This window comes from Canis lupus, chromosome 37, assembly GCF_003254725.2.
Source record: "Canis lupus dingo isolate Sandy chromosome 37, ASM325472v2, whole genome shotgun sequence".
Classification (NCBI taxonomy): domain Eukaryota; kingdom Metazoa; phylum Chordata; class Mammalia; order Carnivora; family Canidae; genus Canis; species Canis lupus.
The window spans coordinates 11,300,963-11,877,678 of record NC_064279.1 but is presented as its reverse complement, the minus strand read 5'-3'; the positions used below and the strand labels follow the sequence as shown (position 1 = coordinate 11,877,678).

Genomic DNA, 576,716 nt, shown 5'->3' with positions numbered 1-576,716 from the left:
AGACTATTGCACATTCAAACAAAACACAAGAGAAAAGAATGTCCAACAGATAATATGTTCAGGAACAGTTCAACATATAAACTAGCTTGTGCCCAGAAATAAAACATGGATATCAGACACCACTGCAGTCAAACCTGTCTTAATTTGCTTCTGTTTTAATGACCTTTAGAAACTGGTCCAAACTGATTATCAGCAATACACTGTTTTTGCTTTTTTTCTTAAAAAAATATTTTGAGACCACTTTTGATACACACACATATAATTCTGTGGTCATAACAGACAAATATAACTTTAATGAGACTAAACAAAAGTGCAAAACTTAAAAAAACAAAATTAAAAAATATGGAAGCATAAGCTAAATTTTTCTGCATAGCTGAAATCTATTTAAAGCAAGTCCTGTTGCAGGGGTGAGAGGGGATACTGACAGGAAGATAAAGCAGTTTCTTTTAAATGTCTTCTGCACATTTAAATGATGCAAAAAATAATTTCACTCCAAAGGCTTGAAAATATTTCACAGACAGTTCATTCCTATATCTTTAGACACCATAGTTGTGGCAGTGCCTCCTTCTGCAAGGTAAACTGCGGTGCTGGATTTGGAATGAACTGCTCTGTCACTGCCATTGTTGTTGACCTCACAGTCCAGTGGTTCAGTGGAAATGACCCAGGTGGAGGGGCGCCACCGCTTAAGAGAATAGGGAGTTTTCACACGTTTCTTGATCTTTTCACCAGATCCCGATTTTCCATCTTGTGTTGACTCACCTACTGGAAATAAAAGGATAGAAAAATAAACTATATATAAAGAAACTTAATTGGTAAAAAAAATTAGGGTTGTAACTCAAAAACGGATTAAGCTAATATCTGCAGGAGGTATTTATTAGTAGACACTACTTGAAATTCATGATGCCAGGCAATTATTTTCTAGGCAAAACTTAACCAATTTATTTTGAGACTCTTTAAGCCCAACTGTTTTCATAACTGGTTGGATTATTCTATTAGGCAAGCAAAAACAGAGGAGAAAATGAAAGGTTCTCAGATGTATTCTCAAATCCTTTAGTTGTTGTAGTGGTCCCAACTTGGCAAAATACATTTAATCATTCTACTTAATGTTCAAAGCAGATCAAATTTTAAAGGTATCTGGCATATAATATTTTCAGAAGAATGACATAAATACTACAGTATAAATTTTCTAGTAATTTCTCTTTCCCATACTTGACAAGACATTTTATTGCTATGGAGCCCTGCTATAGGGTATGTCAATCAATTTATAATTAAAGCCACTCAAGCAAGGGGTTAGATTCTACTGTTTTTTTTTTTTTTTTAAATCAGCTCTAGGCCCAACATGGAGCTTGAACTCACCACCCCAAGGTCAAATTGCATGCTCCACTGACTGAGCCAGCCAAGTGCCCTTCTACTGATTAATTTTGAGAGCTGAATCCTTTCAGGCCATTTTATAGTTCTTGACAACTATAAAATATGACTTTTTTTCTAAAAGTGCTATCAGTCAATCTAAAAGAGAAATTATTCTGTATAATGATGACTGTTAAAGATTTTGGTGAGCTCTCCTATCTTGTGTTACAATCCCTTTAGAGCCAGAAACCAAGTATCAAGTTATTTGTTTAGATTTCTAGGGGAACCATGGAACAGTGCTATAGGCATATAAAAGGCTCAAAACATAACTCTCGAAAAAGAAATCTCACAGAGGAAGACATACACATGGCCAACATAAATGCTCCGCATCACTTGCCATCAGGGAAATACAAATCAAAACCACAATGAGATACTACCTCACACCAGTGAGAATGGGGAAAATTAACAAGGCAGGAAACCACAAATGTTGGAGAGGATGCGGAGAAAGGGGAACCCTCTTGCACTGTTGGTGGGAATGTGAACTGGCGCAGCCACTCTGGAAAACTGTGTGGAGGTTCCTCAAAGAATTAAAAATAGATCTGCCCTATGACCCAGCAATTGCACTGCTGGGGATTTATTTACCCCAAAGATACAGATGCAATGAAACGCCGGGACACCTGCACCCCGATGTTTATAGCAGCAACGTCCATAATAGCCAAACTGTGGAAGGAGCCTTGGTGTCCATCAAAAGATGAATGGATAAAAAAGATGTGGTTTATGTATACAATGGAATATTACTCAGCCATTAGAAACGACAAATACCCACCATTTGCTTCGACGTGGATGGAACTAGAGGGTATTATGCTGAGTGAAGTAAGTCAATCGGAAAAGGACAAACATTATATGGTCTCATTCATTTGGGGAATATAAAAAATAGTGAAAGGGAATAAAGGGGAAAGGAGAAAAAATAAGTGGGAAATATCAGAAAGGGAGACAGAACATGAAAGACTCCTAACTCTGGGAAACGAACTAGGGGTGGTGGAAGGGGAGGTGGGTGGGGGGTGGGGATGACTGGGTGGCGGGCACTGGATGGGATGAGCACTGGGTGTTATTCTGTATGTTGACAAATTGAACACCAATAAAAAATAAATTTATTTAAAAAAAAAAAAAAAGGAAAAAGATGACACTAAAAAAACCCCAAGAACAACTTTAGTTTTTTTATAATGACTTTTTCTGCATTTTTTCTGGACTTTTAAGGTTAAGGTTAGTGTGATAAAACCTAAATATGTATATAATAAATATCAATATATTTAACAACTGTTTCAAAAATTCTGACCTCATTTTACCTGGAGCTTTTAAACTGGTATTTACTTATTCTCAACCATTCACAGCAAGTTCATGAACTGCATTATGAATCAGCAGCTGCATAAGGCATGCATTAAGTTGGTAATTATTCTATTGTGACATTGACTAATTATCAACAACACGTTCTTTTTCTTTACAATAGTCTGATTACTTTTGAGGTCCAACTAAGTGGCTTATTTTATTTCCAAAAGTGGTAAAAATGAGTAATTAAATAGTCCCAAAAGACAGGAAGGAGAGATTAAATGATTCTTTCACTTACACTGCAAACCACTGCCATCAAGGACATTTGTGGCTGAAAGATCCAGAGAATTGGGCCTCTGTGCTTTCCTGGGCTTTGATGGTCCAGGATCTGCTACTGTGCTTGGAACACCCTGTGTAAGAACATCTTGCTCTGAACATGGATTACTGTTGTTGTTATTGGAATTAGTTCGGCCACCTTCCAGTGGCCGTTCCCTCCTGTCCACAAGACGATCCAGAACACCTTCATCATGGCCAGCCTGCTGCTCTCGTCTCAGCAAAGGTTCATGTTCATCAGGACTGGAATTAATATTCAGTCGGGTATCCTCACCAACGAATTGATTCTGCAGCATTTCTTGGCCCCTATGTACCACTGTGTTAGCTGCCTGGCCAGATGGTACTGCCCCGTTAACATACTGGGTAGTGGCAGCATGGGAGTTAACACTGTGGTTTCTACCTGCTACACCATTCATGGTGACTGTCACCACATGAGGTTCTGCAGCATTGATTGTATTCATCTTGGCAACTCCAGTTTCTACTTGTTTCAAGTTTGATTTGTGCTTGCTGCCAAATTTCAGCCGGGGCTCCTTTGTTGAATTTTTGGTGTTTAAAGGCAAACTAGTAGGTCTCTTAGGAAGGTTTTGCTGCTTGGGGAGAGGATAGATCTGAGCGGGTGGAACATCAGGAATTAAACATGCTTGGCCATTTGCAGCTTGTGTGAAGTCCTGCTGTCCAGTCACCTCTACTGCAAGTTTTATAAGTGGGTAAAGCAAGCTAGAACTGGTACTGCTCAGTGGGTCTGGTCCACTGAACTGTTTAAGAGAATGCTCCATGAGATTCTCATCAGAACTTTCCTTGAGGTTCTTATCAACTTCTTTTGGGTCCAGCTTATTGGTCTCCAAGTCTTCTTCTGTAAGTTGTAAGCAGACAGGGGTTGGCCCAATTGGCTGTGAAACATTTGTGGCATGCAGATTGGTTTCATCTGAATATGGCATCTCAGATATAGTGGTCATGCCAGTGCTTGGAGTGAGGCCAGTGGTGTTTGTGGTTGTTGTGTTAGTGGACAGGCTGGTGACACTTGTTTCAGGGCTAGGGATTCGAGCTTGTGCTTGCTGCCGTTCATAGTTAATTGAGTTCCGGTTCTTTTCCCCTATAGTCAAAGGTGTGCTAGACATCGAATGCTCGGAGGAAATATTCTTCACAATGCTGTCAGTATGATGGATGGAGTCTTCAATGTATGAGGAAGAAGAATAATCTGGATAAGGGCCAATCTTTGGCACACGCCTATTGTGTGACAGGTTGCTTAAAGAAAGAAAAAAGTGCCACATTGAGAATGTACATTTATGACAAACTGACTCTCCAAGTTTAATATCTCTGATTTTAAAATAAGAACTGCTTTTTATTTTATTCTTAACCACATACTAGAGGTTATTTAAAAACTGTGATCACATAATCAAGTGTCAATTAATAACTTGCTAAATGCTAGGTTTTAAAAAATATAAATTTATTTATATGACAGAGAGAGAGTGCAAGAGAGAGAGCAGGAGCTGGGGGGGGGGAGGGCAAAGGGAGAGAGAGAAACAGACTCCTCCTTGAGTTCAGAGTGCAGGGGAGTGAGGGATGGGGGTGGTGGTGGAGGGTGGGCTTGATCCTAAACCCTGAGATCATTACCTGAGTCAAAGGCAGACACTTAACCACTGAACCACCCAGGCGCCCCTAAATGCTAGTTTTATTTTTAATTCTTTTAATAATTTTTTAAAGATTTTATTTATTCATGAGAGACACACACACACACACAGAGAGGCAGAGACACAGGCAGAGGGAGAAGCAGGCTCCATGCAGGGAGTCTGATGTGGGACTCAATCCTGGGTCTCCAGGATCAGGCCCTGGGCTGAAGGTGGCGCTAAACTGCTGAGCCACCTGCACTGCCCTAAATGCTAGTTTTATATGAATTAAGACTACTAAAAAAAGACTACTGAAAAACTTAGGTGGATCTAGATAGGATTTTCATAAATGTCCATTATTTTCATTTAGAAGAGTTAATTAAAAAAATCTCCTCTATAGTTTTTTTTTTAAGATTTTATTTATTTATTCATGATAGACATAGAGAGAGAGAAAGAGGCAGAGACACATGCAGAGGGAGAAGCAGGCTCCATGCCAGGAGCCTGACGCGGGACTTGATCCCGGGACTCCAGGATCGCGCCCTGGGTCAAAGGCAGGTGCTAAACCGCTGAGCCACCCAGGGATCCCTTCTCTATAGTTTTATAACATTACCAAATATATCTTTATGAACTGTATACCTGCACAACCAGACATAAAGGTTCACAAGTGGGTATATGTTTCTTTTGTACTCCTATAATCCTAGATACATAGTGGCCTCAGCAAATACTTTACCAGTTAAGTTCCAATAGCCAAATGGTAAAAAGAGTGTAAGCTTTTAGGCTGTTCCAAAGCTTTTCCATGCTTCAATTAAGAGACTGTCTAGCAATGGAATGTACCTTTCTGGGGGTAAACTGAGCCATTCAATGAAAGTTCTACAGCCTGAGAGTATAAGGCAGAGTGTGATATTCAGATAAAGGAATAATAATTCAGAAATACTCTCCAGTTTATCAAGAGTTTTTCACAGCCATCATCACACCTTGAAAGAGATGGTTCTTGAGTATCATAGTGTTACGTATTTAGGTTATTTAAAATAAAAGCCAGAGGTAGCTTTAACTAAACAATGGGAACATTAATAGATACAAGTATTACAAGAGGAAAGTAGCAGCTAAAGTAGAATGGCAGGAGGGTGAAGAATAAAAAAGTAGTTGTACAGCACATGGAAAAGAGGTCTGGGGGATAAGATTCAATACAATGAAACTTAGAGTGGAATGACTATGGGATGAACCATGACTTAGGGGAAACTTTAGAAGTGACTAGACATGAGAAACATGTAAAACATAGAACTGAATGACTTAGGGAGCAAAAAATGGTCAACACAAGGGAGGGTTGCATCAAGGATTTCTTCTTACCATTCAGGAAAAGTTTAAAAGTACTTAAAGTACTGACTCTTGAGAGAGGTACAAATAACATGCTTGAGCACACAGAAAATACAGAGACCAGGGAAGGTAGAAGCAGAAGGCTATCCTCAAGTATGTGTAAAGTAAGAAAATCTATATTTAGAATTGCTAGTCTTTACCTTCCTTGCTTGTTGACATATAAGGAATAAGACTTCACATGCTGAAGCTAGTTCAATCCAAACACAAGCAGTGTAAACCCAATTTTGGGTCTATAGTTCATAACACAAATTGCTCTTAGCGATTAGAATAATAGAAAATAGCAAAAAAATTATTCAATAACCAAGTATATTTTCTCTGGTAAATCTTTCCTAGGTACTTTTCTGAAAATTTTTAACATGAATTAAATAAAATGACATATTTTGGGGAAAACTTTCCCCTAAACATGGGACAAAGAAACACAGATGACAGCCTGAAAGTTTCAATTTTTTAAAGGAATTTTTTAAAAAGCACTTTTATTTAGGATGAAAAATCATAGCTTTTTTTTTTCCGATTTTATTTATTTATTCATGAGAGACACACACACACAGAGAGAGGCAGAGACACAGGCAGAGGAAGAAGCAGGCTCCATGCAGGGAGCCCGACGTGGGACTCGATCCCAGGTCTCCAGGATCACGCCCCAGGCTGCAGGCAGCACTAAACCACTGCACCACCAGGGCTGCCCCATAGCTTTTTTTTTTTTTTTTTTTAAGATTTTATTTATTCATTTGACAGAGAGAAAGAGAGAGAAAGAGAAAGAGAAAGAGAAAGAGAAAGAGAGAGAGAGAGAGAGAGAGAGAGAAAAAGGGAGCACACAAGCAAGGGGAGCAGCAGAGGAAGAGAGAGAAGCAGACTCCCGGTGGAGCAGAAAGCCTGATGTGGGACTTTGTCCCAGGACCCTGGACCGAAGGCAGACGCTTAACTGACTGAGCTACCCTGGCATCCCCCAAAAATCATAGTTTAACAAAGAAATGTCTCATAAAGTAATATTCATGATGGGAGGGAAAGACCTAATTAATTTATTTCATGTTAAAGTAGTATATTACAATAGGGCATTGGATAGGAAGCCTGAAATCTTAGTCTCTAGTGAAACAGTGGTTAGATACATAGGCAAGTTCATAGTTTTATTCTAAAAAAATCAAAAAAACAAAAGCAAGAGAAAGAGAAATAATAACAACAAATGATAGATGAGGCAGTATGTGTAGAAGTGTTTATAAACTTTTGGAAATATGAAAATGTTTTGCCTTTATTATTTTAGGGAATAAGATGCATTAATAAAGACTAACCTCTTTTATTATATCTTGAGATATAAAAAAAAAACCCCACCGATTCCATCTTGCATTTATACCAAACAAAAATCTTCACTAAAAAAATGGATACATTGAAAGAAAAGTTAGAATGTTAGATTATAGGAATTTATCATTGCTCTATTAGATTAGTTTAATAGTCTTTTTTCTATTCTGTTTAGTTTCAATTTTCAATACTGACTGATGATGAATGCCAAACCCCTCCAGGTCTTACCGCTCATTCTGCATAGCAGTAGACATGGGATTGACTGTGGGGCTCACAGATTTGTTTCTTTCCCATATCATCATAAGTTCAGCCATCCTCTCCTCAGCACATTGTGCAGTAAGCCGAGCCTCTGCATCCTGGTCCCAACAGTCTTCGATTGTCTCCTTGAGTGACCTCACTGCCTATAATAAAGTACATGTCAAACAGTATATCTTTACAAAAAAAAAAAGGCATTGAGATTTTTAGTGACATGAGGTGAAAGAAAAATCAATTTTCTTTAACCAACATTTTACACAGCTATAATAAAATATTTTGGACTTCAGAGATTTGTAAAGGGTCATATTTTCCAAAAGATGAGGAACAAGTAAGCAAAGCAAGGTTTACCTTAACTTCTAAAGAATTAGCCAAAAATGTGAGCAGTTGTAAAAAGTTACATGGTTCATCAAGGTCACAGGTTTATGCCATTGTTCACTGTTATTTCAATCAACAGCTACTAATTCTACTTCAAAAATGAGTTTTGAGTTTGATGGAATTTTGGTAACAGGCTATCTTCAATCTCTAGGTGAGCTTTTTTACTCCTAGTAAAGAGTACTTCATTTCTAACTGTGAAGTTTAAAGGCTTGACATTTTGAATTTCAGTGATAGTATCAAAAGCAGTCTTGTTCTGTAGTACTCATCTATATCAGCAATGAACAATAGTCTCCCTTTTGGGTAAAGTTGGTTGAACTCTCTTTTTAAAAACACCTCGTAAACTGTCATCCAGGTTCCTTTCAGACTTGTTTTTTGGATTTGTTTTTATTAAGCTTCAAAGCTTTTTACCTGCTGATATTCACAGTTCTTGCACCTTTAAAACACTTTCAAAAAAATTAAGGTGAGGGTTGCCAGATCAAACAAATAAAAGTGTAGAATAGCACTTAATTTTAATGTTTCAGATAACTGACAAATCATTTTTGGTATGTATACCATGAAATGCTTAATCTGAGCATTTTATCTCACAAGCCTATTTTAAGCTAAAATCCTTGTTAGCTGCTATCTTGGCAACATTTTTAGCGTTTTCCTAATGAGTTGTGTTCTCTAACAAACAAATCTTAACCTGCAGGAAAGTTGATAGTGTTTGTTCTGGGCATATGCTAAATGAATACCTGTACCATGGCTCACCCTTGACACCATCTTCCCTGATCCCTTCACTCTTCTAAGCTGCCTGCCTCAGCGCAGCATTGCTGGTTCCCCAATTCTGACCACAGCACAAATCCAAAGCCTGTATTTTTTAAGGCTAAACTTTACATCGATTTTTAAAAATATTTATTTATTTATTTGAGGGGGGAGGGGCAGAGTGGAAAAAAAGAGTCTAAAGCAGACTTCACACTGAGGGCAGAGCTCATGATGGGGTTCAATTTCATGATCCTGAGATCATGATCTGAGCCAAAACCAAGAGATAGATGCTTAATTGACTGTGTCACTAAGGCACCCTTACATGGAGCTTTGAAATCTATCTTATTATATGTTCTAGGCTCTGACTATTGAGTAAAAATTAAAATTTAAGCAATAGATATAGATATCAATGGACAATCCTCTCATTAAATAATAATCTACGTATTTCTCAAATTTGGAAGAACCTGAAGAATAGATACTGATCATATGGAGTTTGAGGGCAACTGTAACCTCCCTGAGGTAGAAGTTTGGTGTTTATGTTAGAAGTACAGTTGAATCTGTTATTATTTTTTTAAGATTTTATTTATTCATGAGAGACACACAGAGAGGCAGAGACACAGGTAGAGGGAGAAGCAGGCTCCATGCAGGAAGCCCGATGTGGGATTCAATCCTGGAACCCCGGAATTATGCCTTGAGCCAAAGGCAGACACTCAACTACTGAGCAACCCAGGCATCCCTAAATCTGTTATCTATGATAGTCATGTTCTACAAAGTTGCTGTAAATGCTGAATTAGGGAACACTGAACCATTGTTCCTAGGGAAAATACAGATGAGCCTCTGGCCACAACATTTTCATCAACTCATCAATACATAATCTTGTTTTATTTGTGTTTCTGTTTAAAGGTAACTTTAAAAATAGATATTCATTTTATTAACTGTGCTCACGCCAACAGTACTCTCTCTACATCATCCCCTAGCAAAGTAAGTGTAGCACATATTTTTCTTCTTCAAAAGCACATCACAGCCTTCTAGTGCTTATGAACACTACTCAGCAATGTTAGCACTATACACAGGGGCTATTTTAAACCAGAAATCACTAACAAAATGGCCTAAAATGTGAAAAATACACTAAATAGCAAAAAGGATACCAGTTTATAGCGTAAGAGATGAAACAAAAAGGCAGAGCACTTTGTTGCCCTTAGTTGGGAACATGTACATCTGGTAACTAAAGCTTTTTGCTGCTCTGTGTATACCTATGAATAACCATAAAAGCATTCAGAGTACTGGCTTTGGGATTATAAATCAATTTTAGCAAGTAGTTGAATTCCAAATATAAAATATGTAAATTTGAGAAAAAACTATATATAACGGATTTAAAACTAACTTGGATTTGAAAATAACAGAGGAAGTTCAGAAATCAATTAAATTTTTATTTTTATTTATTTTAAAAAATATTTATTTATTTATTTATGATAGTCACACAGAAAGAGAGAGAGAGAGGCAGAGACATAGGCAGAGAGAGAAGCAGGCTCCATGCACCGGGAGCCCGATGTGGGATTCGATCCCGGGTCTCCAGGATCGTGCCCTGGGCCAAAGGCAGGCGCTAAACCGCTGTGCAACCCAGGGATCCCGCAATTAAATTTTTAAATAAATATACCTCTGAACTAGTTATACATTTACCTTAGTGGATTTTGATATTGGTTTGATAAAATGAACTAGTCTTTTTGTATTTTGAAATAATTTCAAACTTACTTTTCTTGTCTTTCATGGACTTGACATTTTGGAAAATTATAGGCCAGGTTTTTTTTAAAAAAAAGATTTATTTATTATTTGGGAGAGAGACAGCAAAAGAGTAGGGGGTGGGGTAAAGGGAGAGGGAAGGAGAGAATCTCCAGCAAACTCCTGCTGAACACAGAATCTCCATGTGGGGCTCCATCCCACAACCCTGAGATCATGACCTGAGCTGAAATCAAGAGTCAGATGCTTAACCAACTGAGCCACCTAGGGGACACAGTCAATTACTTTTTAGAATCTCAATTTAACTGATATTTTCTCATGGTGAGATTCAAAGTTTGAAACTTTGTCAAAAATATCACAGAAGATATGCTGTGCTCTTTCTGTGGTCCACCATTTTGATTTGTCTCATTACTAGTGAAGCTAACCTTGATCACATACCTGAGTCAGTGTCTACTGTGAAGTTCCATTTTTCCCTTTTATATTCAATCAGTGGGTTTTTTTTTTTAAGGCTTTAATCAGTATTTTTGGGATGGAGGGAATACTTCAAGACTCTATAAATATATAATCCTCTATTCACCTGTTCACCCACTAGTTTTAACATCTCTTAATATTTCTTGGCCGAATTTCTGTGATGCTTGCTAGTAGTAACAAGACATTTAAAAAATTATAGTAAATGCATAATAGAAATATGGACAAAGGGGACATAAACAAGAAGTGCAAATTCCTGATAAAATATGCAAAGATATTTAATCTTACTATGTTGAGGCAGTACAGTATAGTAGTTAAGAATATTTCAGTTTTGTAGCAAGAGTGACAGCTCGTTTAAGAACCTCACTTCAAATCTTGGCTCTACTAGTTACTAGTCACAAATTAAAACAAGATCAATTTTTGCCTATCACATTAAGAAAGATAAAAATATTTTTATAACACAGTGTTGGTGATGAGAAAGCAGGCACTTATATACTATTGTTGGGCGTGTCCTCAATTTGGAAGGTAATATATCAGTAACAAATTTTAAATGTATTAATCCTCTGATTCACTAATACTACTTCCAGGAATTTATTCCTCAAACACAGCTATACATTTGTAGAAAAATGCATGTATAAGATGTCCACTGCAGTATCATTTATAACAGCAAAAGCTGGAAACCACTCACATGTCCTCTAATAGGGATCTGGCTAAAAACTTACAGTATAATGGGTACTATGCAGAATGAAAAGAATTAGGAAGATGTATATGTTCCCAATTGCTAAGTAAAAATAGTAAGGTAAGTGGATGAAGTAATTCCCATCTATATATTAGAAAAGGATATAAAAACATAGAATCATGTAATCCATAGAAATTTCTGAAGTCTACAAAAGGAATGTAACAATGGTTGTTTCTTTGAAGGGCCTTTTAGATGGCTAGGGTGAGTGGATGTTTTCAGGGCATATTTTTTGTATTGCTAAAAATAATTTTTTATTGTTTGAATTCTTTGAATTTTGACTACATGCATTTAATTAATTTTTTGAATAGGTAATATATGGATATGCCAATAAATTCAAAAGGTCAGAAAGAGAATATAATCTCCCTTCCATTCCTATCCACCAATCACCCATTTTCCCTGTCTATAGGCAACAAATGTGACCAATTTCTTGGGTATTCTTTCAGAGAAACTTTATTACTTTTTAATTCAAGCACATACCTACCATATACCACACAAATTTACAGTTTCATTCTTGCTCTTAATTACTAAACATGAAGTGTAATACAATGAAGTATACACACAAATCTTTCTAAAGCAAAGATGTGGATGACTTTCCACACAAAACTGAAAGAGACCCTTTTCTTTACAAAACAGAGCACTACCTATTGCACAGAGTCCCATTCACCAACTGCCCAGAAGAGCTCAGAAACATCAAAATCCAAGCAGCTAAAAATTGTATATTGGCTGTTTTCTGTATCTGGAGGAAAGACAGACACTGAATGAGGCTGTATTTGTTACTTTTCATTATATAGTTGGGACTAATTTGTAAAAACACTTTTTCAAAAAAGACCCCAGGGCAGCCCTGGTGGCTCAGCGGTTTAGCACCGCTTTGGGCCTGGGGTGTGATCCTGGAGTCCCAGGATCGAGTCCCACGTCGGACTCCCTGCATGGAGCCTGATTCTCCCTCTGCCTGTGTCTCTGCCTTTCTCTCTGTCATGAATAAATAAAATCTTAAAAAAAAAAAAAAGACCCCACCTCCATTCTACTCACACCCCTGCCAAAATAAGACATTCACCAAGGCGCTGTCCTAGATGATGAATAAAATTTGGTAAACAGAAACCCTAGTCCCTACCTGTAAGAAGTTTCCATTTTGAAGACAGAGTCATTATTGATGCATAATAACAGTTAACAAATGTTGAGTTCTTAGTATATACTAGACTGTGTTCTAACTCACTTAATTCTTATTTGAAATATTATTATCACACCCACTTTTCATATGCAGGAAAGAGGTCCAAAGGAGAAATTAGGGCACACAGCTAATAAGTGGCAAAGCTAAGACCAAAGCCCAGGCAGCATAGCTCCAAAGTTTATATATTATCCTATGATGATTGCCTCTAAACTATGCTGATATAACACAGCCAGTTACTAGTGGATGAATGGGTTCTATTATAAAAGTTGTAATTTGATTTTTTTCTTAGAAAAATTTATTAGAAGTTCCAAACAAAGTTGAATAATGGTTACTAAATCATTTACACAAGTAAAGATTTAGAAGTAAATTAGTATGAAATAGGGAAAAGGAAAAATTAGAAAAATCTGAGAATATAAAGGGGTTGATTAATTATGGGATTCTGAGGGTCCTAAAAATAATGATTTGGTTGTACAAAATTGATCTAGAAGTAAAGTAATGTTGAATATCCCAGAATAAGTAAAAGAGTAGATAAGAGAAGATTAAGGAAATAAACTGTTTAGAAACAGGAAGATTAAGTCACCAATGGGGAGTTAGTTTAAGGTTTTTAAACAAATATTAAGAAAGGATTTGACAATTTTGATGAAATGGACAAATTCCTTCAAAGGCACAAACTGTCAAAGCTCACTTAAGAAAATATAGATGACTTGAAAAGTTTCTGTATCTATAAATTTATAGTTTAAAACTTCCCCACAAAGAAAAATCCAGGCCTAGATGGCTTCACTAATTCTATCAAACATTCAAGGAGATAATGCCAATTCTCCCCAGAAAATCAAAGAGAGAAGAATATTTCCCACCTCACTGTATGAGGACATTAGTGAAGATGGCAGAGAGAGGAGACCAGTGGACATTCTTTCACAGAAGTACCAAAAATCCTGGTAAAAACTGTCAAAATCAACCTTACTGAAGCTCTAGAAGTTAGTTAAATGTTTGGAGCAACTGAATAAAATATGAAGATGGCAGCCTGTCTTCTCCATGTGGGTACCTAGTCCCAGAGGGAAGAAAGTCATATTGTTCCCAAGGAATTACATTGTCTGTTTTGACATGTCTATGAATTCCCTGAAGAACCAAAGAAAGAGGCCTGTCTTTATTCTGCCTAACTTAGAACTCTCTCAGAAGAGAGAAGTAGATATGACCAAGTGAAAACATTCCTTGAGATCACTGAAAGCCAAACAAACAAGTGTTACAGCCTGGGGTAACATGCAACAACTGAACCACACAACAGAAATGCTGAAAGTGAGGGAGGAAAGGCTGGGATGTGATACACTTTGGGGAATGAAAGTTTTGAAAAACTGCATGCATGAGGAAACTTCCACGCACACATCCAGGGAGGGATGCATGCTCAGAGAGGACCATAAGTTTTCCTAACAGGCTGGTCTTTAAACTCAGTGCTAGCTGAAAGTAAAGGCTACAGCAGAATTGTAAGGGGTCTGGATAAATGTTCAAGGAGGGCCCCAACACAAAGCCAATCTGCAAAGACCTGGAGAGTATTTTCTTATCTTTTCTTTTTTTTCTTTTGTTTTCTTTTTGCTCATCAGGATATTTAAAATGTCCAGACTTTACAAAATTACAAAGCATACAAAATACCCAAGAATGTATACCCCATTCACAGAAAAAAGATATTAAAGGAATTGTCCCTGAGGCAATACAGATGATGATACAGTTACTAGAAAAAAGAGTTGAGATATGCTCAAAAGAAGAAGGAAACAATGGACAAAAGAATAGGAAAGCAACTTCTCATCAATTGGAGAATAGCAATAAAGATAAAAACTATAAAAAAGAGCCAGAAAAAAAGAAAAAGAGCCAGAAAGACACTTTGGAGCTTAAAAGTACAAAAACTAAAATGAAAAATTCACTAGTGATTCAAACAGCAGATATGAATAGAGAGAAGAATTACTGAACTTGGAGATTGAAAAAATTATGCAGTCTGAGGAACAGAAACAAAAAAAAATGAAGAAAAATAAGCAGAGCCTAAAAGACATGGAAGGCACCATCAATCATACCAAAATATACAGAATGGAAGTCCCAGAAGAAAATGAAAGAAAAATGGGCAGAAAGAATATTTGAAGAAATAATGGTCCAAAACTTTATAACTTTAATAGTAGAAAAATCTACACATCCAATAAACCCTAAATTCTAAGTAGGATATACTCAAAAAGAACTATCCTAAGATATACTGTAATCAAACTATAAAAAAATAAAAGATGAAAAGAGAATTAAAAAAAAGGGGGGGAATCTTGAAGCAGCAAGAGAGAGGTGACTTGAAATGTCCAAGGGATCATGAATAAAAGTTGATAGCCATCAGAAACCATGGAAGCTAGAGGCAGGGGAATGATATATTTAAAGTGCTGAAAGAAAAAAAATTAAAATAAATAAATAAATAAAGTGCTGAAAGAAAACAAGTGTTAACCAAGAATTCTATATCAAACAAAATCATCCTTCAATAATGAAGGAGAAATTAAGACATTCTTAGATTAAACAACAGCTGAGGTGGGTTGTTGCTAGCAGATCTTCCCTATGAGAAATGCCAAAGGGGATCATTCAGACTCAAGTGAAAGGGTGCTAGACAATAACTTGAAGCCATATGAAGAAATGAAGAACACCAGTAAAAGAAAAAATAAAAAGTATTAGTGTATTTTTGGTTAGTGACTTTTTTTAAAAATACAATTTAAGAGACAAATGCATAAAACAATAATAAATCTTTATTAATATAACTCAATATTACTAAGACGTCAATTCTTCTCAAACTGATTTATAGATTTAATTCAATTCTAATAAAAATCCCAATAGGCTCAATGTTGAAACTGAAAAGCTGATTATAAATTTCATGTAGAAATATAAACAACCTAGAACAGCCAAAACACTGTGAAAAGAACAAAGGTGGAGGACTAATGTTACATGATTTTAAGACATAGTATGATGCTAAAGTAATCAAGATTGTGGTATTGGCATTGAGATAGACATATAGGTCAATGAAACAGAATAAAGATATAGACTCACATACAAACGGACGAATTTTTGACCAAGATAAAAAAGTGATTAATTAAATGGGAAAAAAGTAGTTTCTGAAAATAAATGATGCTTGAACAATTAGGTATCTATACGCAGAAAAATGAATATTGATCCATACTTCACACATATGCAAAAACTCCACAAAACAAGATACTCAACAACCTCAAAACTGATCATAGACCTATGCAAATTCTAGAAGAAAACACAGAAGAAAATTTTTGTTACCTTGAGTTACACAAGTATTTCTTGTGAAATATGAATATTAAATATGAACATGAAATATGAAACAAAAATATATCCATGAAAGAAAAAGTTGATAAATTGGATGTCAGCATAATTAAAACTCTTTGCTCTTATAAACACACTTTTAAAAGAGTGACACAAGACACAGTCTGGGAAGAGATATTTTCAAATCATGTATCTGATAAGGGACTTATATTCAGAATATATAAAGAATTTCAAAACTTAATAGTAAGAAAACAATTCAACTTAACATAGGCAAAAGACTTGAATAGACATGTCATCAAAGAACAAGGATGCAAATAAGCAAATGAAAAGATGCTAAATATAATTAGCCATCAGAGAAATGTAAATTAAAACCATAATGAGATACTACTGTACACCTATTAGAATATCTAAAATTAAGAAGAATGGCCATACTGAGTGTGGGCAAGGATGTAGAGAAACTGGAACTCTCATGTACTGCTGGTAGGAATGTAAAATGGTACAGCCATTTTGGAAAACTGGCACTTTCTCAAAAAATTATGCAGACATGTACTACTTACTACTATATGATTCACTCATTCTACTCTTATGTATTTACTCAAGAGAATGAAAGCATATGTCTGTACAAAGACGTGTACATGAATGTTCATAAGAGCTTTATTTCTGGTGGCCAAAAACTGGAAACAATCCAAATATCTTTCACTAAGTGAATGGGTAAACAAATCGTAGCATATCCGTTCAAAGGAATGATACTCAGCAATAAAAAGGAATAAATTATTGACATACATATCAACATGGATGAATCTGAAAACAAGCTATGTAAAGGCAGATAAAAATAGTATACACTGGGACACCTGGGTGGCTCAGCGGTTGAGCGTCTGTCTGCCTTTGGCTCAGGGTGTGGTCCTGGCATCTTGGGATGGAGTCCCACATCGCATTCCCTGCATGGAGCCTGTTTCTCCCTCTGCCTATGTCAATGCCCCTCTCTCTCTGTGTCTCTCATGAATAAATAAATAAAATCTTTAAAAAAAATAGTATACACTGTATGATTCCATTTATAAAAAAATTCTAGAAAATGTATACAAAATCACTAGTGATAGCAGATCAGTAGTTGCCTGGAGATTTATAGAGAATAGAGAGAAACAGGAAAAAGAAACTACAAAAGGCACAAGAGAAATTTGGGGGGTAACTGACAGGTTCATATTTACGATTGTGGTGATGGTTTTATGGGTCTATTATACATTTATCAAAACTTAACAAATTGTAGATCTTAATATATGCAGTTTAATCCATATCAATTATATCTCTTTAAATGTTAAATTTTTTTTGAGAGAAAATAAGATTAGAGAAAAATATTCAGGCAAAATCAGAGGAGTGCTTCAGAAAAGGACTCTAATGCAAATATATAAGTAATGATAGCCAACATTTGGGTAAATGAGATAAAGGGGGTATCATTATTAACACTGATAAGAAACACAAGCAGAAAAAATAGGGAAAAAACCCCATAGAAACTTAAAAAATCCTTCCTCTGTAATGACAGGAAAATAGAAGTGGGGGCACATGGATGGATCATGAAATCTGCTTAGTGGGTTGGGAACCAACATTTAAAACAAACAGCTTACAGCACGAGTCTCCCCAAACTGAAATACTCTAGATTAGAGAATAACACAGAGTACATAGTAAATTAAATATTGTCCTAAAGACACTGTATCACGGTGTGTACCTGCATTTCCTAATGTATATTGTATGGGGGGGAAACGTATGGAAAATGCTGAATTTTAGATCATGGCAAGCTCGCTGATTTGTCAAGAAGAGAAATGTAAAAACTGAAATAAATGTGAAAAGAACGGAGAGCCTCTGGAATACACACACACACACACACACACACACACAAACACTATATTTTAGAAGACTGCATTTAATGGGTGGAGAAAGAAGAGACTAGAGGGGGAAAAAACTAAGAAAGTTTCAAACTTTTACATGACAATAAATTAAAACTGTTGAGCAAAAGAGGTTATGCAGAGCTAAGACTAAGGAATAAAGAAACCAGACAAATGATTTCAAGAGGGGAAAGAACTAGCTAGTAGTCAAGACAGATTAAGAAATGGAGGATAAGAATTTGGAAAAGAATGAAAAATATGAAGAATGGTGGTAAAGTTGAACAAATTATATCCAAACATTTTACATGTGAGGGAAAAAAGCTATTTTGTTACTTTAAGGTTTATTTATTTGAAAGTAAGAGAGATAGAGAAGGTGCAGGGGTGGGGTTGGGCAGAGGGATAGGGAGAGAGAAACTCTAAGCAGACTCTGTGCTGAGCATGAAGCCCAATGCTCGGCTTGATCTCATCATCCTAGATCACGATCTGAGCCAAAACCAAGAGGTGGAGGCTTAACCAACTGCACCACTCAGGCGCCCTGGAAAAAAACTATTTTAAAAATAAACTTTATATTTTTTGCTATTCCAATTTAAACTGTGTTTATGTATATGTAATTATTACAACAGTTCATTTTCATTATAAATTTTGAAAGTACAGGTGGGAAAAAAAAAGTTATTCATGAATCCAATATTCAGAGGTAACTATGGTTAACATTTTCATGTATCTCCCTCAGACTGTTCTTTAATTCTTATTAGGAAACTATTCTTCCCCCTTTTATTGACTGATCTATGTTTTGAATCCCTGGCAGGTTATTATTGCTTTTTTAAAGATTTTATTTATTTGAGAGAGAGAGAGAGAGAAAACCAGTGGAGGGGGAGGGGCAGAGGGAGAAGACTTCTTGCTGAACAGGGAATTTGATGTGGGTTCAATCCTAGGACCCTGGGACCATGACCTGAGCTGAAGACGTTTAGCTGACTGAGCCACCCAGGCACTCTCCCTGGAAGTTTTTAAAAACTAGTTTTTACACTCATTTATATTTGGAAGATTTTTGAGTTTTGTTACAAAAATGTTTTTTTAATTTCAATGCAATTATGAAGCAAAAATGTTTTCTTTTAGACATAGGTATATTTCTCTCTCTTTATAAACTATGCATTTGCTATGTACCTCTCTAGTATTGGGTTGTCTTTACAGAGAAGTAGTTCTATTGACTGTAGCACATTAGATTTAAATGGATTCACTGGAAGTAAATCAAGTATCACTTATCCCTTACTTAGCAACCTGCTCTAAATTGGAAGCAAAAAGTTTTCAGGTAAACATGCACACAATGTGTATCTTGTAATGGTAGGGTTGCCAAGAGATATTTCAAAATGAGGAAAATTTCCCTGGTGAAATTAAATAATTTAAGGAGGGTAAGTATATTACTAGATAAAATTTCATAAAGGGATTTTTCTTTGAGGGATGCTCTCTGTGAGGCTAGCATATCTAATGAATCCTGGCACAGGATTCAGCCTCTTACCTTCTGCCAAGGACCTCTTAAAGATCTGTCCCAGTTCCCATAGCAGGGACTGAGGTTTGGAGGCAATCTTGGTATATGTTTTTGGCAATAGGTCTTTGATTGCCTTGAAGATTATTTCAATTTCATTTGAAGCAGAACCTTTCCTTGACCAATGAACAAGATGACAAAGATGACCAATGGAGATAATATTCAGTCTAAATCCATAAGGAAACACATAACATCTCTCTAGCCTTTCTCTGACATGCCACCACTCCACACCCCATATAATTCAGGATCAAGAATGAAAATATTCTATTCCTATGAAGACAACCTAAAAGTAAAATGTAAAAAAAGTAATAAGGCAATTTAAATTGCTCAATAAGTTTTTACATTTTTGTTTTCTAGCTATAATCAAGAAAGTTATTTGTATAAGTGCCAAAAATTCTGATTTGCACCTTTAGAAATAACTGAATTCCTATCACATTCTTTTTTTTTTCTTTAAGATTTTATTTATTTATTCATGAGAGACACAGAGAGAAAGACAGAGACACAGGCAGAGGAAGAAGCAGGCTCCATGCAGGGAGCCCGATGTGGGACCCGATCCCGGGTCTCCAGGATCATGCCCTGGGCCAAAGGAGGCGCTAAACCGCTGAGCCACCAGAGCTGCCCCCTATCACATTCTTAAAACAAAAACAAACTGCTATGGAACAAACAAAGAATTTCTAGAAATTATAAATATGACTGTGGAAAGTAAGATTTTAATGAACAGACAACTAACAGAGTGGTAAAGGTGAAAAATGGATGAGTGATTCGAAAGCTAAAGTGGAATAAATATTGAACAATGTACAACAAAAAATGGAAAATACAAGAAAAAAATTGATACCTGGAATGTCAGGTGGACCAATATTTGTCTAATGGGAATTCTAGAAGAAAGATATGGAAGTGAAGAAATACTCTTTTAAATAATATAAGAAAACTCCTCTGAATAAATCTCTGAGTTTTTTTTTCTTTTTCTTTTTCTTTTTTTTAAGATTTATTTACTTATTCATGAGAGACACAGAGAGAGAGAGGCAGAGACCTAAGTAGAGGGAGCAGAAGCAGGCTCCATGTAGGAAGCCCGATGACAGACTTGATCCCGGATCCTGGGATCATGCCCTGAGCCAAAGGCAGACGCTCAACCACTGAGCCACCCAGACATCCCAACCTCTGAGTTTTCAAACTGAAAACCCGTCTAGTGCAAAGCAAAATGTGTGAAAAGCATACACAAAGATAAACTCAAAATGGATGAAAGACCTAAATGTGAGACAAGAATCCATCAAAATCCTAGAGGAGAACACAGGCAACACCCTTTTTGAACTTGGCCACAGCAACTTCTTGCAAGATACATCTATGAAGGCAAGGGAAACAAAAGCAAAAATGAATTATTGGGACTTCATCAAGATAAAAAGCTTCTGCACAGCAAAAGATACAGTCAACAAAACTAAAAGACAACCTACAGAATGGGAGAAGATATTTGCAAATGACATATCAGATAAAGGACTAGTATCCAAGATCTATAAAGAACTTATTAAATTCAACAGCAAAGAAACAAACAATCCAATCATAAAATGGGCAAAAGACATGAACAGAAATTTCACCAAGGAAGATATAGACATGGCCAACAAGCACATGAGAAAATGCTCTGCATCACCTGCCATCAGGGAAATACAAATCAAAACCACAATAAAAAAAAAAAAAAACACAGTAAGATACCACCTCACACCAGTGAGAATGGTGAAAATTAACAAGACAGGAAACAACAAATGTTGGAGAAAATGTGGAGAAAGGGGAATCCTCTTGCACTGTTGGTGGGAATGTGAACTGGCACAGCCACTCTGGAAAACTGTGTGGAGGTTCCTCAAAGAGTCAAAATGTGTGAAAAGATCCATGCCTCCACACAGCCAGGTAAAATATAATTCCAATAAAGTAAAAGGTTTAAAAGCTTAGAGAGACAAGAAAACAATGGAGGTAAAACAAAAAGACAAAAAGTAGTGGAATGAGACTTGTTGGCTCTGGAATTCTTAACATGTCTAAATGCTTGAGGACAATGGAGTAGTGATTTCAAAGGAAACACTATGAGAAAATGTGATTTTGATCCTGAAACCACTACGTGGTCAAATTATTACTCAAATGTGAGGGCAGGATAGAAGCATTTTTGAAGGTGCAAGGATTCATAATACTCATGCACATGCTAACAGACATCACTTAAAGAGGAACTTCATCAAAGAAAATGATTGAGAAGAAAAAGAATGAGATTTAAAAAAATATTGCTTCTTAATATAATCTATAAAGAAGAAAGAACAAAGAGACAAAAAAAATTAGAGAATTCAGTGGATGGTGAGTGACTTTTGAAACATTCTTCCTCAAGCAGCAGAGGCTTATAGTAACTAATATAGGTGTTTACTTCCTTCTTTACGAGTCTAAGCACAATATTATACTGTGCAGATGTTTACACTTATAATTCTACAATTTCTAAAGTTTTTATTTTAAATGTTAATCTGTGGACAAAACATAAATTATTTAATAATAGCTACAATGTTACAAACCTAGGAGAGAGTAAATGAGAGATAACAAGAAATAAGGATGCAGTATTTACAGTTCTAATTGGAACCTCCAGAAGAAAAAATTACAAACAAAAGCAAAAAATTCAGAACACAGTTAGTAGGAGTTTCTTTTGAAGAGTGATGTAGGGGTATGTCATTTTTTCCTTTCCTTTTTTTATGCCCTTCTATTTAATTTGATTTGATTTACCATGTATGGGTCTTTATAATTATTTGAAAAATGTTCAAAATAAGAAACAGAGGGATCAGTAAGGGATAATTCAGTAATTATTTATATTATATAATGGAATACTGACCAAATGGAGAAAGAGATAAATCTATAGGTATTGACATGAAAAACTGTCCATAAGAAAAAAAATAAGCCTCAGAAATGACAGTGGATAACGAAGTGATCCTACTTACGTTAAAAAAAAATTATACGACAGAAAGAGAAAGACAGTGTGTGTGTGTGCGTGTGTGTAAATGTTTGTAAGATGTTTACAGTGCTGTAGCAGCAATTTACCAAAATGGCAGGAGCCTTTCAAGATATTTTAGTGTTCTAGACTGCATTTGGTTTTTTTTTAAGATTTTAGTTTTAAGAAATCTCTACATGCCGTGCAAGACTTAGGCTCAAAACCCCAAATTCAAGAGTCACATGATCCACAAACTGAGCCAGCCAGGTACCTCTAGACTGTATTTTTAATAAGCAGAACATAAGCATACCGTGGTTTCTTTTTGAGGTAAATTTCTATTAGCCACTGAATATGTACATCTGCACTAATTAACATGTTAATTATTCCAGCTGTTACTCAATCTGGCAACCTTCAGACATAAGTTAGTCTTTGGATTTTATATTGGGGAAAAAAACTGAAAAAACCTCTGAGGGCTTTTTTATATTGAAAAATCTGAAAGTGTATAACATCATAAAAGTCAAGTAAGTTAGATTTCTGGCATTAGACAACCCTAAAAAATATTAACATTAACAGTTTATTTTTGCTTCAAACAACATTAGAATATGTTCAGTCATAAGTTCTCTTTTTAATAATTTAGTTTTTTCTTACCAGGCTATTTTCTTTCCAAGCTTCTGGGAACTTGGGTCTCTGTTTTTCCCTAGATACCAGAACCTGCATATCTTCAAAAGTGGGATGGTTTCCAACTTCTGTCTGAAAAGCCATCTGGTATTCTGGTACAGATTCACCTGAGTATTTTTTTTTTAAAAGAAGGATAGAGTAAGCAAAGAAGTTACGTCACAATCTTTTTTTTTGTTAACTATTTAGGGCATATTTGGAAATCCAAAAGAGATCCTGTTGGGGGTTTAACACATTATTAATAAATGTTTTACTTAGAATAGTCTTAGAAAAATCAAATGTCTGTTGATAAATCAAGTGGTAGTTTCAAAGTGGACACAACTATTTTTAAATGGATTCTAGTATTACTAAATTGGGGGGATTATTATATACATAAGGTGTACTTAATACTTGAAAATACCTGAATTCTTATCCCATACAGGGAATGAGGGTGGTGAATATGAGGACAAAGTACAGGATCTAGTAAAATACATGTCTGGAGGGCCAAATAAAAGCACGTAGGATGTAAGGTCATCCTGTCTTAATATGTCACTGGCTCTATTATAGTCCAGATTGTATCAAATGTCACAGAAATTTTTATGATAATGGCCATGGCAGAAAAATCAATATACTGATTAAAAAACAGAACACCTTTTAAGAAACAGTATCTATATCATGGATTTTTAAGTATCATTAACAATTCTACCACTTGTAACCAATAAGCTGCTTGTGATGAGAAGCTCACGAGTTTTACAAAATGTGATCAAATTAAACTTAATAAAACATATTGAGCCATAGAGAAGATCTCTGGGGCTCAGAAGTCAGAAAACCAATGGACTAGTCAAAATCTTGACAAAGAATACAGGAGAGAGACTCTTCCTGTCTCCTGGTACCACTCTCCACTCATTAAAATGACAGAATAAATTAGAAGGAAGAACACCAGAACGTAGGATAAGACACTTACATTCTAATATTGGCTTCAACCTTACACTGGAAAAGTCATTTGATTAATTAACCAATTAATAATTAATTAATTTTTTGAGAGAGAGACAGGCAATCTCAAGCAAGCTCAGCATGGAGACCAAAATGACTCGCTCTCACAACCCTGAAATCATGACCTGAGCTGAAACAAGAGGTGGACGCTTAACTGACTGAGCCACCCAGGCATCTAACTAATCTGTGGTTTAGTTTTCCCATCAGCAAAATGGCAATGTCTGTCTTCCTTATCTCATTCACATGGAGATAATACAAAAGTTATAATGACGCAGATAGAAAGTACTTTTTATAAAACATATATTTAAGTTTTGTGCTACAATTTGGATATTCAAAACAACCTATAAATAATTGCTCTCCACCAATATTAAAAACAAATTACAAAGATTAATTCTATAATTTATGCAGCATAACCTCAAATTTTTAGACTACTGCACTATCTATATATGTGATATTTTCATATACTCTAAACATTTAAGCAGATTCTTATCATTGACAATCACTATCAATATTGAACTTGAAAGACAAAACAGAAAGATTTAATTCTGCTAGTTAGTATATCACTGTTCAAGAAACCTCATTTGATAAAACCTCAACCCATAGTATCTGTGAACTGTAAGGTATTTACTAGCATATCTTATCTATCTCTCTGAGACATATACATAATACATATAGATATCTTCCAAGTGCTATTTATTAGTTATTTTTTTCAAATGCTGGTTCAGGAGAATAATTAAAAATTCACAATTTTACTTATTTGTTTTAAACAGTCTAAATATAATTAGAAAACCTGATAAATAAAATTGATGCACAATCTTATTTTGTGAATGAAATGACATTAAGAACTGTCAATTTTCTGGGCAGCCCCGGTGGCTTAGTGGCTTAGCGCCGCCTTTGGCCCAGGGTGTGATCCTGGAGACCCAGGATCGAGTCCCACATTGGGCTTCCTGCATGAAGCCTGCTTCTCCCTCTGCCTGTGTCTCTGCCTTTCTCTCTCTCTCTCTCTCTCTCTGTGTCTCTCATGAATAAATAAAATCTTTTTTTTTTTTATGATAGTCACACAGAGAGAGAGAGAGAGAGAGGGGCAGAGACACAGGCAGAGGGAGAAGCAGGCTCCATGCACCGGGAGCCCGACATGGGATTCGATCCTGGGTCTCCAGGATCGCGCCCTGGGCCAAAGGCAGGCGCCAAACCACTGCGCCACCCAGGGATCCCCTAAATAAAATCTTTAAAAATAAAATAAATTAGTTAAAATGATCAATTAAGAAAAAAAGAACTGTCAATTTTCTAATAAATCTTCCCAGTTCAAATCTAATTGTTCAATAGATACTTGTTTAGAGCTTAGTATTAGGCACTAGGGATACAATGACTAATATTAACAATATCATCATCATTAATTATATTAGTCTTACTGGATTTCCTTAAAACTGTATAATTCTTGGGTTGCTCAAGGGAAATTTTATAATCTAATTTTCTTTCAAAATAACCAAAATAGATTAAATATATAAGAATATCAGATATCATTCCCTGCTTCTCACCTCATTTGCTATTTGTTACTAATGCCTCTAAGCAGTTAGGAACTTTCTAGTTGTCTTCTTAAATTACGCTTGTTCTTGTTTTTTCTTTTTCTTTCTCTTGCTTTCCTTGTTTCTTTCCTCCTTTCATATTCCTCTTTTATACAAATATTGCTGCATTTCATTCTTTTTTGGTAATACAGACAACTAATTCATTTATTCCACAAATATTTTACAGAGAGTCAGTCACATAACACAATGTCTACATTTAATAATAAACATGTACTGCATTTGGAAGTATATCATAGAAGTCTGAAAAAATGTTTTCCAAGAATTGTATCATTATACTATGCTATTCTCTATGGTTATTAATATGTTTATGGTATCCTTTTTATTTTTTTATTTTTTGGGGGGGATCCTTTTTATTCCTTTTATTCCTCCCCCCTATTTCATTGTTAAAATTTTTAAGAATATCCTAAATCCTCCTCCTTTGCTTTCTTAATACTTCTCCTTTCCATACTCTGTAATATTTCTGTCTTCTCTATTTCACAGAATCTCCTCTAAGTATACTAAAGACCTCCTCTGATTTAAATTCAAAGATCATTCCTCAGTTCTATTTCCTTTTGACCTCATATTACATCTATTGCTATCAGTCTGGGTTCTTAACATTTTCTAAAATTGACTTCCAAGACACTATGATTTCTTAGTTTTCTCACGATTTTTCTGATCAATGGTCTTTGTAACTAACCTACTGGTACAGGGTGGTCCCCCAATAAACAGTCTTTATTCATTAATTTTTTTGCACTCTTCATTTGTTCTCTTAGGGGAGAGCATTCATTCACAAGTTCCCATTTACCATCTTTATATAGATGATTTCCAAATCACTTTCATTTTAGGTCTCTCAAATCCTTTTTGTTTAAAAAAAACTCTTAAAAAAATTTCTTTAGCTGTCCATCAATACCTCATCCAAAAGTCTCCATAGTTAACTCACCTTTCCAATGTAAACCAATATTTTTTCCTACATTCCTGGCTGCCACCCTCACTATTTCTTTGATCTCTGTATAATCAATTCCTTGGATTTTCTTCTAATAACTAAGCAGAACCACAGATCTCTCCTCTACATTTTCTCACATGTGCCTCCTTGTGTCCATTTCCATATCCAAGATTATGGGGTCTCTTATTGCAACTTTTGTTTTTCTCGTTTATTTTTACTTTCATTGTGGTTAAATATACATAAAAGTTACCATTTTAACAATTTTTAAGCATATAGTCAGTCCTATGGCAACAAGTACATTAACAATGTTGTGCAACCACTGCTACTATCCATCTCTAGAACTTTTTCCATCTTCCTAAACTGAAACTATGTATCCATTAAATAGTAATACCTTGAGGCACCTGGGTGGCTCAATGGTTAAGCGGCTACCTGGCTCAGGTCGTGATCCTGGGGTCCTGGAATCAAGCCCTGCACTGGGCTTCTGCTCAGCAGGGAGTCTGCTTCTCTCTCTCTCTCTCTCTCTCTCCCTCTACCCCTTCCCACTGCTTGTTCTCTCTCTCTCAAATAAATAAAATCATTTAATATATATATAAACAATAATATATATAATATATAATATTATTATTATATATATTATATATAATAAATAGTAACACCTTATTTCTTTTTGGTTTTTTTTTTAATTACTACTTTTTTTCCTAAGTAATATTCCCTCCCCCACAATATGGGGCTCAAACTCATGACCCTGTCCCAGAGCTCAAGAGTCAAATGTTCTACTGACTAAGTCAGCCAGGTGCCCATCTTTTTCCTTTTTATTTTTTTTTTTATTTTTATTATTTTTTTCTTTTTCCTTTTTAAACTGCCTCTAATTCTTTCTATTTCAGGTCATCCTACATATCTGCTAAAATAATCTGCAAATAAGACTGAATTTCCTTTCCCTTTTTTTCTTTAAGATTTATTTGTTTATTTAAGAGAGAGAGAATATGGGAGAGGGGCAGAGGGAGAGAATCTTCAAGTAGACTCCACACTGAGTGCAGAGCCCCATGTGGGACTTGATTTCAGGACCCTGTGAACATGACCCTGAGATCATGACCTGAGCCAAAACCAAATATTGGACATTAACCAACTGTGCCATTCATGAGTAAATAAAATCTCTTAAAAAAAAAAATCAGGGCAGCCCCGGTGGCGCAGCCGTTTAGCGCTGCCTGCAGCCCGGGGTGTGATCCTGGAGACCTGGGATGGAGTCCCACATCAGGCTCCTTGCATGGAGCCTGCTTCTCCTTCTGCCTTTGTCTCTGCCCCTCTCTCTCTCTCTCTCTCTCTCTCTCTCTTTTTTTTTTTAAGATTTATTTATTTATTCATTCAGAGAGAGCGAGAGAGAGGCAGAGACACAGGCAGAGGGAGAAGCAGGCTTCATGCAGGAAGCCCGATGTGGGACTCGATCCCGGGTCTCCAGGATCACACCCCGGGCTGCAGGCAGCGCTAAACTGCTGCGCCACCAGGGCTGCCCGCCCCCCTGTGTTTCTCATGAATAAATAAATAAATAAATAATTCTTTAAAAAAAAAAATCAACCCTAACACTAAGCTTTGTTTTTATTTAATAGTTCCATTTCATAATTTGTCAAAAGCTGATTCAAATAACTGCTTTCCTTTTTCTATGCTTTTAATGGTGTTATTCCTATAAGATAGAAGTCATTATTTTAAATCATTTTGTACATCATCTGGAAGAATGCAATGCACATTTTTAAAAAAGATTTTATTGAGAGAGAGCATGAACAGGGGAAGAGGCAGAGGGAGCTGACTCTCCACTGAACAGGGAGCCCAGTGATGCCAGGCTTGATCCTGGGGTCATGACCTGAGCGGAAGGCAGATGACTAACTGACTGAGCCACCCAGGTAGCCCTGCAATGCACATATTGTAAAGTATTTATATGACAGTAATGACAGTAATGTAATCCTAACAAAAACAGAAAAACTATAAACTTGTTTGGCTAATTGAAGTAAGCCTCAAACAAGCATTCATATTATATGAGTGTTCTTTCACTGAAAGGAAGGAAGGAAAGCAGGAAGTCAAGAATGGAGAATGAAAAAGATAAAGGAAAACGAAAGAAAACAGTGTTCCATTGGTTAATTCATTGTTTCTAATTTCTTACTTGGGTCAATTGAGGAAATATTTTAAGTGTAGCTTATCAAATGCTCAGACAGTGCATAAGGACAACAATGACCACTAAAGCAATCAGAGACCAAACTAAACACAGTTAGATAAGCTATTATGAGCAATTAATTAAACTGCATTCAGATGCAAACTTGGAGTCCTTTTATAAAGTTTTTCTTGATTGACATCCTTCTGCTAATAATGTTTCTGAACACTAGATGGCAATGAACTAAAGGTTTAAATGAATGTAAAAAAAAACCCTCAAAGTGGACTTATTTAATATAGATAGAAAAAAAGATATAACTGCTTCACTTCAAAACATATAACAATTTTTGATAGCAAATCTCTTACCTGGGAAGAGGTCTGTACATCTCATAAATATCTCCCAATAAATGAGTCCAAGTGCATACATGTCTACTTGTTTCAAAGCTGATTCACAGTCCCTCAGGTTCACAGCTCCTTCTAGAACTTCTGGTGCCATATATCTGATTGTGCCAACCTGATAAATTAGAGTGATATTTTTCAGAAACAGAATATAGCATATTCTGAAAGGCATATATTAGGCCAGAAGTTACCCATAAATTTCATGTCAATGATATGTTATTTGCCCCTATGCATGTCACGGAGCCTTTCTATACCAAATTTTTTTATCTATAAAATGCCCTCTTGAATAATTAAACTGGTAAATTCAGCCTATTGAATATTATTCATCAATCAAAAAGAATGAACTAGACCATATGTATGTCAATGCAGAAACATTTATAAGACAAAAATGAGAAAATTATACAATATGTACACAATTTAATATATTTAAATTTTTTTTAATTAAAGATTTTATTTATTCTAAGAGAGAGTACGCAAGCAGAGCCAGAGGGGCAGAGGGAGAGGAAGAGAATCTCAAGTAGCCTCCACGCTGACCATAGAGCCCAAGGTAGAGATCAATCTCACAACCTTGAGATCATGACCTGAGCCAAAATCAAGAGTTGGACCTTCAACTAACTGAGACACCCAGATGCCTCTAAAAAATTAAAAATTTTTTAAGTTAAAAAAAAAAAATACACACATAGATGTGTATGTGAATGGAGAGAAAAAGGTTAGGAAGGATGTGTTGCACATTTAATAGTGATTATCAAAAGGTGACTGTCCTATCTCAACTTGGCAATATTACTCTTACTTCAAAAATTAGTTCCTACGTACTGCCTCCCAATGCTTGTCAAAATAATTAGTTGGAACGGCAATGATTTCCACAAACAACTGATAAACTTCATATAATTTCTTTTATATTTAATTTTGTAATTCTTAATATGTTATAATTGGTAGCATACAAGGATAACTGTCCTGGGTTTAATTTTTTAATGCAATTCATTATGTTCTCAAGGTATGTCAGAGTGATACTTTTTGTACCTACTCACCTCACTTATGGCTGCATTATCTTCTTCCCCTGGGCGTACCAGTCTATTTCCAGTCAGCCTCATAGACAATCCAAAGTCACTAATAACACAAGTTCCATCATTTTTCACCAGGACATTTCTGCTGTTTAAATCTCGATGGGAAATTGCAGGTTTATAATGATCTGTTTAGATAATTTCAAATATTTATTAATGCTTAAATATGACTATCGGACATAAAGTAAGCATACAGGTAATAAGGATTACACAAATACAGTTAACTATTGTTTTCTGCTCATTAATTTTCTAATAAGAAAAAACGACACAAGAACAAAGTTTCAACTCACAATCATTACTATTTTCACTATATTTTCCAACATGACTACTGTTGCATGTATAATTAATTAAGCTTTAAATATTTAGCTGCAACTAATAGCCAACATGCTATTGCTTCTAATTTTAACACACACATAGTTTTTTTCCTTCATTCCTAGGGTAGCAAAAGGAGGCAATAGAGAAAAAAATATTATAAAAATAAAAAATGTCAACTTGTCTAAAATAAGTATCAATAAAAAACTGAGATGGCTCCAAAATCTGTATATGTATATTATACTATTCCCCTATGGCGTAACAGATCAAACTTATAATAGAATATCCCAGTTCTGCTCTCAGGTTTAGCCCCATCTCAATTCTTCAATTTCAACTAGGAATAGTTTTACAATGGACCCGGAGCTGCTATCTTTCAGCAAGATATGAAAACCTATTTTCTGATTTTACAGAAGTAAAGCACTAGTATACTCATTCTATTATCACTAGACTATCTGTTCATGAAGGCAGAAAGAGAACATGTTTACCTGAACTCAAAAGAATTAGCTTGCTGACTGAAAGAATATATCTAACCTAAGCTGCATCACCAGAAACATATTTTTTCCTCTCTATAAGGACATTTTTAAAATAAAGATTTAAAAAAAAAATAAAGATTTTATTTATTTATTCATGAGAGAAACTAAGAGAGAGAGGGGCAGAGACACAGGCAGATGGAGAAGCAGGCTCCATGCCAGGAGCCCGACATGGGACTCAATCCCGGGTCTCCAAGATCATGCCCTGGGCTGAAGGCAGCACTAAACTGCTGAGCCACCCGGGCTGCCCAGGAAATTTTTTATATAAGTATTATTAAGCAAGGCTATAGCTCTATAAAGCTATAGAATCGAAAAAAAATCTATACTACAATTTCTGAAATTTAAAATAACTCTCTAGGCATACCAAGAACCAGAGCAATCAGAACAAAGTTAACAGTAAGTTTGAGTATTTATATTTAGGTACAAATAGGCTCAGCATTTAGTCATTACTCTCATTAATGAATATTAGGCTGCAATTTCATCAACAGTGGTAACGATTTCTTTGATACACAAAAAAACAAAACAAAACAAAACAAAAACAACCACACAGCAACAGCACGATTGGAGAAAAAAAGAGTAGTCAGCATTTATCTAAGTGCTGATTTCTTGCTCATTCTCTCCCCTTTCAGTTCATGGTCCAGTCTTCTAAAGCTTGTACTAACATGGCTTACTTAACCCCTAAAAAGAGCTGCATTTCTTATTCTGCATAAAGCCATATATAATATTAGTATATACAGTATAATCTTGAGGTGATATTTATATAAGAAATTTATAGAGATATAAAAATGTTTCTTTATTTGGAAAATGTTTGTATATTAATGCCAAATCAATACTTAAACTAAAAGATCTCACATTTAGGAAAACCAGGCAAACCCAGGGGGAAATGGGCAATGAGCGAGTCAGTGAGACAACCAGAGAGGAAAATATGGTAGTACTTTCTGCTATTATATAATGGGGGGGGGGGGGGAATGGAGTGGGGGAGCAAAAGATGTAAGAGAGGAAACAAGGGAAAAGGAGAGAAGAGAGGAAACAAGATTAGGATTTATCACCAATGCAAAGGGGAGAACTACATACTGTCCATTGAGAGACTTTTCCCAATAAAGTTCCCCTGGGTAGGGCAGCCCGGATGGCTCAGTGGTTTAGCGCCGCCTTCAGCCCAGGGTGTGATCCTGGAGACCCAGGATGGAGTCCCACGTCGGGCTCCCTGAATCCCAGGATCACGCCCTGGGATGAAGATGGCGCTAAACCGCTGAGCCACCTGGGCTGCCCATATACCTGGTTTTTAAAAATAGTTGACTAGTTTTTAATATTAGGTAATATTTGAGAATAACTTCTACATGAAATAAATCTCTTATTTGATGGTAATCATTCTTTTCAGCCAATGTTTGACTTGAAATGTTGCTAAATCAGGGGATCCCTGGGTGGCACAGCGGTTTGGCGCCTGCCTTTGGCCCAGGGCGCGGTCCTGGAGACCCGGGATCGAATCCCACGTTGGGCTCCCGGTGCATGGAGCCTGCTTCTCCCTCTGCCTATGTCTCTGCCTCTCTCTCTCTCTCTGTGTGACTATCATAAATAAATAAATTAAAAAAAAAAAAAAGAAAAGAAATGTTGCTAAATCATGCAAGTCTTAAAAAAGGGGATTAGGATGGTATTTTAAATTCTGTGCTAAGTCAGCTCTTTAAATGAATTACAATAATATTTAAGAGTAAGGAAACACAGTCCAAATGGTTAATGTGCTAAAGCAGTAGAATAAGTGCATCAAATTGCTGACACAGGCAATAACATTGGTCAATTCTGTATTCAGGAAAAGCAAGATGTCAAGATAAATGAAGTGATAAATTATTCAGGAGAAATTATTTATATATGAAGCAGCAGCTAGAAGAGATGATCCATGCTATTACACAGTGGAACAAAGATCTAAGAAATTGATATATTAATGATTCTCTTATCTACAGAGGTCAGAAACTGGAAAAACAATATTCTGGGCTATTGTATGACAAGAAAATCCCATATGGGATGAAAGCTTGAGGAAGCAAAAGACTGATTTTCGAGGCAAAGCTCATTTAGACCAGCCTGTGATGTAAGGAGCACTTTGAAACAAAGTTAAAGTAAATGTATTAAACCGATGCTCTGAACAACTAGCAAAAATGTACATCGATGCTGAAGAAAACTGTAGTTATGGCAAAAAACACAACCACACAGTTCTGAAACATTGGCAAAGAGTGACTCCACCATGCATTATCTTCTTTCTACTGGTAAAGGAATCCAGTATTATTTGAGACAGCAACACATCCAGGTTAAAATAACAACAACAACTACTACTACTACTACTACTACTACTACATTTTCAGCATCTCTTGCAGCTAAGTATGGTAGTTGAGCATGAACTAAGTTCTAGAAAATAAAACATAAGAATAGGACTTCTGGAGGCACCTTCTGCCCTCCCTCTCTTTTCCCAATAATACCACAGTGCTACCAAACCAATCTTAGATTGTTTCTCTCTAAATTCTTACAGGAGAAAAAAAATTTTCATTCTTATTGAAACCTATTATTTTTTCCCCCTGACCAATTTGAACAAACCTAATTCTAACTAAGAGAAACACTGAATTATAGAAAGATACACATAGGATTTATACTCAAGATCAATCAACCACAGAATAAAGATCCATATGATATTAAAAGTAAAGAATTGGTAATGCACTGTATTTAAATAAGCAAATAAATGCAAGAAAATACAGTATAGCCTTGCTAAGAGGTTTTTAACCTAAGTCTATAATGGACTTTAATGGGTCTGTGAACCACTAGAACCAAAAGAACATTCATTTTCTTTCTTTCTTTTTTTTTTTTTTTAAGATTTATTTACTTGAGAGAGAGAGAGAGCACAGAAGGGAGAGGGAGAAGCAGACTCCCAGCTGAGCAGGGAGCCCAGTGAGGGGCTGGATCCCAGGACCCTGGATCATGATCTGAGCCAAAGGCAGATGCCTATCCGTCTGAATCACTGAAAAGAACATTCTTAAAAGCATGCCATACATGTATCTTTACAGAGGAGTTAGTGAGGGCTTTACTAAACATCTCAGGGTGCCTGGGTGGCTCAGTGGGTGAGCATCTGCCTTTGTCTCAGGTCATGATCCCAGGGTCCTGGGATGGAGTCCAACATCAGGCTTCCAATGGGGAGTCTGCTTCTCTCTCTGCCTATATCTCTGCCTCTCTCTCAGTGTCTCTCATGAATAAATAAAAATAAAATCTTTAAAAAAAATCTCAGTGAGATCCATGACCTCTCCAAAGTCTTTAAGTTCTTTTTCATATTCTTCCTATTATATCTCAAATCCATTTCCTCATGCCAGATCTTTTAAACAACTGGCTAATAATAAATCTGCTATTATATAAAATATACTCTTAGTTTGAAGGTATGAATAAAATTTCCCTTTGTGAATTTTAAACCCCATCTGAGTGTTATTCTCTTCTATCCATTGTCTTACCTCCTCGTGGCAATTCTGTATGGAGATAAGCCAATCCTCTAGTCACAGAATGAGCCAGACGGCAAGAGCTGACCCAATCACTTGTATGGAGACTCAAATACTTGCATAGAGATCCCTATATAATGGAGAAAAATACACCCATACAAAAAAATGGAATTAATTTACTTGTACATGAGGAGATAAATTAGCAGCAACCTTATAAAATACTTAAGCAGGTTAAGATTCCATGAATATCTAATGAACTATGACATTTCGAGATCTCAAAGGAGTTAATAAGACATTTCTGCAAGAGGGGAGGAGAGGATGAAAAGGGAAACTTAACATTATTAATTTTCATTCTCCAATATTAAAAAGTGTAAATGATTATTTCATATTAAATGCTTTGATTTATCAAATTAAGATTAAAAAATAGTTTTTTAGATTATTTATAGTGTATCTCTTACTAGTATGAATACAAAGTGCATTTTTTTTTGTTTTACAAGTACAAAACAGAAAGCTGTAAATATGTGTCAGTGTCCTTCAAAGTGCTCATCCACAAACTATTTATAACCAGACAGGGATAAGGAGCTTGCACCAGAATTAATGTCAATCAAAACACTATTTCCTTCATTAAGAAAGTCTTGCTGAGAGGGAGGAAGAGACAGTGCCAAATGAACTAAACAGTTTACTAGTGACTGAGTGGATTCATTCTGATATGAGATCCTTATCTCACTGCAGACCAGTAATTACCAGTTGCTAACTACCAATGTTTTATAGAACAGTAGTCCTCCTGAAAATCTGATTGACAGCACATATAAATGTCAGTTTAATTTTTATAAAGAACTTACATTGGGATAATACTCCATCACAAGCAAATACTCCATGCGTCCATCTGCAGTAACTCTCTCATCTCCAACTATAAAGCGAGCAATGTTGTCATGTTCCATCAAAGGCACTCTGTAAATATTCTTCTCATTGATAAAATTCTGACGGTTTGCAAAGGAAAACACTTTCACAGCAACTGGACGCTCATCTAAGGAACCTTTATATACTGCTCCATATCGACCCCGGCCAATCAGCTGTAAATTTGTTTTGAAGAAAGCAAGGTATTAATTCATATCACGACTGAAAATCAAATTTTCCAAAAAAGTACAATCCCAATTAAAGACCTTAGCTCTCTATTGCTTATAGTTTAAATTACTCCATTGTCAAAAAACTAATAAATTGCACATCTCAAATGGCTCAGGAAGCTCCTACCAGACCCAGTCTTCTGACAGATAACAACTCTAAACAACATTTTATTTTATTTTATTTTTACTTACTTGAGAAATAGCATGAGTGGGGGGAAGGGCTGAGGGAGAGGGACAAGCTGACTCCATGCGGCAGGGAGCCTGATGTGAGGCTCAATCCCAGGACCCTAGGATCATGACCTGAGTTGAAGGCAGACACTTAACTGACTGGGCGACACAGGCACTCTGAACAAAATTTTAAAAAGAAATCTAAAAGTGTTAAAGAATGAATGAAAGGAAGTAGATTCACTCTGGGAATCAACCTTTAGAAAGGAATGCCATAGGGTGAACTACCCATTTTATAGCTTTTAGCCTGAGTGCAGGTTGAAATGAACACTCTACAGTGGAGGTAGAACTGTGATAGTAAATCCATAATCTTTCTGGCCCTAAGAACCAGAGGACAGAATTAAGTGCAACCACAGATGCTGGAAAGTGAGGGGAGAATCCCACAAAAGAGTGAGAGAGTGGGAAACCCATGAATACATGAGACCAATTCCAGCTAAAGATAAAATAATTGCACTGAGATTTGAGCTTCTGCGTAAGAAAGGAGTTTGCAGCATGTCCAACCAAGTTAACTGCCTATTAAACAATAGAAAAACCTAACATAACATAGGGGTATCCACAATGTAACATTCTTAATACAACATAGGGGTATCCACAATATAACATTCTTAACCTAACACAACATAGGGGTATCCACAATATAATATTCTTAATATCTAGGACACAATAAAAAATAAATAAAATCAGCAAAATGCAACCCATTTTCTTCATTTTTGGCTTCTGGAGATTTCTTTCATTTATTTAAGGATTTTTGTTATATTTCACTCGCTATTTCTAGGTTAAAATTTAACAAACAGATAGAATGCCCTTTAGAAAGGTTGTATCAATATACTGTTAAACCAGCAATGTTTAGGAATGTTTTACTCAGTTCAGGATAAAATTCTATGCTTTTAATTAGTACTTTTTTCAATTTAGCAAACTGGACTTATTATACATTTAAAAGCTACATTTAATTCTTTTGTGAATTGGCACTTCATCTTTTTTGTCCATTTTTTTATGGATTATTTCTTCTATTTGACTTACACCAGTTCTTGAACAATTCTTTTTCATGTGTCAAAATGCTTTTTTTGAATCTTTTAACTTTGTTTATTGTCTTTTTCTCCCAAACAGAAGGTCCCTAAAATGTTTTATATAACCAAAACTACCATACGTATTATTTAACAGACTCTAATTTGGGAATCATAGTTCATTTATTCTAGTAAAAATCATACAAACATTCATCATGATGAGACTTTAACATAGGTTCTGAGATATTACCAAATGAAATTTAAATGAAATTTAAATTCAACATAATATATAATACTTGTATGTACCTATAAAAATATATAATATATGTACAGACAAGGGATATTTATTGGGCATATACTATGGATTGCTTGAATGGCACAGTGTCCTCAGAATTTCGCATCTTTATTCCTATATTGTTGCAGTCTGTACTCAAAGATCATCTCTTTTCTATATTCTTCTTTTTAAATATACTCTCTTTACTAACTCCCTTTCTACATTTTTCTTATCTTCTTAATTTTTCTCCAAAGCGCTTACTACTACTAGAAATAATATGGTTAAACAAATATGCATTTATTTGTTTAACCTGTTTGTAGACTCTCTTCCCACTAGAAGATAAACCACAATGGGAGCCTGGGTGGTTCAGGTGGTTAAAGCAGCCAACTCTTGATTTCAGCTCACGTCATGATCTCAGGGTCCTGGAATGGAGCCCCAGGGCACATCAGGCCCCACGCTCAGTGGGAATCTGCTGGAGATTCTTCCCCTCCTCTCCCGCTGCCCCACCCCTCACTCTAGTGCTCTCTCTCTCTCTCAAATAATTAAAAAAAAAAAAAAAAAAAGAATATAAGCCTCAAGGGGGCTATCTGTACTGTTCATCTATATTCTCAGTGCTTAGAATAGGCCTTGCACCAAAATGATAGTTAATAAATGGTTCATGAAATAAATGGATAAGTGGTGTAGTGAGTTAATGAAGTTACTGTCCCAGATATACTATGACGAAAGAAAGAACAGTCCATAATATCTAAACAATCTTACCTCCAACAGTTTCAGGTTATCTAGGTCAAGAGAGGGCTCTGATGCTGCTGCCTCCATCATGTTCATACTGTGAAGACCTTGTTTACGGTCTCCTGAAAGACCAGGAAAAAGAAGTTACTATTTTGTATGGTTCTCTTAAAATGAGTATCTTTACTATACTTTTTATTATATTTTAGTTATAAAAAAGAGCTACAGAAGAGTAGGCAGCAAAATTTATGTCCAATGTCATCAAGAGTAAAACTAAAACTATTTACTAAGAATCATCTATAAATGAAGATGAATGAATAATAATAATAATATTAAAGTTGAATTTTGGGAGATAGTTCCAACAAAAGACCGAGTTCAAAATATTGCAGAAATAATGGTTTCATTAAAGTTATTCAAATTAATGAATGGGCATTGATTTCCTAAAAAGCTCATGAAACCTAAAAGTTCAGTAGAACTGACTAGACAGTTGATGATCCCAAAGTATTATTTACTTCTTTTTTTAAATATGAAAATGGTAGAGTGGTTATATATTTTTTAAGTCCTTATATTTCAGAGATAATGCTAAAAGTTTTTACAGGTAGATGATATATGTGATTTACTTCAAAATAACCCACTGTCATAGAAGGATGTGGTGAGCAGAGCTATGGATGATATAGAGATGTGATAATCATTGAAGCTAGGTGGGAGGTTATTTTGGAGATTTCTGAAACTTTTCATAAAAACTAGGAAAAAAGTTTGTCAAGCGAGAAGGACAAGAGCTACTAAAACACAGAGATTTTTTAAAAAGGAGCAAATTGATTCTGATTAAATGGTATATTTAATAAACAACAGAATAAAAGGTGTTATTTTTACCTGTCAGCATCCTGTATCCAAAGCATAAGGCAACTATCAAAACAGCTAATACAGAGACTGATGCCAAAGCAATGATTATTGTCTCATCTCGGTTAAATGAATGAGGTGGACCTAAAAGAAAACAAATTGAAAAACAGAGACACCTTTTTTTCAGTATTTTGTTAAATATTGACAGAAAGGCTATATCATTATATACTCAAATCATCAATGTTTTTGTATCAAAGGAAATAAAAAAATTAATAATAAATTTTTGATAATTAAAAAGTATATATTTCTCATCATACAAATGATTTTTTTCATACAAATGATTTTATATAGATTTTCAACACTGAAACATGTGTTGGTTGTGCTAATTATTGAAATATCAACTATATCATGGAATAGCATAGGCAGAATAATAGAATATTTAAGAAAAGTCTTTAGAATCACATTTCGTTTTAAGTCTTGACTCTACACCACTCTCATTGGTACTTAGCAAATTATTTTACTTTTCTGATCTTTAGTTTTCTCATTTTTATATTTCTTAGCACTCAGCAACACATGTAATAATCTTTTAATCTGCAGTACATTTATTGGATTTTAATAGACTTCAACATAATGATAATTGTACCTACTTCTTTTTTTTTTAAAGATTTATTGATTGATTGATTCATGAGAGACACACAGAAAGAGAGAGAGGCAGAGACACAGGCAGAGGGAGAAGCAGGCTCCATGTAGGGAGGCTGACATGGGACTCGATCCCAGGTCTCCAGGATCATACCCCCCCGGGCTGAAGGCGGCGCTACACCGCTGAGCCACCAGGGCTGCCCAATTGTACCTACTTCTAACATACAAAATAGGTTACAGGAAGAAAGCTACATATAAAAACTCATTTTATCATGAGATATCATGTCATATACACGAGGATGGCTATAATTTAAAACGAAAACAAACAAAGTGTTGGCAAGAATATAGAGAAATTAGAACTCTTTTATATAGCTGATAGGAATGTAAATGGTACATCTGCTTTAGAAAATATTCTGGAAATTCCTCAAAAAGTTAAATATAGAATTATCATAATACCTAGTAATTCCATTCCTAGGCATATACCCCAAAGAATTGAAAACAAGTGCTCAAACAAACACTTCTATGGGAATTTTCATGGCACCACTAATTAAAATAGCCAAAATGGAAGCAACACGAATGTTCATAAACTGATGAATGAATAAACAAAATCTACTATGGACTGAACTGTGACGGCCCTTTGGGATGAAGTTTAGATTAAGTTTAGATTAGGCCATGGGTGTGGGGCCTTTATGATAGGACTGATGCCCTTAGAAGAAAAACTGTCAGAGGGCTTGCTTGCTTTCTGTCTCTACTCTGTGGGGAAATAGTGAGAAGGCAACCATCTGCAAGCCAGGAGGAAAGTTCTCAACACAACTCAACCATGCTGCCACATAATCTTGGACTCCTAGCCTCTAGGACTGTGAGAAAATAAATTTCTGTTGTTTAAGCCACACCGTCCATTCAATTTTGTGTCAAATTTTGTGTCTCATCAAATAAGGTGATGTTTAATCCTTAGAAACCTCTTTCCTGCCCTGATTGGGGCTCTTCATGTTTCCCTTTCTCTCGCTGCTTCTCCCTTTTGTCAGCTCTGAGCTTCGCCCAGCCCTTTTCTATATTTCTTTCCCTCCAGTTCCTACTGGTTTTGTGTTTTTTAATCTAATAAAAGAGAAAGATCTCCTTTGGTGAAAAAAAAAAAAAAAGGGAGGGGGTAGCAGAATACAATACCCCAAAATATACCTCTTTGGCATAAGGACTATCATGAGCTGGTTCTTTTTAAGAAACATGAGACAAAGAAGCTCTGAAAACCAAGTAGAAGTTACCCTTTTGTAACACACAATTTATAAGGAAGATTTCCATTTGTTACAAGGTGTCTCCTCTGTACTAGGAAGAAGAATATGACTAAAACTCTAGAAACTGTAATCAATAGAGAAGACATTGATTTAAATCTGCTCAGCAACCATACATTTGTTTACTGTGCTTTTCCTAGTAAACTCCCTCTCCACTCCCCTTCTGTTGGCTTAGCTGGAGATAGTATTTAGGGTGGTGACTTAGGCCATTTCAAAGATTTACCCAGTTTTCCTGGGTATCTCATGTATGCAGGAAGAATATATATATGTTATTAAATCTGTTTTTATCCTGTTACACTGTCTTTTTATTATGGGAGTACAGGGGATGTGACACTCTCAGCCAAGAACCTAGAAGGGTAGGAGAAAAAATATTTTCCTCTCCCATAGCTGCTGGAACAGATTGATACAGAGTGGCGTATTTGTTACAATTGATGAACCATTATCAATATATTAACTGAAGCCCATAGTTTACATTATGTTTCACTCTTTGTGTTGTACAGTTCTATGGGTTTTAATAGAGGTATTCACAGTTACAGTATCATACAAAATAATTTTGCTAACGTAAAGTGTCCTGTGCTCCACCGATTCATTCCCCACTCCACCTCCCACCTGTCTGGCAACTGATATTTGTACTGTGCCTATAGTTTTGCCTTTTCCAGAATGTCATATAGTTGAAATAATACACTATGTAGACTTTTCAGACTAGTTTCTTTCACTAAACAATATGCATATAAGATTACTCCATGTCTTTTTGTGGCTGAATAGTTCACTGTCATCAGTGAATGACATTTCATGGCATGGATGTACCAGTGTTTATCCACTCACCTATGGAAAGACACCTTGGTTTCTTCCAATTTCGGCAACTATGAATAAAGTTGCTATAAACATTTTTATACAGATTTTTGTATAGACATAAGTTTTCAACTTATTTGGGTAAATAGCGAGGAGCAGGACTGCTGAGTTGTATGGTAAGCCTATGCTCAGCTCTAAAAAAAACTGTCAAACTATCTTCCAAATTGGCCATACTGTTTTGATTCCTACTAGCAATGAATGAAAGCACCTGTTGTTCTATTTTTCTTGTTAACAGATAGTGATTTTAGCATTACCAAAACTTCTAGAAAAAAGGTTAAAATTATGTGATAATAAATATAAATAGTAAAGTTTCCAGAAATGTTCCTATTTTAAAAAGTTTGATTTAAGAAAGGCACTGATTTAAGCAACAGATGCTTTTTATAGTCTATGAAGAAGAGTAGTATCTTAAACACACTACAAATATTAACTATATGGTACTTATATTTTTTTATTCAGAAAAAAGAAATACTGTATTAAAAATTATACTGCTTACACTATATCTCAAACTATACTTACTGAAACAACTCCTTTAGATTACCTAGTCATAGCTTTTTCAAAATAGGTTTATGTGAACTTTAAAAAGAGAATAAAAATAAATTGGCCTAGGTATCCCTAAAACTTTCTGATTTTTCTGAATCTCTTTTTGAAGCTAACATCTATGTTCTGTTTTCCATACATTTCTTTTTTTTTAATTTAGATATAAATGACATATATTAGTTTCAAGTGGGCAATACAATGACTCTACACACATTCTTTCTTTTGTGCCATTAAAAACATAATTGAGAAGAAGAATACAGCATTTCTTATTAGAGTGCTTTCCACTATCATCTTTGGAATTTTCTTCCCTGGGACTGACACCCATTCTGAAAATTTTAATGTACGCACACTCTTCTCTTTTCTTTTTTAAAAGATTTTATTTATTTATTCAGGAGAGACACAGAGAGAGAGGAAGAGACATAGGCAGAGGGAGAAGTAGGCTCCATGTAGGGAGCCTGATGTGGGACTTGATCCCAGGACTCCAGGATCACACTCTGAGCCAAAGGCAGACGCTGAACTGCTGAGCCACCCAGGCGTCCCTTTTTTCTCTTTTCTCTTTTCCTTCCTTCCTTCCTTCCTTCCTTCCTTCCTTCCTTCCTTCCTTCCTTCCTTCCTTCCTTCTCCCCTCCCTCCCTCCCCCCCTCCCCCCACTCTCTCTTTCTTTCTTTTGTGTGTGTGTAAGCTCTACACCCTACATGAGGTTTGAATCTTAAAGATCAAAAGTCCCTCCCCCCCAAAAAAGAATCCCATGATCTACAGACTAAGCCTGCCAATGCATAAGCTTTTTTGATCATACCAAAAAGTGCCAATGGGAGATTGTTTTATTTTTAATCTTTTTATTATAAAAACTTCCCACTAAAAAGTAGAAAGTACATAATCTTCAAATATCTAATACTATATCTTAGCAACATCAATATTTTGCCATCCAATATAGTTTTCAAATGACAGAACTATAATTTTCTCAAATGGTCTGTTGACAGAAACATTGAGGGACTGTTTGTTCAGTAGATAGTCTATCAGTCTAACAATCAAGTTCATGTGTGTGCAGATGACAAGCATCATATTTAATCAATTTTAATATGCACACTGCCGTCATCTAAAAATCTCTTAAGTTGGGATGCTTCACACATTGATATCATTTTATAATTATTTGAGATAATGTTTTTCTTAGTGGTAGGAAAGCAATAGTAAGTCTTTTGATTGATGGCTGTTTAAATAAGATGAAATAAATGATGCATCACATTAGATATGTTAAAATGTGAAAAAAGGTAGGGGTGCCTGGGTGCCTCAGTCAATTAAGTGTCAACCTTTGGCTCAGGTCATGATCCCAGGGCTCTGGGATCAGGCCCCATGTTGGGCTCCCAGTTCAGCAGGGAGCCTGCTTCTCCCTCTCCCTCTGTCCCTCTCCCCAGCTTGTGATCTCTCTTGCTATCTCTCTCTCTCTCTCAAATAAACACATAAAATATTTTTTAAAAAATGTGAAAAAAGTTACTTCCATTTCAGTTAGGATATAAAAAGATGCAAGCAAATTTTACTGCCACCCTAATAATAACCCAAGACACCTAGGAAACCCACAAAATCACAGCCTTTTCTTTAAAGTTCATTAAGAGCAAAGGACACAAAGAAACCAATCTATTAAAAACTAGTATGTAACAATCCCTTTCTAAGAGAGAAGAGACCTAAAAGTGCCTTTATCCTTGGTGACGTAGTAAGTAGAAGACACCATCCATAGAGGTGAGTAGGAAGAAACAGCCAAACATTTAACAAATTCTTAAAGCATAAGAGTACTGGATAGCATGACAGCTAAGAATATCTAGGGGCTGTGCATACAAAAAGAGCTTGCAGTCACCTACCAACTCTTTTCTACAGGCCTTTCTTTACCAAGTACTCACAAGTATGAATAGAGGCAGGACATGAGAACTGATAGAACCCTCTAAAGTGTAGGTACAAAAGGCCTGCTAAAGTCTGAGAATAGGGGAAGAGAGCTGAAGCAAATTTTCTGGGCAGGCTTTCACTGATTACAAGACAGTGTCCACCTGCAACTGGGCAAGGATTAGTAAAGTTGAGAGAGCTCTTTCTAGAAGTGCTCTTTCTAGAAGTGCCAGCAAAGGCTGAAGGCAAAGAAGGAGAACTAAGAGAAATCCTATAAGCACTGATATCTCAAACCATACTGAGGTGAAGGTTCATCTTGCCCTCAAATCATTTGAAACCTATTAAAAAATGCATCAAACTGAAGCAAAAACAAAGCCCAAATATACAGCTCAGTTAACAGACTACGTTCATTTAACCCTACCTGGTAATAGCTTGAAAAAATAGGATGTATCCTTTTATCCTTTTCTGGACATAAATAATACTTTTTTTGGGGGGGGGGTACAGTATACTTTATTGATGGTACATGACAAGGTAGGGCTCCCCAAGCCCCTCCCCTTCCTCGGGGTCTAGGATGTAAATTGGAGGTCAGGAGATTCTCAGTGTGTTGGAGGATTAAGTTGGGGCAGGGACTCCCCAACAGCTGAGGGCCTGCTCTCTTCCTCTTGTTCTTGCTGGGGGACATAAATAATACTTATTTTAGACTCTACTTTTCTTTTATCTGCAATGTTCATTATTCAACCAAAAGTCAAAAGATGTAAAAAAGAAAATATAGTTCAATGCCAAAAAGGAGTCACCAACAGAAACAATCACTGGGATGAAAATATCAGAGACTTAAATAACTATGATAAATGTGTTAAAAATATAGTGGAGGGGACTTGGGTGGCTCAGTTGGTCAAGTGTCTGCCTTCGGCTCAGGTTATATAATCTCACACTTCTGGGATCTGTATTTAAGAATTCACTGCTAAATCCTAGGCTATGAAGATATATCCCATGTTTTCTTCTAAAAGCTCTACGGTTTTAACTTTTATATTTAGGTTACTGATCCATTTTTTTTTTTTTAACACTCACGATGTTGACATTGATAGTTTTTTTTTTTAGATTTTATTTATTTATTCATAGAGACACACTCACACAGAGAGAGGCAGAGACACAGGGAGAGGGAGAAGCAGGCTCCATGCAGGGAGCCTGACGTGGAACTCGATCCCGGGTCTCCAGAATCACACCCCGGGCTGCAGGTGGTGCTAAACCACTGCGCCACTGGGGCTGCCCCTGATCCATTTTTAGTTAATTTTTGTATATGGTGTGAGGTACGGGATCAACTCCATTATTTTGCATGTACATGCTTGTGTTTTAAAATTAATCCAAATATCTTTGTTTTTTAACTGCAGTGCTTAATCCATTTATATTTAAGATAATTAGTGATATCTTTGTGTTTATTTTTATGATCTTATTTTAGACAATTTGCCCTTGCCTATTGTTTTCTGGGCAACAGAAAGGCATCAGAATATTTTTCCTACCTTCTTGATTATTTGGTAGTGATGTCTTATATTTTTAATCCCTTTTTTAAACTCCATGAAAAATTATTATGAACAAAAGTGTTGGCAAAGAGAACTTTCATATACTTTTGCTTGTAGTCCAAATTGGTACAACTTCTTTGGAAATAGTTTAGCTTTATTTATTATAGTTGAAGATACATATACACAATGATCAAGAAAATCTACTCCTAGTTATATACTTTGGAGAATTTCACACACACGTGAACCAGGACATATGTTCAAGAATGTTCATAACGGAATCAGTCATAGTATACAAAAATTAGAAGCAACCCAAATATTTATCAACAGGAGAATGTTAAAGTAAACTGTGGTATAGCCATACAACAGAATACTACACAGCGATGGAAGTGACTTGCATTCACTACACTTTTAAAAAGACAAACAAACAAACAAATGAATGCCAGAAGAACTACAGCTTCACTCAATAGCACAAATTTTTAAAACATCACATTGTGTGAAGGAAGCAAGATACCAAAGAACATGCTCTGATTTAATTGATATATGAAGTTCAAAAACTGGAACAATTAAATACTACATTAAACTTGGGTATATATTAGAAAATAGAAAAGCTATAAAGAAAAATGAGGAAATGGTTATCCTAAGAGTCAGAATTATAGCTCTCCCTAGGAAGGAAATCGAGTTGTGTTTAGAAAAGATACAACACAGGTGTCATCTAGAATGTTTTCTTTTTTGATATGGGTTCAATGATATTTTATGGTAAGTTATGTTTTATATGATGTCTTACAATAAAATACTTATGCACAGAAAAAGACTAAAAGGAAATGCACTAAAATATTAACAAAGATTTTGAGCAATTTTTATAAATTTTCTAAATTTTCTACAATTAATATGTACTATTTTTATTCTAGGCAGAAAAAACCCAATAACTATCATTTTAAAAGAGCTTACCTTTTGCTCTCTAAGGATTCACAGTGTAGTACCAGTTTTTGTGCATATGTTGTCCTTTTTATTAGTGGGATACAGATGTGCCTGTTTTGCTATCAAAGAAGAGTTATCTAAATCACTATGTTGAACACCTGAAACTAATATAACATTGTGTGTGAATTATACTCAAATAAAAAAATTAAAATTAAAAAAACAAAGAATTATCCTCTAACATTGTACTTTTGGTGTCTCAGCTTCCCTTAAAGTCTGAGTTTAGAAATTCTAGTATCTGATAACATAAGATTTACTAAAGAAACAAAAATCCTTCTTCAACTCTATGCCAACAAACTGCATAACAAAATGATAGTTTCAACCTATTTTCCTTTGTCTACAAAATATAAACATGCCACAGGCATCTCATCAACTTCACAGCAATTTAACATTGTCACCTTTGAGTCCTATTTTGTATTAAATGGCCAGGAGGTTTACCCAAAATGTAAACTATTATACTCTGCTACATCCTTATTCCAAAATACAATATTCCAAAATATAATAAATCAAATGCAGTAGGCTATCTAAACTTAAAAGAATCATCAACATAGGTATGCCTGGGTGGCTCAGCAGTTTAGCGTCTGCCTTTGGCCCAGGGCATGATCCTGGAGTCCCTGGATCGAGTGAGTCCCACATCGGGCTCCCTGCATGGAGCCAGTTTCTCCCTCTGCCTGTGTGTCTGCCTCTGTCTCTCATGAATAGATAAATAAAATCTTAAAAAATAATAATAATAATCAACATAAGATAAATGTTTTCTTTAGAATGAACTACAGAAGTAAATAAGGGGAGGGAGAGAAAACCACTTAAAAGATGCTCTTAATTACACTTAAAGTGTAATTGTGAGCTGTTGAAAAACCATGAGGCAGATAGATCAGTCTGATATGAAATCAAAAGCAGAAGCTTGGGGCTGATCATGAAGCCAAAAAGAATACTGCAACAGATTCTAAATGGAATAAATGCTTTTGTAAAATCAAGGAATGTCCCTCATTATGTGTCTGTGTATTCAGATAGCACCCTGTTTGGCATTATCTACATGTCAATAGCTTTGTTAATGACATCTCCAGATTACAAAGCAATGACTGACATTTAAAATATACAATTAGGTCTCTTTTCCTCTGCAAAAGATCTATATTTTATTCAGTAAAATTAATGAGTACTGTACTATCTTTAAAATAAATAACAAGCCCAAACTCTTTATGGATACCACCCATAAAAACAGAGTCCAGCAATCTAAATTAAAAAGCCATCTTATTCTACAGTGGAATTCAATATATTTTGCAGTTACTATATGCTCTTCTACTATCAAAAGGAGACTAAATTGCTAAAAAGATGAGAAAAGCTATACTCAGTCTTAAAAATGATAGTTGAACAATAAACAAAAGTTGCAGAGGGTGTGATTTAAACATGATTAATAAGAAGAACATATGTAGATGGCTTCCCAGGGGAATTCTACTAAACATTTAAAGAAGAGTTGACACTTATTCTTCTCAAATTGTTCCAAAAGATAAAAATGGAAGGAAAACTTCCAAACTCATTCTACCAGGTCAACATTACCTTGTTTCCAAAACCCAACAAAGACTAAACTAAAAAGAGAATTACAGATCAATATCCCTGATGAATGTGCATGCAAAAATTCTCAACAAAATACTAGTAAATCAAATTCAACAGTACATTAAAAGAATTATTCACCACAATCAACTGGGATATATTCCTGGAATGCATATGTGGTTCAATATTCGAAAATCAATAAATGTGATATACCACATTAACAGAAAGGATAAGAACCATACAATAAAAAAAAAAAGAAAGTAAAGAACCATATGATCCTCTCAATAGATGCAGAAAAAGCATTTGACAAAGTACAGCATCCATTTTTTAAAAGATTTATTTATTTATTTGAGAGAGAGAAGGAGAAGAGAACAGGTGGAGAGGCAGAGCAAGATGGAGAGAAGCAGACTCTGTGCTGAGTGCTGAGCCACCAGGCAGCCCCAGCATTCATTCTTGATAAAAATCTCAACAAGGGGCACCTGGCTGGCTCAGTCAAACATTCAACTCTTGATTTCAGCTCAGATCATGTTCTGATTTCAGCTCAGATCATGATCTCAGGGTCGTGGTATCAAGCCCTATATGGTGTTCTGCACTCAGCTGGGCATCTGCTTGAGATTCTCTCCCTCTTCCTCTCTCCTTCCACCCCTGCTCACACACTCTCTAAAATTGTAAGTCTAAAAACAACAACAGAGCAGCCCCGGTGGCGCAGTGGTTTAGCGCCATCTGCAGCCCAGGGCGTGATCCTGGAGACCCTGGATCGAGTCCCATGTCAGGCTCTCTGCATGGAGCCTGGTTCTCCCTCTGCCTGTGTCTCTGCCTCTCCTTTCTCTCTCTGTGTGTCTCTATGAATAAATATAAATCTTAAAAAATAAAATAATAAATAAAAACAACAACAAAAACCAACCTTCAACAAAGTAGGAATAGAGGGAACATATTTCAACATAAAAAAGGCCATATATGAAAGACCTACAACTTAAATATAATCCTCAATGGGGGAAAATGGAGCTTTTCCTTTACTGTTGGGAACAAGACAGTCCACTCTCACCCTACTACTTTTTTTTTTTAAGATTTTGTTTATTTATTCATGACAGAGAGAGAGAGAGGCAGAGACACAAGCAGGCTCCATGCAGGGAGCCCGACGTGGGACTCGATCCTGGGTCTCCAGGATCACGCCCTGGGCTGAAGGCAGGCGCCAAACCGCTGAGCCACCGGGGCTGCCCTCACCCTACTACTTAATATACTACTGGAAGTTCTAGCCTCAGCAATCAGATAATAAAAAGAAATGAAAGGTATCCAAACTGGCAAGTGAATAAGTCAAACTTTCACTACTTGAAGATAACATGGTTCTCCATGTAGAAAATCCAAAAGACTACACCAAAAAATTGCTAGAACTAATACATGAATTCAGTAAAGTCACAGGATACAAAATCAATGTACAGAAATCTGTAGCATTTCTATACACCAATAATGAAGAAACAGAGAAATCAAGGAATCGATCCATTTACAACTGCACCAAAGACTGTAAGATACCTAGAATAAGCCTAACCAAAGAGGTAAAAGAGCTATACTATAAAAAGTAGAACACTAATGAATTGAAGATGACACAAAGAAATGGAAAAAGAGCCTATGCTCATGGGTTGGAAGAACAAATATTATTAAAATGTCTATACTGGGGCAGCTCAGGTGGCTCAGTGGTTTAGCGCTGCCTTCAGCCCAGGGCTTGATCCTGGCGACCCGGGAACGAGTCCCACATCGGGCTCTGTCATGGGGCCTGCTTCTCCCTCTGCCTGTGTCTCTGCCTCTCTCTCTGTCTGCCTCTCATGAATAAATAAATAAAAATCTTTTAAAAAAATGCCTATACTACCCAAAGTAATCTACACATTTAATGCAATCCCTATCAAAATATCACAAGCATTTTCAATGGAGCTAGAATAAACAATCCTAAAATTTTATAGACCACAAAAGACCTCGAATAGCCAAAGCAATCTTGAAAAAGAAAAGCAAAGCTGGAGGAATCACAATTCCGGACTTCAAGTTATATTACAAAGCTGTAGTGATCAAGATAGTATGGTACTGGCACAAAAACAGACACATAGATCAATGAAACAATAGAAAACCCAAAAACAGAACCACAACTCTATGGTGAACTAATCTTTAACAAAGCAGGAAAGAATATCCAATGGAAAAAAATAGTCTCTTCAACAAATGGTGTTGGAAACTGGACAGCGACAAGCAAGTGAATGAAACTGGACCACTTTCTTATACCATAAACAAAAATAAATTCAAATGGATTAATTTATTAATATGTGGATTAAATAATGCATTAATTTATGTACATATACAGGTTCTTTGACAAATATACTTTTCTTCCTATTATTTTAGAGATATATAAACACATACTCAAAACTAAGCTCATTATCTCCACCCAACCCCCAAAAGGGACAATTTCCCCTGCAGGCGTCACTGAAAAATGATTAGTAAAGACGCAAAATTGCTGGAAAAGAGGCCAATGAGTATTTGTAATTAAGTACATTTTAAAACTTGAAACATTCTATGTAAAATGCTCTGAAAAAGACAATGTACATTTTTCCTGCCTTCTTAAAGTAGATATATCAACCAAATTTCTTTTTACATGACTAGGTATAATTTTGAATATGATTAGTCTATAGTGATAACCCTCAGAACCTATTAGGGATTCTCAGACCACTGAGGTTTTCTAAAGAATTGCATCTTATTTCTAATTTTTCCATCTCATCCTTTGTCTGCTCTTTTTTCATGTTGTCCATGTACTTGACTTGATGTGTTTTATAATCTGGACTAACTTGTTATAAAGGAATGTAAAGTGTAAGAAAACAGTCTTAAAAAACTAAGATTTTTTCTAAAAAATTATATGAGTTTTTTTTTTTATATGAGTTTTAATTCAAAAATTCTGGAGCATCTACCTGGGCTGCTTATTACTGAAGAAATCTCATTGTTACAGCCCTAGTATTATAATAGTTCATGAAATTAGATGTTATCAGAATTCCATTGAAATTCTGATTCCTAATCCTCCTTTCCAGCATTTAGTGTGGGAAATTGTGCAGGATATCAAAAGAGATCTGCACTTCCAGAGTGCAGTTACTGGTGCTTTGCAGTATCTGGAGGGTCTTTTCTGAAGACCCCAACCTGTGTGCTATACATGCCAAATGTGTAACAATTGTGCCCAAGTATCATGCCACATGTGTGGAGAATCCACTGTGACAGGAAACATTTTATCTTCACAAACAACAAAAATCCACTTTCCCCCCCCTTTCTTCCTGTTATTGGTAGTTCTGTTAGACACTTTCCCCCCACAGGGTCAAAAGGTACCCACCTAAGTATGTAATTCAGAGTCAAAAAGTAAGGAACAGAAATCAGATACTGTGGTTTTTCCATTTTCATTTATATGTAAATTTTTAATATAAGTGAGGGGACAGAAGGCATTAACACGTAAGTCAAAATGTTTTAGTGAACACGTTTCAGCAGTTTAACTTTATAACAATTATAAATAAACCTGCAAATGTTTCTAGATGGTGCCAGCATTTGGATTTTTAAAGAACAAGTAAATTTCTTATTGACAGCAACTAAGTGGTGTTTATAGCATTTTTATCATACAGTAGATTCCATCCATTCACTATACTTTTATGAGTTGTCCTACATACAAGTAAGTGCATATTTTTAATGTTTGTCTTCTGTGCTCTTCCTGTGAGTTTGTTATTAAAATGAATTAAACTAGTTTTTTAAAAGTGATTAAAAAATAAAAATAAATAAAAATAAAAAGTGATTATACTAGGTAAACTTTAAGGTCTTTCTCATCCTAAAATTCTGTATGAGTCTTTTAATTTTTTTTAATGCTCAACATCTCTTTGCTTTTATTCTTAAATTTACAAAAGAAAATACAACATAGCTTTCACATAAAAATATTCATTAATTCAAAATCTGAAATAGAAATTAATTTACATAATAGTGATGATTTAAAAAGTGTTAAAATAGATTTTTAAACATGTTAAAAATCATGTTAATGGTCAACTATTTCAAATAAAAAGGTTTCCAGGATGTTATATGGTCTAAAAATATGAGATCCCTGGAAAACTGCCAGGAAAAATATTCCAATGTGTATTCACATATGTGTGCAATAAAAGAAGTCTTTGACCAGAAAACTCCTCTAACTTTTGTTTTTTGTTTCTTTAAAATTTTTTTCTCTTAAATATATATGCTACAGTTTATGCTATACCTGAAATTGTCTTATTCCCCTAGCTCTAATAAACCCTCTTCCTCCTATTAGCTTTCTCAATTAAATACTCAGCCAAATGTAAACACTGCTATGTATGTCTGTGTGCAATGGCTGAGTTTATGCAAGCAAGTGCTTCCTGAATGCAAAACAGACAGGGAGCCGCTGTCTGCCTCATTGGAGCCTGGGATGTTTCTGTTTACAAATCCTGGAGCCAGGCAGGGGCCACTACTGGAGGCGTGCTGTCTGCTTCCTTGCTACACTCAGCCTTTGTCTGGGTCTGTGTCAAAGAAAGAACAACATTGTTGCATGTGCAGCAGCAACAAAGGAAATCTTAAATATAACACACTGGTGGTTTTGTTGGCTCCTTAATCTTTTACAACTGTGTGGAAAGGCAAATTAGGGATTAGGTTTAAAAACATTTTTTTTAAAGAGCAATGTACTTATTCATAAAAGCAAAGAAAAACATTTAAAATCAAAATAATTGATGTGATCAGAGTTAAATGAATTCCTTAGCAAAATAATTCAGATTCCTAAATATCATTTCTGTAATGATGATATACTGTGCAGATCAATGTTTTGAACAAATATTTTTACAAAGTATAAACACTGTTGACTTACTTTAATTAATATGTTTAGAATTGCAACTATACAGTAATCATAATCAGATTAATGTTTATGTTGAATGTCTAAAAAAACAAATTGAGAGGAGGCAGATTTCTATTTTTTTTTTTCCAAATTGGTAAGGAATACTGAATATTTAGGACTGCTTTAAATTTAACTTGCCTTGTTAATCACTTGAGTAAACCTTGTTTGTAAGAAACACAATAAATAACAACAATAAACAAAAGAGTTCGTGCTCTGCTGAGTTCAGGAATTTTATGGCTGAATTATAAAAGGAATAGTGGAAAACTAAAGGAAAGAAAGACAAACAATTTGAGTTAAACCAAAAAAAGGTTGGGGGAGGGGACTGACAAGAAAACAGAGGAAAGACTTTCAATGCCTATCCTTCTTAACTTTTAGCTTTGTATTTATAATTCTAATTTCTTTAAGAGAGCTGTTTTGTGGTTAGAAGACACTGAATGTTAGCATTTATTTCTTTCATTAAAGAATGAACTAAAACTAACAAAATTAATTATATTTCACTAGAATAAAGCCACTAAATAATAGAAGGAAAAAAACATTTAGGTAAATACATTTTAATAATTTTTAGTAAATACAAGAAAATACAGATTATATCAGATTATAAAGAAAATACCATTAAATATGCTCTCAAAATATCCTTATATAATTCTACCAGACCTAATCGTCTATATTCTGTCAAGATTTTATTTTTTAGCTTTATACAGAGATATGATAAAACAAAAAGGTGGTTATTCCATGCAACAGCTTTGGAAAATAATTATTTAATACTTCTCACAGAAAGCACGGATAACATAATTGAGTTAGAAGTGTTAATTTGAGCCTAAAATGACACAAGAAAAATGGAAATCTAACTACTGCAATATTCCTCATATAAAATAAAACAAATATTAAAATCTCACAATACAGGGGTGCCTGGGTGGCTCAGTTGGTTAAAATCCCACAATACAGAATCAAACCAGAGATGAATCACTCAGAGATCCCTACTCAATTTTCTCATCTATTATTTATAGACAGATCTTCTAAATCCAGAATTCATACCAAAGACCCTTGTTCTCAGAAAAAAACATGAAATAATGTGAGTTTAAAGTGGAAATTATATCTTCCAGTCATTTGCTTATTACTAGAAAACAAAATATGAGTTACATTGTACAGACAACTCCCTCCGTTTAATGTTCTTTCAATTATGATAGTAAGGTGCTCAAACTTACAAGGAAAGCAATATAGATGTGTAGAGAAAACTAGCTATTAAATTCCTATTTTCTAGTTTTTCTCATAATTGTTTTCCTATCTTTTAGACCATTCTTAATATAAAATAAATGCACAATAGTGTTTATAATGCAAACATACAGTTTAGTGAATTATTAGGAAGTAAACACTCATGTAGCTACACCAAGAAACAGACTATTCAGATCCTAAAAATCGCCTACCGGCTCCGCCTTGATCAGTAACAGCCTTTTTCCTCCCCAGTAGTAGGCACTATCCTGACTTTTGTGGTGATCATTTCCTTGCCCCACTTTATAGTATTATATTCTCTGTATGTTTAGGTTTGGGGTTTTTTAATGCCTATTTTTGAATTTTTATGCCTTGCTTCTTGTTCTCAACAATATATTTTGAAGATTTAACCATGCTGTTGTGTGCACATGAAATTAATTTAGAGTTGCTTTTCTATACAACAAATGCAGTTATTTTTCCTTGCAATGAGTCTGGGACTTATGATAATTAAAAGATCAATGTAGGTAATTCCTACTAAGCTCATAGAAACTCCACAAATGTAAACATTTGGTTTTTCAGTTATATTTAGTACTTTAAAATATCCAATTTTGTTGGCAAGAGAAAAATATTAAGTAGACAAATGAAAAACTGCATATTCTTTTGCTATTCCTAATGTTTTGGCAGCAGAGGCAATAGCTAGCAGCCAAGAAGGCCAGAGTTAGTAAAAGATGCACTAGGGTAGGAACAGAGCAGAAAGAAAAGCTTTGAGATTGAGAGATAGGATGGAGGAAAATATGCTTTATTGGGCAAGGCTTTATGAAATTAGCACTGTTTACAAGACCATTCTTTTTTTTTTTTTTAATTTTTATTTATGATAGTCACAGAGAGAGAGAGAGAGAGAGGCAGAGACATAGGCAGAGGGAGAAGCAGGCTCCATACACCGGGAGCCCGATGTGGGATTCGATCCCGGGTCTCCAGGATCACGCCCTGGGCCAAAGGCAGGCGCTAAACTGCTGCGCCACCCAGGGATCCCTACAAGACCATTCTTAATACATATCTAAAACCAGTGAAATCCTTAATTCATTTCCATTGTTCTCAGATTTCCCTTATCCCCTACCTTCAAAGCATTTACGGTAGCTTATTTGACAATTCTTTAAAAGGGACCTTCTAAACATGCACATCTGGTCTTCCATGAAAGGACAGTAAAAGGAATAGGGTGTCCATCAGAACATTATTGATATTCTCACTCAAACTGTCCCTAAATATTTGTTCAATTCCTATTAAACCCCACTTCTTAGATAGTGAGAATAAGGAAGTAAAGTGACAAAATATTGAGGGCACTGGTAAGGCCAAGGGGAGTTAGAGTAATTCTTACTGGTACTGTTATCTTTCTCCAACACAGGCGCTTCTTTTTCCAATCCCTCTTTTTACCTTTCTTTATCTTTTATGTTCCTTTGTCCATTTATATATTCTTGTCAGCAAACCTATCTGTCTTAAAGGCACCCATATGTCCTGCTAAGAAGCACTGGTGACATTCTGAACAATGCAGGAAGTTCTATTTTTAGTCCAATGCTATCTTGCTTTTCAAACAAAAACAGATAAAAAAGCCTTAGTTGTCTTATGATCTCTATGTGATAAAGGTAAGATAAAAGCAATTTAGTTTTAAAAAAAAATCTCTTAAGGGGTGGGTGGATGGGTCAGGTCATGATCCCAGGGTCCTGGCATCAAGCCCTGTGTCTGGTTCTCTGTTCAGTGGGGAGCATGCTTCTCCCTCTCCCTCTGCCTGTCACTACTCCTGCTTGTGCTCTCTCTTTCAAATGAATAAATAAAATCTTTTTAAAAAATCATCTCCTAGTTTATTTATTTATTTATTTTTTAACATTTTTATTTATTTATGATAGTCACAGAGAGAGAGAGAGGCAGAGACATAGGCAGAGGGAGAAGCAGGCTCCATGCACCGAGAGCCCGACGTGGGATTCGATCCCGGGTCTCCAGGATCGCGCCCTGGGCCAAAGGCAGGCGCCAAACCGCTGCGCCACCCAGGGATCCCCATCTCCTAGTTTATATCAAATTGCAAAACAAACCACAGTAAGCTTTTTAAAGGAATGACTCTTTGGTAGCTCTAATCCTTTGGATAGATACAACACTTTGAACATTATCAACTAAAATCACTGACTTAACAAAAAATAAAAGTTATTGATCTTTACAATAACAGATTATATTAAACAAGGTTAAAAATTACATAACTAAAACATTTGTATTAAAAGCTAGCAGAGGGGCGCCTGGGTGGCTCAATGGCTGAGTGTCTGTCTGCCTTTGGCTGGGGACATGATCCTGGGATCCAGGGATCAGGTCCTGTATTGGGCTCCCTGCAGGGAGCCTCCTTCTCCCTCTGCCTATGTCTCTGCCTCTCTGTGTGTGTCTCTCATGAATAAATAAAATCTTAATAATAATAATAATAATAATAATAATAATAATAATAAATATTAGCCAAATGAGAAATAATTTTGATTTATAGCATTTGTGGTACATTTTGGATATCCATTGTAATATACAACTATTTTTAAAGAACTGAGCACTGGGACGCCTGGGTGGCTCAGCGGTTGAGTGTCTGCCTTTGGCTCAGGACATGGTCCTAGGGTCCCATGATCGAGTCCCACATCGGGCTTCCTCCATGGAGTCTGCTTCTCTCTCTGCCTCTCTCTTTCTCTCTCTGCCTCTCATGAATAAGTAAATAAAATCTTAAAAAAAAAAAGTGAGCGCTTTTTAACATACAAATATGTTGGTTGGTACTAAATATGTAGATGCTAAAAGAAACTGCCTTTTAAATTTTGAAAGTAACTCTTTTTTACTGGTGTTTGTATTTCCTGTGATCAAATAATCCAGTATAAGAACTTATTCTGAGTAGATGCTACTATTGATCCTGAGCCCCAGATAGAGAAGACCTGAGCTGACTCTGCAGCCTGGAGTGGAGTAGCCTGTATCAGGCAAATTCCAGCTGATCTACAGGCCTATGATCATGAGAATAAATGCTTACTCTTAAAGTCACTGAGCTTAAAGGTAGCTTATTGATGAAATATTATTGCCAATAGCTGATAGATACGAATATAGCTAGTACTGGTCATGTAACATTTTCCAGAGATGTCCATAAATATATACGACTTTTAATCTAAACCTAGACCTTTAGGGACACCTGGTTGGCTCAGCAATTGAGTGTTTGCCTTCGGCTCAGGCCATGATCCCGCGGACTGGGATCAAGTTCCACATCAGTTTCCTTGCAAAGAGCCTGATTCTCCCTTTGCTTATGTCTCTGACTCTCTCTCTCTCTGTATCTCTCATGAATAAATAAATAAATAAAATATTTAAACATAAATAAAACTAGACCTTTGGAATGGTTTAGGATAAATTTTTTTCTGGTTCTGCCCATGTTGTCCTTACAACTATAGCCATATTAACATCCCAACAAGAGTCTATAAGTAATGCCTATAATTGCACTATTAGCTACAGAATGAATTTTTAACATTGGAAAAACTAAATATATTTGTTTATTCAAAACATAGCACTTCAGTTGCTTTGTGGGGTTAAGATACGTAATACTCCCCAAAGAGTAACATTTTATTTACCTTTTGTGAGCCTCAGTTTTACAGGATGAAAAGAGTTCTCGATATTGGTTGCACAACAATATGAATATACTGAGTATTACTGAACTGTACACTTAAAAATGGTTAAGAAGATCAATTTTATGTTATGTGTATTTTACCATCATTTTAAAAAAGCAGTCGAAGAGAATGGTTCTCAACTTCTAATAAGATGACTTTTTATTATTAAAATATCAAGGATATATATATATCATAAAGACCAGAACTCAGTAACACAATTTCCAGAATTTATAATATGCCTTATAGATACTTTTAGCACTTTTTTCAGTGTATTTTAATCTATATAAAGAAAACAAAAATGTCAATTTCCTTTTCCTTCACTTAAAACTAACCTCTCATCAATAGCTTTGGCTGTTGGAAATAAATGACTTGCTCGGTGGTGTGGCATTGAGATGTTTTGATTAATATTTTTAAAGGGAAAAGTGACCATTTACTAAATCAAATACCAGGTGGTAGACAGAATCTTCCAAGACATGGAATGAAGGATTCAAGACAAATACAAAAAAGAAGTCCTTGGTAGTGAAATAACTGCAAACAACTGTTTCAAACATATGTATAAATTTCTACTGAAAAAAAAATCTGTAAAAACCTCTTTAAAATCTCACATAAAAATGAGTAGGGAAAGTTCTATTTCGTGATAGCAATAAAACCACAGGCAGAAAAAAAATACTCTATAAACTCTAAAACAGAAAGGCTGAATTCTGAATTAAACATCTGACTTTTAACTCCTTGCCAATAGTAATAGAAAATAAAATTAAAGAATGCCATTTCTTTTCTCCATTTAAACATACCTCAAAATAAGTCAACATGAGTTTCTCATCTCATCCATTCAAATGTTGCTTTTTTCTTAACACTAAACCAATAGATCTTGTTGGAGAAGCTACTTTCACCAAGCCTAGTCTAGCTATGTCAGTCTTCTTATCAATCAATCAATCAATTCCTTAATTACTTTATCGAGCATATCTTGGAAATACAGAGGAATGAGTGGAAAATATAGGAATATAATGTAATAACCTGAGGATTTGTGGCTGTACTAGGATTGAAAGATAATTAATTGGCAAGAGTATGAGAAAATTTAAATAATTTTTTAAATTAGTTCACTCTATACTACTTAGTAAATGATTGAGGAAATAAATGGAAAGTGAAGTTGACAATCCAATTGGTCCAATGATATACAAACTAGGGTGACTGCATTCCTGAAATGCAACTTCTCCTTACTACCTTAATAAATGCCATAGTAAACTTGAGGATATAGATGAAATTGGGAGTAAAACTGTAAAGCTGGCAAAGAAAATCTGGAAAATACTTCTTTCCTCCTCTTGCCTCCACTTCTTATATTCATACATTAATTCCAAAGCCTCGAGTTTTTTCCTCTTACCAATATTCCTCCTACCAACACTAACCAATTTGCAAACAAACCATTGAACAAAAATTAAAAAGAAAAGAAAAATAAACTAACTTGTACTCTTGTACACCATTTTGAATTTTGAGAAAATGCTGGGTATCAGGTAATAAACAAAGATGATGAACTTAATTAAGGGATCACAAGAGCTAAAAGAAATACAGGATCACACTTTTTTTTCAAGCACAAGAAAATAGTATTTCAAACCCTTAGCTTTACTATGTGTAACTGAATCTTTCTAGTATAAATGCCACTCTCTGGTACAGGACAGCATTTATCCAGAAAGTTGGGTCTTGACCTGTTCTGCATTTGTGCTATTTCTGTTTTTAAATCTTACCCCTTGTAGTCTTCCTCCCCAAAGCAATAACCTCTGTCTAATCATAAGAAAAACATCAGACAAATCCAGTTGAGAGATATCCTACAAAATACCTTACCAATTTTCCGGGAAACTATTAAGGTCACCACACACAAGAGGTCTGGAACACAGACGTGGCCAAGAGAGCCAGCCTCAGACATGCCAACAATGATCATACCCTGGTGTGGGTAGCACATTCTAAGATGAAAGGAATCTGGGTCCCAGGATAAACTAGTGGAGCAGAGCTACCTCATCTCAGCCATCCTCCTTACTGGACTGTTATGTGAGAGAAAAATACATTTCTTGTTGAGCCATTGAGGGAGGGAGGGAGGGAGGGAGGGAAGGAAGGAAGGAAGGAAGGAAGGAAGGAAGGAAGGAAGGAAGGAAGGAAGGAGAGAGGGAGGGAGGGAGGGAGGGAGGGAGGGTGGGTAGGAGGGCATATCTTCTGTGGCTTATCATTTCACAGTGTGCCAGTTACATTTGGAGTATTTTTAGAATACAATGAAATGAAATTTAATGTTTTATTCTATCAGCTATACCTATTTCCTCTTCAAACAAGACACAATTAGGGAATTAGAAAACCTATTTGAAGGTACTTAATCACCTAAGGTATTAATTGTTTAAACAAATCAAACAGGGGATCCCTGGGTGGCGCAGCGGTTTAGCGCCTGCCTTTGGCCCAGGGCGCGATCCTGGAGACCCGGGATCGAATCCCACGTCAGGCTCCCGGTGCGTGGAGCCTGCTTCTCCCTCTGCCTGTGTCTCTGCCTCTCTCCTCTCTCTCTCTGTGTGCCTATCATAAATAAATAAAAATTAAAAAAAAAAAAAAACAAATCAAACAACTAACTAAAATACAAAAAGCCTACCTGGATTTTAAATAACGGGTGTTTTTTTCTTATAAACAAAGGAAACCGAGTACCTGGGTAGTTCAGTTGGTTAGGTGTCCCAGGGTCCGGGATCAAATCCTGCACGGGCTCCCTGCTCTGTCTCTTTTTCCCTCTGCCCCACCCCCTCTCTGCTCATGCTATCTCTCTCTCTCTCTCTGCTCTCTCAAATTTAAAAAAACAAAACAAAACAAAACAAAGAAAACCTATTCATTTTCCCTGATTATATGCATTTTTATGCTCTTCTATGACAAAACAATGTTTTAAGGAAGAAAACAATGTTTTACACATAGTAGGAGAGGATTAATAATTACTAACTTGAACTGAATAATATTTATTGAATGTAATTATATAAACTACCTAACACTGATAGAAAAAAACATGGTCATGCAAAGAACAATGTTTTCTATGTCTGCCTAGTATAGTGATTAGATATAGATGTGAAAAATGGCAGTGATGAGGAATAATACAGAATAGCAAAACTGGACATTTACTGGATGCTGAGCTGCCCAAATCTAAGTTACAGATTTATATATAAGTATAATGGAAGTATAAGAAACAGAATCATAGAATTTTGCACTAGAACTTATTATCTATGGGACACCTGGGTGGCTCAGTTGGTTGAGCATCTGCCTTCAGCTCAGGACATGATCTGAGAATCCTGGGATCAAGTCCCACATTGGGCTCTCCACTCAGCAAGGAGTCTACTCCTTCCTCTACACTTCACCCTACTTGTGCTCGCTCGCTCTCTCTCTCAAATAAAGTCTTTGTAAGTAAGAAAGTTAAGTAAGTAAATAAATAAATAAATAAAATTTCAAAGAACTTAGGCAGAGGGAAATTTGAGACAGAGGTAAAGGCAATATGAGGACAGAGGCAAAGATCAGAATACACAAACTATAAGCCAAGGATCACCCAATCACTGGCAGCTACCAGAAGCTAGAAGAATAGGACAGAATCTTCCTTATAGCTTACAGAAAGAACCCACTTCACCAACATGTTGGCTCCAAACCTGTGGCTTCCATAAGTGTGACAGAATAAATTTCCATTGTTTTAAGCTACCTGGTTTGTGGTAATTTGTTATAGCAGCTCTATGAAATTAATAGTCTTCCATAGAATATTCCCATAGAGAAAAGTTTCAGATGAAAACCAGTCATACTTAGGTTCATGAATATATCATGGAGCCATATAATTAAAAAACAGGCATTTCATTCGAGGAATACAAAGATGGTTCAAGATCCCTTTGTCATCAATGTGATACACCATATGAACAAAACAAAGGATAAAACTCATATGATCATCTCAATAGATGCAGAAAAAGCATTTGACAAAATTCAACATCCATTTATGATAAAAGTTCTCAACAAAGTGGGGATAGAAGGAATGTACATCTCAACATAATAAAGGTCATATCTGATGAGCCCACAGCCAACATCCTACCCAATGGTGAAAAGCTGAAAGCTTTTCTTCTAATATTGGGAAGAAGACAAAGATGCCCACTCTTGCTACTTTTATTCAACATAATATTGGAAGTCCCAGACATGGCAATTAGGCAGGAAAAAGAAATAAAAGGTATCCAAATTAGAAAGGAAGAAATAAAACTTTCTCTATTTTGAGATAGCATATTGAATACAGAAAACCCTAAAACCTCCATAAAAAAACTGTAGAATAAATGAATTCAGTAAAGTTGCAGTTTATAAACTCAATATACAAATATTAGAAAAAAAATATACAAATATTAGTGTTTCAGTTTTGCAAGATGAAAAGAGTTCTGGAATTTGGTCATGCAATAATATGAATGTACTTTATACTACTGAACTATACACTTAAAAATGGTAAAGATGGTAAATTTTATGATTATGTGTATTTTTTTCAGAACCAAACATTTTTTTAAAAACCTTATATCTTGTGGTGCCTGGGTGGCTCAGTCAGTTAAGTGTCTACCTTCAGCTAAAGTCATGATCAAGCCCTGCATCAGGCTCGAGCCTGCTTCTCCTTCTCTCGCCTGCCATTCTGCATGCTTGTGTGCACGCTCTCTCTCTCTGTCAAATAAATAAATAACCTTAAAAAAAAAAACAACTTGTATCTTATAAATGGTATATACATAATGTGTACCTATCTTAGCAAGAGACAGTTAACTACAGTAAAGACAGAAATAATTAGGAATAAATTTACCAAAAGAAGTGTACACTTGTACACTAAAACTATAAAACATCATTGAAATAAATTTTAAAAGGCCAAAATAATAGGGATGACAACTCATATTCATAGATTAGAAAACTTAACATTATCAAGACAGTAAAATTCCCCAAACTGATCTACAGATTCACTACAGTGCCTAACAAAACTCCAGCTGCCATTTTTGTACATATGGACAACATTATTAGCAGGAATGTAAAATGTTTCAGTCACTTTGGACAACAGTTCGACAGTTCATAAAAGTTAAACAGAGAGTCATAAGAGTCAACTATTCTACTCCTAGGTACTTGCCCAAGAGAACTGAAAATATATGTCCCCATAAAAACATATACATCATTGTTCACACCATTACTTATAATAGCCAACACTGGAAATAACCCAACTATCCATCAACTAAAGAATGAATAAACAAAAAGTGGTATATCCATATAAGAGAATATTATTTATCCATAAAAAGAAATGAAGTACTGATATATGCTACAATACAAATGAACTTTGAAAATATTATGCTAAGTGAAAAAAGTCAGACACAAAAGACCATATATTCTATGATCCTGTTTATGTGCATGTCCAAAATAGGCAAATCCATACAGACAGTAAGTACGTTAGTAGTTGCCAAGGCCTAGGGTGGGGAGTGAAGGATAATGGAGTATGACTGCTAATGACTTGAGGGTTTCTCTTTTGGGATAATGAAAATGCTTGCAAGTTAAATAGTGGTGATGCCTGAACAATATTGTTTATACACTAAAAGAAACACTGAAATTTACGCATTATATATAGATATTAAAATGGTGAACATGATATGTGAACTCTATGTCAATAAAGTTGTTATTTTTAAAAAAAAGACAAGGGGGATCCCTGGGTGGCGCAGCGGTTTGGCGCCTGCCTTTGGCCCAGGGCGCGATCCTGGAGACCCGGGATCGAATCCCACGTCGGGCTTCCGGTGCATGGAGCCTGCTTCTCCCTCTGCCTGTGTCTCTGCCTCTCTCTCTCTCTGTAACTATCATAAATAAATAAAAATTAAAAAAAAAAAAAGACAAGGAACTAGCTTAAGAGTACTATTCTAGCCAAATTCAATATTATTTCAGCATTAAAATATAAATCCACAAGTCCATGGATGGGGTGCCTGGGTGGCTCAGTTGGTTAAGCACCCAATTCTTGATTTGGGCTCAGGTCATGATCTTGGGGCCATAGACTCTGTGCTCAGCAGGGTGTATGCTTGAGAGTCTTCTCCCTCTCCCTCAGCCCCTCCTCTTGTTCTCACTATCTCTCACTCTCTCTCCTTTTCTCATTCTAAAATAATTAAATAAATCTTTTATTAAAGAAAATCCACAAGTCCATAGTAACACTCAAAAAAACTCTTTTAACATAAGAATGCCAGCTATTAAAGTAGAATGATAGAACTAGAAAATCACCGTTTTATAACCTGTAATATAATAATAGGTTTGAGGAAGAATAATGCATGCTAAAGCCATTAGGTGAAAAGGTTGTTAAATAACAAAATTATTGGTAGGGTGACAAAGTATCTACCCACAGATTACTTACTAAATGCAAAGGGAAAAATGTACGTTTTCAACAAAATGTTGCCATCTGAACTGATACTGAGCCTCTTGATATGATACAATATGAAGTTTGCAGTATCATCCATGAGGTATTCTTACCAAAAATGTTTAACCCAAATGAAATCAACCTTCTAAACTTAACTTCCAATTTAGAAATTTCAAGGAATTAAAACTACAATAAAACAATCTGGTAAACCCAGAATGTAAGGACAATTGTTTTACGTTCTCTAGAAGTCAATTTCATGGAATACTAAAAATGGTAGGGGAGGAGGAGACTATGTTAAATTAATAGACATTAAACAGACAAAAGAGTCAAATGCAAGGAACACCTGGGTAGTGGTTGAGCATCTGCCTTTGGCTCAGGGAGTGATCCCGGGATATGGGATCTAGTCCCACATCGGGCTCCCTGCATGGAGCCTGCTTCTCCCTCTGCCTGTGTCTCTGCCTCTCTCTGTGTGTCTCTCATGAATAAATAAATAAAATCTTAAAAAAAAAAAAAAAAGAGTCAAATGCCATGTATCAACCTTGACTGAATTCTGTTTTGGAAAAAAGTGTTAAGAGTCATTATGGGAAAGGCTCGGCTTGGACTAGATTATTGGCTAATATCATGAATTATTATTAACTTTCTTGGATTTGATATTTTGTTATTTGTCTTCTATTTCTAAGAGACGCATGTGATATTTGTAGTTTACTTTCAAATGGTTCGACAATAGCAACAATAAAAATAGGTATCGATCCATTCATCTAACCATCCAGAAAGGAAAACATAAGGGAGAATGCAAAATTGAAAAATGTTAATAATTATTGAATCTACATGGAAATATGAGATTAATTCTGTCTTAGATTTTTTTCTCTGCACACAGAAATTTTTTTTTTCATATGAAAAAACAGGAACTTAAAAAAAAAGAATTGTGGTCACTATTGTCAAAAATTTGGAAGTGAAAAGAAAATAAAAACTGAACACTGAGGGGAAAGAATAAAAACTGTCAAAAGTCTAAACACACTATTACTTATTATTGGATGCTCCTCAATATTGTATTCAGAGGTTTTAATATGTAATTATAAATATTTAACCATGTGCATATTCATTATCTATTGTTACATAACCAACTACCTAAAACTTATTGACTTAATACAGACTTATTATCTCAGTTTCTGGGTATCTCAGGAATCCAGTCCCTGCTTAACTGTGTGCTCTGCTTCAGGATTTTTCACAAGGCTGCAGTCAAGGTTTAGGTCAATGCCAAGGTTATTTCAACATTTAAATGGGGAAGTATCTAAGCTCACTCAGTGGGTGTTAGTAGGATTCAGTTCCTTACGGGTTGTTGGGCTTTAGTTCCTTTTTGGCTGTTGGCAGAAAGCAGACCTTAATTCATTGACAAGCAGCCCTCTTCATCAGAGCAAGTACACAAGAAGAGCCAGAGAGAGTATACTAGTAAGATATAAGTTACAGTCTTTTAAAACCTAATTACAAAAGTGATATTCTATCACCTTTACCATATTCTTTGAGAATCAAATCACTAAATCTTGCCTATATTCAGGGAGACAGGATTATATAGAAGTGGGAATACCAGGAGGCAGGGATCACTGGGAGCCAGTCAGAAGCTGCCTACCACAATATATAGGTATCTTCCACTTTTTGAAAGTTTGAATTATACCATTTTGCTTTTATGAAAGACATTAGTACCTGTTTTCACTAGTTAAATTAAATCTGAAGAGGATTTTTGTTTTGTAAAAAGATGACAAAAAGTGAAAATATAATTCAGCATTTTCCATTAGAGAGACAGCATTCAATCTGAGCAGCAAAAGTGGTACCACCAAAAGTTCCTTCTTCAGGAAATACACTCAGTGTCTTAACATCAAGCTGCCATAGCTCTGAACTGTGTTTGTGAGCATCTGTTCTTTATCTCAATTTATTCTGCGCATCCATTATCAAGATGTACCCTAAAATACTAGAAAAGCCTAGGAGATGTTATTTTTAGGGTCTTAGAATGTTCAAAAATTTTTCCATATAAATTAATGGTTCTTTGCTTTACACCATTTCAGATTACAAAAGTTTCATAAGAATGCTCTACTTTCAGAAAGTGTGAAAACCTATAAATACATTTGATTCTCACTATGGTAGTTATGTTATATAAAGTCATTGCAAACACTGAACCAATGCTCCTATGGGAAATAAAGGGTTAGGTTCCTGTCAGTCTCTAGTCAAATCATATTCACCAATCTCATCAATAATAATCTTCTCTTACATGTGTTTCTGTTTAAAGACGTTTTATTTAAGGGCACCTGGGTGACTCAGAAGTTCAATGTGTCTGCCTTTGGTTGAGGGTATGATCCCGGGGTTCTGGGATCAAGTCCCACATCAGGCTCCTCACAAAAAGCCTGGTACTTCCTCTGCTTCTCTCTCGCTCTCTGTGTCTCTCATTAAATAAATAAATAAATAAATAAATAAATAAATAAATAAATAAATAAAATCTTTAAAAAAATAAAGATGTTTTATTTAATATACTGTATATTGCTGATTCATTAACATTGAACTCACAGCTGATAAAACTATAACTCAGGCCTGAAAGAAGCTTCCTAACACATGTATTTTTTCTGCAAGTTCATCACAGCCTTCATTGAAGACTGACTATATTTTATTCATTGCTAAAAACCTTGAAAAGTGTACACTTGGGAAAAATAAAACAGAATCATTCACTGTTTCAGTAATAACTTATTATAACTTTTTTTTTTAGTGGGGGATGGAGTTAATGAAAGATGTAGAAAAGATTATCTTTGTTCTATTTCTCAACTGGAAGGACAAAAAACAAAAAACAAAAAACAGAAAACCTGAATCCACTTCATGAGAAACTCAATAACAATCCTTTCTTCAAATAAAAAAAAAAAAAATCACAGAATATAGGCTCTCATATAGTAAATAAAAATGAAGGGAAAAATGTCCTTAATAGTAAAAAGAAAATTAAATGAGGGATGATATTTCTAACAGTTGGTTTTTAAAAAGTTCTCTCCTAATAATATTTATTAAATGTTTTGTATATGCTAGTCACTTTACATGCACTGTTTTGTTTAATCTATATAACAATCATATAAAATAGATAGTATTACTTTGTATATGAGACACTTAATATATAAAGAGGCTAACTAACCTGTTCAATGATATGTTTAGCAAGTAGAACAGCAAATTTCTAACTCAAGCACCAAGACTGAGGGCTGACACTTTTTTTTTTTTTTTTAAGATTTTATTTTATTTATTCATGAGAGACACAGAGCAAGAGAGAGAGGCAGAGACACAGGCAGAGGGAGGAGCAGGCTCCATGCAGGGAGCCCGACGTGGGACTCAATCACAGGTCTCCAAGATCACAACCCGGGCCGAAGGCAGTGCCAAACGCTGAGCCACCTGGGCTGCCCCCTTTTTTGTTTTTTAAGATTTTATTTATTTATTAGAGAGAGAAAGAAAGAGAGCACAAGTGGAGGGAAGGGGCAGACAGAGAAACAGACTCCCCAATGAGCAGGAAGCCCAGTGACAGGGGGCTTGATCCCTGGACCCTGGGATCGTGACCTGAGCTGAAGGCAGACCCAGGCGCCCCTGAGAGACAACACACCTTTTTTTTCAAGTTTGTTTGAGAAAGACAGTAAGCAACCATAGAGAGAGAGGGAGAAGCAGGCTCCTTGCTGAGCAGGAAGTCCGACATAGGGCTCAATCCCAGAGATCGTGACCTAAACTGAAGGCAGACACTTAACCAACTGAGCCACACAGGTACCCTGAGAGCCAGTGCTCCTAATCATTATACTATATACCTCCCAAAGAATCAAGTGAATATTTTTGAAACATTACACTTCCCTCCCTTAGATGATTCTATTTTTTTAAGCAGCTGATTAGGTTAATTTCATACTATGGCTAGACTATAAAGTGCTTAAAATTATTTTTAATTTTTCATTGCAATTTTATTTATTTTTTAAATTTTATTTAAATCTAATTAATTAGGGGCACCTGGGTGGCTGAGTGGTTGAGTGCCGGCCTTTGGCTCAGGTCATGATCCCAGGATTCTGGGATCGAGTTCCACATCGGGCTCCCCAGAGGGCGCCTGCTTCTCCCTCAGCCTGTCTCTGCCTCTCGCTCTGTGTCTCTCATGAATAAATACATAAAATCTTTTAAAAAATACAAATAAATCTAATTAACATATAATGTATTGTCTGTTTCAGAGGTAGAAGTCAGTGATTCATCAGTCTTATAATACTATAATGTACTTCTTAAAAAAGAGAATCTGAAAAGAGCTTATAACAGTATTTAAGTTGTCAGTGCATTTCCAACCAAAGCTGTATCTGTTCAATTATTATTAAACATTATTTATCAAAAAGAAAAGAAATAACAAGTTTTGGCAAGGATGTGGAAAATGGGAACCCTTGTGCAGTGTTGGTAAGAATGTAAATTGGAAACTATGGAAAACAGTATGAAGGTACCTTAAAAAATTAAAAATAGAACTACTATATAATCCAGCAATTCCACTTTGGATATTTATCTAAAAACATAAACACTAATTCAAAAAGATATATGCATCCCATGTTCATTGCAGCATTATTTAAATAGCCAAGATTTGGAAACAATCTAAGTGTCTATCAGTGAATGAATATGTGTATGTATGTGTATATAGCAATATTATTCAGCCATTAAAAAAAGGAGGAAATCTTGCCATTTACAACAACATAGATGGATCCAAGGGCATTAAGCTAAGTGAAATAAGTCAGACAGAGAGAGTCAAGTACCATATAATTTCACTTACATGCAGAATATAAAAAAATAAAATAAAAAAACAAAAAACACCCAAGCTCATAGATAACAAAGAATAGATTGCTGGTAGCCAGAGGAGAGGTTTGGGTCAAAGTGGTAAAGGGGGTCAAAAGGTACAAACTTCCAGTTATAAAAATAAACAAGTCATAGGGATAAAATGTACAGCATGGTGACTATAGTTAATAATACTATATTGCATATTCGAAAGTTGGTAAGAGTAAAATCTTAAAAGTTCTCACCACAAGAACAAAAAATTGTGTAACTATGCACAATCATAGATTAACTAGACTTACTATGGTGATCATTTTGCAATACATACAAATAGCAACTCGTTATACTGAACACCTGAAACCAATATAATGTTACATGTCAATTACACCTCAATTAAAAAAACCCAACATACTGTTATGAAGACAGTTGCTATTCAAATCACTAGTTTCATCTTTTTTTTTTTAATAAATGGAATTTTCTTTTTTCTTTTTTTATTTATTCATGAGAAACAGAGAGAGAGAGGGGCGGTGGGGAGGGAGAGAAAGAGGCAGAGACATAGGCAAAGGGAGAAGCAGGCTCCATGCAGGGAGCCTGACATAGGGACTCGATCCCGGGACTCCAGGATCATGCCCCGGGCCAAAGGCAGGCGCCAAACCGCTGACCCAACCAGGGATTCCTCATCTTAGTTTTGAACATACTTGAAGTGTCTTCATGTATTTGTGACTCTACATTTTATGGTACGTTGGCATATGAAACCACTAAATATATATTAGATGGATAATCAGCTTTGCTTTAAGAACAAACATATGCAGAAAATTCCCAGTAAACAGAGAGATACTACAGAAAATGAGAAAGTTAAGGCAGGTACAGAGGAACATACATGGAACTGGAAATAAAAGATAAGAAGAATTATAGATGTTAAAATAAAGACATGAAAATTATTTCTTACTTCTAGATTCAAAATTGTCTAGTATTTCAGAAGACATTTATTTTTAAATACCAATCAATTCTACTATTAATGCTTGGGTCTTACATTTTATAGACAAAAAGCTTCCATTGAGTTTGTCAGGAAAGTCAGGTTAGTAAACAGGTCTTGCTTGTTCATCAGGACAATCAAGTAATATAAATTTTTAAAACACCAACATAGGGAAGCCTGGGTGGCTCAGCAGTTAAGTGCCTGCCTTTGGCCCGGGGCGTGATCCCATGGTCCCAGGATCAAGTCCCATATTGGGCTCCCTGCATGGACCCCTGCTTCTCTCATTACCTGTGTCTCTGCCTCTCTCTCTCTCTCTTTCTCTCTCTCTCTTTCTCTCTGTCTTTCATGAATAAATAAATAAAATCTTTAAAAACAAAAAAACCCACCAACATGAAGAGGGATTATTTTTTATGAGAGAATAAGGACAAAATATGTAGGTATGGATTTGGATTGATATTCAATAGGAGCAGAGCTAGCAAAATTTTAGAATGAAAACTGTGATCAACACAATAGAACGTGTAAATAAAATCTTGTTACTATTGCATTAAAGAATTTATATTTTCTAAAGGATACATGCTTCTCTTGCACCATCTCTTCTCCACTAATATTTTTAATAAGATCAAATATACTTTGTTTCTTGCTAATATGCTTCATGAAGTACTAAGCAAAACTTCCAGCCATCCTTATTTCCCCTTTTGTGTCTATTCAATCACTTTAATGCTGTCATTGAAGCAATAAAAACTGAAAAATCATTATAAATTTACAACAGCTAAAAACCTATCTGTGGCCCTATGCCATATGTCAGTTTCTTTGAATGTAGGCTTTCTTTTCTATTTTCTAGCTTGATGTGAGATAAAGACATTTACTGCCAGACACTGAAGTTAGAATTTCTAATCTTAACAGCACAGCATAAATTAGAATGTGATTTCTTATTTTTTAGAATGTGATTTCTTAAACTTAGCTTTATTCAATCTTTGTTTCTCAACAATTTGATCCAACAATCAAAGTAATGAATGATGTAAATTGAAGAAAATAAAAAGCATTCTACATTTTTATACTGACTTTCACCTAGGAACCTCCAACACCAAATACAATGACTTAAGTCTATTTAATTTCTTATTAAATGACAAATTTTTGTCTGCTTTTCTACTAACCTAATTACTTTGTTTACTTTATAGTTAGGGAAGTTAATTATATTAATTCCAGAAACCTTAACAAGAAACTGTTCTAAAATAAGTATTCAAACCTTGCAATAATTATACTCTTCTTTTAAGCTCTGGGAATTTATAAACACATAAGCATGAAATAAAGGCATAAGAAAGTAAAATACTATAAATATAAATTCATTTAAAGACTGATTTTCTTTTTTTTTTTTTTTTTTAAGATTTTACTTATTTATTCATGATAGTCACACACAGAGAGAGAGAGAGAGAGAGAGAGAGAGAGAGAGAGGCAGAGACATAGGCAGAGGGAGAAGCAGGCTCCATGCAGGGAGCCCGACATGGGATTTGATCCCGGGTCTCCAGGATCGTGCCCTGGGCCAAAGGCAGGTGCTAAACCGCTGTGCCACCCAGGGATCCCAAGACTGATTTTCTTTTTATTTTTTATTTTTTTTTTTTAAATTTTTATTTATTTATGATAGTCACATCAGAGAGAGAGAGAGAGGCAGAGACACAGGCAGAGGGAGAAGCAGGCAGGCTCCATGCACTGGGAGCCCGATGTGGGATTCGATCCCGGGTCTCCAGGATCGCGCCCTGGGCCAAAGGCAGGCGCTAAACCGCTGCGCCACCCAGGGATCCCTGATTTTCTTTTTAAACAGAACTGCAAATTCTCTTATGGTTCGAAGGGACTCAGAATAATATAGTTCACTTTTCTAAAGTGTCAGACTTCTGGTTTTAGGTTGTAGATGGACATGTGTTAGTGAGTTAGTTTTCCTTCTTTTGTCTAATTACAAAAGAAAAAAAAACCTCAACCTCAACTTGGTGACAGTGTATCTCTACTATCTTTCAGAGAAAGTAAGCTTCAAGTTTCAGACAATTTGGCAAGCCACAATATCTAATTAGCTAATATGCATATATTGAAATATATATGAAATATATATATATATATATATATGTATATGTATGTATGTATGGCTTAGTTTTCATTTTATTTACTTTTAAATAAAGAATTTTGGGGCAGCCCGGGTGGCTCAGCAGTTTAGTGCCACCCTCAGCCCAGGGCATGATCCTGGAGATCCAGGATCAAATCCCATATCAGGCTTCCTGCATGGAGCCTGCTTCTCCCTCTTCCTGTGTCTCTCCCTCCCTCTCTCTCTCGCTCTCTCTCTCTTTTTCTCTCATGAATAAATAAAATCTTAAACAAAAAAAGAATTTTTAAAGTTACCTCTACTTATTTTTTTTAAAGATTTTATTATTTATTCATGAGAATACACAGAGAGAAGACAGAGAGAGAGGCAGAGGCACAGGCAGAGGGAGAAGCAGGATCCATGCAGGGAGCCCGACATGGGACTCGATCCGGGGTCTCCAGGGTCACGCCCTGGGATGAAGGCAGACACTAAACCGCTGAGCCACCCGGGCTGCCCAAGTTACTTCTACTTATGACATTGGCTTTCCATTTACAGTAGTGATAGAAAGTTTCTCTTTAAAGCATGTATAATTTTAATGAGATAACTTGAAGAAAATATTAAGTAATATGTCATATGAATATAGAAAACATAATATTCAGTGGTACACAGATATGGTGAAAGAATCAGAGTTCTTCACTTTTAGAAAATGCAATCAATTATTTTCAAAATAATCTTTTCTCTCCTCCTTCCAAATGAATGAGCAAACATATATAAACTGGCCCCCTGTTTGAGTATAAGAGTAATGATTAATAACAACTGATTATAAAGAGTAATGGTTAAAACCAACAGAAAGTAATGGTTAACAACACATACTCTGGAGTCAAAACACCTACATTTGAATCTTGGCTCTAACTCTCATTAGCTGTGTGACGTGGTAAGTTATGTATCTGCGCCTCAGTGTTCTCATGTAAAATAAAAATATAACAGTAATCATTTCATACATTTCTGTAAGGGGTAACTGTAAAGGTTTAATGCATAGACAGCACTTAGAACAACGTCTAATACATAGGGAATATTTTAAAATGTTTAGCTAGTTTTGGTTAATGTTAAATTATGTTATGTTAAATGTTAAATGTTAAATGCCCAAATTCCCTTTATATTTTTATTGTAAAGAGACTGCTCAGTCTAATAAGTCCATAATCTGATAAAATGAATTAAAATTTCACTAGTATTAAATTCACTAGTATTACATTTGTCTTATCTGGAATAATATTCTCTAAGAATCTTAAATTTACTGCAAGTATTTTATGAGGCAAAACTCATTAAATAAATATCTCACACTAGTATCTGAAGGGAAATAGAACTAAGAATACCATATATTGATGAGGGTAGAAAGGACAGTGCCTATAAAAGCTAACATATATACTACATACAACAGAAGGAGGGTTTCCTAAGCAAAAAATTCAGGGCTTCAGAAAATAAGATATCAAGGGAAGAAAAGTACCTAATCTTCCTTAATTCCTAATTGTGTCTAGTTTTACTTATAATCAAGTACTGAACAGGAATATTACCTTTGGCTTGTATTTTTTAAGGTTCCCATACAATGAAAATAGTTAAATATGGAACCTATCCCCTTGAAAAAAAGGACAAACAACTGAAACACAGACTCACCACTAGAAGAAAAAAATCTTTGAAAAAATAATTCAGGCACAAAGACCTAGAATAGGAGTTATCAACCCCATACCCCATAATCTGATCTCTAGCCAATTTTTTCCTTAGAGAATTCTCTCACAATGAGTTTCTGGTTGAACACACACTCTGGGCCTCCAATGCCAAACTCAGATCTGAACCTCAGATTATGGATTATGGCAAAATAATTGGCATAGATTTCTAAATATCAAAAGTTCTTTTTCCTTTCCTTCAAAAAATGGTAATAATGCTTCCTAATGGAGGAACATGCACAACATTTAAACCATACCTCTGATGCTGGGATTGGAGGAAATTTTTTTTGTTTTTGTTTTTTGAGAATAGAGAGCTGGTGTCCTCACTGACCAGAAATCACTGGTGATCTATTGGAACAGAACTTTAATATGTAACTGCTGATATTTAATTATTTTAAAACAGACATTTCAAAAAAAATAAAACAGACATTTAATTTATGTCTCAACAAAAGCATCAGCGGACTTCTCATCCTACTAAATTTTTTAGCAAAACAGCCAGAAGTCGACCGAGATCTCATTAATTTGGACCATATCTCATTGCCTCAAAAACCAGGCAGTTTTATAGATTACACAAAATTTGCAATATGTAAGAAAAATTTTAAGAACTAGAGGTAAGTGGAATAACCTTTCTCCACTCCCCTAACTCCACATCAAAATAATCTTTAAATGATTATAATGTAAGACTCTGTGGCTCAGCAAAATTAAAGATATTCACTTATGATCATAGATTGGTCATATTTTCTCTGACAACTCCTCCCATTTTATTCTTAAAGATCCACTGTCATATGCTTTAGTTTCTATCACTAACTACCTGATGGCCTTCAGCCTCAACTGAGGTTGATTAAAAAAACAACGCAGCTTTTTCTCAGGGAAGAGCTATATTTTGTTATTCTCAGTCATCCATATATTCCTTCATTGCCACAGAGTCTAACCCTACTCAATGTATGGGGTACAGCTGTAAGAACTCAAGAAAAAGTGGTTCTGGGTGTTGTGTAAACACATACTTAATAAGATATAATTCCAGTAACAGTAATGAATAGTTTGAGGTCAGGAAGTAAACTGTTCAGCTGAAAACAATTGAGAGAGAAATGACTAGGCTAAAGAGAACATAAAGTACCTTCTGCTGTTTCCCTAGAATATAACCTTTAAAAAAGCCATAACCTACTTGTGCATCATTTTCTTTACCAGTATTAATATATGCTACAATTGTACTTTTTGAGTAAAGTATCTCTGAAAATGAGATATGTAACAGCATCTACATAGGGAAAAATTTTCTAAATTCCTGCATTATTTTGAAAATTCAAATTTGATGCTTCTTTTTTGGGAAGGAAAAGAGAATAGGAACAATTATGGCTTTTTTTGTATTTCACCATAATGAAATCTAAAATAAGGGAGTTAATAATTGTTCTGCATTTGTCTGCACTTGCTATCCCATGAACTATTTGTCCTTTTAATTGAAAGTAGCAACCAACTTTCAATAAATACTGTCCATTAGTGAGTGAATCCACGGATTTCAACTTTTGCCAGATTACAAATGACAATAAATCCTATTCCTTTCAAGCATTTGAAAACATTTCAGAATTTATATATTACCATATATCTATTCATTAAATTATTCATTTAACAAACATTTATTGCACTCCTACCACTACATACCTGACACGGTATTAGACATTGTTGAGACAAAAGAGCATTTAAAAAAGTCCCTATCAAAAAAAATAAAAAATAAAAAATAAAAATAAAAATAAAAATAAAAATAAAAAAGTCCCTATCACCAAAGACTTTAGAATCTTGTATAAGAGTGTTGTATGAAAGGAGAGATTAGCACTACCCTTACAAGGATGTAAGAGGCCCTCAGGCCTGACAACGCACACATGGTTAAGGCATTACCACCTACTTCAGGCATCTATCATTTTTGATTTCACTTACATGTGGAAAATAAAAAACAAAACAAATGAATAAACACACAAAAAAATAATCAGACCTACAAATACAGAGAACGAACTGATGGTTGCAAGAGGAAAGGGTAGGGAGATGGGCAAAAATGGGTTAAGGAGAGTGAGAGGTACAGGCTTCTAATTATGGAATGATAAAGTCATGGGAATAAAAGGTGCAGCATAAGGAATATAGTTAATGACACTGTAATAATGTTGTATGGTGACAGATGGTAGCTACACTTGTGGTGAACATACCATAAAATAAAGAGATATTGAATCACTTTATCATGCACCTAAAACATAACATTGTGTGTCAACTATACTCTCATAAAAAAGTTTTTTAGGGACACCTGGGTGGCTCAGCAGTTTAGAGTCTGCCTTCGCCCAGGGCATGATTCTGGAGTCCCGGGCTGGGGTCCCGTGTCAGGTTCCCTGCATGGACGCTGCTGCTCCCTCAACCTGCCTCTCTCTCTCTGTCTCATGAATAAATAAATAAAGTCTTTAAAAAAAAAATTTTTTTTTAAGAATCTAGTAGGGGGTACCTGGGTGGCTCAATCAGTTAAAGTCTCTGCCTTCAGCTCAGGTCATGATCTCAGGTCCAGGCATAGAGCCCCACATCAGGCACGTTGCTCAACAGGGAGTCTGCTTATCCTTCTGCCCCTCCCCACCTCATGCTCTCTTGCATGCTAGCTCTCTCTGAAAAAATGAAAAATAATTTTTTAAAATAATTTAATAGAAAAGACAAAGACAACTGAAAAATATGTGAAAATTTAGGTATGATGCCTGCAACTTAATTGCAAAAGGTTCAGAAAAAATTAGTGATCAGCATATATATATATAGAGAGAGAGATTAATAAGGCAAATACAGCAAAATGTTAAGAACTGGTAAATCTGTGGATAAAAGGTATATGGAAGCTTTTTTTTATGTTTGAAATAATTTAAAACATTTTTTTGTTGGGGGCCCAAAATATTAACACCTGACATTGATTGTCAATACAATAATAGGCAAAAAGTTTTATTTATTTATTTTTTAAAGATTTTATTTATTTATTCATGAGCAACACAGCAGAGAGGAGAGACAGAAAGAGGCAGAGACACAGGCAGAGGGAGAAGCAGGCTCCATGCAGGGAGCCCGATGTGGGACTCGATCCCAGGTCTCCAGGATCAGGCCCTGGGCTGAAGGCGGTGCTAAACCCCTGAGCCACCCGGGCTGCCCGGCAAAAAGTTTTAAAAAAGATAAGCTGCAAGTTGAATCTCCTAAAGACAACCACTTTAATGACCATTCAACCTGAGTAGCATAGTTACTCAATAGGACAAAAGGGTTTGTTTTTTACTAAACTACCCAAATACTAAGGACACATCTTCAAAGAGTTTATACATGTGACAGCACTTTGAAGTTATAAAACAATATGTAAATGCAAAGCTTTATTTATTTTTATTTTTTTATTTTTATTTTTATTTTTTTTATTAAAGATTTTATTTATTTATTCATGAGAGACACAGAGAGAATGAGAGACAGACACAGGCAGAGGGAGAAGCAAGCTCCATGCAGGGAGCCCGACATGGGACTCGATCCTAGGTCTCCAGGATCACACCCTGGCCCAAAGGCGGCGCTAAACCACTGAGCCACCCGGGCTGCCCTGCAAAGCTTTAATAGCCATCTTTAAGAGATGTAGAGATACTGTTTCAGTGAACACTGTTCTCAGAAAAATAAATAATGAACATTTTAACACCTTGATTAAGGTATAATTTAGCAGTATAAATGAGCATTGAACTTTTAATGAATGAGATATTAAGGGTCTTTCCTTAGGAAGAGTCAAGGTTCAAAGATTTTTTTTTTAAACATGCATTTGCATGTTAAATCAGTACTTAAAATATAGCTCCCGTCATCCCTATTGTATCAAGACAAACTGACAAGGGATGAAATGACTAGATTTCAGACTATTATAAATCATTTTTTTCAAAGCTAATTAGCTTCATTATTTTAAAAAAGAGTATTACAAATAGACAATGAACATAAGGAGATTCAAAACAGAGAAGAAACAAAAATTATGTGAACCTCACTAATAAAAACAATCCAGTGGGTGCTGGGTGGCTCAGTCAGTTAAGTGTCCGACTCTTGACTGAGGTTCAGGTCATGATCTCACGGTTGTGAGATCAAGCCCTATGTTGTGCTCCATGCTGAGCATGGAGCCTGCCAGACTCTCCCTCTCCCTCTCCCTGTTCATATGCATGTTCTCTCTCTCTCAAAAAATCCCCCAAAACAAAAAACAAAAAAAATCCCAATCCAAATCATTTTTTAAAATGGTCTCAGCAAAGCTTTATTTTAATAATCCAGTGCTTATAAAGACATGATGGAATATGCACTCCAGCATAGCATTCTCTCATAGGAGAATGTGAACTGTTTCCACCAATAGAAAAGCAATTTGACAATATATGAAGAATTTTAATACTGCTACTTATTGGATATAGAAATTAAAATTCTGGGAATTACAATTTAATATAATGCTACATATACAAAGATGTTCATTGTAATAAAAAACTAGTAACAGTGTAAATGTCCAAAACTGAGGGAATGGATAAGGAAAATATCTATTTGATGAAATAATATACAACCATTAAAACTGATGACTATGAAACATATACAATAATCTGGAAAATACTTATTCTGCTCAATGAAAAAGTAGGATCTAAAATGCATTTTTTCCTTTTTTTTGTTTTTTAAAGTAAACTCTACCCCCAAGATGGGGCTCTAACTCAGGACCCCTAAGATCAAAAGTCACATGTTCTACCAACTGAGCCAGCCAGGTGCTCCCTAAAATGCATTTTTATCACTAGTACAACTATACAAAAATTAAAGAGAAAAACTAGAAAAAATTCAAAATATTAATAATGGTTGTATTTGGATATAGAAAATTATTAAAGATTATTTCCTCTCCTTTCCACTTATCTCATTTTTCCATTTTTCTAATTTAACAAGCAGGTATTTCTTTAATATATTCTAATATACATAATACACAAATATATTCTCAGGTTAAAGATTCAAATAGAATATTAGAATATATGTAACTTTCCCCCACAATGGTCACCCCATACCATCCTACTTCTCCATCTCTGTAAGTGCGCACCATGTTTCTATTCTGTCTTAATTATGTGTGTGTATACACACACACACATTCTTTTAAAGATTTATTTATTTATTTTAGAGAGAGATGGAGAGTGAGAGCAGGGGGAAGGGCAGAGGGAGAGGGAGAATTCTCAAGGAGGTTCCACACTGAGTGTGGAGCCCAACATAAGATTGATCTCATGACTGAGATTATGATCTAAGCCAAAATCAGGAGCTGGACACTTAACCAACTGAGCCACCCAGATGCCCCCTTAACGTTATATTTTAATTAATTTATTTAAACTTCAACACTTAAAACTATTTTTATTTTGATCAAGCACCTATCATTTATAGACTAAATGTCTGACATTCAATATAATAATTATTTTTCTTGAGATTAATGCAAAAACCAATATTCATCTTATTTGCTAATTTCAAATTTACCACTCTGTTTAGAACAAAATCTATAAATTGGGCCAATGCTCCCAAATTAGAGCACTTTACTTAAAACATTCTCCCTTTTTATTGGGCTAACATTTCTGATTCCTAGTTGACAATATTTCTGCTTTTGGTTCAAAAGATTATAGCAAACAAAAATCTAGGTAACACTCTGAATTGTAACTATAAAAATACTGAGGAGAACTTATGCACAAATTCACTCCTCTTTCATCTAGCTAGATGTACAAGTGAAAAATGAGAGACCTTCTTTTGCTTGTTTGCTTCTTTGTAGAAAATAAATGTGGCCAATTCAGTGTAATTTCTTAATAAAAGTTAATGGCCTGAAGTAGATATGAAAAAACTTCCTATTGCTTTCAGTTTAGTGTTTCATCAACAAATCAAATAATCCCAAACTGAACATCTCAGATATGGATTGATAAAAGCTGTTGACAGAATATTCTTGAAATGTACTATATTTCAAAACAATATATTTTTAAATTTACTTTTTAAAAAGTTCAAATAAACTTTTTATTTGGAAATAAATTTAAAACTTCCAGAACATTTATAAGAATAAGAATAGCACAAAGATACCCATACACCTTTACCCAGATTCACTTATTACTATTTTACCCCATTTGCTTGATTTATTATTTTCTCTTTCTGCGCAAGCAGATATGTTCACACACACACACATGCACACACATACTTTTTTGAACCATTTCAGGGAAGTTATATATATATATATATATATATATATATATATATATATATATATATATATTTGTGCTCCTTATTTCTAAAATTTCTCAGAGTATTTCCAAAGATATAGATAATCTGTTATATAACCACAGTACTGCTACCAGCTTCAGTATATTTAATATTGAAATAATTTTTTAATAATCTCTTTTGTCAATTGATATAATGTCCTTTATCATATTTTTTTGCATCCAGCATAGGAAACTTAGGTATGGCTTAGCTGTCAAGTTTCTTTAGCCTCCTTTATCTAGATCCTTCCCACAGTCTCTTTGCCTTATAGGTCTTAGACATTTTTGACAAATCCCCTTCTTGTAATAGAGCATTTCTAGTTCATAGTTTGTGTGATGTTCCCTTCTGATTAGATTCTGGTTATGAATTCTTGGCTAAAATATGGTACTCTATTAGTGATACTCTCCTACTCAGAGTATCATCAATGTCCATCTGCCCTTCATTAATGATGTTAATTTTAATCACTTGGTCAAAATGTTATCCAATTTCCTCAACTTATAATTACTAAATTTTTCCTTGAAATACATGGCAGATGCTTTAAAACAACAAAAATATCCTGGCTCCATATTGAAAATGTCCTTAGATTTAGGATGTTCTGATTATTCTCACCTGATCCAATTCTTACCATGATGGTTACAAAAGGGTAATTTTCCAATTCCAGCACTCCTACATTCACTAGTTGGCACCTGGCATTTACCATAAGCAAGTGCCCTTTCTTCTCCCCTCTCTGCTATCAGCATTGACTCATGAATTCATTTTCACTGCAATGGATTACAATTTGTTACTGTGCTTTTTTTAGCACTCCAATTGTCTCAAATTTAGACAGTCGGAGTTCCTTCATGCTGGCTCCTATGCCTTTGTGAAGTCTCCACCCTGTTTGGGTACTTCTTTTCCTTACTTTCTAGCGTTACAAGATATTTTGGGCTTATCTTGCACCTATCCTGCTCCAGTCTTAGGATAAGTCATTTTTCCAAGAAGCCCAAATTCCTTTCAGAGGGGACTGGTCTTAGAGTCGAAATCTGAGTATTACATTTGTTCACTGCTACTGGGGTGCCATTTATTGCTTCTTATCCTTTTCAACAAATAGAGCTAAGAAATATATATAGGTGTGTGTGTGTACACTACACACATAAATATAAATATATATACATACAAGTATGTACACGTGCATACACATATGTACATGGCCACATATCCTTGCATGTAACACATATATATGTCTTTAAAGTCATAAATCAGTACTCATACCTTGAGTTATAATTTATTCACATAGGATTCTTTTGTCTTCCCCCATCTATAATTGCAAGTGTCTATTTCCTCAGTAAGAGCTCTGGCTCCCAAGTGCATCAACACCATTTACAACACCATTTACTTCTTTCTTTTTCTTTCTTTTCTTTCTTTTCTTTCTTTTCTTTCTTTCTTTCTTTCTTTCTTTCTTTCTTTCTTTCCTTTTCTTTCTTTTCTTTTCTTTTCTTTTCTTTTCTTTTCTTTTCTTTTCTTTTCTTTTCTTTTCTTTTCTTTTCTTTTTTTAAAGATTTTATTTATTTATTCGAGACACAGAGAGAGAGAGCCAGAGACACAGGCAGAGGGAGAAGCAGGCTCCATGCAGGGAGCCCGACGTGGGACTCGATCCCGGGTCTCCAGGATCAGGCCCTGGGCTAAAGGCAGCGCTAAACCGCTGAGCCCCCCCCGGGGCTGCCCTACTTATTTCTTAATTCTATTACAATTGTTTCATAATTGCTTTGTCCAGGCTTCTAAAAAACAAACCTAAATGAGTTTAGTATTTGTTTGCAATTCTCCCACCTTGCCCAAAAGAGTATATATAGCAAAACTCTGTTTGTAAAATCCTTAATTAGTTCTTTCATTCCTTTTTTTTTTTTAAGATTTTATTTATTCATGAGAGACACAGAGAGAGGTGGAGACATAGCAGAGGGAGAAGCAGGCTCCCTGTGAGGAGCCTGATATGGGAATCAATCCCAGGACCCCAGGATCATGCCCTGAGCCAACAGCAGATCCTCAACTGCTGAGCCACGCAGACGTCCCAGTTCTTTCACTCCTTTATGTATACTTTCCACTCCATTCTCCCTATCCCTTGTAAATAACCAACTTCATTATTTTCTGGTTTATCCTTTGTTTCTTTTTGTAAAGATAAGCTTTCTGTCTTACATAAAAGATGGCACAATATATATGCTTTTTATTCACCTAATATTATCTCTAGAAATTACTACATACCAATTCATTGAGATCTTACTCATTTTTTCTTATATAGTCAGTACTCCATTACATGTATATACCATAGTATATTTTAACTAATCTATTCCTGAATACTTAAGAGAGTATCCAATATTTTGCAGTTACAAATTATACTGCAATGGATAACCCTCTGCATATGTGGGGTTTTTTTAGATTTAGCTCTATGTTCAATGTGGGGCTTGAACTCATGACCCTGTGATCAAGAGTTGCATGCTCTATCAACGAACCAGCCAGGCACCACTATGCATACATATTTTTGTACTGTTGGAAGTATAGCTTCAGAGGGATTAGAAAGTATCATCAAACTTATTTGGTACTCAAGTGATATCTTGGAAATCCTTGTGTACCTCATTTGGATTTTAGGTGTTAGCTAGATATAGTCTGATGATGTTTGAATTCTGCCTTTTGTTCTGCCAAACCTAATGTTTTTATATATTTTTAAAATTTGCACATCTTTAGAGAAAAGAATGAACAAGGAAAAGTAAGTTATTTAAACTACTTACTGAGTGGCGTTGTGTCTGGAGGTGGAAAATTCTCAGTAAAGTTGACATTACACAAGTCTGTGCTACAGCAGCAGAAACGGTATGTTCCATTCTGAATTGAGGGAGGAGTAGTAGTCACTACACATTCTTCATAGTGACACTCCTGAGGATCTCCAATGTGAGACCAACATCCTATAAATTGATATTAATGTAAACAAGTTAGGGGTTAATAAGCAAAATTAAAACAGGCTAAGAAATAACTGCAATCAATGTGACAAAGTCCATAATACACATAAGTTATAAACTACTCCTGCAAAAGAATAGGAAACACACATCTTTTAAATAACAAAAAAATGACAGTACTAACAAGCATTTCATGGGGAGAAAAGCCACCAATAAATGCTTAACCTCATCATTAATCTAAGAGTTATTATTAAAGCAATAGTACGATTTCCTTTTTGTCTGTATCTATTAAGTTGTTCTAGGCTTAATAAAATAATATACAATCATAATAAGATTTTGGTAACACTTCCATAGAGAGAATGTAAATGTATAGTATTTCTAGAAATACTTTCTAATTTCATAAAGATTTCATAAAGAACCTTTAAAATATTCATGCTTTATAATCTAATAATTCTACCTTGAGCAATCTATTCCAAGGAAATAATCAGATACAATCAAAGATCTATGTTCAAAATGTCACTGAAGCATTTTGCTTTTTAGTAAACCAGAACATAATATAATGTTCAACAAAAGAGTAATGTGTACGTAAATTGCATGTATACGTGTATATAATGAAATATTGTACAGAGATGAAAAATGTTTTCAAAGTATATTTAAAGACATAGGAAAATATTCACAATATAAGATAAGAAAAATTGGGTATGAAATTGTTTATACATACAGAATCATCCTAAATTTTGAAAAATAAGTACACATACATATAAAAATAGAGATCCATTAAAAATATACTTGCAGGGAATAAATTAATATGTAAGAGTTTTTAAGAGTATAAAATTCTTACAGTTCTCTAGTTTCTAAACTTTGAATAATGAGGACATATTATTAACAATGTAATAAGAAAAATGTTATTAAAATAAGCTAAAAACCTATTACCCTTTACAAATTTGGGCCTAATATGAGTATATACATGGATATATATTTTAAAACCTATTGTTTTCCTGGAAAAGGTTTTAATCTACATCCAGGCCCTTTTTAGATAAACTTCAAGTATATGAAACACCAAGTTATTTCAGGTAAGAAAAGTGTTACTTGCCTTGCTTTACGAGATTTATATCCCCTTTTGATTTCTCCCAAAGGCCATAGCAAGTGCTACCTTTTGAGCATAATATCGTTCCATTTTCATGAGAGATTCGACTCTCACCTATCCCAAGGTCTTGTTGATATGGATCTTTAAATGCACATAGACGTTCTTGGTTCTGAGAAGCTAAAATAAATAAAAGAATGACAAATTTAATTTTATGATAATGTTATTAGCAAAACATTATTAAATAAAATCTTAGTCTTTTTGAAAGGCACTGTAAATTTTCCTACTAAATCTCTAACAAGGCTTGAATACATGTGTAATTTTATATTTATTCAATAATTTCTTTCTGCTCATTAATTAATTTGTCACCTCCAAACAAGAAACAAACTTGAAAACTGATTTCCCAAAAGCAATCCCTCCTTACACAAATTATTCTCACTACTCTCCTATTAAATAATTTAGGCATCTGAATAAAGAAACATAATTTTAAAATTCTATGCTCTAAATTATCAAAACTTCAAACAAATTAACAATCCTAGAGGGCTAAATAATTTTAGAAAATTTCCAGTATTAATTTTTATCATATTTTATAGCCAGGTGCAGAAAGATAAACATACATCATTGGGCATAGTAAACTAAAGAAGATGAGAGTAACTACCAGTGGGTACATGGTTTCTTTTTGGGCAGATGGAAACGTTCTAAAATTAGATTGTGGTAATGGCTGCACAACTCTGTACATTTATAAAAAAAAAAATAATTGGTCACCTAAAATGAGTGAATTTCATGGTATATAAAGTATACCTTAGTAAATTTATTTTAAAAACTAAGAACATTGGAACCCCTGGGTGGCTCAATGGTTAAGCATCTGCCTTCAGCTCAGGGCGAGATCTTGGAGTCCTGGGATCAAGTCCCACATCGGACTCCCTGCATGGAGCCTGCTTCTCCCTCTGCCTATGTCTCTGCCTCTCTATCTCTCTGTGTCTCTCATGAATAAATACATAAAATATTTTTAAAAAACTAAGAATATTAGTGGGCAAAAAGAAAATTACTTTCTATTATTAAAAATATCAATATAAAAACCAGAAACAGAAATGCTCAATCACACTTTATGCTGAAGGGACAACCAATGTACTTTCAATGCTCTTTTTCCATATACAAAACCTGATTTACCTAATTTCTTTTTTTTTTTTGATTTACCTAATTTCAATAGAATATTTGCCACATATTTATCAGCTAACAAATATTTATCAACACTGCTGAGAATACTAAAGAAATTTTATTTGTTGTTATCAAAAGCAACAACTGATCTTTATTTGGTTTCTTGAAGTTGACTTTACTAATGTTTGACTAGCTAGAATAACAGTCTAATACAGGTGGCCAATAGATATATTCCTCATGGGCTTCTGATTTATTTCTTCATTTTGGATATGTATCTTATCCTTAGCACTGGAGATGATGTATGAAAATAATGTTTCTGAACCTAAAAAATTAAGGACCAAACCCTGGAGAAGAAATGCAAGAGCCAAGAACTATATGCCCAAATCCATTTAGACACATACACCTGTCATATTTATTACAAGAGAAAGCACCTTCAATGTTTTGGGCTAGGCAAATAGGACATTCACAAGTAGATAATATAGAGTTCCACCCTTCACGCATCTTACATGGTCTGCTTGGAGATGGACAGTAATTACTGAATTCAGTAATCACAGAGAGTAATTCTAAAAAAATAAATGCAACTTGATTTCCACATTTAAAACCATTTCAGGCAGTTTTGTACTTATATCAACTAAATAGCCAAAAAATATAGTACAGCCTATTTATAAAACTAATTCTAGGATATCACCTAATTACGATTCAACCATTTTTCTGCAATATGTAGCCACATATTCAAATTCATTTAATGACAAGTTTAATTATATTTATTTATCTTATACATTTAATATTGTGTACACAGTATTTCCTTAGATTATCCTAACTGCAAACTTTACCAAATGAATATAAAGATTAAAACCAAATATATTTCTACATATAAAGCAGATACAACACCAAGATTCATACTTAACTGATTCAAACTACAACCAAAAACTCTGTAATACAGATATAAAATGCATATCATTAAGGCATAATTCCTTTTTCCGGTCCCATCCCATTTCAAAATTTTTTTTAATTTTTTTTTTTTTTTTAGTAATCTCAACACCCAATATGGGGCTCAAACTCATAACCCTGAGGATCAAAAGTTGCATGTTCTTCTAAACGAGCCAATTAGGTGGGACCCCTCCCCCCTATCTTTTTTGATTCAGGTTAAGTGCTCCTTACCTACTACCACACACTGAAGTTACACAATTCAATCTATTTCCATTTTTGTCTTGATTGTCACAAAGGTCAGAATTTATGAACTCAATAACTCTAGTTTTCCATAACCAAGATATCCTATTTTTTCCTCTCCTCTCCCTCTATTATCAAATATTTTTACTAGAATTTTGTATTGAATATTGAGTTCATTAACAGATTTAACTGTACCTGGAAGTAGAGAAATCACAAATAAAATTGCCTATTTACTTTAAAAATAAAAAGAAAAGATATACCTTCGTAAAAAAAAAAAAAAAAAGATGTTAAAAGAAAATTTTTTGCTCTTCTTAGATTTCCTTTACAATTACAAAGGCCTAATATGGCTAAAGGCCTGAATATGTGTAAATTTTTTAGTGCCATTATTAAATAATTTGATGATTGAAACCTAAAATTCTCCTTATAGAAAGACAAAAAACAAATCCAACTCTCGTAGTCTCTCTCTTTCATGCCCCACCCCTACCAACTAAGCTGAATCGAATGTCAAAACAATAAAGTTATAAATTAGAGGGAAGTTAATCATATCTTTAATATCTCTGAGTTTTTACTAAATAATTTATTTCATCAGTCTACTTTTAAGGAATTATTTCATGACGATGGCATTAGTATAGACCAATTATAATTTGCTATTTTAAGAGTAACTCTTTTATATTATGATTTAGGAATTTTTATAAAATATAAAGGTATACTAGCAAGAATTCTAACTAAACTACCTTGGTCAACATGAAGAAAAATCCATTTTATAAAACAGTATTTGTAGCTTTTAAAACGCTATTTGTTGAAACTGAGGGTTGCTGGACGGGAGAGGGGTAGGGGGGATGAAATATCTGGGTGATGGACATTAAGGAGGACATATGATGTAAGCACTGAGTATTATATAAGACTGATGTATCACTGACCTCTACCCCTGAAACTAATAATACATTATATGTTAATTAATTGAATTTAAATTTAAAAAATAAAAAGATGTATAAATAAATCTTTTTTAAAATGCTATTTCTTGAGATCAGTATCAACAATATTTCTGTATAAAGCTAGGAATTCTTCATAAATAATATAGAAAAATAGGGATGAAGTAAAGATTTCAAAGAGAAATAGTACATCCTAGTATTATATTGCCACAGATCACATATATAGACTTGATCATTTATGTGTAGATGTTCTAAATTTGTCAACAGCTAGACAAATTTTGATCAGTCAAGTATGGTCATTATAGTCAATGTCTTTTTTTTTCTTTTTAAAGATTTTATTTATTTATTCATGATAGACAGGGGAAGGGGAGGCAGAGACAGAGGCAGAGGGAAAAGGAGGCTCCATGCAGGAAGCCCGATGCAGGACTCGATCCCAGGACTCCAGGATCAAGCCCTGGGCCAAAGGCAGGCGCTAAACCGCTGAGCCACCCAGGGATCCCCAAGTCAATGTTTTTTAAGGGACATCCTTAACCAGTACAGTAATTAGACATGGGTCTTCAAAAAAATTGTTCTCCTTGGGGCAGCCTGGGTGGCTCAGCAGTTTAGTGCCGCCTTCAGCCCAAGGTGGATCCTGGAGACCTGGGATTGCGTTCCACGTTGCGCTCCCTGCATGGAGCCTGCTTCTCCCTCTGCCTGTGTCTCTGCCTCTGTCTTTGTCTCTCATGAATGGATAAATAAAATCTTTAAAAAAAAATTGTTCTCTTTGGGGCACCTGGGTCGCTCAGTTGGTTAAGCATCTGACTCTTGATTTTGGCTAAGGTCATGATCTCAGGGTTGTGAGATTAAGCCCTGACAGGCTCCTCACTCAGTGGAAGGTCGACTTCTCTCCCTCTGCCTCTCCTTGTCCTCAGCTCATGCATTCTCCCTCTGTCTCAAATAAATAAAGTATTTTTTTAAATGGCTCTCCTCATTTTAAACAGGTGATATTTGGTTATAATAAGCACTACAACAATTTTGATTTAATGTAACTACATTAAACTGTAAATAGTCTCATACAAACTGCTGACAGAAGTATCTTCATAAAAGATAGAACTTATCTTTATGCTTAAAATCTGTCTCTAATGTTCTAGAATTAAATCCAGAAAGACCTAAATGTGAGACAGGAATCCATCAAAATCATAGAGGAGAACACAGGCAGCAACCTCTGTGACCTCGGCTGCAGCAACTTCTTACTAGACATGTCTCCAAAGGCAAGGAAAACAAAAGCAAAAATGAACTACTTCATCAAGATAAAAAGCTTTTGCACAGCAGAGGAAACAGCTGATAAAACCAAAAGACAACCGACAGAATGGGAGAAGATATTTGCAAGTGACACGCCAGATAAAGGGTTACTGTCCAAAATCTATAAAGAACTTCTCAAACTCAACACCCAAAGAACAAATAATCCAATCTGGAAATGTGCAGAAGATATGACAGACATTTCTCCAAAGAAGACATAGAAATGGCCAACAGACACATGAAAAAATGTTCAATATCACTGAGCATCAGGGAAATACACATCAAAACCACAATGAGATACCACCTCAAACCAGTCAGAATGGCTAAAACTAACAAGTCAGGAAATGACAGATGTTGGTGAGGATGCGGAGGAACCCTTGTACACTGTTGGTGGGAATGCAGGCTGGTACAGCCACTCTGGAAAACAGTATGGAGGTTCCTCAAAAAGTTGAAGATAGAGCTACACTACGACCCAGCAATTGCACTACTGGGTATTTACCCCAAAGATACAAACATAGTGATCCGAAGGGGCACCTGCACCCCTTATTTATAGCAGCAATATCCACAAAAGCCAGAGTATGGAAAGAGTCCAGATGTCCATTGACAGATGAATGGATAAAGAAGATGCGGAATGGAATACTACTCAGCTTTCAAAAACAGAAAAGAAATCTTGCCATTTGCAACGATGTGGATGGAAGTAGAAGGTATTATACTCCATGAAATAAGTTAATCAGAGAAAAACAATTCTCATATGATCTCACTTATATGTGAAAAATTAAGAAACAAAAACAGAGATCATAGGGAAAGAGAGGAAAAAATAAGATGAAATCAAAGAGGGAGATACATCATAAGAGACTCTTAATCATAGGGAAAAAACTGAGGGTCACTGGAGGGGGTTGTGGGGGTATAGGGTAACTGGGTGATGGACATTAGGGAGGGTACATGATGTAACGAGCACTGGTGAATCACTGACCTCTACCTCTGAAACCAATAATACATTGTATGTTAATTAATTGGATTTAAATAAAGTTTAAAAAAATAGAATTAAATCCAAACTCTTCAGTTAATATGTGAGATCTTTAATAATCAAGAACCAACAGAGCTGCATGATCACTTTTGTAGGCACTAGGAACTATTTTTTTTCATGGGCCTCTTCCTCTATTAATAAAATATTTAAAATTATATTTTGTAACTGCATTGTATAAAGAAAATATATTAATATTAGATGTTAAGACATTTTCTTCAATCTAAAAGTTTATTTTTTCCTTTTGATTTTGAAAGAAATTATCAACGGCCTCCAGAAATACTGTGGGCCCTATACCCTACCCTATGCTTCATGAGTAAGTCAGCCCTGGGATCCACTCAACCTCTTGCCATTGATCCCACTCCTCCATTCTTGGTTCCCACTAACATGGTAAGGCCTTTTTTGACCTTAATACATAAGTTTCCAATATGTGTAAAGTCTCAATGTCATTTTTCCTACTCTTTAGTGAACTCTGCAAACTTACTACCAAAGCTCTTTATTCTTACCTACTTTAGAATTATATTTTATCTGTTAACATACATATCTCTCACACCAAGCTGGAGGCTAAGTTAATGTGTTCCTGTAACAAGATCAGGTTTACTTAACTCATTCTGTATGGCACAAACCCCCTGTAGTATTAAGGACAGTTTTCATATCAATGTATCTTGTACTCAGTATCATATTCTCATTCAAAGGTTACAAAATCTAGGCAATACTCATCTAGTTCTTCTACCATTCTACAATAAATGAAGCTGTAAAAATACTATGAATGTAAAAGCAATATTGTTATTTTCCCCCACATATACATCCAAATTACTGAGAATAAAGTCATCATTTTCTGTTTACATATGGTTCCTGCATCAGCATTTGCTAATCCAATGCAGCATTTAATTTCCAGGAACAGATATAGTATGTCTGAAATACTCAGCTCTCTTGAATTTGCCACTCTATGATACAACACTACTAAGAAAGTAGGGGTTAAAGATATGGCATAGTTTTATCATGTCTGCATCAGTTAATTATCATTACAGATATAAATCAGCAACATCATTATACTTATTTATGTTTATGAGGGGAAAAGAGAAAGAAAAAAACTGCTACTCTGAAAATATTAACTATTTGCCCTTTTCCTTTTTACTAAATAGTCTTACATTATTTGAATTTTCATGAAAACTTATCCTTGTATTACTTACACATTTCAAAAACAAGAATATTTGCATTTATTAATTATTTTTAGGTTGAAAAATTTTTATTTTGAAATCATTATAGATTCATAGATAGTTGGAAAGAAATGTAGGGTGAAGTCTAATGCCTCTCTCAATGTTTGCAGTGCAAACATTCCACACAATCACCTCACAATACAAAAGTCAAGATACTGACATTAGGACAATTCATAGAGCTTATTCAGATCTGATCGGTTATACATGTAATAATCTGTGTATGTGACTGCAAATCTATGCAATTCTGTTACATTCTATCAAAATTAAAATATTCAAAAAAAAAAACAAAATTAAAATATTCAACTGTACTATCACAAGACTCCCTCATGTTAACCATTTATAATTACCATCCGTTTGTCTCCCTTCCTAAAATATAGTAATCACTAATCTGTTCTCCAGTTTGGTAATTATGCTAATTCTCAACTGTTATATAAATAGAATAATGCTATACATATCCTTTTGAGGCTGGCTTTTTTAACTGAGCAATTTGTCCTTGAAGTTCATCCTAGTTGTTCCATGTATCAACAGTTCATTACTTTTTATAGAATATTATTCCATGGATGGTATGGATGTACCACTATCTAACTTTCCACCCTTTAGAAAGGTCATTTGAGTAGTTTTCAGTTTTTGGCTATCAGAAATAAAACTACTATACACATTTGTGTAAAGGTTTTAATAGGAGTCTTGTTTATTAAAAGTAAAACAAGAGGGCAGCCCGGGGTGGCTCAGCAGTTTGGCGCCACCTTTGGTCCGGGTTGTGATCCTGGAGACCTGTGATTGAGTCCCACGTCCGGCTCCCTGCATGGAGCCTGCTTCTCCCTCTGCCTGTGTCTCTGCCTCTGTGTGTGTGTGTGTGTCTCTCTCATGAATAAATAAATAAAAATCTTTTTTAAAAAAGTAAAACAAAAATAATATTCTAGAAAGATAAAGTATGGTGTCTACAAAAAGGAACTTGACATTAAGACAGAACACATACATTATGCCCCATCATATACATTTGTTCATTAAAAGCTTACAAAACATTCAAGTACTTCTAGTATTGGCAGAAACTGACTTGTACTATAAAATCTTGGTTTAGTTTTTTTTTTTTTTTAAATCTTGGTTTAAAGAGCCATCAAGCAGTATTCCTTACTATAAACAAAGTAAAATGTGGCAAAATAAATACCAGCTAATTATGGCATTAAATATCTGAAATGAGAGACTCCAGTTGTGGGGTGGTTTTGTTGTTGTTTAAACAAAGCCTAGTCCTTTGTAATAAGGTCAAATAGGCAAAGTATGCCCTCTTTCCCTGGACACCCAGGGCCCTTTAATGTAGAAACTTCTGCTGGCCAGGTTTTCCTAGAAGCTTGCCAAGGACAAGACTGATCCATCCATCTTTATCTCTATTTGCTTTCCTCTGCATTAAAAATAAACACACATTTGACAAATAGGTTTTCACATGAAAAATGTGAATTCAATTTAAATTTGCAAATTAAAACTACATAAAATAGTACTGCACATCTATTAAAATAACTAAAAGTTAAAAATAAACAGTAAACTCTTGACAATACCAAGTACTGCCAAGGATGCTGACACAGGTGGCCAAGGATGCTGACACAGGTGGAAAAACAATTCTGATGAAAATGCAAAATGGTATAGCCACTGTGGAAAACTTATGTCTGTTTAACTTAACATTTTACTCAGTAACCCCACTCCTAGGTATTGACCTAAATGTAATAAAAATTTATGTTGACACAAAACCTTTTATCTAAATCCTTATGGTGACTTTACTTGTAGTCACCCAAAACTATGTATAACCCAAATGCCTCTCACCTGAAGAATGGATAAACGACATGGAGAAAGCCTGAAAGTGAAAGAAGCCAATCTGAAAAGGCTACAAACTATATGATTCCAACTTACATGACATTTTGGAAAAGGCAAAACTAGGGGGATCCCTGGATGGCTCAGCGGTTAAGCATCTGACTTTGGCCCAGGGCATGGTCCTGGTGTCCCAGGATCGAGTCCCACATCAGGCTCCCTGCATGCAGCCTGCTTCTCTCTCTGCCTATGTCTCTGCCTCTCTCTCATTCTCTCTCTCTGTGTCTCTCATGAAGAAGTAAAATCTTTAAAAAAAAAAAAAAAAAAAAAAAGGAAAAGGCAAAACTATGGAGACAGTAAAAAGTGAATTTTGCTGTGATTGCTAGGAGTTGGGGGGAAGGGAGGGACGAATGAGCAGAGCAGAGGACTTTTAGGGCAATACAATTCTTCTATATGATACCATGATGGTGGATAATGTCATTATATATTTGTCCATAGAATATACAATACCAAAAATGAACCTATGAGGAAACTGTGGACTCCAAATGATGATGGTTATCTGTAGGTTCATCAGTTTTAACAAATGTTATCACACAGGTGCAAATATCAATGGGGGGGCAGCTCTGCTTGTGTAGGGATGGGGATATATGGGAACTCTATTTGCTACTTCATTTTGTTGTGTACTTAAGACTGCTCTCAAAAATAAAGTTTATTAATTTTTTTACAGGTGGACTTCTGAAAAATACAATGCTTTGTCTCAAAAAGAAATTTCTGCTGAAGACAATTCAGGAACAAAGTAAATGAATATGGATGATTTTTAAGGATGTGAGAGAAGGGTGAGTGAGGATTTTTGTGGCCAGCCACAGAAGAATATGAGAGAAGGGTGACAGTTCTTGTGGCCACACCTATCAAATCATATCCAAAAGGTGACTGAATGGTCTAATCTTTTGATGGTAGAATATTTATTAATTTATAGCATGTCAAAGAATTAACTATAAATAGTTCATATGAGAAAATTCGATTTTATACTTGGGATAATTTTTATTAGTTTACCCATAATTTATGGGAGAAAAAAATCAAATGCAATCAATACTAAGTGCTTGTTCCATTCACTTACTGCAGAATTACATGCATCTTAAAACATCTTTAATTTTGTAATATTCAGTGATACTTACAGACCAAAACATCAACCCATATACGTTATCCTTCTCACACTCCATTTGTCTTTTTTTTTTTTTTTTTTTTTAATTTATGATAGTCACAGAGAGAGAGAGAGGCAGAGACACGGGCAGAGGGAGAAGCAGGCTCCATGCACCAGGAGCCCGACATGGGATTCGATCCCGGGTCTCCAGGATCGCGCCCTGGGACAAAGGCAGGCTCCAAACCGCTGCGCCACCCAGGGATCCCCTCCATTCGTCTCTTTAATCTCCTCCACGCATTAATCTTTTTCTTGTAACCACAAATATTCGGTACACCAATTTCCTCAGAGAGATGCAATCTTACAAATACTCAATTCCATTATACAAGCCCTAAGTATCACAAAAATAAAACCTGGAGCACAGAAAAATCTACTATAAAACATTCTTAACATAAACCAGGTTCACTCTTCAAAGTCATGTCTACAAAGTAAATCTAATGAATGGAACACCTGATCCTGCATTGTGTTTATATCTATCCATTCATTTCTTTTATGTCAAAAAAAGGTTTTTCATGTGTTCCCTTCAACTCAAATGAAATTTAGTTCTAAAAATTAGCTGGCTCATATTTAATGCTTCTTAGATAGTGATACTGAGTATATTTCTAAGACAGTGGCCATAAAGGAAGTCAATGTCATGAAGCATTTATCCCAAACTTAAAAACTTCTATGGCTATATCAGAAGTTGGTAAGAATAGCACAATAAATGCCAGTCTCTAGCTTATGTTCAACCAATTCTGCCCTCATTAGCTATTAAAATGTACAAGTGCTTTATTTCCAATGGAAGAAGAACTGCCATTTTTATTCATCTGCCTCTCTAGCCAGGATTAATAGGAACAGTTATAATGAAACAATGAAAATCTGTCTACCACTTTCTCTTTTTTAAAAAGATTTTATTGGGATCCCTGGGTGGTGCAGTGGTTTAGCGCCTGCCTTTGGCCCAGGGCGTGATCCTGGAGACCCAGGATCGAATCCCACGTCGGGCTCCCTGCATGAGGCCTGCCTCTCCCTCTGCCTGTGTCTCTGCCTCTCTCTCTCTCTCTCTCTCTGTGACTATCATGAATAAATAAATAAAATCTTTAAAAAAATAAAAATAAAAATAAAAAATAAAAAATAAAAAGATTTTATTTATTTCAGAGAGAAAACACAAGTGGGGGGGGGGGGCAGGCAGAAGGAAAGGGAGAAGTAAGCTTCCCCCTGAGCAGGGAGCCCTACCTGGGGCTCAATCCCATGACCCTAGGATCATGACCTGAGGCGAAGGCAGGTGCTTAACCAACTGAGCCACCCAGGTGCCCCATCAACCATTTTCAATCAATTCCTGCCTAAATATTAGCAAGGCAAGGTAAAACATAATAATAAAATAAAATAAAATAAAATAATAAAATAAAATAAAATCTAGCCAATGATAAATCTAGAATGTCAAAATCAATTCTAACTTGATAGTACTTCCACATTGCATTTCAAAATATAAAGCTAGCTAAGCAGAATTCTCCTTGCAGCATTACCAAAAATTTCATCCTAAAAAACAAACTAACCTCCTTAAATTATAATATACATCCATTATCTTGAGAGAAAAAAACATACATTTAACTGTTAAATCGAAATTATAGTTGAGATCTTGGTAATCCTCCCAATAATCTTGATAGATTATCATTTCAATTCTACAAAGAAGGATACTAAGGATAAGGAAGTTATCCCAAATCACCCAGCTGATATGTATCAGGGTAAAGATTCAAATCAGGGCACCTAGGTGGCTCAGTGGTTGAGGGTCTGCCTTCGGCTCAGGTTGTGATCCCAAGGTCCTGAGATTGAGTCCTGCATCGGGCTCCCCGCAGGAAGTCTGTTTTTGCTTCGGCCTATGTCTCCGTTTCTCTGTGTCTCTCATGAATAAATAAAATCTTAAAAAAAAAAAAAGATTCAAACCAATGTTTCTCTGATTCTAGAATGTCTTCTAAACAGCTATTTGGCTAACTTACTAGAAAAAATTAGATTTCTTTTTATTATTTCATAATTTTACTTAATTTTTTTGTAGTTTCAAGTTTTTATTTAAACTCCAGTTAGTTGGGATGCCTGGGTGGCTCAGCGGTTGAACATCTGCCTTTGGCTCAGGGCGTGATCCTGGAGTCCTGGGATCAAGTCCTACATCAGGCTCCCCGCATGGAGTCTGCTTCTCCCTCTGCCTGTGTCTCTGTCTCTGTCTCTCTCTGTCTCTCTCTCTCTCTCTCCCCCTCTCTTTCTGCCTCTCATGAATAAATAAATAAAATCTTTTATAAATTAATTAATTCCAGTTAGTTAACATATAGTGTATTATTAGTTTCAGGTGAATTTAGATTTTTATTTTTTTTTAAGATTTTTTGTTTATTTATTCATGAGAGACACAGAGAGAGAGAGAGAGAGAGAGAGAGAGGCCGAGATACAGGTAGAGGGAGAAACAGGTTCCATGTAGGGAGCCCAATTCAGGACTCAATCTCAGATCCCCAGGAACCAGCCCAGGGCCGAAGGCAGCGCTAAACCACTGAGCCACTGGGGCTGCCCTAGATTTTTATTTTTATTTTTTTAATTTTATTATTTATTCATGAGAATACACAGAGAGGAGACAGAGAGAGAAGCAGAGGCACAGGTGGAAGGAGAAGCAGGCTCCATGGCAGGGAGCCCGATGTGGGACTCGATCCTGGGACTCCGGGATCATGCCCTGAGCCAAAGACAGACACTCAACTGCTGAGCCACCCAGGCATCCCAAAAGGGCTTTTTCTTCTTACATTTTAATGATAATACTCTACCTACAGCAATGTTTTGAAGGATATTTGGTTAAAAAGTATTTTCAAGGATCAATTTACATACCTAACAAAGCATTTAAGTATAAAAACGGTAAAATGCCCAAAGAAACACATGTTTTCAAAACAGCCTTGCTGTTGCACCATAAAATACTAACTGGAAAAATTACCCTTCAATTATTTTGTTATTTTGATAAAATTATGGTCACAATTCATTTCTCAGTAAACTGCTTTTCATCATATCATGTAAGGTCAAATTTAGTAAATGTTAAGAATCATTAAGTAAGTTTGGCTCTAGATGGGCCCAGAAACACAGTTACTAAACCACTAGATTTCAACCAGTGGGTACTCCAGAATTGTTCCATGGGGTCTGCAGCAGGTACACTTGTTTATCAAGCATCATCTGTGAACTGAATGAATGTGTTGTCCACAGATATAGGCATTACTGATTTGCAAATATACTAGGAGCCATTATGAGTAATAAATCCCATTTTAAAGTATGCGTAAATTCTGTGATTACATATCTTTTTTCTCTCTAAAGCCTTTTTTGAGCAGGCAATGCTTTACACATGGTTTAAAATATAGAAATATAAAGATATACAGTGAAAAGCTTCACTCATGCCTTTGTTTCCATTTGCCTATTTTACTGTTACCTTCTTCCTACCTCAGGAAACCACTATTCTTAACTAAATTATTTAGGTATCCTTCCAAAGTTTATCATTACATATTTTCTAAATCTAAAGATTCTGAAAAGTGGATGTTACAAAATTTTTTGATGTTGAAAAAGAGACCACTATTCTTTATTGTTTTGAACAATACCCAAAATTAAGCCAAATACCTAAGTGAGAAGTTGCAGTAGTCATTCAATCCTGGCATCATCAAGAAAGGAATGTAAGCAGCCTAGTATGTAATGAGACATGGGGGGTTCAGAGTTGGGTGAACCAGAATTCATATCCCAATTTCCCTACTTGCTTCAGTGTCTTAATCTGTACCCCCCAAAAATTTAATATCCTAATTTGACAATAGAAGGATATTTGTGTAATTCAATTAGTTCCCAAATATGGGAATATTAATCTTACCCTCCATGTAATTTTCTTAAAGATTTATTTAATTGTTTTAGAGAGAGAGTGTATAGTGAGTATGAGCAGGGCAGGGGTACAGGAAGAGGGAGAGAATCCTCAAGCAAATTCGTCTCTGAGCACGGAGCCTGATTCAAGGCTCGATCTCAGGACCCTAAGATCATGACCTGAGCTGAAACCAAGAGTCAGACGTTTAACCAACTGAGCTACTCAAGCACTCCATCTCCATGTAACTTTTCAAAAAAATGTTTTTGAAAACATTATGCAGTATGATATCATTTAGATGAAGTAAAATAACCCAAAATAATGTAGGTTGTTTATGGATGCATACGTTATGTACTAAAACTGTAGGTATAATTTTTAAAAAATGATTCATACCAACTTCAGGACAGTGATCAGTTTTGGAAAGGATGAAAAGAAATATAATTACAGAATGAAGCTTTAACTAACCTAATACATGCACACATACATTTTTAAAGCAAATCAAGTGCAAATATGACAAGATGTACTACTTGCTAAATCTTGGTCTTCAATATCTGTCTCTGAATGTATGTTTGAAATATTTCACAATAAAAATTTTTAATGGTGGGCTTTTTGGTAATAATAGCTTAAATATTCTAGTCATGAGTCATAGAAATAAACAAGAAGAAGTTTAGTTTTAATAGTTCAATCTCTTCATTTTATATGTGAAGAAATTTAAGTTAAAACACGTTTGGGTCAAAACAAACAAAAAAACATGTTTAGGGTCACGTGGGTGGCTTAAACATCTGCCTTCAACTCAGCTCATGATCCCAGGATCCTAGGATCCAGCCCAAAGTCAGATTCCCTATTCAACAGGGAGACCTCTGCCCCCCCCCGCGCCCCCCCCCGCTCATGTTCACTGTGCTCTCTCCCTCTCTCTCAAATGAATGAATGAATGAATGAATCTTTTAAAAAACCTAATGCATACAAATAGAATCCTTTAAAGGAGCTTTGAACATAGAATTGTAAAGACAAAAAAAAAAAATCACAAGGCCTACCTATAGTTGAGCATTTGGGTAAAAAAATGGTACAGGATGATGTATTCCAAGTGGGCCAGGCTGGGTCAATATCTGAAAATCTATTTATCTATCACATTAACAGGCTAAGAAGAAAAATCACATGATCAAATCAATAGATGCAGGAAAAGCACTTGAAAAAATCCAATACTCATTCATGATGAAAACTCTCAGCCAACTAGGAATAGAGGGAAATGTCCTCAACTTGATTTTGATAGTGGAGGCAGCACATCTGGACAGGGGCTATATGAGAACTCTCTGTACTTTCCACTCAATTTTGTAGTGAACCTAAAAAACTACTCTATTAAATAAAGTCTCTTTTTCAAAAAAAATATATAGGGAGTAATGAAGAGGCATGATGAAAAATTAGGTGAAAGATGGAATTACTGTAATAATTTACATTATTAAAAAGATTTAGACATTTTGCATTTTGATTGGTACATGTTGGTTAATATCGTGAGTACAAATCAGTAAACTGCGAAACAGCAGTTCCTAATTTAGGCAGGACCACTTGTCCAGAAGAGTCTGTTGAAAATGTGTGGAAGTAATACAGACATACCTTGTTTCACTGTTCTTCCCAGATACTGGGTTTTTGACCAATTGAAGGTTTGTAGCAACCCTGTGTCAAGCAAATCTATCAGCACCATTCTGCCAACTGCATTTGTTCATTTTATGTCTGTGTATCACATTTTGGTAATTCTTGCAGTATTTCAAACTTTTTTATTATTGTTATGATCATTATGGTAAACTTTGAACAGTGATCCTTGCTTTTACTATTTATAATTGTTTTGAGTTGCCGCAAACTGCAACCATATAAGACAGAAGTTTGAATTTAATTGACAAATGTTGTGTGTGTTCTGATTGCTCCAACGACCAGCAGTTCCACCATCTCTCTCCCTCTCCTTGGGCCTCCCTATTCTCTGTAACACAACAATGTTAAAATTAGGCCAATTAATAACCCTACAATGGTCTCTATGTGATCAAGTGAAAAGAAGAATCACATACTTCTCTTTCACTCAAAAGCTAGAAATGGTTAAGCTTAATGAGGAAAGTGTGCTCAGAGCCTAGATACCTATGCCTCTTCTGCCAGTTAGCCAAGTTGTGAATGTAAAGGAAAAGTTCTTGAAGGAAATTAAAAGTACTACTCCAGTGAACACATGAATGATAAGAAAGTCAAGCACCCTTACTGTTAATATGGAGAAAGTTCCAGTCACAGCTTACCCTTAAGTCAAAGCTTAATGCAGAGCAGGGACCTAACTCTCTTCTGTTCCATGAAGAGTGAAAGAGGTGAGGACAATACAAAAGAAAAGCAGGAAACTAGCAGAGGTTGGCTCATGACGTTTAAGAAACCATCTCTATAACATAAAAGTGTAAGATGAAGCAGCAAGTACTGATGTAGAAGCTGCATCAAGTTATCCAGAAGATCTAGTCAAAATAATTAATGAAAGTGGTTATACCAAACAACGGGTTTTCAATTTTCAAAACAGCCTTATATAGGAAAAAGATGCCATCTAGGACTCTCATAGCTAGAGAGAAGTCAATGCCTGGCTTCAAAGCTTCAAAGCTTCAAAGCTTCAAAGCACAGATTGACTCTCTTGTTAGAAACTAATGCAGCTGGTAACAAAGGTTAGGCCAATACTCATTGACCAAACCAAAAATCCTATAGCCCCTAAGAATTATGCTAAATCTATTCTGCTTTAACTCTATAAAAGGAATAACAAATCTGTATGACAGCACATTTGTTTACAACATGGTTTACCGAATATATTAAGCCCACTGTTGAGACCTACTGCTCAGAAAAAAATCCATCCCAAATATTACTGCTCATTGACAATAAACCTGGTCACCCAAGACTTCTGATGGAAATGAACAGAGATTGAGGTTGCCGCCTAAGGCATAATCCATTCTGTAGCCCATGAATCTAGGAGTCATTTTGACTTTCAAGTCTTATTATTTAAGAAATACATTTTGTATGGCTATAGCCACCATAAACAGTGATTCCTTTCATAGATCTGGGCAAAGTTCTGGAAAGTATTCACCATTCTAGATGCTATTAAGAACATTCATGATTCATAGAAGAGGTCAAAATATCAAAATGAACAAGGGTTTGGAAGATGTTGATTCCAACTCTCATGGACAACTTTGAGTACTTCAAGTCATCAATGGAGTACATAACTGCAAATGTGTTGAAAAATGCAAAAGAACTAGAAATAGAAATAGAGTCTGAAGACATGATTAAACAGCTGCATTCACATGATAAAACTTGCCCAGATGAGGAGTTGCTTCTTACAGATGAAAAAAGAAAGTGGTTTCTTAAGATAGATCTGCTCCTGATGAAGACACTCGTGTAGAGTATTGAAATGACAACAAAAGATTTAGAACACTATATAAACTTAGCTGATAAAGGTGGGGCAGGGTTTGAGATGGCAGATTCCATTTTTTAAAGAGTTCTCATGTGGATTAAAATGCTATCAAACAGGGATCCCTGGGTGGCGCAGCGGTTTGGCGCCTGCCTTTGGCCCAGGGCGCGATCCTGGAGACCCGGGATCGGATCCCACGTCGGGCTCCCGGTGCATGGAGCCTGCTTCTCCCTCTGCCTGTGTCTCTGCCTCTCTCTCTCTCTCTCTCTCTCTCTCTGTGACTATCATGAATAAATAAATAAAATCTTTAAAAAAAAAAATGCTATCAAACAGTACATGTGTTAAATGGAAACTGTCCTTGAAAGGAAGTCAACTGATGAGGCAAACTTCATTGTTGTCTTATTTTAAGAAATTGCGATAGTCATTCCAACCTTCAGCAACTACCACCCTGATCCAGCAGCCATCAACACCAAGGCAAGACCCTCCATCAAAAAGATAATGATTTGAGACGCCTGGGTGGCGCTCAGCAGTTGAGCATCTGCCTTTGGCTCAGGTCGTGATCCTACAGTCCCAGAATCGAGTCCTATGTCGGGCTCCCTGCACGGAGCCTGCTTCTCCCTCTGCCTGTGTCTCTGCCCCTCTCTCTCTCTCTCTCTCTCTCTCTCTCTCTCTCTCTCTAGGTCTATCATAAATAAATAAATCTTTAAAATAATAAAATAATAAAATAAAATGCCACCTATCCCCACAGTAGGGAGGTACTAAGGTAAATTTATTATATGATTCCTTACCTTTAAGGAAATAGGGAAAAAATAATATGCATAATTTATTCAATTATGTATATATGGTTGTCAAATAACTAACAGTGTAAAAAACATGTGATTTAAAATTTTCTTTACCATTAGGCAGTCAACTGAATCAAATCAATTCTTATTTTGTCAAATGAACTACTGCTTCTGGTTTAAAATTCACATATTCTTGCCTCCCCTTTATCCTAGAATCATCATTTTTGTGTCAAAACTGTTAGCACAACTCATAATAAGCATCAGCTTTCCAGAGGTGAAGCTTGATTTTAGTTCCTTTTCACCAGCCTGGGAATGGTGGACTAATTATAAATGCTTATTATAGGTTTGTTTTTCTTCTTTTTTCTTTTTAATCTAACCAATTCATTAACATGTATCTAAGTACCGTTCTCTTTTTATTACATATTTATTAATACTCAGTGAATCCTTTCAATGTAAAAAGTATGGTCTTCTTTCAGAATAGGAAATTCTGTATTTGGCATTATTTAAAAGGGTTTTCATGAATTTTATTTTATTAAAGATTTTATTTTTATATCTCTACACACAAAGTGGGACTCGAACTTGAATTTACAACCCCAAGATCAAGAGTCTCATACTCTACAAACTGAGCCAGCCAAGTGCCCCTTGAGGGTGTTCTTAAAATCTATATGAGGGGTACCTGAATGGCTCAGTCAGTTGAGCGTCGGACTCTTGGTTTCAGCTTAGAGCAGAGTCCACTTGTCCCTCTCCCTCTCCCTCTGATCTTCCCCCTGCTAACGTGTGTGTGTGTGTGTAGTATTTTCTCTCTCTCATAAATAAATAAATAAATAAATAAATAAATAAATAAATAAATAAATAAATCTATCTTTAAAATCTGCATGAAATTGGGGCACCTGGCTGGCTTAGTCAGTAAGGTATAGTACAAAGAATCCTGAAACTTTTTTTTTAATTAAACATTATTGCTTATGAGATTCATCAAAGTTTACTGAATTTTTAATTACATCTGTCAAGATATAAGTACAAGGATGTTCTTCCTCCCTGTTTAAAAATACTCTTGGGGCCCTGCCTGGCTCGGTCAGTAGAGTATGTGACTCTTGACCTCAGGGTTGTAAATTCAAGCCCCATTTTGGGCACGGAGCCTACTTTAAAAAAAGAGAGAAAAAGAGAACGGAAGGAAGGAAAGGAAGGCAGGCAGGAGAAAGTAAAAGTACTCTTGTGGTTTTCCTTTTCTTAATAGCATGGGTATCTAATACCAAACAATTTAAACACTGTGGCATTGTTTAATTTCATATAATTTTCAAATGCAGAATCAACCTCTTAAGAATCCTAAATATTGTTTCATTTCTCATAAGAAGCTTTCATTATTTTTATTTAACAGAACTAAGTAAAATTCTATTGAATAAATAATGTTTGCCAAATAACTAAAGGTGGCTAAAAGGACTGTGAACATTCTGGATGTGAATAGCCAGGTGGTAGCTGACAAAAAGTTTGATAAACAAGTACCAAAAAAACTAGAACTTTACAAAGCAAAGGAAGAGAGTTCACTTAAAGGGAAATGTTTAAAGAAAAAAAAAAGCAAGGATTCTAACAGAGACAGTATGAAAATAACCTTATTTTTGGCAAAGGACATCTTACTTTCTCAGTTTAACATTTTGAAAACAGCCTACACTTTTTCCATCTTTGAGATATAGCACACAAGCTAGGCCAATTAATGTAAAACTCCAGAAATTGTACACAATTATAGAAAACAGCTTTTTCAAACTAACTCTATAAAAGCTTTTTAGAACTTAGTGATAACCAATTTATACACTGGAGAGATTTGGCAGACATGAAAGTTGTAGTTATAAATAACAGTTTACTTACAGGCAGATACAAACTGAATAACAAAATAAATAAGAAAACTGGTTTAAAGAATATAAAAAATACACATCAAGTAAAACAAAGGCAACTTTTTAAAATAAAGATAAAAGTGAAGATGAAAGAAATGATTATGTCTTGACTGGCATCTATTTTGAATATCTGTTAAACTTAGAGATATAGAAAGAGTAATAGGAGAGTTTGAAACAAGAGGGCAGAGCCAAATTCTAACACAGGGCACTGACAAAGAAAACAAGAAAATGAAGCATTCAAATTTTTAAAAAATCAATTTTATACATGTGCTAAATGAATGCTTTCAGCAAAAAAGTATCATCTGGGCAGCCCGGGTGGCTCGGTGGTTTAGTGCCGCCTTCAGCCCAGGGGCATGATCCTGGAGACCCAGAATCAAGTCCCACGTTGGGCTACCTGCATGGAGCCTGCTTCTCCCTCTGCCTGTGTCTGTGCCCCTCTCTCTCTCTCTCTCTCTCTCTCTCTCTCTCTGTGTGTGTCTCTCATGAATAAAAAAAATAAAATATTTTTTTTAAAAAGTATCATTATACAGAACTGGCCATGTGTTATCACGTCATTTCAACTGAAGATGTCCAATCACTTACTTTAAAAAATGAAACTTTGTAACCTACTTTTTTTTTAAGTAGACTCCATGCCCAATGTAGGGCTTGAACTCACAACCCTGAGACTTAGATTTTCATGCTTTACTGACTGAGCCAGTCAGGCACCCCTTTGTTACTATGTTTTTTTGTTGTTCTTCTTTGAGTAAAAGTGTCTCATTCTATTGTTTGCTACTGAGGGGAAAATGAAAGTTGTACAGAGGCAAATTAGCAAAGATCTCAATGACTTATCTGTAGTAATTTTTTAAAAATATGAAACCATGGGGCACCTGGGTATTTCAGTCAGTTAAATGTTTGACTCTTGGTTTTGGCTCAGGTGGTGACCTCATGGATCTTCAGAGTTGGGCTCCAAGCTCGGCAGGGAGTCTTGAGATTCTCTTCCTCTGCCCCTCCCTCCATTCTTTCTCTCTTAAATAAATATATCTTTTTAAAAATGAAGCCATAGCTTTCTAAAAAATAAACTGATATGTTATTTTATTATTTTTCTTTCCTTTTTATTCTAAAAAATAATTATAAATATTGCTGAAGAAATCACCAGAAACATGATTATCTTGAGAAATTGTTAACTCATATCTATGTAAATGAGTTATACTAATACAGCTTCCTAGAACAGAGCCAACATCAAGATCTATTACATGAGACCTTATTAAAGAATTTTATTATTTGATGATTTATAAGAATGGCTAATTTTTTCAAATATTCTCTGCTATTCTAAAATCAGATCTCTATTTTTTTTTTCAGATCTCTATTTATAAAAAATCTTGAAATAGATGTATTAGTACAATACATATAGGGAGCATACATTAATAAACAAGAACGACTCAGAGGCCAATACATACACAGTACTATGCTAGATGCTGTATGAGATTGTAAAGTATTTATGAGACAATTATCGTTGGTTCAAAATTTGTTCAATGAATAATTACAGAGTACCTTCACAGTGACAAAAATTGTGTCAGATACTGGGAATGTAGCAATGAACAAAAACCCCTTCATTATCTGAAGCAATATAGCTGAACTGGATGGGACTACCACAGTATACAAAACCCAAACACACATAAACTATTGTTCTAGCTCAAAATCTTACAACATAAAGTTTAATCTCATTCATTATTTTTGGGGCACCTGACTGGCTTGGTTGGAAGAGCATGCAACTCTTGATCTCAGGGTCATGAGTTTGAGTCCCATGCGGTTACTTAAATAAATGAATAAATAAAAACTTTAAAATGTCATTCATTATTTTGGATCAGGTGCTAATAATACTATTGTAGACAAATAGACAAATGATAAATCTATTTTGAAAACAGGGGCAATTTGGCAGACACTGGCATAAGATTACTAGAAAGGTATATCCCCTCTAAAATTAACAAATTGGTATGTATGGCACTTAAAAAAATAAAGACAGAAAGGAAGGAAGGAAGGGAGGGGAAGAAGAAAGGAAGAATGCAAATCAACTCATACATTTATTTTTATTAGAAAGAAGAGTTCATGCTACTCTGCACCTTCTAGGAGACAGCGCCATATAAAGTTACCTGCACTATATGCCATCTCCAAATTCAGGTTCACCATGACATGCAGAGACAAGTGAAAGAGCTTTGAAAGTGCCATATACATATAGAAATAATCTTTCTGATAAGATCTGAAACAATTTGCAAAACTAAAGTAAAAATTACACAAAAGCATACAGTATGATGATAACACAGCAACCAGTAGGGTGTTTTAAAAAAAAAAAAACTTTAAAATGAAACCAATCATTGCACACAAATGAAAAACTCTTTTTTTTTTTTTAAGATTTTATTTATTTATTCATGAGAGACATACAGAGAGAGGCAGAGACATAGGCAGAAGGAGAAGCAGGCTCCCTGATGGAAGTCTGATAGGGATTCGATCCCAGGACCCTTAGGATCACAATCTGAGCCAAAGGCAGATGCTCAACCAGTGAACCACTCAGGTGCCCCGAAAAAACTCTACTTTTTAAAAGAGTTCATTATATAGGTGTTCACTGAGAATAGCAGACTCCAAGTTAGAAGCAATCAGAGTTTTGCCTCTTACCCAAAACAGGACTAACGTGTTTCTTATGCTCCATAACCATCTTGAAAGGCTTCTAAACACTCCCTATCCAATATAATTTTCTGCAATGACAGAAATATTCTATAATCTGTATTGTCCAGTAAAGTCGCCACTGGCTATATATGGCTATTAAGCACTTGAAATACGGCTAATGCAACTAGGAACTGAATTTTTTTATTGCTTAACCTCAATTAATTTTTTCCAAAGATTTTATTCATTTATTTATCTGAGAGAGAGAGAGAAAGTGAGCAAGGGGGAAGAGCAGAGGGAGAGGGACAAGCAGAATCTGCACTGAGCAGGGAGCTTGACACGGGGCTTGATCTCACCACTCTGAGATCATGACCTGAGTCAAAATCAAGAAACGGATGCTTACCTGACTAAGCCAACCAGGTGCCCATTAACTTCAATTAATTTAAATACAAACTTAAACAGACACTGCTATGGACTATGTCTCCTCAAAATTCATGTTGAAGCCTTAACCTCCAATGTGATTGTATTCAGAGATGGAGCCTGTGGGAGGCAATTAGGTGTAGTTGAAACCATGGGGGTAAGACCTTCATGATGGGATTTGTGCCTTTATAGGAGAAACCAGACAGCTTGCTTCCTGTCTCTCCCCCATCCCTCTCCACCATGTGAGAACATAGCCAGAAGGTAGCCATCTGCAAAGCAGGAAGAAAGTGCTTACTTGGGAACTGAAAGAGCCAGCACCTTGGACTTCCCAGCCTCCAGAACTGTGAGAAATAAATTCCTGTTGTTTAAGCCATTCAATCTAGGGTATTTTGTTATGACAGCTCAAGTTGACTAATATAGCTTAGTAGCTATATTAGATAGCACATATTAGATAGTGCAGCTCTAGTAGTTTATATAAATATACCAGGCACTACATATAAACAAAAATAGCTTGAGATTAAACTCACTTTTTTCTTTTAAAATACAATTATAAACTGTTATGAAAACCCTGCTCCTCCAAAAAGATTTCATTTTCCTAGCATCAGAGAAAGTACTATAAGAGTTCTTAGTGTCTTAACATGTTACAAGATTACAAAAGGTTATCAGACTGTAACTAAGCATTATATATCAAGTCTCTTGCCAAATTTATTTCCTGCAAATAGCATTTTCTTAGATAAATGGAAGTTTAAAACATTAGTATTCCACTAGTATCTTGGTATTTAGATTTTACTTTATCAGAAATAAATAAGAAAATAAGGAGTGATCTCAGTCTTATTCCAATGTTCTGCTCATCTTCCTGATAGTATTCTTTACCAAAAGTTAGAATAACATTCCTTATTAAAATTTATGATTAAAAGTAATCAATAGAATTAAAGATGAAAGGTAGAATTTTGGAAATGAAGAAACTATGAAGTACTTACTCAAAAAATATGACCACAGTATAAACTGAGCTGAGATCCACCACTGGACCATGTTATTTCTTTCTTTGATTTTCATTTCCAGAATCCTTAAGATGGTGATAAGGACCTGCATGAACTAGCAACTGCAAATCCTTCAACCTTCATCTCAACAGAAGCTACAGAGTACTACCATTCTTTCTTACCAGAGAGTCTTCATGAATTCTATTCCCTCTACCCAGAATGTGTCATTTACTTAACTCCTATTCATCTTAACTTTTCTTCTTCAAAGAAATCTTTCCCTAATCACCCCAGACCAGTGATAGGGGAATCCATATTATATGCTCTATAGTATTCCATTCTCCATAAAATCTTCACACTTACTAGTAATGTGCCTGGCTTAATTCACCAAATTATAAACTTCGTGACAGCAAGATCTGAATTCTTATACGCCACTGTGTCTTTAGCACATGGCATTATGCCTAGCATTCAATATATGTTTACTGAATAAGTAAATGATTGATGGGTTTCCTTCCCCTATTTTTTGCCAAGGACAAGAAGTATTACTAGAATCATTTTTTCAAATGAACAAAAGGTAGGGCATTCCAGGAAAGTGAAAACGTATGTCAATGCAAAAACTATTACAATAGTAGCTTTATTTATAATAGTCCCCAAAATGGAAGCAATCCAAGTCCAAAAATTGATGAATGGACCAACAAAATGTAATAGATCCACACAATATTACTGAGTAAAAGGAATAAACTACTGATACTGGTATCAATACAGATGAATCTTAATATCAAGGTGAAAATGGTATCACTGTGGAAAAACACTACACATGACAACAATATGAAAATTCCATTTAGGGACATCTTGGTGGCTTTAGTGGTTGAGCGTCTGCCTTTTGCTCAGGATGTGACCCCGGAGTTCTGGGATCGAGTCCCACATCGGGCTCACTGCGGGGAGCCTGCTTCTCCCTCCGCCTATGTTTCTCCCTCTCTGTGTCTCTCATGAATAAATAAATAAAATCTTTAAAAAAAAAAAGAAAATTCCATTTATATGAAATCCTAGAACATACAGAGTAATCTAGAGCAGTTCAGGGACTGCCTTGAGCTAGGGGCAGAGAGAAAAACAGACTACAGGGGCACACAGAATCTTTGGGGAGATGATAAAAGTGTTCTCTATGTTGATTGTGGAGGGGGATTTTCAGGAGTATATACAATTACAAAAATTCATTAAATTGTACGGTTTAAACATATGTAGTTTATACCTCAACTAAGTCCATTTTTGAAAAGCAGAAACACAGTATAAAGCTCAACAAAACAGGACAGACAACACAGCTCAGAGAAATATTTTTGCATGTTGGAACAACTGATATATAGAGATGTTTTATTGAGTCAAATCTACAACCCTTTTAAAAGCAGGTTCTGTGGATGAATATAAATTTTTCCTTTAGGTTTGCTGGTAGGGTTTTTTTTAAGACCTTCACTGTCCATTTAAACAATCCAAGAGTCACATAACACCCATTTTTCAGTAGCTGTAACATTATTTATCTGTACTGGAGAAGTCTAAATGCCTTATCTTTACCCTGGAACAAAGTTCAGGGACTAATTCTGGGTATGTTTGTGTGTTTGGCTTCTGTTTATCTAAGTGTCAAAATGAACTATCTAAAATAAACAACACAAGAACCTTGCAGTAACAGAAGCAAGTAACAGAATAGCAGAAGCAACAATATCCCTTTCCTAGAACACAAATTTCTCAGGACAAACACAATTAGTATTTCAGAGTATCACTACAATTCTATTAAGAAATATACAAGGAAAAGAGTGTCTTAACCTCACAAAAATATCCCTGTAAAACCTGATATAAACTTAAATTTCTAAAATTGGATTATAATAAATCAAGTATAATTAATAAATCCTTTATTAATCTAATATTAATTAAAGTAAGGTATAATTATTTAATTATTTAATTTATGTATTTCTTAATTTATGTATTTCTGTATCCAGATTACAAGAGATTAAACTGTCATTCTGCTGAACATTCCCATGTCAAAGAGAGAGCAGAGTGGGAAGAAGATTACTATCTCCATAAGATACATCTTTAAGATGGTTCAGTGATTCACTGGGAGGACCCACAGGACTCCTACTCACAGCTATAATTTATTACAGCAAAATAATACAAACCAAAATCAGCAAAGGAAAAAGATCTCACAGATGAGATGAGATTTAAAGAAAGCCACATACAAGCTTCCAAGAGTCTTTTCCCCCATGGAGTTATACATGAGGCACTTAATTCCTCCAACAGTGAGTTATGTGTGAAATGCTATGTAACTAAGGAAGCTTATTAGAGATTCAATGTCCAAAGTTTTCATGGGGGAGGCTTGTCATGTGCGCACCCTTGACCTAGCACAAATTTATCAGAGCACAAACCAAAATGCCAAACTCCCAGAAGAAAAGGAGGTGCTCAACACAAACCATATTATTTATACAGTTTAGGTATAATAAATCACTCTTATCGGTTATGAAAGGGTAGGAACACTCCCAAAATCCAATTTCTCATATGCCAGCCAAGGGCCAACCTATAAGCAAACCCTTCTAAAAACAGCAAGCCTAGGGATCCCTGGGTGGCGCAGCGGTTTGGTGCCTGCCTTTGGCCCAGGGCGCGATCCTGGAGACCCGGGATCGAATCCCACATCGGGCTCCCGGTGCATGGAGCCTGCTTCTCCCTCTGCCTATGTCTCTGCCTCTCTCTCTCTCTCTCTCTGTGACTATCATAAATAAAAAAAAAAAAAAAAAAAAAAAAAACAGCAAGCCTACTACGTTAACTCCTTTTCTGCACAGATGCCTAAAGAGAAAGGAAAATCAAAGCTGATTAGGGGGCACCTGGATGACTGAGTGTCAGACTCTTGATTTCAGTTCAGGTCAGGATCTCAGGGTTGTGAGCCCCACACAAGGCTCTGCACTCAGTAAGGAGTCGGCATGAGACTCTCTGCCCTATCCCTTCCTTCTAAAATAAATACATTTTTTAAAAAGGCTAATTAAAACACACACAAGTGGGGGTGCCTGGGTGGCTCCGTTAAGCATCGGCTGTCTGCTTAGGTCTTGATCTCACGGTCCTGAAATCGAGCGCACATCAGGCTCCCTGCTCAGCAGGGAATCTGTTTCTCCCTCCTCCCAGTGCATGCACTCACTCATTCTCTTTCTCTCTCTCTCTTAAATAAATAAATAAAATCTTTTAAGAAAAAGCAAAAAACATACACAAATATACTCACCAACTCTAAAATGACAAAATCTGTTCGGTAATCCAAGCACCCTTAAACAGCAATGAGATACACATTGTTGTCCCCTAATTCACAGTAACAGCAAGCCATAAAAAAAAAACAGATAAGTCAAGGCCAAACCTCAAAGAGGTTTATATATCCTGGAGCCCACAAAAAAATCACTTGTTAATGATTTAGTCAAATACTTATAAAGTGCCTGTTCTATGCCAGGCATTATTCTAAATCTGGAGATATGAAGATATGATGAGAATAAGATATAGTATAAATACATAACACAACAAACAGTGCCCCGACCCTCAAGGTACTTATATCCTAGTAATAAAAATAAACAAGTCATAAAACTGTAAATACATTAAGAATTTCATAAAAAATCACTTTGGGTGAGTTTTTCTTCCCATGTTGCAATCAGTGGTCACTCTCAGTAGTTATTCTTACAAGAAGAGTAAATTTTAGAACATCCTAAAAATATTCTTTATCCACATAATTTGCCACAGCTTTCCGGGAGAGGAACTTGGTGTTTTACATAAAATTTTTTTTTAAGATTTTATTTTTAAATAATCTTCACACCCAGTGTGGGACTCAAATTTGCAACCCCAAGATCAAGAGTCACATGCTTCACAGTCACCCCATCGCAGAAAAATTTTAAATGTACATGCCCTTAGGCCCCCAAATTCTCTTTCAAACTTTTATACTAAAGAAAAAAAAGAATAGATATGTAAATATATATGTGTTTTTATTGGGACATCATTTATATCATATGTAAATATATATAAGTGCACTTATTGGAAATAATCAGTTCTCTTTGATAACTATTTAGGCTATCAAAATCATAGTATATGTAAAATAAAATATTATGCAACCATAAAAAGTTGTTTAGATTTGATTTGTTGATATAAAGAAAAAATAACCACAAACTATTTTTAAATGGAAAAGACCGTATTAAAAGCTGGCACAACATAATTTCATTTTTGTTCATTTATGTATGAGAGAGTGCATGTGTATGTGTGTAAAAAAGGTCTAGAAGGATATATTCTAAAATGTGGTGAGATTATGAGTTGATATTGTTAGTATACTTTTTATTATATGCAACTAATATGATATCAAAACTGAAGACCTAATAGATCCATCACTATGGTTTACAGACAGATCATCAACTGGTAAAACAGAGGTAAATGTAAAATTCTAGAAATTAGGGGATCCCTGGGTGGCTCAGCGGTTTAGCGCCTGCCTTTGGCCCAGGGCACGATCCTGGAGTCCCAGGATCGAGTCCCGCGTCGGGCTCCCGGCATGGAGCCTGCTTCTCCCTCCTCCTGTGTCTCTGCCCCTCTCTCTCTCTCTCTCTTCTATGTCTATCATAAATAAATAAACCTTTAAAAAAATTCTAGAAATTAAAAGTTATTGTGCATATTTATATAGAATTCTCACTAGTATATTAATTTTCAAATTTTAAGGTGTTTATATTAAATTATGTTTGTATATCTTGAAGGATATCTATAAAAAAGGACCAAGGCAGGCGCCACCTGGGTGGCTCAGTTGGTTAAGTATCCAACCAGTGATTTTGGTTCAGGGCATGATCTCATGGGTCGTGGGATCTGGCCCCATGTTGGGCTCTGCACTTAGCACAGAGTCTGCTTAGGATTCTCTGCCTCTAGCTCTGCTCTTCCCCTCGCTCATAGTGCACACATGCCCTCTCTGTCTCTCTCCAAAATAAATAAATGACTGACTTACTGAATGAATGAATGAATGAATGAATGAAATCTTTTTTGGGAGGGTGGAGGATGGAGGGGCACCTGACTGCCTCACTGGAAAGAGTGTGTGACTCTTGATCTCAGAGTTACGAGTTCCAGTCCCATACAGATTATGAAAAATAAATTAATGAAAACTTTAAAAATAAATAAATAAATAATACAAGGACTGAGGCACTATCCTGAAGTATATGTTGATAGAATGTAGCAAGATGTCATATATTTAATATCTTTAAACAAAAGTCTAATTCATTAATAAAGTTATTTGGTTCAGTGTTTTAGAAACTAAGAAGCTTAAGATATACTTCTAAATGGAGAGTTAATTCTAGAAGTAAAAAAAGAATAAATAAAAGAGTGGAGTGTTTGATCCAAAGTTGATCACATGTCTAATGCTCTAAAAAAACAAACAAACAAAAAAACACACACCTTGGCAACCTTCATAAAAATATTTCTACCCAAAAGAGTCACACACACTTATTAAAGTCTTTAAAAACCATGATATAACTATATATATAAACAAACAAAAAAAGCAACCCAGGCAAGTATGTGAAGCAATCAGAACTCTCATACATTGCTGTTGAAAATGCTAAAAAGTATAGCCACTATGGAAAGTTGGATACTTTCTTACAAAAGTAAACATATACTTACCATGCTACTCAGCAATTTCCCTTCTAAGTACTCCATGAAATGAAACATATGTTCACAGAAAGACTAGTATGCAAGATATTCATTCATAATAGTATTATTCACAATAGCCTAAAGAATAATACTCAGCAATAGAAAGGAATGAACTCCAGATACATGAAGCAAAACTGGTGAATCTAAAAATCATATGCTAATGAAATAAGTCAGACACAAAAGACTATATACTATATAACCCCACATATATATACACAAATACAAAAACACAAATATATAAACAGAAAGACAAAAATGTCTAATTTACTATATACATGCATACAGGCAAATACAAAATACAAATATACATACACAAACACAAAAATACCTAATTTATCATGAAATTTAAAGTCATTTATCTTTTTATTTTTATTTATTAATTTATTTTAAATTTAGAGAGAGAGAAGAGGAGGAGCAGAGAGAGAGGGAGAAAGAATCCCAAGCAGGCTCCACACCCAGTACAGAACCAGACACAGGGCTCAATCTCACACACCTTGGTGTCATGACCTTAGTCAAAATCAAGAGTTGGATATTTAATCAACTGAGGCAGTCAGCTACCTCTATTTTTTGTATTTAAAGATGAAAAAGCATAAGACATACTTCTAAGTAAACAGTTCTATGTTAATTTATTACACTAATTAATAAATTAATTAATTTCACATATATGAAATACTAAAGAGAAAATTATAGAGACAGAAAATTACAGAGACAGACACTGATGGCAGTCTGGAGCAAGAGGTGAAAGCAGGAAGCAATGGTAAACAGACAAGAGGAAAAATTCTGAAGATGAAAATGTTCTTAATGATTATGGTAGGGGTTATATAACCACATACATTTATTTATTTATTTATTTATTTATTTATTTATTTATTTATTTATTTAAAGATTTTATTTATTTACTCATGGGAGAAACAGAGAGAGAGAGGCAGAGACAGGCAGAGGGAGAAGCAGGCTCCACGCAGGGAGCCTGACGTCAGACTCGATCCTGGGACTCCAGGATCAGGCCCTGGGCTGAAGGCGGCGCTAAACCGCTGAGCCACCCGGGTTGCCCACAACCACGTTTATTTGCCAAAACTTAACAGGCTGAGGGATGCTTGGTTGGCTGAGATGGTTAAGCATTTGCCTTTGGCTCAGATCATGATCCTGGGGTCCTAGGATCCAACCCTACAGCAGGCTTCTTGTTCAGCAGGGAGTCTGCTTCTCCCTCTCTCTCAGCCCCTTCCCCCACCTCCCCTGTTCATGCTTGCTCATACTCTCTCTCTGAAATAAATAAATAAAAGTCTTTAAAAACCAAAAAAACCTTCACAAGTTGACTATTTAAAAGGGCAAATGCTATTTTATGTAAGTTAAACTTCAACAACGCTGTACAGATAAAACAAAAATAAAACACCAAGTAGACAACCTAATTAAAACCCACTATCCACTACCCATCAAAACAAACTAAAAACATCTCTCCAAAGTCCTAGGAAAAATATATGTACTACCTGGTCAAATGTCATTACAATAATATGTATTTGCACATGGATATAAAAGTATATGTACCTGTTCCTAAATATCTAAGAATATAAATTTTTAAAAGAAAGTGCTAGGCTTTCACTTTACCCAGTTGTTCATTCATATGTAAATTCATACCAAACTACTTATTTATATAGACAACCATGTCTTTTGTAATATAATTGATTCCAGAAAGAATTGAGTAAATTAAATTGAGTGGGGAGAATTTATTACTTCAGTAAAATGCAGTACATTGGAGAAAGCACTGACCTGGAAATCAAAAGAACAGGTCTTTCTAAGCATATAATGGAACACAGTTTTGTTTTGAAAAAATACTATCAATCTACCACAATCTTCTTCTAGTTTATTTCCCATCACACTAAATAGAGATTCGGTAAGTGTTCACTTCTTTTTTTTTTTTTTTAATTTGATTAGTTCAGGGACCCTGGGTGACTCAGCGGTTTAGAGCCTGCCCAGGGCGTGATCCTGGAGTCCAGGGATCAAATCCCACATCAGAGTCCCTGCATGGAGACTGCTCCTCCCTCTGCCTGTGTCTCTGCCTCTTACTCCCTCTCTCTCTGTGTTTCTCATGAAAAAATAAAATCTTAAAAAAATAAAAATAAATTTGATTAGTTCTTCCTTTTTTTGTAAGACTATTTGTTTTTTATTTAAGACTATTTGTTTTTTTAGAGCAGTTTTAAGCTGATAGCAAAGTTGAGAAGGTACAGATATTTCCTGTATACAGCAGCCCTCACACATGCATAGCTTCCTTCATTATCAATATCCTCCAGTAGAGAGGTATATCTATTTGTTTACTTAGAGTGCAAGTGGCAGAAGGGGCAGAAGGAGAGAGAGAATCTTAAGTAGGCTCCATGGTGGTCAGATCTCACAGAGCTCAATCACACGACCCTGAGATCATGATAGAGTCAAAATCAAGAATTAGACACTTGGGGATCCCTGGGTGGCTCAGCAGTTTAGCACCTGCCTTTGGCCCAGGGCCCAATCCTGGAGTCCCGGGATTGAGTCCCACATCGGACTCCTGGCATGGAGCCTGCTTCTCTCTCCTCCTGTGTCTCTGCCTCTCTCTCTCTATGTTTATCATAAATTAATTAATTAATTAATTAATTAATTTTAAAAAAAAGAATTAGACACTTAACCAACTAAACCACCCCAGCGCCCCAAGAGTACATTTGTTACAAATGAACCTTCATTGACCCATCATAATTATTCAAAGTCTACAGTTCATTCTTGGTGTTGTATATTCTATGGGTTTGGACAGATAATATAATGAAAGGTCTCTGTCATTTCAGTATTATACAGAATATTTTCACTCACCTAAAATGTTGACTTCTATTTTACTCTATTTTCTCATTGCCTGTTTTCATAACTATTTTTTTACCATTTATCACTATAATCCATCACTTATTTGTATGTGTGATACAAAATGAGACTATAAGTTAACTTTTACCCAAAAGCAAACTAATCTTTCCATCCCCATGTATTAAGTAAACCTATCTTCATCACTTATAAAACAAAAACCAAGCAAGCCTCTCCCTCCCAATCAAAAAACACCGGTCATTTTAAGTTTTTATTTAAATTCATTAGTTAAAAATAAATAAATAAATAAATAAATAAATAAATAAATAAATAAATAAATAAATAAATTCATTAGTTAATGGGACGCCTGGGTGGCTCGGCGGTTGAATGTCTATCTTTGGCTTGGGACGTGATTCCGTAGTTCTGGGATCAAGTCCCACATCAAGCACCTTCATGGAGGCTGCTTCTCCTCCCTCTGCCTGTGTTTCTGCCTCTCTTTGTGTTTCTCATGAATAAATCAATAAAATCTCTTTTAAAAAATTCATTGGTTAACACACAGTGTAATATTAGTTTCAGGTGTACAATATAGTGACACAACACTTCCATACAACACTTGGTGCTCATGAGAAGTGCACTCCTTAACCTCCATCACCTATTTAACCCACTCCCCCACCAACCTCCCCTTTGTGTTTTGGTCCTATTTCTGTTACCAGTCAGATTACTTGAAACAAATTACATAATTTTTCTAGGTTTCAATCTAAAAATCAAAAAAATATGTTGAACTTTCTTTAAGGTCCCATCTAACTCAAGATCTCAGAGGGTTATATAATTCTAAAAATTTCTTCAAAACCATATGCACTCAAAACATTTTATTTTAAAAGTAAACTTTCTATGAAAATAAAAATAAGACAAAAAAACCTTTATTCTATGAATCTAAGTTCAAGCTCAGTGAGGAAAAACTCCCCTGGGAATTATTTAGCAAGATTTTTAAAGCAATAACTCAGTTTTTCTACTTGAAAGATTAAAATTTTATAAAATTTTGCTGAGCAAAGTTAAATATTCCTGTGAATGACAAATATAGCAAAATCTAGACTGACAAAAAAGGATATGACTGTATTTCTTTCTCAAAGACAGTAAAGTCCTCAACCAGGGGAAATTTTACCCCCCAGAGGACATTTGGCAATGTTTGGAGACAATTTTAGTTGTCACAACTGCAGGTGGTGGTAATACTGGCATCTGTGGGTAGAGGCCACGAATGCTGCTAAAAATTTTACAATGCACATATGCTTCCCCCACACACATACAGAATTATCCAGCACAAGATATCAGCAGAGCCAAGGTAGAAAATCCCTGCTCTAGGAGTATTAACAATGCAATTTATCTTCTCGGATAGTGAGCAGAGATGTATCAATAGAAATATCCTATTCAGAAATACAAGTAAACAGAAATGCATGTTTTTTATTGTATAAATCCTGAAAAACCTTTCTATGTGATATATCCAGGAAATTACAATACCACCCATTAGGATTGCTATAAGCAAAAAAAATGGTGGCTACAGAAACTGGAACCCTCATATACTGCTGGTGGGAATATAAAATGGTACAACCACTTTGAGAAACAGTCTGGCAGATCCTCAAAAGATTAAACATAGAATTACCACATGACCCAGTAATTACTCTCCTAGATATGTACCCAAGAAAACTGAAAACATATATCCACATAAAAACTTGTACACAGGGCAGCCCCAGTGGCTCAGCGGTTTAGTGCTACCTTCAGTCCAGGGCATGATCCTGGGGACCCGGGATCAAGTCCCATGTCGGGCTCCCTGCATGGAGCCTGCTTCTCTCTCTGCCTGTGTCTCTGCCGCACCCCCTCCCCCGTGTCTCTCATGAATAAATAAAATCTTTAAAAAAAATTGTACACAAATGTTCATAGCAGCATTAGTCATAGGAGGGGAAAAAGAACCTTGGAAATATTCAAATTTTTATCAACTAATGAATGCATTAATAAAATGTGATATGGCTATGCAATTAATTTTTTGATTAAAAAAAAGTACTCATGTGGAATCTCAAAGATCCCTCAAGAACCAAAACAATCCTGAGAAAGAAGAACAAAGCTGGAAGCCTCAAACTTCCTGGCTTCAAAACATCACAAAGCTACAGGAGCACCTAAGTGGCTCAGTCAGTTAAGCAGCTGACACTTGATTTGGCTTAGATCATGATCTCAGGGGCATTGAGATCGAGTCCCACATCAAGCTCTGTGCTCAGGATGAAGCCTGCTTAAGATTCTCTCTCTCAGGGTGCCTGGGTGGCTCAGTCAGTTAAGTGCCTGCCTTGGGCTCAGGTCATGATCCCGGGGTCCTGGAATTAAGCCCCACGTTGGGCTCCCTGTCCTCTGCTCCTCCCTCTCCATTTTTCATACTCTCTCAAATAATTTTAAAAACTTAAAAATTTTTAAAAATGCATAATAAATGGTGCTAGGAAAATTAGATACTCAAATGCACAGAAAAAAGTTGGACCCTTCCTTACCTTACACTATATACAAAAACTAATAAGTAAAATCTTAAAAAAAAACTAACTCAAAATGTAAAAAAGACCTACATGAAAGTCCTCAAACTATAAAGATCCTAGAATCAAATATAGGGAGAAAACTTCTTGACATTTGATTGTCAGTGATCTCATGGGTATGACACAAAAAAGAATAGGCAACAAAACCAAATACAGACAAATGGAGCTATGTCAAACTTCAAACTTCTGCCCAGCAAAAGAAACTATCAAAAGTAAAAAGGCAACCTACCTACAGAATGGGAAAAATATTTGCAAATCATATATCTGATAAGGGATCAATATCCATAATATGTAAAGAACTCCTACAACTCAAGCCTAGACATATATACCCACGCACAAAGCCCAAAAAGTTTTAATGGGAAATGGATTCAAATAGACATTCCTCAAAAGAAGATATATGAATGGCCAATGAGCACATGAAAAGATGCCCAATATCACTAATCATGAAGGAACTGGAAACCAAAACTATAACATATCACCTCACACCCATTAAAATGGCCACCATAAAAAAAAAAGAAAGAAAGAAAGAAAAGAGATTAACAACTGTTACTAAGGATTTGGAAAAATTTGAACACTTGAGCATTGTTAGTAGGAATGTAAAATGTAAGATGCTATGGAAAACAATATGAGGTTCCTCAAACATTTTAAAATTGAACTCCCATATGATCCACCAGTCTCACTTCTGAATATACATCTAAAGGAACTGAAAATAGAATCTCAAAGAGGTATTTGTACATCTGCTATATTAGTTAGTTAAGGCTGCTATAACAAAATACCAAAGACTGAGTGATTTAACAAAAACTTTGGGGTGCCTGGGTGGTTCAGTCACTTGGTTTGAGCTTTTGATTTTAGCTTAAGGTCATGATCTCAGGATCCTGGGATCAACTCTTGGTTTCAGCTCAGGTCATGATCTCAGGGTCCTGGGATCAAGCCCCAACATCAAGTCCCATGTTAAGGGCTCCACACTCAGTGGGGAGTCTACTTAAGGATTCTTCTCCCTCTCCCTCGCCCCTCCCCTCACTTGTCCTCTCTCACTTTCTCTCTAAAATAAATGAATAAATAATTTTTTTTGTATTCCTTAAAGAATAGAAACTTTTTTTTTCACAGCTCTGGATGCTGGAAGTCTAAATTCAAGGTGCCAACCAATTCAGTTCTCCAGGGAGAACTCTTTTCTTTACTTGAGACAGTCATCTTCTCATCACATCATATATGGCAGAGAGAGAGTGCTTATATATATCAAGCCCATTATATGTATATCATCATATATGGAGAGAGAGCGAGTGCTTCCAGTACCTCTTCCTCTTCTTATAAGAGGACACCAATACACTGGATTAGGACCTCACTCTAACCATTACCAAATCCTTACCAGTCCTATCTTCAAATATGGTCATTTTGGAGCATAAGATGTCAACACATGAATTCAGTCCATACCACCTATATTCATTGTAGCATTATACTTAGCTACCAAGAGGTAGAAGCCACCAAAACATTCATCAATGTATGAATGGATAAAGAAAATGTGGGGACGCCTGGGTGGCTCAACAGTTGAGCATCTGCCTTTGGCTCAGGGCTTCATCTCGGGGTCTGGGATTGAGTCCCATATCAGGTTCTTTGCGGGCAGACTGCTTCTCCGTCTGCTTATGTCTCTGCCTCTCTCTGTGTGTCTCTCAGGAATAAATAAATAAAATCTTAAAAAAAAAGAAAAGAAAAGAAAACGTGGTATGTAGTACATACAATGAAATATTATTCAGTCTTTATAAAAGAAGGAAATACTATCATATACTATCACATTGATGAGCCTTGAGGACATCATGTTAAGAGAAATAAAAGTCACAAAAAGACTATTAGGGTGGGGCTGTTGTAACAGGCTGCTGTAAGTATACAACAAATCCCCAGACCTTTCTATCCTTCATGACTGAAACCCAAAACTCAGAAACAACCTCTGCACCCTCTACCTAGCCCCTTGGCAATCACCACTCCACTTATATGAGGTATCTAAAACCGTCAAACTCAAAGAAATGGAAAGTAGAAAGGTGCACAACAATTTGCATCTTTCTTGCACACCTGCAAAGTCTTGGGATGATGAATTTTATGTTTTATGTTTTTGCCAAGAAAAAAAAGAAAGAGGGAGGGAGAGAGGAAGGAAGGAGGGAGGGAGGAGGGAGTGAGGGAGGAAGGGAAGAGAAGGAATGGAAAGAAGCTCTTGATACATACTATAACATGGATGAACAATTACAGCTAATTAATGAGTTCAGCAAGGTTGCAGAATACAAGATTAATATACAAAAATCAATTGTATTTGTATACACTAGCAACAAACACTCCAAAAGTACAATTAAGAAAATATCATACCAAAAAGAAAGAAAGAAAGAAAGAAAGAAAGAAAGAAAGAAAGAAAGAAAGAAAGAAATTAAATTAAATTAAATTAAATTAAATTAAATTAAATTAAATTAAATTCCAGGGGCACCTGGGTGGCTCAGTCAGTTGAACATCCGACTCTTGGTCTCAGCTCAAGTTATGATCTCATGGGTCTTGGGATTCAAACCTCATGTCAGGCTTCATGTTCATTGGGGAATCTACTTGAAGATTCTCTTCCTCTGCTTCTCCCCCCCCCCCATGTTCTCTCTTAGATAAATAAAATGTTTTTAAAAACTCCATTTACAATAGAATCAAAAAGAATAAAATTATTAGGAATAAACAACAAAAAAAATGCATGATTTGCACACGGAAAACTGTAACGTATCACTGAAAGACACTGAAGAAGAATGAAATAGAAAGGGATTCCAGGGTGCCTGGGTGGTTCAGTTGGTTAAGTGTATAGCTCTTGATTTCAGCTCAAGTCATGATCTCAGGGTCATAAGATCAAGCCCTGTGTGAGGCTCCCTGCTGAGTGCGGAGTCTGCTTGAGTTTCTCTCCCTCTTCCTTTGCCTCTGCCCTTTCCCCACTGTGCTCTCTCTCTAAAATAAAATTTAAAAAGTATTTTTAAAAAAAAACATATTTTTTTTTAAAAAGAAAAACATGCCATGCTCATGGATTGGAGGGCTTAATATTAGTAAAATGGCAAACTCCCCAAATTTATTTACATATTCAATGCAATCCTTATCCAATACCAGCTACCTTTCTTGTAGAATTGACAAGCAGCTTCTGAAATACATATTGAAATAAAAAGAACTCAGAATAGGCAAAACAATCTTGAAAAAGGAAAAAAAGTTAGAGGACTTACATTTCCTGATTTCAAAATTTATTATGAAGCAAAAGAATCAGGGCAGTGTGCTAGTGACATACAGACAGACATATATAGCAATGAATTAGAATTGAGAGTTCAATTGAGAGCCACTGGGTGGCTCAGTGGTTGAGCATCTGCCTTTGGCTCAAGGCATGATCCCAGGGTCCTAGGATCAAGTTCCACTTTGGGCTCCCTGTAGGGAGCCTGCTTCTCCCTCTACCTATGTCTCTGCCTCTCGTTCAGTGTCTCTCATAAATAAATAAAATCTTTATTTAAAAAAAAACCTGAGAGTTCAGAAATAAATCTTCATATGAATAACCAAATGATTTTTGACAAGAGAGTCAACAACTCAACAAAGTAAACAGCCTTTTCAGTGATGGTTGGATTGGATATCTATGCAACTGGACATCCACATTGAAAAAACTCAAGTTTATGGGATGAGTACTGGGTGTCATACTACACATTGGCAAATTGAATTTAAATAAAAAAATTTTAGGGCAGCTCGGGTAGCTCATCGGTTTAGCACTGCCTTCAGCCCAGGGCGTAATCCTAGAGACCCAGGATCGAGTCCCACGTTGGGCTCCCTGCATGGAGCCTGCTTCTCCCTCCGCCCGTGCCCCCCCCCCATGAATAAATAAATAAAAATTTAAATATAAATAAATAAATAATTTTTAAAAAGAAAAAAATAAAGTTGGATCTCCTACCTCACAACATATACAAAAATTAACTCAAATCATAGACTTTAGGGCACCAGGGTGGTTCACTCAGTCCATTAAGTATCCAAATCTTGATTTCTACTCAGGCCATGATCTCAGGGTTGTGAGATTTGAACCCCATGTCAGGCTCCACACAGGACATGGAGCCTGCTTAAGATTCTCTCTTTGTCTTTCTCTCCTCTCTTTAAAAAAAAAAAAAAAAAAAATCATAGACCTCAAATGTAAGAACTCAAGCTATAAAATTCTGAAAAAGGAAAAAAATAAGCAAACATCTTTGTAACTTTGGATTAGACAAAAGGTTCTTAACTATAACATCAAAAAATTACAATAAAAGGAAAAATAGATAATTTGGACTTCATTAAAATTAAAAACTTTCATGCTTCAAAGTACACTATTCCAAAGAAGGAAAAATAAAATAAGATAAACAGAGAGGGAGGCAAACCATAAGAGACTCCTAACTATAGTGAACAAACTGAGGGTTGCTGGAGGTGTGAGGTCAGGGGATGGGCTAAATGAGTGATCGCATTAAGGAGGGCACTTGTTTGATTGGTTGGTTTCGTTTTTTAAAGATGTCATTTATTTATTCAGGCTCCCTGAGGGGAACCTAACTCAGGAGTCAATTCCAGGACACTGGGATCACAACCTGAGCCAAAGGTAGATGTTCAACCATTGAGGCCCCAGGTGCCCCTAAGAGGGCACTTGTAATGAGTACTAGGTGTTATACACAAGTAATGAATCATTAAATTCTATCCCTGAAACTATTACTACACTATATGTTAACTAACTTGAATTTAAATAAAATCTTGAGGGCAGCCAGGGTGACTCAGCGGTTTAGTGGCGCCTTCTGCCCAGGGCATGATCCTGGAGTCCTGGGATTGATTCCCATGTCAGGCTCCCCCCACAGAGCCTGCTTCTCCCTCTGCCTGTGTCTCTGCCTCTCTCTATCTCTATCTCTCTGTGTCTCTCATGAATAAATAAATAATCTTATAAATAAATAAATAAATAAATAAATAAATAAATAAATAAATAAATAAATAAAATCTTGAAAAAATAAATTTAAATAAATTTTAAGAAAACAAAAAAACAAAGTATACCATTCAGAAAATGAAAAAATTCAGAGAATGAAAAAATTATAAATTATATATCTCATCAAGGACTAATACCTAGAATTTAAAAAAGAACACTTACAACTCAATCAATATGACCCAGTAATTCTACTCCCAAGTATACAAAAGATAAAAAACATACATTCACACAAAAACCTGTACCTATATATTTATGACACATTATTCATAATAGTCAAAAAACTATAAATGACCTAAATATCCATCAATTAATGAATGATTTAAAATATGGTATATCCATAACAGCATGCTAGGCAATAAAAACAAATGAATCAGGCAGGCCCGGTGTCTCAGCAGTTTAGCGCCACCTTCAGTCCAGGGCGTGATCCTGGAGACCCGGGATCAAGTCCCACATCAGACTCCCTGCATGGAGCCTGCTCCTCCCTCTGGCTGCATCTCTGCCTCTCTCTCTCTCTCTCTCTCTCTGTGTCTCTCATGAATAAATAAATAAAATCTTTAAAAACAAACAAACAAATGAATCAATGATGCTTACTTCACATGAATGAACCTTGAAATCGTTATGCTAACTGAAAGAAGCCGGACAAAAAAGGTCACATACTCTATGATTCCATTTATATGAAATATCCAGAGTAGGCAAATTCTTTTTTTTTTAAAGATTTATTTATTTATTTATTCATGATAGACATAGAGAGAGAGAGAGAGAGAGAGGTAGAGACACAGGCAGAGGGAGAAGCAGGCTCCATGCCAGGAGCTCGATGTAGGACTCGATCCTGGGACTTCAGGATCGCACCCTGGGCCAAAGGCAGGCGCTAAACCACTGAGCCACCCAGGGATCCCCAGAGTAGGCAAATTCTTAAAGATAGGAAGTAGATTATTGATTGCCAGGGGCTGAAGGAAGGAATGAATGAAGAATTCCTGCTAATGGGTACAGGGCTTCTTTTGAGGATGATAAAAACACTCTAAAATTGTGGTACAAACAACCCTAATATTCTAAAAACCACTCAATTATCCAACTTAAGTGGGTGAGTTATATGGCAGGTAAATTATTTCTTATAAAGCTGTTAAAGAAAATAATACTATACACAAATAATTAAACTTTTAATAAGCAATACATCACATGTTAAAATTTATTTGCAACAACTGAAAATAGATGAGGAAAAGGTATAAAAAAAACATTTAAAAAAAACATTTAAAATTCCTAAAGGTGGTAAATTTAGAGGCTTTTGAGGGAAGCCCCAAAAGAGATTTTCATTTACTACAAAGAAGAATTTTCCATTTGGATAACAAGGGAAAGCATGGAAATAAGAAAAAGCAACCTCTGACGCACAATTCCTACTGCAAAACAAAGTATTTTGCAAAACCTCAGTAAAGAATTATATAGTCCTATATCTTGCAAAACTGCCAAGTCTGACAAAGCCAATTCGGGCTGAGGTTATTTTCTGTACAGCTGGAGAAACTTTGGAGCAGGGGGTTTGGGGGGAGCAAAGGTGAGACAAATCTTTTATTGTTGCTTGGCCAGAGTCAAATTTTCTTAAACTCTAATTCATGCTTAAAGTCCAAAGAGTTTTGTTTCACATTTTCCCTTGCTTTTTTCCCCCACACTGAACTTAGAAAAACTGCAAACACAGAAAACTATAAAAAGTAAAACATACTCACAGATCAAGGCTGTACAAAAAGAATACATTTTCTAGGAATGGGACCATAAATAAGTTAGAAATACAAAATATTACTGGAAAGAACCAGGAAAGTCAACATTTCCATTAAAAGGCAAGAATTCATCCTACACTTAACATCTCTGATAGATGATCTACTTAAATATTTTCAGGAGCTTACTACAGTTGACGCTTCAACAAGATGGGGGTTAAGAGTGCAGTCAAAATTCCACATATAACTTTTGACTCCCCCAAACTTAAGCAGCAGCTTCCTGTTGACCAGATGCCTTACTAACAACATAAACAATTAACACAGATTTTGTATGTTATACGTATTATATATTGTATTTTTATAATAAAGTAAGCTAGACATAGGGAATCATAAAAAGGAAGAGAAAGTATACTTACAGTAGTACTATACTGTATTTATCCCAAAAAAATCTGCATATAAGTGGACCCACACGGTTCAAAACCATATTGTACAAGGGTAAACTATAATTCAAAAGATAGGCCATGTACTGTTGCAAATCACAAGGTCAAAAAGCAAATGAGATCTCTTTATCAAAATAAAATATTTTTTTCATGAAAATGGTCAATTTATTATCACTATTACAATAATGTGCCATTATATAGTTAACTTACAATAGCATTAGAAATGCTTGAGTCATCACCTAGTACACACCTACACATATATGTGAAACAAAAATTTCATGATACAATTCTTTTTCTTACTATGCTCTATTCTTTTCTTTTATTTTTTAATACTAGTCACAGCCCCAAGATCAACTCAGAAGCTTAGAAGACAAAACTCTCCTGAAACACAATGGAGGTATAGCTTAGTATAAATCAACTTTCTGAATAAAAACACAGTAGTAGGGGATCCCTGGGTGGCGCAGCAGTTTGGCGCCTGCCTTTGGCCCAGGGCGCGATCCTGGAGATCCGGGATCGAATCCCACGTCGGGTTCCGGTGCATGGAGCCTGCTTCTCCCTCTGCCTGTGTCTCTGCCTCTCTCTCTCTCTCTCTCTCTCTCTGTGACTATCATAAATAAATTTAAAAAAAATTTAAAAAAAAAAAAAGAATGAACCAAAAAAAAACACAGTAGTAAACATGGATTCTTATTGCTCCCAAAACACTGGCTAAGTTAACTGCAACTGATCCTGCACTTCCCCTCTTTTGCCTCTTTTATTTTTTATCAAATTAAAGTTAACTCCCATCCCTGTATTCATTTTTATATTAAAGTACTTGTTGTGGCAGGTGACAGTGTGGACAGTGATCCTCCATTCTCTACACACATACAATATTGGCACATATGTCCATACATAGAGGATAAATGGGTGGATATTTATTTCCTAGAATTGATACTTCATTCAATTAATTTATATATATCTGCTGTCTATGATCATAGCTATAAACTGTGTAATGACTTCTGACGATGTTCCTGAGAATAAATACAACCAGTTTGCAGTATGGGAAATACAAGATCACTTTAAATAATTTCCCTTAAAGTTATACTCTTTCTCCTTATTTGCAACTTATCTCTATCACTATATTATTTTTCTTCAGAAAATAACTTAAACCTTTGCTAAAAATTCAGTACCTATCCTAACCAGAAAAAAATACTAAATAACATCGACAACTGAAAATGCCAAGACCTTAATCCAGCCTGGGCTCTAACATAAAAACTCTTAGGATCTAGGCCATGGTTCCTATAAGAAGAATGTTACCCAAAAGTACATCTTTGCTTCCTTCCACAAGTTGCTTACTCTCCTCTGCTCTACCACAATCACTATGATTAGACACTGCCTCTAATGAACTGAGTTTTAGTCTTAATCTGTTCTAGGGGTTCTAAATCTAGAGGCTTTGAAATTTTGTACAGGTATTTTTATGAAATATGCATTTTTATGAAATATGCTCATAGGTTTAATCTTAAAGCAGTAAATCTGGAGGCATGGAAGACACTGTAAACAAAGAAACTTACTGAATATTTTTTCATCGTCTAGCAAATCTGTCTGCTGTCCAGCAACTACATAATTTCTTCAAAGAAAAAAACTATGGCTTAGTTAAAAGCACTGCGACTTCCCCAAAGAACATTAATGAGGTACAGCACATAATATCAACAAATTTCACTATGAAACGAAGAAAAAAGAAGTATCAGGCTACAGAGAGTTAATCTAAAATACAAAAATACTGTTCATGACCCAGACCACTACTGGATACAGCAGCTGATAGGAGATATATCTGACTTATAAGGCCACAATAACTGAAATGGCCAGCCTCTCCTTTGTCAGGAAATCAGGTGAGCCCAGAAACATCATTGGATTTCAGTAAGACCTTCAGACAATTTTGTTCAAAAGACTAGATTTTTTAATAATTCAGAGTTACCTTCAATCCTACAGACTCTCTTCATCATCATTAAAGATAAGGATGTAGATGACTGTACTAGTTTTCTAGGACTAGCATAACAAACTACCACAAACTGAGTGACTTAAAACAATGGAAATTTATTGTGTCACAGTTCTGGAGACTATAAGTCCAAAATCAAGGTGTTGGCAGCCATGCTCCCGCTGAAATCTACAGAAGAGAATCCTGCCTTGGCTCTTCTAACTTCTAGCTAACAACTGTTAAGTGTTGCTTTGCTTATAGATGGAATCACTCAAATCCTGCTTCCATCATCATATTACCACAGTCCCCCTATATGTCTCTGTCTTCACCTCGTATAAGGACACCCTAATTAAAAAAAAAAGGACACCTAATTCAGTATGACCTCAACTTGACTACATCAGCAAAGGCCATATTTCTAAGGAATGTCACATTCACATGCTCTGGGGGTTAGGACTTCAACATATCCTTTTGGGGGACACAATTCAACCCATAACAATAACTATTTATCTAAAATGGTCATCCATGGGGTGCCTAGGTGGCTCACTCAGTTAAGTAGCAACCTTTGGCTGAGATCACATCCTGTGATCTGGGTGTTGAGCCTGTTTCTCCCTCTCCCTCTGCCCGTCCCCACTGCTCATGCTCTCTCTCTCCCCCAAATAAATAAATAAATAAAACCTTTAAAATGGTCATCAATAAGTTTACTGTTTATATGTAGTAGATTTATACGCCCATTTTCCTACAAGGATTACCACATAAGATTGTATACTGTATGCACTGACCAATATTCCTAACCCTAAATATTAATGCCCTTTATAAGACAGTAATCAGAATGATAAAGAAAAGATCATTGTCGGACCCAAGGAATTTAACAAAAATCCCCTACCTCTGGACAAGCAGAACAGGACTAACTCCATTTTGTGCTACACCTGCCATCTCATGTATAACCCCCACATGACCTGCTTATTGCTTAAGGCACTCCCCCACCCTAGTCAAGCTGCTGAGCACACCCTTACTGGAAACCGGCTCATATAGGAATGTGGAACCCCTAACCGCCAAAGAATGTAAACCCCGCCTTTTTTCCGCCAAACCTGCGTGCCAATTCTGACCAGAGTGATAGGCTAGTTCAAATGGTCACTATAGGGTAAATTGTAATTCAATTGGCCACCTGCGTATGGACCGACATGACTATGCAACTTTCTGTGTGTGTGTTACAATCTCATTGGCCACTGGCCCCTATAAAACTGCTATGCCTCTTAACCTCGGGGTTCAAGTCCCTGCTCTGCTGTGTCAGGTATACTTGGATCCAAGCTCGAGCTTGCAAATAAACCCTCGTGCGCTTGCATCGGTGTCAGCTCCTTGGTGGTTTCTCGGATATGCAATCTTGGGCACAACAATCATTCTATTTTCTGTTTTTTTAAAGATTTTATTTATTTATTCAGAGAGAAAGAGAGACATAGGTAGGGGGAGGGAGGAAGGCTCCCCTGTGGGGAGCCTGATGGGGCACTCAATCCCAGGACCCTGGGATCACGCCCTGAGCTGAAGGCAGACATTTCAACCACTGAGCCACCCAGGTGCCTCATCCCTCTTTGCTTTTTAACCCTGATTTTTAATGATTTTCTTATCCTTATAGTCAGTTCTTAAGTCTATTTTGTAAGCCTCTTGACCTCTTTACCATTCCTAAATAATGGTAACCTCCAGGGTTCTATTCTGAACTGTTTTCTATTTACTCTACACTCTATCCTGTGAACAACTCATTAGCTTCAAATATCAGCTGTTCACTAATGACTTACAAATCTCAAACTGAAACCTTTTTCTTTAGCTCCCAATTAATATATATCAAATGACCTTCCATACATTTTAACTTGGTAATTCACAACCATCTCACACTCAGAATTTCCCAAGGTGAATTAATCATTTTCCCTCTCTCTCTATTTTCTAACCTGTTCCTCCTCTTGTATACAAAGAGTAAGGAAGGTTGTGGGAGGCAGAAAAGGAAATGGTAACTATGAAGCAGTACAATGTGAAAGTTACACATGACTTAAAACATTATCTTCCCTCTGAAACTCACATCTTGAAATTATCACTCAGTCCAGAGATATTCATGTCACCTACTCCTCATGACTTCACTTCCATCAGGAACCACCTTTACCAGCTAATTGCTAATACCCAAAGAAAAATTACATTACTAATACCCCTATGGACCCTTGATGTCCAGTAAAGGTGAGGTTCAGACATAGACCTTGCTGGCTTCTCATCTGGCAAACAACACTCTTGAACATCCTAGGCAGTGGCTTGCTACTTTATCAGATGGCAGACAGCTTTATAATTTCAGCCTCCGTGGACTATGGAATGGGGTCAGGTCAAACTTCAAAGTGGCAACATACAATGAACAGTTAGGAATCATTTTTTCATTTTAATTTAAGAAAAATATACCTTCCACTGCCTTTGGCATGTTTTTAACTAAGGTGAAAACTTGCAAAGAAAATGCCAACACTAAAAAAAAAAAAAAAATGCCAACACTATATGATAAAATTAAATATTTTAAGATTACAATCTGAGAAAGAACAGATGTATACATCTGTTGCACATTAGACAACATCTAATCAAGGATCACTTTAGATTTAAAATTAGAAAATCATAAAGTGAAGAGTGAACATAGACTATAATTACAGAAAGAATGAAAGAGGCCATGACTTATACTCAATTCATTATTATTTATGCTAATTACTATTTTCCAATCTCAGCTCTACTGGCATTTGGGGCCAGATAATCGTGGGGGTTGTCCTGTGCATTGTAGGATGTTTGGCAGCATCCCTGGCTTCTATCAAGTAAACCCTAGTAACATCCCCTTGTTGTTAACAACTAAAAATGTCTCCAGACATTGCCAAATGTCCTGGGTGAAAAAAAAAGAAAAGAAAAAAACACACCCCTGTTAAATACCACTGTGCTAATGGAATGAAACACGATGAAAAAAAAAAAGAAAGAAACACGATGATACGGACTAATCTCAAATAACTGGTAAGAAATAATTCATTACCTGGTGTTAGATATTACTTTTCTACTTATATGTGCATATGGGTAAGTCTTTGTGGTCTGAAAATTAAAAGTATTTTAAACTATAACATGACAGAAAATCCTAAAGAAATTTTCTGACTATAGGAGATCTTAAGAAGCCATCTCTTTCTGAAAGGAAGAGAAAGGAAACTAAGATTTGTGACTTAAAATCTATTTTGTATCACATTGTGCTAGTTATTTTATATAATTTATTATCTTTAATGACAAAAACTCTATAGTTATAAATATATATAATACTTATATATAAATAGAATATATAAGAAAAAATATATAGAAACTGGTAATAATGGTTGCCTTGAAATATGAAGACAAAGAATATGAGATCTGCAGTAGACAAAAAGTCAGTCACAATTAATAGGTCAGAAGCCCTGCTTAGGCATTTATCTGACTTAAATAGTATATCATCAAACTCATTCTATAATGCAATTACCTTAACTCATTTAACAACTCTTAAAAGTCCGTATATTCAAAGTCTGAGAAATAGAAAAATAGGAAACAGTCCCTACTCTCAAGAAATGTATAATCTCAGGGCACTTGGTCGACTCAGTTAGTAGAGCATATGATTCTTGATCTCAGGATTGTAAGTTAAAACCCCACATTGTGTATGGAACCTACTTTTTTAAAAAAGTATAATTTAGTGGCAAAGATGATCATATAAATAATGAATCATAAAAAGAATTTAACAATTCTTTCAACAAATACTGAATACTGCTATGGACTGAAGTGTATCCCCCTCAAATTCACTATATCCCCCAAAATTAAGTATAATTCCCCCCAATGTGACTGTATTTGGAGATATGACTTTTTTTTAAGACTTTATTTAATTAGGGATTCCTGGGTGGCTCAGCGGCTTAGCGCCTGCCTTCGGCCCAAGGTGTGATCCTGGAGTCCCGGGATCGAGTCCTGCATCGGGCTCCCTGTATGGAGCCTGCTTCTGCCTGTGTGTGTGTGTGTGTGTGTGTGTGTGTGTGTCTTTCATGGATAAATAAATAAAATCTTAAAAAAAAAAAGACTTTATTTATTCATGAGAGACACAGAGAGAGAGAGGGGCAGAGACATAGAGGGAGAAGCAGAGTCCTCGCAGGGAGTCCGATGGAGGACTCGATCCCCAGACTGGAATCATGCCCTGAGCCAAAGGCAGATACTCAACCACTGAGCCACCCAGACATCCCACAGACATGGCTTTTTAAGGAAGCAATTAATTTTTCTTAAGATTTTATTTATTTATTCATAAGAGACACACAGAGAGGCAGAGATACAGGCAGAGGGAGAAGCAGGCTCCATGCAGGGAGCCCAATGTGGGACTCGATCTCGGGACACTGAGATCATACCCTAAGCCAAACACAGACGCTCAACTGCTGAGCCACCTAGGCATCCCAAGAGGTAATTAATTTAAATGAAATCATAGAAAAAAAATAATAAATGAGGTCATAGAGTCCTAATCCAATAGCACTGGTGGCCTTATAAGAGGAAGAGAGAGTTCTCTCTCCACATGCACATACCAAGAAAAACCCATGGAGGCACACAAAAAGAAGGAAGATGCAAATCAGGAAGAGAGCCCTTACCAGAACTCAATCATCCTGGTATACTATCTTGGACTTCTATTCTCCAGAACCAAGGGAAAATAGATTTCTGTTAAACCACCAGGTCCATGGTACTTTGATATGGTATCCTATACAGATTAACACAAATACCTACTAAGCCAGACACTATACTAGAGACTAGAGTTAAAAAGATACTCTTCCTAAATTCAAGAAAAAAAGTCTAACCATGGGGCACCTGGCTAGCTCAGTCAATAGAACATACAATTCTTGAGCTTGGGGTCATGAGTTTGAGCCCCATGTTGAGGGTGGAGTTTATCCCCTCCCCACAAAAATAGAGAATACAACTGTACCCTCAAGGATCCCACTGTTTAATAGGTGAGAAAAACAAAGTACAATGTGGTAAATGCTCTACCAAAAGTAAAATAAAAGGACTTAGATAAGCCTAACACTGCTTCATCCCTCTAGAGAATACCAAGGAATATTTTTAAATGTCCACATCACAGAAATGTAGCTTGAGCTGCATTGTGATAGATAAGTAAGGATTTACAAGGCAGGCCAGGAGAGAAGGAAATTCCAAGCAAGGGGAAAATTCCAAAAGCAAAAAGCTTAGAGAGAACATGTTAAGTTCCAGTAACCATAAACAGTTCTGTGTTGCTGGAATGCAGAGTGGGAAAGGGAGAGTAGTTGGAAATGATGCTGAAAATATAAGCAGGAACCAGATAATGGATGTGCGATGATAAGGAGTTTGAACCTCATCTTGTGAACCACAGAGAATCACTGAAGAATTTTAAGCAGGAGAATAAAATGAAGATTTGTATTTTAGAAAAGTACTCTGGCAGAGTATGAAAAAGAGATTGGAGGGAGGAGAGAAGAGAAGCATTGTACCAGTTAGAAAGCTAATGCAATAAACCAGATAGAAAAATTGTAAAGGCAGGAACAGAGAGAAATAAGAAAAAGGGAAAAATATTTGTGGAGCCAAATGAAACTAGCACAGGTCTTGAAGTCACACAAAAACATTTAACATTTAACCTTGTACAAGCTACTTAGCCTTTTGAACTTTAGTTCCCTCACCTATATAATGGGAATAAGAAAAATCATTCAAGGCTTATTGTAAGAGTTAAAAAGTTAAGAAAATATTTCAGTATGCTACATATGCTATAGTTGTTTCTGGATAATGTTAATTTCCTTAGAAATGATAGAATTACCTTGGTGTCTAGTTGGATGTTCTAGTGGAAACAACCATGAAGTTAAAAGAATAATCAAGAACCAAAGATCACCCTGTATTTGTGGCCTAGGCAATAAGGTAAAAATACTGATATCAGTAACTTAGCCGGGAAAATCAAGGAAGAAACATTTTGGAAAGAAAGTGTCAGCACAGAAGTAAATAAGATGCTATAGGCACGTGCAAAAACTTCTAGCTAGAGGTGAGGAAAGATGGAGGATCTTTTTTTGTACCCAAAAAAGCCAGGTAAGATGTTGAGAGTTATTATGACATTCAAGAACAATATGAACAGAGCCACAGAAATAGGAACTATGAATCATTAAGTTCTGATGAACTACAGAGAGTAAATGAATGCGTCTGTGTCTGTGTGTGAGATAAAGTGTGTGTGCGTGCACGAATGTGCACGCATGTTAGGGAAGGAGTAACAGGCAAAGGTAAAGTTAATAAAGTAGAATGTTATACACTGTCCTACAAACTCTGGTCTGTAGATATGAGGCTGCTACAGTTCTCAGAGCATGTAAAAAAGAACACTGCAATAGCACCTACGGAAAATCAGATTGCTCAAAATGTAGAGGAACTATAGGATGAATAGACAGGAGGTGGACACAATAAAAGCTGTTCTCATAATAATGCAATGGAGGCATAATAAAATTCTTATTTACAGAAGTACTATGAAAATGGAAATAAAGATGCAAGTGAAGTGAAGAAATCAAACTACCTCAGAGAAATGATAATATAGGAATGAAAAAGTTTTAAAGTTCAGAGGACAATGAAACCTTGTTATAGGCGTCTTTATCTTTTACTTAATAACTTTATTTTGGCCTACAAAAGTTATTGCATGCTCACCATAAAAATTCTATTGCAGAAATAATAAAATCTAATTAATTACCATATGAATTTTACCTACAAAGTTTATCTCTAGACTTCATTTATAAAACTTATTAATCTCAGGACTCCTGGATGGCTCAGTGGTTGAGCGTCTGCCTTCAACTCAGGTCTTGATCCTGGAGTTCTGGGTTGGAGTCCAGCATCAGACTCCCCACAGGGAGCCTGCTTCTCCCTCTGCCTGTGTCTCTGCCACTCTCTCTCTATGTCTCTCATGAATAAATAAATAAAATCTTTAAAAAAAAAAAAACCTGTATTAATCTTTAACCAATGCACCAATCCTAATTCTGGCTGTCATCATCTCTTGCCTGAACAACACTGATAGCCTCTTTACTGTTTTCTCTACATGCTTTCATAATCTGGTCTGTATGCAGTAACCAGAATAATTTTACTTTTTAAAGTAATACATAAACATAGTAATATAAAAGTACACAAGGATATGTATTTAAAAGAATCCCCTTTGGGCATCTGGGTACCTCAGTCCGTTGGGCATCTGGCTCAGGTCATGATCCTGGGGTCCTGGGATCAGGCCCCAAGTCGGGCTCCCTCCTGAGCAGGGAGCCTGGTTCTCCCTCTCCCTCTGCTCCTCACCCCTGCTTGTGCAGGCTCTCTATCTCTCTCTCAAATAAATAAAATCCCCTTTGGGCATCTGGGTACCTCAGTCCGTTGGGCTTTGGCTCAGTCATGATCCTGGGGTCCTGGGATCAGGCCCCAAGTCGGGCTCCCTCCTGAGCAGGGAGCCTGGTTCTCCCTCTCCCTCTGCTCCTCACCCCTGCTTGTGCAGGCTCTCTATCTCTCTCTCAAATAAATAAAATATTTTTTTAAAAAAATAAAAGATTCCTCTTCATCTTAGTCCCAAAACCATTTACTTCCTCTCTGTTATCAGTCAAAATAAACTACATTATGTGCACTAATAATCCCAAAATCTCAGCGGCTTTAACAACAAAAGTTGAAAAAAACAAAAACAAAAAAACAAAGGTTTATTTCTTATCTTGCTCCCTGTCCTACAGGTCAGCAGGCAAGCTCTGCTCATCCTGATAATTCAGAACCTAAGTGATGTGTTAATTCCAACCACAGCATTTAATTGCTAATGTCAGACGCTCCAGAATTTTTAAATCTTCTTTCTGGCATTTCCTTGATTAATGATGCATCTGTTCAGATGTTTATTAACCATCCAGGTTGCCTATTTTGTGAACTGCCTATTCAAATAATTTCCCACTTTCCCTTTAACTTGTTAGGTTTTTTTTAAAGGTGTTTTTCATATTTTAGATAATAATCCTTAACATTATATATTACAAATATCTTTCTCAATCTGTAACTCCTTTTTTTCACCTTACAGTATCTCCTGTTGCACAGAATTTTAAACTTTAATATAATAAAATTTCCCTTTATTCTTTAATTTTTTGTAACTTTTAAAAGAAATCCTCTCCTAAACCAAGGTTATAAATTTATATTTTAAGTTTTACACATACAGATTTTTTCCCCACATAGAAGTATAGGTGTAACTTTTGTATCTTTTTTTTTTTTTAACTTCTGGTTCATTGCTAATGACCATTGAAATTTAAGTTTGCAAATTCAGAGTTTTTGTTTGCTCTCTTCCCCAATTCCCCAATCACCACCTCCTCTCTAGCATATTGTCAAGTGTTTCCCTTAGTACAGAACTAGTTCCTGTAATATGGCATTTTGCAACTTCAATCCTACAAACATTTGGGGGATGCTGCAGATCCTGTCACAGATCCAGTGACTCTAAGTTCCTGGTCATAAGAATTAGTGTCTTCATTCTCATATTCCTTTGGCCCACAATTTATGAAACAAAATCTAGGCCCAAGAAGAAAAAAGCTGGGTGTTTGGGGGTTTTGTTTGTTTTTCCTTCCCTTCAAGAAGAAAGAACCCCTGGCTTCAAGCTGGGACCCTGGTTCTGATCTTCTCACATGGTCATTTTTGTACTGGTTAACCTTACAAGAACCTAGTTTGTGTTCATGATTGCCAACTTCTGGTCCTATGATTTGGTTATGCACAATACTTTGCATTTCTATTCCAAAAGATGTTAAACTTGTTTTTCAGCTTAAGCATGTTATCTCTTAATATTACATCTGTTAATGCTGTTTTTGGAATAGAGATCACATATCAAATCATAAAGTTAGAAACACGTTTATTAACAGTCCCTGAGTCATCATCTTCTCCTCTTATCTTTGTTGCTACTTTCTTGCTAATATCTACCTCCTTATCTTTATGATTATAATCATCTTAACTATAACAATTGTTAAAAAGGGAGAGACAGGGGCACCTTTGGGTGGCTCAGTCAGATAAGCGTCTGACGCTTGATCTCAGCTCAGATCTTAATCTCAGGGTCATGAGTTTGAGCCACACATTGGGTGTAAAGATTCCTAAAAAATAAATAAACTTAAAAAAAGAGAGAAACACATATGCGCATGCATATATAATATATAACCTAACTACAGTTTCAACTTCTCCCAGGAATGTAATGTTAAACCAGTAAATCTGGAATTTCCTGATCAACAGTAGTGAGGTAATCTCCCTGACAGACTCCTCTATCCCTTAAAGAAACATGAGGTGATCTGCTCTTTGTCTCTGCCCCCTTCTGCCTATTTTGTTCAGTTCATCAGAGCTCTTTCCTGTTGGCTAGATGGGCTGCCCCCGATTAATAAATCACTGAATGAAGCCAATCAAATCTTCAAATTCCCTTAGCTAAATTTTGTTTTTTATTTTTTTTAAAGATTTTATTTATTTGTTCATGATAGACATAGAGAGAGAGAGAAGCAGAGACAGAGGCAGAGGGAGAAGCAGGCTCCATGCCTGGAGCCCGATACGGAACTTGATCTTGGGACTCCAGGATCACGCCCCGGGCTAAAAATTTTTTTAACACTATACAAAACTCATTGAGAATCAGATGCTGGAAATGGCAATCTGAAGAACTCTGTAATGAGGACTTCAAATTAGCTATAAATAGCAGCTGTCATTCATAAGTTTCTTTTGAAATTATTTTCTGCTTTTTGAAGTGAATTTAAGAAAAACATTTAATGAGGCGCTGGGAGGCTCAGTTGGTTAAGCATCTGCCTTCAGTTCAGGTCATGATCCCAGTGTCCTGGGATGGAGCCCCACATTGGGGGTCCCAACTCACTCAGCGGGGAGCCTGCTTCTCCCTCTCCCTCTACCTGCCACTCCCGCTGCTTCTGCTGTCAAATAAATATATATATATAGAGAGAGAGAAACAGCTTTGCTACTACATACTATAGAAAATGGTTAAGAGTACTAGTTAAAGGGCAGCCTGGGTGGCTCGGCGGTTTAGCATTGCTTTCAGCCCAGGGTGTGGTCCTGGAGACTCGGGATTGAGTCCCACATCAGGCTCTCTGCATGGAATGGAGCCTGCTTCTCCCTCTGCCTGTGTCTCTGCCTCTCTCTCCCTCTCATGAAAAAATAAATAAAATCTTTAAAAGGGGGCGGGGATCCCTGGATGGCTCAGCGGTTTAGTGCCTGCCTTTGGCCCAGGGCGTGGTCATGGAGTCTCAGGATCCCCACATGGGGCTCCCTGCATGGAGCCTGCTTCTCCCTCTGCCTGTGTCTCTGCTTCTCTCTCTTTCTCTCTCTCTCTCTCTATCATGAATAAATAAATAAAATATTAAATAAAATATTAAAAAAAAGAGTACTAGTTATACAAAATTAAGATCTGAGTGGGGGGCCTTCAATGATAAATAACTATAGGTCTGCAAATATATTATTGCCTGGTTTTAAATATTTTATTTATTTATGCATGAGAGGTAGAGAGAGAGAGAGAGAGAGAGAGAGAGAGACAGACACAGGCAGAGGGAGAAGCAGACTCCCCATGGGGAGCCTGATACAGAACTTGATCCCAGACCCTGAGGCAGATGCTCAACCACTCAGCCGCACAGGTGCCCCCATTGCCTGGTTTTAAAAGAAAAATGCAACTTCTCTTATTTTTTTTAATGAAGCTTGGTAATTTTTTCTCTCTTAAATTGGACTTTGTATATAAAACACGATTACTAAACATTGCCTTAAAAACTTCTCACTCTGGGGCACCTGGATGTCTCAGTTATTAAGCGTCTGCCTTCAGCTCAGGTCAAGATCACAGGGTTCTTGAATTGAGCCCTGGGTTGGGGTTCCTGCTCAGAGAGGAATCTGCTCCTCCCTCTGCTTCTGCCTCTGCCTCTCCCCCTAGCTCATGCTTTCTCTTTCTGTAAAACAAACAAACAAACAAACCCTCTTCACCCTTCTACACATGCTTTCATACACCAGGCAGGATGTGTAAGGTGACAAATGTATATTCAGGAATGTCAGCAGGTTTCATCCTCCAATTAACTGAGAGGCCTTAATTGGAAGCAATATTTGAAAGGAGTTTAGATGTGTAAGGCAAAGCAACAAAATTCACTGAGTTTCTGTGTATAAATTAATTTCATTAATGGTACTATTCCATTTAATAAATATATTCCCTTCAAACTTAATTTTGTAATTTGCTCAATATTTCTTTGGATATATGTATTTTTTTAAGATTTTATTTTTAAGGGGGATCCCTAGGTGGCTGAGCGGTTTAGCACCTGCCTTTGGACCAGGGCCTGATCCTGGAGACCCGGGATCGAGTCCCGCGTTGGGCTCCCTGCCTGTGTCTCTGCCTCTTTCTCTCTCTGTGTCTCTCATGAATAAATAAATAAAATCTTTAAAAAACAATTAAAAAGAAAAAATTTTTTAAGTAATCTGTACCCCATACGTAAGGCTCAAACTCACCACCAAATGACCAAGAGTCATAAGCTCTACCAACTCAGCCAGTCAGGTGCCTCTGTACCTTTATTTTTCAAGTGAAGTTTTTTCTAATTTTTCATCATGCTTTTTGGGGGAGAAAAAAGTAGTGAAAAGCTTAATAATCAAAAGGATACTGTTTTCTTCTAGACACATTAGATACTCTAAACATATAAGATCTTACTCAAGGAAACTAAAACTCTGCTATTCCATATTTTCCACTTGACTGTACTTAAACATAAATCCAAAGAACCAACAAAACTACAAAAAGTTATCTTTAAATCAATCACTACAGAAAAGAAATATTTTTAAGGATTTTATTTATCTGACGGAGACAGAGAGAGAGCACAAGCTAGGGGAGCAGCAGAGGGAGTGGGAGAAACAGACTCCTTGCTGAGCTGGGAGCCTGATGCGGGGATCCATCTCAGGACCCTGAGATTTTGACCTAAGCCTAAAACAGATGTGTGGTTTTTTTTTTTAAAGATTTTATTTATTTATTCATGAGAGACAAAGAGAGAGAGAGGCACAGACACAGGCAGAGGGAGAAGCAGGCTCCGTGGAGGTAGCCTGACATGGGACTCGAACCTGGGTCTCCAGGATCACACCCCAGGCTGAAGGAAGCGCTAAACCGCTGAGCCACCAGGGCTGCCCCTAAAACAGATGTTTAACTGACTGAGCCACCCAGGCACCCCAAGAAATTTAATTGTTAAAAAAGCACATGTTCAATTTTATAATAAAGCAACTTAATTTTCAAACAGATGTGAAGGGGAAACTTACTCTTCATGTAATCTAAGTGAATGCCACAATATGTTTACATGTGCTTTTATATTTTCTAGGCAAAACAGACATTATACTCTAAAAGGGTACAGATTCTGGAACCATACCATAAATTTTGGTTATTATACTGGACAAATCACTCAAATGTTTCTGCCTTCCTTTTTGTCATCTATAAGAGTATGAATGTTTTTGTAGTGTTAGATAAGGGAAGTATATAACGCATACATAATCTATGTATCATTAATAATATGTTTAATATACAATATGTAAATAGATATAATACACAGTTGGGTGTTTCTTTTTTCCAGCTGATTCTTATGTTTTCTATAAAGTCATACAAACAATGAATTAGGGACACCTGGGTGGCTCAGCAGTTTAGCGCCTGCCTTCGGCATGATCCTAGAGTCCTGGGATCGAGTCCCACATCAGGCTCCCTGTACTGAGCCTGCTTCTCCCTCTGCCTAAGTCTCTGCCCCTCTCTTTCTCTCTCTCTCTCTGTGTCTCTCATGAATAAATAAATAATATCTTTTTTAAAAGAAAGAATTAGCCAATACTGAACATCTAGGAGAAACACAGTTCCTATTTTCCTTGGTCATCTTTTCATCAACCAATCAATACACAACATTGTTTTATGTGTTTCTCTGTTTAAAAATACCTTATTTAATATATATTGTTGGCTTATTAACATTTAACTCATAACCAACAGCATCATAACTCAGGCCTCAATGAAACGTATCTAACATAGGTATTTTCTCCATAAGGAGAAAAGCTTTCTTACATTTAGAAATTTCAGTACTACATCTATGGACCATTTTAAACAGTGGGGAAATCACCAAAAAAAGCACAAAAGTGAGAAAAATGTGGCACTAAGCCGACCATGAAAAGGACACTTGTTCATAGTATGAGCACTGAAACATGAAAGCAGAGTATCACCTTGTTCAACCTCAACTGGGAACATGGGTATCAGACGACTCAAATTCCTCGCAGCTCTGCATATGTCCACAAATGACCACAAAAGTGCCATGAGTATCAATTTTGGGGTTATAAGCAAATTTTAGTGAGTAGGTAAATTTGCAAATATGGAATCTTTTGAATAATGATGATCAACTGTGTGTATATACATACACACACATGAGCAAACACAGCATATAGTATACATGCAAAAATTTTTCCTCTTCCTGCTTCAATTACGTAACTTCAGAACTACCAATTAAATAGTAATTACTGAAGACATTGAATCCACCATAAGAAATAAATATAGGAAAATAAGTCTGCCCCCAAAAAATTTGAATAGTATGGTTAATGATTATATAAGCTCTAGTTTTCCTTCAAAATTAATTATCACCAGATTACAAAACTATTAATTTTTGCCTATATTTTTATTGAGAATTATAGGTACCAAATATAAGTTCTATCTTAAAAGTATAACAGAGCATAACTTAAAAGTGATGACAGATTGGGCTACTATTCCCAACATAGGAAAAATATTGATATAACCTCTAGCAAATGAGAAAATACATGTGAAAACAGTCTGAATACTATAAAATATTACTAAAATTCAAAGTGATTGGGCAGCCCTGGTGGCGCAGCGGTTTAGCGCCGCCTGCAGCTCGGGGCGTGATCCTGGAGACCCGGGATCGAATCCCACATCAGGCTCCCTGCATGGAGCCTGCTCCTCCCTCTGCCTGTGTCTCTGCCTCTCTCTCTCTAGCTGTGTCTCTATGAATAAATAAATAAAATCTTAAAAAAAATAAAATAAAATAAAAGTCAGAGTGATAATCTTTGATCTTGGCAAAGGTCTTCAGGATATAATACATATTTTCTTTATATGACTTCAAATAAAATAGTAAAAACTCCAGACACATTCTGGGCTCAAGGAAAGAAAACTCATTCCATTTGGCACAAAGCTGTAGGACAACACCACTGTTACAAATTAGCCATTTCAAAATGAGGTTAGTAGGTAACAGAGGAGCCTGAAATATGCTCTAGTCCATTTCCACATATATTTAAATAACATTTTAACAAACAGAATATGTTGGCCCCCTATGGGGACTATTCAGAAACTATCATTTGCATACCTAGGTAAGTTCAAACAAAATTCAACTCTTTAAAGCTGGAGCCAAAGGTATTAGAAAGATAGGTGCCAACAGAGGGCAATTTTAGTACATATAATACTATATTAGTAATATATAAATTATGGAATATAGCTGTACTCTAATGACCTATCTTTGGACCCTTATTCCAAGGTGAAGAGTGGTTCTAAGTTACTGACCATAAACATGATCCAAACAAACAGTCCTTATTTCTCCCAATTTATTATTACCTTAGCTCACATAATTTTATCACATTTTCCATAACTTTCCACTCTTTAACAAACCTAGTATAAAAATGCTCAGGCTTGGAGAGCCTAGGTAGCTCATGATCCCAGGGCTATGGGATCGAGCCCCATGTCGGGCTCCCTAATAGCAGGGAATCTGTTTCTCCTTCTGCCCCCCAGTCCTGCTTGCTTGCTTGCTCACTCCCTCTCTCTCTCTCTCTCTCTCTTTCTCTAATAAATAAAATCTGTTTTTAAAAATGCTCAGGCTCGGGATCCCTGGGTGGCGCAGCGGTTTGGCGCCTGCCTTTGGCCCAGGGCACGATCCTGGAGACCCGGGATCGAATCCCACGTCGGGCTCCCTGCATGGAGCCTGCTTCTCCCTCTGCCTGTGTCTCTGCCTCTCTGTCTCTCTCTCTCTGTGTGACTATCATGAATAAATAAATAAAATCAAAAAAAATAAAAATAAAAATAAATAAAAATAAAAATGCTCAGGCTCATCTACTTCTCTGGGTCTTCATTTCCTTATGTAGGCTCCTGTGTCATGTAAAACTTACATTAAATAAATTTGTATGCTTTTCTCTTATTAATCTATCTTTTGTCAGAGAGCCTCAGCCAAGAACCTCAAAGGGTAGAAGGAAAAGATTTTTTTCTTCCCTACAAGATCATTCTATGTTTGGGGCACCTGGGGGGCTCAGTGGTTGAATGGCTCTCTTTGGCTCATGTCCTGATGCCTGGGAGCCTGCTTCTCCCTCTGCCTATGTCTCTGCCTCTCTCTGTGTGTCTCTCATGAATAAATAAAATCTTTAGGAAAAAAAAGATTATTCTATGTTTATGACAGTCTGAACCTCCATCTAAGTAAGATTTCAAGTGGAACTAAAAATAAACCTATGTAAAAAAAATAAATAAAACCAGAAAATGAAGTTAATTAAGAATTCAGTATTTATAATGATGCCTGCACCAAATAGTTTTAGTAACTATTATTAACCAATAACATTTGGGACACCAAGATTTATGAGACTTAACACCAAAAAAGAATCTTTTAAAATCTTAACTGTATTGGGAAACATACTCTCCTATGCAGAGATACCATACCAAAGCACATTTTTAAGAAGCTTTTATTTTAGCCATCTTAAAATGACACAGGGACAGCACACAAACACCTGTCTTCAAGTACAAGAGAAGCCATGTAAGAAGTATGACATGTTCACCCAGGTAGAGTTTTATTATACTATTTTCCTGATTTAATTGTTTATGGTTTCAGACTAAACTTGAGAGATGAAAAAGGATTTGAGGATTCACATAGAACCAAGTCTGTTCAAGTTCAAAAGTCAAAACTTCCATTTCAAAAATTTCTGACACAGACAAATCCCCTAGAAATTTGACTAGCTTCTATTATATTCAGAGAATACAAAAACGTATATTCAGCTTCTCTAAGCTGACCCTTTCCATGTTGATCAACACAGCACACAGAAGTTCCATACAGCTTGCTCTCTCCTCTATCTTATATTAAAACTCTCCCAGAAAAAAACCTCCAACAGTTTAACTGACTCCATTTAATCATCCTGTAATCTTTACAAGTTAAAGGCTCTCACTTTTCCCCCACAATTCTGAAACCAGGCTACCCAGATCCTAGTCACTAATCTCTTTCATGTATGGGATTCAAGCAGTCAAGACATTTCCCTTCTCAATCATTTGCTTACCCTACTCAAACACAGTGCCCCTTCTCTCTAGGTTAAAAATACCCTTGGATTCACAATGATTTGGGACAAAGCATTTTTAGTTTTGACTCAAATGTAAAGAGTCAATCCAAAACTGGAATTATCTTTCTTTTTAAAAAAATCATTTTTAAGTAATCTCTACAGCCAGTGTGAGGCTCAAATCCACAACCCCAAGATTAAGAGTCACATGTTCCACTGACTGACCCACCCAAGAACCCCTTTCTTAAGTCTAAGATTTTTCTCAAGTCTCCTTGTGCTTTTGTGTATGTTTTTTTAAATGTATTTGTTTTTGTGTTTGTTTTCAAATTTTATTTTTAAGTAATCTCTATACCCAACAGGGGCTTGAACCTATGACCCTGAGATCAAGAGTCCTATGCTCTACCAACACAGCCAGCCAAGCACTTGGGGAGTTCCTTGCTTTATTTCAAAATTTTTAATTCCTAATTCTTTTTTTTCAGATTTTACTTATTTATTTGAAATTGTGAGATAGAGCATGAGCACGTGGGGGTGAGGGCAGAGAGAGGAAGAAGCAAACTCAGCAGGGAGCCTGATGTGGATCTTTATTTTTTTTAAAGATTTTATTTATTTATTCATGAGAGAGAGAGAGAGAGAGAGAGAGAGAGGCAGAGACACAGGCAGAGGGAGAAGCAGGCTCCATGCAGGGAGCCCGATGTGGGACTCGATCCTGGGTCTCCAGGATCACACCTTGGGCTGAAGGTGGCGCTAAGCCGCTGAGCCACCTGGGCTGCCCCTGATGTGGATCTTGATCCCAGGATCCCAAAATCATGACCTGAACTGAAGGCAAATGCCTGACTGAGCCATCCAAGCACCTCTAATTCCTATTCTTATGGTGCAAAAAAAATAAAGATAATGATTACATGGACAAAATATTTAGGCAAAGGAAGAATACCTTTCATAGCAATTTTAAAGTAAAATTTATCAATTTACAAAAATAAAGTAAAATTTGTGAATGAAGCTGGCTAAAGAATTAACTGAAATTTAGTCTTAAGTTTTGGTGATTTCATTGTTTTATTACCTCAAGAACTCCTACCACCTTGAATATTTTTAGAATTATAAGGGACACATACCTGTCTTTCCAACATTGTTTTTTTTTTAATATTTTAAACCTACAGAAAATTTGCCAAAGTAGTACAGATTTTGTTGTGACCTTAACCCAGTTTTCCCTGATATTAACATCTTTTTTTTTTTAATTTTTATTTATTTATGATAGTCACAGAGAGAGAGAGAGAGAGAGGCAGAGACATAGGCAGAGAGAGAAGCAGGCTCCATGCACCGAGAGCCTGATGTGGGATTCGATCCCGGGTCTCCAGGATCGCGCCCTGGGCCAAAGGCAGGCGCCAAACCGCTGCGCCACCCAGGGATCCCTGATATTAACATCTTATACAACCAGAATACAATTATGGAAACCAGAAAATTGGGCAGCCCTGGTGGCGCAGCGGTTTGGCGCCGCCTGCAGCCTGGGGTGTGATCCTGGAGACCTGAGATCAAGTTCCACATCGAGCTCCCTGCATGGAGCCTGCTTCTCCCTCTCCCTGTGTCTCTGCCTCTCTCTCTCTGTGTGTCTATGAATAAATAAATAAATAAAAATCTTAAAAAAAAAAAAAAAGGAAACCAGAAAATTAACACTGATACAATACAATTTACTAATCTACAGATCTTATTCAATCAAACTTCATTAATTTTCCCACCAACGTCCTTTTTCTGGTCCTAGATTCAATTCAAATCCCACAGACTGTCATGTTTCCTTAGTCTCTCCCAATAAATGAATTTTTTCCATGACCTTGAGGCTTTTTAAAAGAAATAATAAGTTATTTTATAGAATGTTCCTCAATATGAGTTTGTCACTGTTTTCTCATGATTAACTGAGATTAGGCTTTTCTGGCAAGGATACCAAAGAGGTGATGCTGTGTCCTCAGTATACTTACCAGGAAGAATATGAGACATCTGTGAGGGTGGGGTCTCTAGATTTTGCCACTGTAATTGAGGTTTCACTTTGTAATTAAAAAGTATCTTACGGAGAAGATACTTTGAGGCTATGCAAATATCCTGTTTCTCACCATACTCTCACCCATTAATTTTATTTTATTTCTTTTTTCACCCATTAATTTTAACATCCAATGATTGATTCTTGCCTGCAACAAGAACCAGTGTGGTATTTGACTAATGATGATTTTTTACTTCCTCATTCATTCTCCATTTATTTTGGAGAATGGATTATTATGGAATTCAACTGTAAAAATGAGCTATCCCTGAATGTTGCTGTAAAACAAACTGCTCTAAAATATAAGGTTTATTAATTGAAAAAAATAAATTTAAAGCTGTCCTTTCTCCCTTGTATGTTAGTGTGGACTCATAGATATTTACTTTATTCTATGGATTCTGATTTGATACTCTTATTATTTATTTTCCTCCAGCTTTGGACAGTGGAAATGGCTTCAAGCAGGCTGTATCTTTCCAACATACCTGTCATCTTTTTGAGCACTTCTTAGTACCATTAAATCAAGGTTTTGATTTCCCTGTTCCAGCCCCAGAATCAATCATTTCAGAGCTCCTTTTATTAGATAGTGTTATTTAGAAACTAAAATTGGGGCAATAAATTGCTACTGTAGCAATCCTGGGTCCTGGGTTCCTTCCCGGACCTCTCTGTGGAGAGTTAAGAGCCTACCTTCCTTACCTACAATTATTTTTACTTATTTGGTCAATACAAATATACATTTAAAATAGAATTATTAGGGATCCCTGGGTGGCGCAGAGGAGTAGCGCCTGCCTTTGGCCCAGGGCGCGATCCTGGAGACCCGGGATCGAATCCCAGATCGGGCTCTCGGTGCATGGAGCCTGCTTCTCCCTCTGCCTGTGTCTCTGCCTCTCTCTCTCTCTCTCTCTCTCTCTCTCTCTCTGTGACTATCATAAATAAATAAAAATTTAAAAAAATAGAATTATTAGGAGCAATTCAGAAATACTAATCCATGCCATGCCTCTATGAGAAAGAAATGTACTAATTAGAGTACAATATTGTATATTTTTATCTTTTATGGTTTTTCAAAACCATAACTTAGGCTAATTCTTTTCTTCTCTACCCCTTCAGTACATTATTCATTTATAATAATATTAGGTTCATTTGTTATTATTTATATACCTTATTGAGTTCTTTCCACATTCTGTTTGATCTGAATGATTTATTTTTGGAATCATATACCTGTTTTAATGAACACTTTAAAACAGTATTTTATTTAGTTTCTTTGACCTATGTATGGGAATGGGAAGAAAATTCATTATCTCCTTAACAAAGAAACATTCACAATGTTCCATATTAATGAATCCATTCAAGGCATCCCAGACATGTCCGGACATATGACACTCCAGCCCCAGTATACTAAAATGAAAATATAATACAAAGTAGATAAAGAGACAGATAAAAAGGGAAAAAACTTACACAACCATTGTTTGATGCTTTACCCTGTGTTTCTAAGATAGTTCAAGTGGAATGTGAAATAAAAATATGGGTAGACTTCCTGTTTCCTTGTAGGCCCTACGCCCTATTTCCTGCTTCTTTCAAATCTCAAAGATAGAAGACTGATTAGTGACTGAAAATCCTTACTATAATTAATACTAATGCTTACAAGAATCTAAATTTATATTTATTTTAAAAATACTTGTTGGAAGCATCCTCTGTGCTGGGCACAGTGCTAAGTGCTTTATATACATTAATCTGTAAATGAGAGCTTTGAGGAAGACTCATTAACTCTGCTATGGTTCACATTCATTTGTTTCCTCCCTAGATTTTATATACTATTGTGCCAGTACAATAAACATCTGATGAGAATGAAAAGCTTACAGCAAAAATTTGTTAAGACCAATTTTTCACAAGAACCAATTTAACCTAATTTTGGGTTTCATGGGTGGATATTTGATCATTAGAACTAAGTAGCAACCACAGATATAGGTTTCTATGAGGAAATGAGCATATGAAATTATTCTGCCAGTAAAACTTCAAAGGTGGCTCAGTCAGTTAAACATCTAACTCTTGGTTTTGGCTCAAGTGACCATCTCCGGGTTGTGGAGTAGAGCCCTGTGCTGAGCTCCATGCTTAGCTCAGAGAGTCACTTGGCAATCTTTCCCCCCTCCCTCTCTCTTTCTGCCTCTGCTACTCCCCTTGCTCACTTTTACTCTCTCTTTCTCTCAAATAAACAAAACAAAAACAAAAACAAAAACAAAAACAAAACCCTGCAGGGTTTTTTAAAGATTTTGTTTATTTGAAAGCACGAGTGTGCTCACACTCCGGATGCACACAAGCAGGGGGAGGGAGAGGGGGAAGGGCCAAGGGAGAAGAAGACTCCCCACTGGGCAAGGAGCTGGACAGGGTATCCCAGAACACCATATCATGAACTGAGCCAAGGCAGATGCTTAACTGACTGAGACACCCAAGTGCCCCCAAACTGCAAAGTTTTTAAAAAGCACTTCTAGAAGATGTTTTATATAAAATAATCCATAAACTTTTGGACATCAAGCCCAACTCATTGAATCTTAGTATTTAACTCATCATCCCATATATAATTATATTCAAGAGTTGTACATTATTTTTATACAATAAGTAGATTTAATTTTTCTCATTAACCTTCTGTTTTCTTTATTAAATTCCAAGTTAAAAGAACCTCTTTAAAAAAATAAATAAATAAACACCACTATGGGCGCCCGGCTGGCTCAGTTAGTAGAGCATGCAACTCAATCTTGGCGTTGTGAGTTCGAGCCCCACATTGGGCATACAGCCTACTTTAAAAAAAAAAAAAAAAACTAGTTGTACAATTCTAGGGCATATTTATGTAGAATACAATATGCGTACATTATTAAGGAGAAGTACTTGAACTAGATTACACATTTATAATAATCAACAAGGTACCGCAAGTGGACAGAACACATAGAAGCATGGAGAATGGTGCCTACTCAGGTATTCTAACCCAGACCTCAGCCACTATTAATATTGATTACAGAATCACCACAGCTTCAAGTTTATTAGACTATTCTTGCCATCTTTTCATAGTAGCCAGAGCACAGTAGTGATAGAGTGAAACAGGTAAATTAACCAAGTCACAACTTCTCAGATGTGCCTAACTCCAAGTTGGAATGATACCACCACCCAAAAATTTTGCCAATCTCTGGCACAAAGTTTATTTATTCACTGATATTCAACTTAGTATGGTTTCCCCTTAAAACCAGGTCTAACCATAATGGAAGATTTAGGTATAGCCAGAAAACAATTTGTTAATTTGCTAAAAGTATTCCACACTCATGAAATAACTGTCATGTCCCAGAAAACAGAACAGTTAGACTCCTGTTCTGGCCTGGTTCTTAAATTCCTATTAAATAACTTAATTCTGCACAAATGGTTAATAGCATACAATCAATTTCCTTGTCATTGGTTACAAACTGAGATCCTTCCAACAATGATCTACAAAAGGACTAGCAAGGATCCTCAGAAAAACTATAGTCTCTTCCCCAACCACAAAGTACAAAAAAATTATGTTAATTCTCATCTGGGGAGAAGGGTGCTTATAGCCCCAAAAGGTCACAATTTACTTGGAATCCAAAAGGCAATATGAAACATGAACAACCAAAAAAACCCTATCATATCCTTTCTTACTCTTACTACTTGCCCATCTTAGACAACCACTTATACTGAATTTGATGACACAAAAGGAAAGGTAAAGATAGGGCAACCCAGAATTCCTTTTCCTCTCAGTCCTTCCTCTTTCATCAGTAAGCCAAAGGTAGAACGTTGGAAGAATATGCATGTATCAAGAAGTAAAATAAGGGGATCCCTGGGTGGCACAGTGGTTTGGCACCTGCCTTTGGCCCAGGGAGCAATCCTGGAGACCCGGGATCGAATCCCACGTCGGGCTCCCGGTGCATGGAGCCTGCTTCTCCCTCTGCCTCTGTCTCTGCCTCTCTCTCTCTCTGTGTGACTATCATAAATAAATAAAAATTTAAAAATTAAAAAAAAAAAAGAAAGGGAAAAGCTGTATATTTTAACATGTTTTTTTTTTCTTTTGGTGCAAAAAGGCTGTTGTATTAACATGCATGGGGACAGGAGCTGTAAGCAGGAATAGTTGCCTATATTCTAGTATATTTAACAGCACAGTACTTTTTTCCTGCTTTTTGAACAAAAGGGCCCACATTTTCATTATGCCCTAGGACCCACAATTATGTAGTACCCTGCCAACACTCAACCTTTCCATGTCTGGACTTCTAATGAATGAATAAAAACATGATAGCAGAGGAAATGACAGAATAGCTAAACAGTACTAACTATTGTATCTGGTTTTCTCTTCAGGCTTCAGGAAAACAAAACTTCATTAGTGTCCAATTTATGGCATAATAAGAAAAATCTGGGAATTAATGCTCTAAATGGAGTTCAGTAATACGCATAGTCTGACATGATAAAAGATAGGCAGGGAAGGTGACAGCCTTTGACAAAGCTCGAATCATAACAGCCATTTTCTACTTAATTAGTACTATTACAGTAAAAATTTTGACCAAAAGTCAAGTTCTATGAAACATATTCCCATAAGCAGTTCTATGAAATATTTGCCTACCCATGTAAAAACAGAAACATTAAAGCCTACCAGGTCAATTCCCAAGTTAAAATACTATTCAAATAATTTATCAAAAAAATAATAATTTATCAAGTCAGATAGGAGTATCTTTTAGAGTTAGAAAGGACCGTCAAGTTCAACTACTTATTTTATTTAATTTTCCACAGAGTGAAGTTTATTCCCAACAAAGTTCCCCTCCCCACCACAAATCCAGCATACGGACAGACTACCTCGGGCGAAGATGGGGAGCCTCTGAGAAACATGTTGCCTGACACAGAAAAGTAAGCTAAACAAATTTTGGTTCTAAGATTTTATTATTTACCAGGAGCAAGGAAAAACTGGAGATCCAAGGTACCAGGTAGTATCAAAATATTAAGAGGTGGAAACTCAGGGTGCTTGCCATTTTATAGGGGAAATCTTGGTGAATTTTGAGCTCAAGTACAGATTAGAGGGTAAAAAAAATAAATGCCACATTACAACAGAGAAGGTCCCTGGCCTCAACTACTTATTTTAAAGAATAAAATTGAGTCTAGAAAACTTACATGACTTACCAAGTTCACATGGTAAGAATGCAAATCCAGACCTTTTGTTTTGTTCATAGATTTTATTTATTTATTCACGAGAGACAGAGAGAAAGAGAGGCAGAGACATAGGAAGAGGGAGGAGCAGGCTCTCTGCAGGAGCCCAATGGGGGCCTTGATCCTGGACCCTGGGATCATGCCCTGAAGCAAAGGCAGATGCTCAACTGCTGTGCCACTCAGGCTCTCAAATCCAGACCTTTTGGATCCAATGTTCTTACTTGCTCAATACATGACAGTGAATTAACAGGTTTGTTAAGTTAAATCACTATTTTAATATTCCACTTTGAATTTTTCATAGGCAAAGTGTTCTGAATTTTCTGTTCAAAAATTTTCTGATATATTGTAAGGAAATACAATATAAGATACCATGTGAAAACTACCCGAGGCCAGTGTTCAAAAGGCAGGGTGAAAACTACAACACAGGCCAGGAGGTCTGCATTAGTTTGCTAGGAATGTTGAAACAAAAGTCTCATGAACTGGGTGACTTGAGCAACAGAAATTTATTGTCGCTCAGTTCTGGAGGCTAAAAATCTGAGATCAAGGTATCAGAGGGTTGGTTCCTTCCAAAGACTATGAAGTGGAAAATCTTAGCTTCTGATGATTTCCTGGCAATCTTTAGCATTCCTTTTCTTATAGATAGATCTCCACCTTCACATGGTGCTCTCCCTGTGTGCATATCTATGTTCAAATTTCCACCCCCATTTTTTAAGATTTTATTTATTTATTCATGAGAGGCAGAGAGACAGAGAGGCAGAGACACAGGCAGAGGGAGAAGCAGGCTCCATGCAGGGTGCCCAATGTGGGACTCAATCCCAGAACTCCAGGATCACACCCTGAGCTGAAGTCAGATGCTTAACTGCTGAGCCACCCAGGCGTCCCGCAAATTTCCCCTTTTTATAAGGACACCAGTCCTCCTGGATTAGGGGCTCACCTTACTCTAGTATGATTTCATCTTACTATTCACTCTTGTATGACCCTATTTCCAAATAAGGTCACATTATGAGGTAAAAGAGTTAGGACTTCAACACATAAATCTGTGGGTGTCAGAATTTAACCCATAACAGAGGTTTTGTTTCTTGTTTTATTTATTTTTTTAATATTTTATTTATTCATTCATGAGAGATGCAGAGAGAGAGAGGCAGAGACACAAGCAGAGGGAGAAGCAGGCTCCATGCAGGGAACCCAACGTGGGACTCAATCTGGAGCCTCCAGGATCACACCCTGGGCTGAAGGCGGCGCTAAACCACTGAGCCACCAGGGCTGCCCTGTTTTTTGTTTTAAAGATTTTATTTATTTATTTATTCATGAGAGACACAGAGAGGCAGAGACATAGGCAGAGAGAGAGAAGCAGGCTCCATTCAGGGAGCGTGATGTGGGACTTGATCCTAGAACTCCAGGATCACAACCTGAGCCAAAGGCAGACTCAACTGCTGAGCCACCTAGGTGTTCCCATAACAGAGTTTTAAACAAAAATCTGTGAAATGGGGCACCTGGGTAGCTCAGTTGGTTAAATGTCCGCCTTCAGCTCAGGCTATAATCTCAGGATCCTGGGATCAAATCTCACATTGGGCTTTCTGCTCAGTGGGGAGTCTGCTTTTCCCTCTGCCCTTCCCCCTGCTTGTGCTCTCACCCTCTCTCTCAAATATACTCCAAAAGACCAATTATAACCTCTTACATTGTTTACCACTATGAGTAAATGTCTACTTATATGACTGTGTATGTGAGTACAAATGAGTCATGTTGAGAGAGGTTATGTAGATTTTATCAGATTTTTACAGGAATACATGACTTTTAATAAAAAGTAAGCACCACTGGCATAAGCAAAAGATCATTGGATTAAGGGCTTATAAAGTTCTAGGTCTACTATCTTTAACTGGTAAGATCATTATCTTCAAGAAGACCTATATCCCAGTTCTCATCATTCATCCATCGACATTATAATTGGTTACATGTCAGGCTTTCCTGCAAAACTGTAAACTTCCTGAGAGCAAAGGCAGTTTTGTTCATTTCCATAATCAAGGACTTTATCTATGCAACTTGGCAAACTATAAAAAAATAGAACTCCCCACCCAGTCTAGGCATAAAATTAATATTATGAATTTTTAAGAGTTTTCAGACATTCTGGAGCTGTTTTATTTTAAGCTGCGTATGCCAAAAGAAGATGGAAACCAACCAAGACTGAGTAAAATACTCTCCTGAGCCATTCAGTCTCATGTCAAATTATAATCACTTGGGCACTAGAACAATCCATAACTATTCAAAGTTCTTTTCAAGCTGTTAGTCTCAATGCAGAATTTTACATTTAAGTAGTTCAAAACCTTTCATAAGGCAATCTGCTTTATCCAACCTCAGCACAAAAAGCTTTAGTTTGATTCTCAAACTTGGGTCTCTGCCTCTCTCTCTGTCTCTCATGAACAAATAAATCTTTTTTTTAAAAAAGGCAATTAAAATTCTTAGGGTGCCTGGATGGGTCAGTGGGTTGGGTATCTGCCTTTAGCTCAGGTCACGATCCCCAAGTCCTGGGATCAAGTCACGCATTAGGCACTCTGCTCAGCAAGGAGTCTGATTATCTCTCTCCTTCTGCCCCTCTCCCCACCTCATGCTCTCTCTCACTTGCTCTTAAATAAATTAATTAATTAATTAATTAATTAATTAATTAAATCTTTAAGAAAAAAAGAAAATTAAAATTCTTGATCCTTTGATATGAAAAAGAATGTATTTATCCAGTTTGCCACTGTATCACCAATATCTGGTGTTTATTAATTATTCACCTGTTAAATAAAGATCACCTCTGGGGGATCCCTGGAATGGCTCAGTGGTTTAGTGCCTGCCTTCGGCCCAGGGCATGGTCCTGGAGACCTGGGGTCAAGTCCCATGTTGCTCCCTGCATGGAGCCTGCTTCTCCCTCTGCCCCCTATCTCTCTGTCTCTCTCTCTCTCTCTTTCTCATGAATAAATAAAATCTTTATTAAAAAAAAATCACCTCTACTGGATAGTCACTTATAAATCCACGTATCTAATGAAAGACAAAATTCTAGCTCCAAACTGGTTTTAAATAAGTCATTTTATTAAGTTTTAAACTGTATTTCTAATCACAATAATTTTAAGACATATAAAGTTGGCATAATAAAACTCAAGTACTACAGAAATGTAAAAAACACAAAGTAAAGGCCCTTACTATCTCACTCTTAAGCGAGTGTATGTCCACCTATATATAGAATAAGTGAAATAAACAGCAGACTCAAAAGTATTTTTAAGGACGCTTGGCTGGCTCAATTGTTGAAGCATGTGATGCTAGACCTCAAGGTTGTGAGTTTAAGCCCCACACTGGAGATTACTTAAAATCATAAAATCTTAGAAAATACTCTTTAAAAACAAAACAATAAAATCTAAAGAATCAGTGGGAACTTAGGTGGCTCAGTCAGTTAAGTGTCTGACTTCACCTCAGGTCACAATCTCAGAGTCCTAGGATCAAGCCCCATGACCGGGCTATGCACTCAGCGGGGAGTCTGCTTCTCCCTCTCCCTCTGCCCCTTCGCCCGCTCATTTACTCTCTCTCTTTCAAATAAATAAATAAAATCTTTAAATAAATAAATAAGTAAATAAAATCTAAAGAATCTTAACAAATAAGATGATATATATAATACATATAATCTTGCTTTCTTAAAATGAGTTGAACATTAACTTTATGGAGATGTCATTCTAATGACATTTCTAATTTAAATTTTAAAAATAAGTATTGCTTTGTTCAAAGCTATACAAGAAAAATTTCAAGTCTTGTTATCAGTATTGTTTCTGGTTAATTGAAAAAATGGAAGGAAGGGCCAGTACTGGAATGCTACTGTAGAAAAAGGTTTAGAAGGCTTAAAGGCAAATTAATTCCGAAAGTCTGCTAAACCCTTCTGACACAATAAATACATAGATTACTATGTAAAAAAGTCTATTCCACCTCTCACTCTGACCTTACTCCTTTTCCTGCACCTCTCGGGTCTCAGAAAAGGCTAGGGTCTTGACCAACTGAATGTCTGGCTATGATCCAACATTAGCTTAATGAAGTCCTGGCAACTTTTAGGCATTACAGCTTCCCCTAAAAGACAGGAACCACAGGCAAAATTGTGCTAACAACAGAGCTCTTTACAAAAGCACTCTTCAATCCTTTTTGCTGCATGTTCATTTTAAGCAACCATTGTGATTTCAACATTTTACTGCATCATAATTATAGAACAATCCTAAAAGAAAAATTCAGATAGTCCTAAAATCACTCAGAAACAAAAATTAAATTACGTGTTAAGAAACTGGATTAATTCACATGTTGAGACTCCATGGTTGCTGCTACATCCCTTCATCTGGCACTCCAACAAATTTTTATACACTACATGTGTTAAAGACTAACATTTTGGTTTACCTTTTTGCTTTAAAAATAAGACTAAAAATACTGATCATTTATATCAACTTAAAATATTCCATAGGAAAGTTTTATCATCTGATTTACACCAAAGAAAACACTATGCATATATATACATATATAATATATATAAGGAAAACAAAGTCATTTTAGTTGGCATGCAAAACTTGAAGTAATTGTGGCCTTACTAAAAGGTAGCTCCAAAACACATTAACAAAAACAAAATCATTTTTATCCATTCTCATTTCAAAATACCTTTCCCCTGGAATGCTTCAGCAAAGTTCTTAATACACTATAATTGATTCCATCAGCTACCAGAAAAACTTGTACCCACTACAGTAAAAAAAAAAAAAAAACCTACAACTGATAAAAACAAAACAAAACTTTAATTCACTTTTAGAACCATGTTCTTTTCAGGTATTGCCATCATATGTCATCTAACTTTATGATTACATAAAGGGTGACGTGAGATGTGAGGTATTGTTGGCAATCATCACCAGTTACCCCCCCCCACTACTGCTGAGTTGGGTGGCAAGCAAACAAAAGACATTTTGTATACTCAGTAGGCTGAGTGACATCTAAGTAAAAGAAAGCTGCCAACCTCTGCCTGGCTTAGATAATAAGAATGTTATAAATATTCGTTTCATTGTATACCCTTACATACAATTGAATTGTTTTGGTTATGAATGTGTATTATTTTAAACGAGTTTTATTTTTTTAGGTTATTAGTTTAAAACTATTTTATCTAAATCAAGCATAATTTAGGAGAGTTCAAAATTCAGTATTAGAACTAGATAGTAGAAGTAGAATTGAATAAGAAAAAATTTTAATTGATTTACATGACTAAAAGAACACAAAAAACTAATCCAAAAGAAGTTTCAAGGGCACCTGGGTGGCTCAGTCAATTGAGTGTCTACCTTCAGCTCAGGTTAAGATCCTGAGATCCTGGGATCAGCCTTGCATTCAGCACCCTTGCTCAGTGGGAAGTCTCCTTCTCTGTCTGCCCCACCCCCTACTTGTGTACAGGTGCTCTCTTCTCCCTCAAATAAATAAAATATTTTTTAAAAAAGTAAGTTTCACCCAATTTGTATGTCAACTATACTTAGTAATAAATATGTGAAGTATCAAAAAGTTTTCTCAATTAGTAGCTAAAGGAAAAAGGAAGAGAATCTCTAGTGATAAAGTTAAAAATCTTTTCAAATATAAAGGTAAAATAAGCACCATTTAGCTAATTTTTTACCTGAGCATAAGTATCATTTGTTATAAAAATCACCATGTAGGAATAAAAACATAAATTAGATACAGTATAACCATAATGCTCATTAAACATGAAACGACAGCAGTTAAGTGCTATTATTATAATATTCTACTAAAATGTTAAGACCACTTTGTTGTACTCTAGAAAGAACTTACTTTTTAGCCAAGGCACAGTTAAAATCTGTCTTTGCATCATTCAAAATACTGCCAACAATATCACTAATAGCTAGCCCTAGAAAAGTAGTCTCCTCCACCAGTACAGTGAGGCTCATTAATCCAGAAAGCTCCATGTTAGCAGGGTATCCAACGAACTAGTTCATGGTAGGATAAAGAAGAGTAAGAGCATATGGGAGAGTATGACTACTGAGGGTACAGGATATCCATGGATACTTTCAGCAACATTTCAAACTCTGCAGTAGTTACTTATTATGGGAATTATGAGCAAAATTAAAAACTAAAAATGCAATAGCTTTTACTGAACAGATAAGTTTAGTTGCACAAATAGCAAGCTGCAAAAGAGAGTTAAAAATACCAAGGACAGGGCAGCCCTGGTGGCTCAGTGGTTTAGTGCCGCCTTCAGTCCAGGGCCTGATCCTGGAGACCTGGGATTGAGTCCCACGTCAGGCTCCCTGCATGGAGCCTGCTTCTCCCTCTGCCTGCCTCTCTCTCTCTCTCTCTCTCTCTCTCTCTCTCTCTCTCTGTGTCTCTCATGAATAAATACATAAAATCTTAAAAAAAAAAAAATACCAAGGATATAGCAAATGATTATAAATGAAAACCTTTTTGTTTAGAATTTGGAAAGAGCCTACATCTTGTACTGTACTCTGCAGATCTCCCTATATAGGTACTGAGCGTACAGTAAGAGCATGGTATATGATACATTTTCAAACTTGAAATCAAGTCAAAATTCAAACTTATTAAATTGTCTGGGAGCATCTCACCACAAATAGTTACTGAATCAAATGGATAAGCATTTAATGTCATCAGACCAAAAATTCCTAAACGGAGCTTCTACAATCTCATGAAGAAAAACACAAACTACTACTTTTTTGGAATATGTGAAGGGTATATAGAAGACTAAGAACTTTGTTTTCTGTATTATTTTCAGGATCAAAAAACTGCTGAACACCTATAAAAGGAAAAAAAATTGTGGTACGTGGGTGGCTCAGTTGGTTTAGCATCCAACTCTTGATTTGGCTCAGATCATGATCTCAAAGTCCTGAGACTGAACCCCACGTTGGGCTCTGAGCTCAGCAGGGAGTCTGCTTGAGATTCTCCCTCTCCTCCTCCTGCCCACCCACATATGCTTACTCACGCCTGTGCTCTCTATAAATCAATCAGTCTTTTAAAAATATTTTAAAGGAAGGAAATTCTGACATGCTCAGAATCAGAAGATTCAGATGAATCTTGAGAACATTATACTAAGTGAAATAAGGCAGGAAAAGACAAATACTGTATAATTCCACTTAAATGAGGTACTTGTTTAACAAGCATAGAAGTGCAATTTCAGTTGGCTTCAGATTAACACAATGAAGTTATGAAGTATATCTTCCATTCTTTGAAAAAAAGGAGCATAAACTGTTATTTTTCTTTCTATTTATATATTATATCCAGAACTGCTAAGTCCTACACAAGATTCACTTTGCAGCAAATAAGTAAATATTACTTGAATTAAAACACTAAGTTTCAGACTCACTATAACAGAAATAAATGAATCTGATACACATATTATCTGATATTCCAAAGAAACTCAAGAAATCCCCAAGTTTTAGTATTTTTTGTATGACAACTATGAGATTTTCTTTCAATATAAACATTTCCTTGTGATATTTAATATCAACTAATTCGAAAATAAGTATATCAAATCTAGTAATGAGGTTTTATTTCTGTTATTATGGATGCCAATAATTAAGACAAAATCCCCAAATATGAGTCTTATTACTTACTCAGCAGCTAAAATATTCTGGATTAACAAATCTAAAAATTTTATAAGCTGAAATAACTGTTATTTTATTCAATTATTCTACTTTTTCTAAGATTAGCAATATCATTATAGACCTTCAAAGATATTGTGGAAAACCTAGCATTCTAAATCATTCATTTCTTTTTTAACCAAAGGACAAATAGGAAACTCTATCAACAGAGAAAAAAACATTATGAGAAAAAATAATGTAAATTAAACATTTCCTACAAATCATCCTTATTTTTAAATGCTGAAATTGACTATATGATTTTGCAAATATAAAGTAGAATCACTTTAGAGAAAGCATCTTTAAATATTTCTTATAAATCCACATTTAAGCAATTTTAATACCTGAAAATGAAATACAATCTTTACTCTCTTTTTTTAAAAACAACCAAAAAAGAAACTTAATGGGGCATCTGGCTGGCTTAGTCAGTAGAACACATGACTCTTATTTCAGGATTTTGAGTGCAAGACCCATATTGTGTGTAGAGCTTATTTTAAAAATAATTCATTACGGGGCACCTGGGCGGTTCAGTCAGTTGGACATCTACTCTTGGTTTTGGCTCAAGTCATGATCTCAGCGTTGTGGGATTGAGCCCGTGTTGGGCTCCAAGCTCAGCAAGGAGTCTGCTAAAGTTTCTCTCTCCCTCTCCATCTCCCTCTACCTCTCTCCCTGCTTGCTTTCATGTGCTTTCTCTCTTTCTGAAATAAATCTTTTAAAAAATCATTTTTAATAAAAATAAATTAAAACAACTATAATCCAATTCAGAATCTCATTTTTGAAACAAATTTTTCATTAAAAAATTTGATTATATCCTTTCATGAAAATTACAGCAGGGAAGCCCCGGTGGTGCAGTGGTTTAGCACTGCTTTCAGCCCAGGGCCTGATCCTGGAGACCTGGGATTGAGTCCCACATCACGCTCCCTGCATGGAGCCTGCTTCTCCCTCTGCCTGTGTCTCTGCCTCTCTCTCTGTGTCTTCCATGAATAAATAAATAAAATCTTTTTTTTTTTTTTTTTTTTTTTTTTTTTAAAGAAGGCAGAGGAAGAAGCAGGCTCTATGCAGGGAGCCCGACATGGGACTTGATCCTGGGACTCCAGGATCCCACCCCAGGCCGAAGGCGGCACTAAACCACTGAGCCACCGGGGCTGCCCAATAAATAAAATCTTTTAAAAAAACAAAAATAAAAATAAAAATAAAAAATAAATAAAAAATCTACACCTACTACAAAAAAAAAACTTGAAATTCAAACACACATAGACTTATTTTAAGCATGATATATTCATCAAAAATCTTTTTTTAAGTATTTGTTTTAAGTGATGGTTATTTTCTCTAATACTACCTTGGTAAAAATAAATTTAAAATATAAAGATTAACCCTGATAAAGATAGACTTTTTATCACATTAACGTCCTTCCATCTTAGTTATAAATATTATATACCAAGGTTATGTATTACATACTTTAGTGGAGGATTTAAATTAAATCCACTTTTCAACACAAATACTATTATTGTAACATGACTGGGTTCAAAAAGAGAAAGTTTCAAATAAGGCTGGGCAAAGGCTATTAAATTTGTAACTTCAAAAAAATGCCATCTTAATAAAATTATAGGAGTAACTGCAAAGGATTAAGAAATCTAGCAGTGAAAATGATGATAAAACAAGAAACAATAAAAAAATAAAATAAAATAAAAAAAATAAAAAAATAAAAAAAAAAACAAGAAACAATAAGTCAATAAATGTATGTGTCTAGTGTTTGTCTCTTTTGTTTCCTTGCTTTTGTGTTTTTAAGGATGGGGAGACCTGGTTATGATTCTGTTGGTAAGATAACAGGGGGAAGGGAATAGAAAAATACATTGATTCAAGATGACCAACAGAAGAATATATACCATAATGAAAATGTTTATGAAAAAATGAGTTTGATGCTCCAATTACTCTTCCAAACCTTTATGCATATTATGCAGATGTCTTAATCTGATACAGGTATAGCAATAATTCAACATTTCTGGCTGACAGTTAAAAATAGTAATTTATAGGAAATCTCAACTTGACAAGCATTTCAGTTCTTTATCAAATATTTCAAGCTCTTTACAGTGTAATAATTGAGAAATCACTGAAGGTAGTGGTAGGCTGGGCTGATCATGGGCATCACCTCAAGAGATTCCCTACTTTAAAAAATCACAGGTGGGGATCCCTGGGTGGTGCAGCGGTTTAGCGCCTGCCTTTGGCCCAGGGCGTGATCCTGGAGACCGGGGATCGAATCCCACGTTGGGCTTCCGGTGCATGGGGCCTGCTTCTCCCTCTGCCTGTGTCTCTGCCTCTCTCTCTCACTGTGTGCCTATCATAAATAAAATAAAATAAAAATTAGATCTTTAAAAAAAAAAAAAAAAAAAAAAAAAAAAAAAAAAAAAATAAAAAATCACAGGTGTCTTCCAGTGCCTATAAACTGTTGCCTCATATAGTTTACCCCAGTTTTATGGCTGTTTACAGTTAGGGAGACAGTCTGGTACCAGTTAATATTGGTCTCTGTCTCTGTCAAAACCTCAATAAAGTTTTATTCTATGGATTTCAAAAAATGTATTTCAAGCTTTTGATAACTTATTATAAATCAACTTGCATATAAAATATACTAAATATGGGGGCACCTGGCTGGTTCAATCAATAGAGCATGTGGTTCTTGATCAGGGTTGTGAGTTCAAGGCTACGTTGGGTGTAGTGATTGCTTAAACAAATAAACTTTAAAAATTATATAAACCAAATATGTTTCTCCAGAGAACTATCAATAATATTTTATGGCTTTTTCAGCAATTATACTTCAGTGAACCTGCTTGACTGAAATCCAAAAGTTGTTTAGTGAGCACTATAGGTATGGAGTGAATTAATGAGGAAATATCATTTTGAGACTAGAAATAATTATTGCACCTGGAGTCTGAGGTCTTTTTAAAACAGAATTAAGAAAAAGTCATCTGACTAAAGTAAAAACAATTTAACAGAAAATATAAGCTAAAGGAAAATATAAGCTTAATTCACTTGCAAAAATGACCAATTTTATACCTGATGGAAAAATGTGAAAGTGCAGCCATTGTTAAAGTAATAAATGCCTACTTGTGTCTTTCTTATTCTTACTCCTTCATTTGCCTCTAAGGTCTCCCTAACATGGATCTCTAGGAACACTGAAGATATGGGAAATTTAAGAAATATGCTTTTTCCCTTCTATCTGATTTGGTTTGGTTGGTTTGGTTCTGATATTGGTTCTGATATTACTTACTAACTAACCTTCATGCTTTATTTCATACCTTCAAAAACATCAAAGAGTTCATTCTGCCCATTTAGTTTTCTTTCGATAAAACTTTTGCACAATCATGGGCATCTGTGTGGCTCGGTCAGTTGAATGTCTGCTTCAGGTCAGGACATGATCCAGGCTCCCTGCTCAGTAGGGAGTCTGCTTCTCCCCTTGCCCCTCACCCTGCTCACGATCACTCTCACTCTCTCAAATAAATACACATTTTAAAAAATATTATCTTAAAATTAAGGGGAAAGGGTAAGTGCTTTTCCCTATTAAGACAAATTCACAGGGCACCTGGTTGGCTCAGTTGGAAGAGTATGTGACTTTTGATCTCAGGGTCACAAGTTCAATCCCCATTTTGGGTGTAGATATTACTTAAATAAACTCTTTAAAAAAAAGAAAGAGAGAAAATTTTTGGCAAATTGAATTTAAATATTTTTTAAAAGGACAAATCCACATAGAATTTTCATTATTAGACTAAATTAACAGAAAAGTTACACAGTAATACCACAGTAAGTACAATCCAGCATGATGAATATCAAACTTAAGAATGAACATTCAGGGGCACCTGGCTGGCTCAGTCAATAGAGCATGTAACTCTTCATCTCAGGGTCATGAGTTTGAGCCCCATGTTGGGGGTATAGATTACTAAAACCAAAAAAAAAAAAAAAAGGAATTAACATTCAGCCTACATTCAATATTAAGTTTACAGTATTATAAGTCAAGATGGTGACACAAAAAAGGGTGCAACAGGGTTCTCAAAGTTAATGTATGGGGTACTGGTTATATGCACATTTTTATAATGTGAAAATTACTCTGAAAATTCATCATGCTATGTACTTATGGTTTGTGCAATTAAGGCAAATATGGATAAATATGGTTCTTAATAGCTAATCTCCAATTTATCGGGACTTGTTTTTTTTATGAGTCTATAACCTTTAATATGTAAATAACCCTTATTTTTCAAAATTAAAAGTCTGAGAAATGAATAATGCTGTTGCTCCCCCCAAAAAAGTACTAATTTATAAATAATTCACTAATTCCAGATAATTTATATTAGAGCTCGAACCACAACCTTGAGATCAAGAGTCACATACTCTACTGATTGAGCCAGGCAAGCACCCCCATTCAAGATAATGCTTTATTTTTTTTTAAGATTTTATTTATTTATTCATGAGAGACACGGGGGGGGGGGGGGCGGGCAGAGACACAGTCAGAGGGAGAAGCAGGCTCCATGCAGGGAGCCCACTGCAGGACTCTATCCCGGGACCCCAAGATCACGCCCAGGGCCAAAGGCAGGCACTAAACTGCTGAGCCACCCAGGGACCCCCAGGATAATGTTTTAGAGGATAGGAAAACTTCCCATGGAGAAAACAATTAAGAAATTTTAATATATTGGGAAATTGCAGAGTAAAAAAGCTAATTCTGAGAGACTAAAAAGAAAAACTGATGGAAAATGTTTCTTTAAATGTATACTCTCTGTATATCTGCTAGTTTTTAAATAATAGAAGAAAACAAAGCCACTAATACTACACAGCTTGGGAATGTTTAAGTATCTACAAATTAAAGTAGTAAACTGAAACTTCTGCTGTTAGGGTATCAGATTAGGAAAATAGACTTTGCTAGCTATGTTGGATCTTCTGGCAGTTAGCCATAAAACATAAAATCTCTTTTCTTTTCTTTTCTTTCTTTCTTTCTTTCTTTCTTTCTTTCTTTCTTTCTTTCTTTCTTTCTTTCTTTCTTTCTTTTTTAGTATTTATTAAATGTAATTTATTTGCATGGAATAGTAACTGCCTGCTTTTGATCTTACTGACCATTGAGTGCTGGTCGTTAAGCGTCTGCCTTGGGCTCAGGTCATGATCCCAGGGTCCTGGGATCAAGCCCTGCTTTGGGCTTTCTGCTCATCAGGAAGTCTGCTTCTCCTTCTCCCTCTGTCCCTGCTCCTGCTGGGTCTCTCTCAAATAAATAAAATCTTCTTTAAAAAATAAGAAACAAAGTACTTTTTAAAACAGAAATGACAATATTCCATCTACTCATGGACATAAAATCTTTATTTCATTTAAGTTTCACCCTAATCCTACCCCCAATTATTCCATTTCTTTATGGCCCTATCACTCTACTATAAGACATCTTCACTGGTGAAACTGTTATTGCTCATAATATGAGGTCTAATTAGATCTTTGGGGTGGGGGTGCACCGGCTAGCTCAGTCAGTAGAGCAGGCAACTCTTAATCTTAGGGTCATAAATCTTAATCTTAGCGTCACCCACATTGGCTGCAGAGCTTACATTAAAGACTGGTCATGCCAACTTTATTCTAGAACATCACATTGGCTGTAGAGCTTACATTAGAGACTGCAGTCATGCCAACTTTATTCGGAGTCAAGTATGCAAACTAGCAGCCTCCAATATTTTTTTTTTTTTAAGTTCTTTTTGTTTATTTATGATAGTCCCACAGAGAGAGAGAGAGAGGCAGAGACATAGGCAGAGGAGAGAAGCAGGCTCCATGCATCGGGAGCCCGACGCGGGATTTGATCCCGGGTCTCCAGGATCGCGCCCTGGGCCAAAGGCAGGTGCTAAACCGCTGCGCCACCCAGGGATCCCGCAGCCTCCAATATTATTTGAAAGTAACTTAGGATGAGAAAAAGTCTCATAGGCAAAAAACTATTCGGGAATATATGAATGAGGACGTCCTTGTGATATGGAGGGAGAAAAAGACTATCAACAAAAAAACAACAAAAATAAAAAAAAAAAATCTCAAAGTGATACACTGAACATTGCTTACATGAGAAAAAAGATCACCTGTACTTTAAATAAGAATACAAATGAGACATGACCCAAGTCTTCAAGCACTGCAATAATAAGCCTTTTAAAAACAGGACAAACAGGAAAGTCCTCATCTACAAAGGGCCATATGACCAGGAATCATTCTTGTAGTCTGTATTCTCTGTATCATAAAGGGAATCTGGGGGATGGACTCTACTCTTATCCTTTGAATTATTAGTTGAGGCAAAATACTTTCCATGTTTACATTCTTCCAATAAATAAATAAGTACAGATAATACTAATATATTTGTAGACTACTTACCAAAAACTTTATATAATGTAGATCTCTAAAATAAATATTTGAGGGAAACAGTTTTTAAAACTAACTCAGGGATGCCTGGGTGGCTCAATGGTTGAGTGTCTGCCTTTAGCCCAGGGCATGATCCTGGAGACCTGGGGTTGAGTCCCACATTGGGCTCCCTGCATGGAGCCTGCTTCTCCCTCTGCCTGTGTCTCTGCTTCTCTCTCTCTGTGTCTGTCATGAATAAATAAATTAAATATTTTTAAAATAAATAAATAAATAAAACTAACTCAACTATACATTCTATATCCAAGAAATAATCCTTGATATTTAAAAAACAATATATCAAAAAAAATTTTTAATAAAAATAAAAAACAATATATCACAGAAGTAGGTGTGTAATGATACCACCATGTTACTTGATAGTACTAGAGGGCAAAATCCAACCTGCCATCACCCTTGTCCTTGACTACAACTGCCTAACCAGATTTCTTATTTCTCCTATAGCTCTTCTCTTATCCTTTACCATCTACAAGCAAAAGTGATCTTTGAAAAATGAAAATTAGATCATTAAATTAGCCTGCTTAAAGTCTTTCAACAGCATTTTCCATTATCTCAGAATAAAATTGAAAATCTTCGTCTTGCTACCATGGCCAAAAAGGCCTCATATGATTTAGCTCCTGCCCACCTATCTAAACTTTAGTCATGTATCTCTCTCCCTAGCTCACTACACTTCAGCCACAGCAGTCTCCTTTCTAATCCTATAAAATACCAACCTTTTTCCCAACTCCTAGCCTGTTACTTTCTGCTTTTCTACCTGGAATGCTCTTCCTGCAATTATTCACATATCAAAGCTCATTTTAATTCTTCAAACGTCACTGTGTAAGGAAGCGTTCACTGACCACCTTAATTAAAGTGGCCTTCCCAATTCACCCTCTAATATAGCTCTGTGCCATATATCATAATCTCTAATTATCTTGTGCATTTATGTATTTACTACTTACTTATGATCTGTCTTCTCAACAAGTAGGTAAGTGCCATTTAAGACAGGGATCCAGACACCTTGTTCATAGCTATAAGACACTATGACATTCTTTTAACCTAACCTAATCTTCATAAATACAACATGTAAAAGCTAGATTACAGAATTAAGTGTTCCTACTATTGTGCTCAGTATCTCCTTGAAACATTAAACAGTGTTCAAATATTAGAAGACACAGAAAAGAATATTTAGAAAATCAGCAGGTGAGTGTTTTATCTCAATTCATTTAATGGGTATTATAAACTTGCCTTCTTGTCTTTAAACTTATGTCTTCACACTTACTTTAACTACTTTCTTATAGAAAAGCACTAGAGTGAGTTGCCTGCCTGGGATGGCTAAATGGCCTCCTTGCCTCCTTCATTAAGGGTACTTGGCAACATTAGGTACATTACAGCAGCACCTTTTCTCTTTTCTAATAGCCAGATTTTTTATATGTAATTAGAAAAGAGCTGAATGAGAAAATTCCCCAAAAACATTAAAAAAGAAAATCTCTAAAGATAACAATATGAAGAGGCATTTTTAACTTAAATTATATACTTTTCCCCATAGAAATGTAGTCATAAAACACTGAAACCAGAGACTCATTTTCTCTTACTACTGTGATCTGCTTAAATGAGATGATAGATTTAAAAGATACTTAGGTTTAATGAAATATGGTGTTTGTTTAGGGGATAAGTTACTTAGTGATCTAGCTCTCAAACTCAGTATACTAAAGATATGATATCATTAAAAAGTTTCTTGCTAAAGAAAACTATAAGGCACTCACATCAAGGAAATATATTGTTGCAGCATCTGTAAAACCCCCCAAATTCAAGCAGACTATCTATGATGAACTATTCAATGTGTATTACCCAGTAATTATTTTTTATTACCCAATAATTAAAATAGGAAAAGAAATTTCCTATTTTAATTATTGGGTAATACACATATTATTATTTTTTAAAAGATTTTATTTATTCATTCATAAGGGACACAGAGAGAGAGAGGCAGAGACACAGGCAGAGGGAGAAGCAGGCTCCATGCAGGGAGCCTGACGTAGGACTTGATCCCGGGTCTCCAGAATCACGCCCTGGGCTGAAGGCAGCACTAAATCGCTGAGCCATCAGAGCCATCCAGGCTGCCGGTAATACACATATTAAATGGTATCTCTTTTTGACATCTTCCGCCTTCTTTTATTATTTGCTTTTCAGTTCAAGTGTTTCCTCTTACCTGATTTAAAGTTTGTTGTAATAAAATAAAATGACTAGATATCCCCAAAACTCCCAATTGTCAAAAATAAATGTAGTGGTGGGGTGCCTGGGTCACTCAGTCAGTTAAGCATCTGCCTTCAGCTCAGGTCATGACTTGGGATCAAGCCCTTAATTGGGCTCCCTGATCAGCAGGGAGTCTGCTTCCCTCCCCCCTGCTCATCTTCTCTCTTTCTCTGTCAAATAAATAAAATAAAATTTTACAAAGGAATAAATGTAATGGGACAAATGTAACTGTAAATGCAATCTTAAATAGTATGAGTGAGCTCTTACGTGCATCCCTGTATTCTGGACTGCTACTTTTACTGCTACCTCTTTAGCCAACTATTACTCCCCTTGCAACCCTTTCCCCACAAAGGATGATGCCATTAGCCAGATCTCTCAAGTCTTCAGATCTGAGTACAGCAGCTGAGCCAATCTTAAATAAAGCAGAAAAAATACACACCAAATAACTTCAGCCTCCATCACCACCCAGCTCATCCAGGGACTGATTAGGATAATTGTCAATTAGATCTAAAACTCAGGGGCCATAGGAATGACAAAGGATTGTTCACGTTGCTGAATTTTCCCCTCCTCTTTTTTTGTACAAAGTAGCCCATTTGTTTTGTTTTGTTTTGTTTTTAAAGATTTATTCATGAGACACAGAGAGAGAGAGAGAGAGAGAGAGGCAGAGACACAGGCAGAGGGAGAAACAGGCTCCATACAGGGAGACCAATGTGGGAGTCGATCCCAGGACCCCAGGATCACGCCCCAGGCTGAAGGCAGGCACCAAACCACTGAGCCACCCAGGGATCCCAGAGTAGCCCATTTGACTAGGCCTCTCAGCCTCTGTCCCTGCTCATTAGGGTGGCTCACACCTATGCTTACCACACATTTGGTCACTATGACTTGGCCCCCTGGCTTCTCTTCTAGGGAATAGTCCATAATCAGGACAACTCCTTAGCCCAACCTCAAGGGAATTATGAACTCTATTCCTGTCCAGTCACAATGACTTATCCATTGCCCAAATTATTAGCATCTTTTTAAAAATCACTGCCTGTATGCATTCTGTATATCTTATTTCATTTTTTTAAGATTTCTTTTATTCATGAGAGACACAGAGAGAGAGAGAGTGAGAGAGACATAGGCAGAGGGAGAAGCAGGCTCCTCGCAGGGAGCCCAAGGCAGGACTCGATCTCAGATCCCAGGATCACGACCTGAGCTGAATGAAGGCAGGCGCCAACCACTAGCCACCCAGTCATCCCTGTATATCTTATTCCAGATTTAGATTTTTTAATCCAATCAGTAATTGAGCATATACCATTGTATTTTATGTTCCCGTTCTAATAGAATAAGTGTGCCAAACACTGGGACCATAATTCACATTAATCTAGACCCTAAAACAGTTAAGATATATGTATTCAATGAATACATGCTAACTTAGAATTAACCAAGCAGTAATAGTCTCTGCTAATGAATCACATATTATTATGCAACTAGTGGGAAGATGTTGGTTTTTCCTAACTTTATTACTTTATGGGGAACAATTCATAGAATTTCAAAGTTGAAAGGCATCTCAATATGACTGATTCTCTTTTACAGCATAAAAACATCTTGAAAGGAAATATGGTTAAAAGTAAAGACTTTCTGGGACACCTGAGCAGCTCAACAGTTGAGCATCTGCCTTCCGCTCAGGGCGTGATCCTGGAGTCCTGGGATCAAGTCTCACATCGGGGTCCCCTGCAGGGAGCCTGCTTCTCCCTCTGTCTATGTCTTTGCCTGTCTCTGTGGGTCTCTTGTGAATAAATAAATAAAATATTTTTTTTAAAAAAAGTAGAGACTTTCAGAAACCAAGTCCTTGGCCTGAATTCCAGTTTTGTCACTTTCTATCTGTATGATTTTAGGTGATTTATTTAACTTTATTTTCCTTATCTATAGGAAAATACCTAAAACACAAAGCTGATATCAGAATCATATGAAATTAAGTAAAAAACTTAGCAAAATGCCTGTCAAAAAGAAGCACTCAATAAATAATTTAATAAGTAGTCTTTAAGTATTAGACGTATATATTATATGCTATATATAACTACTTAATCTATTAGTCTGTCTCCCTAATTCTAAAATAGAAAAAATACCTACCTTTCAGCTAGTTTGATTAGAGAAAAATAGATGTAAAAACACTGCACTGGACACATAAAAGACATTCATAAAGAGGGATGTTAGTTATTAAAGAAAAACAGCTATTTCTCTTTATGTTACTCTGAGTAGCATCCAATACAGTTCTCTGCACTTAAGTTACTTTATTAATGTAATATATTTTTTGGAAAATCCTTTATACAATAGGTTCTTTTTTTTAAGATTTTATTTATTTATTCATGAAAGACATAGAGAGAGAGGCACAGACACAGGCAGAGGGAGAGAGAGAAGCAGGCTCCATGCAGGGAACCTGACGTGGGACTCGATCCCTAGTCTCCAGGATCACACCCTGGACTGAAGGTGGCGCTAAACCACTGAGCCACCTGGGCTGCCCAACAGGTTCCTTTATTTTTTTTAAGATTTATTTATTTATTTATTTATGATAGACAGAGAGAGAGAGAGAGAGAGAGAGAGGCAGAAACACAGGCAGAGGGAGAAGCAGGCTCCATGCCGGGAGCCCGACATGGGACTCGATCCCCAGCCTCCAGGATCAGGCCCTGGGCTGAAGGAGGCGTTAAAGCGCTGAGCCACCGGGGTGCCCCCACAATTCTTTCCTATCTCTGTACACATCCTGTGAAATATGTATGACCACTAGAATGTACAACCAGGAAGACAAAAGCATTCCAGTTAATACTATGTATTTCCATATACCAACTGCAAAAGAATAGGTTCTAACTCAAAGTTGTTCTACATACATTAAATAAATATACATGCTCAAGCATTTTAAGCCATTCATATTAGTCATCTATTTATTTATTTGAAACTGCCTCCATTTTTATAAGCTAAAAACCAAAAAAAAACCAAGGTTCTTAGAATTTTTTTTTTAAGATTTTATTCATTCATTCATGAGACACAAAGAGAGAGAAAGAGAGGCAGAGACATAGGCAGAAGGAGAAGCAGGCTCCCTGCAGGGAGCCGGATATGGGATGTGATCTCAGAACCCCAGGATCACAACCTAAGCCAAAGGCAGATGCTCAATGACTGAGCCACCCAAGTGCTCCCTTAGAAATTTTTAAATTAAAATAACAGGTAAGGCTCCAATTGAAAGCTAAAAATGTCTGGGTTTCCATACTCAAGCATTTTATACAATTGATATTAGTCACCTATTTACCATGACAAGCAAAATAATCTATTATGACATGTTAGCAGAAGTATATTTTATGTATTTCAAGTTAACAGTCCCAAATGATGCTTTTCAGGGAAATTCAGTGATTAAAAGACAATCTGGTTATTAGAAGACCATTCAGTGAGGGGCACCCAGATGGCTCAGTCAGTTAAGCACTCAATTCTTGGTTTCAGCTCAGGTCAGGATCTCCTAAATGGGGAGATCAAGCGTGACCTGTAGCTCCATGCTCAGCAGGGAGTCTGATTTAAGATTCTCTCCCTCTGCCCCTCCCCCCACTCACTTGGATAGGCTGTTATTTTAAAACATAGTGGTTATTTCTTGCTCATACTATATGTCCATTCAAGACTGGCAGAGATATTCTCATCATTTAGGAATCTGGGTTAATGGATTGCCACCATCTTGAAAGTTGATGTTTGCAGTGCCAGAGGTAAAAGAAAGTATAAGATCTTTCGTGGCAGTTACTCACACACGCATTCACGAACAAGCACTCTCTTGCTCTCTAAAATATATAAATAAATCTTAAAAAAAAAAAAAGGACAATTCAGTGAACTCAGATGGAATTCAGTGATTAAAAGATTAAAAGACAACTTGGCTATATACTAAGTAGTAGAGCACAGCCATTAAGAGTAATTAGCTATGTTGCCGTGAGCAAGTTTCTTAGTTTCTGTGTCTAAAAGTCTTCATTTGTGAATGAAGATAATAATAGTATCTATCTCATATCATTATTATGAGTTGATATATATACAACACCAAGAATAGTTCCAGGTGGATTAAATTCTCTAAACACAAAAAAAACAACAACCCACATAACTACCTACTATAGACATACCTACTATAAGAATTATTGGTGATTGTGGGTATAGTAAAAGCTTTTCTTTTTTTTTAAGATTTTATTTATTTATTTGACAGAGAGAGAGTAGAAGCAGAAGGAGTGGCAGAGGGAGAGGCAGAGGTAGACTCCTGGCTGAGCAGGGAGCCCGATGTGGAGCTCAATCCCAGGATGCTGGGATCAAGACCTAAACCCAAGGCAGACACTTAACGGACTGAGCCAGGCACCCCAAAGCTTTTCAAAGATAACGCAAAATCCTGATATCATAAAGGAAAAAATAAACAATTCTAATCATATAAAATCATATATATAAATATCATCTTCAAATCATGAAAACAAATCCCTAGAAAAATTAAACTGATAAACAGGTAATTCAGAAAAATATAACTGGCCAATAACCATATGAAAAGAAGCTCAGCTTCATTAACAATTAAAGCACTGCAAACTGAAACAAAATACAATGCTTTTGCTTCAGCAAAAACTGAAAAGATTATACAGCATTTGGAAAAGGTGTAAGAAAATGAAAATTTTGGAGGCACCTGGCTGGTTCAGTTGGTGGGGCATGTGACTCTTGTTCTCAGGGTTGTGTTCAAGCCCTACACTGGGTGTAAGGATTACTTAAAAATCTTTTAAAAAGAAAAAAAAAAAAAAAAAAAAAAAATCTTTTAAAAAGAAAATAAGGCAGCCCCGGTGGCTCAGTGGTTTAGCGCCGCCTTCGGTCCAGGGTGTGATCCTGGAGACCCAGGATCGAGTCCCATGTCACGCTCCCTGCATGGAGCCTGCTCCTCCTCTCTGCCTGTGTCTCTGCCTCTCTCTCTCTGTGTCTCTCATGAATAAATAAATAAAATATTTAAAAATAAATAAAGAAAAAAGAAAATACAGGAAGCCTAGGTGGCTCAGAGGTTAAGTGCGCCTGCCTTTAGCTCAGGGCATGATCCTGGAGTACTGGGATTGAGTCCTACATCAGACTGCCTGCATGGGGCCTGCTTCTCCCTCTGCCTATATCTCTGCCTCTCTCTTTCTGTGTTTCTCATGAATAAATAAATACAATCTTTAAAAAAAAAAGAAAAAGAAAAAGAAAATACCATTAAAAAAAAAAGGCATCATGATCCTGGAGTCCTGGGATTGAGCCCTACATCAGGCTCCTCACTCAACAGGGAGTCTGCTTCTCCCTCTGCCCCTCACCTCGCTCATGCGTGCGTTTTCTCTCTCTCTGGCTCTCAAATATTTTTTTAAATTAAGGAACAAAGAAAATGAGAATTCTGATATACTAGTGGTGGAAATGTAAAGTGTAAAGTGGCACACAGTCTTTCAGGGGAAAATCTGGAAGCTCATACCAAAAGTTTAATGTGGAAACTTTGACCAAATGATCTTACTTCTAGAACTATCCTGCATGATTAATAACAAAAATTGTGCATGATAAATATGATTCTAACTTTACTTAAAAAACAAATTCTAAATTATACAGATGTTTATTTACAGTGCATACAAAAAAGTATGAAAAATAATCCAAACTATTAACATTGGTTATATCTACAGAACAGAATTAGAGAAAAAGTAAAGCGGGAATTGACTTATTTTCTATACTTCATTATCATATAAAATCAATTTTAAAATGATCTATTACAACTTAAAGATTCTAAAAAACAAAGATTTTTTTTAAGATTTACTTATTTATTCATGAAAGACACAGAGAGAAAGACAGAGACACAGGCAGAGGGAGGAGAAGCAGGCTTCATGCAGGGAGCCTGATGGGGGACTCAATCCCAGGATCCGGGATCACAACCTGAGCCAAAGGCAGATCCCCAACCACTGAGCCACCCAGGCATCCCACAGAAAGATTTTTTTAAATAAAGTCAAAATCTGAAAGCTAAAAAAAGTCTAAAAACATAAAGCAAAGCCAACAAAAGCCTATCTTTGTCATCATTGGTCCTGTTTCCCAAGTTCCTTTTCTATATACTTGAAAAGATCACAGTTCCTAGAAGTTAAGGGAGACTAAATGGTGGGTTTTAAGAAGTCATGTGACTGTCTTCTAGGCAGAGTATTTAACTGCCACGAAAGATCTTATACTTTCTTTTACCTCTGGCACTGCAAACATCAACTTTCAAGATGGTGGCAATCCATTAACCCAGATTCCTAAATGATGAGAATATCTCTGCCAGTCTTGAATGGACATATAGTATGAGCAAGAAATAACCACTATGTTTTAAAATAACCCAGCCTAAAAAAATAATAATAAAAATAAAATAAAATAAAATAACCTAGCCTATCCAAGTGGTATGTTTCCAAATGCCATGCCTCAACACACTGCCTTTTAATTACAAATAACTAGAATTTAATCTATTTTCAGATAATGAATTTAATTTCCTATTTCCTAATTCCATTAATCTATATCACTTCATTAATATAAAGCCTATTAACTGCTTAGCGTACAAATCTGAGCTTAGTATAAATCTAAGATTAAGATTACTGTCTTGCTCTCAGAAGAGAGACTTACTTAGTCGGAGCACCTGAGTGCCTCAGTGGTTGAGCATCTGGTTGTGATCCCAGGGTCTTGGGATCAAGTCCTGCATCAGGCTCCCTGCAGGCAGCCGGCTTCTCCCTCTGCCTAGGATCTCTGTCTCTCTCTGTGTGTCTCTCATGAATAAATAAATAAAATCTTTAAAAAAGAAGACTTAGCAGCAAGAATCAGTAAAACAGAATTTTGCATAAACCTAAATAAAGGGACAAAAACAATGATTCCTACAGAAGAGGTGGATAATAGTTGGTGCTAAAAATTAAATTTAGGGCAGCCCCGGTGGCTTAGCGGTTTAGCGCCACCTTCAGCCCGGGGCGTGATCCTGGAGACCAGGATCGAGTCCCATGCCGGGCTCCCTGCTTGGAGCCTGCTTTTCCATCTGCCTGTGTCTCTGCGCCTCTCTCTCTGTGTGTCTCTCATGAATGAATAAATAAAATCTTTTTAAATAAATAAATAAACAATTAAATTTCTAGATTAACATTTTTTAAAGATTTTATTTATTCATTCATGAGAGACACAGAGAGAGAGAAAGGCAGATAGGCAGAGGGAGAAGCAGACTCCATGCGGGGAGCCTGATAGGATACTCAATCTCGGGACTCCAGGATTACGCCCTGAGCCGAAGGCAGACACTTTAACGGCTGAGCCAGCCAGGCGTCCCTAGATTAACATTCTTAACAACAGTTCATCAAGCTAACACATTGGTTTAGCCAAAGGAAAAATAAATATACCAGAAAAGTTATCTCTCACAAAAAAACACTTTGTTTCAATAAGTAACATGAATAAAATTCATCTCGTTATCATTTGACTGTTTTTAATCTTGTCCTTCATGTCACCACAATGTGGTCCTTTGAGTAATAACTAAATTTAAAAGTTACTCTTCACACTAGACTGGCCCCTAGGGGTTCTAATCACTAATAACAGATGGAAACTTTAAAAACTTATCCTCAACTAAATATGTCATCATTCTTCTGATTTAACTGGTGCTCCTTTCCAAAACTGAAGCTTTGAATCTTTAATAAAAATGTTTATTATCCACCAACATTTGAATGCTACACACAAAACCAAAACCTAAAACATCTATTGTCATTTACTGCAATATAAGAGAACATAAGCAAGACATAGTTCAGTCTGGAAAATTATTCCTGAATGATTAAAATGCCAATAATTTTTTCAGATGCCTAAACTACTGTTCCAAGTATTTTATACCTTCAGGCTAACACTATATATATTACATGAATGCTCTGCTTTGGAGTTACAGAGGCCTGAGCTTGAATCCCAGGTCTCCCACTTACTCAGTTTACTATCTGTAAACAAGGAAAAATAATAGTACTGAGTAATCTGTTTAAAGGATAATGAGATCATATGGTAAATATGTAAGGCACTTAGTAGATATGTTAGAGGCTCAGATATGTTCATTTGTCTCCTCTTTTATTCCCCCAATATTTGGATTTACTCACTATTCGTAGCCACTGTCAAATTATACAGAATAAAGTATCTCAAATGTAACTAATCTCTTCTAAAACATTTGATTTCTAAATGTTTACTTCTGTGTAAAGTTGAAAGCAGAATAAAAGTTGAGCATGACAAAGATCAGCAAATATAGTCATAAGAAGTAGGGGCCAGAATATAGGATATTTCAAACTGTGACTTTTATTCTGAATGAGATGCAGAGGCTTTAAACAAAGAAATGTCATGATTTGACTTATGCTTAAAAAGGTGACACTGGATACTTTATTGAAAAGTGACTAAGGGGGGATCCCTGGGTGGCGCAGCGGTTTGGCGCCTGCCTTTGACCCAGGGCGCGATCCTGGAGACCCGGGATCGAATCCCACGTCGGGCTCCCGGTGCATGGAGCCTGCTTCTCCCTCTGCCTATGTCTCTGCCTCTCGCTCTCTCGCTCTCTCTCTCTGTGACTATCATAAATAAATAAAAATTAAAAAAAAAAAAAAGAAAAGTGACTAAGGTAAAAGTGATTGTGTTAGAGAAAAGAGAGGCTATACTGGCAAAATTCTATACAAGAAAAAATGGTGGCTTTAAAATTAACATAGTAACAACAGAGGTGGTAAGAAGTAGTCAGACTCTAGATATATTTTGAAGGTAGGGCCAAGAGTTTTTGCTATCAGAGTGGATGTGAGTGCAAAAAGAGACAAGGATATCTTAGATATCTTCAATTTTTGGCTGAACAGCTTGAATGACAACTACTATTTGCTGAGTTGGATTAAGGCTATGGGAGGAACAGACCTATAGAAGCAGCTCAGGGACACATTAAGTATTAGATAACTATCAAACATCTAAGTGGAGATGCTGAAAACACAGCTACACAAGACAGGATTCCAAGAAAAGAGGTTTGGGATGGAAATAAATTTGAAACTTGTTAACCTCTATGTGCTACTCTTAAAGCCACGAGAATGGAGATGCCTGGGTGGCTCAGTTGTTGAGTGACGGTCTTGGGCTCAGGGAGTGATCCTGGAGTCCCAGGATCAAGTCCTGCAACGGGCTCCTTGTGGGGAGACTGCTTCTCTCTCTATGTCTCTGCCTCTCTCTGTGTGTCTCTCTTGAATAAATAAAATCTTTTAAAAAATTTAAATTTAATTTAAAAATTAAATAAATTAAAAATATATAAATAAATAAATAAATAAATAAAGCCATGAGAACAGATGAGATCATCAGAGGAGTAAGTATATACAGAGAAAAGTAAAGGTCCAAGGACTCACTGATGGAACCGAACTGGAAGTATAGAAATAAATCTGTGGCCATTTTATTTTTTTAAAAAGAGTAACAATTACATTCACTGGGGAAAAAAATAGTCTCTTCAACAAATGGTACTGGCACAAACTGGATTTCCACATGCAAAAGAATGAAGTTGGATCTCTATCTCATACCATACATAAAAATTAACTCAAAATAAATCAATGATAGGGGTGCCTGGGTGGCTCAGTCGGTTAAGCTTTTGCCTTGGCTCAGGTCATGATTGTGGAGTCCCAGGATTGAGCCCTGCATCAGGCTTCCTGCTGGGTGGTGAGTCTGCTTCTCCTCCTCCCTCTGCTCTTCCCCATCCTTGTTCTCTCTCTCTAATAAATTTTTTTTAAACCTTTTTTAAATGGATCAATGACATTAACAGTTAAAACCATAGAGCTCTTAGAAGAAAAATAGAAGTAAATCTTCATAGCCTTGGATTTGGCAATGGATTCTTAGATTCCAAGAGGATGCATAACAACAAAATAAATGGGACTTCATCAAAATTAAAACTTATACATCAGAGATGATTAAGTCAGTTAAAAAAAAAAAAAAAGAAAGAAACCTAGAGAATAGGAGAAAACAAAGGTGCCCTCATCTATTTGGGCTACTATAACAATGCATCAGAGACTAGGTAGTCTTATAAATAACATTTCTTTAAAATAAATAAATAAATAAATAAATAAATAAAATTTCTTTCTCACAGCTCTGGAGTCAGGGAAGTTTAATAAGATCATGGTGCCAACAGATTCAGTAACTGGTGAGAATCCATTTCCTAGATGGCCATCTTTTTGTTGTAACCTCACAAAGTGGTAAGAGGAAGGGATCTTTCTGTGGTCTCTTTCATAAGATCACTAATCCCATTAATAAGGGCTCCACCTTCATGACCTAATCAACTCCCAAAGGCCTCACCTTCTAATATAACCTAGAGGGTTATGATTTCAACATGAAATTTGAGGGGACATATTCAGTCCATAACATTTGGAAATCATCTATATGATAGAGAGTTAATATTCATAATATATAAAGAACTCCTATCATTCAACAACAAAAAGACAAATAATCCAATTAAAAAAATAAATATTGTTTAAGGGTACAAACTTGCAACCCCAGTAGATGAATAAATCCTGTATATAATACACAACTATATACAGCAATACTGTATTATAAATTTCAAAACTGCTAAGAGACTAGATGTTAATTGTTCCCACCACACACACACACAATAATGATAAATTACATGATATAATAGAGGTGTTAGCTAACATGGTGGTAATCATATTGCAATATAGAAATGTATCAAGTCAATATGCTGTACCTTAAACTTATAGAACATTATATATCAATAATAGCTCTATAAAAGCAAATTCAAAAGAAGAGAAAAATGGACAAAGGACTTGAATAGACATTTCTTCAAAGAAGATCTACAAATGGTCAATAAGCACCTGAAAAGATGTTCATCATTTATCACAAGGAAAATCAAATAAGCAAATCAAAACCATAATGAGATACCACTTCACACTCATTATGATGGCTATGACAAATAATTTTTTACAAAAACAGAACAGAAAGCAATGAGTGTTGGCAAAGATGTGGAAAAATTGGACACTTGGACATGACTGTTGGGATGTGAAATGGTACAGCCACTGTAGAAAACTGTATAGTGGTTCCTCAAAGAAACTAAACATAGAATTACCATATGATTCAACAACTGCACTCCCAGGTATACACCCATAGGAATTTAAAGGACTGGAACAGATACTGTACACCAATGTTCACTGCAGCCAAAAGATGAAAACTCAAGTGTCCATCAACAGATGAATGAATAAACAAAATGTAGCACATACATATACAATGGAATATTATTCAGCCCTAAAAAGCAAGGAAATTCTGACACATGCTACAATATGGATAAACTCTAAAACATAATGCTATCAGAGTGGATGTGAGTGCAAAAAGAGACAAGGTAATGAGCTGGTAACAAAAGGACAAATATCATATGATTCCACTTACATGAAATACCTAGAGTAGGCAAATTCATAGAGACAGAAAGTAGGTTACAGGTTACTAGGGGCTAGGAGTAAGGGAGAAATGAGGGTTATTATAGCCATATTCCTTATGGCTAAAGTTTCTGTTTGGGGTGATGAGAATATTTTGATGACACTCATCAATGTGTGTTGCACCACACTGTGAATATTATTAATGCCACTGAATCATATACTTGAAAGTGATTAAAATGGCAAATTTTTTGATCTGATATACCATAATTTTTTAAGTTAATAATATAATATACCAAAACAATGAACTGTACACTTCAATTAAGAGGTCTGGTTCTTGGGATCCCTGGGTGGCGCAGCGGTTTGGCGCCTGCCTTTGGCCCAGGGCGCGATCCTGGGGACCTGGGATCGGATCCCACATCGGGCTCCCGGTGCATGGAGCCTGCTTCTCCCTCTGCCTGTGTCTCTGCGCCTCTCTCTCTCTCTCTGTGACTATCATAAATAAATAAAAAAATTAAAAAAAAATAAAATAAAATAAAATAAACTTCTAATTAAAAAAAAAAAAAAAAGAGGTCTGGTTCTTTTATTATATCAATAGTATTGGAAAGGATAGGGTGTAAGAAAAAGTTTAACTGGATATAGTTAAAGATATAATTAACTATTAACTCAAATAGTGAAGGTATTAAACAAACTTCCAGGAAAAAATTAATTTATCTAATAAATAGTTACAAGCAATATTTTTAAAGCAGAACAATAATTATTAGAAATTTAGACAAAATTATTCATTTTTCTCTTCCCAAACATTTATCTGTTATCTTGCATTCACATCTTCCTATCATCATTTGAATTGTACACTTTGGGCAGCCCGGGTGGCTCAGTGGTTTAACACTGCCATCAGCCCAGGATGTGATCCTGCAGTCCTAGGATCGAGTCCCACGTCAGGCTCCCTGCATGGAGCCTGCTTCTCCCTCTGCCTATGTCTCTGCCTCTGTTTCTCTCATGAATAAATAAATAAAATAAAATAAAAAGAATCTACAGTTTAAATGGGTAAATTGTATGAAATGGAAATTATATCTCAGTAAAGCTGTTTTACAAAATTTACTAACCAGAAATTAGGATAGCATTAATCAGATCTCACTGATTTAGAATGTACTGGGTCAAAGGCTATGCTGAAACTGACCATGGCATTATTTATTTTAATATTAAAACATTTTTTACATCATTCACAAACATAAACTCAAAATGGATTAAGACATGAGACCTGAAACCATAAAAATCCTTGAAGAGAACACAGGTAGTAACTTCTTTGACATCAGCCATTGAAACATTTTTCTAGGTTTATCTCCTGAGACAAGGAAAACAAAAGCAAAGAGTATCTACTGGGACTTCATCAAAATAAAAAACTTCTGAACAGCAAAGCAAACCATCAACAAAACTAAAGGACAGCCTACTGAATGGGAGAAGATACTTATAAATGACATATCCAATAAAGAGTTAGTATCCAAAATATATAAAGAACTTATACAACTCAATGCCAAAAATCCCCCAAATAATCCAAATAAAAATGAGCAGAAGACATGAGCAAACATTTCTTCAAAGGAGATTACACAGATGGCCAACAGACATGAAAAGATGCTCAACATCATTCACCACCAGGAAAATGCAAATCAAAACCTTAATGAGCTATCAACTCACACTTGTCAGAATGGCTAAACTCAAAAACACAAGAAACCAGTGTTCCCAAGGATGTGGAGAAAAAGGAACCCCCTTGACTGCTGGTGAATGAAAACTGGTACAGCCATTGTGGAAAATAGTACGGAGATTCCTCAAAAAATTAAAAATAGGGACACCTGGATGGCGCAGTCAGCAAGCCAGGTGAGCCCTAGACTCTTGGTTTCGGCTCAGGATGTGATCTCAAGATCATGAGAGGGAGCATGCCGCGGACTCCATATCCAGTGCAGAATCTGCTAAAGTTTCTCTTTCTTTCCCTGTCACTCCCCCCACGCCACATGCCCTCTCTAAAACAAACAAATAAATCTTTTTTAAAAATTAAAAATAGAATTACCATGTGATCCAATAACCCCACTACTGAGTATTTACCCAAAGAATATGAAAACACTAATTCAAAAAGATATATGCATCCCTATGTTTACTGCAGCATTATTTACAATAGCCAAGTTATAGAAACAGCCCAGTGTTCAATCCATAGATGAATGGATAAAGAAGATGCAATATGGGGATCCCTGGGTGGCGCAGCGGTTTGGCGCCTGCCTTTGGCCCAGGGCGCGATCCTGGAGACCCGGGATCGAATCCCACATCGGGCTCTCGGTGCATGGAGCCTGCTTCTCCCTCTGCCTGTGTCTCTGCCTCTCTCTCTCTCTCTCTCTCTGTGACTATCATAAATAAATAAAAATTAAAATAAAAAAGAAGATGCAATGTGTGTGTGTGTGTGTGTGTATATACACACACACACACACACACACATATATGTATGTACGTGTGTGTATATATGTGAATGGAATCTTGCCATTTGCAATAACAGGGATGGATCTAGAGAGTATAATGATAAATGAAGTAAGTCAGAGAAAGACAAATACCATATGATTTCACTCATATGTAGAATTTAAGAAACAAAAAAAAAAGAAGAGAGGGATCCCTGGGTGGTGCAGCGGTTTGGCGTCTGCCTTTGGCCCAGGGTGTGATGCTGGAGACCCAGGATCAAGTCCCACATCGGGCTCCCGGTGCATGGAGCCTGCTTCTCCCTCTGCCTATGTCTCTGCCTCTCTCTCTCTCTCTCTCTGTGACTATCATAAATAAATAAAAATTTTAAAAAAAAAAGAAGAGATAAACCAAAAAAACAGACTCTAACTATAAAGAACAAACATGATTACCAGAGGGGAGGTGGATGGGGGGGTGGGTGAAACAGGTTAAGGGGACTAAGAGCACACTTATTATAATGAACAGAGTAATGTATAGAATTGTCAAATCACTACATTGTATACCTGAAACTAATATAATATTGTATGTTAACTATACTAGAATTAAAATAAAAAATTAAATTAAAACAAAGACAAATAAATAAATAAAAGATTTTTTAAAAAAAGAAAAAAAAGGGACGCCTGGGTGGCGGCTCAGCAGTTGAGCATCTGCCTTTGGGTCAGAGGGAGATCCTGGAGTTCCAGGATCAAGTCCCACATTAGGCTTCCTACATGGAGCCTGCTTCTCCCTCTGCCTATGTCTCTGCCTCTCCCTGTGTCTCTCTCTCTCTCTCTCTCATGAATAAATATATAAAACCTTTAAAAAAAATAAAATAAAGATGAGATTGTCTTTTATCTTCCTAACTAAAAAGTATTTAAAGTCTACTCTAAGGTCCTTTCCAACTCTAAAATTTTTGGATTCCAACTTTTTAAAAGCACTCTTTATATTTAGTTAGATTATTCTTATATTTTCATTTGAGAATATCCCTATAGTGCCTTTCTTTATAACACTTTTGTGGTCCTAACTCAACATAATCAACATACAAAATATATTTGCAAAAACTTACATTTCTTTCAAAGTAGTGATTTTACCATTTCAGAATACCCCACAGTTTTCCCCAATCTAAGCTAAATTCAGAATACTATATATACGCACTCAATAATAACCAAATATATCATTCAAAGTGTTATACACTTAGTAGTAACTAAGAATATCACTGGCTTCTCTCATACCATAAGCAAAAGTGCTATAAATGCTGAAAGTATCATGCAGGCCAAACTCGTCACTTTACAATGAGGATATTGAGACCAAAATTAGTGATATTCCCAAAGTGAAGTAAACAGCTGATGGTACCACTAGGAAGAACTCAGATCTTTCTCGCTTCACCTGTTTGACTTAGAAATCATCTACTTAAAACAAAACAGAACAAAACAAAAATAAAAACATAACAAAAAAAGAAATAATCTACTTTCCAGAATAATTCAAGCCTGAAAGAGGAGTAACAATAAAAGAAAATCAACAAGGGAGAGGAGTAGCAATAAAAAGTATGTATACTCAAGACAATCTAAGGGAGAGATTTAAAAAGAAGAAAACAGAACATTTATGGAGATGAGAGGATGGAGAAGATATATAGCCAGAGAAATGCAAATTAATTAAAGTCAGACAAGGAGAGTTTCAAGGAAGGGGTGATTGAAATTGTCAAATTAAATAGAAAAGAAAAAAAAAAAAAAACCACCAAGATTGAGGGACACCTCGGTGGCTCAACAGTTTAGCATCTACCTTCAACTCAGGGCGTATGATCCCGGGGTCTGGGATGGAGTCCCACACTGGGCTCCCCGCAGGGACCCTGCTTCTCCCTCTGTCTATGTCCCTGCCCCTCTCTCTCTCTCTGTGTCTCTCATGAATAAATAAAATCTTTAAAAAAAAAAAAAAAAAAGAACAAGATTGAAAAATCACCGAAGGGGCATTTGGGGCCTTTGGCTCAGGTCTACTCAGGTCATGATCTCAGTGTCCTGGGATGGAGCCCTACGTCAGGCTCCCTCTCCCTTCTTTGTCCCTCCCCGCTGCTCATGCACATTCTCTCTCTCTCAAATAAATAAAATCTTAAAAAAAAAAAAGTCACTGGATAAGGCAAGTAGGAAGTCATTGGTGAAATAATATACATCATGGGACCAAGTAAGGAGTTGAAGATACAGAAATCCAGAAGTGTTCACTGCTCTTTCAAGAAGGCTGTCAGAGAAGACAGGAAAAAAAAAAAAAAGAAGAAGCTGGAAATCAGCTAGAAGACACACAGGAACCATTTCTTTTCCTGTGCTGCAGAATACCTTCAGGAATTTCTCATCCTGAAAGAGAAGCAGAAAAGAAATAATACAGTGCTAATAAGACCTGCAAAATAACTACCCTGCTTCAAATAGAATGAAATCTAATTCCCTTCCAGAATGTAATATAGGCAATGGCAGGAGATGTTTGGAGGAGAAGAGGAAGCCCTTGTTTTTCTTTGTATCCACCAACATTTTAAAAAGAACCTTGCACAAAGGAAGCACTAATAAAGTTTGTTGACTGGACATTTTAATTCTCCTTCCATATGTTATCTATCCTATTAATGCCCCCCTACCCTTGTCACTGCTCCCATGAGTACATATTGGAATATTAACTGGGTCTGGTCAAACACTTACTGTATTAAGTTCAATTAACAGTAAGAAAGAGATGTGTGTTCTAACAATTCTGATAAAGCAATATATTCTAAAATGTTCACGTCAGGGGCACCTGGCTGGCTCACTTTGTCGAGTATGGGAATATTGATCTCCAGGTTGTGAGTCTGAGCCCTACACTGGGTATAGAGATTACTGAAAAATAAAATCTTTAAAAAAAATGTTTTATTTTTTTTTTTTTTTTTTTTTTTTTTAAAAAAATGTTTTAAAAAATGTTTAAATAAAATGTTCATGTCATTTACCCACAGGTTTATTTCTAACCTCATACAGACTATACATAAATTATATATGTATTCTTGTAATCCAGCAGTCTTAGCTGTCGTACCCATCTCACAGATTTTTAAAAAATTAAAAACAAAAACAAAATCAAGTCTATTGTACTCAAAATTCTACCAAAGTCATCTTCATTGCTTATAAAATAATTCTGGACTAGACCATTTAACCACAAGGGGAAAATAGTTTGGTAATATGGGAGTCTTTTCAACACGTGTAAAAACTATGCAAAATGGTCAAAATTTATGAATTCCTAGATATCACAGGATTCATATTTAATTTTTTTCTATCAGATATCAATCAAGGGCAGCCCAGGTAGCTCAGTGGTTTAGTGTCACCTTCAGCCCAGGGCATGATCCTGGAGACCTGGGATTGAGTCCCACGTTGGGCTTCCTACATAGAGCCTGCCTCTCTCACTCTCTCTCATAAGTTAAATAAATAAATAAATCTTTAAAAAAAAAAAAACAAGAGATCAATCAAATCAGAATATAATTCTTCTTGGGTAGACAGAAATTTAATATATGCAATTTATCCACCTGGAATGTTCTATGGGATATTCATTTGTAACTAAAACCAAATCAGTGTTACCTGGTCTAATTTAGTTTTGCACTATTTCTTTTAGAAATATTTCAACAATTCTCCCAGTGCCTGGGTGACTCAGTCAATTAAGCATCTGCCTTCAGCTCAGGTCATGATCCCAGGGTCGGATGAAGTCCAGCATAAAGCTCCCTGTTCAGTGCAGAATTTGCTTGAGATTCTCCCCTTCCCCCTCTGCCCCTCCACCCTCCTGCTCATATACTTGCTTTAATAAAAATAAACTTTAAAAAAATAAAATAAAATGCAGATTCCCAAACTCACTGTCCAGATATTAAGTAGGTCTGGGGTGGTTCCCATGAATCTGTATTTCAAACATAATCTAGTCCAATCCCATAATATTATACCTGAGAAGACTATGTTGAGCAATCGGTTTACCCAGAATCACACAGAGCTCAGGTCTCATTAACTCAAGACATGAGTCTTCTTACTTAATACACCATTTAAACTACTTTATAGTTAAAGGAATGGGACCAAAGAAAGAATAAATTACTAAATAGATCACTGAGTAAGGGACCAATCTTAGAATACTTCCTGGCTCCCATTCTTTTTTTATTATTCATTCATTTAGTATTTCTTAAACATCTTCTATTCTGCATGCAATATGGTAGATTACAAAGCAGTTTAAAATATGAACCCTGTCCTCAAGAAGCACTTATCAGTTAGGAGGACAAAGCAAATACATAAAACTGATACTCAAAAGCAAGGCAATATATGAGTAAGCGCCAGATTAAGTGGTACGGCCATTTATAAAATTAACTGATTTACACTGACTTCATTCTATACCTTTTATAGTTAGAACTTACTCATCAGGGCAGCCCAGGTGGCTCAGCGGTTTATCACTGCCTTCAGCCCAGAACGTGATCCTAGAGACCCAAGATCAAGTCCCATGTCAGGCTCCCTGCATGAAGCCTGCTTCTCCCTCTGCCTGTGTCTCTGCCTCTCTCTGTGTCTCTCATGAATAAATAAATCTTAAAATAAAAAAAAAAAAAAGAATTTACTCATCAGCAATCAATATTCAATTTCTTCTCTTTCTATGTTAAGAAAAATGGTCTTTAATGAAGGAAAGCTGTTGTCCTTAAGTGAAATCTCTCTGTCCCCACATTTCATATACACCAACACCACTACCACACATCATCCCACATGCCATAGGCTTTTGTAGAGATCAAAATTGGTATCATTTTTACGCAAAAGCCTAATGAAGAGTCTGGCTATGTTCAAATGGTAAGAGAAGCTCCTCTCCTGGACCATGTTCCTGATCACATGTGGCAGACTGAAGATCTGAATTCTTCATTTCCAAGCAATAGTATCACATGTCCATATATCACCATGGCCTCATTATAGCCAAAGTATACTTCACTACCCCTTGTCTTTGGTCTTGGCCAAACGAGATGTCAGAGGAACAAGAATCTGAAAATGACTGGTGGGATTGGGTTTGTCCTCTTGTACTTCTGCTACGGCTGTGAGACAAGCTCCCCCCAGAGAGATGTTACCCTTCCCTCCAGCCTGGGCCCAAGAATGAGACAAATGGAGCAGAATAAATGCTTATTGTTATATGTCACTATGATTTTGTGGTTACCAGTTATTACCAGTTATTACCAGTTGAAGCAAAAGCTGACTGAATCACAATATTTTAAAATTCCAAACAATCAAAACTTATTATATAAAGCAGTGGTCCTCAAACCTACCTAAGGGGAGTGGGGGGAAGCCTAGGTGGCTCAGCGGTTAAGTGTCTGCCTTCAGCCCAGGGTGTGATCCTAGGGTCCGGGATCGAGTCCCATATCAGGCTCCCTGCATGGAGCCTGCTTCTCTCTCTGCCTCTCTCTGTGTGTCTCTCATGAATGAATGAATGAATGAGTGAATGAATGAATGAATGAATGAATAAATAAATAAATAAATAAATAAATCAACTAAAAAAAAACTTACCTAAGGGAGAATCACGTTTAAAAAAAAAAAGGTCCCAGAGAGATTCATTCAGTACATCTAGACAATAGTGACAAAAATAAGCATTTTATCAAAAACCACAGGAGATAGAGTGCCTGGGTGGCACAGCTAGCTGAGTGCCCAATTCTGCTCAGATCATGATTTCATGTTTGTGAGATTGAGCCCTGTATCTGGCTCTGTGCTCAGTGCAGTCTGTTAAAGATTCTCTCTCCCTCTGTCCCTCCCACTTGTGCTCTCTCAAATAAATATTTTAAAAAACAAAAAACACAGGTGACCCTATTGCAGTGCCCACATTAAGAAACACAAAAATAAAGATTACTAAATTTCCAGTTTCAACAATATTTATTAATTTCAGTGCTCAAGAATCCTAACTAAATAAGCGAATCTTCCTTTAGACAATGTGTGTGTTCCTCAAGAGAGTGTAAAACTGAAATCTAATCAAGTGAGGTGCACCTGGCTGGCTCAGTCAGTAGAGCATGCAACTCTTGACCTCAAGGTCGTGGGTTCAAGCCCTGGAGTCTACTTAGAAAAAAGAAAAGAAATCTGATCAAGTGAATTATTTCAAATGCAGGATGATTTAGCTGACACTGATGTCAGTCGAGCCATTAAACACATCTTAGCCAGCCCAGGAGGAAAAGGATTATGATGCAGAATCCCAAGTTCCTTCAGATGTTCTGGAGAACCTTCCAGGAATGAATCCCAACAAAAAGGCTGTTTGAAATGTCATGGGATCCCTGGCCGTCCAGGCCACCAAGGATGGGAAGAAGGACAAGAAGGAGGAGGACAAGAAGACTGGAGGAAAGGGTAGCTGAGCCTGCTCAAGGGCCTGAAAAGAGTAGGGTGGGATATGTTACATATGTTATCTGTAACCATTACAACCTAAATAAAGCATGACTTTTTTCCCAAAAAAAAAAAATTTTAACAGAAGCTATTTCTGCAATAAGTACTGCATTGCATTGTATTATTTTATTAAAGTTTATAAACCAAACAAGCACATTACATTTTTTGTAAATTCCAAATTTTTGCATATAAAATGTTCCTAGAATTAAGGAATCTATGGGACACCTGGATGGTTCAGTGGTTGAGTGTCTGCTTTCCACTCAGGTCGTGATCCCAACGTCCTGGGATCGAGCCCCACATCGGGTTCCCTGCAGGGAGCCTGCTTCTGCCTCTGCCTATGTCTCTACCTCTCTCTGAGTCTCTCATGAATAAATAAATAAAATCTTAAAAAAAAAAAAAAAGAATTAAGGAATCCATGAACTATATGCTGTAAGTGGGAAAGAGAAATTCAAAAGAAATAAAAGGATTTATCCACGGCCCCAAAAGAGGGATGTGATATCAGTCAGTCTTTCAGCATTTTTTTCCCATTCAGCAGCACTACTTGCACCTGTCTGGTTACATCACTACATCTATGTATCCCAAGTTCTCCCAGGCCCTCTCTAATCACCTTGCACCTAATGAAATTGTACTAGCCACTCCAATATTAGGCAAAGTTTTACACATTTAGAACCATGACTTCTGCGTAGCCAGTGCTGAATGAAGATCCTATCAAGTGTCCCTACTTCTTTTCAAGGCTGACCTAGTGAAGGCACTACTCTATCTTATGTTCTCAATTAGAATGAGCTATTATCATTAACATGATAAGTAAGGGTACAGGCCATAATCTTGGCTCCACAATTTACTCTGCAGTGAGTTATTTAAATTCTTTGGGCTTCACTTGCCCTCTCTGTAAAAGGAGCATAATTAAACCTGGAGCATAGAATTGTCATGAAAATCAAATGAGAAAATATATGTAAAGCTATTAGAATAGTCGCTGGCACAGAGCAAGCACTCAGTAAACACTAGCTATTATTATTATTGTTATGATTCTGAAATCCAGCTTCACAAATTTTGACATCTGGTACTATGCAATACTAAAGAAAAAAAAAAGGATACTAAAACCAGTTCAGTGATTCTATCTCTCACTTTTAATCAGTGATTCTTTCGATCCCTCCCTTTAGAGGGACATTATTCTATTTACCAAATACAAATTAAATGTATTTTTAAATCAATGGTCTTTCCCTTACTGTTACCAGTTCTGAGCACAAAATAAGCCTGTCAATTGTAAATAAGAATCTACATTCTTAAAAGGTTAAGGATAACAAAGAACATGCAAAGTCTGTATGTTCTGAGATTTCTCATAGGACGGCTGCTTAAGCCTAAAGCCTTTTACTCTCTATATTTTACAGGAATCACAAGCCTTACTGCTAGAGAATTTAAACAGCTAACATAATAAAAACAAAATCTAGAAAAAATTGTTCATTTTTATCCCAAAGGAACTGTGATGATTAAGAATATTAAAATGCCAGTTTCAAAATGTTCATTACTTTGAATTCTACATAGATTTATCATAAACATAATAGACATTAATCAACCAAAATCAGAGGCACTAAAGGAAACTTCAAGTTTCTTTTAGAATTTTCCCAATGCAGACTTTTAAAGTGGAAATAAGCAAGCAATTTCTGTATTTAGCATAGCAATGAGAAATTTACTGAATGTGAAAAGTACACACATATAAAAAAAAAAAAAGCAATTGGAAAGCAGTTATATTGTCCTTTACTCAATTTTAAATGCACAATCTATTTGGCCATCCTACACCAAACTTAAGAATTATATGTACAGTTCCCTTCCAAAAATTTCTAAAAACATGTCACTAAAAACTGCTTCAAATATCATTGTAAATGGAAATGAAGCCTTCTCTAAGGTGTTTGGGAACTAAAAAGAAAATATCCTAAGGAAAGGATGACTACCATTTCCCTTGAAGCTTAGTAAAATGTCAAAGAACTTTCAGGACTCAAATATGCTAGACGTCTGGTATGAGGTCAAAGTTGCCTCAATGACAGGAAAGCCAACAGATGCCAGATGACTAAAACATAAAGTTATCAAAAATACTTTTAAGCCCAACAGTTATTCCAAAAGTATATACAAATGCGAGTGTATCTAGGTTGAAAAGATGGAAATATCATTACCAAAATACTTTGGAAGAAAAAAATACTACTAAAACAATAATTCGCAGTATTATACAATGTATTAAGAATCTCAAATTTCTGGCTTTCTCAACATGTATTCAATTCATTCCGTAACATTTCGAAATCACGAAAGTAACATGGATTCCCGAAGAATGATCGAAATCTAAAAATAACGCTAAAGTGTGCGTGCTATAGTTGTTCTTTTTACTGTAAGCTAAATTTGCTTTATATATTAAAAAAAAAACCTATAGCTCTGTTTCCAAAGATCTCATAATAGATACTGTTCATTGGCGATTAAAATATTATTTTTAATCCTTGCATTACCTCACAGCTAAAAATGTCAAGATACCACACCCAATATGTCTTTTCCCCCCTCCCCCGTGGGGGATGGGGAGGCGTGGGGGGGGGGGGATACGGGAGTAGGGATTGTTAACTACACAAAAACATGCAAGGTTATTTCCCCAGCAGGGACGGGGAAGGCGCGCAGGTACCGGCGCCGAAGCCTCCACCGCGAGCGCAGGCCTCGGCCTCTGCGGGCTCCCCTCGCCCGCCTCCCGCGGAGGCAGCGGCCCGACGCGCCGCCCCGGGGCTACTCACCGGCCGCAGTGCTGACCAGCAGGACGGTCCACAGGAGCGACGGCACCCACCGGGGCCGCTGCAGCGAAGGAGGCATCCCTGGGCCAGCCGAGTAGCAGGAGAGCAGAGAAAAGAAATATGGAAAGTAAACACGGGCGGAGATACGGCCGGTGGGGGTGGGGGGCTGGATGGGGGGGGGGGGGCTGGTCCCCGCTCTCGTCGACTTGTCCGGCCCGTGGGTATTACAACGCAGTTTGAAAGGACAAATGGCAGATGCGAGGACCTAGCTGCAGAGCTTTCATTCCGCTGCAGAAACTCCCTTCATTTCTGTCCCTCGCGTCCGGGGAGGTCCACTCGCCTAGGACGGGGTGCCTCGGCCCCCCAGACTGAAGGCATGTCCGGGTGCAGCGGGTAGACAGGAGAAAGCCCCGCAGTTATTTCCCTCGTAGTTTCACGATGTCAAAAAAATATCCAGGTCTGGGAGAAAACATATCCAGGGCGCAGGGGGTAGGGGGCGGGGGGATTCGATGGCGGGGCCGAGGATCAGGACGAGTTCCCGACCGCCGCGGAGGGCGAAGCCGGGCGGGCGGCGGCGGCGGCGGCGGCGGCGGCGGCGGCGGCGGCCGGCGGCCCGAGTCGCATCGCCCGCGGCTCCCGGAGCGCAGGATTCCTTTTTAAGTTTCGCTTCGGTGCTTCCTTCACTCGGAGCTGGAGAACAACAAGCCCTGTTCCTCGACCGGATGGTCAGAGGTGCCGGCCTCCATGGACCGACCCACAGCCCTCAAGCCCTCGGCGAACAGTCCCGCGAGGCCGTGCCCGGGCCCGGCCGGAGGGCGGCGGGCGGCGGGCGGCGGGGGAGGGGAGGGGAGGGGAGGGGAGGGGCAGCAGGCCGGGCGCCGAGCTCCCGAGGTGCGGGAGCTGCCCTCTCCACCCTCCCGGGTTCGCTCCTCTCTCTCTCTTTATTGCAGCCGCTCGGTCTTGCCTGAGGTAAATCCCACGAAGAAAAGCCTCGTCTCCTCCCGTCAATGGCTCCCGTGAGCGAATCGCAACCCCTTCCCTGAGGAAGCCGCTGCTGCCGCCGCCGCCGCCGCCGCCGCCTCGTTCTCCCGCAGCTCTGGGCTCCGGGCGGAGCTCGGGCGTCGCGGGCCGAGGGCGGGGGGGCGGCCGGCTGGGGAGGTGGGGGGTGGGCGACGAGGCGGCGAGACACCCCGCACCCTCCGGGCAGCACTTCTAGTGGCTCCGAGCAGACCAGACACAAAGGGGGGAGTCGCCGCAGCTGCCAGTCTGCGGCGCTCCCGGTCACCGGAGTCGCCCCGCCTCCGCCGCCGCCTCCGCCTCCGCCTCCTCCTCCTCAGTCTCCGGCTCTTCCCGGCCCTGTCTGTCTCGGGGCCTGTGGTGCAGCGCGGGCGGCGGCGGCGGCGGCGGCGGCAGCGGCGGCAGTGGCGGCGGCGGCGCGAGGAAGCCCGCACTGCGCCTGCGCGCTCGCGCCCCCGCCCGGCCCCGCCCCTCGCCGGCGGCGAGCTGACACGGACTCCGCGGCCCTCGCGTGGCGCGTCTCTGCGGGGCCGCGGAGGGCAGGGCGGGGCCCGCAGCGCGCCGTGGGCAGCGACGGCCTTTCTCCCGCACGCGCGCAGGCCTTCCTCACGGGCACGCTCGGGATCTGGGGGTGCGTTGAGGAGAGAGCGGCCACATCTTTTGTCCAGCCTCGGCCAACTCCCGAGAGCTGGGTGATTGAGCCTCGGACTGAGGTGTCGCCGTGTCCCCCGGGACTCCTGGAGTAGAGGCGCGACGGGCGGAACTGCCCCGTCGTTTCTGGCGGTGGGAGCCTCGGTCTCCGTATCCCAGAGAACCCCGAAGAACCCTCCCTTCCCAGACCCGTAGACCTCGGCCTCCCCCTCCGGCTCCCCTCACCACTGACTCAAACAAAAGCCGGAACGGGAAAGCCCACCCGGAATTGGTATCTGCTCTTCTCGGCGTCCCGCTCTTCTCGAGCGCCCTTCTTGGCTGACAGAAATATCGGACCTTTCGAAAGGATGCGAAGTCAGAAAGAAAACTCTCTCCTTTGGCTCCTGTACATTGTCCCGCTCTACATGCGTTATCTGTCGTGGCCGCGCGGCTTCCACTTCCAGGGTGGGCCTTTATTCACAAAGGCTGTGGGCCTTAGGTTTTCTTGTGGGTTTTTTTTGCTTTTGTTTTTGTTTTCTTAGGACATGTGAAAGGAAAATTATGGGGAGGCGTTGCTGCCCCTGAGTGAAGAATGACTTCGCACCCAAGGAAACGAAAAAGGTCCCGCTGGTAGCGAGGCTTCCTGGAAAGGATCTGTTTAGTCGGGTCTTTTGAATTGCAAAAACCCAAGGGACCGGGATAAGAGCAGGAATTCCACCCCCCCCCACCCCCGCCCTGCAGCCTTTGCACACCTCCTGCGAGGGCTGGTCGACTTGGGTGGGATTTTGCTGGGGCGGGGGGGGGGGGGGGGAGGGAGAAAGTGACGTGCGTGGCGCCATGATCGGAAGTCTGTGTTTAATTCTTAGCTGCGAGGTGGAAAATTTGCGTGGGAGGGCGATCTTAGAGGTGAAGTCTAGCCTTCCTTCTACTAAGCAGAAGGGTTATTCTGAAGGCTGGTTTGGCTGGTCTTTCATTGTGGATAAGGGCAGCTCCAAACACACATTCACAGACACTCCTTAAGTCATACCCTTTATTTGTGTATTCAAGTCCCCTTTTATCTCTCTATCTGAACTTGATGTGAATAAACCTCCACATTCCTTAAACTGGTTGCTGTTATCATCCTAAGTATCCAGTATAATTACGGGTTTTGATAATACCAACCCAGGATTCTCAGACTTTTAGTGGAAAACATTTCCATACTGTTTACCCGTCCGGCAGAAAGAGATGTTTCTATATAGTAAAATCTCTTAAAAAGAAAAAGAAAATAAATAAATAAATAAATAAATAAATAAATAAATAAATAAATAAAAAAGAAAGAAAAAGAATTAGAAGGAGCTTTGATTCATTAGTTTTATCACTATATTTTGTTTTGCCCAAAAGGCCTAAAATTAAGAAACTGGTATTGTTTTGACATTTGACTTTTAAGAAATAAGATCTAGCATTTGGAGAAACGGGATTTTAGTAAGTTAGAGGTATAGAAAGTTTATTCAAATTAGTAGAATACTGTTCTTTCTCAAATTGGGATTAACTTGGTTATTCTATTTTTATTTCCATAAAAAATTTCCAAAGAAACATTAAGTACCCTTATACCTATTATAAATGTATGGTAAATTATATAAAAAAGGAGAGAGGGTCCTAGGAAATTCACATGAAATAAATATATGCAACTGACTTGGTAGGAATAATTAATAGACAACTAGATAGGCAACCCTCTTCTCCTTTCTTTGGCTCCTTGTAATATCTCGGTTGGGACATGGCTGTTGACTCACTATGAGAAGGACCATCAGAGAAGAACTAAAACTGGGCCATCAATATGTCCCCGAATAGCAGAGAAACAATACCAGTCAAGCTCAAGTGAAAACAAAGTATTGGCCGGGCAGGCAAGGTTTGGTATCTGCTCTAGTCAGCATAGGCTAGATTGTAACAAACATCTCAGCAGCAAATGGCAACAAAAGTTTATTTCCCACACATGTTACATGTTTGATACAAGTCATCAGGAAGCCTATTACAAGTAAGACCCTGAAACAGATTTGCATGAATGAGGTTATTGGGTAGTAATCTCCAGAACAACCTCTGGAGACTGAGGGTCACAAAATTACTAGAAAGGGAGAACTTGAACTGTAACAGTTGCACCTGAGGCTTCAGCCAGTTCTGCAGGGAGCTCTGGAGCTGGGATAGCCCTTCAGCATTGTACTAAATTGGAACAGGAGGCCAGGTCATTATACCCTGCCACCAACCTGTCATTGGATATGAGCTGCACCCAGGCAAGGGAGTTGACCCTTGGATGAGAGGACTCTCTGGCCAAGAGCCACCAGCTGTCAGCCACCAGCATTTCCAGCAAGTGGGAGAGGTTGTGCTTTAGTCCTAAAGGGTGGATCTGTAGAGCTCAGTACAATATCCAATACATGGATTTTGCTCATTTTAGTCATTGAGGTCAACAAACTATTTGGAGGCTTCACTGAGATACATGCTTTCAAGATCCCTACAGTTAGGAGAGCACCAGACTGGTTCAGTCAGTATAACATGTGACTCTCAATCTTGGGGTCTTGAGTTCAAGCTCCATGTTAGGTGTAAAGCCTCTTTAAAAAAAAAAAAAAAAAAAAAAGATTGTGACAGTAAGGATCATAAAATTTAATTGCTAGTACTGCAGTGTTCTTGTTCTAACTATTAAAATGCTTCCACTCAGAAGCAATACACCTCACTACCACGCCCATTTTATTGGCCAAAGAAGTCACATGGCCAAACCTAACTTCAGGGAAAGGGAAATGTAACACTATACTATACTATGTTACTGGAAGAATATACTATGTTACTAGAGGAAGAACATAAAATTTGATAACCTTTTTTTAAAAAGATTTTTTACTTATTCACTCATGAGAGACACAGAGAGAGGCAGAGAGACACAGGCAGAGGGAGAAGCAGGCTCCTCACAGGGAGCCTGATGTGGGACTCAATCCCTGGACCCCAGGATCACGTCCTGAGCCAAAGGCAGATGCTCAACCACTGAGCCACCCAGACGTCCTGAAATTTGATAACAACCTTAATGCCACCATCATGTGTAAGGGAGAAATAATCACCACACTCTCTAATCCCCAAAAGCCCAACTAGGATAGGAGAGTCTTCTAAAATAAGGGAGAATGAAAGAAGCAACACAGAAATCCAAGGGAACCAACAGTGTCTATAAGACTGATGGATCTTCACTCTGTATTATGGGCCCTCGTGGATTATAGCTCTCCTCTGAGGCAGAAGACTTGTAGAAGGAAAGCCCTGGGGTTAGGAGAGGTCTGTGAAACTAAGCAGGTTATTAGAACAAGCGTTGGAACAAGGACCAAGGCCAAATCTGTGTTATACGAATAAGGACAAATAGGAGTGACCAGAGCTCATCTGAAAAACTGAATACTTCAAAGAACAAACTTTATCATTAAAAAGGGATATTGTCAAAGAAAAATAGAAGAAAAACTCAGGGTGCCTGGGTGGCTCAGTACATTAAGCATATGCCTTTGGCTCAGGTCATGATCCCAGAGTAACGGGATCAAGCCCTGCATCAAGCTCCCTCCTCAACGGGGAGTCTGCTTCTCCCTCTGCTCCACCTGCTTGTGTTCTCTCTCTCTCTCATTCTCTCTCTCTCACTAACTCTCAAATATATAAATAAAATCTTTTTTAAACAATGGAAGAAAAAGTCTTAATTCTAGAGGAAAAATAATACAGATGCCCAGAAGTTAGCTCGGACTTACTTCAGGGTCAAAATAAGGAAAGGCAACTTAAAACTGCTTAAAAACTTCAGAACTTGGGCAGCCCAGGTGGTGCAGTGGTTTAGCGCCGCCTGCAGCCCAGGGTGTAATCCTGGAGACCTGGGATCGAGTCCCATGTCAGGCTCCCTGAATGGAGCCTGCTTCTCCCTCTGCCTGTGTCTCTGCCTCTCTCTCTCTCTCTCATAAATAAATAAATAAATAAATAAATAAATAAATAAATAAATAAATAAATAAAATCTTTAAAAAAAAAAAACGTCAGAACTTAATCTTTAGGGCTAAATTGAGGAATGGGACATGGCATAGTCTTTTGGAAGATTAAGGTGGAGTTGTGGGGAGAGGGGAAAACCCAGTTGTGTAGTACAAGGAAAGTGAGATTGGAGATTGACAAACACCCCCCCTCCCCCCGATATCCTCTGGACCTAAAAGCAACCTTAAATTTTTCTTTTTCTAAAATAGGAAAAACTTAGGGGCACCTGGGTGGCCCAGTGGTTTGGGCATTCCATGTGGGTCATGATCTCAAAGTCATGAGATTGAGCCCTGTGTCAGGCTCCACACTCAGTGCAGAGTCTCCTTGAGATTCTCTCTCCCTCTGCACCCTGTCCCCGTAAAATAAATACATAAATCTTTTAAAAAGGAAAAAATAAAATAAGAAAAGTTTAATAATAATAATAATAAAGCTTCGCTTTTGGAACCTAGATCTATTGTCCCATTTCTTCTCCTTTTTTCTAACTTTTGAAATTTTAGTTAGCCTAGCATCTGGAGTCACCCTTCCCTTTTCGTCCATTTAGAACAAAATAAAATCATCGGAGCTTTCCATCCTGAGTGACTGAAATCAAGAGAACCCAGCTTTTTCTCCAAGCATTGAAAGATTCCAAAGGAAGACATATTTGCCACAAGTTTACCTAATTTGCTCTGGACTTCTCTACTGATAATTTATAAGCTTTTCCTTGCTCATAGCCTGACATTGAGCTCTGCTTTCCTCCAAACAGTAGGACCCTTTATTTATTCTCCAAGCTAGCCCCAAAATGTAAAATTTTTACCAAGTCCTAGACTTTGGAAGAAGAAGGAGGAGAAGGAGGAAGAGGAAAAGTATAGTTGACACTTGAACAATACAGAAGTTAGGGGTGCCAACCTCCATGCAGTTGAAAATTCACATATAACTTTTTTTCATATAGCTTTTGACTCCTTCAGAACTTAATCACTAATAGTCTGCTATTTGACTGGAAGCCTTATTCATACCATAAACAGTCAACTAACACATATTTTGTATAATATATGTATTATATACTTATTCTCACAGTAAAGTAAGCCTGAGAAAAGAAAATGTTATTTAAAAAATCATAAGGGGATCCCTGGGTGGCGCAGCTGTTTGGCGCCTGCCTTTGGCCCAGGGCGCGATCCTGGAGACCCGGGATCGAATCCCACATCGGGCTCCTGGTGCATGGAGCCTGCTTCTCCCTCTGCCTGTGTCTCCTCCTCTCTCTCTCTCTGTGACTATCATAAATAAATAAAAAATTAAAAATAAAAAAAAATAAAAATAAATAAAAAATCATAAGGAAGATGGGGTGCCTGGCTGCTCATTTGGTAGAGCCTGTGATTCTTAATCTCCAGATCGTGAATTTGAGCCCCACATTGGACATAGAACTTATTTTAAAAAGGAAAATAAATAAATAAACAGACCTTAGGTGTGCTACCTTAGGTGACTCAATCTCTGGATTGTGAGTTCAAGCCCCAAGATTACTTAAAAAATAAAATCTTTTAAAAATTATAAGGAAAATACACTTATAGTACTATACTGTAGTTATACAAATTTTTGAAAATAAATTAAAATAAATAAAAATAAAAATAATTTGTGTTTAAGTGGACTCACATAGTTCAAACCCATATTGTTGGGCAGACTGGGTGGCTCAGCGGTTTAGCACCTGCCTTTAGTCCAGGGCGTGAACCTGGAGACCCGGGATCGAGTTCCGCGTCGGGCTCCCTGCATGGAGCCTGCTTCTCCCTCTGCCTGTGTCTTTGCCTCTCTCTCTCTGTCTCTCATGAATGAATAAATAAAATCTTAAAAAAAAAAAACACACATATTGTTCAAGGGCCAACTGTATAACATAATAAAGGAAATCTGAAAACAAGATTATCAGATATCACTGCTCCCAGAAGTCTTTGAACCACATTTATACCTGCTCGATAGATTTCCTGCCCCCTGTCCAACTCTGAAAGCTGTATTCCTTACGTTATAGTGACTGGCATGTATAGTGTTCCTAGAATCCAGTCCTGTCCTCTTCCCCTGTCCAGCTGAAATTCATCCTTTCATCCAGCTATCTTTTTATTCATTTATATAACCAACAAATGTTTGTGAATTATGTCCTAGTCACTATTTTGGGTATAATGATACAGCAAAGAATAAGGAAGCCCAGTTACTTTCTCTCATCCTCTTGTGGTATTTACTTATATTCATTTTCTTTCTTTCTTTCTTTCTTTCTTTCTTTCTTTCTTTCTTTCTTTCTTTCTTTCTTTTTTTTTTATTTGTGATAGTCACACAGAGAGAGAGAGAGAGAGAGAGAGAGGCAGAGACACAGGCAGAGGGAGAAGCAGGCTCCATGCACCGGGAGCCCGACGTGGGATTCGATCCCGGGTCTCCAGGATCGCGCCCTGGGCCAAAGGCAGGAGCCAAACCGCTGCGCCACCCAGGGATCCCTACTTATATTCATTTTCTATTACTGCTTAACAAATTACCACAAATTTAGCAGCTTAAAAATCACACAGTTCATTATCTCATAGTTTCCATGTATCAGGGGTCTATGCATGATTTAACAGGGTCTTCTGCTCAGTTTCTTACAAGTTTGCAATCAAGGTGTCACCCTTGAGGCTATATTCTCAAGGCGTATTCTAATCTAGAGGGTCAATCTTTTTCCACTTGAAATGAGGAAGAAAAGAAGAAAAAGAGGCCAGTTTATTGGACCATGGGAGATGAAGTTAGAGACGTAGGCATGTGCCACATCATACAAAGCTAGTAATAACGGTGTGGATCATTCGCCTATTTGCTCAGGCCCATTACCTTCCCTTTTCTTCTTGTTCAGGGACTGACTCCTACAAACCTAATTTCCAAGACTCCCTAGTCCACTGGCTTCTCGTTAGCTTCAGTCTGTGGGAAGTACAAGATTAAGCTAAAACTCCTGGGACACCTGGGTGGCTCAGTGGTTGAGCATCTGCCTTTGGCTCGAGGCGTGGTCCCAGAGTCCCAGGATTGAGTCCCACATGGGGCTCCCTGCATGGAGCCTGCTTCTCCCTCTGCCTGTGTCTCTGCCTTTCTCTCTCTGTGTCTCTCATGAATAAATAAATAAAATCTTAAAAAAAAAAAACTCCTTAGAATGACACAAGGCTTCCTCTCATTCATTCTTCTGTTCCGCAAGTAATTATTTTCCATGGTGCTTCAGGCTCTGTACTAGACTACTGTGAATGCAATAAGCATGGTGACTGGGTGACGGGCACTGAGGGGGGCACTTGATGGGATGAGCACTGGGTGTTATTCTATATGTTGGCAAATTGAACACCAATAAAAAATAAATTCAAAAAGAAACCAAAAAAATACAATAAAATAAACCAGTCTGTCCCTGCTCTTGCAGAGCTGTGATACCAAAGAATTTACACGTCCTCAAATACATATGCCTTTGCACTTGCTGTTTTAGTTGCCATGAAAGTACTTTCCCCTTCTGATTGTCTCTTTAATTTTTGTTCACCATACAATACTCAGCTCAAACAGTATTACTTCTAAGATGCCCCTGATCCCACAGACAGAATTAATTTTATCCCCTCTTTGTATTACTTTTTTTTTTTTTTTTTTTTTAAGTAAGCTCTAGGCTCAACGTGGGACTTGACCTCACAACCCTGAAGATCAAGAGACACAGGCTCTATGGTCTGAGTCAGCCAGGCACCCACACTTAGCATTACTTCTGTACCTTTTTTTTTTTTTTTTAAATTTTTATTTATTTATGATAGTCACACAGAGAGAGAGGGAGGCAGAGACACAGGCAGAGGGAGAAGCAGGCTCCATGCACCGGGAGCCTGATGTGGGACTTGATCCCGGGTCTCCAGGATCGCGCCCTGGGCCAAAGGCAGGCGCCAAACCGCTGCGCCACCCAGGGATCCCTACTTCTGTACCTTTTATAAGCTTCTAGTACTCTGCTTGCTTGTCAGGCTGCATTTTGATTACTTGCTTTTTTTTCTCCCCTACTAGATTAAAAAGGAAGGATGATCTCTTATCACTCTATCCCCAGCAATAAGCACAATAACTGCATATAACAGGTTCGCAATAAAGATTGTTGAAATGAACTGAATTGGAATTATTTAGTACTGCCCTTATGTCAGGGTGAATATGGATTGTGCTGAGATCTCAGAATTCCTAAAATCTGTGAATCTTCCATTTGACCTAGGAATAGGGAAGGTAGGATAAAAACTGATCTTGAACACAGTCATTTTGCCTCTGGCTATACATTTTAAGGACACTTTCCTGTTTCATTCTACACTAAAATAGACTTTTTCAAGTTAGAATCACTATTTATTTAAGATGTGTTATTACATAGACAGTATTAGTTCTTCAGACCTAAGTTTAAGAAAGCAGGAAGTGACATGGCAAATATTCACTAATTTAGATAAAGTCAAGAGAAAGGGCACCTGATTCAATGAAGTCTGACCCATGGGATATATAAATATTTATTTAAAGAAACACAGTGCATCAAAGTAGTAATGAGGGGCAGCCCTGGTGGCGCAGTGGTTTAGCACTGCCTGCAGCCCAGGGCGTGATCCTGGAGACCGGGATCGGATCCCATGTCTGGCTCCCTGCATGGAGCCTGCTTCTCCCTTTGCCTGTGTCTCTGCCTCTCTCTCTCTCTCTCTCTCTCTCTGTGTGTGTGTCTCTCATGAATAAATAAATAAAATCTTTTTTAAAAAAAGTAGTAATGAGTTAAACCTGACAATGAGTCTACAAAAGAGCATGAAATAATTTGACCACTTAAAAGAAAAATGTTGAACACTTGAGTGGCTCAGTCCATGAAGGATCCAACTCATGATTTCTGGTCATGTAATGATCTCAGGGTTGTGGGATCTAGCCCAGCATCAGGCTCTGTGCTGGGCATTGAATCTGCTTAACATTCTCTCTCTCCTTCTCTCTCTGCCCTCCTTCCCTCCATAAAACAATTTTTAAAAGTTAAAAATATAAAATAAAAATGTTTCCTAGAATCTCATTCATGCTTTTGAGTTGACTTGCTACCAAATTTTTTTTCACAGAAAACTTCCTGAAATGTATGCCCCTGAAATTTATATTTAAATAAATGTATATGGGACACCTGGGTGGCTCAGTGGTTGGGCATCTGCCTTCACCTCAGGTAATGATCCTGCAGTTTCAGGATCGAGTCCCACATCGGGGTCCCCGTGGGGAGCCTGTTTCTTCCTCTGCCTGTGTCTCTGCCTCTCTCTGTGTCTCTCATGAATAAATAAATAAAATCTTTTAAAATATAAGTAAATAAATAAATAAATAAATAAATAAATAAATATCTTATAGGATTAGAATCTGATTTTATATTTATTTATATTTTACATGTTCAGAATCTGAAAATAATTGACTTTAAGATTTATGCTTTTGGGAGCACCCAGGTGGCTCAATTGGTTAAGCACCCAACTCTTGATTTCAGCTCGGGTTGCAATCTTGGGGTCAAGTGACAGAGCTCCACATTGGGCTCCATGTTCAGCAGGGAGTCTGCTTAAGAGTCTCTCCCTCTGCCTGCACCTGTCCACATGTTCCTCTCTTTCTCCCTCTCTCCAAAAAAATACATTTTTAAAAATCTTCAAAAAGAGATTTATGTTTCTGTAGGATAAATTAGCTCAAATTCTTCACAAATGTTACTCTAAGAATATCAATGAAATTTTGGGACTGTATCCTGAGAAAGTATTTACAAAGTCACACAGGGGGCTATTTGGGTGGCTCAGTCAGTTGAGGATCCCATCCTTGATTTCAGGTTAGGTCATGATCTGAGAGTTGTGAGATCAAGTCCTGCATACCCCCCCACTCTGCTTCTCCTCACCCCACTCTCTCTTTCTCAAATAAATAAATAAGTCTAAAAAAAAAAAAAAAGGCAGAGAAGGGGCACCTGGCTGGCTCAGTCAGTAGAGCATGTGACTCTTGATCTTTGGGTTGTGAGTTCAAACCCCACATTAAGTGTAGAGATTATTTAAATAAAAACTTAAAAATAAAATCTTTAAAAAAATTTTAAGGCTTCAGATGTTACAGGATAGTTATTGAATGTAAATCAAATTTTTATTAAGTTATAGAAGTTACAGGATAATTATTGGATTAACCTATATAGAGTAATATAATATGTGTTATCTTCAACAGATAAAGTAAATAACAGGCAACATTGCTGTAAGATTATTATTATATCAGCACATTTTTACAAAACTAGGACATGATTCACAAATGAGAATTATGAAGGAGAACAGCTAAGTATTTTTTTTAAGTCACAGAAACAAATCAAACCACTGGACATATTGTTAAATAATATGAAGATTCAAGGGGGTCAACATAAGGTCTGGAGCACTTGACTCTAGTCATGGGTACCAAGGGTACACCAGACACAAAGGAAATTACAAAGACTAACCATTGGAAAAAAATAATTTTTTTAAGTTTTATTTATTTAAGGGCAGCCCCCGTGGTGCAGCAGTTTAGCGCCACCTGCAGCCTGGGATGTGATCCTGGGGACCCAGGATCCAGTCCCACGTCAGGCTCCCTGCATGGAGCCTGCTTCTCCCTCTGCCTGTGTCTCTGCCTCTCTCTCGCTCTCTCTCTCTTTCTGTGTGTGTGTGTGTGTATGTGTGTCTCTATGAATAAATAAAATATTTTTTTATATTTTTATGTAAAATCTTTTTTTTTAAGTTTTATTTATTTAAGTAATATCTACACCCAATGTTAGACTTGAAATCTTGACCCTGACATCAAGATTCTCATGCTCTGCTTACTGAGCCAGTCAGACACCCCTGGAAGAAAATTATTTGAGCTCTTTCCTTTTCTCTGCCACCATAGTATGGGTGGTTAACTATTCCTCACCATGTTTTTTCACAAGACTTTCAGGATCAAGTAATTCCTGTCCAAGAAACAGGAGAATTGCCCCATTCTCTAGTGGATTCAAATGAAAACTGGTTAATAAAATCAGGTACAACTCTTAAGAGGACACAGTGGAGAAGAACCAAGGTGGATCCATAAGGAATCACATGAGTTGACATACATATTTATGTTGCATGAAGATCACTTGTGTGTAACATATCACTCTGCAAGCATCAATACAACCTAAACAATAGATGTGTTTGATCAGGAAAATGATTCTTCTCTGTTAATATGCTTCTGCATTAGTAGGTTGGCTCAGTAATAAATATGAGACCTTTTGTTTGAAAAAAAAAAGAAAATTATTGAAACTACAGTGATTAAAAGAATCAAAGTGGGTAATGGAAGAATATGAAGATGGAGTTAAGTAGTTCTACAGTTTTAGAATTTGGTTAATTCTATGTGGTAAGAGAACCCTATCAAGTTATCAAGTCATTGGATCAATTCAATGAATACTCTTTAAAAAACAAAACAGGGCAGCCCTGGTGGCTCAGTGGTTTAGCGCCGCCTTCAGTACAGGACATGGTCCTGGAGACCCAGGGTAGAGTCCCACATCGGGCTTCCTGCATGGAGCCTGCTTCTCCCTCTGCCTGTGTCTCTGCCTCTCTCTCTCTCTCTCTCTCTCTCTGTGTGTCTCTCATGAATAAATAAATCATATCTTTTAAAAAATAAAAATAAAAATAAAAAATAAAAAAATAAAAAACAAAACAAACCAATGCAGAATGGCAATATTCAGCATCCACAGAATCTTCTTATGTCAATAAATTGTTAAAGGAAACAATTAGGTATAATGTCCCCAAAGTTTTGTTGTTGTCATCATTGTTTTTGTTTTTTGTTAGATTTTTTTTATTATTATTATTTACTCATGAGAGACACACACAGAGAGAGAGAGGTCTGAATCACCCCTTACAACTTATTCAGAAATACTATGACTTATGAAAGTTACTAATCAATCAACAAACATTTCTTAAATTCTTTTTGGGTGTACAATATTATTGCTGTATCAATATCAAAATTTTTTTTAAAGATTTTATTTATTTCTTTTAGAGAGAGAAAAAGTGCAAGTACAGGGAGGGAGAGGGACAAGCAGACTCTACCCTGAGTACAGAGCCTGAGGTGGGGCTTGATGTCTCCATTCAAGATCTTGACCTGAGTCAAAATCAAAAGTCCAGGGACCCTGGGTGGCTCAGTGGTTGAGCCTTAGGCTCAGGGTGTGATCCTGGAGTCCCGGGATCAAGTCCCATGTTGGGCTCCCTGCAGGGAGCCTGCTTCTCCCTCTGCCTGTGTTTCTGCCTTTCTCTGTGTGTGTCTCATGAATGAATAAATAAAAATCCTTAAAAAAAAAAATCAAGAGTCCAGCTTAACTGACTGAGACATCCAGGACCCTCTCAGTATTAACTTTTAAAAGCTCTATTTCAGTTTGATGAGCATAACATAGTTATCTATTGTCAAAGAAGTGATAAAAGCACAAGTTTGGGATGCCTGCTTGGCTCAATCAGTTAAGCATCTGACTCTTGGTTTCTGCTCAGGTCATGATCTCACAGGGGTGAGATCAGGCTCCACGCTCAGTGGAGAGTCTGCTTAAGACTCTCTCTCCCTCTCCTCTATCCCTCCCTATAGTGCACTTCTGCGTGAGCGTTCAAATAAATAAATAAATAAATAAATAAATAAATAAATAAATAAATAATTTTTTTTTTTTTTTTCTAAAGCACAAGTTAAGGGTGCCTGGGTGGCTCAGTGGTTAAGTGTCTGCCTTCCGCTCAGGTCATGCATGATCCCAGGGTCCTGAGATCCAGCCCTGACCCTGGCTCCCTACTCATTGGAGAATCTGCTTCTCCCTCTCCCTCTACCCCTCCTCCTGCTTATGCTCCCTCTTTCTCAAGTAAATAAATAATTTTTTAAAAGATACAAGTTATTTCTATTTCATATAAAATTATTTTTTTAAGATTTTATTTAATTGAGAGAGAGAGAGCACACACGTGGGATGAAGGGCAGAAGAGGAGGGAGAGGGAGGGGGAATTTGAGCATGGAACCCCATGTGGGGCTCAATCCCATAATCATGAGATCACAACCTGAGGTGAAAACAAGAGGTGAAACCAGCCAACTGAGCCACCCAGGTGTCCCTAGTTCATATACAATTATTTAATGTGTTAAAATCTCTTTATTTTTAAGTAAACTTTGTGCCCAGTATAGGGCTTGAACTCATGAACCAGAGATCAAGAGATGGATGCTCTACCAACTGAGCCAGTCAGGTGCCCCATAATGTGTGAAAATCATATTTCTCCAGAAAGATTTATAATATCAGAGAAAGTAACTGTATCATATGCTGCTACATACCCAGAAAATGTTCAGTAGCCGTTGAGGTAAAAAGCCATCCAATTGAGGACACAAAACAAGGAAAAAATATTTGACCCTGCATAGGCTTATTTGTATCTTGAGGATAGAAAAAATATATAACAGAACGTATTTTTTTACTGAACATTCTACAAATGTTTGGTACTTTTTCAATACTTTTTCCAGTTATTAAGCATGTCAACATTCTTCTCACTTAGATGCTGAGACTTGCATAAGTATTTGAAATGTACTGAAGTTAGGAAACAAGACTGTCTTATGGCCTTGCACTTTAATTTTTCTGGCTTTTGATAAATATTTATCTGGCCTTTCATAATGACCTCCAAATAACCGCAGTAGACTATCTGCTTGTAGAAATTACACAAATAATTTCAAGAGCAGCTGAAGCTACTGTAATATGCATCCTCACAACCTTCACCCTATCCAATATAAACACTTATTCATCCTTTTTTTTTATTATTTTTTTAAATTTTTATTTACTTATGATAGTCACACAGAGAGAGAGAGAGAGAGGCAGAGACACAGGCAGAGGGAGAAGCAGGCTCCATGTACCGGGAGCCCGACGTGGGATTCGATCCCGGGTCTCCAGGATCACGCCCTGGGCCAAAGGCAGGGGCTAAACCGCTGCGCCACCCAGGGATCCCTTATTCATCCTTTTTTAGAAGACCCTGGAACACAGAAATATTCACCTCAAAACTTACTTTTTCTTCCTTAATCTAGAATTTTTCCTATTTAAACTTATTAGATATTTAAACATAAAATGTGATGTTTTTATTTTCCAAACACAAAACTAATCATGCTTTAAACTTTGAACCTCTACCTCTTTCACTTAAATGTATTCCTTTCCCTTCAACTAAGAGACCAATTTCAAAACTTCTTTGTGTTAGGAAATCAAATCATATAACAAATTTAGGATAAAATCTTTGTCTAAATGCTCAAAAAGCAAGATTACCACCCACTCCTTTTTATGGAGAGAAATCCAAGTTTCAGTTATAAAAGTAACAACTCAAAAGAAGGCTGATTATGGGCTGCTCATCTCAGGGTATGTCTCTATCTCATGTAGCATGAGGTTTACAGTATCTCTGGCATCTTTAATATTCTTTTGCTTTAGAACCATCATTGCCTGCTACTGGCTAATTCATTGCTCTTGGGGGAGATTGTTTTCCATTATATACTTCTCATAATAATCAATTTTCTCAGTGTATATCTGCTGCTATCCAGAAATAGACTATACACATTTATTCTTAAAGCACAGAATAAAAAAGTGAAACTATCAGACTTACAGGGTTTTTTCACTCTTTCAAATATTACAGAATAATCTTTCCATGTTTCCAAAAATAAGAGCCTTCAGGAAAATGTACCAAACACAAACTATTACTAGAATGGTTTCACAGCTAAGGATTACTCATATGCCTTCTGTTTGCCAAGTTTTTATGTAGAACATCTGTAGGAAATATTTGCCATTGTCTTGCCTTCCTACATCTCCCTATAAGGATTATTTTATCTTGGACACAAAGCTTTAGTGATAGAAAATGGGGAAAGAGAGGACAATATGGCGGGGTGATTAAGATAAGTAAAATTTTCTAGTTAAAAGTTTCAGACCAAGGGCGCCTAGCTGGCTCACTCAGTGAAATATATGAGTCTTGATCTGGAGGTTGTGAATTCAAGCCCCAGGTAGAGTGTAGAGATTATATAAAAACAAAATCCAAAAATAATAAACAATATCTTTTTTAAAAAGGTTTAATGACCAATATGACATTTATAGTTGTCTCTCACCTATTTTAGTATAATTAAGGACAATCCTATAGTATGACCCTTAACTTCTTGACCTTATGAAAAAAGGTATTCACAATCTTTCAAGCTATATTTCTTTTTCACCCCCCAGAAGTCCAGACACAGTTCAACCTCTTACAGTTCACTGAACATACCAGGCCTTTTCCCAAATTTACCTTCTTTCTAATTAAAAAGCAGAGAGGAGAGGCCCCATCATTTTCTAGAGACTATTCCCTCTACCTTCAGTGCCTTTCCTTGCCCCTGCTCCAGGCATCTTCTATTCTTTTTTCAAAAGCCAGCATAATTGCAGGGTTAAGCATTCTCCAATTCCCAGATCGTCATTACCTGCCTTGTCCTCCGAGTTTCCAAAACATTTTGTTCACACTCTGGAGTAGTGTAACATTCCTCTTCTATTTTTATTGTTTCTGATTTTGATTTGGGAAGGAAGGGATTCTGGGTGATTTTTAATTTTATTTTCTTCTTTATACTTTTTGATAATGCTTTGACTTCCTACAATGTATTCTATTTTATTTAGAAAAAATATTATTCCAAATAGTAGTTCAGGACAAAGGAAATTAAAACGAAAAACAAAAAATCACAAGTAGTCTTTGGCCTCCAGGGCAAATATTATACTCAAGGTAGGGAAATGCAAAAAAAAAAAAATTTTTTTTAATTTTTATTTATTTATGATAGTCACAGAGAGAGAGAGACACAGGCAGAGACATAGGCAGAGGGAGAAGCAGGTTCCATGCACCGGAAACCCGATGTGGGATTCAATCCCGGGTCTCCAGGATCGCGCCCTGGGCCAAAGGCAGGCGCTAAACCGCTGCGCCACCCAGGGATCCCCCCCCAAAATTTTTTTAATATTTTATTTATTTATTCATTCAGACACAGAGAGAGAGAGAGAAGCAGAGACACAGACAGAGAGAGAAGCAGGCTCCACACAGGGAGCCTGACATGGGACTCGATTCCAGGACTCCAGGATCAGGCCCTGGGCTGAAGGGGGCGCTAAATCGCTTAGCCATCCGGGCTGCCTGGGAAATGCAAAAAAAATTAAGCAAACTCTCTGAACATTATCAAAAAACAAATTATTAAAAAAAATTATTTTGCAGATGACACTTTAATATCAACACCATACCCTAATATTTATTAAAATTTTCTGGATATATTAATATTCTATTTAATACTCTGGTTTATTATTGGTTAAATTTGTGACTATCTTTTTTATTTTTTATTTATTTTATTTATTTTTAAAGATTTCTTTATTTGAGAGAGCACACTTGTGTGAATGGGGGAAGGGCTTGAGGGAGAGGGAGATAGAGAATCTCAAGCAGACTCCCTGCTGAGCATGGAACTCCATACTTGATCCCACCACCACAAGATCATGACCTGAGCCAACCTGGGTGTCCCTATTTATTCACTTAAGTAGGTTCCATACCCAGTATGGAGCCCAACACAGGGCTTGAACTCACAACCCTGAGATTAAGACCTGAGCTGAAATCAAGAGTTGGACAAAACCAACTGAGCCACCCAGTCACTCATATCTTTTTTATTTTAATTTTTTTCTATTTTATTGTATTATATCATCTGTGTAAGTCTGCTCAAGCCTCTGATGGAACAGAAATAGAAATGGTATAAATAAACCATTTGGGCACTAGAATTTTAATTGTCCCTGGCAGGTTCCACCAGATTCACATATTTTAGCTGGAATGGGAGTGCTGTCTTCAAGCAAGGGATCATGAAGACAGCAAAGCAACTTACCAAGTGGCTAAAACACGTAGTATAATAGAGCTCCTATATGCAGCCAATACAAGTTTGTCTATATACCACCATAAATGAAATGCAGAAGTTTTCTTTCTTTTTTTTTTTTTTTTTTTAAGATTTATTTATCTGAGACAGAGAGACAGATAGAGCATGAGTGGGGGGAGAAGCAGAAGGAGAGGGAGAAGCAGACACCTGGCTGGGCAGCCCAATGCGGGGCTTAATCCCAGGACCCTGGGATCATGACCTGAGCTGAAGGCAGATGCTTAATTGACTGAGCCACCCAGGTGGCCCCAGAAGATTCTGATATTTATTTTCATCTCCTCTTCATTATAGAACTGGTGAAAATCCTTAGCTGCAAATGGCTAAGTCGTAGATTCTGTTTTGATTTATCTTCTTGCATAGTTCAATGCTGATTTTCTTTTATGTGTTCTTTATGTGTTTAATGTGTTTTACCTGTCCTTAAACCATGCAGATCTGGCTGAGATGCAATGTGGCTTTTGAGATCAATGCCATTATTATTATTTGCAAAAGCAGTGACATTTTCTAAATCTGTAATTTCTGAATGATGGCTTCAGATAGAGATTTTATCCATTGTATTGCCAGTGAGGCTTGGCCAGAGCTCTGCCTTGCAAGTTCTGCTCCATGCCAGCTTCTCTCGCTCAGCTATCTCTATGATTAATGTCATCAGTATTTCAGTAGTACTGAATGAGAGTAGTACTGACTGATGAGAGGTATAATCTGTACACTTTGATTTTCTTCCACCTACTGCAAAAAACATGGTCTCCATTATATTTCATCTCAAACATTAGTTAAAACCTTCTTGTCCATATCCCTGAAAGGGTTTTACTGTTGAGCCAATTTAATCTCCCATTGTGAGGTCTACAATAGCATTTACACCATTGTATTGCAAATTATCTTTTTGGGAAGCCAGGAGATTATGGATTCCTTAAAACCTGGCACTTTAGAGTCAGGATTTAGCATAAATCTGACACATATTAGGTCCTCAATAAATGCAGAACTTATTTGAATAGATGAATGGACATAAAGCATACTTTTTAAGTAGCAGAGAAAACAACAGGAAAAATTTTCAAAGGAATTTAAGATATGAAATGAATTTCCTAAACTAAAAGTAAAAACCCAATTTAAGAATGGGCAAGGGCTCTAAATAGACATTTCTCAAAAAAAGATTACAAATGACCAATAAAAATATGAAATGATGTTCAGCATCATTAACCATTAGGGAAATACAAATCAAAATCACAATGAGGTACCACTTCACACTCACTAAGGTGGCTAAGATAAAAAAAGATAGATAAAAATATCTAAAAGGATGTGAAAAAATTGGAACCCTGAGATATTGCTAATGAGAATGTAAAATGGTGCAGTTACTTTGGAGAATAGTTTGACAGTTCTTCAAAAGTTGAGCATTGGAGCAGCGGTGGCTCAGTGGCTGAGTGTCAGCCTTTGACTTGGGTCATGATCCCGGGAGCCATTGGGCTCCCTGCAGGGAGACCTGCTTTTCCCTCTGCCTATGTCTCTGCCTCTCTTTCTGCGTCCCTCATGAATCAATCAATCAATCTTAAAAAAAAAAAAAATAAAAGCTATGCATGGGTTTACGATATGACCCAGTAATTCCAATCCTAAGTATATATCCAAGAGAAATGAAAAAAAAAAATCTACACAAATATTCATAGAAGCATTGTTCATTTGATTTATTTTTATATATTTTTTAAGATTTTATTTATTTATTCATAAGAGAGAGAGAAAGAGAGACGCAGAGACACAGGGAGCCTGATGTGGGACTGGATCCCCCGTCTCTGGGATCACACCCTGGGCTGAAGGCGGCGCTAAACTGCTGAGCCACCGGGCTGCCCGCATTGTTCATTTTAACCATAAAAAGGAAACAACTAAAATGTCCATTAACTGATAAATGGGTAAATAAATGTGGTATATCCATGCAATATAATATTACCCACCCATAAAACTAATGAAGTATTGATACATGCTACAACATGGATGAATCTTGAAGTCCATATATTGAGGGAAAGGAGCCAGTCACAGAAGACCACATATTGTATGATTCCATGTATGTGAAATGTCCAGAATAGGCAAATTTAGAGACAGAAAGTAGATTAGTGGTTGCACAGGGGTGGAAGACGAAGGACATGGGGAATAAATGTGAAGTGACAATACTGGATAAGGAGTCTCCTGTTGAGGTGATGAATGCATTTCAAATTGATCACGGTGATACTCTATGAATACACTAAAAGCTATTGAAGTGTCCACTTTGAATAGATGAATTGTATTGAGAATTATATCTCGGGCAGCCCTGGTGGCGCAGCGGTTTAGCGCCGCCTGCAGCCCAGGGCGTGATTCTGGAGACCCTGGATCGAGTCCCACATCGGGCTCTCTGTATGATGCCTGCTTCTCCTCTGCCTGTGTCTCTGCCTCTCTCTCTCTCTGTCTCTATGAATAAATAAATAAAATCTTTAAAAAAAAAAGAGAGAGAGAGAGAATTATATCTCAATAAAGGTTTTTTTTTTTTTTTTTTTTTTTTTTTTTTAAGACTTTACTCATTTAAGAGAAAGAGAGAGGGGGAGCCCCGGTGGCTCAGCGGTTTAGCACCACCTTCAGTCCAGGGCGTGATCCTGGAGACCCGGGATGGAGTCCTATGTCAGGCTTCCTGCATGGAGCCTGCTTCTCCCTCTGCCTGTGTCTCTGCCTCTCTCTCCTTCTGTGTCTCTCATGAAAAAATAAATAAATAATCTTAAAAAGAGAGAGAGAGAGAAAGAAAGAGAGAGAGAGCAAGGGGAAAGAAAGGCAGAGAGAGAAGCAGACTCCCGGCTCAGCAGGGAGCCCAATGTAGGGTTCCATCCTAGGACCCTGTGATCAAGACCTGAGCCAAAGGCAGACACTTAACTGATTGGGCCACTCAGGTGCCCCAATAAAGCTATTTTTTAAGAAGAGGAACTGAAAGGCATTTTGCCAGTAACAATCACATTGCTAATCCCCAAACTTTCACTTCTTTTGCAGGATACTGTTTAAGAACAAAACTATGCATAAGAAATGTAGCAGATTCTTAAAGAAAAAAAATATCTTTGTCCTTATACTAACCCTAGGAGCAGGACAAAATCAATATAATGAAACTGTATCACTTCTCATGGGCCTTTACCTAATGTTACTATTTATAAGTAATGCGGTTTATTGAAAACAATGCTTGAAATTTTAAGCTGTTTTAGGATATTAAAAGGGAAAAACCCTAAACCTATAAACGTTAGGCCTTACAGTAAATAATAGAATTTGTAAGCTTTGCTTAGATTAACAGTGGCCTTACTCCTTCCTTCCAAACTCTTGTACAAGCAAGTAGTGTATTAAGCAAGAGACAGAGGTGTGATAAGAAGAATCTCTTATAATAACAGTGTACCTGCAACCCCTGCTGAGATATCATCTGTTTGGTCGCAGGTTTGTTTTAATTTTTCTCAAGCAACTGCCAGCCAGTAACACTATCAATCCCATGCAACAATTACAGCAACCAAGATGATGAAACTGATAACCAATGGTACAAATCCATTATAACATCCATATGTAATCCATCACAGAGGATTTCAGGACAAGGGCTAGAGAAAGAAAAATTAATGAGGTCAGAATGGAAAACAAATGACAAGAGAACAGAGTGAAGTCACTAGCTCACTAGGATATACTTAGAAAATCAGCTGAAGTCTGCAAGCATTTTTGCAAATAACATTACAGCAGGAATAAGAAGGTGTTTGCCTTCTAGAACAGTTCCAGGAGGATGGATTTATATGACTTGTTTTAACAATCAGTAAAGTGACATTTACTTAACTTTTACACCTTACAAAGCACTTTCACATCTATTTTTGCATTTGAGCCTCCCTCCCGTGAGATAGATAGAGAAGGTAAGATAAGACTTGCCTCGTCATCACCATCATAAGAAATGACCTATATTAAACTCTTGCATCCCAGGCAAAAGGGGATGTTTTGACCCTATCTCTTTAATCCAATAAATACTTTGGGTCACAGGGAAAAATAAAGTTTCATGAAAATAATAGCTGTGAAAGAAAGCTCACCATAGTAGTAGTTAAAATGGACAGAATTTGACAAGGATAAAAACCTGATGACTGCAATGAATCTCACAGTAAAATGTACATGGAAAAAGTTGATCTGGCACATAATCATTTCAGTAAAATAAAAACGAGAATAGAAAAAATTGGAAATAGTTTCCTTGCATAAAAATTTGATCAAAATAATTAAATAGATTAGTGTTCGCTTCAGCAGCACGTGTACTAAAATTTGAATAATACAGGGATTAGCATCGCCCCTGTGCAAGGATAACACGTAAATTCATGAAGCATTCCATAATTTTTTGAACTATGGGAGAAAAACTGAGGGTTGCTGGCGAGGGGAGGTGGCTGGGAGGATACTGGGTGATGGGCATTAAGGAGAGCACTTGATGTAATGAACACTGGGTGTTATATGTAACTGAGGAATCACTATACTTTAGCTCTGAAATGAATAGTGCACTCTGTTAATTGATTTTAAATTAAAAAAAGAATTAAATAATGACTATTGTTTAAATGGGCATATTCATAAATACAGAGTTCAAAATGGCAGGTTAAAATCATGCATCTGATTCAAGTTGGAGAATAAAAAACAAGAAAGAGGGGCACCTGGGTGCCTCAGTCAGTTAAGCAGTTAAGGTTAAGTGTCTGCCTTCAGCTCAGGTCATGATCCCACAGTCCCAGTCCCTGAATTGAGCACCACATCAGGCTCCCTGTTCAGTGGAGAGGTTGCTTCTCCTCCCTCTGCCACTTTCCCTGTTTGTGCTCTCTCTCTTTGTCAAATAAATAAATAAAATCTTTGAAAAAAAAATTAAAAACAAAAAGAACATGGTGGACTCAAATTGACTTTTTTTTTTTTTTTCAAATTGGCTTTATTAACTTGATTTTTAGAATCCTGCCTGCCTTCTTATTCAACATGACTCATGTTAGGTAAGTCTCAGTTGGGCTCTTTCTTTATCTGTAAAATGAGAAGTGTAATGTGGTGGATTAAATGAGATAATGTGAATAAAGTAGTTAGTATAGTAATGGCACAAGTGAAGTGTATTCTGACCCTGCCTTTTCCAAGAATTTATTGTATCCTTCCAGTATGCCAGGCCAGGATCTTTAAAAGTAGGTCTCCTAGTCACTAAACCAAGTTACTTCATCTGTAAGTACATTTCTTATACTTGACAAAATACCCAAAGCAGATCTTTGATGAAACTACAACAGAGCTTCACCTCTGACTGTCTACACATTTTATTTTTTTTTAAAGATTTATTTTTATTTATTTATGAGAGAGAGAGAGAGAGAGAGAATGAGAGGCAGAGGGAGAAGCAGGCTTCATGCTGGGATCCCGACGTGGGACTCGATCCCGTGATTCCAGGATCGTGCCCTGGGCCAAAGGCAGGTGCAAAACCGCTGAACCACCCAGGGATCCCCTGTCTACATATTTTAAAATAACAATCTTAGGGCAGCCCCGGTGACTCAGCAGTTTAGCGCCTCCTTCAGCCCAGGGCATGATCCTGGAGACCCGGGATCCACGTCCTGCGTGGAGCCTGATTCTCCCTCTGCTTGTGTCTCTGCCTCTCTCTCTCTGTGTGTGTCTCTCATGAATAAATAAATAAAATCTTTTTTTAAAAATAGAAATTTTATTTATTCATTTATTTTAAATAGAAATTTTAATTTAGAAAATATTGTCCAGGGATCCCTGGGTGGCGCAGCGGTTTGGCGCCTGCCTTTGGCCCAGGGCACGATCCTGGAGACCTGGGATCAAATCCCACGTCGGGCTCCCAGTGCATGGAGCCTGCTTCTCCCTCTGCCTGTGTCTCTGCCTCTCTCTCTCTCTCTCTCTCTCTCTCTCTCTCTCTGTGTGTGTGACTATCATAAATACATAAAAATTTAAAAAAAAAAGAAAAGAAAAAAAAGAAAATATTGTCCAACCAACTACTGGGGTATAGAGTAAATTTTAAAATTTTTTTTATTTTTTTTTATTTGTGATAGTCACAGAGAGAGAGAGAGAATGAGGCAGAGACACAGGCAGAGGGAGAAGCAGGCTCCATGCACCGGGAGCCCGACGTGGGATTCGATCCCGGGTCTCCAGAATCGCGCCCTGGGCCAAAGGCAGGCGCCAAACCGCTGTGCCACCCAGGGATCCCTAGAGTAAATTTTAAATGCCCAGGTGGCTCAGTTGCTTAAGCATCAGACTCTTAATCTCAGCTCAGGTCTTGATCTCAGGGTCTTGAGTTCAAGCTTCAAGTTGGGCTCCACGCGGGTGTGGAACCTACTGAAAAAATATACTCCAGGTTATTTAGAAAATATAAAAATAAAAATACCTGTTTCTAACAAAATGTTTGATGCATAAATAGCTATTTAGTTTGACTTATCCACCCCAAAATTGGTTTATCTCTTCTCAAGAAAGAAAACATGGTCAATTAAGTAATGATATTCTTGGTTTCACTGACAATATGAGGTAGGGAATACTGGGAAACCATTCAGCCTATCAGTCTTATCATATGGAAAATAGACATGATAATATACACCCAATTCAGAGTTGTGAGAACTAATTAATATCTTTAAACTGCTTTGAAATTCCCATATGAAAGACATCTAATCTGATCTTTAGAGAAAAGGGTAAGGCATGTATGGGAAGACAGTATTCACATAGAAGCTAAAATTGGCTCTTGCTTGTGTAACTTGAATTTCTACTTGGCAAGTATGTAATTTTGCAGAGGGAATGCTGTCATACATTTTTTTTAAGTTTATTTATTTATTTATTTATTTTAAAGAGGTTTTTTTTTTTTTTTTTTAAGATTTTACCTATTTATTCATGAGAGAGACAGAGAGAGAGAGGCAGGGATCCCTGGGTGGCGCAGTGGTTTGGCGCCTGCCTTTGGCCCAGGGCGCGATCCTGGAGACCCGGGATCGGATCCCACGTCGGGCTCCCGGTGCATGGAGCCTGCTTCTCCCTCTGCCTGTGTCTCTGCCTCTCTCTCTCTCTATGTGACTATCATAAATAAATAAAAATTTTAAAAAATAATAAAAAAAAAAGAGAGAGAGAGGCAGAGGCAGGTTTCCCATGGGGAGCCTGATGTGGGACTCGATCCCAGGATCCCAGGATCACAACCTGAGCCAAAGGCAGACACTCAACCACCAAGCCACCCAGGTGCCCAAGTTTATTTATTTTTAAGTAATCTCTACACCCAACGTGGGGCTCAAACTTACAACACTAGATCAAGAGTCACATACTCTCCCAAATGAGCCAGCCAAGCACCCCTGTCATACAGTTTTTAAAATACATGTTTCAGGGACACCTGAGTGGCTCAGTCGGTTGAGCATCTGCTTTTGGCTCAGGTCATTACTTGAGGTCCTGGGATCAAGTCCCACATCAAGCTCCCCGTTCAGCAGGGAGCCTGCTTCTCTCTCTCCTGTCTGCCACTCCCCTTGCTTGTGCTGTCTCTGTCACTCTCCCCCTCTGTCAACTAAATAAAAATAAATAAAATAAATAAACAAAAGTAAATAAAATACATGTTTCAAAAGCATTTAATACTCATTTTTTTCATTATTTCATCCTTCACGTAGTAGCTATATGATACCAACCACAGATACACAAAGTACTCAGTTCAGTATTCAGATTCAGTATTCATATATAGAACATGGAACTCTTTTGTGTGCCTTTTCTATTATTTTTTAATATCTTCCTTGCTTTTTCAATAACCATGAATATGCAATTGTTAATTGCTTTTTAACATAAGATTTCAGAAGTATATGACTGAGAAAACGAGAAAATCTCCCACAATCCCATGCCCCAGAAAAACCACTGCTAATAGTTTGATAAATATTCCTCAGTTTTTTCCCTTTAACTAACACACACACACACACACACACACACACACACACACACACAGGAATGCCTGGCTGGCTCAGTGGGTAGAGCATGTGACTCTTGATCTCTGGGTTGTGAGTTCCAGCCCCATGTTGGGCATGGAGATTACTTTAAAAAATAAAATACACACACACACACACACACACACACACACATCTATATATGCCTTCTAAAAGGTTTGTACCAATGGGGTGCCTGTGTGGTGCAGTCAGTTAAGCATCTGATTCTTGGTTTCGGGTCAGTCTCATCTCATCTCGTGGGATCAAGCCGCCTGTAGGCTCCATGCTCAGTGTAGGATCTGCTTGGAATTCTCTCTCCCCCTCTCTCTGCCCCTCCCCTGCTTACTCTCTCTCTAAAATAAATAAATAAATCTTTTAAAAATAAAAACAAAAAGTTTGTACCAGTATACACAATTTTATATATATATATATATATATATATATATTTATTTATTTATTTATATATAAAATTGTTATTATTAACAGATAAAGGATTAAATTGTACAGGGCTGAGACTAGAATGAGGCAAGAGAGGGGAGAGATGAGATGTCAGATTCCAGGAGGCACTCATTCTCAGGGTACAACACTACACTCCTATTTCCCTAAGAGTGAGTGTCTCCTTAGCTATTGTGCCCTAAGCCTTGGCCCTGGGTCATCTAGTCCCAGTCCCTCCTGCAATTTGCTTTTCCTTTTTCCCAATTAATTTATATTCCCATATAGAACTATCTCTTTTCAGTGACTGATGATCTCCACTAATGAATAGATCGTAACTTATTTGTCCAATCACCCTTTGAAAGACATGAGTTTGGGGATCCCTGGGTGGCTCACGAGAGACACAGAGAGAGAGAGAGAGAGAGTCAGAGACACAGGCAGAGGGAGAAGCAGGCTCCATGCAGGGAGCCTGTCGAGGGACTCGATCCTGGGTCTCCAGGATCACACCCTGGGCTGAAGGTGGTGCTAAACCGCTGAGCCACCCGGGGTGCCCACTTAAAATCTTTAAAAGATAATAAAATAAAATAAAATATTTAAAATAAATAGATAAATAAATAAATAACACAGTTTAGCTTGCCCCCATTGTCCCCTCCTTCCAAACTCTGACAAGGAGTAACTTATTCTGTCTCTATAGATTGTCTTATTCTGGACATTTCAAATAAATAGAATTATATAATATGTGGCTTTTTGTGCTTGGCTTCTATCACTTGGTATAATGTCTTCATGATTCATATACTGGTATAGGCATAGTTCATTTTACTGTGCTTCTCTTTATTGCACTTTGCATATATTGCATTTTTTACAAACTGAAGGTTGTTTTTGTTGTTTTTTAAGTAAACTCTACACCAAACATGGGGCTCAAACTCCCAACCCCAAGATCAACTTACATGCCCTACTGACTGAGCCAGCCAGTCAGATTGAAGGTTTGCGGCCACATTTCAAGTCCATCAATAGAGCAAGTCTGTCAGCACCATTTTTCTAAAAGCATTTGTTCACTTCATGTCTTTGTGCCACACTTTGGTAATTCTTGAAATATTTCAAACTTTTTCATTATTATTATATTTGTTATGGTGATCTGTGATCACGATTATGACTCACTGGAAGCTCAGATAATGGTTAGCATTTTTTTAGCAAGAGTATTTTTAAATTAAGGTATATATATATTGGTTTTTTTTTTTAAGATTTATTTATTCATTCAGAGAAACAGAGGCAGAGACACAGGCAGAGGAAGAAGCAGGCTCCATGCAGGAAGCCCGACGTGGGACTCGATTCTGGGTCTCCAGGATCACACCCTGGGATGCAGGCGGTGCTAAACCACTATGCCACCAGGGCTGCCCTATATTGGGTTTTTTAAAGATATACTATTGCACACTTAATAGACTACAGTATAGTGTAAATATAAATTTTATATGCACTGAGAAGCCAAAAATTCATTTGATTCCTTTATTGTTTTTTTTTTTTTTTAAGATTTTATTTATTCATGAGAGACACAGAGAGACAGAGACACAGACAGAGGGAGAAGCAGACTCCCTGCTGGGACCCTGTTGTGGGACTTGATCCCAGGACCGCAGGATCACGACCTGAGTCAAAGGCAGACACTCAACCACTGAGCCACCCAGGTGCCCCTGATTCATTTTATTGTGATACTAACTTTATTGTGATAGTCTGGAACTGCACCTGCAATATCTCTGAGGTATGCCTATATTTAATTCCTGTATGTGGCTGAGAAATAGGATTTACACATACATCAACTGATGGACATTTAAGTTGCTTCTACTTTTTGTCCATTATGAATAAACACTTGTGTACACATTTTTGTTTGAACATCTGTTCTCAATTATTTGTGGCATATACCTAGAAGTGGAATTGCTGGGTCATCTGGTAACTCTAAGTTTGACATTTTGAGGAACTTCCTGTTTTTCTAGCAGCTGTTTCATTTTACAATCCTACCAGCAATGTGTGAAGATTCCTATTTTTTCTTATCTTTGTCAGCACTTGTTTTTATTTTTTTAAGTGAATTTATTTATTTAAATAACCTCTACACCCAATGTGGGGCTCAAACTTAGGACACCAAGATCAAAAGTCACACCCTCTTCCACCTGAGCCAGCTAGGCACTCCTATCAACACTTGTTTTTGTCTGTTATTTTTATTTTATCCATCCTCATAGGAATAAAGTGGTATCTTTTTTTTTTAAGTGGGCTCCATGCCAAAGGCAGGGCTCGAACTCAGCACATTGAAATCAAGAGTCACATGCTTACCAACTGAGCCAACCAGGTGCCCCTTTCATTTTATTTATTTTCTTTTAAAGATTTATTTATTTATTTATTTATTTATTTATTTATTTATTTATTTATTTATTTATGATAGACATAGAGAGAGAGAGAGGCAGAGACACAGGAAGAGGGAGAAGCAGGCTCCATGCCAGGAGCCCAACACAGGACTAGATCCCAGGACTCCAGGATCGCACCTTGGGCCAAAGGCAGGCGCTAAACCATTGAGCCACCCAGGGATCCCCTCATTTTATTTTTAAGTAATCTCTACACCCAACATGGGGCTCAAACTTAAAATCTACATGCTCTGTGGACTGAGACAGCCAGGTGCCCCTTATTGTAGTTTTGATTTACATTTCCCTAATAGCTAATAACGTTGAATATCTTGCATGTACTGACCACTTGTATATTTTCTTTGGAGAAATGTCTATTCAGATCCTTTATTGTTAATTGGGTTCATTATTGTTGTTGGGTTGACTTCTTTATATATTCTAGATATTAGAAACTAATCAGATATATGATTTGCAAATATTTCCCCCATTATATAAGTTGTCTTTTTCTTGACAGTGTCCTTTGAAATACAAAACTTTAAAATTTTTTTAAAGGTTTTATTTATTTATTCACAAGAAAGGCAGGGACATATGCAGAGGGAGGAGAAGCAGGTTCCATACAGAGAGCCTGATGTGGGACTCGATCTTGGGATTCTGGGATCATGCCCTGAGCCAAAGGCAGATGCTCAACCACTGAGCCACCCAGGTGTCTCCAAAACTTTTAAATTTTGATGAAATCTAATTTATCTATATTTTCTTTCATTGCTGGTAATTTTGGTGCCATATTTAAGGAATTACTGCCTAACCCAACATCATGAATATTTATTCCTATGTTTTCTCATAAGAATGGTTTAGTTCTTACTTTTATGACTTTTGCCCATTTTGAGTTAATTTTTTTTTTTTTTTTTTTAGATTTTATGGTATCTCTACACCCAACATGGGGGTCAAACTCACAACCCTAAGATCAAGAGTCACAGGCTCCAGTAACTAAGCCAGTTAGGAGCCCCTTGAGTTAAATTTTTTTTAAGATTATTTATTTATTTATTCATGACAGACACAGAATAAATAAATAAAATCTTTTAAAAAAATAGAGAGTAATTCTTAGAATTATAATTTTGGTCCTGGCAGTTAAAGTTAAATCAAATTGATCATAAATTCATTTTTTAAAAGATTTTATTTATTCATGAGAGACACAGAGAGAGAGAGGCAGAGACACACACAGGCAGAGGAAGAAGCAGGCTCCATGCAGGGGGCCTGATGTGTGACTCGATCCAGGGATTCTGGGATCACACCCTGAGCCAAAGGCAGATGCTCAACCACTGAGCCACCCAGGCATCCCACCATAAAAGACTCTTTAATAAAGAACTGAAGGTTACTGGAAGGGAGGTTGGTGGGGGCTGGGTTGGTAAATGGGTAATGGGCATTAAGGAGGGCACGTGCTGTGATGAGCACTGGGTGTTATATGTGAGTGATGAATCACTAAATTCTACTCCTGAAACTAATTTTACCATATATGTTAACTAACTAGAATTTTTGGGATGTCCGGGTGGCTCAGAAGTTGAGCGTCTGCCTTCAGCCCAGGGCGTGATCCTGGAGTCCCAGGATTGAGTCCCACATCAGGGTTCCTGTGGGAGCCTGTGTCTCTGCCTCTCTCTCTCTCTCTCTCTGTCTCTCATGAATAAATAAATAAAATCTAAAAAAAAAAAAAAGCTCTAGAATTTAAATTGAAAAAAAATTGAAAGCTCTGTACTGGACTCTACACTGGGCATGGAGCCTACTTAAAAATTTTTTCTTTTCAACGAACTTTTCCCACTTAATTTACTAAAAAGTTTCTTGAGAAAAAGAAACCAGTACTCTCTGCTTCCTATTAGGCATTTTTAAGCAGAGTTCTCTCTTGGCAAATAACACCTACTTACTTAAGAAATTTTCATCACAAAGCAGAGGTGGGAAGAAATCAGCCCTCAGGTGTTTGGACTGCACAGTATAGTGTGATCAACTGACTCTAGTGACTCAAGCCAAGTAATAAACAAAGAGTGAACCTGAATGTCTGTGCAGGACCCAACTTGATGGGGAATCAAGGGAATTCAAAAACAATCATCTAACATTACATGTTTTGGGCCTTTGTTTTTCAGAACACTGTAATTTTTCACAATGTTTGCCTTGAACTTGCTGTTATTGGATATACCCCTGCCTGTGAATTATTTTGAAAGTTTCTCATCATGTCACCCAGAGGGTCATATTTGTTCCAGAAGTGCGATGAAAAGCATGCTAGACATAGTCAAGATGCCTGGATTTTAGTCCAGCTTTCCTAGTTAGGAAAGTGATCCTTCAGCTAGTGATCAAAATGCTGTCTCTGAGCCTTAAGTGTCCTTATTCCTCAATCAGAATTAAATAAATTAATGGGTGCAAAAATGCTTTGGACAGTCTAAGATGCTATACAAAGGTAAAACATGATTGCTATTCTTTTATTTTGAAATCACCATGATTAAATCAGTCTTGATTGCTCAGTACCCTTAAGATTAGTCAATGTCAGTTCCACTATTATCATGTATTGAACAAGTACTAGACATTTTCTGAGCTTTAAGCTGACCTTATTTAAGATAAAAAGTGTTACCTTAAGTACTTCCACTTGTAACATTTATTCTCATTTTTCCAGGAACCCAGAATTCTTATGCAATCAATTGGTAAGATGAATCAATAGAGTAACTTGCATTTTTTAAAAAAAGATTTTGTTTATTTATTCATGAGAGACACAGAGAGAGGGAGGCAGAGACACAGGCAGAGGGAGAAGCAGGCTCCATGCAGGGAGCCTGATGTGGGACTCGATCCGGGGTCTCCAGGATCAGGCCCTGAACTGAAGGTGGCTCTAAACCACTGAGCCACTGGGGCTACCCAATAGAGTAACTTGTATTAAGATGATACTGTTGAGGCACCTGGGTAGCTCAGTCAGTTGGGCTACTGGGTCTGGATTTCAGCTCAGGTCATGATCCCAGGAGCCCTGCGTCAGGCTCTACTCTCAGGGGGGAGTCTGCTTGGAGATTCTCTCTCTCTCTCCCTCTCCCCTGTCCCCCACCCCCACTTGCACACACTTAAAATAAATTTTTTTTTAAAAAGATAGCATTATCTCTAAGTGTTATCCCTAGTGGTGTACTTCTATTTCAAAAGAAGTATCTTGGGAACCCTGGGTGGCGCAGCGGTTTGGCGCCTGCCTTTGGCCCAGGGCGCGATCCTGGAAACCCGGGATTGAATCCCACGTCGGGCTCCCGGTGCATGGAGCCTGTTTCTCCCTCTGCCTGTGTCTCTGCCTCTCTGTCTCTCTCTGTGTGACTATCATGAATAAATAAATAAAATCTTAAAAAAACAAACAACAACAACAAAAAAAACAAAAGAAGTATCTTGTAATTAAAGTGTATGCTATTCTCTCCACCTAGAAAAACCTTGTATTTACCAGGTAAAATCCTATCCATCCTGCAAATTCCAGTTATCTTGCAACATTCCTAGTGAAACATTTCTAAATTTTCCTAAAAGACTTGCCACTCCCTCCTGTGAATCCTGTCACCCTTTGCACATACCTCTGTTATGCTCATTACTTTAAGGGTTAGTACTTAGGTTATGATGGGACATTTATAAATGAAACAGCTGCACCACTGTTCCTGGAGGTGAAGAGAGTAGAGGTGTTAGCAGGGAAGACTCTGAGGGACAAGGAAAGGAGCTTGTAGTAAAGTTTAGTTCAGAGGTGTGAGGCAGGTAAAAGATACTTTTTTATTTTAAGATTTTATTATGTATTTGAGAGAGCACATACGAGCAGAGGGGAAAAGCCGAGGGACAACCAGACTCCCTCTGAGCAGGGAGCCCAACTCAGGGCTCGATCCCAGGACCCTGAGATCACTACCGAAGCCAACCAAATGAGCTAACCAGGTGCTCCAAAGAGATACTTTCAGATAAAAAAAGAATATCTGAGACTCCTCAAATCACGTTGCTAAGGACTGTTCCTATATAATGACACTCTTGTTTGATACTGTTTGGGTCCTCTATGGGGGAAAAATGGGACATTTAGCACCAAAAACTTTACATAAATATTTAAACATCTCTCTTACATGCTTTGCTTCATGTAGTTCATGTGAGAATCACATGAAATAGAACCAAAGAATATTAAAGCCGTAAATACCTTAGACACCATCTAGTCCCACCCCACATTTTACAGATAACAGAACTGAGGCCCAGAGAACTTTGGACACGTTGAAAACTTAAGAACATGGAAGTGGCTGAAAAGGTCTAGAACACAGATTTGACAGTGTGGCACTTTTCCCTCTAGTCTTCATTGCCTCATTTATATGCAAAGTACTTAAAAAATATATAGCATTTCAGAGGCACCTGGGTGGCTCAATTGGTTAAGCATTCAACTCTTGATCTCAGCTAACATCTCAATCTCAGGTGTGAGTTCAAGCCCTGAGCTGGGTTCCATGCTGGGCATGGAGCCTACTTTTAAAAAAATCAATTAAAAAATATATGTAAAATAAAATCTTTTTAAAAAGTGTCCAGCTTTTGGTTTCAGCTCAGGTCATGATCTCAGGGTCATGAGATGAAGCCCCACATCCAGCTCTGTGCTCAGTGCAGAGCCTGCTTGAGATACTCTCACTTCCTTTTATTTGTTTATTTATTTAATATTTGAGAGAGAGAGAAAGTGAGCAGGGGTGGGGGCGTGGGGGAAGCAGAGGGAAAAGAAGATGGAGGGGGAAAGAACCTCAAGCAGACTCCCGATTCCTGATGTGGGGCTTGATCCCATGACCCAGAGATCATGACCTGAGCCTAAATCAAGAGTCATTTGCCCAGCTGACTGAGCCAGCCAGGCACCCCACTAGTGTGAATTTTTTTGAAAAGTAAAAAAACAAAAACAAATCAAAGCAGTTTAAGATAAACCATGACTCATTACAATATCAGCACAATCAGATTAGGAACACATTACCTTGTAAAATGAAAATATCTTCTAGACTGAGGGATTGCCAAGACCATGTATGTAATGTTAAGAATAAAGTGCCTCAGAATATAACTGATCAGCTTTCATTTGTATGTTTTAAAAATTTTATAAGGACAAGAACACGTCAGTGGGACACAAGGACCAAACTGAAAGAATTCTAGGTGGCCCAAACAGGAACAATTTTTGAGTAACAAATAAGTTTTGGTTTATAACTCAAAGTAAAAATAAATATATGAGTCCATATACATATAAATGAAATACTGAATAAATAAATAAGGAAGAAGAAACAAATTTTCCTGGCAAAAGAATTCCATTAAATATTATGTAAATGTTCCCTCTTCCAGGAGGTGAGCTTGATCTCTATTCCTCCTCCTTCCCCATTCCCTCTTCCCCCTTTTTGGCAGGGGGTGGGCTCTACCTCCAAACTGGGGTGCAGACTCTGACCTGGAGATCAAGATTTGCATTCTCCACTGACTAAGCCATTCAAGTGCCCTCTTCCACTTTTTTGGGGGGAATAAGCTAGACTAGTCACTTGCTTCAAAAGAACAAAGTACAAAAAGGGTGAATAGTAACTTTACAGTGGAGAAACCTGGCAAACTCTGCCTTAACCAGGTGATGAAACTTAGTTTCACTAGTGATGCCATGTAATGTCACCTACCCCTGATATGATGATAAGGGCATCTCAGCTTTGAGGTGTTCTTTCCAAAAACCCTTAATTCCAATCTATTATGAGAAAAATATCAGACCATCCTGATTTGAGGGATACTCTACAAAATACTCCTCAAAACTAAGGTCATCAAGAAATAAAGATGTGGTGTCTAGCTGGCTCAGTTGGTGGCACATGTGACTCTTGATCTCCAGGTCAGGAGTTTGAGCCCCACATTGGGTGTAGAACTTACTTTTTAAAAAACTTTAAAAATAAGAACTACCAGAGAAAATATTGCAGCCCATAAGAACCAAAGACACTAATGATTAAATATAATATGGTATCCTGAATGGAATCTGGAAAGGAAAAAGGACAGTAGGAAAAAAAAACAAAAACTAGTGAAATCCAAATAAAGTGTGGAGTTCAGTTAATAGTAATTGGCCAATGTTGGTTCCTTAGTCATGACAAATGTACCATATAATTAATATAAGATGTTAATAGGAGAAACTGGATGAGGGGTCTATGGGTATTGCGTAATATCTCTGCAACCTTTCTATAAATCTAAAATTATTCTAAAGTTAAAACTTTAAAAAAAAAAATAAAGTTAAAACTTTTATTTAAAAAATTCTTGGGGATCCCTGGGTGGCTCAGTGGTTTAGCACCTGCCTTCGGCCCAGGGTATGATCCTGGGGTCCCGAGATCGAGTCCCGTGTCGGGCTTCCTGCATGGAGCCTGCTTCTCCCTCTGCCTCTCGCTCTCTCTCTCCCTGTGTCTCTCATGAATGAATAAATAAAATTTAGAAAAATATATTAAAAAAATTCTGAAAGGGGTACCTTGTTGGCTCAGTCAGTTATGTGTTTGCCTTGGGCTCAGGTCATGATCCCAGGTCTTAGGATCCAGTCCCGCATCAGGCTCTCCGCTCAGCAGGGAGTCTGTTTCTCCCTCTTCTGCTCCCTTTGATTATGTTCTCTCTGTAATATAAATAAAATAAATTAAAATAATTATTTAAAAAATAAAAACAAATAAAATAAAAAATTCTTACACAAAATGGGAGATAAGGTAATTCTTGATGGGAGCCATGGGTTGTAAAATACACTTTTATTTTATTTTTTGTAAAATATACTTTTAAATAAGTTATTTCCCCTTGAAAGTGGCCCCACCCAGAGACAGAGGCCATTAGGGTGAGGATAAGGTGCCCTTAATTTTATAAACTGTGTTTTAGGGCCAAACATATTAGCATTTTGTCTAGGAACTCCAGACTCAGCATTTATGAGGAAATGTTTAGAATGTTCATATGAGCAACATAAGGATCTGCCTGTCCTTGCCTGCGGCTTTATTCATCTGTCCCTGTTTTCTGGTAGAAGCTGTGGCTTTGACATCTGAAGGAACATTTTCCCCACGGTTTCTCATGCCTGGGGCCTCTGAGAACCAAGGGGGTGAACCTTCAAGCAAGCTCTGAATTTGGGGAGGGCCAGCAGGGAAGTGATTATGCAGACAGAGCTTTCCACATTTTCCATCCTGTCCTCCGCTTGGCAGCACAAGTACAAAGTTCTGAGGATAAAAGGCTTCCATTAATACCAAACCAATGGAAGTCAAAGAGATTTCTTGACTATGGTTAGGTCATAACCACAATTTCTTTTTCTCTCTTTGTTACTTTTTTAAAAGCATGTTTATGAATCAAAGTCAGGGTTTTGACTCCCTTGGGCTACTTTCCAGCTTCTATACTCTAGGAGTGCAACAAAGGGTCAAATGCAGTTTTAAAGGTTTCCAAGGATGAGTAGAAGCAAATGCCTTAATCCCTGGCAGCTCCTTTTCCAGCTTCTAAAGGAGGGAAGGCAACAGGGAAACAATGGGACTGCCTGTTCCTCCTATGCAACATCATTGTTCTGTACATCATAGACATCTACTCTCTTCATTCATCATTCACCGAGCTGCCCCCCATGCCCGGAGGGATTCACACCCACTTTTACACCCCACCTCATCATCAACACTGCTCCACTTCCTTCACTAATGTGCTCTCTGGCAACAATCTTCTTCCTCATTTGTTAATTTATTCATTCAAAAGCTATTTCTTGAGCACATCCTTTTCTACTGAATTAGGTGCAGGAGGCGGGATGATGCTCAAGACAAACCGATCCTGCTCTCGGGGGATTGATGGTCCACAGGGGGAGGCAGACAGAACTGAGTTACTGAAAAGTCTGAGGTAGATGGATAGAGAAAAGTTAGAAAGATTGGTTGGGAAAGACTTCTTCGATGAAGTAATCCATGCACTACAATCTGGATGAGGAATCAGCACGGTGAGTTGGAGGAAGAGCATTTCAGACAGAGAAGCCCAAGCCCTAAGGCCCTGAGGCCAGAATAGCTTTGAAGTGCTCCAGGATCCATGTGGTGAGAAGCTGTGATCAAAGAACAGAATGAAAGGAGACAGGACCGCAGAGATAGGCAGGCTCCACATCCGGGGATCACGGAGGTCCTAATGAGTTTTCATTTCCACATCATGAAAAGGCAGTAGAGTTAGTCACAAGCAGGAGATTTACAGGAGAGTTCACTTTTCTTCGCTGGGGGTGACTTATCCCATATGCCCTTTACACAAATTCACCAGTTTGTTTTTTTTAAGAGTTATTTATTCATGAGAGACACAGAGAGACAGAGACAGAGACAGAGGCAGAGACACAGGCAGAGGGAGAAACAGGTTCCACGCAGGGAGCCCAACGTGGGACTCGATCCTGGGACCCCAGGACCGCGCCCTGGGCCTAAGGCAGGTGCCAAACCACTGAGCCACTCAGGGATCCCCTCACCAGTTGTTTATAGTTTACCCTTACTTGTTTTCTCTCTCATCTTGTAAAATCTCTTCCATCTCGCAGGTTTAGAGGAGATGAAGAAACTTTTTTGGCACATGGGGAATTTGAGTTGTCGGTGAGACATCCAAATGACCCAACTGAAAATATAAAACTTATAAATATGTACGGTCATAGAAAACATTCTGGGAGGACACACATCAAATTTTTTAATAGTTATTATCTCTAAGTGGCAGGATTATGAGTGATTTAAATTCTATAAGATTTTACTTATGTATTTGAGAGAGAGAGAGTAAGAGACAGAGCACCAGTGGAGGGGGAGGGGCAGAGGGAGAAGCAGGCTTCCCGCTGAGCAGGGAGCCCAATGCCTGGCTCCATCCCAGGACCCTGGGATCAGGACCTGAACCAAAGGCAGCCGCTTAACTGACTGAGCCACCCGAGCACCCCGATTTTAATTCTTTAGTGTATAATTTTTTAAAGATTTATTTATTTTTTAAAGTAATCTCTACCCTCAATGTGGGGCTCAAACTTACAACCCCAAGATCAAGAATCACATACTCCAGGGCACTTGGATGGCTCAGTCAGTTCAGCATTGGATTCTTGCTTTTGGTTCAGGTCATGATCTCAGGGTTGTTAGATCAAGCCCAGCATGGGGCTCCATGCTCAGCATAGAGTCTGCTGGAGATTCTCTCCTCACCCTCTGCCCCTACTCACCCCTCTCACTTGAGCACTCTGTCTCTTCATCTTTTTTTTTTTTTTTAAGATTTATTTATCTATGTATTCATGAGAGACACACAGAGAAAGGCAGAGACACAGGCAGAAGGAGAAGCAGGCTCCATGCAGGGAGCCCGATGCGGGACTTGATCCTGGACCCGTAGGATCACACCCTGAGCTGAACACAGATGCTCAACTGCTGAGCCACTCAGGCATCCTTCTGTCTCTTTCTCTGTCAAATAAATAAATAAATAAATAAATAAATAAATAAATAAAATCTTTAAAAAAATTTTAAAAAGAATGCCATGTTCCACCAACTGAGCCTGCCAGGTGCCTCAGCATATATTTTTCTGTGGTGAGCATGTGTTATTTTTGTATAAAGAAAGTATGGCATCTGGCCAGTTCAGTCAGTGCAACTCTTGACATCTGGGTCATGAGTTTGAACCCCAATGTTAGAGGTAGTGTTCATTTTATTTATTTATTTGTGTGTGTGTGTGTTCTTTTTTTTTTTTTTTAAAGGAGCCATGGGGATCCCTGGGTGGTTCAGCGGTTTAGCGCTGCCTTTGGCCCAGGGCCTAATCCTGGAGACCCGGGATCCAGTCTCACATCAGGCTCCCTGCATGGAGCCTGCTTCTCCCTCTGCCGATGTCTCTGCTTCTCTCTCTCTCTCTCTGTCTCTGTCTCTCATGAATAAATAAATAAAATCTTGAAAGAAAAAAAAAAAGGAGCCATAGCGATGATCTTGAGGCACCTACCCTAAATTGCTTGGTCTCACCCACTTCCCACTTCATTTCTTGTCTATTCAAGATTTTCCTGGATTCTGACCTCAGGACTTTTTTGTCTACACAGGACCAGACTCCAAGCAGTCTTCTTGGCCTTGCCACTTGTTTCTTTCTCCTAGCACAATTTGGGCTCTCCCCTAGCCACAGTGCTGCTGGATGCCCTGAGTAATAGAGTAAAGATGCAGGCGTACACAGCAAAGTGCTCTTCCTTGTGGTGTTTTATTTCTGTTTCTGGAATTTTGTAGGACTTTGATAACTTGGAGAGAAAAATCACAAGTACAACCTAAAGAATTGGCAAACTATGACAAACTTATGTGGTTGATGAAAAACAAGGCTTATTTATGGTTGAATTGTTCATTGGGGCACCTGGCTGGCTCAGTTGGTTGATTTCAGCTCAGGTTATGATCTTGGGGTAGTGAGATAGAGACATGCAACCCTGCTTGAGATACTCTCTCTCCCTCTCCCTCTGCCCTCCTCTTTAAAAAACTAGTTAACTAACTAAGTAAGATTGAATTGTTGATTATTTCTTAAAAGGCCCTCAAAGTGAGCTAGATAAACAATTGTCTATCTTCACTGGGGCAAGACCAAAAGAAAATGAACTGACATTGCAAAAAAGGGGCTTCTGGTTAAATCAGTGACTTTTTGCTTTGGAAACTTTTCCATAGATAAGACAGAACCGGAGAAGGCATAAACTTCCAGGTATAAAATAATTAAGTCACAGAGATGTAAAGTACAACCTAGGGAATATAGTCAGTAATACTGTAACAACTTTGTTGGACAGATGGTAAACTACACTTACTGTGGTGATCAATTCATAATGTATATAAATGTCAGATCACTACGTTTTATACCTGAAACAAATATAATATTCTATATCAACTATATTTCAATTTTAAGAAAGCAAAAAAAAAACACCCAAACCTGGGAGCCTCATATATAAAATAAGAAAAAAGGGGGATAGCTCCAATAATGAAAGCCTTGAATGGGGATTACCTAGCTCAACCAGTTCTTTCTGCCCTCAGAGGGCTTGCCAAAGCAGGGTGAAAACCAGTGGTTTAGATCAAGGGTCAATAAACTATAGCCAGCTGCTTGTTTTTATACAGACCATGAGCTAAAAAAATTTTTTTTTCATTTGTAAATGGCTTGGGGGGAAAAATAATTATTTTATGTGACATGTGAAAATTAAATGAAATTCAAATTTCGGTGTCCACAGTTATTTTCTTAATTGTAGTTGACTTATAATATTACACTAGTTTCATGTGCGTGTCTGTAAAGTTTAGTTGGAACACATGTTCATCGCTTAGGTATTGCCTAGGGCTGGTTTTGCACTACTATGGCAGGAGCTAAGTAGTTGCAATAGAAAGCCTACGGTCTGTGAAGCCTCAAATATGTACTGGTCCTTTGCAGAAAAAGTTTGCCAAACTCTTGTAGATGAAAGGCAATGTCTTATAATATTGTTTTTAACAGTGATGTAATGAATGGAATCTTAGGATTTCTCCTTGTAAGGTATTAAAATTCTGCAGGCTGTGGTTTAGAAGAGGTCCTGTCCGTATGGAGGAGAAATGACTGGTCTCAATCTCCAGGATCCGTGAAAGTCCGTGCCTTCCAGCCCTGGGAGACTGTGGTTTTACCCTTGGGCTCCAGCCAGTCGCCTTCAGATGGCTAAAGGGAAAGAAGGCAATTACCTGGCATTATGCCAAAAAATCTGCCCCCACTTCCCCCCTCCTCCAGCATTGGAGCCTGAAATTCCTGGCAGTTAAAAAAAGGATTTCCTTCAGAAGAACACAATTGCCGTAATACTCTGGCCAGCCAGTCCCTAGATTTCACAGGCTGGGAAAACATTTGTGATTTGGGAAGAATTGTTGAGAGATGCAGGAAGGCGCCCACGGAAGACTGTGAGAAAGAGAAAAGCACATCTAGAATAAGTAGAAAATGAAGAGCAAAATCTTCATATCTATTTGTGCTCTTCTAAATTATTATAGATAATTTAAGATTAAATCAGACCATTTGCATTAACTTATATTTAAACCCTTTGGTCCTTACTCTAGCATTTCACAAACATGTTTCTCAAGTATATTAAACAGGTAGAGGGGCACGTGGGTGGCTCAGTGGTTGAGTGTCTGCCTTCGGCTCTGGTGGTGCTCCCAGGATCCTGGGATTGAGCCCCACATAAGGCTCCCTGCAGGGAGCCTGCTTCTCCCTCTGCCTGGGTCTCTGCCTCTACCTGTGTCTCTCATGAATAAGTAAAATATTAAAAAAAAAACAACAATAGCAGGTTGAGGCTGGAATTATATTTCTGTCATCTTAACTCTTCTGTGGTTCCACCTCTACAAAATGGGGATGAGACCTTCAAAACCTTTGAAATTGAAGGCTGATTTTTCAGCCTTAAGTATAAAGACTAGTAATTGGGGATTAAGTAAGGGCAAGTGTGGGGAAATGATCAAACTCAAATAATTTGTTCCTTTATACTTCCCACTTCCCACTTTGTTTTTTACTGGAAAAGGCTTGGTGATTATACTGGTAAAACCACAAAACTAACTGAAAACATATATCCCTCTCATGATCTCTGCAGTGAGAGAAACCAAACCAATAAACAATAAAACAAGTACCCAGTGTCATAGCTTTAGATAAAACATACATCACGATAGTTTTTGACTAAAGGTTCATTTACTTTATATTTTTATTTATTTATTTTTTAAGTTTATTTATTTTTTTTTTAGTAATCTCTACACTCAGTGTTGGGCTCAAACTTATGACCTGGAGATCAAGAATTGCATACTCTGGGGCACCTGGGTGACTCAGTGGTTGAGCGTCTGCCTTTGGCTCAGGGCATGATCCCAGGGTCCTAGGATTGAGTCCCGCATCGGGCTTCCTGCATGGAGCCTGCTTCTCCCTCTGCCTGCGTCTCTGCCTTTCTCTTTGTGTGTTTCTTATGAATAAGTAAATAAAATCTTTAAAAAAAATAAATTCTATGGGTGCCTCGGTGTCTTAGTTGGTTTTAGCTCTTGGTAACTCGGGGTTTCAGCTCAGGTCATGATCTCAGAGTTGTGAGATCGAACCCTGAGTTGAGCTCCATGCTTAATGTGGAGTCTGCTTGAGATTCCCCTTCCCTCTCCTTCCCCCTCTGCTCCTCCCCCCACTCATGTGCTCTCTCTCTTTCAACTAAATAAGTAGATAGATAGAAAAATAAGTAAAATATTTTTAAAAAGTCAAGTCTTGGGTTATCCGGGTGGCTCAGTGGTTTAGCTCCACCTTCAGCCCAGGGCCTGATCCTGGAGACCTGGGATCCAGTCCCACGTTGGGCTCCCTGCATGGAGCCTGCTTCTCCCTCTGCCTGTGTCTGTGTCTCTCATGAATAAATAAATAAAATCTTTTTTAAAAAGTAAATTTTACACCCAACATGGGGCTCAAACTTAGAACTTGCAATCAAGAGTTTCATGCTCTACCAACTGAACAAGCCTGACACTCCTACAGTTTTTTTAGATCATAAAATCAGGGACCCCTGGGTAGCTGAGTGGTTGGGCACATGCTTTGGCTCAGAGCATACTCCTGGGGTCCTGGAATCGAGTTCCCACATTGGAATCCCCAGAGGGAGCCTGCTTCTCCCTCTGCCTCTACTTCTCTCTATGTCTCTCATGAATGAATAAATAAAATCTTTTCTTTAAAAAGTCAAAAAAAAAGGTCATAAAGTCAAATATTAGCAATTTCATATGGTTTAAGCTAATATAATGCCCCAAACATAGTAATTTTATTTTTTTCCTCTATAACATTCAAAATGGATGCTCCTGATCAATGCATAGCTGGCCTCCAAGTCAAGTTTCTTTTACTTTGTAGCTTTTCTATCTCAATACCTGGCTTCCAATGGTACCACTTGTCTGCATGGAGCCAGTGGCAGGGCTAGAGCATTGGGTGCAGTGGGGGAGTTTTATAGAGCAGGCCTTCAAGTGATAAACATCACTACTGCTACCATCCCACTGGTCAGGATTCAGTTGCATGGCCACATCTAACTGCAAATATGGCTGAGGGATTATCTAGCCGTGTGCCCAGAACTAAGAGAAAATGGGTCCAGTGAACGACTAAGTGGCTTCTGCTGAAATTTCCCTAATCCCTCCTACTGATTTCTCCTCTGGAATACTTAACTGTTGGATCTTCCTATTTTTTTTAATAGTTTTTTTTTTTAAAGAGATCTTATTTATTTATTCACGATAGACATAGAGAGAGAGAGGCAGAGACACAGGCAGAGGGAGAAGCAGGCTCCCTGCAGGGCGCCTGATGTGGGACTTGATCCCGGGACTCCAGGATCACGCCCTGGGCCGAAGGCAGGTGCTAAACCGCTGAGCCACCCAGGGATCTCCGGATCTTCCTATTTTTAAGTAGAATCTTTTTTTTTTTTTTTTTAAGATTGTATTTATTTACACGAGAGAGAGAGAGGGAGTGAGAGCATGAAAGAGTACAGCTGGGGGAGAGGAAGGAGCAGACTCCCCGCCGGGAAGGGAGTGGGACACGGGGCTCAATCCCAGGGCCCCGGGATCATGACCTGAGCTGGAGGCAGACAAGCCACCCAGGTGCCCCTAAGTAGAGCTGATTTTGAGCAATAATACATTTGTTCAGTTTATAAGAAAATTTTGCATAAATTACCTGAGCTTCCAAGAACCCTGTAAGATAGAGAATTATTATTTACATTCTATAGATAAAGAAACTGCAGCTCAGAGAGGACACAGGTTGATTAGCCCAAGGACATGAACTAGTAAGTGGGGAAACCAGCTCATAATAGCAAGCACACTTTTACAGTGCTTTTTCGCTCATGCAGCACTTTCATGTATATCATTTTCTCTGACCACTAGTGCAAGGATCTTCCCATTCTGACAGTTGGCTTGTGGCCTCTCCATCATGCCCAGCTGGCTATTAGCATGTTGCTGGCCCAGCAGATTATAGGTTATAAATAGATGCATTTGTTGTCTGACCAATTCTCTTCCTGGAGTCAGGCACATCCACCTCTGCTAGAAACCAAGGCCTTTCTCTGCTTCTTGGCTCAGGTTAGGAAAGCAGTTTCACTAAGAGCTCACCTGAAGGATTCCCTACACTTCTACAGCACAGCACAGCCTCTAGATACCAAACTACCAAAGCTTGAAAGATGTTGGGAAGTGGTTTGAGGGCGGGGACGTGAATACAGTGGGATGCAGCTGTGCTTACACCTCCATAACCTGCCAAGGAGTAGGCCTCCACTGCTGTGGTTTCTGTTTCCTACTGTCTTCAGTGGATAGCATTTGGGGCTAGGAGAGGAAGGGGGAGAGAGTTCTCTTCCATAAACTCAAATTCCACTCTGCAGCTTTTGCCTTCTATCATCTCTTTCTCATTTTCTTTTTTTTTTTAATATTACTTATTTATTAATTTGAGAAACAAAGAGATTGAGAGCACATGCAGGGGGGGAAGAGTAGAGGGGGAGGAAGAAGCAGATTCCCTGGGACACCTAACCCACTGAGCCACCCAGGTGCCCTATTTGTCATTTTCTATCATTGTTTGTTGATTTCCTGCATCCCCCATTTCTCAAGCAAGAAAGGACTTTTTTTTTCCCCCTTAAGATGTTATTTATTTATTCATGAAAGACACAGAGAGAGAGAGAGAGACAGAGACAGAGACACAGGCAGAGGGAGAAGCAGGCTCCCTGCAGGGAGCCTATGTGGGACTCGATCCCAGGACCCCAGGATCAGGCTCTGGGCCGAAGGCAGGCCCTCAACTGCTGAGCCCCAGGCTCCCCAGGAAAGGACTTAAGTGATAGCATGACCCTCACCGGGAGGCTCTGAGGTTTGTGGTTCTTGGCGCCCTCCGATGGCAGCAGCAGCTGCATCTCCTGCTCCCTTGAGCTCTGGCCACTGAACAAGTATCTGGCCCACAGAGGGCGTCTCCCAATGCGTGTTGACCAAGAAAGCTGTAAAGATCTAACTTAGAAGTTTTCAGTGATAACATAGAATTAAAGCAAAATAAATAGCATACTATTGCTTTTAAGGAATAAGATTCCGGGTGCCTGGGTGGCTCAGTCAATTGAGCATCTGCCTTCCACTGGGGTAGAGGGCTCAGGGCCTGGGAGGGAGCCAGGCATTGGGCTCCCAGTGGGGAGGCTGCTTCTCCCTCTCCCTCTGCCCCTCACCCCTGCTCGTGCTCACTCTCTCTCTCAAATAAATAAATAAAATCTAAAAAAATAAAATAAAATAAGATTTTTAATTGAGCATTTCCAAGAATACAGAAAAAAGAAATAATGATGAACATCTATATACCCACAGATATTTCAACTAGATTTGGATACCTTCAGGCTATTAAGAAAGTGTTCCAACAGAGAGTAGCTTGCACTTTTCAGAAGCAGAGAGCACTAAGATCGGAGGCATCCCTAATGACTCGAATGACATTGACTCAATTCCCTAAGCGATCTGTGTATCTATTTCCTCCTGTGTAAACTGAGCATAATAATAGTATTTATTAGAAAGGGTTGCTAGAGTAAAAGTCAACAGTAACTGACACACTGTTAAGTGCTCAATAAATGTTAATTATCAGGGCACCTGGGTGGCTCAGTTGGTTTTGGCTTAGGTTGTGATCTTGAGGTTGTGGTGTCAAGCCCCAAGTTGGGCTCTGCATTCAATGTGGAGCCGGCTTGTCCCTCTCCCTCTGCTCTGCCCACATCCTCACCCGGAGTACATGTTTGCTCTTTCTCTAGAATAAGTACAATCTTAAAAAAAAAAAAAAAAGCGTTAATCATCATTTTAAGCTTACTACTTTATACTTGCTGACAAATGATAAAAGACCATAATCAAGAACCACAGCAGCACTGCTGGGATGTACTTACAATTATACAGATCTTTGCATAAACCTGGGGGGGAAGGTAGGCAGTCACCTTCTAGTCACAGGACAATTTTCTGGCACCTAGTGGTATCGTGTGTTGAAGAAGGGATTTATTTTCTATCCACACAAATTCCCACTTTGGGTTAATAGCACAAGGCTGGGTGGGAGTATATAATCCTTAAAGGTGATTTCAGTTATGTACTGATAAGCTGGAGTCCTCCTGTACATCTTGACCATATAATTTTAAGAGGTAGAAAAGGAAAACTATCCAGTTTAAAACCACTTAATTCAAGTTAATATTTTAAAAAAGTTAATTGTGCAAAATTATGTTAGTAAGGGGTTAAGAGTAGGTGCTAATAAAGACAGTTATGAGACACTGCCTGAAAAGGGAGGTTTCTCTTAACACTATTGGTTGGGATATAAATTACTATTTAAAAAAAAATCAGGGGGATCCCTGGGTGGCTCAGCGGTTTGGCGCCTGCCTTTGGCCCAGGGCGCCATCCTGGAGTCCCGGGATCGAGTCCCACGTCGGGCTCCTGGCACCGAGCCTGCCTCTCTCTCTCTATAAATAAATAAATAAATAAATAAATCTTAAAAAAATAAAAAAAAATAATTAAAAAAATCATATTTGTTTTAAGTAGGTTCCATGCCCACTGTGGGACTTGAACTCATGACCCTGAGAACAAGAGTCACATGCTCTACTACTGACTGAGCCAGGTAGCCCCGCAAGCTGGTATTATTTTATACTTGTATCCCTTGGACACAGTAAATCTACATCTAGAAATTTATCCTAAAGAAACACAAGCATAAAGACAAATGTGTAAGATATTCATTGCAGCTTTGTAATAAAATGGCAACAAAAAAGCAACCTACCAGAAACAAAATTTAGAAGTACTCCAAAGGAAAATACTAAATAGTAGACATTTGGACATGATAAAATGATGATGCTAGTATGAAAACTGATTTCCCACATTCTTTAAGCCTATAGTCCACCAAATTAAGCCTGAGAAATGCTCAGCCACTTGCACATCTGGGGCTAGTCCATACACTTCTCATTGAGGTTTCTTTCAAAGACGCTTTTGTGTGCTTTCTCTTCTGTGTGTGCTGCTTTAAATCTGGGGGTTTATTCTCACAAACTTAACAAAACAAATGACTAAGTTTTTTCAGTTTTATATTAAATATGTACAGAACACCTGCAGAATCAGCAATTCCATTCAAAAGCAAAGTCTTATGACAGGAAATAAGGCTGATCATTGTACTTCTAGTATACATCCAAAGCTTGCCTCATTCATGTGGGAAAAGCATTGAACACATTAAGTGCCAAGCCCCAGGGTCTCCTCAAAATTAACTAGTGAAACAGCACAGCTGCTGCCTGGCGATGGTATAGCAGTGATGCTCATTTTAATAAGAGGCACAGGCCTGACATCTCGACCATCAAAGTAGGTACTCAGTTTGCAATATAAGGGGCCCTCCTAGCCCAGTGTTCAAGGTGTGAGCATCATCGTCAGCTTGTCAAAGTGCATATTCTTGATTCCTATATCCTAGATCTGCCAAATCAGAAATGCACCTTTTTTTTTTTTTAAGATTTTATTTAATTATTCATGAGAGACAGAGACACAAGCAGGCTCCTCACAGGGAGCCCGACATAGGACTTGATCCCGGGGCTCCAGGATCACTCCCTGGGCCGAAGGTGGCACTAAACTGCTGAGCCACCCGGGCTGCACAGAAATGCACCTTTTAAAAAGTTCTCCAGGTGTCTACAATTCCTACACGTTTTGAGAACCACTTCTCTAACTACTTCTAATTTCTCCTTAAAGCGAAACCCAGTACAAGTATAAAATACTCCAGAAGAATCACATTTTACATTTGCTATAAGAAATGATTTACTATAAGAAGGCCTCTCCTTCTCCCCCTGCTTGTGCTCTCTCTCAAATAAATTAAAAAAAAAAAAAGGAACTGATTTTAAAGATTTACTTATTTTAAAAATTTACTTATTTTAGAGAGAGTGCATGAGTGAGTGGGGGAGGGGAGGAGGGAAAGAGAATATTAGGCAGACTCCCTGCTAAGTGTGGAGCCCAATGGGGTGGGGGGGGGGAGGGGGGGAGGCTCCATCTCATGACCCTGAGGTCACCACCAGAGCTGAAACCAAGAGCTGAACACTTAACCTAGTGAGCCAACTAGGTGCCCCAGAAATGGTTTTATTTTTATTTATTCATTTTTTAAAAAGATTTTATTTATTTATGATAGACAGAGAGAGAGAGAGGCAGAGAGGCAGAGACACAGGCAGAGGGAGAAGCAGGCTCCATGCTGGGAGCCCGACATGGGACTTGATCCCAGGACTCCAGGATCACGCCCTGGGCCAAAGGCAGGCATTAAACCGCTGAGCCACCCAGGGATCCCCCCAGAAATGGTTTTAAATAAAACTTTATTGGGGTGAATGGGTGGCTCAATTGGTTAAGTGTCCAACTCTTGATTTTGGCTTAGGTGGTGATCTGGAAGTTGTGGAATGCAGCCCCACATCGATCGGATTCTGGGCTCATGCTTTCTCCTTCTCCCTCTGCCCCCCACCCCACTCGTGCACTATGAAAGAAAGAAAGAAAGAAAGAAAGAAAGAAAGAAAGAAAGAAAGAAAGAAAGAAAGAAAGAAAGAAAGAAAGAAGAAAGAAAAAAGAAAGAGAGAGAGAAAGAAAGAAAGAAAGAAAAGAAAAAGAAAGAGAAAGAAAGAAAGAAAGAGAAAGAAAAAGAAAGAAAGAGAGAAAGAGAAAAAGAAAGAGAGAAAGAGAAAAAGAAAGAAAGAAAAGAAAGAAAGAAAGAAAGAAAGAAAGAAAGTCCTTTACAAATTAAAAATAAAAATTTATTAAAAAATAATTTAGAGGGGCACCTGGGTGGAGCAGTTGGTTAAATTTCCGACTCTTAGTTTCGGCTCAGGTTGTGCTCTCAGGGTTATGAGATCGAGCCCCCTGTCAGGTTCTGTGCCAGCAAGAGTCTGCTTGGGACTCTTTCTCCCTCTACCTCTGCCTGTCCAGCCCCACACCACCCAAATAAATACATGTGGAAAAAATCACTTTAAAAATTTATAAAGTTAAAAAAAAATTTATAAAGTTGTATTTGAAAGATTCAACAAACGTTGACTTTTGAAAGCATTCAAGGTTACAGGTAATGGCCATAGGATATAACAGAAAACTGAGCTCAAAGTCCCAAAACGTGGGTTTATCACTTAGGTCCTTAGATTTAATGGTTTTCTTATTGTATTCATAAAGAAAGATCACAAAGGAACAGACATTTCTCTAAAGAAGCCATCCAGATGGTCAACAGACACACGCGAAGCTCTTCATTACTTATCATCAGAGAAACACGAATCAAAACTACAATGAGATATCACCTCACACAGGTCAGAATGACTAAAACCAAAACCACAAGAAACAAATGCTGGTGAGGATGTGGAGAAAAAAGAACTCTCTTGCACTGTTGGTGGGAATGCAAACTGGTGCAGCCACTGTCAAACTCTGAAATTTTTTCAAAAAGTTAAAAATACAACTATCCTATGATCCAGTAGTTGCACTACTGGGTATTTACCCAAAGAATACAAAAACACTAATCCAAAGGGATACATGAATACCTATGTTCACAGCAGCATTATTTACAATAGCCAAGTTCCAGGATCCCTGGGTGGCGCAGCGGTTTGGCGCCTGCCTTTGGCCCAGGGCGCGATCCTGGAGACCCGGGATTGAATCCCACGTCGGGCTCCCTGCGTGGAGCCTGCTTCTCCCTCTGCCTGTGTCTCTGCCTCTCTCTCTCTCTGTGTGACTATCATGAATAAATAAATAAAATCTTTAAAAAAAAAAAAAAAAAACAATAGCCAAGTTCCAGAAGCAACTAAGTGTCTCATTGATTGATGAATGGGTGAAAATGTGGTATATACACATAATGGAATATTATTCAGGCATAAAATAGAATGGAACAAGCACCGGTGGGGCCCCGAGCTGGGGGGAGGGGAGGCGGGCTGGCACCACCCAGAATTTTCCTGCTGTCCACAGGGCCTGTGCCCCTCCTCCCTGTCCAGACCCTCCCCACCATAAGCACTCCTGGGGCCAGTTCCCAGACCTGCCAGCCTGGCCCACAAGCACCTGTCCCCTCGCTTTCCTGGGACCTACTTGGGCAGGCATCCTCGGCATCCCAGGCCTGGGGTTTTTTGGGTCACCCTCACTCCTCAGCAGTTGACTAGAGGAGCACAGGGCTCCATTATCCTACCCCCACCCCGCCCACCCCACTTTTGGGGGATGTGGAAGGCCTCTGCTCTCTTCTCACCTGCCTGCCCACCCTCTCAGCTGGGGACTGTGGCACTCATGAATGTGGCATTCATGAGTACTTGACCTGGGGAGCAGCTTATCTGAGCCTTAATAGATAAAATACCATAAAAAATATAAAGAGAGCTCTCGCTCTTAAATAAAATCTTTAAAAAAATGTAATCTTACCAAATGCAACATGGATGGAACTAGAGTAAAATGCTAAGTGAAATAAGTCAAAGAAAGACAAATACTGTAGAATTTCATTCATATGTGGAATTTAAAAAAGCAAAATAAGCAACGGGGAAAACAAGAGAAATCAAGGAACAGATTCTTTTTTAAAAGGTTTGAGAGCGAGCAAGCAAGAGCACACTCAAGCAGGGGGAGCAGCAGAGAGGGGAGGGAGAAGCAGACTCCCAGCTGAGCAGGGAAATCAATGCGGGGCTGGATCTCAGGATCCTGGGATCATGAACTGAGCTTCCATGCATCCTCAAATTTTTTTTTTTAAGATTTTATTTATTTACTCAAGAGAGACACAGAGAGGGAGAGAGAGGCAGAGACACAGGCAGGAGAAGCAGGCTCCATGCAGGGAGCCTGATGCAGGACTCGATCCCAGGACCCCAGGATCACCCCCTGGGCTGAAAGCAGGCGCACAACCACTGAGCCACCCGGGCTGCCCTCAGATTCTTAATTATAGAGAATTGAGGGCTAAAAGAGGGAAAGTGGGTTGGGGTATGGATTAAATAGGTGATGAGGACTGACTGGGTAGTGTGTGGAATTACTGAATTACTATGTTGTACACCTGAAACTAATAACACCATATGCTAGCTGGAATTAAAAACTAAAAAGAAATTTAAAAAATTAAAAAAGTCATGATGAGGAAAAGAAAAATCAGAAGTGTTAAGGCTCAACTTCACAACCCCAACACCAAGAGTCACATAGCTCCAATGTCTGAGCCAGCCAGGTGCCCCAGTGGTCTTAAGTTTACTTTCCCCTGAATTTAACATAAAACCTAGTTAATTCATCGATAGGTCATTCACTCATCACTAAACAAACATGAAGGCCCTACTATACTGCAGGAACTCTGACAGGTAAGAACACACAGGGAAGCTCTTAGGACTGGGAAATGGAAAAATATTCAAGAATGGCTTAAAAAAAAAAAACCCTTTAAACATTTTCTCACTTGTCAGAGCAACCCACTTTTAGATATACAAGTTTGAGAATTTAAGTAATTTGCCTGAGTTCTTTATCACCTACTAGATACCCTAAGAGTGACCTCAACCAAGAATCATCTAAGAGCTTCCTAAAAATGAAATATTGGGACACCTGGGTGACTCAGTGGTTAAGTGCCTGCCTTTGGCTCAGGGCATGACCCCAGGTCTGGGGATCAAGTCCCCCATCGGGCTCCCTGCCAGGAGCCTGCTTCTCCCTCTTGGTCTCTGCCTCTCTCATGGATAAATTTTTTAAAAAATCTTATTAAAAAAGAAAAGAATCTTAGACTCTATCCTAGATCTACTGACTCATCTGCAGTTTATCAGGATTGCCAGGTGACTCTTACGTATGTTAAAATTTTAGTTACTCGGCCCTACTGCCCGTTATTCTAAGGGGTACAGGTGGGATGGGCCTGAAACAAGTTTTAAAAGATGCCCTTGGAGGCACCTGAGTAACCAGTTGGTTGGATGGCCAACTTTTGGTTTCAGTTCAGGTCATGATCTCAGGGTCTTGGGGTAAGGTTCTGCCCTCCGCAGAAATCTGCTTCAGGGTCCTCTCCCTCTGCCCGTCCTCCAGCACTTTCTAAATAAACCTTAAAAAAAAAAAAAAAAAAAAAAGATGGCCTTAAAGCAACAAAGCAATGAAGAGAACTGCAGAAGAGTGATTGAAGTTGGAGTTCTAGAGAGTATAGCTCATCCCAGGCCATGATAAGCACACTGAGGTCCCACAACGTAGTAGAGATATAGTTTATTTTTATTTACTTATTTTTAAAAGTAGGCTCCATGCCCCAGTTTGGAGCCCAACACAGGGCTTGAACTCGACTCTGAGATCAGGACCTGAGCTGAAACCAACTGACGTTTAACCAACTGCACCATCCAGGTGCTCCTAAATAAGTAAATCTTTTTAAAAAACACAAAAAAATTGGGACGCTTGATGGGCTCAGCCACCCAGGTTCCCTGATACAGAAGTGGTAAAAAAGTATAAATTTACATTTTTGAAGGGAAGGATGTGGAGTACAGTGGAGAATCACGGTTTTTTGAGAACCAGTAAGTTTTAATTTTTTTGAAGAATTTATTCATGAGAGAGAGAGAGAGAGAGAGAGAGGTAGAGGGAGAAGCAGGCTCCACTCAAGGAGCCCGACATGGGACTCGATCCTGGGACTCCAGGATCATGCCCTGGGCTGAAGGCAGGCACCCAACAGCTGAGCCACCCAGGGATCTCCAAGTTTTAATTTTTTAAGTAATTTCTACACCCAATGTGATGCTTGACCTCACAACACCTCAAGAGCCTCACGCTCTACCGAGCTAGCCAGGCACCCAGATAATCAGTATTTAAGTATTTTATGTGGCCTACTCGCAGAAATTTTTCAAGTTTGCTAATCAGAATGAGCTTTTATAAAATTCACCTGCACTTCCCATTTCAGACTAAGATCCTAAGGCTCTTCAAAGGAATAAGTACTTCATTTTAGCACAAAGAGGAACCAGAATCTACCTTCTATTTAGTGTTTTAATGTTAAGAGTTTGGGCAGCCCAGGTGGCGCAGCGGTTTAGCGCCACCTGCAGCCCAGGGCGTGATCTGGAGACCCTGGATCCAGTCCCATGTCAGGCTCTCTGCATGGAGCCTGCTTCTTCCTCTGCCTGTGTCTCTGCCTCTCTCTCTCTCTCTCTGCATCTCTATGAATAAATAAATAAAAATCTTTAAAAAATAAAATAAAAATAAAGTTAAGAGAACTGGCAACTCAGGGAGATGGGGGAACTGGGGTGGGCATTTATGAGGGCACTTGAAGCAAAGAGCACTGGGTGTTGGATGCAACTCTGAATTCTACCTCTGAAACTAATAACACAATATATGTTAATTAAACTTAAATAAAAAAAACCTATTAATAGCTCTGTGATGCAACTAGATTTTCCCCAGGCCTGTAGACCATTCAAAGACTAGAAGTTTATTAATTAGCATTTCAAAGTCTATCTTACTTCAAACAGAAAACTTTGGACTATATAATATAGCCCTTGGCACAGACCTATGGGCAACTTTCATCAAAAGCTGTTAAAATCCCAAGTAAATAATATGTCTGAGGTACTAATGAATAATATAAAATGATAACGTTCTTCTGGGAGCAAGATAACCAGCTTTATTATAGAACTGTGTCTAGGGACGGCTAATGTACTTCATGTAGCATTTACTTCAAATATCTAAATTTGAAATGTACTTACACCTCTGAAAATTTATGTCATCTTTTTTCTACAAGCCACTGTTAGTGGAGAAGTAACGTTGACTATCAACTCTAATTCACAAGTGAGGAACAAGAGGGGCTGTGGACTTGCTGTTAGTTACCTGAAAAGCAGAGGAAACTCAAAGCTATAATCATTTTATCTTATTAAAGATTTTATTCATTAGAGAGCGAGCACATGCACGTGAACAGAGGGGGTAGGGGCAGAGGGCGAGGCACACTCTCCTAAGCGGGTAGCTGGACAGAGCTCAATCCCAGAACACCAGTATCATGACCTGAGCCAAAATCAGAGGCTTAACTGCCTGAGCCACCCAGGCACCCCAAAGCTATAATCATTTTAGCTCCTCCACTTGTTTGTTGAATGCATTTATTGAGCTGGGCTTTAGCATCATGCCCAAGGCATAGAGATGCAAGTCCTAACGATACCATGAAACCTGTGGTTGTCATGATTATATGTACACATACGGCTGTCAATCAGGCTGTTTTTCACACATTAATACTATATTTTAGCAACAGATTTCTTTGGTGTTCTATGTCCTGGTTATACCCATGGACATTTTATTTTTGGTCATCTTGTTTTCCTGTTATTCCCCCATTCTTTACTAGATAATCATTTTGTTATCCTTTTAAAAATGTTAGTTCAGAAAAAAAGTCTACATCTATGTTACTAATTATTTTGTTGCTCTATTCAGAACTGTAAAGTAAAATAGGGACAAAAGTTTTGCTCACCTAATTTAAAAGTTTTGAACACAAAACACAGCTTTATTTAAATAAATACAGAAGCAGAAAAATAGGAGAAAAGGAGAAAAAAGGGACAGTCTAAAAAGGAAAAAGAAACATTAGTAAGGTTCTTAAATTGGTCCATCTAATCACAGCCTTCAGAAAGGCTAAGTTTCAAATTAATAATTCACAACTCTCACTTTTCAGCTAGAATTATTAAAGCAATAATCATCAAATAATAAAACATAGAAAGGGCCATGGATTGTCTACCTAAAGTATAGAGATCACAGAACTGCCTTAAAATACAAAGAAAATATTTTTATTTGTGTAACAAAGACTCTAAGAAATGATGACACAATCAAGTTTAACAGAACTGATGTCAAGACACGAATAGGTCTGAAAAGGTATAAATGATTAATAACTTTGTTTCATCCAACTTTCCCTCAAATTAGGGGACATCTCTGATACATTCTGACTGAATCCTAAGTATGATGTATTCAGATGATTCATTCCAAGACGGTTCCCTTCAATTAGTCCTCAGTATCTCTCTTTTTTTTCTTTTTCTTCTTTTTCTCTGGACTCTGAAAATAACAAACCAGAATGCTTTTTAAAGAGCTGTAAATGTATGGGTTAGTAATAATAACTTTTCCTATAAAAAGCAAAGTTGATCTATATCCTTTGAAAATAAATTTGGGTTAAAGATTAAAACCTAAAACTGTAAGTATCACCTCTATGAAAATCTGTAGCAAATATTCTCTCTCTTCCTCAAAGTAAACCGAGTTTATAGTAAGATTCTAGGTTTGGGAATGGCCTTTTTAATAATATTTTTATTTTTACTGTTCCATCAATGAAAACCATCTTAACTGCCCGCTCATTTCTAATACGTAGAGTATAATAAAATACAGAGACCCCGCCCATGCCAACAAAGTACTGATAATTAAAAACATACCGCAATTGCTGTGCTGGTACAAGGTTCTTCCTCAGAAAGTGGTTCTTCCTTAATGTGTTTCTTTTTGTCCTTCTTTTTCTTCTTCTTCACAGACGTCTCCTGTTCTTCTACCACTAGTACTCCTTCTTCTTCTTCCTCTTCTTCTTCTGTTGCTGCTGGGGCTTCTTCAACTAAATGGGGTTAATTATACAGACACAACAATTAACACTGTGTCAGACCTCACTTTCCTGACCTCTTGCATATCAGTTTTTTCCCATCATTCTGGCTATCCAATAGGGAGCCTGCTTCTCCCTCTGCCTGTGTCTGCCTCTCTCTCTGTCTCTCATAAATAAATGAATAAATAAAATCTTTAAAAAAAATAAAGATTTTATTTATTTATTCATGATAATACACAGAGAGGAGAGAGAGAGAGAGAGAGGCACAGGGAGAAGCAGGCTCCATGCAGGGAGCCCGACGTGGGACTCGATCCCAGATCTCCAGGATCAGGCCCTGGGCCGAAGGCAGCGCTAAACTGCTGAGCCACCTGGGCTGCCGTAAGTAAAATCTTTAAAAAAAGAAGAAGAAGACTCAGTAATAGGTGCATCTCATTAGAAACTCATTCACCAAAAATTTATTTAGCACTTACTAAATAAATGCCAGGTCATATCCTAGCCAACCGGATACAACAGGACATAAAAAGAAATTCCTGTCCTTATGTATCTTTTTTATTAGTAGAGGGGGAAAAACAATAAAACTACACAATATCTTACACAGTAATCAATGCTAAGAATAAAAACAAAGCAGGAAGAGGAACACTAAGAACAGTAATGCGTATGGCTACTTCAGAGAGGATAGTCTGACAACACCTGGAAGAGGCAAAGGAGTGAATGATGCACCTATCCTGAGGAAAAACATTCCAGCCAGAGAGAAGAGTAAATGCTAAGGCTATTCTGGGAGAGAAGCAGAGTTGGAGAGTAACAAGAAATAATGAAGCCAGTGTGGCTGGCGGAGAGTGAGCAAGGAGTAAAAGTAGATCAGTGTTAACAGGAGGTAGCACTGTGGCTGCTACATTAAAAAAAAAGCAGTGGTGGGTAAGAAGAATGGTTACATTCTGGAAATATTTTCAATGTAGAATTGAATTGAATTTGTTGCTAGACTAGAACTGGCTGGCTAAGTTGGTATGAGCATATGACTCTTGATCTTGGAATTTTAAGTTGGAGCCCCACATTGACTGTAGAGATTTCTTAAAAATGAAATCTTTTTTTTTTTTTTAAGATCACTTGTTGCCAGAATACATTTGGGTTGTAAGAAAAAGTTAAATGCCACAGCAACCAGAACTGCCATTTATAAGACAGAAAAATTTGTGGAGAAACAAACAGACTGAGAGTGACAAAAACAGAGGAATATTAGTTTGAAAAGCTTACTGTAAAAAAACAAAAAACAAAAAACCAAAAAAGCTTACTGTATATACAAGTGGAGATACGAATCTGGAGTTGGTTGTTTCAAATGCTATTAATTGGCTTAGGGATCACCTTACTATTCAATAAGTAAATAGAAACACAGGACTTAAATAACTTGTTTATCTTTCTTTCAGCCAGGTCAGGAATCCACATTTGCTGATAGTATACTTTTGACCACAAAGCTATTTAGAAACAAACAAAAAATTTTTTAAGCAAACCAAATATTACTTTAATGCCTGCTTTTCCTGCTAGACTAGCCGGCAGGCATTCAATACAGGTACTACTGGCAAATGGGGTTACTTGCTTACCAACTTTCCAAGATAGCCCAGTCCACCAGATAGCACCTATTAAATATTATTACTATAATGATAGGGTACTCAATGTTATTACTCTAGTCTATTCTATACAATAGAAACGACTAATTTAGAAAGCATGAACTTTTTTTCTTGTATCTTAAGCTGATTCTCAAAATAATTCCTATGGTAGGAAGTAAAATTTGGTACGCTCAGCTTAATATGTGATTCCATATATTCAAAGAAATGCTTCTCTGAGATGCTTGGGTGGTTTTGTCTCAGTTAAACATTTGCCTACAGCTCAGGTCATGATCTCGGAGTCCTGGGATCAAGCCCCAGGTTGGGCTCCTGGCTAAGTGGGAGTAGTCTACTTTTCCCTCTCCCACTCCCCAATTATGCTCTCTCTCTCATTCTCTGAAATAAAACCTTTAAAAACAAACACACACCATTACCTTTCTTTTATTTATTTATTCATGAGAGACACGGAGAGTGAGGCAGAGACACAGGTAGAGGGAGAAGCTGGCTGCCCACAGGGAGTCCAATGCAAGACTCAGTCCCAGGTCCCGGGATCACGCCCTGAGCCAAAGGCAGATGCTTAACCACTGAGCCACCCAGGTGTCCCACACCATTAACTTTCAAATATGGGTAGCTTCATAATAAAGTTTAATGGCATGTATTTCCCCAAGACTTATGAAGTCTGTCTTTCTTAAAGAATAAGAATATAAACAACATTTTAAAACTTCAAGGGCAGCCCCGGTGGCTCAGGGGTTTAGCGCCTGCCTTCCGCCCAGGGTGTAATCCTAGAGTCCCAGGATCGAGTCCCACGTCAGGCTCCCTGCATGGCACCTGCTTCTCCCTCTGCCTGTGTCTCTGTCTCTCTCTGTGTGTCTCTCATGAATTAAATAAATAAAATCTTAAAAAAAATAAAAAAAAATAAAAAAAATAAAACTTCAAACTGACCTTTAATCTTAATCTTGGCTTTTTTGGCCTTCTTTTCAATAATTTCATCTTCTTTATCCACCTGTTCGATCTTGCGTTTTTTAGAACAGGTTGGCAGTGTGGAGTCACCAGAAGGATCATAAGTCTTCACTTCACTGAAAGAATCAAAGAACTATAAAAAATCTCTACAACACTTATAACTGAAATAATTCTAAAGAAGTTTAAAGGAAATGCCATTAGATAATACTTACATAAGCATACAATGCTGTTTTAAATCATTTAGTGGCTTTGGGGTAGTTTATGAAAACTAATAGTTTCCAAAAGGTAAAGAGGTTATCAACCAGATTTTCCAAGTAAGTCAATCACACTTCAAGAGAAGTGGTGAGCTAAAATGAGTTTTTTTTTTTTTTTTAAGATTCTATTTATTTATCCGAGAGAGAGAGAGAGAGAGAGATGGGCAGAAACACAGGCAGAGGGAGAAGCAGGCTCCAGGAAGGGAGCCCGACGTGGGACTTGATCCTGGGTCCCCAGGATCACATCCCCGGCTGAAGGCAGCGCTAAACCGCTGAGCCACCCGGGCTGCCCTAAAATGAGTTCTGATTTAAGTCAGTAATCACTGTGATGACTACGGTACAGAAAAATATTTAATCAGTATGAGGAAAATGGCAAAAATCTCTTTATACCAACGGACTATCCTAGAAAGTAAAAACTGAAGCAACTCAAGTTTCAGAACATAGGGTAATTCAATAAAAAACAAAATACCTAAATCAAGTTAACACAGAATACTTCATCACAAAATCCCCAAAGGCAGAAAAACAAGGGGATACATATGGATAAACATTCCCTAAAAGGCTACGCTTGCTTTTGTTCTAATGTGGCAAAGTAAAAACTCAACGTACTAAGTGCCTAAAACAACAAGAAGTAATCTCATAATTGGTGCTTTAAGTGCATGTGTTTAAAGTAACAAGCAGGGACAGCCCAGGTGGCTCACTGGTTTAGCGCTGCCTTCGGCCCAGGCGTGATCCTGGAGTCCTGGTATCGAGTCCCACGTCAGGCTCTCTGCATGGAGCCTGCTTCTCCCTCTGCCTGTGTCTCTGCCTCCGTGTGTTGTGTCTCTCATGAATAAATAAATAAAATCTTAAAAAAAAGTAAAGTCACAAGCATAATGGCATATTAAGAAACTGTTCAAAACAAGGTAAGGAATGTTTCATTTATTTGTAGATTTATGGTCGCTTAATTTTTATTTATTTATTTATTTTTTTAAATGATTTTATTTATTCATGAGAGACACAGGCAGAGGGAGAAGCAGGCTCCATGCAGGCAGCCTGATGTGGGACTCGATCCTGGGTCTCCAGGATCATGCCCTGGGCTGAAGGCAGGCGCTAAACCTCTGAGCCACCTGGGCTGCCCGGTTGCTTAATTTTTATACGTTAAAAACATTTATAATAAAAAACAAAGATCCATACTTATCAACTAAAGACCTCAAGTCAGACTTAAAAAATTACAATATATATATAATATATATAGTCATTGTTGAAAACTTGGAAAATTCATAAAACATAAAGTTAGTGGGAACACTTTTGATTTCCTTCCAGAATAAAGGAAGTAGTTTTTCTAAATATGTACATTTAAATACATATATGAATATTTACAGTAAGATGTTACTCCTTGCCCAGTTTAAAATCTTACTATTAAAATTCTTAAGGAATTATGGGTCCTGAGTGAGAATTTATGGGTTAATGACTAAAGAATCCGGAGACATACTGTAAAAGTGCTTCCCAGAAACGGTGTATTACATTCTACTTCCATCACATTACCAGCATTGAACATTACCTCAAATAATAACCAAACTACCAGACCCTAACACATATCTTTTGTTAATTTCATGGTGAGCTCTCAGTATTTTATTATTATGCCTTTTAGCTATTTTTAGACTTTTCTGTCTTTTAAACAGGTTTCATTGTGGATTAACTATGAATTGATTTTTTGTTGATAGATGGTATACTATATCGAAACCATGAATAACAATATTTACTTTCAACATCTGAAAATGAACTAGTTAAATATTAAGGGGGGAAAAAAGCCAAGGGGTGCCTGGCTGGCTTGGCTGAAGGAGCATGAGAGTCTTGATTTTGGGGTTGTGAGGTACCTATAGAGAGATTATTTGAGAGAAAAGCCAAAATATATGCTATATGTGTATTTATTACAATGTAAAAATATATTTATATGATTAAAAATTAGAAATATGGAAAACTGTAAATAGCAAAGAAAAAATTAGAGACATTGAATTTAAGCAAGCATTTAAGCAAGGGTTAGGAAGAGACACAGACAGAGGGAGAAGCAGGCTCCCTGCAGGGAGCCCGACGTGGGACTCGATCCTGGGTCTCCAGGATCATGCCCTGGGCAGAAGGCGGCCCTAAACTGCTGAGCCACCTGGGCTGCCCACAAGCAGAAATTTTTAATCCTCCCCAAAATGTACTCACCTTTTATGTTCGTATTTTTCTGTTTTTGCTAATGCTTTTCCTGTTCCACTTATTTTCCTTATCTAAGAAAAGATAACAATTTTTGGTAAATTTAAGGGAAACTTAGTAGCAGGAACAAAAAATATTAGACATACTAAAATGTATAATAAAATAAAAACTGCTTAGTAGGTGAAATGAGTAAGTACATAAATTACTTAAAGTTTATGAATTTTTTATAACACTTCTACAATAAACAGGATGTGGTCCTTACCCCTCTATCTTCCAAGGTCCTCAACCTGGCCTCTAATTTGGCTCTGTTCTCAACTCCCATTGCAGAACTGGAATCTTCACCAAAAGCATCGTACCGGATAGCCAAAACAGTTTTGGCAGCCAGCATTCGAGAAATCTAATAGAGAACTTGAAGTTAGAGGCATTTAAAGTATACCCCAAGTTGAGATGTTAAAATCAGTAACTGATTCATGATAAAATAGAAGCATAACATCAACTCTTTCATTCTAGGATTTTTTAAAATCAAGAAATATAATACAACTCAAGCCACCTATCTTTTTTTAAGATTTTATTCATTAATTCATTCATGGGGTGGGGGGCAGAGACATATGCAGAAGGAGAGCAGGCTCCAAGGGGATCGATCCTGGGACTCAGGGATCATGCCCTAAGCCAAAGTCAGACGCTGCTGAACAGCTGAGCCACCCAGGCATCTCTTAAGCCACCTATTTTATGTCTGAATCTCTCTCAATGGCTAACTGGTTATATACAAAACCCCATTCGTTCTGTTGGATGAGATAATCTTGCAGTAGTTCATGTCCAAAACGAGCTCAAAATATCCTAATGTCTTCCTTTAATTTCTACTCAGTGACCTTAGTTCCACACCATGAGATCATCTGGAAAAAGTGTAGCCCCTTTTAGGTTAATTAACAATGCATCACCCCTTTCATCAATCTGCTCTGAATTTTATAACATTTCAGGGTTTTGTTTTTTTTAACATTTCAGTTTCTGTTAATTTATATGCCCTTACCAAAAAAGCTTGAAATTGCTTAAGTCTCAGCTTTCCCATCTGTAAAAGATACCCTGTATCTCACAGGGCTATTAAAAGGATTCATGTAGGGGATCCCTCAGTGGCTCAGCGGTTTGGCGCCTGCCTTTGTCCCCGGGGCGTGATTCTGGAATCCTGGGATTGAGTCCCACCATCGGGTCTCTGCGTGGAGCCTGCTTCTCTCTCTGCTGGTGTCTCTGCCCCCCCCTCTCTCTCATGAATAAAATCTTTAAAAATAAGTAAGAGGATTCATGTAAGTCCTACTAAGTGTTGAGCACAGTGTATGGTTATTATTTTATAATTCATAAATGATGCTAAATTGATTTCCTGCCAGAAAACTTCTGATTCATTCCCCATTCATCAACACATAGATTCTAGAAAACTCCTAACACAGCAAAAGAACATGGCTTTAATAAGATCAGTAATACTTTTTCATTAAAAAAAAAATTTTTTTTTTTTTAAAGTAAGCTCTACACCCAATATGGGGCTGGGAACTTAACAACCTCGTAATCAAGAGTTGCACGCTCTGCTTACTGAGTCAGCCAGGTGCCCCCAATAACACTTTATGTTATTTTCTTTCATTACACAAAAGTGCTTTTATAGCTCAAGAAATCATCATTCTCTAATGAAAAAGAAGCAGTAGAAAAATTTACTCCATCCTATAGAGTAGGGAGGAAATGACTTATCTGGAGGGGAGAAAAAAAAGAAAAAATGACCGGTCTCAGGAGAAATACATCTCACCTTTCCTTTGTGTTTGGGACTTGTCTGGCCTACAAGTGAAGCATGATAAATGAGACCATACTTTGGGGTATCTCGTCTAGACTTGAGGGCTCTGAAGAGTGCCTTTTCTGCTCCAAGAATTTGAACTGTAGAAGCTGCATGTTTGGCCAAATTCAAAAGAGAACCTTCAAAAGAAAAGAAGTAGTTACAAGGATTGCAATTCCAAGTATTTAAAAGTTCCATGTGTTAAACACAAGACATATAGTCTAAGTATTATAGCCACCAGAGTAAATAAAAATCTGATACAATACAGATTCTATAGTCTTGACTCCTAGAAAGCCTCAGCATTTGTGATTCAACCATGTAGCACTATAAGCAGAGGCTTATAATGAATGCTTATGCTAAACTGAAGGTTAAACCTATTAGTTCAATTATACTTATTTGCCAGAGACGGTATTAACTACTCTACATACTATTAGCATACCAGCAGGATTTTAGACATCAAGTATTCTACTTTAGATATGGAAAAAAAACATAAGAATGAACAGACACACAAAGGACAGACATCTCAGCAGAAAAACTATGTGATAACTTTCTCACACTTTATCTGTTGTTTACAGTATGAATGAGGAGATATGCTTGTAAGTACACTGATCAGGTATAAAAAAGTTGCTGCTTTATTAGATTTACTGTACAGAAAAAAAAAGATTTACTGTACAGATTTTGTCAGAACAGACCCCCAATATTAATGCTCAACCACTAGATATGTATTTAAAATTGAACACACACTTCTGTTAATCCCTGCATCTCTTACCACAAAAGTTTGGTTAAGCCTACGAAAATATGGATGCAAACAAAACCAACCAGATAACCCCAATTTTGCAGCTGAGGGTATTTGGATGGCATATCTATCTGTATAATGATGTAGTTATAGGTAGGTGCTATTCTAGTTTAGACACTTTGATGTAGATGATACATTAAAATATTCTATGATGGAGTGGAACAATGACTCCAACAATAGTACTTTACTCTATTTGCAAATATTCAATTATACAGTATTTTTTGTAACATACCTTCTTTGTAACATCACCATATATACACCTGAAGTTTCATTATAAATTCATTAAAAGATTTTGCATGTCAAATATATTAAAATTAGCATATTCAGTAGTGAACCAGATTCTCAAACAAGGGTATGTATCACCTGTTGTGAGAACTATTTAATCTGATGAGGGGTTTTTTCAAGGGGGAAGGGTGGAGGGAAAGACCATTTTAAGCAGGCTCCATGCCCAGAGCAGAGCCCAGTGATGGGCTCAATCTTACAACCATGAGATCATGACCTGAGTCAAAATTAAGAATCAGACGCTTAACCAACTAAGCCACCCAGGCACCCCTATTCTGGTAAGTTTCTAGTAGTGGAATCATTAACTGATTTCATTCTCCTGCATTCATCTGATTATTCTCATTAATGGTAAAAAACTTCTGACAACGGACCACAAGTGTCTCAGAAGAGGTAGTGACTAAAGATGCCTTCACTATCCAAAAGGAAATCAGGCATACACATTAGAATCATCATTGAACACTTGGTCCTTAGTTCTTAGCTATAACCAACTACTTCTGTTTATTACCTAAAATTTCTAATGAATATAATTTGAAGATGAAAAAGATAACCCTAAGTAGAAAACAATCTACTCTAAATATCCCTGTTTATAAGTTACATTAAAATCATCACCTGCATGAGCAATGAGCCGTGCTCCCACTAATTCCCCAACCATGACTGTAACATTCGGTGCAATGGCCATCATTCGATTTTGTAGATATTCATAGAGCTGAGTTCTATATTCTGAAATTTCAATTACCTAGTATAAGAAACAAAATGAACACATCATAAATTACTTATGTAAAAATCATTTAAAAACCACATGTCTTTACACACTGGAGCCCTAAACTATCATAGGTCAGCCATGTAATCCCGGAACAATGAACCATTCTTTATCTCAGTTTCCCGTTTTAATGGATTTTATGAGATAATAAATGTAAAACAACCCAATACACTGCCTAAAAATGCTAGTCAATATTACTGTTATTTTTTAAAAAACTCCAAGGCTAGACACTGGTCATCCTCTTTGTGATTCTTTTTTGTGCATATGATTTTAAAATATTTTGTTTTTAAGCATCTCTACACGAATTGTGGGCTAGAACTTACAACTCCAAGGTCAAGAGTGACATGCTCTACGGACTGAGCCAGCCCTCCTCTTTGTGATTCTTGTTTAGCTATCTCCAAATGAGGAAAAAAGAACACTCCAGGCTATAAACATAAAGGCTAGAAATAAGTAACTCAATCTTTATTTCTGTCTTAATGAATTTATAATTCATTATCCAGACAATGCTAACAATACAAATAAATTAGATGGTATTTTTCAACCTACTTCAGTATGTATTTCCCCCTTGAAATATATAAATCAAGATGGCATCAGATGAGGTAGTGACTGAACACCCTCATATTTATCAGGTGAGTAAGCTTAAAAATCATCATTGCCATCAGAAAATTATTACATAGCCAGTCCCACCAAAAGTAATTTCTCCATGTGTATAGTTTACCTGAGTGCAGAGATGCAGAATGTTGCAAATATCCTCTTCTGAAACCTCTGTTCCCATGGAGATCTCTGCAGCTGCTTTCACTTCCGCTTCAACTTCCTCTGGCAGTAATTCAGAAAGTTTGGCTGAGGCATAATTCTTCCTATCGCCTATGGAATGTTTGCAGAGGATGAGGGAGAATCACTCTTCAACAAATTATATAAAATCCAAATAGTCAAAAAAGAAAAAAAAAAAAAAGGTAGAGAGAAGCCAATGAAAAGGATGCCTAAACAAAACAAAAAGCTAACAAGTTTGACTTACTAATTTCCCTTATGTAAGGCCTGATTTTTAGAGATTAAAATCTCTCCCCACCATCTCTCTCCAAAAAAGATATAAAATAGAATTAAAAACAAAATACTTCATAAAATAGGACTAATGATAAGGCAATTTGTAGCTAAGATTTTACTAAAGCCTGTGCCACTAATTCTTGGGGTGGTAATACGGCAATGTAGTATGACCCTGGGAAGTCCTATATATTAACAATGCTTAAGTTGTTCTGCTAATATTACTGTACTACTGGCACAGGATACAACACTAACAGTACGGACAGCACTATTTTTAGTAGCATATTCCAGGTCCAGTTGCCTGTATTAATGGTAAACTTACTATGGGATACATTTCACCTTAAGAAGCCATTTTAAGAAAAACCAAATCAGAGAACCATGTTCTCTGTTGTACAGGCCATTGAAATCAAAGTCCAAGTTAACTGTTTCTAACAGACACTAATACAGCTACACACCCAAAATACATGTAAGTTGTAAGAAACTCTGAGAAGCTTAAGGAAAAAAATTACTAAAAAAAAGGAAAAAAAACAATTCCTATAACTCATGTTGTGGGATTAAAAAAATTGTTATTTTCAATGCTTTAAAAGATTAAGTTAAAAAAATAAAGAATTAAGTTACTCACCGACTTTCTGTAAACATTTGCAGTATGTCAGGTTATCTGAAATAATTTTTCCTAATTCAGGGAAATGCCAGCCATACCATTCTCTACACCGCATAATGTAGTTGTTTAGCTCTTTGTCTAAGTCATCTAACAAGGCTGCAGTAGATTAAAATGAAAAAAAAAAAAACAAAAAACCAAAAACTTAAAAGGGCTTTAAAAAAATCATAAAATATACATAAAATCTACCATTTTAACCATTTTCAATTGTAGGTTTCGGTGCAACAATCACCCACTACCCGTTTCCAGAACTCTTTCATTATCCCAAGGGAAAAGTCTGTAAGTACTAAACAATAACACCATATCCCCACCTTCCCCCCATCTCCTGGTAATATCTTTTACTTGTGGCCTTTATGAATTTGCCTGTTCTAGGTACCTCATAAGTAGAATCACTCAACAGTTGTCTTTTTTGCGTGGCTTATTTCTCAGCATGTTTTCAAAATTCATCCATTTTGTAACATGCATCAGAATTTCATTCCTTTTTAAGGTCTAAAGATAATAATTATTATGTGTATATACCCTATTTTGTTTATCGATTCATCCGTTTGTGGGTATGTGGATTATTTCTATCTTTTGGCTACTGCAAATAATGCTGCTACAAACACAGATGTGTATGTATTTGGTGTGTGTACCCGCTCAATTCTTTGGAGTATATACCCAGAAGTGCAATTGCCATTTAAAGGAATTTTTAAAATTGGAAACTGTTAGGAGTTGATTCACTTAATAATATGGAAGAATGACCTATTATAAAGCCAAGTTAAAAAAAAAAAGCAGAAGTACAACACAATAGATCCCATCTATTGATTTACTTCATGGAAAAAGACAAATCTGTTAACATCACCAATGTTAATTTATATTATCTCCAACTAGTCAAATTAGGAGTGGCTTCCCTTTTCTATTCTGCATTTTCCAGCTTATTTACTTCACCACTGAAAATTCTAGGGGCACCTGGTGGCTCAGTGGATTAAGCGTCTGCCTTCAGTTCAGGTCATGATCTCAGGTCCTGGGATCAAGCCTCATATCAGGCTCCCTGCTCAGTAGGGAGTCTGCATCTCCCTTTCCCTCAGCTCCTACCCCCATTCATGCCTCTCAAATAAATAAATAATATCGTAAAACGAACAAATAAAAAACCCACGAATCTCCTTTTCTTCCTCACTGATAAAATCGTAAAAGATATAGTTTTAGCAGCAAGAAAAAGTCATGATGAATGGACAGATCAGACCTTACATGTACTATACTTACAAATTGCCTGAACAATCATGGTGTCCACTTTATCAGCACTAAATTTCAATCTGTATCGGGACAAGCTGGATATAAGAGGGGAAAATAAGAAGTTATTGATAGCATCTATGAAACTAATTCACATCTTAAGATACTTTTTAAAACCCAAGTCCCTCTCCTTGGAGCTGTATTTTAATTTTCCCAATATAGGAAACCATTTGAACAAGAATATGCAAAATCAGGAAATACACATTTAAAAAGAAAATACACAGGTCCTGCTATACCCTATATGTCTGAAACATGAATTTGTCAAACAGGATAATGCTGTTTAGTACAAATCATTTGGTTCATATAGTATTTTTACAATGCTTTATATCAGCAGGTAAATAAAACAGAAAGCCATGAAGGAACAGTATTATACATAACTTTTTCTTAATCTTGGCACTGTTAACAATGTAGGCCTGATAATTCTTTGTTGTAGGGGCATAGGACCTATTCTGTGCATTGTGGATATTCAGCAATATTCCTGGCCTCTATCCATTACGTTAGTAGAGACATGACCCCACTTGTATCAATTAAAACTGTTTTTAGATGTTGCCAAATATCCTCTAAGGAATATTTAATTGTCAATGATTAAGGAACCACTACTGTTATACAATGTCAATCACAAACTTGGATCTTAACTCAGTTTAGCAGTTCCTGCACTCTTAAAAATGCTCGTTACAAAGTTACTCTTAACTTTCATGCATTTTGCTCATCTTTGTAACTCAGCAGCTTTAACCCTTTCACTGATTTATGTTATTTTTTGTACAAAAGTACAAGCCTCTGTTTATTCCTTTAATCTAAATTTAACCATCCTTTTTTTTTCTTCAAGATTTTACTTACTTATTCATGAAAGACACAGAGAGAGAGTCAGAGACACAGGCAGAGGGAGGATAAACAGGCTCCATGCAGGAAGCCCACTATGAGACTTGGTCCCAGAAATCTGGGATCACACTCTGAGCCAAAGGCAGAGGCTCAACTGCTGAGCCACCCAGGCGTCCCTTAATGTATCCTTTTTAACTGTATTAATAATATAAAGGGCTATTTTTGATAGTGCTCTGGTATAAAGTTACATAGGTTCTGAGTAGTCTACTTTTAATCTTTCTCAATGAAAAACCCTGTTATTTTAGTGCAATTTCATAGAATGCCAAGCTTTTCAGAACACATTATAGTACAGAGAAATGCCTATTCTTTGGTTAAACATGATAAGTGAGTGAGCTTCTCTTTGCATTATAAAGAGTCAGTAAAGGGGATCCCTGGGTGGCTCAGTGGTTTAATGCCCGCCTTTGGCCCAGGGCGCGATCCTGAAGTCCCTGGATGAAGGCTCCAGCCTGCTTCTTCTTCTTGTGTCTCTGCCTCTCTTTCTCTCTATGTCTATCACGAATAAATAAATAAACAAACAAACAAATAAATAAATAAATAAATAAATAAATCTTAAAAAAATAAAAATAAAGAGTCAGTAAAAATCAAAGTAAAACAAACATTATAGATACAGAGGGAGACAACAGCAGATGAAAAAATTGGGGGAGATGAAAAGATGGAAGGACAGCAAATGATTCAGCAGAGATCAGAGGTGGGGAAAAAGGCCCAAGAATTGTGGGACTCAACAAAAAATAGAGAATGCCTATGATGGGGACTGCCTGGATTCCAATCCAGGCTTTATCACTTAGCAGGTGAATGGACTTTGCGCATCATATTCATTATAAAATGAGGATATTACTACTTTCCTCATAAGATTATTATAAGAATTAAATTAGTAATTGTAGTATGCTTAAAGTACAGTGCAATACAACTGCTTATTAAACAGCAATAAACTGACTTTATTTTCCAGTAAATCTCACCTGTGTGCCAATCCAAGACACATAGCTGCCATTTCACGTGGTTCTACCCCAGGGATTAATCCGTCCATCTGGGAACGGATTCCTCTCATAAGTTCATTAACAACAGGACTATGGATACAACTGAGATTCAGCTTTTCCTATGAGAACAAGAATATCTGTATTAATGAAATAAAATTTTCCTAAAACCATTATTTTTTTAAAAATTTTATTTATTTATTCATGAGAGACACAGAGAGAATGCTGAGACACAGGCAGAGGGAGAAGCAGACTCCCTGCAGGGGCCTGATGTGGGACTTGATCACAGAACCCAGGGATCATGCCCTGAGCCAAAGGCAGATGATGCTCAACCGCTGAGACACCCAGGTGGCCCTCCTAAAACCATTTACATATTAAAATAGCAGATTTAAGTATTTCTCATTTTAAAAAATTGTATTTCCCATTATTTCACATTTTTCTAATGTTTGTAGGAATACTAAATGCAGATTCTTTTTGATAAACACAGAACAGTACTGTAAATGTACCTTCTCTTATGATTTTTCCTTTTTAAATAGGCTCCATGACTGCGTAAAACCCAACATGGGGCTTGAACTCATGACCCTGAGAGCAAGATCTGAGTAAATATCAAGAGTCAGATGCTTAAGTGACTGGGCCACCCAGGTGTCTGATTTCCTTTCTCTTTTTTTAAAAAAGACTTATTTTGAAGTAACCTCTATACTCAATGTGGGGCTCAAACTCACAACCCCTGAGATCAAGAGTCACACATTCCACCTACTGAGCCAGCTAGGCACTCCTGATTTTCCTAGTAACATTCTTTTCTCTAACTTATTTTAAGTTAGAGATGTAGTAAGTTAAGATTGTAATATCTAATAGACATACAAATACGGGTTAACTATTTGTTATGGTAAGACTTCTGGTCAATAGTAGGCTTTCAGTAAAGTTTTTGAGGAATCAAAAAGTTATACACAGAATTTTTTTTTTTAAAGAAACCATTTTTTTAAAAAGACTTTATTTATTCATAGAGACAGAGAGACAGAGAGAGAGAGAGAGAGAGAGAGAGAGGCAGAGACACAGGCAGAGGGAGAAGCAAGCACCATGCAGAGAGCCTGATGTGGGACTCGATCCAGGGTCTCCAGGATCGAGTCCAGGCTGCAGGCAGCACCAAACCGCTGCGCCACAGGGGCTGCCCTACACAGAATTTTTTTTAAATGATTTCATTTATTTATTTGAAAGAGTGTGTGGGGCAGGAGAAGCAGGGTGAGGGACAAGCAGACTCCTGACGGAGCCTGACACAGGGTTCAATCTCACAACAGAAGCTGAAACCAAGGGATACCTGGGTGGCTCAGCGGTTGAGTGTCTGCCTTTAGCCCAGGGCATGATCCTGAAGACCTGGGATTGAGTCCCACATTGGGCTCCCTGCATGGAGCCTGCTTCTCCCTCTGCCTGTGTCTCTGCCTCTCTCTTTCTGTCTCTCATGAATAAATAAAGGAAAAAAAAATCATCAGGTCTTTAATTCTGTTGCTAGAAAAAGAAATGTGACTAAACAAAAACATAGCAGGATATACATACTGTTAACATAACTCTGGTGACAAGGTTAAAACGAATTTTTACCACTTTTGGGGACATTAATATTTTCTACAATGAACAGGTATTATTTGTATGTTCTTAGCCCTGATAATCATATTGGAAATCAATTACTCTGTAGCCTAGGGAAAAATATACAAAGGCTAGGCTTTGTAGTCACCAATGCTATATGGTGAGTTCTGATTGGCAGGCATGAAAAATATTTACCTTTATGACCCCTCCTAGTTTAGCATCAGCTACAGCCAGGGGCTCATGGGCTTCTTTTACTATTTTCTTCAGAACTTTCTTCAGCTGTTTATTGATTTTGCCTTCCATCAGAGCTGTAAATGCTTTTTAGAAAAGGGAAAACAAAAAAGAGTTAACTCTCAGGTTTTTAATTTTAAGAACTTCATGTCATTTAAGCTTAAAAAATAAAGCAAAATAAACACTTCCTTCCAAAAAGTCTGAATTTAACATTACTTCTAAAATTAAATGATAAATGTAAAAAACACTGAAAGAGTTACACATTTCACAATCTCATCTGATCTTCCCACCCTCACTTCAGCTCTAGAACTAGGTGTTAAAGCTGATACAGCATTCCTTTTGTTTTATAAAATAAAATTTACTCTTGAACCCAGAGAGAACTAGAACCATAAAATGTTAGAAACAGTCTATTTTAGAGTGACAAACAGATCCAGTCTCCAATGTCACTGTAGACCGACTGGCCTGATGTTCTGTGAAATAACCTAAAATCCTGTCAACACTGGAAAAAAGCAGTGTATTCACTTGGGAGGGTTGTGGAGGCCTTGGCTAATTCCAAATCCAGGTATGTTATCAGGCCTCTGCTTGTAAACCTTCAGTGATGGATAACTCACTCCCAAAGAGGCAGCCTATTCAATTTGAGATTGCTTTTCTTTTTTGGCAGATTCTAAATCTCATGCTTTATAACTCTCACCCTTCCTAGGCCTAGACTTAGGATCTTCTGGACCCACATGGACTAATACCTCATCCGATATCTGTCAGGGTTTTGGCTAAATTTAAAGTATGCCTGCCAGGGATGCCAGGGTGGTACAGTGATTTGAGTGTCTGCCTTTGGTTCAGGTCATGATACCGGAGTCCTGGGATCGAATCCTGAATCAGGTTGCCCACAGGGAGCCTGCTTCTCCCTGTGCCTATGTCTTTGCCTCTCTCAACCTCTGATAAAGAAAATTAAAAAAAAAAAAAAAAAAAAAAGTACGCCTGCCAGGAAGGGAGTTGGCCACAATTTCTAAGGCCAGACAATTTATGCTTAATCAGCCAGGTACCTTCTCTTTCCTCCTGACCACATCTCAATCCATTTGAGTTACAAATCCATTTCATCCGTTATCTGGGAAGATGAAAGGTAATGACAAAAATCATATGGCTACCACAAGCTCTTACACCACACTCTAAGAAGCTGAGACTCAAGCTATTTTGTTAGGTTATAACCTTTTACACACTGTATAACACTGACTCCGCACAATCTACCTTTCAAGTAGAGTTATATATTCTTTCAAGTTTTTAATCTTTGGTGATTAAAATTTTTATTCAACTTCTAGCTTCTAGTTCTTAGTCTTCCATATCATCTATTTTAACCTAGTGTTTTCCTTTTTTTAAAAAAAATTTGGGATACCTGGGTAACTTAGCGGTTGAACCTCTGCCTTGGGCTCAAGGCTTGATCCTGTAGTACTGGGACTGAGTCCCACATCGGGCTCCCTGCATGGAGCCTGCTTCTCCCTCTGCCTATGTCTCTGCCTCTCTATGTCTCTCATGAATAAATAAATAAAATCTTAAAAAAAAAAAATTCTTGTGGGGTGCCTGGGTGGCTCCACTGAGTATCTGCTTTCTGCTCAGGTCATGATCTCAGGGTCCTAGAATCAAGACTCCCTCTCCCTCTGTCCTTCCCCACACTCAAGCTCCTATGCGTTCTCTCATTCTCTCTCAAGTAAATAAAAATGTTAAAAAAAAAATAAAAGTGGGGGGGGGGGAACCTGGGTAGCTCAGTGGTTGAGCATCTGCCTTTGGCTCAGGGTGTGATCCTGGGGTCCCGGGATCGAGTCCTACATCAGGTTCCCAGCAGGGAGCCTACTTATCCCTCTGCCTAGGTCTCTTTCTCTGTCTCTCGTGAATAAACAAAGCAAAACAAAACACGAAGATTTCTTGTAAGCAAAAACTTCTACTTATTTTAGATTTAACATTTACCTTCCCTTTATTATTAAAAACCTGTTCATTACTCTTTATAATAGGAATTTTTAAAAGATGACAGAAATGGTGACAAGGTTAAGGGGGAAAACTGAATCTTTTCTCTACTTCACCAGCCACTTTTCAGCATCCCCTAATAATCTTCCCACTTCATTCAAATGTAGGCTGCTACCAAACTGTTCTGTAGTGTTTGGAAGATTTGCAATTTGAAAATTAGAATGTAAAAATAAAGCTTTCCATAGAAATGGTATATATGAACTTCTAGGACCAATATAAATTCTTTTCTAAAAAATATTTATTTATTTTGGAGAAAGAGGGAGAACATGTGCCTGTCGGGGTGGGGGCAGGAGAGGGAGAGGAAGAGTCTTTTTTTTTTGAATGAGGAAGAGTCTTAAGCAAATTCGACGCCAGGCTCAATCTCCTGACCTAAGCCAAAACCAAGAGATGGGTACTTAACCAACTAACTATGCCACCCAAGTGCCTTTAAATTCTTTTTTAAAAAAATTCAACTTGGGATGCCTGTGTGGTTCAGCAGTTTAGCGCCGCCTTCAGCCCAGAGCCTGGTCCTAGAAACCCGGGATTGAGTCCCATGTTGGGCCCCCTGCATGGAGCCTGCTTCTCCCTCTGCCTGAGTCTCTACCTCTGTGTCTCTCATAAATAAATAAATAAACAACAAATAAATAAATAAAATTCTCGCCTAGTCTGGCATTTTGCCCATTTACCTAACCTTATTTTAAGGAATACCAAGAGCTCAGGAGGAAAAGGAGATATACCCCTCAACCCTCAGTTTTCCTATCAATAGTGATTAAAACATCTACTCCGAAGGATTGTTTCAAGCATTTAAAAACAATTTTGAAATGATGAGCACAAATCTGACAACCACTACACAATAAACATATTAGCTGTTAACAGTAAAAACCGGCTTTATTTTAGGTAAAAGTTAGATCTATCCATTTAATAATAAAGACTGGTCAAAAATATCTCAAAGAAAGATTAAAGAGGTAATAAATATGCAAAAAGGAATTCAAAGAAGCCACTTGGGATGAGGGCTGCTGCACATTACAACTCCAGCAGGAGCAGTTCAAATCACAGCCTATGTGAATAATGTCCTGCAGTTGGAGAGCAGCAAACACAATCTCACTTGGGGTCTTAACAAAACTACCCATATAATTTTAAAACTGTGATGAACCATCTTTTCAAAAATTCTCCAGGCAGGAGTGCCTGGCTGGCTCAGTTGAAGAGCATGTGACTTTTTTTTTTTTAAGATTTTATTTATTCATTCATGACAGACAGTGAGAGAGAGAGAGGCAGAGACACAGGCAGAGAGAGAAGCAGGCTCCATGCAGGGAGCCCAATGTGGGACTCAATCCCGGGACTCCAGGATCATGCCCTGGGCCGAAGGCAGGCGCTCAACTGCTGCTGAGCCACCCAGGGATCCCAGCATGTGACTCTTTATCTTGGGGCCGGGAGTTTAAGCCCCAAGTTGGATGTAGAGAGTACTTAAACAAAAACAGGGGGGTCCCTGGGTGGCTCAGCAGTTGACTGACTGCCTCCAGTGCAGGGTGTGATCCTGGAGACCCGGGATCCCACTTCGGACTCCCTGCGTGGAGCCTGCTTCTCCCTCTGCCTGTGTCTCTGCCTCTCTGTGTCTCTCATGAATAAATAAATAAAAATATTAAAAAAAAAATCCAGGCAAAAATTATATTTGTGCTTTAGTGGCCTAATGAGGCTTTAATTACTGACTTACTGATGAAACAGTCCTAGAACTATTTTTAAAAATTAAAAAATTTGGAGCACCTGAGTAGCTCAGTCAGTTAAGCATCTGCCTTTAACTTGGGTCATGATCCTGAGGATCCTCGGATGAGCCCTGCATTGGGCTCCCTCCTCGGTGGGAGTCTGCTTTTCTCTCTCCCTCTGACCCTCCCCTCACTCATATGCTCCCTGTCTCAAATAAATAAATGAAATAAAATTTAAAAATTGACCCCATTTTTAGGTATTCCTCCAGCTACCCTTCTGCCAGTGTTAGGGTAGCTCATTAATATTCGAGCATGTTGGGACACCTGGGTGGCTCAGGTGAGCATCTGCCTTCTGCTCAGGGCATGATCCCGGAGTCCTAGGATCAAATCCCAATGGTTGCCTGCAAGGAGTCTGCTTTTCCCTCTGCCTATCTCTGCTTCTCTGTGTCTCCCATGAATAAAATCTTAAAATATATATACACACACATATATATATTCTAGCATGTTTAGATAGATTCCTAATTTAGTAAGAGAATTATACCACTCTCTTGGGGCTGATGAACAAAATTATTTGTGTCTGTGAAATTCTTGCCTAATTATATGCCATATTTTTCCTTATGGTCCTACAATTTCAAATTATACCACCAAGCAGTTAGCTGATTTGATATACGGAACTTAAATGATTGAAAAATCTATGAGCTGAATTTATCTAGTATTCCTGTTTTCCCTAACATTAAAAAAATATCTTGAGGGCAGCCCTGGTGGCCCAGCGGTTTAGCGCCACCTTCAGTCCAGGGTGTGATCCTGGAGACCCGGGATTAAGTCCCACATCGGGATCGGGATCAAGTCCCACATTGGGCTCCCTGCACAGAGACTGCTCCTCCCTATGCCCCCCCCGCCCCCCCCCCCGTCTCTGTCATGAATGAATAAATAAAATCTTAAAAAAAAAAAAAATCTTGAGACCAACTGCCTACTAAAGCCAAGCCTAGTTAATAAGCCCTATTGCTTTGTCTGTTCTCCCATCATGAGGACTAGCTGAAGGATAGGGGTCATCCATTCTTCATGCCCCCTTCATACTTAACTCAAGCCTCTGTAGTTTCTGCATTAAAAACAAAAAAATCAAACAAAAAACCCCACACATACAAAAATCTATTAGTTTCCTAAAACTTTTAATATTGTGGTCTTTTGTACTAAAAACGTATACCCATGGAGAGCTGCTTTATTATTATTTCAGTTGTGAATCCTGGCTATTCTCAATTTTACCCTTGGATTAAAATTATCAGAGAGCTGTGTACTTGACTACATTACCTTGGTCCCTTGTAGAACAGCTTTTACTGAATTGTGCTTCAGCATTATGCTGTTGGTTTCCACAGGGAGATCAATTTAACCACTTCTCACCTCTCATCACATGGGGGGGGAAACAAGCCCTATGGTAAAAAAAGCTAACTCAATGTTGTCTCAGTGGTAGCGACGAATTTGAGTTAGATCACTTAAATTCAATTCCAAAAGAATGCATCATTGACAACATTGAATAAGGTTAACTCAGGCAACTGAAGCAAATAATCTTTTGATATGAATAATAAATTGAAAAGATTAAGCACAAAACCAAAACAGCTAGTCTTTCACTTTACCTGCTAATGCTTCTGCTGTATCCTGAAATTTCTCAAAATGTTTTAGCTTTACTCTAGAAGGAAAAAAAGAAAAGTTATGAGGGCATATTGATTGTGCAAAAGCCATATTATTTAGGAAACAGGTTTGGATTGTTTCCAAAGCACACACCAATAAAATAAAGCTTCCCATCACTGGGTATCAGGGTGCCAAATTAGATAAATTATTCTTAAAACAACCAGTTTCTCTAAATGTTATGGCTTCAACATAACCTCTTGCTGTTTAAAGCTGGACACAGATCCTTTTACTATACAGAATAGAAGAGACCCTAGAAAAGGTATTAAGAGTCCCTCTTGAGTCAGGAATCTCACAACAAGGATTTGTCCATCTAGTACAAATGCTATTAAGAAATGGCTTAAAATCAGGATGCCTGGTGGCTCAGCGGTTGAGCATCTGTCTTCGGCCAAGGGTGTGATCCTGGGGGTCTGGGATCAAGTCCCACATCGGGCTCCCTGTGAGAAGCCTGCTTCTCCCTCTGCCTGTGTCTCTGCCTCTCTCTGTGTATCTCTCATGAATAAATAAAATCTTAAAAAAAAAAACCTTATCATCAAATCTAATTTGTTACCCTTATTTTATACCTCCTCCCCATTAAAGGTATGTGCAAAGCAACATTTTATATTGAAATAAATATATATGATTAATTCATAACTCATTGTTGTCTCAGTGGTAGTGACGAATATTTGAGTTAGATCATTTATATTCAGTTCCAACAAGAATACATCATTGACAACAATGAATCAGGGTAACTCAGCCAATTGAAGCATACAGCCCTTGATAAAGAAAAACCAGTCTTCTATTTTGTCTAAAGTAGTATTGTTTTAAGGCCAGTTTTCTTACTTGCCAGGGAATAAAACCCTGGTGGATCCCTTAAATACACACTTAAGGCAAAGATGGTAGGAAAAGCAGTAATTTCATCTTACTCTGCCTCACCTCCCACCCCCACCCTTCTGAAGTGGCATTTGCTCATCTCTCCCTAGGCTTCCATAAATGCACACATATATAAGAACGCTGCAAAAATGGGAGCACATTATACATATCATTCTGAAGCATGGTTTTCTCGGTATGCCACCGACCTCTCCCCAAGTCAGTAAGAGATCTATAGATATACTACAATTTATTCAACAATTCCACTACTTGGGGCCCCTGGCTGGCTTAGTGAGTAGAACACGTGACTCTTGATCTTAGGGGTCATGAGTTCAAGCCCTACATTGGGTATAGTCATTACTTAAAACAACAGGGGCGCCTGGATGGCCCACTACATTAAGCATCTGACCCCTGACTTCGGCTCACGACATGATCTCAAGAGCCCTGGGATCAGGCCCCATGTCAGACTGTTCACCATAGTCTGCTTGTCCTTCTCCCTCTGCTCCTCCCTCCATTTACTCTCTAAAATAAATAAAATCTTAAAAACACCACGACCAAAAACAAACACCAACTAAACATTAACTGCTAAATTTTTTGTTTCAAGGTGGCTTACATTTTATTTGCTTTCTCTGGAGTTTCAAATTCTTTCCACAAACTATCAACCTCTTGAAGTTTCTTCTCATTCAAAACCTGTAACAAATATTTAAATAATTTTATTTAAGTGGCATAGCTTAGGCATACATTTAACTACACACTTCAAGTACAATTGCATATGTAAAATGAGAGTGGTGGAAGCTGTTTTTGTCATTGAGATAACAAATCAGTTTTCTTACCATACAGTTTTGGTCAAATTAGTAGCTCAAGAAGTCCATTTAATAACTGGATGGATTTTTTTTTTAAAGATTTTATTTATTGGGCAGCCCTGGTGGCTCAGCAGTTTAGCGCTGCCTTCAGCCCAGGGCCTGATCCTGGAGATCCGGATCGAGTCCCACATCAGGCTCCCTGCATGGAGTCTGCTTCTCCCTCTGCCTATGTCTCTGCCTTTCCTCTCTCTCTCTCTCTCTGTCTCTCATGAATAAATAAAATAAAATCCTTAAAAAAAAAAAAAAAAGATTTTATTTTTTTTTTTATGAGAGAGAGAGAGAGAGAGAGGCAGAGATACAGGCAGAGAGAGAAGCAGGCTCCATGCAGGGAGCCCAATGTGGGACTCGATCCGGGGACTCCAGGGTCTCCAGGATCACGCCTTGAGCCAAAGGCAGAGGCAACGAGCCACTGGGGCGTCCCTGGATGGAATTAAGTTGAAGTCTTTGTTGAAAACTTCCTACTTTGAAGGAGATACTAACCCCTTCACAAAGCATATATTTATTAAACATCAAAAGACTTTATTTGCCTATTTTCGAGAATAAGGAATAAGTTTTATTTACTGATACAATTATCCTAAGGTGGATGTATTATGGATTCTAAAACCAAGATACCATCAATTTTAAGACATATCCTGTTAAAACTTATCATGCAAAGAAAAAAAGGGGGGGGCTCTTTAAATCCATGAAACAGGGGCAGCCCAGGTGGCTCAGCTGTTTAGCGCTGCCTTCAGCCCAGGGCGCGATGCTGGAGACCCGGGATCGAGTCCCACGTCGGGCTCCCTGCATGGAGCCTGCTTCTCCCTCTGCCTATGTCTCTGCTTCTCTCTGTGTGTCTCATGAATAAATAAATAAAATCTTAAAAAAAAAATCCATTAAACAGTCCACATTTAGGTAATATATATTCTTCAAGGCTTTTTGACAGTTTTAACATTTTATTTATGCATACTTTTAGGAATCACACTATACCATTTAGCATAACATGGACTCAATTCTAGGTCTTAACAACCTAGAATTGCATTGTATGAATATACCATCATTTTATGCCCTTATAGACGTTTAGGGTTTTTCTACTCTAAACATCTTTCCTTATTCTCCTTCAAAATCAGATGTGTATGTATATATGTTATATTTCTATAGGACATAACTTACTGGAAGTAGAGTTAATTGATCACATAGGAAATGCATTACTTTACACGAGACATGCTAACAATTTGCCTTCAAGAGAGCCTGTTAGTTTCACCTAAATAGTCAATAAAACTTATTTCCCTATACTTTCTTCAATACTCAGTGTAGTAGGTCAAGTGCCCAAGTATAACATAGGGTAGAATCAAGCCTAAAATGCATTTCCCTCATTTTTAACATCCTTGAACTTGAGATGCCTTACAATTGATGGGAAGTTTAATTAACGTGTAAAATAACAGTCTATTACATTTAGTGAAATAAAGTGCATACAAATATTATGTATGTCTTCTTATGGGGGGAAAGACCCAGCTGGTAATTTTAAAACTATACTAATAAACATTTCATCAAATCCGTATCATCACAATATTTACACAGTACAATTTATTGCCCAGTTACACTCAGATATGTATTTTTGTGGTAAAACATAATACAACACTGCAAATTGCACTTAATTTTTGTCAGACAAGTGTAGCAAGATGATTTTTAGGATTTTTTGTGTTTAAATTTAATCACACAGCTGAATTGATATATTTACAGAACTTGAAAACTTGGTCAAAATAAACTTAACTGAAAAACTTACAAACCAAAGTAAGAGCTGTAAATGATCCCAAAGCACAGTGTTTTATACTAAAAAACTATAAGCTGGGGACACCTGGGTGGCTCAGTGGTTGAGCATCTGCCTTTGGCTCAGGGCGTGATCCCAGGGTTTCAGGATCGAGTCCCACATCGGGCTCCTTGCAGGGAGCCTGCTTCTCCCTCTGCCTGTGTCTGTGTCTGTCTCTGTCTCTCCTCTCTCTGTGTTTCTCATGAACGAATGAATGAATGAATGAATTCTTAAAAAAAAAACGGGGCAGCCCGGGGTGGCTCAGTGGTTTAGTACTGCCTTCAGCCCAGGGCCTGATCCTGTGGACCCAGGATGGAGTCCCACGTCAGGCTCCCTGCATGGAGCCTGCTTCTCCCTCTGCCTGTGTCTCTGTGTCTCTCATGAATGAATATATAAATAAAATCTTTATAAACAACAACAACAACAAAAAACAACACTACAAGCTGAGGCACCTGGCTGGCTCAGTTGATAGGAGTATGAGACTCGATCTCGGGGCTGTAAATTCAAGCTCCATGTTGGGTGTGGAGTTTACTAAAAAAATCTTTACACACCTACAAAAAATTACAAGCCTCTAACAGTTTATTCTGCCTATTATAAGAACTTTAGGATTAGAAGATATTCCAATAAATCTCATAAATGCACTGAAACATTAATTCAGGTATTTTCTGATAAAGGAGGTTTATAAAATAGTCCTGACTTTTGGAAATAGTTTGTTCAGATAATGTGACTAGCCATACCCAAAGTTCAGGAACTATTGAGAGGATATGTATCAAACAGAGGACATGACTCATGAGTAAAATTTACATTTTTTCCTGGTAGAAAAGCAAGTATATTTGAAGATAACATTTGGGTTACAATCGGTATATTCAAGAAATATTATCAACATTTTTAAAGTAACAAAGGAAATATGATGAAAACATTCATGACCACTCAAAGGTACTCCAAAGACTGTTATGGCAAATAAAACCCTGCTATTCTATGTTCCCAATTGTGCTGTCACATATTGAAGAGAACATTACTAATTAAGATAGTCTGAATAAAATAAAATTAGAAATAACTTCTATATTTCCTTAAAAATACACCTTAAATTTTAGGCATTATTTTCACACAGAGAAATCTAAAAACATTTGTATGAAGTCCATCTCAAGTTTTACCATTTTAGATCAAGATGGAATTATTTCCACTTCCAAATAGAGAGGGTAGAGTTATTGCCATTAAAATCTTTACCAGGGGGATCCCTGGGTGGCGCAGAGGTTTAGCGCCTGCCTTTGGCCTAGGGCGCGATCCTGGGGACCCGGGATCAAATCCCACGTCCGGCTCCTGGTGCGTGGAGCCTGCTTCTCCCTCTGCCTATGTCTCTGCCTCTCTCTCTCTCTTTCTGTGTGTGACTATCATAAATAAATAAAAATTAAAAAAAATAAAATAAAATCTTTACCAGGGATCCCTGGGTGGCACAGTTTAGCACCTGCCTTTGGCCCAGGGCGCCATCCTGGAGACCCGGGATCGAATCCCACATCGGGCTCCCGGTGCATGGAGCCTGCTTCTCCCTCTGCCTGTGTCTCTGCCTCTCTCTGTGACTATCATTCATTCATTCATTCATTCATAAATAAATAAATAAATAAATAAATTTAAAAAGATAAAAATAAAATCTTTACCATTATGGTATGCTAGTTTCAAAGACTTTATTTATTTCTTCATGAGAGACACAGAGAGAGAGGCAGAGACACAGGCAGAGTGAGAGGCAGGCTCCTGCAGAGAGCTCAATGTGACACTCAATCCCAGGACTCCAGGACCACACCCTGGACCGAAGGCAGCCGCTCAACTGCTGAGCCACCTGGCGTCCTTTAAATCTCTTTTAAAATGAAAGATTTTGGGATTCCTGGGTGGCGCAGCGGTTTTAGCGCCTGCCTTTGGCCTAGGGCGCGATCCTGGAGACCCGGGATCAAACCCCACATCGGGCTCCCGGTGCATTGGAGCCTGCTTCTCCCTCTGCCCGTGTCTCTGCCTCTCTCTGTGTGTGTGTGACTATCATAAATAAATTTAAAAAATTAAAAAATAAATAAATAAAATGAAAGATTTTTGCAGCAAACTGTCAAGACCTTCGTAAAGCCAACCGTTTTACATCTGACCACATCAAAAAGGCAGCTGCCACCGTAGCTACCTCAACCGACCTCTGAACATAATAATCAACTAGTACCATGAGCTGACCCTGAACAGACCCAGGCCCAATTTCACCTGTGCAACTGAAGACTGCATTAATTTTCTATCACCTTTGTTCTTGTTCTATCTCGTTTGTTGTGTTAAAGGGTCTTGTGCTTAGCTCTCTGTGATGTGTAAGAAGCAAAGTTAAACAGGTAGTGAAATGTCAGTTTGGAATCCTGCGTTACAATTATATTAACCTTGCTTTGAAACAGAATAAAGCTGACATTGTGGGGGGATAAAAGCTGACATTGTGGAAAGACACAAGTTGTGTGTGCACCTTCTTAGCATGCTCACGACACCTACTTATTATGCAGAATTTGCTTCAAAACAATGTGGGAAGGGGAGTGGGAGAGAGATGGCCCACAATATGGGCCTGCTGAAGTTGAATGATGGTGTACATGGAGGTTCTTTATAATCTTCCACTTGTCTTTGAAATTTTTTACATTAAAGAGTAAAACACTAACATAAATGCATCCCACGACATGCCTGATAGTCCTAGAATATTCTCCTTTATTCCAGACAGGCATGAAATTTATAAACAAGAAAGTGCACACTACATCAAAAGTGACTGTCCTGGGGAAGTTGGGTGGCTCAGTGGTTGAGCATCTGCCTTCAGCTCAGGTTGTTATCCCGGACTCGGGGATTGAGTGGCGCCTCAGGCTCGGGGGGTGGGGGTGGGGGTGGGGGTGGGGGGCTGCCTTCTCCCTCTGCCTCTCTGTCTCTCATGAGTAAATAAAATCTTTAAAAAACAAAGACAGAAGTGACTGTCCCTAATTTTCACTTGGTTACTTTGAGATTCTCTGTTTTATTTAAGCATTCCACGCTACCTTTTTTTAGTTTTACTCCACAAACAAAATGGGTAAATACTGTTTCATGAAACTTGTGAGTTGTTTACAGGATGATTTTCAATAGTTTCAAATGTGAATTATTTTTTTTAAATATTTTTTTTTTAATACCATTTTTTTTTTTTTTAATTTATTTATGATAGTCACACAGAGAGAGAGAGAGAGGCAGAGACACAGGCAGAGGGAGAAGCAGGCTCCATGCACCGGGAGCCCGACGTGGGTCTCGATCCCGGGTCTCCAGGATCACGCCCTGGGCCAAAGGCAGGCGCCAAACCGCTGCGCCACCCAGGGATCCCCTTTTTTAAATATTTTATTTATTTTATTTATTCATGAGAGACACGGAGAGAGAGGCAGAGACACAGGCAGAGGGAGTCCCTGATATGGGACTCGATCCAGGACCCTGGGATCACCCCCTAAACCAGAGCCACCCAGGTGTTCCTCAAATGTGAATTATTCCAAAAGGAACAAATTGATACACACAATGTAGGTTAGCTTCAAAAGCATGCCAAGTGAAAAAAGCCAGACACAAAAAAATGTATTACTCCATTTACATGAAATTTCTAGAAATGACAAAATAATACAGACAGTGGCTGCCTATATAACTGGGTCTGACTAACCTGCAAATAGCCAAAAGGTAACTTTTGAAGGTATTCTAAAACTGGATTGCAACTTGCACAGTTGTATAAATTTTACTAAAATGTATCAAACTGTATTTACAATAGGTGAGTTATACAGTATGTAAGATACCCAATAAATGAAGCTGGAAAAACATACTGCTCAGTAATCAATATAGAAACTCTGGTATACACAAAAAAATCTCTTCCTCCAGGCCCTAAGGAAATGAACACAACACTACACTGCGCAGCTGCACTACACACTGTAACTATTAAAATTTATTTTTTTTTTTTTCTATTAAAATTTAAATGAGGGATCCCTGGGTGGCGCAGCGGTTTGGCGCCTGCCTTTGGCCCAGGGCGCGATCCTGGAGACCCGGGATCGAATCCCACATCGGGCTCCCGGTGCATGGAGCCTGCTTCTCCCTCTGCCTGTGTCTCTGCGCCTCTCTCTCTCTCTCTCTCTCTCTCTCTCTGTGACTATCATAAATAAATAAAAATTAAAAAAAAAAATAAAATAAAATAAAATTTAAATGAATTAAAACTAAGAATTCGTTTCCAGAGCTTTACCAACCAAATTTCAAATGCTAAATAGTTGTACGTGGGTAGTGGCAATCATATTGGGTAGCACAGCTACAGAAGGCCTGGGATAAGTAATAAAAGACATGCCTTTAGTCTTACTATGTATGCCACATGACACAAGGCACACAGGTTGAGTTTTTACAATATTCTAAAAATGGAAATAGTTCCTTTAGTATTGTCTTTGGATTCATATATAACCTTGTTAACATTCAATAATTCTTTTACAGGGATCCCTGGGTGGCGCAGCGGTTTGGCGCCTGCCTTTGGCCCAGGGCGCGATCCTGGAGACCCGGGATCAAATCCCACGTCGGGCTCCCGGTGCATGGAGCCTGCTTCTCCCTCTGCCTATGTCTCTGCCTCTCTCTCTCTCTGTCTGTGTGACTATCATAAATAAATAAAAATTAAAAAAAAAATAAAGTGTACAACTTACTTTTTAGTATATTTTCACAATTGTGCAACCACTACCAATTCCAGAACATACTCTATGTCTACTTTACTAACAATAATGGCTATGAATTGAAATATTTGGAACTGAATCATTATTTCCATATATTTAGTCCTTTAGTTACTTCTCCATTATGCTACATAAACCATAAACCACAATTTAATAATGTGAACAGTAATTTGCAAATGAATAGCGTTAAAAAACCGACAGAATACCTGACTTATTTTTATGGAGAATACTCTTCATTAAAAGAAATCAGTAATTCATCAAGAGAAATGAATATTTTATGACCTAGGCCTAGAAACCAGACAACTGCTAAGCCAATTCCCTCCCACCATCAGAGGCAACCAGTGGACTGTGCAGTTGCGCCTCCCTCTTAGTGCAGAGCAGTATACCTAACATCTATTTACCTGAAATTCAACCATATACAGTAATTCAAAATATGATAGACCATGTTAGCTAAGAAAATTTGGGGGCATGTGCAAAATTCTACTTAACAATTTAGAAAAAGATGGGACACCTGGGTGGCTCAGAGGTTGAGCTGCTGCCTCCGGCTCAGGGTATGGTCCCGGAGATCCAGGATTGAGCCCCATATTGGGCTCCCTGCACGGAGCCTGCTTCTCCCTCTGCCTGTGTCTCTGCCTCTCATGAATAAATAAATAAAATCTTTGAAAGTAAAACAGACACACTCCGAAGATCTAAAGCCTTTTACAGTCCCTTAAAATTTCTACTACTCCCCAATTGCAGACAACCCCAATGAGAAAAAAATAAGCAAAACCAGCTTTTGGCTTTTATGACTTTATCACTTAATATTAACATTAACAAGTGCAAATGGAACTGTATTTTCAATGTCTGAAAAAAAATCTAAAAAAAAAAAGGTCAAAAGCTCCTCGAAATCAACACTTTGGAATGCTGATTCCAGATTTTCTGCACTCATAGCACATACATAACCGTACTATACACGTTACCCAGCATTTTTACCCTAATATCAGCACATATACGAAAATTCTGGGTTTTGTTCCTACATTTGTAGAGGTCAGAAGACTGCATGGCATGGATAGCATTCAGTTTACCTCAACTTTGGAACATCTCAAGAAAGTCCCATTGTTTAACCAGCTCCGTGCTGATAATCTTTAAATTTCAGATTTTCCCTATTAAGACAAATCTCAAACTGATGACCACAGGCATAGATTTCTCCCTTAGGTCTTAAACTTAAAATGAGGAGGGCACTTCCACATCTCACAGACGCTCCACGTTTCACAGCAACATTGGACCTTTTCAGTATCTGCTCCCCCAACCCCCGCCCGGAAAAAAACAAGACAAAACAAAACAAAACAAAACAAAAAAACACTCCCGTTTTTCTTCTCTTCTCCACCATCGCGTACCCACTTAATCCCAAACCCACAGTCTTCATCGGCCCAATGCCACCAGTTCTACCTTCTAAATTTCCCCTGGCATTTGCTTCTCGACATACTAACCTGAATCCAAGCACTTTCATCTTACCTAGATTAAGGCAAAAAACATACCTGGTTCCTTTCTGGCTTCTTGTAACATATATTCTCCACGCGGGAAAGCAACTTCATTAAAAGACTTTAGATCAGGTCGTTCCTCTCCTTAAAACCTTTCAATCGGTTCTTAAAACCACTCAGAATAAACCTCAAGTTCCTTACCTTTACCTGTGAAATCGGTAAGACCCCTGCCCTCCTCTCTCGCCGGCCGAATCCTCTCAACAGAACCTGGCGCGGCCACGTGTTCACCGGAACACGCGTCTCCCAGGCCCACAGCCTTCCCTGACTTTAGAGCAGGGGGACACAAACGGCTCCCGCAGGATCCCGAGCACTGTCGCCCTCCCCTTACGTCTCTCCCCGTCCTCGCCTGCCCAACACCAGCCTCGCCTCTCCAACGGTTCAATCTGCAACTTACCTTAAAGATGGCGTAGCCCACGGACGTCTCAAACAGCACCAGCATGGTGAGGCCGGGTCAGGGCACTGCGCGGCCCGCCGCGTGCTCTTACACCCGTGAAAAGAAACCAAACTTGCGGCCCCCAAAGGCCTGCAAGGCCGCAGCAGGCCAGGCACAAACGCGCGCGCCTGCTCGCAGAACCGGACCACGTTGCCTGACCGTTCCAACCGACTGTGTGTAGAAGGTTTCAACGCGCTTCTCCTTCTCCAAGGCTCCTGGGATCCGACGTCACTTCCGACAGGCAGCATGCCGTCGCTTCCGGTATGTTCCCGCCAACCGGGTGGGTGATGGGAGGGGGAGAGGGGAGGGGAAAAAAAAGAGCGAGAAAGAGAAAGAAAGTGTCGCGAGATTTCTTTGGACTAAAGCGAGATTTTAAGCGGTGAGCTGCGCTGAAACCCAATAGGGAAGAAGGTCGCTTTTTACTATTTTTGAAGTTCCTATAGGTGATATATTTTATCTTGAGAGAAATGCGGAGCCGTCTCCGTCCGTTTGCCCCAGGCGTCTGGAATTGGGAAATGCCAGCCGCTTAACACCTGGAGAGCGCTGCCTTGAAGCGAGGCTCTCGGGCGGCCGCGGGACCGTCCCGGTCTACGCGAGCACGCCCGGCCGAACTGATTCTTAGCACAGGTGTCTTTCACGTATATGCAGACCTCTCCCGTTTTTTTTTTTTTTTTTTTTTTAAGATTTTATTTATTTATTCATGAGACACAGAGAGGCAGAGACATAGGCAGAGGAGCAGGCTCGGTGCAGGGAGCCCGACGCGGGACTCGACCCCCGGGTCTCCGGGGTCACGCCCTGGGCTAAACCTCTGGGCCACCCGGGCTGCCCAGACCTCTCCCGTTTTTTGTTACAGTGATTCCAGGGTATAGGCATTTAGACTTAGCGGAAGTTGCTTTTCTGGGACCTTTCAGTTTGAGTGACGGATTTAAAAACCTCTGTTAGTCCACAAGTCTGACTTTTTTTAGGAGTGAAATTTCCTTCCTCACGTTCCAGGCCTTATATGCCGATGGCTGTAAACATTAGGTTGCAATTTGCGGAAAGTTTTGGAACACTAAGTAACTTGATTTTTTCTTTTTTTTTTTCCTCCTCCAAGCGGCTCTGCAACCTAGAATCAAGAGGAATGAAAATCCTGGACTGAATAGCAGAAAAGATGAGGGGGGAGGGGAATCAAGGGATTGGGGAATCTAGGGTACAGACACGAGCATGGTTGATTATACCCATAAGATTCAGTGTGGTCAGGGAGGCAAGAGAAACCAAAATGGGGCAGCCCGGGTGGCTCAGCCGTTTAGCGCCGCCTTCAGCCCAGGGCGCGATCCTGGAGACCGGGGATCGGGTCCCACATCGGGCTCCCTGCATGGAGCCTGCTTCTCTCTCTCTCTCTCTCTCTCTCTCTCTCTCTCTCTCTCGTCTCTCATGAATGAATAAATAGAAATCTTAAAAAAAAAAAAAAAAAAAAAGAAACCAAAATGGCTTGATTGGGAAAGGAAGAGTGGGTGAAGTAGAAGCACTGGGTCTGTTAGTGGTATTATATCATTTCATAATATATATCTCTTTTTGGATCTAGTTTTATTTTTTAATTTTATTTTTTTTTAAATAATCTCTACATCCAAGGTGGGGCTCAAGCCTACAACTCCAGAATCAAAAGTCACATGTTAAATCCACTGAGCCAGGCAGGTGCCTCTGTCTAGTTTTCTTAACTGAAGTGCCATCTGCTAGAAAGTGCATTCTGTATCTTACACTTAATTGTATCTGTATAGGGCATCATGTGCTGATCATGAAATAGGATCTCATTAAATTTTTTAAAGACTTAATTTATTTTGAGAGAATGGGAGTGCATGTACACTCTTGTGTGCAGGGAGAGAGAGAGGCAGAGAGAGAAAGAGTCTCAAGCAGGAGGCACAGAGCCCTGGAGTCTGATGTGGTGGAGCTCTCAGGAACCTGAGATCATGACCTGAGCCAAAATCAAGAGTTGGGTGCTTAACCAACTGAGCCACCCAGGTGCCCCTCATTAAGTAATTCTTAACAATGTAATGAATGAATGTTTGCAGGAAGTAAAATTATTTTCCCTGCATGTAAAGCCTCCATGCTTTACTCAAAGAGAAACGAAACCACTTATTCAATGAGAAACCTCTTTACTGTGGCTTCTCCAAGAAGTTGTCTTTGCACATTGCCATTTATATAATCAGCTCAGTGATGCATTAGTCAGGGGTTCAGAGATGACTCTGGATTTGGATCTTGTCCAAATACAGTAATTGTCTGAAAATTCCCTGTTGCAAGAGAAAAATAAGAAATTCAATACTTCATTAAACAAAGTACTAGGTCAAGGGGAGATAGTACAAAGAAGTATGAGGAGGAGACTATGGTAGAGTATAGATAACCCAGAAGAAGGGTTTATAACTTTAGTAGTGACTTAACATGGTGGAATGACAAAGAAACATCGTTATTTTGTTCTCTCCCCACCCTCTAGCCCCATGCCTGACCTAGCTAGAATATAAGCTCCATGGAAGTTCACTGCTGGAGGCCCAGTACCAAGCTAGTATCTGGCACGTTATGTAGGGATTCCATAAATATGAATAGTGATGAGTAAATGAACGATTTGAATGAATAATGGAATTAAATTATTTGAGGGTGCTAATGGAGGCTCCTTGTACTTTTTGGGACCAACTGATATTAGGAAAGGTATCCTTGTGTTCAGAGATCCCCATGTGCCTGTAATAAACAGATGGAAATGTTTTGGATCTTTCATGTCGTTCAAGTAGTGAACATCTTTTATGTAGTCAACAAATATGAGTGTTTACTCTGTCAGGCATTTTTTTTAATTTTTAAAAATTTTTATTTAGGGACACCTGGGTGGCTCAGTGGTTGAGCATCTGCCTTTGGCTCAGGATGTGATCCTAGGGTTCCAGGATCGAGTCCCACATTTGGCTCCTGCATGGAGCCTGCTTCTCCTTCCTCTGCCTGTGTCTCTGCCCCTCTCTGTGTCTCTCATGAATAAATAAATATAATCTTTAAAAAATAAAAATATTTAACTTATTTATTTGAGAGAGAGCAGAGAGCACAAGCAGGAAGTAGGGGGGAGAAGGGCAGAGGGAGAAGCAGATTACCCACTGAGTGGGGAGCCCAGTGCAGAGCTCAATCCCAAGACCCCTTGATCGTGACCTGAACCAAAGGTAGACGCTTAACCGACTGAGCCACCCAGGCACCCCTCTGTCAGGCATTCTTTTTTTTTTTTTTTCTGTTTTTTTTTTTTCTGTCAGGCATTCTTACAGGCACTAAGGACATACCGATGAACAAAACATGGAAAAACCTCCATACTTCATTTTTTTAATCTCCATACTTCATTGAACTTATATTCTAATAAGGGGAAATAAAATAAATACCCAGTATATTAGAGAGTACTCAATGCTACAGAGAAAAATAAAGCAGAATAGGAGAATAAGAAATTCCTGGTTGGTCAAGAAAGGCCTCATTGAGGTGACATTTGAGTAAGTGACTTCAGGTAGCCAGCTCTCATGATATCTAGAGGAAAGGTATTTCAGGCAAAGAGAACAGTTTACTCAAAGATACCAAAGCAGGATTGTGCCTGGTATGTTCTCAGAGCAGTATGACTAATATGACCAGTATGGCAGTATTGGAGTGACTAATAAATAACCCCATTTAAAATTAAGGTTTTTATCGATGTAACAATATTTGTTTTCAGTGCTCATCATACGATGTAATTATCACAACAAACTTAGGCAATAGGTACTCTTATTATTACTTTAATTTGCCTTTTCAAAGAAGTTAAGCCAAGATCACACAACCTCCTTTATGGATTCCTTTAGGAATCCCCAGAGGATGAGCCATAGAGATTGTCTCTATCGCAGAATTGCTGAGCTGCCACCTGTCGCTCTGCATTCTCTTGCTCTGGTGTCTGCTAGTGGTGCCCTCTTTCTGTTGTTGACTGCTGCCCCTTAATGAACACAGGTCCTGCCCATACCACTGCCCATTTTCTGTATGACACCACCTTCAGGGATTCTTGTTCTTCTCCACGTAGTAGGCAAGCAGCTTTTGTGCTTCTTAACCTGTTCTTTTGGGAGACGTTTTTCTTTTTGACAAAGTCCTCTCCTTCCAGAGACTGTGGGTACTTGGAGGAAAGAGAGGCAGTTAGGACATGGGTTGGAAACAGGCTGACATCTCAGCCATATTTTCTAAACAACCATGCTTTCCTACTCAGTCTGGCTCATGCAAATGTATACAGGATGATTTCCTTTCATGATCCTATTGTTGCTCTCTCCAGTCTGGCATTTTCTGAGGACTTCTTGCCATCAGATGAGTACCTTAGGACTGTACCTGAAGGAAAATCTTTTCTTTTTTTTAAGATTTTATATATTTATTCATGAGAGACACACACAGAGAGAGGCAGAGACATAGGCAGAGGGAGAAGCAGATTCCCTGCGGGGAGCCCGATGTAGGATTTGATCCCAGGACCCCAGTGTCGTACCCTGAGCCGAAGGCAGATGCTCAACCACTGAACCACCCAACCATCCCAATATTTTCTTTCTTTTATATATTTTATTTTTGAACGCCTGGGTGGCTCAGTGGTTTAGCATCTGCCTTCGACTCAGGGCGTGATCCTGGAGACCTGAGATCCAGTCCCACATTGGGCTCCCCGCAGGGAATCTGCTTCTCCCTCTGCCTATGTTTCTGCCTCTCTCTGTGTGTGTCTCCCATGAATAAATAAATAAAATCTTTTAAAAATATTTTTTTATTTTTAAGTAATCTCTACACTGAAAGTGGGGCTTGAACTCACCACCCCGAAATTAGGAGTCACATGCTGTAGTCACCTGCTGTACTGACTGAACCAGCCAGGTGCCCCAAGTGAAAATCTTTTTTTTTTTTAAGATTTTATTTATTTGACAGAGAGAGGGAGAGAGAACAAGCAGGCGGAGCTGTGGAGAGAGAGGGAGAAGTAGGCTCAACTGAGCAAGGAGCCTAACATGGGACTCAAACCTAAGACCCTGGGATCATGACCTGAGCTGAAGGCAGACATTTAACTGACTGAGCCACCCAGGTACTCCCTGAATGAAAATCTTAATGTCTTTCCCTTATTTGCCCTGTGTACTGTAGACCCAATATAAATCAAGAAGAGCATATATTTCTATTAGTTCCTATTTTATTATTATTATTATTTTCTAAGGACTTTATTTATTTTTTCATGAAAGACACACAGAGAGAGAGGCAGAGATACAAGCAGAGGGAGAAGCAGGCTCCATGCAGGGAGCCCGATGCAGAACTCGATCACCGGTCTCCAAAATCATGCCCTGAGCTAAAGACAGACACTCAACCACTAGCCACCCAGGCATCCCAGTTCCTGACTATTTTAGTTAAAAAGTTTCTTGAACATTGAGACAAAGCAGTTTGAATAGCTCCAGAGAGGGTAGCCTACCTAGAGAACATAGAGGTGATCTGTATTCTGGGGAGCTGTGTCACCTAACTACAAAATAGCCCCCAAAAGTCTCATCTCTGACCAGTTAAATTACAGCTACACTCTTTCATCGTGTTCTTTTTTTTTAAAAGATTTTATTTATTTATGAGACACACATGCAGAGAGAGAGAGAGAGAGAGAGAGAGAGGCAGAGGGAGAAGCAGGCTCCATGCAAGGAGCCTGATGTGGGACTTGATCCTGGATCTCCAGGATCATGCCCTGGGATGAAGGTGGCGCTAAACTGCTGAGCCACCCAGGCTGCCCATCTTTCATCATTTTCTTGTGAGCTTGAGCAAAAATCAATTTCTTCTAAACTAATCAACTCTGGATTCATGGTCAAAATCGAGTTTCTTACTTGTAAAGCTAAGGTCCAGACCCTGAACTATATCATGGTATGGGCCTGAATAGACTTAGCTGACCTCTATTTTTAACATTAACACCTCCACTCTAACTTCACCTTTCCTTGTCCACATGGAGCGTAATATAGCTTTTTCAAAAATAAGGTTTATGCATGTTTAAAAATTATAAAATACTAAAGGATAACTCCTTGATTTATGTCTACTATGTACTAGACCCTATACTTTGTTCTGGTCAAAGACACATAATAATACATAATCCCTGCCCTCGAGCTGCTATTGATTGATGGGGAAAGCAGACAAGTACAACACAATTACGATACAGTAGAAATAAGCAGGAGTCCGAATCTCAGCTTTGCCTCTTACAACTTAATAGATCTTGTAAATGATTTAACTTCTTGGCACTTTTCTTGTGTGTAATATAGGAGTAACATCTACCTCACAGAGTTATTGTGACTAATAAGCAAGATAATACCTTTGTTTGACATTATTCAAGTGCTTAGTAAATGGCAATGATTACTACATAATTAAATTGAATTAAGACAAAAATTCAAGTGGACCAAAGGGAGACATCAAGAAGGAAATTAAAGGAACAGGAACAAAATTGACACAGCTTGCTTCCACTAAAGGTAACCATACATTTCACATCCTATACATAGGGAAAAAAATATACACACACACCATATTGTGCTGGAAGAAAACAAAAACAAAACACAACAAAACCAGGTTTTAGTTCTAGGATCCCTAATTAAATGAAATCTTGAGACTTCATGTAAATTACACTCTCAAACAAAAACAACTCTATGCCTGCCTTTTGCTATGGTAATACCTGCAGACAGGGGGGAAACTTTACAGATAAGATATTCATGTAAGAAAACTGCTATTTTTCCTTAAAGAACCTTGGTAACCAAATTAAGTGAATATTTTCCTTTTAATACATATTTTGTTCATTTGTTTTGATTTGTGATATGCAAGTCTTTTAAATATTGGCCCATTTAATAACGTTCTTAGCAAGCTAATTTTTTTCTAAATGACTTTCTTTTAGACTTCTTCTGGCATTCCTAGCAATGCCACTGAGAAGTCCAGGTAGATTTTATTTATTTTTTATTTTTATTTTTAAGAAATATTTTATTATTTGACACCAAGAGAGATAGCACAAGCAAGGGGAGCAGCAGAGGGAGAGGAAGAAGCAGACTCCCCCTCACTGAGCAGGGATTCCAATATGGGGCTTGATCTCAGGACCCCAGATCATGCCCTGAGCCAATGGCAGATGCTTAACCAACTGAACCACCCAGGTGCCCTCACGTAGATTTTACCTATTAGATCTGAGTTGACTGCATTGCCAGGAAAGGGTACCATGTGGGCTATTTTTACCTAGATGTAATCTTCTTGACTCCTGAGTTCACTTTCATGTGGCAATAGCACTTTACTCAAAGTCTTTTCTTGTGTTTCTGGTCCTATGTTTCTATCTAATTAATGACCAGGTCTGGATATAATTCTGGTTTTGATTTGTGTACGATTGCTGGTGGCAGAAACATGGAGTATGGTATTTATTTATTTGTTTGTTTATGATATGATCATTTATTTGTTCTATGCCAGAAGGCAGACAGACATGGGGAGTCTGGTCACAGTTGGGTAGCAGGAGTAGGAGTGTCTGTCTTTTTTTTATTTTATTTTTATTTTTGAAGTATAATTAACATACATGAGTTTCTGGTGTGTGTGTGTGTGTGTGTGTGTGTGTGTGTGTTTGTGTGTTTGGTTATTTGTTGGTTTGTCTTTCTGTTTGTTTGTTCTGTCTGTGGGTCATTATGAGTTTAAAAATATTTTATGTGTCTGTGAATAGAAAACATCTCTTTGAGACCTGGAACAGCTATAACAAGCTGCTGAGTTTTATATTTTGTGTTTCCTTCCTTTCAGCCCTTAGCTGGATTAGAAAACTGTGGCTACCAGTTTTCTGTTTGTATATAAATGAAGAAAACCTTTTGCTTCCGTGTAAAAGAAAGGCAAGGAGCCTTTGTAAATGGTTCATTTATATTTCTGTATCTGTGACTACCCACGTCTTTTTGAAAACTAAAGATTAATTTATCATAAAAATCTGTCATTGGGGGCACCTGGGTGGCTCAGATGGTTGAGCTTCTGCCTTTGGCTCAGGTTCTGATTTCCAGGTCCTGGGATCAAGCCCTAGGTCAGGTTCCTAGCTCAGCGGGGAGCCTGCTTCTCACTGTCCTCTGCCGCTTGTGCTCTCTCTCTCAGATGAATAAATAAAAAATCTTTAAAAACGTAAAAAATCTGTCATTTGTATGCAATCAGAAAGATTACTATCAAAGGGAAGAAAATGAATACAATGAAAGAAAAAATTGAAAGTCTTTTCAAAGATCTATGGGAAATAATTTGACTTTATTCAAAGAGAGGTCTGGCCTTTGCCCTTGGCTTCTGGGAAGTAATATCTGTCACACTGTTTTTGTTTAGGTTGGGAATTGGCCATGTGACCAACCATGTGACTAACCTGGAGACTGAGTTCAACCCAAAGGGCAATCAATCAATCAATTATGCCTATGTGATGAAACTTTAATAAAAATTCTGGACCTTGGGATGCCTGGGTGGCTCAATGGTTGAGCACCTGCCTTCAGCTGGGTGTAATCCTGGAGTCCCAGGATCAAGTCCCACATCGGGCTCCTTGCATGGAGCCTTTTTCTCCCTCTGCCTGTGTCTCTGCCTCTCTCTCTGTGTCTCTCATGAATAAATAAATAAAATCTTAAAAAAAAAAACAAACTCTGGACCTAGAATCTTAGGTGAACCTCCCTGGTTGGTAGTACTCCATGAATATTGTTGAACACCACCATTGCTGGAATAGTAACAACATCCTAACTCTATGGGAGAGGGCATTGGAAGTTTTGTGTTTGGAGCTCTTCTAGATTTTGCCTTACATATTCTTTTATTGGCTGATTTTGATATTTATCATTTCCCTGTAATAAATAGAAACTGTGAGGGACCCCTGGCTGGTTCAGTCAGTGGAGTGTGCTACTCTTAATTTTGGGGTTGTGAGTTTGAGCCCCACTTTGGGTGTGGAGATTAATTAAAGATAACTCTTTAAAAATTGTAATAATGAGGAGCACCTGGGTGGCTCAGTGGTTGAGCATCTGCCTTTGGCTCAGGTTGTGATCCTGGGGTCCTGGGATCGAGTTCAGCATTAGGCTCCCTGCATGGAGCCTGCTTCTCCCTCTGCCTGTGTTTCTGACTCTCTCTTTCTCTCTGTGTCTCTCATAAATAAATAAATAAAATCTTTTAAAAATTTGTTATGAGTATAACAACCTTCAATAAATTCTGTGGATTCTTCTAGTGCATTATCAAACTTGAGAGTGGTTTTGAGAACCCCTTAAAATTCACATTTAGTGTCAGAGTAAGGGCAGTCTTTGGAAGACTGTGTGCTCCATAAACATGCTAGTTGGCTCTAAACTTTGCGGTTTGACTAACTTCAGGCATATAGATTCAGGGAAAAGACGAGAGAACTTTAAAATGATTCATTTGGTTTATATAACAGCTATATGAATGAGCCTGAATATATAATAGAATGGAAGCCTAAATAGAATAGGACCTGTTGTTTCTGACTTGTATAGAGCTTCATGATCTCTCAAGAAATCTAAAGGGTTCTGGAAGCATGACTTTTTTCTCTCTCCTTTTCTTAAAGGGAAATAGGAAAGTCTTATGGAACTATGCAAATGAAGTAAGCCAAGTTGGAGAGAAAGCTCTATGTATGGACAAGGTGTTAGTAAATCTTCAAGATGTACCGCTAGATTGGTCCATAATCTGACTGAGCAAGTATTACAAACCACAGTGTGTAATGAGACAGGGAGAGATCCAGTTATAAAATGCTTCAGAAAGTAGCTTGCTCAAGATTTAAATAAGATTCTTCTATTGTGTGAAACATTTTCTGAGTAAACATGCAGGATACTTTTGCTCATTTCCAAGAAAAAAAAAAAGATAAATTAGATTATAACTTATCTAAAGTCTAACAGAATTCTTATTTTGATTGGCTTATAAAGATTAATGCTAAAAAAATTGAATGCTTATATGACTTACGTTCTATCTTGTCTGCTCTGATAAATCCTTAAAAAATTAATTTTTCCTCTGATAAATTTTTAAAATACTGTCCTCAGATTTAAACTTCAAATTCAAAATAATAAAATTGTTACACCTAAACTTTATTTGGCATTTCCTAGACAGCAGTGGATGAACCACAAAGAAGTTTACTTTCACCTGGTAAAAGGAAATGATTAATTTTTCAAAAAGATTTATTTAGTGGGGGCAGCCCGGGTGGCTCAGCGGTTTAGTGCTGCCTTCAGCCCAGGGCATGATCCTGGAGACCCAGGATAGAGTCCTATGTTGGGCTCCCTGCATGGAGCCTGCTTCTCCCTCTGCCTGTGTCTCTGCCTCTCTCTCTGTCTCTCTGTCTCTCATAAATAAATAAAATCTTTAATTTTTTTTAATCTTAAAAATTTTTTTAAAAGTAATCTCTACACCCAATGTGGAGCTTGAACTCATAGCCCCAAGATCAAGAGTCATATGCCCTGGGCACGTGGGTGGCTCCAACCGTTAAGCATATCCCTTTGGCTGAGGTCATGATCCTGGGGTCCTGGGATCAAGCCCCAGGTCAGACTCCTTGTTTAGTGGGGAGTCTGCTTCTCCCTCCCCTTACTCCTTTTTTTTTTCCTCCCCTTACTCCTGTTCCCTCCCTCTCTCTCTCTTTTTCTCTCTCTCTCAAATAAATAAATAAAATCTTAAAAAAAAAAAAGTCATATACTCTACCAACTGAGCAAACCAGGTGCCCCGGTGTTCCTTGCCTTTTAAAATGTTTTATAGGGATCCCTGGGTGGCGCAGTGGTTTGGCGCCTGCCTTTGGCCCAGGGCGCGATCCTGGAGACCCGGGATCGAATCCCACATCGGGCTCCCGGTGCATGGAGCCTGCTTCTCCCTCTGCCTGTGTCTCTGCCTCTCTCTCTCTCTCTGTGACTATCATGAATAAATAAATAAAATCTTTAAAAAAATAAAATAAAATAAAATAAAATAAAATGTTTTATATTTTATGTTTTGCCATCTTGGGACCTTATGGAGCCAGGAAGGAACTGCCTCTTCCAGAGTTAGCAAATTCCTAGAGGTAGTAAGGGACTTACCTGGGAACAGGACTTTGATATGCAAACCAACTGATCCTGAGTCCACACCTCCTTTTGTCAGGTTCCTGCAGTTCAGGATACTAACCTTCTGCCCTAAATCACTCCAGGGCTGAGTACTGGGCACCTGGGGACCACACCTATTGCCAAGAGCCCACGGAAATCAAGCTATCCAATCCTAAAACTACTCAACTTGCTTACTCTGCCTCACCCATTCCTTCCTGAGAAAACCAAAAGAAAAGCTTTTGCCTAGGCTTCTCCACCCCCTCCCTCCTTCTCCATCTGCCTCATGGTGGTTGCTGTGTGGTCTTGTGTGACGTGCCGTGCCTCCTGCTTCTAGGGATCCGTGAGTAAAAAAAACTTCTTCCCTTATGACAGTTTCTGTGTCTCCATGTCTTACTGTACCTGATTAAACAAATCCTGAGTACATTTTAAACCAGTCATGCCCTTCCTAAAATAAAACCATATGACATGTTAGCAGAATACTATATAGAATGTAAGCTCAGTAAGAGTAGAGGCTTTATGTGTTTTGCTCACTGCTTAAGGTGGAAAGCAATTGTAAAAACAAACAAACCAACAAACCTATGTGGCATTTACATAGCAAGTGGGTGGTGGGCTGCAAAGAATCTAAAATCTGTCCATGAAAAGGTTAGTCATGAGATGCAGCAGCAACAAAACAGTTGACAAAATTGTTGCCTGGGATTACTTGAGCAGCAGACTATGTGTCTACTGAGTCCTGGAGGAATAGAAAATAGAAACTTAATAGAGGTTATTTTTAACAGTATGTGGCAAGATATTATAAGAAAAAGATGAGATCAGAAAAGAATTCCCTCATGGGTTTGTAAGAAGAAATAGAAGGGAACAGAATCTAGAATTTGGAATCTTGAAGGTAAAAATTCTGACTGCTTCTATACCTCAATAATAAGAAATAAGTTAAGAAAGGCTTTGAGTTGGGGCACCTGGTGGCTCAGTCAGTTGAGAGTCTGACTCTTGATCAGGTCGTGATCTCAGGGTTGTGAGACTGAGCTTTGTGTCAGATTCCACACTGGGCATGGAGCCTGGGATGGAAGCCCACATCGGGCTCACTGCTCTGTAGGGAGTCTTCATCTCCCTCTGCCATGGCCCCTACTCCCACTCATACTCTCTCTCTGTCTCCTCTCAAATAAATAAATAGATACATATTTTTTAAAAAAGATTATCTCCCTCTGCTCCCCATGCATTCTCTCTCTCTCTCTCTCTCTCTCTAAAAAAAAAAAAAAAAAAAGGCTTTGAGCTTTTTCTTTCATCTTCCTTTTCCCCTTTATTTTCTCTTCTTTTTTCTCTCTTTCCCTTCCTGAACTATTCCTCCCCAAAATTCTTAGGTGGAGCTGAGAAACTAAGTGTCAACATGGTGTCACCTGGGTTGAGGAGTCAGAGCCTGCCAGGAGTAAGAAGGTGTCCTGTGGAGGGGAGGCCTAGCAATAGGTGTCAGAACTTGGGTGGGGGGAGGAAGACATCCATGCAGATGGTTGCCCAGTACAGGATATTGGAGCTCAAGTGGAGTGAGGGCATCCCTGAGGGGCAGCAGGCTTTTGTGAGACATCAGAACCATCTGAGGTATTGACCACCCCCAGAGAAAGAGACCTTTACCATATTTACCCAGTGGGATCTCAGAATTGCCGTGACACAGTGAGTTCTCTGTGTTCAATTCTTCTTTGTTCTAAATGGGAATGTTTTTCAGTTTTCCTGTCTTTGTTGCATTAGTGATGTGCATGGGTATGTCTGGGCAGATTGTCTTTTTAGTTCATAGATCACCAGACTATAAAGAGCCATATCTGGGTATGTTGGAGGAAACTGGATATTACTTGGAGAGCTTGGACTTTAAGCTGGATATATTTCCTGGGTGGAATTCTGTGCTGTTCTCTTTGGGGATGGAGAAAGTATTATCTATACAAAGGAAAAATAGTAAACAGGATATTTGGTAACAAAAAGAGCTGACTCTGCCACAGCCTGGCTAGATAGTCACCAATCTCTTCCTTTCATTGAGTCACAAGAAAATGGCATACTCCAGGCTTATTTGCTTGGGGCCATATGTCTGGATTCTGGCCCTTGGGTATGGTGAAGTCATATCCCATTCCTATCCTGCCTTATTATTTCTCTTGATCTCTTAAATGCAGAGAGAATCCAGTCCAGGGCTCTGAGAAGACTAAGGTAAACTGTCACCCATGGATGAAACACATCCCACCACATTTTTATAAATAAAGGCTTATTGGAACATAGCCACACCCATTCATTTGTTTATTATCTATGGCTACTTTCATGCCACAATGGCAGAATGGTGACAGTTTGTCTCACAAAACCTAAAATATTATTGTTGATTGTTTCTTTTGCTGTGCAGAAGATTTTTTTTTAAAGTAATTTCTATACCCAATGTATACAACCCCAAGATTAAGAGTCACATATTCTGCTGATTGAGCCAGTCAGGTGCTCCAAGAAGCTTTTATTTTCCAACTAGTCCCAAGTTTACTTTTGCTTTTATTTCCCTTGCCTCAGGAGATAGATCTAGAAAAATGGTGCTATGGCCAATAACAGAGAAATTACTGCCTGTGCTGTCTTCTTTTTTTTTTTTTTAAAGATTTTATTTATTTATTCATGAGAGACACAGAGAGAGAGAGGCAGAGACACAGGCAGAGGGAGAAGCAGGTCCCATGGGGGGAGCCTGATGCAGGACTCAATCCTGGGACCCCAGGATCACACCCTGGGCCAAAGGCAGGAGCTAAACTGCGGAGCCACCCAGGGATCCCCATGCCTGTGCTGTGTTCTAAAGATCTATTTATTTATTTGAGAGAGAAAGAGAGAGACTGGGGAGAGGGGCAGGAGGTGAGGGAGAGAGAGACTGGGGAGAGGGGCAGGAGGTGAGGGAGAGAATCTCAAGCAGATTCCCCACTGCTTGCAGAGCCTGATGCAGGGCTCCATCTTAGTCTCCAGGCCCTGAGATAATGACCTGAACCAAAATCAAGAGTTGAATGCTTAACTGACTGAGCTACTCAGGTGCCCCTCCCCTCCAGGATTTTTATGGTTTTAGGTCTCGGATTTAGGTCTTTAATCCATTTTGAGTTTATTTTTGTGTTACAGTATAAGAAAGCGGTCCAGTTTCATTCTTTTGCATAGCTGTCCAGTTATCCCAACACCATTTGTTGAAGAGACTTTTTTCCCCATTGCATATTCTTTTTCCTCCTTTGTCAAAGGTTAATTGATCATATAATTGTGGATTTATATCTGGGTTTTCTGTTTTGTTCCATTGATTTATGTATCTATTTTTGTGCCAGTACCATACTATTTTTTTAAATTTTTTTTTATTTATTTATGATAGTCACACAGAGAGAGAGAGGGGCAGAAACACAGGCAGAGGGAGAAGCAGGCTCCACGCACCGGGAGCCTGATGTGGGATTCGATCCCGGGTCTCCAGGATCGCGCCCTGGGCCAAAGGCAGGCGCTAAACCGCTGCGCCACCCAGGGATCCCGGTACCATACTATTTTAATCGCTACAGCTTTGTAAGATAACTTGAAGTCTGGAATTGGGATCCCTCTAGTTTTATTTTTTAAATATTTTATTTATTTATTTATGAGAAATACAGAGAGAGAGGAGAGGCAGAGACATAGACTGAGGGAGAAGCGGGCTCCATGCACGGAGCCTGATGTGGGACTCGATCTTGGGACCCCAGGATCACTCCCTGGGCCAAAGGCAGACGCTCTACCACTGAGCCACCCAGGCATCCCTAGTTTTATTTTTTTAAGATTGCTTTGACTATTCAGGGTCTTTTGTGGTTCTATATAAATTTTAGGATTGTTTGTTCTAGTTCTGCGAAAAAATGCTGTTGGCAGATTCATTGTTTTAAAAATTGATGGCATAGGATTCTATTCTAGCCATGTAGCATAATTTATGTATCTGATTCCCCACTGATAGACACAGAATTGTATACAGTTTTTTTAGCTATTACCAGCAATGTTATAGGGAACATCCTTGAACTGTTATGCTGTAAACAATTGTGTCACTATTGGGTAAATTCCTACAATAGGAATGTCATGTCAAATTTACATATGTATAAAATTTTGATAGATATTTTCAATTTGTCCTCTATTAAAACTGTATCGTTTATACTCTCTCCATCCATGAATAAGAGTATTCATCTTCTGGGACGCCTGGGTGGCTCAGCAGTTGAGAAGTCTGCCTTCAGCCAAGGGAGTGGTCCTGGAATCCCAGGATCGAGTCCCATGTTGGGCTCCCTGCATGGAGCCTGCTTCTCCCTCTGCCTGTGTCTCTGCCTCTCTCTTTCTGTGTCTCTCATGAATAAATAAATAACATCTTTTTTAAAAAAAAGAGTATTCATCTTCTAACCCTTGACAATAGTAGGCATTATCTATCATTTTATTCTTTGGACAACAGGTAGATAATGAGACTGTATCTCATTTTTTAAAGATTTTTATTTTAAAGTAATCTCTACACCTAACGTGGGGCTTGAACTTATAACCCTGAGATCAGGAGTCGCATGCTCCACTGACTGAGCCATCCAGGTGACCCTGTTCTCATTTTCATGTGCATTTCTTTTTTTTTTTTTTTTTTTTTTTTTTAAATTTTTATTTATTTATGATAGTCACACAGAGAGAAAGAGAGAGAGGCAGAGACACAGGCAGAGGGAGAAGCAGGCTCCATGCACCGGGAGCCCGATGTGGGATTCGATCCCGGGTCTCCAGGATCACGCCCTGGGCCAAAGGCAGGCGCCAAACCGCTGCGCCACCCAGGGATCCCTGCATTTCTTTTATTATGGGAGATGCTGTCCTTCTTTTTTTTTTTAATTTTTTTTTTATTTATTTATGATAGTCACAGAGAGAGAGAGAGAGGCAGAGAGAGAAGCAGGCTCCATGCACCGGGAGCCTGATGTGGGATTCGACCCCGGGTCTCCAGGATCGCGCCCTGGGCCAAAGGCAGGAGCCAAACCGCTGTGCCACCCAGGGATCCCTGCTGTCCTTCTTTTGATAGGGATGGGATTAGGATAAAAAGAATCAGCTATCTTTTTATCACACTTGATTAGACTTATTGAGTACAAAGAAAGCCCAACAACTCCTTCATTTTTTTTTTTTTTCATTTTTTGAGCAAGTGAACCAATGAAGACTCAGCTGGTACTTAGTAAACATTATCAACACTTGTACCATAGCAAAAGCTAACATTCATCCCTCTGCTACTGTGTTTTTTACTAAAATTTTAAAAAATATTTTATTTATTTGAGAGGCACAGAGAGAGGACACTTGTGGGGGGCAGGGCAGAGAAGGAGAAGCACACTCCCTGCTGAGCATGAAACCCAATGAGCATTAAACCCAATGCTTAACTGACTGAGCCACTCAGATGCATCTACTATTGTGTTTTTTAAATGATAGTTTTGCTTTACTCCAAGATGTCTCCTTTAAAAATACCTTAGGAAATCAACGATGCTTAAATCACTACCATAAATATCATACAGGGAGCTTGGGAAATTGCAAATTGCTGATTCAGCAATCATGTTACATTCATTCACTGAGGGACATTTGAATTGTTTCCACTTTTTGCCCATTATGAATAATGCTGTTATAAACATTTATGTACAAGTTTCTGTGTAGACATACGTTTTCACTTCTTTTGGATACATACCAAGGAATGGAATTGCTGAGTCATATTTAATTCTGTGTTGAACTATTTGAGGAACTGTCCAACTGGACAGTTTTCCACAGCAACTGCACCATTTTACATCCTTAGCAGCAAAGTATGAGGTTTTCAATTTTCCCACATCCTTGACAACACTTATTATTTTCCATTAAAAAAATTAATCGGGGCGCCTGGCTGGCTCAGTCAGTAGAACATGTGACTCTTGATCTTAGGGTTATGAGTTCAAGCTCCATGTCAGATGCAGAGATTTTATAAAAATAAAATCTATTAAAAAATAAATAAAAATAAAAAAATAACCATCTACAGGGTATGAGGTAGACTTTAATTATGGTTTTGATTTGTTCTTTTAATTTATTAAAACAAAATTTTTATTTCACAGAACCATGATTCTTTTTTGTATAAATGTAGGGTGAGTGGGCAATCATTGTCTATAATAGGAGTGTAGTAGGAACTCTTAAGACCATGTATTAGGACAGGCCAGATTATGCTGTAACTAAAAACTAACTAAAAACTCCGAAAGTCAGTAAATTAAAAAAAAAAAAAATGGTTAGAGGCACCTGGGTGGCTCAGTCAGTTAAGCAGCTGTCTCTTAATTTCAACTCAGGTCGTGATCTCAGGGTCTTGAGATTGAGCCCCACAATGGCCTTGGTGCTCAGCATACAGTCTGCATGTCCCTCTCCCTCTGCTCTTCCCTTCACTCTATCAAATAAGTAAACAAATAAATAAATAAAATAATAAAATCTTAAAAAATAATGGTTTATTTCTTTCTTACACTACATGCATACTGTGTTTTGACAAAGGAAGGGGCTCTAATCATCATGGTCATTCAGGCTTGTAGGCTAATAGAGCAGTCACTATGTCTAAAGGTGCTAAACTCTGTCTTAGAGGAAAACAAGATTTGGGTTGTTTCACACTGTCAAGTTACATATTTTGTTACATGTTATCTTATAAATGACCTTTCTTACTTCCGTTCACAACACTGCCCAATACTAGTCATATGACCTCAGTCGACCACAGAGAAGCTGGTAATCCTGTTGGGTGTGTGGAAGGTTGAGAGTCCAAAATCATTAGTAAGCAGGACTCATATATACCAGAGTCTGGGGATGGCTGGGTGGGCTCAGCGGTTGAGCATCTGCCTTTGGCTCACGGCATGATCCTGGGGTCCCAGGATTGAGTCCCACGTCAGGCTTCCTGCATGGAGCCTGCTTCTCCTTCTGCCTATGTCTCTGCCTCTCTCTCTGTGTCTCTCATGAATAAATAAATAAAATCTTAAAAAAAAACCTTTATACCAGAGTCTGCCCTCCTAGCTCACTCTCCTTCCTGCAGGTAAGATACACTAACCATCCTCCTAGGGAGAGAAACCAAAAGTGTGATTTAGTTAGGGCATCAAGCTTAAAACCCAGAATTCCTGATAATACACAGTAGCCTCTGCATCAGGGAAGCTGCGGGGACATCTCTTTAGGATGTCCAAGTGAGGGACACCTGGGTGGCTCTGCGGTTGAGCGCCTGTCTTCAGCTCAGGGCGTGATCCTGGAGTCCCGGGATCGAGTCCCACATTGGGCTCCCCCCGCCCCCCCGTGTCTCTCATGAATAAATAAATTAAAAAAAAAAAAAAGGATGTCCAAGTGTGGGTCTCTTGTGGTCTAGAGACCCATGACCTAAGGAGTCAAGTTATCTGCATCCTCATACTCAGTATGCCGAAGTGGAACAGGGACAAGCCAACTTAATAAAACCCCCATTTGAAAAGGGGAATAATGGAGGGCACATAGCAGTCACTTGTCCAAGGAGCTCTTGTCCTTGCAGAGGAGAATGTGGTCTTAGGCCTTAATTCTGATCCTTGGGAGGACTCCTTTATCTCTTGTTCTCCAGACCTCTTGCTGCCGCCCTCTGGGAGGTTCTTTTTGTTATTTTCCTTGGTCCTATGTGAAGTGGACATTGTAAAGCATACCTTCGGGGAGTTGCTCAGCTTTGTTAGCCTAGTTGTTGCTCACAAAGTGGCAGGGCCTCAAGATTTACTGACTTTTTCAATCCAGAATTGTGGTTTCTTTGAAGCAGTATAACTCTTTCAAAAACCTAAGTCTCTTGGGAAGTTCTACTGGCAGAGAGAAACTTGCTTGCTTTGGACTAACTTCCCTGTTGAGGCCTACTAGAAAAGGTGGCCAAAAAGAAAAAAAAAAGAAAAAAGAGAAAAGACACTTTATTTGAAAGCCTCTTAGACTTAGCAAAACAATGAGGATTTTTAGGGAAGAGGTGTTGGGCTCCACAATGGGTACGGAGCCTACTTAAAAAAAACAATAAAAAAGTAAAAGTATATGTATTTATTAGAAAATAAAAAAGTTAAAAATCAGTGATCTCAGTATTACTCTCAAAAAGCTAGAAAAAGAGCAAATTAAAAGCAAAAGAAAATGGTATAAAAGCAGAAAAAAAAGCAATAAGCCTACAATATGGAGAATTAAGAAAACAAAAGTATTTTTTTATGACTAATAAATTAATACACATCTGATAAGACTATTTAAAAAAAAATAGAGAAGGTATGAACAATCAGTATCAGGAATAAAAAGGGGGCATCCTACTGATTCTACAGACTTAAAATATTTATATGCTTTGTCTATACTTGATATATAATAGCTTCAGAATAACAATACTACTATAACTCGTTTAAAATGTACACTTTTCATCCCTAGATTCTATCCTGTTAGAAATTTACAATCAGATTACTGTCTTTGAAATAATTCACTACTGGTTAGACCACTGATTTCATATACAATTTGGGATGAGCTGGGGTTTTTTTGAAGAGGGGAAAAATAAGATATATTACTGTTAATATGTTCTATCTTTGTAGAGCAATTTTTATGACAGATAGTGATTTAGATAAAATATTTTGTTTAGTAATACTTCTATTTAACATTTCTCCTTGATACATTCATCTATTCTTTTCATCTGAATGGTCTATTTTCCTTTTGATTTACAGAAAAATTTACTCTGATTTTACTCAATATTTTAATAAAGTATTTTTATATATTTGTTGAAATATATACTATATGCATTTGAAGTCAGACCAGAAAATAGGGCAGGTGCAAAAATCAACATTCCAGAGAGCATGTAAGTTACATTTGACTTTCAAAATCAAGTGGAAAAGTATCAGAGTAAGAAGTCAGTTTCATTCTATATATTCTCCTTTGGGGATCCCTGGGTGACAGCGGTTTGGCTCCTGCCTTTGGCCCAGGGAGCGATCCTAGAGACCCGGGATCGAATCCCACGTCGGGCTTCTGGTGCATGGAGCCTGCTCCTCCCTCTGCCTGTGTCTCTGCCTCTCTCTCTCTTTGTGTGCCTATCATAAAAAAAAAAAAAAAAAAGATATTTATATATTCTCCTTTGACCCAATTTTCCTTTCTTCTTTTCTTTCTCCTTCCTTCCTTTTTCAATTTTTTATTTATTTATGATAGTCACACACACAGAGAGAGAGAGGCAGAGACACAGGCAGAGGGAGAAGCAGGCTCCATACACTAGGAGCCCGACGTGGGATTCGATCCCGGGTCTCCAGGATCCCACCCTGGGCCAAAGGCAGGCGCCAAACCACTACGCCACCCAGGGATCCCTCCTTCTCCTTCTCTTCCTTCTCCTTCTCCTCCTTCTCCTTCTCCTTCTTCTCCTCCTTCTCCTCCTCCTTCTCCTCCTCCTCCTCCTCCTCCTCCTTCCTTTCTCCTTTTCTCCTTTCTCCTTTCTCCTCCTCCTCCTTCTCCTTCTTTCTCCTTCTCCTTCTTCTTCTATATTAAACTTCTCTATCTTCTGACTTCTTTTCCCAGTGAGAAAAACGAGTGTGGGGTTGCAGGCTGCACTAGTTTCTAATTTTATGTAAAGTTCTATTTATAAGACAGTATGTTAATTGCACTTATAGTTTAACTGAAAAGGCCTCTTCTTGAGAGGTATTGATATTCTAATAGGGGAATTATTTTGAAAATCAGAATAGTTGAAGTTCTAAGTTCTACTAAGCTTATTGGGTGATCTGCCAAGGAATGGGAAATGTTTCCACTTTTTGTTATTTTCTTTTGAATGGCACCTGAGGCAAAAGGTGCTGATATCATCTCTTAACAGAGGCAACTCTCTTTACTATTTTCTACCCTTCCTTAACTTTTACTTATTCTGCCTTTTCCAGCTCTTAAAAATGTTTTGACTACTAATGGCTCCTACAGACTGGGCTTAACTCCTTCAGACAGCAGAGAAGTTGTTTATTTTCGAACTCAGGTATTTATTCTTGGCTAGTTTGTCCAACAATTAACATCACTGAGGAATTCTACTTCACCAACAGTGCCATGTTAATGCAAGAAAAACCTGTTATTATTCTTCCTGGGGGAAGAGAAGGAGAGGAGAGATAAAGAGCTGGTAATACCAAGGCATAGGTGCATAATAGATGTGCAGGTAATGTTTAATTTTAATGAAACAATCTTGTTTGAGAAATGATAGAAAATTGGTCCGAGTTCTTTTTTCTTTTAAGATTTTATTTATTTATTCATGAGACACACACACACACACACACACACACACACACACACAGAGGCAGAGACACAGGCAGAGGGAGAAGCAGGCTCCATGCAGGAAGCTGGACGCGGGACTCGATTCTGGGACTCCGGGATCATGCCCTGAGTTGAAGGCAGATGCTCATCCACTGAACCACTCAGGCAACCCCTTATTTATCTATTTGGGAGAGAGAGAGAATGAATGAGAGAGCAGGAGCAGTGGGGAGGGGCAGAGGGAGAAGCAGACTCCCTGCTGAGTAGGGAGCCTGCTGCTGGGCTACATCCCGGGACTCTAGGATCATGACCTGAGCCAAAGGCAGACCTCAACTGACTGAGCCACCTAGGCACCCTGTGAAATTAGTTTCTATATGATAATCCACCAATACCCTAATCATCTATTCCCTTATCTCATTTCTTTTTTTTAAGATTTTAAAAATTTATTCCTGAGAGACACAGAGAAGCAGAGACATAGGCAGAGGGAGAAGCAGTCTCCCTGTGGAGAGTCTGATGTGGGACTCGATCACAGGACCCCGGGATCATGCCCTGAGCCAAAGGCAAACATTCAACCACTGAGCCACCCAGGCGTCCCTCTTTTTATTTCTGAGGACACATTAGCCTCACACTTGCACGGCCATACTCTAGTCCATGTTATTACCAAGAATTTCTCCACCTCTGAGATTTTATTTATTTATTTGTTTGTTTATTTATTTAAAATATTTTATTTATTCATGAGACACAAAGAGAGAGAGGCAGAGACACAGGCAGAGGGGGAAGCAGACTCCCTGTGAGGAACATGATATGGGACTTGATCCCAGGACCCTGGGATCATGACCTGAGCCAAAGGCAGATGCTCAACCACTGAGCCACCTGGGGGTCCCCCCACCTCTCAGGTTTTAAAATCAAGCCACTCTCTTATTGCCGTAGCACACCTGAGGAATGTAAGACACTTCTGAAAATAACTGTGGTTTACTATGGCTATGATTCTAGAGTGAGGACTGAGAAAAAAACCAAGAGGAATAATAAACTTCCAAGAGCATTTATTTAACTCTCAGAGGTTTACTTAAATTCAGTTGATTTTGATGGGTATCCTACAGGAAGCGTTTCTTCTGCCCTTTCTACCTATTACAATCATTGAAGGAACTGGAACCAAGATCTTCTGGGTTCAAATACTGACTCTATCCCTTGGGTCAATTCAATCTCTCTTGTCTCTGTTTTCTCAGCTATAAGATGAGGATAGTTTTATTCCTTACTTTATAGGATTAAGTGAAATAATAAATGTATAGTACTTGGAAGAGGATCTGACATTCAATAAGTGTTAACAATTATCATTTATTTATATATACACATAAATATTTTTTAAAGAGAGAGTGTATTGCATGGCAGGGGAGGGGCAGAGAGAGAGGGAGAGAGAGAACCCTAAGCAGACATCCTGCTGAGTGTGGAGCCCAATGTGGGGCTCGATCTCATGACCTTGAGATCAGGACCTGAGCCAAAACCAAGTGTTGGACACTCAATTGACTGTGCCACCAGGTGCTCCAACAACATTTATATACCAGTGATTTCAAATCTCTTATCTTCAGCTCAGAATTCTCTCAGTGCTCCAAATCCTGTCAACTGCCTCCTGGACATCTTCCCTTGGATGATGGCTCTGGGCACTGCACACCTACATTTAAAATTTATCATTTTTTTCTTTGCAAATCTTCTCCTCCAAGATTTTCTTTCTTTCTTTTTTAAAGATTTATTTATTTATTTGAGAGAGAGAGAGAGAGAGCACAAGTGCAAGGGGCAGAAAGAGAATCTCAAGCAGACTCCATACTAAGCGCAGAGCTGCACGACCCTGAGATCACAACCCTAAACTCATGACCTGAGCTGAAACCAAGAGTCAAGAGTTGGTTGTTTAACCAACTGAGCCACCCAGGCTCGCCTTCTCAAGTTTTCTATCAAATCTTAAAATGATATCACCATGTCAGTTACTCAAATCAGAATCTAATCAATTAGCCAAACCTGCTGATTGTATCATTTTCTTTTTTTTTCTTTCTAAGATTTTATTTATTGGGGATCCCTGGGTGGCGCAGCGGTTTGGCGCCTGCCTTTGGCCCAGGGCGCGATCCTGGAGACCTGGGATCGAATCTCACATCGGGCTTCCGGTGCATGGAGCCTGCTTCTCCCTCTGCCTATGTCTCTGCCTCTCTCTCTTTCTCCCTCTGTGACTATCATAAATAAATAAAAATTAAAAAAAAAAAGATTTTATTTATTTATTCATGAGAGACACAGAGAGAGAGAGAGAGGCAGAGACACAGGCAGAGGGAGAAGCAGGCTCTAGGCAGGGAGCCCGACATGGGACTCGATCCCAGGTCTCCAGGATCATGCCCTGGGCTGAAGGTAGGTGCTAAACCGTTGAGCCACCCAGGGATCCTTTTTTTTTTTTTTTTTAAGAAATTGCTACCTTGGCCCCAGCCTTCAGCAACTACAACTCTGGTCAGTCAGCTGCCATCAACATCAAGGCAAGACCCTCCATCAGCAAAATGATGATGACTTGCTGGAAGCTCAAATGATGGTTAGCACTTTTTCACAATAGAATGTTTTAAAATTAAGGTATGTACATTGTTTTTTAGACATAATAGTATTGCATACTTAATAGACTTGTGTGTAAACATAACTTATATGCACTGGAAAACTAAAGAATTCATTTGACTGGCTTTATTTTAATATTCACTTTGTTGCAGTAGTCTGGAACCAAATTTGCAATATTTCTGAGATATGCCTGTAATCTATTATTATCTGTCTATATAGATTTGGCTATTTTGGACATGTCATATAATTAGAATCATACTTTGCGGCTGTTTCCCTTCACTTAGCATATTTTCTTCTTTTTTTTTTTTTTTCACTTAGCATATTTTCAAGGGTCATCCACAGTGTAGGAGTAGTTCATTTTTATGGCCTAATAGTATTCATAATAGTATTCCATTTCAGGTGTATTCTGCTTTTGTTTATCCATTTGTTAGCCGTTGGCATTTGGATTGTTCCTACTTTTTTGCTATCAGCTGTGAATTTTTGTGTACATGTTTTTGTATGGACATCTTATCAATTCTCTTGAGTATATATCTAATACAATTGCTGGGTCATGACAACTATAACAATTTGAGGAACTGTCAGAATATTTTCCAAAGCATCTTATTTTTATTTATTTGACTTTTAGAAACTTTATTTTCTGTCAACATTTTTTCCATTTGTTTGCCTTTGTGAAAGAGCAACTTAAGACCACTCAGTAGTTATTCCAACGCACTCAGCGGCCTGAGCAGTGGGAGCTGCAGACCAGGCTGCTCGGCAGGTTGAGCTCGCCAGTCTTCAGTAGGGAACTACTGAATAGGCACAGAGGGCAGAGGGCACCTGGATGCCATCAGACCAGTCTGCGCCTTCACACCTTGGGGTCATGACCTGAGCCGAAGACAGACACTTAACAGACTGAGCTGCCCAGGAACTCCTTATTGTGGTTTTATTTATTTATTTATTTATTTATTTATTTATTTATTTATTTATTTATTTATTTATTGTTTTTAAAAAGATTATTTATTTATTCATAGAGACACAGAGAGAGAGAGAGAGAGAGAGAGAGAGGCAGAGACACAGGCAGAGGGAGAAGCAGGCACCATGCAGAGAGCCAGGGTCTCCAGGAACACACCCTAGGCTGCAGGCGGCGCTAAACCGCTGGGCCACCGGGGCTGCCCCTTATTGTGGTTTTAATATGCATTTCTCTGATGGCTAATGATTGAACATCTTTTCACATTCATTTATCCGTTTGCATATCTTTTCACATTCATTTATCCGTTTGCATATCTTCTTAGGAGCAATGTGTATTCAGATCTTTTGCTCATTTAAAAATTGTCCTATTTATCTTTTTAGGATTGAATTGTAATAGTTCTTTATACATTCTGAATATTAGATCCTTATCAGATATGTTATGTGCAAATATTTTCTTCATTCTTTCTATTTTTTTCAACACAAAGGACTAAAGTTTTTAATTTTGATGACGTTTATTTACTTTTCTTTGGTTGCTTGTGTTCTTTTGCAACATATCTAGGAATCCATTGCCTAATCGAAGGTCAAGAAGATTTATGCCTATGTTTTCTCCTAATAGCTTTTCTTTTTAAGATTTTATTTATTTATTTAGGGAGAGAAGGTGCACGAAGGTGGGAGGGGCAGGGATAGAGGGAGAGAGAGAATCTCAAGCGGACTCCATGGTGAGCACAGACCGCCCAAGACGGGGCTTGATCTCACAACCCTGAGACCAAGACCTGAGCAAAATCAAGAGTCCCTTCATTAACTCACTGAGCGACCCACGTACCCCATCTCCTAAGTTTTACAGTTTTGGCTCTTACATTTAGGACTTTGATCCATGTAAAGTTAATTTTTCGTATGTTGTGAGGTAGCGAACTTGGGTTCAGTGTGTTGTGGGTGATTATCCAGTTGTCCCAGTAACATTTGTTGCGTATCTTTCACCTTTAAGTTGTCTTGATAGTCCAGTCGAAAAATTAATGTGTGTGAGGGTTTATTATTTCCAGAACCTCAATTCTATTTCATGGGTCTAGATCCTTCTCCTCTACCCTGATGCTCACAGGACCACCGTATTTCACAGAAGTCATCTAAGAACCATTCTTTATCTCACAGCCATTAATTCCAGGGTCTGAATTAATTAATTAATTAATTAATTAATAATTCTTCCCCACGGGTAAAAACTTTCCCAAGAATGTCTTTAATCCGTAGCCATCCAGATTGTGTCCCATGGGGTCGTTTGGTTTTGTTTTGCTTTTCTGAATAAAAATCAAGGTCACGTGTTAGGCGGGGAGGCCGCTTAACCAGAAGGTAGCTCTCAGGTCAACAGCACTAGAACCCCGTCGAATTTATCTGAGGAAGTTGACGAGCAAGGCCAGGAAGAGACGACAGAAATACCTCGGCTCAGCTTTCAAAGGCGCGCTGGGTGCCGGAGGCGCGGGGGGGCGGCTGCTCGTCAGTCTCCAAACACCGAGGCGGGAGGCCGGGACATTTCCGCCGGAGGCGACGCTCGGACGGAGGCGACAGGTCCAGGCCTCGACGGAGCTGAGGAGCCTGTGGGAACTGCCGGGAGCGACGGCCGGCGAAGCACCTCCGCGCCCCCCCGCTCCCCCCGTTTTCCCGCCGCGCCTTTCCTCCCCCCCTCCCGGGACGCGTAGCGGAAGTGACGCGACACGTAGCGGAAGTCCCTCCAGCCGCGGTGTTGTGCTGTGGGGAAGAGAGACGGATTTGTAAACCCCGGAGCGAGGTTCTGCCTACCCGAGGCCGCTGCGGTGCGGAGACCCTGGGTGAAGCCGCCGTCACCATGTCTGACCAGGTACCGGGGCGGGAGCGGTCCGATGGCCGTGGCCGAGGCCTTTCTCCGCCGGTCCGCTCGCCTCTCGGCTGGAGCCGGGGATGGAGACGCGGGGGAGGGGAGCGCGCCATGGGGGAGGGGGCGGCCGGTGGGGCCTCGGCCGGAGGGGGGGCGCGGTGGACTCGTGTCGGAGCCGCCGGGGCCTGCCGCGGGCCTCCGGGAGCCGCCCTGCTCCCTCCGGGCCTGCTCATCACCCCCTGTGCCCCGGCGTCTCTGACGGAGGCCTCCCTCGAGTCGTTCCCCCCTTCTTTCTCCGGGGTCGACCAGGTGCAGGAGCCAGCTTCCACCTCCCCGAGAGGGGTCCCTGGGGAGCACGTCCGTCTCCCTGTCCCGGGGACCGGGTGCAGCAGCAGGGCCCTAGGCCCAGTTATGTAACGGGAGAGAATCCCAGCCCGGGAGGCTCTGTGGCCCTGAAAAGCGGGTGGACTCCACTTTTCGGTTCTCGGTGTCGAGCTAGTGCAGGAGTGGGGGCGTGGGGGGCGGGAGGCGTCTGGGGTTGCTGGGAACCTAAAAAGCTGCGCTTTCCTCTTTGGATTTGCTGCTAGGGCAGGGCCGTCGCCGCTCCGCTGAGGCTTTCCGTGCGGTGGTGCAGAGCTGTCGCCTCTTTTCTTGTACTTTCCCATTTCTTACTCGGGATTGGTTCCGCAACTCTCCAGTTGTAAGAGAGCACTCAGAATAACCGAGAAACAAAGTAGAGCGAAACTGCTAAGGCAACAGAAAGCGTTTGATCTGGGCATTAACCTCAAGCCGATACTTTTGAGGGAGAGGATGGGGAAAACTTGGGTGTATGTAGAGCAGTTGCATAATATTCACAGAAAGCTATTGTGGCAGAGCGCTTCGTCTCAGCGTTAGCATCAAGAATTTACTTGGGATTTGCACGCGATCTGCAGTGTTCAGTTTTGCTTGGTAAGTTTCTTCCTCACCCTTCTCTAGTCAAACCACGTTTATGGCTAGTTTTTGATTCATAACGTTTTTGTCTGGACTTCGTTTTGTTTGCTCAGATGACTAACTTTTGAAAGTCTTTTTTGGATCTTTTGTTTGTTTAGTGATAGTTATCTGGAAGACTTGTTTTTCATTCAACTCCATAATGCACTTGAACTTTTCAGTTTGACACAGTTACTCCCCAGGCTTCTAACTCGGTTCAGTTTAGTAACACTTGGCGAGAGTAAGCGAGGCTTGTGTGGATTTGTACTACGAGGCAAATGTACACTGGTATTTTTGAATCTTAACCATAATCTAGATTAGTTTTGGATGGATCTTCTTAACCAACAGTCTAGACTAATTCCCAAATTGGTATGGGAGTTATAAGTATGTCCCTGGGTAGTTGTTTACTTGGTTACCAGGGAGGAAAGAACAGGTGTAAATGCTTAGTTTCATCAGCCTTTTATTTTGATGTTAGGAGGCATGTTGAAATGTACTATAGCATGATGAAAGAGCAATGTAAAGAAAGAATTACAAGCTAAATTGTAGAATTTATTGCTCCAGTTTGAATTTGTCATTAAGAGAGACATGAAAGAAGAAATAAGGACTTAGTACCCGAACAGGTGGCCAGATGTTTTTTAGATGCTTTTCTAGAAGGTCCTCGAGGTCAAAACTATTTTCATGATATACTAGGAATTGTCTTTTTATTCTCATTCTTTCAGGAGTGTTCAGTGATGTCTTCTGGACACTAACATGACCTATCACAACAGATTGAAGTGTAGAAGCAGATGTGAAAATCCAGCTGCTTTCTATTAAGCCAAACATTAAAGAGCTTTGCAAAAATGCAAAGTAGTATTGTTCTCACTGGTTTTGAAAAATATTTTCAATAAAAATGTTTTCTACTAATACATAATGGATTTATTGTTACTTTTGAATGAATTAATGAAACGTAAAACATTTCTCAGTTTCAGTATCTAATACTATAAATCTCTATAAATATGACCAACCTGATGAAAGCTTTAGGGGGTTCTAAATAATTTCTAAGAGTGTAAAAGAGTCATGAGACCAAAAAATTTGAGAACTGTTGCTCCCGTCTGTTTGACCAGCAACATTATTAATAATCAAGATCCAGTACAATTTCAGTGTTGGGTGTTAAGTGTGTAAAGTGGTGTGAAGCTGAACTCTTACCCTTAAGAGGCTTATGAGCAAGAGTAAGAATCTCAAGTTATTACTTTGCAGTATCAACAGCATGAGACTCAACCACTGTCCCTAAAAGACAGTATTAACTTAAACCAAGTTCTTTTAGAAGGATGCGTTTTCTGAGGCACCGCTCAGAAGTTTGTTGTTTGGTTGTTTGGTGCTAAGATATTGCAGTTGAATTTTAGGTTTAAAAATAGGTGGACATTAAAATAAAGACTTGAGTTGCTGGATTCTCCATTGATTAGTGAAAATATTGTTTTGTGAATTTGAAATACTTCGTTATAATTCTGACAATGCCAGCATTATCTAGTGGATTTGTGAACCATTACTGAATAATCCTCTAAAACAGGTTCTTTTTTTTTTAAAAGATTTTATTTATTTATTCATGAGAGACACACTCACAAACACACACACACACACACACACACACACACAGGCAGAGACACAGGCAGAGGGAGATGCAGGCTCCATGCAGGGAGCTTGATGTGGGACTCCAGGATCACGCCCTGGACTGAAGGTGGCACTAAACCGCTGAGCCACCCGGGCTACCCTCTAAAACTTTGGGTTCTAAACCCAAAGTTCATGGACCCTAAGGGCTGAAAATCCATTGAAACTATATGGAGTGTTTTGTGAGTATTTGTACATGCATTTTTTTAATTTGTTTTATTTATTATTTTTATTGTTTTTTTAAAGAGAGAAAGGACCCATAGCTTTCATCAGAGGTACATGATCCCTCAGAAAGAATAAAGACTAGCCTTTAACCAGTAGTAGATCTCATTGGGTGCTCTCCTTTAACCTGATCTCACCTTGCAGCAAATCTGAGCACTTACATAGAACCAGAAGCTTACTATCAGAATGGGTATGCGTAATTTGTTCCAATATTTTCCCTTTTTTCCCTATATTCAGGTTTATAGTGGTCCCCCAAGCTTCTCTCCCATGCCCAAATCATTAAAGGCAGCATGAACTTAATCTCTTTAATTCAGGTCTGTTAATTTGTAATAATTGGGTGACTGATTTACTTGAAATTCTAACTGAATCTGTTGTGAGCAGGTTCACTCTCCCCACCCCCACCTCAGAGTCTGAATGATTTTCTTTCATGTTCTTTTAGTCAAGGATTTGGAAGCATTGTGTAATTCTGGTTATCTGTTGGTACCTTACAAACTACTTCAAAACTTAGTGACTTAAAAAAAAAAAAAAAAACAAAAAAAAAAAACAAAAAAAACAAAACTTAGTGACTTAAATCAACGCTTTTATATTTTGCTCCTATATCTGCAATTTGGTCAGGGTTCTGTGGGCTAGACCTACCACTGCTCCTTGGTGTGTGGGGCCTCAGCTGGGATTATATGGTAGGGGGCTGAAATGGATGGGCTCTTCATAAAGTCCCAGAGCCTCTCTGAGTGATTTCATCATGTGTTTTGTTCAGCATAGGGACTCCAGAATATTGATCTGTGGCAGCTCGGCTAACAAGAGAGTGAATGTTTCCAGAGAACCCTGGGTGGAAACCTCAAGCTTCCTAGGACGTAGCCTTGGAGGTCACCTCTGCATTCTGTTGGTTAGGCAGATCACTAAGGCCGGCCCAGATTCAAGGGAGAGGCATTTATTTATTTATTTTGGGAATATAATTGACCAGCAGCATTGACCAGCGGGTCCCTTTTACTCTTGGCACCCACAGCCACCCCCTCAAAGGGGTGATTTTTGGTCTAAGGTCTGAAGAGCTTTTTTCGAATGACACAAGAGATGCTTTGAGGAGGGGGTGACAAGAAAGGTTCAAGTATGAATAAGAATCCTGCGAAGTTCAAAGTCAGGGAAGAACCCCCAGTGGAAAGGACACCCAGACAGGTCGCCGTCTTGCTCCAGGTATACAGCATAATGATTTGATATTTGTGTATATATTGTGAAATGATCACCACAGTATATCTAGTTAACATCTATCACCACACAATTTTTTTTCTTGTAACGAGAACTTAAGATGTAATCTCTTAGCAATTTTCAAATATGCAATATAGTATTATTAACTAGTCAACAATGGAACGGCATTTAGGCTTCATCTCAATAGGAAGAGTAACAAAGAATTTATGGTTATTTTTACCACATTAATGGTATTTCTTCTGTCAGGATAGCATTATTCCTTGCAATATTCTTTATATCTTCTTTGTTGCTGATGTTTACTGATCTTACCAACTGTTAGCTTGAGATAGCAGGAGAAGATGATGAATTATTAGAATTTATAATTATGTATACTACTATTTATATCACATAGTAAGATTGGTAAACTGTAGCTATGACTTGAGCATGTAGTTAGCGATACAGTGAGCATTCCATAGGAATGCTGGGAGAGGATTAATACAGTGTCTCTTCTCTCTGATAGATATATAAGGTGCTGCTAGTGGATGTTGCAAACATATAGGTTATAATAAAACATTGCAAATAAAATGTCACCTAAACAATATTTAATAGTATTTTGAAAACTGAGTATGATTGTTAAGGTTGGAGTATTCATGAAGTTTAGCTGAGTAGTTCAGATTCAAACTATAAAGACAAATATGTCTTCATACCTGTTAGCCTCCTTAGCAGTTAGAATGTCTCTTTTATATTAGCAACAGTAGAGCCTGGGATAACCTCATTGACTAGGATACAGCCAGCAAAGCTGAGACTGTTTCTACTGTAGCTTTTATATATAATGTTACAATAATTATTTACTTAAGTGTCTTTTTCTTTTTTTTTTTTTTTTTAAGATTTTATTTATTTATTCATAGACACAGAGAGAGGCAGAAACAGGCTCCATGCAGGGAGCCCGATGTGGGACTCGATCCCGGGTCTCCAGGATCACACCCCAGGCTGCAGGTGGTGCCAAACTGCTGTGCGACTGGGGCTGCCCTTAAGTGTCTTTTTCTATTAGAGTGTTTTTGAGGGTCAGGAATCAGGCTTTATTTATCCTTTCTTCCTGAAGTGCGTAGCACAGTAACTGGATACTTAGTAAGTTTTTGAAGGAATGAGTGTTCAGATTCATTCATTTAACATGTATTTATTGAATGTCAATATGTACTAGGCACCTCAGAGGCCCTAAATTGGAAGGCTGCCTCAAAAACTTGAAGCAGCTGGTATCTTCTCCTCCTCTTTCAGCCTCCATGATGTTCTGTTATTGAGGAAAGTTTGGTTGTCAGAATAGTTTTCCTTTTATGATGTTTTTACATTCCTTCTTGATATTTATTTCTATTATCACTAGACCTGGTAACTTTAAGATCAAATCATTTACTTCCAGGACATTGAGATAGTTATGGATAATTTTCTCTAAGATAGGTTTAGTATCCCATTTAAGAATTTTCTGTAAAGTGATTTTGGGGAGGTAGTTTTCTAATACTCTGCTTCTTTAAAAGTCATGTGGTGTGTTCACACATATATTATTGAGCACCTTTTATAGTTAAATTAAAAAAAAATTGTTTGGGATCCCTGGGTGGCGCAGCGGTTTAGCGCCTGCCTTTGGCCCAGGGCGCGATCCTGGAGACCCGGGATCGAATCCCACGTCAGGCTCCCGGTGCATGGAGCCTGCTTCTCCTTCTGCCTATGTCTCTGCCTCTCTCTCTCTGTGTGTGACTATCATAAATAAACAAATAAAAAAAAATTTAAAAAAATTGTTTTAAGTAATCTCTATACCCAATGTGGGCTTTGAACTCATGACATGGAGATCAAGGGTTGCCTGTTCTTCTAACTCAGCCAGTTAACGGTGCCCCCTTTCTTTTACAGTTTATTTAATTAATTAATTTATTTACTTACTTACTTACTTATTATTTATTTATTTATTTTAAAAAAGGTTTTATTTATTCATGAGAGACTCAGAGAAAAGAGAGAGAGAGAGAGAGAGAGAGAAGCAGAGACAGGCAGAGGGAGAAGGAGGCTCCATGCAGGGAGCCTGATGTGGGACTCGATTCATGGTCTCCAGGATCAGGCCCTGGGCTGAAGGCGGCGCTAAACCGCTGAGCCACCGGGCTGCCCTACTTTTACAGTTTAAATTGTGAATATTCCTGCCACATAACTTCAGTTTATTTAAAGATGTGTTGTATTTATTACACTTTTCTTTTGACCATTATTTTTGCATTTGATTACCCTTTACTGAGCTAATGAGAATCTGAAGCAAAAGTGGAGTTCTGTTTGCTGGCCTCTGTCCTCAATATCTAGGCCCACTGATTTTTCATGGTTTCACCAAAGATTAATATATGTATCAAAAAGTGCACATAATGGGATGCCTGGATGGCTCAGTGGTTGAGAGTCTGCCTTTGGCTCGGGTTGTGATCCTCGGGTCCTGGGATTGAGTTCCGCATCAGGCTCCCTGTGGGGAGCCTGCTTCTCCCTCTGCCTATGTCTGTGTCTCTGATGAATAAATAAAGAAAATCTTTTAAAAAAAGTGCACATAAATGTACAGTTTGCTGAATTTTCACAAAGTGATATCACATCCGTGCAGCCAGTAGACAGATTAAGAATTAATGCCCTGGGACACCTGGGTGGCTCAGCGGTTGAGTGCTTGCCTTCAGCTCAGGATGTGACCAGGATGGAGTCCCACATTGGGCTCCCTGTATGGAGCCTGCGTCTCCCTCTGCTTATGTGTCTGTGTCTCTCGTGAATAAGTAAATAAAATCCTTAAAATAAATAAAATAAACTATTAAAAAAAAAAAGAATTACTGCCCTGACTACTAATTAGATTAGTTTGCCGTTACAGCGTTAGGTAAATAGAGTCATATGGTGTATACTTCTGTGTGTGACTTATTCTGTTCAGCCTTGTTTGGAGATTTGTCTATATTGTGTGTAGTTGTACTGCTGTTAAATTACATTGCTAAATTGTATTCCATTGTGTGATTGTGCCACAATTTATCCATTCTGTTTTTGATGTATATTGAGGTAGTTTTCTAGGTTCTGTTTTTAATATAAGGCAAATGATACCTATTTACAGCACCTTCTATGTCTGTTTGGATTTCCTTTGGGTTGAGTAACAGAAAACCTGATGTATAGTATGTTAAATAAGTCTCAGTTTTTCTCATGAAACAAGAAGTCTAGACATAAGTAGTTCAGGGCTACTAAGACAGCTCCACAATGCCTTCATACCCCTTTCTCCCCCATCCATAACAGATGTCTTCACTCTCATGCCTGTCTCCTGTGGGCATAAAGAGGTTACTTTGTGTCTTTGTTCCAGGCAGGAGAAAGGGATGGAGTAAAGGGAAAAAGTAGGTGCCAACAAAAAGTCTATCACCTTTTATCTCATTGACGGACACTATGTCATGTGGCCATAAGAGAAGCTGGGCAAATCTAGGCTCCACTGTATAAGGAAAAGGGGGAAAAAGGATGTTGGGTAGGTAATTAACAATGTCTGCCATACCTCTAAATCTGTTTGCTGAGACTTTTGTATGCAGTCAAGCCATTTGTTCTTGGCTTTGCGTAGGTCCATAGTCTAGGCTCAAAGAGTAGTTTACACAACCAGTGAGATTTTCAATTATAATTTTTAGTTCCTGAGAAATTTCATATCTAGTGTTTAACCCCAATTCTAGGGTTGAATATAAATTTGCAAAAGATCTGGAGTCTGGACAGCTTGACTTAAGCCTTGAAATTAAGTCTGGTTGGTTCCATTCCAAATCTCTAGTACTGTGTCTTAAGTTTAAATGTACACAGCATGAAGCTGAAAGCATGTGTATTTTGTGTTTTTAGGATTGTAATTTTATTGTAATTTGGGTTTTGAATATTTTAGTAACAGATGTTAAGTATTATAATTACCCAACTTAATTACCCATATTGAACTTTCTTCATTAGGAATATGGAATATATATATATATATATATATATATATATATATATATATAATACATATATCTTATATATATTTTTTATTCATGAGAGACACAGAGAGAGAGAGAGAGGCAGAGATACAGGCAGAGGGAGAAGCAGGCTCCATGCAGGGAGCCCAATGCAGGACTCGATCCCGGGATTCCAGGACCACTCCCTGGGCTGAAGGCAGGTTTCTCAACTGCTGAGCCACCCAGGCGTCCCTCTCCCTCATATTTTGAAGGCAATCCCAGACATTATATAATTTCATCTGTAAATCTTTCAGTTTCATCTGTAAATCTCCATCTCTAAATAGAAAGACTTTTTCTTTAAATAATATTATTATTACACCTTACATAATGAACAGATCTGTTAATGTCATCAAATGAGAATCTTTGTTCTGGGGTTTCCCTAGGATACCCATCCCCCAGCCCTGCAAGAATGAACAATTCTTGTATAGCTGAAGGGTCATTGACAGATTGGAGGTAGTTAAGTGTGATGTTCCCTTCATGTGATTAAGTAGTCAACATACTGGTTGCCAAAGCTGCTGCCGCCGCCTTTTTTTTCTTTTTATTGCCAATACTTTTTTTTTTTTTAAGATTTTATTTATTTATTCATGAGAGAGACACAGAGTGAGAGAGGCAGAGACACAGGCAGAGGGAGAAGCAGAGGAAGAAGCAGGCCCCATGCGGGGAGCCTGATGTGGGACTGGATCCCGGTCTCCAGGATGAATCATGCCCTGGCCTGAAGGTGGCGCTAAACCACTGAGCCCCCCGGGCTGCCCCAAATGCCAATACTTCTAAGCAAAGTTCTTGTTCTTTTGACTTTGAAATGGCACAGTAAAATTCTTCTCATGAATTTTGTACATTTGTTGGGTTTTCTGTTCTTTCCAGTCTAGTTCTCTTTCCAAATTCGGCCATCTTCTATTTCCACGCTGTTCCCTCTATGTCTTGGAAAGAAGAGTTGATAGTGCCTGGTGCCTGATAAATTCCTTTACCATTCCAGTTACCATGATTGAGGCCCTGGCTGACAGACCTGAAAATTTAGAGGCTTTTGGTTCCTCTCTTTGATCTTGTACATATAGTTACTTTTCTTTCCATTACCAGCTTCTTCCTTTCCAATCAAATCATCCAGCCCTCTCTGGGATTCAGTTTTCTCTGATGACCTAGTGTCCCAGACCCAGTGCTGAATGAATGCTTTCACTGTTTTGTAACTAGTGTGCCATACCATTCTGTATTGGTTGCTTTTTTCAGGGGAGAGGAGGAAAGAAGACATACAAAAGACACTGAGAACACTGGAGACGATCTTTGGCCTTTTTTGTTCAAGATCTTCTCATTTTTCAGACTAGTCAAAAGAAAAAAAGATAGTACATGGAAAATTGGATGACTGTATTAGGCAAGCATGAAGCTATTAAACAAATGGTACACATGACATTGCCCTGGTGCTTCAGAGTTGAGAAGAGATCACCAAAATGTAGTGACTAGGATATGATTTTTTTTGGAAATTCCATATCCTAGTTGTTCACATGTTCTTATGCAGTTGAAGTGAATTATCTTTTATTTCCAACTGTGAATATAAAAACCTGAAAGGATTTTTGTTTGGACTGACTATTGTATATAGTAGAAGTATGAAGCATTAATAAGATTTTGTGGTATGATACAGAAAATAATGTTAATTCAACAAGCTTTAAATTATTGCCTAGTATTTGCCTGGCATTATAGAGATTATAAAGATGAAAAAACTTGGGTCCTCTCCCAAGTCAAGACAAAACTATCATAGAAAACATTAATTTATTTAACAAACATATTGAATATTTTCAAAGTACCTAACATTGTGCTTGATCAGAAATATAGCGAAGAATAAAAAGTATAGTGGTGAGGATCTCAATCTGGTAGAAGATACAGATACGCAAATGTGTGGTTATTAAAGAGAAAAGTAAGCATTATTGGAATGTTGAAGAAAGTGATTGGAGAACATTTTGTAGGAAGTGATGCCTGAGTGATATTGAAAGGGAGGTAGGTTAAGAAAGCAGAGATGATTAACGTGTACGGAGATGGTGGAGATAAGATAGAGGGTGTCATGTGTAAGGAATTGTAGATAGTTCAATATGGCTAGAGCAAAGGCTATTATTAGCATGAGAGGTAGGAGAGTAAGACTAAATTGGTAGGTAGGGACCAGTACATGAAGGATCAGTGTTATGCTAAGGAAGCTGAACTTAACATTCTGTCTTGAAGATTCTGGGCAAATCAGATTGCATTTTAGAGAGATGGTTCTGGTGTTAGTTTGGAGAATTGAAGGGAGGAAGATTGGGGGAATCTGTTGCAGTGATAATGAGCAACAATGAGTATCTGACATAAGGCAGTGGAATGGAGAAGAATAAACTTGAGAGCCATCAAGAGATAACATTGTCAGAATGTTGAATGATCCAGTGTGAGATTTAAGAGAGGAAGACTAGCCAAAGATGACACTTAGATTCTGTTTTGGGCATTTGACTGTACGGTAACCATTTATTGCAATTGGGAATCCAAGATGAATTGTTTTTTGTTTTTTATTGTGATTTTCAGAAGGGGAGTTAAAACTAACAGAGGAGTTAGAGATAATGCATTCAATTTTAGATACTTATATTCAGGTACCAATGGGACATCGAGAGTTGAGATGGTCAAGTACTTGGATAAATGAGTGTAAAACTCAGAAAAATTGTCCAGTTGGAGAGGATGACTGTGAGTCATTAGTACCTAAAAGTAGTTGGAATCATGGGTCATCTAAGAAAACAAGGCAGAGGGGATCTCTGGGTGGCACAGTGGTTTGGCGCCTGCCTTTGGCCCAGGGCGCGATCCTGGAGACCCAGGATCGAATCCCATGTCTGGCTCCTAGTGTATGGAGCCTGCTTCTCCCTCTGCCTGTGTCTCTGCCTCTCTCTCTCTCTCTCTCTCTCTCTGTAACTATCATAAATAAAAAATTAAAAGGAAAAAAAAGGATTCTTTAAAAAAAAAAAAGAAAACAAGGCAGAGGATTGAGGACATGGAATCCAGAGGACCCCAGCATTTAAGGAAATAGTCAAGATGAGGGAATGGAATCTTGGAGGCCAAAGGTAGAGAGTTTCCAAGGAAGAAGTCATTAGTGTCTATTGCGTTAGAATTAAAAATGAAACTTGAAGTTGTCTGATGGATTTAGCAATAAGGAGTCGAACAGGTAACCTTGGTGAGAGCAGTGTCAAGTAGAATGGTAAGGTATAAACCAGATTATAGTGGGTTAAGGGTGAAAGTGGAGACAGTTAATGCTAAGTTCTCTTTTAAGAAGTTTGAAGAAAAAGATGAGGACAACAACTAGAGAAGATGGTTGCAGAGGGAATATTTTAGAATTGAGAATAAATGCCATGAAAGATATGAATAAATTGCAAATATGAACAGTAAAGGAAAATATTAGTCCCAGTTGGAAGGTTGGGGGGTGCTTTGGTTCCTGGAAGAGTTTTTTTTTTAAGATTTTATTTATTCATGAGAGACACACACACAGAGAGAGAGGCAGAGACACAGCAGAGGGAGAAACAGGCTCCATGCAGGGAGCCGGATGTGGGACTTGATCCCCGACCGCGGGATCACAACCTGAGCCAAAGGCAGATGCACAACCGGGTGTCCCATGGAAGAGTATTTTTTAAATACTGGTCTTCAAATGATGTGTGGGATGTGAGGTGATTTCAGGAGAGGTTCAGGGAGGATATATAGTCTAGGTAGGTAAAGGAAACAGAGACCACAGAGGGCTGAAGGTGGAAGAATGCTAGTAGACTTATTGGAGGGAACAGCAAATAGTCCAGTTTAACTGAATCCTCAGGTTTGTAAAGAAAGTGGTGAGGGAAAAATGAGACTTGACTTTGGTAATGGAGGAACTGAATTGGGTGCTGTGGGGTTTGCTTCTAGGCCTTAAAGTACTGGGAGCTATTAATGCTTTTTGCTAGAGGTTGTTGTGCAATTAGAGAAGCTGTGCTTTTTAGAAAAGCAGTGTGGACGAGGGATCGGAGGAGGGGAAGGAACTCTTTTGTCCTTGAGTAGCCTCTATAGCTATCTTAGAAACTGGAGCAAAATCACTCCCATTGTGCTGATGAATTGCTGCTGGGTGAGGGTTTTCCTCCTTTGTTTTAATTCAAACAATAGCTTCCTAACACCCCTTTTCCTCTCAGTTTTAAAGAGAACTCGGTTTCATTGCTCTTTATTGCTCTTCACTGCATGGAATAAGCTGTCCTTACCTTCTCTAGATACTTAAAGGAAGAAGCAACTGTTTACTATGAATATAAATTCATAGAAATGTGGTGGTGAGACTGAGGACATTCTTCTAGTTTTCAGGTGAAATACTGTCTCACTAAAGGTTCATTTTGTCTGCTACCCTAATATGCAGTAGTCAGCAAATGTTGAAGGTACTGCAGAATGAAAAACAGGCAAGGATTTACACTAACAAAGTCAGTTCTGTTGTCTAAGCATTTCCGTGGACTCTATCCTGTATCTTAAAGTTAAAAGCTCCTTGTAGTTTATATGTTCTGTTAAATTTTGAATGTTGAAGAATTTTAGTTTTAAGTTACTGGCATGAGTTACACAGGTAATATGGCTCTGTTATTTTACTTGTAAAATACAATATAGTTGGTTATATTCTTAAATTATGTGTTTGAACAAACGAGTATATATTTAAATAAGTGGCTAATTTTGTGGTCAAACTAAGGTAAGGTACACAGGAAAGCTACTACTTTTGAAACATTACTGAGAGAAATTATCCACGTTACCTCCTTTAGTAAAACGGCTTGCTTTTCTTAGCTACTAGTGGCTAAGAAATGTAGCCACTAGTAGCTAATGTAGTAGTTAATGGAATTAACTACGTATTCTATTCATTTTCATTTCAATATCTCTTCATTTGAAATTATTTTATAGCCCTCTTCTCTCTCTGAATTTTGTCTCCTCTTTCCTTTTCCTGCCTACTCTGTACTTTTTACTTATTACACTTATTCCCCTAAGTTTTTTCAGCCAAGGCTAATCTTTGTTTGTTCGTTTGTTCATTCATTCATTCATTCATCCGAGGCACAGAGAGTGAGCGGCAGAGAAACAGGCAGAGGGCGAAGCAGGCTTCCCCCGGAGAGCCCACTGTGGGACTCATCCCTGAACTCCAGGATCACGCCCTAAACCGAAAGCAGAGCTCAACTACTGAGCCATCCAGGCGTCTCCCAAGCCTAATCTTTTAAAATTGAATAGACTGCTTCAGATAAAATAAGTAGATGATGTAAAACTGATTTGACTCTAGAGCACATTAGGCCAATATGCTCTTTAATTTTCCTTCCCAAATAGATATTGCTTATGCTAATATAGTTAATACATGTTTTTTTAAAAGATATTATTTATTTATTCATGAGAGACACAGAGAGGCAGAGACGTAGGCAGAGGGAGAAGCAGGCTCCCTGCCGGGAGCCCGATGTGGGATTTGACCGGAGGCTCCAGGATCATGCCCTGAGCCGAAGGCCGCCGCTTAACCGCTTGAGGCACCCAGGCGTCCCAGTTTGTTTCTTGGTACAGTTTTGCAGTTGGAGTTAACTTCTCCTGATAGGCCATGAGAAGAGAATCTGGAATTCAGAATGTTTAAGGATTTATGGAGAATGAGCTTCTTCAAACTAATAGGAGTTGACCTGAGGGTAATGGTTTCTAGGTTGTTCCTCTGCCCAGCAGCATTAGCAACAATTGGTAACTTGTTAGAAATGCAAATTACAGCCCTAGCCCAGACCTATGGGGTAAAAAGCTGGGAGTGGGGGCCCAGCCGGCTGTTAAGTCCTTCTGGTGATTCCTATGTGTGGGGAGGTTTAAGAACCATTACTGTAGGGATATTACAATAAAAGAGATCTTTTTCTTTTTTTCTCTTTCTTTTTTTTTCTCTTTTCTTTTCTTTTCTTTTCTTTTCTTTCTTTTCTTTTCTTTTCTTTTCTTTTCTTCTTTCTTGATATCTAGTGCGTTGGTGTTTGAAACAGTAATTGACTTAGGATTTTTTTTTTTTTTTTGCTTAATAGATGTAGCAGAGAAAACGTTCTTTATATTCTCAAGTGCAGATTTTGTACTGAGAGTGGTGGGTACTCATTAAAAAAAGTAATTAAAATAGCATATAGGAACTTTTATCTGTAAATGTACTTTTTTTCAGGAGGCAAAACCTTCAACTGAGGACTTGGGGGATAAGAAGGAAGGAGAATACATTAAACTCAAAGTCATTGGACAGGTGAGTTTCATTATTTTTCTTGTTTAACTCTCTAAAGTGTAATTTCTGACACAGGAAAAATTATTTAAAAAGCAAATTATTTAATGGCATTTTGGGGGCAGCCCCGGTGGCTCAGGGGTTTAGCGCCGCCTTCGGCCCAGGGCGTGACCCTGGAGACCCCAGATTGAGTCCCACATCGGGCTCCCTGCGTGGAGCCTGCTTCTCCCTCTGTCTGTGTCTCTGCCTCTCTCTCTGTCTCTCATGAATAAATAAATAAAATCTTTTTTAAAAAATGGCATTTTGGGGGCATCTGGGTGGCTCAGTCACTTAAGTGTCTAACTTCAGCTTGGGTCATGATCTTGGGATCCTGGGATCCAGCCAGCGTCAGACTTCCCTTCAGTGGGGAGTCTGCTTGTTCCTCTTCCTCTGCCTCGCACTCCTGCACGCACATGCTCTTTCTCAAATAATTAAAATCTTTAGAATAAAAATGGCATTTTCACTTACTATATATGCACCTGTTGTTGAAGTTAGAAAAAACTGATAGTGTATTATTGATCTGCTAGACATATTTAGATTATCTTAATTTCTCCAAATATAAAAACATTTCTCTTCAGTGGCAAATATAGTAAATGCTATTGAGTGATAAAGCTAAGGCCAACCTTAAAGGGCCTCTCAGCCCTTTTCCTGACCCCTTTCTCTTTCCTGGCATTTCTTTTTCCTTGTACTGTATCTTTATTGACCTTTTTTGAGATGTTAACTGATAATTAAGATTAGTTGAAAATTGTTGGAGAAATGAATCTTCATACAGTAATCCCCATTATCTGTGGGGATATATTCCAAGAACCCACTGGATACTTGCAACCATGGATAGTACTGAACCCTGTATTTACTGGTTTTTTTTCCTGTACATATATACCTCTGTAAAGTTTAATTTGTACATTAGGCTCTGTAAGAGGTTAGCAATAATAGCTAATAATAAAATAGAACAATTATAACTATTGTAATAGAAGTTATGTGAATGTGATCTCTCTCTCAAAATATCTTACTACTGTACTCACCCTCGTGATGATGTGAGATGATAAAATGCATATGTGATGAGATGAAGTGAGGTAAGTGAAGTAGGCATTGTGATGTAGTAGGCTACTACATTTAGATTTTTGTATGTGTATATCCTTTTTCTGTTTATGATTATCTTATTTTGAAAAATTTTAGTATTTCACATACTATAAAAATCACCATTTTATTTATTTATTAAATAATTCATTTATTATTTTAAAATATTTTATTACTTATTTATTTGAGAGAGAAAAAGAGAGAGAGATCCTGGGGTGGGCAGGGAAGGAGTAGAGGGAGAGAGACAAACAGACTCTGTATTGAGCCTGATTGGGGCTCAGTCCCAGTACTCCAAGATCATGACCTGAGCTAAAACCAAGAGTTGGGCACTTAACTGACTGACCCATCCAGGTGCCTCGAGTTTATTTATTTTTATTTTTTATTTTTTAAAACGATTTATTTATTTATTTGAGAGAGTGTTCATGTGTGGGAGCAGGTGGAGGGGCAGAGGGAGGAGGAGACAAGTAGACCCCCTGCTGAGCAGGGAGCCCAACACAGGACTCATCCCAGGACCCTGAGACCATGACTTGAGCTGAAATCAAAAGTTGGCCACCCAATTGAGCCACTCAGGTGTCCCCAACATTCATTTATTTTTTAAAGTAATTTCTATACCAATATGGGACTCAAACCTTCAACCTCAAGATTAAGTGTTGCGTGCTCTACTGGCTGAGCCAGCCAGGGACCCCAAAAATCACTATTTAAAGTGTATAATTCAGTGACTTTTGTAATGCTGTGCAGCCATTACCACTATTTAGTTCCAGAACATTTTCATCATCCCAGAAAGACATGCTGTACTCCTTAGCAGTACTTGCTATTCTCCTCTCCTCCACCAACCCCTAGCAACCACTAATCTATTTTTTGTTTGTGGATTTGCCTATTCTGGACATTTCATATAAATGGGATCGTATGATATATGGCCTTTTGTGTCTGGCTTCTTTCATTTAGTGTATTTTCAATTTTTCTCTAAGTTGCAGCATGAACCAGTATTTTATTCCTTTTTATGGTTGAATAATATTTCATTGTATGGATATACCACAGTTTGTTATCCATTTGTCAGTTAGTGAACCTTTGGGTTGTTTCCTCATTTTAGTTATGAGTAACATTGCTCTGAACATTCATGTATAAGTTTTTGTGTGGATTTATGTGTTTGATTCTCTTGGATATATATCTAGGCGTGGAATTATTGGGTCTAATACAGTGGACTTTAACTTTTTGAGGAACTGCCAAACTGTCTTCAGTAGTGGCTTTAAAATTTTACATTCTCAGGGAATCCCTGGGTGGTTCAGCAGTTTAGCGCTTGCCTTTGACCCAGGGCATGATCCTGGAGTCCCGGGATCCAGGAAGCCTGCTTCTCCCTCTGCCTGTGTCTCTGCCTCTCTCTCTCTCTCTCTCTCTCTCTCTCTCTCTGTCTATCATGAATAAATTAAAAAAAAAATAAATCTTAAAATTTTACATTCCCAGCAGCAGTGTGTGAAAGTTTAGTTTTTCCATGTTCTGGCTAGTACTTGTTATCTTTTTTTTTCTTTTAAAGATTCTATTTATTTATTTATGAGAGATACAGAGAGACAGGCAGAGATATAGGCAGAGGGAGGAGCAGACTCCTGTGGGGAGCCCGATGCAGGACTTGATTCCAGGACTCTGGTATCAAGACCTGAGCCAAAGGCAGACACTCAACCACTGAGCCACCCAGGTGCCCTCTATCATTTTTTATTATAGTTGCCCTGGTGTGTGTGAACTGGTATCTCATTGTGCTATATATATATGTAATCTCTACACCTAGCATGGGGCTGGAACTCATGACCCTGAGATTAAGAGTCACATGCTCTTCCAACTGAACCAGCCAGGTACCCCTCATTGTGCCTTTGATTTGCATTTCCCTAATGGCTAATAACGTTGAGCATCTTTTCATGTTCTTCCTGGCCATTTGTACTTCTTTGAAGAAATGTCTATTCAGATCTTTTGTCCATTTTTGAATTGGATTATTCTTTTTATTTTTGAGTTATAAGAACTCATTTATTCTGGATATTGGACCCTTATAGATGGTTTGCAAATATTTTCTCCCATCTTTGCGTTGTCTTTTTGCTTTCTTGGGTATCGTATCCTTTGCAGCACAGTTTCTGATTTTGGTGAATTATTCTTTTCTTGCTGTGGCTTTGGAGTCATATGTAAGAAACTGTTGCCTTGGAACACTTGGGTGGCTCACTGGTTAAGTGTCTGCCTTCGGCCAGGGCATGATCCTGGAGTCCTGGGTCGAGTCCCACATCGGCTCCCTGCCCGATGAGCCTCCTTCTCCCTCTGCCTATGTCTCTGCCTTTCTCTGTGTCTCTCATGAATAAATAAATAAAATCTTAAAAAAAAAAAAAAAGCTGTTGCCTCATCCAGGGTCAGAAATATTTCTTCTTACAGATTTTTCTAAAATTTTTTAGGGTTTTAAGTTCTTACACTAAAGTTTTGATGATTTTGAGTACTTTTTGTGTGGGTTTGAGATAGATTCTAACTTTTCTTTTGTATTTGTCCCAGACTTTTGGTTGGAAGTTTGTCCTTTTCTCATTGAGTTGATTGCCATCCTTGTAAAAAGTCAACTGACTGTAGATATATGTGGTTTTATTTTTAGGCTGTCAGTTCTATGCCATTGATATATATGTCCTATGCCATGAATTACCTTTTTAAGAATTACTGATTTGTAGGAATTCTTTGTTCTCTTGATTTTTCTTGTCAATATCTGTTATGAATATTTTCTCTAGTATCCCTTAACTGTGGTGGAGTGACGAGTTATCAATTATCAGTGTCCTTTTTCTGTGGCTTCTAGGCCAAAGTCTTGATTTAGAATACAGATTTCTCGGTGTCAAGGTTAGGGAAAAAAGTCTCAAAAGAGAAAATGGTAAAAAAGAAATTTTTTTTTTTTTAATGCTAGGCCTTTAATGCATCTGGAAACAATTTTAGCGTATGGCATGAAGTATGCTATAGAAATATCATCTATTTGTGTGAAATTATCCATAGGAAGATAATTTTTTAAAGAATTTATTTATTTATTTATTTATTTATTTATTTATTTATTTATTTATTTATTTATTTATTTATGAGAGACACACAGAGAGAAGCAGAGACATTAGAAGAAGGAATATCAGGCTCCATGCAGAGAACCTGATGCCAGACTCCAGGATCATGCCCTGGGCTGAAGGCAGGTGCTCAACCGCTGAGCCCACCCAGGCGTTCCGAGAATTTGTATTTCTTTATAGTCACAAACAAGAATTATAAACATGCAAAAAGAAAAAAAAAAAAAAAAAACCGGAGCAGCCCCGGTGGTGCAGCGGTTTGGCGCCGCCTGCAGCCTGGGGTGTGATCCTGGAGACCCAGGATCAAGTCCCACATCGGGCTCCCTGCATGGAGCCTGCCTCTCCCTCTCCCTCTGCCTGTGTCTCTGCCTCTCTCTCTGTGTCTATGAATAAATAAATAAAATCTTAAAAAAAAAAGAAAAAAATACGAATTATAAATGTGCAACCTCCACTAAAATGCATTTGGGAATATGATATGTAATTATAAGGATTGGCTTTGAAATTTTACCAGTTTTGTTTTCTGATGGTTGCTTGATAGTTTGACAGTCTAGGTAGAAGAAAAGAATCTGTGGATCTATAAATCAATTTGACTCACTCAGGTTCTTATTCATTTTACTCATATGATAGAAACAGGACTCTTTAGGATGACTTTCTGACAAAAATGAGTTTCTGGTCTGTTATTTTATGATATATATGTCTCTTTTGTAGGTTTGGCCACCTTTAACAACACTTTAGTTGTGTGAGGGGGGTACTTTTGTTTTTCAGTTGCTTTTGGGTGTTTGTGGTAGTTCAACTTTCTTTATTTTGAAAATAGAATAGATACGCAATTATGAAGGAATGCATTCTTTGACATACATGCTTTTATTTAAACTGCTAATTTTTGGGCAGCCTTGGTGGCGCAGCGGTTTAGCGCCGCCTGCAGCCTGGGGTGTGATCCTGGAGACCTGGGATCGAGTCCCACATCGGGCTCCCTGCATGGAGCCTGCTTCTCCCTCTGCCTGTGTCTCTGCCCCTCTCTCTCTGTCTCTATGAATAAATAAAATCTTAAAAAAAAATAAAAATAAACTGCTAATTTTAACGTCCAAGACAGATTGTTTTATTAAGTTTCTTTTGAAATGGACATGAAGTAACTTTGAGGATGATTAGAGTGTTTTTGTTTTTGTTTAAAGATTTTATTTATTTATTCATGAGACACATAGGGAGAGAGGCAGAGAGAGAAGCAGGCTCCATGCAGGGAGCCTGATGTGGGACTCGATCCTCAGACTCCAGGACCACGCCCTGAGCCAAAGGCAGATGCTCAGCCACTGAGCCATCCAGATGTTCCTGATTAGAGTGTTTTAATAAACTCTGTTAGGAATGTTAAAAAGAATATTTTGGGGATGCCTGGGTGGCTCAGCGGTTGAGCGCCTGCCTTCAGCCCAGGGCATGATCTTGGAGTCTGGGGATTGAGTCCCACATTGGGCTCCGGGTATGGAGCCTGCTTCTCCCTCTGCCTGTGTCTCTGCCTCTCTTTCTCTCTCTGTCTCTCATGAATAAATAAATAAAATCTTAAAGAATATATATATATTTTGGTGGAAGTATAAGTGATAGGGTTTATGTTTCTATTTGTAGTTTATGTGTAATTAAATGATTTGTTTCAAGCAGAGCAAATAGTTTACACAAAGGGATAATTATTTTTCTTTTATCTCCTTAGGATAGCAGTGAGATTCACTTCAAAGTGAAAATGACAACACATCTCAAGAAACTCAAAGAATCATACTGTCAAAGACAGGTTTGTATGTTATGGTATAAATACAATGCTTTATATGTCATTAATTTTTCTTGTAAAGAAAATTGTCAAAAGAAAAATCTTTTATTATTTTCACCATTAGCAGATCAAGGAGAAAACTCCTTATACCTTGTTTAATTGCGTTTTTCCCATTGTGGCCCATTTCAAAATTTGAATTCATAAGGTATGTGGAATTATTTTGAAAAGCAACTCAGAGTTGTAAAGATAGATATATGAATGCTTCTATCTTAATGGCTCACCAGCATATAGAACAGTAAAGGCGATTTTTGGTGATCACCTGTGAAATTTCCTTGTTTTTAATCATGCCTGGTTAGCCATATGTTAAACTTAAGTACTAATATTATCTTTGTAAATAGTACTACAGATTACTGCTAATTGCATTCTGTTTTCAACATCAAGGGATTTTCTTTTTTTTTTTTTTTTAAATCATAAAGGAGGCTTGTTTATACAGATTCTCAAATTCTGGTCTTCGTAAGCTCAATTTATTAGAGCAATAACGAATTCCTTTAATCTACTTAGATTGAAAGTCAGTCTCTACCACTGTCTGACTGTGGGGTCTTAGACAAGTTATATGCCTTGTTTCTCCCTTAGTAGAGTGGGAACATTACCTACATCATGCAGATGACCTACACAAAGCTCTTAACATGAGACTTAAAAATGCTCAATAAATGTTAATCATTATTAATGAAATAGAAAATGTAATTGAAATTAGTATATATAGGAGACAACTAAGATTTTAATAATGGAATCATATTACATGATATTAACTTAGATAATACAGGTTTTTTTTTTAGAAGGTTTGCTTTTTTATAGTTTAAATTTGTAACCAGCATAAAATAAAAATCATTTCTGCCAGAAGAGAAGAGATCACTTAGGTGTTAAGTAAAACAAACATTTCTGTCTCTGTTTTTGATGTTAGTTGCTAAACTCAGTAATATTCGATTAATAGGGGTTCAGCTAGTTCACATTTTAATAATATTGCTGGAAGCTAAAATGGAGATGTTCACAGGGAAGTGCACTCTGCACTGAGAGGCATTGTCACTTAATCCTCATAGCACCTAGTCTTTTCACCCCATCTATAGATGATGGAGTTGATTATTGAGGCAAAACAATGCAAAGTAAAGAGTTAAATCACAATGCTAAAGTGAAAACTAAACTTTGATCCAAGATGAAGGTGCTAGGTTTGGGGAGTTAAAAAAAAAAAATCAATTTAGAATCATTTCCAACTTTCTCATTTATGCTTCAGAGTATACTTTATAGTCTTTAGAAAAAGTTTTTATGCTTCACAGAGGTTTGATAATCTTTTTATTTACTTATCTACAAGGAATAGGAAATTTCATTTATCTGAAATATGTAAGACTTACCCGATAGAGATTGAAAAGTATATAAATATTTATCGAATCATTTTTACATTTTGATGTTATAGATTGGTTTCTATAGAAACTTCTTTGACCCCAACACAAGATAAGATAAAGTCCATGTCATCACAGGTTCATTGTACCTTACCTGGCTAGCTCCTGTGCTTTACCAAATTTCTGTGATTTAAAACTAATTTTGTTTAAAACTAATTATGCTTGTATGGTTGGAAACTAGTGAGAGTGCTCATCCAATTTCTGATTTTATCTTTTATGTTAGCTTAGAGATTTTAGAGGAATCCGGATAGAATAGTGGTTAAGAGCATAAGCTTAGGAACACATTGGGCCTTAAATTGCTGTCTAGCTTATATGCCCTCTCCATGCCTTAGATTCTTTAGCTGTAAAATGAAGGTAAGGTGATAGTACCTACCATTCCAGGGTTGTTGCGATGAACATTATGATTATATATGTGAAATACTTGGTATAGGGAGGGCCTAGCAAATAAGTGGTGCTCAACAAATGGTAATTATGATGGAATAGATATATCTAGCTTTATGTTCAATGCATTCTATTGAAGCTTTCATACTTGCTTTTTGTGCATCAAAGTTCCTAGTATATGTTTTAAGATTTGTGTGTGTGTGTGTGTGCGCGCGTATATATGTTTTGATTTTTTGTTCTTTTTTTACTTTTTTAGGGAGTTCCAATGAATTCACTCAGGTTTCTCTTTGAAGGTCAGAGAATTGCTGATAATCACACTCCAAAAGAAGTGAGTCTAATTTCTTCTTTGAAGAAAAATGTTAAATCCTGCATTGAATGATTTGGTTCCCTTGTATTAAGCTAAGCTACCCTTTTCTTGAACATTATCTGATTTAGGTGGTATATCATTTGTCAGAAAAAGTCTTTTGAGTTGAACTTTCTGTATATTGCCTTAAAAAGTGCCAATAAAAAGAGAGGTGGTGGGGTTTCTGGCTGGCTTAGTGGGTAGAGCATGCAGCTCTTGATCTCAGGGTTGTGTATTTGAGCCCCATTTTGGGTATAGAGATTACTTAAAATCTTAGATGGAAAGTGGGAATTGAGTATTGCAATTGTCTTAAGGCACCATTTTGTTTTAAAGAGGAACAAGTATTCCTCAAATTTGGCAAATTTTTGGTGCACTTTCATGGTGATGGTGACCTTTTATGGTTCAATTTTGACGTTTGACCCATTTTGAGAACTTAATATAGAAGTTTAGTATATATTAATATGTTTGGCTCTGTCACCTTGATTTGTGTTTTTTAATGCTTCCGTGTCTTTAATTGTTTCATTGTATGGACTCTTTGTTTATATATCCCCCCTCCCCTGAGAGGTATCTGAAAGTAATAAAGTGTGGGAGAGAGTATATATGTGTGTGTGCTTTTATATTTATACAGATTTCCCCCTCCAAATACAAGATAACATTTTCGATATTTCTTATAGTGGGAATGATGATGTATTGTTATTCATTTTTTATTTTGAAACATTTCAAACTTAGAGTTGTTATAAGCCTAGTATATAATATTCTCCCATATAACTTTTTCATTAGATTCACCTGTTTTTAATGTTATGATACATTTGCTTTATCACTTTTTCTGTATACACATATTATTAGTGGTAAATCATTTGAGGTTAATTTACAGATATGACCTTTTACCCTTAAATATTTTAGTTACCTCCTAAGAGCCACAGTTAAATTATCAAATATAGGAGACTTGACATTGCTACAGTACTCTTATTGAATATGCAGTCAAATAGACTTTTCTATTTATCCCAGTAAGGTCCCTTTATAGCCTTTTTATTTTTTATTTATTTTTTTATTTTAAAGATTTTATTTATTCATGAGAGACAGAGAAAGAGAGAGAGAGAGGCAGACACAGGCAGAGGGAGTAGCAGGGGAATAGCAGGCTCCATGCAGGGAGCCTGACGTGGGATTCGATTCCAGGTCTCCAGGATCACACCCTGGGCCAAAGGTGGCGCCAAACTGCTGAGCCACCTAGGCTGCTCTCTTTATAGCCTTTTTTTAAAAAAACTTGACCTAGGATCTCATCCTAGGATTAGTGTCTTCTAACTAGTTATTATCCTTCTTTGGCTTCCTTTGATCTGGAACAGTTAGTCTTTGTTTTAAATCACACTGACATTTTTTAAAGAGTTCAGGCCATGTTTTAGAATGTCCTTCAGTTTGGGTTTGTCTGATGTTGCCTCATGATTAGATTCAGTTTTGTATTTTTGGTAGTAGCAGTACAGAGTGAAGCTATGTACTTCTAAGTGCATAACATCAGGAAGTACAGGATGTTCATTTGTTTTGTTATGAGTAACATTAACTTTGGTCAACTTTAGTCAAGGTGGCAACTGGCAGATTTATTCATTGTAAAAAGTTATTTTCCTTTTAAATTAATAAGTAATTTCTGGGGAGATACTTTGAAATTGTGATTATTCTTTAAATATTGGCCAGTGGTGGCCCCTTCAAGTTGGTGTCTGTGTTCTTTTTTGATATGTCTCCCTTCTTTTTTCAAGTTTTTATTTTGAAATAATTTCCATCTTACAGGAAACTTGCAAGAATGGTACTAAACATTTTACTCTCTTCTACCTAGATTGGTTTTTAAATTTTTGCTACCTTTAGTTATTTCTTTCTGCTCGTGTATATGTGCATTTATTACCAGAACCACTTGGGAGTAGGTTGCAGACACCACTGTCATTAGTAAATGATACTTGATACTACTTGATAGTGTGTATTTCTTAAGATCAAGTAGATTGTTTTACATAACCATAGTATTCTATCAAATTCAGGACACTTAACACTGTTAGAATACTTTACAACCTAATTTTATCATTTGTCCCAATTACATCTATAACAAATTTTCTCCTCCATCACATGATCCAGTTCAGTATTAAGATTTTTTATTTAGGTTTCTCTTTAATCATCTTTAATTTAGAACAGTTCCTCAGCCTTTCTTTGTCTTTCATAACATTTACATTGTTAAAGGGTACAAACCAGTTATTTTCTAGAAAGTCCCTCAATTTGGTCTGGTCTATTTCCTCATGATTAGATTCAGGTTATGCATTTTGGGCTGGAATACTACATAAATGGTGATGTGTCTGTCTTAGAATGTAATATCTGGAGTATACAAAGTCCCTTATTGATAATGTTTATTTTTATCACTCAATTTAACTTTTTTTTTTTTTATTACAGTGTAATTGTTATTTTTCCTGTTGTAATTAGTGGAAACATACTTTGAAACTATGAAACTGGGATCCCTGGGTGGCGCAGCGGTTTGGCGCCTGCCTTTGGCCCAGGGCACGATCCTGGAGACCCGGGATCGATTCCCACATCAGGCTCCCGGTGCATGGAGCCTGCTTCTCTCTCTGCCTGTGTCTCTGCCTCTCTTTCTCTCTCTGTGACTATCATAAATAAAAAAAAAAAAAAAAAAAAGAAAGAAAGAAACTATGAAACTACATGAATATCCTCTTTGTCATCAAACTTTTCCCTGATTTAGTATCCACCTACTTTCTTGAGTACTTTTTTTCTTTTCTTTTAAGTAATCTCTACACCCAACATAGAGCTTGAACTCTCAACCCTGAGATGGAGTCTCATGTTCCACTGAGCCAGCCCAGTGCTCCTTGAGTACTTTCTTAATGTTTGGCACAATAAGATGTTTCAAACTCATCTTGTATTTTCCCTGTCCTTTTTTTTTTTTTTTTTTAAAGATTTTATTTGTTTATTCATGATAGACGTAGAGAGAGAGACAGAGACACAGGCAGAGGGAGAAGCAGGCTCCATGCCGGGAGCCTGACGCGGAGCTCGATTCCGGGGCTCCAGGACCACACCCCGGGCCAAAGGCAGGCACTAAACCACTGAGCCACCCAGGGATCCCTGTATTTTTCCTGTCCTTATTTGATATAATCTCCACTTGATTTTAGCCAAAAGGCTGAGAAGTGATAATTTGATAAAATCTCTACAACACAGTAGATATTGACTATATTTAAGTGCCACATTCCTCAATGTCATTAATAGATTATCTTTTCAGAAGCATAATGGGGCAGAGGAAGAGACAGTAGGTATTTAGGGAGTAACGTCCTTCTACTCATTATTCATTCATCTCTACAGAGTTACTTCTTGAAGCTGACTGCTTCATATTTTCCATAACTGGAGGATATGTGGTGCCTCCCCAACTTAAAGGTTTCTTGTAATGTTGCATTTTATTCCTTGCAATCTTTACAGGCTATATATGCAACTAAAATTAAGTTTTGGGGCACGTGGCTGTCTAAATCAGTGGAACATGTGATTCTTGATCTTGGAGTTGTGAGTTCAAGCCCCGCGTTGGGTGTAGATGTTACTTAAGGATAAAATCTTTAAATAAAGTTCTAACAGCATCTTTAATTATTTTAATATACAAATATACACCACAATCAAGATATCCATAACACTAGAGGCAGTGTAATCACTTAAAAAGTCCTAAATCCATGTGTGTGTTTTTGTTTTTGTTTTTAGGATGTATTTATTAGAGGGGTGCCTGGATGTCTCAGTGGGTTAAGCATCTGCCTTTGGCTCAGGTCATGATCCCAAGGTCTTGGGATTTTTTATTAAAAAAAATTTTTTTTTTAATTTTTAAAATTTATTTATGATAGAGAGAGAGAGGCAGAGACACAGGCAGAGGGAGAAGCAGGCTCCTTGCACCGGGAGCCCGATGTGGGACTCGATCCCGGGTCTCCAGGATCGTGCCCTGGGCCAAAGGCAGGTGCCAAACCGCTGCGCCACCCAGGGATCCCAGGTCTTGGGATTAAGCCCCATGTTGTTGGGCTCTGCTCAGCAGGGAGTCTGCTTCTCCCTCTGCCTGCCGTTCTGCCTACCTGAATGCCCTCACACTGTCAAATAAATAGAATCTTAAAAAAAAAAAAAGAAAAGATTTGATAGCATGAGCATGGGGAGGAGGGACAGGAGGAGAGGGAGAAAGAATCTAAGAATCTCAAGTAGATTCCAGCTGAGTGTGGAGCCCAAACATGGGGCTCGATCTCACAATTCTGAGATCATGACCTGAACTGAAACCAAGATTTGGACGCTCAACCGACTGAGCCACCCAGGCACCCCTGTCTGTTTTATTTTTATTTATTTTTTATTTTTTTGTTTTTTTTTGGTGTTTATTTTATTTTTTATTTTTTTTTAAATTTATTTTTTATTGGTGTTCAATTTACTTGTTTTATTTTTAGATTTCTTACTCTTTTCACATTTTGTAATTCACCAAAAATATCACCTATAACTTTTCTCAGTAGAGATTACTGATTTTAGACTTCCTTTTATTTTTCATTTGCTTTTGTGATCCACTGTAATTTAGTGGAAACTATACTAGTTTTTGTTTTCAGTCTGCCTGTTAACAATGCTTCTGAACCCTGACTGCACACCAGAATCAACAAATTGATGTTCCTTTACCCTCACTGAGGGTGATACCTGGATTTCTGTGGGACACCATGCCCCCTTACATACTCTTTTCTTTTTTAAATAAAGAATATTCATAGTTGAAAATAATAAAAAGCAATCTATCAGAGTATATGAAATGGAAAGTAAACATATTCTGATTATCTCTGCATTCCTATTTCTCAGAGGCAGCCATTGTTAATAGTGTCTTTAAGAAAAAATTCTAGAATATTTCAGTGCATATAGGACACATCAAAAAAACAAAACACCAAAACAACCACGCTATTAATTGCCTCTGCTTTGCTTAGCATTCTGTAAAAGGCATTTTGAAGGACCCCCTTTTTTTCTTTAAGGATTGAGAGGGGCTAGGCTGACAAATCTAGCTTGTAAAATTGGAGTTATCAAGTAAGAGTAGATGTCTAGATAACGTTTCTACATTCAGAGTGGTCACTATCAAAATAGTAGTTAACTGCCAGAAGGAATTATAGATGACAAAGCAAACCACTTCAAAATGAATCCCTAGGCAGTATTTTTCTAACTAAAACCACCTATATATATATATATATTTTTTTTTTTTTTAAGATTTTATTTATTCATGAGACACAGAGAGACAGGCAGAGACACAGGCAGAGGGAGAAGCAGGCTCCATACAGGGAGCCCGATGTGGGACTGGATCCCAGGTCTCCAGGATCATGCCCTGGGCTGAAGGTGGCGCTAAACCGCTGAGCCGCCAGGGCTGCCCAAAACCACATATATTTAAAGTGAGATCAAGTTTTTTGAAATAAAGAGATTCTATCAAGTATCTTGATTCTATCAAGTAATTGCATCTAAAAGTAAAATGGTTTTCTGGAAGATACACCATCAAACTATTGTTTAAACTATGAAATACATGTTTCATTAGATTTAAAACTCCTTTGAGGTATTTTTAAAAAACACACTTTAGGGATGCCTGGGTGGCTTCGTGTGTTAAGTGTCCAACTCTTGATTTCAGCTCAGGTCATGATCTCAGGGTTGTGAGATTGAGCCCCATGTCGGGCTCCATGCTGAGCCTGCTTAAAATTCTCTGTCTCCCTCTCCCTCTGCCCCTCTTCCCACCCCCTACCCTGCTCATGTATGCATGGTGCGCTCTAAAAAAATTAAAAAAAAACAAAACACTTTATATGCTGAATAGACTGGGAGGTGAACTGGCTCAGCAGGGTTAGATGAATGACTTCACAGCCAGAATCAGGAGGAAAGACATACTGCTATGTTCTTTAGATTAAAGGAAACCCAGGGACGCCTCAGTGGCTCAGCGGTTGGGCATTTGCCTTCGGCTCAGGGCGTGATCCTTGATTCCCAGGATTGAGTCCTGCACTGGTCTTCTTGCATGGAGCCTGCTTCTCTTCCCTCTACCTGTGTCTCTGCCTCTCTCTCTGTGTCTCTCATGAATAAATAAATAAATAAAATCTTAAAAAAAAAAAAAGGAAACCCAGATTCTTAATCTTAGAGCAGGGTAACTATGGATTACTTCTGTATCTTTTTGCATTTTAAAACAATGGCCACATAATTGCAGCCAATGAAAAAATTAGTGCTTTTATATTCTAACATATTTTTTTATCCTCTTACAGCTGGGAATGGAGGAAGAAGATGTGATTGAAGTTTATCAGGAACAAACAGGGGGTCATTCAACGATTTAGATATTCTTTTTATTTTTTTTTCTTTACCCTCAATCCTTTTTTATTTTTAAAAATAGTTCTTTTGTAATGTGGTGTTCAAAACGGAATTGAAAACTGGCACCCCATCTCTTTAAAACATCTGGTAATTTGAATTCTAGTGCCCATTATTCATTATCACTTGTTTTCATTGTGCTGATTTTTGGTGATCAAACCTCAGCCCCCTTCATATTGCCCTTTCCTTTTTAAAAATTACATGTGTGCACAGAGAGGCCACCTTTTCCAGGACTGTGCATTTTCAGGCTTGTGATAAATAAGATCGACCAATACAAGTGTTCATGATGACTTTCCAATTGGCCCTGAAGTTCTAGCATGTGATTGCTTCACTCCTGGACTATGACTTTCAGTGGGAGATGGAAGTTTTTCAGAGAACTGAACTGTGGAAAAATGACCTTTCCTTAACTTGAAGCTTCTTTTAAAATTTGAGGGTCTGGACCAAAAGAAGAGAAATATCAGGCTGGAGTCGAGAAGACAGAGATGATGAGAGTAAATGACTAACTCCAAAGATGGCTTCACTGAAGAGAAAGCATTTTAAGATAAAAGTCTTGTCAGAAGATCCCAGAAAAGTTCTAATTTTCATTAGCAGTTAATAAAGTTATTCATGCAGAAGTGTATTCAACAGAACACTGCTCTTTTTGATTTTATTTGTACTTTTTGGCCTGGGATATGGGTTTTAAATGGACATTGTCTGTACCAGCTTCATTAAAATAAACAAAATATTTGTAAAAACCGTACTAATGTTCATTTTATTTTTAATTGTATAGAAAGAAAAAAGAAAATGCCTAAAAGTTTTCTTGCATAATACTGGAAATTATTGTTTGTACATGGTACAAATAAATTTTTCAGTACTGTACAGTGATGATGATCATGACTTTGAAGCACTGAAAGCTACTGAAGTGCCTTTGAATTAAGGATTTAATTAAGGCCACGCTACCTTCTTAAATACTCAGTGTTCTGTTTTTTTTTTTTTTTAAACTTGATATTCTTGTATGGTGCATATCTATGATATAGTTATCCAGTCATGTTGAATAAATGGGCATGCCAAAAATTAATTGATTCATATTGATAATTCTAAGTTTTTCCTTTAACAGTTTACAGAATGTTTTCTGCTTAGGTTAAGGTTTGGTATACTTTGTTTATATTTGTTTATATTTTCTTTTTATTTCATCTTAAATATTTAAACTTTGTATAAAATTAAAGTACTAAATTAGTTCCTATTAGAGGGCTTAGCTTTTTAACTCTTAACGAATCACAGGATTTAGTATATGTATGCATACACATAATCCTCTTTCGTGTTATTCCAGGTAGAATGTCATCTGAGTACTTTAGAAGAGCAAATAAAACTTATCTCTAATACATTTTATAAACCCTTATAGCTTAAATACCCTACTCAAGTCACCTGTTAAAAATAATTGGCTTGCCTTACAAATTCCTATGTCTGACCCTAACTGAAAAATTATTTGTGTTGTACATGTTTACCTTAGGTAAGTTAGAGCCTTTAGATTGTCACCTGGCATTTATCATATTATATTAAGTAGTGACTAGGAATGGGGCCCTTTTCTGAAAAATCCTCATTGAATTGCGTATTTCTTTCAGGCCTGAGTAACAAACTTGATAGGCTATTTGAGCTATTCAGAATGCAAGAGTATGTAGTTGGTATCTTAATTTTGTTTGTATCTCTGTCTGAAGGTTAGCATTTAGGTGGTAGAGTTTAGCTTTGGGGAAATAAACTTATTTAGTTTATTGGATTCTTCTAAATACGTTGCATTCTGCTATGGTTAACTTACTAAAATGTGCTTATCTGGTGTAGTAGTGCTGGTAAACTAGGACTTTCACAGCAACAATTTTATAGAATATCAGATTTGAAAAGGAACCTTGAATAACATTTAGTGTAGCTGCTCTACCTGGTGCTTGACTGCAACATCCTAAATTTGTAAAAGAAGGGAGAAAATAAAGTCGGTAATGGTAATTTCCCCCACAAGGATGTTTTCCTTGAGTGCTCTTTCTTCTGTTCTTGTATTATTTGAAATGCTCCTTTCTTACCTGCTTAAGCATTGTTGAATGACTTGAATGAATGAATGAATGTGCAAGTAGGATGGACAATTCTGAGAAAAAGTTTGCGACATATTTAAAATCACTGACTGATAGTGTTTTGGCCATTTTATTTTCTGTTTTACAAATAAAGCAAATAGCTAAAAGTCATCAAATCTAAGCAAGTCTGATAATAGCAATACAGAATAAAAATTACGCTGGACTTCTGGATTGTAGAAGTACGGTTCCTGTAAAGAGCAAATACTTTACAGCATTGGTGAGAAATTTGAGGGAATCCTCTGCAAATACTCTGTTTTTCAGCTGCAGACAGTGAAGTTTAGAGTAGGGCCAAAGGAAATTTGTAGGAAAATTCAAGTTCAGATACTGCTTGCTTTAACATCCTTTTATATATCTTGCTTGTAAAGATCTCTCATCCCTTTTAATGATCATTCTAGGATAGATACTTATTTAAAGAGATGTTAAAGAAAAATTAAGATTATACCTTAATAGAGTATGATTTTTAAAAACAGGGAAATTGTGGTGCGGGGGGTTGAGCGTCCCACTCTTAGTTTCAGCTTGGGTCGTGATCTCAGTGTTGTGAGATCAAGCTACACGTTGGGCTCTGCACTCAGGGTGGAGTCCACTTGAGATTCTCTCTCTGCTCCTCCCCACAGCTTGTGCTTTCTGTCTAGATAAATGAATAAATCTTTAAAAAAAATGGGGAAGTTATGTGAGTGGTTGGATCTTAAAGGCATAGGAACAAATCCTCAAGATTTGTTAATTATCGAGTCTAGAACAGGACTGTCCAGAGAACTTTCTGTGATGTTGGAAATGTTCTACATCTGTACTGTCCAGTAAGGTAGCCAGTAGCTACATGTGGCTATTGAGCACTTGAAATGTGGTTAATGTAGCTGGAGAACTGAATGCTTAACATATTTAAAGTTATATGTGGCTACTTAATTGGCCAGTGTAGCTCTAGAATCTATATTTTGAGGAAGTGAGAATACCTTGAATAAAATGGCTCATTTTGTTCAAATGAACATTTATCAAGAGATTACCTTGTTTTAAATGGACAAATTTTAGATTCTTAGGATGAAATGTATGTGTTTTTGCCTTATAGAGAATGAAGTTCTTAATAAATGAACTCACTCCTTAGCTTATTCAGAATTATTTGCATTATAGAATTTCCACTAATCTGCAACTCTTTCAGACACACTGTGAAATGAAATACTTCAAGTTAGGTATGCATGGTGGGAAGGGGTAGTGGGAATTGAGGTCCTAGAGTGAAGTTCAGTGTGGGTTGAGGTGAACTCGATGAAATGGAATATCATTTCCATTATTAGAATTTCTGTCACCACCTCCCAACTTACTTTTTAGTTTTCTTCTAGCCTTAAGATCTGGGTATTTGTAGAAACTGGAAGTAAGAGTAGACCCACGATCTGGAAATGTTCCGTGTCCACTGCAGGCCACTGGCTTCCTTATAGAGTTCTTGATGGAAATGAAGTCGTTTCTTCAAAGCATCTTTTTGCCTAAGGAAACAACCCACCCACAATCCCAATATGGTTAAGCATCCTAGAAATTGCCCTTAGAAGCTAGTAGAAGAACTTTGGATTTGAGCAATCATCAGCTAGACTGGGGGCTACTGATCTTGCATTTTAGTGGAAGATCATACTCTATTCATTTAGTGACTTTACACATGAGTTTTAGAGTTTCATGAGCCTTTTACTGGAAAAGTAAAAGGAAAGTTCTTAAACTTGTATTGCTGGAACGGACTCCCTTGTTTCAAACAGGAGGAAACGGGCCAGAGAAATTAAAGTACCTGGGCCAATGTCACGCAAGTGAAGATGAAACAGCCAGCTGGCATCAAATTGTAACCCTTGGTGGAATGAGGCTCGACCCCTCAAACACCCCTTTAGTTACTTGGTTTCCTGGTCTCAGCTACTTGGACTAGCTTTACAAAATTGTTTAGCTTGCTTTTGGTCTTGATGCTTACGAACTCCGTCCTGCTGCTATGATATGTAGAATATATAATTTTGACTTGAATCAAGACTTCTGTAATGATATGTTTTTTAATTCACCTAACAGGTGGGGGGAAAAAGTTGAATAAAGTCCAGGAGTGGAATAACTCAAGATTAGGTAGAAAAGCTTGAAATAAAATTGTTTTGACTGCCTTCTCTTCCTAGTCTCCTAAGGGGTACTTCATTAGCTTAGATTCAACTTAAGTTGTAGAAAATACATTTCAGGGGGTAAAACTGTTTAGTCAAGATTGGACTCACATGGTTTTTTGTGTTGTGCTTCTTTACCCTTCAAATTTGATGGTTCTAAAGAGGGATGTCTGTTGCTTTCACTAAGGAGTGGAAATTCATGAGAAAGCAACTACAGGGAACCTAACTTATAAAGAGTGTGTCGAAACCAAGCTACTCAAGAAATTCATCATCAGGGGATGTGGGTGGCTCAGTCGGTTTAGCATCTGCCTTTGATTCAGGTCATGATCTTAGGGTCCTGAGATCGAACCCTGCATTGGGCTCCCTGCTCATCGAGGAGCCTGCTTCTCCCTCTCCCTCTGCCCTTCCCTGCTGCTCATTCTCTCTCTCAAATAAATAAAAATATTAACAACAACAACAACAACAAAAAGAAACATGCTATCATCAGAAAGATGAAATGATCATTATACTATTGTAAAAGAAAAGAGGGGGAATGCCATTGGCCTTTGTTATATTAGTTATGTACTATTACTTCAATGACCTCATCTGGAAGTATTCTTTGTGCCTTGTTCATTTGGTTCCAGCCATACTTTCTTTTTTTTTATTATTATTATTTTTTAAAGATTTTATTTATTTATTCATGAGAGACACAGAGAGAGAGAAAGGCAGAGACGCAGGCAGAGGCAGAGCAGGCTCCATGCAGGGAGCCCGACGTGGGACTGGATCCCGGGTCTCCAGGATCACACCCTGAGCTGCAGGCGGCGCTAAACCACTGTGCCACCAGGACTGCCCCTCTGACTTTCTTTTATTCCTCCAACATGCCAGTTTCATTCCTTCCTTTGAACCTTTGCACTCACTGTGTACCTGTTGGAATATTTTTCTCCCAGATGTTTATGTGGCTCTTTGTCATTTAGGTTTCACTTTATATAACAGTTTCTCTGATAAGTTTTGCCCTGGCTGACCAATCTAAACTAAGCCTCCTGCAATCCTATCATATGTTTAAAACTTTTCCTATATAGCATCTATTAGCAGCTGAAAAAAAATACTTGTCTCCCTACCCCCAGCTGTAGAATATAAATGCCAAGGGAGAAGAGACCTCTGTTTTGCTTACTCCTGAATTCCCAGCGTCTAGAAGAGTGTTTGGCACACAACAGGTAACCAAAAAATACTGAGAAAGGCAGTGGTTCAGAATTTGTGTGTGTGTGTGTGTGTGTGTGTGTGTGTGTGTGTGAGATGTGGTCCTGACACTGCCCACCTCACGATTTAGCCTTGATCAAGATCCTTCTCCCTCTTTGGGACTCGAGTTTCTCACCTGTAAACTAGATGGCTGAGATAGATAACATCTAAACACCCTTCCAGCTTCAATACAAGTTCTATAAGCCATGAAGAAATTCTGACATTGGCAGCAAAAAGAATCTGTTTTTTTAATTCTTCCAAACCATGCTTATGGAAAGTGGGAGACCTTCAGTGTCCAAAGGCAGCACTAGCACTAGGGAATCAAGCCCTTGAAACAATCTCCCTGTGGCAACCGTTGCCCAAATATCCTACCTGGCTTGTTCCTGTGCTTGTTTCATAGCTTCCTCCAGAGCCAGCCTGGCTGCTTCCTCCTCCCTTTGCCTTCTCTCCTCTGCTTCCAGCTGCGCCTTCTCTTCTGCTTCCTGCTTCCTATGCTGGTACTCTAGCCGTTCTTCTTCAGCCATCTCCATCAGGCGTTTCTGTTCTTCTGCTAACTGCATTTCCAATTCCTTCTCCTTCTGCCTCTCAACCTCTATGGAATAGAAAAGGGGGTAGGCTCAGCAGGGGTCTCATTAGTGGAGAAATCTAACTCCCAAGTCTGATTCCCAGGGATTCCCCATGAGATGGTGTGCAGCTTACCTGCCAGGAGGCTGCCAGCTCCTGTGGGGATCATGTTGGGGTCAGTTTAGGAGTCCTTTATCAAGCACCTACTATGTGCAGTGCACTGTGCAATTAGTACAAAACCTTGGCGGAAAGTTTTCCAGGGCCTAGGGTGCTCACGGGTGGTATGCAGATAGTTGGGGAGAGGCGTCAGATCAGGATCTGCAGAAATTTTGTGCTGACTCGGCTGACCTGACCAGCCTAAAGAGTGTCATTTGCTCAAGTCCCTTCCTCTTCCTCAAAAGTGAGGCTGTAGAGATTCTACATCTCAGCACCCGAAAGGGCAGGCTGCCCGAAGCTATCCAGATGGTCGTTTCTGTCTGCTAGGGAAGGAAGCAAGGAGCAGGGCGGTGTCTCCAATGTAGGCAGCTTCCGAGCAGTGCTAACATGGCAATGGGAGGGGCAGGGTCCCAGGTCAGGAGAGGGCTGAATTGGGAGCGGGGCCCAAGAGTCCTTTCCACAAGTGAGTCTGTCTTATTTTGATCTTCTATCTTGACTCACTGTAGTCACTCATATTAATCACTTTGAAAAAAAATAGCTTATACATTTAGAGTGCTTCACACAGTAAGGCCTAGGATAGGAATAACTCTGGGGAGATTCAAATGAACACCCACAGTGGGATAAAAATACTTCTGCCCCAGATAGGAGAGGCAGATTGCTCCAGAACCCCTCCTCACCAGCTCGCTTGGCTTCTTCCTGCTGCTTTTTTCTCTGTAGTTCTTGCAGTTTCCTCCAGAACTCCTCCTGTTGCTGCCGGACTCTCTCCTGGGCCACTTGCAACCGATGTTGCCGCTTCCTCTCCTCCTCCTCCTGCCGCTGCCGTTCTTCTTCCAGTCTCTGCTTCCTCAGGCTAAGAAAACCCACAGGATGGTCAGGGAAATGGCAGAAAACACTGGGACATCCTTGTGAGACTAGCCAACAGGCAGGGCCCCTGGTGGAGACTTTGCAGCCCCTGGTCGATGCTCTGGAGTGACCTGTTCAGAGGACATTTTGGTGTCCAAGGGAAGCCTGAGTAAAGAGCTGAAGCCAGAACACAACTGACCTGTAACTAGAAGCCCCAAGCTTCACCACACAGCTCAGTGCTCTGGCGTCGGGGCATTAAGTTCCCAGAGCTTCGTTTCCCCCTCTTACAAGATGAGTTTTAAAACTCTAGTCTCAACAGGGTTGTTGTAAAGATTAAATTAAACGAGTCAGGGCACCTGGGTGGCTCAGGGCATGACCTGGGGTCCTGAGATCGAGTACCACATCGGGCTCCCTGCAGGGAGCCTGCTTCTCCCTCTGCCTATGTCTCTGCCTCTCACTCAGTGTCTCTCATGAATAAATAAATAAAATCTTTTTAATTAATTAGTTAATTAAATGAGTCAAGGCTTATGAAAGAATTTAGAACAATGTAGAGAGTCATAGGGGCTCAACAAATGTTTGCAGGGCTGCATTACAAGCCCTTCGAAGAAGATCCCATGAACATGTACCTGGAGTAACCCTCATGGCTAGGACACTACACCTTATCTTTGGTCCAGGTTGTCCCTAGGATAACTGAGGACAGAGAAAAACGAGATGTGCTGTTTTACTCCTGGGCACGAGTCTCAGAACCCACTACGTCCCTAGCGGAGGTCAGCCCCGGCCTTGTGTGGCTGCCTCCTGCGTGGTCGCAGCCTCCGCGGCTCTACGCACCGGTTCTCCTCCGCGCGGGCCCGCTGCTCCAGCTCCAGCTCCTCCTTCATCCTCTCAGCCCTCTCCAGCTGCTCCTGAAGGAGCCGCCTCTGCTCTTCCTGGTCCCTTCGCCTCCTCTCCACTTCCAAGCGTCTCATCTCAGCCCTCTCTGCTCGCAGCCTGTCCCGGGACGCTCCCTCTTGCTCCCTCTCGGCGAGGAGGGCCTGAGGAACCAGAGTGAAAAGCAGAGCCTGTGTCGGGGCGAGCCCTCCTCTGCACAGCCCAGTGGTGCCTCTCAGCAGCAGCAGACCACGGAGTGGTTTCCACACCGACTGCAGCCCCTGGCTTGGGCTCTGGGGTCTGACTGGCCCGCATCCAAGTCTCTTATTTGCTTCAGGATTTGGAGGTCACAACTTAATTTCCCTGATACTGTCTTCCTCTTGGGGCTGTTACCGGGATGAATTGAATAGTGAAAGTGCCAAAATAATGTCTGGCACATTGTATGTCTGGAGTTTTCAGCCCTAGCTGCACTTTACAATCATGTGAGGAGCTTTTAAAAATTACTTGACGGCAAGGCCCCCTACAGACTAATAAAATGAGAATATTTAGATGGGAGGCCTTGGTGGTTTAGAAAGCTTCTCAGGTGATCCTAGTGAAGCCAGGGCTGGGAACCACAGGTTCTAGATAAACGCTATCTTACCAGGGGTGGTCTTAGGTATAAATGCTTTAGATTCACACTCCCATGCAAACCCACTTTTTCTTTTCCTTTCTTTTTTTTTCTTAAAGATATTATTTATTTATTCACAACACACACATACACATACACACACACACACACACACACACACACACACAAACACACACGGAGGCGGAAACACAGGCAGAGGGAGAAGCAGGCTCCATGCAGGGAGCCTGATGTGGGACTTGATCCTAGATCTCCAGGATTACACCCTGGGCTGAAGGCAGCGCTAAACCGCTGGGCTACCCAGGCTGCCCACAAACCCACTTTTTCAATGAAAGGTTCTCTCAGTTACTGTGAAGGATGTCTTAGCTTTCTTTTTCTCCCGAACACCCCTTCCACTGTCAGAAATACGCCCATGAGGGGAAATGAATGCAACTCTTCCATGGGTGCTCTGTGTATCCAACTCGGGGTGAAACTTCTTGGCCTTTTTTTTTTTTTTTTTTTAAGCCTTTGCAGAGCAGCACAGCACTACGCACTGACAATGCATCTAAGAAATCTAGTTGTCTAGCAGGCTCAGGAAAGTTTTGCTCATAGGTTAAAATTTTCATCTCTGGTGTAGAGTGGAATTCCAATTCCATAGTATAGGCAGCTGGGAGGACTGGGAACTAAAAAGGAAAAAAAAATATGTCTAAAATCCTTTATGGAAGACTATGGGCTATAAAATAAAGAAAAACACAATAATTTAAAACTGACAAGAGCCCTGATTTTAGAGTCAAAGGACTTGGATGTAAGTCTTGGCCCTACTGCTTGATGGTTGTATAACTTCTGGCAACTGCGATACTTATTTCCACACCTCAGTTTCTAGGTCTGTGAAATGGGATAATCCCATCTGGCTCACAAGTGTGGCTGTAAAGATTAAACGGGATTCAGCAGAGTTGTACCATATGCACATGTAATTTATGTGGGTTTACCCACAGCAGTTTAGCTGTGGGTATAAATGCAGTGTTTTAGAGATACTCCTTTTTCTCTCCTACAACAAAACCTCTAAATGCAGTTCAGCACCTTCATCCCAGTGGAAAAAAAATTTATTTATTTTTATGATTTATTCCAACAACAGAGAAAAAACTGGTTGTGTTGGTCTTACTGAGAGATGTATCTGTTGGTATTTTTTTTCTTTTTTTGATTAATTGCAGGGATTTTCAAGGGCAATTTTCCTTACACTCACTCAGTTTTTCTCTTAAATACCTGACATTAGAATCAAGTCTCCTGGAACAAAATTATACGCCACAGCACCTTGTAAAGACAGGTATGTTTGTACGAGCTGCCTGTGGCTCAGCTGTGTGCCACAGAAAATTAGGAAAGAAGGAATTTCCATAGCTTTTGGGAGGCAATCAAAACATTAGCTCCCAGCCAAGTCAAGGACATGTGCTTGGCTCTGATGGCCAAAATCTACCTTCTCCTATAACTGTGAGGGCTGTGCCAACTTCCTGCTCCTCAAGAGATGAGTATATGCTGTGGCAGTGTGGGAGCCTCCTAGAGTGCATCATTTCAGAGGGGCTTTGCCACCCTGTGTCTTTGATCAGCTCTGGCTTCTTAAAGGGTCAGAGGTATCAAAGTAGAACAAATAAAACCATGATGTAGGGGTGCCTGGGTGGCTCAGTCGGTGAAGCTCTGCCTTCAGCTCAGGTCGTGATCCCAGGGTCCTGGGATCAAGTCCCACATTGAGATCCCTGCTCAGTGGGGAGCCTGCTTCTCCCTCTCCCTCAGCCCCTTTCCCCTGCTCCAATGCCCTCTCTTCCTCTCTCTCTCAAATAAATAAATATTTTAAAAGGAGAAAATATTAAAAAAAAAATAAAACCGTGATGTAGAGCATTGTTTGAGTAACTGCACTATGACTCACAGCAATTTTTCCCATCTCTTATACCAGTAAGAACAGACATCTCTCTGTCTGAGGTGAGAATATTGGACCTTACTTTGGAAGGGTCCTCATAACTTCTTTCTTCTTTAGATTCCATGTTTCCGGTGACAGGTATAGTCTGGGTGGGTGATGATCTTCCATCTATGGACACTTGGCTCTCCTGAGCATCATACTTGTGGGAAAACCAAATGTCCTCCACAACAGAATCTGTAGGAGAGAAACCTCTATCTAAAGTGTCTTCTGTTTCCTTAGGGTTAATGACATCAGGCCCATTCAGCTTTGCTATTTCCAGATTCCTTTTCTTCTGTGTCCTTTTCCTTTTGGGTGTTGGTTTTCTTTCTTTGGGAATTGGCTCTGATTTCTTTTCAGCCTTTGATTCCTTTGACTTTCCTGGAGAAAGCAAAGAAGAACAATTGGGGACAGAGTTGTAGCTAAGTAAATGTGATCTCTGCATCCTTTTCAGTAGCTTTTAAACTTCCATGTACAATGGAATCACCTGGGGTGCAGATTCCTGAGCTCCACTCCTAGAGTCTGATTCTGTAGGAATCTGCATTTTAATGACCACTCCAAGTGTTTTGAGAAGGGTTGTCCATAGACCACCCTTTGAGAAACTGCCTTATCCTATTTGGATCAACTGTAATTCAATAGTCTTACAACTAAAAAAGTTCTGTTTCACCCCGACCTATGGTAGAGGCAAGACTCTCCAGAGGAGAAAACAACAGACACAGACAGAAAGTCAGGCCTCAAGAGTCTGGGTTGAGGTTGCAGCTTTGTAACTTGGCAAAGTTTAAGCCTTCCATACTGTAAGCACTCTTCTTCAATTTGCCTCTGGGGACCACAAGTATTTCCTTTCCCCAGTCCTGCCAATGCAATCCAAGTCATGGGCTATAACAATGTAAGGTCAGCAAGACTTTAAAAAGCAAATCTCAAAAATAGATTGGGCCCAGGAAACAATCCAATGTCATCCTTTCTGACAGCCTTTGATTCATCTGGAGGGTCTTCTAAATCATGTGGCCAGGAAAGAATGGGTCTAAATTTTAAACTAAAGAAAGTCTTCAGAAGCATGGGAATCTAAATTCCTTGGAAGGTACAACACAGGGAATCAAGAAGAAAAGTGGTAGCTGGGGTAATCATTCAGCTACCCAAAACCTTTTGCTTCCTAAATGCTTTCACTGCCCAATTCTTAAATTATGACAGATAGTAACTCACAGAAATAATAATGCTTGCTTTATGGAGATGTTTTGGGGATTTCATGATGTCATATATGCAGGGCTCCTAATACAATGAGTAGTCAGTAAATAGGTGCTGTTATTATTATTATTATTATTATTATTATTATTTCCTCTTTATCACAGGCCTCTAGGAAACCCTGCTTTCCTCTCTTCTCTACTGACATGAAGTAAGGCTGCAAGAGCGTCTTTAGCCAGAGATAGTCAAAAAGACTCAAAACAGGGAGTTTGTCCCATTGGATTCATGCTGAATCTCTGTGACATGTCCCAGCCCTATTAGGTGTCTTTTCCTGGGTCGTCGGTCAAGGGCACACTCCCTTACCAACAACAGCCTCTGCTTCCCTGTGGACCTTTCCTTCTCTCCTCTCCTTAGGTACCTTGGACTTGTCTGTTTTGGTTCTTTTCTTTCTCTTGGCTTTGTCAATCAACTCCATCTCCTAAAGGTGAGAAATTAAGGAAGAGGATCATAATATGTGTAGAAAACAAGGGGAAAAAAACATCAAAGGAAGATTATGTTGAACAAAACAGAATGGTTTAGAATGGAATTTGTGTGGGTTCCACATGAAGCAGAAGAGGGAGTCTTAGAGCTGGTGCAGAAATCCTAAGGTTCAGCCTTTCCTTTAAAACTGCTAGGTATAATGCCATTGGAGGAAAGAGGAACAGAATACACTTTAGGATGTCTCCTTTCTGGTGCTAAATTGTGATCTATAGAGTTGGATCAAAGTAAAGCAATTTTCAACTTTGGTAGATTGCTATTGCTACAATTAATGTTTAGTTTAGAACAAAGTCAGATTTATTCACTATTGCATCAATTGCTGACTTTCCAGAAATTTCTCAAGCAGATGACCACAACCACGTCAGTCTTCACATTTCCCCATAGGCTGAGACAACAATGGAAATTCCTCCTAAGAGAGGAGGGCAGAGTAGGGCCATGGCTACCCACTCAGTACCTGTGATATTTTGACATAATAAGCAAAAAATATTTGGTCTTCATCCCAGGTCTCTGGCACAGAACTTATTAAACCACTGTAATTTCTGGAGCATAAAGGTGAAAGAGTAGCTTTTGTTTTTCATTAAGAAATCCCTTTCAACCATACCTGAGACTGTGTTAATAAGGTGATTTGGGAAAGCATCTAAGGAGGAGGTGCTGGTTATCAAGGGAATCAACCATGATATTAGAGGGTTAGAAATTCAGCCCAACACCCTTAACCTCAGAGGAGAAGTTAATAATCATTTGCCAATGCTTTAATCAATGCTTTTACTAATCAGTGCCTATGTAATGAAACCTCTATAAAAACCTAAACCAAAAGAGTCTGGATTGCTTTCTGGGTTGGTGAACACAACCACATGCCAGGGGGATGGCACACTCTAAACTCCATGGAGACAGAGGTGCCTGCATTTAGGACCCTTGGGACCTTGCTCTATGTATCTCTTCATCTGGCTGTTCATTGTATCCTTTAAAATATCCTTTGTAAGGGGTGCCTGGCTGGCTCAATTGGTGGACCATGCAACTCTTGATCCTGGGATTGTAAATTCTAGCCCCAGGTTGGTTGTAGAGATTACTTAACAATAAAATCTTTTAAAAATCCTTTGTAATAAATCGGGCAGCCCGGGTGGCTCAGTGGTTTAGCACCGCCTTCAGTCCAGGGCCTGATCCTGGAGACCGGGGATCGAATCCCGCTTCAGGCTCCCTGCATGAGCCTGCTTCTCCCTCTGCCTGTGTCTCTGCCTCTCTCTGTGTGTCTCTCATGAATAAATAAATAAAATCTTAAAAAAAAATCCTTTGTAATAAATCAATTGTAGTAAGTAAATGTTTTTCTGAGGTTTGTGAGCCATTCTAGCAAATTATCAAAGCTGAGGAAGGGGTTGTGGGAACCCTCTATTTATAGGTGACAACCTGGGACTTGTGACTGGTGTTTGAAGTGGGGGAAGTCTTATGTGACCAAGCCCTTAACCTGTGGGGTCTGTGCTAACTCCAGGCAGTGTCAGAATTGAACTGTAGGACATCCAGTTGGTGTTCTTTGAGCTGGAGATTGACTGATATAAGAAAAGTCTCCACACATCTGGTGTCAGAAGTGGTGTGTAGGGAAGATGAAGTTTCCTTTTAGTATCTTAGTAGGAATTAGAAATGAGCACCCCATCCTTCAGAAGGATGCAGCCCATGGCTGGAGCAGGGAACGATGACTGAACCATGGACTTCAGACTGGATTTCAGTTCTCACTTGCCCCTTTGCAGTTCCCCTTGTGCATATAGTAAGCAATCTACACAATTGTACATGGTAGCCTGATGGGAGCAAGCTTTTGGACCAAGCTCCTAGATGTTTACACTTACATTGATGTTGGCTAGTACCTGCTGGTTGAACAGTCTTGGTTCATTCTTCCCTTCTCTTCCTCTTGGGAGAAGAGATGCATCTACAGGACCCAACTGCTCTGGGGACTCGTGTCCTGGGAGTCTTCTGTGCAGATGGTGTACACCATAATCTCTGCCCCTTTAAGAAAAAGCAAAACAACAGGACCAAACTAAATAAAAAACTCTGGTGGACAAGGAAGAGAAGTGCACAAACATTGAGTTTCTGTCTCTGTGGTGCTATGATGGGCATTTTATACACTTGGTCAATCCTCTTTTTCTCAACACCTCCCTGAATAAGGGAGGGTAGAAAGTTGAGTCTTCCCTTGTGGGGTTCTCTCCAGCTAAATCCTCAATTTAGAGAGAAGAAATAGTTCACCTCTCTAGAGTTGCATGTTTATGCCTTTAATTGAATGACATCAGGTTATCTAACTGAAATTCTTCTATCAAAGGCTTAGCTGAAAAATAAATGACCTTTAAGAAAGACTGTTTTAGGAACATGCAACTATCCATTCATTCTTTTATGCCCTCTGAATTCTATTCTTGATCAAATATAGCCACCAAAAGGTCATGTGCTGTGTTTGTGTGATCCCTTGTAGAACTGCTGTCAATTGACTATCTGCCTTGAGGAAAACAGACTTAATTTCTCTGGGTAAAAAGGTCCCTAAGAAACAACCATGTGGGTTTTAGTAACAGCTGCAGCAGCAGCTCCTGGGTGCCAGGACATTTTATTTTTTAGCTAAATCCGTATTATATTCACTGTGCTGTGCTAGTACAGGGCTAGTACAGGGCCTTACTACAGAAACTTGAGAAATATTTGTTGAATGAGGTAAATGGAATTTCCTGTAAATATATGAGTCTTTAAATCATTCAATGTCACTCTATAAAAACCCACAGAAGATGTAACCATTAGAATTTAGTGCTAGGAAAACATTCATTTCCCCTGAGGAACAGGTACATGGCAAATGAGAATCACAAACCTGATTGTGTTGCTTCTTTTTTGTGTTTTTGCTTTCACATTCAGGAATCTCTATATCAAATCTGAAAGTTTGATCTTTAGTCACAATGGCTATAATGACTTTTGTGGAGTGCTGATGTTCTTTTTTCTTTTCCTCTGCCTTAAATTTTTATTTCTTTTTGGTTATCTCACCTTTTTCTTGGTGATGAAGATGTAAGTCATTTAAATCCATTGTGGAAAAAGCTGAGATATAAAAATTTTAAAAATAGAGTTTTTCAGATATCTGCCTCCCTACCAGATAGTGCCTTTCTCTCTTTGTTCCTAGGGAACATAAAACCTTTTTGACCCAGGAGGGAATTCTTATACCATAGGGCAGGTGAGGGCAGGTTCTCAAGTCACTGATGGAGGTCACAATAGGCTATTGTTCCAGGTGCCACTGCCAAATAGGGCTTAGGTCAAGTGAGTTGGGCTGACTGGCTGAGCTGTTGGTCAATGAGCTTGAAGTAAGCACATAGTGAGCACATAGGAAGCATTTATTACATGTTAGGAATGTGTGTTAGTATTATTAAGTATTATTTTACCCAGAGCTGAGTGAATGCTGAGAGGAGAAACTATGGTTGAGTTGACAGACTTCACTTTTCTAGGCATGTCTGTAGCTCTCAGCTATATAGACAAATGGAGAAAGCTGTTTCCACACTGTTAAACTTCATTTTTCTTTTAAGATTTATTTGACAGAAAGAGAGTGAGAGCACAAGCAAGGAGGAGTGGAAGAGGGAGAGGGAAAAGCAAACTCCCTGATGAGCAGGGAGCCTGTCATGGGACTCCATCCCAGGACCTTGGGATCATGGCCTGAGCTGAAGGCGGATGCTTAACTGACTGAGCCATCCAGGGGCCCCTAAACTTCACTCTTCACCCACCTAGCCAAAGAATATGGTTGAAGTAGGAAACATTCATAATACAGTCCTAAGAATCTATTTCTTAGACAACAATTTCAGCTGTTAGAGCGTACGATTATCCTAAGAATTGTCATGCTTAGAAAAAACATAAATGAAATCAATTAGAAACAGAAAAATGAGGGGCACCTGGCTAGCTCAGTCAGTAGAGAATGTAATTCTTGATCTGGGGATCGTAAGCTCAAGCTCCAGGATGGATGTAAAGATTACTTTAAAACAAAGAAAAATGAAATAAAAGTGGAGTGGTCTATGTCATTACAACTTTAAACACTTACGTCTTTTGGATAGTATCTGACTCAGAGATCTGGATGTGCTCAGCCACGGAAACACTAAGGGGGTCAAGGGTCATACTCCTCAGTTCCTGGTCTGTGAAGAAAAAGAGCATCCTTAACAGCCAAGGACAATAGATTATATAGACAAGAATCCCAGACATGGGAAAATGTCTACCTGGTTAGTAGCCAATGACATGCAAATTAGCACCATGAAGTATGTTATACCTATAAAATTAGCAAATGCTGCACAAACCAGTACTGGCACATAGCGAGTGAAATTAAAATTAGTAGACTCTTTGGGAAAGTGATATGACAGTATGTACCAAGAACCAGAAAAATATTCTTGTCTTTAGTCAGGAATCTCACTCCTGAGTATTTATCATGAGGAAATAATTCAAAAGAACAAGATTTTTGTATAAAGTTGTTATAACTTTGTTATTAATAATGAAAAAGTAGAAACAACTCAACAATGGAAAATTGGGAAAACAATTCATGATTCATTAATTTGACATTTAGTTTAAAAGATAATAAGCAATATGGAAAATAGGATATAAAGAAGTAAAAATGTAAACTATAGAACAGTCTGTTAGAACTATTTAAAATATATATGTAAATGAATAAGGGCTGGAAGAAAAAACAGAAAAAGAAAATAACATGTTAGATTAGGAGATTTATGTGTGTTTAAATTTCTTCTTAAAACCCCAGTGTGGTTATAACATTGCAAATGAAATTGATTAAAAAAACCCAGACATTACAACTCAGTAGCAAAAAAACCAAACAATTAAACCAATTAAAAAATAGGAAGAGGATCTAAACAGACATTTTTCCAAAGAAGACATAAGACAGCTAACAGGCACATGAAAAGATGGTCAACATTACTAATTATCAGAGAAATGCTATTCAAAACCACAATGAAATGTCACCTCCTACTTATTCGAATGGTTAGTATAAAAAAGATAAGAAATAAGTGTTGACAAGGATGTGGAGAAAAGGGAATCCTCATGCACTGTTGGTGGGAATGTAAATTAGTGCAGCTGCTATAGGAAACAATATGCAGGTTCTTCAACATATTATCCAGCAATTTAACATCTGAGTATTTACCTGAAGAAAATGAAAACACGAATTCAAAAAGATACACCCCTATGTTCATGGCAGCCTTATCTGCAATAGCCAAAATATGTTAACAACCTAAGTGTCCACTGATGGATGAATGGATAAAGAAGGTGTGGGGTGTGTATACATGTATGCGCACACACACACACACACACAATGGAAATCTTGCCATTTGCAACGACATGAAGAGAACTTGAGGGTATTATGCTAAGTGAAAGAAGTCAGAGAAAAACAAATACTGCCTGATTTCATTTATATGTGGAATCTAAAAAATTAAACAGATGAACAAACAACACAAAACTCATAGGTACAGGCAACAGATTGGTGGTTGCTAGAGGGGAAGAGGGTAGGGGGCTGAGAGAAATGGGTGAAGGGGATCAAGCAGACAAACTTAGATATATAAAATAAATAAGTCATGAGGATGTAATGTATTGCATGGTGACTATAGTCAATAATATTTAGAGCATATTTGAAAGCTGCCAAGAGTGAATCTTGAAAGTTCTCTTCACAAGAAAAAAAACTTTTTTGTAACTTTGTATGATGACTGTAGATAATAACTAGACTTATTGTGGTGATCATTTTGTGGTGTATGCAAATATCAAATTATTACGGTGTATACCTGAAACTAATATGATGTTATTTATCAATTTTATCTCAATTTAAAAATTTTTAATTGGGATGCCTGGGTGGCTCAGTGGTTGAGCATCTGCCTTTAGCTCAGGTTGTGATCCTGGGGTCCTGGGATCGAGTCCTGCATTGGGCTCTCCGCAGTAAACCTGCTTCTCCCTCTGTCTGTGTCTCTGCCTCTCTTTGTGTGTCTCTCATGAATTAAATAATAAACAAACAAATAAATATCCATCAACAGGCAAATGGATAAACAAACTAGTGTATACATACAAATCAATACTACTTAGCAGTAAGTAGAAATGAAGCATTAATACACTTAGCAATATGTATAAATGTCAAAAAAATTATGTGAAATGAAAGAAACTAGACTAAAAGAAAGTACAAATGGTATGATTCCATTATATAAAATTTTAGAAAACGCAAAGTAATCTATAGTGACAGAAAGCATATCAGTGGTTGTCTAGCGTCAAGGGAGGCTAGATTTGGGGGAGGCATGAGGAAATATTTGGAAAACATGAATGTTTTATCTTGACTGTGTTGATGGCTTCATGGGAGTATACACATATCAAAACTTACCTAGTAGATCTTAAAAGTTCTCATTGTAAGAAGAGACAATTGTAACTATGTGTGGTGATGGATATTAATAAATTGTTGTGGTATTAATTTTGCAATATACATATAAATCACATTGTATACCTTAAACTAATACAGTGTTATCTGTCAATTATATCTCAATAAAACTAGGGAAAACACCCCAAATCATAGCAATGTTTAGTGTTTCAATGAAAGAAAAGTAATTGGCTGACTAATTTTGTATCCTATCAAATAACTACAAGTCATTAAAACCTGAGAAAAAGTAGAAAAAGTGAAGTTGACTGCATTAAAGTCTTATAGGAAAAATATAGTATTATTTAACACTTTAAAAAACGTAATCATAAGATTTAATAAGTATAATTTATCATATGCCAACTATTCCTCAATAAAGAAAAAATATATTTTTAAGATTTCACCTAATCATTCATGACACTGAGAGAGAGAGGCAGATACGTAGGCAGAGGGAGGAGAAGGAGGCTCCATGCAAGGAGCCTGATGTGGGACTTGATCCCGGGACTCTGGGATCATGCTGAGTTGAAGGCAGACGGTCAACCAGTGAGCCAGCCAGGAGTCCCAAGAAAAAATATTAATACAAATAAAGTACCTAAAACAGTGTTGACACTTGGTAAAAATAAACAAGAACCAACCAAAAAATCTCACCCAGGATCACTCGCATACAATTAATGCAAATATTTTGATGTACTTTCATGCATATATAATAGTCATTCTCATAGATTTAAAAAATAATGTATATATAATTTTAATTTACCTTTGTTATAATCTCTCATATAATATTCCTAAAAATGATTTTATTTATTTTTTAAAAAGATTTTATTTATATATTCATGAGAGACACACACAGAGAGAGGCATAGACACAGGCAGAGGGAGAAGCAGGCTCCATGCAGGGAGCCTGATGTGGGACTCAATCCCTGGTCTCCAGGATTAGGCCCTGGGCTGAAGGTGGCACTAAACCGCTGAGTCACCCGGGCTGCCCTAAAAATGATTTTAATAACAGCATAGCATTTCACTGTACAGATGTACCATAACTGACTTAACCAATCATGTAACTTTTAAAATTCAGACTGTTACAAGTTTTTCATAATTATAAAGAACTTTGTATAACATATCCTTGAAAGGAATGTTTTTGATTATTAAAAGACCTACTCTTTGTTCACATCTATGATTATTAAAAGATATACAGTCTTTAAGGCACAGTGTCTATTGCCAAATTGCTCCCCAGAAAATTTGTACCGATTTTATACTCTGAGAAAACCGTCATTTACTGCTTTCATTTATCACATGCTTATTAGATTTTTACTATACGCTGGGAACTGTGTTAGGTCCTGGGAATACACTGGGGAGTAGGACAGAAACATCTCCTAGTCTCAGGAACTTAAATTTTATTGGAGAAGATGGATATTAACATTAAATAAAACAAAACCAAAACATAAAAAACTTTTTAAAAGGAAAACTCTAATATTCAATTCCTATTTCTCTTTCTCTTTGAGTAGATTCTTTTAAAAATTTTTTTATTTTATTTAAATTCAATTTGCTGGGCAGCCCCGGTGACGCAGCGGTTTAGCGCCGCCTGCAGCCCAGGGCGTGATCCTGGAGACCCTGGATCGAGACCAGAGATCGGGCTCTCTGTATGGTGCCTGCTTCTCCCTCTGCCTGTGTCTCTGCCTCTCTCTCTCTGTCTCTATGAATAAATAAATAAAATCTTAAAAAAAAAATTCAATTTGCTAACATATAGTATAACACCCAGTGCTCAATTCATCACACGCTGTCCTTAATGCCTGTCACCCAGTTACCCCATCCCTCCCTCTCACCTCCCCTTCTGCAACCCTTTGTTTTCCAGAGTTAGGACTCTTCCATGGTTTGTCTTCCTCTCTAATTTTTTCCCACTCGGTTTCTCTCCTTTCTGAGGTGTAGATTCTTGTGTGAATTACTTTACTTTCCTCAATTTTGTTTATTTATTTAAAGGTATAACTTTAAAGAAAGATTGGAAAAGAAAAAAAATTCACCTGTAATCCTACCAACATCATCCCCTTAAATACCACAGCTAATTCCTTTTTCGGCAAAGTTGTCCGTGACACCCCCACTCCTTCCCATGCAGACCACCTTTGTCACTTGTTTTTTTTTCTGCCATTCACAAATTTTAAGGTTGGCATCTATTGTCTCACACATCAACCTCCAGAGCAAGCAATGGGGACCAAATTTTTCATATACAAGTGGTTAGGGAAACTGAGAAGGTTGACTGGGGTAGTACCTTGCAATTTATATTGTCTTGGATGATGTGCAGTATTAACAGAGAGTTGTAGCTGATTTAAGTATCTTCGTGACAAGGGGAATTCTGGGGAGTGGGGGAGGGCTGTTCCATTCCCTAACATGGCTTAAAATCTGTGGCTAAAACCTGTTTTACTGAAGACATTCAGGGCTCTCTTCATAGCTCTTTTGAACTTTGGGACAGGGCACTACAGGACCAGCAGGGGGCGCATTTGTATTGCCCAAAACCTGAGTTTCTACATTGGTATAATTTGACCACAATGATTAGAATTGAAACCCAGAAAAAAAAAAAAAAAAAAAAAAAAAAAAGAAACCCGATCAGCTCTGAGAGGTGGACCATAGAAAAGAGGCCGCCACCCCCCTTCTAATATAATAACCTGATACTTAGGAAGTATTAGAAAAAACTAAGGCAGTACTTTGACTAATTGTGTAGAACTTTTCACTGTTTTTTTTTTTTTTTTTTAAGATTTTATTTATTTATTCATGAGAGACAGAGGAAGAAGCAGACTCCCTGCAGGGGAGCCTGATACAGGACAGGCCCTGAGCCAAAGGCAGATGCTCAACCGCTGAGCTACCCAGGCGTCACAACTTTCAACTGCTTTTAAAAAATCTGTAAAATATTTGAAGAACGCAGAGTATAGGAAAAAAAATATTGTATACTGAGTACGGATGTACTTACCACCAGCTTTGTGAAATCTTAACATTTTGCCATATCTGAGTCACATTTTTTCTCTAAAGAAATAAAACATTTCACATACAGTCCAAGACTTCATTGTATCCGATACAATCCCAGGTCTCTCACTCTCCCCGCAGTGGTAGCCATTCTCTTAAACTTGGTGTTTGTCAACTGAACACACTGCCCCAAAATATGGTACCTTTGCATATTAAATATTAATAAGCTGAAGGAATTTGAGGAACAGAAGGTGAAGGAAAGATTCTTGGGCCACTGTACCCTTCTCCCCAGAAGCAGGTTATAAGCATCTGCCTTCCGCTCAGGTCATGATCTCAGGGTCCTGGGATGAAGCCCGGAGCCCAGCATCTGGCTCCCTGATCAGGAAGGAGTCAGCTTCTCCCTTTTCCTTTGCTCCCCGCCCCCTCCTACCACGTGTGCTCTATCTCAAACGAATGAATGAATGAATGAATGAATGAAATCTTAAAAAAAAAAACCCACATCTGAGAGATGCCCCCAAAAATGCCCCCCAGAGGAAAGAGGCATCCTTTTCTCTGAAGATTGAGAAACTTTAAGAGGAATCCAAATAAGCAGGCCTTGTTAAGTTTCTCCTAATTTATTACCTTTAGCTCATTCCCTTCAAGTTGTATCATATTTTCCCACAACTTTCCACTCTTCATCAAACCTAGTATAAAACTACTTAGGCTTAAAAAAAAAAAAACTACTCAGGCTTGGAGTGCCTGGCTTGCTCAGTTGGCAGAGCATTTGGGAATTGTGAGTTTGAGCCCCATGTTGGGTGTAGAGATTATTTTAAAATAAAAAATATTAAAAAAAAAACAGACTTAACCATTTCTTTGGGTCTTGATTTTCTTATGAAGGCTCCAATATCACATAAAATTTATATTAAATAAATTTGTGTGCTTTTCTCCTCTTAAATCTGTGTCAGTTAAATCTTTAGGCCTAGCCAGGGACTCTAGGAGGGTCAAGGAAAAGTTTTTCTTCTCCTACAGAGTCCTCAGGCATATGTTTATATCTTTGCCACAGTATACATGCACTTATAAACAACATGATAGTATTTTACCCATTAAATCCTTGTATCAATAGTATCATTTATAGAAATTTTGCAACTTATTTTGCTTAGCATTTTGTTTTTGTGATTCATAATACATATAGTTTCCATTCATTTAAGCTAACGCTATTTCATCATATAACTTTTTTATTATTTATTTATTTATTTATGATAGTCACAGAGAGAGAGAGAGGCAGAGACACAGGCAGAGGGAGAAGCAGGCTCCATGCACCGGGAGCCTGATGTGGGATTCGATCCCGGATCTCCAGGATCGCGCCCTGGGCCAAAGGCAGGCGCTAAACCGCTGCGCCACCCAGGGATCCCTATTTCATCATATAAACATACCACAATTTATTTATCCATTTTGCTGCTGATGGCTTTTTTTTTTTTTAATTTTTATTTATTTATGATAGTCACACAGAGAGAGAGAGAGAGAGAGAGGCAGAGGGAAAGCAGGCTCCATGCACCAGGAGCTCGATGTGGGACTCGATCCTGGGTCTCCAGGATCGTGCCCTAGGCCAAAGGCAGGCGCTAAACCACTGCACCACCCAGGGATCCCTGCTGATGGCTTTTTAAATTATTTCCAATTTTTTGTGATTACAAACAATGCTGCAATGAACCTTCATGAATAAGTCACTTTTGATACATGAAAGAGTTTCTCTAAGGTATACATGGGAATCAAATTGTTGAGTTGCAAGGTACATGCAACTTCAATTTATTGGATATTTCCAAATTGCTCTGAATTTCTAAAACTCCATATCCTCATCAATGATGGGTGTTCACAGACTTTAAAATTTTTGCTAACCTGATATACATATGAAATGAAATATTTCTGTTTTAATTTGAACTTTCCTAATTACCAGCATAGTTGGCTTTTTTTCCTAAAGATTTTATTTGAGAGAGAGCAGAGCAATTAGAAATAGCACAAGCAGTGCAGAGGGGCAGAAGAGGGACAAACAGACACCCCTCATCAGGGAGCCTGATGCGGGTTTAGTGTGGGGGTTGATTCCAGGACCCTGAAATCATGACCTGAACCAAAGGCAGACGCTTAACTGACTGAGCCACCCACGCACCCTTAAAGTTGACTTTTTTTTACATGGCCATTTGCTTAGGATTCCTGTCTGTTAATTGCCTGTTCTTATCTCTTAGCTATTTTTCATTTGGGTTGATTGTCTTTTCCTTCTCTACTTGTAGCAGTTCTTGCTGCATTTTGGATACTAATACTTTCTTGGTTTTATTCAATGCAGATATTGTCTTTTAGTCTATGATTTGTCTTTTTTTTTTTTTTAAGATTTTATTTATTTATTTATTTTTTAGTAATCTCCACACCCAATGTGGGGCTCGAACTCATAACCCAAGACCAAGAGTTGCATGCTCTACTGACTGAGCCAGCCAGGAACCCTGTGATTTGTCTTTCAACTTTGTTTTTGCTGTCTTCTCAAAAACTTTAAATTTTAATATAGCCAGATTTGTCAATAATTTTCTTTATGGTTTATGTTTTGAATCATGGGTAGGAAGCTTTTACTTTTCTCAAATTCATAAACATATTCTTCTAAAACAGTTTAAAAATTTTGCTTTTTTAGGGGTGCCTGGCTGGCTCAGTTGGAAGAGCATGAGACTCTTGATTTTGGGGTTGTGAGTTCAAGCCCCATGTTGGGTGTGGAGATTACTTAAATATAAAATCTTAAAAAAAATTTTTTTTAAAATACATCTGATATTTTTTGAGGTAAAGATTTAAAAATCGGATAACCAGTTTTCTCAAAATTATATAGTGAAAAATAGCCTGTTCTTTATACTTTTGCCATGTATTGTTTCCATATATGGGTGTATTCTCACCCACTTAACTGAGAATGGATTCTCAATTTTCTTCTGTTATCCCTAAGCCAATATCATATGACTTTATTATTACTTAAAAAAATATTTTATATATTTCTTCATGAGAGACACAGTGACAGAGGCAGAGACACAGGCAGAGGAAGAAGTAGCCTCCCCACAGGGAGCCCGGTGTGGGACTTGATCCTCCGACTCCAGGATCACGACCTGAGCCGAAGGCAGATGCTTAACCACTGAGCCACCCAGATGTCCCTCATGTGACTTTAAAGTGATTTTTGATATTATAGTATTAGGCCTCTTTGTTTTTCTTCAAAAATTTTATTGATTATTTTAGGCCCCTTTTGAATTTTTGAATTTTTGATCAACCTATCATGTTCCATCAAAACCCAGCTGGAGATGTAAAAAAAAAAAAACTGTAATTGCACTGAATTTACAGATTAATTTAGGGAGAAGTGTCATTTTCCTATTTATGAACATTATATACAGCCTTATATAGAATATTATATTTGTTTTGGTCTATTTTCATTTAATTGAACAACATTTTATAATTTCTTCAAGAGTCTCACATATCGTTTTTTATATTTATTTGTAAGATATATTTACTATACATATATATTATATTTAAAAACTACATTTATCCTGCCTTCCTAGTAGAAGAGGAAAGTTGTTTTGTTCCTTCTGGTAGGAGTTTCCAACTAATAAGTGGAGAAAGAATGATAGAATTTCAGTAACTCAGGCAGCCCGGGTGCTCAGCAGTTTGGCACCGCCTTCAGCCCAGGGCCGGATCCTGGAGACACGGGATTGAGTCCTGTGTAGGCATGGTCCCCACAGGGAGCCTGCTTCTCCCTCTGCCTGTGTCTCTGCCACTCTCTCTGTGTCTCTCATGAATAAATAAATAAAATCTTAAAAAAAAAAAAAAGAATTTCAGTAACTCTATTTTGAAGCCTCTAATGAATGAATGGATCTGTAGCTGTTGGCCTTGCAAAGAGAACAAGCAAACATTATGTCTCCTGATGGAAGAACACAATGCCTTCCATGAAATAGTCTTGCCAAAAGGAAACACCAAACTTGAATCTGATCAAGTCTGAGGAGCCAAGTACTAATTTACAGGGAATACAGATGACAGAGAAATACTATACCATGAGGAAGCAACAGCAAAATCTAGATTGTGAGAAACTCCATAGGACAAGTGACTTGGTTTCCTAAAAATACACTAAAAGAGGGGGGAAAAAAAGAAATGGAAGGGACCCTATAAATTAAAGGAGATATGAAGGCCACACCAACCTACTGCAAACAAATTCTAAAGCAATTATAATGAGACAATTATGGCATTGAAAAAACAGAATATTCAATTATATTAATAGTTTTAATTTTTAGGTGAAATGGCGGTATTATGGTTATGTCAAAAGTGTCTTTTCTTGTTTTTTTAGAGGTATGTACTCAAGTGTATATAGGTAACATGATATAAGCCTGGAAAATTTGTTTCAAAATAGTACGGAAGAGAGGAATTGGGGATGTGGGTGAACAATATTGTCCAGGAGATGGGCATGTGGGATTCTTGTGCTGCTCTGTTTGTCTTTCTGTATATTAGGGGTTTTCCATAATAACAATAATCTTAAAATTAAATTTTAAATTGTGCTTTATGTTTTGAACACTATTGTTTTTCCACAATTGATTTTTGTGTATTGATCTATATTTAGTCATCTTGCTGAATTTTTGTTTGTCTTTTAATAATTTGTCTGTAGACGCCCTTGGATTTTTCCATCTAAGTAATACTATTGTCTGGGAATAATGACAGCGTCATTTCTTCCTTTCTGTCCTTTTCTTTCTTTTTATTTCTCTACTGCGCTACCACAATGTTGAAATAGAAGCAATGGCAGAGGACATCCTTATCCTAATGCTTTCTCTAAAGAAAGCTTTTAAAGTTCTACCATTAAAGTATGATGTTTACTGTAGGTTTTTGGTAGACTCTTTTCATTAAAATCAGGAAGTCTTGGGCAGCCCTGGTGGCGCAGCGGTTTAGAGCCACCTGTGGCCCGGGGCATGATCTGGAGACCCTGGATCAAGTCCCACGTCAGGCCCTCTGCATGGAGCCTGCTTCTCCCTCTGCCTGTGTCTCTGCCTCTCTGCATCTCTATGAATAAAAAAATAAAAATAAAAAAAAATTAAAATCAGCAAGTCTTCCTCTGTTCCCAGTCTGATAATTTTAAATCATTAATGGGCAAATGTCATAAATTTATTTTTCCTTTTGTATCTATTGAGATGACCCTAAGGTTTTTCTCCTTTAACCTCCTTTCTTTTTGGGGATTATTTATTTATTTATTTATTCATGAGAGACACACACAGAGAGAGAGAGAGGCAGAGACACAGGCAGAGGGAGAAGCAGACTCCATGCAAGGAGCCTGAGGTGGGACTTGAACCCCGGAGAACCTGGGACCATGCCCTGGGCCAGAGGCAGGCGCTGAACTGCTGAGCCACTCAGGTGTCCCTCTCCTTTAATCTCTTGATGTGAATTACATAAACAGACTTTCCCATGTTAGGCCATCTTTGAATTTCTGGGATAAACCAAATTCAGTCATTCAGTCATACATACATACATACGTATATATACATACATATGTACATACCATATATCATAAAATATATATTTAATATAGAAACTTAAGGATTTGATTGGCTAATATTTTATTTAGGAGTTTTGCATCTTTGATCATAAGCAAGATTGGTCTATCAATTTCTTTTCTTATGTTGTCCTTGTCTCTAGATCAATCTCAATGTCAGGGGGCTTGGTTTGGGGGGACTGATTATGTCCTCTGTGTAAGTCCTTTTACTTAAGGCCAAGTGTGGGCAGCAGACCCAATCTGAACGAACAGTCTTGCCAGCCTCTGCATTCTATGAAAGGCTATGTGTGGCAACAACAGTAACATAACCTCTTAGAATGTGGTTGTTTCAACTGCTTTTTGGTTTTGATAAATTTGGTTCTCAAGTTGGAAATAACCTTTACTTCCTGGAAGGTGAAGAGAATTTTCAGGATCAAGGGGCAACAGCTGTGTTCTGGGATTCTGGGGACTTCCCTGGGGTTTCCATTCTGGGTTAAGTGGAACGAGCCAGAAACATTCTTAAGGATGTATTACTTCCCACCATAGAAGAAGACTTTGAAATACTTTCCAGAAGGAAAAAAAATAAAGCAGTAACAGAGTGCGTAGGCCATCCAGGCTGTTAAGAACTAGCAGATTATTCTGAACCCAGTGCTGGGGCCCCAGATCGCAGAGCCTGGCAGTGTGCAGTGACTGCGTAGGCCTCGTGTGGAGCAAATCAATGATCAAGGAGCCCTGAATGACATCAGGTGGCAGCTCTTTGCAGGGGTTGCACTTTCCAGGATGTAGATTCTGGGACAGTGGCACTGTCTCAACTCCTGGGCACACACCTCTGATCTCTCTATTTTTTCCATAGCTTTAGAGAAATTTTTGCAACACTGGCTACTCCTTACTTCTTTGCACAGGTTGGGAAGTCATCATATTTGGTCCTTCTGGAGCTGTTTATTCCTAGAGTCAGGAAAGGCCTTCAAACCTCCCCTAGCTAGGTGGGCCACCTAGGAGATTTGTGTTCCTACAAGGCAGCTGTGAATCCAACACTGATGTTTTCTCTCCTGTCCTCAGGGTGAGGAAATGTTGAGCCAACTCTGACCCCGTAGAGAAGGAAACAGCCAAAGGGGATAGCAGAGAGAAGGAAGCTGGGGGCAGAGCTGTCCTACCCCTTGCCTACCAGCTTGGACTTCTCCATGGGAGAAAAATAAACCTTTCATCTTACTTGAAGTCACTTTATCTTGGTCTTTGTTAGAATGGTTATATCAATATCCTAACTACCACACATCCATCTCTTGAATAAAACAATAATACTCTGAACCTTTTTTTCCCTTGTAGAATAAAAATGGCTCACTGGTTTCTAAGGGTTTCTGTAACACTTGCCTTTTGTCTTTTCTCCCCATTGTTTTAGACTACTGATTAGGGACCCCCTGCATGTCATGCAGAGCTCCCCAGATCTCCCCCTCCTCCTAAGAATATCTAAAATTCTGCCACATTCTAAGGGGTTATGTCACTGCTGCCACATAGCCTTTCACAAAATGCAGAGCCTGGCAGGACTGTTCATTCAGATTAGGTTGCTGCCCACACTTGGCCTTAAGTGAAAGGACTTACACCGAGGACACAATCAGTCCCCCAAAATCAAGCCCCCCTGTCATTGAGATTGATCTAGAAAGTAATCATCACAGTATCAGCTTAGAACTAGTCTCTCCTGATAAGGTACAACTTATGGCTATTAAATTAAGGTTTTGAGCAGCCTGGGTGGCTCAGCGGTTTAACGCCGCCTTCAGCCCAGGGCGTGATCCTGGAGACCCAGGATTGAGTCCCACGTTGGGCTTCCTTCATGGGGCCTGCTTCTCCCTCTGCCTGTGTCTCTGCCTGCTTCTGTGTGTGTCTCTCATGAATGAATAAATGAATGAATGAATGAATAAATAAATAAATCTAATTAACAAACAAATAAGTAAATAAAGGTTTTTAGGGGCACCTGGGTGGCTCAGTGGTTGAGCATCTGCCTTGGGCAGAGGTGGTGGTCCAGGAATCCTGGGATTGAGTCCTGCAAAGGTTCCCCGCAAGAAGCCTGCTTCTCCCTCTGCCTATGTTTCTGCCTCTCTCTGTGTCTCTCTCATGAGTAAATAAGATTTTTTATTTTTCATTTAAGAGAGAGAGAGAGCAAAGCAAGGGGAGAGGCAGACGCAGAGGGAGAAGCAGATTCCCCAGTAAGCAGGGAGCCTGATATGGGGCTTGATCCCAGGGTCCTGGGATCATGACCTGAGCTGGAGGCAGATGTTTAACCATCTGAGTCACCCAGGTGCCCTTAAATTAAAGTTTTTTTAAAGAAATAGACTAATAGCTAGCCTTTAATGACCACTTAGTGTATGCCAGGCACTCTTATAAGCACATCAAATGTATTTACTCCTTTGTCTCTCAGTCACCTCATGAGATAAGTAGTATTAGTACCTCTATTTTACAGATGAAGAAAAAGATGCCTAGAGAAGTTTGGTAACATACTCAAGTGCATGCAGTAGTAAGTGGGGACATGAGGACCTGAACCCAGGGAATCAGACTTGCTGTCAGTGCTCTTGATCACTGTGATGCAGCCTTGACAGCTCTCCCACTACTTTTACCCCCATTATTTTCAAACAAACAGATCAAATCCGGTCACTTAAATTTAGAGAAATAAATTCTAGAAGCAAGGCCCAGGGCAGTGATTCTTAAAGTGTGGTCCCTGTGCCACGACCATTAGCATCACCAGTGAACTTACTAAAATTACAAATTCTATGACCTCAACTCAGATCTAATCAGAAACTCTGGGGACAGGGTACCTAAGTCTATTTTAACTAGCCTCTCAGGTGGTTCTTTTTTTAAAAAAATATTTTATTTATTCATGAGAGACATAGAGAGAGAGAGAGAGAGAGAGAGAGAGGCAGAGACATAGGCAGAGGGAGAAGCAGGCTGCTTGATGTGGGACTTGATGCCAGGACTCCTGGATCACAAACTGAGCCAAAGGCAGATGCTCAACCACTGAGCCACCCAAGTGCCCCTCTCAGGTGGTTCTGATGCGCACTGAAGTTTAAAGCCCGCTGGCCTAGGAAATAATAAATAACAATTGATTTTTTTTTCTTTCTTTGGGCTCTGAGAGTGGGGAAAAGAGGTGGAAAGGAAAGTTTTGTATTTAACATGAGCAATTTTCCAAACCCTCTTTGATTTGGAAGTTGCCAATTTGATACGTCTGGTGAAAACTTGCATTTGGTAATCTTACGAGTCTAAAACTTAAGATATTCTCAGTGGGCATCGTACTGCTCACTGCTCATAATTTAAACACACAAAGATCACTGCTTAATTTAGCACAGAAAAACAAATCGTGGCAATTAGATGTAAGACCTATAAGGGGAAGATTGATCCTTAAATAGTTAAAAAAAATTTCCTTGGCATGCCGCCTTTTCTTTCTTCATAGATTTGAAATCCTTTTTAAACTTTAGCATTTATCATTCAGGACAGGCAAATGCCTTCTTCAATTTTCTGCAGTGATATTTCACTGCATTAAAGACTGTCTGGATAACCTTTATGGAACTCAGCCGGAGCCTGTCCCTCCGTCATGAGACAGGAAATCTGTTTCGACTGACTTGGTCATTGCTTAGATTTGGCCATGTTCTGCACTGCCTAAAACCTCCACTGCACTTGGCCAAGATCTTGGAATCTCATCAGTCTTCACATTCTGCATATGTGACTTATAATATGAAAGGTCTGAAGACTGGAGCATGTTTCCTTGGCTACTATCACTCAGCTTAGAAAATGGAGTGGGTAGGAGACTTATTTTAGCAAAATTCTGCTTCAAAGCTTGACCAAGCTCAGAAATTGGGCTACCATAATATTTTATTGTATGATATGCAGAAGCAATGAAATGTTTAAAAAATTTTTTTGAGAGAGAGAGAGCACGTGTGCAGGGGTGGGGATGAGGAGCAAAGGAAGGACAGAGAGAGAATCTTAGACAGGCTCCACACTCAGTGCAGAGATCTATGTGGGGCTTGATCCTATTGAGATCATGACCCAAGCTGAAATCAAGCGCCCTATGCTCAACCGATGGAGCTACCCAGGCACCCAGCAATGATACCTTTTAAAATGGCCATAAACATCATTTTTGTCTAGAATATCAACTGAAAGAAATAGTAAAAGATGTAAGCAGAAAGATACCAAGTTTAGGGTGAAATCCCAAATGCATGATTTTGCACATTTATCCTTAATGAGCTCTCATGGTTTTCTTCACTTCATGGATTCAAGAGGAGATAGGGAGAGTCGAGGTGTCATTTCACCGGTTGATAAACTGTGACCATGAGAAGGTAGATATTTAATCATTATGATATCCAAGTCAAGATAAATATTTGTTAAAGGGCTATTGTGTATGAATTACTTCATTTATTTCTCATGCAACCTTATGAATGAAGTATAATCAGCTACAGTTAAGGACACTGAGGCATAGTGGGGTTAAGGCTGAGGTAGTCCAACTTCAGGACCCATGTCCTCCACTCAGCTGCTCAGAGCTGCTGTAGCTAGCCTATATAGAGCACCTATGTAAATTCAAGCAAGGTGCCCCAGTAGAAGGGCTGAGTAGGAAAAGGAACCCCCACTGTGTGGATACCTCCCAGTCCAGAGGTGCATAGCTTTGGGAGCAGAGCACAGGCCCCTATTTGCTCTCTCTGCTGGATGCCATTGTACAGCAAACAACAAACAAATCTTTCTGGCTAGCACAGTATCCACCCCTTGAAAACACAAGAATCTCTCACATATCAGTCTCCACTCCTGCAAGATGCAATGAGGATAATGAACTGTTCTGCTACTTGGGTCTACCCAACTGTAGCATCACACAGATGCACATGTGCCCTCTGGGAAGAGATCTGAGTCTAGCTCAGGGAATATGAACGATGCCAAAAAGCCCAGTTCTGGGCCCAGTGTTTCCTAGAATCAACATTATTAAATGCAGCATCATTTTTGGAGGAAGCCGCACTCACACAACTCTGGTTACCCAGGTGGTGGGTAACAGGCCTGGGTCTCTAAAGACACTGGTCCCCCTCCCCTCTGTTGGAATATTAACACTCTAGGCAGGGAACCCTCAGCTCCTGAACCTGCATATCCAAGTCCCTGTGAAAGCAGGAAGAACAGAGAAGTTGAAGTGCCTGAGTAGCCTTTTTGTGATGTCCCAGAGTCTCCACTCTCCTCCATCAATCTGCGGCCTCTGGCAGGAAAGAAATCTCTCAGTAAGTCTAAGGATATAAAAGTGTGTTATCATCAGTCGGTTTGTGATGCACTAAGATCAATCAGAGTCTGAATTCAGCACTTTGGTATGTTTTCTGACTTCTAGCTCTGATAGGAAATGGAAGGGTCATTCTGCATTAACATCTTTGAACCAGTGCAAACCTCATCAGACAATTATTGTGACAAGATTTAAAAACCAATCCAGTCATCTCTACCTTGGGTGTCTTGATTTTCTCTGAGGGGTTCTCCTGGTTCTTCATGATAGTCCAGTTCATCTCCATTTTCCTATGATTTTAATACATAATAAAAAAAAGTACATAAGACAAAAATAAAGGCAAATACTCCTGTGGTCTGTGCCCTTTGGTAAAAGGAAATCCAGTTTTCTTAGTTGTTTTTTCTCCTTTTTGTCAACTTATTTTAACTTACAGTGTCCAAGAAGTCTAGTACCAGTGTGAATAGCCCTAAAGAGCCAGGTGGGCTTAGCTACAGTGTTGAGCACTACTGGGGTTTTAGTGGTACTTTTCTTTTCTTTTTTTTTTTTTTAAGGCAAATACAATTTGCTTTCTTTCTTTTTTTTTTTTTTTTAAAGATTTTATTTATTTATTCATGAGAGACACAGAGACAGAGAGAGGCAGAGACACAGGCAGAGGGAGAAACAGGCCCCATGCAGAGAGCCCGATGTGGGACTCGATCCCGGGTCTCCAGGATCAGGCCCTGGGTCAAAGGCAGTCACTCAACCGCTGAGCCACCCGGGCTGCCCTAGTGGTACTTTTCTTGTGGGAGGCTTGCCTATTCATGTACACAGGGTTCCATGCTGGCCTTAACTGGTTGGGGGGGAGGTTGTGGGGTGGTGGAGAAGAATGCCACACCCAAAAGCCAACTCTCAAAAGAAACAAGGTACCTCTAGGGACTTGATACATGACTGGTGCAATGATAGCAGATGCTGAAAGAATGGAAAAGGTGGGATGAATCAGAATCCCAAGGCCTTGAAGATGGGTAGATTAAGGGCTTTGGTCTCTATCTTGAGAACAAATGGAAGGTACTGAGGGTTTAAGGCAGGGAAGCAAAAGCGTCAGGTTGGCCTTCTGTCGAGTTTCCAGGATTACCATGGATATGGTTTCTTATCATATCTAATCCCCTCTTCCTTCTTTCTCCCAGTCATACAAACTGTGCAGTCCACAATCTAGAAGTCTCCATAACAGTGGTTCTCAACTCTGGCTGCACAGTTAGAATTATTTGCGGAACTTTAAAAGGTATGATTTCCAGGGGATCCCTGGGTGGCTCAGCGGTTTAGCGTCTGCCTTTGGCCCAGGGCATGATCCTGGGGTCCGGGGATCGAGTCCTACATCAGGCTCTCTGCGTGGAGCCTGCTTCTCCCTCTGCCTGTGTCTCTGCCTCTCTCTCTCTCTTTCTCTCTGTGTCTCTCATGAATAAATAAAATCTAAATATATATATATATATATATATATATATATATATATATATATATATAAAGTATGATTCCCAGTATTGACCCTCAAACAATAGTTAAACTTTCTGGAACTAGAGCATTTTTAAGGCTTCTTGGTTGATTCCAATATGTAGCCAAGACTGACAGTCACCATTGTCCTCTAGAGCATTATTAGAAGAGCAACTTGTTGGTAGCCAAAGTGATGTGGCAGGTAGTCAATGACTTAAGTAAAGCCACATGTGTCTGATGAAGCCAGCTCTTGGCCTTTGTCACTGGGATCTCTGCTGAATCCACAGCTTCATTTGAGTTATAGAGAAGGAACTAGATATGGAAAACCCTGGAAGTCTCTCCTAGGACTAAAGTTCCTCAATCTTTAGTGACAATCAATTTTTCCACCTTGTTATCAAATATCCATACTGCTTTGGGAAGAGACAATGAATTATCTGCTACTTTGTTTGACATTCTCTTCTTACTCTGGGGCTTTTTATCTTGTGTGTTTCTTACTGGTTAGCTTCGTGTTTGTAGCCAATGAGACATTCTGACATAAAAGAGCAAGAGCTGGGGTACCCGGCTGGCTCAGTTGGAAGAGCGTGTGACTTTTGATATCAGGGTTCTGAGTTCAAGCTACACGTTGGATGTAGAGATTATTTGAATAAATAAATTTTTAGAAAAAAAGAGCCAGAGCAGGTAAATTCTTTCTTTCTTTTTTGGCTTTTTAAGTTTATTTATTTATTTTTGTGATCCCTATAGTAATCTCTATAGCCAACATGGGCCTCAAACTCAGGACTCTGAGAGCAAGAGTCATATCATGCTCTTCTGAATGAGCTAGCCAGGTGCCCCTTAAGGTTTTATTTTAATTCCAGTTCATTAACATACAGTGGTATATTAGTTTTACATGTACAAAAAAATTAGGAATGCTTCCCAAATTTGTGTGTCATCTTTGTGCAGGGCCCATACTAATCCTCTCTGTATCATTCCAATTTTAGTACATGTGCTGCTGAAGTGAGCACAGTAATTTTCTTTCTTTTGTAGTTAGTTCTCATTTTGGAGAAAAAGTAGATTTGCCCTTAGTGTAGTAAAAAAAAAATCATCCCTAAATAAATGGAAAGGTTTTTTGAAAAATTACAGCAGGAAAACTCACCTCAGTCATAATAAACTGCTAAGTTATAAGAGTAGAAAAGAGATAAACCGAAAGACAAGTTCCTGTTTATAAATCCTTTTAATCCAACAGGAAATTGGATTAAAAAGGAGAAACAAGTTTGCTCCTTTGGAAGAATTTCAAAGGCAACGATTAACCTTCAGTCTTAACAACATATAGCTATGAGCCTTTAGGGGCAAGAAATATTCTTCTCATTTCACAGATAGGGAGATGGAGGCAGAGAAATCAGGGACTCAAAAGAACATTCTTGCAGATCCCTGTTAGAAAAAGTAGTCTGAATTTGAAATTCTGTCTTTTGCTTAGAAAGCTATCAAAAAAACCTATGGTGTTTTAGATATATGAACATACGTAAGAAATGACATACACCTAAGGTCATTCACTGCAACAGATTTGAAACAACCTAAAAGTGCTACCAATCAAGGACTGGTCAAATAAATTATGGTAATTCACACAATGGAATATTATGCAACCATGAAAACACCTCTTTAAGAATTAACATAGAAAGAACTCCAAGATCTATTAAGTAAAAAGATGTAAAACTCTGAACAATGTGTATAATATTAAAATGTGTGTAAAATGTATGTCTGTGTATTCCTCTATGTGTACTGCTTTACATATGTGTACTACAGGTCAGGAAGGATACACAGGAAGCTAGCAACAGTGAAACCCAAGGGGCAGGGAACTGAACAGCTGACATACCCTTTTGTACTTATTTTTTCAAAAACCATCTGAGTGTATTTCAAATTCAAAATCTGAGTTAAAAAATTAAAACTACTAACATAACATTGTAGGCCATCTATGTATCAGTTTTAAAAAACCTAAACCAGGGATGCCTGGGTGCCTCATTCAGTTAAGCGTCTGCCTTTGGCTCAGGTCATGATCCCAGGGTCCTGGGATAGAGTCCCACATAGTCGTCAGGCTCTCTGCTCAGCAGGGAGTTTGCATCTCCCTCTCCCTCTGCCTGCCACGCCCCCCCCCCACACTTCTGCTCTCTGTGTCAAATAAATAAAATCTTTAAAACAAAACAAAACAAAAACCCTAAACCAAATAAAATGCAATTTGTCATTTTTAGTATAAATTACTATAAATGACTAAACCAAGTGATTGAAACACGTAATAACACTTGCTGAGTGAGCGAAACAACTGAAGGACTGGAAATTTGATCCCAGCTTGGTATTCTGGCCAAGTCATTTGCTCATCATCTGTTCACTTAGTGCATGAACACTGATTGAGTGTCATGTGCCAGGTCGTGTGTCAGGCATTGTGAGCTCCAAGCTGAAAGATCTACTTTTTTTTTTTTTTTAAGATTTTATTTTCTTATTCATGAGAGACACAGGGAGAGAGAGGCAGAGAAAGGGAGAAGGCAGAGGGAGAAGCAGGCTCCCCACAGGGAGCCCGATGTGGGACCACTGAGCCACCTAGATGTCCCTGAAAGATCTACTTGTAAACAGCTCACTGACTTGTGCAGAAACGATGTAAAACCTCAGCATTGCAATGCTGTGATAAATGCTGTGACAGATTATGACAGGTTTCTGCAGGACCTCACAGGAGGTGAAGCTTAAATTAGTCTGGGGAAGGCTTGTTTACAGGGGACATGGTGCTAAGTCTTGCAGAGAAGGGGAGGTAGGGTAGTTCCCCGCAGAGGAAGCAGCAATGTGCTGGTCTGGGGGTAGCTTGGTGTGGCTGCAGTGCACGGACAAGTGTGAATTAGATATGGGCCAGATATTGCAGGTTGCAGTACAGAGTTTAAAAAAGGATTGATTTGTTATATTTTTCTATTTCTAAAATAAATACAACTTTGATGCCAGGATTTAACTAGAAAGCCAATAGGGATATGGTAAGGCATTTCAAGTAAACCAGTGATAGGACTGAGCTGTATTTAGAAAGAGCACTGACAGCAGTGTGGTCCTATAGGACGGGAGTGAGTGGGGATAGTAACAAACACTCTGTAAACATAAACTGTAGCACTGAAACCAGACACAGGACATAGTTGCCTGAATGGTTGGGATGTGGGTCCTGGAGACAGACTGCCTACCCTGGAGGCCCTGACTTCTACACTCCATGCCTTAGAGATCGTGGGAGCTACTCAGACTCTGAAACTTGGTTTCTTCAACTGACAGGGGCTGGGCCAGGTGACCTGAAGTTCTCATCCCTTCTTGTAGAATCTTCCACTAGTCTTGCCCACTACCCTCATGCACATAGGCCTACATCAAGCTTTCACGAGGAGCTTCCAGGAGAATGGAGGAGCCTAGGATGCCAGAGTCAGAGGTGGGGCTCCAGTGTGCCTGCAGGCAGCTACATGACCTATCTTTGAACCTCACTCTATCTGTAAAATGGGAGTCATAATAAATATTTGTACAGGCTTCTTCTTGAAAGGCTTATTTAGGAAAATACATTTGGAAATTCTGTGTAACATACCACAATACATGCATCTAAATGTCTAATTTCAACACCTTTTAAAAAAAAAGATTTTATTTATCTATTCATGAGAGACACACACAGAGAGAGAGAGGCAGAGACACAGGCAGAGGAGAAGCAGGCTCCCCTCAGGGAGCCCGATGCGAGACTCGATCCCAAGATCCTAGGATAATGACCTGAGCCAAAGGCAAATGCTCAACCCCTGAGTCACCCAGGTGCCCCCTCAACACCTTCTTAATAACAAAAGAAAGTCAATATCATTTAAGAGTTTTAGTATATGTGCTGCCAAAGTGAGCACAGTATCTTTTAAGAGTTTTAACTTCAGGGACGCCTGGGTAGCTCAGTGGTTCAGTGTCCATCTTTGGCTCAGGTTGTGATCCCAGCATCCTGGGATTGAGTGCTGCATTGGGCTCCCGACAGGGAGCCTGCTTCTCTTTCTGCCTGTGTCTCTGCCTCTCTCTGTGTGTCTCTCATGAATAAATAAAATCTTAAAGAAAAAAAAAGTTTTAATTTCAAGGTAGTACAATTTTTCTTGTGTATTATAAAGATCCCACATGTTTAATAATGAAAACCAATTTATGAACATTGTAAGTTATCTGTGCTTTTGAGATTAAGATATATTATTAAGCTGCCTGTGTAGCTTACTTGGTTGGGCATCTGCCTTCAGCTTGGATGAAGCTGCTGGGATCCCAGCATGCTGGGATCGAGTCCCACATTGGGCTCCCTGCTCAGTGGGGAGCCTGTTTCTCTCTCTGCCCCTCCCCCTGTTGGTACTCTCAAGTAAATACATAAAATCTTAAAAAATATATCTATCTATCTATGTATATATATATAGATAGATAGATAGATATATAAAATTAAGTCTCTGCTCCTCTCCTAGGGTCTGAAGCCACAACTAAGATGTACAATTAAATTCTTCACAGGAACAGTAAACTGACCTCGTCAAGATCAGGCATTGTGGGTATTGTGGGTTTTGTGGCTTTGAGTCCTAGCTCCCTCTGCTGGCAGCCATGTCACCAATCATCAGCTCATTTTACCAGTCCCGTTTCCTCATCTGTACAGCAGAGATTGGCACACTCACCAGGAAGGAGGTAGGAAAATTAAGTAAAGCTCTAACATGTGAGGGGCCTGATCCTATGCAGGAATCAATGAATGTTTGTTCCTTTCTCCTTTATGAGTTGAATCTTTTGTAGGTATGAACATTCTTTTAAGTTATTATTTCATGTAATTCTTGCCTCACTGTTGAGAGGCAGGGATGGAGATGCCAGTATTACTATTTCCATTTTACTAAATAGGAAGCACAGTCCCAGAAGTGTTACAAGGTCACTCATTTGGGGTCTGCAGTGAGGCTTTATGGCAGATGGCTGAAAACACAGGCTCTGGAGCTAGGCTGTCTTTATCTTGTTTCTGTCACTTACTAACTGTAGGACATTTGGGGAGTTACTTAACCTCCCAATGCCTTCATTTTCTCATCTGTAAAATGGGATGTTACCTATTTCTTATATTTGTTTTGTGAATTAAACAAGTTCTTTTTTTGTTGTTGTTGAATTAAACAAGTTCTTGCATGTAAAATTTGGAACAGAGTCTGGCACAGAGTAAGTACTCAGTAATGTCAGCAATTATGATTATTTGTATTTCTTTCCATTCCCCTGTTCTGCCTCAATATTTTTATCTTCTACCCTCATCCCCTGAAATGTGCAACGCTTCCTACATGCACCAGGAAAAATGAATGAAATGCCCTGTGGATAGGCAGGAAATGCATGAATGACATGTGTAGAATGAGCTGGTTTCTATAAAGCTCTACATGCTGAAGACAGGACTTTCTTTTTTTTTCTTTCTTTTTTTAAGATTTTATTTATTCATGAGAGACACAGAGAAGCAGAGACACAGGCAGAGGAAGAGGCAGGCTCAAGGCAGGGAGCCCAAAGTGGGACTCGATCCCAGGTCTCCAGGATCAAGACCTGAGTTAAAGGCAGATGCTTAACCGCTGAGCCACCCAGGCGTCCCTGAAGACAGGAGTTTTCTCTGTTTGAATTCACCATCCTTTTCTACACAAGACCTGAGATTTGTCCTTTTCTACAATACTTAGGATTTCCTAAGAATCCAGGAGCTACCATGTCAAGAAGGGGAAGGTTTACCTAAGGAGATCTTTTAACACTGAACATTCCCAAGAAAAGGTGTCATCTTTTGGGCAAGGACAGTTTGGGAGTCAGAAAGCCTACTGTGTGCTCTGTGAGTCCTCTGTAGAAGCAGGCAAAATTACAATTTCTGTGAGTGTTGCACAGGGTGGACGGGAACGTGGGCCTTAGGGATGACAATGCCTTCCCCTCTATAACATGGCGCCAACATTGCTGAACAGAAAGTGTAACCCAAAAGCATTGTGGACACTAAATGAACAAAAAATTATTGTAAAATTCTACACTCTAAATTCTGTAATTTCTAGATGCTCCATAAATATACTTATCTCATTTCCATAGTAATTACCACCTTTGAACATACTATACATGTTGCCTAGGGCAGGACAAGGATCTTGGTCTCTTTTGTTTGCTGATGTATTTCAAATGCTCAGAGAGGGCCAGAGACACAGTAGGTAGTAGATGTTCACTAGGGATTGAATGAGTGAATAGTGATGATGTACATCTTATCCCATCCTGGGAAGTACCAACCATAATTCTTTAGGCCCTACGGGGAGAACTAAACTGATGCTAAGGAAAAAAAAAAAGGTAGTTTCATTATTATAAGTATTTTGGACTGAATTGTGTTCCTCCAAAATTCATATATTGACCTCTACCACCAGTACCTCAGAACGTTATTGTATTTGGAGATACAATCCTTAAAAACTTAAAATGAGGGATCCCTGGGTGGCGCAGCAGTTTGGCGCCTGCCTTTGGCCCAGGGTGAGATCCTGGAGACCCAGGATTGAATCCCACGTCGGGCTCCCGATGCATGGAGCCTGCTTCTCCCTCTGCCTATGTCTCTGCCTCTCTCTCTCTCTGTGTGACTACCATAAATAAATAAAAATTAAAAAAAAAAAACAAAACTTAAAATGAGGTGAGCTCATCATCGGAGTGGGCTCTAATCCAATATGACTGGTGCCCTCATAAGAAGAGGTGATTAGGACATAGACACACACAGAGGGAAAACCATGTGAAGATATAGGGAGAAGATGGCCACCTATAAGCCAAGGAGAAAGGCCTCGGAGGAAACCAACTTTGCCAACTCCTAGGTCTCAGACCTATGGTTTCCAGAATTGTTAGAAAATAAATTTCTATTGTTTAAGCCACCTAGCCTGTGGTACTTTGTTTGGTGGCCCTAGCAAACTAATATAAATAACAAATTAATTAATTTGAGGGGTGCCTGAATGGCTCAGTCAGTTAAGCATCTGCCTTCAGCTCAGTTCATGATCCTGGAGTCCTGGGATTGAGCCCTGCATCAGGCTCCCTGCTCAGTGGGGAGTCTGCTTCTCCCTCTACCCCTCCCCCTGCTTCTTCTTTCCCTAATAAATAAATACAATCTTTGAAAAGAATAACTATTTTGAATACTTTTAATGATTTTTTTTTCCTGTCCAGAATCATTCTTTCTTACTGTGGTTATAAGGACCCTGTTTCTCCTTTTTGAGACATTCCCCCCACTCCACTTTTTGTCCCTGTAACTTCAGGTTGGGTCATTTAGTGTATTTCAATTTCCGGCCACAGTGATTCATTTGGGCATGGGCATGTGACCCAAGTTGGGCCAATGAGATTTAGTTCCAGAATAATCTAGAGAAGTCAGTGACCACCTTGCTACACGGGGAAAGAACCTATGTAAGAGAGGAAACAGAGGAAAACTGAGCCTAGCCATGGAGTGAGATAGATTTGGGGCAAATACATGACTCCTTATCAAAGCCCCACATTGCAGAGTGAGGATTGGAACAGCCCAGAGAAGATGTAACCTGAGAACTCTAGATTAGCTGACGTTAGGAGGGTGACCCTCATGACCTCCTAAATCTCTGACAGTTTACAGCATTGGATGGTGCCACCGTCATGAACCCTGCATGTATTTGGTTTCTTCTGTTTCCGTTTTTCCTAGTCACTTCTTATCAAGGGCCTGGGGTGTTGTTCTCTAGGGTAGTACAAAGAATTGGAGATCCTTCCATGGCAAACTTTGCTTTGTTCCTGATTAGTTTCTTTTACTCCCTGATCATTTATTTCCAGTTCGTTCAGCTCTTAGTGGGGCAAAGAATGGACAAGAAGAGGACCCTAAGCCAGAGGGCTGTTGGATAAGAAGAGGACCCTAAGCCAGAGGGCTGTTGGATAAGAAGAGGACCCTAAGCCAGAGGGCTGTTGGACAAGAAGAGGACCAATTTATGGGACATTCAGTGAACACCTTCCATGTGCCAGGCACTGTGTTAGATGCTGGGGCAGGAGAGACTATCGCAAAGCTGGAAAAATGACATTCCCCTCGCCCCACCACAGGAACTCTCAGTACCCTTAACTAGTTATGATGCTGAGCTTAGGAGAATAATGAACTCTTAGGAAACAGAAAATAAGGTCAGACATCCAAAGAAGATATGCAGTTGACTTGTAAATAGTTACCAAGAATCAGTCTTCTCCTTCAGTCAGAACACCAGCTCTACCCAGTCACAGTGATAAAACAGTAACAATTATTTTAGCTACTGTCAAGATAAAATGAATTATATTTGCTTGTTTTATGAGGTAGTTCAAGGTTATCCTTTCTCCTCTCTTTTCTCTGTCCCCCACCACCCAAACCAGACACCCAACTGATTTGTCCCCGATGGCTGGCTGTGATTACTGTCCTAATTTGTTCTTCCTTCATCTGCTACAAACTGCCTATTTTCTGTCCCTTCTGATAAAGCAGGAACTCTGAGGGACTTCTGAAGCTGTTTTTGTACCATGCAGAAATGTATTAACTGGAATGCCTGTGTATGTGTCTATAAAACCCCTCGTCTTCTCAGTGTGAGATCACCTTCAGGAACGGCGTCATGTCGATGTGCAGCTTGCGCGTGTAAAATTCTTTTCTGTTTGAACATATCAGCCCTTTATTTATACAACTTTGAGGCTCTCCTGTCTTCTGAGCTGCTGCCTCCAAGGACTGCTGGGCTCCCTGTGAAGAGAAGCAGAAAGCCCAACTTTCATAGGAATGATATACAGTGCGACAAGAGCTAGTCTAAATCCCCAAATATTTATAGAAAGTAATTTTTCATCGTTGGAACACTAGTCATAACACCTATTTTTACCATTGAAGACACAGGGGACCCAGATGTATAGAGGATAATCCAAGACTTATTAATTCATACCTGGGATCAGTATAATGGGAAAGGGGGAAAAAGGGCCTTCCTGTGTTTCAGGATTGTAATCATTTTATTTAATCTTCCCAACAACCCTGTTCTTGTTATTCCCATTTCACAGATGAGGAAATAGGGGCTCTGGGAGTTACTTAATGTAACTTGACCAAAGCCAAATAGTTGGTAAATGGCAGAGCTGAAATCACCATCTGCCCCAGGCTCCCCCACCCTCCACCTTTTAAAAAAGATTTTAATTATTTATTTGACAAAGGAAGAGAGAGAAAGAGAGCACAAGCAGGGAGAACAACAGGCAGAGAGAGAAGCTTACTCCCCCCGGAGCAGGAGTCCTATGCAGGGCTCCATTCCAGGACCCTGGAACCATGACTTGAGCTGAAGTCAGATGCTTAACCAACTGAGCCACCCAGGCGCCAACCCCCACCCCAGACTCCTTTTTTAATGAGAGCTTTTCAATGCTTCCACAAATGGTTATCAAATCTACCTTGCAGATAAAGTTATAGTAAAATTCCAGTTTATTTGCAAGCTTATTTGATGTGTTAGGAAGAATGATTTGAACAAATCTAGCAAGAGGGAAGGAAGAATGGAAGGCCCCAAGGTCTCTTCAATCTCTTGGGCTGTGTTCTCTTCCTGTTACCACAATATGCAAATTATGTCATGTTTCAGAGCACAACAAAGTTTGATCTGAAGTTGCTTTCTAGCCCATGCTCCATATTGCAACGTAGGCGATCTTTCTAAGATGCAAAGTAGACCACACCAGTCCTCTCCTCTGCTTAAAACATTAAAAGACCCTTGCCCTCAGTGTGATGGCTAACCTTGCCCTGCTTGCCTGGCCCTGGACTATCTCTTCTGCCTCATTCAGTCATTCAACAAATATTTACTGAGTCCCTTCTCTATGCCCAGTATGGCAGATACAGCACTGCAAGAAGCAGACAGAAGTCTCCACCCTCGTGAAAACTGTACATACATTCTATTGGGAGGGAAGAGATAACAAGGAAATGGAACATAAGTTATGTCTGCCAGTGATTCGTGATATGAAGAAAAATAAGGCAGTAAGGGGAGTAAGGAGTAGCTGGAGATGGGAGTTGAGGCTGCAATTTTAAGCAGGGTACTTGGGGAAGGCCCCATAAGAAAGTGATGTTTAAGCAAAGCTCTGAAGAAGGCCTGGGAAGGTTCTGTGGGGCTTCCTGTAGGAACTGTTTACCACACTGTGGGAATAGCAAGTGCAAAAAGCTACCACTAACACGGTCTTTCAGTTCCTGGAGCAATTCCCTTCCCTTTCCTGGGAACACATTCCTCTCCTTTAATTCCTCCTCAGCCTTCACGTCTGGCTCATCTGGGCCTTCCATGACGTCCCACAACATGGAGCACTTCTCCCATGGCCCACAATGATGCTCATGCTGTGCAGCCAACTTGCCTCCCCACTAGACGACAAGCTTCATGAGGGCAGGTACCATGATTGTGCCGTTCCCAGGTAATAGCAGTGTCTGGCACAGGGTCTGAAACAAATATACACTTGACAGGTATTTACTGAACGAAAGAGTAACAATCACATTGGGGCAAGCTACATGTTATGGCCCAATTCAGTTAAAATGGGGAAGGCCAGTGAAGGCGCCTTTACAGGATGTATTGACCTCCAGAAGCTAATCCTCTGCACAGCATTGGCTCCTCATTCCCAAAGAGGAAAGTTATTTGTTACTTTTCAGGGCTGATTTGCTGGGGTCACTAGTATGCCATGAGATCACCCTGGGTGTGGATTTGATCATTTCCATATTTTCTAGGAGACTAAATCTCTCTGGGCCATTATAAACTCCCTGTCCTACAACATTTATATTAAAGTATTAGTGATGAATTAACAGTTGGGTCCCCACAAACAGCCGTCATTTTGATGAACATCTCCACCCTTTTGAAGTGTGGCTAAAGACTTTTCTGGACAAACACATGTCCAATTTTTTGTCATTTCAGTCATTTTTCTGATTAGCTTCTCAGAGTGAGACAGCCTCTCCCTATTTCTAGATCAAATGAAAACATTCGGTCCAAGCTAGAATCATATGAAAAATTTGAAGCAGCTTTCTAGCTTCCAAAATCATGCATGAATCACTGGGTGCAATAATAGAAATCAGACAATACTGATTTGAGGGAAATTTCTCCATTATCTTCAAGAGAAGATTTTGTGTTAGCTCAGAGGACAAAAGCATAGTCACAGACAGTTCAAATGGCTAGAATTACTTTCTTATGTGGGGCTCAGATTGAAGAGTAGGGAGTTGCGAGGCTTCGAGAAGAGTCCCTCCAAGTCATCTGACCTGTAATCTTTTTTTTTTTTTTCTTAAGTAGGCTCCACATCCAGCGTGGAGCCCAATATGGGGCTTGAACTCATGACCCTGAGATCAATCCTGGGCTGAGATCAAGAATCGAATGCTTAACCAACTGAGCCACCCAGGTGCCCACGTGGCCTGTACATCTTTTGATAAAACAATTCTCTTAATTGTGTGGCTCATCTCCTTAACTTTAGAGGCCATGAATTCTCACTTGATGGAATGTCATCAGTGAAGGTTCTATAGTTACTGGAATTTTGTAAAGAACTGTTTTTACTTATTACTACATTCAAGTGTTCTAACAAATAAATGATAGTGAAAGGGGCTTTGGAGATGGGAGGCAAGAAAAGATTAACTATATAAAAAGGATTCTAGGAGGTAGTGAGAAGAGGAAAAAAAAAGTCAGAAAGTAAAAACCAGGCAAGAAAGCCATGTGTTGGGATGGGTTTTCATTTATTCATCAAGCTGGTATTTATTCAGTGATACTGTATGTGTCAGACATACACATACATAGCAGGATGATTTTAGATAGTGTTAAGTCTATGAAGAGAATGAAACAGTATAGGATGGAGGTTGGTGAGCAGGGGTGGGACTAGCCTTTGGGTGATGTGGGAAGATCTTTCTGAGATGAGCGGAGTGGAGAGCTAGGTGATAAGAAGAAGTCGACCATGGGAGGATCTATCTTTTGCACACAGTGTAGCCCATATCTGATTATTTAGAGGTAAAACCAGGCAGGAGTCCTCTGAAAAGGAAAGTGGAATTCCTGATTTCTAGGCCTGTTCTGACCAGCCCTCTGGGCTCCATCCCTGATCCTGCAAGGCACACTTCTGTTTTCTGGGTGGGACAGCAATCATAATTACACTTGCAACTCTTGGGCTATTTTGAGAGCAAAGAAGCAGAATAAATAGTAAACAGGAGTCAAAATAGCTGAAGATGCATAAAAGGGAAAAGAAAGCAGAAGGATAGATGGTGGAAGGGAAGGAAAATGGAGGAACTAGTTGAAAGCAGAGATGCCTAAAGCTTTTTTGTTTCTTTCCTGTGCAGACTTCATTGGACAAGATTACAAAACTGGTCAAAACCCACCTACACTGTAACTACTTTAATATTTTCATGTTCTGCTAAAAAACACCTGAGAGCCTTTCTTTTCAGTAAATGAAACAATAAAGATTAATGAGTTAATTTGGTAAAGCTGATTTGAATTGCACAGAAGGTGTTGCGTAAGTACTTGGCATTTAAAAAGTTATCTGACATTTAAAAGGAGATGGCTGTTAATGAATTCAAGAGCTAATCTTATACTCTGACAGAGAGAGCCATGGAAAATCCAGGATTATTATCTTGCTGTAAACATAATGTGATTCAGTTGAAAGCCAGAACAAAAGAGAGCTATGGGCTGTAATACAAATATCCACATGTGCACATATATAATGTAGTGAAACTTAGAGGATGTCCATTAAATAAATGCCATTTCCTTTCTTGCTCCTATAATATTTGAGCCACAAACTTAAAAAAAACCCTTCTCTCCAATAGTTTTTCCTCCTCCTTTCAACTTGTATATTTTGAAGAGTCACCACCATGGGTTGGCTCTACAGTCATTGGAATGACTTACCTTAAGAAGGAAAGCAGATTCTAAACTCAATCAGCTAGATCTCCACCCATGGGTCCCACAGAGCCACCAAAGATACAGATCTGTCCTGCAGGCATCTCTCAGACCCTCCTCTTTACTTCTCCCACTCCTTTCTAATTGGGGTTCCCCATCTCCCTAGCTGTGGCTTAATGGCTCCAAGAAGAGCTATTGTCCCTCATTAAGGAGGCTGCAACACTCTCGCTGTCTAACTGCCTCCCACGCAGCTCACAACTTCATTCTGCCTGAGAGAAAGCTGCCAAGAGTCTCTGGGAACCTGTGGGCAGGCTGAGCTGGAGGAAGAAAACAGAAGGAAGGAGGGCCTTTGTAGCCAAGATCTGAAATATGCTGGGGCACACACCCCATCATTATCTTAATGCATGGAGAGCAGGGTCGGGAGGCCTTTGCTGAAACCCTTATGTGGTCTATCAAGTTGTCACATCAAACCTCTGTGCACACAGGGCATTTGTCCCCTCCTGTGAGCAAACAAAAGGAAAAGAGCCAGGCTCTCCTCTGGATCACCAGGCCCCCCTCCTTGGCTGAGAGTCTGTCCCTCCACTTTCCTGGGGGTTGGGGAGACTCTGAATCCCAGCAGGAATGGAGAGATCTGAGAGATTTAGTCACAGGAGGTGGGGAGGGGTGAAGAGGGCTAGGATTCTGAGCTTCCCCCTCACCATGCGCCCTGCTGGGTAGGTGGGGACCAAATCCTGGAAAGAGCCACTCCTGCCAGGGCCATGGGCTGAAGGATCTGGCTAGTTCCCCAGTACTTGGCCTTCTCAGGCCCTGTTATTTCTTGCCCATGGAAGCCTGTGGAACTAAAAGTGGGCAGTAGGAATGGGGGCACAGTGGGAGCTGAGAGGAGAATGGAGCCCTGTAGTGCTCCCTATGACTGGGCTGCTTGGGGAGGGATCTGAGTGGACCATGGACTTCATATATGCTAACACTCAGGGTAACTGGGAGGGGACCCAGCCTGTTCAAGGTCAGACACCCTAGCTGGCCCGAGGTCCCCTTCTGAGACCTTGTCTCTGTCTAGGTTTCCCTGGCCTGGAGGAGCAGAAGACCTCTAGTCTTTAGGAGGCCAGAGAGAACACCAGGATCTCTATTCAATAAACTCGTCTGCCTGCATGGCCTCTTTCTGAGGAGAAAGGAGCCTAAACCATGGGCTCCTTCCACTCATCACAAGTGGGTCCAGTGGTCCATGTGCCTGTCACCTGGGTTCATCCTGTCCATCTCGGCCACCTAACATCCTGGCCCACTTTTTCTGTTCTAGAGGCAAAATTGGTGCTGGTGAGATGGGCTGAAGGGATGGATAGTTTGCGGAGGGGCTCTGCAAGGAGGCACAGCCAACAGATGGTTTGGTTGGAAGCCACGGAAGAGCCTTCTCACTTCCCTTCCTGGCACAGATTTTGGTCTCCATCCACTTTTTTATGCCTCAACTATACGAAAGGAGATTGTATATTCTCCTGAGGGTTTAACAAATTAGTCTAATAGCTAGCAAACTTAGATTAGGAAGAGAAACACTGCAAGCTCCAGTCTCAGCTTTAGGGACTTGTGCCACGTCATTAAGCTTTTTGTGCCTCAGTTTCCCTACCTATACAATGGGGCCAACCAACCGCACTGTTCCCCTCAGGGAGCATTTGAATAATGAAACCCAGCACATCTTAATTCCACAGGCTTCTACTATCTGGAAGTAAATCTTATCCGTGAGTTCTAATTGATATTGTCTTCAGTTTAATTAAGTGCTTTGTTGACACAACAGAATCATTGTTTATCTGGCTTAGCAGGAGCTGGAGGAGAAAAACTTTAAGCCAAAATAGTGATCTCTTTTGCCTCAGGGGAGGTAGAAACTAGCTTTTTCTGTGAGGGGGTGTCTGGCTGTCTTCAGGCTGGAACTTTGCCTGTGTTTGAGAAATGACGCATCCTATTTTAGGCTGGGAGATGAGAGGTGGTGGGGTGCAGGGTGGGAAATCTGAACAAGTCCCTACCTCCTTCTAATCCAACACTTTAACCCAAAACTGTGTGACTTCCTTGTTATTGCTGGGTCTGGTGTGACTTTTCCAAGCTGACAGCCAATCGAGAGACAGGGAAACTCAACTTGCAAAAGGATCCCACTGTAAAAGGTCATTTAAAATCAGTCGATTTTCACTACGAAAAGAAATGATACCCATGTTGCTTTGATTCCCACACTGGCCCATGAAAGTTTATCTAACTCATAATTTAGCTGGACTAAAAAGCTGAATTAGCCCTGGAAGTGCTGGGACAGCACAGGGCTCGAAGAAGAGAAACAAAGATCTCCTTTCCTTTTCCTTCCCTCCCACTCCCTTCCTTTGGGCCCTCTGGTCCTCTGGCCTCTAAGTTTTCCTGGGCAGCCCTGTGCTGGGGGATAGGGGTGGGCCCTGCTGGAAACAGGGCTTCTGGCTCCAAAATTCTCTGCCTCCCTCTGCCCTCCACCCCGTCCCAGGCTTTCAACCCTGTTTCCTTATGTGCAGGACAGAAAACAAGAAAAAAAAAAATTCACAATGAGATATGATAAACCCAAAGGAATCTCTAATAGGTAGAATTGTAAGCAGTGAAACAAAATCCAGACAGCATAGAGGATATTTGGTTGGGGGGATATCTGCGCTTGGGGGCTGCGGGGCGTGTGAGGGGGGAAGGGGAAAATGGTAGGTAGACTGGCTCACAGTCCTTTAAATTATTCCTGCTTTTCAAGCTTCTCCTTTTCCACATCTGACCTTTTAGATGGTATACAAGCTCCGAGTTCTGTTTTATAGTGGCTTTCAAGCAGAGAACAGGGGAATAGAATACTTTACTATTGTAATTTATTGGGATTGCTTAGTGACAAACATTGTGCTAATCCCTTTCCATATGTTATTTCATCCAATTCTTGTCATGACCTCATAAGGGACATATTATTATCCTTCATAGATCAGGAAATTGGGTCTCAGAGAGGTTAAATAACCTGCCTGAAACCACAGCAGCCAGTTGGGAAGAAGCTGGGATCTCAATGCAGCTTTGTGGGATTCCCAAACCAGCAGGCCTCTTTGTAAGTGCAGGTCACAGGCACTTACAAAGAGGGGTCTCTGTCTGTTGTGACATCTGCTTCCTCATCTGTAAAATGGGGATAATAACTGTACCTATTTCCTAGGGATATTGTAAAGATTAAGAGAGATAATAATCCTGCACACAATAAACCTCAAAAACACTGGCTGCTATTATTATTTAAAGAGACCCTTTCAAAAAAAAAAAAAGAGACCCTCTCAAGATAATGGGGAGATAACTGTGGATATTTATAATATGATGGAGGTTCATTATACTATTCTATTTTTGCATGTATTTGAAATTTTCCATAATAAAAAGAAAAGAACAGAAATCAAGGAGGCACATCCTACGTCTGGTTGGAATCAGCGCCGATAACAGATCAATAAATACAGACTTCTTGGAATAAATGATAGAGTGAAAATTTAAAAAAATGAAAGCCTTGGTTTTGTAATTAAAAACAAACCCCTCTCAGTAAATTATTCTTAAATTGTCAATGGAGTTTTGGGCTGACAAAATAATGTGGGTGAGGTTGAACCAGAAGTTGAAGTTTGCTTAGATCTTCAAAAAACCTTTGAATCAAGCGCCACAATCAAAACTATTTAGAAAGCCAGGGAGGAAGAAAAAGGGAAATGAGTGGGGAGAGGGGAAGAGGAGAGAGAGGGGACCACCATGGAACCTGGGGAAATTCTGTGCCATGCCTTTGAAAATGAGAAATAAAAGGTGGGGAGCACAGCCTACTTCTCTGGATGGGGGGGGGGGGGTGCAGACTGTTAATTCTCTTAGGAATCAGTAATACGCCCAATCTTACTTATCAGCCTCAAAAAGATCTCCAGGAAGGATGCCTAGTGACATCTCCTATCTGCACATGACCCAGGGAGTGTAACACCAAATTGTGCCAACCAACAGCAGGAAGTATCTAGATATTGTGTGAGTTGTTAGAGAAATGTCAGCTGAACTTCCATATCATTATCACTGGAAATAAAACAAGTGCAATCTCTACGATTTTAACAAATATTATTTGGAGGATTATAAGCTTTTCTACCCAGAACATGGTTCTTAATATCAACTGAAGATTAATTTGTCAATTTTTTCCCCAGTATCTACCATGTGCCAAGAACTGTGCTAAATACAGGAGATACAAAGGTGAATAAAGCAGAGGGAGTCTGCATTTAAGGATTAGTAGCTTGCTCTTTTAGATATCTGCCAAAAATTTCAACAGAAGGCAGGGTACGCCTCAGAAGGACACTGAAACAAAGGTTACCTTTGTACCCGTTTGTACAAAAACTTAGTGTGTCTACAGGTGGGTTTTTGTGTGGGTTTTTTTTTTTTTTGTCCTGCAAGAGGAAGGCTGAAAGGAGATATGAACACCATCTGTGAAACCACCAAGGAAACAGATGGGGTAAACATAGGTTTATTCAACCTAAATCCTAGTGTGCTAGAATTACAGGCTACTCTTTGAAATCCCAAAGAGGCACATTTTGGACACCTAAGATCAAATATGAATTCATGCTCTTAAAAACTCATGAAACCTGAACTTAAGAGATAATATAGGTTGAAATAGAAGTGATTTTGTGAAATGGGAAAAAGGAGACATAATTCCAGTTTAACAGGATTTTTAGGACACTACCAAAGTTCTAATCCCCACAAAGCAACAAAACGAAACTCAAGATAAAGCATGTGAGAAAGGATGTTTGCTTTCCTTAACAAAGGGAGAAAACTGACAATGTGAAAACTGGTGAGATAGTTTCTTTCTTATTTTAAACAAAGAGATGCAGTGATTCTTGGGAAATCTAATTAAGGTTTGAGTTTGTACTTTAACACTCTTTACTGACAACCTCTCTTCCCTGACAGCTCTATAAACCAGTGGACTAAGGACCCTTCTTGCTCCAAGCTTACATGGCTGGATCTGGGTGGACAAGAGAGTTTCATAGTTTGAGATATTAACTTTTCAGAAAAAGAGGCAAATTCATTGTCCTCCAAAGTCTAAGGTCAGAGGGATAAAACGCTGAAAAGGGATTGAGATCCTTTTTTTTTTTTTTTAATTTTTATTTATTTATGATAGGCACACAGTGAGAGAGAGAGAGAGGCCGAGACACAGGCAGAGGGAGAAGCAGGCTCCATGTACCAGGAGCCTGACGTGGGATTTGATCCCCGGTCTCCAGGATCATGCCCTGGGCCAAAGGCAGGCACTAAACCGCTGCACCACCCAGGGATCCCAGGGTTGAGATCCTTAAAAGGAGAATTCTGGTGGCCCTGTCCAACAATTTGATAAAAACTTAATAATTTTATCTAACAGTAGTTAAAAGATAATGGCACTGTAGTGTTAACCTTTGTTTAACTTGCTTTATACGTGTTGACTGTGACTCCTAGATCATTTTAAGTCAGGCTTGAATAAAAGCAGTTTTCCGCTTGATTCATTTCTCCTTCTTATAGGCAGAATTTTGGAAGGAAAAAAAAAGCAGCGAAAAACAAGAAGACAAACTAAAAACAAAACTTCAACTCAACGAAGCTCTAATTTCAAATTAGCAAGACTGCACTTTTTTTGCATGCATTATTTGCAAGTTTTTTCCTCATAGATACATTTATTATATTTTTACATAGCTGCAGTTCTAGTTAACATCACTTTGATTTCCATGATTTCCACTTTTAAAATGTAATCTCAGCTGGGGGTTATTCCCCCCCCAATCCCCCAGGGGACATTTGGCAAGCTCTGGAGATATTTTTCATGGTCACAACTGGGGGGGGGGGGGGGGCTGTGCAACTGGCATCTTCCGGGTAAAGGCTAGGGACGCTGCTCAACATCCTGCAATGTATAGGAAAACTCCCCACGACCAAGAATATCTGGCACAAAATATTGATGGTGTGGGGGCTGAGAAACGAGGAGTATTAAATCACAGTTTCTGGACAGCTCGGGAGGCCCAGCGGTTTAGTGCCTCCTTCAGCCCAGGGCCTGATCCTGGAGCCCTGGGATGGAGTCCCATGTCGGGCTCCCTGCGTGGAGCCTGCTTCTCCCTCTGCCCGTGTCTCTGCCTCTCTCTCTCTGTGTCTCTCATGAATAAATAAATAAAATCTTAAAAAAAAAATCAGTTTCTAGTATGAACAAGCATCGTTTCTCAATGAATTAAACCTTTCATTGAGAGGGATAGGTCATAATTAAGTTAAATCATTTCTCTCATGTTGAACTATTAGGCTGTTTCCAATTTATCCTTATTATAGATAATGCTGCAGTGGACATCTTCAGTCACTTTTTTTTTTTCAGCTGGATTATTTCCTTAGAACGAATTCCTAGGAGTCAGAAATACTGAATAGATGAGTTGGAATATTTTTTCATGCTTCACAAGTAATATTGCCATTTTGCTTAACCACTGGATTAAACCAAATTACAACCCGCCAGAAGTGTGTAAGCGTTCCAGTTTCAGCAAAACAAAGGCACAACTGGGTGTCACCATTAAAAAAATAAAAAAGAAAAAGAAAAAAGAAAAGTGAGAGGAGGCATACATCCCAAATATAAAATGGTACCTCCTGGTTGTCTCAATCTGCGCGTAAATCACCACTCAGGATAAATATTTTTCCAAACTTGTTTTCTGTTGCTATTATTTTTGACATACGTTGTTTATTACGTCCTTTTACTTATTTATCTCACTCGTTCTCAATGTTTTTCTTGTAAAATTCAACGTCATCTTCATGGAGCATAGACAGTGCAGACATAGTGCTGCCGTGGTGAACACAATTTTTAAAAAACTTTTTTTTTTTTTTAAGTTTTGCTTTTTCTGCGCCTACAGCATAGATATGTTAACGTCTCCTGCTGGAATTTTCATTTACGATTTTAATACTTTTTTTTAGGTGCTGGTCACCTCACCCAACCTGCAGCCTCTACAGAGAGGCCCTGGGGAAGCGGAGAAGCTTCTCGAGCGATTGAAGTCAGCCACCGCCGTAAGAGCAGCCCTTGGTCGCCGACGGTCCGCGGGAACTAATTTCTCTTAATCAAATGAAAGGCCCGAGGAGGAGCCACGAGGCAGAAAGGAAGCTGAGTGTGAAGGAGGATACCAAGTCCTGTGAGGAGGCCGAAGGACCCGCATTAATAGGGGGGCATCGTACCTTTAGGACTTCAGAACTGGCAAGGCTCCATGTGCAGCTATTAATATGCAAAAAATGCCTTCATAAATACTTGATTCTGTTCACAGTGGGGAGGCAGCTCATTTGAAAGAGGAAATGGGAGCTTGCAGTTGAAACATGTCTGCTTGTCTCCTTTTTCTTTTTTCACTGCCCTTTTCATCTGCGCGTTCGCCCTCGCAGTCTCTTCCCCCTCTTGCGGCGGCTCAGCCCGCGCCTCCGCCTCCCGGGAAGTCGTGGCGGGCGCTGCGGCTCCCAGGCCTGCGTGCGGAGCCGCCCGGGGGCCTGCGCGGCGGCGGCGGCGGCGGCGGCGGCGGCGCGGGGCGGGCGGCGCGGGGCGGGCGCCTCAGGCGCGGGCCGGCGGGCGCCTCAGGCCTCCGCGCTCTTCCGCCGCGCGCCGCCGCCGTTTCCAGTCCGGCCGCTAGGGGGCGGCCGCGGGCGCCCTCCCGCTGCCGGGGCCTCCACCCGCGAAGCGGGGCGCGCCTGGCTCGCCCCCTCGGCACCGCGCCCCCCGCCCCGTCAGGGCTTGTTTCCCGCATCTACGGGTGACTTGCCGTGAAGACGTGCTGAGGCCCAGGCGGCCCTCCCTGGCTTTGGTGGCGTGTTTCCCCGTCCCCGCAGCTGGCGCAGCGACACAGAAGCGCAAGTGCTTTAGGTGACCCCACTGCGCCCCGCGGCCAGCGCCCCGTGGGGCGAGGGAGAGGCCGAGTCGGGGAGGGGCTCATGGGAGGGAGAGAAAAGTAGAAACTGATGCGGATGCAGATCAGCCTTGGGTGCCCCCCCCCCCCAGCTGCCTCACCCTGCAGGGAGCCCACTGGGTTTGCCCGCGGCCCATCAGGGCACGGAACTGAAATCTGCTGGGCACAAATTTGTTTCTAAATCCTTTCCAGATGCTTTATAGTCAACATGAAATTAGTCGTTTGCATGGAGTCAGTTGAGGAAGTAGTTACAATTTTAGTCGGTGATTAATCTAATAAAGGGCCATTAGCCTCCAGAAGGGAGGGGTGGGAGCCTCCTCCCCCTTCCTCAGCCTCACCCCCACTCTCCCTGTGTTTAGGGGCTGGCGGGGCTCCCTAGACGGTCTCCTCGGATGCCTTTCCTTTTGGGGCCCACTTGAAAAGGAGGTAAGACTACTTGCGACTTGGACAAACCCACCGGTTCTGTGGGGGAACAACGGCCCTCTTCACGAAAGAGGCCCCGAAGTTCGCAGAGTGAGCCGGTCGGCCACAGCTTCACAGGGGAAGCCTACGTACGATTAGAGTTTAAGGCCCTCGGTCTGGTGCGCCCCCTTTCTGACTGCAAGGTTAATAATTCGGTCTAGGGCTTAATTTGACAGGACTGAGCCACTCTTTTATGGCAGGTGATATTAGGTCTCCTGAAATACAGGCAGGGGAGCTGTGTGAATTTGGAGCATGTTTAGGGTTATGTGAGGCATCTGCAAGGCCTTTGGAATTGTGGAATTATCAAAATATAGCATAGTTATATTTTCCTTAGTCACAGACTCTCTTAAAAAAGAAAACCTTCTAGATCCCTCATAAAGGCTTCAAAGCAGGAATGCAAAAAAAAAAAAAAAAAAAAAAAAAAGAAGAAGCAAACGTTGGTTCAGTGGTTCCTCAGTAGCAGGAAGGGTCAGCTCAGCTGTGTTTTACCTCAGCAGAGGCCTGGCCCAGGCCTGGGGTTCTAACAGTGAGAGTTCAGGTCCTTCCTCAGAACCCAGCTAGGCACACACAGGAAAACAAAACTACTTTTATTATTATTGTTTTTTAATGAATGTGTGGCCAGAGGAGAAAGCCGGGCTGTGGCAGGAAGCCAGGGATAAGGGAGGTCATGCCCCCTCTCCTAGCCCAGGCTGTCGCCCAGCAGGAAGAGACCTGAGAGTGCCCTGGAGCTGTGCTGCCTCTCTTCAGGTTCTCTGAGACCCTGGGGACAGCTCTAAGAATTCCCCTGAGTTGTCTCTCTAGAGTGAATTTGAAGAGTCCCAACCTCAAAGCTTCAAATAAAGGAACAAACTTAGAAATATTTGTGAATGTGCATCCTTGAAACGCTAATAGATATTTCTGACCCATCCAAATGAAGCATTTGTCTCCTTTCTTCATAGTATCCTTACATTTATTTCCCTTGATTGTTACTCTTCCCCCTCCCCATTGGAATAAGAGTTGAATGGGAAAAAATGGACCCTTTAGCACAGAGTCTTAGTGCCAGCTGCCTTGATGGATGATACCTTTCTGTGTTTCCTTATTCCCTTTTTGACTTTGCAGAAGTCAGGGAAAGGCTGATTCAACTCATTCAGGCACACGAAGAGCCACACAAAACAGCCCAAGTTGAGCTGACATTCCAAGGAACCTCTGTGATTTTATAATCCACTTGTCTCATTTTATTGATGAGGCAAATGAGGTCCAGAGAGATGAAGACTCTCACCCAGGGTCACACAGCAAGCCAGCACAAGAACCCAACATCCTGCCTCCCAGTTTCATGCTGTTCAGTCAATACTGTACCTGCTTCTCTGGCTTTTGGGTCAAAGGTGAGATTTCATTAAGATTCGTGAGAAGATAGGTTCTGGATTCAGTGTTTGCTATGGTGAAAGTCACAGAGAAAAAAGATTAAAGTTGTCAGATCTAGGTCTCATTAATTTTTTTATATACTATATACATACACATCCAGGTCATGTGTATAAGATTATAAACACACACCTATGACATTTGAATTTACTCGCCAAACAACATCTGTACCCTCTATAAGCACCATCTAAATACCATGTTATGTTGAGAAGTTATATTCAAATTTCTATTTTTCTTGTCTTGATTGCTCTTTCAAAGAAAAAAGTAAATTCTTTGTGCTACGAAAATTCAGATAAAGCTGGAATTAAAAAGGAAATATTGATGGAAAAAAATCTGCTGATACTGTTGAATATAAATTTTGCATGATTGTACTTCACTGAAGTAGGAAAATGCTTCTGCAACCTTCCAGATAGAGAGATCAGAGATTTCCCTTTTCCCTTCTCATGTGAGGGGGCTACAGGAGAAGTGGAAACATAAAACAAAGGCAAAGGCCAAAGTAGGGCTCGTGAGAGGGGACAAAGGAAAATTGCGGAGGTTGCCATGAAGCAGGTGCCATGCAGACAATGTGGTGTTACTCTGCATGACTGTCCTCCGTGGTTGCATGACCACTGCCCTCCACAGATATGGAAACTTAGGTTGTAGAACAAGTGAGGTTTTCAGAAATGATTTGAGCCCAAGACTCCAACCCCATGCTGCAAAAGGATAGGATTTATTTTGTTTTCCTTTTTATTCCTAAGAAAGTGAATTTAATGTTTATAAAGGAATGTTTATTTGAGAACAGATTTAGCTAAGCACGTGGCTCCACTGACAAGGGTTTTAGTCTCTAGTGTGGGTGGAGTGTCCAACAAAAAGTTATTTCTATGCTTGCTACTTTTAAGAGCCCATGGCATCTTTGTCTCTTTGACCTGAAGCTTCTACTCATTCCTTGTGGGCTGACCTTTCCTTTTCTGTTGTTTCTCAGCTGTCCTGTTCTTGTTTGAAAGGACAGATTTAAACAGCTGGGGAAACTGAGGCCCAGAGAGTGGTTTCAAGAGATTGGCTTAAGGCTAGTCCTTGAAATAGTGTAAGACCAGAACCTGAACCCAAATCTCCTGACTTAGTATCTAATGCTTTCCCTTCCACATCACACTCCTTCCATTAGCCTCACTTGAGCTTGCCACATCACAGCTGCTTGGCCATGATCCATCCTTTGGACAAATCCAGCCCAGCAGAATTGTGTTGAGAGGAGGTTCACTTCACTGTGGCTTGGAAGGAAACTTGGGTCTTTTAGAAATGAAACTTATAAATTCTAATGCATAAAGAAAGTTCTTGCAACACCAGGAGAATGAATCAGTCAGCCAGAGTTCAAGAAATGTAAACACATTTTTAGATAGGAGACTAAAAAAATCGCTTAGGACTTCTCCATCTCTTGGGTCAAGACCCTGGTAATTTACTGAGGTCCATGCTGTCAAGGAGGAGACACAACTCAAACTGCATTCCTGGGAGATAAAGCAATGGGGGTGGTAAAACTTCCTCTCCCAACAATGTGGCTGGATCTACCCTTGTTATCAAGTTGAAGAAACTGATTGACCCATCACCCAATGCAGGCAACTGGCTGTGAACACAGGCCTGGCTCTTTCTCATCATTCCGAGCTGATGTGTACATTCACAGACTACAGACTGCACAACTTCCAGGCCTGCCTGAAACTGGGAGCTCGGAGTCTTTCTGTGATGAACATTTCTGCCACTAAAGAGATAAACAGAAAACACATTCCTTCTCTGGCTGCCCACCATCAGGCCAGAACAGATTTTCAAATGCTAGCATTAATCTAACCACAGGCTTTTAGCAAGGAGATAGCATTCCCACCAGATAATCAGGCTGTTTCAGAGATGACCCTTACAAGTTGGGGTCTCATCCCAAACTCCTCTGCCTTTTTCAAATCATGGGATCCTTCACCAAACACTCAAAAGCAGGAAAGAGCATCTGATTCTAGCATGGAATAGGGTGCCTTAAAATTTCCTTCTATTTAAACCTATGTTGATGATGTTTAATTCCCAAGTTGTCTTTGTTTGTTGTTTTGATAAAAATGAAATATAGTCCTATTTATTCCCATTGTTTCAGAATGCTTATTTCCCTTGGTATGGGATACTCTGGTGGGTCTCATTGGTATCAGAATAGAGACTAAACTAAAAAGTCATCTTATCAGGCAGACTAGGCCACCTGACTTCGTGGTTGTGTGTCAGGGCTTGGGAAAGGACATCAGACCCACAGGCTCCAAAGTGGCCAAACATTCTGTGGTTACAAGGGCAGTAGCTTTTGGAGGTACATTTAAATATGTTTAGGGCCTTTTCCCACACATGTCATTTCTGAGGGATGAGTACTCTTTGATCCCTAGTATGCTCTCATGACACTTCCCCCATAATTTGCAGTGGTTCCTCATTGGAGAGGGGATATATCTACTGCCAAACAGATCTCAGAAAGCACTCTGCCTTCTCACAGCTTTACACATGGACCTGCTGACCCTAGCAGAAGCCAATGGGAGGAGTCCTGAAAGTCAGCTTTTTTACCTTCATGGTTTTGTATTTGTGGTCAAAAATGGAAAATCCAAAGGCAAATTCCAGATTAATTTAAAAAATCTTCCAGTATGAACTAAACCATAAAAGGAAGATAATTCTGGTGCCTTTACATAGCCTTGCTGACCTTTTCTTAAGTATGATATCTAAAAATACTTTATTTTATATGATATGACTCAAGATGCCTATGATCTATGGAGTGTTTGACGTGTTATAATAAATCTTGATCTGATTGTTTAATGCAGGAAACCAAGACCCAAGATGGCCTTTTGGTATTGTCATTATCAAATTATTGGGATAAGATTTAAGACCTTGATTATGCTACACATTTTTTACTTTAAATCTTGGGTGAAGAGGAGAGTGAGATGGGCATATCAAACAGTTACTCAAGACCTGAGAAAATCTCCAAGCTAAAGACATACCCCAAAGAGCTCTATTAAAGGAGCCAAGTAGATTCATCTAGAAGATATACATTGGTCTGAATTTGAATATGGAAATGCCTAGTAAATGCAAGGGCAGTATTTTTCTTACAAGTTGGAATAAGAGTTCTTTTACTTGCTTATATCTTCTTAGACCAAGTCTAGTTCAGTCTCAAGGGTTTGGATTTAGCTTTGGGAACACCAAGTTCTCCCAAAAGTTCATAAATTATTTTTTATGGAGAGGTCCAAAGGTACATGGCAGTTTACCAAACCCAGAATGGAAGGCAAGCTAGACGGCAGAATCTAAATTCAAGTTTTGTAGCAATAAAATATCAACTGCACAAGAAACCCTTCATTCAAGATACATTGTGGGATTAATAAGGATACCTGTGATGGAAGACTGAGGAAGAAGAGAATTAACAAGAATGGCTGAAGGTGGAGCTACAAAGTGGCCAACCAATTCAATTCAGGTGGTGATCTTTTTTTTTTTTTTTTTTAAGATTTTATTTATTTATTCATGAGAGGCACAGAGAGAGAGAGAGGCAGAGACATAGGCAGAGGGAAAAGCAGGCTCCCCATGGGGAGCCTGATGCGGGACTCGATCCCAGGACTCTGGGATCACGACCTGAGCCAAAGGCAGATGCTCAACCACTGAACCACCCAGGTGCCCCTCGAGTGGTGATCTTAATTCTATGAGAGATACTATTCTTGGTCACTCCTTCTCAAATAAGTATAGACGTCTGGTCTTCTAGCCTTTGGGCTTAGCCCCTTCAATCCATTTTTCAGATAGTTGGAAGAGTCATTTCTCTAAAATAAAAATCTGGTTATATTAATTGTGAGATCCTGCATAAATAGGATCTCACAATCTTTGGGATAAATTTCTCAGTTGTTACTATGGCTTTTCATAATCTAGCTCTTGCCTACCTCACTAGCTAACTGCACTTTTCCCCACTCTCTTCTCTTCCTGTGCCCTGGGGGCCAGTGATTATAAGCTGCTTACACTTCTCCCATGTCGCCATGTTCTCTAACCTTAAGGTGGTCCCTTTCCCTGGAGCATCCCTTCCTCTTCTTCACTTGGCTAGTTCCTACATATATCTTTAGAAAGTCATTCCAAAAGCCTTCTCAAAGGCTGAGTTAGTCTGTACTTATTTATAGCTGTCACCATAATCTACTGTGGACAACACGAAGGCATGGACTTTGTTTCTCAACTGTATTCATGTGCCTACCCCAGTATATGCATTAGTAGATGGTCCCTTAGTGTTTGTTTAATGAATAAATGAATAAGCAATTCTATGTGCTTTGTAAAACAGACTCACTCTCTATTGGACATTTTCCAATGCTTGTGACTTCATTATTTTTTCAAATAAGGAATTGTAGAGAACTAAGACAACAGTAAATGAAAAGCCATAGGCCACAGGAAAATGTGTGAAAAAAGCTAGGAGAAAAAAAATCCTAAAGAAAAGCCTCATGCTTCTTTATGCCACAAATGTCAGAGGCATGAGGAAATGGAAAGGAGTATTTATGGATTACTAGTTAATAAAAGTTATAATTTTTTGGTCATTCTGACAGAAGAAAAAATAATATTCTAAACTTTATTATAGGTTGAAAGATATAACTGGTACTATACTCACACACTCATACATACACACCCTACCATACCTTAAAATCCATACCAGCCTTAAAATGCATTGTGCTAAACGTTACTTCACTGCTTGAACAAGGCCCTGACCCCTTGTGCATATTATACAGTAAGTGAACAGCAGATTCTGGCTATTTAGAAGAATAGCTATTTGTGGCTATTCTCACATTCTGAGAATTTCAAGAATCCTTAGATTTGTGAATACCTCTAGTGTATTTCATATTCCCAATAAAAAGAAGAGGAGTTCTTCAAGTTCTTAATGAGTCTATAAATAAAGGGTTAGGGTGATTTATAAAATTATTTTTTTTCCAGAGAATCATAAAAATGTTAGACCACATCACTTTCTCTTATTTTTATCATCAGCTCCAGCAGTTGGCCTTCTATTTAGGGCCATTTAGCAATATTTATATAAAAAGAATCAGTATTCCTCTTTTTGAAAAATAACTTCACAAGAGCAATTGCAGGTGTTGTAGTGAATATAGATCACAACAGTGAGCTATGGGTGCTCAGAGGAGAGCAAGGTGAACTCACTAGCTTAGTGATGGTCTTTTGTTTTCCAGCCTTAAAGCTTTGATTTGATTCCATGCCTCTGTAAGATGACATATTGTATGTGTCACTGATTTGTGAAGTCATTTGCAAATAGTTGAAGCTGACCTTCAAGTTCACAAATACCCAAAGCCCACCATTATATAATTCTTTATAATCCTATCATTTTTCCTGAAAATAGTCATTAAAACCAAATGATCAAAAAGAAAACAAAGAGTTGTGAAAGATCTATAGATAATTCCAGTGAATAGATGTCTTAAATTGCTCTTTGAACCCAGTTGCAGGGAGTATCAAATATTTTCAGAATACTGTTATATCCATTTTCTTAAAAACAAATGGTAATTTTAAGGCCAAAGAGATGCAAGAATTTTTTGTTAAGGTTATTGAGCAAATCAAAGGAACAAATATTTCCTACATCTAAGCCTTGAAAGAGGTTCTCTAGCCTATGTGAGCGGTCCCATTGGAAGGGGGAGTTGTTATTTAAGGGGTATAGGATCTCAGTTTTGCAAGAAGAGTTCTGGAAATTGGTTGCACCATGATGAGAATCTACTCAATGGTACGGAATGGTACACTTAAAAATTGTTAAAATGGCAAATTTTATGTTGTATATATTTTACTGCAATTCTAAAAAATGACAGGGGGTAGGAAGAGATGAAGAATTGTATTCTCGGCAGAGGCAACAGTATATTCAAAAGCTTGGAAATAAAGAGATTTGCATGAGCCTAAGGTCTTCTAGCTACTAGAAGTAGAGAAAAGAGGAAATGAACCTTTTTCTTTTCTTTCCCTGAATATAGAGCTTGCCATGGGGCAATTCTGAAATAGTCCAAGTTTGTCGTTGGCACTCTACCATTTCCCTTTCTGTACTTTTCTTTTTCTTGTGCCTTCTTCTCTATATAGCTGTTTCTGTTCATCTAAGCCCTCTAAGGCAGTCAACTAGCCATGCATGTTTCAATGCTTAAACCTCTCTTCACTCTGAAATTACCCACCTCTCTTCCTATCTCTGTCAGAATTTTTAGTCCCTCAAAGCAGCTAGTTCTCAGGTAGGTTGCAAGAGGACAGCCATCTGATCAAATAATTTTTTTAAACTAAAGGGTGAATGACTATTATCAGAAGTATCAACCTTTTAAGAGAATACTTCTGAATTCAAAGTGAATCTATTAATAAGATTTTAATAGTAGAATGAAGTGAAATTATAACATTTTTGGCCATATTAGTAAGAATGTTTTTGGTCTGGAGAGCTACCCTGTTATGGCCTCTCTTCCTAGAAAATCTGTCTCAAGAGTTTGGCTTCTCCCAAATTATTCCTACTTTTTTTTTTTTTTTTTTTTAGCTTCTTCTCTTCTTATGTCTCTAAAAGTTGCAAATCATTTTCAGTGTTACCCACCAAAGGGTGTCTGATGCTAAGTAAGGGGAGTTGGGGGAGAAAAGGATGTACAACAGAAACCATTTATTTGTATGGCTTATAAAATCAGGAACTTCCAAAGGCTCCATTTTGTCAGATGGAAACATGCCTGTTTACATTGACATCACTGCTAAACATGCATTGTGATAAAAATGCAGGCTTCTGGGGTTCAAATCACAGCCATTTAGCTGTGTGCCCATTTACCTTGGGCAAGTCACTTAACCTCTCTGAGTCACATCATCCTAGATGAAATATGAGGATAGCAATAGAATTTACCTCATATCATTGCTGTAAGGACGAAGTAAAATAATGAATGTAATGCCCTCAGCACAAATGTTTGGCATATCAAAGATAGATAACAATGATAGCTATCATCTCCATCATCATCATTATCATCCTCCTTCACTACTAGAGGGCTCCTATTAAGAGCTGTTCTGGCCCAGTTCCAACCAACAAGTGAAAAAGAACAGAACTGACACTGAAACTTCCCACCATGGTCAGGATGTCCATCCAAGGAGAATGGCAGGAGGCGTAATGCAGAATGCCAGGCTCTCAACTACTTCTCTGCTTACAGATTTTGAGATTGGCAAGCGTATGATTGTGCCTTTTCTCTTTCTAGTTTTGTAGTCTCTGGCAAAAACAATTCCTTCCCCTCAGCTCTGGCTCCAGCACTCCATCTGTGACATTGCTTCCTGTCACTATAGCAGGTCCCTCATTCAGGATTCATTGCTGCCTGCCCCAAAATAAGCAGTGAGGAAGACCACACACATTTCTCTATTAATCAAAGACGATTTTTAGGAGAGAGGGAAGGTCTCTACATAATCATCCTTTCCCCCGGTCTGAGGCAGAAGCAGCAATGGTGGTAGACAGAGGATGAGCTACAAAGTCAACCTACACTCCTAGTTTTTGCTTCTTTCTAAATGGGGGAATGAAGTATAAAAGGGAGCTTGGAAGAAGTAGTACTGGCCTCAGTCCTCCATTTAGAATACATGTTCAAGAGTGTTTTCCAGATACTTTCCTCATTTGTGGTGGCGCAGGCTGAGCTGTGCAACATCCACCTCATTATAATGTGAATTGTGCAGCATATGACCTGCGGAACCCATAGGACACCCCTGCAGATTTTTACTGGGCCTGCTAAGCACAAGTACTTGGTCTAGCTCCTCTTCTCGCCTAATATTTATACTCAGGCCACAGCACACGGGGCTACCCATGAGTAACTCCTGAGGATACCACATTTCTGAGGCTCTCCAAGAAGTGAATCCTCTTCCCTACTTATTGCTATATTAGGGGAGAAATTGCATGTTTCTGGAGGTCTCAGTATAAAATAATGTGTATGCGAATCACATGATATAGAGGAGAAGTAGAGGTGACTTTTTTAGAGAAAAATCTTACTTCTTAGGGGACGCTGAATACTAGACCCCTCCTTTTCATGGCTGGTATTTGAATTGACAGATTCATAGGCTGAAAAACAATAGGGGTTTTACCTATGAGTGTGAAAATGTCTTGAAAAAAAGCTATTTTTCTTACCTCAAGACAAGGGAAAACCAAGTGGAGCTTTGATGCTTAAGCCTCATAATAAATTGAATGGTTTTTTAAAAAAAAATCTGTTGATGCTATCATGGAGAGAAGGTTGATCTGGGATTTTAAAAGCCTGGAAGAAAATAATACTTTTATTTAAGATGTTTAAGGGTGAAATCCTGTAGGGACTGTGATGCTGAAATTCTGAGAGGGGAACTTTTGATGGAGTAAGAGCATGAAATAGTTAATGCTTGACACATGCTGTGAGGAGATGCCCAGATTTGAACAGCAGATGTGCTGTGGGGCCCCAGTGCATGCAGCAATAGGGGGATGACAGACAAGTGTGAGGAGCCCCAGCCTGCAGCTGTAGCACAAATACAAGGGTTGGACCAGGGGGGACAGGAGGGATTCTAGCCCATCTGATTCTAGCCAAGAGGACAGACAGGCTTCTGCACAGCCCTAATTTTTTTTTTTCAATCTCTTAAAGTTACCTTGGGCGAGAATTATTTTCCTGGCTGTCCTTGTCAGTCAAAATGAAAACTAGTTAAAACAATGCTGTTTCAATGAATGAGGAGAATTTGCATGATGTTCCAGAGAAAAACAGTTAAGGGAAGGGGGTGGTGATGATAGATGGCAAAGAGGTCAACTGAATGGATCTGAGATAGAAGAATAGTTTTTAATGGGAAATTTGGGAGTGTGTGTGGGGGCGGGTGGTTAGGGGTTTGGGGTATATGAGGTATTGAAGAGATACCAATAGGAAGGAAAAGTGAGGGAGAAATCATAGAAAATTCAACCTGGAAAAGACTTTGAGATCTTCTAATTGCCCCTCCAACTCATATCCAAATACACGTATGTATGTATGTATGCATGCTTCATTGTCTCATTATGGATGATAAATACCCTAGACAGGTTGCCAAAAAAAGAATGTTCGTTTTTATTGATTTGCTAAACTGTGGTGGGCTTGGAAAAGCCTGTTCCTGGGTGTTTTTCCTCCCTGGAGTGCACAGACACAGCCGTGTGCACACACATAACTTAGGCTGAGCAGGGCAACTTGGGATTCTAAGAACCAACACTAGAGAGAGGAAAAGCCATAATTAGTGTTAATTGTTGACCCTACAGTTCAAGAATAGATGCTCTTGAGAATGGGAAATGAGAACAAACATTAATTATTGAGTAGGGACCTTGGAGACAGACACTCTGGATTAAAAGGAGGGAGATAAATTGCATAATGAATGTTAATTTTCCCTCAAAGAATTGAGTGGTCGGTGGTTGGAAAGGAAAAAGAGGCTAAAAACAATCATGAAAGAGAAACCTCAATGTGTGCTGGGGTAAGAGGGTATAGGAGGGTTATACACACACTTTCCATCACTGCTTGCTGCCTTGCCCTTTGCCTTACAGCTCCCAAGAAATCTGCTATCACAGTTTTCCATAGGACTCTTACTGTTTACCACAGTTGTATGCTAGGAAGCTCAACCACTTCCCCAAGAATACAGAAGCCAGAAAACAGGCCCATTGCACACTGAGAAGGTGAGAGGTGTGTGATGCTGGAATTTATTTTATATGTGTGTTGGTGGGAGTTTGACTTAAAAATGAGAGTGATGGCTGAAGCTGAATGCCAGTCAGGAGAGGGCTGTGGCCCTGTGTGTGCTGCCCTGGGGGTGATGGGACCCGGGGTCTTCCACTCTTGCTTTATCTTAACTACAATACTTCACACACACAAACACACACACACACACAGCCCCCAAAGAAACCCTCTTCACTGAAAGTGAAAACAGAAGAAAGTAATTTGAGTAGAAAATTGGAGATGAGCCTTGCAGCCAGTTTTGTAGAGACTCTGTTATCAGGCATGTCCCTGGCTGCTAGGATTCAGAGGGCTGGTACACAACCCCACAGCCTGGCTGCACCCCCTACATCTGCGTGCTGCCTTCTGTTCAGGCCCTCATCAGCTGTTGCCTGGATGGCTCTGCAGTAGCCTGAATGCTCAGCCTTGTCTCTTGCCTGTTCCTTCATGCTGGCACATGTGCTAGGTTACATGACATGCCTCCTCAAACATCTGTTATTCCTTGTTGCTTAAAAAGCAGCATCACAGCTTTCTCCTGGAACACAAGGCCTCTCTGGTCTGGCCCTGGCCTGACTTTCAGCCCCATCTCCTCCCGTGAAGCCCCTCACCATCCATTCACATGGGCTGCTCATCATTTCCCACATGCATTCTACTTTCCTGTCTGTCTTTGTCTTTGTTCATGCTGGCCCCTTGGTTGGCCGTGTCTTTCTCTCTTCTTTGTTTATCCACATCTGCTAGTGTCTCAAAGGTCAGTGCAAATGAGATTTCTCCGCAAAAATCCCTCCCAGTCCCCTAGGTTAGAATTAATTGCTCTTTCCTTGAACACCTCAGAATTGTGTTGGTTAGGTCTCTAATACAGGTAGAGTTAATTGCTTCTGAGTCTGTCCTCACTTGATCTGTGAGGCCCTGAAGGGCAGTAGCCACAGGTGCTGAGCCTCGGAAGTGGGGTGAGAAGAGCACGAACTCTAGGGTCTAGGGTCGGTAGGCCTGGGAATGAATAAGCTCACTGCCTACCAGATAAAATCAACATGCACAAGGGAGTTAGGCTCCTATGTTTCAGTTTCCTCACCTATGATATGTGAATGAAAATACTCATATCATGGGAATATTGGGCTGAGGGAATGAGATCACACAGTGGTTGAGAGTGTTCTCTCAATATCAATGTCCTTCTATGTCCCTAGCATATTGTAGGTGTTCAGTACATTTTACTAAGGGAGTCAGGCATACCTGTTAATGGGTCTTCTCTCTTTTAGGTCCAATAATTTTATATCAGAATTTTACTTACTACTTTACAAGATGTACTGCAAGTATGATCTGTTTGGGTTTTTTATTTTTTTATTTTTTATTTTTTGAGAGAGCCAGTGTGCATGTGTGAGTCTGGGGCGGGGAGGGAAGGAAGAGGGAGTGAATCTTCAAGCAGATTCCTTGCTGAGTGCAGAGCCACATGGGGCTCGATCTCATTACCCTGAGATCATAACCTGCATGAGATCATGATCTGAGCAGAAACCAAGAGGTTTCTCTTGGTTTCTCAACCAACGGAGCCACCTAGGTAACCCAAATATGATCTGCTTTGTTACAAAGTATAAACTAGGACAGAAGATATTATTATAGTTACATTATTTTAGTTAAGGAATGTGGCAAGCTGCTGTAACAAAAAAAAACTCTGAAAGATAAACATTTATTTCTCTTTTGGATAGGAGCAGAGAGGTAGGTGGGCAGACTGGGTGGCTTTGCTCCATGAAGTTATCTGAGCACTAAGGTTTCCTGTATCTTCTGGTTCCATTATCCCAAAGAGTATTGCCCTCTTCCTCATGGTTGAAGCTATTTTACCACCTCAGCCAAGTTCAAGGGGAAAAGGACCTCCTTTGGTAAAGAGAAGAGTGAGCAGTGTCCTTTTAAGAAAATGACTGGGAGTTCACATTACTCCTATTCACATCTTATTAAACACAACTTAGTTACATGGCCATGCTTGGTTGCAAGAAAATCTGGGAAACAATTTCTAGCCAGCAGCCATATATTCAGCTAAACTTAGGTGCTACTAATAAAAGGAATAATGAAAGAATGAATATTAGGGAACAATTATAGTCTCTGCTAGTCATGGTTTTAATCATTATCTATGGGCAGTGTTCCAAGAATGCACATGGTATTTTCTGCAATATTCAGAAGTAGATAAAGGGGATATACCCATAGGAATTTTAAATCTCAGAGAAGAAAGAAGAAAAAAGTAAAAAAGATAAAGGAAGTAATAGACTGCCTGGTGAGAGGCCCAGGCAGTAAGACTTAGTAGAACCTAAGAAAAGTAGCAATCAGTGTAGGCTGAGACATCACAATGAAGGTGGGAATTCAGCTAGTCCTTGAAGTCTGGACACTTGGACAAGTAAGACCAGAGGCAAGTATGATTTAGTGGGAAGAACTTTGACCTAAGTGGGCACAGAAAAATCTGGATTTGAGCCTTACATTTGCCACATAGAAGCTGTGTGGCTTTGAGCAAATCACCATGCTTCTCTGGGCCTCAGTGTCCTTATCTATAAAATGAGAGCATATTCTTTTTATTTTTTTTTAAGATTTTATTTATTCATGAGGGGCACAGAGAGAGAGGCAGGCTCCCCATGGGAAGACTGATGTGGGACTCGATCCCAGGACCCTAGGATCATGCCCTGAGCCAAAAGCAGATGCTTTTGAGCCACCCAGGCATCCCAAATGACAGAGTTTTCAAACTGTGGTCTTATAACTCCAGTGGCTTTAGAACCCCTGCCTAGGAGCCATCTTAGGAAGGGAAGAATTAGCTGAACTGTGGAGAAGTTGAGGGGACACAGACCAACTCCACTTCAACTGGAGCTCTGCAGTTTTATCTACTAGTGTCCTCAGCAAGTCTGTTGAGTACTTCCTCTGCTTAAACGATGATGGATGCAATGCCTACAGTTCACTCTTGACTCTAGGGCTCTGAAATGGAACAAATGCAAGGGAAGTAGAATTCAGTTTCACAGGCTTCGTAAAAAATGTAAGTACCATCATATGCAAAAAATAAAGAGGATCTAAATATTCTTTAGCACTTCATACTGATTTTTTTTCCTAAAAAATTTCCAGCAGATTCAGAGAGAACTATTATTTTTGACATTTTTCTTCTTTGGGAGGTGTAAAGTGCTGATGACACATTTTCAGCCAAATGTGAGGTAGGGGAATCTTTGTGCTCATAGGAATCATGAGAGGTTTTTGTCAAAGGGAAGGAGGCTCCCTAGTGTTTTTTAGTGGCTCTCTGCTGGTGGCTATCAGAACACCTTCGAGTATGGGCTGCTGGGGCTTTGCTGGCCTCACTGTGATGAGGGAAAGAACCCTACTTCTCTATGAAGTTCAGGAACAAGCACAGCTATCACAGTCTGCCCTGTGGTATATGTGACAGACCCAAATTAGCCCCATGCCGAGCCTCATGGGAATCTCCCATAATTTCTGTAAGGAGAGCATGTCGGTCAGAGCTTAGTGGAGAATGGAAACCACCAGGTATTTTTAAAAGGAATGGAGTTACTATACAGAACTTGATGCTTATAAAGTTGCCGTAGCAACTACCTCTGGACAGACTCAGTCCTCACGAGCTTGCTTGCCCGAGTAAGTAGCACCAAGCTTCTGCTTTTCTTCTGCCCTCCATGTCCCTTGCAAGTGCAGCTCTTTGGCGGAACCCAAATTTGTATGCAGCCTCCTGATGGCAAAGGTTATCTGGGAAGTGTTTTTAGCCTTCTAGACTCTGCAATACAGGAAGGCCTACTGGAAGGAAATGCTGGGTGCCAAGTGACTCTATCCAGTCACGTTTTCCTTTATTTCAGTTGATCCGAGATCCCTAGAATTGTCAACATGATTTCTTATGGGTTGTTAACAAACACTGATTGAGCAAAAGGGCCTATTATACACTGGCTTCTTCTTACCTTCCTCTACTTCTCACTCAGAGAAGGATGGATTGTAGACCCTATGATTCAGAAGTGATGTTTGGAAAATGAAAACAAGAACAGTCATGAATTATTGAATGGGTGAGATACTGCTTCAGGATTCAGACAGCAGAGCTGCCCCACCAAGATGCCTTTGGGAAAAGGGCATATTTAGTAACATACAGCAAGCATTACAGCTAGAAGGAACCATAGAAAGCATCAGTTTAGCATGTTCCAAAGTGTGTTCCAAAAATGATTTAGATCCACATAATGCTTTGCTGAAAACAATAAAGAACAAAGTGGTCAAATACATTTGGGCAAGAGAAGGGATTCACATTAGGATATTAGAGCCCTTGTGAAACCCTGCAGTAAGGGAATCTGCTTAGCTTTAACCCACTGACTTCCACACCTACTTAACCTCAGAACCTTTTTTTTTTTAATATAATGCCTGTTAACCTTGTGAGGAAATGGCATTCTATGGGACTAGATCTAATGGGACTGGATCTAATTCTGACTCTTCTTTCCCCATATGAGGAAGCTGAAGTCACAGCAGTGAAATTACTTGCCCATGATCACAGAAATCGCAGGTGGTAGAGCTGAGAATAACCTCAAGACTATGGACATTTAGTCTGGTTTCTTTCTTTTCTTTTCTTTTCTTTTCTTTCTTTTCTTTCTTTTCTTTCTTTCTTTCTTTCTTTCTTTCTTTCTTTCTTTCTTTTCTTTCTTTTCTTTCTTCTTTCTCCTTCCTTCCTTCCTTTCTTTCCTTCCTTCCTTCCTTCCTTCCTTTCCTTCCTTCCTCTTCCTTCCTTCCCTCCCTTCCTCCCTCCCTCCCTCCCTCCCTCCCTCCCTCCCTCCCTTCTTTCTTTCTTTCTTTCTTTCTTTCTTTCTTTCTTTCTTTCTTTCTTTCTTTCTTTCTTTCTTGATTTTATTTATTCATGAAAGACACACAGAGAGAGGCAGAGACATAGGCAGAGGGAGAAGCAGGCTCCCTGTGGGGAGTCCAATGTGGGGCTCCATCCCAGGACCCTGGGATCATGGGATCATGACCTGGGCCAAAGACAGATGCTCAACCACTGAGCCATCCAGGTGCCTGTGGAGTTCTTTCTTTTTACTACTCACACTATTGTGTCTAAAGAACCTTTCCTCCTTTAAATCTCCAGGCATCTTCTTTAAGGCAACAGTTGCTAAGAGAAAGATTACTAAAGGAAAATCATATTCTTTTACCCATAGGTTGCCACAACCGGCATTATCACAGATGCCAAATGGGGAAAACAAAGAGAAAGTCAACCATTTAGTATATGTTTGCCTCCAAATAATCAGTGTTTTGAGACCAGCTGGGATATTCCTAGACCCTTCATCTTTCTGTTTACCAAATTGCAGATCACCAGGAAGTGACACGAAGTATATGATCTATTACCGAAACTAATTACCCCCAAAACTAGTGACCTTAGAACAATAAACCTTTATTATATCTCACACAGTTTCTGTGGGAATCTATGAATGGCTTTGATGTGTGATTCTGGTGCGGAGTTTCTCGTGAGGCTGCAGTCACAATGTCAGGCAGGACACAGTCATCTGAAGGTTTCACTGGGGCTGGAGCATCTCTTCTCAAGATGGCTCACCCATAGCCTGGGAAGTTTATTCTAGCTGCTGGCAGGAGGCATTACTTCCTTGCCATATGGACTTCTCCACAAGGCTGCTTGAATGGCCTCATGACAGACATGGTGGTTGGCTTTACCCAGAGTGAGTAACCCAAGAGAGAGAGCAAGGAGAGAGCCACAGTGCTTTTTATGACTGAGGCTCAGAAGCTACATACAATCACTTCTGTCATATTCTACATTTATTATAAATGAGCAACTATGTCCAGTCTACATATAAGGGAAACTCTCCCTTTTGGAGGAACAAATGTCAAAAAACTTGTGTACATATTTTAAAACTACCATATCAAGAAAAAGTTGTAAGAAAAATGATGCTAATTAAACGACTAAAACATAAGGAACATATTTGAGCCAGAAATCCATTTAGGACAAGAACAAGTGCTAATTGGAAAGTCTGAAAGAGATCAAGAATTTAAATTTACATGGGATCTGAAGTCTCAACCTGAATCACTGGCACAGACATCCTTGAACTTCTTGCAATGAAACACTTTTTAAAAGATTTGTTTATTTATTTGAGAGAAAGAGTGAGAGAGAGCAAGCGCACACGTGTGTGTGTGTGTGTGTGTGTGTGTGTATGCATACGCATATGCTGGGGGAGGGACAAAGGGAGAGAGAACCCTGAAGCAGATTCCCTGCTGAGCGCGGAGCCCAGCACCCTGAGATCATAACCTGAGCCGAAATCAAGAGTCAGATACTCAACTGACCTAGCCATCCAGGGGCCCTGCAATAAGACACTTTTGAATAAGAAAACTTCTGAAAGAAAACTTCTCTTGTGGCCACTGTGACTGGGAAGGTAGGTTAAGGATCTGACCCAAGGATAAGCAACATAGAGAGCATATCCACTGTTTTGACTTGTATCCATCCAAGCAAACTTTTCCTTTCTTCAGCCTTTGAATTTTCTATGTGTTGCAATATCCCAACATGACCAAGACAGTCAAATTCCAGCTCTAGCCTTCACATCTTTTTTTTTTTCTTCTGAAGGTTTATATCCATTTCTCTATGCTCTCTGAAAGCAAGATATCATGATCTAATTGCCTAAGAATTTATTTCCAAATAGATGTTGACAGAGCCTGAAAATCTCAGAAAGATCAGTCAGATCATATTATCTTCTTTATTCAATATTTTTTTTAAATTAAAAAAATACCCAGCTATGATCCTGAAAGAACTTTCCTTTGTGGCACCTGGGGTATTCAGTCAATCAACAAGCATTTCTTGGACATATGATAAAGACGAGAGGCTCTCTAGGACTCACGTAATATTTGGGAACTAAACAGAAAACAGATGCAGATAAAACAATGATCACAAAAGTGAGAATTAGAGAGAGAGGAATGGCCTGAGGCAGTTGTATGAGAGAGGTCAATTTTAAGGAAACTGTCCCAGAAAAGATGAGTCCTTGCTTGGAGCTTAAAACAATTCTCAATATTTGTGGGCAATTGGGCAACGGCTAGGAGGTAAGAGAAGAAAGCCTGAATGTTTGGCCATTGGAGAGAAGAGAAAAGAGTGGGCCCGAATATGATGGGAGACAAGATTAAAAGGGTAGGGTGAGGAGGATGATCAAAATGGATCCAAACAAACTGAGCTACAAAGAGTTTGGTGTAACTGGAGCAAATCCTTTTCAAGAGTTGAACTTTTTTTTTTTTTTCTGTAGACTGCTTCTCAAAACAAAATAAGCAAAACAAAACAAATAGCAACAAACCTTTCCCATTCATAGAGACTCTTCTAAGGCTAGATTGAGCCTATAGGCCCCTGTAGGGAGATATGGGCTTCAGGTTCAGTCTCTCCTTCTGGGGCACATTCCAATCACCATCAAGACTGAAAATCCACCAATAGTATGTGGAGGAAAGGCTGGGGAGAGGCCAGTAACTGACTGGTTGACTGATAGATTCGTTCATTCAACGAGGTTACAGTGAATGCCCTCTGGTTTGAGAGACAAGTAGGATTAAATATGTTGTTCATGGGGCTAGCGCAAGATGGCAGGCAAGTCTCCATTTATTCATCATACGTTTCATTTCTCTCTCTCTTCCTTTTGTGTAGAAATTGTTGAAGGATTTTTTTCATTGAAAATTGATTCTGATCCTGCTATGTATGTGTCAGGGACTGTGTTAGGTACTGAGAATCCCAAATTGACTGAAGCATCACGTCGACAATGTGACAACAAACTTAAAGCCTGAATACTTGGTTTTCTGTTTCTGCCTGTTGCTTTGCCAAAAGGGGAGCTATTTCTCCTGGAACAGAGTGGACAAATGTGCAGCAGGTGAACAGAATCATATATGCTCTCCAGTTGTTATACCAGCTGTGTCACACTGACATTGGCCTCCACCTGTCCAAATCCTGCTTCTACCAATTCAGAACCAAGTTATTTTTATATTTATATCAAGAGATAACCCAAGTGGTGATGGAAGTTCTTTAATACTGAATTTGGAACCTAATGCGTTCTAGTTTCTGGAAACCCATATACTAGGCAGCTACTTTCATAGGATAGACGCAAAACATAAATTATAGCAATAGTCAAGAGACTTTTCAGCTGCTGGTGGTTTTTCAGCTGCTGGTGGAGGAGTTGATACTCTCATTTTGGATGGGGTGATGAACCTTGGACCCTGGGAGGGACTGACCCAAAGTCATCTGACACATAGCTGGATGTAGAGGATGAGCCAGGGCTACTCAAATCTCCTGGCTTTGAATCTGTGCTCTTTTTATTAAGCCAGTGGTGATATAACCCACCAGATGAGTGCAGATTTTAATCTCACTCATCGAGAAGCATGCTGGGCATACATCTCACACATACACATCATGGTGGTTCCTAGGTGGTTGATCCTCATCACCCTTTGACTTCAGTTTTTCTTTTCCTTTGCAAAATGGCTATTGCCCAGAGCCAGCATCTCTTCTCCAAAAAAGTATCATGCCAGAAGGGTTTTTGGAAACGGCCTTGATATCTGTCAGAAGCCAGATGATTCGCAGGGATGAACCAATGCATATAACAAGGATACCTGATTGGATTACCAATTAGCCATCTCCACCTCTGGAGGGTGGTTGGAAACAACAGAAAAGGCAGTGTTTAGTTTGGGTAATTACCAAAAGGGCTTATCATTCTCATCAAGGCATCAACATGGCACATTAGACCTCCTTCAAGCTATTCCACAGAAACTTCCCTCTCCAGATGCTCCAGCAAGAGTAAACTTGCCATGCAAACATTGAGTTATTGTGTCTGAGCTACAGAAGCACCTCTGTGTCAGTGAGAGGGGAGAAACTGGCTAACCTGCATCTGTTTTTAATAATGTCTCTGCTGTTGGGAAGTTTTGGAAGCTGCAGGTAAAATATTCCCATATAAAAGTGAGGCTGGCCTGGGATGTATCATCTTACCTTTACCTGAAAGAGGCTCTTTGGTTTCAGTAGGCCCTGGGAGGGACAGGCAGATGTTTTCTCCATCTGGATCCAGCAAGAAGTGTCCCACTGTGGGGTCTCTTGGATATTCTTGAAAGTAAGCACAGGCATGGATAGTGTTAGCACCAGTGCAGGGGAGGCAGGCTTAACTTGGGCTGTGCTCCCTGAATCCCCAGTGGGTAGATGCCAGTATGCTCAGGTGCTTGCCAGAGCGCAGGCTCAGCCCTACTCCTTGGATTCAGCAGAGCAGGGCCATCATTTAGGCCCCTTCCTCTGGACATCAGTTTGAGATGAACAGGGTGGGGCTGCCACTAGCCTATGTCATGCTTTGTGAGAGTCTGGCAAAGGGACCCCTCTGGACTCAAGCAGCCCTACATAAGCAAGGCTAGGTTTGCGAGGAGCCCCTTCTTCTAGGGGTATGTAGCCCAGCCCCTGGACACAAAGCTTGGGGACTCCAGCTTCTGCTTCCTCTGTCCATCATGTGTCTCTATGCGGCACTCTACAGCACAGCCGTACCCTATGGATCAATGCTGGGGCTGCTTTGTGACTTTTCTCATTTGTGAGGCTAATGAGAAGGAAGCTGTTTAGAAGAATTGAAGGTGTTTCTATAACCTTCCCTTCCCTATCACTGAGGTAAAGGGCTCAGGAGTAGAGCTGGCCACTGTCCACAGTGGATACTTAAGGGACACACACACACACACACACACACATACACAGAGGCATTGCACACACACAGAAACTCACACATATTTTTATAGAGTTGTGCACACACATGTATATATGCAAAGCAACCACACATACACATGCATGCATAACCACATATGCTGGTGTGCATGCATGGATGTACACGTACCATGCATGAATGAAGACACACATCAACACATGCAAACTTGTTCTCAGGCATGCATGCATACATGCATAATCACACACACACACACACACATATATATATATATATATATATACACAAGCACTCACATAGGCTTGTAAGCATACACATACCTCATACACACATGTGCTCTCATACATACACTCATTCATTTATGCACACTTAGCCTATACACTTGAGGCTTTAGATTGCACTCTTATCATAGTCCTGACCTTGGCATTCATTCTAATCAGATTTTCCCTTTATGAAAATGTCGGACTATGGGTGTGTGTGTTTGTGTTTGCTATGGTTTGTCCTGGGCTATGCAACCTCCTAGGAACACCCTATTACTGACATGACCATACCAAAGTTTGGTTCATTTGTATCAAATTTAATAGAGGATCACTGCCAGGCAAATATAAAAGGGAGGGGGCTATAAGAGAAAGATTCCATGCCATAATAGTTTATAAGTGAAAATGAGGTCTTTGGAGAGAGTGAGAGCTGGGGGGAGAGAGGGGTTTGATTTTGACCATTTCAGTGACAGAGAAGCTGTAAACACATAAGGGATTTACTGATCTATGTATTTAATTTATGCTTACAAGGCTTCAACTATATATGCTTGGGAGAGGGAGGGAGGAGAGAGAGAGGGAGAGACTTAAATCGTGAGGCATCCTGTCCCTGAGTGAATATGAGATGAAAATGAAAGATGCCATACCTGCTGTCTTTGTGGCTCTCGGTTCCTACATGCCTCTCAGAGTGTGAGTTTCTCACAGCCCTGAGTGTGATTCTGCTGTTAACAGAGGTACTTTCTTCACATTGTCTGGCACCCAAGCATACACCAATCTCCTTCATCTGGTGTTCAACCAAAGACAGCAGTCCAACACTCTCATGAAGGAGGAACAGCTGGCTGGGCTGAACTTTCTAGAAAATAGTTTGTCAGGTGTCCAGAATGGCACCTCCCTAAGGAACATTCAGGGGTAATTTGGACTCTAAGCAATTTTTGCTTTATGAGCTGCCTTTAGATCACAGCCCCCATGGAAGCTATTACTACTGCACTGCCTCTGCACTATTGCTCTTCTATAAGCATCTTAGTCTCCTTCTAGACTGTAAGCTCTTAAAGATAAGAACTTTAAGTGGGCCTAAGTCATAGAGGAAGTGGATTTGCTTTGCCTCACCCTTCAATAGAAATCCTTCTCTCTCTATGGACAGGCCTCAGGCTCTGCCCTGGGCTGGAGGGTGACTTCTCTCTGGGGACTTTTCCTCTTGGAAAAGTCATGTCACCAGGCTCCCTTGGCCCAGGGAGGGTATTGAGTACGCCTGGTAAATCCAGTAGCGTGTCTCCCTGATGAGCAAAGGGGGCTGTGTCATCACACACTGCTGCCAGGAGTGAGGAGAGCACAGAACAGCTTGGCAGTGCGTGTTGGTGCAGCAAACCCTTAAAACATGTACTAACTCTTTTAGGAATATGCATGGTGAACGTTAATCCCAGACATTGTTGGAAACACTGCTGATTTCCCCTTTACAATGGGGTGGTTTTCAGACAGTTTACATCACAGCTGCTGTGTGGCCCTGGCAGACGATTAAAATGATCCCAGAGCAACAGACAAGCTGAGGCGGGGTGGGGATGGGGGTGGGGGGGAGCATCTGCATACCCCAGGAGTGATTACCTTGTTCTTCTGCTGGAAGGGCCCCCCTGGCCCTTCTCACATCCAAGGGGCCTATGGAACTGCTGCAGCTTGATGTCCTGGGTTTGTCCAGGCCCTGCTGGCCCTCTGGACTTTTTCTTCCTTTAATCAGGGACAGTGGTGGGGTCACATTCTGGAATAGGGCATCAACGTCTTCCAAAGCAAAAGAAGAAAAAACATGAGTGAGAGAACTTCTGAATCAGCAAGAAGGAGAAAGAACCTTTTGTTGTTGTTGTAGTTGTTGTTTTGGTTTGTTTGTTTTTCTATGTGGTTGATGACTCCTTATGCTTAGGCTAGTTAATTCCACTCATTCATAAGTTTGTCCCTCTTTTATAGCTTTGCTAAGGAGTGGAGGCCAAGGTGGCTAGCACAGTGGCCCTTCAGTTGGGGAGCTTCCAAGAGCTGGAAGGACTGGAATAGTGGTTGTTGTTATCATCTTTGCTGAAAGACTCCTGAGAGAGAAAGAAGACTGGGGAGGCCTGGAGATCTTACAAGCCCCTAGAACAAAGGCTCAAACTAGAAAGACTCCAGCTTTAGAGCTCATGGGATTGTTGGCTAGAGTTCCAACCACAAAGCAATTTTTCTGAGCAGAACCGATGATCACATGGCTCCTCAAAGGTCAGAAAGTACAAAGTAGCACCTTCCAGATGGTAGTTAGAAAGTAATGAGATTGATGATAATGCTCCACAAAACACATCCTGCCCTCCACTTCTGTTCTCTTGCTGCAGTTCTTTTTTCAAAATCAGTAGGGACTACTCTAGGAAGGGTGAAACCCACTAATCTAAGTGATTGAGACCTTGTCTTAATCTCTGGGAGTGATCTTTATTTCATATTCAACACACTGTTGCTGCTGTGTTTAAAAGCTGGCTTCAAGCGCTGATTTCAAAGTATCACAGGCTACTTATTTATTACAAAGGGAAAAGGTGCCTTTACAATGGAGAAATCCAGTAGACACCACCTTTAACTAAATAATAAATTTTAACATTCCCTGTAATGAAACAAATGATAACAAATGGAATAAATATGAAGGGATATTTCTTGCCTCTTGGTGTGATATGCTGAGGACATATCATCACCTACATACTATTCTTGCCAAAAATGTTGGATCTGAATCTAATTACAAGGAAACAGACAAATTAAAATCAAGAGTAATTCTGAAAAGTGACTAGCCTATCTTCTTCAAAAATGTTGATATCATGAAAAACAAGATTCTAAAGAAATGGGACAATTAAATACAGTACTAATTCTGAGTAGAATCCTGGACTGATTGGGGGAAAAAACTATAAAGAATGTTATTGGTGGGCAGCCCGGGTGACTCAGCGGTTTAGTGCAGCCTTCGGCCCCGGGGCGTGATCCTGGAGACCCGGGATCGAGTCCCACGTTGGCCTCCCTACGTGGAGGCTGCTTCTCCCTCTGCCTGTGTCTCTGCCTCTCTCTCTCTGTGTCCCTCATGAATGAATGAATGAATGAATGAATGAATAAATAAATAAATAAATAAATAAAATCTTTTTTTTTTAAAGAACGTTATTGGTATAATTTTGAAAATTTGAATATGGACTATATATTAAAAAATAAATTTTCTTGAGTGTGGCAGTTATATTGTGGTTATGAGGAAGAAAAATCATTGCTCTTAGGACATATGTGCTGATAAGGGAAGAAATATACAAAGTCTGTAATTTAATCTCAATGGTTCAGCAATAAAATAAGTATGGTATATGTGCATATATAAAATCTGGTTTTATTTTTATGATATTAAAGGTGAGATGATCCAAGGCTAAGCAAGAAAATGAGTACATGCAACCTCTGGCAACAGGACAGTCCTGCTTAGTAGCTTTCAACACCCTTGCCCCAGGAATCTCCTTATTATTTTTTAAGACTTATTTATTTTTTTTTAGGGGGAGGGAAGAAGAGGGGCAGAGGGAGAAGGAGAGAAAGTCTCAAGCAGATTCTGCACTCAGTGGGGAGCCTGGCATGGAATTTGATCTCATGACCCTGAGATCAGGACCTGAACTGCAACCAAGAGTCATACACTTAACTGACTGAGCCACCTGCCCCAGGAATCTTTGTAGGAAAGATTGTCATGCAAACCTTGCCTCTTTAGATTCTTTTCTTTATGCATCTACCACTAGATTGGGTCACATACTGAACTAACTCACACAAGGTATCAGAGACTTATTTGACCAGCTTCCCCTTGGCAGGGTGGCAGAGGATGAACAAGTTCTAGATATTTGGTGGACATGGCAGCCCAAAACAGAGAACAGTGTGAAGTGAGAAATACCAAAGATAAAATTCAATGGTGTTGCCATTGATCCCAATGAGTCAGACTGTGTGCTGGACATTGTGCTCACAGGTGGAAAGCTGCTCTCCTATCTGTTTGCACACAGAGTGACCCTTGTCCATATTTGGATTATTTTTGGAAAGGAAACTTCAGAGGCTTTAGGATAATTAACTCTCACTTAAGAGATAAACAAGCCCTTGCCCCAATAATCAAAGGAAGCTCTCAAAACTGAAATATCTCAAGAACATCCTGATCTGGATTCATTGTTTTGCTTATTCTGGAAGACAGTACAGTGTAATGGGTAGGAGTACAGATTCTGGCATCAGAAGGCCTGAGTGCTAGTGCCAGCTAGGCCACTTATATTTGTGTGACCTCAAACAAATTACTTATCTTTCATGGCTTCAGTTTTCTGATCTGTGAAGTGAGGTAGGATTGTTATGAGGAGTAGTGAGATTAAACTAAGGATGGGCCCTGGCACAGAGGAAGAACTCCATAAATATGAATGCTCATCCTTCTACTTGTGATTACTACTAGTCCGAGATCACTTAGCATTTGTCACACAGTCATTTTGCCCTTTGGAAAGAAGGTTTGGTTTTCTGAAGATGAAGGGCTTTCTAAATATGACCCATTATTTCCAGCCTGTCAACACATAAAAAAATACACTTAGCTACACTCATGTGTATAGTTTCAAATGTCCATATGATGTCTTGAAAAATGGGAGGGAAGTCTTTTATTAATATTATGAATTTTAATGAATAAATTGATCAGAAATGGAACTCCCTTGGCTAAAAATGTAGGATAAACTATAAAGTATGCAGCAAATTTTAGTAAGTTTGGTTGCTATTTTATATCTACAACCAGAAACTATTAGTAGGGGGATGATTCAGTGAGTAAGTTGCATGAGCTAGAAACTATGTTGGTTTTGTTATAGCGCTTTGGTTAAAGATAGCTACTGACTGAATTAAGTCATCTTCAAGTGGCAGGGGAGGAACGAGCCTCCCTTATAGCTTCTCATGGCTGAGAACCCTTATGTGTCTTGCCTTGCTTTCCTTCAGGGTGAGAGTTCTGTGGGGTGCTGGAGGGAATGAATAGCTACCTTGACATGAGAGCATGTCCTTGCCTGTGTCCACTGGGAGATGTACTGTTAACTCCCTTGGCTTTTCTGGGGATGCATGCTTCAGGGGAGGTTTCCATAAAGGCCTGGCCTTTTCTTCTGTTTCCGGTCCTGACTCAGGCTGTGGGGCACCTGGGAGACAAGGAGAAAGCCAAGTTTTTTAGATGTCTGTGGTTTTTGCCAGCTGTCTCTTCTTTTGGAGGCCCGTCTCTCCCCTTCTCACATATGTGGTTTGGGTGGAGCTGTGTCTATTCCCTGACTGTGGGGTATGCAAGTGACTGAAGCCTAGCTAATGAACACACCTCACTGTCTTAGCTGCATTGATTGGGTCCAGATTGGGCATACAACTCACACCTGGCCAATGAGAGGAAATTCTGGTACTTTTCAAGAGCTTTTAAACAGCATATCCTTTCTAGTAGGGTTAACAGATAAGAGGTTAGCATGAAATTGCAGGAGCAATTCATGGATTTTGAAATCTATCTTTACTACCATATGGGAACATACAAATATGACCAGAAGACACCTTCTTCTAGATTCTACACTTTCTCCTCCTTTAAAAACCTTTCTCTGAAGAGGATGACCCTGGGGAGGGTCGACCATGATTTAGGAGAAGCTTACATTAGGGAGACCCACATCCCCAGTCCTTACTGGCCTGCCTGTGTTCTGTCAGGAGCACCCAAACACAGGGGGCCTACCTCTTCTGTGTGATTTTCCTTTTGGGGGGTTTTGGGTATGGAAATGAATCTCCACTGGGAAGATGAAGAGCTCTGCTGGAGGTTCACTGGCTTTAAATGGACTCCTCAGGGGATCCAGGACTCTGGGTTGTTCTTCTGAGATAGGGGGTAATTTCAAAGCCTTTGGTACCTGAGAAAAATTTTAAAATAAAACAAAACCCAACATGGCAGGTATTTTAAAACTGCTGCTTGCAGAGGACAAATGACACTGTATCTCTTTGTAAATCTAGTGCCAGGGGCTGCTGGGTGTGATGTAGCTTCAGTATTCATGGCTGGGAAGTAGAGCCAACCAACCCAGGAGCTAGCTATCTGATCCAGGAGCTAGCTGGTGCTGCTTTTTGGGAAGCCAGCAATGCCCCTCCCCTAGTCCACTCCCTCACTCCTCTGAGAAGTATAAACGTGATAGATTTAACAGCCTTCCAGACAAAATATAGTCTTTCTTTGTCTTGCAGCTGGGAAATTATGCCAGTTGGAATATAGTTGAGATTTCTGTGTTTAGGGAGGGAGGAACCTCTACATATGTTGCTAAGGGAAAAAAGCAAGGTACAGGACACTGTGCAACCTTTCAGGTTAGAAAGGGCTGAAAGTAGGAATATGCATTTGTGCTTGCTTACTTTATGTAAACTGTCTAAGCCTCAATTTCTTTTTCTGTAAAATGGGAGTAATTGTACTTCCTGCCTCATAAGTTTGCTGTATTACATGAGCTAATTATACGTAGTTACAATAATGTTTGGAATTAGAATTTCTTCTGTATTTCTTTGAGAGTAGACTCTTCTCTCATTAGGTTTAGTGCCCAATCTCGCCACTTGCAGGATATCTAGGCATCTCTACACTTCTGCGATGTGGACATAGCTAAAAATGAATCACCATGTGACAGAATCAGCAACACCTTTAGCACAGTTTTTGTGTCCTAAAAACCCCCAAATGTGTGTGTGTGTGTGTGTGTGTCCAGAGAGAAAAAGTCACAGAGAGAGAGAAACATGGGGGTAGTACTTAGAGCCTCCTCTTTCCAGTTATTCACAAGTCGCTGAGGGGCACATGAGTGGCACAGTTGTTTGAGTGTCCAACTCTTAGTTTCAGCTCAGGTTGTTATCTCAGTATAGTGGGATTGAGTCCTGTTTTGGGCTCCACACTCAGCATAGAGTCTACTTGGGTTTCTCTCTCCCTCTCTCTGCCCCTTCCCACCTCTCTCTCTCTCTCTCTCTCTCTCTTTTTCAAATAAATAAATCTTAAACAAACAACAAACAAACAAACAGGGGCATCTGGGTGGCTAAGTGTCTGCCTTTGGCTCAGGTCATGATCCCAGGGTCCTGGGATCGAGTCCTGCTCAGGCTCCTGCTCTGCAGGGGACCTGCTTCTCCCTCTGCCTCTCTCTCTCTCTCTCTCTCAATCTCACATGAATAAGTGGGTAAAATTTTTGAAAAACAAAACAAAAGTTGCTGAAAATTTCTCTTTTTAGTCTTAACACATGAACTTGGCTCTGTGAAATGTACATGTGTGCTAGGTTTCAAGGAGTTCAGTTTCACGGGAGGAAAAATAAAAACGTTTCTCATTTTTTTAGTGTTCAAAGAGAAAAAAATGATCAGAAACACGCATAAGCATCCTTCATGTTTAGAGTTGAATGAGGAAGGAAATTCAACCAGGTATATGCAGGGTGATATTTAGGACTTCAAGACAGTAAGAAAATGATTAATCAAATGCACGCACATAGGATCTTTATGTTCCTGGCCTTCACTTTCCAGGTGCCAGCTGCCCACTAACTGCCCTTTTCTGAATACTGACCTTGTGCATATAGTCTGACAAGGTTTGCATTGAGAAATCTATGTGTAAACCCAAATGGTTTGTGTGAGGTGTGCTGACAAATCTTTAATTTCTTTATTCTAATCAAAACTTTATAGAGTTGTAATAGAGCAGAAAATACTGCCTTCCTCTGCTAAACCATATGCCTGGGTTGAAGAAAGTGTCTGGGCTGACCTGGAGTATGGGATTGAGGCTTCCCTTAGGCCTGCAGATGAGGCCTACTGTTTACTCCTGACCCAAAGGAACCTGGGAGACAGAGGGCCTTCTGGCCTGAATGGGAAGGTTTGGATCAGGTTAGACACAAGTAATCTGAGAAAATCCTGAACAGACTGAAAATAATATCCCTCATTGGCATCAGGTCCACCTGGAATGCCTGTGGCTCCTTCAGCGGCACTTCAGAGGATATGCATCTCCACCATGAACTAACATTGCTCTAGTTCCTAATCTGAGACGAGATACTTTCACAGGAATGCATCATCTCATTTCATCCTTCCATCAGCCTGTGAAGTGGGCATTATCATCTGTGTGCACAGATGAGATCAGTGCAGCTCAGAGGGCTGAGGGACCTGCTTGAATTCACGCAGCTGCTACAGGGCAGAGCTTTCCAGAGCCCCTGTTTGCTTCTGCTCGGCACAGTTAACTTCATACCACTGGAAGACCCCCATAGAATTGCAAAGCAGGACAAGGCCAGAGAGCTAGGAACATTCCTGGGGCAGGGGGGAGGTGTACTTGACTTTTGAAAAGATTGGTAAAACTGCCACACCCACTGTATTCAAAGGTGACAGATCTTCAATTAAGCAAAACTATTGCTGGATTCAGGATCTCCAGCTTTTTGAGTTTGAAGTGGGTCAATTGTTTGGGAGCTCAAATTCTGTCCTTACATATTTACAGATCACCCCCAGCCCCTTAAAAGCATAAAGGACTCTGTTGCCACCAGAGTGCGGTAATATCATGCATTTTAAGGTAGAACTGAGAGCTGTTGAAACTTCTTGTTCTTCACTATTTTCCACATTTAATAAATTATAACAGTTTTATTTCAGCTCCACATGGTGAGCTCAATAGCGAGTAAGGCCATTTCTCTGTTTGAGATGTCCCTTTGAGTTGCCTCGTTCCTAGATTGAGATTAATTTTTTAAGGGCAAGCACGCATGCGCACATGCACACACATGCACACATGTACACACAACCTTTTTCTTCTTCACTTCCCCAGCTGTGTTTTTCTCTGAACCAGTAGCAGGTGCTATAGGAGGGAAAAGGCATCTTTCAGCAGGAGGCTCCTGTAACAAGTGGCTGCTTCTGCCCTTGTAGAGTTTTATATTCCCTTGTCTTTCTGTAGAAACAGGATGGGAATGAGAACTTATTAGAGGATGGACAGTTGACCTTCAGCTTTTATCACTTTTGGGTTAATAGGAATACAGGTAAGAACAGGAGCTGAGACAGCCATGGCTTTAGCTGAGGCAGGTTCGGGGAGTCCTAATCTCATTACCTGGGTTGAGTTCTTGCTGGCAAGTCAGGTGATGGAGAGAAGGATAACGATAATAGTAACAGTTGACACATAGTAAGTGCTAAATATAGGAAAAGGATTATATAAAGTATTTCACATCCAGTAACTCACCTAATCCCCATAATAGTCTTATGAAGGTATTATTGTTATCCCCATTCTACAGATGGGGAAAACCGAGCCTCAGCAAGATCAAATACCTTGCCCAAGATCACAACTAGAAGAGTGGGGGTAATTTACACCCAGGCAGTCTGATTGAAGAATGCGTGTGCTTGAGTACTAGGCAAAAAGGAGGCTGTCGGCCTTGTTGCCACCTTCTGCTGGACTTTGGCTGTTACTTTCTAAAATGACAGGTATGAGGAAGTGACATTCGGCGTGCCTCAGTGCTCTCAAATGAACTCTGCATGATTAGGGATACCCAGATTAACAAGTAAGACATTTGGCTTCTTACCGCTGAGATCTGCCTTTCTATTGGGGAAGGCTCCTCCATAGAATGTAATGTGGGATTTGTCACTCAGGAGCCAAGAATGATCGATGTGGGCATGCCCAAAGGCCCTTCGGGAGGTTTGCTGTATTTTTTCATTGTGGCTCTCCTTTGAAGTGTGTGTACGATGGTGATTCTCTATTGATGTGTCCTGGGGAATGACAGATACACATTCCTGTAAACAGGCTTTGTAAAGAAACAGAGCTGGTTCCTTTAACAGTCAGATCTTGTGGCTAGACTGTTGTTGCAAGGAAGGAACCTCTTTGGCAGCCTAGGAAGATAAACAAGGTTGTATGAGTATGATCTCTAATGCTATTTGTTGTAATAAAACATTTTATTATTATGAGAGAAAGAATGACCTTTAACCATGCCTGATATATAGTTTTTTTTTATATAGTGCTTTCTTGCAAAGAAATTAAAAGTCAAAATGAAGCTCTGTATCTTTGTCTGTATGCATTGTAAAATGTCTCTCCCTCTGCCCTTCTACCCAGTGGTACCTCTCTTCTCCCCCTTTCCAGCTCACAGTGGCATGTGATTTTCTTGTAAGTCAAATGAGCTTAAAGATAGTAGCATGTGTCGTGTATGTTGTTCTGAACCACTGTCATCTTGTACACACACACATACACACACACACACACACACACACATACACTCATACACATAGGCCTTAGAGTTTAGAAACCATTTATATATTTTAATGCATTTAATCCTCATAGTAGCCTAGTGAATATGATATGATATGTATAATAACAGCTCCATTTTACAAAGGAGGTAATTCAGGCTCAAAGTCAGTTAAGTTTCTTTATCATGTTCACCACAACTTGTCAAATGCAGGACCCAAACCAGGCCTTTTCCAATTCTAAGGCCAAGAGCTCTTTTCTCTAAAGAAGATTTCAGCTGCCAAGATGGGGTGAAGACTGTAGGGGGACTCTGTGGTTACGTAAATTTGGAAAACCATAAGTTAAAGTTAAACCAACTACTTCAAATGGTCCATATTCACACATGCCCTGTGATTCTCTGGGAGGAGACCATGGTATGCAGCATTTCCCAAATGTATTTGGCCAGGAAATTCTTTCTTTCTTTCTTTCTTTCTTTCTTTCTTTCTTTCTTTCTTTCTTTCTTTCTTTCTTTCTTTCTTCTTTCTTTCTTTCTCTTTCTTTCTTTTTTAAAGATTATATTTATTTATTTGTCAGAGAGGGGGAGAGAGAACAAGAGAGAGCAAGCATGCACACAAGCAGGGGGAGTGGGAGGCAGGGGAGAGGGAGAACCAGGCTTCTTGCTGAGCAGAGAGCCTGATATGTGGCTTGATCTCAGGACCCTGGGATCATGACCTGAGCCAAAGGCAGACGCTTAACTGACTGAGCCACCCAGGTGCCTACAAAATGCTTTTTTTCATCAAGCAGCTGGCAGTGTTCCACATGTGACACTTTGGGAAACTGTGGTCAATAGGCTTAAAGTACTCTTCCTTTCTCTGGGGGAACCCCAAAGAATGGTGAAAAAAGGGCATATCCCCTCTGAAGTCATGAACAATGACAGAAGGGAGCCTATTAGAAATGGTACCTCTGCCTGGGTTTCATCTTTCTGCCATGACTGCTTCCTGAGTGGCGGCAAGTGAATCCCCTGACTGCTGTGGTTCGTGGCTACAGAGCCCTGGTCCACATGTCCACCGGCCCCAGCTTCCCCTCCAGCCAGGCCCTGTTGACCTGCAAAGGTAAACAGTGGATCAGCCTTGTAAACCCAGATATGGGCACTGTGTTATTAGCTGCTTCCAAACTACCTTCCTTCTTGATCTTTGGAGCAAAAGTGTTGATCAAGGCCCTTGTTCCTCTTCCCTCCTTATTTGTGTTTCTGCTAGTACCTTCATGGAAGTGGCAGCCAGGTCTCTAGAGCAGAACTGCACTAGGAATCAGGAGGCTCAGGACTGAGTCTTCATTTCTTGGACTCAGTTTCCTCATCTGTAAAATGGGGATACTGATCCCTTGCCCTTGCTTCCTCACAGAGTTGTCTGGAACTCATGTAAAATCATGAATGTGATGGTCCTTTGCAAACTGAGGGACTGGAGGGTGACGGTGATGTGATTGTGGTGGGGCTGCCCTGCAGCCCTGCTCTGTTGCCGTTGAAATGCTCTGTCTGAAGCCCTTGGTTTCCTGGGCTGTCTGCTGGTTGTTTACTTGTGGGCAAAGCTCTGCTGAATGCACTGTGATGGACGGCTGCTTAGCTCTCTGAACTTACCCTGTCTGTGCAACCCTCAGGAAGGATCTGAGTCAACAGATGACTCCAGCATGGTTAACAAATCTTTCATCGATGGGGTAAAGGGTCCTGCAGCTATTTTCATCACTTGCTCAAGGTAGATTTATTGCTGAAACTATCTGGCAAACCTTTGTTGTTTGGAGCTGCTTTAGCAACACCTCTACTCTCGGCATGCTGCTCTGTGGAACAGTGTGGGGCTGTCTTTCACCCAGGGGCTCTGGTTGTTGTTCAGGGGCCCTGCATAAGCTGGAACTCCAGACTTCTGGAGGCTCCCAGCCAGCCTCACCTTCCCTCTATATTCCCCAACCCTCATCATTCCCTGCGTCATTCCCTTCCTTGGTGTCATTGGATCAAAAGCCAAATGCCCCCTCTTGAGGCTACTCCCTCCCTCCAGCTCTTGTTCCTTTGCCTACTGGCTCCTGACAGTGCTTGGGTCTGAGCTGATGCTAAGAATGTTGGTAGAACAGAGGCAGACTCAGACTCAGGTTCAGAGGGGTCTGCTCAGGTTTTAGTGGTCCAGAGAAACCTGATGAGCCCTTGGGACCCCCGCAATCTGAGGAGACCCAGGTCCTCATTAGGCCTGCCTTAAGAGGGCCTCCACACCTCCATACGGGGTGTGGCACTAAAGACCTTTTTGTATATTCTAGAATTATTCTTTGGCAACAAGTCAGACTTCAGGTCCATGCTTTCTGGTCAGATTCACCTGGAACCAAATGTATTTCTGAGGGTAGAGGAAGTGAAACTCTGGCCAAGTGGCCACTCACTTGGTGAATAGCCTTATATGGTAGACTGTCTAAGTTGGATCAAGGGGCACTGTGAGTAGGGGGATATAGAGAAGCATTCTTCTTTTTGGCTGTATCCCAGTGATATTGACTATATGACTCAATCTATTCAAGGGAAACCAAGATTTTTCTCAGTAAACATCATCTCTGGCTCATTTGCTTATGCTTAATAGAAACAGGTGTGCAAGCAAGATATTGGAAGTTTCAGTTGTTGAAAGGAGATCACAAAACTTGGTCTCTCTGTCTCAAAATATGGATTAAGATTACCCAAATAATGTGAACTGGAGTAGCAATTTAGAGATCTTACAGAGTTTTTTTACCTCTGTCCTCTTCTGTGATTTTTTTTTTTTTTTTTTTACAACAACCCAGAGAGGGTAGAATGCAGATACCATTACTACCATTTTACAAATGAGCAAACCAAGGATTCAGGGAGTATAAGTGACATGACCAACATCACATTGTTGGGGAAATCTTATATTTGTAGTTAGGACTTTTCCTACTTTTTGAAATAAAGTGTCTGGAAAAAAGAGGTAGGCCAAGAGGAGATGAAGTTAAAACCGATAAAACCATCAGTCAGGGTTCAAGTTACAGCCTCTGAGCTGTTTTTACTTCTTTGCAAATTGATTTTTGAGCCATGTGATCATGAGCAATGGAGCATTGCAATTAGTAATTATGCTTAAAAACACAAGGTAGGGAGGGCTCTATACCTAACATTTATTGAGCACTTACTATGTGCCAGATACTGTATTATCCCATTTAATTCCAACATCTAGTCTTATAAGGCAAAAGTGGGCATGGCCATCTCTACTTTATAAATGAGGAAACTGAAGCCCAGAGAGGTCACATGGCTTGGGATCTGGTGCTAATTGGTACATGTTTAATTACAATTCTATATGGACTCTGTTTTCTTTCTGATTGTTACAGCTCCTTGGCATATGGCAGTAATTAAGGAAATCACTTAATCTCTTAGGTGTGCAGTGTTGATCTACTCCCAGAATGAAATTACTGCAGTCCCCTGTCCAGTATTTATAGACCTTAGGGCATCAAAATCTAAGGATATTAACTGAAGACAGTAGGATTTTTTAAGAGAGAGGGTATAATGCAATGTCAAAATGGGGTACCACCTGGGGAAGGACAGAGGGTTACAACACAGGAGCATTACCTGAGCAAATTCACCCATTCCCTGGAAATGGATGGCCCAGAAACTTGATCTCTTTAGTGTCCCAGAATCAACTGGTTTAAGGGATGTTGACCCACATTAGCAAAGTGTATAGAGACTCTATAAGCCAGGGTATGAATTTATGAAGAGAAATACAATGGCTTGACCAGCATATTTCCTGTAGATGAACTATATGTGGATCAGGTTATGACCAAAATTCCCTGGTTCCAGAGTCAAGACTTAGAGGAGGTATATGACAGGAATGTTTAATGAGAACCTGCCACATTCTTCTCCATTCATTTGATAGATCAGATATTCTACTTATCCTGGCCAGATCCTTTCCCAAGGACAAGACTTGGTTAGGGACTATCATTAATCCTGGAAAATTCCTTTTTCATTTCAGAAAAATTAACTTTTTATTATTAGGCTCTTGTTTCCTTCTCTTTTCTCAAAAACTGGCACTAGCCAATGCCTTATTCTTTGTCCATTAGTGCCTCAGTCATCTTTTCCTATCTCCCTTGGCAAGGCAATTTCTGGCTCTTTTATTGTTTCAAGTTCCCAAGAATAACTTTGATAAGTAAAATCCCCATAGTACTGAACAGCTTACAGACAATTCACAATAATAATCTGCACAGTAATGAGGCAGGTCTTAGTACATTCATTACAGAGATGAGCAAACAGAAGCTCAAAGAGGTTAAGTGACTTGCTCAAGATCTTATATCTAGTAAGAAAGAGAACAGGCATTGCTCCAAAGCTTGTACTTTTTTTCTTATGATATTGCCACAAAACCATAGAATTAAAGAATGTTAGAGTAGAACAGGCCTAAGAAATCATCTAAAATCTAGAGTCTAGACCTGTACCACTTAATACAGTAGCCAATAGCCACGTGTAGCTATTTAGATATAAATTAATTACAAGTAAGTAAAAATTTAAAATTCCATTTCACAGCCACACTACATTTCAAGTGCTCAACAGCTGCATGTGGCTAATGGCTACTGATTGGCTATAGCACACATTATAGAATATATATATTATATTCTATATATACACATATATAATATATATCATAGAATAATCCATCATTTCAGAAAGTATCGTTGGATGGTGCTGGTCTAGACTCTAAAGACAATGAAACCCAGAATCCTTAGGTTTTATTTTTGGGAACTCCATTTTAAGTGTTAAAAATCCAAATATTTGAGATCTGGTCATAAAATCAACATGTACCTTGTTCAAAAGTTTTTCCTTGTTGAATCCAAAATGGAGGGAAGACAGGCAGGAGATGGTATTTTGGGGGTACACCTGAAAGATCCTGTTGTAGCCTGAGATTCTTTGGTACATTAAGTTGATTGTTCTGGAGCAGCACAGAATCCTTGATGTATCCTGAAGAGTAGGTCAGGAGTCATTGGTAGAAATAATGGTTGCTAGTTCAGAGGTCTTGGAGATAACTACAAGGTTCCCCACTTACACTAGTCTTGGCTTTGGACATTGCCCATTAAAGAAGACAATTAGAAAATGGGAGGGATTAAAAATCAGATAGAACCCATAGAAGGTTTTCTGTTCAGTGTCTTGGGTACTTCTGGTCCTGGGCCTCAAGTGTGCTTCTTCCACTTCACCATTCCCAAGAACTGGGTCTCCCTGGTGGAAGAGACATGGCTGCTGCTTTGGGGTTGGGTAAAAGCCTCCTCCTGCTTCAAGAGGAGAATCCAAAGGTTTCTCTTGGATGTTATCCTACTTATTTCTGTAGGCCCCATGATTCTCAATTCAGTTATTCTACAAATATTTATTGGGGGCTTACCATGGCTAGGCATGGGCCCTTTTTAGAGGCACTAATAGTCTATTGGAGAGACGAAGCTCTCCTTTGTTTAGCTGTGTGGCCCCAAATGTCACTGAGATATAAGGGCAGAAAATAGGGAGCTCAATATTGGCTGGAGTTGTCAGAGAAGCATTTGTAGAGAATGTGGGTCTGAAGTGTGTGGAAGTTATTATAGGGACAGAAAGACGGGACCAGAAAACATACTAGCCTCACAAAGGTAGTGAGCTCTGAGATGTGAGTCCCTGGCAGAGCCCTTTGGGCCAGTGATCTCGTACCACAGTATTGCTACTGTTCCTCCAGCTTGAGGGTCTCATTCTCAAGAGGTGCTTTGGTAATGAATTATGGCAAAGGGGCCCAAGAATGCACTCACACATGAATCTTTTCTTAAACTACACAATGTAGCCCTATGATTTCCATAGAAGGGTCTGAGATGTGTTTTGATGTTAAGTGGGGTTCTTATCCTTGAAGATGTTGGACCTGGCCTCTGAGGCAGTGGTCTGGTCTTTCCTCTGCCCCCACCCAATGATAAACATATCTTTGGTTAAGAGGCTTTTTCTCAGAAGTGTTAAATAAATGGAACTGCCTATAATGCTGGGCCTGCCATGAAAGTAAAACCAATTACTGGACAAAACCCACATCTCATTTTCCTTTAAGTCATCACTTACTGGGGAGAGAGCTGTTTTCTCTCCTTTCCCAAGGTAAACCTATAAAACAAGAAGCAAGTCAGTCTTCCTCTGGTCCTGTCTGTTTGTACTGAAGTAATGGCAAACACCCAGTGGGTGCTGGCAAATCCTATTTCTCACTCCTCTCATCCCCAACAGGTTTGCCAAATAAAATAGGAGATGTCCAGTTAAAATTGAATTTCAGAGAAACAGTGAATAATTTTTAAGCAAAAATATGTACCAAATATTGCAAGTTTAATTCTGTGTGTGTGTGTGTATGTGTGTGTGTGTGTGTGTGTGTGTGTGTATGTCTGTGCAGGTCTCTGTGTGTATGCATTAAACCTGGCAACTTGAATCCCCAGTAGTTTCCTGTTTTCATTTTTAAGCCTTTATAGAGTACATTTGAAGTCTCTGTTCAGCATAAGGGCAGGCCTTCTGCTGAAGGCCTAACATTTCTACTTCCTGGAGGATCTGAGATCACTTCAGAAGGCAACTCAGGAATGTTGGGGTGAATGTGGAGCTGGGGGTGAATATAGGATTTGCCTTCTAGTCCCAGCCCTGCTTTTGGCTGAATGATTTTGGATGTATTGCTTTGTCCCCCATCCCCAGGGCCTCTTTTTCCTTGTCTTGTAAAAGACAGAGATTGATCTGGAGGATCTAAAGTCTCTGAGTGGGGAAGGTTGGGAAGAAAGTTTTGCTTGGGATGTGGAGTGTGGAAGTCCTAAGAGGAGCTAGAGAGAAGGCAAAACTTCAGGTTGTATGTTCTTCTGCAAATGTGGGGGAGGATAAAGGGCAAAAGGTATGATAGAGGCTCTCAGTTCCCAAGCTTGAGCACCTTTGCCTTAACACAAAATTGTACCTGAAATTCTAGCATTTCAGGACTTGATGGAAAACACACCCTCACATCAGAATTCAAGGCAGGGCATCACAGGGTGTATTGGTGTATCCTCCCATTGCCCCACTGACCTGCACATTGGAGCCTGTACATGGTGTCAGGGGGCCATGTCTGCAAGAGGCCTCGCAGGTATCTCTTGGCTGAATACCCAGGCTGCATCTGCCGTTGGGCCTGGGTCTCTGGTTGGCTTCGGAAGTGGAGGTACGGTTGCCAGGCTCTGTCCTGTTCCCTCTGTGGGGACACCAGTCAGGAAACAGCATGGCTGCTGAGTCCTGAACCTCCCAGTGATACAGGCTGGTTAGCATGATCCTCCTGGATAATCTGGGAGCCTCCTGGAAGGTGCCTCAGGGCACCCGAAACAGATGCCTCAGCCAGCAAACATAAACCAAAAACCCACAGAGCAAAGCACTGAAAGGCCTCTGCAGATTTGCAGTTGGAAGGAGAAGGAGAAATGAGAAATTCCAGACCCCATCTTGAGACAAAGCCTCAGAAAAGAATAAGAACCTCAAAGAAAACACATTACTTAGTTCAGCCTGTGGAAATAATTTTAGTACCTTAAAAAGTGGTCCTGTAGGGCAATGGGAAAGTCAGCTCAACAAGTCAGCATCGGCAGTTAATGTTTGCAATGTGAATAATGGGACAAACTATGTTCATGTTAATGGGAAGCCTGGCATTTTGAAAATATCTGGCTCTGCTACATTTCATTTCAGCCCAGGAGAATTTTCTGGGAACCTACCTGCTAAAGTCAGTTCTACTGTATAAGGCATCATGGGGAATAAGTGTGAATATGAACATCTCACACTTAGCTGGGGATATATATTCTACAAAGAACTTTCACCTCATTATAATCCTTTAATGTGGGTGAGTTAATAATATAACTAATTAAATTATGCAGAACTCTCTAAGGATGATCAGTTAAGAACAAGAATAGCAAAGATGTGGACTTGTTTTGACATCTATCTGCCTCCCCCTTGTCCCTGTAGACATCACCAATCAATCATGCCATTCTTGACTGATGAACAGATTGTGATTTCAGAGTCCTTCTTTTACAAACTTTTAAAGGATTTATTTATTTATTTGAGAGAGAAAGAGAGGGAGAAAGAGAAAGAATGAGAGTGGGGGAAAGGAAAGAGGAAGAGGGAGAGACAGAATTCCAAGCAGATTTGGTGCTGAGCGTGAAGCCTGACACAGGACTTGATCTCATGACCCTGAGATCATGACCTGAGCTGAAACCAAGAGTTGGATGCTGAGCCAACTGAGGCACCTAGGCACTCCATTCTCTTATAAATTTTTTTAAAAATTGATGCATAATTTATGTATGATAACATGCACAGAGATAAAATGTTCAGTTTAATAAAATCTGACAATTGTATACACCTTTGTAACCACCACACAAAACAAAATATAGCCCAGAAATCTCCCTCATATTACTTGCTGGTCAATTTTTCCACACCCATCAGGTAATCACCGTTGTTGAGGTTAGTAAGCCACTGGCCTGGGTAACTTTGCTAAATCCTGCCGGAACTTCTCAAAGAAAAATGGTTAAATTTTAAAAAGTAAAGAAAAAAGAAAAAATATGATGGAAATAAAGAACCTGCTTAATGTGGAGAGAAAGGCGTTAGGTATTGGTTTCTTGCTCTGCTGGGCAAATCTATGGTTTGCTCCCGTTCTGATGTATTCAGGAGATCAAAATGCCACAGAAGGATAGCCTACAGCTATAGCTGAGAAATCAAGACCACCAGAGACTACAGCTAAAGAGAAGGCTGAGAAGCCAAAGTCCATAGGACAAAGGAATACATCTGCTGAGGAGAGAGAAACAGGTACCCAGGGTAGACATTCATTCATTCATTCATTCATTCATTCATTCATACAGTGTATCAAATAAGATGCCAGGCACTGGGGGAATAGGGACAAATAAGACAAACTGATAACTAACAAATAATTTGAGTAACAGAGAAAAGAAAGCATGGCTAATTATTCAATTGGCTGTATTCTTTAAGAATTTGTAAATTAAATGAATGTTTAGAATCCAAACAGAGCATCCAGATGTCTTTGAGGTCTGGATATTTTATGTGGCAGGTAGTTCAAATGCAAAAATATCCCAAATAATTCAGTCCCACATAAATCTTGAGGATTTTTCTAGAGGATAAGAAAGAATTATAGAGGGCAACCCAGGTGGCTCAGTGGTTTAGCACTGTCTTCAGCCCAGGGCATGATCTTGGAGACCCGGAATCGAGTCCTGAGTTGGGCTCCCTGCATGGAGCCTGCTTCTCCCTCTGCCTGTGTCTCTGCCTCTTTCTGTGTGTGTGTCTCTCATGGATAAGTAAATAAAATCTTAAAAAAAAGAAAAGAAAAGAAGAGAAGAGAAAAGAAAAGAAAGAAAGAAAGAAAGAAAGAAAGAAAGAAAGAAAGAAAGAAAGAATGAATTATAGAATGGGCAGTGGACGCAAAGTGACTCAAGTTCTCGTGCACTCCATTTTTTTCATTTGGTCACATAATAATCTTTACTGAGCATCTTCTATGTGCCGGGCGCTGTGGTAAGCCATGGAATATGAAGCCATTTGATCTAAGGCCTTTTCTGGGTGAATTGGAACTTCATTTCCTCCCTGAAAATCTTTGCTTCAAATGACTCCTCTCTGAATGAAACAAGACCTAGCCTCCTCTGAGAAGCTGTGGTCCCTATGTAGATGGCATTATGCACTGTTTGATCTGGACAAGAGCCCCTTGTTGTTTCCCATTTGTGAGTAGTTTTGAAGTATCAGCTTGGTTCTGAAGCTTTACTGGGCAACTTGGTAAATGGGGCAGAGAGTTACTGAGAAGAGTAGGGAATCTTTTGTCCTGGAATTTGGGGTATCTTATATATATATTTGCCTATACTTTGAGAGCTGATCTTGGACTCTGTGTTAGTTTCCTATTGCTGCTTTTTAAAAGATTTTATTTATTTGAGAGGGAGAGCAAGAGCGAGAGCGAGAAAGAGAGCAGAGAGTGCACACAGAGGGAAGGGGAAGCAGACTCTCCACTGAGCACAGAGCCTGAAGTGGGCCTCAGACCCACAACCCAAAAATCATGACCTAAGCTGAAACCAAGAGTCTGAAGCTCCACCGACTGAGCCACCCAGGTACCCCAATAATCTCTTAGTTTTAAGGCCATCTGATTAGCAAACTTTTTTTTAATTAATTTATTTATTATAGTCAGAGACAGAGAGAGAGAGAGGCAGAGACACAGGCAGAGGGAGAAGCAGGCTCCATGCACCGGGAGCCCGATGTGGGATTCGATCCCGGGTCTCCAGGATCGCGCCCTGGGCCAAAGGCAGGCGCTAAACCTGCTGCGCCACCCAGGGATCCCTGATTAGCAAACTTAATTCCATTTGCAACTTTTATTTTCCTTTACCATTTAACCTAATATATTCATATGTTCCAGGGATTAGGACATCACATCTTTGGGAGTCATGATTCTGCCTGCCATGGGTTCTTTTCAGTTTTTTTCTGATTTTTCTTAGTAGTTTTTCAAATCATGCCAATGAAGTTGATTGATAAGTTTCTCATCTCATTGGATAAACTGATGCCCTGAGAGAGAAACCCAAGGCCTGTTTAGGGTTACCAAGGAGAGCAGTCAGGGTTAAATCTATTCACTCATTTCCAAGGTGTAGAATAATATGTTAAGTAGAAAAAAAGCAAGATACAAAAGAAGACATAAAGTACAGTTATAATCTCATAAAAGTATGTTTTATAAATGTATAATCATGGTGGAAAGACTGAAAGAAAATATATTAAAGTTCTAATAACAGTGGTAATAGGGAGTTGGGCATGAGATTACAGTCAGCTTTTTTTCTTTTCCCTTTTTTAAAATAAATAAAAATCCAGTAATATAGTTAGATTATATTAATAAATGGAAAACATGTTAAAATTATTTTATTGGACCCACCCTCTTCTCCTAGGTATAATCTCAATTCCTTCTCCAACATTATCCTGGACTTCTAACCACCAGAAGTAACTATAAAAGTTAAAAGGAGACAGAAGGAAACCAAGAAGGGAGTTTCTGAAACGGGGAAATAAGCCACAGCAGGAGGCTGTCTGTGATGGTTTCAGACTTCTCAGTCCTGCCTCGGCTTTGCCAATCAACTCCAGCTTTTGGTTTCTAATGAAATGAGTAATTGGTGTACAGAGTGGCCTGGTGTCCACACTCCACCAGAGTACTTGCCTTAATCTCTGGCCGGCCATGTTCCCAGTGCCCCCCCGAGGCCTCCAGATGCAGAGGAGCAAAGTGGACCCCCAGTACTTGTCCCCACCCATGTACTGGCTGTCCTGTCCACACTGCCCCAATGCTGGTCAGTGAGGGTTTTCAGAGAATGAAAGGATCCAGTGCAGGCTGTGCTCCTACTCAGCAGATACGGGGTGGCAGGGTGCCAGACTCCCCAGGAAGGCAAGAAAAGCCCAGGACAGCCAACTGCCATGTTACCACAGATGGTGGCCAGCCTTTGTGTGCAGGAGTCAACAGAGTAGAGAGAGAAGTCCAGAAATCCCAGGGCTGGCAGACAAAGCCCTTCACCCTTTGACCCTACCCACTTCTCCAGGTACATTTCCAGCTAGGAGTCATACCTATCTAATCACCATTTCTCCTGCTTGCTTTCCCCCTTAGGCCTTCACTTACCTGTAACTAGAAGGATTCTCTCCACTTATTTTTACCATAGGACTCAGGTCAAATACTACCTCCTCAAGACATCGTCACTCTAATCTGGTCCTTGTGCCCCCCTACTGGGTAGAGGTTATGCCCTCTCCCTGTCACACACTAGCAACTAATATGTTCACCCAACGACTATTCATTGAGCCTCTGACATATGTCAGACACTCTTCTAGGCACTGAGTAGTTAATAACTACTCAAATTGTTAGCTCAGTTGAATGAAAATCCCAAAAATGTCTGTACTTTCCTGCTGAACACCTGTGTCCTGAACTGCCTACTTTAGTCAAAAGTCCTTCCTCTGAGGAGGAACCACAGCTGGTGCCTCCTGTTTCTCAGTCAGGCTTGCTGGAGTCAGTGTGCTTGGGCAAAGGTCAAACTTTTACACAGAGGATGACCACCCATTGTCCTTGCGCCTGTGCAAGTGTGACTGGAGCCAGCCTTAGAGATACCAGTTAAGTGCAACTGGAATAGAAGTGGGGTTGGGATGGGAAGGGAAAGATGTACAACCACTTGCAGCTGTGCCTCAAAAGCCTTCTCCATCCCTAGCCTTTAATCAGCTTTGTGTAAACACTACCACTCTCAGCCAGCCATTTTCTCTGCAGATTAAATTTCTGTGATTCTGTGCAAATGATATTATCTCTCTCCCATATATCTTTGGTAACTGAATTTCCAGGGTATCAAACCATTAAAAATAGAATGGGGGCACCTGGGTGGTATACTCGGTTAAGCATTTGACTCTTGGTTTCCACTAAGATCATGATCTCAGAGTTGTGGAATTGGCCCCACATTGGACTGTGCACTCAGCATGGAATCTGCTTGAGATTCTCTCTCCCTCTCCTTCCATGTCTCCCATTCATGCTCTCTCTGTTTCTCTCAAATAAATAAATAAATCCTTCAAAAAAAAAAAAAAAAGAGAGAGAGAGAGAGAGAAAGAGACAAAATCATAAAGGTGGTCTGAATTTCTCCATAGTTGCAATGTTGTAATAGGGCTTGATTCCTGACCAAACCACTTAGCATCAAAGATTTGACAGCCATATGTCACAAAAACAAAGGTACAACAACTAGAATTGAAAACAAAAAAAATTAAGCTTCAGTTCTTATAAGAGCTCAGTCTGCCTGGGTTTGAATCCTAGCTCCATCATTTACTAGCTGTGTGACTTTTGGGGCATTACTTGGTCCATCTGTACCTCAGTTAAGAAACTGTCAAATGAGGATGATGAAAATACATATCCTACATGCAAAAAAATGAATTTGGACCATTACCTCATACCATATACAAAAACTAACTCAAAATGGACCAAAGACTTAAGCATAAGAGCTAAAATTATAAAACTCTTAGGAAGAAAACATAGGAGAAAAGCTCCATGACATCGGATTTGGAAATAATTTATTGGATATGACATGAAAAAAAGCAGGCAACAAAAGAAAAAATGGATAAGTTGGACTTCATAAAAATTTAAAACTTGTGCATCAAAGAATACCATCAACAGAGTGAAAAGAGAACCCACAGAATGGGAGAAAATATTTGTAAACCATGTATCTGATAAGGGATTAAAATCTAGAATATATAAAGAACTCCTGCAACTCAAAAACAAGACAAAACAACCTGATTTTAAGAATGGACAAAGGACTTGAGTAGACAATTCTCCAAAAAAGGCATATCAATGGCCAATAAAGACTTGAAAAGATGTTCAGTGTTATTTATTAAGGAAATGCAAGTCAAAACCATGAATAAATACTTCACAACCATTAAGATGGATTTTATTTAAAATAGTAAATCAAAACAGAAGATAACAAGTGTTGGTGAGGATGTGGAGAAATCAAGACCCTTGCGTGTTGCTAGTGGGAATGTAAAATGATGCAGCTGCTGCTATGGAAAACAATATGACAGTTCCTCAAAAAATGAAAAATAAAATTACCATATGAGCCAGCAATTCCACTCTGGGTATGTGCTGTAAAGAATTGAAATCAGGAACATGAACAATGAACAGATAGATTTTTTTTTAAAGTAATCTCTACACCCAACTGAGCCAGGCAGGTGGCCCAAACATATAGATATTTATGTATCATGTGTATAGCAACTTTATTCACAATAGCCAAAATATGGACACAATCTAAATGTCTATTGATTGATGAACGGATAAACAAAACACAGTCTATACATAGAGGACTATTATTCAGCTTAAAGGAAAAAAGAAATTCTGATACATGCTACAACATGAATGAACCCTGAAAACATTATGCTAAGGGAAATAAGCCAGTCACAAAATACTACAAGGATAATTACTATATGATTCCATTCAGATGAGGTACTTAGGGTAGTCAAATTCAGAGAGACAAAAAGTAGAATGATGGTTGCCAGTAGCTGATGGGGAGGGAAATAGGAAATATTGTTTATCAGGTATAGAGTTTTAGTTTTGCAAGATAAAAAAAAATTCTGGGGGTCCCTGGCAGGCTCAGTTGGTAGAATGTGTGACTCCTTTCAGGGTTGTAAGTTTGAGCCTCTTGTTGGGTGTAGAGATTACTTAAAAATAAAATCTTTTTTTTTTTTTTAAAGATTTTATTTATTCACAAGAGACACAGAGGGAGAGGCAGAGACATAGGCAGAAAGAGAAGCAGGCTCCCCTTGGGGAGCCTAATGCAGGAGTCCATCCCAGAACCCTGGGATCATGACCTAAGCCGAAAGTGGATGCTCAACCACTGTGCCACCCAGGCGCCTTAAAAATAAAATCTTAAACGGGCCTGGGTGGCTCAGTCAGTTAAACATCTGATTCTTGATTTTAGCTCAGGGTCATGAGATTGAGCCCTGCACCTGCATCTGGCTCTGTGCTCAGTGGGGAGTCTACTGGAGATTCTCTCTCTCCCTCTGCCCCTCCCCCAGCTCATGCTCTCTCTTTCTCTCTCAAATAAATAAATCAGTTTAAAAGAATAAATATAAAAAAATAAAAGAATAAAAGAATAAATAAAATAAAATATTTTTTAAAAGTTCTGGAGATGGATGGTGGTAATGGTTATACAACAATGTGACTGTACCTACTGCCATTGAACTATATATTTAAAATTAATTTAAGTGGTAAATTTTATGTTACATACCTTATAAAGTTGTTATATATATTATATATATATATTTTAAGTTGTTATAAATTTTACAATACACCTTATAAAGTTGTTGTGAGGATTAGTATTTATAATAGTGATGGATATAATAGTGTTACATACGTGTTAGCCATTATTATAAATATTCTCGAACTATTGGTTATATAAGGGAACCAATGGATGAAGCACATAAAGCCTAGAAAAATAGATGTCAACTGGATCATATATATGGCTGACTATGAACATATTACTGTAACCCAGACTGATTTTGATGAAAATCTGATTTGCTTTCCTAGAATTGTAAGGGTTTTAAGGAATGTTTTGGAAGACCCAGATGCCTTCTTAAAAAATGCCGCTAAAGCAAGAGAAATGCTGCTTTTCTCTGGAGCATGTGGAATGTTCAAAATCAGGCCCTTTAGGGTTTAGGAGTGGGGCTTTGGAATCAGTTGCCTGGGTTCTAATCCTAGCTCCACCCCTTAGATGTGTAACTTTGGGCTTAATTAACTTCAAGCCCCAGTGTTTCCTCCTACAAAATGGAGGGTAAAGTTAGCACCCACCTCATAGACTTGTGCAAATTGAATGAGGATATATAGATAAAATGCCTGGTGTACACTTAGCACTCAATAAGAGCTAGCTATTATTGACAAAATCTTTGATTTCATTGTCATGGTTAAACCATGATTCATTCTTGATCTTTCCTACTTCTAGCTTTATTAAAGGCTCTAAGTATAACTGCTCAGGAGCTGCTCAGATGGAGGACATTTGGTAGAAAGGGTACAGTCAAGTCACTCTGTCTGTCAACCCTTCACTGCTTGATACTTTGTTGATAGCCATCAGAGCACTGAGCCCTTCTTAGGAACACCATCAAACAAGTAGCAACTTATTACAAAGGGAACTTCCTCCTGATCTTGGGGGCTCAAAACATAATTTATAATTCTACCTACTTTTCTGTATTTTTCTATTTTGTATGACGAATCATTATGTATAGGACAGGAAAATAAACCTTATTCAAAAAGCATACTTCTCACAATATTACTTGATAAAACAGTACCCTGAAGGTGTCTTCATGTCTTGAACATTGGCTGAAAACACTAAATAAACACTCAAGGCTACATTTAAGAGCCTTGAGTATTGAGATATGGAGAAAAATTAGGCAATGTAGAATGTGTAGGGATATATTCATTGGAAGAAGGTTGATACTACTCTTAAATGTAGCCACATTTATAAGGGAGATGGCAGGAGCAATACAACCTTAAAATCAACTATAGTAATCTAAATCCTATTTATCCCTCAATGGGACAGAGAAATGGGATGATTTGTGAATTGAATTTTTGAAACAGGGCAGCCCCAGTGACGCAGCGGTTTAGCGCCGCCTGCAGACCAGGGCGTGATCCTGGAGACCCTGGATCGAGTCCTACGTCAGGCTCTCTGTATGATGCCTGCTTCTTCCTCTCCCTGTGTCTCTGCCTCTCCCTCTCTCTGTCTCTATGAATAAATAAATAAAATCTTTAAAAAAATAAAAAGAATTTTTGAAACAAAATAAAAAAAAAGATTTATTTATTTGAGAGAGAGCTTGAGCAGAGGGAAGGGCAGAGGAAGAGCGAGAGGGAGAAGCAGACTCCCTGCTGAGCCAGGGAGCGCGATACGGGGCTTGATCCCAGGACCCCAGGATCATGAACTGAGCAGAAGGCACATGCTTAACTGAGCCCTCACTCAGGCACCCTGAAACAAATTATTTTTAATATGCTATTTAATCAATGTTCCATTGTTGGACCTTTAAAAATAGGGATCCCTGGGTGGCGCAGCGGTTTAGTGCCTGCCTTTGGCCCAGGGCGCTTTCCTGGAGACCCGGGATCGAATCCCACATCGGGCTCCCGGTGCATGGAGCCTGCTTCTCCTTCTGCCTGTGTCTCTGTCTCTCTCTCTCTCTGTGTGACTATCATAAATAAATAAAAAATTTTTTAAATGTTTAAAAATATTACCAGATTTATAAAATTCGAGAAGTAGAATAAGAGGGACACCTGGGTGCCTCAGTTGGTTAAGTGGCTGACTCTTGGTTTAGGCTCAGGTCATGAATAGGCTTCGAGCTCCACAGGGAGTCTGCTTCTCTTCTCCCTTTCCCTCTGTCCCCCTGCAAATAAATCTTTAAAAAAAAAAAAAAAAAAAAAAAAGGAGGATGCCTGGGTGGCTCAGTGGTTGAACTGCTGACTTTGGCTCAGGGCATGCTCCTGGGGTGTTGGGATGGAGTCCTGTATCAGGCTCCTCATAGGGAGCCTACTTCTCCCTCTGCCTATGTCTCTGCCTCTCTCTGTGTGTCTCTCATGAATAAATAAATAAAATCTTAAAAAAAAAAAGAATAAAAAGTATTAGGGCACCTGGCTGACTTAGTCCGGAGAGCATGAAACCCTTGATCTCCAGGTTTTGAGTTCAAGCCCCATGCTGGGCATATAGAGCTTACTTAAAACAAAAAACATGAAAACCTCCCAAACCCCATACTCTTTGTACCCAAATAAAAATTAAAAGTATTTTTTTAAAAGACTGGGAAATACTAAAACAATGTGAAAATTCTTTAATATTTCTGATGATTTGAGGGGTATTTGATGAATCTGCTATGTTTCAAGAGAATCATTTATGACTGTTATTTAGATACTGCCCCAAATTATGGTTATTTATGTTTTATAGTTATTTGATTTCTAAATAATGGAAAGATGATTGTATTAAAGCCCTCAGGAAAAAATGGTTACCACTTTGGGAATGTTTTAACAATATTTTCTTAAAGAAAAAAAGCAACATATTGTGTGTATCTAGAAGTTTGAGAACTATGACATCTAATCTCTTGACTTAGCACTTGCCTTTGCTCATTAGGAGCTGGACTATCAAGAAAGTTAGAGAGTAAGTGTATGTTGAGCTGTAAAACCTACTGCCACATGCATGTCATTATATCCATATATGGAACTGGAAATAATGTGAGGTGGTTTAAAAACTTAATTGCACCTCCCTGTGATGGGTTCTAGCATCACAGGTGTGAATGAGCTGGAATTTTGCAGGTTTCCTGATTCAGAATTTAGCCAGTATAGATCCTTCTGTAAGTAGCACTACCCTGTCTGTCTCCTATCTCTCCTTCCCTCTGCTCCACATCCCCATGTTGATTGTTGGTTCTTTTACTTTGAGTGTGGTGTTTTTAATTCTTGAACTATATAGTATTTGGACAATGAAATACTGACCCTGAGGAATAGATGGTGTGGTTATTGGTGAGCTTAACTTACAGCACTGTTTCTATTTCATTTCCCTTCCTGATCCCACCTGGCTCCCTAGGGTCAACCTCATTCTATCACTGCCATCTTCTTTCAAAGGAACAGATTTTTACTTTTTAAATAGATTTTTACTTTAAAAATTTTTAATTTTATTTTTTAACTAGAGGAAATCTATTTTAATTACATATATACAGGGAATCATATCAACATGAGGATTCCCTGTAGACCTTTATTTTTAAAATTTCATGACTTAAAAAATAATGTTTGGGACACCTGGGTGGCTCAGCGGTTGAGCATCTGCTCAGGGCGTGATCCCGCGGTCCAGGGATCGAGTCCCACGTCAGGCTCCCAACATGGAGCCTGGTTCTCCCTCTGCCTGTGTCTCTGTCTCTCTCTCTCTCTGTGTCTCTCATGAATAAATAAATAAAATAAAAATGTTTGGTAAAAAGGTATGTATAAATAAAAATATGACTTTTAATTCCACCACCCATGGTTAAATGTTGATGCGTATTCTGCTTGTATAACTAATTTTTAAAAGTTGGGATTACATTAGAGAGGCAATGTTTTCTGTACTACCTAGTGTCGAATTCTGGTGTGATTATCTACATGGCTATATAATCTGTGCGTCAGTTTCTTCATCTCTAAAATGGTATAATGATAGTATACCCTCAGGACTGATAGGAATCACGTATAAGTAATATATAGAAAGTACTTAAAACAGTGGCTGAAACATAGTAAATACTAAGAAAATGTTAATGAGCTTAGGTATTTTTATTATATGAATATTACTTTGTAATTTGCTCTAAGAATATACTGTGGACTTTTCTCATGTTATTCATGACTAATGCGTGACTTTATTGCCTGACCCCAAATCCATTATATGACTGTACCATAATTTATTTAATCAATGTTTCATTGTTGGAGATTTATTATTTTCAATGTTTTGTGTAGCAATAAAATAATCTGTAGTAAACATCCTTGTGCATAAATTGTTGGGCACATCTCTGATTATTTTTAAGGCAAATTCCTATAAGTAGAATGTTGAATCAGAGTATTAGCTCTTTATAGGCTTTTGCCAAAATGCCCAGAAAAGTCATGTGAATGTGTGCTTCTAATGTATGAGACAGCTAGTTTCCCCATAGCCTTCCCAGCACTGGGTATTATGATGCAAAAAGCCTCTTGCCAGTCTGTAGCTTTCATAATCAGATGGTGGTCTGCAATTTACAAAGCTCTTCTCTTCTGAGCTGTTCGTTTCCTTTAATTCCAAACCCCTTCAAGTTCTTCTGTTTCAACCTACAATGTCCTCTAATCCTAAATTTCTGCTCTGTAACTATTATTTTCTTTCCCTTCTGATTTCCTCACACAATTTCCCTTCTGCCCTCTTTGGGGTAGACGACAGCATTCTGTTTTGTTATAGGTGTGTGTTATAAATCTGGTAGGTAGGTACCACAGGAAGACAGGAACCTCCCCTCTTTACTGAGCCCAAGTTTAAGCCAAGATGAAGCCATCCCCAAATAGACTCTTCTACTTTATAAAGTAAAAATATCCCTGCTGCCTGAAATATTCAAGTGTCTGAGCACTGTGGAAGGTATTCTTATTCTTGACAGTAAGTTAGCCTACATAGCAGTGTCCAACCAGGAAAACAGAACCACTCTTAAGTATTTAAACACAGCAAAAATATAATTCAGGGAATTGGTTGCACAGGTGATTAGAGAGCTCGGAAGCCAGAAAGAGAGTGAGGCAACACTGAGATTGTAACATCAGAAAGCCAGCACCAAGCTTGTGCTCAGGGACAGAGGGAGGAGCAGGTGTAGTCAGCTGGAGGAACCTGGTGAGGAGCCACACTGGACCTGTCTGTTGGGAGCTAGGAGACAGAGATGATGCAGGTGTTTCTGACCACTTACAGATAGAAGGGAAGGGGAGAAATACCCTGGCTTTTCTATTCTCTCTCTCCAATCTCCTTTCAGTGTCTTCCACTGGCAACTAGAAGCTAGAAGCCAGTTGACACAGATGTTTATGGAATTATATATAGCCTGTGGTCAACCCCACTTTTGTGCAGAGCAAAGTAAGGTAAAGGTGAGGAAAGAGGAATGGATGTGAGGGCAAACAGGCAAAAGCCTGGTACAATGACATCTGGAGGCCTTTCCAGGCCCACAGACAATAGGGCAAAGTGCAAAGCATGCCTGCCCTAGAGAGGGAGACAATCCTGGGCTTGAGTTCTGCCTCTGTCATTTACTAACTCTGAGACATTGGCCAGACCACTTAACTCTTCTGAGCCTCAGTTTTCTTATTTATGAAAGGGGGCAAGAAAAACCATATGTCACTGAGTCACTGTGAGGATTAAATAAAATAATAGCCATAATATAATAGTAAGCATTCCACAATAATTGGTTTCCTTTCACTCAAGAATTTATGATTTTAAGAAAAAGGACAGTGAGCATTTGGTCACATACCAACTTATCTGTATTTTGAAGGAAGAATGAGGGGCATAGTAATCTTTTCTTTTGGAAGCTCTGCCTAGGGTGGAATAGGTGATAAGTTGCCCAATAATGATACTGGGAGATGATGTAAGAACCACTGAAAATATCCTACATGATCGATTTATTTATTCCACAAGCATTTATTTTCTAGAAATGATTTAGACATGGTCTCTGCCCTCAAAGAGATGGTAACAAATGGACAAAGAGATACATTGCAATGCATGATGGTATGGGAATGTTCACAGAGGAGAGAGCAATGGGATATCTTTACCTAGAGAAATGGGAGAAGGCTTCACTGAAGAAATGACATCTAAGCCATATTTTGAAGGGTAAGCAGGAGCTTTGAAGGGTAAGCAAGAGCATAGAAGCAGATGCGAAAGCATAGAGTCAGAAAATGGCACAGAATGTTTGGGGAACAGTGAGCTATTCACATGAGTGGGGTCTTGAGGGGTTCATAGTTAAGGTGGTGGTAAGAACAAGTGGCAGATGTGGGTAGCTTTGGAAAAGAAAGTCAGCATGAAGGGCCTGGTATAAGAATTTAATGACTATTATGTGGGGAATGAGAAGTCAGCAGACTTTTATTTATGTATTTATTTTTAAAAGATTTTATTTATTCATGAGAGACATAGAGAGACAGAGACATAGGTAGAGGTAGATGGGAGCCTGATATGGGACTTGATCCCAGGACCCCAGAATCATGACCCGAGCCAAAGGCAGAAGCTCAAACACTGAGCCACCCAGTGCCCCACCAGCAGACTTTTAAACTAGGGAGTAACCAGGGTGCGCCTGGGTGGCTTGGTTGGTTAAGCATCTGCCTTCAGCTCAGATCATGATCCGAGGGCCATGGGTTCAAGCCCCACATTGGGCTCCCTGGTCAGTGGGGACTCTGCTTCTCTCTCTCCCTCTGCCCCTCCCTACTTGTGCTCTTTGCTCTCTCTCATGCTCTCTCTCTCTCAAATAAATAAATAAAATCTTTTTTTTTTTTTTTTAATTTTAGGTTTTTATTTATTTATTTATTCATTCAGAGAGAGCGAGAGAGAGGCAGAGACACAGGCAGAGGGAGAAGCAGGCTCCATGCCGGAAGCCTGACGTGGGACTCGATCCCGGGTCTCCAGGATCACACCCCAGGCTGCAGGCGGCGCTAAACCGCTGCGCCACCAGGGCTACCCAAATAAATAAAATCTTAAAAAATAAAAAACTAGGGAGTAACCCAGTATTTATAACCTAGAATTGTATAATTCTTCCCAGACTCTCTCAATGGCTTCAGCCAAAGGACTGATGCATGCAGTTACATCAAGCAGGGGACATGTGGACATCTCCTAAGACATTAGGAAGTATGAATCAGAAAAATGATTATAGAGGTTTTCCCTTAATATTAAATTCAGAATGGAAAAACTCATTAACTTCTCCTGCAGATGCTGAAGGGCTCAAGGTAAATATTTAAAATGTTCTCCCTCTCATTTCCACAAAGCCAAAAACATCAGAGGTGTGAGGATGATGCTTGTGGCTATGAGACAGGATTTCAAGGATTCTGATGAAATGTCTGCTGGCCTGGATCCGTCTGAAGCTGAAAAGGACTTTGTGTTACTCTAACAGAAAGGAAGATATGAGATAGTGGTAACACAGCCCCTGTTACCTTTACAGCCCTTTCAACATACATTATCTCATTTATGCTTCATGACAATGCGAAGCACATAGGGTCAAGAGTACAATCCCATCTGAGAGATGAAGAAATGGAGGTATTAGGGTTTCATACCCTCCCCAGGCCCTAGGAAGTCATAGCCAAAGCTACAACTGGATTTCTGGACATGCAGGCCAGAGCCTTCCCCAAGCCCAGGACTGCTCTGCCTACCTGTCTCCTTCCAAATGCCAGGATGGCTTCTTTAAGGTCCTGAAGAGTGTGTAGTTCAAGACCTGGCCTCTTCCTGTGGCCTTTGGGGCAGTAGGGGCCTCTTCTCCTCTCTTCGGGTGTCCATGCTGATATGGCTAAACCTTCTGAGTAGAGGATCAGAGCACCTTTTCTAGTACTGAACGTTTTAGGAAGAAAGAGGCTCCAGGTGTGCTGGTTGGCACTGCCCTTATCCTGCAGTTTGTTGACCAGGACATAATCTTCCGGGGACTTCCAGTTCAAGTAATCCTGCCATAGAAAGAAGCCACCTTGATCCCAGGCCCCTTTATAGCAACACCACCTGTACAAGGTGTTTGACATTTCTTTAGTGACTGTTTTTCTCTGAATTGCTTCCATGGTGTCACAGAACACAACCACTCTTAGCAACTGGTTTTGGTCTCCACATCTCAGAATCAGTAGAACCTAAGGCAGGGTTCTGATTTGCCCCATACAACTTTCAGAGCCATTCATGCCTGGAGGCTTAAATAGGCCAGTTAAAATTTCCTGGTATGCAAGTAAGTAGTCACAATTATCAAGGGCAGCAGATAACTTTGAAATTAGAACTGGACTAGCTGGCAGTTTAAATAGGGGAAAACCATTCATTCCAGCCATCACTTCAGCTGTACACAGGGAGAATGTCTATACATTCCAGATGCTATGTAACATTACCTAATTTGGCTATTTAGGACCCTATAAAGTAGTTGCATATCTTGTAAGTAAGTAAATGCCATTGGCCACAGAGGTCCTTTGAAACTTTATATGTCTTTTAATATAGCAAAGGTCAAATATCATGACAAACTACCATGACAATGGGAATCTCTATGTGATCCAAAAATTTTCAAAGAACCCCACTGGATTTCTTATTCCTGGCAGGGTTCAATGAAATAAAATTCCAGTACAAGGGAATGTTGCCACCTCTTTAAAATCTTCTAAAAGGGGATTTTTTAAATGTTTTTATTTTTTGCCTCTGTTAAGTATGAGTCTTCTGGGTTGAATTCCAAAAAGTTTAAGGAAGCCATCGAAATGGCATGAACATACACAGCATTCCAGCCACAGAGCACAACTTCTAAAGACCAAACAGCCATCAACTTGCCTAGAACCCAGGTGGAAATTCTGGTCTTGACCCAAACCATCTGAATTCTAAACAATCTGGAATCTCCTTCAGTCTAAAGCAAATGAGGCTGTAAGTCAGTGTGCAAGGAGAAGGAAGAGGGTCCCAGTGGCAATATGGATGTGCAAGCAAACTTCCTTATTTTCTTGAGTTTTACCAAGGAGGAAGGAAAGTCTGTTGGCGATTCCCACCAACCTCCCTGACAAACCAAACCAAAATACACATGGCTCAGCCCCAGGTGGAAAAAGAGAGCATTCCTCTCCCGCCCCCCAAATCTGCCTTTATTCAGCTATAAGACTCACCTCTGGTTCAAAATAGACTTCTAGCTTCTGTTTGTTCTGGACCAACTTCCCATGTCCCCGGCTCAGGAGAGAGAGCGTGAACATGTTTCCCTTCTGACCACCCTCCTCAAGGGTAGTTCATCTTGGTTTTGAAGGCTGAAAACTGGTCACACCTCAAGATTTCCTGAGCTCAGCAGTGAGCCCAAGAAGACCACAAACACTGGGCCTTTTATTAAATACATTTTTCCTTCGTACAGCAGCTTCTTAATAACAACCAGCCACACAGTTTAGACAGTGTGTGTCTTTGTCGGGAGAAAAAATAAACCGCAAACCCAGACTCCTCAAGCTCTGGATTGTCTACTCTCTGGGCAACCTCTCTCTCTTCTTCGCCTGCTCCTTCCTTGTTGTCCCTTAGTCCTGTTGCTCTGTTACCGGGCCGTGTGCATCTACAGATCTGGGCCACTGCACCATCCTTCTTCTCATTGTGAGCGGAGGTTGTTTCCTGGTTGCTATGGCAGCACAGGGACGTGAAGTCTCTGAAACCAGCCTAGGCAAGGCAGAGACTGCTGAGGGCAGTGTTCACACACTGGGGGGGAGGGAAGGTCAAATGGACGTTTAAGGGACCAGGCTCAGATTTCAAATCCCAATTGCAGGAGCAGGGGCAAGGTTGAGATATTTTTTGTTAGAGTACTCATCTTGCTTTTAGGGGGTGTCTTCCCCTTTCTTCTGATATGCTAGCCTTTCCCCGTCACCTAACCATTAACAGACTCAGAGTAGTCGTCTCGGTCACCTTAAGCAACCTGTGACGTTTTCCTTGGCTAAATTCCAGCATCTCCTCAACTGGACATGAGGCCTTTTTATGGTAATTGCTGCTTTGCACGGGTGAGTGCAGATACTGGGAGTCTCCAGATTCCTTTGCGTATCTCATTCAGGCAACTCCCAATCTCCAGAGGGAGGTCCTTGGGAGAAGGGGGAGGGGGTGCATTTTGGTTGTCACTATGACTGGGGACCACTGCTGGCATTTAGCAAGCAGGAGCCAGGGATGCTAAATGTTCCGTAGTGTGTAGGACTGTCCTGCATGATGCAGAATTTTCCCACTTTGCTTACCAGTAGCACCCACGTGGAGAAACACAGCTACAGGCTAGGCTGCTTGGCTCTCTCCTTGATGCTGACACTATGAGGGCAGGATGAGGGGAAGAGGGACAAGAAACCAAAGGAGCCTTTTGCTGGTGACCTAGAACCCTGCTTTGGCCCGGAAAACCAACCTGCCCTGTCGTCTGCCAGCTGAACCTCCATACAGCCTCGTGAGAGTGCCCCCTGCTGACCTTCAGGATGAAGTACAAGGGGCTACAGGCCCCCTTACCTTTTAGATCTCCCTCTGTGGTGGTCAGTCTTCCAGGAGGTAGGTTCAAGTCTCCTGAGAAAGAAATACAGGTCATGCTATATAATTAGATTGGGTCTATCATGGAAAATTAGGACATTGAATGTAGAGGTTCAAAACTGAATTTATGCAAATTCAGTGGATACCACTTCAATACTCATTGGAATGATGGTTACTAAAAAACAAAACAAAACAAAATGCCAAGTGTTAATGAGGACATGAAGAAATTAGGACCCTGTGCACTATTGGTGGGAATGTAAAGTGGTGCAGCCACTGTGGAAAACAGTATGGCAATTCCTCAAAAACTTAATACCTTATGATCCAGCAATTCTACTTCTGGGTATATAATCCCAAAGAAATGAAAGCAGAGATTCAAATAGATATTTAAATACCCCACGTTGGGATGCCTGGGTGGCTCAGTGGTTGGGCATCTGCCTTTGGTTCAGGGTGTGATGCCGGATTCCTGGGGTCGAGTCCCACATCGGGCTCCTTGCATGGAGCCTGCTTCTCCTCCCTCTGCCTGTGTCTCTGCCTCTCTTTCTGTGTCTCTCATAAATAAATAAATCTTTAAAAACAAATAAATAAATAAATACCCCGTGTGTATAGCAGTATTACTCAGAATAGCCAAAATATGGAAACATCAAGCATCCACCATCAAGCATCCACTGACGGATGAATGAACAAAATTGACTTATACGTATAATGGAATATTATTCAGCCTTGAAAAGGAAAGAAATTCAGACTCATATTACAGTATGGAAGAAACTTAAAGACACTATGCTAAGTGAAACCAATCACAAAGGGAAAAATATTATATGATTCCAATTATATGAGGTACTTAAAGTAGTCAAATTCATAAAGACGAAAGGTAGAATGGTGTTTGCCAATGCAAGTGGGAGGAGGGAATGGAAAGTTAGTGTTGAATGTTTAATCTTCAGTTTGGGAAGATGAAAAGTTCTGGAGATGGGTGGTAGTGATACAACAACATGAATGTATTTAAAGTCAATGAATGGTACATTTAAAAATGATTGAAATGATACATTTCATGTTATGCATATTTTACCACTATTAAAATCTTAAAAAAAAAAGAAAACTAAAAATTGAATTTATTGCTTTATAAGCTGAAGGCCAATTGGTCGGCATTATTGTGGAGTGAGCGCCTCATTTTAGCAGGTGAGACAAAATCTTACAAAATGAGAGTTCCAAATAGTTTACAGGATTCTTAAGCTACTGTTGCTCCCTCTCTTCCCTTTTGATATGCAAAAAAGATCCTCCAGAAAACTTGACTGAGAGAGATTCATGTTAATGATATATTATTAATTAGTTATAGAATATAATACATATTAATATATATCACCATACATGGTCCCTGTCCTCAAGGAGCACCGAGCAGGGTGACAAGACAGGCATGTATGAACCAGTACCTCAAAGGCGATGTGACGGATTTGATAATGGGGGTGGAGATGAGTAGGTGCTCCAGGAAAAGAGGTAGCTGGGTATTGTGTGATGATAGGCCTGTTTGAAGGCTATGAAAAAGAGGAGGGATATTTAAGGTGGACTTTAACGGACCACAGTGTATGGCAAGGAGGGAAGATGAAAGAGGATGTTGCAGGAGGCATGGACAGGAATGTTTGAGATCTCTGGGGATGGGGCAACATCTTTGGTGTGGCCAAGGCCACATCATGTGGGCAGAACTGCAGCTGGAGAAATAGACCAGCTGGCCAAGCCATGAAGGCCACATGTGTCCTGCTAAGGCACTTTGGACTTTATTCCTCAGGTTTCTTTGTTTGTTTTAGAAGGTGCAGGATTAGGAGAGGGGCAGAAAAAATAGATGTGAAGTGTTCAGATTCAGAATTAGATTGCTTAGAAATTTTTAGTAGTATTGTTTCAAACATTTTGGTCATTAAAATACATGTCATTTCCTAATCTTTGTGTTTTCATAGAACTTCAGACTTGAAATGGACATTAATGGTCACTTTGTTTTTGTATCTGCTTTCCTCAGAATGGTTCACAGGTTTGTAACGAGATTTATTTTGAATTTCAAAGGAAGAAACAGCCCCAATCCATTATTGAAAATTAAGTTACATGGAATATATCATAAAACATAGTAGTTCTGAGTAATTTATATGACATTAGTCCCACTTGTTCTGTAAACATAAAAGACTATGTAAAGTACTATAGCATTTGTTGTCTCAAACATTTCTTTATTTAGCTACTTCTATGCTGTGTTGTTTGTAGTGGGTAGTGAAACATGGTTCTTTTTACAGTAGGTTTAAGTGGATGAATTCTAGTAGAATTGATTTCTTTTTGTTTATTTTTCTGGTTTCATTGGCAAATAATTGACATACTTCATGCAGGTAGGTTTTTTAAACCAGGGGGTAATGGGATTCTATCAGGATTTCAGAACGATAACCCTGAGAATAGTATGAAGAATGGAGAGGGGGCACCTGGATGTCTCAGTCAGTTAAGCGTCTGCCTTCAGCTCAGGTCATGATCCTAGGGTCCTGGGAATGAGCCCCGCATCTGGCTCCCTGCTTAGCAGGGAGTCTGCTTCTCCTTCTCCCTCAAGTAAATAAATAAAATCTTAAAAAAAAAAAAAAAAAAAAAGAATGGAGAGAATGAGGGATGCTTATCTCATAAGCTTCTTGGAGAACTTTCAGGAACTTACAGCCTGGGCCAAGTTTCTCTTGGATTTAGTCAAACCTGCTCAATTGGTCTTTGAGTGAGACAGAGAGGGAGCAACTCCATACCAACTGCAATAACATACCAATGTTGCTGTTTTGAAAATGCCATTGCTCAGGGAGGAGAATAAGCACAAGAGGGAAGTGCTTGAGGGATGGAGACCCGAATAAGAGCCACTACTGTTAACCGAGGAGTAACTCCAAGTTTCTCCAGTGGAATTCTTGCTCTGAGCTCACCTGACTTGGAAATGTTAACTCACCCATACATGGTAAGCTCCAGGAAGTGACCTCACTGAGTCTAGGTTGAGTGAGTCCAGGTGCCCATCTAGCTCTCCCAACGCTGTGGCCAGGCTCCCAGGCCTCTTTGGAGTTGTAATCAGTGAACAGCCAGACCACAGCCCAAAGCAGGCCTCTCCTAAACTGTCATGTTTACATCCATGCTGTTTAATATGGACAATGAACAGATGTACAGATCAATTAATAGACATTTAAAAGCATTTACTCAGTCCCCACAGCAGTTTATGGAAAGTGCATTTAGAAAGCAATCGAGGTTATTGCTATTCTAAAGTGCTTGGGGATCCCAGATGAAAGGCCCTTGTAACTGGAAAGTATTTATAACTCAAGAAGAAACCCTCCACACCCATGTTATATAACACCAACACCATCTCCTGGCATGCCTGACCTGTCAGCCCATGCAGCATGTCTGTTTAAATTACACTGTAAATTCTATAGGGTGGAGACCTTGTTTTTATGGTTTGTAAAGCATCATGAATAACCATGGCACTCTGTAAATAAATAGAAACCACATGAAACAAAGAAAAGAGATGTTATTCAATGGCCGTGTCTGCGCTGCATCCAGGAATTTGTCCCTTGCTCCAAAGTGCTTGGGGCAAATGGATGCCATTCTGGGGAAGTGGCCTATGGAATAGTGTCAGGGTCCTCATCTCCCTATAAAGGGCAGTATGGGGACACCTAGATGGCACAGTTGGTTAAGTGGTCGACTCCTAATTTTGGCTCAGGTCATGATCTCAATGTTGTGGAATTGAGCCCACATTGGGTCCCCACTCAGCATGGAGTCTGATTGAGATTCTCTCTCTCCCTTCCCCTCTCCTCCCCCAGCTCATGCTCTCACTCTCTCTAATAAAAAAACGGTAAAAAAAAATATAAAGGGCAGTATGATAATGTTTTCCAAGAATTGTATTTCCCTGCAGGGGTAGCCTACAGGAAGAGTCATTGGTACTGCCCCTATTACCCACAGAAGAAAGATATGTGCACAGAAATATGAAATTATTTGCATACAGCCACAGAACAAACCAGAGGGGAAATGGGATCTTGTCCAAATTCGGTCCTCATCCCAACCTGTTGTCATCCCTTTTCTGCAACAGAGTAGTAGCAGCTATTCCTGAGAAGCTACCTTGTGGTTAATATCCAGCAATCAGGAAGCTGCTGTAACCAAGGTCACCATAACACCCCCTTCAGTCTCAAAGCTGGTGACTGAATACCAGATCTGTGTCTGGCTCTGTGAAGGCCTCAGAACACTTCTATCTCCTCAACCTTGCTTCTCCTCACTTTACCTTGTAAGTCTAGTTGCAGGAGAGGCCAGGAAATCACATTTTCAGTTTTTAAACCTCTCTCAACCTCTTTCAACCTCCTCTTCTGGGGAGAAGATAGAATGAAGATTGATAGAACCATCCACAGTTATCTACCGTAAGCACCAAAGACAAGTTGTACAAGAAAATCAAAGGATTTTTAAAAATATAGGCTGTGTCGATGACATCGGTGTTGCCTTGTGTTATTTAGTCTCTTTCAATTTGCTTGTGTTTTATACTTCCAACTAGACAGTAAGTCTTTGGAAGGTAGGGACTATGTCCCATGATTCTTAGTACTTCCTATAGCACCCTTGCATATAGTAAGAACTGGATAAACATTTTTTTGCTTGCTTTTTCACATGCTCATAGAGATGTGCAATGATTGGGGCAGTAGGAAAGATATACAAAAGAAGATAATTAGGTCAAAGCCTGTTTTAATAAGCTATAGTTTGCTTATAGTACAAAGCTTAAAGCTATAGGTTAAAGACTGACCACTGAAAACTTGGCATCCAGAGGCTGAGAGGCACCAAGAGAATCAGTGTGGAAGATACAATCCTCTAAACTTGTTGGAAGCAGCACAGACCTGCTGAGGAGAAGTTACTTGACTTGCTCACAGGCTAGGGCTAATTTCTCATGTGGTGCAGTTCAGATTTGAAAGAAGAAAATACAAAAGGCAATAAAGAATATTCTAGAATAACAGCAAGGGAGAAAATCAGTGATGACTCCCTGCTTCCTTTCTCTCTTTATGTATAAATTACGACCCCATGGCCTGCCTAGTTCAGGAGGGAGGGGACTGAAGATCTATTTATTTTAGATCTTTCCAAAGGATTTGCTTTGGGAGTCTAAAATACTTAGCTATGCTTTTGCTCAGGGCTTCATTTTATTAGTAAGAGTGCTCACGGTAATTGCAAGCTTTTAAATTTATGGTGGGGAGAGAGTAAGGTTGGAGAAGAAATAAAAATCACACATTTTTGGATCTTTCACAACATGGGGAAAAGCAATCACTGTTCTGGCTAGCAGCTCCGTCACTCGGGGCAAAAGTAACAGACCTTGGGAACCAACCTGTGGAGGGTGATGAGAGCAGTAGTGATTTTCAATTCTAAAGGGAGAATGTCAGAGCATCTGCCATTCATCAAAACTACATAGATTCTGATCATTTAAAACCATTGGACATTAGAGTAAGAAGATAAAATATTTTATGAATGTCATTAGTATGGTTGTAGGAAAATGTTTTCTTTCGATTTTCATTAAGTATTGTTATGAAGATGTTTAACAAATAGGTGATTTATGTAAGGCACTGCGTATGGTTTCTGGCACATAGTACATGCTCAATAAATAGAAAATACTGCTTAACAAAAAATTTCTGGGGCACCTAAGTGGCTCAGTCAGTTGGGCGCTACCTTGGGCTCAAGTCATGATCCCGGGATCCTGGGATTGAGCCCTGCATCAGGCTCCTTGCTCAGCAGGGAGCCTGCTTCTCCCTCTGCTTCTGCCTGTAGATCCCCTGCTTGTGCTCTCTTTCTCTCTCTCTATGTCAAATAAATAAATAAAATCTTTTTAAAAATTCCATTCTATGATTTAGAAAGCACATGAATTCTCTCCTATTAGCACACAATAGTGTGGTTTTTGTGTACAAAATGTTCTGAAGGCCATTTCTCCATGGTAGGAAATCTCGTGTGGAATAGATGGTAAGTCTAAGCCACTGGGCTACACAATTAGACACTACTTTGTCACCTGGCTTCCAGTTCGCTCTTTAAACTCAATGATGAAAATAATTTTTATACTTTCTAACTGCCACAGAGTAAAAATTAGAAGCTGTCTTAATAATCTTAGGGAAACATTCATTCAATGTATAAAGCATGTATTTTTTCGGGGACATGCATATTGCATAACCCAAGGTATACACAAATTCTCTTCCCACCATTTGCCCACACTGGTAAGGTTTTCATGTACAAGTTGATATGTCCCCACCCTCAGCCCCAGAATGCTGGAACTTACAGTCTAAGGAAGAGGAAGGGGCATCAGGGAGCCTGGGTTCTGGGAGAACCTTCTTCTCAGGGCCCAGGCACTGCTACACTTCACCTTATGAACCCAGGAGCCCCTAACCCACAGGTGATTTCCCTGCCTGTTAGTCAACTTTTATAGTTTCCTTTGGGAAAGTCAGATCTTCCTGAGAACTGAGTTCAAATGCAAGTCCCCCTGTCGAGAGTGAATTAATCACACTGTGAAGGAGTGGGACCCAGAGTGGATGCCTGAAATTGGGATTGATGGGGGAAGAATGAGAGAAAGAGGGATAGGAAATGGGCCAAGACTGAGGACAGTATCCCTTGGGAGGTTGGTTGGGAGGCCTGTCCACAGCAGCTTTGCCTGCTCCCCCACTCTCCTGAGAGCCAGTCTGTGGCCATGCTCCTTCAAGCAAGTCTTAAAAATGGGGCAGAGGTTGCCAACTCCTGGGTGGCCCGGGAAGCTCTGTACATTTAAGGTAAAGGGGAAGCAGTTCCTTTTCATCTCAGGGCAGACCTACCTGAGGCAGCAGAGTCCCTACCCAGGGGCCAAAAGACCAGGTAAAACTCCATCACAAGTTGCATCAAGTGTCATATATAACAGGTGTGGTCAGATATGAGCAGTGCCTTCTGCAGAATGTCATGCTTCTGGCCAGCCCTTGCTCATGCCCACCTCTGATGCCAGCCCGCCGTAGAGCAGGTGTCCAGGGGGAGTTAGTCAAGCAGAGAGAACATCTCTGAAATAGTGCCTTCTGGTGGGAGATTCTGAGAGCAGGAGTGGCTTTTAAGATTTTTATGATATCCTTCTCCTGATTCACCGTCTAGACATGGTTAGGTGCACAAAGGGTTAACAGGCATTGTAGGACTCGGCTGCCAAGTACACTTAATGCTCAGTCCAGCACTCCCGGTTTGTATTCTTGCGCTGCTGGAGTGGCCTGTTCATGGCATCTGGTTCCCTGGCAACAGCTTTCATTGGCTCAATCAAAGCCCTTTCTTCTTAAGAAAGCTCCTACCGAGACGCCCACCACCACCACTAATCACCATCTTAACTCAGGGCTTAGGATGCAGCTGGTATGAAAAGTAGCATTTGTGGATGTGAGAAGATAAAGCCATGACTGGTTTGAATACACCTGCCTCGTGTGATCCTTGCACTGGCTTCCTACAGGACGGTTGGAAATTACCTGCTTTTCCACTGGGACAGAGAGAAAGTCTGGGCCAGAAAGTTTCCCAGAGCTGAAGTTCTTTGTTCGGCAGAAATCCACGAGCCCCTGTGATTCATGACTAGCCGTTTCCTGGGCTGATCTGTGATGTGACTGTGGGCTCTGTGCTCTGACAAGGGGCGTTGCTGAGCTGAGAGAGTTCAGACAACGAAATCCATATTGTGGAAGGCTTGTCCCCAGTCAGCCACAAGCTGGGGAAAGAAGTCGGCCTCCACGAGAACCTGGGGAGTCTGGCGGCTGTTGCACCCGCCCCAAGATGTCTCAGCAGCTTCAGAATGGCAGGAAAAAGTAGCTGTCCGTGCCGCCCGTGGGGAAAAAAATAGTTATTAGGTCTCTAATAACCATGGGCATTCTTAGGGGGAATAATTCTTTAGCCTTACTGAGGATTGCTTTGAGTTTTCTTGTGTTGTCTAGGGAGTACATAAAGTGAGAGCAACAAAGTAGAGATGAGGAAGAAGGAGAGCTGTTCTCACTTTTGGTTTATCTATATCAGTCTATCTAATTCATTTTATCTTTTTAAAAATCAAACTTGATCCAATGCACTTAGACTAACGGAAATCTAAACATAAAGCATCATTCGGGACGTAGAAGTGTTCAAAATTCAAGAATATTTACAAAAGATGTTGACTTTTGGCTGGCCATCCACCCCTAGTATTCATGCTGCCCTGACTTTCTGGTTCTTCAAGAGAAAAGTCATCCAGTCATGGTGCCGAGATATAACAGGACGGTTCACAAGTCAGAGACAGTTACGGTTTGTGGCTGCTCTGCTTGGGCCACTGAAGGTCCTCTCCTGCTGCTGTGTGTGGATGAATGGCTCCCTGTGTCTGATGCCAGCCTATCCACAGCTTAGCTGGGTGAGGGCTTTCAGTGGCGCTACCTCACATGTTGTTAAAATATGTAGAAGAGGGCATTTGTCAAAAAACCCCCCACACATTTGGGAGCTATCTGGGGACCAGGCTTATTCTATCTCCTAGTAGATGTGTAATGGGACAATTCCTCACTTCTCAGAGCCTCAGTTTTCTCATCTGGAAAATGGGTATGATAGCACCTATCCTGTGGGGCTGTTGTAAGAACCAGGAGAAATGATGTGCCAGTGCCCCAAGCCCACAGATTCTGGTTAAATTATTTGAAGTAGCTGAAGGACTTGGCACTGGTTGTTTTTAGGAACTCCTCAGGTGAGTCTTCAGCCAGCATTGAGAACCACAGATAAAGCAAATGAAAGAAATACATTCTATGGTTAATTTTTTAGGCTGAGGAATTCTTTGAATATCAGGGATTCTTGGAGATGGAGAGGAGGAGGAGGTTAATATTTATAGAAACAAAATACTTTTAATCCTTTCTCAGGTCCAAGAGTCACAGCAGATTGAAATGGAGGTGTATCCTAGTATGTAGAAGAATTCTCTCCCCTTTGAGCCTCTTCCATAAAAAAATTATTGAGCATTTTCTATATTAATGTTTTGGTGTAAGATTGTATAATTGGGATAAGTAAGTAGTATATATAGTTCCTGGGCTCAGGAGGCTCACAGCCTAGCAAGGGAAAATAAGACGTGCTACAAAAAGCCTATATGTTACTGGGCTTGGCATGATTAAATATCCTGATCTGCTTTTCTCCAGGAGAAGCTTGATGGTATGACACAGGAAGTTTCAAGATACCTTGAAATGAGGTACACGTTTTCAGTTTGGATTCTAAGCAGGAAGTGATTCTTAGCCTTCGTCACAAAGGATAGCACACTCTGATTAAAGACCAAGAGAGGGATGCCTGGGTGGCTCAGCGGTTGAGCATCTGCCTTTGGCTTGGGGTGTGATCCTGGAGTCCTGGGATCGAGACCCACATCAGGCTCCCTGCATGGAGCCTGCTTCTCCCTCTGCCTGTGTCTCTGCCTCTCTCTGTGTGTCTCTAATGAATAAATAAATAAAATCTTTAAAAAAATAAAAATAAAAAATAAAGACCAAGAGAATAAAGACACAGAAGACTCTGTGAGAGTATTAAATTTTATGAAATACTATGCTGCCATTTTCATTACTTAGCAGAACAGGCAGCAGGCATTTTAGGGCAGTTTAAGGAAGATCTTTTGAATGTCTCAATTGAAAGATGTTTGGTATTTGAAAGCTGTATATACTGTAAATATGTAACAAAGACAATTTTCTGTGGTTAGTAACAAGGTGGGGTGGCTCACAATGATATGGGGACCTAGGTCTAGAGATTCTAGAACCACAGGAAGATTCCAAGCTGACCCCCACATGGTTCTTTTGGCCCTGCTATTGTGAGGTTTCACTAATTTCTTAGGGTGGAGAGAGGGGAGACTGGTGTTAGAATGCCTTGTATATTCTTGGGAGCTAATTCCATATAAGAACATAGCATAGGGATGGCAGACAGGTTTCCTGTTATGTACCAAATCCAACCAGTTGGTAGTGACTGCCTAGAACACTTGATTGAGAATAATTCTGCAGAGTTGTGGCCTAGTAAAAACAAGTTTCATAGCTGATAAGCTATGTCTCCCACAGGCAAGGGAGGGAAAGTGAATTGTGACACATATACAGATTTTCCTCAACTTGTGATGGGGTTAAGTCCTGATAAACTCATTGTAAGTTGAAAATGCATTTCCTGAACATCATAGGTTGGCCTAGCCTACCTTAAACATGCGCAGAACACCTACATAAACTGACAGCTGGGCAAAATCACCTAACACAAGTCCTGTTTTATGATAAAGGGTTGAGGGACACCTGGGTGGCTCAGCGGTTGGGCACCTGTCTTTGGTTCAGGTCGTGATCCTGGGATCTCAGGATCCGGGATCAAGTCCCACATCGGGCTCCCTACATGGAGCCTGCTTCTCCCTCTGCCTATGTCTCTGCCTCTGTCTCTCATTCTGTGTCTTTCATAAATAAATAAATAAATCTTTAAAAAAAAACAATAAAGGGTTGAATTTCTCATGCAATTTATTTAATACTGTAATGAAAGTGAAAAACAGAAGGGTTGTATGGGTATAGAATGGTGTAGGTGTATCAGTTGTTTACCGTCCTGATCATGGTCTGACTGGGGGCTGTTGCTCGCTGCTGCTGCCCAGCAACATGAGAGAATATCACACTGCTTATCACTAACCTGGGAAAAGATCAAAATTAAAATTTTTAACCATGTTTTCTACTAAATGTGCATTTGCTTTCACATCATCATTAAGTTGAAAAATCGTAAGTTGAACTATTGTATATTGAACCAGCAGTCAAGGACCATTGCTACTGAACTTTGCCAACTCACTATTTAAACTGTACAGAATTGTCATTACAGGGTGTGGATTTAATCATTCTTAACAAATCATTTTGGCAGCCACCTAAAGTCAAAAGTTGAAGAATTATTCCACGTATTATTATAGTAACCCTAGTTCCTCAAGTCTGAGATGCCATACATTTTTAGATACACTGATAATATAATAATAGGTTTTAAGGGGGAAAACACTACTATAAATATAACACTTACCTGTATATTCTTTTCCAGTACCTCATTCAATGTTTGAGAATAAACCTCTTCTTTTTAAAGTAATCTCCACACCTTGCATGGAGCTTGAACTCACAACCTTGAGACCAAGAGATACTTGCTTTACCAACTGAACCAGCCCAGGCACCCTAAGAATAAACTTCTTTCAAATTCAGCCTATGGATTCTTCTGAACCGTCTGTGACTGTTGACAGTTGTGCATAGCATTATGGGGATCCTCTGCTTTTCATCACTTGGCCTAGTGATCTCGACCTTCTTAGCAAATGTAGGCTTAGGCAGTCTAATTGTTAGCCAGACTATAGTATACCAGGATTTCATTTATATTTCCTGTTTGGTTAAATTAATCATTTTGTTCTACTCTTAATTAAATCAATCCTTGCTCGAAGGTAAACAGCTTCTCTTGAAAGTTATAAAGAAGATTCTCAAAGATATTTGGTGCCTGGGAGTCACTTTGTGGTAAATGAGTTAATCACACCAACCTCCCTTAACTGTAAAAGTTCTGTACCTCTCCTGAGATATCTGTCAATTTTTTTGGTATGTAATTACTATGCCCACTGTGTAGACTGGCAATCTCTTAGTGTCCTCTGGAGTGCTTGGCCGTTGTTTTGTTAGAAAACATGAAAGTGTAGTCATGCCTTCAGCAATAAATATTTGCTTCACTTATTGTAAATATGCCGTGCTAAGTTCTCCCATGGGCAGACAGTAACATCTCTGTCTCAACTTACTCTCCTGCCAGCAGGTGGCAAATTTCTTTCAACATAAGTTCTAAGTGGCATCCCAATCTTAGAAATATAAGATATGAACAAATAAGAGTCTGAGACTAGAGGGAATTAAACAACTACCTAAATGGGGTAAACTCTGAGTATTTAGGTAAAAATGCTGGTGCCCGGAGTAGGCAAATAAGGTAAGCACCCTCCACCTCACATCAGTCCCCTTATAGAACAGGGGCTTACAGGAGTTAGTTGTATCTGGGTGGGCTGCATATATCACTCACAAGATAAAGTAGAAAGTATTGCAAGAAAGAAATAGAAGCTAGAAGGTATTAGGTTGTGTGAGAGAGGGATGGAGCAAGTGCTGTGGGAATTCAGAGGGATAGAATACTTCTCTTGTATAAATCAGGGCAGAGAAGCAGGTGGCATTCAAGTGGACGTTGACGAAATAGGTGCTGAATGGGGCCCTGTGGAGAGAAGAGGCAGACTGTGGTGACGATGAAAAAGCACCTCTCAGATCTCCGACTGTGTGGAGCATAATTGACCCAGGGCCTCAGTTGCCGGCTCTGAAATCCATCACTGTAGTTGCCCTGTGGCCAACCTTCCCCCAGGCTGCCCCTAGCTGATGACTGCGATTGACGGCAGTGCTGCCCAGGCAGGCGTGTTCTCCAGAGACCCTGCACATGAGGGCTCCCCCCGGCGGGTGACTGTCTCAAGGACTCCTAGGCTGCCTTATTGAACATTTTTTATTTTTTTAAGTAGGCTCTACGTTCATTGTGGGGCTTGAACTCATGATCCCTGCATCAAGGGTTACATGCTTTATCAACTGAGCCAGCCAGGCGCCCCCGCCTTGCCAAACTTCTAAAGCATTTTTAAGAACTGCACCGCAGTCCAAGAGACTTCTGCCCCAACATTCTTCCTTTCCTCCTCTCCTTCAGTCTGACAGTGCTGCTGGCTCCCTCCCCATTTTCCCTCACAGGTGTTTTTCCTAATAAATCTCTTACACATCTAATCCTGTCTTGGCGTCCGCTTCTTGGAGGACTCAGACAGACACCCAGTCCTTGTGGAGGTGTCAGGTAGGTGTCCTCAATGTGTTACAAATCTGTCGTTTCATTTGCTTTATTTTCCACCTTTTCCTAATTACTACTATGTGTTAGAAGTTGGCACTGTCAGATATTCATTCTCCAGAGTAAGAAATGTTTTAGGCAGTAAGAAGTAGGAAAGTCCTGTGGAAAAAAGGAAGATGTAGAAAATGATTAGAAAGACATCCTGGGAGGGGGGCCTAGGTGGCGCAGTCAGTTAAGCATCTGACTTTTGATTTCAGTTCAGGTCATGATCTCAGGGTTGTGAGATGGAGCCCAGCATTGGGCTCATGCTCAGCAAAGAGTTTGCTTGAGAGTCTCTCTCTGCCCCTCCAGCCCCCTGCTCACACTCTCTCAAATAAGTAAGTCATAAGGAAAAAAAAAAATAAAGATATCCTGGGGCACCTGGATGGCTCAGTTGGTAAAACATCCCAACTCCATTTCAGCTCAGGTCATGATCTCAAGGGTGGGAGATTGAGCCTCAAGTTGGGATTCTCTCTCTGCCCCTTCCCCACCCCTTCCCCTTTCTAAAAAAAAGACATCTTAGTTTTTTCTTATTATGCTAATTATTTCTTTAAACAATTTTTTAAAGATTTTATTTATTCATGAAGACACACACAGAGGCAGAGACATAGGCAAAGGGAGAAGTAGACTGCCAATGGGGAGACCGATGCGGGGCTCGATCCCAGGACACCGGGATCAGGCCCTGAGCTAAAGGCAGACACTCAGCCACTGAACCACCCAGGTGCCCCTAAACAATTTTTTTTAACAGAAAGGTGTGTTTTATTGGCAGGACACTTGATTACAAAGGATGGAAACCCAATATAAACCAGTTTAGACACAAAAGGTTAACTAGCATGATGGTAATGATATTGAGCTGCATCTCAGGAATAAGCAGAATCAGGGACCTGAATGATATTGAGATGCTGCTTTTGCCTTTTGTTTCTGAAGTCCATCAGATGGCATTTAATGGATCCTAGACTTTATGTCCTACGGCCCGGAGACCCAAAGAGAGACTGATTTTTTCTTTCTCAATTCCAGTTCTAATTCTCTGGGGAAAGCTCAACTTGACCCAGCTTGGGTCAGATGCCTACCCTCACAATGATCAGCTGTGTTTGTTCCAGGGGAACTGGGTCAGCAAAAGGACCATGATTAGTGCTATACCAATATTGTGGGGTTCATGCGAACTGTGTTGCATGCTGGATGTTCTCAGAAGAAGGAAGGAAGGTTGCTGTTATGATCGTGTATAGAGAGTTGATCATCTCTTAGGCCTTCAGAGTGAAACCAGGATTTGAAATCCCTGCTTCCTGTTTCAGGACCTCTGTCTTCTCTACCTTCCTTCTTTCCAAAACTCCCTATAAAGAAAATATCAATTTACTGGAGCTTAGAGTAGTGAGGAACTTGAAAAGGTGCTCTGCTTTCAAATAGGTTATGGATTATTTTTGTTTTGCACCTTATTAAATTCCTATGGAATGTACTCATTTTTAGCAGGCAACTGGCAACACTGCTTTTGGGAATTTGGGAGCTCTGGGAGCAGAAAGATCTAGCACTCCTCTCTCCTCCTTTATCGCAGCTTTTTTTGGGCTGACAATGTCAGAATGTTAAAGCTGTCTCAAAATCCTGGCTGTTGGCCCTTGAAGTCATAGCCTTTGGTGCCCTTAGTGCTTTTTAGTGCTTTGGACATGGGGAAGGTAAGATTTCGGAAATGCCCTCCATTATCTTGATGGCCTCGCTCAAAACTGGGCTCCTTATCCAGTCCTCTGGCACAGCCATGATGACTGCTGCCTGGTGAGCCTGCCTTTGAAAGCTGGCGTTTTGTTGGGACGAATTCAAGCCCCAATGGCAGACTTGGGTTGCAATGGAAAGTAGATTCCAAAGCTGCCCCTGGAATGTGAACTTTTCCTGGAAACTTTCCATGCTGCCTCTTAGAGAACAGCAGGCATCAACGTATTCACACCAGGAGTCAATTAAAGAAACCCAAATTATTGCCATTCCAATAAACAATGATCTCTCTTCCTTTTCAAATAAACTTGTTAGGATGGCCTAAAAGCCAGGTCTAATTACACGATCAGATAGCATAAATCTGATTAGAAGCTTTTCGTCTACTTTAATTAATTTTCTCCTGCAATCAGAGCTATTTTTAGTAAATGTTAAATATGTATTTAAACAACTTTCATGTATACTTTTTCTGAAACCTACTGGGGTTCTCTTTCATTCATCCTTCCTCCTTTTTGATGAGGCATGAATGTTCCTAGGACACAGTATTCTGAGAGGAAAAGTTAGGAGACTACCACGCCTCCACAGCCTGTAATATGAATACATGTATCCCAGATACAAACACATAGATCATGTATCATAGGTTGGGGGGGGTCATTTAAGGTGGTCCCGAGTAGCTGTTAAGTGTTTGATCCACTGGAGAGAAAAGAGGAAGAAGTAAAACTTATTTTTTACCCTTTCCCCCTTTCTACCTATAATACAGGTAGAAAATGTCCTACCTGTATTATATCATATTAGCAGTAGAATATAACTACACTTTTCAAACTTGTCTGAAATAGGACTTTCCAAAGGCAGTCATTCTTACAAACTATTCTGCTCCTCCTCCTCCCCCACTGTACACACACCAAACACAATTTCCTCTTCCCAAGGTGCATCTCTGTCCATCCAAAAGTTGTGAGATCTGCAATCTAAATAATTTAAATACTGATCTTACAGGCAGTAGACTGTATGTCATTCACCTTTACTTAGCACAGTGCCTGGTACATAACAGGAAGGAGAGGGAGATGGAAAGGGAAGAAAGATGGTAGAAGAGAAGATTCTTATACTCTGTATGGTTAGGACTCAACAATCTCTTTGCAAGTTAATCTTTATGACTGATAAGTATGACTGGTGAAATTTGGCGAAATGCTATTTGACCAAACGCAGAGCCCTGGCTAATGTCATCTGTCAGGTACCCTTAATATGTGTGCATGAGGAGTTGGGTAATTGTGGGTGAACTCTTTTTCCTTTGTAGTGGGATTTCTTAAGGGTCTGAGTTAAGATTCTATGTCATCTTCATGTTGATGAAAATTACTGCTGTCATTTTAGGTTTTTCTCAGTTCACTATGTCCTTGTCAATTCTGATGATGAAAAAAGCTCCCTTGAGATTTTTTTTTAAACAAATTTCCATAGAACTCAAGCAATTGCTTTTTTTTACCTTCTTTGGGAGGCTAGAAAATGTTAGTCTGAAACATTTAAGTCTGACTGCAGTTTATTAATTGTAAAAATTACTCGTTTCTTTTTGTTACTTTTAATAAGTTCTAAAACCAATGTCTTTGAAACCAATGATCATGTTTTTCTCCTTTTTTCAAAATGGTCAAGAACAGCAGAAATAAAGGGAGAAGTTCTCTGTAATCATTCCTAAGAGGTAATTAAAAAAATCACAGCCACTAGATATGAAATAAGATCTATTTTCTTGTTGATGTTATTTGAATAATTCACATTAAAGCTAATGCACACAGGAAGGGAAGAATTTCCTAAAGATGATTTCTTTAATATACTTGCACAAAGAGATTTGGGGCTGTTAGCAAAGGATAGAGCCTTTAATCAAATGTAGTCAAATGATCTGTTTGCACTGTTCAAGGGGAGGTGATAGGGTCCACTTATCAGAGTTCCCTACACCAAACAGTGGGAGACCTCCCACACGCTGCCTTAGAAAAAGAACCCAGTTTGGCCAAACAGTAGATAAAAAAGGGGACTCACCACTGTCTGGGCTGCTGCTGGCTAGGCCGAAGTTTGAAAATGTCTAATAATATCTCATGTTTACATAGGTACATCTTCCTGGGGGCAAAGTGCTTTACCAATATTGTCTTATTAACCTGTCCTCTGACCCTAAAAGCAACCATATTTTATTGGGGCTGGGTGTCAATAGAAGAGAGAAAGAACAAAAGAATTAAATGGCAAAGCTGGATTTGGAATTCAGGTCTCTACATTTCCAGGCTATGTTGCTCTGCTGTGGTTCATTATCACTCTTGGATGAGCCATGGAAGTCCATTCCAAGTGATGGGAATCTCATGGTTTAGCATGGCCTAATTTAAAAAGGAGAAACAATTCTGTTTCATTTCCCTGTTTTCCATGTGTCCACAAAGAATTGGTGAAAAGTCCTAAATATTCTACCTGTATCTCTAATTTAGAGTTCTCTTGGTTCAATGAGTTTGGGGAGGTAGGAGCAAATTGTCTGCAATATTGGAGATATATGACTGTAATTTGTGTTTTTCTAGGGACTGAGCCCATATTTTCCAATCAGGTTTTCAAAAGGATCTATGATTCCTTGAGAACCTTTGTGTTCTTAGTTTTGTCCTCTAGCTATAGTGAGGTATTATAGCCAGTTTACAGAAAGATTAGTATTTGGAATTCCAACTATACATTCATGCCTAATTTAGTTACAGGGTCATGGGGCATTGGGAATAGACTTTGGTTGATAATCTACAAATCATACCTCTAAGGGTACTAATACTTTCTTTGGCTCCAAATAATTTTCCACATGTGATCCATTCATTTATTTTTGCATTTATTTATCCAACAGATATTTACTGAGTGTACTATTTTCCTAGGGTTGCTGTAACACACAAGAAATTTATTCTTTCTCAGTTCTAGAGGCTAGAAGTCTGAAATAAGATACCAATAAGACCATGTTCTTTCTGAATTTGTTAGAGGGGGACACTTCCTTGCCTCCTGTAGCTTCTGGTGGTTTCCAACAATCCTTGGAGTTCCTTGCTTCATAGACAGATCACTCCAATTTCTGCCTCTTTCATTACATGGCACTCTGGTGTGTCTTTCTACCTCCTCTTAAAAGGACAACATCCTGGGGTGTCTTTCTACCTCTTCTTATAAGTACAACAATCATATTGGATTAAGAGCCTATCCTATTGTCATATGACCTCATTTTAACTTAATTAACTATATCTGCAAAGACCCTATTTCTAAATAAGTTCACATTCTGAGGTTCTGAGAAGGACATGGACTTTGGCAGATGGGGCGGGGGTAGGGAGCACTATGAACCCAGAATACTGAGCATCTTTATGTAGTAGATACTGTGTTGGGTCCCTGGGTGGCTCAGTCAGTTAAGCATCTGCCTTCAGCTCAGGTCATGATCCTGGGGCCCTGGGATCAGGCCCCCCATTGGGCACACTGCTCAGTGTAAAGCCTGCTTCTCCCTTGCCCTCTGCTACTCCACCTGCTTGTGCTCTCTCTCTGTCAAATAAATAAATAAAATCTTTATTTAAAAAAATAGAGGGACACCTGGATGGCTCAGCGGTTGAGCATCTATCTGCATTACCAGAGTACTCTCCAAAGAGCAGGAGTGGTGTGAGATGAGGCTGGAGAGCCGGGCAGAAATCATGGAAGGACTTACAAGCTTTGCTTATGGTTTTAAACAAAGAAGAGACATAGTCATAATTACATTTACTGTGATTCTCTCTGGGACAGGGTGCAGATGAATTAGAGGAGGGACCAAAATGCAGGCAAGGAGACCAGTTAAGGGGCCATTATCATGGTCTAAGCAAGAGATGGTAGTCATGGGAAGGAATTAGAATCCAAGTTAGTTGGCCAACTGTAGGGGTTAAGGGAGGGGACAGAGCCAAGGATAAATTGCAGTTGCTGGCAGAGTAAAATATATAGCACCAGCTGTTGGATCTCAAACCACTGACCTTGTCTTAGGGGTCCACGATGCCTCTTAAACACACAGAGCTTCCAGAGCTATAGGGGAAGGCTGACAACTGCAGGGAGAGTGTGATTTCCCTTGTAACCACCCGCTCTTTCCTGAGGCAAGTCCCATAGATGGAGCTACAACTGGCTCTCTGATAGAGAGATGCCCGCTTTGCCTTATTCTTCCAACAGTGTTGATAGGGAGACTTTTAAACATCCCGGGATGCCATGGTTGGGAACAAAGGGACATCTCAGGCTGAGAGGAGACAGAGCCTAGGTTGGCTATGAGACATTCTTGTTTCCCTTGACCATTTTAGCACCTTGCACTCAACAACTGAGCCGAAGTCTTTTCCCCAAATCAGAATAACAGTGGTGATTTTGTTTCATGCTTAGACAGAGCCATTAACTCATCTTTTCCAAACAACTCCCTAGAGAATCTGTCATTGTTTCTCAAATCTCTCATCTTCAGGGGGAGACTGGACACAGGGTGAATACTTGAGGAGCACATGCAGTGAGTCATCTGGACTTGGATGTTGACCTTCTTGATTCACTTTGCCCCAGGGAGGTTCTTATCGGGCTCCTCTGCAACCCCTTTTATGTAAGAACACAATGAGATCAGCTAAATCCAAACCCACTTTGGCTCCACAAGTCTATAAGCTTCCCCACTGGTGACCATGATCCTCCTGTGACACCCCGTCATGTGAGGTGAGGTCATTAAATATTGATCATGGAAAAGCAGGATCTAATTCCCTGCTAACAAGTAACACATGACTTGGAATATATGTATTTCACAATCCCAAGAGACATTAATCACAGTTTTAGTGATATTTCAAAGAAACAGTTGATTCTATGGATACCCACAATTCTGTAATCAGGGTTGGAAAAAAAAGCAGAAAGAGTTATGCAGTACGATATAGAAATGAAGGGGCCTTAGTCAAGTTACTTAACTTCCTGGTATCTCAGCTTTAGGGAAATGGGGATAATAGTATCTCTCTCAGAGAGGTTGAGGAGAATCAGATGAGATAAGAAGTGTACAGTGTTTAGCACACTATACGTATGTGTCTGGTGAATCAAAACCCTCAATTAGTGTTATTGCTTATTATAACTTTGGGATACAGGGAATGGGAGTAACAATGGAAAGTCAACTAATATTTGTCAAAGGAATGACTGAATCAATGTGTCAGGGGCTCAAAAGTAGGGCCGTGTTCAGAATTTTCTCCTGCTATCTTGCTCTTTTTCTTTGCTGGATTTTCCCTTTGATCTTTTTCTTTTTTCTTTCTCTCTCCCTTTTTTAAATGCTTTCCATCTTTGTGCTTCCTTTTTCTTGGTTCAGAGTGACAGGTAAGAAAGATCTCTGGGTTAAAAGAAGTGTCCCCGAGGGGAATGAGGCTAGCTCCATTCTAATTTTTCTTGAAGGATGATCCTATGCAAAAGGCTAACTAATTCTTTCATTTTTTAAATAAAATGGCCAAGTTAAGAAACACAATGTTTACCTCTATATATGCTATAACTGCTTTGGAGGTGGAAACTGTTGCATATTTCTATTTTAAGCAGGGTCCAAGCCTGGTGTTCTGACTGGCAGAAAATTGTTTTACAACTTAAAAATAAGAAAAGACAAAAAAAATAAGAAAAATAAGAAAAATAAAAATAAGAAAAGACAATTGAGGTAGCTCTCTGATTGGACAGCAAAGATCACATTTAGATTCTTTTCAGTAACCACTTGAACTGCTTGGACAGATTGGAGCAATCCTGAGAGACACAGAGCAGTTATAAATATATAATAGTGGTGGTGTACACTGAAAGGAGACTTAGTTATCTGAAATAAACATTTTGTACAACCCGTAGACCAAAAGCCACTTAGTGAATAGAGGAATTGTATGTTGCCTTCCTCTCATCAGAGATGAACTAACTGAATTTCCTTGCTGTTCCACTTAACTCTTAGAGTGAAATAGATTCTCACCTTAAATGAAGGATGAATCCACTTTTGTAGAGGGAGCTCCCCCTAAGTGGACCCCGAATGGAGAACTTGAAAGTTTATTTTTTAGCCTTTTTTGTCAGCCACTTGTACTAACAGTAAAATGAAACTTCTTTGTGACTTGAGAGGATGGTTTGGTTTGGAACATTTGTTCTCATTTTCTGGGGTTCTTTTGACTTTATCAAGCCATTTGGCTTTTGAAGAATGCTGCAAGAAGCACTAGCAGATGCATGCTATGCTGGAGGCTGGAAGTACTGGTGGCCAATTAATATGGCATTGACTTTCCCCTTAAAAAGTGTGCTATTTACGAATTTAATTCCTTGGAAATGTTAAGTGCAAATGGTGATGAAAATGGCAACAAATCATCCTTAAAATGAATTATTTTCTGCTAAAAATTAAAGTCTCCTTTTAGGCTGGTATGCCTTTGTGCGAGGGTGTCAAATGACATCCATTTGACATCTATGTCAACCCTCATGAAATGAAACCCAGAAGTTAACAATGAGAAACGCAGCCATAACCATGGTATTTCAATGTTAATCATGAAAGATAGAGAAAGAGAGAGACAAAGGGAAAGACAAAAAGGGGGGATGCACATATAAGATATAGTCTTTAAATAACAGATTCGATGAGAAAGATCTTGCCTTAACATTTAGATTTTCTCTCCTTAAGTCTGCCTCCCTTTAGATCATCAAAGTCCAGTTTGAACTGTCTCTCTCACACAACACCCCTTTTATTTAAAATAGTCTGCACACACACACACCACTGTTACCACCCCCCCACCAATCTTTCATTTATTTTATGCATGCCTTGACTTTCTGTGAAAATGCAGAATTCTAAAGCAATGTAAGCTCACCTAGGCCCATAAACTAAAGAATGGACTCAAGATCCTCATCCTATCTAAGAGACTTTAATTAGCAGATTAGCAAACAGTTGTGCTCAGCAAAACCTTCTGAGATGCTTATTTACCCATTCCTGCTCTAAAGTCTCTTTTGATTGGACCCTTCCCTCTGTTGGAAATCCAGTTATCTTGCTGGCAAATGTTGCAAGCCTACAGAAATGGAGAAGGGGAAGGTGCACTGAGCTCTGGCACCCTGCCATTCAGCATCAGGAGAAAGGAAATGTCTCACTTCTTTCTCTGCACATGCACTGGATTTGCTCTTGTTGGAACTTTTAAAATTATTTCTTGAGTGGTTTTTTTTTTTTAATTTATTAAAGAACAACAACAAAAAGAGTGTTACCTTTAGAATTCACACTTCCTAGAGCCAGGGGTGGGAAGAAGACTTAACTGTGGTCCTGGATTGTTTTCACTTTTTCCCCAAAGTCATTTTGTATTTGTTAAAGAGCACTACGGGAGGTAGACCTAAAATATTCCCCATTCTATACCCTTAAGGCCCCTATAAATTCTCTGTGTCTCAGTTGTTCCTTCTGTAAAGTGGGGATGGTAAAAGGGTTTTTTTTTTTTTTTAAGATTTTGTTTATTTATTCATGAGAGAGAAAGAGAGAGAGAGAGAGAGAGGCAGAGACACAAGCAGAGGGAGAAGCAGGCTCCCCACAAGGAGCCTGATGCAGGACTCGATCCCAGGATCCCGGGATCACGACCTGAGTCAAAGGCAGACACTCAATCACTGAACCACCCAGGTGCCCCAGTAAAAGGGTATTTAGAGTAGGGTGCTTGCACATGATCTCTCTTGAGCTCATGTTCAACGCTAATGCGCAGAATGATTCCAGAATTCTATATTGAGGGCCAATAAAATGGGAAGGAGAATAATTTCTACCTTATAATGTATTGATTGAGTTGTTGTCCTTACAACACAAAACTTGCACATAGTGAGCACTTATTAAAGGACAGCTATCATATTATCATCTAATTATGATAATACTGCTATGATATATATAATAATAATACTGTGAAGATTCTTGTAATTCTCCCAATAGGCCTTTAGGAAGAGTGTTTTCATGGTGCTAAGGTTTGGGGTCCTCATGCTCTTGTTCACTGGATCCTAGTTTGCAAGCAGCAAGAGCTTTCCCGCCAAGTCCATGTCCCGATCCTCAGGCTAGAAAGAGCAGGGCCAGAAGCCATAGCAATGGAGGAAATCTCTGGGGAGACTCTTAAACCAACCTTCCCAGCAGCTCCTGGTCATTTCTGGGAAGCACTTCTTCAGGCTCATTCTTGCTGCCAGGCCCTTGAACCTCAATGTAGAAATGCATACAATAACAGGGAGCGTCCAGCCTTCTAGAATTTAAATAGCATTTATGGGACGCCTGGGTGGCTCAGCGGTTGAGAGTCTGCCTTCAGCTCAGGGGGTGTGATCCCGGGATCCAGCAGGGAGCCTGCTTCTTCCTCTGCCTATGTCTCTGCCTCTCTCTCTCTCTGTGTCTCTCATGAATAAATAAATAATACAATCTTTTAAAAAATAGCATTTATGAGTCTTCTGCTTCTCAATTAAAAGCAAAACAAAACCCCCAAATTTCCTGGGGGGAACCAGCACTGAAAATGCCCTCGTCAATTCCACTCAGTCTTCATGTGAAATATTCTCCTCACTTATTCTTGCTTCAATTCTGGATTAAATTAAAAAGAATAATAGAGAATGGAAGACATTAGGCCTCCGTAAATATTTATAGCATGGTGATTAGGACCACAGGCTACAGCCAATTTTGTGGCTCACCTTTCAGAGCCTGAGTTTCCTAGTATGTAAAATGGGAAATAATGAACCCTGCCTCATAGGGTTGTTATGAAGAAAAAATGAGATAATTATGTATTAATAATAATAATGCTGACAGCTATTGATATTTGTTAAATGCCAAGTACTATGGTATGCCTTTGTGTAGATTATCTTAAGTATTAGACAATATCATACCCAGAGTTCAGCATGTCAATACTTAATAAATGTTAGCAGTTATATAGATAGTGGTCATTATTAATAAAGTAGGAAGAGCCAATCTTCACTGCTGTTGGCAACCTATTTGTACAATCAAGCTCCCTTTCACAAAGCTAGTCTAAATCAGCAGTCACTCCCCTCTCCTTTGTAGGTTCTCTCCTTCTGACCATACCACATCTTCAAAGCACCTTGCTTTGGGGGAGAGATAGCCAGATTCAGTCTTTGGGACACCTGGGTGGACCCTTCAGTGTGACCTGGCCCCCTGTGATTACTCCTGACATTGAACAGGCTGCTTTTAGCCTCACTGATTTCCCATCTTCAGAATGAGATCAAGACATAGCTACTCGGGGCACCTGGGTGGCTCAGTGGTTAAGCGTCTGCCTTTGGTTCAGGTAGTGATCCCAGGGTCCTGGAATCGAGTCCAACATCAGGCTCCTTGTGGGGACCCTGCTCCTCCCTCTGCCTGTGTCTCTGCCTCTCTCTGTGGGTCTCTCATGAATAAATAAATAAAATCTTAAAAAATATATTGCTACTCAAGAAAATAAAAAAACATACTGCTACTCATTTGTTGTTATTACTTTAGGACTGTGGGGAGAAAGATAATTTGTAAACACAAAGGGTGGTGTTTTTGGTTCAGTCCGCACTTGAGAGGCTGGCATGGGAAGTAAGTGAGGTGAGGAACATGTGCTTAGCTCTGGCTAAGACTCAGGAAACACCTTCCAGAAGTCTGTGTGCTAAATCGAGGGCCTGGTGTAGCACCTGACCATGTCCTGGGTCCTTAAGGAAAAATTTGCTGGCACTAAAGAAACTCATGATTTTAGCTCAGGGACTCTGTGTCTGCTGTACCTCGGGGACCAACTACCACCCATCTCTCCTTCCAACTATCCCAGATCTGGAAACTGGAACTAAATGCTACATGTCATTTGTTTTCCTTTGGAAATTAAAAACTATAACTGGTGCTAAGTTATGCCACACAAGCTTTCATTGTTGGTACTATATTTCCTATTCTTTGTCCTGCCATACCCTCCCCAAGATACTTTTCCCACTGACTGATTATCTGCTAGAATCTTTAAGGCCAAGCTGAAGTTAGGGGAACAAGTTTTCTAAGGTGAGCAGTATTAGGTTTTTGTCTTACCTACATCGTTTGAGCGGCTTCTTTCCATTCATGGACTATATGGATCTTTATCTCCCCCTGCCTTTGTTTCTGTCTCCTAAATGCCCTCTCGATCCTGAAACGCCCATCTCTCAGAGACCACATCTGATAGTCCAAGCTGAATCTGATGCCAGGGTCAAGCCACAGAAAGAGATTTGCAGGTGCGAAACATTGAAAAGAAGCTAAATGCAAAAGAGGTGGAGCTGAGCTCCTAAAAGGACTTCGGAAAGTGCAGTAGACCCCCAGCTAAGGGGATCCCTGGGTGGCTCAGCGGTTTAGAGCCTGCCTTTGGCCCAGGGTGTGATCCTGGAGTCCTGGGACTGAGTCCCACATCAGGCACCCTGCATGGAGCCTGCTTCTCTCTCTGTGTCTCTTGTGAATAAATAAAGAAAATATTAAAAAAGAAGAAAGAAAGAAAGAAAGAAAGAAAGAAAGAAAGAAAGAAAGAAAGAAAGAAAGAAAGAAAGAAAGAAAGACCCCCAGCTAAAGTATCTTTGAACACCTCAGAACAGCTTCCATTTAATTTTGTTAGTTTGAAGTCTTCCGAAAAATCGACTTTAGAGACAATGACCTAGAGAAGCATTTGAGTTTTTGGCTGGGTATCACTGATCCAAATCAAAAGCCTCCATCCTATTATTTCAGCCACATAAAATGTTGATTTGGCACTGAAATAACCAGCAACTGGAATTCTAAGATAGCAAGACTGCAGCCACCCTGGGTGTGATAAAGACATGGTCTTTGAGAGAAACCAAGATCCCACGTGATAGCACCCTTTGGTATTTAGGAAGGTGAACGATCAGATGGTGGAATGCAATTGCTAATGAGGAGGAGCAAGGAGTGACACAGTAGCCAGTTCAAGAGACAACTCCAAAACTATTCTGCTTCAGTATAGAGTGACATAGGAACAATTTTACTTTCTGAATTGGGCTTGCGAAGGTCAATGTGAAGCTCATTTTCTTTCCCTGAATGCACACTAGCTTGGTTGGCTAAGAAGTAGGACATACTGGCCTACAGGAAAAAGCCAAAAACAAACACAAACAAGCAAACCAAAAACCCCAAATAGTCAGGGATTTCAAACTAGCTATGGATGGTCCACAAATAGGTGGGTCAGCTTATACTTCCTACTGGCTGCCTGGAATCACAGGACAGTGGAGGAGGTGTTACCCTCTCCAGATGAGGAAAGCAAGGCCCACAGCGGTGAAGAAACCAACACAAGAGCACACAAATGATGGAGGATAATCTGGGTTCTTGGGAACTGTGTTCTTGCTAGATGGAGTCCTGCCCCTGCAAGTAAATGGTCATCACTACAAATGAACTTCCACAGTACTTTTCAAGACAGGTTGCATGGTATATTATAGAAAGTACACAGAGTTCAGAATCTGAGGACAGGAGATTGGTTTCTTCTCTCTGTCACATCACCTCACTGAGCCTCTCAGCTTCTTCATCTTTAAAATAGGAATTGGGGGTACCTGGGTGGCCTAGAGCTAAGCCTAGGACTCGGTTTCCACTCAGAGTTATGAGATCTTGCCCCACATTGGGCTCTGCCCTCAGCTTTAGGTTCTCTTCTCCCTTGGGTGGTGCAGTCCGTTAACACTCCAACTCTTGGTTTAGTTCAGGGTTGTGATCTCAGGGTCGTGATCTCAAGGTTGTGAGATCAAGTCCCACCTGGAGCCCCAGATGGAGCCCAATGTAGGGCTCCACATTGAGCTCGGAGTCTGCTTGGAATTCTCTGCCACTTCTTGCCACTCTCTCTCTCTCTCAAATAAATCAATAAATCTTAAAAAAAAAAAAAAAAATCCTTGGATGCCTGAGTGGCTCAGGTCATGATCCCAGGGTCCTGAGATCGAGTCCAGATTCGGGATCCCTGCTCTATGGGAGCTTGCTTCTCTCTTTCCCTCTGCCTGCCACTCCCTCTGTTTGCACACTCTTTCTCTCTCTTTGTCAAATAAATATATAAATAAACAAACAAACAGATAAGTCTTTAAAAAAATTTTTTTTAATTAAAAAAAATATTCTTTGCCCTCTCGGCACCCACCCCGCCACACAGACATGCTTACTCTCTAAAATAAATAAATCTTTTTTAAAAATAGGAATTAGGGCACCCCGGGTGGCTCAGCGGTTTAGCGCCGCCTTTGGTCCAGGGCATGATCCTGGAGACACTGGGATCGAGTCCCTCGTTGGGCTCCCTGCATGGAGCCTGCTTCTCCCTCTGCCTGTGTCTCTGCCTCTCTCTCTCTTTCTCTGTGTGTTTCTCATGAATGAATAAATAAAATCTTTTTTAAAAAAAGGAATTATTATATATCATGGGGTTGTTATGAGGATAGTCAAATAATGAATGTGAAAGCAGCTTTTAAAAACAGTAAATGCCACCACATTTTTTTTAAAAAAGATTTTATTTATTTACTCATGAGAGACATAGTGAGAGAGGCAGAGACACAGGCAGAGTGAGAGGCAGGCTTCCTGCAGGGAGTCTGATGCAGGACTTGATCCCAGGACCCCAGGATCACAACCTGAGCCAAAGACAGAGCTCAACCACTGAGCCACCCAGGTGCCCTGCCACCATATGTTAAGTAATATTCCAAACAGCACTTGGGTCTCTATAATGACATTTGTCAATTTCTGTCTAGAAATATAATTATTTGCTTATTCCTCCTTGGGCGACACCATGCTCACCCTGAACTATGTACCCAGTTACTCCAGATGGATTGCCTTTCTTACTTTTATCTGTTTCTCTCCAGTCCCTGTCAGAGCACCTCCAATATAGTTACTGCTTGAGCAGTACTTCCTTTTGTTTTGTTTTTTTCCCACAACATTCCATTTATACACAGAACTAAACAGACAAATACAGAGTCACTATTGTGGTTAGAATTTGGCAGCATGGGAAAAGGGAGGAACAGGTGGGGAACTGGGGTGTCTTTAAAAGAATACAGCCCTTCCAAACTGGGGTGCCTGAGAGGAACTTGGTCTGCTTCAACCCAAGAGGAGTCACAAGATCAAAAGTGGTTTGTTTGGGAAGGCCAGAACCGTCAGGGATAGAGGGAGGAGGAAGGACCAGGGGGTGAGGGGGCTGTTTGGCAACTGGGGTGAAGGGATTGCCCTCCCTCTGCTGGGATCCCCCCCAGCCACTCGGGTCTGGCAGGAAGGGGCAGCCTGCAATACCCATGGGCAGGTCTGGGGCTGCCAGATGCTCCAGGCAGGGGCTGGAGGGGGCTCACAAAGGCTTGCCCTCCAGGGACATGACAGCACTGCCCCCCCCAGTTTCTCTGCCAGGGTGCAGCGGTCCTTCATCTCTTCGTAGCAGTTTGCTTGTAATTCATGCTTGATCCCGGTCAGCTTTTTCTTGATGGCATCCTTGGAGCTGGCATAAATCATTTTGCTCTTAAGGGGTGCAGACTCAGGTGCCCAGAAGATAAACACCAGGCCCTCCTTCTTGCTCTCCTTGGTCTCATAGGTTGCGTCATAGAGGGCATAGCAGTCCTTGTCTGGTAGCATCTTGACAAGGGTGGCGTAGGGGTGGTCTACAGTCTGGCCCACATCACCTACCAGGATCTCCTTGCCCTCCTCGAGGATGATGTTCTTGTCCTCGCCCAGGCAGAGAAGTACTGCCTTCTTGCGCTTCTTCACCTTCTCTGGTGTTGGGAACTTATACACCTTCATGTCATTGAACACTTTGATGACACCGTTGGAACCTCCATGCCAGAGGCCATGCTTCCGGAAGCAAAGGGAGATAGCAAAAAGGGTCAGAGAAGAGGAGAGCCCCTGCGGCTGCTGCCCAGATCCGACTGAATCTGCAGCAGTACTTCTTGAAGCGGATCAGTTAATGGTAAACTACTATTGTCTTGGACAAACTTCCTTTTTTCCACCACTGTTGTACTGAGAAAACTACAAGTGACTCAACTTTTTTTTTTTTCTGAAGAGAATAAGAGGCACAATGTGTGGTTACCAAAGATTTGACATTTTCATGTGCCCTCTTAACTAGTTCATTTTTGTATAAATGTGAGGAATACAGTTTCAGATGTAAGAAATGTCACACACTGGGAGCAAGGTTTATGAAATCGATTTAATGCCAGTAAGGGTGAAGTAATAGAAAAAGAGAATAGGCCTATGAATTGTTAAGTCCACATTGGTGTGCTTGTGGTCCCTTCTAGGATTTCCTGGAGCCCTATAGACTGTTATGCACCACCCACATATGCATATATAAAAATATACCATCTATAAATAGCTACCTGCCTTTTCAGTGAAATTAAAGATGAGAGAGTTAGAAGAGAATTTCCCAGTGTGATTACAGGGCTCAAACCTACAGCTGCTACACTCCTGTAGTTCTACCAAGAGAATTTCTAGTATCACTACTTTTTATTAAGCACACTTAAAAAAAAATCTTTAATGGCAAATGTCATCCACAGGACATTTATTTATTTATTGCCAGGATTTCTCACATACCTACTCAAAAAGATTCGGTGTTGCATACGGTTATTGTGTAAATAATTTTGTTTTATCAACTACAGAAAATTTTCACAAGTGTTTCTGCTCCTTATCTAGGGATTAACACCAAACTGCTGCCAATGTTTTTCTTAAACCCTACACATGCCCTTTCATGAACAGTCTCCCTCACATATTTTCTGCTAAGATGTGTCTCTTTAAAAATCTGCGAGCTTCTAAAATTCTTAGGTAAGAATCAACTGTGCAAGGGCGCACCCCAACGTGAAAGGAATTAGACTGAACACTTTTATCTTTGCTTACAAAAAAGCAGGTAGTAATTTATTCATACAGTCTTTGTTCCCTCACCGAAGACCAAGGCTCTTCAATCTTTGAGCACCCTGAAGAACGAGGCAGCTCCGACAAGAGGGGGGACACATTTATAGGAGCAGTCACACAGCTCTCCCCACACAAGGGTCTAAGTGCCTTTAGCAGTTAATTTGTGAGCAAAAAACCCCATCGGGAGCCTTCGACCTACTCTAAAAGCAAACATTCTTAACAGGCGGTATTAGTGTGGTGTTAAAAGAGGCATGCTTTAACCTAAAAGGTGTCACTTTATGAGCAAAAACTGGATAAACCTAAAGAGCCTTTAAGTCGCTATTTTTTTCCTTCCTTGATGCCAAAATCTTCACAGGTTAAGATGACCTCACAGCCATTGTGATGTTCAAAACCCAGGAGGATCTTAAAAGATGCTCTGCACAGAGTGCAGCGGCGTGGCTTCCTCCTCCTGGTGAGGACTGTCACTGGTTTTCCTTCTGTGTGTTTGTAAAACACACCAGCCATGTGAGCAAGCCTGTTAATTAAAACAAAAACAGAACTGTTTCTGTTGAGCTTTAGAAGTACAGAAGCTTAGAGCTGAAGCAGGGAAGGAGAAACAGCAGCGTCCAGTCTGCTGCTGGGTCTTGATGGCTGCCCAAGAATGAAGCAACTGTTAGGAAAAGCCAGGAAATAGGCACCTGAATTAAAGCAGAGAAACGAGTAGGGAAGAAAAAAAAAAAAAAAGGCAAGCGAGTGAGGCTTGGAATTGGAAGTATTTAGAATGCCTTTATCATTTCCCTGAGGGACTGTTTAATATCAAAGTGGCTGGATAGGAAGGCTTCTCAGTCTAATCTGATTCCAAAGTTAGCCTCTCCGAAAAGAGAAAAGAATAGCTTCAGTGGCTTGAGGCCATCCTGGGGTCAGGCTGGAGTCTATTCCTGCCGGAGCTGCTGAGTCACTGCCACCTCGGGGAATCACTTGACCTCTGGTTCAGTTGACCTAGAAGGTAGAGTGAAGCCTACAGCTGAGAAGGCTCCATCCCAAAGGCCTTTGCTATTAACTGGAACCCTCTACTGCCTTTCCAGCCACAAGAACCGAAAGGATTTAAGAATTAACAAATTAGGTAAGGTGCATTGGAATACAAAAACAATTAAAAAAAGAAACATACACAGACAAACAAAATATACTCACTGAATTCTTCCCACAGAAAACATCACCAGAAAAGCAGACCGAAAATATCTTCCAGTCCTCTTTCAAATATGGTCTGCATCTTTGAAGAGTGGTAAAAACATGGATCGGATAAGCACTTCTCTTAACGAGATGCCTATCCTATACCTTCCATAAGTTATTCAAAGCAGGATACGAAAAGGCTTAGGGATGTGTGGAAAGGTAGTGTGGTGGTAGGCAGGAAGCAGCAACAGAAAAAAAAAAAATTAAAGGACAGATAAGGCATTCATTACACTGTATTTTAAAGGGCAAGGAGAAGACTTCAAATATAGAACATCTACATGAGGGACAGAGCCAATGGTATCCCTCTATACCTTTTCATAACATAGAGTTCTGTTCTTTGGCTTAAAGATATATATGAATTATAAACTAAATAAACATTCACTTTGTATTAAAAAAATTTATTTTGTGATCTGTACATGTGATAAAGTGGGGCTTCCTTGTAGACTTTTAAAGGCAAAACAAAACAAAAATCCAAAGTAAAAATGTATAAATACAATATATATTTTTCTTACAAAAATGGGAGATTTACAAAATATACATACTGCACTTGTCTCTATTTTACAAATTTCACATGCAAGAGATACAACACAAAAGATGCCAAAAACTGTGTAGTGGATGTTTCAAATCTGACAAATGAGACTCATTTTGGAGGTTTAGGAAATACAAGGTTCGATGTTAACTTTAATATAAAAAGCAGCTCCACTCAACTGAACATTACATATATAAAGTAACATGTACTCCTGACAGTACCCTCTATGGTTTAAAAACTGTTTAAAACAGCATTTAAAAATTGTTTTGAGAAATATAATAGTGTTGCAAGATTGGAGGGTGGTGTCAGAGGTGGAATAAAGGTTACCTCCCATGATTCTCTGCTCAGCTTTAGAGCATTATGCAAAAGAATCAGTTCTATTATAGAAAAAAAAGTACATGATTTAAGATTAATAAATTTAAGTCATGCAGCACATTTCAAAGAACTCCAGAATTACTTTGAAGTTTACCTTCTTTTAATGACTTTCCTTAAAAATGGGACCCACGGTTTGAACTGTCCCCTTCATTCACTGCCATTTCTGCAGGTCACCTCCCCACCCAGCCACACAAAGACAGGGTCAGCATACACATGATGTTTTATAAACGGATTTATGGAACTAAGAAAACAGGACAAAATGGTTCTTTACTTTTTAAAAAAATTTAACTTCTTTATTATGGAGGCTGAGGGCATTATGCTTTTCCTTTTATTTTGAAGGATTCAAATCAGAAGAAAATAGAAAACCTAAAGGCAGGTTTATAGGAAGAAAAAAATAATAATAAAGGGAGAGATTTCCCTGAACATCTGAACAGAGCCTGTAGATAGGATTGTGTGTTCTGAGTTAAATTTATTTAAAACAAACACAACAAAACCCCCTGCATTTCCTTTAGCCAAGTCAGAACCTCTGACTGACTGGGGTATACGTGGGAAGCACGGTGCCGTTTACTTTTCCTTAAAAAGGAATGTTTATCTCAGCCAAATTAACATCCAAAGGAAAACCTCTGACTTGTGCTACTTTGCCTATAAAAGTTGCTGTCTTCACAGTTATGCCTTTCCACAGGGGAGACACTTTTGTTTCCTCTTTTGTCTCTTACAACAAAGACAAGGGGGAAAATGCACTCCTGTTTTGAAAAGCAACAAGTCATCACTTCTTTTCAGGGTATTAAACCAAATAAAATACCTTCTTCCTTCTGCCTTCCTCAGAAAATAAAAAAGCAGAAATACCTACTACTCATCTCCTTTGCCTCAACTCTAAATGTTTATCTTCATTTCTTTCGCATCCTCACATTAGGATTCTAGGAGGCGGGCCTCCCAAGACCTCCAAATGCTTATTTTACAAGACTTGAAAGGAGTAGGAGAGGAAAAACAGGCGGGAGGGGCCAGGGGAGGAGAGACTGTAATGTCTGACCCTGGAAATTAACCCATCTGGGCTCCAGTTTGGCCCCAGTGAAAAGAGATTATGGTTTGACCACCGCTTGACAAGGACACCGCAGGGAGTCCTCCCTTTTCCCAACAAAGCCGCCGCCGCAGACAGAGCTGTACCTTTCACCCGGGCCTCACGGGAGTGAGGACAGGCCACTTGTCTTGCAGCAGGGGAATCGCTCAGTCTCAGTTCAGCCCCGGGGCCAGGAAGAACTCAGAGCCATCTCTGCTGGGCTCAATCTCGACAGGCCCAGGTTGGCCCCGCACCGGGCGTGATTATTAACATCAGCCTTACCATCATCACCATCATCATCATCATCCTCTTTCTGCAAGTCTTTGCCATAAGTCTTTTCATCCAAACCGTCTTTCCACCCAGGCCTCCTTTTCCAAACCCACTCCTCGCCCCAAATCTACAACTATCATCTCTCTTCCAGGTCACTTCTCATTGGAAGGGGGCGGGGGGTGTGCAGGTTCCAGAACCCCACCCCCCTCAACAGTTCTCTCCTTCCCGCGTCTCTCCCCCTGCTTGGGGATGGGGGAAGGGAGGGTGGGGGAGGGGCCGGGGCTCATACCGCAGTCTCCCCCTTGCTGCTGTGGCTGAGTCTGTGGTAGAAGCGGCGCCAAGACTGCAGAGTCTTGCCGGACCAGATCCAGAAGCCGGTGGTGATGCCCACGATCATGGTCATCAGGTACTTGATCATGAAGACAGTGAAGTCGGGGCTCATGGGCGGGAAATGGCCAGGCGGGCAGGGCACCGCGTAGCTCTTGCACGTCTGCAGGAGCCAGGTGCGCTCCCAGTGTTCGCGGAAGGCCTGCTCGTAGAAGTAGCAGGCCAGGACGATGGTGGCTGGCACCGTGTAGAGCACGCTGAAGACGCCGATGCGCACCATGAGCTTCTCCAGCTTCTCGGTCTTGGTTCCGTCGTGCTTCATGATGGTGCGGATACGGAAGAGGGACACGAAGCCGGCCAGCAGGAAGGACGTGCCAATGAAGAGGTAGACGAACAGGGGCGCCAGCACGAAGCCCCGCAGCGCATCCACGCTGGACAGGCCCACGTAGCACACCCCGCTGAGCAAGTCCCCGTCCACCTGGCCCATGGCCAGGATGGTGATGGTCTTGACAGCGGGCACAGCCCACGCGGCCAGGTGGAAGTACTGCGAGTTGGCTTCGATGGCCTCATGGCCCCACTTCATGCCGGCTGCCAGGAACCAGGTGAGCGACAGGATGACCCACCAGATGGAGCTGGCCATGCCGAAGAAGTACAGCACCATGAAGAGGATAGTGCAGCCCTCCTTCTTGGTGCCCTGCGCCACCGTGCGGTAGCCGTCGTCTGAGAAGCGCTCCACGCACACGGCGCGGTCCTCCAGCAGGAAGCCGGCCACGTGCGCCACGGCCACCATGAAGTAGCAGCCCGACAGAAAGATGATGGGCCGCTCGGGGTAGCTGAAGCGCCGCATGTCCACCAAGTAGGTGAGCACCGTGAAGAGCGTCGAGGCGCAGCACAGCACCGACCACACGCCCACCCAGAGACGGGCAAAGCGCCTCTCCTCCTCCTTAAAGTACATCAGGCCGTTGGCTCGGCCCGGCTCGCACGGGGCGCCGCAGTCGCGCTCGCCCAGGAAGCGGTAGCCCAGGTAGGGGGGCACCTTGAGCTGGCGGGGGCACGAGAAAGGGAAGGCAGCGCGGCCCCTGCCGTCAGCTGCCCCCGGGGGCAGGGCGGTGAAGGGCAGGTCCGGCATGTAGGGCGCAGTGGGGTAGGCCGTGGGGCCGCCGCCCGCGCCCCCCGAGCCGTCGGACGTGTTCTGGCCCACGCAGATCTCGCCGGCGCCGTGCACGGGGAAGTTCTCACAGCGCAGCCGCTCGGGCCACTGAAAGCCGAACTTGTTCATGAGCGCCTCGCAGCCCTGGCGGGCACGCTCGCACAGGGAGCGGCACGGCGGGATGGCCTGGTCCAGCACGGTGCACACGGGCGCGTACATGGAGCACAGGAAGAAGCGCAGCTCGGGAGAACACTGCACCTTCACCAGCGGGTAGAACTGGTGCACCTCGAGGCCCGCGTCCTCCTGGTTCGTGTGGCCCAGCAGGTTGGGCAGGATGGTCTGGTTGTAGGCAATGTCCGTGCACAGCGGGATGGAGATGGGCTGGCAGAAGCCGTGGTCCGGCACCGAGATGCCCTTCTCGCCGTGGTACGGCTGCGCCCCGGCGCCGGCGGGCAGCGCGCCCAGCAGCGCAAGCGCCAGGGTGCACAGGCCCAGGGGCGAGCGCGCCGCGGCCGCGCCGGGGCCCCGCATCGCCGGCCACGGGTGCGGCGGCGCTCTCAGCCCGAGCAGCGCGACGACGCGGCCGCGAGAGGCTTGGATCCGGGGAGGCGCGGCCGCGCCCGGCGCATGAGAGTCCTCCCGGCGCCGCGGCCGGGGCGTGGGCGGCGCGGAGCTCAGGGCGCTGCAGCCCGGGTGCCCGCGCCGCGGGGGCGCCGCCGCCGTCTCCGCCCAGCAGCGGGGCGGCCGCCGGGAGCCCCGGACTCGTCGGCCCGGGCCGGGGGCGCGGACGGGGGCCGCCGCCTTCTCCCGCGGCGACGTAACGGTGCGGCGTTCTCCGCGGCGAGGAGCAACAAGCGTCTCGGGTTCCCCTTCAAAGTTTGCCCAAAGTCGGCCGGCCCACAGCGCACGGCTCCGCACGCGCCCCCCGCGCCGAGTCCGGCCCCCGGCGGGCGAGAGCCGGCGCCGCCGCCCGCGAGCCGAGGCCGCCGCCGAGGCGGTGCTGCTCCGCCTCCTCGCCTCGAGGCTCTGCTCGCCGCCGCCGCCGCCGCCTTTCCGACTCCCCCGCTCCTTCTCCAGCCCCGAGAGCTCGGCCCCCAAGTTTCTGCCAAGCGGGCGATCCTCGCTCCGAGTCCGATCGGCGCTTTGCAGCCAAGAGCTCAGCGAGTTCGTTTTGGAAATCCAGTCGCACTGCGTCCGAAGCCGCGAGGGCCCGCTGCCCGCGGCCTGGGCCTGGCCTCTCCAGCCTCGCGAAGCCCCGGCCCGAGTGTCCCGGCGCCCGCCCGCCCGCCCGCCGCCGCCGCCGCCGCCGCCGCCCGCCGGGAGGGAGCGCAGAGTAACGCCTCGGAGTCGCGCAACTCGCCAGAAGAAGCGTCGGGCTCGCGGGGCTCCGGGCCGCCCCGCCCCCTCCCCTCCCCCCATTCACAAACCACGCCGGGGGCGGGCCCTCGGGCTCCAGGGCGGCCCAATGGCAGCCTTTGTTTTCCGTGTGGCGGCCTCCGGATTGGGTGGAAGTCTGGAGGGCGGGGCGAGGGAGGCCCGGGGGGCGGAGCCTGCAGCGCTCTGGGCGGATTCCTGAGGGGAGGGGCAGGGGGCCGGGACGGAAAAGTTCAGAAAAACTTTTACGGTGAATTCGCTCGAGGGGTGGGGGGTGGGGGGTAAAACGCACCAGAAAGGGAATTGGCTTATAAAGATGTGTTCCTCTTCCGGCTCCGCTGAAACGCTCGTCTCGAGCTGGAGGGCGCGGCGAGGGAGGCTTTCCTGGGAGCCGCTGGGAACCGCGCAGAGGGACGTGACCCGGGGTCACTCAGGGTGGCCCTGCCCGGGCCCGCAGCGCTGGGATTGGCAGGGCGCTTTGGGGGCAGCTGGACCCTAAGTGCGGGCTTCGGCACCGAGCGAGAAGGGTGCGCCTCCCAGGTCGCCCTTTTCTCCCCAGACCCAAACAGACCACGTGAGGCCACAGTCCCTCGCACCCCCCTCTCCCGGCAGCTGGAGGGAGGAGGGGCCCCGCGTCCCAGAGACGGGAGTCGGGAGGAGGGGGCCGACTTAAGGCGGGAGGAAGTGCAGACCCCTCCGAGGGGGCTCGGGGACCCCGGGGCCCCCCGGCCGCCCCGCCCGCGCGCGCGGCCGGGAGCCTAGCAGTCTGCTGTGGCTTTTGAGCCGTTCCAGGAAAACTAGGGGTTGGCGGGGGGACGCGGGGAGGGATGATTTTAAAGTACCTGAGACCGAACGCCCGGGCACACGGGACGGCTTGCAGCGCGCCTTGGACTGCGGAGCTTTCCCTGGATCTCGGGCGCGTGGCCACCCGGGGTCCCCTCTGCGCTGCAGCCGCAGCGACCTGATCCTGTAGTTGAGACGCGCGGAGAGGAGTTTAAATGCGTGTAAGAAACCAGGGCACTTGCTAATTAAGGAGTTTTCAGAACACAAAGAGAGGTTACCCGTGTGCTCCAGTGGCGTTTTCTGACGGGCTAGCGGTCTTTTGTTCCCGGTCAAATCTTCCGTCTTGCTCGCGGCACTGGGTGCTCCCGTGAGCTCCCCGGTTACTCCGGACGAGGTCAGAATTCACCGGGGGGGAGGGGGGGCTCTCCCCTCTCTCCGGGAAGCAGGGAGTATCGCGAATTCCCATGCAGGAAAGTGACAGTCTGAGAAAGGCTAAATCTGTCTCTCACTGTCTCTGATACACACATGCGCACATGCACACGCGCACGTGCACACGCACATGCACACACACATGCACACCCAATACTATGCTTAAGAAAACGTTACTCCTGGCTGAGCCCTTCCTTCTGCCAGCCTCAGTTCCAGGCGCTGGTCCCTGTGAGATTTCTGATCAGGTTGCGTGTTTGTAAAAGTTACTGCTTTTGCTGACTCGGGTGAGCTGCTTTTCCAGCAAGAAAAAACAGGTTCTGAAATGTAAGACAATTCATTGGGTTCCCTTCCATTGGAGACTTTGGCTTCCTCTGTTTTTCTTTATTTTCTATTACTGAAGTTTACCGAGCATCTTACCTACCACTTCACAGTTCTTTGTCCTTTCCCACTCTTGTTAATGGATCTGGAGAGCGGAATCATTTGGGCCAAGGTAGGGTGTCAGACAGCTCACATTCTCCATCCGCTGCTCTACAGGAATCCCCCCCCCCCTTTTTTTTCTTCCCGAGCATCAGTTTCCCCCCTCACACCCAGGATCTTATTTGTTTTCTTTTGGGTTATCTGCCCCAAGTTAATACAAAGGATTAATGACATTTACTTTAAAAATATTTTATTCCTTCCCTATATATATTTAAAGGCTTCTCTTTTTCTTTCTAAATTATTATTCTTACTACCTAACATTGGGGAGCATTGATACTGCCTTGAAAGATGTTGTTTAAAGACAATGCTGCTGCTTTGCTTTGTCATTTAAAGTGTGTGTGGTAGGGGGTTGGAAATCCTTTTTTCTCTCTGTGAGCTTCTGGATATCCTCCTTTTCTAAATCAAATTTTCATGCTTATTCATCAGGCCACTGATCTAAGTCATCTTTGCTTATTGAGGGAGAAATTGCAAGCACTGTCATCAAATAAAATGAAAACCGACAGGATAAAATACTCTGTTTCAAATACAGCTAAAACCAGTTTAGTTGATGAGCTTTTACTCCCCATATTATAGCCCCAGACAGCTCCCTGATGATAGGTAATAGGGATAATTAAAAAGAAAAAAGGAGAACCCTTTAAGAAAATACAAGAGATGAATGAAATAAAAAAAAAAATAGTCTACAGTCTACAAAAGATGCAGAAAACCTATCCCAGATGGAAAGTATCACCGATGTGAATCCTGAGTCCTAGAGCACTGTAAGCAGACAAGTGCAAAAAGCATAAAAGCAAAGACTAATTTTTGGAGTGTTTTGTTTTCTAAAGTGATTTTTAAAAACCCACTCAAAAATTATTCTGAAAAACAAGAATTCGCTGTTTGTGAGAGGGGTGTGGTAGCCTTCTGTGCCTTGCCCAATACAGAATTCTATGATTTCAAGGAGCTAAGTAATAAAAGGAAGTAGATCAGAAAAGCAAGTTCACAATGTAGGGGGCTAAATAGCCTATCTTAGACTCTATGATAAATGTAGTAATGTTGGTTCACATTCTGTCCAGGATCAATTTAATTTTCTTTTCCAAGCAATTCTTTCCACACCCAACTCCCAAAGCCACTAACTGGTATCTTCTTTGGAGAGCTAAGGGTGGAAAATTTTGTAACTGTCTGCTGCAAAACTTCCAATTGTCCCTGCCCTTTAAAACAACAAAGGCTTTTATTTCTTCACATCATAGTCATATGGTCTCATAGAAAAGTGATGGTATTCATTGGCTCCAGTTATGTAAATGCTACTTATTTTGGCCAAGTCCCAGGTTTATCTAGTTGAATTACATTCTGATGTCAGGCCAGATTTGAAAATGGCCACCTTCGTGGTACCACAACCCTGTGGTTGTAGTGAAACTCCAGCTGCAAGAATTACTCATGTGAGACCAGAAAGGGCAGCTTTTAACATATACTTCCTTTTTGGCCTCTCTTTTACCAATTTTTGACTTTATAACATTAAGGACTTGGAATTTCAAGTTGCCAAGTTGCCATTGAGTTCCTTTCATTTTAGTTTGGGGTGTTGGATCATTCCCAGAATGGGAACATTGTTATCCCTAAGCGGACTTCCAACTGTAATGAAAGTTAGAGATGTTTAGATTGAATAAGAGGGCAGCCGTGCTGAAGTCCTGATAGGTGTGCTAGGCCCCACCCAGTAGAGGTAATTTATATCGTTCAATCTGTTTGATCATTTTTCTTGATGCTTGAGGGTCGCATTAGTTATCTATGTTGTATAACAAATTACCCCCCAAATTTAGCAGCTTAAAACAACAGACGTTTAATATTTCACAGTTTCTGTACGTTGGGAATCAGGATGGGCTTAGCTACATCCCCTGGCTTGGGGTTGCTCAGCAAACCGTGACCAGGGTATTGGTTGGGGCTGCAGTTATCTCAGAGTTTGAGTGGAGGAGGATCCACTTCCAAACTCACTCATGTGGCTATTGGCAGGTCTCACAGTATCTGTTTTCAAGGTCATCACATGGCTGTTGGCAGGCCTCAGGTTCTCACTAGCTGTTGGCCAAAGATGTCAGTTCCTTGCCTTGTGGGCCTCTCCTAAGGCCACTTATAACGCGGCACCTTGCTCCCCAAGAGCAAATGCTGAGAGAGAGAGACAGAAAACACAGAAGACGGCAATCAAGTCACAGTCTTCGTGTAATCTTGGAAGTGACATCCGGTCATTTTTGCCATATTCTATTCATTAGAAGCGATTCACTAGGTCTACCCACACTCAAGGAGTAGCAGGGATTACTCTAGGGCATGAAAACCCTTTGGAGGGTGAGGATCACTAGGATCCATTTTAGAGACAGTTTATCATAAGGGTTATTCATTTATTCCTAAACTATTATGGAGATGAGGTCACAGAGAGAAACAATTCTTGGGCCCCTGCCCTTGGGGAGTCCAGAGAAGGTCACAAATAAAAACGCATGTTGAGGGCAGCCCGGGTGGCTCAGCGGTTTAGCGCCACCTTTGGCCCAGGAGCTGATCCTGGAGATCCCGGGGATCTAGTCCCACATTGGGCTCCCTGCATGGAGCCTGCTTCTCCTTCTGCCTGTGTCTCTGCCTCTCTCTCTCTCTGTGTCTCTCATGAATAAATAAATAAAATCTTTTTTAAAAATGCATGTTGATTGGTTATGATGTCACTTGCATCTGTTCCAACAGAAACCTAAATGTGGCCAGCCATTTTTTCAAATACATGCCATTGGACTTGAGGAAGAAAGAATGTGGAGGAAGTTGATTAATGAATGACCATCAGCAATCCTGAGGAGAAACCTCCAGGTGGAAAGGGTGGACCATTTTGGGGAGTCAAATCTGTAGTCAAGGACAGAACATTTGGATCATCGTCTCTAGAACAAGACTTTGGCTATTTGGGTTATGAGATGAAGCACTGTTAGTAACTGCTACCTACGCGTTTAATGCCAGTCTGCCCAGTACTGACGGGTAGGACGGCTGGCAGAGGTGGGTAGCACAGACTGGTGAAGTTGTGCTTTCCACCATTGATTTCCTGTCATGCCTCTGCAAGTCACTTAACCTCTCTTGCTCCCTTGTGTGTTGGGAGAATTAGTGAGATATTTATGCAGTGCTTTGTGATCTGTGGGCAAAAATTCCTGAAGACAGAATCCTAGTTTGGTTATATGGATGCAAATCATAGAAACAAAAGACCAAGTTCAGTGCATATTTTGGGGCTCTGGCTCTTTGCTAAAGTCGTGATTTTTTTTTTTCAGCAGTATGCTGGTAAATATTTAATGACCAGCTCTCTAAGAAAAAGCCCTGATCTGTACATTTGCCAATTTCCATGGTGTAAATACTGCTACTGTGGCTTATTTCAAGCCAACGTTATGTTACTAAACTTGGATTTTGGAAAAGATGCAGGTAATCAGCTCTCCCTGCAGAGCTGGCTTTAGCACACCACTGGGTTTACAGAACTTACTCTCTTCAGGTTATTTTGAGCATTAAAATCGTTGTATTTTTAGTAGAATGATTGTCATTTGTAAAGTACCAGGTGCTTTAGGTACAATATTTCTAATTTTGTAACAATTCTTCAAGTTTCTAGGTACCAGTTCCTTTTTATAGTAGCAAAGTCTGGACTAAAACCTAGATTTATATAACATTTTTCGCTTTGCACTGAACTGCTACTTGATGTCTTCTTGGTAATCATCACTAATTTTTGTCCTTTTATATGTCTTAGCAAAAGCCCTTACAGGGCAGCCCGGGTGGCTCAGTGGTTTAGTGCCGCCTTTGGCCCAGGGCGTGATCCTGGAGATCTGGGATCAAGTCCCACATTGGGCTCCCTGCATGGAGCCTGCTTCTCCCTCTGCCTGTGTCTCTGCCTCTCTGTGTGTGTGTGTGTCTCTCGTGAATAAATAAATAAAATCTTTTTTTTAAAGCCCTTCCAAAAATTAGAGGAGCCCCAGAATTTCTGGACTTGAGATATCTAGCCCAGATTGGTTATGATCCCCACTGAGTATTATACCTCTGCAGTTTTCAAAACCACTTGGTAATGTTTACTATTTTTTCTTTTCTGATTTTTCAAGGGACAGTTTAATTTCCATTGCTGAAACTAGAGCCAGTAGGGAACTAGATTAGGAGATGTGGGGGCACTGTTTCTGTTTACTATGGTCAGTGTGTCAGGCCCTTCCCATCAGAGCATCTTGGCAGGCCAAGTCAGCAGAGCAGAAGGAGGAGAAGCTGCAGAAACAAGACTCACAATAGTCATGACCTCCAAATCATGATTTCGGGGTTTAAGTTTTAAAAGCTCACTAAGTGATTTTTTTTTTTTTTTTTTTTTTTTTTTTAAGATTAGGCAGGTTTGAGAACCACTGACTCAGACTTGTATTCCAAAGCAGTGTACTGTGCCACTGATGCCTTCCTTATAGAAAATCTCTGGTCTGTTGTAAAGTTCTCACTTTACCTGATTGTGTTTTGAACTGAAGGATGAAATAATGAGAAGCATAAGGGAAGATGGGGTATGTGAGGTGTGTGTGAGAGATATAAGAGAGAGACAGAAGTAGTTGGATGATGTGATGTTGGGCCTGGGACTTTATTCATGAGCCTCAAGAAGTTAAGAAGTTCATGGTGGCAATTCTAAAATGTAGCAACTGCTACTCCCACAGTTCATCCACAGCATTTCCTCAGACTGACATTGCCATCCTTGTACCTTGTACCACGTGAACCCTCACCTCAGATGATTGAGCCAGGAATAGGCAAGCATCCGACCCAACCATGAGGTTGTCTGGCATGAGACCTAGTCCAACTGGTGTGCTGACTGGGTACAGAGTGGTACCCAATCAGATCCTTTCATCTGGGGAGTCTAAGTGTAGCATATAGTGGCAGAAGCTGAGAAACACTCATTGAGAAAGGAACAAGCAGAAAATAGAAAGCAATAGAACCTTGGAGGAAACAAAAGCCACGAGGTAGTGAAGTGCATGGAGAAAGCCGTTAAGATGGTAGCAACAGGAGGAGGAGACAGAAAGGCAGGAAAGCAGTGTCTTCCTGGTGGAAGACTATGGCAGAAAGGAAGGAAGAGGAGAAAGAACCCATTTCCAAAGGAGAAGACAAGGAGACTAGGTTACAGGAGGCGTTTCCTAGCTCCTTGCCTTAGAAGGCCTACCATCACCATTAGCGAAGCAACCTGACTGCTTGTTTATTCCTAATAACTGGAGAGAATCTCACTAACTCTTGTGTCTGGGAAAGGATGAAAACTCTTCTGACTTCATCCTGGGGGATTGGCCCACAGCAGCAGAAGGCTGACCTCCAAGGACCACCGCCAGCCCATTCCAGGGACCTATCCATTCAGGGTTGGCTAATGACAGTGTTGCAGCCATTGTCATCTTGCTCAATGGCCTGGATAAAGAATTTATTTATTTATTTATTTTTCTGGATAAAGAATTTAAAAGGAGACGCCTGGGTAGCTCAGTGGTTGAGCACCTGCCTCGTGATCCCAGGGTCCTGGGATCGAGTCCTGCCATCGGGCTCTCTGCAAGGAACCTGCTTCTCCTGCCTATGTCTTTTCCTTTCTCCCTGTGTCTCTCATGAATAAATAAATAAATCTTAAAAACAAAAAAAAGAACTTGAATGGATACCTCCTAGGACTGTAGTTGACATGGAGTTGCTCTAATTGAGTGATTGATTATAAAGTCTTTGGAATGTAGGAATTATCTATGAAGTCATTTAACTGTCTTTCGAAGTGTATGAAAGTTTGTCTTGAGATGGATGTAGTACATATCTCTATTCAGGATCCAGCAGAGGAAAGGGCCCAGGTACAGCCAGGGAAATGAGAAGAATTCTGAGGATCTTGGTCCTGGCACGAGCCCTTTGGCCTCAGGCAAGTTGGTTTACCTCTCTGGGCCCGTTTCTTCATCAGTGAAGTGAGGAAGCTGGGCCCGCTCTGAGGTCTTATGGCTGGTTCTATTTGGGGGTTCCTCACCTGGATTGAGATTTCCCACAGTAGGGGCGTTTTCATGTGTTATGTGGAAGTTACCCAGCAAAGCTGAGCCAGTCTCACCCCAGTTCCCGGGGACTGGCCCAGTGGAGGCTCATGGCTTGCTATCTGTGCACTGTGTCCAATGGGTGCCGGGAAGAAGGCCAGGCGTGCTGTACACTGAGTGTGCCCTTAAGGGCCACTTGCCCATGGCTTTTCTTCCCTTTCACATTTCCACTTAGTCCCGTCTCCCTCTCCTGCCTCCTCCTCGTTATTGTAAAACAGTACTTTAACCTCTAGAGCCAGGCTCTTCAATTAAGGTGTAGACAAAGTGGTTTGACTCCACTTGATTAAAAACTTTGTGAGGGGACAGGACACAAACCTCAAAACATTTGCCTTTCAAAGCCAGGGAGGGGGTGGGGGCGGGGTGGGGTAGAGAAACTTGTTATGTGATCTCAAATTTGCCAGAGAATTTGCCAGATGTCAGTTTAAAAGGAGTCTAAAGAATTCCTAAGCCTTTGTTTACCAAATCCTCCTCTCCCCAGTCAGAACTTCAGTGAAACGGGGGCCTGTGGCTACCTGGCTGCAAAGGCCAAGGAGAGGCCAAAAGTGGGTGGGAAGGGGCGGGATTGGGGGAGGGGGGTATTTGAATTTTTGTGTTTTTTTTTTCCTCTTAATTATCTGGGGCTGCCCTTCGAGAAATCTGTTCTCTTTGCGTTGGGAAATTAACTCTTAATCTCCACAAATGAGGGCAATCAACCCATTTACTAAATAAACACAGATCATTGCAGACTGGCTGCTCCCTCTTTGTGATTTAATTTGAGAATGGCTTCACCTGAGGGAGGAGGCTCGGCTGGGCCCGAGCCACCTGGCGGGTCCCCAAGGGAGGTGGCAGGATGATGAGGTGGTTAGGAGAGGGCAGGGGAGCTGGCTTGAGACTAGAGAGGGCTTTAGGTGTTTCTTCTTCTCTAGGAAACAAAAGGCCTTCCTTAGCTCAGGTCTTACCTTCTGAATTTATTTGGGGCCTTTCGTTGTACGGTGTTAATTTTGGCTTTGAAAGTGTGAAGCTGGTTAAAGCAACTGTTATTAGAATGCTGGCTATCAGAAGTCTCTGGGATGGGAACAGAGAAGTCCTTTCTTTCTTAGCTAACTCGTTAATATATTGACGAATTTCTCCTTGCTTTTAGTTCTGCCTCCTTAGTCGTTGTGTTGTTTATAAGTAGTCACAGAAGTTTATTCAAATCCCCAGGAGTTACACTGCGGTGAGATGCATGCTAGGCACGGTGGGTCTCCGTAAGTGGCTGAGTGCACGAATGAATAAGGTACATTTTAGGTTGAAAAGGATGAAATAAAACCACATGGAATTTATTTATTTATTTATTTACTTACTTATTTATTTATTTATTTAAATGTCTTTAGAGATTACCATGTGGCAGGCTCTGGGCAGGGCGCTGGGAGTATACTGTGTCCCTGCTGTTATGGAACTTCTACAGTCTTGTTGAACAAACGAATCTGGCTTTGTGTGGTGACCTTGAGTGTGTCTCAAACTTATAATAGGACTTGGGCCCTGAGCTGGGAGCCAGCCCATCCTGTCATGAAAAAGGAGGGGCCGAGTTGAAGAATGGTTTTGGGGGATTTTTCAGAAACGTACATCAGAGGTAATTCTTTTCCTTCATTTTTCAGATGAGAGTACCGAAGCCCAAGATGGTGGATTGAATTGTCCAAGAGTTCACAGAAAGAACTGGAATGAGGATCCACATTTTTGGTTCCTAGAGGTGAGCTTTATCCAAGAGCTTTGCACAGAATGGGCCCACTTTATTTATCAATTTATTTATTTATCTCTGCTTCCTGCTCACCTCACTCTGGAAACGGGCTTGTGTGAGCTCTGGAGTGAAAAATGAGAGGGACCTGCGAGGCGAGGTGCCTCGGGTTGGCTGGGCCTGGGCGATCTACGGGAAGCAGGTGAGTGCCGCTGCCCTGCTCTGGAGCCACAGCCAGAGCTGACCCTCCCTCCCCAGCTGTGCCTGGTCAGGAAGCCACTGAAAGGGGGGTTGCAGGAACCTCGGCAGGGGGAGGGCCGTGGGGCTGCTCCCGCTGGCTGTTTGAGCTGGGGAAAGGGCTGTTGGCCTGTTCCTGTGGCCTCCAGCAGACTTGTAAAGAGCTGCTACCAAAACGGAGCAGTTTTGAAGACATCCCAGGAGGCGGGAGAGGAAACATTTAGAGAAGAGATAAACAAAATAGGCGACAGACTTCTCACCCTAGCAAAAGGGGCTTTGGTTTACCTGTGAAACTTCACTCCTCCTCTTCCCCTAGCCTTAAATTTATAAAGCTGGTCCTTGGAGCTCAGAGATTACCCACTACCTTAAGGCTTTGGTTCTGAGGACCATATTGGTCTTGCTGTGTCTTAGCACCCAGGGCTGATGATATCCTGACTTAAATTCCAGTTGAACAGTGAAGAGAAAGCCAGCTGTCTGACTCCAACATCTGGTATTAGTTGTATCATTGCTATTTTTGTTAACAGTTCGCATTTATTGAGTGCTTGCCGTGGCCAGGCACTGTGCTAAGAACTTGACCCGCACCATCTCCTTGAATCTTTATTCTCACAACAGCCCTTTGAGTAGCTACTATTTATTGGACCCATTTTTGCAGATGGAAAACCAAGGTATAGACAGGTTCAAAATTACACAGATAATGAATAAAAGAACAGGCCTTTGGAACCCAGTTCTCGCTTTGGGGAAAACAAAAGCTTGTGGGAAGGAAAGAAGAAGAGGGAAGTTGAGTCTATCACTAAGACCATGAACCTCCTAAACACCTAAGTATGTCTGGTCTGGAGAAAGCCCTCGGAGAGCAAACAGATAGGGTGATCTTGTGCTTTCTATGGAAGGCTCTATGAGTTTCTATCTCCCTCCTCTGCTATAGCCAGCTGTCAAGGAGAACATCCCAAGACGGGGACAGACCTCCATGGGATAGTGGGTGTCCCCAGGTAGCCATCTCACCTTTCTCAGTCTGTGGGGAGTGATAAAGTCATTTTTCCATTAACTGTTTGGAAAGCTCTTGTTTATAGTGGGAACTCCTCTCCCCTTTCTTTGGAGATGCAGTCTGATAGCAATGGTTGAGAGCACAGGTTTTATGGATTTGAATCTTTGTTAGGTGGCTTCAGACAAGTTCCTTTTCTGGGCCACAGTTTTCTCATCTGTAAAATGGTAATGATACCAGCATCCACCTCATAGGATTGTGAAGTACAAATGAGATAATACGATGAACTTAGTACCTAGAATGTTGTAAATGCTCAATAAAGGGTAAGTATTACTGTTCTTTGTGCTTTAAAAAGACAATTTGGTCTAGGCAGACATGGGTGCTGAAACTTCTGGTTTCTCAGAAAGCTACCAGCGTCCAACTATGCTAAGTTGAGAATGAAAATATTGTAGAAATGGCAGGGCCAGGGAAAGTCATGTTTCTGTCTGCATATTTCCAATGAATTAATAAGCTGGAGGGGCGCCTGGGAGGCTCAGCTGGTTAAGTGTCTGACTCTTGGTTTTGGCTAGGGTTGTGGGATTGAGCTCTGATCAGGGTCCTTGCTCAGTGCAGTCAGCTTGAGAGTCTCTCCCTCTGCTCCTCCCCTGCCTCTTGTGAGCATGCTCTCTTTCTCAAATAAATAAATAAAATATTTTAAAAAATAATAAGCAAGAGAAATAGATATTTGACAGTTGCTACAGACTACAGGAGCTACTGAAGGGAAAGCTTTCTTTTCCAAATCTGGATGTCTACAACCCATAGGAAAGAGATATTTTGGGCATCTCATGTTTATTCCTACCAATGTCCTTTTTAGGCATCGGGCTTTCAGAACCAAGAACTGTGCTAAGTACAAATGAAATAAAGTTATTTTTCATTCCTAGGCAAAATGCACATAGAGTTCATCAGTCTTCAGAAATACTGAACTTCTAATGGAAAATAGGGAGAAAATTAGGTGATCCATTTCCTACCGTGTTTATATTATTATTTTATATTATTGCCCTGCCCATTTCATGTGGATACAAACCAATGCAAAATGCCCTACAGAGCACTTAAAATTTTCAGAGCCCTGTGGAACTCTGTCCATTTTTGTAAGTGGAGGGGTCAGAAACAATTATTTGCTACCTGGCCAGCCCCCAGCAGGCAGTAGTTGTTTTTTAAGCCATCCTGGCATTTCCCAAGAAGCTTTGCACTAGCTGGGTGCATAATAAATACCTGCTGAATAAATGAGTTATTGTTTCCTACCTTTCTTTACCCTATACAGTTCAACTTGTTGGTTTAAGAGAATTTTCCTCATCACAATTTCTAAAAGCTTCAACACTAACATTTGTGTTTATGTATGTATGTAAAATAGCAATTACAAAATTCTGTTTTATGTTGTAGTTGCTGGTAAATGGTGGCCTCTCTTTATCATGTCTATAAATCAGGAAGAGCTTTGAGCACACAAGGGCTTAGAACACTATCTTACTGTTCAGAAACTACAGATTCTTTTGATAAACACAAAACAAACCCAAACGAAAAACCTCTCACAATTGCCTAGAAAGACTAATGTGTTTTTATCTGCATTTTTTTAGAGAGGCTAAAAAACTTGCCCAAGACCATAGAGCTAGTAGGTTTTAGGCTGAGGTTTGAACCCAGGTCGTCTCGCTCAAGAACTAGAGGCACTGCAGGGGTGTGTGTGTGTGTGTGTGTGTGTCCAGCCGTTGCACAGTTCTGGCTGGAAGGATCTCCCCTCTGCCTGAACTCCAGGGAGAGAAGGGTCTTTTTAAGGGGTTCCCATTTTTTGGATAGCTTTAATTGTTAGAAAGTCCTTCATTATATTGAACTGAAATCTGCCTCTCCAAGGCTTTCATTGATCTTCACAGCACAAATTTAATCCCTCTTTCACACAACCGCCCCTCAGGTAAGTGTGAGCCACCCTCCTCCCCCACCTCCTGCTCCTCCAGACTATTTGTGGGAACACTAGAAATGGACCCTCTCAAGTTTCCAGGCCCCCAAAGCGGGCAGCTGGGGCTTCAGGGAGGCGAAATGGGGCTTATGCAGGAGGTGGAATGTTCAATCAGGTGCATATTGTAAATAGCTCCTAGGCAATGTTTAGAATGGTGGGCAAGGATTCCCCTAGGATCCCGCTAAGAATGGCTCACTGTGCCTGAATTATACACTTCCTCGTAACGCAGACATTGCCATGAGATATAATTGGTCCTGAAAGTGGTAGTCACAGTGGAATAGCAATAACTGAGCACTAGCTGTGTCTTTATTCCAACCTAGGTGAGGTTCAGTGGGAAAGAGAATCAGATGCACAAAATTAGCAAGGATGAGACAGAAAAAGACATCGTAACGGGGAGGAGCCTGCATGGGGATACGAAGTAGGTTCTGCAGCGGGAGTGATTATGTGGTCCCTGAGGGGTTTGAAATAGCAGCAAACCTTGCTAAGTGCAAGGAGATAAATGAATTCCCTGGCAAGAGAGCCGATTAAAAAAATTTGTGTCCTCTCCATCAATTACTTTGTAGAAATAAAGATGCTTGGGTATGTTGTGGGATGGGTAAAGCAGTAAAGCCACTGAGGCCAGCTTCTCTGGAAAGCTCAGTTGAGAAGAATGAAGCAGAGGCACCTCGTCTCTGCCCCCCCACTCCCACTCCGGCCTTGGGCTAGAACATGGCACCTGAGGAATGGGGGGCTTATCCTCCTGTAACCACATGGCCGGATGTCTCTAAATGGTCAGAAGGGATGTGCCAGCCCCAGAGCTCAGCGGACCTGAAATCCTGGTCTCCTGGAGAGGCAGCTGGGAGGAGGAATACTCACGGAGCCCCCTCCCCATACCCCCCCTCACCCCCAGCTTCTAAGCCTATCTTACTCTTGGAGACAAATTCCCCTTTGTCTGAATTTGGATATTGTTCCCTCCAATGGAGTGGAGTCTAAGTCTGGCAATGCCAGCTTCCCTCGGAATGTCAAGCCAAGCCTTTGAGCAGACAAGGCAGGCATTCCTCAGCCTCAGTCTCTCAGCATCACCCAGCGATTAGCATAACATGACACCAGGCCCATCAAGATAAGGATCCTAATGGCCACAATGGCTTCCCTTTCTTCCCTCAACCCTCCTTTAGCCTCCTTTAGCGCCGCACGCTCACTTCCAGCAGGGAAGGGTTTATGAGCGTGGGGTCGGCGGCCCGTTCTGCAGGCAGCTCCCCGCAAGGCTTGAGCGAGGGCTCCAGGGACAGAGATGCATTTCCCTTTAATAAGCTTCTCACACTACATTAAAGATAAAAGGGGAAGGGAAATATTTATATTCTGACAAAGCAGCTCTTCCCTTCAGGCTCTTGTTTTATTTATTAACTTGCTCTGTCCCTCTCTCAGTCTTTCTCTCCGTTTCAGGGCCTAGGCATTTCCTCTCCTTCTCCCCTTTAGTCATTAATTTTGCGGGTGAGTGACAGTGACAGGGGGACTTTAGAATCGTTGTCAAAGAGATGAGATTTGTATGTGGGCGCCATTCCCAGGTGACACCGACAGCTGTTCCTCCGCCCTCCCGGGAGCCGCTCCCCATTACCACCCTTATTATATAGCTCGGGGACCGCAGAGTGCGCCAGGCCGGCTAAGCTGTGTCATTGAAAATGAAGCCGTGTCAGTCTAGCAAGTGGTTCAGAGATGCAGTAACCTGGATGCGTGACTGCGTACACCTGGGACTTTTTAGACCTTTTGTTTATTACGCATTTTCTTCTTTCTTAGAGATGATCCCTTAAGGATGCTTATTTCCTCCAGCTAATCTGCCCAAAGCCAGTAAAATACAGGTATGCTGTTTTGAATTTCGATCCACCCCGTTGCAGTGATTATCATTAAAGTTCAGACCCCCCTATTGTTCCAAAGCCTGTGCTGGTTTGCTGAGGAGTTTATCCTCTGGATGCTCCCTTCTGCCTCCAAGGTAAGGCTAGATCACTGGTCTGGAGACAGGGATGTGGGGGGGAGGGGGGAGAGGGGGAGAAGTGGTTTAGGCTCTGCTCAGTTGGCCTGCATTAAACCTGGGAGTATTCATCCTGTTTTTCCTGTGGAAGCGCTTTTAACATTTGGTAATGACTTTTTTTTTTTTTAATGATCCGTAATCATCAATTACAAATTCAAAGTACAGAAAAACAACAAATGACTTACCTAGTCGAGAAGCAATGGAGGGTAATGGGGAAGAGCACAGACTGGAGCCTGAAGCTCTGCGCTTGACTCAGCTCTCCCAATCACCATTTATGTCACCCTAGGAAGCAACCCTGTGCCTCACTTGTGAAGTAGGGGTGATGAGAGTACCTATCCTTTAGGAATCTCCTGAGGATTAAACATGGAGATGCATATAAAGTACTTAAGATAGTGCCTGATACATAGTGTAGTCCACAATAAGACTTAGCTGTTGTTACTATTACCATTCAAAAATAACAACACTTAATAGATATATTCCAGACTTCATTTTATGCATATATAAGACAGAAATAATTTTATAGTAGCAGGATCCTATTATGCATGCTTTTAAAAATAAAACATTAGGTTTGGGGCTCCTGGGTGGCTCAGATGGTTAAGCATCTGCCTTTGGCTCAGGTCATGATCTCCAGGCCCTGGGATCGATTCCCGCATCTGGTTCCCTGCTCAGCTCAGAGTCTGTTCTTCTCTCTCCCCCTCTGCCTCTCCTCCTGCTTGTGTTCCCTCTGTTTCTCCGTCTCTCCTTCAAATGAATAAATAAAAAATAAATAGGGATGCCTGGGTGCCTCAGCGGTTTAGCGGTTTAGTGTTTGTGTTCAGCCCAGGACATGATCCTGGAGTCCTGGGATTGAGTCCCACATCAGGCTTCCCGCATGGAGTCTGCTTCTCCCTCTGCCCATGTCTCTGACTCTCTCTCTCTCTCTCTCTGGGTCTCTCATGAATAAATAAATAAAATCTTTTAAAAATAAATAAATAAAAATAAAACATTACGTTTGGTTTTACCTAAACTTAACAGATAAAAGAAACTCAGGTAAAATTGATAAACTTTGAATGTTCCTGAAAGACAAGATACATCAGTTCCTAAAAGATGACTCCAAGATTAAGAAAAGAAGAATATGTGATGAAAATCAAGGGGCACCTGGATGGTTCAGTTAGTTAAGCATCTGCCTTTGGCTCAGGTTATGATGCTGGGGTCCTGCATTGGGCTCTCCGCTCAGTGGGGAGTCTGTTTCTCCCTCTCTTACTCCCTCTGTACTCTCTCTTCCTCTCTTTCAAATAATAAATAAATATTAAAAGAAGAAGAAGAAAGAAGGAAGAAGGAAGAAGAAGAAGAAGAAGAAGAAGAAGAAGAAGAAGAAGAAGAAGAAGAAGAAGAAGAAGAAGAAGAAGAAGAAGAAGAAGAAGAAGAAGAAAGAAGAAAAAAATCTATTGAAAAGTGGGTGGCGGGCAGCCCTGGTGGCGCAGCGGTTTAGCGCCGCCTACAGCCCGGGGTGTGATCCTGGAGACCCGGGATCGAGTCCCACATCAGGCTCCCCGCATGGAGCCTGCTTCTCCCTCTGCCTGTGTCTCTGCCTCTCTCTCTCTCTCTCTCTGAATAAATAAATCTTAAAAAAAAAAAAAAAAGAAAGAAAAAAAAGAAAAGTGGGTGGGTATCTTTGGTTGACCCCTTGCTAGGTGATGAGATGTATCAGTGCTTTCGGCTTCTTCCTGTCTCCCAAATTGGGATGCTTTTATTATTTTTAATTTGTTTGGGTTTGGGCAGCCTTGGTGGCTTAGCGGTTTAGCGCCTTCAGCCCAGGGCCTGATCCTGGAGACCCAGGGTTGAGTCCCACGTTGGGCTCCCTACATGGAACCTGCTTCTCCCTCTGCCTGTGTCTCTGCCTCTTTCTCTCTCTGTGTGTCTCTCATGAATAAATAAATAAAATCTTTTTTAAAAATTTTGTTTGGGTTTATAGCACCTACATTCTGATTTATGTCCATTTATTTCTCTGGAGTGAGTAAAACTCTGCTGCTAGTTTTTTTTTTTTTTTTCCTAAAGATTTATTTATTTATTCATGAGAGACACACAGAGAGAGTCAGAGGCACAGGCAGAGGGAGAAGCAGGCTCCATGCAGGGAGCCCGATGTGGGACTTGATCCTGGATTCCATGAGCCAAAGGCAGATGCTCAACTGCTGAGCCAGCAAGGCATCCTTGCTGCTAGTCTTTTAATCAAACTTTTACATTACTAGTTTTCTAATTTGATCGGTTTCTTGAATGTCTATAATTCACCGTCAAGTAGTTTTTTTCTCCACTTCCCCTTGCAGAAGGACTCATTGATAGTCCCTGAATTCTTTCATTTTTGAGAATGTCTGACTGCTCCCCGTCTGTAGGACTGTGATATTCCTGATTCACCTTTTCTTTCCCTCAGAACCTTGTAGGCAGTGTTCCATTACCTTCCGGCATTGAATGCTGCTATTTAGAGGGGTGAAGCCAGGCTTATTATCTTCCCCTTGTAGAGCTCTAGACTTTATGCTTGCATATGCTTGAAGAACTCTTTCTCTATTCTTGATATCTTGGGGGTTTTTTGTTTAAATATTTTTTTGTTTAAATATTTTACTTAAAAAAACTTAAAAAATAAAATAAATATTTTACTTAAAAAAATAAATATTTTATTTTTAAATAATCTCTACACCCAACATGGGGCTTGAATTTACAGTCTTGAGACCAAGAGTCACATGCTCTACTGACTAGAGGGAGCCAGCCAGGCGCCCTTCTTGATGTCTTGTTGATGGTTCTATATCAAATTTTCCTAGTTCATAGTGAGCTTTTTTAATCTGAAGATTCAAGTGTTTCTTGGGTTTGGAGAAATTTTTCTGTATTCTGTTCTTTTTGTGTATTATGTCTTATTCAGTTCTATTTTTAGGGGTGGGGAAGCTTCTCTTTCAGGTATAGACATTAATTTGTCCTTTATTTCTATTCTTTTTTTTAATATTTCATTTTTAAATAATCTCTACACCCAATGTGGGGCTTGACCTCACAACCCTGAGATCAAGAGTCGCATGCTCTACTGACTGAGGCAGTCAGGCACCCTTCTATTCCGTTCTTAATGGTTGTTTTTACCCTTGTCTTGTCCCTCTGTTTTAACTTTTTATTCCTCAAGTATGTCCCAAATGTGTTTGGTTCCCCACCCCCTTTTTTTTTAAAAAGATTTTATTTATTTATACATGAAAGACACACACTCACACAGGCAGAGACACAGGCAGCGAGAGAAGCAGGCTCCATGCAGGAAGCCCGATGTGGGCTCCATCCCAGGACTCCAGGATCATGCCACCAGCTGAAGGCAGGCGCCCAACCACTGAGCCACCCAGGGACCCCCTGAACTTTTTAATGTCTTTATTTTTTCTCATTTATAGAAGGTGATGATGTTTGGTTTTTAATGGTTTCTTTAGTGGCCTTATCTATCCTTTTATCACATTCATTTGCTTTTTTTTTCTTCCCAACTTTCAGCTTATTATGTGTTTGTTGCTGAGGTTACTCAGAGAGGCAGAGGGAAGTTCCCACCCCCTATTACTGATACTATGACTAGTAGAGAGAGAACAAACACAGAAAAAGTGAAATGACAATCAAAACCCTCTATAAGCTTAAAATGAGTAATCTAGACACCAGCTGGTATGGGTGTTCAGAAGGAGTGGTTACTAAGAATTGGTGGCTGGGATGGTCAAAAGACTAGGATAGAGAGCTGAGCAGCCTTGCAGGGAAAGCTGTGCAGGACAGGTGTGGGGCACGGTGAATCCTGCAGTCTGAGAGAAGGCAGAGGTGGATAATGGGAATCACAGTGTAGGTTGGAGGCACCCTATGGAGTGTTCATTTAACACAGTGGTTAGGTCCCCAGACTTCAGAGTCCTGCAACCTGGATTCAGATCTTGCTCTACCATCCACTAGCTAGGTGACCTTGGGCAAGTACTTCTGAGCCTCACTTTCCTCATTTCTAAAGTAGGAATAATAATATAAACCATCTTGTGGCATTGTTAATGAAGATTAAATGAGATACTTCATGGAAAGCGCTAAGCAGTTAGCACATTGTAACAAATCGTCAATAAATGGTGACTATCATTATGGAAGGCCTTGAATCCTTGGGGAAGGGATTATATCTTATTCTTTATTGTATGCATAGTGCACAGCAGACTATCAATAAACATATGATGACTTTATTGTACCAAGTAGGTGTACTTCATTGCAAGTAGCAGAACCCTAATTCAAACTGGCTTAACCAGGTGAACTAGAGTCTGTAGGTCAAATCTGGCCTACTGCCTGTTTTTGTACAGTCCATTGACTAAGATGGTTTTCACATTTTTATTGAAAAAATCAAAAGAAGAATATTTTGAGACATGTGAAAATGGTAGGAAGTTCAAATTTCTGTGTCTATAAAGTTTTATTAGAACATATTCACATTCATTCATTTATATATTATGTATGTCAGTTGTAGGTAAACTTTTCCTGTAAAGGACTACATAGTAAATATTCTAGGCTTTGTGAACTTTATGTCCTGTGTTGTAACTACTTAATGAGAACAGCCATATACAATAACCTTAGAAGTGGCCCGAGGACAGGAAATGGTGAAAAAGTATAAGACAGGGAGCCAGGTCTTCTGGGTTCTGGGCTTGATTCTCATCAACCAATGTTAGGATTTTGATCACGTCACTTAACTTCTCTTGGTCAAACTGTCTGCAAAATAAAAGGGTTGGACTAGATTTTGAAGACTTCTTTTAGCTCTGAAAATTCTCTTTTTCTATTTTGGTGTCCCAGTTTAATTACCTGAAGGTGTGTACAACAGAATACTTCAGTTATAAGCACAACAGAATCCAACTCTAGTTAATTTAAGCACAAAAGGTATTTATTTAGGATATAAAGGTAGGTCACAGAACGAAATGGAAAGCAGAAAATATAGGCTCAGAGAGGATGGGAGCCAGGGCAGGTCTTGGGATCCAGACAACAGGAATTAAGGAATAATCTCTTCAGGATACTTCAGTATCTGTTGAGCTCTGACCATCCTCAAGAACATTCAAGATTGTTATGTTTCTCGCCTACCTTAGGTTTGTATAAAGGAACCACTATGATCATATCTAATAAGAAGGTATAGTTCCCAAAGCCATATTACTAGAAAAAGGAGAAATGGATCATGGGGCAGATGTCCACGACAGAGGGAAAGACAAAGTTGTTTAAGTGCTAGACATTGTTAATGTGAGGATCCAGCAAATGATTGAAAGAAATCCAAATGATTCTTGAGTCATTTGCTCATTTTCTTACACATAGTTACTGAATTTGTGAATGACATTTTGGAGGACACCAAAGAAATAAAATAGTGACCTGTAAGAGTGGTGGGAAAAGGTGCTTGGATTTTACTCAAGATGACCTGGGAACAGAATTATATTCCCTTTTAATTTGAATCATTAACATATATCTAGGTATATGCAACCTTAGCTCATTATAGGAGAGATGTTAAGTAATTCCTAATTATATACATTACACTGTAGGCAGAGAGGATCCTGAGACTAGTGACTTATCTCACATGTCAAAGGGCAGAGCTAAAAGCAGGACTTGACTTCCCAACTTGAATAGCTATTCTGGACCAGCTGCCTAGCAACCATGGCGCCCCTTCAGGAGCAGCCTCTGGCCTGGCTCCCCTACTACACCATGAACTTCTCAAGGGCAGGAACTGGGTGCTGTTCCTCTGTTTGCCCCAGGGCCGCACCCAGCACAGGACACGCAGAAGGCAGATATTCAGTAACGAGTCTGCTGTACCGCTTTCCTAGATGAAGCTAAACCTGTCTATCTTCCCTTTAGATGTAGCCTTGAGCTGGAGAGGATTGAAAACATTCCCTGCTGCTCTCTGAAAAGCCTGGTCTAGAGGCATAGGAAGGAGTTGTGTCAGAGCCAAAGAATTTCAGAGACTTCTTCTAACAGGAGATTGAGCTGTAAACTCAGTGGTGTTCGTGTTAGATGGCTTATCTGTCTCAGTATGTACATTATTACTTCTGGCAAATAATGAAAAATCATGACCTCACAAAGAAAACCAGTGAGTCCTGATGGAGTAATTGTCTCTATCATCTCTCTCCTTTTCTGTTGGGGGAAAGGCTGGCCTGTGCCTTGAACTTTGCTCAGAAGGAAACATTTACAGAATTTTGTCCTCAGTCAAGTACTTGTGCCTGTGTGTGTTCTTTGTTTAGGAAACTTATCAATTTGCTTGATTTACCTTTGAAGGCTCTTAGCCAGGCCTTTATCCTACTGTCTCCATTCACACAGCGGAGGCAGCTAGTGCTAGGCCACAGCTGGATGCTGGAGGGCAGATCTCAGAGGCCCTGAATTCATTTAGCAAATAAGATTGCTTCTTCTTGGTGCGCCTAGGTGGCTCAGTCGGTTGGGCATCTGCCTTTGGTTCAGGTCATGATCCCAGCCTGGGATCAGCCCTGGGATTGCACCTGCTTCTCCCTCTCCTTCTGCTCTTTCCCCTGCTTGTGCTCTCTGGCTCTCTCTCTCTCTCAAAAGAATAAATAAAATCTTTTTTTTTTTTTTTTTTTTCCCAATTTACTTGTATCTGGGAAAGGAGGCTTCTGTTATTATTCTTGTTTTGCCTGAGGTGATTAGTCTGCACCTCTGGGCCTAGATTTGTAGAATGGCAGGGACTTCCAGCTGTAGTTTCACAACAACCTAGAGTGTCCAGTGATCTGAAGCCTGTTGAGAAATCCTCAAAATTAAATTAACCTCAGTTCACGTAGGCTTTTTTCTTTCTTTTTTTTTTTTTTTTTAAGATTTTATTTATTCATTCATGAGAGACACAGGGAGAGAGAGAGAGGCAGGCTCCATGCAGGGAGCCCAATGTGGGACTTGATCCCGGGACTCCAGGATCACGCCCCGGGCCCAAGGCAGGAGCTAAACCCCTGAGCCACCCAGGGATCCCAAGTTCACGTAGGCTTAATAAATTAACGTCACTCTGCACTGTAAGGAAGAGAAGAGAGAATATTGGGAAATCAAACAGATTGGTGCTCTTGGAGATGATTTTGGGCATCACTACTTTTCCTATCTTCTTTTTTTTTTTTTTAAAGATTTTATTGATTTATTCACGAGAGACACAGAGAGAGAGACATAGGCAGAGGGAGGAGAAGCAGGCTTCATGCAGGGAGCCTAATGTGGGACTTGATCTGGGGACTCCAGGATCATACCCTGAGCTGAAGGCTGATGCTCAACCACTCAGCCACTCAGGCATCCCAGCTTTTCCTATCTTCATGGCAGGAATATGTTGTTGATTTGTTTAAAGAAAGTTTCTTTCTTTTTTTTTTTTTTCTGAATCTCAAGAACAACCAGCCCTCAATGTTTGCTCTGCAGTCCTTCATGGGATCGTTACATCCATGAAACTCTGGTGACTTCACTTCTTCACTTTCCCTCTTTGCCTTCACCTCATTTTCTCTATTTCCTTGTCACATCGATCTGCCTCATGTGTGCCAGTAAATCTGAGGTCTTTATTAATAGGGCCCTTGCGGGCTGACTTCCTCCATGCCAATTTCTCTGGCAATGTCAGTAGGCACTAAAGATCTTGCCCTTTACTTTGGAGAACTTCCTAGTGGGCCACAACTGTCTTCCAGTCCAAGAGATTCTCCAGAGAGCCCAGCTCACCTTCTCAACTTCCTTGTTTGTCAGTACTCACTTAAAGGCAAAACTACAAGAAGATCTCTCTACTTCTACTTCAGCTGGACTTCATTTTTCTCTGTGTAGCCATGGAGATTTAGAATCACACCAATCTGGAGTAGTGTTGAAGAATGTTACAAGAAACATACAGGGGCACCTGGGTGGCTCAGTGGTTAAGCAACCACCTTCAGCTCAGGTCATGATCTCGGGGTCCTGGTATTGAGCCTCACATCAGGCTCCCTGCTCAGCAGGGAGCTTGGTTCTCTCCCTCTGCTACTTCCCCTCTTTGTGTTCTCTCTCTCTCTCCATCAAATAAATAAATAAATCTTAAAAAAAAAAAGAAAGAAAGAAAGGAAAGAAAGAAAGAAAAACGTAAGGACAGAAGTGTGGCAGCTGTATTAACAATCATCATAGGGCAGCCCAAGTGACTCAGCAGTTTAGTGCCACCTTCAGCCCCGGGTGTGATCCTGGAGACCTGGGATTGAGTCCCATGTCAGGCTTCCTGCGTGGAGCCTGTTTCTCCCTCTACCTGTGTCTCTGCCTCTCTCTCTCTCTCTCTCTCTCTCTGTCTTTCATGAATAAATAAATAAAATCTTAAAAAAACAACAACAACAATCATAGTCTCTGATGGGGCCATCCAAATGTAACTCACAGCACACTTGCTTTCCGGAAGACCACTGTATGGCTTACTGTATGGATCTGCTCTGCGATAATGTAGATTCACCTACTTTTTTGATAGAGAGTTCCCCTCTTTGCCCTCACCTTCTTCCCTTTCTTAAAAAAGTTTCCAAACTTTTTAATTTTCAACCCATTTAAACAGTGATTCAAATATCAGGAGCATCCAAAGAACGTTTGAAATTTCCATTCATCAAGCGTCTTTGACTAAAGAGCAGAAGTTCAGGCAGGATGCATCCAAGGCTGTGGGTAGAATCTGGGGTTTATCAGCTCTGTAGCTGGGGGCTTAGGGGGTTATTTGAGATACAGTCCTGAGGGTTCTCCAGAGCGAAAGACGTATGACGCTTCATAAGGAGAAATGAATAGCAATAGAAAGGACATAAGTGTAGCTGATTCTAGCACAGGCTGATTTCCCTTCGCTCTGGCTAAATACTTTTTCTGAAGCTGACTCACTGACAGTCCATTGCCTGATACTTAACATTCTGTGCAATGGGAGCTGTTGTTTAGGGCTTTTTCCTCTAGGAAAGTTTTGGGTAGGGCAGCCCGGGTGGCTCAGTGGTTTAGGAAAGTTTTGGGGAAGGTTTGAGAAAAGGGAATATTTTTGGCAGGGATAAACGTATAGAAGAGAGAGCTATAGAAAGCAGGGAAATGCAGGACTATTTTTTGTGCAGTGTTTTGTTGATCAAAAAAAACCTTTGCCCCAGCCTGATTCCAATTTATGTTATATCAGAGGATAGGCAGCTCCTATGTTATAAGATTAGGGGGGAAAATACCCCAAATCTTGTTCCAAAGCTTGTCAATGAACATAGTCCTTTAGTTTCACCGGACTTGGTGACCACCTAGTATCTCTGTGAAAACTGTAGTGTCCAGAGTCCTGCTTGTAGCCAGCCTAGTGAGATTATTAAAACTCACCCAAGGGCTGCAGACAATTAAAATAATGATGTGCAGCTTCACAAATTGGCATGAGTAACTTGGGTGATACCAAAGAGGAAAGGAGGATTTTGAGCCTCTCCAGTAAATCAGCTTTAATGAGGATGTTCTTTGCTTTTCCTGCCACCCTTTCTAGTTCTAAAATAAAGCTACCAAGATCTGCGGATGTAATCCTCACAATGATCCTGTCCCCAGACAAGATGGCCCTCTGTCTAAAAGTCACATTCTCTGTCTTACACTCTTGTTTCTCTTTTACTGAAAAGGTCAGCTGGAATGAGGTATTGCATGTAACCTTTGCAATTTCCATTTGATCTTATGAGGAGAGAGGAAAAGATTAGATTTGAGTTGTGAGAAAATTCAATGCTTGCTTCGCAGTCTCTCCTTTCCATCATGGGGTGGTATGTTTTCCAACCTCTTGGGGAGTCCAATTGATTAAACAAGGCTCATTCTGAGCTTGAATCAAACATGAGTTGAGGGCTGGGGAGGCCCCCAGCCGTTTGAAGGACCACCTGTTTGCAAAGAAACCTTAAAAAAGACAGTAAAAAGATTTTTTTTTTTTTTAGTAGAGCTAGCTCAGGCAAGGTAACATCTTAAGGGAATAAGCTGTAACTGAATTAGAAACAGGTGGATTAACTTTTCTTGAAAAGATCCTTCGTTAAAACAATTAGGAGGAAATGTTTGGCATGATGCATTTCAGATCTGGTACAACTGAGACCGTTTACAGGCAAGGAGGCAATTCACTGGAACTAGCGTGTATGTATCATCTAATGATTGATGTTATGGCGCATGAGTATACACAATATACATATTATATATATTATTGATAAAAGCCTTCCCATTGGCTAATGTGTCTCAGTGATCAGTAAATAAATAAAACTCTGTTTACACTTCTATTTTTTAAGATTAATTTTTTAAAAATTTAAGTTTATTTATTTAAGCAATCTCTACACCCAGCACGTGGCTTGAACTCACAATCCAGAGTCACATGCTCCACCAACTGAGGCAGCCAGGCATCCCTACACTTCTGGTTTTGAATCACTAGTTTCTACTAAAAAGCCACCACACCAACCACTAAATCTCCAACTCTATTGATAATTAGTTCTAAAAACAGAAATTTAAAAATAAATGTCTTATTATCTCACCTCTTAAATTTATATCATTTGACATCCTCACAGTTCCTAATAGAGAAAGTGAAGATTAGTGAAACAAACTATTAGGTTAGAAAGAACATGTCAAGATTGGCCCACTCTAAAAAGTGTGACTCATTCTCAGGTTATATGTGTGTATGTATATGCATGTGTGTGAATAAACTTGTTCTTATACTTCTAAAATGCTCACTAAGCGAACTAGGAATTTCCCCCTGTAATTTGAGGACAAACTTTTATACAGCAGGTGTACCTTACTTACCTGCATTGTATCTATCACAAGGAGTACAGCAAATAAATCTTAGAGTCAAGATTATCCTTGATAAACCCCTTTAATGTTTTATGAAATGGAATATAGGGACAGCCCTCACTGGGTCCAATAGAGCCAGGTTTTTCTCCAGCAGTGGATCAGACTGCTTTTTTGTTTGATTGTTTTTTGGCTGGGAACCAGATGAATCAGCTAGCCCTTATTTAGAGGCCCTGATGTACCCCCAAACACTTCACTTTCAAGCCCTGGCCTTACATTCACCCTTACTTCTGAGAGGTACAAGGGAAGTAAAACCAGCCAAGCTGACAGCAGGTCCACTCTAGGTCCTGTTACTGAGTGAGTGGATGGGTGGTTGGATTATCCACACTACTGAAAGTGTTATCTTTCTCTTTCTTTTGGGGGTAGGGAGTGGGGAATGGGCCAAATGTGCATAGTTGAATCTATGTCATATGATATGTTATGATTCTACAGTAAATATTTATTGAATTAATAAATATTTGAGATGGAAGTAAACATTATTTGGTTCAGTGGCTCTATTGACTCTTGTATGAATATACGCTGGGAAAATGGTTTAAATGGCTTTCAGAAATAGCAAAGCATGTGAAAAAGGCAAAGGAGAAAATATCCATCATTTTAAAAAGGAAAAAAAAAATAGTAAAAAGGAGGAAAAAAACCCAACAGACTACTTAGATGAAGGCCTGGCCATAAATATTCTAAATTCTTAGGGGTACAATATATGGCAATACTGGCAATTTTAATACCATCACTAATCATTTGGAATATCTGACATCCTTTCACTGTAGTATTTGTGTATTTAGTGGAAACTTTTTGAAAAGTCACTGCACTAGCCAACAAAAGCCATTTCATAGTTATGATGTAATGGTAAGGTAGTATTTCAGGGCTGTCAAGATCAAAGACTTGAAATATGACTTATAAAAAAAAAAGCAGCTCGGGAGAGACCCCTCCAAACAACCTTTTAAAGGAACTAACCAATAGCACCTCATCTTCTGTTTTCCTTTGGTTTTTTGGAAATAAAATTGTACAAAAGATACATTCTCCAGAGGCACATGAATTAAAATTAATGAGTGAAAATAATCCTAGATGAAACTTCTCCCTCTGATTTAAATGGTGAAAAATATACATATGAATGTATTGGAAATAAAAATAGAAAAACTCTACCCAAATTGTGAATTGGTCTCAATACCAGATCTAAAATGGATGTCATGAAAACCACTTTATGGTTATTGTGTTGATTGAAAGAAATTGTTTCATGCATGTGGGGTAACTGTCTCATTTATCTTCTTGGGCCTAATAAGCCAAAACTAAAGTTTTTACTTATGTATTTTTTTTTAGAGAGGAAGGGAGTGGGGAGGAGGTGGAGAGAGAGAGAGAGAGAGAGAGAGAATGAATCTTAAGCAGACTCCAAGTGTGGAGCCTGATGTGGGGCTTGACCTCACATCTCTGATCATGACCTGACTTGAAATCAGGAAATCAGGACTCAACCGACTGAGCCACCCAAGCACCCCTAAAGATTATCTTTAAAACTGAAAATCCTTTCTGTATAATTAAACTCAAGTCAACATATAAGTTTTTCTCTATTTTTGTGTACTAACCACTGTGTAGGCTCAGCTATAAACTATTGATCTGGTGTGAGCGCATGATTCCTGGGTGAACTCAAAGTTATTTTTTCTGCTTGTCTAGGGTGATGAAGAAAGGAGAAAAGTTGTAATTTTCCCTTGTAGCACTCTCTGACTTCCCCCAGCTAAAAACACAAGGGCAGCTCCAGTGGGTCAGTGGTTTAGCGCACCCTTCAGCCCAGGGCATGATCCTGGAGACCCAGGATTGAGTCCCACATCGGCTCCCTGCATGGAGCCTGCTTCTCCCTCGGCCTGTGTCTCTGTCTCTGTCGCTCATGAACGTATAAATAAATATTAAAAAATAAATTAAAAAAATAAAGCAATCTTTATGCCCAAGTGGGGCTCAAACTAATAATGATCAAGAGTCTCAGCCTCCACTGAAGGAGTCACCCAGGCACTCTAACCCATGTCTGACTTTAAACAGTCTAAGAAATTTTTTTTTATTGAGGTGCAATTGACATAGTGTTAGTTTCGGGTGTACAACACAATGATTTGATATTTGTATTGTTTGCAAAATGATCACCACAGTTAGCCTAGTTACCATCTGTCACTATGCAGAGTTACAATTTTTTTCTTGTGATGAGAACTTTTAAGTTTACTCTTAGTAACTTTCAAATAAACTCTGCAGCATTATTAACTATAAACAGTCGTTTGTACTCTTGTTTTCTAATACTCTAGCCAACTGTTGAGGGTATTTACCTTTGTAGGAGAAGCCAAATAAATGTGGAGAGAGCATCTGGGAATTTTTCAGGAAAATTGGAGAATAAATGACTAGCACTGTTCTGGACATTCCTTTGCTAAACTTTGAAGGCCAGCCTTACTCACTATTGTATTCCCATTGGCAGGCATGTAGATGATTGATAAATGTGCAGTGAATTGAGATAATTGATGCTCATTCAATTGTTCTGAATTGAATTGTATTTTATTTTTTAAAATTTTTATTTATTTATTCATGAGAGACACACAGAGGGAGGCGGAGACACAGGCAGAGGGAGAAGCAGTCTCCCTGCAGGGAGCCCAATACAGGACTCAATCCCAGAGACTCTGGGATCATGAACTGAGCCCAAGGCAGACACTCAACCACTGAGCCACCCAGGTGCCCCTGAATTGAATTTTAAAACCTCCACCATACCAATGAATGGCCATCTGGTTGAAAGGGGGCCCAGGTGGGACTGTCTTGGAGCGTATCAAGGGATGGGGTGGTTTCATAACAGTGGTAATAAATGGTAGTGATGGAAACACGGGGCACACCGAAGTCCTCCCGAGACTGCTCAGCATGGCATCTGAGGACTGCTTCAGCCCAGCGATGGGTCAGTGGTCTCATGGCCACTGAAGAACCTGTCACTTAGCACAGGCATCACAGGCAGGTTGTGAAGGACAGGAAGGCTTGGCTGGGTGCCTTTCCCTCCATGGTCAGCTCTCTGCTGCCAGCAGTGCTGCAGCTGGGCTGCTTGGGGTGTTTCCTCCACTGCGATGACAGTGTGATGGAAGAGCCATCGCCTCGAAACGTGCAGCCCTGCCAAGCCTTGGGAACGCTCATGTTCACATTTGCCTCAGCTGCTCTCCGGAGAACCCAACCAGCTTTGTGGGCCCCACGAATGGAGGGGAGGGAGGGGCGCCTTCCCTAATGTAGCATCTTAGCGCATTAATCAAAAACAAAATAAAAGCAAATTTCCCCCAAACATAAACCCATGTTGATGACATCTCCCTCTTCAGAACAGAACTGTGGCAGGGTCCAGCTGGACTTGCCGGCTTCACGTCCGTGGATGTAACCAAGAAGACTGCAGAGGATGTAGGAGATAAAGTTTCTGGGTCAGGGAAGAGATTCGAAACTGGCTTCAAAGGAAAGAGTGGGGCGTTATTGTTGAGGTTTCGGTCTCAGAGGAAGACATCTTTCCAGCTGAAACATTTAACAAACCAAACCCAGAGAATTGGAAATTCTAGACTCTTTGGATGGGCGCACCTGGGGGCCCGGGTCTCACTGATCTCTCTTCTCTGGGCTGCAGCACTTTTGATATGTCTCTCCCGGGTCAGACCTGGATTAAGCGAGGCCTTGTACCATTCTCTGGAGGTTTCTTTTCTGCAATCCGAGCTCCCTTCCCAAACTAAGCATTTTAAATCCAGAGGACATTTTTCCCTCTCTCTTGGCATCCGGCTGAGTTATGGCGAGTGAAAGCATGTTGTAAACGGGAATGTAGTCCGCAAACATTAGTTCCCTTGAAGCCTGCTAGATCCCTCTCCGGGCCCGGAACTGTGGCGGCCTGAAGCAGAAACTTAACAAGGAACAAAAGTGAGGCGAAAGACCGATGAGAAACGTCCACGAAGGCCGGGTGTTAAGTGGAATCTTTCCTTGAGAAGGACAGGCCACCGCCCAGGAAAAGTGTCTCCCTTTTCCTTCTCTCCTGGGCAGGCTAGTTGTTGTGTTTTTAGGGAGAAAAAGAGGTATTTTCTCCTCTTTTTCTGAAAGAGCCAGGAGAAGAGGTGCAGTAAAACCTGAGCCTCTAGGTACTTTCAACCAGTCTATTGGACTTTTGACCCTTCAAATATTACCCAAAACAAAAACAAACAACCCCCCCCCCCAAAACCAGCTCTTGTACCTTCTCCTTTATGAAGTATATCAAAATGGGACAAATCTAAAATAAAATCAGCCCGTAAAGTTAACAATCACACTTGCTTGCTGTTAAAAGCCTCTAAGAATTTATGCCCGAGTTTGTATTTTATCTGTTAACTATGAATTTGTTTTCACTGGAAGAAGTTCCTCCCGCACGGAGGGTAATTTAATTTTGTCAGTAACCAGACACATTCTGTTTGGATTTGGAAACCTTTTTAAATGGGAGCTTTCTATCAATCACCTGCCCCAAGCATGTTTGGATTAGGGGCTCTTGGAGAAAGGGGCCCTCTGCTTACTGATGACGTGGTGACCCCAGGGGACCCGCGGCCTGATCCTGGGCAGCTTCCTAGAGGGAAATATTACCGATATCCAGGTGCTCATTAGCAGGCAAAGGCCTGGCCACAGCCCTCCCGCCGGGTCCCCTTGTCCCCATCCAGCCCACACTGCCCTCTCCACCAGCAGCAGCCAGACACTGCTGAGCAGAGCCTATTCCAGCAACAGTGAAAACCTAACTTTCTACTTCATCCCAAGAAGCCAAACACAAAAACCATATTCAAAGAGTTCTTTGTCCACAAGATAACATTTGAATCGGAAACTTGTTGAGCCAGATTCTCTTGTTACAGTTTAGTGCTCCATCAGGTGGGGGCAGGGACAGGCCCAATCCATCCTGTAAGCAGTAGGATGATTCCCACAGGAAGGCTGGCAACGCCAAACGTGCATTTTTTTTTTTTTTTTTTTTTAAGATCCCTCGTCTATCCACACTGCATCCTGCGGGTGTGGACAAAATGTGCCTCCGGTCTCCGAGGGTGCTCGCCCGGGGAGGGAGGGATTCGTGCACAAGCAGCAGTCGCACACGCGGGCGTGCGGGTCCCAGCTGGAGAGGGGACCTAGCCTCGTAGGCTCCCTTCCCTCCCAGGGATCCAAAGTGGGGGAAGAGTCAGGGGAGGGGGGGAGGAGGGCAGGGGTGGACACATTTCCCCCCGCGGTCCTTTCCCGGGAGAACAATCGCCTTTGTTCCCGCGGGCGGAGGGAGCAGTTGGAGAAGCGCGCTGGGTGCAGGGGCAGGTTCAGGCCTGTGCGCGCGCGTGAGGTCTCCCGGTGACCGGGGCGCCGGCGCTGCAGCAGGCCCGACGGGGACTCGGCCCCTTCGCTGCCCACCTCCGCCCCAGGTCCGACCGCCTCCCCACTGCCGCCCCCTCTCGCATTCCTGAGGGGGCTGGAGGGAAGCGCAGATTTCCTGCCTCCCTGGGGAGAGCCCGGTTGGCCGGTGGGGAGCCACGGGGGTGGGGAGGTGGGGGGCGGGTAGCTCTGGTCCTGGCTGGGCCACAATCACCTGGGCAGTTAAAACCAAACAGAACAAATTCCTGGGCCCCCTAAGATCTTTTGAATTCAAATCTCCGTGGGGATTAAGTTTGAGAATTTGTTTTCCAAAGCTCCTGAGATCTTTCTCCTGCTACTGGTGAGGAAACTGATGGCTTACAATGACTTATAAGGTACCTTCTAGGATGAATACAGGCTTTGTTTCGTTTTAAACCTGCTAATGCATGTGAACCAGTTGGGATTTCCAAATCCAAAATCTGGCCCAACTTCTAAGGGGCCTGAGCAGACCCCAGGACAGTCTCCTGCAGCTAACTCCTTTTCTAAAATAGGGTTGGGGAGAGCCATTCACCTGGAATCTTTCTGAATGCTGGTCTCCCAGGACAGGGCTCTGTATGGTCATGAGGCTTATGTTTTCAAGACCTGAGGTCTTGGAAAAGTTAGGCATGGTTGATCTCAAGTCCAGGCCAGCTGAGGGGAGGTGGGAGAATGTAACTAAGAAAACACGGATATGCTCCATCATCCAGGATGTTCTTCAGTCATGAGAGACACACACACACACACACAGAGAGAGAGAGAGGAGAGAGAGAGAGAGAGAGGCAGAGGGAGAAGCAGGCTCCATGCAGGGAGCCCAATGTGGGACTTGATCTCAGGACTCCAGGATCACACCCTGGGCTGAAGGCGGTGCTAACCCGCTGAGCCACCCAGGCTGCCCTCATCCAGGATGTTCTGCACAGCCTGGCCCCTCCAGTCTCCATCTCATCCCTCCTGCCCCTTCTGCCTGAGGTCTTATTTAAGCATTATTCTCATATGCTTAAAGTGGTTCTTCTTTTGGTTTATATGGTGTTCTTGCAAAATGTATATTGTTGTCCTTTTCGTTGATTTATTCAAGCATTTGTTGAATAAGTACTGTGTACCCAGCATTTGGGGATACTTTAGTGAACAACACACCATCAGGGATCCCTGCCCTCAAGGAACGTACATGCTAACAGGAGATGAGAGACAATAATCTATATGCATAAAAGAAATTATCAGTATGTTAGAAGGTGTTAAGTGCTATGGAAAAAATAATCCAGAAAAGGGGGATCAGAGGGATCAGGGGTTGTGAAAGTTGCAGCGTTAAATTTTCTCAGTATGTATTTATTTCTATAAATGGTATTACTACGTATCTCATGTTGCCTTTTGCTTTTTTTTTTTTTTCTTAGCTCCAAAATTTTATGTGTTACAGAATATTCCATGGTGTGTGTTTACCACTCTTACTTTTTCACTCTCCCAGTATGGACATTCAAATTGCTTCTAGTTCTGCGTTGCCATGACTAATGCTGCAACCAGCGTTATAAGTTAGAAATGTATTTGGGATTTAGACCCAGAAGTGGGTCTAATATATATATATAATTTCTGTTATAAGGTTTACCTCTACTTAATTTCACCAAATGTGCCAGATTGCTCTTCAGAACTACTGCAACAGCCCACACTCCCATCAGCATGTACAATGGTCCCTAAATCCCCATACCTCTGCCAACATCATCCAGCTTCCTGGATATTTTGGCAGAGCATTCTATCTTCTGCTTCCCCCTTTTCTCAAAAGGGGGTTTTGGGACAAGCTCATCCATTAGCCTGGTATGTGATCACAGTCAAGTCATTCCATGTCCTTGGATGTCAAGCTCCTTGAGGGTTCAAGGCTGGTATCGAACTAGTATGCATCAGTCCAGGGGTCCAGCTGTCTTCTGGCCTGACATTCCAGTTGTCAAATATCTTAAATCTGGACCAGATAATCTCAACATTCTTGTGTATCTGTGATTGTATGATTCTAGGCAGGGAAACCTCATTTTTTAATAACCTCTGATATTCTGATCCAAGTACACCTTGTATAAAATGCAGGATGAAGCATGGTGTATTAAAACCAATAAATAGCATATTTATGCTCCCCATAAATTATTTTTATCCTCACCAGGTTTCCTTTAGATCCATCCATCTTGCCCCAGTAGTATCTGGTTTAGGCAAAAGGGAACTAGGAGGTCTAGGCCTCAGCCTGGAGTGTGACCTCAGGCATGTAATGTGTCTGTCATTATGCTATGGATAGAAATGACAAAGAGGATAATTCACAGTGACATCAGTAATCAAGTTATGAGGCTTTTCTGGTTTTGTTTTCTTTTGCTTGTTTTGCCTAGATTCTGAAACAGAATGAAATTTCCCCTTCACGTGTTTAGATTCTTAAAATGTTTTCTTTTAAAAAACAAGTGTTTTCCCATAGTTTTTATTACTAGAAAAATGATACAGCCTTTACACCACAATTTCCATTGGTACTTTTCATCGATGTCCTCAAGTTTAGCAGCATGTTTTCCTAGACAAGTTAAATGTTTCTAGGCCTACTTATCTCAAGGTAGCATACAGAATAAGCAAATTAGTAATGGCATTTCTAATGAATGAATCTGTGTGGTCCTAACCTCTTGAGTCTGGCTTATGAGAAACATGGTCAAGGGGAGCCTGATTTGGGCATATAACTAAAAGCTTATTGCTGTAGTAAATCTAAGAACCCATGACTAAAGAACTGAGTAAAATTAAGGAAAGTGAATATATAAATTAAAAGCCTCCACAGACATTTTTCTTAGCTCAAAGAGGCCTAATTGGCTTGTTAAGAGATTTTTTTTTTTAAAGATTTTATTTATTTACTCATGAGAGACACACAGAGGCAGAGACATGGGCAGAGGGAGAAGCAGGCCCCATGCAGGGAACCTGAGGTGGGACCTGATCTGGAATCCCGGGATCACGCCTGAGCCGAAGGCGGCGGTAAACCACTGAGCCACCGGGGCTGCCTGAGAGATTTTTTTTTTTTTAAGTAGTTTTGATTCATTCATTCCAATCTGTTGGCAAATCCTATTGGCTCTACCTTGAGAGTATGTCCCGTGTATAACTGCTTCTTACCCTCCTTACCTTGGCCCAAGGTACCCTTATTTCTCATCTGGATTCGGTCATAGTCTCCTATTTTTTTATTTTTTATTTTTTAGTCTCCTATTTTCTATTCTTATTCTCCTGCATTTTATTTTTTAAAGTTTTTATTTTATTTTATTTATTTACTTATTGGAGAGAGAGAGAGAGCATGTGAGCATGAGCAGGAGGAGGAATAGAGGAGAGAGAAGCAGACTCCCCGCTGAGCAGGGAGCCTGATGAGCCTGATGTGGGGCTGGATCCCAGGACCCTGAGATCAGGACCTGAGCTGAAGGCAGAGGCTTAAGGGATTGAGCCACCCAGGTGCCCCTCTCCTGCACTTTATTGTCCACAGTGTGATCACATATCACATCCCTGCTCAAAACTCTCCCATGGTTGCCCACCATACCCAGTATAAAATTCCACAGCCTTACTATGGCCTTCAAGACCTAGCCTATTCTGGCCTATGGCAGCCTCCTCAAAGCCATCCCTTCTTACTCCTCTTTCTTCCAGCCACTGGCCACCTTACTGTTCCTCAGAAATGCCAAGCACATTCCTACTTCAGGGCATTTGCTCTTGCTGTTTCATCTTCCTGGAATGCTCTGTCTCAGATTTATTTGCAACTTCCTTCTTCATATCACTCAGGTCTTCACTCAAATGTTTTCAGAGTTTCCCTTATGAATCTATCACCATTTCACTCAAGTTTACCTTGTCTAATTTATCTTCATATAGGACTTCATATATTTATTTGTTTATTGGTCTCTGATGTCAGGAACTGTTGTCTGTGTTATTCACTGTAGTGTCCCCTAAGGCTTAGAATAATGTCTGGTACCTAGTAGGTGTTCAGTAAATATCTATTGAATGAATGAATGAATTTATTTTTATTTATTTTAAAAAGATTTATCTATTTATTTTAGAGAGAGAGAGAGAATGGGACCGGATGCAGGGGTAGAGAAGCAGAGGGAGGGGGAGAGAAGCAGACTTCCTGCTGAGCATGGAGCCTGTCATGGGACTTGATCCCACTCCCCTGAGATCATGACCTGGGTCAAAACCAAGAATCATACACCCAACCAACTGAACCACCCTGGCACCCGGCCCCGAATGAACTTATTTAAAAAATAAGTATTTATTTCATATCTACTAGTGTGTTGGGCATTGGTCTTGGGCTTTTAATATATATGAGCAAAAAACCCCAATTTTTAGATTGTAAAAGAAAAAACTCTGAAAACAAATTTATAGAGAGATGCCAAAATCTGTAAAATAATTAAATGAAGAGCTATAGTTCCAGTCTGGGTGGTCAAGTGTCTTTATCTAATGGCTTGAGTGGTGACTAAGTATGTCTTGGGACTTGTTAGTGTTAACCCTGGGGAATGGCTGCTCAGCCTCATTGATTACCGCTCAGCTACATCTGAGGTCTCAGGTTCCTGCCCCACATGAATCTGTCAGCTTTGTTCTTGCTACGACTCCAGGTCTGTGGCTCTTGCCATGACCAGCCTTGCCTGGCTAAACCTGACTATGGCCTCCAAGGAGACCACTTGAGAAGAGCTGAATGGGTTTGCACAGAACCATCACTGGGCCTAGAAACCCCGCTTGAAGTTGTCTCAAAGCCACCTGCTGTATCTGAGGATCACATAGTCATGGTGGAAGGCGAGGTGTAATTGAATAAGGATGGGGTGCAGGGTCATATTTTTGTGGTAGCAGAATTTGGTCAGTGAAGCCTCCTGGTAAAGGAAAACTATCCAACTGACTTTTGCCAAATCCATACAATAGTGGATGTATGGACACAAAATAATAATTTTGGGCACAAAATTTGGGCACAAAATAATAATTTTCTCTTGTGAATTTATCAAAGGAAAACAACTTTTTTTTTTTTTTACAACTTTAAAATATCCCTCCAATCCTCAAGTATGTTTAAACTTTATTGCCCAAATGCTTGCCCTGGTATCTCACGTTTCTCTATCATCCCAAAGAGCTAAGGAAGCACATCTCCCTTTTTACAGATGGAGAAAAATGAAGCAGAGATAGCCACATGAATCACTTGCTTATCTCTGGTTATTAGCCCTGGCTGTCCTCATGCCCATGGAGATGCTTTTTTATATAAATAGTATCTTTACATCCTTGGACCACACCTGGTAATACACATTCCCGTCTATTAGCCAATGGAGAAAATAAGAATTGCTTAGAAGCAAGAAGGTGTGATTGGGAGGAACCTGAAAAACATTCTAGGGCCTGTTTTTTTTCCTTTGTCTTTGGGGAGAATTGCTTATGCATGTAGAAGGAAGCAGGGGATTCTTGAGAAGCTCTGACTCTGTGGGTGGTGGACTAACTGGTCTCTAGGGCTGTCAGTGAAGACCTGGAGTCTCCCCTGCACTTTACAAGTGGATTGCAGGGGGTGCACAAAATCAACACCTCTCACATGCAGTTCATCTACCAGCTGCTGCAGGGAACAGGTGGTTCTGTTGAGGTTAAAAAAAAAAATCAATTTCCTAAGTTGGATCAGGTCTAGAACAATGCTAACTAAGGCCTTCTCTGTTCTGACTCTCAGCAACTTGGTGTGGATGTACATAGGTCATGAGATCAGCGTCACCCAAGAATTAATAAATAGAAAAAATTTTTTATCCTATAATTAGATCTAGAAGGAAATCCTGCCGTTTGTGGCCAGTTGGGTAGACTCTGAAGGCTTTATGCTAAATGAAATAAGTCAGAGACAGAAAGATAAATATAGGATGATACCACTTATATGTGGAATCTAAAAAAGACAAACTCAGAGAAACAGAGAGTAGAGTGGGGGTTCCCAGGGTTTGGAGGAGGGGGAAATGGGGAGATATTGGTCAAGGGGTACAAACATCCGTTTATAAGATAACAAGATCTGGGGATCTAATACACAGCATGGTGATTATAGTTAATAATACTGTATCATACACTTGAAAGTTGCTACAAGGGTAGATCTTACATGTTCTTACCACAAAAAAGAAATAACTAGGAGGAGAGGGAGGTGGTGGCTACTACTATGGTAGTAATTATTTTGTAATTTATAAATGTATCAAATCAACACATTGTACACCTTAAACTTATACAATGTTATGTGTCAATCATCTCAGTAAAGTTGAAAAAAAATTCAAGTCTTCACATCAAGAGTCATGTTGTATCTGGTAATACAAACTGAAGTCTCAGAGCTACTCCCACAGTTGGGCTGGCCACAAATTGGACTGGGCCTCATTTTTGCCCTAGGGGAAACTGAGGCAAAGAGCTGCTGAGGTCTTCTCTGGAGGTTGTGCCAAGGGAGTCAGTTGATGGCTAAGTTCTCTTCCTCTCACTGCAATATGACTCTCCTTTCTGGTATGTTTATGGCACCTCAGAAGGTAATCTCACATGTCAACATGAGCTTTCCGGAATACATGTGTCTCATATTCTGGGAAGAGCAGGCAGCGGGGGTGAAGGTGAGACAGGAAATCTTTCTGGAGGCTCTGAAGCCATTCCGGTTTTGGAGCCTCCCCAGCAACTCCCACAGAGTCAAGCTTTTGAAATCGCCCTGTGGAGAGACCGGACTGGGAGCGGGATTGCCTCAATCTGCTCTAGGCTCGCTTCCTTTCTCGGGACCCTGTGAGAGGAACGGAGCAGCGCCCCAGGGAAGATGTGAGGAGAATGGGCTGATTGAGGGCTGTGGGCACCAGCTGGCTGGCTGCCATCACAATGCCTGTCAGCAGGCTGCAGGGTGGCTTTTCTTCTGGGTTTGCTCACAGAGCCAGGGAGGCTGGGTGCCAGGGAGAGTATTTCCTCTGTTTGGGAAAAGCCACATCCATCTGGCCGGCTCTGCAGCCCATGGTCTCTTGACTGAGGAGCTTTCCTGTCACTGGGCATGGACCCCACAGGCTAGATCTCTGCTGTAACCGACAGGAGCCACCGGGCCTGGAAGATGCAGCCAAGGAGGCCCTCTGGGGAGTAGGTGCAGCCAGGGAGGGCCCTCTTGGGTGTAGGTGCAGCCAGGGAGGCCCTCTTGGGAGTAGGTGCAGCCAGGGAGGGCCTCTTGGGAGTAGGTGCAGCCAGGGAGGGCCCTCTTGGGAGTAGGTGCAGCCAGGGAGGCCCTCTTGGGAGTAGGTGCAGCCAGGGAGAGCCTCTTGGGAGTAGGTGCAGCCAGGGAGGGCCTCTAGGGAGTACGTGCAGCCAGGGAGGCCCTCTTGGGAGTAGGTGCATGCAGTGGGGCTGACCCTGCTGCAGGTTCATCCACCCCACAGACATCCGTTAAGGATGTCCACGGGTGGCGGGCTTGGCCTGTTGATAGACTCCAACAGAAATGTTGGGAATGGCAGTCCAGTATCCTTAGGCCTGAAGGGGTCTTGTTGATCATCCTATGCAGTTCTTTTATTTGCAGCAGATGAGGAAACAGGTTTGGAGAAGTAGCTTGCTCAGGGTCACGCAGGAAACCCAGGTTCAAGACCTGGCGCTACCGCCACCTTGCGTGGCCTTCAGCCAGTTACTCAGCCTTGCTGGCCTGTTTCCTCACCATGTGAAGGGGGAGTAAGAAAAATTTGTAATCAATAGGCTGCTGCGGGAGTTAAATGAGATAGTCCAGGAGAAGGGCTCATCAGGGGGCCTCTGCTCGTGTCCGGCTCCAAATCCGTGTTATCATTTGATCATTGCCATGCCATTGGCAACGAGACAGCATGAAGACTTTGGGAGCCAGGGCTTTGCAGCCGAGGCACGACAGGACTGTGTATAAAGGCCTCCAAAATCACTGCCACCTTCTATCCTCCCCCATTTTTTGTGAAATAGAGAAGGCAATTCTCCATTCTTCCATTTTTCCAACGAGCAGACTTCAAAGATGGGTCTCAGCACTGAGTCCTCTGCTTCCCAGCTCCCCCCACTTGGTCTGTCCTCACCTGCTGCCAGTGAGAATACCCCTGCCAACAGAACACTTCACTGACTTTGGGAAAGAGGGGATACCCTGCCCCCATGACTGGAAATCACCTCAGCCTCTCACCTTTGCTTCTAAGTTCATCCTGGGGGCCTGGGCCTTCCTGGCCTGAGGTTGTATCTGAAGGAAGGATACAATGTTCTTCCCAGCTCCACATTTGTGGCCAGTGGCAACTTGCACAGCAGACAGAGCATTACTATCAATTATGTTAAAGGAGCTAAAGGGATTTATGAACATTTTCTGAGAATCTCTGGACATAGACCCAAACTGAACAGAGCCCAGAGGAAATACAACCCCTGTTAAACAGGGAGATGGGTTTAATAAATACAGGGTGAGGGTAGGGGGCAGGGGGAAACAACAGAAGGGAAGGAGATTCCCACTGTTAAGTATGTACAGTCTGAGCCCTGAATCTCCAAAAGTGGTGGCAGGAGGGTCACTTCTGTAACATATTCCTTCCAGGACAGCACCTTGCACGAGAAAGCACCACAGCATAAGCACCGTTTGGAATATTAATCTGTAATATTATTACAATTATTATTGAATTATTAATCTGTAAGCTCCTCCAGCCACTGGAAACCTGGGCTTGGTGCGAACCTGGAGTGGTGCGAAACCACTCCCTCCACAACCTGCAAAGGCAAACAGCCCTCAAGGAAAACCCACTGGCTGAGAGAGCAGAGGTCTTCCGGGCAGACGGGTCAGAGGGCATGGCCAGGGGAGGGGTCAGCTTTGTTTCCACTCTGTGTTGGTGAAAGCCAAACCTTTATGGAACTTTTCTAGCTGCATTTTGGGCTATTTAGCTTCAAAAACAAAAGATTTATTTTTCTCCTTCTCCTTTTGGGTTTTGTCCTCTACTGACAGCAGTGACATATGCAGGTCTGGAGGCTGTTAAGGCCAGGCCAGGCTCTCCCCCATCCTGAGGAAAAGAAAAGATAGGATCTTAATTAAAAGAGAACCGAACGTGTGTAAAGCCAGCACAAACATTCCCATCATCCACCGTTGCTCCTCTGATCTTTTCAATAGAGAAAGGAACAAGAGTGGTGTGGTGGGGTAAGCCTTTCATAATACATAATAACACCGTTTGCACAACCCACTACATGTTCGAAAGCCCTTCCACAAGCTACAATACCCCATATAATCCCTGCATCTCTTCTGTGAGATGGGGCTTATGGCCCCCTTTTACAGACCAGAAAACTGAGGCTTCTACATAATGACACCAAGGTCAGAGAGGCAGTCCAACCCAAGTCTGTCTCCAAACACAGGGACCTTCCCAGTAGATATTGTACATGATATTATTTGACTCCCCTGAGTCTCAGCTCCCAAATCTGTAGAAGAAGGCTTTCTCTAGATTTTGCTCAGATCTTCTAAACTATTCTCTCATTTTGGTCCTTCACAAGGGAAAGTCAATTAAGGGGTATCAGGAGCATGGGAAGAAGTCAAGTTGTACATCTGGATACTTCTGGGTTTTTCCATCAAGATCCCAGCATGGTGACAAAGATGGGTTTTCTGTGCTATTCTCATATGTCAATCAGAATGGTTATAAAATAAAAAATATCTGAAATATCTTCAGAGAAGCCCTCTGGCTTTATTTCTTCTTTTTTTAAGTAAGCTCTATGCCTAATGTGGGGCTTGAACACATGACCCCAACACCAAGAGTCATGTGCTCTACCAACTGAACCAGTCAGTCTCCCCCTTCTGGCATTTTGGATGTGGAAGCTTCTGCTAGCATTATCAGGTGTCTAAAAGTATGTGAGTTTGGTAAAAAAATATAGTCTTGTTGGGACTCCTGGCTGGCTCAGAGGTTGAGCATCTGCTTTTGGTCCAGGCCTTGATCCTGGAGACCTAGGGTCAAGTCCCACGTCGAGATCCCTGCATGGAGCCTGCTTCTCCCTCTGCCTGTGTCTCTGCCTCTCTCTCTCTGTGTCTCTCATGAATAAATAAAATATTTAAAAACAAAAAAATGTAGTCTTGTTTACGCTACCATGATATTGCTGGTAGAGATGTGATGGTGAAATGAGCTATTTATTGGTCTTCTGTACCTAGCCTGTACTTGAGGGGGTGCACTCACAGCTGGAATTTGGGGCAGGAATTATAGTTAGGTCCTTGAAGTGACAAGTGACTTAGGACATAATAACACCTAGACTCAGCTCATCTTCTCTTTTAGTTCTTGGGTGGAAAGCTATATCTCAATTCCATCACTCAGATGAAAGTGTTCTGGTGCCTTTTTTTGGTGGCCACCAGGGTATGTGCTTAGAGTCTTGATGCCTACTGTCACATGGGCCACTGTGGAGCCAGTGAAGAGATTGGCCTGCAGCCATGAGAAGGTACTTTCATAAGGAGTGGGTCTGGGTGGAGAAAGGGGGGGGGATGAGGTCCCCTGGTCTACATCTGGAAAGCCTAGATGTCCTAGTTTGGTAGAGAAGTGAGCCCTTTGACACTGAGCTCAGCACCCATTCCTCTCTTGCGCCTTTTGTTTCTGGGTGGGAGGGACCAGAGGGCGTCAGGGAAACTACCCTGCTCCCCAGTTCCTTTACTTCCCTAGATTCACTTCTGTTGGGAGTGTGACATCATGGAGAGGATGCCAGAGGTGAGCACTGTGGGAAAGTTTATTTTTTCCCGTTTTCCCTTCGCCACTTCTGTAATAACAGTGCTGAGGCAAAGGATAGCAGGGGTGGTACAGCCTAGTAGAGGTTAGCAGTTTGGGCTTAGGAGGTAGACTCCCTGGGGCCAAATCCTAGCTCTTACATGCTGGGATTTTGGCAAGTTATTTTACCTCGGTGCTCCTTTTTTCTTATCTATAAAATGAGGATAATAATAGTTTCGACCACATAGGTTGTTGAGGGAATTCAGCTACATGATTACCATGGCTTGCAGCAGGGAATGGGCACCCTGTTTATGTCAGTTAGCACTGCGAGCTTCCACTTGAGCTACGGCGTGGGTGAGAGCTTCCATTCTCCCCAGTACCTGGTTGGGGCCAAATACTTCTCTTTGGCTGTAGAATATTGGGGAATTGGCCCATGGTGTTTTTTTCCCCCAGTCCTTCCCTCTCCACGAAATGTAGGGTAGTTAAGCAAATCTGAAAATTGTGCAGACAACTGAGCTTCTGCAGCTCCCTCCTGCTGCTGGAGGAAGAGGGGGTGTGTGTGCACCCCACTTGGCCCTCTTTGGGTTCTCTGCCAGAACCCAAGGTCTAAGCAGGGCCAAGGGGTGTGTACCGGGCCTCTCAGTCCACCTAGCTGGCTGCGTGCAGGCCACCAGGGGAAGGCCTCGCGGATCCGCAGGGAAGCCAAACTCCAGTCTGTTCTGCAGGGAAGGGCCGTGAAGGGAAGCAGGTGCCAATGCCCCCCATCTCCTTGCACGGGGGGGCTTCAGGGGGCCCAGACACCAGTCGGAACAAAATTGCAAAGAGTTTGTCTCTTTCGCCAGATTCCCAAAGCGGTCTGGGAGCCTGAAAAGGGAAAGGGCCGTTATCGGAGAGGACGATGGGTTGGCTGTGGCTGAGAGCAAGAACCTGGGTGAATGTCTCAACACAGGCTGGTCATTAATGAGTAAATTGGGGTCCCGCCCAGGGCTCAGTTGTAGGGAATGGTCTTGCATGAGAACGCGGTGGGGGCTGGTACTCTCTGACCATGTGAAACAACCACATTGTCTCCTGCTGACAGGCAGTTGGGATAACAAAGCAAGGATTCTTCTGGTCAAATAACTGTTTGGGTCAATAATATGATACTAGTTAGTGCATCTACTAATGGCTCTCCCCCTTTAAGGACTCAAAGCGGGGATCACGACAGATGTGGTTTTCTGAGGATGCTGTGGAAAGCATCCTCAGAGGAGAGGACACAGGGTACTGGCTTCTTTCTGGGGTGGGGAGATTGCCCTCACTTGATGGTTCACTTGGGTCCCTCCGCATCCCTTTTCTTTCCCTGTGCCCGCCCTCTTTTCAGCAAGAGCGACAACCACAACCGTTTCCCAGGGCAGGACTGCAGACCAGGCACCTCTGTCGAATGTATTCCAGTTATTATCTAAGTCAGTACCAAAGATACTCTTTGAATGTAGGCATTATTATGATTTTGTGGACAAGGCATTATTATGAAGTGTGGGGTGATGAACTCCCTTTTCCACAGCTCGTACACAGATGAACCCAGATCCACGTGGTCCCTCTAACTCTGATGACTGTGCACCATCCTGCCACCTTCCTTCACCTTCCACTTTAGTCCTACATCACAGATGAGAGTTAAGAGTGCTTCCCTAGGGGCACCTGGGTGGCTCCATTGGTAGAGCATGCTGCTCTTCAGCTCGGGATTGTGAGTTCAAACCCCACGTCGGGGGTAGACATTGCTTAAAAACAAAATCTTTTTTGTTTTTGTTTTTCAAAGAGTGCTTCCCTGTTCAGATCTGTCCTAGAGCAAATGGCAAAGAGAACGGGACAGCTTTGTCAGCATCTCTGTATGTTGAAGTGTTGTGTGGTGTTGAGGTGAGGTGAGGTGTGTTGGGGTATTAGCTACCATTGGGGGCATCCGTGTTGGGTATTGTATAGTGTTGGGAGTGTTGTGTGTTGTTGGGATGTTATGTATGTTGATGTATTATGTAGTATTGAGGGTGTTGCATGTGTGTGGTACGGTGTGGCGTCGTATAGTATTGGGAGTACTATGGTGTTACGTGTGTTGGGGATGGCGTGTGTCTGTTGGGGAGTTATATAGTGTGGTGAGTGTGTGTGCTGGGGGTTGTATATGACAGGAGGAGAGCAAGACTCTGTCTCATGCTTGGTTGGCCACTCCTTGGCTGGGGACTTCACTCCTCCTGCCAAAGCCCCAACTGTTGCTGCTCCCTGCTGCCATGTCCCCCCAGACCGAAGGAGATGAAGCAGCTGGCCTTCTGTTGCTTTCCTCTCTGACCTTGAGGTGGGGCTAGGACTGGCCGCCAGCTCAGTGCCAGCAAGCAGGAGGACAGGCCTGCAGTGACAACTTAGGATTCAAGCATCTCGGCATGGGCTGATGGATTCATAAAGGCTTGGCACTTGGGGCCATGCTCTGTGCATGGAAATATCTGAAGAAATGAAGGATTTGCCCAAACCTTGCTTTGTAGAGCCCATTGGAGAAACGTGCTTTTTATCTACCATCAGATTATTACTGCAAAGATAATAATAAAAAATAGCTAATGTTTATATAATGCTTATGATACACCAGAAACTATTCTATTTTTTATGATTATATTTATTTATTTGAGAGAGAGAGCACAAACAGGGGAAGGGGCAGAGGGAGTGGGAGAAGCAGACTCCCCACTGAACAGGGAGCCAGGTGGGAGGCCCCATCCCAGGACCCTGAGATCATGACCTGAGCTGAAGGCAGACACTTAACCAACTGAGCCACCCAAGTGCCCCTCCAGGCAGTGTTTTAATTGCTCTACATATATTATCTAATTTAATCCTTGTAACAACCCTAAGAGGTAGCTCCTTTTATTATCCCCATTTTATAAACAAAGAGCCTGAGGCACAGATATGTTAAGTAACCTACCCAAGCTAACACAGAAAGAAGTTGAGGCACTTCGTAAGCCAGGCACATGCTTTATAAACCTGCATCCTTGCTCTTAACTTCTAGATTGCCTGGCCCCATTATACCGGGCATAGCAAGCGGCAACTCTGACTCCTGTCCCCAGGAAAGGCAGCTGTAACTCTACTTCTTATAGGTCTCGAGATCCTTGAGGCTGGTTGGCTAGCTTTTATTTAGACCAGAGTTTCCCTCTCAGGGCTGAAAAATCCATTTCACAGCCTGCTGGTCTTCGGTGTTTGTAACAAGAACATTTTCTATTGAAATACTTAGGGACGATGGTCGAGTAGAGCCCCAGATAGAAGACAAAGGAGGTAAAAGGCCACAATCTTTCCCTGCTGACTCGGGAATAGTCATCTTTCTCCCCAGGACTCAATCTCTTTGCATCCTGAATGTTGAAAGAAAAGACTTATGCCATTAAAAATAAAATTTTTAAAGAAAAAAAAGGTATCTTTGTCTCTTTGTGCATCTCCACACCCTCTTAGATGTGTCTTTAGAAAACCTCAGTTATGAGTGCATTCCAAGAGTGGTAAGGAGTAAATGGAACAGTAAGTGGACCAGCTACTTGGTTATTTGACAATTCTCTGTGGGGAAATAACTTAGGACAATGCCCTGTAAAGATCTCAGAGATGCAAAAAGAGAAGGATGTCAAAAGGTAAAGGATTCTTGGTTGGGGGTAGCAAAGCAGGAATGAAGGAAATGTATCTAATGAAATTATACCAGCCTGTAAAGAGCAGGAAAAAACAAACCAACATTTTTAACCGCTGAGGAATTCACATTGAGCTCAGACAAGACAATGGATTTATTTACAGGTGCCCTGTAGTGCATGTTGGGGCGGGGTGGTGGAGCGTGCTTTTGGCTCCGAGAACTTTCCTTGACTAGAAAGTGGATTTCTTGGCAGAAATGGAACCTGTCTAGTTTCGATCTTTAGATTCCTTAAGCACAGAAGAAATTCTCTGGAACTCGCATAAAAGTCTGTTTCTGTTGGATAGTCAAGAAGATCTGTCACTATATTTGTCTCAAGACCAGTTCCATGAGGGACACCTCAATCTTTATGCTGGCACATGCTCTTGGGTTCTCTGCTGCTTCCCTCAGGGCAGCAGGAGACAGAAGGCCATTAGAAATCCCAGTGGTCTGAGTCTCAACCCTAGACCCAGTTTGAGGCCGTTACTGATCTATTTCAGGCAAAGGAACTAAATTCAGAAACAGATGTAGAAGAAAATAAAAACAAATTCCCCAAAGGAAAAACCCAGAAGGCTTGGGCACAGAGTCAGCTGGATACATAATAGGAGTGGGGAATGAGTGTCCTGCCTGTCCACGGTGGTTTAGACGCATCTCCCCATCCTCTCTTGCCCCCTCCCCAAAGTTTCTCAGCCAAGAACTAGAGGGGGAAGGGTATTTTGAGGGTTTTTCTAGAGTAGCCCAGACACTAGCCTGCCTCCTCTGTATTCTTATCCTGGGATTGGGCTAGAACCAGGTGGGTTTTGAGCAAAATACCAAGAATTTGGGGGGAAAAAAATTAAAGCTTTTGAAACTTTCCTTCATAGTTCCTGAACCCCATATGTCCTAGTAATGTATCCCACTTTCTAAGAGCCAGGGGTTTTTCAGAGTTAGGGAGCTTTGTGTAACCTAGGCTACCTCATACTGCAGATAGCCACCCTATTCGTTAATATTCTTCTGTCTGGGGTCTGATGAAGAGTCTCTCCCAGTCTTTTCCCAATGCCACTATTTCTCCTTGGGTGACTGCTTATTGCTGAGGCAAACCTGGCTGACAGTCACAGTGGGTGGTGGTGGGCACAGATGGTGCTCTCTTTGTCATAGAACCTCAGGATCATGTGCTTTGAGGGATCTAAAGGAATCTACATCTTGAGGCTCAAGATAGTGAACTTCAGAGTAAAACCAAATTGAGTTTTCTTGACCCCCTCTCCACCATCCCCATATTACCTCTCAGGCATCATCTTCCACCACTTTCCACATCTCTTGTTTTTCTCCAGCCACACTGACTGCCTAAGCTATTCCTTGAACATCCCAACATGCTTCCGGCCTCAGGGCCTTTGCACTGACTGATTCCCTTTGCCTGGAACCCTTTTCCAAAATACATAGCGAACTCCCTCATCTCTTTTGAGTCTGTTCATATGTCACTTCCTCAGTGAGGTTTGCCCTGACCATCTAAAAATTCCAGCTCCCTCTCCTTACCTTCTGAGGGCCTAGGGATCTTTTTTGTTCATAGTTCCAAGCACTTAGAACAGTCCTGGCACATAGAAGTCCGTCATTACATATTTTTTGAATGAACAAACTTCACTAGACATACTTTTTTTTTTTAAAAAAGATCTTATTTATTTATTTGATGGAAAGAAAGAACACGAGCAGGGGGAGGGACAGAGAGAGAGAGGGAGAAACAGACTCTCCATTGAGCAGGGAGCTTGATGTGGGACTTGATCCCAGGACCACGGGATCCTGACCTGAGCTAAAGGCAGACGCCCAAATGACTGAGCCACCAGGCACCCTAGACATTCTTCTTGATGGAAAAAAAGAGAGAACTCATAATTAAGATACGGGGACTCTTGAGGTGGTCACTAGTCAATATTACGTCGTTAATCAATGCCGCAGACAGGGTTTGAACCCAGAGCAGTTGAAATCCTGGCTGTCTGCCACCTATTAGCTCTGTGACCTTGGGCAACCTGCTTAGCCTTGCTGAGTCTCCATTTTCTCACTTGTAAAATGAACATCAGTTGCTCCTTCCTCACAGTTAATTGTAAGAATTAAGGGTTATATCACTCCATAAACCAGTCTTGTAGTTCAGGTCTCAGCTCAAATGCCAACTCCTAGAAAACCTTTCCTAGCTGCTCATTCTAAAGTAGCCCCCTAGATAGTGCCTCGCATTCAGTAGGCACTCAATAAATACTTGCTTAACAAAGGATTCCTCCACTGAAAATCTATCACTGAGCTACAGGTAAAGTCCAAATTCTTTTCCAGGGTTCACAGGGTCCCACCTAGTCTCACCTCCTTCTCTGCCATTTGTAGGCCTTCCCTCAGCTGGGAAACCCTGAACCCCACCCTCCACCTCTGCACCAATACCTTTCATCTATACCAGGGATTGAGCAGGCAAATGTCCATGGGCCAAATCTGCCCATGAACTGAGAATGATTTTTACATTTTTTAATGGTAGACAAAAAGTCAGAACAAGAAGATTATTTTGTGACCCTGAACAAAATGTGAAATTCAAATTCCAGCATCCATAAATAAAGTTTTATTGGAACACAGCCAGACATATTCCACTTCCATTTTTGCCTGTGGCTGCTTTTACGCTACCACGCAGAGCTGGGAGTTATGACAGATCCTATAAAGCTCACGAAGCCTAAAATATTTACTATCTGGCTGTTGTACTGTCATGGGGCTATAGGGAACTTTACAGAAAAAAAATTGCCAACCCTTGATCTAGATATTTCCTATTTCCTCTTTAGTCACACCTGAACCATTACTTTCTGGGAAGCTTTTGTCAATGCACCAAGACTGGGGTAGGGAGACCCCCTGAATGTGCTCCCAATTTTCTGTTTACTCTTCTGTCTTCCCCAGGGCAGGCACAGGTCCATCTTGTTCTTTGCTGCATCTTCAATGTCTAGAACAATGCCTGAAGCATGGCAGATGATCAGTAAATATTTGTTGTGTGAATGAATGGCATTTAAGTCTTCTTTTTTCCCAGTTGAAGAGATAAGATGTCTAAATGTACAGCCCAGAGACAAGGCTCAAGGAGATTTGTGCAGGGAGACTTTGCAGAAGTCTGGAGTCCCAGAGAAAAGCCTCCATCTATGGAGTTTGGGAGCCACAGGGACCTTTGGGGAATGAGCAGTCTCTGCGGATGGGAATGGAGGCTCAGAGTTGGAAATACACCAGGTGAAATAAATGCCTCCCACAGAGATAGCAATTGTAATGCTTCAGCTGAACATTTGCTTGATGGTGTTTGGAGATTTTGGCAATGCTTGTTTATTCACATTCTTAATTACTTTATGCTCAAGCACAAAGCAAAACCCCATGGAGGCCGCTGTTCCCTTCATGTCCTCAGTCTTGTAGGGCATTTCACTGTAAAAATTACCTCCAAAACGACCTTCTTGTTTCCTATGAAGATTCCGTGACTCTTTTTCATGAAGTCAGTGGGGCCACTTAACGTCACTCTGAGGCGCACCCTGAGGGATTCCACATGAAGTCTTAGCTACAGGCCATGCATTCCGAGCTGAGCCCGGAAAGGCCTTGTCCTCATCCTAAATTCAAAGACAGCAACTGAGTTACAGCCAGCCAGACCACGTTTTCTTTGTAAAACTTTGCCTCTGACACCTATCGGTTGGTGTATATATTGGTTGGATATATTGTCCAAGTAGAGCAACCTAAAACTTAAAAAAAAAAAATCAAGCCTGTCTAATTTGCCAAATGTTTGCAATAATTGTGCGGAAGGCATGGTTCAACGTGTAGGCTAGAGTGACAGTGCAGAGATGGGACAGCCATTGATGGACAGTCTCTTCACACTGAGAATTCATTCTTTGGGTCCACATAACACCTCAGTTCCCGAAGGAGCGTAGAGGGACAACGTCTCTCCAAGGTAGTAAGATATGTGTAGAAGTACAGCAAGACCATCTATGCTGTAAAAAGAATGCTACTCACCCTGCTACTTGGCCCCCATGAGAGGTTGGCTTCAGTTTTTCAGACTGCCCTAGAGGTTCTCGAGGGGTGAGCTCCTGAGCCTGGGGCAGTGGTAGGCTGGTAAATGTTTAACAGCTGGTTGGGGAGAAGGTTGGGGAGAAGGTGGAGCTGGCCTGTAGTATTTGACTTCAGTACTTCCACTGTGGCAGACTTCAAGCCACCAACGAGACTTCAACATCTCACAAAATTCCTGGAAATGTAACGATCGACTTCGTTGAGCCAATCTAGGCTGGGTCCAGGGCCAGTTGCAGGGGACTTTGTGTGGGGTCAGCACTTCGGACTCTCAAAGCAGGTGTTTGCCCAGGACCACCACCCCAGCCTTGATTCCAAAGGCCAGTTTCTTAGAGGCTGAACTTCCATCACAAATGTGAGGCCCTGGTGTGGGTGAGCAGGCCTGAGAAGTCTCCAGCATTGAGCTCCAAGGGCGGACGGATCCCCGGAATTTGCAGGGGCTCCTAGGTCCCGAATGCCTTGAGAGGGGTTATGCACAGAAGGTCCCCTCCCAGGTCTGGTGGAAAAGCCCAGATTGGCCTGCTTTGTGCCCAATCTTTAGCTCCATGTGCATGAGAATGGGTCCGTGGCAGGTGGCCTCGGGGTGCGTATGAATAGCTGTAATTGTCCCCGTGTCAAAAGGATGAGCCAGGAAACCGGAATGGGACTGGTGGAGGGGCCGGGGGTGGGATGCAGGGCTCAGTGAATTAGGCCTTTTCTATTGATTCCATAAGGCTACATAATGAGCTGCTTTTGTGGCCTCCTGCTTGCCCAGTTACAGCTCTGACCCCCTGGGGGCCAAGGGTGGGCGTCACCCTCTCCCTGGCTTAACCTGCTCTGCCTTTGTTTACCTATTATTGCTCTGGGAAGGAAACCTGATTTGGGGCGGGCTCCTAGGGGTCTGCTAGAAGGCAAAAGGGAACTGTGGAGCCACACTGCCTCTGATACCATTGGCAAGAAACCTTACCTCTCTGAGCTCAGTCTCTCCATCTGTAAAATGGGAACCACAATAATCCCAGCCTCACAAGGCTGTTGCCAGGAGTGAGGGAAACAGTGCCCAGGGCCGCCCGGTGCAGTCCCACCAAAACTCTTGATTGAGGGCAACAGGACTGTTCTATTTCTGACTCCTGGCCAAGGCCCCAGAAACCAGGTACTGAAGCGTGTGACCCGGGGCGAGCACCTTCCGCCCCCCTTTCCCTCCCTCTGCCCTGGCCCTCTGTGAATTCGGTCACCCCGCCAGGCCCTCCCTGCCTCCCAGGGACGGAGGATTAATGAGATAATGTGAGAAGCGCTGCTCTGGGGAGGAAGGTGTTATGCGCCTACGTGGAAGGTATAATTATTATCCTGTAACTACATGAATGTTTCTATTGTGCCTACCCCGGCAATTCCGAGGGGCTTTGACAAGTGTCTCAAACTGGAAACCGGTCCAAAGGGTGGGGACAGCAGGGAGCTGCCCCTGCTTCGGCCTCGGGGCCCCCTGGAGCCTCGAGGGGAGGCCGCGCCCCGCCCGCAGGCGTCAGGGCCTCCGTGGGAGCGAGGGGACCCCGAGTCCCCTTCTGGCTCCACACCCAGGGCATCGGCAAGGCCCCCCCGGATGGCCGCGCAGAGCATCCGGCTTGGAATGGAAGTCCAGGCATGAGCATAGCAATTTTGTGGCTGGCAAAGATCTTGGTGCAGGGTTTAGCAAATTATAGTCTTCCTCAGTTTGTCCTGCCCCGTCCCTAACGTTTCAGCCTCCTGTTCTCCTCCAACTGTCATCACCACCAACACCATCTTCATCATCACTTAGGAAGTCCCCAGGGGGGCAGGGCCCTGTGAGGGGTCTGGCTTCACTGCTTTAGAGGTCAGAGTTGAAAACAGCAGCTCCCAGGCTCCTCTATAATTCCTCGCTCCAGAAATAGCATGCCAGGCTGGGGGTGGGGGTGTGTATGGGGTGGGGGACAGATTGGGCAAAGAAATGGATGTGAGTCATTGCTTGGCAGCTCTGTGGGGAAGGGGAGGTGAAGGGCGAGAGGGAAAAAGGAGAAGGGGGTCCCAGAATGTTCTGCATCTGTTCAGAAATGCAGACCAGGATTAGGAGCTGGACCTGGACTCGCATCCTGGATCTGTCCCTTATCAGCCTCTTGGCCTTGGCAAGTTATTTATCCTCTGTGCACCCCAGGCCCCTCATCTGCAAAACAGGAGTGGTTGTGAAGGCTCAGTGTGATGACCCAATGAAATAGTGCTTCTAAGGCACCGGTGTCTGAAATGCGGTCAGTGCTCCACTGGTGTTAGCCACAAGTTAAAGCCGCCTGGCCCTACCCGCCTCCTGCAGCATTTCCCATGATGGTCCAGAGATTTGGACTCCCAATCAGAGGGATTTCTTGGGTACTGAGCCTCCCTGTCCCAGTTGTTTACAGACAGGGGAGTTGGAGGCCAGTGCATCCCATGGCTGCCCAGGAGTCAGCTCTCAGCATCTCAAGGATGCTCCTGAGCTGGAGGCTATCCCCCTTTTCAGTCTAACAACCAGGGGAGTGTGTAGGGGCTCCACAGAAGGGGAGGGGAGAAAACCCAGTTTCCTAGGAAAGACCCTGAATGAAGTGACTCCCCAGTGGATGGTGGAACCCAGGCTCCCAAATCACGGTGGTGGTGGTGGTGGTGGTGATGATGATGATGATGATAATTATGATGAAGATGACAATAACACCAATAATTATACACAAACTTTAATTTTTCAAACTGTTTTTACATTTTCCCCATTTGTAAAATGAGGGGGCTGGATCAAATGAAATTGAGGTCTCTCTTCCTTCTTTCAACTTTCTCATTCTGTAGTTCTATCTCACAGCCTGCAAGAAAGGTTTCCACCTCTGGGCTAGGTGGACCCCCACCCCCATTCTCCTACCACCCCCTCTATCTGCAACAAATGCTTGTGCCTCCCCTAGACACCTGTGGATGGAGAAAGCTTCAGTATGTGCTTTGCATAAAAGTACATGGGCCTTGGGCACCTGTTCTGAGGTGTATCAACAGGATAGGAAGGAAGAGATCACAAGTTTGGGGGCATCTTGGAGCCATGAGGGGGGAGAGGAAATCTGTAGGAAGCACTTATTCAGATGCTCAATGGGAACCTCTCAGGACACTTAACAAGAGTATTTGGATGCTGGGAAATTGTGCCATCAAGCTTCCATGATGTGATGGGAACAATCCCACCAGACAACTGAAGTTCTTTTTCCAATGGGTCTATGCTCACCAACCAAACAGCCTTCTAGCTCCGCCCTGAGAAATAGGTGTTCTGATGTGTGGCCAATCTGCCTTGTCTCTTAGATTAGCAACCTGACATTTGGGTGAGTTTTAATCTCTCAGGAATCAGTTGCTTTGGATGATTGCACCATCATGGTCACAAGTATTGAGAAATGGGATCCTTAACCCTCTGTGATGTCCTCCTCCTGAGGTGTAAGGACACAGAGGCTCAAGGGATATAGCCTGACCTCAGCCATCAGTGGCAGCCGTTGTTCCCATGGCCAGTCCTAGGTCTTGACAACATATGCCACATGAACAGGCATCCTGGAGAAGGTGCCCAATGGGTCCAGAAAGATACCTCAGAGTCTGCAGATGCTGATTCCACACTGGGTGGGCTAAAGGATAGGACTTATTGTGAAGGAGAAGTGAGGTGGGAGATGGCAAAGAAGGTTGGGGGAGAGGGGTAGCATAAGTGTTTTAGAGTAGCTTCTTCTCCCTGGGAGGTGAGGAAATAAATCTAGGGGTGTCAGAGGTAGAGTAATGGTCTCCCAATGTACAGGTCCTAATTCCTAGGACCCAGGAATATGTCGTATGGCAAGGGGAAATTCGGGTTGTTAATTAGTTGAAATTAACAGAAAAAGATAATCCTGGACTACCTGGGGGAGCCCAGTGTAATCACAGGGGTCCTTGTAAGTGAAAGAGAGAGTCAGGTGGGTGAGAGTCAGAGTGATACAATATGAGAAAGACCGGCCATTGGTGGCTTTGAAGATGGCAGAAGGGGCCATGAACCAAGGAATGCAGGCAGCTGGGGAAGTCAAGATCCTCTCCTTTGGTCTCCAGAAAGGAATGCAGCGCTGCCCTCACTGGTTTTAAGCCATGGGCTGTGTCATACTTTTGACCAACAGAACAGGAAGCTAATAGATGTGTGTTGGTTTAAGCCACTAAATGTGTGGTAATTTGTGGCAGCAGCAGTAGGAAGCTTATACAAGGAGGCTGGGGCAGAGTGTCAGGAGTGAAAAGGCAGCAAGTCTTGGAATTCCAAGTCCATGTTGCCATAGACGCTAGGAGGGACACGAGGCAGGTTCTTGACCTGGCTGGGTTGACATAAATGTCACTGAGTTCTGGGGCCTCAGGCTAATGTCTAGAAGTGGGGGAGGGGAGAGAGAAAGCCAGGGTGGCTGATGAGGCAGGAAAAGGGGCCACATAGGCAGCTCTGAAGCCTGTCCTATTCGTCACCACCCACCTGTGCTTCTCTTCTCTCATCTCTATCCTTCCAGAGGCTTCCCCAGCACCTGCAGCAGCCCTGCCAGAATGATGACTGTCCTTCATATTCCGTTCCAGGACCTCACACCCTCTGCTCTGCACCAAGAATTGTTTTCTCTCAGCACAGATCCCACACACTGCTTGTTCCAAAGGGACCATATGCATCTGTGGTCCTGTTGGCTAGAAGAAGATGGGGCGTCTTCTTCCATCAGGTGAAGTCAGGGGCCTCAGAGGAGACCCCACTCCTGAGCAAGGATGTGAGGAGGGGATGGTGTGCCCCAGGGCCACCTGGTAGAAAAAGGCCCAGGACCATAGGAGTGGGCCCAGGACTGGGTCACAGTGGGGCTCCCTGTCTCCATTCCTCCTGTCTTTCCCCCCAAGTTTTCGTTCCTCCTTTGGGGGCTGGTCAGCCTGTAGGGCCAGCTGGAACAGTGACCAAGGTTTGAGCCATCTTCAAAAGAAGGTGGGAGGCAGTCATAGGAGTTTGCTAAGGTTGTCATAACAAAATACTACAGACTGAGTGGCTTCAACAGCAGACATTTATTTTCTCACAGTTTTGGAGACTTAGAAGTCCAAGATCAAGGTGTCTGCAGGTTTCTTCTGAGGCCTTTCTCTGGCTTGCAGATAGCTCTTTTCTCCTTCTGTTCTAGCATGGTCTTCTTTTCTGCATGAGCATATCCCTGTTGTCTCCCTCAATTCTTACAAAGGCACCAGTCATATTGGATTAGGGCCCAACCTAATGGTCTTTTTTTTTTTTTTTTTAAGATCTTATTTATTTAATCATGAGAGACAGTGAGAGGCAGAGATATAGGCAGAGGGAGAAGCATGTTCCCCACGGGGAGTTGCTGTGGGACTCAATTCTGGGACCCTGGGATCATGACCTGAGCTAAAGGCAGATGCTCAACCACTGAGCCACCTAGGTGTTCCCCTAATGGTCTTATTTTAACTTAATAAAGTTAAAGAGTTTATTTTTTTAAAGAGGAGTTTATTTTTATTTTTTTTAAAGAGTTTCATTTTTAAGTGATCTCTACACCCCATGTGGGGCTTGAACTCACAACCCTGAGATCAGGAGTCACATGCACTGAGGCAGCCAGGCACCCCAACTTAATTCCCTCTTCAAACCTCTATCTCCAAGTATAGTTAAATTCTGAGGTACTAGGACTTAGGGCTTCAACATAAAAGAATGACAGTGGTGGGATGAGGGGAGACACACAATTTAACCCCTAACGGCAAGTATAACTCAGTGATTGAAATAAGTCACTCTAAAGTTGAATCTTGGCTCCTCTGTTTCCTACCTGTGTGATGTTTGGCAAGTTGCTTAGCCTCTCTGGGCTTCAATTTCCTCCTAGATACAATGGAATTAATATTACCTACTCAGATAATTTTTATGGGGATTAAATGAGATGAGGACGTGACTGCTTGGCATAGCGCGTGGCGCACAATAAATGCCAGGGAACTTGACTGTTATTCCTAGATAGTAAGGAGTGTTCTGTAGGTCCAAACCCCCAGTGAAGGAGGGAGTCAGGCAGGCAGCAGACAGAAGCTCCCTGGACCCACTATAGACAAAAGCAGCAAATTGAGATTGGTACAAATTGCCACACACCCCCCCCCCCCCCCCCCCCCGCCGCCAAACTCCTGGGGTTGTTTGAATCATTTATAACAAGCATGTATTACTTTTTGGTGAGAAACAATTCTATGGAGTAGGCCAGAAGGGTATTTGCAGATGTAGAAACAAATTCAGCATCATAGGGATTGGGCCCAAGGCCACGTGGATAGAGAGCTGACTTGTGTGGGGCAGTAGCAGCAGCTCCTCTTCCCAACTCGTGTAAAGGTTGAGGTCACAGGTAAGGCTTTGGCCCTACGGGCAAAGTGTGTGTGTAAGGGGGATGCTTATGGGTGGAGAATTGGAGAGAGGCTTAGGGGCTGGGCTGAGGGTCTACTTGGTATGTGGCAACGACGGGAACCAGGCTGATAACTTGGTGTTGGGTGGGGGCTTGAGTGGAGGGCCATCCAGGGCCCTCAGTTTGGGGATGGAAAAAGTCAGGTACCGTGGATGGCTGGGGTGGCTGGGGGTGGCTCTTGTTGCCTGGGCAATCAGCTCCTCTCACATTTTCACAAGTTCCCTTCTGTTTTCATTAGGATCAAGGCTTCCTCAGCAAGTACACACCCAGAGTGAGCGCTTTCTCCTTTCCAAAGCAGCTGTGCCAGGCCCCTTGCAAAGGATGGTTCTTTGGTCTTCTTTAAGGCCCTGGGCATATGTAAACTAGGTCCTGGCATTTGTCTTTGGAAACCTGAGGAGGGATGGTCAGGTATTTAGAGGCCACATCAGGCAGTGGGGAAATTCTAAAAGTAGCCAGAGGCCCTGCAAAACAAGCAGGAAAGAGGATAATGGTAGAGCGGGCGGTTTTAATTTCATTTTAGGCTGACCTGGGGATGTGGGAACGGCCGGTGCTCACTGGCTTTGTGTGGGCACTGCCTGGGTTTTGTAGCCACAGTCGCTTGCAGTCCTGTTAAAACAAATGACTGTGATTAGGAGGGAAAAGTGGAGAGGAGCCGAGTAAGCTCCCACCCACCACCCACGGGAAACAGGAGAGAAATAGAAACAGATGCTTCGGGCTGGCACTGGCTCTCATGGGCAGACTGTTGTCATGCTCGACTGGTTTGGCTAGTCAGCCAGAGGGAAAGAAAAGGGAAGGTCTCTTCTCACACTGGTTTGTGGAACAGCCTCTGGGGCTCTGGGTTCCCTCCTGTCCCCAGGGAGCTGGCTTTTGGGGAGGGGGTTGATGGCCTAAGAACAGCAGCAGTTGCTGGGGGCTGGGAGAGGCTGGCCTGAAACCTTGCCTCCCTGCTCAGCAGGAGTGCCCACGCCAAATGGTCCAACAGAGCAGAGCTGGCTCCCCTCCTTCCTTCCTGAAGACTCTGCTGTCAGCCTTTCATTTCCTGTTCGCCATGCCTGGATTCTGGCCTTCATCTCTGGGTTGCCCAGAAGAAGCTCCAAGCCCATGCAGCCCCTCTCTCACTCATGCCAGAAGGGACTAAAGCAGAGTAGGAGTTTTTATATGAAGGAATACAACTCAACAATGACAAAGACCACGCTACCCCTCCATTCAACTACACGAACCAGTGTCCCAGGCAAAATGTTACATAAAAAGAAGCCAGATGCCAGAGTATGTACTGATTGCACTCATGTGGGGTCTTAGAATAGGCAAAATTATCTATGGTGACAGAAGTCAGAAGAGTTGTTCATTTTGGAGCTTGATGTTAACTTGGAAGGGGTACAAGCGAGCCTCCTAGAAATATGCTATGGTTGATGTGTGCGTGGGGGGCTACATATCTGTAAGCATCTACAAAAATTCATCAAACTATCTAAGGTTTGTGCACTTTATTTTTTTTAAGATTTTATTTATTTATTCATGAGACACACACACACACACACACACACACACACACACACAGGCAGAGACACAGGCAGGGGGAGAAGCAGGCTCCATGCAGGGAGCCTGACATGGGACTCAATCCTGGGACTCCAGGATCACGCCCTGGGCCAAAGGAAGGTGCTAAACTGCTGAACCACCCAGGGATCCCAGATTTGTGCACTTTAATATGCACAAATAAAAAAATTTTTAAAAAAGGACTTTAATATGCACAAATAAAAAAATCAATAAAAAAATCAAAAAGCATAAAGCAAACAAACAATAGGCTGTGAAACAGGGTAGGCATTGCCTTCCACCACCATCTTGAATCACTTGTCCTGACTTTTCTCAACTTCAAGATGAGTATGAGCATATTTCAGAGATTACTGTTCTAGGCAATCTCTTTATTTTTTTTTATTTTTTATTTTTAAAAGATTTTATTTACCCATTCATGATAGAGAGAGGGGCAGAGACAGGCAGAGGGAGAAGCAGGCTCCACGCAGGAGCCCGATGCGGGACTCAATCCTGGGACTCCAGGATAACGCCCCGGGCCAAAGGCAGGCGCCAAACCGCTGAGCCACCCAGGGATCCCCAGGCAATCTCTTTAAATGTACTTTTCTTGGGGTGCCTCTGTGGCTCATTCAGTTAAGCATCAGATTCTTGGTTTCAGCTCCAGTCGTGATCTCAGGGTCATGAGATCCAGCCCCATGTCAGGAGGCTCTGTGCTCAGCGAGAAGTCTACTGGAGATTCTCCCTCTCCCTCTGCCCCTCCTCCCTGCACTCTCTCTCTCTCTCTCTCAAAATAAATTAATTTAAAAAATAATAATAAATTTACTTTCTTAAGAGTTCTGACTTTCCAGGAACACCTGGGTGGCTTTGTTGGTTAAGTGTCTGACTTCAGCTCAGGTCATGATATCAGGGTCCTGGGGTGGAGCCTCATGTTGGGGTCTGTGCTCAGTGTGGAGTCCTCTTAGGTTTCTCTCTCCATTTCCCCCACTCCCAAGCTGCGTGTGGTCCCTCTCTCTCCCTCTCTCTCTCTCTCTCTCTCTCAAATAAATAAAATCTTAAAAAAAAAAAAAAGAGTTCTGACTTTCCAGGCAGCATACTCTTCAAAGGAGTCCTTTTGTACTGCTGGATGTGTGAGGCGGGCCTCTAGGAGTGAATCCAAGTGAGGAACGCACAAATCCTGTCTTCTAAATTGTCACTCCCTCCTCTAGCCTGGGCAGAAAATTGTAGTGCAAGGAGAGGAGTCCTGAGTATCTCTTGTGAGGGGGAATTTGTGGGTTCCTGGTTATAAGAACAGCTACTTGTGGGGGACGCTTGGGCATTCTCAATTCTCAAATCCTTGATCATTGCTAATTCACAGACTTCTCACTCACTAGGTTTTCTTTTCTTTTCTTTCTTTTTTTTTTTTCTTTTGAGAGAGAGTTACTGAGCAGGTGCAAGCCATATTGCTACACGGAGTATACATCTGGCTTCCCCTCCTTGGCCAGCTTTTGGTGGGGCCAACAAGAGCGAGACAGACGGGCAGCTATTAGAGTTGGGGTGGTTATGGAGAGAGTGCAAGAGGCTCAAGTGATCGTTCCCAGGCATTCATTTCTCTTGAGTAATTGGGTGCTCCGTGATTAGGAGGGAGAGAGGGGGATCTGTCATTAACTTGTGTTTCCCAATAGCTGACCCTCTCACGGCTGCCGCAGAGGTGTTGGGAGGGCAGCGGAGTTTCAGGTGAGTTCCTGCCAACTGTTCTCTTGGCTGATCCTGTGGGGCAGAAGAAGACTGTAACAACCTCTTCTTCAAAGCTAGAATCCAACTAACTCTGCCTCAGAAAAGTGCTGACACACAGCCCGGATGCGATCAGACACATTTCTCCCATTTTCTGCTGCTCTCGGTGAAAGCTACTGGTGTTTGATGAGCGGAAACAAGCCGCCCTGCTGAGATTTCCTGCCAGTGCCAAGTGTTTCTGCCAAGAGTGCTGAGCCTCGCCATGGTGAAGAGGTATCTTTGTGCGGTCGGGCTCCATGAGACGGCCTCCCTGCAGGCTGGTAGGGCTGGTGGCGTTTCCTGACCTCTGTGTAGACGCCGGGGCTAGAGCGGAGGTGTGCATGTGCTCGCACGTGCCCATAACACACACACATCACGAGCTCCCAGGCTTGGGTGGAGGGTGGAGAGTCTGACCCTTTCAGTGCTGCCCTAAAGATTTGCTTGGAAATACTTTCCTTACCTGTCACATACTTTGCTTGGAAAACCTAAGGCCTGGGAAAAGAATAATTCCCCATCGAACTGTATCTTCCCTTTATTTTGGGGGTTTATTTTCCTTTATTTCTGAAGAACCAACCCGCAAGACTCCTACAACCATTTCTTTCGCGGCATTTCTTCTATCGATAATTCTGTGCGGTTTTCTGTTGGAGACAGGAGATGCTATTCATTATCTTTACAGTTCTGTGGATAACCCAGAGGCCTCCTGCTGTCTGTGGCAAAATGAAAACCAAAGCAAAAGAGCCCATGGATGGGGCTGGACACACCCTCCACTCGCATAGTTGGTGGCACATTAATAACTGTGCTAATTGCACCCACAGTGGTCCCAGCAACAGAAATTTCTCTGGTGCACCCCGGGCAAAGCCTACTAGTGCAGTGATAAAATGCTGTACAATTGCAGACTTTTCTGGGACTTCTAGGCTGAGTTGTTGCAAACCTCTTCCTGCCAGCCCTGTCCCTCCCCCACACAGAACTGCCTAGGTCCAAACTGCCCTGAACCACACTGACTTTTTCTTTTATCCCCTCTGATCCACTTTTCTTGAACAGCCATAAAGGGCTGCGAAAAGAAGACCTTAAACTCTTTTCCCTTCATTCTATCACTGTAGTATTATTTTATAATTCCTTTAGAATGGCCCAGGATGGCAGAGAGAAACAGGGAAGAGCTCTGCCCTTTATCTTGGCATCACAGGAATTTCCCTGTGGAACTTGGCTTATGCCAAAGCCCAAACGAAGAGGACAAAGGCCAAGCCACACAGCAGCAGCACCACTCCCAAACTTCCCAGAAGTTACCATGGATAGAAACTGGAATCCCCATTGGTTTTTCTTTCTAAAACATAACTTTCACTAAATACTATGAGTTGGCCACTGCTAAGACAATGGACCTGTCCAAGCATCTTGTCTAGGAATCAAGGGGAGAAAGACACTGTGGGGCCCAAGAACAGATGAATTGCCCCTGAGAATGGAAAACAAATGAGCCGAGGTACAAATGGATGGAAAAACAAAAGGAAGAGATTCCCTGAACAATGCTGACCATTGAAGGGAAGGGGGCCGTGGACGGAGGCCCAGGTCGTGGGACCAGCTGAGGAGTGGTGGGGAAGGCTAGGGTAGCTGTCAACACACAACGGAGGAGCAGTGTCTTCTCACCCTTGCCTCGTCATCCATGAAAACGCTGTGCTCCTCTTTCTTGCCTAAACCAGTATCTGCCTGTTGTTAGAAGGTTTTGTAGCCCTAAATAGATAGTGATGCCAGTTTGCCTCCTGCCCCACCTGCTCCCTCTCCAGCTGGCTTGCGTCATGTGTTTACAACGGGTACAGGTATTTTCTGATATTGGGCACCAGGGAGGCCTGTGGTGATTTTTCAGTGGAACATAGGGACTCCAATGGAACTTGACCTCTTTGTCTCTGTGGACAGGTTTATAATGGAGCCAGCGGGGACACAATGGTCCTGGCCTCCCGCACCCCCCAGCAGGCGTGGTTGAGGGTGTTTCTTTCTCTCTAGAATACATGATCACCTTGCCCCTGGGGCACATTCACAAAAGTCATTATGTGGGGATGTTTCTGTAGATGTTGAGGAACGGGGGAATGCAGGGAGGAGTCTCTTCCACCTGGAAGCCACTAAGACTCAGTCCTCTTGCAGAGAAGTGGAGCCCAGATGGGGCAAGATTTGGAGGATCCCCTCCTTACCACCACAAGATTAGCCCTGCTGTCCACTAACAGTTTCTGGAAAGTTAGCCCGGCCTATGGTGTCTTCCTTTTGTGGTGGTTGTGGACTTGGGATTCTTGTTCTGTAGTTAATGCAGACTCTCTGGGAAGACTCATGTCTGGGACAGGAGTTCATTAGAGATAAGGTCAAGGCTTCTCATTTATGGCCAGAATGATTGGAGGTCTGAGATGGAGGAGACTATAGAGAGCTCCTGATTCCAACATCTTATGTCACTTGAAAAAACAAGGCCCCGAGAGGAGGGTAAGTGAATGATCGGGCCATGGTCATACAAGGGGTCTCAGAATCCGGAGTAGGGCCCAAGTGTCCCTTCCAGGGTACCATGTAAATCCCCATGTAGTGGGGCAGTTGTTGAGGAGGCTGGCATCAAGCTGCACCCTGTCTATAATGCGGGTGGAGACTAATGGTTTATTCTTGCTTATGTGCATATAAAGTGACAAATGCCTTTTTTTTTTTTTTTTAATAAAGAAATAGCTGTCCATCCAGGGAGAATTAGACCTAGCCTCAGAAGGTTAGACTAGAGCCTGACAAAATTAGAGCAAACTTGTCAAAGGGCAGTTAGTTTACTCAGCTAGTTCTTATTGTGTGGCTGTAGCTAATACCCACTATGTAGGATTAGCTTTCTTTTTCCCTTAATGGGATTAATTTTCTCCCTGAAGGCAGAATGAGCTTCCCTCATTTTACCACAAACCTTTTCTTCCCAGGCTTCCATATGCATTTTTTCCCCCTCATGATCATTCCTTCTCCACAGAAGAGGCCACTGGGGCCCAGAGAGGTGACTTTCCCAAGGTAATAGCAAGAAGCAGCGTCAAAATTCAAATCCAGCTCTGTCAGACTCTACCACGTGGGTGTTCTCTGTGACATTTCTTTGTGGTCCTGCTGCCTTAGGCTACAGAGGCATTGGGAGGCCAGGCAGGAGACAAGAAACCTGAAGCAAGGAGTCCTGGAGGTTCCACATACCAGTGCCAAATGGCAACCTGGGCGTTCCCTGCTATGTGACCCAGCTTCCCTTTAATGCTGAGCCATCCCCAGTGTTTCTTCCAGGTCCCCTGGGACACCTTCTCACCTCCACTTGTCTCCCCCATATGTTGTTACTCTGTCCAGGCCTCAAAGTACTCTTAGGAGAAAACAACTTTTCATTATAACCAAATGGGTTAAGTTTGGTTCTGTATGCTCATTATACAAGCTCATCCCCAAGTGACCCAACTCCTGGGTATTTAAAAATACACAAGTGGACACACACACACACACACACACACACTCCAAAATGGCATCTCTGCTCAGAAATAACAAAAAATAAGAGACACAGCAGTGTTGGGAGCAAATTTTGCTAATTCCTACCCCATCGGAGGAGCAAGAAGTTTTCTACACACAGAGAATGGGAAACTGCATTTCAGAAAAACTGAGCGTTCAAAGAAAACCAAGGGAGCATAGGGCAGTGTGAACAAGGGAGTTAGTATCAAGAAAAGGAGAAAATAGAGGTGTGAAAGGGAAAGATAGTGTTAGAAGGATGGGAATAAGTGGAGGAAAGCCAGTGAATGTTTATGTCTCCTCAAGTTAAATCAGCATCTGTGATCCTAAGTGTGGACAGGATGACTGGGATCCGGAAAGCAACTCTTAAATGTTCCTCTTTGGAAAGATGATGGTTATGGATGAAATATCTTAGTAATGAGTCATGAGCAAGAAAATCTGAGAGAAATCCCTTCTAAGGCAAGAGCAGCTGGGTCCTACAGCCATCATCACTTTTTGGTTAAAAGTTAATCGAAGTGTTGGCTGGAGTCCCATGTGGAGAAAGACCAGCAGTGAGCTGGTGCAGCTTAGGGGCCTGGTTGGCTGTTCCTCAGTCTATGTGCAGGAAGGCTGTGGGGCTGGGGTGCCTGGGTAGCTCTGTCAGTTAAGCACCTGCCTTCGGCTCAGGTCATGATCTCAGGGTCTTGGGATTGTGCCTGGAATTGGGCTCCCAGCTCGGCGGGAAGTCTGCTTCTCCCTCTGCCCCTCCCCCCTCAAATAAATAAATAAAATCTTAAAAAAAAAAAAAAAAAAAAGGAAGACTGTAGGGTTGAGGAGGGGCAACATGACTGTGGGCCTGGAGGGGAACAGAGATACAAAGTGTAACACATACACACAGACGCTGACTTTTCCAAAATCTATAGCCATTTAAATTGGTAGAATGATTAGAAGTTTGCAAAATACTTTTATATCATTTCACTTAAAAACCTTACCATAGGGCAGCCCAGGTGGCTCAGCAGTTTAGCGCCGCCTTCAGCCCAGGGCGTGACCCTGGAGACTCAGGATGGAGGCCCACGTCGGGCTTCCTGCATGGAGCCTGCTTCTCCCTCGGCCTGTGTCTCTGTCTCTGTCTCTCTCTGTCTCTCATGAATAAATAAATAAAGTCTTAAGAAACAAAAACAAAAAAACCTTACCTAGGGGCAGGGCAAGTGTGGGAAGGGAAGGAGCATTTTTTAGTTGAGGAAATAGGGCTCGGGTCGCTAGAGTGACACCCAGCTCACATAGTTTGGAAGAGTTGGGGACCAGGGTGGAACTGGAGATTTCAAGTCCACCCCACTTTAGACTAATATAGGTTTTCTCCTGGAGCTGGAGCTACAGAGCTCTTCTCCCTGCAAATGGATACCTAAAGGAAATTGAGTTTCTGTTAGTAAGGAAGAAAGGGACAGATGGTGATGAATTGGCAGCCAACAGATGCCCAGCACATATTCAATCAGTCCTATACTGAGGTCGTCAGGCTGTTTCTAGTTTTTTGCTTGCACACACAACACTGCAATAAATACTCTTGCACACGTGTTATCGCCCTCAGGTGCTCTCACTTCTGTGGGTTAGGTTTCCGGGAGGGGGACAGCTGGGACCAAGGGCATGTACATTTGAAGTTTCATTAGGCACTGCTTGATTCTTGACAGAATGATGTAGCATTCACGCTCCCCAGCAATGAGTGGGAAAGCCAGTCTCCCCACATCTCCAGCTTCTAACTTATTTTCCCACCCTTTTGGGCATCATTTGCTGATTGCCAATCAGACATGCTTATAGTGGCCCACTGAGTTACTATTAGCTAATTGCCTTCAGACACTTGACTTCTAAAAGACATCTGTTGTTTAAAAAAATTTTTTTTATAGATTGTAACTTATTTTATTATCTATTATTAAAAAAATCTGTAAATTCCAGGATAGTTAGCTTACAGTGTTATATTAGTTTCAGGTGTACAATATAGTGATTCAATCATTCTATACATTACTCAGTGCTCATCATGGTAATTATGCTCTTAATCCCCTTCATCTATTTTGCCCTCACCGCCCCCACCGCCCCTCTGGCAGCCATCAGTTTGTTCTTTATAGTTAAGAGTCTGGTTTTTGGTTTGTCTCTTTTTTTTGTTTGTTTGGTTTCTTAAATTCCACATATGAGTAAAATCATACAGTATTTGTCCTCCTCTGACTGACTTACTTCACTTAGCATCATACTCTCTAGATCCATCCATGTTGCAAATGGTAAGATTTCATTCTTATTTATGCCTGAGTAATATTCCATTGTGTATGTATGCCACATCTTTATCCATTCAGCTATTGATAGATACTTGGGCAGCTTCTACATTGGCTATTGTAAATAGTGCTCCAATAAACTTAGGGGTTCATAAATCATTTCAAATCAATATTTTCATATTCTTTGAGTACATACCCAAAGTAGTGGAATAACTGGATCATATAGGAAGTCCATTTTTAATTTTTTGAGGAACCTCTATACTCTTTTCCTTAGTGGCTGCACCAGTTTGCATTCCCAACAACAGGAGGACACAAGGGTTCCTTTTTCTCCACATCAAAAGACATCTGTTCTTTTTTTTTTTTTTAAGATTTATTTATTTATTTATTCATGAGAGATAGAGAGAGAGAGTGAGACATGGAGACATAGGCAGAGGGAGAAGCAGGCTCCCTGTAGGGAGCCTGATGTGGGACTTGATCCCAGATCCAGGGATCATGCCCTGAGCCAAAGGCAGATGCCCAACCGCTGGGCCAGCCAGGTGTCCCAAAAGACATATGTTCTTAAACAACAAATGAAACTGGCCTGGAGTTGTGAGATTTCACCAAAGCTGCAACTGCCATAATCTCTGGAACTTGAGTTTAGATTCTCAATCTGCTGTTGAGGTGGTTCTTTCTCTTCATTTACTGGTATACACACTATAATGTGGCTTATCCTTGCTCTGTGGTCCTAAGCCACTTCTTAAAACATTCCCCCTATTTCTTGCATTTACCCTTAGAATATCTTGGAAAGTTTTTGTTTTCTTTCTGTTTTTGCCTTTGACCAGTTCAGAGAGAGATGCCAGGCCACTGCCATGCTGGTCACACCTGTCTGGCCAGGAGCAGCTGGCCTCAATAGTAATTGCCTCAATGTTGGGGGAATTAGTTTAAGAGAAAAGACTGAAGTTTAGACACATATCTATGTTGCCAATTCAAAGCCTATCTTGTAGGCCATGGCTAACGGTCCTTTTCAGCAAGATGATACAGCTTCTACGTGTCATTATGCCTTTGTTCCACACAGCAAGTGACAATGACAACTGCCTGGTAAACCACAAGCCATTCAAGATCCCAACACAGTTCTCCAATATCCTTTGCCTCAGCACCACAGCCTGTATTTGCATGCTTATGTTAACAGTGGATTTCTTTATCACTGGTATTCTTGTTCCAGGGATCAGTTCTTGGATGCAGAACATATCACATTTTCTGGGATCATATTAAGAATCTGAGTTTAAGAAATTCCTGGCAATGTTTGCAAGGCTGTTTATTCCAAGCGTGTTGTTGTTGTTGTTGTTTTAATGAATGTAAATGCACCAACTGCTGGAAATTTATGTCTGAATGGGCATAGATTACAGTGTCATCAACATTTTACCATCTGTTAATTCAAGTAGAACAAAAACTTTGCTTTTCAAATATGCACACTTATGCCTTTCATCCAAGTTTCCCTCTTCCTAGCTATCTCACTTGTGGAGCTCGCTTCATGAACTTGAGGGTCTTAAATTTTATGCACAAATCAGATTTTGGTAATTTAAGTACTTTCACTATATCTTTATTGAGTTCCTCCTCTGTGTGAAGCCCTCAGCAGGTTATAGTGAATCACAAGAACTTTCTAGGTACAAGAATCCTGCCACTGAAATCTTAGGAAAACCAACACCTATTCCATGTAACTTGGCGGGGGCGGGGGTTGAGAGTTGGTTGTGGCACTAAAATAGAATAGATTTTCTTTAAATCTTGCCTCTAACTGCATGACCTTGGGCAAGTTCCTTTCCTTTTCTGTGCTTTGGGGTAATAATTGTACTTAACTCATGGGTTGTGAGGATTAGATGAGATAATCAACATAAAGTTCTTAGGATAGAATAGTATCTATAGTCAGTGCACAATACCAATTGTTATCATTTTTTTTGTTATCATTTTTGAAGAGAAGGTAGTTTTGCATAGAGGATATTTCCTTCCTCTGGTTTAACTGTGCTCATTGGCGGGAAAGAAGATCAGAAAGAAGGCAAGTAGAGCCCAGAGAGGTGTCCAAGTGTATGTGTGTATGTGTGTTGAAAATGTAGACCAAAGGGGGGTATTAGACTGTATAAACTATAAAGAGCCAACAGTGGTGAGGAAGTGGGGATATGGATGGTGAGTGAGCAGACCATGTTAAGAGAGCACCATGCTCAGTGTCTTGGGAGGAGAAAACTGAAATGTGGTCTAGCTACAGGTATAATACTGGAGAAGAAAGGTCATCAGTGTGGAGGAGAGCATAGAAGAGGGTTGGCAAGGGACTGAACAGGTTTTTTTGTTTTTTGTTTTTAGATTTATTTATTTATTTATTTATTTATTTATTTATTTATTTATTTATTTATTTATTTATTCATGAGAGACACATACAGAGAGAGGCAGAGACACAGGCAGAGGGAGAAGCAGGCTCCATGCAGGGAGCCCGACGCAGGACTCAATCCCACAACTCCAGGATCATGCCCTGGGCTGAAGGCAGGTGCTAAACCACTGAGCCACCCAGGGATCCGCTGAACAGGTTATTGACATGAAAGTTGAGGGCACCAAGGATGACAACAGGGAAAAGAGAAAATGTGAACCAGGAAGAATCAGAGACCTGGAGAAGGTGGTGTGACCGGATGATGAGGATTTGGCATGACTGACCGTACAGACTTTTTTCTTTTTTTTTTATAAGATTTTATTTATTTATTCTTGAGAGACAGAGAGAGGCAGAGACACCGGCAGAGGGAGAAGCAGGCTCCATGCAGGGAGCCCGATGTGTGACTCGATCCCGGGACTCTAGGATCACACCCTGGGCCAAAGGCAGGCACTAAACCACTGAGCCACCCAGGCGTCCCACGACCACACAGACTTGATGTGCTTTTCCTTCCTCTGTGTGTTGAGGACTCTGGCAAAGGAAAGGCAGTGAGAGGCAGGATGTTGATTAGTGTAAGCAGGTTGCATAAGATGAGGGAAAAATCCAGAATAAATGGACAATGAAGTGGTTTCTACAGGGTACTGTGGAAAGGTGGGGAGTCAAGAGATTTCCCCCCCTGAGAAAAAACAAGTGGGAGATGAAACACAGCTGGCTGGGCATGAAGATTTGTGTGGGGTGGAGATGCTGTGGGGGTTCACACACATGCAGTCAGCATAGGTGGAGGAGCTGAGACATAGTAAAGGGAGAGGTAGTTTATTATTTATTTAAGATTCACCTATCTTTATTTTAAGATTTTATTTATTTATTTGAGAGAGCAAGCATACATGAGTGGGAGGGAGGGGCAGAAAGGGAGGGGGAAGCAGACTCTCCATGGGGCAGGGAGCCCCAAGCAGGACTTGATCACAAGACCCTGGGATCATGACCCGAGCCCAACGTAGACACTTAACCAACTGAGCCACCCAGGCCCACCCCCCCTTTTAAGATTTTAATTATTTATTTGAGAAACAGCACCTTTCTTTATTTTAGAGTGAGATATGGGTGGGAGGAGAAGGGAGGGAAGGAGAGGCAGGGAGAGGGTCCTCAAGTAGACTCCCTGTTGGGTGGGAGCCCTGAGATCATGACCTAGAGGGGGCCGCTCAGCCGACTGAGCCTCCCAGGCGCCCTGGGGAGAGGTAGTTTAAAAATCTCTCTCCTTGGAGAGTCTATGGCTCTGCCACAACAGGCATGAACAGCACAAAAAATATAATATAATATAATATAATATAATATAATATAATATAATATAATATAATATAATATAATATAAAATAAAATAATTAAATTAAATTAATTAAATTAAATTAAATTAAATTGAAAAGAAAGAAAGAGGAAATGAATCTACTGGATTACTTTCAACTCCAAGGAGGAGAGGAGTGTTTTGTTCCCTGGAGGTCTGTGCAGCCGACCCAGCCTCTCCCTCCCCACAGCCGTGACCCCCACGCCACCCGCCCTGTGTGGCCCTGCAAGCCAGGGGCTCCCCGATGTGGGACCCACCTGGCCGAGGCTCAGGCAGTCCTGGCACCAGCAGGGATGCGAGCTCATCATATCATTAGAAGAAGAAAGGTAGGGATCCTTGGGTGGCTCAGCGGTTGAGCGTCTGCCTCCGGCTCCGGGCGTGATCCTGGAGTCCTGTGATTGAGTCCCGCATCGGGCTCCTTGCATGGAGCCTGCCTCTCTCTGTGTCTCTCATAAATAAATAAATAAATTAATTAAAAAAAAAAAAAAGAAGAAGAAGAAGAACAGTAAACAGGGATAGGGGAGGTGAGCAGGCCTCTGTGCTTGCTGCCTCCCTCGCGTCTCTCCCGGCTCCCCGCTCCCCTCCTCTCGGCCTGTCCACGTCCACGGCTGGCTGTGGGCCAGCGCCTCCCCCGGGCCCTCCCGCTGCTCTTTCCCCAGCATCTGAATCGGAATCTGCAGGGCTTCCAAGGGCCTTTAGCCAAAGATAAAATCGTCCTTCCTGATCTTGATTTTCACACTCTTCCTTCCCGAGTCCTCTGTTTTCTCTGGCTCGGTTTAACTCTCGCTCTTCTAGGGCCCAGTCTGGGAAGCTGCTCTCTGAACCCGCGGTGCCTTCTCTCCCTCTGAGTCATCGCCTGTCTTGTGGCACCTGCCGGGAAGGTACTCTGGCTTCACCCCCCAACCGGCCTCGCCCCCCAGAGACGCCAGAAAGCACATCAGTTGCTCGCCTGTTTCTGGTGCCTTCAAAACCGAATTGGCGACACCCTTCAGCTCCCTTCACTGCTGGCTCCACAGAGACACAGCCTCTCTCCTCTGTGTTGTATAACTGCCAACTCCTCAGTGTTTCTGGGTTTCTCTTGTCAGTGGCCAGTTAGGCCCTCGCTTCCAGGTTACTCTCTTAGGGAGGCGTTCTGTTTCTTATACAAATCAAGCCATTTAAAATGTTTAACTGCCCCCCCAACATTTTTTTTTAATTTTTTATTTATTTATGATAGTCACACAGAGAGAGAGAGAGAGAGGCAGAGACACAGGCAGAGGGAGAAGCAGGCTCCATGCACTGGGAGCCAGACGTGGGACTCGATCCTGGGTCTCCAGGATCGCGCCCTGGGCCAAAGACAGGCGCCAAACCGCTACACCACCCAGGGATCCCCCCCCAACATTTTTATATCTTCCTGCCTTGCTTTATTATTATTTTTTCTTAGCATTTTCTTCTTCTGAAGAAGAAATTAGATATTAGGGTCTTATTTTACTACATATTTTTCATTTATTTACTTGTTTATCACCTGTCTCCTCCACTGGAATACAATATCTGTGAAGACAAAAGATTTTCTCCATGTGGTTGTCTGTGGCACTTCCAGTGTCTAGAAGAGTCCCTGGTCCTCGTAGGCATTCAGGAAATGTTTACTGGATTTACTGGATGGATGGATGAATGGATGATCACACCCATGCCTTCTCCCAGGATGGGGCCCTCCTACCTGTTTGCTTAAGTTTTGTCTCTGGACCCTCCTCTGGGGTTAATGGGTTTGTAAATTTGACTCACTAACTGGCAGGGCAACTGAGGACTTGGTGCAGAAAGGGGTCTGAGGCCCAAGAGGAGCCCCTCTGAGGGATGAGGAAAAGCAGGCCCAATATTACTTGGGAGCAGCTACTGCTCTGAGAAACAAACTGGGTGCTGCTAGGATGAGACTGGGTCCTGGGGCAAGTATCCTCATCTAAAGAGAGAGCCGTCAACCTGTCTGGGAGGGGCCATTTGGTTCATGAACTGTCATATGTTGGCTTTAATTTTTAAAAATATTTTATGTATTTATCTGAGAGAACAGGGAGCAGCAGGCAGAGGGAGAAGGAGAAGCAGACTCCCCACTGAGCAGAGAGCTCGATGTAAGGGCTCCATCCCAGGACCCTGGGATCATTACCTGAGCCAAAGGCAGATGCTTAACTGACTAAGCCACCCAGGTACCCTGGCTTTAATATATTTTTTTAGATTTATTTATTTATTTGAGAAAGAGAGTGAACACCAGAGGAGGGGCAGAGGGAGAGGGAGAGAGAATTTCAAGCAGACTCCCCGCTGAGGCATGGAGCCCCACACAGGGCTCAATCTCATGACCCTGAGATCTTGACCTGAGCCAAAATCAAGAGTCAGTTGCTTAACCGGCTGAGCCACTCAGGCATGTTGCCTTTAATTTTAATAATGTTCAAGGGCCAGAGTTTTTTAAAAGATTTTATTTATTTTTTGAGAGAGAGAATGAGGGAGAGAGGGACAGGCAGGGGTAGGAGCACAGGGAGAGGGACACTCAGATTCCCTGCTAAGCAAGAAGCCTGACTTGGGACTTGATCCCAGGACCCTGAGATCATAACCTGAGCCAATGGCAAACACCTAACCTACTGAACCACCCAGTCACCCCCAGTCACCCCCAGGGTCCAGAATCTTCATTTCAGGGGCAGATAAGTTGCAGATGGCTTGGTTTAGCTTCTTCTGGCCTCTGGAAGCCCACCTGGCTCAGGCTTGGACCTTTGTGGAACCAGTGACAGTGTGGGTTAGGCTGAGAAGGAACCAGCTGGAAAGCATGTGTACTGCAAGGGTTGGGGCTGGGAGGGACAGGCGAGTAAGTATGGTTGCAGGCTGGGAGCCAGATGGGACTCATTATTCAACAGTTCAGGCTGAATCCAGGATGAGGGTGGAGCAAGCAGTTGATAGAGAAGCAGACTAGGGCCTGGCACAGCACCGTAGCATGAATTAGAAAAAGGCGTTGCGCTGTGTGTGTTAGAAGAAGACAACAGGAAAGGATGTCCCCTCACAACTGCTGCGGGTACCCTGGTAGGGACAGGAGAAAGCCAGCCAACCCCCAGGACAAGTCAAGGACCTGGTGCGAGATTACCCAGCTGGAAGACACTGAGCCCGGAGGATGAGAACTCTGGTCCATCAAGGAATGGAGTCCAGGTGAGGAGCCTGGTCATGGCAGAGCGAGGCTGGGCCCAGTTACCAGGTAAAAAGGCACCAGAAACCCAATTCGTGGGAATTGATGTATGCCCAAGTATGTCAGCAGTGGGAATAACTCTAGGGTAATGAAGAGATCCCAAATCCCTGCCCGCACACAGATGGCTCTCCGCACGGGAGAGCTGCCGCCACAGCCGCAGGCAGCCAACAGGCGGGGACAGCAGTCCTGGCTTCTAGATTTGTCCTGCAAAGATCCACTTGCGTGGTTGACTGTAGTTTGGTGACTCTGCGAGTGCAGTCCCAGGATTAGCAGAATCCTGTCATCTGGGAACTTGGTAGCCGCAAATTCTCAAGTCGGCCCCAGACCTACTGAATTAGTAACTCTGGGGGCGGGGCCCAGAATCTGTTATTTCAACAAACCTCCCAGATGATTCCGATACACTCTAGTTTGAGGATGCTCCTACAGCAGGAGAGCTCAAGCTCCTGTTTGAGAGGCTGAGGGAGTAGGAGACTACCAGGTCTTTGCAAGACCAGTAAGGCAGACGTTTATGGGAAATGTCTCCCCTGCAAAACAAAGGCAAAGATTCTGGGTTGAGGCTTGGAGAACAAACTTGTGGCTGGAATTTCTTCCCCCTTAAATAGCTCCGGGGGAGCTTTTCCGTAGCCCTGATTCTAAGCCCAAGGTATCCTTCCTTAGAGGGAGAGGCTTAGTATTGAAGGCTACCAAATAACTATTATTTATTTTGTTGGGCATGATAATAGTATTGTGGTTGTATAAGACATGTCTTTATTTCTTTTGGAGATGCAGATTGAAGTGTCTAGGATTTAAATGACATGCGATCTTGGATTTGCTTTAAAATAAAACATTTCAGCAAAGGTGCAAAAGGAAAAAGCAAATGTGGCAAAATCCTGTTAATTGTTGAGTCTAGGTGAGGTATATAGGGGGGTTGATTATATTACTATCTCTACTTCTTTACATATTTGATATTTTTCATTATAAAAAGCACAAAGATCTAATGTAAAATATGACGATGATAGTCGATAACACTCTATCATGTGATTGAAATTTGAGTAGAGAGTGGAACTTAAATGTTCTCATTAAAAAAAGATAAATATGTGATGGGGCACCTGGGTGGCTCAGCTGGTTAAGCGTCTGACTCTTGATTTCATTTCGGATCATGATCTCAGGGTTGTAAGATCAAGCCCCTCGTTGGGTTCTACTTTCAGTGGGGAATCTGCTTGAGCTTCTGTCTCTCCCTCTTCCTCTGCCCCTCTCCCCAGTTGTGTGCACTCTTCCTCAAGTAAATATGTGAGATGATGGATATGTTAGTTAACTAGCAGGGGGAAAATCTTCTCATAGTTTATTTGGATACCAAATTGCCATAATGTACACTCTAAATACTTTACGATTTTGTCAATCATACCCCAGTAAAGCTGAATTAAAAAAAAAAAAATCATGAAATAGGGACACCTGGGTGGCTCGTTGGTTAAACACCTGCCTTTGGCTCAGGGTGTGATCCTGGAGTCCTGGGATCGAGTCCCACATCAGGCTTCCTGTATGGGGCCTGCTTCTTCCTCTGCATATGTCTCTTCCTCTCTCTGTGTGTTTCTCATGAATAAATAAAATAAAATAGCATGAAATAAGCTAAGAGGCAAACAATTGTTAAATGCCCAGCTGAAACCAACCTCATTTTCCTCAGCTGGCTACGGCCTTAGGTCGGGTGCACTAGAGAGGCCTGTCTTCTGGAGTGCAGTACAGTAGCAAACCGTCAGCCTCTGCTGCCCACTCAGCCTCTTAAACCCAGAGGCCCCTGCCCTGCTTGTGCTCCAAATCCCAGCCTGAAGCTTTCACAGCAGCACGGAGTGGCTCAAACCTGCACACACCTGTGGGAACAGAAATGGCCTAGCTTGAGCTCAATATTAGGGGAAAGGGAAGTTCTGCATCATTAAATTACTTAGGCCCCAGGGAGGTGGTCAAGTGTTGCAGAAGGAAAGGAAAGGAGACCTGTCTCCCAGCTCCTCACCCAGCTGCTGGTAGCAGGGGTTGCCTCCCCTCAGGAGAATGCTGGCCGGGCTCAGCCTGTCTTTTGGGACTTTTCTGAGGGTTGCTTAGTCTTTCATTCCATGCCATTTAGTACTTATTTATTTATTTATTTGAGACAGAGAAAGAGGGATAGCACAAGCAGGAGGGGCAGAGGGCGAGGGAGAGAGAGAATCCTAAGTAGATTCCACGCCAAGCACAGAGCCTGACACAGGCCTCCATCCCAGGACCCTGAGATCATGACCTGAGCTGAAACCAAGAGTGAGACGCTTAACTGACCGGACCACCCAGGTGCCCCGGGCCCTTTAGGATTTTAACATGTAGGGCTTTGTTGTTGTTGCACCATACAAAGTGGACTGCCTTATTTTCCTCATTCTCTAATTTCTCCTTAGGGATTTCTTGGTGGGTAATTCAGAGGCCTGGAGGGAGCTCCAGAAATTGAGCAAAAGCTCAACATTGGGTCCTCCCATAAGAATTTCTACTGTCTTCTGGAAGAGCCCATCTTGTTACTGTTGACTGGGAGAGTTCATTTCCTTCCATAGACTGCCTGTGCTACAAGCAGAGCGTGAGCTTTATCCCAGTTCTTCAAGTCTCTCACGGGCACAATAAATCTCACAGAGCATTTATCTTTATAGATTGACCCTAGAAACCTCCAGGCTGAGAGACTATTTTCCATCTTGATGTCCTGGGCCGCTTCAGCATTTGCTCATGGAGTAGAACATCCATGCTGGTTTGACGGGGGAAAGCTCTTTATTTTCCCATTAAAAAAAAATTAAGGATCTTCTTTCATTATGGAGGTCAGGGAACAGACCACAGTTAATTACATTGGCTGCATTTTTGCATTCTCTGAGCATTTTAGAGTTCCCATTGCTAATTGCCCATGATGTTTTGGTAAAATAGGCCACAGGTTCACCCCTTCGTCCCAGAAAAAGAAATAGGAGCATGAGATTAGTCAACAGAACAAGGATGCCAGGAGTTCTTAGGCAGGGATGTCTGGGGGCTCACATTCCTTTGTGTAGTTCTTCGTTTGCTTATTTTATATTATTATATTTAGTAATCTCTACACCCAATGAATGCTCTTCCTACTGAACCATCCAGGCAAACCTGTGCCTTATTTGTGCCTTATTTGACACAATTTTTTATTGAGTTTCCACACAGGTCGGTCTCTGTGCTAGCCCTCAAGATGCCCAGGTGAGAAGATGTGGACTCTGCCCTCAAGTTGTTCCCAGCTGAGAGAAAACGGAGAAGCCAACACTCAGGATGTGCTGGGATGGAGCTGGCTGTGGAGTGGGTGGGTAGACAGGACTCCCACCACACCTCCCTGGGAGAAGGGTATGTAGGATACCACCTGGGCTCTGAGCTCTGCTTTTACTAGTTTCTTAACCTCTGTTTCTCCCTCTGTAAACTGGGGATAAAGCAATGGTGACCGGATAGGCGTGATGGGAGGATGAAATGACATCATGCAGGTAAAGTGACTTTGTATTATTATTAATTAATTACTGTATTTACTACCTTGTGTCTTGTTCTGTGTGCATGATTTCAGAACTTACTAGTTTGTAAACTCCTTGAAGACCACCATCCCAATCCAACCATGTCATCCTTCTAAAAAACCCTGTAGGCTCCTCCTTGTCTTCCTAATTAAGTACAAATGTCCCTCACAGACCTCTGAAATATAGTAACAATGACTAACGTTAACTGAGTACTTACTGAGTGTCAGGTGATTTCTAAGCACTTTCACATGCTTGTTTCATCCTCTTTCCTCCTTTCGTGTATTAAAATCTTAAATTTCCAATATGCACCAAACTTTCTACAGAAGCGGGTTAAGGGAAAAGTCCTTAACAGGGGAGTTTGAGAATCACCTTGGGCCACCCCCTACCCCAACATTAAAGGACCTGGCTCAATTATTCTCCTGTATCCATTTGAATGGCAGTTAATACTGGAAAGAATTTGGCTTCAGTGGCCCCATTGCCCCAGGCGGGTTCAGATAAGAGATTATAATTGTTATGGAGCCAGCCTAGTCCCCAAGATTGAAGCAGAGATAATTCTTTGCTCTTTAACATGAAGCTGGAGTCCTTTGGAGACAAACTGGAGAAAGAGGAGTGAGGAGCAGGGGAGAAGAGAGACCTGTTTAATCTCTTTATTTTCAGGAAAACAATCCTTTTAATGATTTGCCCCTTTAATTTATAAAACAAACACAGCTGTGTCTTGATGCCCTTTATCTAATTTCAAAGGTGCTAACCTTTCAGCACGGGGCTCCAGAGGGGCATCCCAACGGGGAGACTCATAGAGGTCCCACCACGAGCTCAGAAATGCTGCCAGGAGTTGAGAAGCAGGGGCTGGGAAACCCATCCACCCCAGCACCAAGGCCCCTCTCACTGATAGCCAGTGAGTGTGCACCAGAGCTGGCACGTCTGTTTGCAAAAGGATTCAGACTCAAACCCACAGTCCTTGGTCATAAAAACTCCTCACATCTCAGTAGGACAGGGCAGACAATAAGCCACTGTCCCCACAGTGTCCTTTATATGCCCATAAACCAGGGCTCTGGGGTTCAGGGGCTCTCCAACACATAGGATGATGCCTGGCACTTAGTAGGCCTCATGAAAGATTCAATCAAAAGGCATGTATGTTGGGGCATCTGGCTGGCTCAGTTGGGAGACCATGTGACTCTTGATCCTAGGGTTGTGAGTTCAGCCACATTGGGTGTAGAGATTACTTAAAAATAAACTTTAAAAAAAACAGGCATATGTGTTAAGTGCAATGTGGAATCATGGATTGGACATTGGAACAGTAAAAGACATTGGTGGAAAAATGGGTGGCATTTAAATCAAGTCTGTATTTTAGTTAATATCAATGGCTAACATTTTAATGTTTTTTTAAAAGATTTTATTTATTTATTCATGAGAGACACAGAGAGAGGCAGAGACACAGGCAGAGGGAGAAGCAGGGAGCCCGATGCAGGACTTGATCCCAGGACCTGAAGGCCACACCCTGAGCTGAAGGCAGGCGCCCAACCACTGAGCCCCCCAAGCCTCCCAATTTTATTGGTTTTAACCAATGTACTGTGGTTATGTAAGATATTAACATTAGATGTTCCTGTGTGGCTCAGTCAGTTAAGTGTCTGACTCTTGATTTTGGCTCAGGTCGTGATCTCAGGGTTGTGAGATGGAGCCCTACATCGGGCTCAGTGCTCAGCACAGGGTCTGCTTGAGATTCTCCCTCTTAACCCTCCCCTCACCCGCACCTACTCAAGAGTGTGGTCATGTGCTCTTAAATAAACAAATAAATAAATAAATAAAATCTTTAAAAAATGATGTTAACATTAGTAGAAACTGGGTATACAAGTAAAGGGTGTACAGGAACTCTCCATACTATCCTTGCAACATTTCTATAATATTCCAGAATGAAAAATTTGTCATTAAAAAAATTTTAAGTTTAGAAAAAAGACAGTTATGGAAGCACATGAAGAAATAAAACCTGACATAAAGATAATATGATCCCCGTGAAGCTTTAATAAAAAACATGTATTATCAGAGTTGCTGTGGGAATTCAATAAAAGAATAAATAACTTCTCAACTTCTACGGAGATACCCCAAATGATCCAGAGAGACAGGTTCCTATTTCAGGATCCTACGTCAAGGATGAACTCTTTGACGATTTTACCTTTAAAATCCTAAATATTTCAATTCTTTTCTGTATTTGTTTTATATAAAGTAGTGATTCTGTCCCCACAATTTCAAGTAAAAATAGATATTTGGGGAAGCCTTTCCAGTTAATTTTGTGGTTTTAGGTACCCCTTGGTTATACACTTGCGCATCCCGGAAGTATGCAGCCCTGTGATGATATTGAACTTAAGTGAAGCCCCATGTTCCAGGAAACAGCAACAACTGAGAAATCCCTTCCCCACCCTATGCCCTGGAAATGGCTAACTGCAAAGGATCACCCTGTCTGCCCTCGAATATTTCAAGATAATTCTTCTGCTTGACTCCTGTAAGACTTAGGGTTGACTCCCTTGTCTACCTGCCTGTAAAACCTCAGGCCTCTTCCTTTTCTTTGATATATTCCTCATTAATAAGCTTTCTCCCTGTTTCAGTAGCCTGAATAAAATCATCTTAAGTGTTCCCTGCAGTTTTTGGATGCCTCTTTGAAAAATTAGAGATGTATGAGACAGCCTATCTCAGTGGTTGGTTAATAGTAGGATGGGATGCCCAACTCAGGCCTTCCTTTACCTGCTGAAGCATCCTTCCCTCTTTATCCCCTTGCATCATATTCTGGGACTGGCAGTGTCCTGAGAGCAGGGACCCCTGAAGCTGAATTATCTCTCCAGGACCTAGCAAAGTGTGTGGCATGCACTAGGCCCCTAATCATTGTGTTTCAAATGAATGTGTGATCTAAATTCTTACCTTCTTCTAGAAGTTTGAAGAGTGATGTTTCTAAAATTCTTCAAAAAAGACTTCCAGCTAGACTGTAAATCAGCACACTTTATACTGTCTCTGGCCCATGGGAAAGAAAATGGGCTGACACAATTCTAGTGAACAAGTTTTCTCTGGAATTCTCAGGGACTTGAGAGCAATATGATACCCTGTTTGGGACTCAGGAGGTCTGTTTCCTCTGGCTTGCGTGGGATAGGGGCCATCTGAAAGTTGTGTGCTGGCTGCTGGATGAGTTTATAATACAGGGATAGGAAACACAAACTCAGAAGCCAGACTTCCAGGGTATGAGAGCCACCTCTGCCACCTTACTAGCTGTGTGAGCTTGGGCAAGTTATTTATCCCTCATGAGCCTCAGTTTCCTCCTCTGGAAAATGGGGATAATGATAATATACTTATCTATTGGGTGGTGTGTGTGTGTAAGTGCTTGGAAAAATATCTGACACTTGAAAAGTCTGTACAAATGTTAGCTTTTATTATTATATTTTATATGGAGACAAAGCAAAATGACCTCCCCTATGTATCTTTTTTTTTTTTTTTAACTTCTCTGTTTTCTCCTAGAAACATGCAGAAAGCCAGTAGAGCCTTGGCTCCAGAACCAACCAGCAGAGAAAGTATCTCCCCTGACTTGGGATATCTTCTATCTCACAGGGAGAAGACACTTTGAAAGTTCCTCACAGACCTGTCTATTGATGTTCTTGGTTCTACTCTTCAGATCTCAGCCAGTAATCAATCAGGAGTCCCCACTGGTAAGAAGGATCACCTGTGAGGAAACTCCGCCCTCTAATCCTCTCATCTTTCTCTGCTGTGGCTGGGGGAGCATCCACCTCCCCAAGACCAGGCTTTCTCTCCTCTCTTATAAAAGTCAGTGCCCCTCTGGACCAACATTCCCTTTGGTTTATGTCAGCATCAGACTCAAATTCTCCAGAAGAAATTGAATAAACACAGGGACCCAGGATGTAATCCAAGAAGAGAAGTTTCTATTTTAACTAAGAGCTCCTGCCCCAAACCAAATTGCCTTCTGTGGCAAGGCCATTTATAGTTGGGACCAGGAGGGGTAGTTAACAAGCATGAGAGAAAATGTCTTAGACTTGCTTTTATATGTGAAAGGGATAGAATAAGTGGCTAGAATGAGACAAGTGTCCTGTAAGGAATGATATATTTATGAGGCACCCATTTGCTTCCAAAAATGACTTTAGGATGTTTAATATTAAGTAAATATGTACAAGAAAATCATATGTAAAAAGATACTTATACATAGATAACCATAGAGATATGGGAAATGATGATACATATAAATAGAAGAAAAGCCAAATATATACATAGATATGGTAGATGGAGATAAAACAAAAGAACCATCTATGCTAATATATTTGTTGCGATTGACATATTAAGTAAATATGGCTCTGGAATTTCTTGCAGCCAACACAAAAAAGGAAATACAATGGGATATATAACTTTCATCTGGTAAAAATGTGTGAAATAATGGGATTGCCAAGACCCACAAAGAGATATTAGGGAGAACAAATTTCTATGTTGCCAAATAATCCTACTAAAAGAATTCGGAAAAAAAATAAAAAAATAAAAGAATTCGGGTCAGAAACACCTCTGTTTGTACCTTCTTGTCACATTGGTTTTTGTGTTTATAGTTGCTAAAGTACCAGATATACTATGTCTCAGAGTTAGAAGTGGCCAAGATGAGAGGTGAACAGCATCGAAAAGGATAAAAACCTGAAGGCATCCCTCACAGGCCAAACACTGAAGATATTAGCAGAAACATATCATCTTTCTAGAACGGCTTCAGCAATTTGTCCATTTAAGCAAATAATAAAGTCCTTGAGATGGCTTTGAATTCCATGAAGGATCCATTTCCAAAGACATGGATATCTCAATGTAGGCTCAGAAATGCATCCTTTGCCCAAAGAGAATACAGAGCCAGTGTAAAGTACTGTCCCCTGAGCTGAACAAGCCTTAAAAGACTGGTAAATGTTTTTTCTTTGCAAAAAAGTGAGAAGGGACACCAAAAGGAATTCTTCTAAAATAACAACTTATGCAGGCCAGGAGTATGACCGATACGGAGGTCAGCCTGACTCACATCTACACAATTCTCTTTTGACCTCTGCTCACCTCCTAGGTAGACCTAGATCCTGCCTATGTTCTCAAGAACCATGGCCACTGGCAACTGAAATACAGCTTAAGTGCTTGCTAATGGAGGAGCCCACCCCCCTTGGCCCAGACCCTCCCCCACCCCGGTGGGGCTACAGCGCTGAGAATCTATGAAGAAAGGCCAGCTTGCCCGCTCACCTCAGTTTGGGGGGGGAAAGAGGTAAAGAACATTATCAGGTCAATTGAAGAGAGGATTGTATTAATACTAAATTTACTGAAGTTGATTAATATACTGTGGTTATGTAAGGGAATATTTTTGTTCTTAGTACATACACACTGATGTATTTAGGGGTAAAGAGCCATGATGTACCATTTTCTTTCCAAAGATTCAGAAAAATGTTTTATATAACATATGGATATTTGTAAACACTTATTTACATATATGTCTACATATATAAAGAGAGAGAGCAAATGATGAAACAAATGGGCAAAATGTTAATAGGTGGATCTAAGCAAGATGTAGGTATTCTGTGTCCAATTTATATTTCTGCAACTTTTCTGTGTATTTGAAATTATTTTCAAATAAAAATTCTTAAAATTTTATGTTCTTAGATTAACAACTCTTGAGGCTTTGTTACATAAACTGCCTTCTCTCCTTTTGATTTTTTTAAAAAGATTATTTATTTATTTATTTATTCATGAGAGACAGAGAGAGAAGCAGGCTCCATGCAGGGAGCTGATGTGGGACTTGATCCTAGGACTCTATGATCACACCCTGGGCCAAAGGCAGGCGCTAAACCGCTGAGCCACCCAGGGATTCCCTCCTTTTGACCTTCAAACGTCCTGAGAGAGGAGTCAGCCCTCCCTACCTCATTTCCCTGCCTGTAGGTCCTACCTCAATCCAGCAGGACTGTCCTCAGCCCACAACTCTCACTTCCCTGTCACACCTTTGGTCCCACCCCCAATGTGCCTCCACCCCACCCTGTAGTCTCTCAATAATCCAGATCCTTATCCTTTGTGAAGTGACCTCTCTATAGCATGCACTGTCATTGTCGACCATCCCTTCTACTTAGAACTCTTTCCAGAGCTTCTGCCCCATGATGCTCTGATGATGTCCCCTCACTCATTCCCTGGACCCAGTTCCAGTAAATGGAGGCTGCCTCAAGATTTGGTTTTGGGTTCTCTCTTCTCTTTTCACTTTCTCTCCCTTCTTTTTCAGCACTTGAACCGGAAGTGTGAAGATGGCAGTAGGAATGACTTCCAGAATCCTATCTTTAATCTTACTGTTCTCCCAGACTTCAGAACTCCATGTCCAACTGCCTTCATCTCAGCCCATACTCTTCCCTTTCGACTCAGTCCATTCTAAGGTTATTTTGTAGATCATTCAGACTCATGACCCCAACATTTTTTCTGTATCCCCTTGTCCCATGTCGGATCTTATTGGTCATTCTCCTCTGTAGTAAATCTCTAACCTCACCCTTCTTTTCCATAGCCTCTTCTCTGATCTAGTCAGGCCCTTATCATTTCTGTTTTCACTGTTAGAAAAGCCTGTAACTATTCTACTCACCTCTTATCCCTACATTTTTGACCTGCTAAGAATCTGTATTTCTAAATCTCTGATTGGATCACTCCTATGGAGACATCCTTTCATGGCTTCCCAATACCAACAAAATAAAATCCAAATATTTTAGCATTCAAAGTCCTCCATTAATTAAGGACACCTGGGTGGCTCAGCGGTTGAAACGTCTGCCTTTCGCTCAGCGCATGATCCCGGAGTCCCCAGATCGACTCCCATGCATGGAGCCTGCTTCTCCCTCTTCCTATGTCTCTGCCTCTCTCTCTCTCTGTGTCTTTCATGAATAAATAAATAAAATCTTTAAACAAAACAAAGTCCTCCAGTATTTAAATACACTCTGTCATTCTAACCTTGTCTTAAAGCACTACACACTCCATGCTGCTGGGCTGGTCACTGTGCCTTGAATCCCCTTTGCTTCTTCCTTTGCTTATAATGCCCAACCTTCCTATCATCCAAAACCAAACCCCAATGCTGCCTGTATTAAAGAGTTCTCTGGGTCCTCCCAAGTAGAGATAATCTCTCCCTCTTCTGGGTTTCCTTGTCTGGTTGTATCTCTGGTGTTTCTATTCTCCATGTGTCTTCATCACCCAAACCCACCTTCAACAGACTGCTCCCAAGGTAGGCTCCACACCTCTTACCTTTGGCACCTCACTCATTGTGGAGGCAATCAGTCTATGTCTATGCCTTGTCAGAAACCTCTGCAGACTTAGAATCTACGTTTGAGAAGTAAAAACTTTCTCCAGCCTTTTCCCCTTGTTGATTAGAACATCTCAAGTTTGGGGATCATATTTGCTTTTCTGGGAGTCTGGGATTTGAAGGTAGAGACTTTAAGGAGGTAATTAAGGTCAAGTGAGATCATATAGATGGGGCCCTGGTCCAATTATGCCTCTTCTTATACGAAGAGAAAGAGCCTCTCTCTCCCTCCCTACACAGAAGAAAGGCCACATGAGCACAAAGTAAGAAGGTGACCATCTACCAGCTGAGAAAAGGATCTTTACCAGAAACCAACTCTAATGGCACCTTGATCCTGAATTTCTAGCTTCCAGATCTGTAAGAAAATAAATGTCTGTTGTCTAACCCACCCACCCCCCACACACTCCCCAGGCTATGGTGTTTTTTTCTTTTTTTTTTTTTGACAGCCTGGACAGACTTGACAGACTCAGGGGAATATAAAAGGGTAAGGAAGCAGAATTGGGTAGGGAGAGCCTTGGAACATCACAGACCTGGCCAAGTCTTAGCCAACCCAACAGGGAGCTCTGCAGCAGAGGCTGCCTGTGAGGGGAGTCCCAACTTAGCAGAGTCCGCCAGGTCCTAGTATTCCTGGGTGCTCAGTCACTGCCTGAGTTGGCCTCAGAGCTGAGGTGGGGCCTGAAGGCTCTAACACCTGGAGACTGTCGGCTCATGCACTCCTTGCAGCTCAAAGGCAAGTTGTCTCTTGAGGGGGAGCTCTGGGAGGCACCCTCACAGCTGCTGCCGATGCGCGCTGGTGAGGTAGACTGGCTGGAGTCCAGCAGGTGGGGAGGCATTGTTGTCTCCTCTGCCCCCAGAGCCGCTGATCCTAAGCTCACAGGTCTTCTGAATATGGTGCTCCAGGTGCTTTAGGAAGAAAGTGTGGAGGGGCCCAGGGCTCCCTAATCACGCTGGTGGCATGCTGGTGGCATGTGTAGAGAGGAAAGGGACATTTTCAAACTGCGTGAGCTCTCTGTAGAGTGTAGCCCAGGCTCCTGGCTCTGGCACTGTCCCCCAACCCGTTAATGATAGGGCCCCGAGTCTGGTTCTCTGGCTTATTTGGAAATGTTTCATTCAACTGACAAGGCCCTGTCCCTTTGTCATCTGCCTGCTGCCTTAGGGCTACAGCCAAGAGACAGACTACCCCTCCCCAACTGTGCTGTGCTGGAAATCACTGAATCCTTGATGCTACTGCCTCCTTAAGAAAGAAAGAAATGGGAGTCTCCTCTTGCCACTCACCCTCCCCTCACCGTCCCATTCTTTCTCCCAAACCCAGACTGGTGAGAAACTGCTGAGAAACAACATCCACAATTAAGTACGAGGTCACGTTTAGTTCAGCACCATTGGCTGCTTAATTGGCTGATTCTATTGCTGCTCCCCTCATCTGCCAACACAGCCTCTAACGAGCTGCTTGCAGGGCAATTAATCCTCAGGTTCCTGAGACCCGGCTGATGTAAGGATCTATTCCCTTCCTGGGCATCCATTTATCTATGAACCTGTTGGGTGGGGGTCGGGGAGTAGGTTCTCATCCAGAGGTGCTGCGTTAAACTTAGTGGGATCCAGGGGCCCAGTCATCTCAAGGAGGAGGTGCCAGGATCCAGGAAGGAAGCTCTAGCCTTTCTCTAGGGCCCAGAGAAGGTAGGCCCGACTATCCCTCTTAACCTGCTGGAATCTTCCCTGCAATCTGGCAAAGGGAACAGAGAGGCAGTAAAGTTCAATGGTTAGAGAATGCACAGTTGTGCAGGACCTGGCAGTTTTGAAACCTGGCTCTGTCTCTTATTAGCCATGTGATCTTGAGAAAGTTATAGTTACTAATCTTTTCTGGGCCTCAGATTCTTTCCATGTTAAAATGGGATAACAACAACAACTCTTATTATACTGTCACCTACAAATAAGGATTACATAATGTTGTATATGTAAAGCGCTTAGCACAGTGCCTGGTGCTGATCATCAGGGCCATAATGAGACCGGAGAAGCGAATGAAATCATACAGCCAAAGACAGATGTTTTCAATCCTCAGTTGGCAGAGGGAGCTGTAAATGATGGGCAATGGGACGATGACATGTCCCTCAGTGGGGATGAGAGGCAGCTGTGAAGTCAACCAAGTTTGAGCAGAGTTGGAACTTGGATTTTTATGGAGCCAATTACCCACACGAGGGAAGGCATCCATGGGTGCTCCAGTATGGGATGTGCCCTGCTCCCAAGTTGACTCACTTACTGTCTGTGGCCATTAGAAGGCAGGCATGTATGCTGGCATCATGATTGTCATTATCAGGATCCAAATTTGGAGCACAATTTGCATACATTTCTGTGCATTAGTGCATTTGATCCTCAGATCAACGCTGTGAGGTTCATTGGGGTTCACATTTCCAGATGAGAGAATTAAGGCTCAGAGAGGTTGTCACTTGCCTCATTTGGCCACAGGGCTGGATGCAGAAGTGTTCTGGAGTCCATTTTTTTCTGTTTTTGAGCCCAGCACCGCATTATGCTGCCATGATAACAATCCCCACTACGTTGCCAAGGACATGGGTTGCTTGAGACCCTTCCAAACATTGCTAGGAGAGGTTGTCAATGTGGGACTTAACTCTGCCTATAAATGTGCTGCCCACTTGGGCCAAGCCACATGGCCAGGAAAAGGAAGTGGCAGTCCTGCTACAGACTGTGTATGTTGCAACAAAATTCATAGGTTGAAACCTATTCCCAACGTGATGGTATTTGGAGGTGGGGCCTTTGGGAGATGATTAGGTCATGAGGGTGGAGTTCTTATGATGGGATTAGTGGCCTTGCAAAAGAGACCCCAGAGAGCTCCTGTCCTCTTCTTCCCTGTGAGGACATAGTGAAAAGCCAAATAGACGACCAGCTATGAACCAGGAAGTGGGCCCTTGCTAGACACCAAATCTGCTGGTGCCTTGATCTTGGACTTCCCTACCTCCAGAACTATGAGAAATAAATTTCTGTTGTTTATAAGCCACCAGTCTATTTTGTTATAGTTTCTGTTCCACCAGGTGTGGTTAGGAGAAAGACAAATCCCAAAGAGAAATAATGTGTTTTTAGATGTTGGGAAAATGTTCTTTGAAAAATAGGAAAGATACCCTTTTCCTTTTTGTTTAAATTCTGCTGAGGAGACCAAAGCCCTAGGAGATCATCACCATTCTAGTCCAGCCTACCAGAGTTAGAAGGGATCATTTAGATGTGAGTGGTGAGTGGAAATGGTGGCCAGATGCTTAGTGCAGGTGATGGGGGTACTCTGGTTTGCTGGGAGGGGTGCTCAGTGGCCCCACCTTGCCCATGACCCCCTTTACTTTGTTCACCTGATTTAGCAAGGACTACTATGCTTATCTGATTCTTATTCTCTAGGAAACTTGAGACATGGGGCCTGAATTCTCAATTTAGGCAGCAGGGTTGAGTTTATCCCTCCAACAGATCTCAAAAGCAATTGTCTTGATTTAAAAAAAGAAAAAGTTTATTTAAAGAAGTTATTGAGATACAAGGGAAATGAGAGAATAGGAGTAGAGCTATTTGAAATGTCTGGATGTCTAAGGAATGTGCCTGTTCTGGAGAATTCAGCTTTTTTCACTGTGTCTAAGGAGGATGAGGGTAGAGGTGGAAGGGCCTTTGAGAAGGGTCAATAAAATTATCACAGATCATAGAAATTCAAGATAATCTCATGCCATCATTTCTTTTCAATTTCCTCCTCAAAAAATTTTCCAGGGTTGGTAAGTTGCTAAACTGGCTGATTTAAGTTCTATTTTTTCTTTTCTTTTCTTTCTTTCTTTCTTTTTTTTTTACCCTATCTTTTCAGGCAGGCTTGTTAATGAGCAGGGGGATGGCTAAAAGGCAGAGAAGAGAAAGGAGGAGTCCTGATAATCCACAAACTAGATAATTGGCCTGTGATTAATCAAGGGCAATATTTCAGCACTACTTCTTTTAGGGGAAGCACAGAGAGGGAACAGAGGGAAGAGCTGACATCTAAAAGCTCTGTCGCCTTAATGAAGATGAAATCTGTTCATTGGAGTGTTAAGGAGTATGTGATATCATAAGTACCCAATTAAGGAAGCCCTTGCAAGATTATTCATTTCAAGGAAGTATTAAGAAGGGTAGAAAATTTGTTCATTTAAGATCAAAACAACAACAACAAAACTCTATCAGTCTTACAGACATTTCATAGACATTTTGGTTGGTTCCCCAGTATCTATCCATTCTCCCCTTCCCTTCTTAGTAACATCCCCAGTTTCTCGCTGGGACTTGTCTTTCTTCCCCTTAGCTATGTGCACCTAGATGATTCCACCTCCAGTCCTAGATAGGGAGTGTGCGATCTGCTTTCAACCATCAGTGCGTTACATTTCTCTTGGCCTTCTTGGTTGGCTCTCAGTTGGGAACATAATCCTTGTCAGAACATTAAGGCCAATAAGACTGAGTTTGGGGTACTAGCAGCCCTCTTGGGGGGTGATGAGGAGAAAATATCATGTGGGAAGAATCTGAAGAGGAAATGAAGATGAGAAATGAGAGGGAAAGAAGGTCTGGTTGCATCGTTTAAGGCACTAGAACAAGCCTCCCTAGAAGCCAGCCCTACTCCTAGACTTTTCAGTTAAATGGAGCCAATAAAATGCCTTGGTAATTTGAGCTGATTTGGATTGGATTTTCTGTTATTTGCAACTGAAAGCATCCTCTCTGAAATAACAACAGACCACAAGGGACACAAAGTCAGCATCATCTCTGGGCAAGGACAAGAAGAGAGGAATATCCAGTAAGAACCCAACAGAGCCTGTCTGTTACACCCCAGGTACAGAGCAGCTGATGTAGGCCCAAGTTTTAGGTCCTGTTCTTGCCTCTCACAGAGCCTGAGGTGATAGAAGTTAGTCCATGCTAAACTTTGGATCAAGTTTAGCAGAACTGTTCCCGCCATAGCCTATATCCCTAAACTGGCATTAACCAACACTCATCCTTGGTGTGCAGGGTGTGTTGGGGCCCAAAGGAAACTTATTTATTTACACCTCCAGGAAAACTCTCTGATTGCAAACCAGTGGTTTCCCCTTGGCATGAAGAATCTTGATTCCTCTTCCCTCTGTTCTGACAAGTCACCAACAAGGCCAAGCCTTAATTCCTCCTTGGTAAAATAAAATTATTCTCATTGTGGTTGTGCACAATCCTCTGTTCCAGTTGTCCTTGCCTGTGGTGAGTGATGGGCCTTTTTTTTTTTTTTTAAAGATTTTATTTATTTATTCATGAGAGACACACAGAGAGAGGCAGAGACATAGGCAGAGGGAGAAGCAGCCTCCCCGTGGGGAACCCGATGTGGGGCTCCATCCCAGGACCCTGGGATCACGCTCTGAGCTGAAGGCAGACGCTCAACCACTGAGCCACCCAGGTACCCCAACACGGTGGCTTCAAATAGCACACATGCACTGTCTCAGTCTCCAGGTCAGACGTGCCACAGCTCGTCTCCATCCCAGCTTCTGTGGGCTAGATTCAAGGTGTTGGCTCTTAACTGGGAGGCTATGGGGAGGACTGTCTTCCAAGCTCACTCATCCATGCCCTTGGATGAATTTGGTCTCCTGTGGCTGAGGATTGAGGGTCCTTTTCCTTGCTGGCAGTCAGCAGGGGCCACCTTTTTGCCCCCCCCCCGCCCCCCCGCGCCCCCCCCTCCCGTCCTCGCGCCTGGGTCCCTACATGCGGGAACCAGCAACACACCAAACCCTCCTCACATTGGAGGCTGATTCCTCTTGGGGGGAGGGGGGAGGGGAGCCGATCTCTCTGATCCCAATCAAAGAAAGTTGTCTGCATCATCCAGAATAATCTCCACATGGGCTCACTGCTTAGTCAACTTAATGCCATCTGCAAAGGCCCATCTGTCAGGTAAAGTAACATTTCATAGGCATAGCCCCAGAGATTTGGGTGTGGGCATTGGGGGCTGTACTATTCTGGCTGGTAGAGCTTCTCTGCTTCTCTACAGGAAACCTGTAGACATCGCACAATAAATAATTAGGTGTGGGGACCATCATCATAGATGGGAGCCCTGGGTTCTAAGAAACTGGGAAGAGGCCCATTGCCCAGCCTCAGTGAGCAGGTGTGGGGAAAGAGAGGAATATCAGGAAAGACTTCCCAGAAGAAAAATGAGATTATCCAATGGAACCTAAAAATGAGTGAAAGTGAACGGAAGTGTCACCATCAGAGACTCTTAGAATGACATGTTCGGGAGAGGCCAGAAGCTACAATGAACTCCAACGAAGTTGGTCTAAGATGTGGACAGCGTAGCAGGAGCCAGCCTAGTGATGGGCTTTTTAGAGGGAAATGCCCACATAACTTGTCTTGTGAGTGTTCCTGGCTTGTAAGTGACCTGAGGCAGGAGGTCATTCTTTCCCCTTGGCACAGGACCTAATACTGGGAGGTGCTAATTCATTTAGTGAATGAATGGATGGATGGATGAATGGACTCCTTGGAACTACAGCCATAGCAACTGCCTCATCTAATCTCTTACTTTGGAAGATTCCTAAGGAAGGAGTACGCAAGGTCGGGTGTACAACTGAATATCCCTGGGGAACTGCTGACCAACTGTGTGACATTGGGCAAGTGAAGTCTCTGAGCTCAATGTCTTCATCAGAAAATGAAATGCTAGCATCTTTGCTTTGAGGGTTAAGTAAGAGAATACGTGAACAGTGAAGCACACGTAGGTGCTCGATAGAGGACAGTGTCCTTCCACCATCCCTGCTGTGAACACTCCTAGCATTGCCCAAAGATGTGGTGCTCAGGCTGTGGGAATATCTCCTCAGACCTGCACTGATGCTCCTCTCTGTCATTCAGGAGTCCCTCTGCCATAATGGGAGACCTTGCAGCTGAAGCATCCCCCTGACCTCCACGGGAACTTTTTGAGTTTCCTATTACTACTGACACAAATGGCTACACACTTAGTGGCTTAAAACAACATACATTTATAATCTTTTGGCACTTACTGGAGGCCAGAAGTCTGAGATCAGTTTCACTGGATGAAAGTCAAGGTGCTAGCAGGACCGGTTCCTTTAGGGAGCTCTAGAGGAGACTCTTCCTTTGCCTTTTTCAGTTTCTCTTGGCTGCCTTGTCATTTGGCCTGTGGTCCCTTCCTCCAATCTGCTTCCGTCATCATATCACCTTCTCGTCTGGAGTCAAATCTCCCTCTGCCTCCCTCTGATAAGGACACCTGTGATTACATTTGGGGCCCACCCAGATAATCCAGGATAATCTCCCCATCGCAAGATCCTTAATTTAATCACACCTGCCAAGTCCTTTTTGCCATATGAGGTAACATTCACAGGCTCCAGGGATTAAGATCTCGATATCTTTGGGGGCTGTTATTCATCTCCCACAGGAATCAAATCCTGGGAGCGCCTGGTTGGTCCAGGCTGTACTCCGGGGCTTGCTTCTTTCTCTCTGGGTGATAGCTGTGCTAGTAGGAGAGCCAAAATACACTTCTCAAAGGGCTCCATGGCTGCCCTGAAGGTTGTGTTTTCTTTGCTGGTGAACTCATTCTGCTAACCATCGTCATTTGTCAAAGGCAGCAGGCAATAAAAGTCCTGGCCACATTCATCTTGCCCTTCTCCTCCCCCTCCAGGATGCAGGTCCATGCGAGCTACTGTCCCCCTGCAGCCCCCCAAAATACCTCTGCGGATGATCAGTTGTTGGACCTGGCTCTGCTCCAGGCTGCCAGCCCATCTGCTCCTGAGGGGCAGGTCAGAGCTCTCTCCAAGACTTCAAAAACATTGTTCTACTCGTTGGGTGGGACTGGCAGTGTCCTGAGCCTGTGGTAGGTGTCCACACTCCAGGAAATCTTTCTCACACAGGCCTGGGCTGGGCCTCACGGAGGAAGGACACTCCTGTCAGTGAAAACAAAGTAAAGCTGCAGGCCCTGCTCGGTGGGACTTTGTTCTGCTAAATCCTTCAGGCCACAGGTCTCTGCCCTGCCTCCCCTCTGTTGGGACATTCTGGTGTGGCTTTGCAAGAGCCATACAGCTGGTTTCCAGGAGGTGTGAGAAATGGCTCCAGGGGACCATCCTCCCCCAAGGGTAGGCTAAAGGGACAGCAAATTCTCCTCGGTACTGAAGGTGGGAGATAGTTCTTGTCACCATTAGGATTAAACTGAGATATTGCTCTGGCTGTTATTTCTGAGTAACTATTTGGACTAAAATATTAATTTTTAATAGCAAGAAGGATATACCTGTTATGGCCACCTCAAAATAAAACAGACCTAGGAAAGAATAACCCCAGATGCTGGGAAATGGCATTTTAAAAATTCTATTTCTCATGGATGCATATAAATCTGTGTGCTTTAGCCAATGTCCTCATCTGAGCAGAAATGAACATGTTTTACTAATTCAGATTAATTGGGTGGGAGGCTTAAGTGAGATGTCTGAATTACTGACTTTTTAAACAGAGATACAGTTTTATTATTTTCAAGAGCTTTCAGTAACGAAGCTAACAAGATGTTACCTAGGAGACATATTTACAGATTTATTCTTGAAGTAAAAAAGGCTCCAATTTAGAATTCAGCTATTGGGAGGGCAACATTGGTAAATTGAAGTTCTTACTGCAGGTGGGGATGTGTTGGTGTGTTTTGATCTACAGTAAACATGAACTTGTTTTGTTTTAATCATCCTAGACACTGGTGCTGCAGATTGAGGCCCTGCCACTGGGCACACACATGCCGTACTATATAATTCTGTACCACAGAACAGCCGATGGCGTATTAGAGCAGAAAGAGACCTCTGCAGTCATCTGGTCCACCACTGTCTCTCAATCCATGAGGAGCTTGAAGGCCAGAGATGTGAGGTGACATATCCAGCAGGAGCCTACCTGGAGTGGGTGCAAGAACCAGAATCGGCATGTGAATTTCCTGCTCCCAGGTCAATTCTCTATCTTCCTTGACTACTACCTCTCAGGCATCCACAGCCACATTAAGGAAGGGGAGATAGGAAGGGGTGAGAGAGAAGGGATGAGGCACAGATTCTGATAAGACAATGAATCATCTGACTGCAAATTCTAACTGGATTTGGAGCGTGGCGCTGTTTATGTTTGCTCCTCTCTGCTGGGAAGCAGACCCGGGAGCCCCAGTAGTTGCCATTTACACAGTGCTTGCTCTTTGCCAAACATTTCTAAACACTTTACATGTATTAACTCATTAAATCCTTAGAACAGCCTCATGAAAGGGTGCTTGGCTGGCTCAGTTGGTGGAGCATGTGACTCTTGATCTCAGGGTTGTGAGTTTGAATCCCATGTTATGTGTAGAGATTACCTAAAAAAATAAAATCTTTTAAAAAATTTATTTATTTAAAGATTTTATTTATTAATTCACCAGAGACACAGAGAGAGAGGCAGAGACATAGGCAGGGGCAAAAGCAGTCTCCCTGCAGGGACCCCGATGTGGAACTTGATCCTGAGACTGGGATCAGGCCCTCAACCGAAGGCAGACACTCAACCACTGAGCCACCCAGGCGTCCCATATTTACTTATTTTTTTTAAAAAAAGATTTTATTTACTTATTCATGACAGACACAGAGAGAGAGAGGCAGAGACATAGGCAGAGGGAAAAGCAGGCTCCATGCAAAGAGCCCGGTGTGGGACTTGATCCCGGAACTCGGGGATCACGCTCTGAGCTGAAGGCAGACACTCAATGGCTGAACCACCCAGGCATCCCAAAATCTTTTTTTAAAAAATGACTTTATTTATTTGAGAGAGAGAGAGCACAAGCAGGAGGAGCAGAAGATGGAGAAGCAGGATCCTCACTGAGCAGGGAGCCTGATCTGGGGCTTGATTCCATGGCCCTGGGACCATGACCTGAGCTGAAGGCAGATGCTTAACCAACTGAGCCAACCAGGTGCACCCCCCATCCCCAAATAAAATCTTAAAAAAAAACAAAAAAACAAAAACAGCCCTATGAAGTACTGTTATTAACCCCTTCACATCTGTGAGCAAACTGAGACAGTGAGAGATTACATAACTCAGCCAAGGTCATAAGTGACGAAGCCAGGACTCGAATCCAAGCTATCTAACTTCAGAGCCCTCTCCCACCGAGCCCTGCTCTACCCTAGCCATTTTGCTCTACTCTAGAGCCTCTCAATATGTGCTACAAAATACTGGCCTTTCAGCTACTGCATATCCAGCCAAGGTCTGGAGTGGCTAGAGTCACCTGGCTGGTGGCAAATAACCTTATCTATTTATCCCAGATTGTTATCTTTGTGTTATCATTATATTGCATTGTTGTATCCGAGTGCCACGTATGAGATGTTGGGAGACACGGCTCTATCCTGTAATATAGTCTTGATGGATGATTCAATTGCTTATTGTTCATGCTGTCTGGCTAGCTCAGGATGAAATAAGGTCATAGGCTTACCCGTGCAGGCTGGTGATTCAGTACCCCCAGCCTCCACTCACTCATCTGGGAGCCATCTCATAAACATAAGGGAGAGAGGACGAGAAAGTACGTCTGGATTTGTGTAAACCCATCGCCTCCCAGAAAGGCTGTGGAGCACATGACCCCTGGGTCAGCAACCTGAGTCAGCAACCTCATCTGCATACATGAAGGACAGGATATTCCAATCCATGGAGGAGAAAGCTTCAAAGTTCAGGATCACAGAATGTCCTTATTTCTCTGTTTCTTGGGTGTCATTTCCATTTCTTTAAACTCCTCTCTCTGTCACATAGGGGCACCTGAATTTTGTACCAATATTGCAATGGTATGTTCTTTGAAGAAGAACTACCTGTTCTGGAGATGTTGGGGTTAGAGGAGTCAGCAATTATGAGCTTATGAGATAATAACATGTGTGTTTAGTATGATGGCAAATTATAACATAGAAAAAAATTTTAAGATTCAGAGTAAACTATTTTCCCATATAAACTTACTGCCTCAGGAAAACTGTGGTTAAAATTATAAATTACCAGGAAACTTCAAATTTCCCCCTGGAGAGTCAAAATAGAAATACAAGAAGGGGCATTGTTGAAATCATCCCAAATTGGAAGCAATGATTATTCAATTAAAAATAAGTGTAGTTACACTTTCTGTTTATATGGTGTCTTCTAGCAGTTTTTAGCCACAAGGCTCAAAGGGAAATCTAGTAATCCTACACCTCAATCTTCTCATCTTCATGATGGGTATGCTTCCCTACCCAGCGGCTAACCTCTTTCCTACAGCTCTCCAAAGAAGTAGCTTCCTCTCCTCTTTCATATGAATCTGCTTCAGCTTCTTGTGGCCTTCATGGTTAGAAGGTTCCTTCTAATGCTAATCCTGAATTTTCCTGCTAGGATTTAAACCCACAATTTCTTGCTAGTCCTAGGGGGAGATGACAGACATAGTTAACCCTTTATATCCTTAGAGACTATATAACTAGGTCAATCCCTGACTTCTCCCTCCACCTACAAAGACAGCTAGTATTTGCTTCTCCTTGCTTCCATACGGGAGGGAGTTGTCTCTGGGTTTTCTCCAAACCCACATCATAGCGGAGTTCTAGGGTCCACACCCGAATGCAACGTGGTAGTGGACGGGGTGGTCTCTGTGGGTTCTTCCAGTCTCCATGATTTACTGCTTCAACTGCAGAGTCAAGGGTTGGCCAGTGCCTAGTGTTATGGGAGGATAAACTTGTAGTTGCTTCATTCCATACACACCCAGGAAGTGCAGGGTCTGCAGGAAAGAGTAGAAAATCCACCATTCTAAAAGGGAAAGACTGATCTGGATACCAGTACATGCTGGCCTGGGATCCTGGGCAACTTAGTTAAGCCTTCTGGATCTCTCAGCATCCTCATCTGTGTAAGGGAAAATGGTACCTAACTCATACAACCTCACAGGATGTCGTTAAGAACAAATGAGATGCGATGTGGATGTTATTGAAAAGATTATGGTTCCTTTAGCTCAGCCGGGAAAGGTTAACTCACTCCCTTTGGCCAGATCCCAGTGGCTGAGCCAGCTGGAAAAGAAGATTGGGTTAAGTCTGGAACACAGAAGCCCAACCACTGGGCTACGTCCTATTGAGTTAAAGATCTCTGACAAGTTTACAATTGTGTGATGCCTCCCCTTTATTTCATGTGGCCGTGTGTGTGACAAGTCTACATAGGAAGGAAAGGCAGTCATCCAGGGCATTTAGGTAATTCACCACACGAGACCTGAAAGTCTCTGTTACAGTAAATCCTCTGGGTGAAGGCTAGTCAACAGAAGCCCCCCCGCCCCCCCCATCCAAATACAAATATTTTATCTGGGAGAGGTAACCCACTGATAGCTGTTTCTACATTGTCACAGGTAATTAAGCTAATTCCCTAGCAGATAGCCCTGGGACATGGGGCATGGTAACTGTTTAGGGGGCATGAGGGTGCTTACCCTCAGAGTGCTGGGTAGCAGGAAGTTTGGAGAGGGAGAATGAATGTTGAACTTCAGTCCCAGATTCATCATTTGTAATTGTGTGACTTTGGGTTCCTTAACCCCTCAGGGCCTTAGCTTTCTCTGGAAAAAATGATACTACACATACACCCTACAATGTGGATTGAATAGAGCGTGGGTGTTTGTGCTTTATAAACCAGGAAGGAAAATGCAAAGTTTGGTTGCTGTCGTTACCATGACCTCCATCTGGTGTCCCAGGATCCAGGGCCCATGAGAAACAAGAGTAAGTTATAAGCTAATCACTGTGCTAAGGGACTCTAGGTGTGTCTGGCATGGTGTGCGCAGGGCGGTCCGTGAAGGGCACCAGACACCAGGGTCAACATGACTATGATCATTTCATTATGGACCCCCCCTGGTTGCCAGGCACTGTGCTAATCACCTATCCACCTTCCTTTGAGCCCTCATAACAATCCAGTATTATTAGTATTTGTGTTTTTTGATGAGAAAACAAGCTCAAAGAGGGCAAACCATGGGCCAAGTTCACACAGCTAGTGAGGCATGAAAATAAGACTCAAACGTGGGCTCCAAGGCCCATGCTCTTTGTATTCATTCCCCTATACATCTTTTCAGATTATGCACCCCAAAACCTTCATCAGCAAAGCACCCCTGATTTAAACAGGAGACAGTTTTTTGTTTGTTTGTTTTTCTGTTTTTTTGTTTTTTTTTTAGGGCTCTTTGCAGGTGGACTTGATTTGAAGTTGCATCAAACCAGCAGCTGTGGTTGCTGCAGCTCTGGCTTTAGCTTGATGATGTTTCCTTTGGCCAGAAACGCTAAGTCACCTCCAAATTCAAAGCTTTCGGCAAACGACGGCAAGGCACAGCCAAGGAACTGGACCTCTGATTTCCACGACAAGTAGGAGGAGGTCCTGTTAGCCAGTAGAGCCCTTGCTGTGTTGCCGCATGGACATATATACACAGCGATATGAACTGGAGTAGGATGGAAACGGTCCCCTGTTGGCAGTCACCCCAAAGCACTGGAGAGATCGGTAATCATCCCAGCTGGTGTAATACTGAATTGCTTCAAAACCAACTCGTAACTGATGCCAAGTAAAAGCACTGGGTGCCCATTAAAATACGCTATAATCGGAGAAATAAAGTACATTTGAAATCCTCAAGCAGGAGATGGGCAGATCCCGGCCCCGTTGCCACCCTGCCAACAGAGGCAGCAGCCTGACCCCGCCGTCACTCTGGCCTTCCCTGGATGTGCACTGGGAGGGCTGGGAATGGCAAATGAGAAGTGACCATCCTATGTTTGATGTCACCCCGAAGCGCCTGTTCCTCATTTGGGGCATTAGTGGTTGCAACAGAAGTAGTAATATTTCAACAACAGTGGTGATTAGTTACAGAAGGAGCCAAGTGGCTGCTCATTTCCATGTAAAAAGCACGCGGGGCCCTTGGGGCACCCGGGGCAGTGCTGTCCCCTGTCAACCGGGTGTGTCTTCCCTGCCTGGAGCCCAAGGGGCAGCAGCAGTCACACTTCGACACAAACCCCTTCAAGCTCAAAGTGTTTCGGGGCAGCCCGGGTGGCTCAGCGGTTGAGCGTCTGCCTTGAGCCCAGGGCGTGACCCTGGAGACCGGGGATCGAGTCCCACGTCAGGCTCCCTGCATGGAGCCTGCTTCTCCCTCTGCCTGTGTCTCTGCCTCTCTCTCTCTGTGTGTCTCTTGTGAATAAATAAAAAAATCTTAAAACAAACTCAAAGTGTTTTGTTTGTTTGTTTTTTTTTTAAACTCAAAGTGTTTTAAATCAGCCTGCAAGAGAGAAGAAAGTGGCAGCAAGGGGAACACAGCAGCCAGCGAGTGGGGGTGGCCAAGGCCCCCCAGAGGGAATTGGCCCAGTAGGCCACGGGCTCCAGCTCCCCGCTCCCCTACTGAGAAGGTGGCAGCAGGGAGGGGGCGAGGAGGGGGAGACACAAGCAAGCAGTTGGAAGCCCGCACCCCTATTTGCAGATCCTGGGGGCTCAGGCCAGCCTCGACTTGCTGCCACTGCTTCCTAACTCTGCTGGGCTGGGCTGGGCTGGGCTGGTGTGACCCGGGAAGGGGAAGAGGGTATGATCTGTTTCAATCGCATAATTCTTCACCCACAGGAAATGGAGAGCCTGCGGGTTTCCTCTTGGGGCCCCCCGAACCAGAAGGCCAACCTTGTAGGTGTGCAGTTTCACACCCCGGCGTCTACCGTCGGGGGACCAGCGGGGCAGACGGCAAGGAAAACATCCAGGCCTCCGGCGGGGGTCGCCTCCCGCTCCGTGGGAGGGTTGGGGACCAGCCAGTGCGGGAGGGCTCTTCCTGGTGGCAGGAGCCAAGAACAAATGTGGGTGAAGTAGATGAGGTTTAATTTAGGAAGGGAAGGGCCGTAACTGTCTCTGCAGTAACCACAAGGTACAGACTCTGGGAAAGATGACTGTCTGCAGGTCCTTATTTAAAGATCCGTGTGTACCCAGGAGTATTAAAGTATTAATAATGTAAACAGGACCTTTTTTTTTTTTTTTTTTTTTTTGCTTTGGTGCTAAGATTTTTGGCCTAAAAATCACTTTCATGTTGGAGGTCTTTCTGAAGTTATCCCGTTGAACTCGAGGGTGAAAACAACATTTTTTTAGTTTCCTAATCTCTAAGCTCCCTCTTTTCCTAAAGCTCGGATCATGCCCGTGCTATAGTTTCTGCACATTTTTCTCAATCATTCAACAGTCTTTATTGATCTAATAGACACCTCCAAGCCCATCGAGTGTCAAAGCCGAGGGTGTCTACATTGACACCAAGTGACCCCTGTGCTCCAAGCGATGAGATAAAAACAATGTACACAAGGTAAATGCTGAGATGACCCCAAGTCTGGCAAGACCCAAGCTCCCTTCTCTGACCCCCAGGTGCTTTCTCTGTGACATTCTTAGTGACTTCTCACATTTCGTCTCATTTACGTTCTAATGTTTTATAATATTAATGCCCATTGCTAACATTGAGTGGTCACCTGTGCAGGCCTCCCACTGAGCCGATTACTTACATTTTTTCTCTTTATGTTTTCTTGGTAAGCTAGTACTACTCTCCCATTTTTCAAGTGAGGAAATAGAGGCTCAGTGGCATCAACTGACTGGCTTGAAGGCACATGGCTCATAGTTTGGTGAGGCCTGCACTCAATCCTCCTTGGCACCTACTCTCCAAATCCCATGCACTTTTTACTGCACAAATACCCCTCTGTAGCAACTCTGTGAAGCAGGTATTGTTCATCTTGTTAGCCAATAGGGAAAAGCTGAGGCTGAGAAAGTCCAAAGGATTGATGGCCCAAAGCTTTACCCCTGGGAAATAGCAAAGCTGGAACTGGAACTTGGGTTTTTTGACTCCAAAGTCAGTGCTCTTTCACTGACCCTTGCAGCAGCCCTGGGTCGCTGGCAAATTAAGAAAGGAGAGAAGGGTGAGTTTGTAGTTCCTCCAGAGACTCTGCCCTTGGGCTGTCACTACTTATGCCCTGAACTCAGGTACCTGGGCCTTCTTAGCCCTTGGCTGAGCAAGCTAAGTCATAGGACCCTCTAAGGCACCTCTAAGGCTCAAAACCACTTTTTAGTTCAATTTACCCACAAGCATTAACCTTGGTTTGGCTCTAGTATTTATTTCTTAGGGTCCCTCCAGAGTCCTTTCCTTTTTTTTTTTTTTTTTGAAGATTTTATTTATTTATTCAAAAGAGACACAGAGAGAAAGAGGCAGAGACATAGGCAGAGGAAGAAGCAGGCTGCTCACGGTGAGCCTGATACGGAACTTGATCTCAGGACCCAGGGATCAGGACCTGAGCCAAAGGCAGATGCTCAACCACTCAGCCACCCATGTACCCCACTTCCTGGATCCCTTTCCATTAAGATTCCCCTTCAAAGTCCCACTTCTCCTGGGGGCCTTCTTTCTCTCTTTGGCTCAGATTACTCTACTTGAAACCATCTTATCAAGTT

The 576,716-nt window shown here is 40.3% G+C and overlaps 5 protein-coding genes, 2 long non-coding RNA genes, 7 other non-coding genes and 1 pseudogene across 41 annotated transcripts in view; 5 read left to right on the top strand and 10 right to left on the bottom strand.

Moving 5' to 3' along the window:
• Positions 1-190,600, bottom strand: part of BMPR2 (bone morphogenetic protein receptor type 2) — a 197,356-nt gene extending 6,756 nt beyond the window's left edge. Inside the window, exons 1-13 of one of the 2 annotated variants that reach the window (XM_025442055.3) lie at positions 190,467-190,600; positions 83,867-84,037; positions 82,612-82,782; positions 38,705-38,815; positions 37,865-37,956; positions 35,321-35,551; positions 34,494-34,608; positions 30,140-30,300; positions 29,079-29,226; positions 23,067-23,203; positions 7,506-7,678; positions 2,972-4,251; positions 1-762 (exon numbers count right to left, since the gene is read on the bottom strand). The exon at positions 1-762 is cut by the window's left edge and continues 6,756 nt beyond it. In XM_025442055.3, coding sequence (XP_025297840.1) covers positions 512-762; positions 2,972-4,251; positions 7,506-7,678; positions 23,067-23,203; positions 29,079-29,226; positions 30,140-30,300; positions 34,494-34,608; positions 35,321-35,551; positions 37,865-37,956; positions 38,705-38,815; positions 82,612-82,782; positions 83,867-84,037; positions 190,467-190,542 — 3,117 coding nt within the window. In that variant the 5' untranslated portion in view covers positions 190,543-190,600 and the 3' untranslated portion in view covers positions 1-511. The remainder of the gene's footprint in view (positions 763-2,971; positions 4,252-7,505; positions 7,679-23,066; positions 23,204-29,078; positions 29,227-30,139; positions 30,301-34,493; positions 34,609-35,320; positions 35,552-37,864; positions 37,957-38,704; positions 38,816-82,611; positions 82,783-83,866; positions 84,038-190,466) is intronic. The other variant, XM_049106654.1, reaches the window with a different exon arrangement.
• LOC112656835 (U6atac minor spliceosomal RNA) lies at positions 75,411-75,531 on the top strand. Its single transcript, XR_003134698.1, has one exon. It is a non-coding gene; the product is annotated as a U6atac minor spliceosomal RNA (small nuclear RNA).
• A 22,581-nt stretch (positions 190,601-213,181) lies between the features above and the next one.
• LOC112656818 (U6 spliceosomal RNA) lies at positions 213,182-213,285 on the top strand. The gene has a single exon (XR_003134685.3). It is a non-coding gene; the product is annotated as a U6 spliceosomal RNA (small nuclear RNA).
• A 31,866-nt stretch (positions 213,286-245,151) lies between these two features.
• On the bottom strand, positions 245,152-276,977 carry NOP58 (NOP58 ribonucleoprotein). 6 transcript variants are annotated; one of them, XM_049106655.1, is made up of 16 exons: positions 268,055-268,137; positions 266,541-266,593; positions 266,218-266,398; positions 262,258-262,319; positions 261,182-261,303; positions 259,394-259,530; positions 257,532-257,596; positions 256,254-256,388; positions 255,312-255,457; positions 254,443-254,569; positions 252,732-252,895; positions 251,208-251,342; positions 250,958-251,019; positions 248,496-248,629; positions 245,804-245,973; positions 245,152-245,435 (listed from the first exon to the last, which is right to left on the bottom strand). In XM_049106655.1, the coding sequence occupies exons 4-16, from the start codon at positions 262,310-262,312 to the stop codon at positions 245,385-245,387; spliced, it is 1,503 nt and encodes a 500-aa protein (XP_048962612.1). In that variant the 5' UTR covers positions 262,313-262,319; positions 266,218-266,398; positions 266,541-266,593; positions 268,055-268,137; the 3' UTR covers positions 245,152-245,384. The 6 variants fall into 6 exon arrangements, with proteins under 6 accessions (XP_048962612.1, XP_035566621.1, XP_035566619.1 ...); XM_035710728.2 differs by having other exon boundaries at positions 266,218-266,336; XM_035710726.2 differs by lacking the exons at positions 262,258-262,319; positions 266,218-266,398 and adding an exon at positions 276,702-276,975 and having other exon boundaries at positions 268,055-268,131.
• LOC112656836 (small nucleolar RNA SNORD11) lies at positions 254,210-254,293 on the bottom strand. The gene has a single exon (XR_003134699.1). It is a non-coding gene; the product is annotated as a small nucleolar RNA SNORD11 (small nucleolar RNA).
• LOC112656837 (small nucleolar RNA SNORD11B) lies at positions 255,176-255,254 on the bottom strand. The gene has a single exon (XR_003134700.1). It is a non-coding gene; the product is annotated as a small nucleolar RNA SNORD11B (small nucleolar RNA).
• Positions 266,356-266,441, bottom strand: LOC112656833 (small nucleolar RNA SNORD70). Its single transcript, XR_003134696.1, has one exon. It is a non-coding gene; the product is annotated as a small nucleolar RNA SNORD70 (small nucleolar RNA).
• Positions 267,226-267,314, bottom strand: LOC112656832 (small nucleolar RNA SNORD70). The gene has a single exon (XR_003134695.1). It is a non-coding gene; the product is annotated as a small nucleolar RNA SNORD70 (small nucleolar RNA).
• A 24,441-nt stretch (positions 276,978-301,418) lies between the features above and the next one.
• Positions 301,419-332,664, top strand: SUMO1 (small ubiquitin like modifier 1). Of its 2 annotated transcripts, none has more exons than XM_025442033.3 (5): positions 301,419-303,296; positions 317,427-317,501; positions 323,343-323,420; positions 325,488-325,559; positions 331,826-332,664. In XM_025442033.3, the coding sequence occupies exons 1-5, from the start codon at positions 303,285-303,287 to the stop codon at positions 331,892-331,894; spliced, it is 306 nt and encodes a 101-aa protein (XP_025297818.1). In that variant the 5' UTR covers positions 301,419-303,284; the 3' UTR covers positions 331,895-332,664. The 2 variants fall into 2 exon arrangements, with proteins under 2 accessions (XP_025297818.1, XP_048962609.1); XM_049106652.1 differs by lacking the exon at positions 301,419-303,296 and adding an exon at positions 307,134-307,313.
• LOC125754506 (uncharacterized) lies at positions 303,827-306,683 on the top strand. The gene is made up of 2 exons (XR_007408919.1): positions 303,827-304,241; positions 304,979-306,683. It is a non-coding gene; the product is annotated as an uncharacterized LOC125754506 (long non-coding RNA).
• KIAA2012 (KIAA2012 ortholog) lies at positions 311,399-442,235 on the bottom strand. Of its 8 annotated transcripts, none has more exons than XM_049106646.1 (23): positions 441,498-442,235; positions 440,049-440,333; positions 424,757-424,916; positions 422,540-422,695; positions 418,685-418,827; positions 417,092-417,275; positions 416,327-416,469; positions 413,302-413,470; positions 412,589-412,738; positions 409,197-409,367; positions 406,641-406,751; positions 388,005-388,081; positions 374,088-374,225; positions 364,311-364,380; positions 348,073-348,163; positions 345,872-346,028; positions 343,863-343,977; positions 342,367-342,701; positions 339,733-339,935; positions 338,739-338,911; positions 337,714-337,933; positions 335,332-335,490; positions 311,399-312,608 (listed from the first exon to the last, which is right to left on the bottom strand). In XM_049106646.1, the coding sequence occupies exons 1-22, from the start codon at positions 441,579-441,581 to the stop codon at positions 335,352-335,354; spliced, it is 3,474 nt and encodes a 1,157-aa protein (XP_048962603.1). In that variant the 5' UTR covers positions 441,582-442,235; the 3' UTR covers positions 311,399-312,608; positions 335,332-335,351. The 8 variants fall into 8 exon arrangements, with proteins under 8 accessions (XP_048962603.1, XP_048962604.1, XP_048962600.1 ...); XM_049106647.1 differs by lacking the exon at positions 311,399-312,608 and adding an exon at positions 314,265-316,860; XM_049106643.1 differs by lacking the exon at positions 311,399-312,608 and adding an exon at positions 334,058-334,667.
• Positions 366,449-366,555, bottom strand: LOC112656813 (U6 spliceosomal RNA). The gene has a single exon (XR_003134681.1). It is a non-coding gene; the product is annotated as a U6 spliceosomal RNA (small nuclear RNA).
• Positions 385,896-574,483, top strand: LOC112656642 (uncharacterized). Of its 14 annotated transcripts, XR_007408910.1 has the most exons (12): positions 385,896-386,164; positions 386,567-386,633; positions 387,768-388,030; positions 397,543-397,671; positions 487,686-487,777; positions 492,736-492,797; positions 552,706-552,890; positions 556,637-556,734; positions 558,120-558,311; positions 569,026-569,269; positions 572,931-573,013; positions 573,460-574,483. It is a non-coding gene; the product is annotated as an uncharacterized LOC112656642 (long non-coding RNA). The 14 variants fall into 14 exon arrangements; XR_007408918.1 differs by lacking the exon at positions 558,120-558,311 and having other exon boundaries at positions 385,897-386,164; XR_007408912.1 differs by lacking the exons at positions 569,026-569,269; positions 572,931-573,013; positions 573,460-574,483 and adding an exon at positions 531,775-531,972 and having other exon boundaries at positions 385,897-386,164; positions 552,717-552,890; positions 558,120-558,694.
• Positions 470,517-471,042, bottom strand: LOC112656640 (cofilin-1-like; annotated as a pseudogene).
• FZD7 (frizzled class receptor 7) lies at positions 471,367-478,275 on the bottom strand. Its single transcript, XM_049106651.1, has 2 exons — positions 475,805-478,275; positions 471,367-472,589 (listed from the first exon to the last, which is right to left on the bottom strand). The coding sequence occupies exons 1-2, from the start codon at positions 477,521-477,523 to the stop codon at positions 472,479-472,481; spliced, it is 1,830 nt and encodes a 609-aa protein (XP_048962608.1). The 5' UTR covers positions 477,524-478,275; the 3' UTR covers positions 471,367-472,478.
• Positions 574,484-576,716: the final 2,233 nt, after the last annotated feature.

Coding starts and splice junctions, on each gene's coding strand:
- SUMO1 (XM_049106652.1), top strand. CDS start 307,230: ATGAATAAGAATCCTGCGAAGTTCAAAGTCAGGGAAGAACCCCCAGTG. Junction 307,314..317,426: donor AGGTCGCCGTCTTGCTCCAG/GTATACAGCATA, acceptor ACTTTTTTTCAG/GAGGCAAAACCTTCAACTGA. Junction 317,502..323,342: donor AACTCAAAGTCATTGGACAG/GTGAGTTTCATT, acceptor TTATCTCCTTAG/GATAGCAGTGAGATTCACTT.
- KIAA2012 (XM_049106646.1), bottom strand. CDS start 441,581: ATGTTCACGCTCTCTCTCCTGAGCCGGGGACATGGGAAGTTGGTCCAG. Junction 409,368..412,588: donor GGACATGCTCTCATGTCAAG/GTAGCTATTCAT, acceptor TTGCTTTGGAAG/ACGTTGATGCCCTATTCCAG. Junction 339,936..342,366: donor GTTATGAGGACCCTTCCAAA/GTAAGGTCCAAT, acceptor CTGGTTCCTCAG/GCCCTCCTCGCCGAGAGGGA.
- FZD7 (XM_049106651.1), bottom strand. CDS start 477,523: ATGCGGGGCCCCGGCGCGGCCGCGGCGCGCTCGCCCCTGGGCCTGTGC. Junction 472,590..475,804: donor GCAGCAAGGGGGAGACTGCG/GTATGAGCCCCG, acceptor TTTAATTAACAG/GCTTGCTCACATGGCTGGTG.
- NOP58 (XM_035710726.2), bottom strand. CDS start 276,746: ATGCTGGTGCTGTTTGAGACGTCCGTGGGCTACGCCATCTTTAAG. Junction 268,132..276,701: donor TGGGCTACGCCATCTTTAAG/GTAAGTTGCAGA, acceptor TATTTGTTACAG/GTTTTGAATGAGAAGAAACT. Junction 245,974..248,495: donor AGCCAAGATTAAGATTAAAG/GTCAGTTTGAAG, acceptor AACCCCATTTAG/TTGAAGAAGCCCCAGCAGCA.